At 46.3% G+C, this 561,432-nt stretch overlaps 1 protein-coding gene across 4 annotated transcripts; it reads right to left on the bottom strand.

Moving 5' to 3' along the window:
• Positions 1–138,471: 138,471 nt before the first annotated feature.
• On the bottom strand, positions 138,472–541,480 carry LOC138250108 (interleukin-5 receptor subunit alpha-like). Of its 4 annotated transcripts, none has more exons than XM_069204551.1 (13): positions 541,416–541,480; positions 480,490–480,613; positions 442,813–442,976; positions 332,951–333,074; positions 274,162–274,282; positions 273,885–274,066; positions 260,545–260,665; positions 260,269–260,450; positions 234,711–234,844; positions 193,769–193,919; positions 164,197–164,293; positions 149,021–149,111; positions 138,472–138,836 (listed from the first exon to the last, which is right to left on the bottom strand). In XM_069204551.1, exons 2-13 carry the CDS (start codon positions 480,605–480,607, stop codon positions 138,747–138,749), a joined length of 1,575 nt encoding a protein of 524 aa, XP_069060652.1. In that variant the 5' UTR covers positions 480,608–480,613; positions 541,416–541,480; the 3' UTR covers positions 138,472–138,746. The 4 variants fall into 4 exon arrangements, 3 of the variants coding, with proteins under 3 accessions (XP_069060652.1, XP_069060651.1, XP_069060650.1); XM_069204550.1 differs by lacking the exon at positions 541,416–541,480 and adding an exon at positions 522,670–522,874; XM_069204549.1 differs by lacking the exon at positions 541,416–541,480 and adding an exon at positions 504,995–505,113 and having other exon boundaries at positions 138,597–138,836.
• Between the last annotated feature and the right edge of the window lie 19,952 nt (positions 541,481–561,432).

Below are 561,432 nucleotides of genomic sequence, written 5' to 3'. Positions count from 1 at the left end.
CTGTTGATGCTCCCTCACCTATGCGCTCCTGTTGCTTTCTTGCCTATATGCTTCTCTCCTGCCCACTGTGCATTACTATCTCGCCTGTTGCTGCTTCTACTTGTGCAATCTTGCATGTTGCTTCTCTTCCCGCAAACCCCTCTGTGTTGCCTCCTGAGTGTGCCATATTTCAATCTCCCACACATGAGCCCTCCATGTTGCTTACCCCACTGCAGGGAAGTAAATGGCTGTACTCCTTTTGTTAGAACACAATGTTGCACAGGTCTACAAAATGTGACTACTGCTTTATAGTAGCTTTTTATTTTGTCTAAGCTTTTCTCCTTTAGTCATGCTGCACAACACCATAGATGCTATGCAGTTTGGCTGGCAACCATTATCTGATAGACGTCTAGCTGCAGATTCTTTACTTTATAATTATACCAAGGGGTCAGATTGGATCTGGAAGTTTTTTTGTTTTTGTGAGCAGTACTCTTGGCTGCCGGTAGGTGGCATCGATAGGCTCTGCGGGTGGCTTCGTCATCTGCACCAAAAGTTATGTCCACTGCACTGATAGGTGCCACCCAGGTGCGCTGTCATTGGTTCTTTGCTTTCCGCTTTAGTCTTTTTTTTATTATTTTTTTTATTTTCTTACTGCTTTTTAAAAATGTTTTGTTGAAGTTTTTATTGAGTTTATCTCTTGGTGTGGCAGGATGTCATTTAATAAGGCTGGCTTCAAGTCCTGCAGTGCCTGTGACTGGCCTGCATCTTGTTTGCCTGTGGCGTCTCAAGTGCAGCCACAACCCGAAGTTGTGCTCTGACTGCCGCTTGATGAACAAGATCTTGAGGCCTGGAACCAGGGGACCGGAGTTTCCTCACCACTCCCCACCCCGGAGTCTCATGGTCTAGGCTTCATCCCATGTCGACCCTAGCACGTGCTCCACTGGATAGTGAATCCAAAAGGCTGGAAACACTTGGACAGATGTGGTTTTTTTTTTTTTTTCTGCTTCCACCCAGCCACCGTGCTGCACATGCTTCTGAGCCCCTGCATGGCCATTTTATCAACACACTACATGGATCAGGCAGCCAGTGGTCAGATTGGTGCAGCCCTCTGTATAAAAACAGGCTTTTTGCCATGGTCACCCCCACTTTTTTGCTCACTGGTACCAATGTTGATTGATGGTGCTCTGGGTCCTTGCTTACCAGAACTCTTTCCCTAAAAATTAGACCTATAGGTAATTGTAACCTAGTTAGCAAGGACCTTAGCACCCCTGTAAGTATCTAGTAAATGGTACCCAGTTACCTATAGCATTGGTATTAGTTTCGCGAAGTGCTGCAGCATTTATTATGCCTCCCTAAGGGACCCCATACTCCAACAGATGCTGACTGCCATTGCAGAATGTGAAATGGGATAAACCATTTTGAAAACACAAAATTACAAACACCCTTCATGCAATACCTACACCCACTGCAGGTACTATATGTAAGTCACCCATAAAGCAGGCCTTAGCACCCTAAGACAGGGTGCATTGTATTACCTGTTAGGGCACATGTGCATGAGCAGATGTCCCCCTGCGATGCCTTGTTGCATTGCCAGTGTTCAGGAAGCCATTTCAAGGGTATGTACTCTGCACTGGTCATGTAGTTACCCAGCTCCATGATGGCTTTACTGAAAATATTGATGTTTGGTATCAAACACCTAGTCTGAATAAATCCATATTGATGCCATTATTGGATTCCATATGCCATGCACCCAGAGTTCACCTTAGAGGTGCCTCTGAAAACATACTAATCTTGGGATGCTGGCTGACTGTTACCGACCAGCCTGCGACCACAGATGAGTTTCTAACCCCCTGCAGGTGAGAGCCCACACTCTGTGACCAGTAAATGCCTGCTCCAGAGGAAACTGATCACACCTCCAGCAGGATGGCTAGCAATTTAGCATATCAGAGCCTGGGGCTTCAGACCCCCTGGCTAGCTTCCCCCCAACAACTGCCCCCCCCCCCCCCCCCCCTATGACCTGGGGAATCCCACATCCTACCCAAGACCTATTTTCGCACCAGAGCAGGCGGGAAATTAGATATTCAGGTGGTGTGTTTGACTTCTATGCTGGTCAAACCCCTAAGGTGGGCTACCTGAAGTGGACACTTGAAGAGTTTCCCTATCTTGTTTTTGGTGACACTAGAAACCCTGGGTTAGAAGTATGCCTACTTGCTACATTAGTAGTCACCCCAGGGGTAAGTACCCCATTGGCTACTACCCTACACTCCCCTTAACACCCCCAAATTCAGTATTTATGGGTCCCCTGACACTAGGACTTCAGAATTAGTCTAATTGGAATAAAAAGGCAAAAGAAGTGCAGTCACTGCAAGAACAGAGGACTTAACCACCACTTGGCATAAAACCCTGCAGCTTGAACAGTGACAATCCCACCGACCTCACCTCGAACTGTGCATCCTCCCAAAGCTGTGGAGGGCTGTCCAGTGCTTCAACAACCAGGCAGCATCTCTCTTTTGGTGGACTATCCATTCTCTCTCTCCCTCCCCCCCCCCCCCCCCTTCCCCTCCTTTAAATACCTACAGTACCTGACCACATCTATCTGGGGACCTGTGGTGTTGGCCAGAAAGCCCACTGAAGAAGTAGCATGACAAAACTCAGACAGGGATGATACCTCAAAAAACCTTTTGAGACTAGACCCTCAGGAGCCCTCCTGCACCAATACCCTGACTACTAGGGCACTTGTGCCTACCAAGGCATGTTTGTGTCCAGTCTGGACAACACCAAAACTTAGTTGCACATCAAGGTACTTCAGAATAGATGAGCTCCACATCCAGAGTGGCCCTGCTGTTTTGCTGCTTCTCCCTTTAGAGGGTGACTGAACAGTGAGCCAACTCTTAAGTAGACAGCCAAGACATCTGAACTTGTACAGGGTATTGGGGGGGGGGGGGGGGGTGGGGAGTTTGATTCAAGAGTACTGCCTGCATCCCCTTGCCTCAGGAGATGCCACGAGCCGAGCCCAATCTTGGGCTCTGCTGCTCTTGTACCCAAGTGCCCCTTTGCAGACTATTGTTTTGACTAGGCCTGGGTGGAGCTTGCAGAGTTGTGCTATGCAGAATTCCAGAGTGCCCCAAAAAAATACCTCAGAACAGGTGGAGTTGTGCTTGGCCACCTGTTTGCGCTGATTGGTGCTGATTTCCTGTGACTTTTTGTCCCTTCGTTTTCCCTTAACTTCTCCCTTTCTATTTCTGCTCTTTACTCCCCCCAATGCCATGGCAGCGTGTGGGTGAGGGGGCACCAGTGCAGGGGGTGCAGCTAGCCAAACACCTTGTGGTCACCAGTGCTGCCAAGGGTTGCAGCCCACATCATTTTCAATGAGGAGGAGATGGCCTTGCTAGTGTGGTGTGTGTGTTTTTTTTTTTTTTTTTTTTTTTTGTGTGTGTAGCACAATCTCCCCTCAATTCTGGCAGCAGGTGGCTGGCCCAGGAGTAAGTATGGCCTGCGGAAGCTTTCCTTGCTGTGGGAAGGGTGTGCCTGTGCAGGCATACTGGAGTTCGGAACGCCCAGCAGCAGCTGACACCCTGCTGTGCTGATATCCTCAACAAGGACCTGCTGGGTGTCCAGGTTGCAAGGCTTGGTGAGTAAGTACTAATTATTTATGTCCTACAATGTGTTTTTTTTTTTTTTTTTTTTTTTTTTCTTCTTCAAATGGTGAGCTCTCGCACTCAGAAGTTAAGTTCACATAACGTTACAAATATCATCATGTGATCCAATTTGAGTGAACCAGGTGCTCCTGTGCTACCTAGTTCTGCTCATTGCTGCAGACACTTGCTTGGGTTGATTAGTTAAGTCATGCAGCCTTCTCTGTCTCCTCACTAGGATAGAGGTACGGTGGTAGTGGTGGTAGTATTAGTAGTATAAATAGTAGTAATATCAATGAGTTGGCATTCTGTGGCTTTTTTTATGCAGTTCAGTCCCAAGCAATGTCCTAGTGATGTGTAGCATGCATTCGCATTGAAAAGGGAAACTGTCAGCCCATCAAAGGGGGTTGCAAACCAAAGATCGTTCATTGCAATGCATTAGTAATTCCAAATGTAGTTTTGGAAATTTGGAATAGGACTTAGGTAAGGGTTCGGAAACCAGGAATAGGTCAACTCGATAATTTAGGTGATCTGATTTAGAAAAGTACATTGTCTATATGCTACTGCATTTGCCATTGTCTGTCAAATCATTTTTTGTCATTTATTTCTTACATCGGCACCCAAGGCCAAGAGGGTATTGGTGGGTCGGTTGAGGTTGCCACCACCAGTGTTGCGATGGGTGGAAATGCCACCACTAGCATGGCTGGCAGCTCTGCAGGCCCCAGTAAGTTCTCATTAATATTAGTTATTGGTCTAACTTTTTACTTCCTCAATTAGAATAATTTTTACTCGTTTCTTTTCTACTTTTTTTTTTTTTTTAATCCTTAGTTCTATTTAATGTTTAATTCCTGTTATCGCTCCCTTATCCTTTTCCTGTATTGCTTGTTTCTGTAACTGACTTCCTCCTGTCTGTACTAATCTGTAGTTGGTTATTAAGCTTTCCCTCTCCTAACTTAAATACCCTGTGGACTGGTACTTTAAAACTAAGACAATAGATTTGATGCTCTACTGTGAAGATTGCAGACCCAAGCAAACAATTAAACAGTTTTGTTCCAGAAAGCTTTCTATTTGTGGCCATGGGTCTGGTGGTGACACCCTCCACCCCCACCCCCCCCCCCCATATGTTGTGTTATACGTATTCTTCAGTGTCCCAGCAGTTTCAACAGTGCAGCATGGCAGGGAAGGAGTATGGAGACAGCCACATTGTATTTGCCAAGCAAAACCATATGACCTTTATTAACCAATTTGTTCTACCCCTTCATTAAGCTTCAAATGACTCATCTCTGCCTCTTCATTACAGATGGCTTGACTACTGGCTTTTCTAACCTTGTCAACCAACAATATGCCCAAAGTGATATTTTAGATGGGAGAGAAGATGCTGCAAACTGAACTGTGAGCATCTATTACAGATGTATGTTGAAAAAAGGGGAGGTGTGTCTGACATCTAAAATGTGTAATGTTTTTATTCTAGCCACACAGACCACCAGTGTCGGGGGGGCATGCTAGATGATGCAACAATTGAAAAAGGGTGGGTGGGGGGGGTCTTTGTGGGGGCAGGGGAAAGCGATGGTAAGTCACAATGCTTGGTTATTGACCATTACTAGTATACCCACTGTATTTAAGGGATGCTGATCCCACCCATAATCATAACAGTCCTCCCCATGCCATTTCACCACCCATGACCCCACCTAACTGCAGCATGATTCAATTTGGCACTGCAGTGTCCGCTGCACAAAATGCGTCTGCTTCTGTTGATGTGGCATTTATAAAGCTTTCAATGGATTGCAAACCATAACTAAAACAAGGTCTTTCCCTCCCAGTGCCTACTCAGTCACCTCCTAGATACACGCTCCTTTATCCATTCTGATGTTCTGTCCTAGGCTACCAGAAACATTGAAAACAAAAAATATTTGGCATGTCCTATGCTATAGGACAAGTGGTTCATATAGTTTCAACTACAGTGACTGATTAACCCTAAGCTTAGCCACATGATGGTCTGTGACACACATCCCTTCCCCCTATTCTACAGCAGAACCTCTACTGTTCCTACCCAGCTTTTTCCCTGCACCTTACCCTATAGCAGACTAAGTCAAGTTTCCTTCCCTTATTGGCAAGCGAATGTGTTTGATTAGAAAAAGAAAATTGCTTGAGGGGAGGCCAGGAAGTAAAGTGTGACTAAGTGTTTGTGATTTTGTGTGTTCCGGATGCAATACTTGGACAAACATGTACATAAAATCTACATATCACATTCCTTTAGCTGTACTGCGGTACATTGTTTTTCCCCACTGTCTACTTATGGTAGGCAGGATATTTATTATTCGCATGTTATTCAAGATGGGTGAGTGACATGGTATTCATGTGCGTCTGTGGAGTCTGGATATAGTTCAAAGGCATTTGGAGAAGAACAGGGCCACTGGAATCGAGGATAATTGTCTAATTCAACTGCAGAGCAGAAAGTTTGTAGCAATTCGCTAGCTTGCACGCCGCCAGTTATTTAGCACAACAAGAATAGAATACTTGTACTCCTTAGTGGGTAATGCCTTACTCAATCAGTTATCAGGAAATCCTTTACAAGAACAAAAATCACTTAAAAAAAATAATAATAATCTGGGGTTATGTTGCCTTCTTTCAGCTAGTCAGTGCTTTTATGCGAGACATGTGTTGGTAAAATGATGTCCCGGCAACTCTCCTAATTGCATCACAAATTCCAATAGCCCTAGATGACCAGCAATGTACTCCTACTGTGCCACTATATAATGTTCAACAAGTGTTTACACAGTGCATTCTTTATAATTTAGTTTTAATCTTTTGCTAGACAGCTGCCTGTGCCTCCAGCATCCAGGTCACCGTACTGCTGGCAGCTTGGAGGTGCTCGTACCACCATTGTCGTCCACGCAACCCCTTGCCTCCCTTTTCTTCAGATCGGCTACTCCATCACAGTGGGCTGCATGAGCTGGTGCACTTAGGCCATAGGATGGCACTCCTTGTGGCCCAGCTGCAAGACCTAAGGACCCTCCTTGAATCTTTGTTCTAAGACCTTCTCTTTTTATTTTCGTGGGAGGGAGTTTTGTGGGCGGAGAGGGTGGGAATTGGGTTGGGCATTTTTTATCATTCTATATTTCAAACTTTGGTTGGGGAGATATTGTAGTGGGCCTGTTGTGGGGGAGTGTTTTTTTTTTTTTTTTTTTAGTAAAAGGATGTGCTTCTACTTTGTCTGAAGAATTTTTGTGTTTTACTTTAACTTTGCACTGATACTATTTCACTCAGCCTATCTTTTTATTCTGCTTCTCAAAATGTATGCCAGTTAGTTACACAAATGTCCTATTATCCTTTGTAACGATATTCACCATTGGGAGGGTATATGGCCATTCCCTTCAGAAACCTAGATAAATTACTTCTCATCTGTAGTTCTAACTAAACTAGTTCACTTCACCCCATAGTTTGCTTCCCTAGATGAGGTGATGGCTGTTCCCTCTGTCAATCTTCTGACAACTTACTGGAGTGTTTCCCAAGGTGCCTTCTTTATAGTAGTCCGCTAACAGGGAAGGCGCTACAAGCGAGGTCCCACTCCCAACAAGGGGATCTCCAAGGATTGATCAAAAGTATTATCCTTACCAGGCAACTAAATTAAGAGAAACAGTGTATTATACGTATACATTTATATTATAGCTTTAGAAAGACTGAGGACCGGCTACTACCACCATGACACATCAAGGAATACCGTATATAAAAAAAACTATCAATAGTAAATTATTCTGAGCACTGGCTTTAATAAAAACCAATTTACGAAATCCTCAAGTCAGGAAAAGTGTAGTCAGTCTGTACAGGATTAAGCATTTATGCATAACAAAGGCCTGAATTGATGTTAACGAATGACGTTCATTTATGTATGGTGGGTGTAAGTGAGGCTGGTGTGGGCCTGTTGCTCAGGTAATGGAAGATTCCGCAGTGGGTTGGTGTTGCATTTAAAAACATCTACCCCCGCCAAGTGTGATCCATTTGGTGTAAATTATCACTTCAATAAATCACACAGCCCTGGTGGAAAGAGGGCTAGTGAATGGATGAAAAAGGGGGTTTGGGGGGGGGGGGGGGGGGGGAAGGTGTGACCAAGACCAGCACAACTAAAGAACTGTATTCATCAGGGTGAGTAAGACACAGTTCAGTTAATTGCTTTGCAAACAGTCCTTTTCTTCTGTCATTCTTATATAGATATAGTCCTGAGCTTCAGTTGAAGAGTAGGTTTTACGGTCCTTCCTGAATTGGGGAAGCGATGGTGACTGCCTGAGGGGCAGTGTGCTCCAGCTGTTTGCTTCAATGTTTGTTGGACATCCCACCATCCAAGGTCTGCTGTATGCCGGGTACGGTGGCTAGTGCTTGAGGAGAGGAGAGGTCTGGTGGGGGAGTAGGTGATGTCATTGTTGAGGTAGGTGGGTCCTAGGTCATGGGGGGGCCTTGTAGGTGTGAATGAGGTGCTTGAAGTTAATTTTCTTCTTGATAGGGTGCCAGTGGAGGTCTCTTAGGTGATTGGAGATGTTCGCAGTAGGGAATGTCCATGAGAAGTCTGGTGAGGTGTTATGGGTGTGCTGTAACTTCCTGAGGTTCTTCTGAGGGGTATCGGCTAAAGTGATTAGATATCTAAATGTTCTATCATCTAGGTTTGGGGGAAAAAAAAAAATCCAATTATGGAGGTGGAAATTGAACCTACCCAGTTCTTTAAAAAAAAAAAAAAAAAAAGTGTGTGTATATATGTATGTATATATTCGATGGGATGTGTAGCTGCAGATACACATGCTACGCATAGGTCCTGCCATCTAGTGTTTGGCTCGGAGTGTTACAAGTTGTTTTTCTTCAAAGAAGTGTTTTTGAGTCACAGGATCGAGTGACTTCTCCTCTTGGGCTCCATTGCGCATGGGCATCGACTCTATTTTAGATTGTTTTCTTTCCACCATTTGGTTCGGACAGGTTTGTTTTCGCTCCTGTAGTTCGAGTCGGAAAAGTACTACAAACTCTCTTAATTCGTTGGTATTGTTTTGATCGCGTACCATCTATCATCAACACTTCGGTACCCTCGGATCCAACTCCTTTACTCGCCCTTTGGGGCACCTGTGCCCAACTCTGGCCTGGTTGGGCTGACCAAAGCCTTGTCGAAGCCTCATGGACTGGACCTCATTTCGCTTCTGCCCTCTGTGCCACGCCAAGTTCCCATATACAGACCAACATCTTGTCTGTAACCTTTGTCTATCTCCAGACAATCGAGAGGATACTTGCGAGGCCTGTAGCTCCTTACTCTCGAAGAAGACTACGAGACAGAAGAGCACGAAGGTTGGAAATGGTGTCGAGAAGCACCGAACGTCTCGATGTGGAGGAAGAGGAGATTATGCACACCGAAGTCTCCGTTCGGGGGTCTGACTCCGAGCAAGAGTCCGAGGAGGACAGACCAGTCACAACATGACAGCACGTGAGTACGCCTGCCTTTGTCCAATCCAAGGCCTTGGGAACGCCACTGCTGGAAGGCCATGGCTCCACCTGCAAAAAAGACTTCCGGTGACCAAGCAACAATTTCGGCACTGAGAAAGGCAAGGCTACGCCACCGAAGCCTTTGGACTTGAGCCGAAGCACAGGCTCTGAAATAGGCAAACACTGACCCATCGAGTCGAAGCCTCAAATCCCTGTCGGAGCCCAGGCCAACATCTACTCCAGGCCTTTTGATCCCGAGGAAACTGGTTTCGGAGCCAAAAAGACCCATATACACAGAGAAGCATGGACTTTTGAAACAACTTAAAGAAAGCCATAGATTTTCAGCGGAGCTCACGCAAATGGAGGAATTTGCCAAAACGCAGGCCAGAATTCATGTTCATAAAGACACTGGCAAGATCCTAACTGCACCTCCTCTAAAAAGAGAGGAAGCTAGCCTTTCAAGGACAATTGGACACTGATCAGCCACCAGCTAAAGTGCCAAAACCCAAACACAAACCCCTGCCTCCTCAATTCTCACCTCATCAGTTTCCTCCTCCATTCTCCTCACCTGGCTGTCTCTCCACCTACTACCCCCTACTGCACAGTCTCCAGTACACTCCAGATTCACACCAAGATAATGTCGACCCATGGGACCTCCTACGATGATCCAATTTCTGTTAACAGTCCAGACTATTATCCTTCAAAACCATCGCCCCTAGAAGATAGCACTTCATACACTCAGGTTCTAGCTAGGGCAGTGTCATACCATAACGTAGCCATGCACACAGAACCTCTTGAGGATGATTTTCTCTTTAATACGTTATCCTCCACTCACACTACGTACCAGTCCCTTCCCATGCTTCCAGGCATGTTAAAACATGCACATCAAATTTTTCGAGAGCCAGTTAAGGCAAGAGTCATCACTCCTAGAGTAGAAAAGAAATATAAGCCGCCTCCTTCTGATCTGGCATTCATTACCCAGCAGCTACCTCCCGATTCCTTAGTTGTCAGTGCGAAAGGGCTTACTCCCAGTCGTCTGGTGATGCAGCACCACCAGACAAAGAAAGCAGAAAATTTGATGCAGCTGCTAAGGATAGCATCTCAAGCAGCTAATCAATGGAGAATAGCCCACTCCCAGGCACTACTGGCAAGGTACGATAGGGCCCACTGGGACGAGATGAAGGATATCATCCAACATCTCCCAAAAGATCAACGAAAAAGAGCCCAGCAGATAGTAGAGGAAGGGCAGGCAATTACAAATAACCAAATTAGGTCAGCTCTAGACTCAGCAGACACAGCAGCAAGGACAATCAATACTGCTGTCACCATTCGGAGACACGCATGGCTTTGGTCATCAGTTTTAAACCAGAAATCCAGCAGGCTGTCCTTAACATGCCATTTCATGAAAAACAGCTTTTTGGCACTCAGGTTGATACAGCCATTGAAAAACAGACTGACACTGCTAAAGCCATGTGTGCTCTTTATTGTACAGAGGTTCATTTCGAAAGCCTCAATACCGGGGTGGTTTTAGAGCCCAAACATCTGAAGCATCCACCTTGCAATCAAAACCGTCTTACCAACCTCAGTACCAACGAGATGGGTTTAGAGGAACTTACAGAAGCCAATTCCCCAGAGGTAGGGGAAAATACCAGCCATCAAAGCAAACCTCACACACAACAGTGACTTGCTCCACATCTTCTCTCACCACACTTCCCCTGTGGAAGATTGTAAAAGTTCCACAAACACTGGTTACCAATTACAACAGACAACTGGGTATTATCCATTATAAAAAAAATGGTTACTGCATAGCATTCGCAGAAAATTCCCCCCAGATATACCCCCAAAACCACACAAACTCTCCTCCAACACATTTCCATGTTACAAACAGAGGTACAGTCACTATTACTCAAACAAGCCATAGAGCTTGTACCACAACACCAACTAGAAACAGGGGTTTACTCCCTGTACTTCCTTATTCCCAAAAAAGACGGAACATTGAGACCAATACTAGATGTCAGAACCCCCAATTTCTACATCCTATCAGAACACTTTCACATGGTAACACTACAGGATGTAGTCCCACTGTTACAACAACAAGATTTTATGGCAACATTAGACCTCAAAGATGTGTATTTACCCATACCCATCCAGCCCACAGGGAATATCTCAGGTTTGTAATACAAGGAAAACATTACCAGTTCAAAGTGTTACCCTTCGTGATAACAGCTCCCAGAGTATTTACAAAATGGCTTGCTGTAGTTGCAGCCTACCTAAGAAGGCAACACATCCATATCTTGACGACTGGCTAATAAAATCCAATGACCAGACTCTAGGGTTTTCAATAAACTACCAAAAATCTCACTTACAGCCAGCGCAAGATCAACAGTATTTAGGAGCCGCACTAAATACACAAACAGCACTTGCAAGCCCAAGTCCACAAAGGATACAATCATTCCACAATATATTAACACAAATTCAGTCAAACCAACAGTACTCAGTCAAGTTTGTCATGAAACTGTTGGGCATGGTGGCATCATGCATTGCCATTGTTCCAAATGCAAGACTAAACATGCGGCCCTTACAACAGTGCCTTGCAAAACAATGGTCACAGGCACATGGTCAACTTCAAGATCTAGTGTTGATAGACCGCTAAACATACATCTCGCTTCAGTGGTGGAATTCCACAAATGTAAAAAAAAAAAAGGGGCGGCCATTTCAAGACCCTGTGCCTCAAGCCACACTTACAACAGATGCCTCAATGATTGGATGGGGAGCACACCTCAACAATCACAACATTCAGGGACAATGGGACAACAAACACCTTCACATAAATCACTTAGAATTGCTAGCAGTATTCCTAGCACTCAAAGCCTTTCAACCACTTCTCGTTCACAAACACATTCTCATCAAAACAGACAACATGACTACAATGTACATCCTAAAACAAGGAGGGACCTACTCATTGCAACTGTGCCTTCTAGCACAAAAGATTTGGCATTGGGCAGTACACAACAACATTCACCCTGTAGCACAATACATTCCAGGGATACACAATCAATTAGCAGATGTTCTCAGCTGAGATCATCAACAAACACAAGTGGGGGAAATTCAACCCCAAGTACTTCAAACATACTTTCATCACTGGGAAACACCAGATATAGATCTATTCACCACCAGCGAAAACGCAAAATGCCAAAACTTCGCATCCAGGTTCCCACACCCTCTATCAAAGTACAATGCTCTATGGATCAACTGGTCAGGGATATTTGCTTATGCTTTCTCCCCCTCTCATTCCATTTCTGGTCAACAAACTGTGTCAAAACAGACTCAAACTCATACTTATAGCACCAGTGTGGGCACGTCAACCATGGTACACGACATTGTTAGATCTGTCAGTAGTACCACACATCAAACTGCCCAACAGACCAGATCTGTTAACACAAAACAAACAACTGATCAGGCATCCAAATCCAGCAATACTCAATCTAGCAATTTGGCTCATGAAGTCTTAGTTTGGATATCAACATCTTCCAACAGAATGTATGGAAGTAATTAAACAAGCAAGAAAACCCACTACAAAGCAATGCTATGCAAACAAATGGGAAAGGTTTGTGTTTTACTTCCAATCCAAACAAATTGCCCCTCTTTCTGCACCACTACAAGACATTGTAGGTTACTTACTTCATCTGCAAAAGGCAAATTTGGCTTTTTCATCCATCAAAGTACATCTCACTGCTATTTCAGCATATTTGCAAAATATACAACACACGTCCCTGTTATCAAAGCCTTCATGAAAGGGTTAAAACATATCATACCACCAAGAACACCTCCAGTGCCTTCGTGGAATCTCAATATTGTACTCGCATGACTCATGGGTCCACCATTTGAACCCATGCATTCGTGTAAGATTCAATACCTAATGTGGAAAGTAGCATTCCTCGTTGCAATCACTTAATTAAGAAGAGTTAGTGAAATACAAGCTTTCGCTATTAAGCAACCCTTCGTACAAGTACACAAACATAAAGTAGTACTTCAGACAAACCCAAAATTCCTACCTAAGGTGCTCTCACCGTTTCATATCAAACAGTGGAACTTCCAGTCTTCTTCCCACAGCCAGACTCAGTAGCAGATAAAACAAACATTTGTACGTGTGTGTGTATATATGTATATATATATATATATTTCTATTCCATAAGCATGGACATCTCTCTTCATTCTACTCTCACTTCTACCTTACCCTCTGCGGGAAAACAATCTAAGATGGAGTAGATGCCCATGCGCAATGGAGCCGAAGAGGAGTCACTCGATCTTGTGACTTGAAACCACTTCTTTGAAGAAAAACACTCCGAGCCAACACTAGATGGCAGGACCTATTAATAGCATGTGAATCTGCAGCAGAACATGCCACGAACAGTTGTACACTGGGTAAGTGACATTTTTTATATATATATATATATTTTTTTTTTTCTTTTTTATTAAAAGAAAAATGATACTGTATTGCCAAATTGGCAGTGCATCTGCTGTCTCCTTGGGAATGTCCGTCCGTCTTTGGTACCTGGCTGAACCAGTCTGGTAGGTAAGCAAGAGTGTTGCGCTCAGTCTGTAATCAATGATCTTATGCTGGCAGCCCTAATACAACGGGATAGCTTGGCCCATCCTACTGTCCTCCTTGTTGGCTTTCTTATGAAAATCTCAAAAGGGAGTAGCATCAGTTGGGCTTTTGACTAGCCACATTAGTCTGTGTCCATGGTCATAGCTTTCCCAATTGCATCCTGTCCTCTTTGAATGACAGTCATTGGTCTGTTTGTACTACTCAAATAGACACTGCAAACTGTAATGGGTTGTGTTCCAACATGTTGGCACGTCATGTATCAGGGCTTCAACTGGCACTCTATTAGCATGCTGAATAATCTGCAGCTGCTTCTGGGCTTTAAAAGAATGGCTTCAATGAGTGTAGACTCTTTTGCATTGTGTGTAGGTGGTCAGTATGTTGCTGACTAGGTCTTCTTTGTTTTATTGTTTTTGAGGAAGTACTGCACAACCAGGTTGCTGCAGTGTACCAAATACAGGACCCTGAAATAGCTGCCGTCTGCCATGGCCTTGACTATATTACTGTGTAGCAATGCAGCAGTATTATGTGGAATGACCTGGGTGGGGGTCTTACCATCTAATGCTAACATGATACCCAAAAGTAGACCTCTGATTCACACCAGTAAATCTTAGCTCAATCCTGGTAGTGTCAAAGAGCAGTCAGGCTACTTCGAGGAGCATGTTAAGCATTTCACAAAACCAACATGTATGATAAGTAATTGACATGACTCAAAAGACATCTGACAATTTATAAAAAGTAAAGCAGATTTTTAATTCTATTTAGACACCAAAACAATGTTGACACAATGAGGGTAACGTCAGTTATTGTTTTTTTTTAAAAACATTAAATAAATCCATACTTTGCAGAGCTGGCAAATTCTATCTGGCGGTCAAAGGGAGAAAACACAGTATGCGGTCGGTCACTTGTGGGGTGAGGTCTGTGGAACCCACCTGGGGGTTAAGGTCTTGTGGGCCCACAGAGCAAGCAACGACCTTCAGTACAATTTAATGTAGCATCAGAGGCTGGTGGTCAGTTCTTTGGTTGTGGTCTGGTCCTGCTGTTGTTGGGTAACTAGTCCCTCTAGTCCTAGGGAGTTCTGGTGAAGGTCTGGTTACAGAGGGGTTCACCTACCTTTTGGAACCGGTCTGTGGTCAAGGATGAGTTGAAGTCCAGAAGAGTGGCTGCCACAGGTGCAGGTAATGTGCCTCTTCTTTGTGGAGTCCTGCCTTATCGTGGAGTCGGGCATCTTCTTGTTTCACAGCAGAGCTGAGGTTCTGGTGCCAGGGGTGCCCTTTAAATCTTAGGTTTAGGAGTGTTAAGGGCTGTGAGGGCCAGTGAGCATTAAGTCCTGTGGGTAATCTGCGCCTGTGGTATCCACATGTGGTGGGAGTGTGTCACCAAACTACCCAGAACCCACTATTCTTAAGCCTTTTCAAGATGGCAAGGGCCATCTACCACAGTACACACCAGCTAGCTTGCCCTAGCAGGTGTGGTCAGCCTTAGAAGCATGTCCGCCTTCTGACGAACTAATTTTCCTGTCTGCTTCAGAAGATGGCTGGAGCAGGGGTAGGCTTTGTCCTTGGGTGGGGGTGGTCAAATTCCTTGGTCTAGCAGCAGCCGTGTAGACTTTGAAGCTCACTGCCAAGATGGATCTAATCACTAGCCCTGGCAGGGTGTAGGTGTGACCTCCTTTCTGCACAGGCCTTTGTCCTGAACTCTGGAGTGGCACACACTTCCCAGCCTGTGGTCAGATCTCAGTCTTGGCGGTAGACACTTGGGTGAAGCCAGCCAATGCAGGTGAAAGCTGGTAACTCAGGCATTCCCTGGGGGCACCACCTGGGCACATGGATTGTGTTCGGGTTAAGAAGCAGTGTTTGACACCAAACACAAGGGAGTTTGGTTGGACCACCATGGAGCTGGACATCTGGGGTTTGCCCAGTTGCCATAATCTTATGGTCCACCGGTCATTTGCAAAAATATGTTTTAAATGCAACCACAGGGCCATTTGTACTTGCATGTGTCCACACTCAACATGATGCACCCTGCCTCCAGGGCTATAGGAGGCCTACCTTCGGGGTGACTGACTTATGTCATGGGCAGTGAGGTGGTTCTGCCTGTACTTGGTGTGGACAAAGTGGAACTCAAGCAGGTGAGCTGCTTGTGCAGGCTGACATGGCAGTCCTGCAGGCTTTGCTATTACTCAGGTCGTTGAGGGTGTCACAATCCGTGCTGCAGCCCAGATGACCCCTTTACTATCCCAGCCCGGGGTACCACTGGTGCCATTTTACTAAGGCCTTTACAGGGGTGGTAAAGTCCTTACCATTTAGGATTACTAATCTGAGTTACAATTTAAATGAATGAGCACTGGGGTCTGATTAGGAGGCCTCCGTGCACTTTCAGATTAAAAACGACGGCATCAAGCAGGAAAGTGTGTGTGCACGCCCATGGAGACGAGGGAGAAGGGTGTGGTTTACCATCCAAAAAGTGCACTCTACAACATACTGCCGTTGTCCGAGACAACAAATCCAGTCCTGGACCTATGGGTCAGAGCCATTCAGACACCTTGCTGTTAAATTTGTCCAAAATGTTTACAGCTGTGTGTGATTTCTCCATGGTGAGCGTGGCTACTCTTGCATACCACTGAAAGCTCCTAAAATAACTTTTTTTTGTTTCTTCTTCTTTCCAGGGAACACACTAAGTGTACACAGTGCTGCTGTAGCACTCTGTCTTGGTGCAGACCTAAAATGAAAACCCAACATGTCACACAGCCTCTGTGCCATGCTCCTAACACTGCGTGCAATATGTATGTCACCCCTCTAGCAGGCCTCACAGCCATAAGGCAGGGTGCATTATATTATATTACATTTCAGCTCATATCTGCATGAGCAAATATGCCCCTACTATGTCTTTGTCGATTCCTAGGGAAAGTAAGTGTTCAGAGAAGCCATTTTAAATGCATGTGCTGGACACTGGTTGTTACGAGTTCCCCAGCTACAGGATGGCTTCACTGAATCCTGGGATGTTTGGTATCAAATGTCTCAGAATAATAAATCCTCACTGACCCGAGTGATAGATTTTATTAAGACATGCACACAGAGGGCACTTTAGAGGCGCCCCCTGAAAAACCTACCAACTCCTAGCATGGACACTGACTGGTCAAAGCCAGTGCAGCCTGCTTATACAGAGTTCTGGCCCCCTGAGGTGAGAGCCAATGCTCTTGAGGGCTCAGAACAAAGGCCTGCTCTAGGCGGAGGTACTAACGTGTCTGGACAGGATGGACATTCCAGGGTGAGGAGCTTGAAAGGTCTTGCTGCCTTTGTAATGTGACCCAGGCCTCTCCAAATGGTAGACTGCCCCCCCCTTCTCCCCCCCCCCTGTTTTCCCGAGCCCACTTATGGTGGCAGGACTGGTGGGAAAATTAGCCAAATTATGAGTGCCCACTTCATGCCAGTCCACCCCTAAGGTGGGTGAGCTGAAGTAGACACTACTTTTTAAATCCTTCCATCTTCTTTGTAAGGAATTAGACCACTAGGTTAGGGTTATGCGCACTTCCCAATGGAAGTGGTCCTAAGAAGGGTGTAGTCACCCTAAAAGTAGTCAGCGCATTTGCTCCCACCTGGGCTTCATTCTAATGCCCCTAAATTTGGTGTTTATGTGGCACCCCTGAGTCCTGAACACGTACGAAGAGCTGGACACTACAGTGTTGCTTCAGCAGAGAATACTGCAGACACTAACTGGCTTGGCCCTATCCCTACTGGCCTATCTGTAACCCTTGATGATCCTGCACCAAAAGAGGACACGTCCTGCAGCCCAGTGACCGCCAAAGCTTTGGGAGGACTGCCTGTCTTCGGTAAAGATCAAGATTGCCTGGGAACAGCGGACCCGTTCAAGAAAAAAAACGACTTGGAAACAAAAATAACTCTGCCCTGAGGAACCATGAAACTGCCTCAGACCCACCTCTGCACCCAATGCCCACAGCCCAAGTCACCCACCAGCCCTGTGAAGGTTCCCCAGCATTTCTGAGTTCACTGTGGACTGACTCGTGCCGGACTCTGCCTTAAAGCATGCAGCCTCAAACTGACACTCTACACCTGGCTGCTCCCGTGCCACTTAGGTTTTAAGTTTGGTGCCACCTTGTGCCCCTTTTGTGCTTGCCTTAACACCAGGAGATCGACGACCACCCCCCCCCCCCAAACCCTCTTTGGTCTCCAATGGGTAACATTGGACACTTGATCCTGAATTTGAACTTTGCACCCAGATGTCCCTGTGCCACTGTGAGTGCACTCTTGGTACTGATTTGAACCTTGCCTAATGTTGACCTGAAACCCCTAAAGACTGGATTTGTAAGTGGAGTTCTTACCTGCAAAACTGCATTCTTGTTTTCCTCCCATAGGTTAACATTGAAGACTCTGAAAATTGCATTGTTGATTTTCAGAACTGAAAAGTATTCTTAATTAAAAACCGGCTTACCTGACATTTTTTTGTTTCGAAGCATACATAAAAACAAATGTTTTTCTAAACTGGTCTCATATTTATTCATTGAGTGTCTCATTATTGCCTCTGTGAGTAGAACAAATGCTTAACTGCGACTCCCTGATAAGCTTAACTGCTCGCCCACACAACCACAAGTAGAGCATTAGACCTGTCTACATTTGTACTCGTAGGGCCCTTCCTGCCTAAAAATGCCCATAAAAGCCTGGGTTTTCTTCTTGTCTGGGGAAGGCGGACTGTGTTTCTTGGCTCGCCTCACATTCACCAGGTTAGAAAATCTTTTTTAAGGTGCTTCTCCCACTGTATTGCATGATGTGTTTTTTTTCTTTTTTCTTTCTTCATATGGGTCATTTGGTCTTCAGTACTATAGTGTGAACCAGGCTTACCTTGAAGAATACTCACATGGCAAATGGACCATATTGCAATGTTCTCCTCCTGCTTGCTAATCCAGAAATGTCCCAAACCTGGGGAGCAGTACTTTTAGTGGGCCAATGCCTTAAGAAGAACTGGAGGTTGGTGGGTGTGTTGTCAATTGCCTCTCTGCAGTGCATACCCCCTACTGAGGTAGGGGTTGGTGCAAGTCTCTGCTGAGGCTTTACAAATATGGGAGTTGGTGGTGCTCTCTGTGCCACATGCCGTGGAGCAAGTTGGATGGGGGGTGTCATGTCAAGACTCCTCTGTGCCATCTTCCACAGTGACTGGCTCTTAGTCATGCTCATCATACCCTTTCATAATTTTAAGGCTTTCAGGCCCTCCTCCCCACGTCTCGCTTGGCGTCTCTCTGACTCTGCCAATTCATGTCCAGATCATCATAAAGGGTGCTTGGAGAAAAACCCTTCCTTTTTCTTGCTGGAGATCTGGGAACCAATGATTCTAAAAGAGTAGGTCCTTGAACAGCAGGAAGCCCAACTTCCTGTTCTCCAACTTCAGGAAGATCTGCTATTGCTGGATGCAACTGCTGTCCACATTGCTCTGTTAACCAAAATGATTGGGTACTACTTTGTGAAAGGGACAAATTTAATTCAACTCCACTGCTCATTGGTGTTGCCATGATTGCAGACAGACATGGGCTTAGGTTGGGGTGGTACTGTTGATGCATGAGTGCTGCTCCCAGGTTCCTCCCTGGACCCTAGTGCGACAGGCACACATCTCCAGTAAAAGGTTGTGGTTGGCATGCCAGTGACGAAAGCGCCTTCTTCTCACTGGCCATTTTCTTGGTAGCACCTTTCTTTAGGGCCATATTATAGCTTTCAGTTGGCAGTGGCACTAAGCTTCACTAGTGGAAGAGTTTGGAGGACTGATGTCTTTTTTTCTTTTGTACATGCCTTCTATTTGGCAATACTGTGGGTGACGTCTCATCTTCTCTTGTGCACTTAAAAGCAAACAAACAAGAAAAACATGTAGTGACATGTGACATTGTTGCAGTTTGAATTGGTAGAAAGACTATAATTTAATGTGGTTGGGTACTTTGGTAATAAACAACAATTTACCCGATCATTTTAAAGTCAAACCACACTACCCTAATATAGAAATTTAATTTGCAATCTGGATAACACAACATACAGCAATAGCTCTTTGTGCATCTGGTCTAAAGGAGACACCAGGAAGGTGCATGGGTAATTGGAATAATTCTATAAAAAAAATAAAAAAAACACAACAACATAAAAGTGTGTGCGTGCGCACAGTGCACCTACCCTATGGCAGGCAGGGGATCCATGGAGAAATGGAATAATACCAAAAAATAAAATAAAAATACAAAAATAAATATAAAAAAAGACAAGAGTATGAGAAATGTATTAGAAGGCAAGGAGGTGCAGATGAAATTACAAAAAAGTAATATAAAGCACTGTTCATAATGCACATATACTACAATGATCCTCAAACATATTATTAAAATGATATCACATGCAAGCAAATGGCAAAAGCAGACTAGCTGGCTGCACAAAAAGACTGCTAGCCATGTGGTCAAACAACAACAAGAACAGCTTCAGCAAGCAAGGCGGCATGGAGAGCAAAGAACACATGCAAGCCTATGGCACAAGCACACTGACTGACTGACTACACAGACTGGCCTCCGGCCACAAACAAGAACAAGAACAAGAACAACACCGAGAACAAAACACATGAAAGATTACAGAAAAAAACACTGAGTACACAAAATGGCCTCCAGCAACATGGTCAAAAAACAGCAGTGAGCAACGAGGACAAAACACATGCAAGCCTACAGCAAAAGTACACTGACTGGTTGTACAAAATGGCTGCTAGCCACATGGTCAAACAATGAGCAAGGAGGCATGGAGAACGAACACATTCAGGCCTAGGGACACATACTATACAAAATGGTCTGCGGCTACACGGCTTGGAGAACAAAGACCAATGGTGACCTATGGCAAACACACACAGTAGGCATGGTAACCCTGAAGCACACTTCCATTAATTCAGCAATGCCAAACATGAAAATTATCAGTTTTTTATATATATATATATAAATAAAATATAAACACACCTTCTATGGCATCAAATATTACCCCACTTATATACACTTTTTGCAGAACGAAAAGCATGAAATCCAAACAATAGCCAACATTGATCATTTAATCCAATGCCTTTCCTGCCCTAACTTATGTTTTCAAAATCATACCACTGAAACATTTCTTTCATGCACTGATGACTAGTACTGAGCCTACTGGCTGGATGGCCCGATGGAAGACTAGGCCACATAGTAAAATAAATGAATATTGCAAATGTAACCAACATGGAAAAAGATACTGAACTGTGCAACATTTTTCCTTTACAAAATGTGAAAATTGAAATGCCAAAAAATAACTAGCCCATGCTGAAAATCCAGGCCCCCCAAAACAATGCAATCTAAAAATCAAATCAAAGTACAAAGAAATACTGGTGCATGCCCTATCAAACAAGCACCCATATACAATGTTTCTTTAACTCACTTGTTTGATAACACAAAAAGAAACTCATTAAATCCAAAAGTACGTAGATAGCAGGCAGAGAGAGTGATCCTTTCACCTCGAAATTCCAAGTGAAAAGTGACCAGGAGATTGATAAAGCAATGGGAGGAGCCTGCTGGACATGATCAGGAAGTTGGAGTCTCTAGGGCACTTCTTGTTGGAAAGGGACAGATGAAAAAGGATTCCCGCACTAAAAAACAACTTTACAGTCTGTTGGAGAAGAAAATCCACTCGGAAATGTTTTCGAGTAAATTTAGCTGTTGCACCCACACTTGCAAGTGGCACTATAAATGCACTATTGTAGCTGTAAAATCTTGCACATGCTCGCTAGCGGCCTGAGAATATCGTGGTGCTCATAAGCGAGTGCCAAAAACAGATGATCTGTGTGCTAACAGAAGAAAGGATTCCGCTTTGTTCCAGATGGTGTAATTTGGGAGCTCTGCATTACTCTGGGTAGCACCCGAATTCCGCGAACTCCACAAGCGGAGCAGATTTTGCGACCTGGGCCTAGTTTTGACAGGTCCCTTTTAACCTTTTACCTTTTACCTTTGTAGTGCTCAAGGCTACAATGTGACCATCGCTCTGTACCTGGACACACCAGGGCAGGTAAACCTGAACTGTTGGTGGTACTTTGGACCTTGGTCCCCCCAGCACCCTAACTCCTATAGGATACCCTCTACAACTGTTTGCAAGTATATCTATGCAGTGTATGTTTCTCCTATAAAATAATATTACTGCTTTCAAGGCTTGTGCCTCAAATATGACAGCTTTGCTATTCTCATGTTCCCCCCCCCCCCCCCGTAAAAATATATAAAGTTATTAGACTTGGCATCATTGGCATGGTCTCCCCTAGCTTTTTGCCTCTACTTCCCAGGTTGTTTGTGTGCTGTTTTTGTTTGCTCTGGATACTTTACCACTGCTGACCAGTGCTAAAGTGTAGGTGTTTCCTGTGTAGTGGAGAAGTGTGGCTCAATGGTTAGAGCGGCAGACCCTGAAGCAGAGATCTGGCTCAAGACCAGGGTTCAAGTCCCGCTTCGGCAGGTCTTGGGCTCAATTCCCCTTGACCAGATAATTCTCGCCTCGGTGCCTAATCTAATTCATGGGTCCCACTCTGCAACTCTGGGCAATAGCTTGCTTAATCTCCACAACGGCCCCAGCAGCGCTTGGATGCCTGGCTTCACCCTGGGGGTGCTCAGGAGTGGGCGCCTCACAAGGAAAAAGCGAGGAGGGGTTCCATAGCGGTATGAGTACAACGCCTTGAGACCCTAACGGGTGAGTAGTGCGCTATACAAGTGCTAATTTTTATAAATTGTACATGTACATTGGCTTATCCATGATTGGCATATTTGATTTACTAGTAAGTCCCTAGTAAAGTGCACTAGAAGTGCCCAGGGCCTGTAAATCAAATGCTTCTAGTGGGTCTTCAGCACTGGTTGTGCTACCAACATGAGTATCCCTGTAAACATGGTTCAGACCTGCCACTGCAGTGTCTGTGTGTTCAGCTGTAAACTGCCAATTTGACCTGGCAAGTGTACCCACTTGCCAGGCCTAAATCTTCCCTTTTTATGCATGTAAGTCACCCCTGAGGTAGCCCTATTGGCAGGGTGCAGTGTATGTTAAAGGTAGGACATGTACACATGTGTTTTACGTGTCCTGACCGTGAAATACTGCCATATTCAGTTTTCACTGTTGCAAGGCCTAACTCATAGGTTAACAGGGGGGCTGTCTTTAAATATTATTAAAGTGCAGATTCTCTTTGGGAGCAGATAGGCATGTGGAGTTTGGAGTCTCTGAACTCACAATTTAAAAATCTATCTTTTAGTGAAGATGGTTTTTAGGTTGTGTGTTTGAAAATGCCACTTTTAGAAAGTAGGCATTTTCTCGCTTAAACCATTCTGTGACTCTGCTTGTTTGTGGTTCCCTGTCTGTTTCAGTTTGACAGTTGGGCTGTTTGCACCTCTCCTCTAGACAGTGACACAAAGGGAGCTGGGGTGTAGCCTGCATATCCTGATGGGCCATCTGGGCTGAGGGGAGGGAAGGAGTGGTCACTTACACCTGAAAGTGCTGTGCCTTCCCTCACACAATGTAGTCTCCAACCCTCTGGTATGTGTCTGGGGACTGGCCTGGGCAAGTCAGGATCTTGTAAGCAACAAAGACTTCTCTTTTAAGTAGGCCTACTTCAAAGGCAGAAAGGGGTATAAGAAGAGCACCTAAAAGAGAGGGAGAGAAGAAGCGACGCACGCCGACCCGACTGGAGGAGCAACAACACCCGTTCTTGCTTGCGAGTGAGAAATTGACACTCGCAGGCCTTTTCCGATGCAGGCTTGCCCGTTCGACTTTATTTTGCTTCTACCCAGGTACTTTTTGTACGCTAACAACGTTCTGTTTTCTGAAGGATTTAAGACTCTTTTGCTTTTTAATTCATAACTTGACTTATGAATGCTGGATTTTTGTTGTTTTGGTCTTGTTTTGTTTAGATACATATTATCTATTTTTCTAAACCTGAGTTGTCATTTTGTAGTGTTTTTACTGAGTTACTGTGTATGTTGGTACAAATACTTTGCACCTTGCTTCTGAAGTTAAGCCTGCCTGCTGGTGCCAAGTTACCAAGGGGGTAAGCGGGGGTTAAGTAAGAGTGCTTCTCTATTACCCTGACTAGAGTAAGGGTCCTTTCTTGGACAGACCAACCAAAAACCCCATTTCTAATAAACGTCTAAAGTACTTACCCAATATTGATGATCTTGGAATCAGAATATATTTATATAAATCTGTTATTTTTCTAAATTGGTCTTGGATTACTTTTTTGAGTGTATACACCAAATGCTCGTCACTCCCTTCTGATAAACCTAAGCTGCCTGACCACACTACCACAAATAGATCACTTGGGATTATTAAGGTAAGCCGCTGTAAACAAATAAAGGTCATAAAGACTTTTTTGTCTTGTGTACCCCTACATTGGTACACTACTTAAAAAGCCAGCTTATTACACCCCCCCTCCCGCAGCTGCATCATCAAAACCATCCTGATCGGTTCTTATACCATCCCGTGCGCCCCGTTGATGCCAGGAAAATCATCACCTGCCCCATTGACCATCCTTAACATCAGACCTAGGCTTTGCAGTTGGTCCAAAAGGGCTTTTGCCTCCCCTTCCTGATTTCTTCTCTCCCCCCCCCCATGCCACCATCTCAAGAGAGGCTGATAGAGTATCATCTTTCTCTTCTCTGCAAGGAAATAGTTACTTTATCGGCTGGCCATGGAAGCCATAGAGAGGGTCCAGATGCCAGAAGTAGCTTGTGGTTGCTATTCCCGCCACTTTCTGGTGTCGAAGGACTGAGGCTTTTGTCCTATTCTAGACCTGTGGCCCCTCAACAACCTGCAGTTCATGGTTGGCCACGATCATTTTTAGTTTGCCGTGCTCCTTTTTGATGTGACTAGCACCCCTCTGGTGTTCATCAAGGTGATGTCGGTGGTTGCTGCTCATCTGCGGGGATCAGGGGTGTCAGTCTTCTCCTATCTCGGCAACTGGCTGTTGAAGGCAGGCTTGCCCCAGGCTGTTGACTCCCACCACCAGACTATGGCGAACCTCCTGCATTCCATGGGGTTCACTATAAATGTCACAAAGTTGCACTTGATTCCCTCTCAGATGTTCCCTTTCAACAGAGCTGTTCAGGACAGGTTGCGGTTTTGGCGCTTATCCTCTCAAGCGGTGAGTCTGGGATATTCAGGCTATGATATCGATGTTTTAGCCTCTACCCAGGATTATGGTGAGACTAACTTTGAGGCTATTGGGACTCGTGGTCTCCTGCATCCTGCTTGTACAGTGTGCCCACTGGCCTATGTGGGCTCTGCAGTGTGACCTGAAGTTCCAGTGGGCATAGCATCAGAGGGAGATCTCCATCGGGGTACAGATCTCAGAGTGAACTGTGAAAGATCTGCAGTGGTGGCTGAGGAACTGCAGTTGGGTCGGCGGCAGACCCCTCTCCAACAAAATCTTACAGTAATGACAGATGCATCATTCCTGGGATTGGGGTGGCCATCTAGGAGAGGTGGAGATCAGAGGACTCTGTCTCCGGGTGGAATCTGGACTCCACATCAGTCTCTGAAGTTGTTGACGATTTGACCGGCATTGAAGACCTTCCTTCCATTGATCAAGGGTAGTCTGGTGCAGGAGTTCATCTGCAACTCCACCACCATGTGGTACTGCAACAAACCGGATGGAGGTGTGGATCCTATGTCAAAAGGCCCTGATTCTCCTGACATGGCTAGGAAGTCGGGGTGTTTCCCTGATTGTTCAGCACATGGTGGGCTTTCTGAATACTAGGGTGGCTAACTCTCAGCCGCAGATGCTAAGCGTATCACGAAGGGCATCTCCATCTGGTGGTGGCGCAAAGTCTCTTTCAGTGGTGGGTAGAGCCTTGGTTAGATCTGTTTGCCTGCGAGAACGCGCAATGTCACACTGGAGTTCCCAAGGTGTCTCTTGCTCAGCAATGCTTTTTGTCTCGATTGGAGCTCAGGCCTCCTGTAAAACTTTCAGCCCATACCACTCTTACCTAAAGTTCTCAAAAAGATCAAGAACAGCCGGGCCCAAGTCATCCTTGTGACGCTGGATTGGGCACGGAGAGTTTGGTATCCCAAGCTACTGATCATGCAAATCGATTCTCTAATCAGGCTGCCCCTTCGGGAGGATCTTCTGTCACAGCAGCAGGGAAGAGTGCTCCACCCGATCCTCTGTCAAGTCTGCCTTTTTGCGTGGAGATAGAGCGGAGGCAGTTGACAGCCTTTGACCTTCCTGCTGAAGCCTATGATATCTTGGTAGCCAAGCGATCCTCCACTAAAACAGCAAACACCTGCTGTTGGAAGAAATTTGTGGCTTGGGGTTCCGATATAAATGTTTATCCCCTTTCTGCTCCACTTTCTCAGGTCTTTTATTCATTCTCTCTTGCCCAGCAGGGATCTGGACACTCTTAAAGGTTATCTTTCTGCTACCTCTGCATTCCTCCGATTTCCATATCAACCCTCTTTTCAAATCTGCTATTGTACATAGATTCTAGAAAGGTTTGGTTAATCTTTTTCCCCCCACTTCTCCTTTTATCATGCCTCAGTGGGACATGAATATGGTGCTTACGTTTTTAATGTGCGCTACTATTTGAGCTGCTTCACAATTGTCACCAGCGGTTACTCACTATCAAAACAGCTTTCCTCATTGCTATAACATCTGCCCGTCGAGCCAGCGAGCTACAGGTCTCAGCTTCTAAGCCTCTCTATGTATCCATTCATCCTAACAAAGTAGTGCTTCACATGCAGGCATTCTTCCAAAGGCAGTCACACCCTTTTATTTGGGTCAGTCCATCACCTTGCCTACTTTCTATGCTCCACCTCCCTCTTACAAGGTTGAGGAGTGTCTCCATTGTCTGAACTCCAAACGAGCGTTGTCGTTCTACCTTGACTGCACTAAAGAGTTCCAGGTGGTAGATCAACTCTTCAAGGGGTATGTCCGAGCTAAAAAGGGTCATGTGGTGCAGAAAAGGACCAATCCGGATGAGTAGGACCATCTCCGGATGAGTCGTGCTCTGCATTAAAATCTGCTATGCATAGGCCAAGAAGCAACCTCCTAAGGGCATGAATGCTCATTCCACTAGAGCCAAAGCTATGACCCCTGCATTAGCATACGGATTCCAGTCCTGGATATATGCCAGGCAGCAATGTGGGCCTCTGCACACATTTACCAAACACTGCTGCCTTGACGGTCAGGTCTGTCATTTAGCACGTTCAGTGATACAGAACTTCCTCTGTCTGAAATTGTGTCACAGACCCACCTCCAGGGATGGTATTGCTTGGCTTTTTTTTTTATTCTAAGTTAGGTAATCTGCAGTTGGAAGTCTCTATCAGATGAACACATTACTGACCTCCGGTAACGCCTTTTCTGGTATAGTCTATATCTAGCTGCAGATTCCTTACTGACCCACCCATCCTCCCTGCTCTGCATACGGATTTGTATGGACAGGGCTATTCTCTTTCAGGACCCTAGTTCTCCAATCTAGTGGTCAGTGTACTTTGTGGCTCTGCCCTTCTGGTGTGGGAAGTCCTGAATAGTAACTGACGTTGGTGCACCTGGGTGGCGCCTATATAGGTGCTGCAGATGTCACTTCCAGTGCGCGCGACACCAACATCGCACAGGGAGTTGATTGATGCCACCTGCCAGCGCACAGGTGTACTGCTCATGAAAAATCTCCCAGATCCAGTACGATGCCTGGGGATAATTCTAATGTAAGGAATCTGCAGCTAAATATAGTCTCTACCAGATCAGGCATTACCAAGGGTGAGCCTCTTTTTCTTCAACACCAATAGGTCTCAAAGTGAGACCTATTGGTTTTTCCAGTGCTTGTGTCAGGAGGCTAGCTGTTTCATCGGCTGACGCGAACATTCTATCACCCGCTATATGGACAGAAATGGAATTGCCATGTTTGAAGTTTCTGATGTGCTAGCAAATTGTTTTCCAGCTCAAGTTCACCTGTAGGGTTCCAGCTTTGTACCAAAAGATGAATCGCGATGCATGCAGAGTAATGAATAATGTATGTTGCAATAGATCTGCTCTATTTCCTTTCAGGCCTGATAGTAAATATGATTTACTTGTGGTTATACTTAGTGTGCCTCCCAAATTCACCCTTTCTTGCTCCTAGTCTTAGAACTTTGCCAAAGATTATGCTTCAAATGCTTCCCTTTGCCGTTTCCAATGTTTTGAAACTGGATTAGTCCTCTCCCTGACTGCGTTCATGAGTGTGGCATGCCGTGATTGCATGTTCAGGGACTGATTCAGCGTTTGTTTAAAGGCTAGAATTTCACAGGAGACTTGTGTGCTGGGACTTTGAAAGTTTGTAAGTGGTTGTCCTAAAGTTTCCAGCCTGAATGCTTTCAGACTTTAGTTCCTCAAAGACGAGGATGGAACTCTAACAAAAACGTGACTTTACCACGTCAGGGCAAAATCTTCTCTTTATATCTTTAGAGTAAAGGGTTCTAGATTCAGTGCTGTATGGTGGACTAGTCAGGGGGCTGGCAAGTCCTTTCCAGTTGAATACTAAGCAGACAAGATGACAAAAGTAGAAGCAGCAATTGTTGCTTCCTGTGGTTTTGAGAGCAAGATAAATGTTCAGGCAGAAGAGGGACCAGTGGATAAAGGAGTTTACATCAGAATTTACTTTTCTATATGAATTTTTATTTTGTAGCAAGTGAAGTCAATGTTAGCAGTATACATTGACTAGAGAGTGTAGCTACTCTACGGAACAACAGAAAGGTGTTTTTTTTTTTGTTTGTTTTATTAATAAAGCTGTGTGGTGGGTGAGAGTATATGGAAATAGGTAGGTGGGTGTATGAAGTGGATAGCTTTGTTCTCTGTGCCACTTCAATTTAGAGGGAAATAAGTTGCTATGTTAGATGTTGCAGCGAATCGTATTACTATGAGCATGGTCGGGCTAAACTATTGACTAGATAATTGCCTTACAAGGACTAGAAACTCCTAAAATTGCAGTAAAAAAAGAAGCCATGTGCATGAATGGCCCAACTGCCACCTACTCAGGTTTGTGCAGCTTTCCTTACTTGTTGTCTCTTCAGAGCTATGCTTGTCCTCAAACTGAGAGCATAACTTAACAATTGATATGCAGTTTCTTTTGTAATCTTGCCTATGAGTGGAGCTTTGCAGGTGTCTGCAGTCTTCCAGAACTTGCTGGGCTTAATGCCACAAGTTGTTTAAAGAAAGCATAACCTTGAAGTCTGATTGTAGTGTGGGACATGGGTTATCTTCAGTGTCTCTCAGCCGTCCACTCCACGAACTCCCTCTTATTTATGCAGACCGGATGCTACCTCAGGTATGGAGATATGACTAAGCCAGTACCTTAAATGGTGACTTTAAAGTTACTGTTCCTGAGGCAGCCTTTGAGTATCTCCTTCACCCCCAGACCCTCCCTTCAACCACAAGGATGTATTTGGTGTTTTGCAATACGTGCTTTCATAATGTGAAGGGGTTTCCAAGTAACCAAAACTTCAGTCTCGTCGGGAGATGCTGAAATCGTCACCAAGAAAACTTAATTTGGCTGGACTGCTTCATCACCCGAACTGTTGTGCTCTGAATGCATATTAACGGGAAAACCCTCAATTTCATAGAGAATAAAGCCCTGTGCCCTCTGATGCAACCAAGAACTTGTGACTAGCAAAGAACTAATTTAATAACGGGAGAACTAGCGCCCAGGGCTCCTCGGAACCTGCCATACTAACTGCAGACAGCTAAGGATCATGGCACAGCGTGTCCATATTGACAACCTCCGATGTTGATTCCTCCATACAGTGAGCGCCTTAGTTTATATGGAGCCCTTTTTGCTCAAAAAAGGCATCATGACACACATTTGTATATAAAGACCAGCCTTTGCTTGAAAATGTCTTCCCTGTGCAATTTTGAGCATCTAAAGGAAGTAGCAAGTAGAGAGGTAAGAAGTTAAATAATTTAGAATGCAACATTTAGGATGGCCAGTGTCCTGGGAAGAACTGCCCTGAGAGTGACTGAATGTCAATTTAGACTGTTGTAATCCGTGTGTCAAGATCTGGCTACCAAATGAGTGAGGAAGACCCTAGAAAGTGTTGAAAGGACATGAAATGGGTGATGATCACAGTAAACAAAGGAAAGAAGGAAGAGGGTTGTGGGAAGTGAAAATTCGGAGGGTAAAAATACTGATTGTTGAAATGGCAAAAGATGAGAAAAATAGCTCTTGTATCACCCTCTAAGATGGTTTTCTCAGTTTGAGAAGCTTTTTAACTCTTACAAAACCACCTACAGAAACCCCACTTCCTAAATAATAGGAGAACTCCAGGTTATGGAACGCTGTGCCAAATGTAGCTTTTTAAGTCATAATATCCTGAGGGCGGTCAGTCTCCCTCTACGACTGGGTGTACAGTGAAATTAAGGCAGATCTTTCAAATTGGCAATCTGAGATTTTGCCTCCTCACTGTTGGTGTGTTGAGACCTGGTACATTTTGCCATCCTATACTTATGTCAGCACTTGATGTCCTGTTTAATCAATCAAAAATGTATAAAGCGCAACAGCTACTCATGTCCTGGTGCTAAATAAACTGCACCAATTTGCCCCATCCACTGAGTAATGCCCTCAAAAGGCCAGATCAAATAGCCAGCGTTCCACAGCTTTCTCAAAGAGATATAACCTCTTGGTCTTGTGGCAGATGGTTCAGTGCTTGAGCTGCAAGATCGGAGAATGATGCCCCTCCCCACTCCCCCGTTGTTTGTCACCAATAGTAAATTGGGATGGGACAATTGAGGGCTCTAGACTGATAATGATGTAGCCTCATTGAAAGTTAGGAGGGGGGGGGGGGGGTTGTGCCCGAAAAGATCTGAGCCAGGATTAGTGCCTTAAATTTTATTATCGCCTTAACAGGTAGCCAAAGGAGCTCCTTCAGATGGGGAGGAATTGACAGGCTCCTAGGCACTTCTAAGAGTAATCTAGCTGTTGTGTTCTGAACAATCTGCAATCTTTTGAGCAGATAGGTGGACCGAGGTGCAGGATATTAGTATGATCTGTATGTGATATGAATACAGCATGGATTACTGTCCTCGGTGTCTGGAAAGGAAGCAGTCTGAAATGTTTTTAACAGCCTTAATAAGGCACAACTTGCCCCAACGACAGTGAGATCTGCATGCTCATGGAGTGATTCGAATCAAAGTTAACCACTAGACTCTGACCACTAATGAGGCCAGGAGAGCAATATAGATATTGAAAAGAGTAGAGCTCAAAGCAGAGCCCTGTGGCATACTTCATTTAAGCATGTTGTGGCTCTGAGGAATATGGAGCCAGCCAAACTGCTGGATTACAGTTCTCCAGCAATTAGCGGAACCATGCCAGTGCAGTGCCAACCACACCAGTGTTCTTTAAATGTTGTAACAGGAGATTGTAGGAAACAGTATTGAATGTTGCTGATAAATCCAACAGTATTAGGGCAATCTATTTACCCTGATCCAGTGTCAATTTAATAGACTGTCACTTCAACCAGTGCAGCCTCCGTGTTGTGTAATGTTCTAAGATTGAGAAGCGTTTGAAGAGATTTATGCTCTTCTAAATAAGTGGATAGCTGTGCATTAATTAGCTTTTCAAGGATCTTAGAGGCAGCAGGAAGTAACGAAATAGGCTTAAAATTGGCCAATTGTGTACTTTCAACTGATGTGTTTTATTTTTTTTATTTTTTATATAACCAGGGAATATGCCTAGCTACTTTTCAGCAAGACTGAACTCTAGCTGATTGAATTGAAAGATTGAATAAATAGTTAAAAATGGGGTTAATGGATCTTACCACAGCAGCCAGATTCTGGGGAGGAAGGATCCTCTGATGAGCCTGACTTGCATGCCAGAATGGCTTGTTCAGACTCCAGGAGGGAGATCTGATACAATTCACACAGCTGATCTGTGATTGCCCACACATTACCTGTAGATGTAATCTGAACACCACATAGAACCATGTTTAGTTTTAGGTTGGTCACAATGTTGACAATATTCTTCTTCAAAATATCCGGAAGATCCTTATAATGTAGCCGACGCTGTATGAGGGATGTAGGTTGGAGAAAAGACTTCTTGAAGACTTCATGTGGACTTTTACCTCTGCATAGTGTTTGCTCTGAGAAAAGGGTGGTCTGAGCCTGTTGCATCAATTCGTGGTAATGCTTCAGTGCCATTCGATAGATCTCATTATCTTCTGGCAAAAAAAATGCAGTTTCCACTGCCTTTCCAGATGTTTACAGCGTTATCTTATTACTGCCAGGTCTGAAGAAAACCAAGGGGCAGAAAGGCATCTTGGTTGTCCACTACGTTTTTTCAGGCCACCTTGCCATCTGTAAAAGCCTTGTGTATTAAACTATTGTATTAGCCTCCATGTCTCCAGTTAATATGGGCTTTGAACTCCTTAACAGTGACTCAATTTCAATTGCCTTAGCTTTTGCTCACTGCCTATAATACTTAGCGGCGTTTTGAGCTTCTGTTTCCTTAAGGGTTGTATCCATGTCCCAACAAAAATAGACTACCGCGTAAAGATGGGGGAGAACGGTTGGGCGTGACCTGTCCAAAGCAGAGTGGAGTAGAGCGTTGGCTTAACCCCAGACGCTCTCACGTAACACACGGCTACGATACATCTAATATAATTACCTACATAGGACGTACCTCACTCCTCACCGACTGTTCCTAATATATGGTGGGGCCCCCAGGACATGCCCTAGATGTGGGGACGAGGCTGCTGACTTTGACCACGTGGTATGGAGATGTCCAGTACTCCAGGCTGGCTGGAGGGTGATGATGGCAGTCCTGTCAATATTATTTATGACGGAACTGTTGCCGGCCCCTGCTATATGCTTGTTTGGCCTTAAGACTGGTGCACGCAGGGGAAAGTTAGGGGTCACTTCCTGGACCTGGCCCTTTATAGAAGATTGATTACGAAGGGTTGGAAGGCCCCAAGCCACCCCTCACTGACTGAATGTAGACGCGACGTTACGAAATGGACCAGGGCTGAACTACAGGTCCTGAAGGGCGAAGAAGCAAGAGTCATCTGTCAAACCCCTATTGCCCCAGAGTGGGAGGACTTAGTGACGAGCTGGGACGACCTGATGAGGGGGCCGGTAGCACCCAATGTGGAACCAGCAGAAATAGAGCTCTAAGAGGACATAAGGATGAGATAGCCGATAATACGCCCGACAGAATGGGGCCCTAGGGAAGGGAAGGACCCTGAAACCAGATGTGTGATAGGGATGAAGGCACCAACAGACCACACAGAGTATCATAGGGCAGGGATAGGTTGGGCATGAACTGTCACATACTTGCTGGGAGACGGGGAGAGTAGGTGGCTAGCTATCCCCCAAACAATGGAGTGTCCCAGGAGAGACTTACCCCAACAGCTGTAGAGGCCCACCCAGATGCCAACATATTTAACCATTGTTTAAAGTTGAGTTAAGTCTGTTATGTGGCCACAAAAACCAAAATGGTAACACAGAACCACCGAGTGAGGGAATCCCTAATGCAGAAACGTTAGTGCACCAGATTCTGAGACCGGTTAATACTATATAGCAGTTATAATGAATAATAAGTTGAGAAAACGTATCTGTAACGCTTAGATTCAATACGTCTTTCCTAAACGATGTATATGATGAGAACAAGATGATGCCATAATTTGATTTGCAAGTGCAAGACAGCAAATTGTTAATAAAAATATATTTGAAAAATAAAATAAAAATAGACTAGCGTGTGTTTTGACCATGGAGTAACTTCTAGTTTTCAAACTATACCTTCTCTATTGGAGCAAATGAAGTCAAGAACGGGCCCTACCTGATGAGTTAAACAATAAAAAAATTGACATAAATTTAGGGATGACAGCTTTTCCAGCAAAGTAGTTGCTTGTTCTGTGGAAGGATTATCAATACAAATGTTAAAGTCCTGAGGAGAGTGAAATTTGAGAACTGCACTCTATGATTCGTAATGGTGTCATCCAGAGACTTAGGTCCTCATTATGACCCTGGCTTTCGGGGATAAAGTGGCGGTAATACCGCCAACGGGCTGGTGGTAACTACTGCCAAAATATGACCATGGCGGAAAGATCTCTGAAAGACAGCCATTGTACCACACCGACCGCCAGGGAGGAAACAGCCACCACAGCGGTAGCTGCCTACAGTCAATCTTCCACCCACTGTATGAAGACACTGCAAACCGCCACCTTTTCTAGGGTGGTACCAATGACATCAAAAGCCTGGCGGAAACAGAGCTCAGAAGTGAAAGGACTCACCATTGGAGACACGGGGAAGAACCACGCCGCCATGGAACCAGAACTGCATGTTTTTTCTGATGCTATTCTATGTTCTGCTCCACTACAAACACCAACGCCGATGAAGATGACGACGGTGAGTACAGCCGCCTAGCACAGAAGGGAGGGGGAGGAAAACAAGAGAGACACACACACACACACACACACACACACACACGCACACGCACACGCACACGCACACACACGCACACGCACACGCACACACACGCACACGCACACGCACACACACGCACACGCACACACGCGCAAGATAATAGATATATACATATTTACAGAAAAAGGGAAACAGCCCAGTCCTCAATTTTCGTGGGCCACTGGCCAAAGTCCAAGGCCACACTTGTCACCTGCTTCAACGCAGAGAGAACACTGCAGGGGCATCAGCTGGTAAATAGGCAGGCACCTCAAGAGGATGGGGGGGTGCACCTCAGCCGGGAGATGGAACAAGACCACTGGTTCTGGAGGGGGCAGTATGCCCTGTGCTTGATCCTGGGGCGTGATGGGCCACAGTCTCATGTGGGTGGGTGTCCTACCCACTGGTTCTGGAGGGGGCAACATGCCCTGTGCTTGATCCTGGGGAGTGCAAGGCCACAGTCTCATGTGGGTGTCTTACCCACTGGTTCTGGAGGGGGCAATCTGCTCTGTGCTTGATCCTGGGGAGTGATGGGCCCACAGTCTGTCAAGTTGGTGTCCACTTTAGGCTGGCTGGTGCAGGCTCCTTCCCCTTCAGTACATGTGGCCTGTATCCCTTTCCACCATGAGTGGGTGCTGTTAGGACTGGGCCTGTGGACTGTGTGGTTGAGGTGCTTGGCTGGGTTCGTGATTCCCTGGCCATGCATGCAGGAGGGGGGGGGGGGGGACGGGAAAGGGAAGAGGTCAATGGTGGATAGGAACTGTTTTTTAGGGACATTGGGGCAAGACGAGGGAGAAGGAATGGGAGTGGTGGTTGAGGGAGTGGTTGTTGGAGGTGTATGTCTGCTGATGTTGGGTGCATGGGCTGTATGATGCTGTGAGGTGGATGGCTGTTTGGTGTCTGAGTGCTTGCGTTTGTGTACTTTAGGAGGGGGGACAGACACAGTGGGAGAGGACACAGGGGACGTGTGCATGGCTGTTGTGGAGGTGTCTGCCAGTGAGGTGTGTGTTGTGCTTGGAGTGGGGATGTTGCTGGTAGTGCATGCAGGTGTGTCTGTAGACATGGCTGGGAGGGAGGTGGAGGAGGGAGAGACAGTGGAAATAGTGGATGTTGCTGTGTCTGCAACTGGATGGTGTTTGTGTGAGTGCCTGTGGGATGTAGTGTGGTGCTTGTGTTTGCCTGTGACACTTTTGAGTGTTGACTTGTGTGCAAGCACGTCTGTATATGTGCCTTGGATAGGTTGGGGTTGATGGGAATGGGACAGGGCAGTGGAAGTTGGAGGGGGACGGTAGAAACGGGGACAATGGCTACCATCAGAGAGGAGGCCAGAGCCTGAATCGATCTCTGTTGGGCCGCCAATCCAGTGTGAATGCCCTCCAGGAATGCATTAGATTGTTGCATCTGGGCTGCCAGCCCCTGGATAGCATTCACAATGGATCTCAGGAGGTCAATAGCCTCCTCACTCAGGGCAGCAGGGATAACTGGGGCAGGGCCTGAGGTGCTTGGGGCGTGGGAGATGCCCACCCTTCTGGGTGAGCGGGCACATGCAACTCGATGAGGGGCTGCTGGGAGGGCAGTGCTGGTACCTGTAGCTGGGGTGGTCACAGAAGTGTCCGCCACCAGCGGGGAACTTCCATTGGAGGAGGTATCTGTGTCTGAACTGTCCCCTCTAGTCTCCGCCGTGGTGCTCCCCTCGCCCTCCGTCCCACTGGTGCCCTCACCGTCAGTGGACTCTGCCTCCTGGGTCCTGTGGCATGCAGCTCCCTCTTTCGCCAGGGCCTCTGCTCCTCCCCCAGATGATGCTAACACACATAAGGACAGGATGACAGAACAAAAAAGGGGGGGAAGAGAGAAAGGATACAATGGGTCAATGGCTGCACCAACACCACCGTTGGCGTACACAGCACACTCACACACAGGGAACAGGCCTATGCAATCTGCATTGCACTAGCAGAGAAATAGCTTGCCACGAAGGCATGGGGAGGGGCACACACCGCCAAATGCAGCACACTTGGGACCCACACAGCCCTGACCAGTAGTGGATGTCTATGAGCTAAGTAGCAAGATTATCCCTTCAGAACCCTAGCCACCAGGGGACATATGCTGCAATGTCAGGCCTGGCCTAGGGGCACCCACTGACAGACATCACCCCCCCCCCCCCGGATACCACCCTACCATGCACTAGTTGTAATGAGGGGCACTGTACTCACCCCCTTCTGGCTGCTGTGATGCCCTCAAGCGCCCATCCAGCTCTGGATAGGCCACTGCCAGTATGCGGGCCATTGGGGCGGGATCAGGGTTTGACAGGCACCCCTTACTCGTTGGGAGGCCATCCCTATTTGGGCCTCCGCCGTCTTCCATGCCCAGTGTTTCAGGTGCTCTCACCGTTTGCGACAGTAGGTGCTCCGCCTGCCATAGACCCCGAGGGTCTGCACCTCCTTGGCGATGGCATGCCATATACCCTTCTTTAGATGGGTGCTGACCTGCAGAGGCAATACACACCAGAAAATAGAATTAGACAAACTGTCCTGCCTTTTACACATATGGCCCACCATACCCCTTCCTATCACCATTTACACACACATGGCCCAGCACACAGCCTGTATGCCGCCAAGAGGACATCCACCCCCCCCTTACATGAGGCCTTCACACACACAACTCCATGCCACATGCATTGTGCTCACAGTGTACTCAACTGTTGGTCTGGAGGCCCATACAGCAGTCTGTACTGGGGTAGGACCCCATCCACCAGTCTCTCCAACTCCGCCAAAGTGAAGGCTGAGGCCCTTTCCCTAGTCACACGGGCCATGGTCGTTTCCAGACACAGGTCACAGCAGCACATGCTACCTGACCTTTCATAGGAGAGGACCTACACTGCAAGTGAGGAATCAGATAGAAAATGGCAGTCATGTCCGCGGCAGTGCATACCGTCACCACCGGCGTAGATCACCATGGGCCACTGTACCCCATAGGGCCCAATGTTAGCCAATGAGGAGTTGTACGGTGGTTCCCGACCTCCTCCCGCAATGTTGCATCACAGGAGATATTAGCACATACTGGACAAATCACAATGAGCGATTACATGTTTACATGATGCAAAGTGCTGTTGTAGGTCTATTGTTCAGTTTGTGACCGGCTCCTCACTCTTTTGTCCCTTAGATTCGTACCGCTGCTGATGAATAGGAGATGGAGACATACCCCGGTGTACAGACCCCCGGTGGACTTGGCAACACTGGACGACAGGCACATTACCTCACCTATAGACTTGACAGGGCCACAATCACAGAGCTGTGTGCCCAGTTGGAGCCTGACCTGATATCTGCTATCCATCACCCCACTGGGATCCCCCCCTCTTGTGCAAGTGCTATCTGTACTCCATTTCCTGGCAACTGGTTCTTTCAAAGTGACAGTGGGCTTCGCAGCAGGAATGTCACAACCAATGTTCTTAATCGTGCTGACGAGTGTTGTCTGCCCTGATAAAACACATGTGCAGCTACATTGTTTTCCCCCAGGTTGAAGATTTGGCCACAGTTAAGGCTAAGTTTTATGCAATGGGACATAACCCCAACATAATTAGGGCGATTGATGCAACACATATTGCATTTGTTCCCCCTCCCCAGCAGAAAGAACAGGTGGTCAGGAATCATAAGAGTTTCCACTCCATGAGTGTTCAGATGGTGTGCTTGGTGGACGAGTACATCTCCCAGTCAATGCTAAGTATCCAGGGTCGGTGCATGATGCCTTTGTCCTAAGGAATAGCAGCATCCCAAATGCAATGGCCCAACTACAGAGGCACAGGGTGTGGCTAATAGGTGAGCCCTGGTTCCCACCCAGTATATGTTGGTGTATGTGTATGGTGTGGGGCATATAGGATAGTGTGTGGCTAAATGTTGTCCCTCAATATTTACAGGTGACTCTGGTTACCCAACCTATCATGGCTGCTGACCCCTTTGAGGAATGCCAGGACAAGAGCAGAAGAACATTATAATGAGGCACATGGGTGAACCAGAAGTATCATTGAAAGGACCTTTGGCCTCCTGAAGGCCAGGTTCCTGTGCCTCCATCAAACAGGTGGATCCCTGTGCTACTCACCAAAGAAGGTCTGCCAGATAGTGGTTGCATGCTGCATGCTGCATGTTGCATAACCTGGCCGTCTGACGCCATGTCCCATTCCTGCAGGAGGAGGAGGCTGGAGATGCCCATGTGGCAGCAGTAGACCCTGTGGACAGTGAGGATGAGGAGGCTGAGGGCAACAGAACATATGTGACAATACTTCCAATGACACACAGGTAGGACAGTGTTACTTCACATTTCAATGACTTTTGTTTTAATTTGTGTGGCAATGGCATGCTGATATTTTCCACTTCTATGCCCACTTACCTGTTCCCTCTGACAATTCATTTTGCAGATGTTGGTGACCTGACATATACTCCTGTTGTGAGCACTACAGCAAGCTACAGGTCATTAATCTATGCTCATTCTCTGTACAGTTGATTTGCTATGTTTGTACCTGTTACAATGAATACATATTTGATATACATGACATACTCCAAAAAGTTTGTTTGTTCAAAGGGTGTTTATTGAAGTGCTAATATATGGAGGGGCAAGTGCAATGGGATGGGGTGATGATGGAGGAAAGTGCAGGGTATTTGTCCAGTCTGTTTGTAGCACAGGTGCATTGTCCAAGGGGACATAGGAAGGGGAGCAATGGCAGTTCATGGTGGAAAGGGTGACTGAGTGGGACACAAGGGTGACAATCAGGAGAGTTTCATTTCCTGGTGGGGGTCTTGGCAAGTGTCTCTGGCTTCTTTCTGGATCGCAGGGAACGTTTGCGGGTGGTTCACCTTCTCCAGGGGGAGGGGTGCTTGTGGCCGATGAGTACTGTGAAGGGGCCTCCTGGCCACTAGCGGCAGTGGAGGTGGAAGGCTGTTCAGATATCGGGCTAGTGGCAGGGGCCTGCTGGCATGAGACTGCCTCACTCATAGTGTTGGCCATGTCTGCCAACACCCGTGTAATGGAGATCAAGGTTTTGTTAATTGCCTGCAAGCCCTCCCTGATCCCCTGGTATTGTCCCTCCTGCAGCCGCCTGATCTCCTGCACATTGTCCAGGATCTGGCCCATCCTGTCCTGGGACTGTTGATAGGCTCCCAGGATCTCGTAGTTTGCCTCTTGGAGAGTCGGTTCCCTGGGCCTGTCCTCCCCCTGGTGCAGAGCAGTCCTCCCAGTGTCCCTGGTGGCCTGTGCCTCTGTCCTCTGGACCATGTGCTCATTGCCACTGACCCCAGGTCTCTGATTGGGGTCCCTGTAGAGGTGGACACATTGCTGATTGATGTGTCCTGGAGACAGAGGTATGGGTACGCTGGATGGGTGCTCTGGTGGTGTTTCCTGATGGGGAGGCTCTGTGGTGCTGTGTGACTGGGTCTGGGTAACTGGCTGTCCAGTGGTCCCTGATGGGCCAGGTAGGTCATCTAGATACTGCAGAACAGAGTTGCTGTCATCACTGTGGGCCTCTTCATTTGGGGGACTGGATAATGCTGGCACCTCCTCTCCGCTGACATTGGCTGGGGTACCTGTGGGGATGTAAATGATGTGTTATGGTTTCTGTGTCTGACATATTGTACATCCGTGGCTTCCCCTCTTTGGTTGGATTTGCCCTGCCAGCTTTCACTTGTGTATGTTAGTGTATGGTGGGATAGTTAATTCTCTTTAGTGTGCATGCTTTAGTAATGAGTGCCCATGCAGGGCTGTGAGTGGCGTCCATGCATTGGTACAGCATGCAGGGCTTGGCATTGGGATGTGATGGTGGGGTGTGTGGGAAGTAGTGGAGTGGTGAGGGTATGTGATAGCATGCAGGTAGGGGGTGATAGTAGTAGAGAGTTGACTTACCAGAGTCCAGTCCTCCTCCGACTCCGGCCAGGCCCTCAGGATGCAGTATTGCCAAGACTTGCTCCTCCCAATACTGTGAGTTGTGGGTGAGGAGGTGGGGATCCACCGTCAGTCCTCTGGATTGCGAGCTGATGTCTTGCTGCAGTGGAACGTACCTTCTCCCGTAGGCCCTTCCACCTCTTCCTGATGTCATCCATAGTTCTTGGGTGCTGTCCCACGGCGTTGACCCTGTCCACGATTCTCCGCCATAGCTCCATCTTCCTAGCTAGTGATATCTGTTGCACCTGTGCTCCAAATAGCTGTGGCTCTACCCTGACCATTTCCTCTACCATGACCCTTAGCTCCTCCTCTCTAAAACGGGGATGTCTTTGTGGTTCCATGGGTGTTGAGTGTTGTGTGCTGGTGAGACTGTGTTGGGTAATGTGTTGGGGGGTGTGATGTGGAGTGCGTGAGTGGTGTATAGGTTTGAGTAGTGTCTGGCTCTAGTTGGGTCAATGATCTGGGTGTCTCTCTGCTGGCAGTGGTTTGTATTAGTAAAGAGTTTTGGGTACTGTGGGTGTGTGTTTTTATAGTGGTGTGGCTATGGTGTGTGTATGGGTGTCAGGTCTGTGTGTTGTTTGAGTTGTCCAATGTGGTGGTATTTTGTCTGTTGGTGTCCATTGTGAGCGCGGCAGTATGTACAGCCAATGGTTTACCGACTTTGAATGTCCACCGTTGTGATTCATGGGTCATAATGTGGTGGGCATAGTTCTTTTGGCGCAACGGTGTGGGTTTTGGGACCTCCAGTTTATCACTGACCTTTTGGTCTGGCAGATTTGTGTATGTGGCTGAATACTGACGGATTGGTGTGTGTGTTTGTGTCATAATATGGTGAACGGATATCGGCGGCGATAAGTTGGTGGCCGAAAGCGTAGCGGTAAGTGGGATTTACCGCCAATGTCATAATGACGGCCTTAGTCTCCTGGGTACCACGGGGGCAATTAGACCATGGGATAGTTGTGCGGGATAGACATACAGAACTATAAGGCCATCGTACCTATGGGGTGGGGGAAGGAAAAACGTCGAGCACTTAAGACTATCCTCTGCTGCTTACTCTGTCCATGTGAACCATAGAGTAATTAGCCTTTGCAACCAGAGCAATATCTGGGGCAGTGGTACCTTTTAGTCCAGGTCTCGGTTAAGACTAGTAAATCTTTCTGCTTATTGCTGAGTAAATTGAAAATATAAAAGCTGTTTTCATTTAAAGACCACACGTTTAACAAAATTCCCTAAAGATTGGGATGTGATTCTACACTCCATGCTGACTAGATGCTGCAGACAGTCTCTTCGAGCTCTCCACCCATGCAAGGTCTGGTCCACACTCACCACAAACTCTGGGCCAGCCTGTACCCCACTGCTTAATTTGTAAATAAAAACGTGCCAGTGCTCAAAGCCCTCCTCTTAAACACGCGGGTGCTGCTATTAAATGTGGCAATAGAGAATTCTGAGGCAGCGTAATCCTGAAGCCATCTGGAGCCTCTTTAATCCATTTAAAGCCACTCCCTGTCCCTTCAGCTCACTCTTGCAGCTTTCTGCTTTCTCCCATTGTGATGTTTTTTCGTTTTTCTTTTCCTCCGTCTTTCCGTATGTGTATTTTGCTCGCAGCAAGTGCTTGCAGCAGCAGAATAAGCGCCGGCCCTCAAAAATAAGTACTGGTGCTCTGCACTGGAAGCAACAAGCACAAATTAAGCACTGCTGTACCCTACCCTTGCAGAGCGGGTAGGATCTCCGCCTGAATAAATAGTGAGCAAACATTTCCCCACTAAATCAAAATTAAAAGCAGACCAAACACATGCAAATCAAATTCATACCTTTGGCAGGCTAACAACTGTTGAGCCTGGTGACTTGCCTATAAGAGAAAAAAACAGTGACCGCGATTACAGTAACTGCTTTGAGGGCATGATTCAGTGAGATCATAGTCTTGCTCATTTGTTGTTAGTAAATTTTTCAGAGAGTATGGCCCCCAAATTATATGTGCTTGCATATACAGTGCTGACCGATTTCCCCAATAGCAAGAGGTTGTAGAGAGGGAGCAGGACTAACCTCACCTGTTAAAAAAAAAAAAAAAAAATATTCCTTTTGCGCCTCAGTCCAAACAAGTTCTTGGCATTCATGCAAAAGATTCTTGAGGAATAAAGTTCTTAACGAATATACTGTAGCATTTGCAAAGTCATGCAACATCTTGTCCTTGGATTCAGAGGCAGGTCGCATCAAATAGTGATTCTTTGGTTATGGTGCCATTGGTGGAAATAGAGTAGCTAATGTAACTTTTGGATTTGAACAGAGCCCTCTTGTCTGCGTTAAGTTCCTAACTCCTCTCAGTCTTGAGCAAACTTCCTAAAAAACTTTGTGGTGAGAACAAGTATCTTTTGAAAAGACACATATTATCCCGCAAAGCATTTGAGTGAATTATCCAAACTCATAAAAAGGGGAAACACAACCCTTTACCTTTAAAATGTAGATGCTGTGGAAGCAAACCGAAATGGCATTCTTCTAAATTGTTACTATCCAGATAGTGGGAGGAATGCAGAGTGTGATTTGTTTTAAGGTGCAACTTCAACGTGATGGGATCTCATTTTTGAGTCCAGTGTATAGAAAACAGTGGCACGTTCTGATGTGGATAGCATTCCATTTATCTTTCGTAAGGGAGGATGGACTCTGTCAGAGCCATTGATCTAGACATTAATGAAAATTACCATTGCAGTGGGGAAGACCTTTCCATTCTCTACCATTTCTTCTAACGAGCTGTAATTCGTTTGTGCACAGATCGATATTCGTCTCAACTTTTATTTAACTGGTAGGTAACCCTCCTTCATTGAAACCTTGTGTATGAAAAAACACAACTCTTCCACTTTGCTACTGAGGAGAAGAGAAGAATATCGCAATGCTTGTTTCTGAATCCTGGACCACCATCACAGATTCTGGTGCACAATAATTCAGAAATATTTTCAGAAGACTGGTTTCTACACACTGAAATACAGACGCCCTTACGGGCAACCCAAATCTTTACCAAAGCGACGGTCTCTGTGAAGGCTGCCTTGGTAGCAAAGAATCATATAAAATCAATAATTTTCCCTTTGAATGCAACTGCTGTCACATCTGAGTGTTAGCAGATAAAGTCGCATAACTCTAACACTGCATCAAATCTACTTTTGTTATACCACTCATATGTTGTTTCCAAGTCTGTCAGGACTTTAAATTGAGTCCCAAGTACTTGTGAAGAGTACTTTGGCCTTTTGTCGCCACCACCATCCATGTGTTTGACACATCCTACTATTTAAACTATGTTTTTAACATCATGATTCTCCACATAAGGCTCTGAACACTCCCTATTCCCTAACTTGTGCTACTCCTGTCTTTAGTTTCCTCTTGTAATCTCTGCAAGGACTGGTACCATTACCTTCCCTCAACAATTTGTATTCCCTCCCCAGTGCAGGACAACCTTCGAAAGATGCCAATTTGAAAACCTGTCGGGTTAAGAGTTTAAGTTTTCTTTTTCATATCATTGGATCCCTTCTAGTTTAAAATGATTGCTATTAAAGCTGCAGACTTTTTTGGATTTCTCATCACGTATATCCTTGCTGAACTCCATAGCCCGTGTGACTGACTGTTCGGTAGCCTCTGCATTAGTGATTACTTCATCAATAGTAAGATCACTTATGACTAATATGGGCTCATGTACTTTTTACTGTTTTGTCTTTGTCGGAATTTTAAGAAAAATTGATCAAAATTGAGATTCATGGAATGACTCCCTGTGTGTAGAAAAAATCCTCTTGTGATGAAAGGGGTCTATTGTGGTGTAGATGTACGATCTCATTGTTCAGAACACTCATTATACTGACTTAGGTTCAGTTAGGTTCAGTTAGGCTCATTTGTTAAATCTTAGGCCAACCCTGGGTAGCTGTGGATTCGAACATTCCGGGTTAAACAAAGGAACACGTTTTAGAAGTACCAACTCAACAAAATAAGAGTCACACGAAATAAATGCAACACTAATTAATTTATAAAAATCAATCTTATTTTATGTAGATTTTTAAGTGAATAGTAAATCACTGCTTTGTATGCAAAATTCCAACAAGCATTGGTAAGCTCAAAGTTTGGAAACTTTATACAACTTCCTAGCCTGCTTTAAGAGACCAACTCTGGTGACAGCTTAATATCAAGGGGGGCAGTAAAGAGTTGTAGGACAGTTACCTTGCCACCAAAGCAGCCTGTAGTCTAGTTCTAGGCTCTGTTGGCGAACTGTCCTAGACTTTAACAGAGTGTCCCTGATGCAAGGGATAGAGGATGCTGTAAAATGATGAGGATGCTGTGTGGTTGTTGTACTGCTTCCTGGAGCTATTGCTCAGTCAATAGGCCAGGTGGGGGTGACTTTGGCGTCAGGTCTCGGTATTCCTCCAAGTCTTCTTTGGCCCGTCAAAAGTCCAGTTACTACTGTTATCCCGCCACAAAGAAGCCAGTGGTTCCCTTTGGTAAAGGCCACTGTTTGTCTTGGGTGACCAAACTGCATTCCTGTGACTCTCCCAGGTCCAGCAGACTCTGGTGCAGCTTTTGAGTGCTGGGACTTGGTCTCCTCAGTTGCATATCAGCAGTCAGTGTCAATCAGATGATTGTGGTTATTGACTTACTACAACTGGCTTCTTTAGTTTTTGTGGCCCTGGTGCTGTAACAAGAAGGCAGCCAACGACTCTTGGAGTTCACTTTTTCTACTTGGAGTGATTTTCCTATGAGCCAGGCTTTTCCTCAAGCGACTTTTCCAGTTTAGGAGACCCCCACTGTGGCCTTCGGGTGGAGAAAGCTGGATTTCGATACCTAGTGGTTGAGGTAACCCTTAATAGCGCATGGTTCCTATATATCAATTTAGATAGTCTCCTACAGGAATACCTGCAGACATGGAGCACTGGAGATGGTTTCTGCTGTCGCTTATGGGACGTGCAGCAGTCTTCAAAATGATCACACTCCCCAAGCTGCACTATGTTCTGCGGAACACCCCCTTCACTGTTCCCAAGACATAGTTTGATAAAATAGACACTATTACTTCTCTGGGACGGGGGAACACTGACAGGGAGTAACATTGACGTCTCATAGTTTATCCTGTATCCCAAGTTTAAAAAAAATTATAATTAAAGGACTGAAAACGGACAGAGCTGTTGGAGTAGCTGTCTCTGAGTTGGAAAGGTATTGCAGGATATCATCTGCAAATAAAGAGATTTTGTTTTTTCAGTTGTCCCATTAAGTCAGGCCATCCAGTTATGTCTGCTTGTAGTCGTATCCAGCATACCAGCAGCTTTATGCTGAGCGTAGAAGGAAGGATGAAAAGGGGCACCCTTGCCTTGTGCCACGCTCCAAGGGGAACCACGCTGACACCACACTTAACTTTAGCTGCTGCAATGAAAGATCTCATACAGCAGCTTGACTAATTTGAAAAAATGGGGCCCAAACCCAAAGGTGAGTAGTTTCTGAAGTAGATATGTCTAGATAATAGAATCAAACACTTTCTCAACATATAGTGATAACATGGCGTTGGATCATTGTGCATGACCCACCATGTTGAGCCAGTTATTCAGTCTTCTACGAGTTTATCTTGTTGTTCTTCAAGGCATGATGCCCACTCACTCTTTGTGTATAAGAGTGGTGATAACCCTCACAAGGCGATTAGCCAGCAATTTGGTCAGTAACATAACCTCTATGTTGAAGAAGGAAGTGGGTCTATAGGAGTTACAGATGTTCATCAGCTTGCCCGGTTTTGGTAGAAATATTATACTGGCATGGCAAAGGTTGGGGGGCTGTGCTCCCTCTCCATAAACCCCTTTGAGCATGTTAAGCATATGCGGACAATCAAATGGGAGAGCTGTTTATATAATTCAAGTGGGAAGCCATTGGGCCCTTCCATTTGAAATGCCTGCTAGGATTTGTAAGGGTGAACTCCTCCTCTAAGAACCTCCTGTCCTCCAAGTGGTAGCAGCTGTATAGGTATCTCATTGAGAAATTTGGCTAAATAAAGTGCAGTTGTGGGCCTACTGTGGTACTATTCCCAATAGTACCTCCGCTATCCCATGATCTGTATTAATCACCTATCCATCTTTTCCCACCCATTTCATTGTCCCCTCCCTCCTTCTTAGCCTCACCTGCAGACAACCTAATTTTTCTTCAATGTCATATAATCTGCACTGTTGCGCAATGTATTGCTTTTTGGTGTCTTGATTAATGATGTGCCTATATTCCCCTCTCCATACTTCTAGGCTTCTCAAATTGTCAGGGTCACTAAAAGCCAAGTAACAGGCCTCCCTGTCCAGTATCTCTTGCGATACAGCTTCCAATTTTGTTTTCCACTTCTCTTACCATGGGCCACCAAGTTCTTCACACTGTCTCTAAAGGACAGTTTTGTAGGGTTCCCAGAAGATGACCGGGGGAGGCCAGTATGCCAATGTTATCAGTAAAGTAAGATTTGAATGCTTCCTGCAGTCCCTCTACCACAATACAGTACAAACCAAGTACACAGCTGCCTCCCATAAGGTGTCTCGGCGCATGCAGCAAAGGTGAAAGGGAAAAATTGGACTACAGAGTTAAACGTTTTCAGATTTTTCCTAAAAATCGCCTTCGAGACAATAAACACAAGGCTGATTGGAAGGGTGTTCCAGATCCCAGCAGTAAGGAAAGCGAACAATCTTCCTCCTCTTCTTGTTTTGAGCACCGGAGGAGATTGAAGTAGCCTTTGACTACTGGATTTCAGAGATCAGGACTGGGAGTAGGCCTTAATTCTTCTTTTTTTTTTTTTTTTTTTTAAATGGCCCTCTAAGATCCAAAGCTCTAAAGGCCACAGTGAGATCCTTAAATTGGACTTGATTAACAATAGGTAGCCAATGAAGGTTTAGAAGGTAGGACGTTACTGATTTAGAGGTCTCATTGCTGAAGCCTGGGAGGGAGTATAGATGCTGAGGATCAGGAATGATTGTCACTCCCCATGTACTCTGGAGCCCCACATAGCTACCCATTGGGTTCTCTCATTTTTTGGTTCCCTGAAATGAAGGAGGTGTTTTTATTTTATTTTTTATAAATACTATGATCACCACAACCCTTGTGCCTTTAGTAAACGCTGCGTAGGCCAGGGAGCCATAAGTACCCCCTTGAAGGCATCTATAGTGTGAGCCCATTAGGTGGTTTTCTTGTAGAAGAACCAGGTTGAACACCTGTGTGCGAAGAAACTGGGCCACCTCCCCTCCCCTCTCTTAAATCTGTTGACCAGGCCATTGGCATTCCATGATAGGAGTCTCATGACAGTGGGATCTGTCTTGTCATACATCATCAGGATGGGACCTAGTCTAAGAAACTACAAGATCTCTGCTTGGTCAGTTTGCATGTCTATGAGGGATTGCTTGGGTATATGTGGAAATCGTTAACCTACAAACTTAAAACCCCACCCCAAATGTACACTCTTTCCCTCTTTTTCTACAAGTGGGCTCAAAACTACCCACTTTCCCAACATTAGAAAGGTCTATCACCCATTAACATCCCTCCCAACACAAACTACGCCTACAACCTGTACGGTATTAGAGAGAAAGTCTCCAATAAACAGGTGCACAATAATGGGGACAGGGGGTGGGAGGCTCACCCCATGTCACCTCCAGTACTAGGCTATGGAGTGAAATATTTGAAATAATGTCTACCTCCCAGCCCACCCCTTGCCTGATTTCACTGAAATCTCTCAGTTGGATTCCCACGCCACAGTATCATGATGGACTCCCATCTCCAGGTGAACCAGGCCTATTATTCACCACCTCCACCCCAACCAACAAGAGATTCCCGGTTTCTCCTCTGCACGTGGTTGACCTGTATCTATTCTATACGGATTTGGAGAGCCGTGGGCATGTCTCTGTACCATACTAGAGTGAGATCTATGTCCGCTGGAGCAGGATGTCCCTAACCAGTGGGTGCCAGTTTGAGGAGCCCCAATGGGTTGCGGTGGAGACTCGTAGCGCACCGGCTCCCTTCTTTCGGCTGCCCATTCCCAGGGCGCCACTGAGGTATTTAAAAAGAATTTGGACTCGTGTTCCTTTTTCCAGTCAACCTCCAGGTACTACATGTTTGTTAGGTTTATTCCCTGGAGTTTTAGTTTCATTGTTACAAACTATTTCAGCTGGTTCTGAACTTGTTTAGTATAGTCTGAAAATATAAGAATTAAGGAGGATTAATACACCCTTTCATCTTTCCTATGTGCCTCCCATAATATCTTAACTCTGTCACAAAAACGGAATATTCCAACAATCTGGGGTGGTAGGCCAGCCACAGGGGGAGGCCTCAGCACCAGCGCCCTATGTGCTATCTCAATCCCAAATGAGGGTGACAGCAGACCATTGGGCATCCAGGGTAGAATCCAATCTTCCACAAATTGGTGAAAGAGAACTAATTGCCTTGGGTAAGCCAAGGAATCTTAAGTTATTACATTGGGATCAATTTCTAGCATCTTCTGGGTATAGGGCTTGGTGGCAGCAAGGAGTTAATATACAGTCATCTTAAGGGAAGACCTGTTATTCACCAACGTGAAGTTGTGCCCCTCTGAGACTGGCCGCCATGTTTTGGAGACCTTGGCATAGGAGAGTCCCATCTATTGTAAGTGTCCTGATCTTGGTCTCCACTGCAGTTTTAGAAGCCCGGATTTTCTGCAGAAACAAAGCCATATCAAGTCTGTAATACTGGTGTTGTGGGGCTCCCACAGGATCTGTCCCTGCTAGCCCCTCCTAGGGCTTTGTGTATTTGTTGATTGTTGCCTGGAGTTTAGGGCATTGACCCTCGTGCTTCCACACTGGGGCCCTGTGCAGGATTCCTAAGCCACCGTTCTCACTGTACGCTCCCTAAAGTACTGGCCGACATCTCACTTCTCACCCCAGACTAGCTGAATCATCTGGCCACCCCTGGGTAGGTAGACTTGCTCCCCTGCAACATCCTTACTTCTCTGGACAGGATGCACAAGCAGCCAGAGCAATCCACAGCTTCCCCTCTGGGCAAGAAGGTACCCTTCTTCAGCAATTGCGGTCTTCCTTTCCCTATAACACCCCTATGGGCGCACTCTCACTAGGTAGACCTACCATGACTGGGCCTCAAGGGGAATCGGTGTCCCACAGATAACACACATCCAGATCGGCTGCCCATGACCAGCAGAAGGGACCTCCCACACCAGGCCCATAAGGCTGCCACTAAGGTCTGCTCTGCACTTCTCTTATCCAGCCTGTGAAATCCAAGCCTCCTCTAGGGGGCTTTGATCACTCTGCATCTACCGTGTGAGCAGGCTTGGCCACTCCTCCTTTTTTTTTTTTTGTTAATACAGCTGAGTGTTACATTGCAGATGGGATTGAGCTATATAAATCATTAAAGGTTAATTACTGATAGTAAATGATATTTAGAAATTTACAGCATAAGTGATCTCCTTTGAGCAAAGCCCACACTCCAGTTGCCTTAAGTGGAATTTTTTGTCCTTAAAAAGGACTTCTTTAGGGCTGAAATATGATAAAGAAAAAATATATAACCTATATATATATATATATATACAAAGATACATATAAAAAATACATACAAATATAAAAAGCACATTAAAAACATGACTAACACATTAAGTTAATATGCAGGCAAGGGACAAACACAATAGAATATACTGAGTTGCTACGTGCATATGTAACATCCACATTAGAGAAAGAAGGGGGAGAACAGCCAGAAATATCAAAGCAGACAAAGCCGGCAGCACTTAACAATACCAAAGAAATGGTATAACGGAAAAAATGAATGCTAGATATTTACACGAGTGTTGATAATCCTAAACGATACCAAAAAAAGGGGGGGGGGATAGCACCACGTATGAAAAAGAACATTGATAAAGGCAAATGTTATTGAGACTTGATATAGTGAAATATTTTAAATATGACCCTATATCTGAATTATTCAGCAAGAATATAAATCAAGAAAGTCCTACCTTATGTATAAGTGATAATTAATATCTCCTCACATGCTGGTAATTTTGGTTATTTCAATTGGTGCACTATCAAAATATCTATTATTGTATCTCTCTCAAGTTAGTACCTTGGCGGCAGGTACTGTGATTTGTGCACACATTGAACCATAAATACATGCTTCTTGTTTCTTTACAAGGATTATATACAAGTTTGTGATAGGGATATGTTGCACTTTTCATTTTGAACCCGCTGCCAATCCTTCCAATAGTTTTTTAGTTATACTTTTACTTTGGCACAGGAAAATTTGCCAGCATTCAAACCGGGTTCTCCATGTTGCATGGGGAGCTACACCCACTAGGTCGCATTGCCTTCCAAGAAAGCTTGGCTCGTTTTGGGCTTGAGGTTCCAAGAGGTCCCCAAACTGAGCCAGGGCCAGGCTTCCGGCTCGCACTTTTAATGGCTAGCTCATCTCCACTTCTACCAATCTCTCTACCAAATTATTTGATTTACATATAAATAACTATGCATATGTGGTATATAAAGGGGTTGGAAAACTACATGAAACTCCATTCCCAGACAAATGGCAGGGGAATCAGGCACTGACTCCATTAAAGCAAAAGATATAGAAAGGAATCTAGAGAAAGCAGGAAACATTGCGGGAAGTGTTTTTGTACTAAAGACAAGTGCATGTGATTGTAGAAAATAAATCTTGGTAGTAGTCGGCATTTTTTTTTCTTAGTGGTGTAAAGGGATTTATAATATATGACAGTATTTTTACTTGTATTGTACAAAGGAACTGCTGCATTCTAGCAGTGTTTTTTTCTTCTTCAATCATTCTACTTACTACAGATAATATTTTTGTGAGCGAAATTGCAATTTTTTCTCAAGATAAATGTAATTTTCACCAACCGATTCACAAATGCTTGTGAATTTGTCTGTTCCTTTGCCAATATCGTACATGAATATGAAATGCATGAGCATGCCTTGTGTGCAAAAGTTGCAAGCAATACCAGAATGAGGATGGGTCGAGGAGAAAATGTCTCTCGATTGATGCTTTGCTGTTTTTCCAAGACATGCTCTGCTCAGACTAATGTCCCACTGAGAAAAAAATATTTAACATTTTGCATCAGCAAGATACCATAGAAGGTTGTGAAAATTTTGGCAGTATAATGAAAGGTTCACCCAGGCCTAATGTGATATGTGCCAATATTGTGATAGCTGGGGACATAAGTGATAGCGTGTCAGAACCTTGATAAGTAAACTTACAAGGAGACACGCCTATGTCGGACGAACCTTTGGACCACGTTCGAGGACTTCCCAGTACGAAGTGTCGCTTTAACATCACAAATCAATAGATCAATAACCCAATCAATAATCACAGTAACCAATCAACAGTTAATCAATGACATTAATAAGAATCAATAAGTTGAACACACCATGACCTTTCAGTCATGAATAACCACGCCAGTTTAGTTAAGTGTTAGGATATTTATTTCCCTATTTATTACAATCTAATATCAACTCCGTTAATCTCATTAATAACTCTTCAGATTTTCAATTAGAACGCAATTAATCAATGCATAGAGAATATTATTCAGCATTCAGACACAGCATTAAAATGAAGCAACTTAGCAAAGTCTCATTAGTACATGATCCAACACAGCAAGAACTCAGTAATTAGTTTATTTGTGTCAGATATTAGTGAACTCCTTAACTAACCTTGAATTAGCATCAGCATGTTGGGCTTCGTGCAAAACATTTTAGCAAACACGAATTTAGAAAACATCTAACTATGGCCTCTGTCAAAATAGCAGTTGGTACCTAGAAAGGAAAGGCAAACAGACAATTACAATTTTCCATCAGATAGTTACTCCTCCAACGAATCAGCAAACAGCGTCAGTCTTCGTCCTCAGGACATCAGTCGATTCACCATCAGCAAAGATAGGACAGGGAAAAGTCTCAGTATGCCATAGCTAAGGAATAAGGCTCTTCCCTCATATGGAGGAGAAGTAAGTATCAGGTAAGAATGAATAGAGGATGGTTTAAAGTATCAGGAAGAATAACGGCAAAGTCTCAAAAGAATGGCCTAAATGCCTCAATAAAATGGCAAAGTATGGCTTGGAGTGGACTGTCCAAAAATGTATGTTTTCTCCTCGGGTCATGCGGTTAAATCAATACTGCCTAATTTGCTCCTAATTCCTCATTGGATAATAATTTGTGCATTGTTATCTCTGTCCAATAATTCTCCACGCATTTCACTAGTATTTTCCATAAACCACAGTTCTCATATCGTTGATTGGCCCATGTTATTGACGTCTTCATCGGTTGGAATGTCAGGTAAGAAAGTTACACTTTACGTTCTAGTCAGTAGCTCTATTGTTTTCTCCTACTCCAGGCAGCCTTGCACCTGTTACGAATTACACTGTTGCATTCACAAGAATGTCTCCTTGAGCAAGTCAGGTCCCATGAGAAAGAATTTACTACAGCTACACACATCTAGCTCCTGGAAAAGTACAGTTTTGTGTCCTTCAAGAAAACAGCACAATGCACGTTAGGAAAAACAAAGTTTAATATGAGACCAGGCAGATAGGGCCAGACCCTCCCTAAACTAAGGCCTAGTGATTAATTTAACAAACTCCTAATACATGACTCTAATTATGATATGCTAATACAAATTCAAAACATTAGTACATAATTAATACATTACTAATAAGTTTCATTAGTCTTCGTATACATTGGTAGCCACTCCCCGTGGGCACATTTCAAACGTGTGCATTATTTTCTACGTTAACACATTTTCTATGCAGCTTCATTACACAATATATTGCAAGCTTTTCATGTTAATATTGCTTTTAAAAGACACCTTCCAACATATGTGACCGACAGAGCAAAGGTATGAGTTGCAGCAAGGCCACCCCATACTTGAATCTTCCTTAGATTTAGAAAATGTATTACTGATTTGAGTGGACATTTATAACTTACAGGTCTGAAAGTCTAAAAAAAGAAGTCTGCAGCAGCAAGCGCTACAAAGGTACACTCTGCAACTATTAGTTAAAACCCTCACTCATTAGTTCCATGGCTTGCCCTCAGGCTTTCTCTAATGGGTTTCCAACCTCGTGGGTTAACCCGCCGTCGCAGACAAACCATGCACCAAAGTACGAAGAGGCAAATATGTACTATATAAAACATTTAACATAAAATATACTTTTAAAATATTGAAGTGTGCATCCTGGATCACAACATTGTTAAGGTAAGGCAGGACAGCCGTCGTGTCTCCAACAGAGAGTGCAATATCGCAGCTGGGGAGAAGGAGAAAAGCGAAACACACAAAAATGTACTTTCGTCTATGACTTGAATAATCCTTGCACCGTTCCTCTGTGCGTTTGATGAAGTAAGGGCTGCCCAATAAACACCTGGAACCAGGGGCAAATAAATACATAAAGAACAGAAGTTCCTTGTGGTATGCTAAATTAAATATTCATGCATAAACAATTACTCAACCACACACAACGTAGCGATTCAAACTCCATAAAAGACTACATGGTCCACTTGTTGACTTTCACACATGTACTTGCATCTTAATAAGAGTGCTCAGTGCTCCGGTGATGACACGGTGATTGAAAAAAGAAGATAGTGCAATGGTGAATATGATACAAAAAACAATGGAACTGTAACAGTCTTGGTCAATTTCGAGCCCTGAGGTTTCAGGTGTCACAATAGTTAACAAATAATCGGTTCTTTTTGTTATAGTTGTCAACAGCGTTTCGGCCTTTATTATAATAAGGGGGTCCACAGAAGTCAAAAGGTTGAGAACCACTGGTCTACATGGTGGAAGAGAGAACTGAAAGTGAGTTATTGCTTCTTTGTTTGAAAGGGTGAAATATTTTGATAATGATGACATTTGTAGCTTGATTTAACAAGGGCAAAATAAACACCAACTATTGCATTGTCATCATAAGAATAACACATTCCACGCTTCCCTTCCCCCCACCAAGGTTAGGGGATGCCACCTAAACAGAATAATCATTCCCCAACATTCATATCAGAATCATTCCCAACCAGATAGCATAAATATAACTGATTCACATGCACAAGATGTACCATTAATGCAATGACAGTGTCTTTCAACACACAGATCCACACTCATAAGACGCGGGCTAAAGGACGATCAACGAGGGGACTGTAGAGCAGGTGGTTATAGGGCAAGGAAGGTAGAGGCCTCGGGGCACCCTACAACCACATAACAACCTCTTTCCAGCCCTTTCTCTCTTGCATCAATCTCTACTTATCCCTTCCCCAACCATCTCATTTCAACTTTCCCTCCTTATGCCTCACCAGATAGCCCTTCTTCTCACTCTTCCTCAAACCTTCAGTTTTGCAAATCCAGGTCTCCTCGGCCCTTCCCATACTTCTCCCAGAAAGCAGACTATAAAGAAAGGCCAAGAGCGTGAGAACCAGAGGGGGGTAGAGAGAAGGGAGAGGAGAATGAACAATTGAGAGATGCATAGACTGAATGTGTCGGTAGAATAAGAGGAGAGAGTGCTGACAGTATGAGAGGTGACAGGTGAGACAGGACAGAAAAGTGGAATTGGGTGACAGTAAAGAAGGAGGCAAGGTCGAGGGAACGAGGAGGAACCTTGTGGTTGGAGGGGTCTTCCCCAAGACACTGATTTCTCACCAGACAGAGCAATGGTGCTGGGTAGAAACCCATCTTTATGTGCTTGACAATAGAAGGGAAGGAAAATAAGAAATAATGGGGAACGGGTAAGGGGCCGGAGAAAACAAGAGGAGGAAGGTACTAGACAAGACTTTGGTGAAAGTGAGAGTAATACAGGGTTTACAGCGAGGAAAATATCTTGATGCACTGTTCAATATATTATAGGGCATGTCAGACTGAGCCCTTGAAAGGCAATCCCACCCTCTTTACAGGATCTACAGACAGCCCTCTCACGAGTCTCTTAATAGATACGTTTAGCTGATGAAGGGGGACCTTCGTTTCTTGGAGGATGGAAACCACCAGGATTAGTAAAGTCAGGTGTTTGACCATGTTTTGCGTGTATCAAGGACAGGATTACATGAACACAATGGAGGTCAGTGTTTCAAATTGAAAATACCAAATGTACATATTTGCTCTCTTGGAGAAACTGCTGCCTGCTACAAAAAATCCAGTACTCTCCCTTTTAAAATCAGAAAAGACTGGGATTAGGATTGCAGAGTAGATGATAATATCGTTGCTTTAACTCTTCTCAAAATGATGGCTCCTGTTTGTTCTAAACGTTTTTGGTTCTTTTTCAGATTTAGTGCCACTTACTCCTTCTACAATACTTTCTTATGCTTTCTCCGAGCACTCCCCCAATAAGTCATATTTCATGACCCTTTTAGCCCACACACAAATTCCACTGAAATTCACTCGCCATGCCATTTACAAAAAACATAAAAAGTCTACAATACCTGCTAGCCTGTAGTCTGGTTATTTGCCATGCACTACTGCCAGTATTGTATTTTATTTGTCTTTAAATATAACGCCTACTACTGCTGACGAGTCATTGAAGCACTTTACAGTGAATAGCACTCTAACCCGGAACCCAAGGTTTGTGGTTAATCCAGTTATGTTCATAAAGACTATTCCTGTTCAGTGTTCTACTGTTGACTGTGCTCATGGGTGTGTTCTACATTTGGATATCAGTTCTGTGATGCATGGTCTACCTAAGCTTTGTACTTGGTTTCTGTGCTCACTTGTGTTAACATAGCCAACATCCTTCCAAATGTGGGTAGCTTTTCAAAGTATCCGGAGGACCAAGCATATCAAGACAAAATATCTGATGGCAGCTGGAACTCGTGGTGACCATGTAGTACCATTCAGTATATATTGTTTCTGTTTTAATGCATGATTTGAGACATAATTACCCCGTGGCAGCAAGAATGGTCTCCTGTAGTAACAGCCCCGCTTGCAAATTATGTAAAGGCACTGGATGCCTGTAAATGCAGTACGGAAATAATAACTAAAATATTGTGCTTCAACTGTACCATTGCCTCGACTTTCCTAAAACCTCCCCTGGAGTGAATTTTGTCTAATAATTTTGTAAACGTTTGTACAGTCCTGGTAGGCTAATACCAGAACGCTGGAAGTAGGGGTGAGGGGGTGGGATTTCTGCAGCACCCCCAACAAACCTTGCAGGAGATCAGAAGGTGGATGAGCAATAAAGCGGCCTTTACATTGTGTTTTTCCTATTAGTTCAAAGCCATGTCTTCTGACAAACTGATTGGAGATTGGTGTTTACATTTCCTATCCTCAAATGCTAAGTGAGAGACTTTTGCAGTGAGAACCAAGTGACAACCTTGTGTGCAGGTGGTATGAAATGAAATGAAAGGCAAAGGCGCGGGATCTCAAATGGTTTCTAATAAACAACAACATATTCATGGTCATGCTTATAAATCAGCTAAAATATTTCAAAATATAGAAGGAAAGAAAGTGCAAATTAGATAAATTATTTTTCTTGTAATTCGGAAGTGTGACGGAAACAAAGATTTTAATAGGATAAAAACAAAACAAACCACTTTACTTGTGTAATGCGCACATTTTTAAATTTGCACAGAAATCTGATTTTCACACATTAGTTGTTGTTTGCCAGAAAGGTTTAGCTATGAAACTGCATGACATATTAAATTAGTGGCCATTTCAATAGAAAATGTGCTCTCTGTAAATGGCAGCACCCTAGCACACAGGCTTTAGTCATTTATGTGGGACATTTTGTTCCTAAATGCACCACTGAAAACATTACTCCCCATCTTTCTTCTGCTGAACAGTCGACGCTCGTTTAATATGGCTACACTTAATAACCTTTTCTTCTTTCCAATACTGCATTTGCCACTACCTCTTTTGTTTTACTGACATAACATTGAAGGCAGCACCTGCATTCTTGTAATTGTTCCAGAGCTCCTGCATGCCACTACGCAAATTTGTTTTAGAATACACCCATTTTCCATTGATAATTCCAGAGAATAAAACCAGAAATCCAACATCATACCAGACCTAGTGGCCCAATATATATTGGAGTGCAATATTTGCCATGAATCGTCCTATATGTCTTTAAGGGAGAACCCAACACCCCATGTAAATGTTAAATCTTGCTATGCTATGACCATTGTTAGTGGTACAGCTTCTTTAAATGTCCAATTTGCCATACACAATACAAAGGAATTACCCTCATATTATTCATTGTACCAAAACAGTGAAGGGAGGCCTCATAAGTATTTCTGACTCATGCATATAGATAGCTCCATGCAGCCCTGTCAATACCACGTATTGGGGTTAGACTGATGCATTTTAATGCTGGTGTCTCCATCACCGCATTAAAATGCATTACTCCTGCGTAGAAGGCACCCTAAAATGCTTTGGGGGTCATGCAGCACACCAAAAAAGTCTTGCATGGCTTCGTTTAATTTATGCACTAAGCACTGTGCTCTGCTTGCGAAGCCCAGCTGGCTGCCCTCCGGTACTCTGACTAGTTGTTACGGTGACATAAATCCAGGTGGAAGTTGTGCTTCCTCTTGTGGTCCCGTCTGGGCCCTTTCTGAGGAACACGTGGTTACTGAATTATCTGGCGCTGGCTGGGCGGCTAAATTGTGGGTCAGGCATGGGTGGCGTCTTGGCGAAGAGAACACTTGAGCAGATTTCTACCCGGAAGCATCCTCCGACATGCAAGGGCCTAGGGGTCCTCTAAGCATCGGAAATGGGCTGGTTGACAGCAGTGGGTGTCATGCTCACTGTGCTACTGGATTCATGCTAGCTTGGCTGATAAAGGGTGATACCCTGAAACCGTTGCCATGATGCTTGTTTCCGGTCCAGGGAGGACCTGGCTTGGCAGTTCGGTCTCGACTGTTCCCATGGGGAACAGGGTCAAGACTGATTTACATATGGCTGGGTCCAAATGGGGGTGGCGTAGTGGGCAAAAAAATTGATGGATTAAACCCAAATCTTTGTGACGGGGGGTGAATGTTTGCATTGTTCAGCATTCTGTCCATCATCTGTTCTTTTTGCTTTTGTCAACCTAAGTGGGAAGGTTATGCCCAAACGTGGGTCCCGTGCTCACTGCGCACAGGATTCAAGCTAGTCTGGCTGATGAAGGGTGATAACCTGAAACAGGTCCCAGGATGCTTGTTTTCAGTCCAGGGAGGACTTGGCTTGGCAGTTCAGGCTGGACTGTTCCCATTGGGAACAGGTTCAAGACTGATTTGCACATGGCTAGGTCCAAATTGGCGTGGTGGGCCAAAAAAATGAAGGATTAAACCCAGATCTTTGTGAATGGGGTGAATGTTTGCATTATTCATCATTCCGTCCATCATCTGTTCTTTTTGCTTTTGAGCAGTTTTTTTTTAATGGCATTATTCGGAGTCCATGACCTCTGCCTTGCTGCTAATGTGTTTTATTTAAATTTATGTTACGGCAGACTATAAAGAGGCATCACCTTCTCAGTGAGGGCTTCTGCTCCTGGATTTGGATGTATGCAGATAAGGACATGTGGGAAGACGGGCGTGTTAAATAGTCTAGAACTATATGTGCTTCACAGCCTCCAGTTTTACGATCTTCCCAAAGTTTCTTGGTGCTCACATGGGCTTAATTTCTGACATGTATGTTTCCCTCCTCTACATTGCTTGTTTTTGCTTGTGCGCGCGTGCGCCCCTGCAGACACCCTAACCTCTTAAGCGTTGGTTGCATATAGATACATGCAGCAAATGTATTGAACCATAGATGTGAAACCGAGTGGGATGGTTTCGAATTTAGTGTTATGATACCTAGAGGTGTCTACAAGACGGCGCGCATCGCATTAAAAATAAGTAATATTAATATCGCCTTGGGACTGTTACCTTTTTAATTAGAGACCTACTATGGCAATGGAATTTACTGGGTCACAAAGCGACTTAGAGATGTATCTGAAATGCATGAAAGGATGATCTTTTGGGCCTGGCAAGTCCCTCCCTCCCTCATACCCATCTCCATGGGCAGTCATCATAGATTCCTATTCTTGGAAAAAAATGTAAATTACTGGCACTGGGGAACCCTGCCCTCAACCCACCCACTAACACCCAGTACCCTCTCTACACATGTGCCGAGGCTACTTTTAATACTGCTCTGGCTAAAAACACACACGCAGCGGATATTTTGAGGCTTAGGGCGAGTCACTCTTTCAGTGCCAGAGTTTTGGCAATCCTAAGTCCGGTTGCTTCCTTTTGCGGCAGTGTGCTGGTGACGTCAGCGGAAAGGGTAGAGCTTGGCGCAATGTTCAGTTGCTGAGGGAGCTCTGACACTAACTTTTGCAGGATGTGGGGCAGTCTGTACCCTGCCTCAGCCTCAGGGGCAAGGACGGTCTCTAAGACCACGGCAGGTGAGGACATCCTGGGCAGCATGCAGTGCCCTCCGCTCCCTCCAGTCACTGATGTGGAAGAGGGTGAATAATAACTAAAATGTGTTATTTTGATTATAGATGGAAAATGTGTTCAGTTCTATAGTGAGAATGGCGTGTATATGATGGTCCAGTTTTACAGCGTAGTTTATTTCCTGACAAGCTGGGACAAATCTAAGATTTATGGGTATGTGTGTAAGCCTGACCAATGCAAAACATTGTCGCCCTGCAGAACGCTGGAACGATATATATATCTATATATATATAGATATATATAGATATATATATCCAAAACAAAACCGCTGGTTAAGGTGGCGCAGCGCTCAAAGTTACCGATGCAATTGCCTAGGGCAAGCCGAGCCCTTAAAATGATTAGGTAAACAAAGAGGTGGCAATGCACTCCATCAAGATGTTCAAAGTCCTTGTTTTATTCAATTTCAGAACTGCAAACAAACAAACGACGCGTTTCGACCTTGCGGTCTTTTTTGAGTTCGAACTCGAAAAAGACCGCAAGGTCGAAACGCGTTGTTCGTTTGTTTGCGGTTCTGAAATGAAATAAACAAAAGGGAAGAAAATTTTAGGGGAAAAAGAAGCGCTCCCAACAATCCCCTTATAAAGTAAAAATTGGTGCTCCCGGCCCAGGAGGAATCTTCCCTACCTCCGATTCTGTGAAACCACAGAGAGACAAATTATAATAACAAAGACCTAGGCACTCAAATATAATTAGAAATCCAAGAAATTCAATATTGCAGAGTATGTACTGTATATGTCAGTGATTATAAGTACACTTTGTATATGCAAATGAACAAAGATCCAGTGAGATCTGTATGGCGTGAACACTTCATCTTTTAATGTGACGCAAGACAGCTTGAAGACTCCATCATTCAGAAAAACACAAAAGCAGCCAACACGTGTTTCGTCATGGGAGGGAATACTCCCCTTGACTTTTTCAAGGCGACAAGAAATAACAAACACAAAACATGTATATATTCGAACAGAAGATCGCCAAAAAAACACAATATATATATCTTACAAGGTTAATGTGAATTGACGTCTCACAAAACACAAATGCACGTGACAATCTATAAAGTTTAACACATTTCAAAATTAAATACAAGGACCCCTTATTGAATCTATTAACATCTTCATAGTATTTACATTAAGTCCATATATTAATCCCACCCAGTGTGAAGAGTGAGAGTGAAGAACCCAGGCACAAACGCGCAAATAACATCAGATAGTGACTCCATTGTAAATAAGCTATTGCCAAAATCGTGTACACCCCTGACAAACCCATGATGTATAGTCAAAACTCACAAAAAGTGTATACCGTGACCCGAATCAGAATAGATCATACCTCAATAAGGAAAGATCCGAAAATCAGCAATAATGCAAAAAATACGTAACCAATACATAAAGGCTACTCTGTAAAAGAATAATGCCACAAACTTATAAAGGAGACCACAAATGGAAAAACCCAGAAACCCATAAGCTCCTCCAAGGTGCAAGTCAAAAAACCACCTACCCGCTTGTAACCATCTAAGTATAACTGCATATGCAGTAAAGAGGCATCATCGGCACCTAAAACGATTTGTCAACATTATAAAGCTAATAATTGTAAAATCCAAATTGAACCATCTATGTTGTGAATTCAGTAATAATATGCCAAACTACTCTTACCTGAAGCTCAAATTGCAATAACTGCGCACTATACGGAGCTAGAGTTACCGGCTCCGAAGTCAAGGACCCAATAAGCGTTCTAATCAGCCGCCATTTCTTTGATACGCCCAAAATCCGGCGCGCGTGCAAGTTAGTGCACGACCGCAACACTCTTAACGTCTATAAGCGACCGATCGGCAAAGCCCGGGCACCCTCTTAGTTGGGTGAACGCTAAGATCAAGCGCTCCCCCAGTAATCCATACGAATACGAATAAAAAGCCATTTTGCTCCAATATTGCATAAATGTCCGGAACAGTGTACCAAAGGAAAAATAACATAAAAATTAGGTAAGAGAATAAATAAAGTCACACAAAAGAGAAAAATGTATTCTAATGAAAAAAGAGAAAAGTAAAGGGTCACTTCCATCATTAAGTAGAAAATACAGAGAGATTACCAATAAGCGGCTACAAACATTATTCGCATGTATAAAGCAACACACCTGCTCGCCGTTAATAGTATGATCTATCCCTCTGACCAACGCACGTTTGTGCCCCAGTCCCCAACCCACAAATCAAACTGCGATGGTGGCACAATATTAAATAATGAGAACAAATGAAACAGACATGTTGGGAATGACATCACCTCGGTTGTACAATACGTGTATATAATATATTGACACAAACATACGAGGATGGAGAAGGCCTCCAGATAACATTATATAGTAACTCAAAGAAAGAATACATCATATACCTAATAGCTATAGTATGGCCTAATAAGTGAGAGCGTCATAATCAGTACATACCAATTGAAAAGTCCCAAAAGGAGCATATTTGTATTCCAGACATAAATAAGAGTAAAGGAGAACATCTATGCATAGAGTAGTGTCAATCCAAAATGTATTCCATCTCATAATTAGAGTTAAGTCCTACTTCTACCGCTCTAAGTTTAAGAATCCATAGGCATTCCCTCTTTCTCAATTGTAGTTCCCTATTCCCACCACGCGGATTTGCATGGTCCATCTCAAAGCCAAAAAATTCAAAGGTCCACGCGTCAGTCTGTCTGGAACATTGACTCGTGTGTGACAATGGGATAACGCTCATCACGTTGTACCAAAGCTCTGTAATGTTCACTGATTCTCACTTTAAGGGATCTGATAGTACTACCAATGTAATATAGGCCACACTTACATACAATCATATAGACAATAAAACAACTGTCACATGTAATGTGGGAGGTGATATAAAATGTATCTCCCATCAGACTATCGAAAGAAGAAATCCCTGATCTACTCAATTTACACATCCCACATCGACCACACTTGAAGAACCCCTTGCTACGGGTTGTGAGCCAATTGTCCCGTTGTGATTTCAGTGGATAACTAGGACACAAAGGGGGTCATTCCAACATTGGCGGTAAAAAGCGCATACCGCTGTCAGAAGACCGCCAACACACCGCCGCGGCCGCAGTAAACCGCCACGGTCATTCTGACCCACAACACGCAATCCGCCAAAACACAGACACCCACAAAAGTCCGCCACACCAAAGGCCAGCGAGAAACTGGCGATAACCAAACCGACACCGTCACGCCAACAGAAATACGCCCACACTATCACGACCCACGAATCCAGGCGGCGGTCTTTCAACCGCGGTATTCCATTGGCGGTACACACCGCCGCGCTCACAATACACACACATCTACAAAACAGAGCCACATTGGACAATTCAAAATACACACACCTGATACACATACAAACACCACTCCCACACACCCAACACAATATAAAACACACACCCACATCACCCACAAACCCCCACTCCTAGAGAATCGAGACCACGCACAGAGAAATAGAGAACCGAGCACCCAGACGCGCATAGTACCATCACCCAGCAATATTACCACGCACTTCACACAACACACCAATACACATCACCACACTTAGCACACACAATCCAGCCCACACATCACCTACACCACCCCATGGCACCGCAAAGACACCCCAGGTTTTCTGAGGATGAACTCAGGGTCATGGTGGAGGAAATTGTACGGGTAGAGCCACAGCTCTTCGGAACACAGGTGCAGCAGACGTCCATTGCCAGGAAGATGGAGCTATGGCAAAGAATAGTCGACAGGGTCAACGCTGTGGGACAGCACCCAAGAAATAGGGATGACATCAGGAAGCGGTGGAACGACCTACGGGGGAAGGTGCATTCAACGGTATCCAGGCACAACATCGCGGTTCAGCGGACTGGCGCCGGACCCCCACCTCCTCCCCCAGAATTTACAACATGGGAGGAGCAGGTCTTGGCGATCCTGCATTCTGAGGGCCTCGCAGGAGTATCTGGAGGAATGGACTCTGGTAAGTCTCATCTTCACTACTTCATCCACCCCACCCCACCAGCATGCCAACTCATACCCTCACCCTCACCCCCATCACTCCTACTCCTTGCAAATGTCTCACTATCACAACCCACCCATCCCAACACCAAGCCCTGCATGCGACCACAAAGCATGGACACCCATCACCAAAGCATACCCACTGCACATACCCATCCCCCCCAAACCACCGTCACTAAAGCCCCCACACAGGAATGCAAGCACTGGGGTACACGGGCACCCACCCATTGCACACCATGCCACACACAGATGCAATAATCATGCCTTTATACCCCTGCAGGACCCGAATGCCACGTCACCGTGCTGAAGGGTCCACAAATGTCCACTCCACCCCCAGAAGAGGCCCACAGTGATGACAGCAGCTCTGTCGACCTGGACCTAGATGACCAGCCCGGCCCATCGGGGACCTCGGACAGTCGGTTCCCCTCAGACAGCCACAGGCCACAGCAGACCTTCCCCCCTCTGGGAACACCAGCACAGCACCCACCCAGCGGGCCCATACCTCTGTCCCCAGGACACATCAATCAGCGGTGTGTCCACCACTACAGGGAACCCAGGTTAACCCACCACCCCAACAACAACAGGGACCTGGGGGCAGTGGTAGTGGGCACACAGTCCAGGGGACAGAGGCCCAGGAACACAGGGGAACTGGGAGGGATGCTGTGCGACAGGGGGGGGACAGGCCCAGGGAACCCACTCTCCACGAGGCCCTCTCCTCCATCATGGGAGCCTACCATCATTCCCAGGAGACGATGGCAACAGTACTGGCCAGGTTTCAGGAGATCCAGCTCCTGCAGGAGGAACAGTATTTGGGGTTCAGGGAGGAACTACGAACCATCAGTTCCGCCCTGGGCACCATTGTAAGGGCTCTGAATCTGGTAGTCACCACATTGCGAGACACTGTGGCACCACAAAGGGCCCCTCACACTAGTATGGACCAAGAACTGCCTACCACCTCTGCTGGCGCTAGTGGACAGGAGGCCCCGCCACAGGACCAACAGGCCCCGAGCACCCCACCCCCTGCAGAAGGAGAACCACCCGCAAGCGGTCCCTGAGATCCAGGAAGAAGACAGAGTAAGATGCCAAGACCCCCGCCAGGAAAGGATACCTCCCTGATTGTCATCCCACTGTCCCACATTGTCACTCTGTCCATCCTTAAACTGCCCCTGCTCCACTTTCCACAGGCATTTGGACAATGCACCTGTGATACTAATAGTCTGGACTCTGCAAATTGTTGAGGGGTGATGGTGGAGGAATGTCCATGGCAAACACCCACCAATATAGAGCACTGTAATAAACACAGTTACTGCACAAAACAATCAGGAGTCTGGCTGTTTTTTTTTAACAAATGTATTAGACATTACCGTGCCAAAATGCTTATTTACATTGTGATGCCAACATACCAATGTCACACAGCTGTACTCCATGGGGAAACAAAGCAGATGTCACACAGTGGGGCCCACATCTCTGAAATCGGAAGGGAAAGTCACAACTCAGTTACCATACACTGGGTGAAAAGGACAGACAGTAGAGAGGTAGTAGTCTTTAAGTATATGTAATATGCCGGTGTGTATTCTTACCTGTGTGTCATTGGAAATACTGCTGTATTACTGTGTTCCTGTTGCCTATGTTGTCTTCTTCGGCTTCCTCGTCTTCACTCTCCACAGGCTCCACAGCTGCTACAACACCACTATCTGGACCATCCTCCTGTAGAAAAGGCACCTGTTGTCGCAAAGCCAAGTTGTGAAGTATACAGCAGGCCACGATGATCTGGCACACCTTCTTTGGTGAGTAGAATAGGGATCCACCTGTCATATGGAGGCACCGGAACCTGGCCTTCAGGAGGCCGAAGGTCTGCTTGATCACCCTCCTAGTCCGCCCATGGGCCTCATTGTAGCGTTCCTCTGCCCTTGTCCTGGGATTCCTCACTGGGGTCAGTAGCCATGACAGGTTGGGGTAACCAGAGTCACCAATTAGCCACACACGGTGCCTCTGGAGTTGACCCATCACGTAAGGGATGCTGCTATTCCGCATGATGTACGCGTCATGCACTGAGCCTGGGAACTTGGCATTAACATGGGAGATGTACTGATGTGCCAAACACACCATCTGCACATTCATGGAATGATAACTCTTCCTGTTTCTGTACACCTGTTCACTCCTGTGGGGGGGGACCAAAGCCACATGGGTCCCATCAATGGCACCTATGACGTTGGGGATATGTCCAAGGGCATAGAAATCACCCTTCACTGTAGGCAAATCCCCCACCTCAGGGAAAACGATGTAGCTCCGCATGTGTTTCAGCAGGGCAGTCAACACTCTGGACAACACCTTGGAAAACATAGGCTGGGACATCCCTGATGATATGGCCACTGTTGTTTGAAATGACCCACTTGCTAGGAAATGGAGCACTGACCGCACCTGCACTTGAGGGGGGATCCCTGTGGGTTGGCGGATTGCTGACATCAGGTCTGGCTCCACTTGGGCACACAGTTCATGAATAGTGGCACGGTCAAGCCTGTATGTCACTATGACATGTCTTTCCTCCATTGTCGACAGGTCCACCAGCGGTCTGTACACCGGAGGATGCCTCCATGTCCTCGCATGTCCCAGCGGACGGTGCCTATGAAGGACAACAGCGAGCACAGAGTCAATCAACCCACAGGTACGTAACCACAGCTTGCACAGAACACGATTCTCAATCCATTGAATGGTTTCTATGAGTATTGATGCAAGGCCTAGGTATGTGTGACGCAGTAAAAAGTAAGCCATGTGGGCCCATGAAATGGCGGCTGCCTGACCTGTAAAGTGCGACAATGGGATGTGAGATAAATGCGCTGGCGTTGCACACCGTGGCGGTAGGTGGTCGAAGACCGCGGTGCAAAGCAGCATTGGTTAACATTGAACCCTATGGGTCTCAGGAGCCAATGACCATGTGCGCCGGCGGTCGCGGTACGCACCGCCGCGGGCATGGCCGCCATTTTCTATCTGCTTAATCACTCGATACCTGATCTTCGACAGGAGAGGACCTACACTGCAAGTGCTACTGTGACCTGTGTCTGGAAGAGACAATGGCTCATGCGACTGGGGAAAGGGCCCCTGCCTTCACTGCGGAGGAGTTGGAGAAACTAGTGGATGGGGTCCTCCCCCATTACGCGCTACTCTACGGTCCTCCAGACAAACAGTTAAATACACTGGGAGCATGCTTTATGGGCTATGCCTGTGTTGAGTGGGGTGGATGAAAGATGGGGGGGGAGGGGAACGATTGAGGCATGCATCAAACGACGGTGAGAGCATGTGCCACATGGCAAGGGGTAGGGATGGGGGGCCACTCACATTGAGGGTGCAGAAGGTGATGACTATTCTTCTCCCCCTGTACATTTCATATAGGTCAGCGCCCACCAGAAGATCGATATTTGGCGTGCCATCGCCAAGGACGCCCGGACCCTGGGGGTCCACCACAGAAGGGGCACCCACTGCCGAAAGAGATGGGAGGACATCCGCCGCTGGAGCAGGAAGATGGCGGAGACTCAGCTGGGGATGGCCTCCCAACGTGGGAGGGGTGCCAGTCGGACTTTGACTGATGTCCCGGATCCTGGCGGTGGCCTACCCCGATTTGGATGGGCGCGTGAGGACATCACAGCAGACACAAGGGGGTGAGTACAACCTCATACTGCTGACTTTGTGTGCAGTGGAGGTGTCTGGGTGGGGGAGGAGGGCTGTGGGTATCCCTAGGCCAGGGTGATTTCTGTAGGCTAGGCCCCTCCGTAAGGCATGGCCCTGTGCCCCCACCCCCCACCTCAGTAGGGTGCCAAGTACAGCTATTCATGGGCCTGTGTCATCTATGTGTGCAGATGTTGTCCATAGGCTTGTAGTCCGTCCCACGGATTGAGTAGTCGACCCCAAGTGCGCGGCGTAGTGCAGGGGGCTTCTGTGTCTGTCCTGTCCGCCAACGGTGTCGCCAATGCATGCACTCAACATATCTTTATTCTCCTCCCCCTTTTTTGTGGCCTTCCTGTTCATGTGTGCATTAGCATCATCAGGTGGAGGAGAAGTGGCATCGGAGCACGAGGGAGCTGCATCCCACATGGCCATGGAGGGCCACGCAACGGACTCCGAATTCACCAGTGGGACGGAGGGCGAAGGCGAGCTCCACAGCGGGGACTCGGGCAGACATCAGTGACACCGACTCGTCCTCTGAAGGGAGCTCGCTTGTGGTGGCGGCAACATCCATGCCCCCGCAACAACAGGTACAGCCGCCACCCACCGCACCAGCACCGCCCTCCCAGCAGCCCCTCAGCGTTTGGCCCGTGCACGCTCACCCAGGAAGGTGGGCATCTCCTTCGCCCCAGGCACCTCAGACCCTGCCCCAGTCACCCCTGCTGCCCTCAGTGAGGAGGTCATTGACGTCCTGAGGACGCTCACTGTTGGGCAGTCTACCATTTTGAATGCCATCCAGGGTGTAGAAAGGGAGGTGCACCAGAATAATGCATACCTGGAGGGCATTCATTCTGGTCAGGCGGCCCTTCAGCGATCGTTCCAGACTCCGGCCTCGGCACTGATGGCAGCCATTGTCCCTGTCTCTAGCCTCCCCCCTCCAACTTCCTCCACCCATACCCTATCACCTGTACCTCTGCCTATCCCAGACACACCATCAGACCAGCCTGCACACACCTCAACACCCAAGGGAAGCTCAACCAGACATAAGCACCACACATCACACAGGCACTCACACAAGCAACATCCACATACAGACATACCAACACCCACTGCCTCCACTGTGTCCCCCTCCTCCTCGTCTCCCTCCTCCCTCCCTGTCAAGTCTCCACTCACACCTGCATGCACAACATCTTCAGCCACTACGTCCCTCAGCAGCACACACACCAGAACCCCCGCACATGTGCAGTCACCACCCCCACTGCCATTTACACGTCCCCGGTGTCCTCTCCCAGTGTCTGTGACCCCCTCTTCCAAGATACACAAACGCAGGCAGCCACCCACCCAACAGCCATCCACCTCACGACAGCCTCCAGCCCAAGCACCTGCACCCAAAGCCACCAGACTTACAACTCCTACAACCACAACCTCTTCCTCCACGCCCATACCCACTACACCTACCCGTCCCACTGCTCCAAGAAAGCTTTTCCTATCCAAACTCAACCTCTTTCCACCAACTCCCCCACCCCGTCCATGTCATAGGGCTACAGTCAGCACCTCAGCCACGACAAAACCGGCCCCTGTCATCACAGTCTGCCATGGACTGTGGAGTGCCCCACCCTCCAGGCCAGCCAGTTTGGTGCGAAGCCAAGGCACGGGCAGCCCACCCCCGGAGAAACATCCCAAACATAGGCAGTGCCCGTCGCGAGAGGGTGAAAACACCAGGGACTAAAACCTCTACCAGGACTCCGGCAGGGAGTGTGGAGACAGCTGGCACACCGCCCAAGGTGGGGAAGGGCAACAGGCGATCAGGGAAGGCTGGGAAGGGCAGCACGCTCGACAAGACCGCCATCAGCCCAGCTGGCCAGGAGGGCCCCGCAAGCCCCATCCCAGGTGGGCAGGAGGCCACCAACAGCCCCGGCACAGCTGCACAGGAGGACCCCGCCAGCCACAGGACAGATAGGCAGGAGGGCCCCGCCAGCCACAGGACAGATGGGCAGGAGGTCCCCGCCAGCCACAGGACAGGTGGCAAATGACCTCCCCGCCATGGCCGTAACCGCTGAACTGGGCCCTTCATTAAAGCACCGCTGAACTGGGCACCGCCGTCTCAAGCACCGCTGAACTGGGCACCGCCATCTCAAGCACCGCTGAACTGGGCCCTTCATCTCAAGCACCGCTGAACTGGGCCCTTCATCTAAAGCACCGCTGAACTGGGCACCGCCGTCTCAAGCACCGCTGAACTGGGCCCTTCATCTCAAGCACCGCTGAACTGGGCACCTCCATCTCAAGCACCGCTGAACTGGGCCCGTCATCTCAAGCACCGCTGCACTGGGCACCGCCGTCTCAAGCACCGCTGCACTGGGCACCGCCGTCTCAAGCACCGCTACACTGGGCACCGCCATCTCAAGCACCGCTGCACTGGGCACCGCCGTCTCAAGCACCGCTACACTGGGCACCACCATCTCAAGCACCGCTGCACTGGGCCCTTCATCTCAAGCACCGCTGCACTGGGCACCGCCGTCTCAAGCACCGCTACACTGGGCACCGCCGTCTTAAGCACCGCTGAACTGGGCACCGCCATCTCAAGCACCGCTGAACTGGGCACCGCCATCTCAAGCACCGCTGAACTGGCACCGCCATCTCAAGCACCACTGAACTGGACCCTTCATCTCAAGCACCGCTGAACTGGGCACCGCCATCTCAAGCACCGCTGCACTGGACACCGCCGTCTGAAGCACCGCTGCACTGGGCACCGCCGTCTGAAGCACCACTGCACTGGGCACCGCCGTCTCAAGCACCGCTACACTGGGCACCGCCATCTCAAGCACCGCTGAACTGGGCACCGCCGTCTCAAGCACCGCTACACTGGGCACCGTCATCTCAAGCACCGCTGTACTGGGCACCGCCATCTCAAGCACCGCTGTACTGGGCACCGCCATCTCAAGCACCGCTGTACTGGGCACCGCCATCTCAAGCACCGCTGAACTGGGCACCGCCATCGCAGGCACCGCTGGCCCATGAGCGGCAGGGGCTGGCCCGCATCTGTGTCGGGCAGGGCTGCACGAGGCACTCTGGGCACCAGGCCCCCTCCAGAACCAGTGGAGACTGTTATCCACTTGTGAGACTGTGGCTTTGCACTCCCCAGGATTGAGCAGTGGGCAGGCCACCCACTGTCTGGACTTGTGAGACTGTGGCTTTGCACTCCCCAGGATTGAGCAGTGGGCAGCCCACCCACTATAGAGGCTTGAGAGACTGTGGCTTTGCACTCCCCAGGATTGAGCAGTGGGCAGGCCACCCACTGTATAGACTTGTGAGACTGTGGCTTTGCACTCCCCAGGATTGAACAGTGGCCATGGAGGGCCCCCGTGGATCTGGTGTCGTGCACTCATCTGGCTGAGGTGCCCCCTTTCCCCCTGAGGTGCCTGTAGTTTTGCTATCTGATGCCCCTGCAGTGTTCTCTCCGTTGGAGTCAGGTATCCTGTGTGGGCTTTGCCCATGTGATTTGGGCCCAGTGGTCCACGGACAATGCCTGCTACAATGCTCCGACTTGGACATTTCTGTATATAAGAGTTTTTGATGTGTATATAAATTGTTAACGCTGTATTGCAATATATTTAATTGATTTGCATCATTTCCTTTTGTCTTTGCATTCTTCGAGGGGGTTTGGGGGGGGTAACTGTGATGTATTGCTATGCATTGATGTGTGTGTTGTAGTGGGTGAGGGTGGGGGTGGGTGTGTCGCGTATGTGTGTCCCCGTAATTTTTTCCCTCCCCCCTCCTCTGTGTCGTAGGTGCAGTACTCACCGTTGTCTTCTGCGCCGGCGTTCGTGCTCCTGGTAGAGGAGCAGGAAGACTATCGCTGGGAGTATGTGGAGTTCGGGTTCCATGCTGTCCGTATTCCTCGTGGGGTGTATGGATGTGAGCGTTTTCCATTCGAAATGGCTGTTTCCACCGTGTTTTTATAGGCGGGTCTACCGCCCCGGAAAAGGTGGCGGATTGGTAGGTTGTGATACTGTGGGCGGTACAATGACTCCCGCCTGTCTGTTGGCGGTGACCGCCGCGCTGTTTGTTTGTACCGCCGTGGCGGGCGGTGTGTTGATGTAGCGGTCTCTGTTGGCGGTTTCCGCCAGGGTCGGCATACCATTTTTTTTACTGCCAGTCTGTTGGCGGTTTTGCCGCCGCTTTAACACCGACCGCCAGGGTTGGAATGACCCCCAAAATGTTTTTAAGGGTTCTGCCCCTACGATAAGTAAAGATAGGTGAATCAGATATTAGACCCTTGAGAGTTGTGTCTGCCTTGAGTATGTGCCAATATTTCCTCATACGATTACGAAGAGCTAATGAGGCCGGAGTATAGTCAACTAAACATCTTGCATTAGTATCTGGTACTTTATCCCTGTGTCTCAAAGTGTCAACCCTGGATAGGCGACCAACTCTATTACATGCCTTCTCCAAAATACCAGTGGGGTAACCCCGTAATTTAAATCTGGTGGACATGTCTCGAATGTTATCAGTAAAATCCATATTCAAACTACAGTTCCTCCTGGCACGTACCATTTCTCCATAAGGAATAGAGTAGATTTGATGTTTTGGATGCGCACTGCTAGCGTGCAAAATGGAATTGCAGGCTGTACTCTTTCTATATAAACGACTTTCAATCCTGTCATGACGGATAAAAAGTTCCACATCCAGAAAAGTTATACTGGTTTCACTATGTTCCCAGGTAAACCTTATGTTAAAATGATTAGAGTTCAGAAAGTTAACAAACTCATTCAATTGACTAAGGTCCCCCGTCCAAATAATGATACAGTCGTCGATGTATCGACCCCAAAATAGTATATTGGAATTCCACGTTTGGGCCTCCTGCCCCCATATCAGTTTATGTTCGAGGAAACCCATAAAGAGGTTCGCATATGCTGGTGAAAAACGAGATCCCATAGCTACACCCCTTTTTTGCCGAAACCATTCGTTCTTAAAAAGAAAAAAGTTGTTATCCAGAATCATCCTAATCATATCCAACACCATGGTAGTGTGTCCATACAAACTAGCTGATTGATTGTATAGAAAGTGACGTAGGGCTGTCATGCCTAAATCATGATCAATACTTGTGTATAATGAAGTGACATCTAATGTTACTAGTTTCATACCTTGTTCCCAAGTGATGCCACTGAGGATGCCAAGAATATGTTTAGTATCCTTGATGAAAGAGGGGAGATTGTTGACAAAAGGCTGTAAGAAAATGTCTACGTACTCAGATAACCTCTCTGTTGGGCCACCCATTCCCGATACAATGGGTCTACCCAGAGGTAAACGTGAATTTTTGTGAATTTTGGCCAAAGTGTAAACACAAGGGTATCTAGGTCTGAACACACGCAAGTACATATACTCGTCCTCCTTCAATAATCGTTGGTCCAAGCAAAGTTTCAGAAACGTATTGATTTTATTAGAGACCAGGTATGGGGTTGGTCTTAATTTGCTCATAACAGTCAGGATCACTCAGCTGTCTGGCGATCTCTGATTCATAATTATTGGTGTTCATGATTACAATATTCCCGCCCTTATTGGCCTCTCTAATAGTAATATCCTTACAGGTACGTAAGATCTTAAGGCACTCCAGTTCATTTGGATTCAAGTTATTACGCCGATTATGACAGTAAGCCTTGTTCTTATATTCAGCTTTAAGAAGATCCTGCCATACCAGTTTAAAAAAGGTGTCTATGCAATTCCCCCCACTAAGAACAGGCGTCCATCTTGATTTAGATTTCAAGCCACTTGCCAAAGTTTCTGGCACTACATCCAGATCCTCCAAGATATTGGAAATTGCAGTGGGATCCTGTTCATAATCTGTGATAGAAAGCAACACTGCTGTATCTTGTATATCTCGAATATAACTGTGCTCTGAAATAGTAGTTCTAATAACACTTCTACTCCTGTGTGTGATTTTAGGTAGCTCAGCTCCACATCACTCATAACTGAAAGCATTTACACTGAAGAAGCTCTTGGTGTTACAGACTATATAATACATGGGATTCTGTAATCCGTGTATAAATGGCAGTTACTAATTTCTTTAGAATCTGCTAATTGTGACACACCAAGTCACTGATTATAAAGAAAAAATATTCATTGATAATAAAGAAAAGACATCAGAAGATGACTATTATAAGGTTATTACAGTAGAGTTCTGACATCACAATGAGTTCTGCCAGAGCTAGCAGCCAAGGTGAAATGCAGATCAGCTCACAGAGCATAATTAATGCAGCTGTTTATAGCAACAAATGGAATGTTGCTTTTCTTCTGCTCCATTTTAGTAGCTTGCACTGACAGCAGCTATGCACTAAGGTTTTAAGTGGTTTGTGGGAAAGTTGATGGTGTGACCATGTATTATATGTGGTAAAGTACCCCATGTGTACATAAGGATATTGCAAGTCACCTTGGAATCCATACCTTTTAAACAAGCATTGGCAAAGCCAATAAGTCTCACCTATGCAAGATCTATTGCCTTTTGCCAATGTGTTTTAGCCATGCTATGCACTAGTGGGACTACAATTCAGCATGGCTAAAAGTTAATGGCGTAAAGGGGGTTAATGTGTCATAGTGTCGCCGATTGGTGTCGCGTAGTGTCACGGGGTGAGTAGAGTGTTGTAGAATAGAGTAGTAAACTGTAGTAAACTAAATCTAAAAGAACATGGGTCCCATGAGTAAAATGCAACACCACTCCAATACAGAATGATATTAAATTAGTATCCAAATGGAAGGTTTCGTGCATGTATTCAATCAAAATATAAAAGATCAAATGTAGTGGGAAAACATCAACTGGGAAAACTGAGAAAGACTTTGGTATTCCGGTATTACACAAGTTATCTGGATGACCCAATGTCACCAATTACAAGAAAAATGTAAAAAGTAACCCGGATAGCACAGTGGTTAGCATCCACAATAATGATTTACAAGCTTTCATACTCCAGCTTTTACATGAATGACTCAGATAGTGAATCAAGAAGTAATTGACTTATAGTACCTTTGGCCGATGATGTTTCGATCCTCTAGACAAGTATCAGGATCATCCCCAGCCTTAATTAAGCCTGAGATAAAAGGGTTACCAAGTGCTGGTAACCAAAAAGGCCAAGATAAATCTGACTCACGTCTCACATGAGTGAGAAGGCAATCAATGATATCTGTATCGCTAATCAAGCGCCAGTGCCATAAAGTAGTTGTTGTAGTAGTAAGTGGAGTAGTGTCAGAGTGGAGTAGAGTGTCTTAGAGTGGAGTGTCAGGGTGGCGTAGAGTGGAAAGGCATAAAGAAGAGTGAAGTTGTATAGAGTGAAGTAAAGTAACATGAAGTGGCATAGAGAGAGTTGAGTAGAGTGTTATTGAGCATAGTACATTGTTGTATAGTGGGCAGGCAGAGAGAGTCGTAGAGTGGAGTTGAGTGGAGTAGAGTATCGTAGATTGAAGTGGCATAGTGTGGCGTGGAGTGGCATAGAGTGGAGTAGTGTGTCGTAGAATAGAGTGGAGAAATAGTGGAATGGAGTGGTGTATAGGGAGATGTGTAGGGAGTCACAGAGTGGAGAGAGTGGCACAGAGTGGAGTGGAGTTTAATGGAATGGAGTGTCAGAGTGAAGTGTCATAGAGTGGAGTTGAGTGGTCTAGAGTGAAGTGGAATAGAGTACGGTGGTGCAAAGTAGATTGGCGTAGACTGCAGTGGTGTAGAGTGCATTGGTTTTGAGTAAAGTGGTGTACAGTGCATTGGTGTAGAGTGCACTGGTTTAGAGTAGAGTGTAGTAGAGTAGATTGGTGAAGAGTAGAGGGGCGCAGAGTGGAGTGGCACAACATACATTGCAGAGTGCAGTGGTACAGAGTGATGCGGTGCTTGGTAGAGTGGAGTGGTGCAAAGGAGAGTATAGTGGTGTAGAGTGCAATGGCGGAGTGCAGTGATGCAGAGTAGAGTGGCATAGAGTTTGGTGGCATAGGGTGCATTGGTGTAGAATGCAGTAGAGTGGCATAAAGTTGAGTGGTGCAGAGTAGAGTGCTGTGGTGCAGAGTAGAGAGGAGTATAGTTCAGTGGCAGAGTGCAGTGTTGCAGAGTAGAGAGTCATAAAGGGCAGTGGTGTAGAGTAGAGTGGCATAGAATGCGTTGGCGTAGACTGCAGGGACATAGAGTGATGCAGAGTCCTGAAGAGTGGCGTAGAGTACAGTGGTGCAGAGAAGAATAGAGTGGCATAGAGTGCAGTGGCATAGAATAGATTGCTGCAGAGTAGAGTATAGTGGTCAAGAATATAGTGTTGTAGAGTATAGTGAAGCAGAGTGCAGTAACAAAAAGTGGTGCAGAGCAGATTGGATTGGTGCAGGGTAGATTGGACTGGCATAGTATAGAGTGGAGTTGCGTAGTGTGCAGTGGCATAGAGTAGATGGTTTCAAAGTAGAGTAAAGTGCCCTAGAGTGGAGTGGTGTAGATTAGAGTGCAGGGCTGCAGAACAGAGTGCAGTAGGGCAGAGTGCCGTGGCATTGAGTACAGTGGTGCAGAGTAGAGTGGCGTAGAATGCAATGTTGCAGATTAGAGGGTAGTAGAGTACAGTGGTGTATTGTAGAGTGCATTGGCATAGAGTGAAGTGGTACAGAATACAGTGGCATTGAAAGCAGTGGCATAGAGTGCTGTGGTGCAGAGTAGACTGGCACAGAGTGCAGTAGCATAGAGTGCATTGGTTTTGAGTAAAGTTGTTAAGAGTGCACTGACGTGGAGTGCAGTGGTTTACTGTATATTGGTTATAGTAGAATAGCATAGATTGCAGGGGTGTAATGTAGATTGCTGCAGAGTGGAGTGGTACAGCATAGATTGCAGTGGCGTAGAGTAACAGAGTGGAGAAAAGTGGTGTAGAGTGAAGTGGCATAGAGTAGATTAGTGCAGGGTAGAGTGTAGTGGCATAGAGTAGAATGGAGTAGAGCATTGTAGAGTACAGTTGTGCAGAGTACATTAGAGTGGCGTAGAGTGGTTTAGCATAGAGTGCACTGGCATACAGTACAGTGGTACAGAGTAGATTAATGCAGAGTATAGTGGCAGAGGGCACAGTGTTGTGGCATAGAGTGGAGTGGCCTAGACTGGAGAGGGATAGAGTACATGGGCATAAATTGGAGTGGTACAGAGTAAAGTAGAGAGGTTTAGAGTGGAGTGACATAAAGCAGAGTATGCATGGTGTAGTAGCGCACTACCATTACAGACAACACATCTTCAGTTGAAATAACCATTACATTTGCACAGACATACCGTTTTATTGATTGAACTATACAGCACACAAATGTTAATGTGTGGAAATGTCATCACGTAGTGTATTGATTTGTTTTGATTAAATTAAAATATTTGTTTCCACCACACTTATATTTTTAAATATCTGCACATTTCATTTACAGATGTTTACATTTTGTTGTATGGTAGAAAAGAGTAGCTTCCTACACCTTTCCTCCAGCACACCCCAGTAACCAGCATGATTGTCATAAATGTTTTCACATTAAACCCAGAGAAAGAAACATAAACACCAAGCTCTATGGGAAGACACAGCCTGTCATTGGCCCTTGTTGCTTGAATACACAGCAAGTGTGACAAGATAAGAACAAGATTTAAAGGGCTGTTTACAGAAATCGAACAGTAGTGAAGGATACCGTAAACATGAGATGCTCTATGGGAGGGACAAACTCAAGCTGAGCAGCCTAAAACAATTACAGCTAGCAAATAGAAGAAGCCAATCAAATGTGAGTCCACAAAGCCAATGGTAAGCAATGAGTAGTGTGCATTCCCAGGGAAGCTTTCAAACTGTTCCCTAAATGTTTTTAGCAAACCAGATAGGCTTCTAACTAATGTACTTCGGCCTCATTCCTCTATATGATTATGGAACTCCTCTGTGACTAGCGATATCCTTATAAGGTATGGCAGGGGGTACTTTATCCCTCTTGTTGAGAACTGTGCACTGAAAGTTGTAACCTCATGCAAGGCTGGGTGAACCAGCACACTGAACCTCCATACCCCCTTCTCTCGGACCTGTGCACAGTCCGCCACCCCTACCTCACTTGGAGGGATGCTGTGTGAAATGGAATATTCATGATGAATCAATTATGATGCACGACTGGCTAAGAGATCTTACCCTCTGTAACACAGATGAAACTTTATGCAGAACTACCACTCCCTTCTTTGCAACCCAAAGATATCTGAGGTCTGCTATGTACCTTTTTTTTTGTAAACTTGTTTTCATTATTATTTCAGTACAATAAAATTAACATGCCCATGTACATAAGACTTCAGGCTACCAACCATGATGTGTGCCATTCTCCCTCCCATTGTAAGGCAAGGTTAACAAATATCAGAGAGAAACACATGCTTAAGACATCGCTTTCACCCTACAAATGGCGAACACAGCCATCCACCTCCGACATCTGAACAAACAAATAACAAAACCTTACAACACAACAAGTGTCCTATCCCTTTGATGTGTCTAAAGCGAATTAATAGGCCATGGAGCTGAGAGCCCCCTCCCGAGCACGAAGGAACAGCCCTAATCACACTCATCTACCCTCTGCACTTGGCTGCTATACATGGAAAAGGTGCAGCGCACGAAGGCGTGGACTACATGCTGTGAGGGGAAGGCCCCATGCAAGAAACCTGACCAGGGGGTCCCAGATAAAGTCAAAACCACTGCGCGACCCGTCCATTTTGTCAGCCAGACGCTCCACGGCGAGGCCCCGCCATAACCTCATGAACCACAAGGCCATTGGGGGCGGGTCCACCTTCTTCCAGAAGGAGGCTAAAGTGGTCTTTGCAGCCCCCAAAGCCAGCCACTGAATGGCGTGATCCCCCTGCGTTTGATGTTTCAGCTCTGGGGTGCGAAGGCCCAACAGGATGTGCTCTGGAGATGTCGGCACGGGGTAACCCAATATCTCTTTCAAGTGGGAGAGAATTTCATTCCAAAAGGGGTGGATAGCAGGGCAGTGCCACCAATTGTCTAAAATCCCCCAGCATGCCACAGCCTCGCCAACACCTGTCGGACGCTTGGGGGTATATTTTCTTAAGCTTCTCTGGGTAGAGGTACCAGTTGTAGAGTAATTTATAGTGTGCTTCCCTGGCGCCCATCGAGCGATTATGTTAGGATATGTCATGAAATAGGTGTTGCCAACGGTCCTCACTCACCGAAGTGCCCAGCACCTGTTCCCAAAAGGGAATGTGCCAAGGGGTCGGTGCCCTGTGCGCTGAAGCCAATATGTTGAACAGCGTAGATATACTGCCCCTCGCCACTCCTCCCCGCTGCACAAAACGCTCCATTGGAAGAAGCTCCCTGGTGGCTGCCTCCCGCATGTCTGGTTGTGTGACCCACAGCACTAATTGCGTGCAGTGGAAGTGTTCGGATGAAGGGAGATAAAAATCCCTGCAACAGTTGGCAAATGTACGAAGCTGGTAGCCATGGTATAAATCTGCAATCCGCAAGCACCCCCCTTCTCTCCATCTATCAAAGGGCCCCGCAGATTCCCCCGAAGAAAAAGCCTTGTTGAAATGGATGGGGGTATGTGGTGAAGGAAAGGAAGTAATCTCATTAGCTTTCGTCACCTTATCCCACACCTTAAGGGTAGTGGCAGTGGGGATACTAAGGCATACGTTCTGTGGATGTGCCACTCTGGGCCTCCACGGGATATCTCACAGAGTCCTTCCTGTCACCGCCCTATCCATACGAAGCCACAACTTATCTGATTCTCGGAGGGACCACTCAGCCAGAACACGCAGTTTTGCAGCTCTATAATACCGGAAGAGGTCGGGGAGTGCCAATCCGCCCTCTTCTCTGGGGCACATGAGCACTTTGTAAGCTAACCTAGCCCTCAACCCCTGCCAAATAAACCTCGTGAACATCGCCCGGGCCTCTGCAAAAAATTATAACGGGATGTCGACGGGTAGGCTCTGGAAGAGATATAGGAAGTGAGGAAGCACCGTCATCTTGATGCTATTGATACGCCCCAGCCAAGAAAGCCAGAGGGATGACCACCCCTTAAAGTCCTCTCGCAGTGATTTGAGCAGGGGTGGGTTGTTGGCTTGGAACAGATCAGACACCCTAGGGACTAGCCTAACGCCCAGATATGTGATTTCTTTTTCAACCCAAATAAATGTAAACAAGGAAGCTATCTGGGCCTTTGCAGCGGCGGGCACCGTCAGATTAAGGAGATATGATTTTCCCATGTTTACTTCAAAGCCTGCCACCTGCTTGAAAATGTAAACTCTTCCTGAATTGCCAGAAGAGACGGGCGGGGATCAGTGACGAACAATAAAATGTCGTCGGCGAATAGGGAGATTTTATGGTAGTCGGCACCAAACTTAATGTCTGGGAAGTTGGGGCATGCTGTTATGCGCGCTGCCTGGGGTTCAACACTGAGCGCAAAGAGCAGCATGGAAAGAGGACATCCCTGCCTCGTACCCCGCAAAAAACAAAAACAATCAGTGGACATAACGTTCACCAGAATATGGGACCTGGGGCATGAATAATTGCTCATCTCTATTGTTTTAAATTGTTCCCTGAAACCAAATTCCCGCATTGTAGCCACCAGGTATGACCACTCCACCCTATCAAATGCTTTTTCAGCATCAAGCACCAACAAAAACATAGGGACCCATTTCTTAGACACATTTTCCATCAGATGAATGACACGTCGCAAATTGTCATGCATTTGGTGGTCCTTGATAAAGCCTGATTGATCCGGGTGAATCAACTCCAGCATAACATCCTCCAGTCTCCTCGCTAGAATTTTAGAGTATAATTTGTCATCGAGGTTAAGTTGGGCAATAGGCCTATAGAAGGCACAGAGCTGAGGGTCTTTCCCTGCCTTGGAAATAAGTGTGACCAGAGCCTCTCCCATGGAGGGGGACACCCCCCTCTCCTCCTACATAAGTAAACAGTGCAGTAAGATGTTCTGACAGTGGGCAGTAAACCTGTCGGGCCGGGAGCCTTGTGCAGGGGGAGTGCGTCAATAGCCGCCTGGACCTCCTCCACTGTAAACCATGCCTCCAGCACTCCATTTGTCTCCCTGGAGACCTGTGGAAGCTGGGAACTTTGTAGATATCTTTCCTGAGAATGGGCAGGAGGTTGATCTGATTGATAGAGAAGGGCGTGGAACCTTCTGAATGCCAATGCCTTCTCCTCCTCAGTAAAATGTTCCCCAAGCTCGTCGGTAACCTGCCATATATAGTCCTTAGCTTGTTTGATTCATAGTTGTCTCGCCAGTGGGGTGCCTATCTTATTGCACTTTTCATAATGAGTTTTCTGAAGCCTCAACAGTGCCATTTCCGCCCTATTCGTATAAATGGATTGTAGTTTACCTTTAACGGCGACTACCCTCCTCTGGGCCTGCCAGGTCAGGGAGAGCTTATGGGCCCATTCAGCTACTTTAAGTTCGTTTTCCAAGTGGTGCTGGTCTTCAGACTTTAACCGAATTAGCGCAGATGCCGGGGAGATGCAGGTGCCCCTGATGACTGCCTTAAAGGCAGAACGGGGGGGCGGTGTCACCCCACCTTATTATGTTGGAAATACTCTCTGATAGTTTTCTGCAGATCATTACAAGAATCTGAGTCACGGATCAGGACATTAGGGAAGTACCATCGCCTGGCAGTGGTGCGCGCTAGCGACCGCTCCACGGTAACCTCCACAGGGGCATGGTCTGGCATAATAATTAGGTGGATGGCCACAGATAGCAGAGTCTGTCGCAGTGGCAGACTCAGAAATATATATTCTATCCTTGAGTCGGATCGGTGAGAGTGAGAAAAGAAGGTGTAATCCCTCTCCGTATGTTTGAGGGTGCGCCAGGCATCAAAGAGCCCCATGCGGCGAAAGGCGGACTTCCCTGATCTGGCAAAAGCGCTTGTCTGTGATCTCTGTGGATTTGTCATGTCTATCGCTGAATCCCAAACCAGATAGAAATCACCCAGTAAAATTATCTCGTCCTCTGCATAACCCTCCAGCTCTCACAGGAAGTGCAGAAGAAATTGGGTCTGACCACTGTTAGGTGCGTACAGAGTGTCTACCGTACACTGTCTCTCCCCCAGGCTGGCCTTGACCATTAAGTATCTGCCTTCCTTATCCTGCTTGGATCCCACTCCCCGAAAGTGAATCGACCTGTGGAACAGGAGGGCAACCCCACAATGGAGTGGAAGCCGAAAATATCTGGGGGTATTGTTTGTGGCGCAGACGGTGTCCCTCCCCCTCTTCAGATGCGTTTCCTGTAAGGCCACAATATCATAATGGTGATCATCGAAATACTTTCTCAGCTGCGACCGCTTATTGGGGGAGTTCAACCCCTTAACATTCCATGATAGTACTTCCAACAGTACACCACAGTTTCTCCACCGAAGCAGAAGGGTCGTCCCCTCCACGCATGGTCACAGAGGTGGCGAAGTTTCCACCCGCGCTCTCCGACTATAGGCCTAACGCAGCAGCCGCCTCATCGACAGCCGTGAAGTGGCAAGCCATGTTATGGAGTTCGAAAGCCAGACTAAAAGGAAATGTCCAACGATATCTTATGTTTTTCGCTCTTAAGGCTTCCGTCACAGGGCAGAACTGCTGCCGTTGAGCCAGTGTTTCCGGTGTGATATCTTGATAGAGGGTGCAGTGTGCCCCCTGAAAGGAGACAGTGTCCTGTCGTCAAGCTCGTAATAGAATGCGTTCCTTGACCTTAAACAAGCTCAACTTTACCAATATGTCTCTAGGCCTTCTCCCTTCGCCTGCAGCCCTGTTGCCCTCACGGTGCACCCTTTCCATCTGAACCTCCCTCTGATCTTCTCCCAAGAGGGTGGAAAAAAGGCCAACCACAAAGGCCTCCAGGTCTGGCCCCTCGGAACCCTCCTCCAGACCCCGCACTCTGATGTTGTCCCTGCGCGCACGATTTTCTACATCTTCGCACTTGAGCGTGGCGAGGTGCAGTTGTGTTTTAATACTCGTGATCTCACTTTCCACCGGGGCAACCTTCTGCTGCAGGCCCTGCATCTGCGTTTCCAGATCTAGAGTGCAGGCTCCAACCGAGTCCACATCCGCCTTAAGTGAGGACAATTTCCCATTAACGTCCACCTGGAACGTGTCCAACATCGCCTTAATGTCGGCCGTAAGTTCCTCTCGGAGTTCGGCCTTGAAGATGCGAAGGGAGGACAGGAAGTCCTCCTTCATGAGTGTTATCTCTCCCTCTTGTGACAAACCTACGCTTCCCGCTCCAACTGGTGTAAAATAGTTGGAGACCCTGTTGGCCTGCACCTTCCGCCGAGGCATATGCTCCCCCCGGGGGCCGCTCGCTCAGAGACCCACATTGCCACCTGCGCGCGCTGGGCCACAGGCTCGCTCCCCCCGCCAGGGTGTCTCAGCTCATCAAGGGGACCCCTACCAGGTCTCTGCACATGCAACGAGGGGGGGAGAACAGGCCCCTCTCCTCCCCTCAAGGTCTCACCAGCTCCCTCGCAGGTCAGACACCCAAAGCCATCTCAGGGGCTTGGCTGCTCTCTCCTAGGGGCCCAACAGGCGCCCGGGGACTCACTGTCGCACACCGGTGCCTTGTGCTTGGAATCCACTGGGACACCTCTCCCACGATGGCGACCGCTGCTCTAACCCCTCCAGGAGCAACCGGTTACTCTGGGCCTCGGAACACTCCAGGGTGCAACCGTGTCACTTTGCTGCTGCGCGGGACCCTGTCACCACAGGGGAGCCCATGCGAGCACCCCCGGATTGCCGGGGGGGCGGCACCCCTTTCTCAAGGGCCCCACCTGAGGTCCCTACTCCACCAACGGGCCGCCAACGTCAGAGGGGCCGCAGCACCAGGAATCGCCTGACCCGAACCGTCTGGGCCCAGCTGCACTGCTTCTTAGCCGCACAGGCTCCCATCTCAACGAAGCCAGCTGTGCCTCCTCATTCACTAGGCGGGGAGCTGCCCAGCCGGGGACTCCCGCTCCACGTCCCGCGCAACTCACGGGGCCCGTCTGAGGAAGGTCACTCCCCCTCCCGGGACACACGTCAGCTTTACTGGGCCGGAGGTGTCATGGTGTTCCTCCAAGACGCTCCTTCACTCATGGCCTGAGGGGGTTTTTGACAGAGCCGTCGAAGCTCACATCCGGTCGCCCATGTTGGTTGGCTCCGCCCCCCTGGTATGTACCTTTTTTTCCACGCTGATGAAGACGACAATGTTGACCCACCGACCACTTCTAGCCCAACTCACACATCAGAGCAAGGATGCTATGCCCATGAAATAAATGCTGCCACTACTCTGAGATCCGAGAGACTAGAATTAAATATGCCATCAAACCACTACAACAGTCAAACTGTATCTTTTATTTAGGGCCTTAATACAGGTTCTTATGGGCATGGACTGCACTCACTGTATTTTCCTGTAATGTGAAATGTTTGCAGATTTATGTCAATCCATTGCTACAAACACTGTATTGCTGATGCCTTGGTCGGCTATCACCAGGACCACTGGAATTATGCAATTCTGCGCTTGTAGGAGGGTGGCCTGGCTTATAGTGGGTACCTTGTGGTACTTACACCCTGTGCCAGGTCCAGTTATCCCTTATTAGTAGAATAGAGGTGTTTCTAGCAGCTTAGGCTGATAGAAGGTAGCTATGGTAAAGCAGCTTAGGCTGAACTAGGAGACATGCAAAGCTCCTACCATACCACTTATATCATACAGCACAATATCATAAGAAAACACAATACTCAGAGTTACTAAAAGTAAAGGTAGTTTATTTTTATGACAATATGCCAAATGTATCTCAGTGAGTACCCTCAGTTAGAAGGTAAGTAATATACACAAGTTATATGTACATAAACCCAAAACAGTTAAGTAATAGAAAGAAAAGTAATGCAAATAGTGTAGAATTACAATAGGATGCAATAGGTGAACATAGGTCTAGGGGCAACACAAACCATATACTCCAAAAGTGGAATGCAAATCACGAATGGACCCCAGACCTATGGGAGCTTGTAGAGGGTCGCTGGGACTGTAAGAAAACAGTCAGGGTGTCCAGGATACCCCACCCCAAGACCCAGAAAAGTAGGAGTAAAGTACCCATACTAGCCCAAAAGGATACAATAGTCGTGACAGGGGGATTCTGCAAGAACCACAAACACCAGCAAAGCACTGAAGAAGGATTCCTGGACCTGAGGACCTGCAAGGCAAGGGTACCAAGTCTAAGAGTCGCAATAGTGTCTGGGGGGGGGGGGGGGGGCAGGAGCCCAGGAAACCCCGGATGAAGATGCAAGAAGGCTGCCTCTGGGTGGAAGAAGCCATTGATTCTGCAACAACGAAAAGGGCTAGGAACTTCTCCTTTGGGTGGAAGATGTCTCACAGTGTGATGGATGTTGCAGAAGTGTTTCCATGCAGAAATACTGCAAACAAGTCTTGCTAGCTGCAAGGGTTGCGGTAAAGGTTTTTGGATGCTGCTGGGGACCAGGAAGGACCATGATGTCGCCCCTTGGAGGAGGAGACAGAGAGGGTGCTCAGCAACTCAGAGAGCCCCCACAGAAGCAGGCAGCACCTACAGAAGTACCAGAGCGGGCACTTAGAAGATTTGTGAACCGGAGTCCACTCAGAGTCACAAAGGAGGGTCCCACGACGTCAGAGTCCAACTCAGAGGGTTGAGCACTGCAGGACAGAGCGCTGGGGACCCAGGCTAGGCTGTGCACAAAGGAGTCCTTGGAGAAGTGCACAGAAGCCGGAGCAGCTGCAAATCACGCAGTACACAGGTTTGCAGTCTAGCATGGGGAGTCAAGGAATTACCTCCAACAAACTTGGACTGAAGGATCACTGGACTGTGGGGGTCACTTGGATATAGCTCCTGTGTTCCAGGGACCACGCTCGTTGAGATGAGAGGGGACCCAGAGGACTGGTGATGCAGTCTTTTGGTGCCTGCGTTAGCAGGGGGAAGATTCCGTCGACCCACAGGAGATTTCTTCTTGGCTTCCAGTGCAGGGTGAAGGCAGACAGCCCTCAGAGCATGCACCACCAGGAAACAGTCGAGAAAGCCGGCAGGATGAGGCACTACAATGTTGCTGGTAGTCGTCTTGCTACTTTGTTACAGTTTTGCAGGGACCTGGAGCAGTCAGCGGTCGATCCTTGGCAGAAGTCGAAGAGGGAAGTGCAGAGGAACTCTGGTGAGCTCTTGCATTCGTTATCTCAAGAATACCCCAGAGGAGAGACCCTAAATAGCCAGAAAACGAGGTTTGGCTACCAAGGAAGGAGGATTGGCTACCAAGAGAGGTAAGAGCCTATCAGAGGGGGTCTCTGACATCACCTGCTGGCACTGGCCACTCAGAGCAGTCCAGTATGCCCCCAACACCTCTGTTTCCATGATGGCAGAGGTCTGGGACACACTGGAGGAGCTCTGGGCACCTCCCCTGGGAGGTACTGGTCAGGGGAGTGGTCACTCCCCTTTCCTTTATCCAGTTTCACGCCAGATCAGGGCTGAGGGATCCCTGAACTGGTGTAGACTGGCTTATGCAGAAATGGGCACCATCTGTGCCCATCAAAGCATTCCCAGTGGCTGGGGGAGGCTACTCCTCCCCAGCCCATCACACCTATTTCCAAAGGGAGAGGGTGTAACACCCTCTCTCAGAGGAAATCCTTTTTTCTGCCTTCCTGGGCCAGGGCTGCCCAGACCCCAAGAAGGCAGAATCCTGTCTGAGGGGTTGGCAGCAGCTGCAGTGGAAACCCTGGAAAGGCAGTTTGGCAGTACCCGGGTTCTGTGCTAGAGACCCGGGGGATCATGGAATTGTCCCCCTAATACCAGAATGGTATTGGGGTGAGAATTCCATGATCTTAGACATGTTACATGGCCATGTTTGGAGTTACCATTGTGACGCCATACATAGGTAGTGACCTATGTATAGTGCACACGTGCAATGGTGTCCCCGCACTCACAAAGTCTGGGGAAATTGCCCTGAAAGATGTGGGGGCACCTTGGCTAGTGCCAGATGTAGCAAAGGGTTTTTCCCATTCTGTGTCAATAGGAAAATGTGTTCGTACATATGGCCCTAATTAACTTGGCACCCAACCTTCACCAAGTGAGGGTTAGACATATAGGTGACTTATAAGTTACTTATGTGCAGTGAAAAATGGCTGTGAAATAACGTGGACGTTATTTCACTCAGGCTGCAGTGGCAGGCCTGTGTAAGAATTACCTGAGCTCCCTATGGGTGGCAAACGAAATGCTGCAGCCCATAGGGATCTCCTGGAACCCCAATACCCTGGGAACCTAAGTACCATATACAAGGGAATTATATGGGTGTACCAGTGTGCCAATGAGAATTGGTAAATTTAGTCACTAGCCTGCAGTGACAAATTTAGAAAGCAGAGAGAGCATAAACACTGAGGTTCTGGTTAGCAGAGCCTCAGTGATACAGTTAGGCACCACACAGGGAACACATACAGGGCACATACTATGAGCACTGGGGTCCTGCCTAGCAGGATCCCAGTGACACTAGGGCTAAAACACACATACATACAGTGAAAATGGGGGTAACATGCCAGGCAAGATGGTACTTTCCTACAGCGCTGCATTGTTTTTCACATGATTATGGATTTGCCACAAAATCCATCATCTGCATTATCTGCAGATTTAAGCAAAAAACATTGTTTCTAGATCAAGCAGTTCAAAGGTTGCTAAAACACAGTGACATGTGTTGCTGCACAGTGGAAGGCCCCTTTGCAAAAAGTTGACTGGTAATCTTTCTTTTGCTTGTTGCTATATTTAGGTGTTAAACTGGTACTAATGAGGTGCAACCTAAGCCCTGAGAGTGTTAACAAGTGCAAAAAGGCCAAAATAATGAAATACTATCACAAAATGTGTCACACTATGTGTCACAAAATGTGTCACACTCTGCTGCATAATTTGCCTCTTCATGCTGCTTATTTTATCCTTCTCCTGCCACATAATGTCAGTGGCCTTGACTCTCACCAGTATATCCACATGTAAGTGATATTCTTTGTTATTTGCCATTTTTGTCTGACTTATTAAACTAGAAAATTAATTTAAAAGTCAAACGAGAATGTTAGAAACAGAAAAGATAATATACTTCAATATGTTTAAGTATCTAACAATAACAACAAAATAAATAATAACGCTAGGCATTACGGCCCAAAATGAAATATGGCTTCTCACTGTTACCAACGCTGTAACCTAACCCTTCATTACTTAGATAAAAAACACATTAAGCAGGAATGTTAGAAAAAAGATACACTTCTAATAGCTAAATTGTGTAGTGTGAAAAGGTAAAATCTGCCCTCAATCTCACCTTCCCTGTTACACCAACTGGTGTGATCCTAAGCAAATACAAATACTGTGTTTCACTGTCTCCTTTCTAGCCCTCAGGCATCAGGCTGAGTGGGACTTTGTTTCCTCTTAAGATCTTCCTCATTGTCCTGCAGTGCTCCTCTTCAAGGCAGCAGGTGAGGGTAGGGCCAGGGATGCAGACAGCAATCATCAATACTCTTTTCTCCTCCATGCTCCTTTTGTTCTCATGAGCCCTTAATGCCCAGAGCTGTAAACAGGACAAACAAAAGGGCAGAGGGTGTAGGGGGCCTCCCGACTCGTCTTCATCCTGTGACAATCAGATTTGTGATTGGGGGCAGTTCAAGTGCAGGACCATTATAAGTAGCGCTTTTGCGCGCTAATGGCCATGTGAATCATAGAAGTGAGGAGCAATTATTTTGTCCTCTTGTCCCCCCACCCTCATACCACATGTCCTCCACACTCCAGAATTTGGGAGGATACATCCTTGTGTCTCCCACACTTTCTATGCCCATGGAATTATATTGTACAGAAAAGGATGCTAAAGAAGCATTTCACCTAACTAATGCCCACTTCACACAGGCACGAGCGGTAGACATCTGGGTGGTGGTAGTATACGGTTAACTGTCAACGAGGCCCCTCGGTGAAGGTCACGTCACAGCACCTAAAAGTCTGGCAGCTGGGCCGCAGTACTTACTAGTGACCATACGCAAGATAACCTGTCAGCTGATCTATATGGATAGGCCCTGATCCTATTGACACCCCTGGTGATTGAGTTATTGTGAATTCTAGATTCCCGTTTCTGGCGCATAACCTCTTGTTTGGCCCCAGCCAGTGAGCTACAGAGAGAAGTAAGATTTATGTGGTTCCTTTAGGCTATTTGTATAAGCTCCATGCCCTCCGCATCTAAAAGCCCATCTATCCCCAGGTCTCTCAACCTTCTTGCTTGGACATTACCACAGGAGATCAGCAATGGACTCCTTCTTGTCCCTCTTCAGTTCCTCCAAACAACGTAATTACCCAGAGGCCATCAGGTTTACCATCTAGGCCAGTCATCTCTTTTTCCATACCAAGGACTAACAGATCTGTTGCACTCTCTGATATAGATTGACTCCCTTTAAAGTCCAGCCATAGTATTGTCTAAAGCTCTGCTCTAGAAGCCCCCCCTCTAAGAACGGTCCTAAGGGTAGTATGTCTAGCCACAGTGAGGCTCGACCTTTTACAATACTTAGCTGGAGCATTGCAGGCCTTAAGGCAAAAGTTAAAAACAAAGATTGGTTAACTTTTATCTCCACGTTTGACATCATATCCCTGCAGGAAACATAGGCTACTGTACCAATATCCTGCAAAGGCTATGCATGTTATTCCAATTCAGACTTACCCTCTGTGAGGGGTAGATCTAAGGGAGGGCTTTCTATTTGGATTCGTCTGAGCCTACATACAGGTTGAAGGCATGGTTATCGTCTCATGAAGTTTGGCCTTGTTCTTCCTGTGAATACGGGACAAATTATCATGTTTTTCCTTTTATATTATTAATTTTTACAATAACAATTTTGTGAATAGTATTTGTAGTCATTTTACACATTTATTTAATTTTCTTCCAACATTGCAGTCCGCAGGTGACGCAACAAAAGATCAACCGCTGTATTTCTTGTGCTGGGATTTTAATGCCAAGTTGGTTGATTACATCTAGACTTCAGGGGACCAAAAGGATGAGCCACCAGGGATGGTCAAAGATAGTAAGGGAGTAGAACTGGCATAACACATTGCCGCAGTAGATTTAGTTGACCTTATTAGTAGTCATAGAGGAAACAGTCCCATTCTGCCATCCTTTAGAAAAAGGGGAAGTAACTTGATTATTGACTACATGTTTGTAACCAAGAATTTCCTGTCTTGGTTTTCTGGGGGAGCGGTTGTCCAGTTTGAATGGGGGAGGGATCACAATGCCTTCCTCACCAGGGGTTATGCCCGGTAAATAGGTATACTTGTCACACCAGACCTACTTTTATTTCCCAACATTCCCCTGATGGCCTAAGACTTATTTGGCACCTCATAGAACCAGAAGAGACCATGAACCTTTTACCTAAGACCTTAAAGGGCTTGTTCTTAAACTGTTTAGAAATTGCTAGTGGGGAAGGTATGTCCGCTCATTACGATAGCTTAACTCAGGGGATTAGATATTTTTTACTCAGGCCCATTTGGCCCAATGAGGGTGGGTCGCAATGGTTTGATGGACAGTGCTCAGCAGCTAATCACAGCCTGAAAAAATCACTGACTGCTACCCCCGGGTTGGGCTGGAAGTTCGAGAGGCCCGTAAATGTGCACTGAAATGTAGGAAGGAGGCTCAGGTAAAGCGTGACTGGGAGCTCCTGGAGCCTGCCGCTGTGGGGAACAGTAAGATCTTTTGGGACACTGTCAAAAAAATTAGAGACAGAAATGCCCCCAAAAGCCCTCTTCTGCACTGTAATGTTTTGGTATTTGTTTGGGTTTTGCACTTTAGCATCATATATCTCATAGAGGAGGACGCTGGTATGGACAATTCTCTGAAATATAGATGACAGAACTTTCCACCCCTCTAAGCCCTGTTATTAGAAGTTTAACTGGCCACAGAGCAGTGTTCGGGTGGGAAAGCCCCAGGACCCGATGGGTCCAAATGAATCTTATAAAACAAAGTCAATCTGTGGGGCCCATTGATAACTAACATGTTCAATCAGTCTTTGAACCTAAATATTCGCCGCTCCTCGGTGTTGTCCACCACTGTGCCCATATTAAAAAAAGGAGCCTCAACTAAATGTTATAGACCTATTTCTTGAATTGACACCACAGTAAAAATCATAGGCAGGGTGGTATTTAACCGCCTCTCCACATGGGCCGAAGAAAACAAAGATCTTTGCCCATTCCAGTTTAGTTTCGGTCAGGGCTGGGTACAGTGGAGCAATGCCTAAACTTGAGTTTGATACTCAATAAATATACGTTTGTTTGGCACCACCCACTGTACCTGGCCTTTAAGGACATCTCCACAGCTTTTGACTGTGTGAATTGAACTAAACAATGGTTAATGCTATTGGACTTGGGTGTGGAGTTACCTGTAGTTAACGTTCTGCACACCCTGCATGTAGATCTTGCAGCCAAAGTGCATTTGAATGCCCACCGAGGTATGACCACGGAATGTCCTCTTAAACGAGGCATTCATCAAGGTTGCATAATGGCCTTGTTGATTTTTACCATTGATATAAATAATCTTTGTTCTGAATTGATCTTGACTCCCATGGATACCCCTAGGATTGTCCACACTGAGGTGCCTGCACTGCTATATAGTGATATACTTGGTTTTACTGGTGCGCACAACTAACGCGTTGCGGGTGCTGGTTGACCGCTTTATCTCTTTTATAAGCAGTTTGGATCTAACTATCAATTTTGGGAAATCACTCATAATGACGTGCAGGAGAGGTAAAAGTAACATTTCCCCGCTCACGCTGAAGGGTCAGCCCTTGAGTAGAGTGAATGACTTCAGCAAATTTAGGTGTTATTTTTAACTCTAAGCACTCTTGGTAGCCTCAATTGAACCAAGCACGGCTTAAACTCAGTAGAGCAGCTAGCACTCTCTTAAATTTACCTAGAGTAGGGGTTAAAGGAACAACTCTCCTCCTCTTAAACATTTATAATGCACAGTGCATCTCTGCTGCCACATATGGGAGAGGAACTTGGGGCTAGCATAACATTCTGCCCCTCCAAATTGAAGAAAATCATATCTGCATGAGGTTGTTTCAGGTTCCTCTCTCCAGTTCAAGCTTCATTATATACATTCAGGGCTTAATTTTAAACATTTAACGCATAAGTTCAGTCTGGCTCCTTTGTTTTTGTGGGTTGGCGTGTGGTCAAATCCTGGGGTATCTCTATGCAGAGATATAATCCTGGACTGTCTCAGCTTAGATAAGGGCTGATCAATACCTTGGTTAAATGTTATTTCTAAAATGTTTTTTACACTGGGGTTGGCAGATTTATTTACGTCCCTGGCGACCATTACAAAAAATGATAAACTGAGAGTAAAGCATCACTTTTTTTAATATTGCACTGTTAGAAGGTCCAACTCTGAACTATGTAACATGTCTATTTTACAATTTTATAGATCGTTTGGAACTTCCAAACCTGCACTATATTTGTCTATTCCCCTTACAAACTGGGAGAGGTCTCTTTTGTTTAGTTTTAGAGCAGACACGGTTTGGCTGCTCCTGTGCTTCTGGGGAGGTTAGTAGTTATTTCGGAGACCCAGTCCCGCCTTGCCAATTAGATGGCAAGGGGGAGCAGCCGTTGCTGCATCTTATGTTTTTTTGGTAAATTTTTTAATCTCCAGTTTAGATATTTGTTCAAACCTTTGTTAAATAAACTGGGGCATCGCAAATGTAGAGAGGAGCTATTCCTTTTACAATTGTTGAACATCCATGAAATATGTCTGAGAGTAAGCTCCTTCCTTCGAGCAGCTGTGAAATGTAGAAAGTCAATGGAAGAGTCATTTGGGATACGCCCACTTTATTTGATGTCTGCTAAACCCAGGTCATGTTGTCTATTTACAGTATCTGTGAAGGGTACTTGTCGATGCTTTTGTGAAAATGCTTGTTCTATTAGCTAATGTTTTACTTATGTTTAATCCCTATGCTCGAATATTTAATACGTATGTTTGCCCAGAGCAGTCGCCGCCCTTTTTATATCTAGTTGTGATAATTAATGCTGCTATCATGTTACATTATGAATTACCGCTGTTTGAAACTGTCTTGCATTCTCTTTTATCATTTTGCCAAATAATGATTTTATGATGATGATAGTGATCTTGGCACCGTATCCAAAGATCAGATGAAGCACAGAGGGTGGAGAATTCCATAAGTAGGGACAGCAAATCCTTGCTAATCCTATTAGGGATTAGGTTGAGATACTGGGTTTTAGGGATGAGGCAGTAGTTGACTCTGGGGAGGGAACCGTGGTAGGCTCTATGATCCCATTAGCACAGATATTTCCCAGACACACACTGAGTGTGTCCCCTTATGCATGTTCCAGAGTTTCACTAAGACGCCTCCCTTAGTTTCTAGAATATATCAGGTGTATACACCACCTCGAATCTTTAGGGTACGCCTGTCATCACTTCAAGGAATAAATCCCTTGGGTAGGTTGAGTATAGCAGAGACCCTGAGCTGGCATTTGGCAATTCAGAAATATGGCTGAGGAAGATGAGAAAGCCAGAGAACTGGGGAGAGAAAAGATAAGACTAGCACACCAGGAACTAGAGGAGAGGAGGTGGGAGAGGCAGGAGAAATGGGCCTGGGGGAGAAACAGAGAGAAGGGGAGGAAAAGCAGAGAGAGTGGGAGGAGAGACAGAAGGACAAGGAAAAGAGGTGGAAAGAGAAAAGATAGCTCTAGAGGGAGAGAGCTTAGGATAGCAGCAATGACAACTCCATCTGCGATAAGTGACTCTACAATGCAGTTCAGCCAGGTTGTAGCAAAGATTCCAACAGAGCTTCCAAATGTGTATCTGGAAGGTCAGGACAGTTTGGAATGTTTTATGAGCTTTGAATTTGCTTGCATTGGGCAGGCCTTAAATGAGGAGTCTAAAGCAGCTGCCTTAAAGAGGTGCATGTCATTGGAAGGGTCAGCTCTCATTAAGGGAATGCCTGTGGCAGACCAGATTGTCTGTGAGCGAATGGCAGAGGCTCCTATTTGGTGGCTTGGACTGAAGCCAGCTCAATAGCTGCAGAAATTCCATGACTGCAAGAGAGCAGAGAAATTATCTTTGAGACTTGGATTCATGGTGTGTTGCATGATTGAAATGAGTGGGTATGAGAGATGGAGGTCAAGGATTTTCAGTCTCCTAAATCAGTTGATGGCGACAGAGTGACTCAAGGAATACCCCACTTAGGCAATACCTGTCTGATCGGACAGAGAGGGATCAACCAAAACTTTGCAGGTGTGGCTGATAAGTGGTTAGCTAGCATATTTCACAAAGGACTTGAGCAGCACAGTTCTAAGCCACAGACTGATTCCAAACCAGAGGATAAGGGCCAAGGTAATTCTCATAGGACTTGAGGAAAGGGCCCAGGAAACCTGGGGATGGTAAGTGTGTACCTGGAAAGGAGCATCAGGAGAAGGGAAGGCAAGGAAGTCCTTCCAAGTCCAAGGTGGTGACTTGCTTCAAGTGCCTCAATGTGGAACATTTTTAAAAGAGATTGTCAAAAGAAAGAGCTTGATCCAGCGACACCTGTGATAGCAAGTATGTAAAACATGTGTGAAGGTACCCGAGAGGGACTGGTTGCACATAATCTAGTAGCTATAGAAATTTGGGAAAGGGACCCAGATGCTCTGAAGGACATTCACCCTAACACGATGGGATTTTTGCAGGATGTTGGTATCAATGGGAGGAAAGTGCCTGCATTGATGGATACAGAAGCATTCCACATCATTGGTTGAAAGAAAGTACCTTAAGCCTGATGAGAGACTCCCTGGAACCAAGGATACAGGATTGGTAGCCAGTGAAGAGGGCATGGAGTATCTGCTTGCCAGGGTGAAGATTGTGCTCAGTGGCATGGCAGCCATGATTGATGTTGGGGTAAGGGAAAAGGAAGAAGCTGGATGTCTCTTGGGGAATAATTTGATTGCCCCTGACTTTGTGCCAGGACCAGAAGCTTTTATGGCTTGGACAGAGTCAGCTTTTTTCACCAGGGCACAGGCTGCAGATCAGTCTCAGAGTGAGGCTGGGATCATCTCTGATTTGCAGGGACAGTAGCAAAGAAGTTTTCAGAAAATGGAAGACTCCAAGAAGACAATGGCCGGGGAGGTCATTGCTTCTGTTCCAGACAGAGGGGAGGCTGAGGCTCCTCAAGTGGACCTGTTGCTGGAGTCTGGGTTGCTTCCAGAACTGCAGGGTTTGCTAGCTGCTGAGGGGCCTACCGTTCAAGATTTCTGCAAGGCACGGAAGAAGTGCCCTACACTTTTGGGACTTCAGAAGGAAGCCCAGGAACACGGCATTAAAGGAGTGGTTGAAACCACTATGTTGGAAGGAAGATGGGTTGTTTCATAGTGAACTGATAAATCCGGAGCCAGAAACTAGCAAGAGGCTAATGGATCCATCAGTGCACGGGAATTTGCTGTTGTCTCTGGCTCATGAAGTGCCCTTAGCAGGACACTTAGGAATTAGAACAACACAGGATAGGTTGAACACTGTGCTACTGGCCAGGGGTGCACAGATTCAGAGAGGGGTTCTGTAGAACCTGTCCCTTTTGCCAGATGAGTGATAAGATAGGAGGGAAGACTGAGACACAGGTAGTGCCTCTACCAGGGATAGGTGCTCCATGTGAGCAGGGGAGAGTAGACATAGTTGGTCCTTCAACCCCTCCCTCGCAGTCTGGCAAAAAAAATATATCTTGGTTGTAGTGGATCACGCCACCAGGGACCCTGAAGCTGTACCTCTGAGTAGCATTCCTCAATAGTGGTAGCAAGAGTTCTCCTAGGGATCTTTTAGGGTCAGATTTCAAAGGATGGTAATTTCTGACCGGCAAACCAACTTCATCTTTGTTACATGAGAGAGATGTAGGAGCAAGCTGGTGTGACACACCACTTCTCCACAGCATACCACCCACAAACCAATGGTTTGATTAAGTGGTTTAACAAAATACTGAAGAGCATTATGGGAAGTCTGCCAGAGAACCTCAGGAGAAAGTACGATCTTCTCCTGCCATGTCTCTAGTTTGCCTACTGAGAGATTCCAGAGAAGGGAGTAGGGTTTTGTCCCTTTGAACCTCCGTATGGCCACTCACTGTAGGGTCCACTTGCCTTAGTCAGAGAAGGGTGGGAAGGAACCTCAATGTCTCCACGGAATGATATAGTGGACTATATGATTGGCCCCAGGAAGTTGAACGAGCAATACATGAGTGAGGCAAAGGAAAACCTTCAAGCTAGCTAAGTGCTGATGAGGAATGGTAAGACCAGAAAGCTATGCTGACTGGGTATCAGGAAGGTCAATGAGAAGTTGGTGCTAAAGCCTATTTACCTGGGGCTTTGGAGGTCAAATGGTGGGAGCAATACAAAGTAGTGCAGAAGATGACTGAGGTAAACTACGTGGTGGACACAGGTACCACAGGGAACCCAAGAAGGTGTTCCATGTGAACAGGCTGAAGTGTTACCTCCGTAGAGACTACACAGTGAATGTCATGGCTATGGCAGAGGAAGCTGAGAAACACAGTGATCCTCTTTCTGGCTTGCTGCATAGTGATATGAAGAATGGCACCATGGAAAGGGTTCAGTTAGCCCCTGAAGCCTGAGCAGCAGCAATAGTGTAGAGAGGTGTTGGGACACTGTGCCAACCTCTTCTTACTGACTCCAGGGTTGACACCTGTCTGTGTGCATGACATAAACACAAGTGACAGACTGCAAGTGAAGGGCAGAATGTACAGAATGTCTGAGCAGTTTCAGGGTTGAATTAAGGCAGAAGTTGCCAAAATGTTAGACCTGGGGGTCATGGAGATATCTCGTAGTCCTCGGTCTAGTCCTGTAGTTCTAGTACCAATGCAGGGGTCTACTGACTTGTAGTTCTGTGTGGACCACTGAGACCTCAATGTTGTAAACAAAACTGATGCCCATTCAATTACAAGAGTGGATGAGCTTGTGCATCAGGTAGGTACTGCAAGGTATTTGAGCACCTTGTATCTGACCAGTGGATACTGGCAGATCGCTTTGGCACCAAATGGCAGAGAGAAGACAGCATTTTCTATGCCAGAGGAGCTGAATTAATTTAAGGCAATGCCCTTTAGGTTGAAGAATTCTCCTACCACTTTTCAGCTCCTGGTGAACCATATTCTCGTAGGGCTGGAAGAGGTCTGTGTGGCCTACGTTATTGCAGTGTTCAGCAATTCATAGGAGGACCAACTGAGGCATCTTGAACAGGTGTTGGCAAGAATACAGGAGTCAAAACTGACCATCAATGCAACTAAGTGTCGGGGGGGCAGTTCTGTGTAGTGTACCTTGAGCAGGAGGTGGGGAATGGAAAGATATGCCTGTTAGATGCTGAAATTCAGTCTGTGATGGAGTGGGAAATGCCTATTACTCAGACTGAAGTGAGGGCCTTTTTAGGACTCACCAGGTATTACAGGAGCTTTGTGGCCAAATATGGAAGCATAGTTGCCCCATTGACTGTGTTCAACTCTAAGAAACAGCCCAGGAAAGTATTATGGACTGCAGGGTGTCAAAATGAATTAGAGGAACTGAAGAAGACACTATACACTGCACCAGTACTGAAAACACCTACTACAGTAAGCCTTTCATTTTATAGAGACATGCCTCTGACAAGGGAGTTGGAGTGGTGTTAGCTGAACTGGATAACAAAGTTAAAGAGAGTGTGGTTGCCTTCATTATTAAGAGATAACTACCCAGGGAGCAGAACTTGGCAGGAATTGAGAAGAAATGCTTTGCCATAGCGTGAGCCTTCCACAAATACTACCTGCATTTGTTGGCACTAAACTTGTGGTGCAAACAGATCATAAGTCACTGAACTGGTTGATGGCTATGAAGAGAGAGAATCCCAAGTTGTTGAGATGGTCTATTTCGTTGAAAGGGTCAGACTTTGTAGTGGAGCACAAAGCCAGATTGTGCCACAAGAATACTGATGGACTTTCCTGTCGGATTTACCAATCTGACTACCCAACCTCTCCAGTTTAGGAGTTGGTTCGGGGTGTTATGCTCTGTAAGGGATGTCTGTTGGGATGGTAAATCCCTCTGCATGGTTATGGATGTTTACCACTGTTCTTAGTGCCCATCTGTATTGTGGTCTGGATCCCTAATGCTGTTTTTTTGCTGTCATAGGCAAACACAGATCATGCATGTGCGCCATGACATAGGCCTGTCTCACGGATTGCAGTTTGGTTGGATCGGTTGGGGTACCTAAAGCAGTTTCCTCAGAGTGGTGAAAGGATACTGCCTGCACTAAGACTTAAGCAGCATGAGCGCAGTGGTGGCAGCATTGTGCATAGTGATCAGTAGGAGTGAATAGCTCCTCTTTAAACGGCGGCACTGGAGTGAGGCCTACATGCTCACTCACCTTTTTAAACTTCAACTGCTGTGTGCTAAACTCATCCTTGGCCTACATCAGTTGCATGTAAAGTGCTGTGCAGCACAGGAGTGGTGACTCCGCACTGGATTTATGTGAGCCTGGGAAAGGTGCAGTACAGAGTCAGAGCAGTGCGGTACTTTACATGCATGATGAGTGTATGTAATAGGTGTATGTATACCTGAGCAAAATACATTGTGAGAGATGTAGTGCTGTGCAGTGCGTGCGCAGTGAAAGCACGTGTTGGGAGTATGTGTGCTTGTGAGATGTACAATACATGAAGGGTGAAGTGTTGGCCAGTGCGCACATGGTGAATTTGTGTGCTAGCAGTGTGTGTGTTTTCATGTAGCACACCATGGCACAATACAGAAAGGATACTGTGCTGAGCAGTGCACACAGATTGTGTGTGCTGAATGTATATGTGACTGGTGTGGCACAATACATGGAGGTAACAGTACTGGACAGTGTGTGTGCTGTGTATGTACAGTGACTGCAAATGTGCCTTTGATTGTACATAGAGGGAACTGGGTTCCATTTTGGGAAAACCCAGGCCTACATGCTGAAGACATGAGGAGCAGAGGAATGCCCCCAGACATATTTGTATATTGCTGCATTTCTCTGAGCTGGGAGGGACACACTGGAGAAGTGAAAGAGAGACTCCCTCTGCACTTCAAAGGGTACTCTTTGATTCAGTGAGAGATCACAAGGAAGGCGCCTGGACACATCAGGAAGGAGATGGGCTAATAAGGGTTTCATAAAGAGTAAGCTTGGAATTAACCTTTTGATGCACATATCACTGTGGCTGACACCCAGGTGTCAACTCTTTCCATTCCCATGGCCTGTGTTGTGGGACTATCAGCTTCGGAGTCTCTCCTGCTGTGATAGACAGCATGTCAAGAGGAAAAGTGCACACTTCAAGAGAAATAGAATCCCACTAAAACTTCAAAGACCCAAACCCTAAATCACATTTGGTCTCTGGAAATGGACTATAAGAAGGAGCGATTGATGCCCTAGGAATTTGTCATTTGCCAAGCAGCCAAACAGACATTGTTAGGAGGGGAAGCTCTGGAAGAATTCTGCCTGTGACCAGGACTGGGGCCCAAGGCCTGCTAGTTTCACTGCTGGGTGAGGGAAATCACCCAGGGAAACCACAACCAACTGCTCTTGAGCCTGGAGCACCAGTGCCTGCCTGCTTGCATAACCAGTGTGCCCAACGAGAGTGCTGGCGGAAGTGAGGTCAAGTGGGGAGCCCTGTCAGAGGACTCCCGCTTCAAGGTATGAGGGGATAGCTGCTACACCCAGTGTTGTTGCCCTTGTGCAGAATCAGTTTGGCGACCCCTGGTCTTCCAAGTGAGGGCTGCTGTGAAGATAGCCATGAGCTAAGTGCCGTGTGGGAAGAGTGACGCCCTTAGTGCATCGTTATGGCAACTTTGTATGCCATGAGGGGCCGCTGTGAAAGTTTTTTGCTGCTCAGAAGTGCCAAGATCTGTGTTGGGCCTTAGTGGTGACCCTGTATGCCAGAAGGGACCACCATGGAATACACTGCCCTGCTGTGAAGACCCACACCTTCTTTTGAAGCTGCTGCAGCAACCCCATATGCCAGGAGGGGCTGCCAGTACCAAGTGAACTGTGAAGTTTGAGCCGCTGTCCAAGAACGGAACACTTTGACCCGTGGGTCAAACTAAGCATTGAGGATTGCCCCGACCTGCCCTGTGGACAGAGGAAGAAGCCATGAGTGCATCGTCACATTGCTGGGACCAGATTGGGAGCGCCAAGATCAACCCCACTCCCTTGTTGGGGAGAGCTGATCTTACTATGCAGAAGAAGGCACCAGAGCACCTCCAATCAATGCTGGAGCTCACCACGTAAGCACACAGAGAGCCTGTGCCTGCCAGGAGATGCTCTGCCTCCCATGTGCAGAACAACTTGACTAAGCAGGACGGGAGCATTGCAAGTGCCTGTGGTCGGGGTACATGGAGGACTCACTGCTAAAGGCACTGTGATAGCAAAGACAACTTTGACTACTTTCTAAGTCAAAACTTGTGTAAAGCCTACTAGTGAACATTCACCGTATGCGGCCACTAGTGAATGGGAAATAACCCCAGCCAGATTTCCCAGCGAAACACTAGAGCCCCTGTAGTGTGGTTAGTTTTACGTATTCTTTGTGCATTAGCTTCAGGCTCTAGGCCTTTGTGCACTTTGCCCTGAATATATTTTATTCATTTGCTGACAGCTTAGAGCCTCTGTGCACTTTGCTCTAAATGCTTTTTATTAGGCTTCGTACTGTTATTTTTCAAATAGCCAGTTCTACAGTGTTGTTTTTTATTCATATCACACTGTTTTGCCTACTTCAGCACTGGAGTTCTCCATAACATATTCACTCTGTGCTTCAGTCAAGGATACAGTCTGGTACATTGCCGATAGACGTGGTAGGAGTTTAGATTTGGCATTCCTGCGTAGGGACATTTTGTGATCACGGTGACATGTTAGTTATAAAATCACTTCCTTGTCCCAATACACGGAAGAGGGAGATTCCGACCAGGGAACCACAATTAGACGCTGACTGCCTCGTTGCAGATGCTGAACCAAGATCACAGGTCTTTGCTCAGGTATGAGGGCTGATGTCTACTCAGTGATTCTGAAAGGCAAGCTAGAAGCTTAACATGCTGTGCTCTAAATAGAACAAGCAGAGGGAGAGTAGAAACTGTTAGACACTATGATAGCTTTGTTCTTATGTTTTACTCTCCTGGTGACTATTTCAATCCTACTGTGTTGTATTGTTCTGGTTATTGCGGCTCACGCCTTAATATCTAAAATACAGTTGTTTTATTAAAACATTATATAAAACTTATACTGTCTTTGTCATTTGTATATGAGATCATATTGGAAATAAGAGAGTTGGTTTGGATCTGAGTGACCACAACTTCCCTGAGAAGTTCCAAAGATGTCATGCGCTCGGCTGCCAAATCATTTCTTCCTCATGGAAGAAATGAGGCACTGCTAGTTAGCCAGAGCAAAAAACGGATTTAGGGTGACAGAGTTCCTTACACGTGGGTCAGACTCAGTCCCCCACACCGTTATCGATCCTGCTGCCTAGAATCCAGTAGTCTCATTTAGGATAATGAGATCCCACGCGACATGGCGCCGCCAACGTTTGGTCTGGCTCTAATGTTTAGGTCCGACTGACTCTCTTGGTCTCATATATATTTTGACTACTCGGTTCCGTATGCGGAGACGTCCGTGGGGCTGAGGGTTTCCGCCACCACGGGATAGGTGAATCCTATTGCTTAGTGGTTGGTTGTTCAAGCTTGAACTTTAAAAGGAAAGACCCCGATGTTGGTGTGCCTTCTCTGACCTAGAGCTATTTTTTACAAATGGCGAATCCTAATGTAGTGAATATAGCTATCAATATGCGTCACCCGCTCACAGCCCATCTGATAGCACATGGACTGACGGTCCAGGGGGGTCCAGTCACTTTTGTGGTGGACGCCCATGCAGCCTATAGAACAGAACTTTTTTATTCTTGGGTCGTATTTCCAGCGGTTGATGGGGGTACAAATACTTTTCACGAATACACTGTTGCGAATGTCCCTGGACAGTACAGGGCTTACGCATACTTAGAGATACCTTTATCTTATCAAGAACACCATAATTGGCTTGATGGCACCCTCCCACACACAGTTGCACAAGTTAGGTTAGGTCCGCTGAGTAATGATGGTCCTACCTGGCCTTTATTGGCTACATATACACCTCATCCTGCGGCTGCTCAATTGACAGTGGTTGAAGTTTGTCGTTTATATATCGACTTAACGTCTACATATAGGCGGTTAGTTCAGTTTGTCATGCAGACATTAAATACAAACGCAGCGCGTGCTGCTCCGGCGCACCCACAGGCGATGGTTCCGGGTATCAATCCGGCCACTGTACACTCAGTTAAGGGTAAGATACCGGCTAAACGTGAGGAGACTCCATTTTGGCTGACTCAGAAAATTAATACGCTGGAAGCAGTATTTCCCCATACGGTACCTCAGGATAAACATAGAATATTGACGATGTGTTTACCGTATGGGATGGTTCCTCCGGTGGACCTTTGTAATACCTGGGGCACGGTGTTTGCCGCGCTCTACACTACGGTACGCCGACATTAGCTAATTTACCGGAAGTGCTTAAACAAATTCAAGATGAATATGGGGCTGCCCCTGCCTTAGATTTAGGCATGCAGTTGCTGGGCAATTTTGCCACAGTTTCTTCTATTATTTTGAGTAATCTCAAGGGAGAGGCAGTAGCACTAGCAGTGCAAATGCGTCTTCGGGATGTTCCGCAGATTAATCAGGAGCGGGAACTTCCGAGAATAATATCAGAAACATATTCTAGTATTGGTCGAGATAGCCTAGGGTCTAGACCACAAAAACCCCAATTACAGGGTAAAAATAATAAAGAGAATGCTAAACAGCAACAACCTGAGGGTTCGAAGAAGCGCTGGGAAAAGAAACAGCAGACACCTAAAAAAGATGGGGGGCAGTCTCCGCAACCGGAGACCCCGCAGAATAGGTGTAATCTCAGGAATAGGGATACTTTGAAGACGCCTGATAGATATCAATATACTGATACACGCCAATCTCGTTCCTTTCAGGACTCCTCGGAAAAGAGAAGTGAGAGAGGTGGGCGGTCAGAGAGGAGGACGGAGTACGTGAAACCGAGACAGGATTCACAACGCTCGGCGGAGGTTTCTATTAAACAAGAAGAGAAACCGCTGCAACAAAAACAGCAATTTAAAAAGAAGAAAGTGGCAGCAGTCTCAGTTAGACATGCCGCTCAAGAAGAGAGTAATCTTGACGAACAAGACATGGGCTTTAGCACTGTTAGACAGCGCGGCAGAGGTCACAATAGTTCGCCGGAGCCTTCTATAGCATCTGGAGGTGAAAGCAACTGATGACTTCATACAAGTCGAAACGGCGGATATGCGAGTCTCTGATCCTGATAGGGTTTATCAAGTGACTCTACGATCAGAAGGGGACATTGACCGCATTGTACACGCCATCTTTTGGGACCATGTGGTAAAATCATATGATGTTCTGCTGGCCGAACAGGATTGGCCACCTGACTTTGTTCGCGACTGTCCGGTTGGGGAGGAGGTTATTACACCTTCCTTCTCACCACTTGTTCCGAGAGAACTAGCGGAGTCCTATAGTAAAACATGGGCTTTAGCACAGGCTCCCGCCCTATATAGAAATAACGTGGGGTGGGATAGACAATCACCTTATCATGTAATTCCAATAAAGGGCGAACCTCAGCCACAGCCGCAGTATCCTATTAAATTTGAGGCAAGGGCATCGGTTAGGAAAATTCTTACACAATTGGAATACCAGGGTGTAATTGAGCCCTGTGTCTCGCCGATGAATAATCCCTTATTTCCAGTTGTTAAACCGGACCATTCATATAGGATAGTGGTGGATTACAGACATTTGAATAGTCATACACGCACATATGCAATACAGAATTCACATAGCGCAGCGCTTATGAATAATATAGTGCGTGAGAAATACAAAACAACGTTAGATATCTCGAATGGATTTTTCTGCCAGAATATAGCGCCCGAGAGTCGGGACTATACCAGTTTCAGTGCGTTTGGCTCTCAGAATATTTTTTGTTGTTTGCCTCAGGGGTATAAGAATAGCCCAGGACTGTTTTCGGCTCGTGTGACTGAAATGCTGCACGAGTTGGACCCTGAAGCGTTATCATATGTTGATGACATATATCTGACAGACGATGAGATTCTGCAACATCTAAGGCGTGTATCGCGCTTTGTTGTGGGGTTTGCTGATATTGGCTATAAGTTTAATTTTAAGAAATCAAAGATTGCCTTCCTCAGCGTCATTTTCCTGGGTTATGAGCTGTCGAGTGAGGGCAAGAGCTTAGCGCCACATTTTTTGGAGAAATGTGCTTTATTGCAGCCTCCAAATACGGTTTGGAAGCTCCAGTCATTGTTGGGGTTTCTGAATTTTGGCAGAACTTACATTCCTGATTATGCTACACGTATAAAACCCTTATACGAATTGATTCGCCAGAATTTTTCGAGTAGATTTTGGACGATTGAGCATACACACATACTACGAGAGTTACAGACTGATCTCTTGGCAGTTCAACACTTACACGCACGGGACAATAAGACACATTTAGTAATCAGGGTGATACCTGGGGCTGTTAGGTTTACGTATGTCACCTTTAATGAGGGTGAGACAGTCCTGATTGCTTATAAGTCCCACTTGTATTCTGCTGCAGAACAAAGATTTGCACAGACTGAGAAAATACTCACTGCAGTACAGATGGCTGTGATTAAAGAAAGACCGCTTGCCCAGGGCCAACGTATCATTGTCTTTTCCCCGATTCCGGTCTTAGAGGCTGTTACAAAAGCGAGTGTTCCTAATTCGAAAGCTTTACACCCGCGATGGATTCAATGGGCTACGTCTTTGACAGCCACTGATGTAGATTATATATTTGACCCTAAACTGCAGACTCAAGAATTTCTTCAATATGAAATGGAGTACCCAGTCCCTGCTGGCACATTGCCTATTGACCAATATCAGGTGGTCATGTATACCGATGGCTCTGCGCAACCAGCGGTTGGGACTAAACAACAATATTCTGCTTCATGTGCGGTAGTGAGTGGCACTATGGAGGGGGAAGTGTTCTGCCCCCGACATACTTATACTAAAACATTGGGAGATTGCACGGCACAGCTGGCTGAGCTCAAAGCTCTATTGTTAGCGTTGTCACACGCGGATCCGGCGATTTTGACCTTGCTGGTCTGTGACTCCTACTACCGTGTGCAGTCTTTCAATGAATATCTGCACTATTGGAAATTGAATGGGTTCAGAGATTCTAAAGGCAACACCATTAAACATAAAATGTTGTGGGGTAAGGTTGCGGATCTGAAGGAAACACTTCCTAAGGTCCATGTTGTGCATACACTTGGACACCAGCGCGTTGGAATACACGTTGCTGGGAATACTTTGGCTGATGAAGCCGCAAAGTCGGCAGTGGCTGTCGCCACTGTAGCCGCAGTGACTCATTCGAGTTCCAAACCAGACACAGAGATTTCGGCTGCCATAAAGGCTACGGCTGATGGCGCGCCATTTCCTAAAGGATTTCCTTCTAAATATAGTTACTGCTTGAATAGTGCGCTGAATGCTACTGTTAACATTCCAGGCATTGGTGTACGTGAACTACCCAATAAAATTGAGAGACCTCGATTAATCTCTGCAGCACATGAGGGGGTGGCATCTGCACATGCTGGTGTGGCTGCCACGATTTCACTTTTACAGGCTCGTTACTGGTGGCCTGGTCTCTATAAGGAGACAAAGCAATATGTCCTTTGTTGTGACGTTTGTCAACAGGTTAAAGCTTTGTCGGCTAGACGCCCGCAGCAGACGCCCCTTCTGATTTCAAATAAACCTTTACAGTGTGTGTACTTGGATCATTGTGGTCCGCTGACACCAGATACTGCATACAAATATATATTGGTTGCTGTAGATTCGTGCTCCAGATTTGTGTGGGTATGGCCACAACGCTCGGCTGACGCTCGAACTGTTATTAAAGATTTGCGCATCTTTGTCGATACATTTGCAGTTGCGGCTTTTCATTCGGACCAGGGCCCTGCTTTTGCCTCTAAGGCATTCAGGGACACCATGGCTTCGTAGGGGGTCCAACTCCAATTCTCGTCTCCATTTCATCCCGAGGGAAATTCTGTTGTGGAGCGTTTAAATCGTGATTTAAAGCAATCCTTACCGGCCAGAGTTATAGGTACGGGTCGTGGTTGGCTTGCCCACCTGTATGGAGTACAGAGAGCACTTAATAACTTGCCTAGAAGGTCACTGGGGGGTCGTACTTCATATGAGTGCCTGTTTGGAACACGAATGTATGGTCCTGATCTAGATGGTCCTGGTGTGGAGGCGGCAGATACGCCCTTTGACATAAATGATCGTGTCACTGTTTTGAAGGATTTACAACAATTCCGTGAAGATAACTCTTCTGCCCGTGCTGCCTCCTCAGGAATTAAAGATGAGCCAGTAACGCCTACTGGTTGGATACCCAGGATTGGGGATCTAGTGCGTGAAAAGGTCACAGTAAAAAAAGAATTTGGTCCTTCTTATCGAGCACCTGTCCCTATGTTGGGGGTAAGCGGCACGAGAACTGTGATTTTACCGCCGCTGCGAGGGGCCAAAGGAAATCGCTTTGTTTCCATTGATAATGTCAAGTTACAACATGTGGCCGATTCTGCACAGCAGACCAAGAGGGACACCCAGTAGTTCCGGAATCCTTCTCACTACTGGGGAAGAAGTCCCGCTGCAGGTGATTTTCAACGACACTGTTTCCTCTCCGTGCTTGGGGAGGGTGGATGATGATCTTGCGATTGTTCCACCGACGACGATTAATATGGAATCTTTTGATCAAGTTGCTGTAGGTTCTACTGATGTTTCTGAACATGTGGTTTATAGCGTGCCAAGGCGAGAGCCTCCATCTGCTTCTTTGTTCACAGTTGCACCTTTCGCTAGAACTGCCTCTGGCTGCTTCAACGACACCGATAATGATGTGTCCGGCTCCTCGTCCTCGATGTCTTCTGTCCAAGGTCCACGAAGGCTGCTGGGTTGGCTTAAACGCACATATTTTGTTTTTCCTTGGAACTATTACTTTTTTTCTGGTAATACATGGTCATTTTCTTCCTGATCGATCTGACATTGAGCACGTGGAGACTGTGTTAAAACCAAATTTTTCGTCTCATATGGTTCGAAGAGACTTGTCCAATGTAAATATTTCTGCGATACCGATTCCGGATGGAATTGTGTGGGATAAAGTAATGTTTGATATATATGGTCCCACTGAATTGATTCAAATACCGTATGTCCTCAAGTTATCAATGAATGATATTGTTATACCAGGCATTGTTTCTGATGATTGGGATGTGAAGACAGTAGATTCTATGCTAACAGATTTGCAATATTATACTGTCTATGACGATGAAGATGCTTACCAATTTAGAGATAATCATGGTGACATGTTTTGCTACAACTATTATGGACACCACTTTATTCATAAAGCTAGTAGCCCTAAGTCCATATTTAATTTTGTGCAATGGGAACATTGCTCGACTCCTCCGCAAGGGAGTTCGAAAACGTATTATGATAAATTTGCATATTTTTCTGGGCATGATCAACGAAATGCTAAGTCCTACTTTTTTAAAGTTGCACCGTATTCTAATAAGCAAATGTTATTGACCGATACTAAATTACTGTATTCAAATTTGTTTGTATCTAAACTTTCGGTTGAGGGGTATGAGAACTGGTTTAAGACTGTTGACTTGAAAAATGTTTAGGGTACGAAAAATTGGCAGATGCAAGGCAGGGACACATTGTTTCGAGCATGTATTATCCCTGTACAGATGATTTTCCTCAATGACACAGTACAACAGACTAGCTGTTTGGGCTTGGCGACAATTAGAGATTTAACTTTGCCTAGTATACCTGTCCCTTCCAAATTAAACAACTGGCAGCACTATGTGAATGCTACTTTTAGTGAATTTGCACATTGGGTCCAGAATGGTAGGCTTAACACTTCATCGATACATCCGGGCGGGTGGTTATTATGGCCTGTAGACACTAATAAGTGTCATCAACATTTTGTTACCTCTTCAGGGGGGTTCAGGACTAGTAGGGCGGACCTTCGTTACATTTCGCCAGAACATGCTGATATTATAACTACATACAGCGTGGGGAAGCTTTGTCAGCAATGGTTAAAGTCATCCACGCTGGATGCGGTTAAGTCACATCTCACGTTACTGTCTAATGATACTGATTTACAAGATTTTTTGTCAGGTCCCAAGGTACCACGGAAGAAAAGATTTTTATACGAAGTTTATAATGAGATTTGGAAGCTTTCACAACAGGAGGCTGCAGCCCGGTTGAGGCTGATTGATCAGGAAAACCTGATGCAGACTTTGTCTGTTGTTGATAACGGCATGCATACACTTTCTGACCATGTTTACACGATTGACAGCATTGTTTCCTCTGCTATTGACATTATTAAATCGGACATGTCTTCTTTATATCATGGGCAGAGTCAGACGCGGTCCATCATGCAGCTGGGTTGGACTCTTCAGACCTTCAAGGCAGGTCGCGTTCCATGGCAGCACATTCGTGCCAGAGAGATCTTTATCTCCTTTAATTTGACTCGTCAACAACAACTGATGGCTAAAAAGGAAGCGACATATGTTATGTTGAATATTGAGAAATTGGAGAAACTGCCTTTCACGGTGGCTGAGATTCCGTCAGCTGAGTGGTTGATTCATGGGGTTATTAATTTGCCTATCTCCACTCTGCAATATACTTCTTGTTTGAAGCACATTCCGGTGGGTGGATATGAACTATTGGGAGACAGTTACATACACGAGGTGTGGGAGCTTCCCTTTCAATACAGATGTGTTAATGGTTTGAGGGAGGTTTTTCTTAGCGGCAGCGAATGCGAAGCTTCTGTCAGCCATTCCATGGTTTGTAAACAGCTGTCCTTGCATGGAGCGTGTAACGCTTCGATTGCTAACTTAGCTGTCGAAGGGAGCTCCAGTCCCGATTATAAAGAACACTTTCCAGGTGCTTTCTAACGGCAGTTACATTGTTCTTAACAGCGAACGCTGCTGTGGCATGCGTGCCGGAATAGTTTACGTTGTCGTTGTCAACAAGGCCGTTATGTGCTGCGGGAATGTGTTGTTTCCCCCCACTCAAATTAGGGAGGTAGCGGACATCTGGCCTCATATTGCTACTTCCAAGGTTAATTTCGACAAGTTGAGTCGGCTATAAGCTTTATTGTTTCAAAAGCATGTGGCCCTTACATCTGCTAGCGAGACCTACGCACTTCAGGTGGCAAGGTCATCGGCGGAGATACAGTCCCTTTTGAATACTAACTTTTCAAGTCACTTCGGTGAACTTGTGGGACGTATATTTAATGCATCCAGCACTGCTGGTATTGCACATTTTTTCAAAGCCGTTGGTGTTGGTTTTGCTCACACCTTCTCTTCCATATTCGGTTTGATACCTTCGGCTATACACTCTATTTTCAGAAGCATTTTTGGGGGTTTCCCGATTACTTTGGCTTTATTGGCTGGAGTCTTGCTATTGCTGCTGTTCTTCCGCAATGGCTGTCCTGCCACAACGAGATCCTATATTGCTGCTCCCGTCAGCGCAGCTGTGTCGTGAACGCATGATGCAGCATTTTGGAGCAACATTCCTGGGACATTTGGAGTGTGACTGGTCTCTGTCATTCAGACCGGTTTTGGATTGTGTGCAACCCGTGTTTCGGTGCCTTTGGTGCTCGTTTGAACATGCTCTGGCTCTCTGTCTCTCACTGCAACGCCCTCTGGTGGTCGATCATGATCTGTTGATGTTCCCGATTAGGGCTCATTCCCAGACTTGTGCACTACGGTTGCGTTTGCTTCGTGAGGCGGTTTATGAGATTCCCTTCCTGGAGGAAGATGGTATTGTCTCTTTCATAGGCCCTGCACGGGGTGCCGCCCTGAATGGTTTTGGGGCTTTGGAACACACCTGCTCCATGGTACTTTGTGGCGTGGATCTTCTGATATTGACATATATCGAAGTGGAGGAGCTCCTACGTTCTATTGCTTCTGTCTGACGATTGGATTTTTTTCTCTCTCCTGCAAAATTGACACTATATTGAATTTGGCTTTATGGTCACATGTTTCCTAAATTTATGACTTTGTTGTCTTCTGACCTTGTCGAAAAATATGGTTTTATATCTTGTTTATATTTGGGGCATACTTTTATATTATTGGAACCACTTGCTACCGACAAGGGGAGGGTGTAGTGTGGTTAGTTTTACGTATTCTTTGCGCATTAGCTTCAGGCTTTAGGCCTTTGTGCACTTTGCCCTGAATATATTTTATTCATTTGCTGACAGCTTAGAGCCTCTGTGCACTTTGCTCTAAATGCTTTTTATTAGGCTTCGTACTGTTATTTTTCAAATAGCCAGTTCTACAGTGTTGTTTTTTATTCATATCACACTGTTTTGCCTACTTCAGCACTGGAGTTCTCCATAACATATTCACTCTGTGCTTCAGTCAAGGATACAGTCTGGTACATTGCCGATAGACGTGGTAGGAGTTTAGATTTGGCATTCCTGCGTAGGGACATTTTGTGATCACGGTGACATGTTAGTTATAAAATCACTTCCTTGTCCCAATACACGGAAGAGGGAGATTCCGACCAGGGAACCACAATTACACGCTGACTGACTCGTTGCAGATGCTGAACCAAGATCACAGGTCTTTGCTCAGGTATGAGGGCTGATGTCTACTCAGTGATTCTGAAAGGCAAGCTAGAAGCTTAACATGCTGTGCTCTAAATAGAACAAGCAGAGGGAGAGTAGAAACTGTTAGACACTATGATAGCTTTGTTCTTATGTTTTACTCTCCTGGTGACTATTTCAATCCTACTGTGTTGTATTGTTCTGGTTATTGCGGCTCACGCCTTAATATCTAAAATACAGTTGTTTTATTAAAACATTATATAAAACTTATACTGTCTTTGTCATTTGTATATGAGATCATATTGGAAATAAGAGAGTTGGTTTGGATCTGAGTGACCACGACTTCCCTGAGAAGTTCCAAAGATGTCATGCGCTCGGCTGCCAAATCATTTCTTCCTCATGGAAGAAATGAGGCACTGCTAGTTAGCCGGAGCAAAAACCGGATTTAGGGTGACAGAGTTCCTTACACGTGGGTCAGACTCAGTCCCCCACACCGTTATCGATCCTGCTGCCTAGGAATCCAATAGTCTAATTTAGGATAATGAGAGCCCACGCGACACCCCAACCACAATGGGATTGTGTCATTGCTTATGAATGTGATAGCATTGCTTTGAATGTGTAGAGTTAGAAATAAAATACTTCTATTTAATAGGAAAATAGGTACATTGATTTATTGGCATTGCTATGCGCTCTTTGAGTTATGAATCGTATTCTCTAGCCTCTATCTACATGTACCTGCTGAGGAAGCCTTTGACTGCTCGTCCACAGATACCACTTGGAGTCAAATGCAGAAGAGGTACTTGGCCCCGTTTCTCCAGATCCATGGTAGTCTGGGCCTCAAGAAATTGAGTAAAAGGCCTCAACCCCCATAGTTGGGCCCAGTAGCCCCTGCGTGCCCTTTTGCCCTCAGAAAGGGGTCCTGGCATGTCCTCTATGGTTGCTGCTATCTATTGCTCCCTGACGGGCATATTTATGAGCCCCTTTGGCATGCCTCCATGTTCCAGTTCCTACCTTCCACGAATCATTTTATCATGTGACCGACAGCCTATGTATTAAGCCCAACTCGTTAATAGAGGTGGGCACACAAGCAAACTAAGAGGGTAAGCCAAGACAGAAAAGAGCAAGTCTCTGGCTTGGCTCTCAGACTCCATGCACAAGCCAAGTCATGAAAACGTTTGGCATGCATACCTTGCAACAAACATAATCTCCAAAAAAAGTGTAAGGTGTTTCATGTTAATACATCATATTATATCACTGCATACAGTGCAAAAGGAGGTTTTTAAACATGAACCTAGAAACATTAATGATTTGACCCCCAACAACAATGCAGCTAGTCAACTAAACAGTAGTCATGTAGACCCTGAAACATGCCTATATTCTTACTACAGATGGAGCAACATTATAGTCTATTAAACTAAACATAACAGGTGTTTGTACAGCACACATTGTGAACTCAAGTATTTAAAAGTGGTCTCATAAGTGATGATTAAGAAAAAGGTGACTCTGAAATATAATGTTTGCCTAAGATCACACAATGTGGACAAGCATGCCTAGATTGATTTCAGGTTACAAATGTTTTGAAATTCAGCCACCAGGTGTATCTCTCTCTCTCTTTCTCTCTCTCTCTTTAATGTTTTACATCAAATGTCACTGTTTTGTCTTTTATTTGTGGCACACAATAACAAAAAACACATAGCAAACCGACTCAGCACTCCCAGACCCAACTACCAAGCCAAAAATCCATTTATTTGGAGGTGTCAACTCCAAAAACCCCCATGAAGCTACGTCCCTGATGGGAAATAAAATAAATCAAATAAGCTTGGAGCATGATCCAGAAGTTTTCCATTGGCATATCAAGGAAGCAATTGGCCCTAATGTCAGCAATGAAAGCAGGGCCTTCAGCCCCACTTTTGGGTAGTGAAAGAGCACTATAGTTGGGTGTAGTGAGCGCATCACATCTCATGTTTCATTTGTAAAATAATAGATGCAGGGGAGAAGGGTTTTGTTTCTTACGGGTTTTCTCCTGAATGCCAGGGGTGTGGAATGCTGAGGCTGCAATACTTAATTTGTGGTTGCAAATAGGGCTCATCAGATCCCATTTTTGGGGACCTACAGTTATTTTATTTTAACCCAAAACAAGTGACAAAAAAGAAATAAGGTGAAAGTAAAAGTCGGAAAAACAGTGACAAAGGGAGAAAGCAGGGATGCAAGAACCTGCAAGAATGGTATAAAGTAGCAGGGAGTATCTGGTGGTTGATGAAAGAGGCATGAGGCGGGACTAAGTGTTCACTGTGCCACTTGAACCAAGGTACACCTAATTTACAAGCCCAGTCAGGGTAAAACTGGTCTTAGGTTGCATGCCTTCCGGTTCAGAGAGAACCTGGCCTGGCAGTTTGGGCTGGACTGTTCCTATTGGAACAGGGTCAAGACTGATTTGTATATGACTGGATCTGAACTGAAGTGGCATGGTGGGCAAAAGAACAATGGGATGGAAAAGTAGTTCGAGCAATTGCCAGTGGTTAGACTTATTTTCTGCTCATCACATTGTGGGTGTTTGAAAGAAGAGAATGTAGCCATTGTATATGGCACATCGACATTTGACAGCACCAGCTGCGGTCTTGTGAACAAAACTTTGGGCTGTGGCATTTATTTGTTTACAAATTTAGCATTGCAAGACCTTCTCTTCTTGATTTCCTCTCATGTCTATTTCTACCTCCACCCTACACTCCATTTCTCTTGATATCACTTTTGCCAGTTCATTGTCATCCAAGTTTCCTCCTTTGTCACTGATTTCTTGTCTTTTTCTTCCTCCTTCTCCCTCCCTTTTCTCCCATTCACTGATTTGCTCTAGGTCAAATTCTAATGAAAAACAAAAGTACCGGTCCCCCAAAATGAATGCCAGCAGCAAAAATCTGCTGCAAACATAGGCATAAACTAAGTGCTGCTTATACCAATAGCCACAGAAACACTGCACTTGCAGCTCTAAAGATATCAGTGCCTTGATGTTTCTCAACTTCTCAATCTTTGATGTTTTTTTGAGCAGTTTATAATCTGTAAGTAGTATATCAAATTATGACAGACAAACCATAAATCAAGTGAAGGACATTTTTGTATATTTTCCTACCTTGGACTGCCATGCCTCACATAGGAACCATGAGTTGGGCTGACAAGGCACTTCACGATTTTTTGCAGATGACCAACTTCCGCTCGACTCTAAATGACCTTCATAGTGGGTGCCACCTGAGTCTTCTACACCATTTGTCTCTTGTGCCAAGGTGGCACTTACAAAGGTATGCTTCTTTTGGTTGCTCTCAGGAGGGTACGATGGTGAGGGACAAGCCTTATGGAAAATAGGATGGAGCCTACGGACTTTGTTAACCTCTTAGCTGCTGGGCCTTCCCCCCCATCCCAGTGCCGAGACCTTTTTTGGCTATTTGGGGTAGTTCGCGCTTAGGCCTTCATAACTTTTTGTCCACATAAGCTATCCATGCCAAATTTGCATCCTTGTTGTCCAACAACCTAGGGATTCTAATGGTACCCAGAGTTTGTGGTTACTCCTGGAGGAGACCAAGAAATTAGCCAAAATACAGTGAAATTTTCGTTTTTTTCAAAGAAATGGGAAAAAAGGGCTGCTGAAGAAGGCTTGTGGCTTTTTCCCTGAAAATGGCATCAACAAAGGGTTTATGGTGCTAAAATCACCATCTTCCCACCTTTCAGAAACAGGCAGAATTGAATCAGAAAACCACATTTTTCAACACAATTTTGGCATTTTACTTTGACATACCCCATTTTTACTATTTTTGGTGCTTTCAGCCTCTTTCCAGTTAGTGACAGGAATGGGTGTGAAACCAATGCTGGATCCTGGAAAGCTAAACATTTCTGAAAAGTAGACATTATTCTGAATTCAGCAAGGGGTCATTTGTGTAGATCCTACAAGGTTTTCCTGCAGAAAATAACAGCTGAAATAAAAAAATATTGAAAGTGAGCTGAAAAAAACAGTCATTTTTCTCCACGTTTTACTCTGTAACTTTTTCCTGCAATGTCAGATTTTTTAAAGCAGTATACCGTTCCGTGTGCTGGACTCTTCCGGTTGCGAGGATATATAGGGCTTGTAGGTTCATCAAGATCCCTAGGTACCCAGAGCCAATAAATGAGGTGCACCTTGCAATGGGTTTTCATTCTATACCGGGTATACAGCAATTCATTTGCTGAAATGTAAAGAGTGAAAAATAGGTATCAAGAAAATCCTTGTATTTCCAAAATGGGCATAAGATAAGGTGTTGAGAAGCAGTGGTTATTTCCACATCTCTGAATTCCGGGGAGCCCATACTAGCATGTGAATTACAGGGCATTTCTCAAATAGACGTCTTTTTTACACACTGTCTTACATTTGGAAGGAAACAATGTAGAGAAAGACAAGGGGCAATAACACTTGTTTTGCTATTCTGTGTTCCCCCCAGTCTCCCGATAAAAATGGTACCTCACTTGCGTGGGTAGGCCTAATGCTCGCGACAGGAAACGCAACATGGACACATCACATTTTTACATTGAAATCTGACGTGTTTTTTGCAAAGTGCCTAACTGTAGATTTTGGCCTCTAGCTCAGCCGGCACCTAGGGAACCTTACCAAACCTGTGCATTTTTTCAAACTAGAGACCTAGGGAAATCCAAGATGGGGTGACTTGTGGGGCTCTGACCAGGTTCTGTTACCCAGACTCCTTTGCAAACCTCAAAATTTGGCCAAAAAAACAAATTTTCCTCACATTTCAGTGACAGAAAGTTCTGGAATCTGAGAGGAGCCACAAATATCCTTCCACCCAGCGTTCCCCCAAGTCTCCCGATAAAAATGGTACCTCACTTGTGTGGGTAGGCCTGGTGCCCGCGACAGGAATAGATCACACAACGGTCAATGTTGGTCCTTACATGAGGCAGCTTTTGACCCTGGGGTGATCCATTCCTGACGCAGGCACCAGGCCTACCCACACAAGTGAGGTACCATTTTTATCGGGAGACTTGGGGGAACGCTGGGTGGAAGGAAATTTGTGGCTACTCTCAGATTCCAGAACTTTCTGTCACTGAAATGTGAGGAAAATTTGTTTTTTTGGCCAAATTTTGAGGTTTGCAAAGGATTCTGGGTAACAGAACCTGGTCAGAGCCCCACAAGTCACCCCATCTTGGATTTCCCTAGGTCTCTAGTTTTCAAAAATGGCACTCAATTGGGGTAGTGTTTTTATCAGGACAGGTGAGGAATCACTGGGTGGTAGGAATTTTGTGGATCCCAGCATATTCCTGTAGTTTGTGTGACAGAAATGCGAGAAAAATAGAGTTTTTATTCAACATTTCAGCTTTGCAGGGTATTCTGGGTAAGAAAACTTTGGGGAATCCACACAAGTCACACCTCTGTGGACTCCCCCGAATGTCTAGTTTCCAGAAATGTTTGGGTTTAGTGTGTTTCTCTATATGGCCGCCGAACCCAGGACCAAAAACACAGGTGCCTGCCTTACAAAACCAGTTTGTTTTGCGATAGATAATTTTGATGTCTCCACAATACGATTTGGGCGGTGGAATTTGGGGCTGAACTAAATTGGGGAGCTCCCAAGAGAGCACTCTCTCTCTCTGCTTGCCGCCGCATTCACCTGCTCTCTGGGTTGGGCTAACCCACTATTACCTCGTTGCACAGACTGTGCTTGCTAAGGGACAGCAGGACTGTCCTCATCACCTCCCTCATAATTTACTGGAAGAGGAGTTATCGAATGGGACTCCTCCGACTGAAAAATCACTCCCAGAGTCTGCGCCATTGTCCTATCCCTCAGATGCTGTCTCAGTATCTGATGTCTCAGTCTCTGATCCTATGTCAGAGCTGTCCTCTATAACCCGAGTGACGGCAGCAGTCATCCATCAAGATGCCATCTCTGCTATTGGCTAAACTGTTGCTCTAAAACACTAGTCTACATAGACAGTCACAAAATCGATGGTGTGTGTGAGATACGTGCAACAGTAGAGGCCACCTTACCTGCGCTTCTTCTCTCAATCAGCACGTTCTTTCAAAACACTAAAAAAACACCTTGTCACATACCATTCGTCACAGTCTTTAGCACCTCCTGCGCCCAGTCCAACAATCATTGTTGGTGCTCCCACTCCCTCCTCCTCGGATTCCCTCATTACCACCCAGCAAAAGTGCCCATCATCTCTCCATAGCCGCCCTCCACCCCGCACATACATTTCATTTGTATTAAAGCACAGGTAATGGCTGACTTTACTAATGTACTCAGCTATTTACATAAAATACAGATTTGCTCTTTGCAGTAGGCATATAAACCTTCTGCGCTTCTTTAGAGCACTAAAACTGCCACTAGACAAGTCTGACCCTTTTGTAGCAGAAACATAATCACAATACTTACTTGACTTTTTTATTGCTGCCTAAAAGCTACAGTTGAAATGTGTCAGTTGAAGTATGTGCATTGCTTTGAAGACGCAAGCTGCAACTGCAAGGCAACTGGTGACAAATATATATATATATATATCACTTTTATACGTGGGTCTGGTTTTCCTGGGGGCCGATCGCAGCCCCCAGGGAAACCACACATATATTGACAAAAGTGATTTATATATGTATATATATATATATATATATATATATATATATATATATATATATATATATATATATATATATATAGATCTATCTCTATATATATATATATATCTATCTACACAGATATATCTATAGATAGATCTAAATATATATATATATATATATGAGAAAACAAACTGGTCCTGCTTCTGTCGCGCTCTTTCATGTTGGTGCAGGTGTGAGGAATGGACCATTTCCTCTCATGAATCCAAAAACAAACAGTTGCAAGCAACTTCACCACCGCACTCCAAGCAAGGAGGAAATTATTTATTTTTATTGCAGTCAGGATTAAATCACCATCCTTCACCACTGACGCGTTTCGACCTACTGGTCTTGATCACAGTAACTTAGTCCTATCTCCATGTCCCTTATTTATAGTGTCTCTCCTATGACCCCTATTAGTGCATTGTGGGACATGTAGTCTATTAAAAATAAATTAAATGTTGTGCATTAAAAACCAAGATCCCCACCACCACAGAACATGCCCAACGCTACACAAATTGTCTAAATTAATATGTGCAAAGAATATCACTATTCACAGCAATCAGTATGTCCATTTCTATTCTGTTGGTACTATTAACCTTACTTAATGCAATTACCTCTGTGATTGCTATATATACCTGATAATAGATCAGTGCACTTATCTATTATTGTTTTCCTACTTTCTCATATACATCCTAAATTTACCTCATTTTCTCCTTGATATTTATCTATAAATGTCCTCTATCCACACATCCACAGGTAATCTTATCTAATAACTGTTAGCAAGAGCGTTATATATCCTCAACCTACAGATGATAATGCAATTCTTCATCCCCATTCAGACCCCTCGGGCTTTTGGTTTTGAGCTGTATTATGAACCGTGACTCCAAACGTCTCAGTTGTAACTCTCTATCTTCTCCCCTTTCATTGTTATCTATACTCGCAATACCCAAAAATTTCATGTCTGTCCATTTAGCTCCATCATGAGTCATAAGGTATATATATATATATATATATATATATATATTTTTTTTTTTTTTAGTTGTTGTATGGTTTCCTTGGGGGCCAAAATTGGACCCAGGGAAACCCTACAACAACGAAAAAAAATATTGCCCCCACAGGGGGTCGCCCTGCCCACGGGCGACCCCCTGTCCATTTCTTTTTATTTTATTTTTAAAATAAAATTTAGCCCCTGGGGGGGCGTGATCGCTCCCCGCCAGGGGACACCTACCTTTTAAAAAAAAAAAAATATGCCCCCGGGGGGGTGGCCCGTTTTCCGAGGGGGCTGACCCCCCCAAGTGAAATTCCTGGTGCCTAGTGGTGTTTCCTGGCCCCCGATCACAGCTGTGCTGGGATCAGGGGCCAGGAAACAATTTCAGGAAGGCCTCGTGAGAAAGGGGGGAGTCTCCCCTTTCTTAAGAGGCCTTCCCGAATGTGGGGAAGGCCATTTGTGGCCGTTTTCCCTATTGGAGCAGGAAGCGGCCGCAAGGCCGCTTCCTGCTCCGATGGGGAAATCCACAAAGTGACGTCAGCGCTCCTCGTGGCGTGCTGATGTCACAAAGGGGTGGGTGGGGGGCGGGGGAAGACACGGAAAAGCTTCTGTGTCTCCCGGGGAATAAAAAAAAATAAAAAATACTCGGGTGGACGCACCCGAGGTTTTATTAATCCCCTCCCTGGTGTCGGCCACTGGTCGTGACCTGCACCAGGGAGGTAGTGCGGGCGTCGGCCAGTGGCTGACACCCGCATCCAAGGGGTTAAGTGATTGTCACTCGGCCATTGTCTGCGAATACTGATGCACAAATCTCAATCTTATGCATGTAGTGGCTAGTAGCATCTATATTATTACCTCGCTATGTGGATGGGAGTGATTCCTGAAATTGGCTCCTGCTAATAGTAGTAGGACAACTATTCAAGACAAGAATGCATGAAGTATGAAGCTGAAATCCATGGGATTTGAAAAGAAATAGGAAAGGTGCAATTTACAAAACTTTTTTCCATGGTTAGGTGAGCCTTACTCCTAGAACCTTAGGAGTAAGTTGTACCTGAGTGAGGCACAAGTAACAGTTACTCACAAAAAGTCTTGGTAATCAGGTCCAAAGGTCCAAAGAAACTTCATTTCAAATCACACTTGCCCTTTTCTATCTACAAGGCAATTTATCACAGTGGAAACTTTATATTCAACAGACTGTTTTTTTTAACCAGACCAATACTAAATCCTAAACCTTCAGCAAGAAGAACCCTTTTCTCCATTGTTCATTTTGCATGTGCTCTTTTTTGGTGAAAGAAATTAAATGGATGTATGTACAATATGAAACAACAACAACTGACATCTGGGGCCCATATTTATTAAACTTTTGCGTTGTTCATGCATCACACAAGGCAACACAAAGACAATGCAAAGGCTTCAATAATATTTACAAAGCCACACAAGGCCTGATTTTCATAACATTGTGTGGCTTTGTAAAGAAATATAACGCATGGCAGCTGCTTGTGCTGCGTTATGTTACATTTCAACCTAGGAGGCATTCTGTGGATGGAGTATGGGCTTTCCCATGCATCCACTCATGGATTTTACCAAAAACCCCACTTATATAATTGCCTGAAGAGAGGACCTTAGGGGTGACCATGAATTCAAACCTAACACTCGTACCACAACTAATGTAAGTGGCTAAATGTAGCTTCCACATGATGAGATGTCATTGGCAAATGTTCCCCTTGCGTTACTATTTAACCACCTTGACTATGTTGATAGATGCCTTCTTGGAACACCTATGTTTCTAGTAAATTACAGAGAATTCAAAATGAGGCTGGCGGACTACAGCTCAAATTACTGATGTGGATCCACAATTTCAGAAGTTATTAAAGACCTGGCTGGTCCACTCATTGCAAACACAAGATGCAGACTATGATGTATACAAAAAGGTAAATATGTAAGTGAAGCTGTGCCTGTTCCCTCACACTCTTCAGGCATATGGGCAACACTACATGCCACATCATATTTGGAGGATGTCTTCAAAACCCATGCACCTTAGCCACCAACTCCCTGAAAAGCCTTACAATAGCCCACAAAGTTTACAAAAAAAGTGATGGAGGAAATACTTGAATTAATCTCAGCCACTTGTAATTACTCAGGCCACATCACCTTCTGTGTGTTTGATAGAATTTGTTACTTACCTGTAACTCCCATTCTCCAGTATTGGTATCTTTCATAGATTCACATGCTTGAATTATTCCCCTTTGTTGAGGTGGGAGTCCCACGGTATCATAGTAAGTAGTATTCAACAGTATAATAGACTGTAAAGGGAATACAAAGTTCACCTTAATAACCTATTACTGTCCTTTTTAAAAAAAGGACCAAAGTTGAACAATGACTAATCAGGCAGCAGCACCCTTTAGAACACTCCTAACAGAGGCATCTTCCCTCATATTCTCAAGCACTAGTGAGATAAACTTCACTTATCAAGAAGGAGATCCTCTTAGGAGAGGAGGATGTGTTGCATGTGAATCAATGAAAGATACCAATACTGGAGAACCGGAGTGACAGGTATGATGTAACACATTCTTTTTCCAGTATTGGGGTATCTAGAATAGTTAGCAGTGCAATATATATATATATATATATATATCAATTGAATACACATGCATATAATAATATAAAGGCGGATGGCAGGTACATCATTATACATTATATTGTAAAAAGGCTCACCTTATTGGAAAAGATGCTGAAGTACCTCTTGACCCACAGCTGTATCAGTGGTCTGTGCTGAATCCCGGTAGTAGTGCTGGATGAATGTGTGCCTGCTCTTCCAGGTTGCAGCACGGCAAATATTCTCAATGGATACCCCAGCAAATAAAGCCACTGTAGTGGAGACTGCTCTGAGTGTGCTCTAGTCTTTTGTCTTAAAGGTCTGCCTAATTTAGAATGGCAGAATTAAATGGCCGATGAAATCCATTATGCTATAGTGGGCGTGGAGACTGGTCCACCCTTATTATTCTTAACATAGGCCACAAAACGTTGATCAGTAGTACCAATATAATTTGTTCGATGTAAGTAAAATTTTAAACATCTCTTGACGTCAAGAGTATGAAGACTATGTTCCGCTGGTGTTTGAGGATTGGGAACGAAAGTCTTAAGCATAACTGGTTGATTTAGATCAAAATCAGTAGGAACCTTAGGTATGAACCTGGAATTAGTTGACACGATTACCATAGTATCCTTGATTTGTAAGAAAGTTTTCTTAGTAGTGAACGCTTGTAGTTCACTTACTCTTCTTTCAGAGATGAGAGCAAGTAAAAGCGCCACCTTCCAGGTAAGGAACTTTAGCTCAGCTCTGTGCATAAGTTCAAATTGTCTTTTCATCAATTGAGATAATATGATATTAAGCAGCCATGCTGCTTTATTGGAGGATACACTCTGAAAAGTCCTTTAAGGAAATGAATAATTAATTTGTGTGACCATAAGGAAGGAGATCCTAAAGTTCGCCTGTATCTGGAAATAGCAGCCAAATGCACTTTGACAGAGGAATGTGCGAGACCTGATTTGGCTAGAGATAGTAGATATCGTAACACTTGTTCAGGAAGAGATGTAATAGGGTGTACGTTAGATTTCTCACACGAAATACAAAATCGTTTCCATTTGAGGTGATATGTTTTGTTGGTAGAATGAGCTGTAGTCCTCACAAGAATATTCCAGAAGTCCTCAGGAATATCTAGGTGCTGTTTCTCATGGTGCTTAGGAGCCAGGCTGATAAATGCAGAAAAATCGGGTCTGGATAAAGGCCTGGTGATTGTTCATCAACAGTATGTCTATTTGGGGCTTGAGTTTAATGTTTTTGTCTACTGACAACATGAGAAGCTCTGAAACTCAATGTTGTCTGGGCCATTGTGGTGCAATGAGTATCAACCGGTATGATTCCTGTTTGATTTTTCTGAGAATCCTGGGAGTAAGAGGGATTGAGGGAAAAGCCTAGGCATAAATTGTGGACCATTGCATAGAAAGGGCATTTCTCCAAGATCCCTTTTGAGGCAATCTCCTGGTGTCAAACAGTAATTTATTGTTCCCTCATGCTGCAAATAGATTCAGGTTAGGTTTGCCCTATTTCTGAAATATGGCACTCCCGACCGGCTGGTTTAACTCCCATTTGTGACAACTTTGGGTTTTTCTGCTCAAGGTGTCTGCTACAGAGTTGTGTTCTCCTGGGAGATGTCCTTCCCTCATGGTCACTTGATGAGTCAGTGCCCACGGCCAGATAGCCTGAGCTTCTTGGGACAGAATCTGGGATCTTGTACCCCTTGCTTGTTGAGGTAACGCATGCTCGTTGTGTTGTCTGTTCTTATCAACACAGATGAACCTTGAATTCCTGGTAGGAAAGCTTGCAGAGCTAGAGAGCTCTGAGCTCAAGGTCGTTGATGTGCAGCTTCGACTGGTCAGGAGTCCACTTGCAGATGAGCTCCCCATTCTTCTACAGAAGCGTCTGTTGTAATAATGTATTCTGAAGTGGGAAGAAGGAATGTTAGTCCTGCAGAGAGATTGTTGGATTTTATCCACCAGGGTAAAGCTGCTTGCATGTCAGGTGTGATATGTACAATGTCGTTGAAGTTAACTTCTGACTGGAACCACTGTGCGTCCAATTGTTCCTGGAAAGGGACGCATTTTGAGACAATCATGAGGTATAAGGAGAATGGCCAAGGACATCATGCCGAGAAGAGATTTGATCAGGCAAACTGAAGCACACTTTCTTCTTGAAAGTGAGCAGGCTAGAGAAGAGAGTTTTTGCTGCCTGTCCACGGACAAGAATGCCTTGTCAAGTAATGTGTCTAGAGTTGCTTCCAGAAACGATATCCTTGTTGTAGGGGAAAGAAAGGAATTCTGGACATTTACTGTAGGTCCCAGGCTTTGAAAGAGGCAAAGATATCTGATAGTATCCCCTAGCCGTTGTTAGGAAGATGGAGCCTTTATCAGCCAGTCATTGAGGTAAGAGAACACTTGGATGCATTATTGTCACAGGTGGGCCTCTACTGGGGCAAGACATTTGTAAACATCTGTGGAGTGGATAGGGCACCGAAGGGCAAGACTTTGAACTGGTAATGTGTACCAGCTACTGGGAATCTGAGGAACTTGCGATGGTTGGGGTGGATGGGAATGTGTAAATATGCATCCTATAGGTTGAGGCTGGTAAGGAAATCCCCATGATTGAGAAATTTGAGAATTTCTTGGGAGGAAACCACATGGAACGATTGTTTCTTCAGGAACTTGTTGAGTTTCCTGAGATCGAGGATTGGGCGCCATTTTCCTGACTTCTTCATTTCAAGGAAAAAACAGGAGTAAAATCTGTGGAAATAGAACCAGTTCTATGGCCCCCTTGAAAATGAAGACGAGAACGGAGGAATTTTGTTGGTGAAGTCCGAGGTGGAATTTGAGTATGACCATGTTTGATGAGATCTATGACCCACTATTCTGTAGGGATCTTGGCCCAATGATGCAGGTATTGGGAAATTCTGGCCCCCACTGGAAAATGAGCAAGGGTTGTAGCCAGCACACCGAGAATGTCAACGTTTCCTAGCTGCGTCTCTGACCTAAGTAGCCTGTCTTCTTCCTGGATGCCATTTAGAATAGGCTGCTGAAGGTGGCGCTGTACACAGCTGAAGTTGCTGCTAATGGGCCACAAGGGCTGTTGGTAAGATTGTGGTTGATATCTCAGATATCCTACATGGTATGAGTAAAATCCACAGCCACATACCCTACAAAAAGGTGCTTTACAGAACTGGAGGGCTAAAGAGATCGAGCTGTCTCCATGAATGTCTTTATGGCCTGTAGAGAATCTCAACATGTTTCCCAAATAAGGAATTGCTGTCAAAAGGCATATCAAGAATTTTCGTCTGCACCTCTGGGTGAAACAATGTAGCCTTAATCAAACCCTGGTGCCGAAGAACAGCAGTTCCCGCCAGTTGAATAAAGCCTATGGATGCTATATCCGTTTCGCAATCAATAATCTCAGATGCTGCTTTTTCACCTTCTTGTAATATGTGAGTAGCCTCTGTTTTCTTGTCATCTGGTAAAATATCTAGGTATGCGGCAATGTCTGACGACATCTAGCAATCATATCATTCTAGGATGACCAGAGAGATTGTGGCTCGGACAGTGGAAGGTGACATGACTGTGAATCTTTTGCCAAAATTGTTACTGCCATTGCTTATTGTCGAGCGGGGTAGTGATGGGGGTGAAAGGATTTTTAGACCTGCGTTGCGCTGCCTCAGCAATGACAGAATCAGTTCTTGGATGTCCAATTAAGCAGGCTGGCAAATCGTCTGGTGCTTTGTATTTTTTGTCAGTCATGGGAAGGACAGTAGTGACAGCATGATTTTTACTTATTTTTCCCATATGTAGTCAACAATCGGTATTGCCCTGACTGTTTTCCTGGAGCTGAAAACGCTTGGCTGCTCTCTCCATTAATGGATGAAAACCTCCAATACTTCCTGGAGGAAAATCTACTGGTGGAGGGATAAGATAATCATCCCATTCACTGGTGATGGTACGAATGCCTGCGATCTCATCCTCCTCTCTGTCTCCATTATCGCCAACATTAATACTGTCATCATCTGAGGAAGGATCATCTTGAGGAGGCATAGCAATACTGGATTGTGGAGTCATCCCTGGGGTAGAAGGTGGAGGCAGATGTTCTGGAAGTTTGGGTGCAGGTATGGTCTCCCTTGCAAGTAATTGATGTGCTTCACCTAGTGTTGGGAAGTGTTTATAGTAGTCTTTAAGCATGCTCTGAAGTTCTTGCATGAGAATGGCTGGATCCTGAACCATGTCTGGTGGTGGAGGAGGCACATAAGGATCATATTGTTTTGCATAGTGATGGAACTGATAAACGGGTTCATAATAATCTTGCTGCTTGTCTTCCTCCTGATATTTCACATACCATTCAGAGGGGCAGTGAGCCATGCCAAAAATTCCCTATCATCATCCTCTGAGTCTTGAATAACCGGTAAATGACTAGGTATTAGTGGGGAAACATCTCAAAGTGATGTGAAAGAGAGATGCACCTGGTGAGGAGATGCCAAAACTGTTGCAGATGAAATCCTTGATGGTGTAGGCAATAGTGTTGATGGCCTTTTTTGTTTTGATTTTGCAAACGACGAGGATGCCTTATAAAAAAACTGTCAACAGTGTTCTCAAAGATGTAGTTGTTGGTGGCATCGATGACAGTGTTACTGACGTTGATGCCGTCGTCAACAGTGTAGGTACAACCTTCGTGGACACAATGGCTCACATCAACGGTGTGCTGGTCGTCATTGTCATTGTTGACGAGATGGTCTTTCTCGACATAGAAATCGTCGTCGATGTCCAGATTGATGATGACAGTAGAGTTGTCCTCGGGCTTCTTTGAGTTGTAGGTGTTGACAATGGTTTTGCTGTTTTTGTCATTGTTGACGATGCCTTTGTAGCCAATTTTGACTTCTTTGAAGGTTCAGATAACGATATAGGCCATCATTATGACACTGGCGGTAAATCCCACTTACCGCCACGCTGAATGACGCCAACACAACGCAGCAGATTTCCGTTCTCCATATTATGACACACACACACCAATCCGCCACTGTTCAGCCACCCACACAACTCCGCCACACCAAAGGTCAGTGATAAAAATGGCAGTATCAAAACCCACTCCGTTACGCCAGCAGAACAAAGCCCACCACATTATGACCCACGAATCACCACAGCGGACATTCAATGGCAGTAAACCATTGGCGATATATACCGCCACGCTAAAATACACACACTCAAACAAAACGACACCACATTGGTCAATTCAAACTACACACACCTGACACACATACACACACCACACCCACAACACTATAAGACACCCACCCACATTACCCACAACCCTTTATGAAAATAAATCATTGGTATGAGACAGACACCACAACCACAGACAAGACCTGAGCCGCACACCACCATCACCTGTATACCACCCATGCCCCTCACAACACACACCCCAACACATCACCCTACATACCCTCACCCACACTACGCACACAACACCCATGGCACCACGACGAAACCCCAGATTCTCTGAGGAGGAGCTAAGGGTCATGGTGGAGGAAATCATCCAGGTAGAGCCTCAGCTATTTGGAGTACAGGTGCAGCAGATATCCATTGCTAGGAAGATGGAGCTATGGCAGAGGATCGTGGACGGGGTCAACACCGTGGGACCGCACCCAAGAACAAGGAATGATATCACAAAGAGGTGGAATGACCTACGGGGGAAGGTGCAATCAATTGCAGCAAGACACCAACCCGCTGTACAGAGGACTGGCGGTGGACCCTCACCTCCTCCCCCACAACTAACAACATGGAAGGAGCAAGCCTTGGCAGTCATGCATCCTGAGGGCCTGGCAGGAGTAGGAGGAGGACTGGACTCTGGTAAGTCAACTCTATATTACTACTACCCCCCTACCTGCATGCCATCACATACCCCACTGTCACTCCCATCACTCCACCACTTCCCATACACCCCACCATCACATCTCACTCATCCCAATGCCAAGCCCTGCATGCCATACCAATGCATGGACACCACTCACAGACCTGCCTGGACACCTATCACTAAAGCAAGCACATTAGAGAGAATCACGTAGTTCACCACATACCAACTCACACAAGTCAAAGCTGCCAGGGCTAATACAACCAAAGAGGGCAACCTACCCATGCACAATATGTCACACACAGAAACAATAACACTGCATTTACATCCCCACAGGTATCCCAGCCAATGTCAGCGGAGAAGAGGTGCCAGCAATTTCCAGTCCCCCCACAGAAGAAGCTCACAGTGATGACAGCAACTCTGATTGCGTGGATCTCGATGACCAATGGATCTGATCACAGAGCCTCCCCCTTCGGGAAACACCACCACGTCACCCACCCAGCGTACCCATGCCTCTGTCCCAAGACACGTCAATCGGCAGTGTGTCCACCACTACAGGGACCCTAGGGCACACCTCGCCCCCAAGACAATCATGGTCCTGGGGTCAGTGGCAGTGGGCACACGGTTCAGGTGACAGAGGCACAGGACAACAGAGGCACTGGGAGGACTGCTGTGCGCCAGGGGGAGGACAGGCCCAGGGAACTGACTCTCCAGGAGGCACTCACCGAGATCCTGGGAGCATACCAACACTCCCAGTATGCCCTGGGCCAGATCCTGGACAACGTGCAGGAGAACAGGCGGCTGCAGGAGGGACAGTACCAGGAGATCAGGGAGGACTTGCAGGCCATTAACACCACCCTGGTCTCCATTGTAGGGGTGCTGACAGACATGGCCAACATTATGAGGGAGGCAGTTTTACTACAGAAGGCCCCTGCCACGAGCTAGACTACTGAACTGCCCTCCACCTCCGCTGCCACTAGTGGACAGGAGACCCCGCCACAGGACCAACAGGCCACCATCACCCCTCCCCCTGCAGAAGGTGAACCATCCCGCAAACGTTCCCTGTGATCCAGGCAGAAGCCAGAGACTATTGCCAAGACCCCCACCAGGAAATAAGACTCTCCTGATTGTCACCCTTGTGTCCCAGTCATTCTGTCCACCTTGAACTGCCATTGCTCCCCTTCCTATGTCCCCTGGGACAATGCACCTGTGCTACCAAAAGACTGGAACAATAGCCTGGACTTTCCTCCATCATCACCCCCGCCCATTGCACTTCCCCCTTTTCTTCATAGCACTTCAATAAACACACTTCGAAAAAATACAAGTATGGAGCATGTCAAATGATTGAAGTATTATTCGATTCACAAGGTTCAAACATTGCAAATCAACTGTACCGTAATGTGCACATAGGATAGACCTGTAGCTGGCTGCAGGAGCGATAGTGGGGCACCAACATCTGCAAAAAGAGTTGCCAAAGGGTACAGTGAGTGGGCATAGAAGTGAGAAAGCACTGCCTGCCAGTGACAATGTGAAACAAACAAATGACAGTGAAATGTGACGTTAAACTGTCTTACCTGTGTGTCATTGGAAGTATTGTCAAATCACTGGAGTTCTGTTGTCCTCATCCTATGCCTCCTCATCTTCACTGTCCACAGAGTCCACTGCTGCCGCACGGCAATCTCCAGCCTCCTCCTCCTGCAGAAAAGGCACATAGGGGGTCATTCTGACCCTGGCGGTAATTACCGCTATGGCGGAGGTTGGCGGTAGCACCGCCAACAGGCTGGCGGTGCTCCGCCGGGCATTCTGACCGCGGCAGTACAGCCGCGGCCAGAAGCGGAAAGCCGGCGGTGTACCGCCGACTTTCCGCTGCCCATGGGAATCCGCCATGGCGGCGCAGCTTGCTGCGCCGCCATGGGGATTCTGACACCGCATACCGCCATCCTGTTCCTGGCGGTTCGCCCGCCAGGAACAGGATGGCGGTATGGGGTGCCTTGGGGCCCCTGGGGGCCCCTGCAGTGCCCATGCCAATGGCATGGGCACTGCAGGGGCCCCCGTAAGAGGGCCCCACAAAGAATTTCAGTGTCTGCTTTGCAGACACTGAAATTCGCGACGGGTGCAACTGCACCCGTCGCACCTTCCCACTCCGCCGGCTCCATTCTGAGCCGGCGTCCTCGTGGGAAGGGTGTTTCCCGCCGGGCTGGCGGGCGGACTTTCGGCGGTCGCCCGCCAGCCCAGTGGGAAACCTAGAATGACCGCCGCGGTCTTTTGACCACGGTACGGTCTTCTGGCGGTTCCCGCTTGGCGGGCGGCTATCGCCGCCCGCCAAGCTTAGAATCACCCCCATAGTGTCTCAAGGCAAGGTTGTACATCATGCAGCATGCCACGATTATCTGGCAGACCTTCTTGGGTGAGTAGTACAGGGATCCACCTGTTAGATGGAGGCACCGAAACCTGGCATTCAGGAGGCCAAAGGTACGTTTAATGATCCTTCTCGCCCATGTGCCTCATTGTAACGTTACTCTGCCCTTGTCCTTGGATTCCTCACAGAGGTCAGTAGCCATGATAGGGTGGGGTAACCTGAGTCACCTGCAAAGATTGAGGGACAACATTTAGCCACACACTATGCCATATGGCCCACACCATACCCATACACCAACATCCACTGGGTGGGAACCAGGACTCACCTATTAACCATACCCTGTGCCTCTGTAGTTGGCGCATCACATTTGGGATGCTGCTATTCCTCACGATAAAGGCATCATGCACAGACCCAGGATACTTTGCATTGACGTGGGAGATGTACTGGTCCACCAGGCACACCATCTGGACTTTCATTGAGTGAAAACTATTTAGTTTTCTGAATACCTGTTCATTTTGCCAGGGGGGAACAAATGCAAAATATGTGCCATCAGTTGCCCCAATGATGTTGGGGATATGACCCATTGCATAAAAGTCAGCCTTCACTGTGGCCAAATCCTCCACCTAGGGGAAACAATTCTGCACACGTGTTTAATCAGGGCATCCAGCACTCTTGTCAGCACTATTGAGAAAATTGGCTGTGACATTCCTTCTGCCAAGCCCACTGTCACTTGGAATGAACCTGTTGCCAGGAAATGGAGTATGGATAGGACTTGCACAAGAGGGGGGAATCCCAGTGGGGTGACGGATATCAGATATCAGGTGAGGCTCCCGTTGGGCACACAGCTCTATGATTGTGGCCCTGTCAAGTCTATAGGTAAAGATAATGTGCCTGTCCTCCATTGTCGCCAAGTCTACCAGGGGTCTGTACACGGGGGTTATGGCTCCATCTCCTATTCATCTGCAGCGGTAGCAATCTATGGGGCAAAAGAGTGAGGAGCAGGTCACAAACTGTACATTGTAGCCACAACAGTACAATACATGATGTTAATTTGAAATGTATAAGTGGCATCTGTCCTGTAGGTACAATTGTGAAGTGTGATGCAGTTATAACCCAGGGCCTGCCCCCCCCCCCGAAATGGCGTCCGTCTGTCCTTTGTGGAGCGACAGGTGGAAGTGAGGTAATACCGCTGATGTTGTGCGCCGTTGCAGGAGGCGGTCGGGAACCGCTGTGCAACGCCTCATTGGACAATATTGGACCCTATGGGGTACAGTGGCCAATGGTGATGTACGCCAGCGGAGACGGTATGCACTGACACGGCCGTCACCGCAATTTTCTATCTGTTCACTCACTTGCTACCTGACCTTTAACACGAGAGGACCTACATTCCATGTGCTGCAGTGACCTGTGTCTGGAACCGACCACGGTGTGTGTGACTGGGGAAAGGGCCCCTGCCTTCACCTTGTCGGAGTTGGAGAGACTGGTGGATGGGGTCCTACTCCAGTACCGACTGCTGTATGGGCCTCCAGACCAACAGGTGAGTACACTGTGAGCACGATGCATGGGGCATGAGTGCATGGAGTGGTGAGTGTGAAGGCCTTGTGCAGGAGGGGGTTGGTGGATGTCCCCTGTGCAGGCTGCAGCTTGTGTGCTGGGCCAGGTCTGTGCTAATGGGGATGGGAAGGGGTATGGTGGGGCATGAGTGTAACAGACAGAACTGTCTGACTAATACCTTTCCCTGTGGGTATTTCCTCTGCAGGTCAGAGCCCATCAAAAGAAGGGTATATGGCGTGCCATCGCCAAGGAGGTGCGGACCCTGCGGGTCTACAGCAGGCAGAGCACCCACCGTCGGAAACGGTGGGAGGACCTGAGACGCTGGGCACGGAAGACTGCGGAGGCCTAGCTGGGGATGGCCTTCCAACGCGGAACGGGTGCCCGTCGCACCCTGACCCCCCTGATGGCCCGCATACTGGCAGTGGCGTATCCGGAGCAGGATGTGCGCTTGAGGGCATCACAGCAGCCACAAGGGGGTGAGAACAGTGCCCATCATTACTACTTACACCTGGTGGGATGGTATGCAGGTGGGAGATGTGTGTCTGTGGGTGCCCCCATGCTAGGCCTGACATTGCAGCGTAGGTCCCATGTTGGCCAGGGTTCTGATGTGATAGTCCTCCTACCTAGCTTGTAGGCATCCACTACTGGGTAGGGCTATGTGGGTCAGGTATGCTGCAGTTGGCGGTATGTGTCCCTCCTCATGCCCTGGTGACCAGCATTGTTACTGGTAGTGCATTGCATAGTGCGTAGGAATGATCCCTGTGTGTGAGTGTGCTGTATACGCCAACGATGGTGTTTGTGCAGCCATTGACCCAGTGTATCCTTTGTCTCCCCACCTTTTTGTTTTGTCATCCTGTCCTTATGTGCATTAGCATCATCTGGCGGAGGAGCAGAGGCACCGCGACGGAGTGAGCTGCATCCCACAGGACCAAGTAAGAAGAGTCCACCGACGTTTAGGGCACCAGTGGGACGTAGGGCGAGGGGAGCACCACGGCAGAGACTGGAGGGGACATGTCGGACACAGATACCTCCCCCGATGGAAGCTCCCTAGTGGTGGCGAACACCTCTGTGCCCACCCAAGCTACAGGTACAGCCGCCACACCCGTACCAGCACTGCCCTCCCAGCAGCCCCTCAGTGAGTTGCCCGTGCCCGCTCATTCAGGAGGGTGGGCATCTCCTTCACCCCAGGCCCTGCCCCAGTCAGCCCTGCTGCCCTGAGTGAGGAGGCTAATGACCTCCTGAGATCCATCTCTGTTGGGCAGTCACCCATTGTGAATGCCATCCAGTGGCTGGCAGCCCAAATGCAACAGACCAATGCATTTCTGGAGGGCATTCACACTGGCTTGGCGGCCCAACAGAGATCAATCCAGGCTCTGGCCTCCTCTCTGATGGCAGCCATTGTCCCTGTTTCCCCCCTCCCCCCTCCAACTTCCTCTACCAGTTCCATTCCCCTCAACCCCAACCTATCCGAAGCACACTGCCAGACCAGTATGCCCACAAGACAACACACACGAGTGGCACAGGCAAACACAAGCACCACACATCATCCCACAGGCACTCACACAAACACCATCCAGATGCAGACATGCCAACATCCACTGCTTCCACTGTGTCCCCGTCCTCCTCCTCCACCTCCCTCCTAGTTACGTCTACATTCACACCTGCATGCTCTACATCCCCATCCACAACCGCCATCACCACCACACCTATCAGAACACACACCTCACTGGCAGTCACCACCCCAACAGCCATGCACACGTCCCCGTGTCCTCTCCCACTGTGTCTGCCCCCCCTGCCTAGGTACAAAAACGCAAGCTCTCAGACACCCAACAGCCATCCACCTCATAACAGCATCCAGCCCCTGCACCGCAAACACAGCAGACAGACACCTCCTACAACCACTCCCTCTTCCTCCACTCCCAAACCTTCTCCCTCTTCCCGCCCCAATGTCCCTAACCTGCTTTTCCTCCCCACCATTGACCTCTTCCCTACCCCTCCCCCCACCCCGTTCTTCACATCTGGCCAGGGTGGCTAAAATCCAGGCAAGCATCTCAGCGACCCCGCTCTGCATCACAGGGCACGATGCCCCCTCCAGAACCAGTGGGGAAGCCGCACACTCACCCCATACTCCCCAGGATGAAGATCACAGGGCACAATGCCCCTTCCAGAACCAGTGGGCAAGTCACCCACTTGAGAGACTGTGGCCTTGCACTCCCCAGGACAGCGCACAGGGCATGTTGCCCACTCCAGAGCATGTGGGCATGTCACCCACTTGAGAAACTGTGGCCTTGCACTCCCCAGGACAGTGCACAGGGCATGTTGCCCCTCCAGAGCATGTGGGCATGTCACCCACTTGAGAGACTGTGGCCTTGCACTCCCAGGACCAAGCACATGGCATGTTGCCCCCTCCAGAGCATGTGGGCATGTCATCCACTTGAGAGACTGTGGCCTTGCACTCCCAGGACCAAGCACAGGGCATGTTGCCCCCTCCAGAGCATGTGGGCATGTCATCCACTTGAGAGACGGTGGCCTTGCACTCCCCAGGACCAACCACAGGGCATGTTGCCCCCTCCAGAATCAGTGGATTTATTCGATCTGCCGCCTGAGGTGCCGCCCCCGTTCCCTGTCCCCCTGAGGTGCCTGCCTATTTTCGAACTGATGCCCCTGCAGTGTTCTATCCGTGTTGTTGCAGGAGACAAGTGGGGCCTTGGACTTTGTCATGTGGCCCACGCACATTGAAGACTGGGCAGTGTCCCTTGAATTGCACATATGTATATACTTTTAGATTGGATTTACGTATTTCTACTGTATTTGTATTATTACACTCACTTTCATCTATCCGTGTTGTCCTTGCATTATTCCTGAGGGGTATGGGTCAACTTCTCATAGAAATGTCCAAACAGGGAAAAATGGAGTGTCGGGATAAGAGCATGCAAGACTGTCTCCATCTTGGACACTTCACAACAGTCCGGCACGGGGTCTCTTTCACTGAACAGTGGACAGATGGTTACGCTTTCCAGAACCTTATCAAGTAAGAAAAAGCTCAGTGTTTCTGAATTCTTTTTAAAGAAGCCTGGGTCATCTGCTTGTGTGTATAAATCTGCATGAATTGCTTTACGCTCCTCTTTCACCAGGCTTTTCAATCCTTTTTGCAAGGCTGTTCAACTCCTTTGTTCACACTTGCTTGGTTCCATTTCTGCGCGTGCGCAAAGCTAGCACACTGTATGCATAAACATTGGTTGCTTTTTTTATTTTAGAAAACGGATTCTTGACCTCTTGGGTACAACTTAAATGACTGCTTTTCCTTGCCACTTAGCATCATTTCTCGTCTTTCAGCGTGTGCATACACTAATTCGTGGCCTATATTCAACAAACAGGATTGTTTCTTCACTAAATGAACATGTTTAAATATTGATTTTAATTATTTTTATCCAGCACTCGCACTCGCACATCTGCTCATATTTTGACATCAATATAAGTCCATTGAAAGTGTATCCATAATCGGGCGAAATATTCATAATCAGACAGGGATAACACCTTTTAAATAAAGAGAGTCCAATTTGAACAAAATATAGATTTTTTTTGTCTTCTTCACAACGCTTTAAAAATCCATCTGTAGTCAAATCCAAGCCAGCGCATTTCATACACTAGGGACTTCTTCAGAGCTACAAAGATCTGTAGAACAAATTTTACAATGTATTCTCTACAGGTTTTTTTTAAACAGATTCTTCACCACATTAAAAATTATAATACTAATACCATACTTATACAGAATGGCTTCATTAAGCGGCAATGTTGTATTCCATTGATTCATCTCTCATGTTAACAATTTAAATCACATCTAAAACCCAATAATTGGAACATACCTTCATAAATCCACATGTTTCCAGAAGAGATTATTTCAGAAATAATATATCACAAAAGACAAAACCGGTACCCACAAAGACATTTTTCAAGACAGTTATTATAAAATTCTTATCCAAATATTACAATAAAAACAACACATTACAATATACAAAATTACAATTTGTGCTCATCATGTTACACTAAACAAAAATATACAGAGTACAGTGTAAACAGAAAAACAATAGCAATGGCAAAGGGTCTTAAATTTAATCAAGTGGTCCACATAGGAAGCTGGAACCAAACACAGCTGATGCATTGACGACATTTCAACCTTTGCAACTCTTTGAGTCCTCATCAGGACTAAAGGATATTTTTCAAGCAACTAGAAAACACAAAATGTTGTTTACCACTGGACACACCTCATGAAACATCGCAAGATCACTGAACAAACCTCATAAATCGTCTCAGGAAAATTCCCTCCTTCAATTGTAGGCCTCTAATGCCATATTCCTGGGAGTCGTTAGCAAGTCTCCCCAGGATGGCAGAAATCTGTTTGCAGATAGGACCCCAACACTAGAAACTTTTGGCAACTAAAGTAGCTACTTATAAGGTTGCATTTTGCCCACAAGTGACATTAAATTTGATTTAACTATTAAATTGGAGTTAACGCACTGATTCTTCTGATAACTTATAGTACCGATTTTAGAAGTCCCATTCAGAAGTTACCAGGGCTGAGGTGTCACCTTGTAAATCTGTACCTGCCAGTAGGGCTCCTAGACTTTCCACTGTAAAAACCACAATTTAGAGGTTTTATTGTACTTAACATACAGCACCCTATCTTAGGACTTGAAGGCCTACCACAGACATTATTTACATATATTAAAAAGGGAGGTTTCGGCTTTGCCATTACCTTAAATAGCAAAGCCGAGTTAGCAGTTAAAGCTGCCCTTCCTGCCTGCAGTGGCAGTCTGGGAGTTATGTTTTACCTTGTCCACTCAGGACTCTCTAACGTGTGCAACAAGCAGCAAGAAATGTATCACATAAGCGTGGGGGAGGTAGAGAGAATCTGTCCTTGGAGCGTTCTTTGGCAGATTCTTGGAATCATAGTAACCCTATAACAAGGACAAGCCTGATACCAAGACAGGGGAACTAACATAGATTGGAAGTTTAAATCCCCATGCAATGCAACAAAGAACACAGGATTTCCCCTCACAGGAAGCACACTAACACTGGGTTAGGCAGTATACTGAAATGGAGACAGAATAATTTTGATAGGGAGACACTGTTTTGGTCACAGTGACTGAAATGTGATGGACTAGACACACACTGCTAGGGTTGTGGAAGGTCGTATGTCAAACCCTTACCATTGGACGATCCTGCAGCCAGCAGAAAACAGTCAACATTTATAATAAGCCACATTCCACCCCCCTCATGGCCAAGACACAATTAACTTGATAATTGCTCTACAAAACTGTTCACTAAACGTGCTATGTTTTAACTTGTAGCATTACAGGCTTACTGATCACTGCAAAACCTGTAATGGACCAAATGTTTTGCATGGCATGTTCTTGGAAAGAAACTTCAAGTCTAAATACTGCTGAAATATGTGGAGTGAAAAAGTGTATATGATAACATTCACTTGAGTACTAGCTGTTTTCTTTAAGTGGAAAGCTTTTCATGAAAATCTTATTGGAGCTGCAAAATTGAATATAGCATACAACCGAACAAGCTATAGCAAACCCAAGAGATCTTGCCTATGTGAGGTTTATTGGTTTAGCTAATGTGTTTTAGCTATGTTGTAAATGGCTGAAAGTAATGTAAAAAAAAGCTGCATGACACAGTCAGCATTGTTTGTGTTAAACCACTTTTTTATTTTCAGTTATGCTGCACTGAAGGTAATGCTGCTGTATAATATGACTAAAAACATTGACAAAGCTAATGGAAACCTCATAGACAAGACCCACTGGTTTGCCAGTGCTTGGTATGGAATGCCATATGGTAATTTTTAAGTACTTTTGATAGTATTTACAATGGCTGAAGTAATAATAATATAGATGGGAGAATGCCATGGTGTTACTGTGCCCAGAAACAGAAGAATGTAGCATAGAAAAACTGTTGAAATGTGCTATATAAATGCCCTGAATGTAAAACAAGTTGTAGTTAGACAGAAAAGTCAGATAGGTTACAGGTTTTATTACAGTGATGCTTTAAACTATGTGTTACTTTGGGTACAATGCTTACAAAAGAATCAAAAAAGCTCTTCTGTCTGCTTGTTTAGTAGTAAAGTATAGCAATAATCGGTGTTCAGTGAGTTTTCTAGAACATTTTTGGTTCCTGTGCCACTGGCACCTGCTTCACCATTCAAATTGTAGCCCCCCAGTGCCTGCAAGGTGACTGTGCTTGTTCACTGGTAACATATAGTAAAGATTGGTGCTCGATGGTTTTCCTAGAGCTTTTGGCCTCTTATGCCACTGCACCTGCTGCACCATCCAAATCATGGCCCTAGTGCCTGCAAGATAACTGTACTTGTGGCCGCTTATTCAGTGGTAAAGACTATAGGTGGTTCATCCTTCTCCGTTCGAGCAGCCAAACTATGGAATTCATTACCCACAAATATAAGATCCACGGATAACTAGCTTGTCTTCAGAAGACTACTCAAGAGTTGGCTCTTTCCTTCATAACCACCATACTCAAACAGCAATGGACTGCGTATGCCTGTGTTGATAAATATTTTTAATCTGAATAAGTGTGTATTCTGGATCTGTATAGTACTTTAGGAAATATGTATCGCTACTGTGTCATAACAAAAAATTACACACATACTCTTTAAACCTTTTTACCAAATGTATATTTACTCACGATTAAAAATGTATATGTATACATTTACTCTCTTGTAAGCTTTACTGTGTCTACCCATCACCATATGTCATGTCTCTAGCAATCTATCCTCCATACCCACTCTGACTCATCCCAAACCCATTCTACTACTTTCATCTCCAAAATAACCCTGCCTAAGCACTTCCTTCCTCTTCCACATCTAGCTCACCCAAACCTCACTTTACTTCCATGAGTTCCCAAACAACCTCAATAAATTCTCCCTCATTTATCTTACCTTGACTCATCCAAAATCCCTCCTGCTACTATGACCTCCTTAACCCTTTCCACAGACTCTTCCCTCCTCCATCTCTCCTTTACTCATCCCAAGCCTCATCCTATTACTATAAACTTCCAATTAACACTTCTGGATTCTTCCCTCCTCTACCCCTCCATTACTCTACCCAATCCAACTAATAAACTCACATACCTGCTCAAATTAGCTCATAAAAAAATACTAAAACTGAACTCATATTTCTCTATACTAATCGACCACTAATTCCTCTTAGGTTCCTGAGTAGCATGCTACTCGCCGAAAAGCGCTTCAACGCCTTGTCAGGGGTAGTAAGCGCTATATAAATACTATTAAAATTACAATTACAATATGTTTTCTTACTGCATCTGATTGTGTGTATGGTGTTGGGGGTGTGTTTTCCGTGTGTGTGTCACTCTCTTTTTCCTCCCTCCTCCCCTGTGTGCTACGGGGCTGTACTCACTGTGGTCATCTTCATCGTCGTTGGTGTTCGTGGTGGATTGGAAATATCTGCAGCTTAGGCTCCATGGCGGCGTGGTTGTTCCCTGTGTCTCCAATGGTGAGTCCTTTCCCTTCTGTGCAGTGTTTCCACCAGGCTTTTGATGTCGTTGGTACTGCCCCGGAAAAGGTGGCAGATTGGGCTGTCATAGTACGGTGGGTGGATCATTGTGTTCCGCCTGGCTGTAGGCGGCTACCGCCGTGGTGCCTGTTGTTTCCGCCTTGGTGGTCGGTGTGGTAAAGTGGCTGTCTGAGGGCTTTCCGCTATGGTCATAATTTGGTGGTAATTACCACCAGCCTATTGGCGGTATTACCGCCACTTTATCACCGACCACCAGGGTTGTAATGAGGGCCATAGCCTTTATAGAAAGGGCTATAGAAGGAGTAGAGGGCTCAGATTTTGAGTCTGATGAAGCAATTTTTTACTCTTTATGGAAATAGCCTTCTACAGATCCATGGTGGGTCTTTTTTTAAGGCTTTGTTACCTCGCTGAGGGGACTCATGTAGAGACATTTCCCTCTTTCTGGAAGGCTGTGAGGAGATGGAACACTCACTACTCTCTTCCTCAGAAAGCACAATAGGCTTAGGTTTCTGTTTTGGTAGCCATAATAAAAGACTTCCCTCGTGGTCTTTGAGGGGTTTTGTAGAAAGAGTTCTGCATATTTTGCAGCCTCATACCTTGTGGGGTGGATGAAGGCAGTATATACAATCCTTTTGAGGATCTTCTGAATGGGGCCTTTTCTTACCACAGGTGGCTCAAGGCCTGAAGAGTCCTTTCTTGACCAGTCCTGACATACTGAAACAGAGAAATAGCTGTCTGAAGATGAACAAGTTTGGAAAACACTGAGCAGAGCTCAGGGAGAGTCCCTCACACACAATGTGCTGTGAAAATCTGAGAGACAATCCCTATGTTGGGGTGTTCTAAAGGGTGCTGTTGCCGATTGGTCATTGTTCAACGTTGGTCCTTTTTTAAAAAGGACATAGATAAGCTATTAAGATGAACCTTGTATTCCCCCTACAGCCTATTATAATAATATATACTGCTTATGATGATACAGTGAGCATCTCACTTTGACGGCGGGGAATGATTCAAGAATGTGAATCCATGAAATATACCCCAATTCTGGAGAATTACCACATCCAACTTCTTTCTAACCATACACTTCCAAAAGGAAGATCTCGTCAGGGGCATGAACTGCTAGACAACTGCTTCACTACAATACAATTAACCAAAAATAACAAATAAAACAGTCTTCAAAGATGTTGTAATTGACACGTATTTTAATTGAATTTTGAACTAGAAACGCAATGCACTTCAAGATTCAACATTGAATGATGCTAGAGTTTTTTCAAGATGGTCTAACCACGGGCAGTACCACAGCCTAATTCTCAAGTGAAAGCTAGCTTTGCTTAGAGGTACTTGATGAGAAATACAAAGATTTCTGGTTCAGGAAGTTTGGTACAATAGTTGCTACTGGAAACCTTTGAAACAGAAAGCCTTTTTTCCAGATGATGCCTGCAGGGTCATTTCAGTTTGCTTAATTGAGCAGCAATTTTTCAAATTCAACTATAGTAATATCTTCATTTTCATCTACTCCATAGTATTCAAACGTTTCCTTCCGGCTTACCTGAAATGAAAAAAACAAATGACAATCTTAAATTGGCCAAATCATCAATTTTAACTTGGTGTACACATGAATTCACAACAAATTTGCAGTTTATTTAAGCACTGTTAGGACCTTAAACTACTATTTTATTATTTAATTAGTTATATGCATTATAAAACTAGTACATTAAATTAAAAGATTAGGCGGTTTCAACGGCGAATTGTCTAATTGTACCCATAATTCAGTGGTGGATACCTTTTTTAATTTCTGCTTTGTCAATTTTATCAGCATTACTTCCTTTTCAGATGGCATGTGCCTTGCTCAAGACTGTGTGGTTCTAATATTGTCTTTTTCCTTCTGACTCCAGTAGGGTAGCATATTAAAAGAAAGATGAAAACATGTAGCGAAAATTTGCATGGAATTCCTTTTCGGGAATTACACGAAGATATTCATTGAGTATGCCTGTAAAATCGCCCCTCAGACATAAACTTCTGACATTTTCCTTCTGTCTGCACTTACATTTATAGATTTTCTGCTGGAGTAAGCAGGACGGAAATACTCTTTTGCATATTTAATTACTTTCTTCATTTTACCACACTTAAAACGTTTTTCCGTTTGGAGAAAAGCCTTTTCCTATACCCATTGAAAATATGGGGTTGTTTGAAGTACTGTCTCATATCATTGCAGACTTCCTCCAAACATTTTCAGGACTGTGGTGAGGTGAACAAATAAATGGGAAAATTACGGGTAATGTCTTTGAATATTCACAACTTTGTGGCTTATCCAAACTTTCTCAAAGGCCATTTCATTGGGAACACCCATTTCCCCCACCATAGATGTAACAATGCAGAGCATTCCACCAAATAAAAAATATCTCTAGTGCAATGTGAGGTACAAATATTATGCAGATGTTGATTCTCTGAATCAGAGTTTGGGATTCAATAGTGCATATTCACTTTCTCTAATTTTAACCCACCCTGACAACAGCAAAATGCCTTGTGAATTAGGTTAGGTCCCAATTCTCAAAATATTTTGCAGGCATAAGTGTAAATTACAGCTGCAAAAAGGAAAATGTGTGAGAGGATATTCTCAATCCTATTTTGCAGAGTTAAGATGTGGACATTTTTTATTGCTAGGCTGATTTACTATTGCAGAAAATTAGCCAAATTAACAGAGTTATTGGCATTATCGAGTCTAAGCAATCGTTGGCAAAGCAAATACGTTTCACCTTTGGGACCTTTAGGCTTTGCCAATGTTTTTTTTAACAATGTTGTACAGAAAGCTAATGCTGTGCAGCATGGATTAAGAGTAAACAAAACAAATGAGTGCTATGACGGGACCACCTGTCCCACTTCATAAGCTTGAGCAGCTCGCATGCGCAGGCCTACAAAATGACGTGAGCACGTTAAAAAAAAACCTTTGTTTAGTGGTCCGAGTTGGCTACGTAAATAAAAGAAAATGTAACACAACAGGTTTTTTTTCCTTAGTTTTGAGGCACTGGCGGTGGGAAGAATAACAAACGGCAGTGGGTAGGTAAGGAAGCAATATGGAGGGGTGCAGTACCACGAGGAGGAGGAAACAACATGAAGGGCGGGAGTGCAGAAGCAACGCGGACGCCACTGGTAGGGAAAGCAATGGAGAGGTTGGGGAAGCATCATGGACCGGAGAGAGAGGGGAACCTGGAGTGAAAGGGGGAGGGAAGTACATGAGCTAGAGAGAGGAACATGGAGCTGTTGGGCGGTAAAACAGGTGAGAGAGCAACACTGGGGAGAGAAGCACAGACGGGAGGGTACAACATGGAGGAGGTGATAAGAAAAACATGGGCAAAAAGAGCAACTGGAAGCTCAGCAGAGGCAGGGAAGTGAAGTATACGAGGGAGAAAGCTGGGAAACAAATACAATTTCATGAAGTTCTTAACCAAAAAGAAAAAGGTAGCACTTCAAAAGTGAGCAGTGGAAGGGCACAGTAATGCCATTTTATATAGCACAAACACTGCCCAAGGGCACTGGAGCACAATACATGAGCACCAGATTACATTACATAATGTCAGATTCATTATATTTTAAGCACAGAAGATTATGCGATTTGCCCAAAACCTGCACAAGAACTCGAACCTGGTTCTCCAGATCCAAAGTTAGCAGCTCTGGCCATTTGGCCACTTCCATATTTCTCAATGCATGTGAGAAAGCCATACATAAATGGAATGATTGAGTATGATCATATTTAAAGTGAGCAGATTTGCTATTGAAATGTCTTTGTGAAGTAAAAATAAAAATAGCATGAGAAAAGTACTGGAAGGTTCAATGGAATCGTGCTATACTTGCAAGGGTTTGTTTTAAAACTGTATTTATGAAGATAGTTCAGCACCTATGCACCTGTGGTGGTGGGGCAATTTTCAGAGTAGGGATGCTAATATCAATGTTACATCATTGAGGTCATAGGAATTGTGAAAAATCCTAGCTTCACACAAAGTGCAGCAAATTTATTCAGCAGGGGAGTGGTAAGGATGTAATATGTAGCTGGTGGTGCATTTTGAAGAAATTTGTCAAATGTATTACTAAAGCATTGTGTGATAGAACACTGTCATTTACAGATAACACATTTTCCATTGAAATGGCCATTACATTTGCAAAGACATACAGGGGGTCATTCTGACCCCGGCGGTCATGGACCACCGGGGCCAGGGTTGGCGGGAGCACCGCCAACAGGCTGGCGGTGCCCCGCAGGGCATTCTGACCGCGGCGGTTTTGCCGCGGTCAGAAGTGGAAAACCGGCGGTCTCCCGCCGGTTTTCCGCTGCCCTTAAGAATCCTCCATGGCGGCGCAGCTCGCTGTGCCGCCATGGGGATTCTGACAGCCCATACCGCCATCCTGTTCCTGGCGGTTCGCCCGCCAGGAACAGGATGGCGGTATGGGTTGTCGTGGGGCCCCTGGGGGCCCCTGCAGTGCCCATGCCAATGGCAAGGGCACTGCAGGGGCCCCCGTAAGAGGGCCCCACTTTGTATTTCAGTGTCTGCTTTGCAGACACTGAAATACGTGATGGGTGCCACTGCACCCGTCGCACCTTCCCACTGCGCCGGCTCAATTCTGAGCCGGCGTCCTCGTGGGAAGGGTGTTTTGCACTGGGCTGGCGGGCGGCCTTTTGGCGGTCGCCCGCCAGCCCAGTGCAAAACCCAAAATACCCTCAGCGGTCTTTCGACCGCGGAGCAGTATTTTGGAGGGGGAACTCTGGCGGGCGGCCTCCGCCGCCCGCCAGGGTGAGAATCACCCCCACAGTTTTACTGTTAAAACTACATAGCACACAAATGATAATGAATGGAAATTGGTTTTCAGTACATATTTATCATTTGTGCATCACCAAGTAAAAGTGCCTTGAATTGCTTTGATCCTGTTAAAATTGTTTATATCACACTTCAGAACTGCAAGAAAATATGCTTCATTTCTGGTTTCCTAACTGCTGATATAATATAAAATATGTGTACAGTTCATTTACATGTATTTATATGTTGTTGTGTTCCAAAAATGACATGCTACAGGCTTTCCTTTAACATTCACTGTGCCCCACCAAAATTGTCAAGTAGTTCACTTTATAAACTCCCCCCTCTTTGCAGAAAGAGAAAGAAAAGACCAATTCCCATGTTAAAAGAATAGGCAGCAATTTGTCAGAAGACATAGCCTAGCATTTGACCTCTGTCTTTGAAGTGCAGCACAAGTGAGAAGATAAATGCAAAATGTCATGATATATTTATTTATTGCTATTTTGCAACCAAGTCACTAGTAGGCCGATAACCATAGTTTGGGAAACGTTGTCCTACAACCTTTCCTTTCACACCAGCAAGATTGTCACATAGTCCATTTGACAAAATCCTGTCACTTTGTAGTCACAGAAAAAATGCACAAAACAATCTCCTTATTAAAAAAATAAGCAGCAATTTGTCAGACGACATAGACTGACATTTGATCGTTCTCTTTGAACGCACAGCCAATGTGACAAGATAAAAAACAAATTTAAATATTTATGGCATTTCCTGAATGGCAGGGGAAGCTGTCCTGTTCCCCCCTCTTTAATGAGTAATGATGTTTACCCTGAGGTCAAGTGGGCAAGGTAATAAATAAAGGTGTGGCAAGTGGGCGGGGTCAGAGGCGCTGTATGTTCAGAGTGCCGGAGAACGTGAGGTGTCTGCGCCAACCCACGAAGCCACAACACAGTATTTCAGAGTCTGTGTAGTCATTTGTGATTGTACACATACACACCCAGGCTGTGTTGCCGACACTACAATTTGGCGACAACGCTGCTGAACCCTATCGTGTGCTCAGGTCCCCGTGGCGGCCGCCCTCCATCCGCGGTGCTCGTGCCATGTGGGCCCTTCGATCGTCCGGCATCCGGGCGGTGTTCCAAAGGAAGCACTGGGCAGTCTGCCCCTCCTGCGCCTGTTCTGGTGAGTGCCGCGCTGTAAGTGCACGCTGGGACGCACGCAGCCTCTCGGCAGGCCCTGCCCCTTGTTCTGGGCGGGCCCCCGATTCCCAGCTTTGTCGCTCACCGACCCCTACACGAGTGCTGCCGCCTCAGTGCCTGCCTCCCCAGTTCTGGGTTGCCCGTATCCAGTGAGGCCCGAAGGACTGTCGGCAAGCCGCAAACACGTGGTGCTGTCCACGTGCCTGCCTCCTTACTGTGCCTCCTATATGATTGCCAGCCCTACATTAAAAACACGTGGTGCTGTCCACGCTCCTGCCTCCTCACTGTGCCCATCACAATACAGCTTCCACACGTCGACAATATAGTGAATGCACATTGATTGGAGATACTCTGTGCATGCTGTATCAAACAAAAGAGAACACAATAAACAATAAAAGACTGATCACTGTGTCAACCACTACCGTGTGGATACTCAGAGCCACCATACTGTAACTCTCCTGCAACAACCTACCATGTTTGGGATTCTGCCAGTCGAACCTTTCGTTTTCGAAGGGGCCCCATCAGCGCAAGCTCCACGATGGAAAGACTGGGTGGAGAAAGCCCTGTTATTCTTCGAAGCCACCAAAGTCGGAGGCGCCCAGAAAAGAGCCATGATACTTCATTTAGGAGGAAAATACATCTACAAAATATTTAAAAACCTCACTGAAGATACCCCCAAAGCGCATACGACACTGATAGCCGCATTGAATAGACATTTTGAACCCATTGCCAATACTGACTATGAACGTTTTGTGTTTAGACAAGCCCGATAACAAGCAGAAGAATCAGTAGACTCATTCCACATGAGGCTAAAAGACCTAGCCAGCACTTGTAGGTTTGCAGAGGAGACGGAAGAGATAAAAGGACAAATAATACAAGGATGTGCGTCGGTGAAGCTCAGAGAAAGGAAGCTCAAAGAATCAGGAAGATCCCTGCCCGACATCCTTATGATGGTGCGCACAAAAGAATTGTCGAAAGCCCGGGTCTCTCACATGGAGGCCGCACTCCAGAGACCAATCAAAGAAGAATCTGTCAATATGATGACCCCGTCCTCAAACAAGATAAAATCTTGAAACAACTAAGCCCCGCCAAGACAGTGTGGATACTGCAGTGAGCCATTACACAGGCTGACTGACTGCCCGGCGAGGGGAAAGAAGTGCGCCAGCTGTGGGAAACTACACCACTTTGTGAAAGTATGCAGCTCAAGTAAAACGCGTACTGGAAACGCATCAGTCAATGCCACCACAAGCAAGTCAGAACAAGGCAGCAACATGGATGATGATGAAGCTGAAGAACATGTCATCCATTCCTTGTTTACCATCGGCAATACAGCCCAGTCATCGAAGAAACTACCACAGTGCCAGATCCAAGTAGGCACCCATTCAACGCTAGCTGTCGTCAACACCAGGACCTCTATAAGTATCCTTGCCGCGGATGTATACCACCAGATGGTTCCAGCTCCTATCTCAACCGAGACCAAGATTGAAGTCTATGCCTATGGGCAGAGTACACAGCTTGCTTTGAAAGGTTCCTTCCAAACCTCCATTACGTACGAGTCCAAAACAGTCCACGCCAAAGTATATGTGGCGGAAGAAGGACATGGAATGCTACTCTGCCAGACAGCAGAAGACATAGGGGTGGCCACCTTCACTTTCGGCATAGATCAGGAGCCAGTGGCAGAGCTCCTTAAACAGTACCAGGAGGTGTTTGAAGGAATAGGGTGACTACGTCACAGGGAAGTGAAATTACATATTGACAAGACCATACAACCCATCACACTTCAACACTGTTGCATTGCATTCCACCTCAGACCGCAGGTGAAGAAAGAACTGAGTCATCTCGAAGAGGCCGGCATCATAGAATGGGTTACTGGACCCACGTCCTGCGTCTCGCCAATCATGGTCGCACAGAAGCCCAAACAACCCAGAGAAGTCTGCATCTGCGTGGACATGCGCCTTCCCAAGCGTGAAAGACATTTAATACCCACGATTGATGACATAATAGGTGAGCTCAGTGGGTCTTGCTGGTTCTCGAAACTAGATTTGCGTTCAGGATACCACCAACTGGTCCTAGCCAAAGAATTGCGCTGCATCACAACATTCTCAACGCACGTTGGGTTAAGACGATACAAGCGACTGAACTTTGGCATCTCAAGTGTGGCTGAGGTTTTTCAAAATGTAATACATGAGCTGTTGGTGGACCTCCCGGGCACAATCAATGTCAGCGATTACATTCTGATTCATGCACCAACTATAGCAGAACACCACTCCTAACTCAAGGACGTGCTGCACAGGATCCAAGAATCGGGTCTGACCCTTAACCGCTGCAAATGTGAATTCCTAACCAACAGAATACAATTCAGTGGGTATGTCTTCTTGGCTGATGGCGTGGCGCCTGACCCAGACAAAGTGCAGGACATCAAAGATGCACCCCCACCAAACTGCGTAAATGAAGTCCGGAGTTTTTTAGGGTTGGTAAATTACTGTGGCCGCTTCATCAGAGATCTATCTCCAGTGACCCAACCCCTCTGAAACCTGACAAAGTCATCAGAACCTTGGTCATGGGGCACGACCCAACAGACTGCTTTTGAGGCCATTAAGTAAGCCCTGTCCAGTGACACAATTCTGAGATATTTTGATCCCTGTAAAGACACAAAAGTCGCTGTCGATGCTGGCCCAAAGGGACTGGGTGCTGTTTTATTTCAAAAGCAGGAAAACGAGTAATGGTCCCCGGTAGCATTTGCGAGCAGGTCATTAACTGACATGGAACAAAGATACTTGTAAATAGAGATAGAAACTATTGCAGTACATTGGGGTTGCAAACATTTTTATATATATGTGTATGGCCGACCTTTCCTGGTAACCACTGATCATAAGCCTCTCATACCACTCTTCAATGGAACTGCTTTAAAACCTCTGCCAAGAATTGAAAAGTGGATGCTCCAGTTGCAAGACTATGGGTGCCAGCCAGAATATCGCCCTGGTTCTGACAGTCCAGCAGACTATTTGTCTCGGCATCCCAGGTCAGCCTCTGCCAATGAAATTCATGAAGCGGACGAAACAGAAGACTACATAAGGTATGTCTCTGACCGGTCGATGCCACTTGCACTCTCTGTCGATGCAATAGTCCAAGCAATTGCACACGACGAGTGTATCCAGAGGGCATCCAATGCAACCAATGGTTTACCGTAAAGAGACAACTATCAGTGCTATCTTCTGTCTCCAAGCGGGTCATGGAAAGTTTATATCATGTCTGTGATGAACTATCTATGAACACCGATGATTGTCTGCTGAGAGGATGTCGACTGGTGATCCCGTTGTCACTCACCGCCAGGCTGGTGCAACTAGCTCACAGTGGTCACCAAGGCATGGTGAAGACAAAAAGTCCTCTGAGGTCAAAGGTCTGGTTTCCGTTAATGGATGAACAGGTGGAAGAAGTTGTGAGATCATGTGAGTGGTGCCAAGGAACTGGGGAACCTAGCCGACCTGTTCCCGTTGAAACTGAACCCGGTCCTCACTCCCCCTGGGCATCTGCCAGTCTAGATTTTGGGAGTCTTCCTGAAGGACGACATACCATGGTCATGATTGACAATTTCTTGAAATGGCCAGAAGTGAAGATTATCTCAGCTCTCACTGCGGATGTGGTGATACTACCTATTGAGAAGATCATAGCCACTCATGGTCTCATATCAGAGATCAAAATGGATAACAGGCTTCTTTTTTCGAGCCGAGAGCTGGCTAATTACTTTGAGACTGCTGGCATTCTGCATCGTCAAATCACTCAGCAATGGCCTCAAGCAAACGGCGAGGTTGAACGATTCATGCAGACACTGAACAAGGTAATACGCATTGCCAATGCCAGTGGTCAGTCCAATGAGTACGCCATGTATTCGTTACTGCAGAATTATCAGCAGACCCCTCACTCCACAACTGGCTGAGCTCCCGGACATGTGGCCCTCGCTAGGACAGTGGTTGGCTCCATCCTGCACCACCAGTCATGGATTCCAGATCCCATAGATGCTGATCACGTCTACCAGTGACGATTCACTACGAATCGCAATGCCAGTCGCCGAGCTCGAACATCAGATCTAAGAGCGGGTGATCAAGTACTGCTAAAAGAGCTCTCCCCAGGGAGCCAATTTTGCATGCCATTTGGTTTGAAGCAAAGGATCATCGTACATCGGAATGGATCATCGATTGTGGCCCAATGTGGAACTGAAGTCATTACCAGAAACATTTCCTTGTTCAAGAAATTCCATCCTTCACCAGCTAATAGGTGAGGGGTCTGACATCCCGTCGCTGGTAGATGATCAGGTGTCACTACCTGGCGTGGACAACTGCAGCTCTTCCGATCTAGAGTTGCCTGATGCAAGTCCACAATCCATCGTCATGGATGTTACGACAGCACGTATCCCGGGTCAAGTTACAAGTACTGACAGAACCAGGAGTACCCGCTATGGATTGCGTAGCAATCCTGCTCCTGAGGCTGCGAGATCATCTAGTGTAATCATGTTTGGTTGTCTGTTTTGTTATTTCCGGATGTTTATTGCTGTTTGTTTTTGGGAGGAATGTAGTGTCGCGCCAGTGACTCAACTGGTCGCGGGACACTACCATCAATGGCATTTCCTGAATGGCAGGGGGAGCTGCCCTGTTTCCCCCCTCTCTAATGAGTAATGATGTTTGCCCTGAGGTCACGTGGGCGAGGTAATAAATAAAGGTGTGGCAAGTGGGTGGGGGTCAGAGGCGCTGTATATTCAGAGTGCTGGAGAGCGCGAAGTGTCTGCTCCAACCCACGACGCCACGACACAGTAATTCAGAGTCTGTGTAGTCATTTGTTATTGTACACACACACACCCAGGCTGTGTCACCGACCCTACAGTGGCCAGTGAATGAGAGAGAGCACAAACACGTTGTTGAATGAATGACCACATAAAGCACTTCTCAGGAAAATGAACTAACTACATTCAATATCGTTTTCTCACACAGAAAATGTAGGCCCTCATTTTCAGTGCCCGGAACGATATTACTACAATTTTTCTGTTCGGAATCAGAAATAAAGCACGGCATAAAAGTTACTGCTTCCGATTTCTGCATGTTTTTCTACTTTTCGACCAGTTATCGCCATGCAAAATCACCTGTGTTACCTAACATAGGGCCATATGTACGAACACATTTTCCCATTGACACAGAATGGGAAAAACCCTTTGCTACATCTGGCCCATAATGTGAACGGGAAAAGTCACAGGTGTACGCAATTATCATACTATTCAGTCAGAATACGAAGATAAGGTACATACTTTGATTGCGCTCAACCCTGGTATTTCTGGAAGTTTCACGAGGTAAAACCATCTGAGAAATAGCACTATTGCTCTTTGCATTTTTCCTCATGTTACAGTTACCGCCCCACTCCACGTTTTGCTGTTGGGAATTGGATATAATGTGAATGGTAGGTTTTATTGTGCACTTTTTCCTTGTTCTGAGCTGTAAAACTCTGAATCGGGAGCTTTTTCTCTGCACAAACTCCTGCAGGTGAGTGAGAATTTACCATGGACTCAGGATGGATTTTAATCGCCAAATGAAGTCCGGCTCGTCAGGAACAATAAATGATAGTTACAGAATGATCTGGCCACTTGTAATGAAGGCCAGTGTCAGAATTGGAGTGCGGGCTTTTGTTTAGGGCAATGTGTTTGCATGTGAACAATTACAACTGATGACAGTAAATGAAATAGGGAGGCAATGACATATTATTACCTCCATGTCGTTATTGAGTTCTTTCTGAAAATCGTTCAAATTGTTCTTTGGTTGCGGAACAGGAGGCCAAATCTTTTGCTTCAGTTTGTACCTAAAAAACAAATGTGTTTTCTGTTGAAAATATTCAAGTTATTCGTTCGATGCATAGCAAATAGGCATTTAAACATCCGGGCAAAATGTTTTATAATTTAAAATATGTGACTAACCTCATTTTACATCCTAATTTATCACATGCTTGTATCACATTTTAGTACTATGTTTTAATTACTTACTGGTATTTCCATTACAGTGAGTCTTGAGGACACCTTGGGAATGAAAGAAGGACCCAACTTTCGCACAAGTCTATGGGAAGAACCTGATGAATGGGAGCTTACAAGACAGAACTAATAGCCACAAGAAAGAGAACTTTCCATGTAGGAAACTGAAGGCCTGCAGATACTAGTGGATCGAGCTGTAATGCCACCAGGACCAGAATGAAATCCCAAAATGCAATCAGAACCTTTTCTAGAATGACAAGAAATTACAAACTCTTTCAAGAGGTGTAAAGCACAGGCCTCAAAAATCTCTGCCGTTGCCCAGCATTCCTGAAAAGCTTCAGTAGCAGCCAACTGAAGCCTAAGCCTAAAAGTAAAGTAAATAAGGCCCTCTTCTCCCTGACTTGGGATCCACTCCTCAAATATCACTGGAAAGACCTCCATGGGAAATAATGGGATCGAATTTTGATTGCTTCCAAGAAGCCTGTACTGCAATATCCAGTTCCTTGGATAAACCCTTATTATGCTTTCCCATCCTTTTAAAACCCGAGTCGACAAGTAGCGGTGAGGCAGGAATGTAAGAACAGGATGAGAGAGATGAGAAGAGAAGGAAGGGTTTAAAACACCACCTCTAGGTGATTCACCATCAGACGATGAAAAGGACACCAGGATCAGCCAAGAATCAATAAGGCCCTTTCCATCCTGATCTTTGTCAACACTTTCAGGGTGAGCAGAACAGTGGTGAAGGCACAAAGGAGACACTTAAGGTCAAGGACAAACAACCGGATTTGTCCCCAAGCTCCGGCTACAAACTAAACAGGAGATTGAGAGCATTATCCTGCTCTGCAAATTAATCCTTCTCTGGTACTCCCCATCCCTTGAAAATTGGCCCAGACAATAGCCTTGAGAGGATGCAAAGACCATGTTTAATTAGTTTGCTGTTAAATTGTATACTCCCTTGATGTGAATCATGTTGAGGGATAGCACAAGTTACTCGGCCCAATGGAAAATCTTGATGGCAATGTTTGATAAGCTCCTGGAATGGGCCCCTCCTGTCTGTTTATACAAGGCATTGATGTCAGATTGGCTGTTCTGACTGATGAACTCCTCTTTAGGGGTGCAGAACTCAGAAGACCTCTCCTGATGGCTTCTTACTTTTTCCAGTCTGAAGAGTATCTTAGATCTCTGGGAGATCAGCGTGCCTGCAATAATCTGAGCTCCAGAATGGCTCCTCACCCCAACCGTTGGCATCCACTGTAACACTTTTATGGGGAAGAGGAGTTCCACCTCGAATATCTCAGGTTCTTGTTGTTTACTTTTTCTTCGCTTATGGCATAAAATAAAAACATATTAAAAAAAAATAGAAAAAACACGTTCTAACCACAGAAAAGTTTCATCTGCTGCATGCCTTGAAATCCTATGAGACCAGTTTCCAAACCTGTAGCACATGGTGAACCACTAGTCCTAGATAGAATCTGGCCCTTGGAACTTCCTGGGTTGCTGCCATTTTGCACCTGCAACCAGAATTACATTTGGGTTTATCTTGATAGAGTAGGGAAGACACATGCCTCTGAAGCTTTTCTTTCCTGTGATTTGGTAACATCACTCTTATCACATTTGTTCAGAATTTGGCCCTTAAGAAGGCCAATTCTGCAATGGATCCAGTTTTGATTTCCTTCAGTTGAAAAGAAAGACATGCATTCCGAAGCAGGTAAGTCACAGTTTGCAAATACTGAATTGTCTGATTTCTTGATGGGAAGTGGATCAACCAGTGATCAAAATACAGATGGAGAAGAATCCACTGTTTCTGAAGCAGACCGACAAAAGGAGCAAGAGTCTTTATAAATATCCTTGTGTTTACTTCAGCACGAACAGGAGGAGGCAGAACTGGAAATGCTTATCACAGAAATCATTGAGGATACAGCACAGTGGAATATGCAAGTAAGCATCTTGGGAAGCCAAGGTGGCCAGAAACTCTGCTGGCTGATTCAAGGGCATTATCTTCAGTGGACAGTCCATTCTGATATGCACCCTCTTTTTTCAGGAATTCACTCTTTAAACTGATTGAATAATCATTTGTTTTTTCCACCAGGAAAATAATGGGGTATGTTCCCTTTCCTTGTTTTTCAAGGGGTGTAGGAACCACTGCCTTCTTTTGGAATAGTACTGCAATTCTTGTCTTTACACCCTCTGCTTTGATCTTGTTTCTACAGGTAGGAGTAATTATGAAACCCAAATGTGGGGGTGTGGAAGAGAGGTTTGTAGCTTTATAGCATAACCTCACATAAGTACATCTACCACAGAGTAATCTTCTACAATGGATTCCCAAGCCTCAATAAAGTCTTGTGTTCTACCTCCAATGGGCTCCTGAATACCCATCATGCCCTAATAGTCAGTATGGCTGATATTCTTGGCATCAAAACTGAGTGATAGATGTTGATTGTTTCCCTAAACAATGTGGTTAAAACCTCTTCTTGGTTTGGATGATTGAACTTGGAATATGTAGGATTCCTGAGAAGCTGAGGCTAGAAGTGAACTTCTACCTTTGTAAGGAAAGGCATGTTTTCTGTCTTTAAAACCTTTGCCACCATCTGTTCTAGCTGACCTCCAAAATGTTTCACTTCAGAAAGCCGGATATATAATACATGACTTTTTTTTTAGCACTGTCCCTTCCAGCCGCTAGATGATGTTCAGAAGCCTGTGCTGTTTGTTCTTTTATATCATCACCTTTTTTCAGTTAGCAGGTGCCATATGCTGCCATGTACTGTATGCTTAAAATTTGTGTTTGAACTAACATGTGGTGCTGAATAGTTAAAAACCTCTGTTTCCTGCTGACGTCGAGGTGGCCTGATATGCTTGTTTGTTGTTTATTTGTCAAACTGCTCTAACATATGGCACAGATTAGTTAAAAGCCTCTGTTTCCTGCTGACCTCAAGGTTGCATAATATGCATGCTTGTTTTTGTTTGTTCAACCTCCCTGCCATCTAATGAAAGGCCTCCATTTACTGCCCTGTTTCCTGTCAGAGACAGCCTTGTAATTGACAGGAAATACTCAAAAATCTTCAGGAAGGCTCCAGCGCCTTATGTGTTTGTGTTTGTTTACTCAATCTTCTATTTCCATCCCCAATTTCCTACCCGAGGCAGCCTTCTACTAGACAGTAATCTTCTATAAGGCTCCAGATTAACACTTGCATTCCATGCTACAGATACTGTTTTCATAAACAGCCCACTGCTTGGCTTCATTGATCTGTCTGAAGAGAGAGCTGTGTCTCCCATCTGAGCCCCGGCTCCTGTATCAAGAGTAATCCAGATCCCTTTGCTTGGAAGCTTGGGGCCAGCAACCTTGCTTCGAAGTCTGTCCTCTCATGATAACTTCCAAAATCTTGAAACTTGGATCATGGTCATTCAGTCGGCACTGTCATGCCCCCATGGCCTTGACTACAACCATTGTTCTCTCAGTGCAGTTTAATGATCCAGCAATTCTGGCCCATTACATGGACTGCAGATTAATAAATCTAACCAGGCGTTCTAGTTTTGGTATCCCCTATTTCTTCAAGGACACCCTAGTAATTTGAGTTTGAATGAGAGAATCTTGGTTGAAGGAAAATGACTAGTTGTGTGAAGTAACACAAAGTTAAGGGCAGATAAAGATTTCATAATCATCTGAGCAGAGGCTAAACAATACGTACTCGGGATTCAGTGCCGAGGTCAGTGCTCAAGGGCCCTTTACATGGACGCAAATTTCTTATAGTAATTCTTGTTTGGATTTGGTATGTTTCATTAAAGACCCGCACCTAAGGCTGATTGTAAAGCATTCATGTGTGGTTGTTTGAAGTGATTGTGTTCTTGCTGCAGAGTAACTCTCCTGACTGATGGTGTGCACTTTGCCACTAGAACTTGAGGGGTCCTGCTCAGACAGATTAATACCCACTCACATCCCTTTTCACAGGAGCTCCAGGTTCACCAGAACCATCACCTTCTCTGTGTCTCTCCCCAACCTCCCCTTACTCCCAGTGTTAGTCATTGCTATAAGTCGTCTCTTCTGATACGAAGTATTAACCTCAAGGGGAAGTGGTGGAAGATCTTTCTTCCACAGTAATCTTGGGAATTCAGGTGAGTGGATCCTGGCCTTTTGTTCAATCAGGACCACATATCTGGAACAGGTCACACCTTCATGACTTGTCCCCGCCAGAATGTCAAAGTCCTTAAACAGTGACAGGGTTGTGTAAGCCTCATAAGTATCTGCTCCTATTGCTGAGTTATTGCTTGCATATACTTTCTTAATAGCATTTGTAACTTTCTTGCACCTCAGTTAGTGGCCAAAAAGTCCGGATAGACAGTCACCAACATGGAATCAATTTTCTTTTCCATTCTCCAACACATACATTTTCATAAACCTCGGTTCAACCACATGGTCCATATATTTCTATTATTGAAGAACCAATGCCCTGATCTTTTCATAGGGCGGAAGTGATGGACCTGATGGTCTCCCACATTGAGGAAACAAGGCAGTGGCTGAGCCTTTCTGTGGTTCTGCAGAAGCAAAACCCATCGTCTCCTGAAGACGGTCTAGGATCTGCCCCACTTATTCTCTGTGAACACCTCTGCTTCTGCTGGTAAAACAGAGATAGAAGAGGGAGATGAATCATCACATCTTTTGTGCTGTCTTCTCTCCCACATCCTATCCTTATAAGCGCCAAGAGCCTTAGCAACTATCTCATCCTCTAAGTGATGCAGCTGTTTTGCATCAGCTCCTTCTCAGTGCACAGCACTTGGAAGAGTGTCAGAGGGTGAGCATCTGTGCCTGTTTCCCCCTCTGTGCTCTTCCTCTCCTGGAAATGCTTGGGGTTAGATATCCTTATGCCTTCCATCTTCTCAAAGAGACATCTGAATTGCTCAGGACAATAAACCTAAATAATGTTCTCCCACATACCAATAATGTGACTGGCTTAGGAGGGAGGCTCCCCTTTGGCTGCTAACAGTGACTTTGCAAACCAAACAGAGCCTGCCTTCGAAACGTCCCATTTCTTGTGGGCTAGTTTTGACCCACAGGACTAAAAGATATGCAAAAAAACAAGATATCTTCTTTGTCAATGGGTCTTTTTCCCCCAGAGGAAGATGGAGGACAGTCTTTAACTTTAAAGGTAGAAATTGGACAGGAGAATACTTGACTGGGTGAGTCTTTAAAAAAAAGAAAATCTGTTTTATTATTTTCAAAGCATATTGCCTGCAACAGTTACAGAAACAAGTTGCTACGCATTACATTCCAATAACATTATCCATTGATCCTGACAAATGACGTTAAACAATATTTGCATATATTACTATATGTTACATCACCCCCTATTACATTTCATGCATTACATGTATGACATACCATATTTGCCACTCCTAATTTCTAGATAACCCTTCTGTTAACAAATTTATTATATTCACTGACCTTCGTTCTTACAACCAAATACAGTGCTCGGATAACCAAATGGAGTGTCTCTCCTTCAGAATTCCCACTTTAACACATTTTGGGTAGCTAGTCCTGTCGGTTCCACTGTGTGTTTCAATTCCTCACAGTGCTATCCATAAGATATAGGATACCATGAGATTTCACTGTATATTAGTACAGTCTCAGACCTAGGTTGATTATAGTTAGACTATCTTGAGTAAGTGGAGGATGTTTATATACAGTACTGTAATCCTGATTGCCATTTATTTAATCATGGTGGACGAACATCATTTTTGGCCTCTAATTTTGTTGCTAGTGTTTCCCATGTGTCATAGCCCATGCGCAATTGGCCCTTGTCACTTACGTGTTTCTGTGCGCGCCCATTTTAATGTCATAGTACGCCAACTGGAAACCTCTGCTGGTCGAGATGCTTTCCATCTTATAGCAATTAGTCGTTTGTACATAATGAGTGCCAAATCAGCAAACTTATGAATGTGTATATGCTGTTTGGATCTAGGGCGTATTCTCGGTAGACAGGATTCTGGGTTGGGGATAACTATATGTTCCGTAATAACTGAAATGTCTGCCACTATTATTCGCCATTCTCTTTGCAACAAGTTACGTTCCCATACTATGTGATAAAATCAAGACGAAGGAAGCCCACATCGAGGACATAGAGGGCATGATGCAGGGTACATGTGTCAGATACAATATGGGGATAGATACGTCTGGTGGACAAAGTTCAATTGTGTGTATCGAAATCTAGGGTTACAGGATACCTTCTGTACTTGCTGAAGAGCTTCAGTCCACATTTTGGGCGTCAGAGGCTGAGGGAGGTCTGAATTCCACCTGTGGAGTACTGCCTCAGGTTGCGGGCCTTCATTGCTTGATAGCGCTCTATACTTTTTTCAAGCCATTATCTGACAACAGTGTATGAAGGGCGGGAGAGTTCATGGGTTCCCTGTCCCCTTGTCCTCTAGCAGTTTTAATTAAATGACAGATAGTGTGGTAGGTAATAAAATGTCCCAGCCCCAGCGAAGTAAGATCCATGATAGCCTCGAAGGACATCAAGACGCCATCTTCAAAGTATTCCCCTACTGTCTCCATCCCCGCTTCTTCCCAGGGAACAATGGAATGAGATATGAGTGAATGTATACCACCCGGTATTTGTCTGATTTGGATGAGAGACGAATATGGGGGATAGATTTTCCACCCTGTACATATCGTTGCCAACTGGTGTGTGCTGCTTTCAGTAGAAGGTTGTCCCCTATTCGTTTTGGTGTACATTCAGATAACCATTTAAATGAGGTGATATCTCCTAATTGTGTCTGTACCCATGATGCCTCCATGTTCTCAGGCGTTCTCAGCCAATGTTTCAACCACTGTAATTGTGCTGCAGCATAATAAAGTTCAAAATTCAGGGCTCCCAAACCCCCCTCCTGTAATGGGTGCTGCAGGGTTGTGAGTGCAGCTCGGTGTCTATCTTGTCCCCATATGAGTTCCAATAGTAAGCTATTTCGTTCACGAAAAAAACCTCTTGGGAACAATTATGGGCAATGCTGCAAAGTAGTATAATAGCCTTGGTAGAATCAGCATATTAGCTATTGCCACCCTGCCCAAGGGAGAGAGGGGCAATGAGCTCCAGAATTGGAGCAAGCCTTTCACTGAACGAAGCGCGCGTCCCATGCTGCCATCCCTCAAGGCATCTGCCTTATTATATACTTGTATGCCCAGATATTTAAAGGTATTTAAGCACCATTCCAATCGGTAAATAAGGAGGGCTTCCCTGACGGTGATTGGTAGTTTGACTAGGGGAAATAAGCACGATTTGGACCAGTTTACTCGAAGGCCCAACACTGCTCCGAAAGTGTCCAATAAGGATATCACCTCAGGCAGCATATCTCTGACCTTTTCCATGTAAATCATTGCACCATCGTGTAAAGCAATATAATATGGTATGTCCCCATCCTGCGGACCCCACATTGTACAGCTCTTGTGCGTAGTTGGGCAGCAAGAAGCTCCATAGCAAGAGCAAACAATAGAGGCGATAATGGGCAGCCCTCTCAAGTCCCTCTACCAATTAGAAAACTCACAGATATCAGTCTTCCTGTCTTTACCTTAGCAGTTGGATTGGCCTATAAAGTCTGCACCCATCTCACAAATCCCTGTCCAAACCCCATGTGCTTTAATGTGGCAAATAAGAATTCCCAGCTTTGAGTGTTGAATGCCTTCTCTATAGCTAGAGACACAGCTACACTATTGTATGCCTCAGATGGAGTTTCACTTAGAATGCTTAATAATCTTCGTATATTCATAAACGTATTACCACCTGGTATGAAACCATTTTGATCTTCATGTACCAAGGTATGAATGATAGGGGCAAGTCTATTTGCTAGCACCTTGCCCAGCACCTTACAGTCGAGGTTAAGGAGGGATAACGGTCTGTAGGATCTTACATCTGTGGGTTCATGACCAGGTTTGGGGAGTACTACTATCAATGCTTCTCTTTGGGATGTCCGGAGCATCTGTCGTGACCACTCCTCCTCTAACACAGATAGCAAGGGCTGGGAGAAGTGTGCTGAGTATGTGCCATAATATTCTATAGGTAAACCATCTGTGCGGGCTATTTGCGCTATGGCCAAGTTAATTTCCTCCAGTCGCAGGGGTTCCTCAATCGCCTCTTTATCAGGTGAGGAGAGCGTTGCGAGTGGTGTCTCGCTTAGGAACAGTTCTAATTGTTGAGTATCGCAAGGCGGTTGCGTTTGGTATATCACAGTGTAATATTCTCTGACTGCATCATTGATGGCATCCTGGGAGGACACCATTGCCCCATCCGTCAATTTTATTGCCCCTCTTGGGGTGTGCGTCGCTCTTCATGAATCAACCATGCCAAAAGCCAACCAGAGCTGTTGCCCTCTGCATGCAGTCGTATTAGATAGTAGTTGTAATCATGTCGACCGAGGCTCTGATCCGTCTCATCATATAGTTTACGTTTATCACAAAGGCACTCATATGGCACTTTGTGATGTGCTATTTCTATTTCCAGTGCGCGCATATCCCTTTCTAGTGCGATAATTTCCTTGTGTAGTGAACGCTCACACCCCACGTGGCCGAAAGACAATGACTTCTTACCACCACCTTATGAGCATTCCATTCCGTGGCCCTCATGGCAGTGGAGCCAGTAATTAGTCTCAAGTATTGTATAATGCAACTGGCTAGTTCTTCTCTGAACGGGATATCCATTAGTGCCTCATTCTGCAGTAGCAGGTGGGTATGGCGGAATGAAATTTCCCCCATTATATAGTGATCAGCAGCGGGGAGTGGTTGGAGACCGTTCCGGCAAGATAATTTAAATGTATTACTGTAGAGCACATAGAGGAGGTTCCCCAGATCAGGTCTATTCTGGTATGGAGATCATGTTTCCGGGAATAAGAAGAGTATTCCCTGTGGCTCATACGCCACATATCATGCAATCCATTATCCCTGCCCAAGATGTCAAAGAACTATAAGTTCTCCTACTTATTGCTCCTTCTACCAGAGGGGATGAACAGTCCAGTACCACATCAGGGACACAGTTGAAGTCCTTTACCAAATGTTAGGAACCAGAGGGTCATCCAACAGGGTTGGAGTGAGTTTCTTTAGGAATTCACCCTGTGAATAATTGGGGGCATAGACCCCCACAATCGTGAACAGTCTACCATCCAACTGCCCTTCCAATACAACATAACTTCCCCCTTTGTCTGCTTTCTGGGCTTGTTGCACATAAGGTACCCCCGGTGCAATCGATATTAGAACCCCCTCAGGAATGCAGAGGAAGAGGTGCCGTATGTCTGACCCCGCCACCACTTCCTTAATTTTTGCAGTTCACTGTCCAGCAGGTGTGTTTCCTGTAGGATAGCGAAGTGAACACCATGACGCTTAAGGAATACATGAATTTGATGTCTCTTGGCAGGTGTGGCCATCCCTTGCACATTGCATGATACAATGTTATACCTCTGGTTAGTGTTCAGCTTGAGGGTACCCATGCGTTAGGAGAGTTTTTGGTAGAATGTGTTTTTTTCGCATGTCCCCATAGCTGGGGGTATGTATCTGCAACTTTTTATAACGTACATATGTGATCATTACATTGGACTGTAGTGCAAGCAGTTGAAATATACTATATGCGGTCCCCCTCCCCCTCAAAAGTAACCTTAAACCCCAAAACTGATGGCACATGGGCACATCTCTAATCACCCCTAATACTAACAAAAGAAAAAGCATACAACAATTGCTAATAAGGGCTGTCCATGTGGAAACCGTCCGGGGAGACGTGGCAGCTTCCATTCGGAGACTGTGCCATGGCCCTATGAAGAGGAGAAATGTGAGCCAAGATAAAGCCATCCACAGCTCCTTCCATGTTATAAAGCATACCCGATTCAGTTTGAATGGCACACTGTTAGTTACCAGCCTGTAAACTGCGTCCTTCTTTCAATTCATAGCTGGGGGCCCCGCAGTCTCCTGATGTCCCATATCCACCTTCGTCCAAGCAGTTAAAGGCCAACATCTTGTGTCTGCATGGGTGACGAGATCACTTTCCTGGGTGAATTTGAGTTTAAGAAATGTATGTCTTATTCCTATAAGTCGTCCGCTGTTTGGGGAGTGACATCCGGGACCATAGTCATACCTGTGATCATTGAGCCCGAACTTCCTGTGTCTGAGTCTGAGTGGATCTGTGAGTTGTTTTGTAATGGCACAAAAGAGTTTTCAATGTGGATTGCTGTGTCGCTCAATACTTTCACAAATAAGCAGTGGCTTGCATTTTCGTGGGTTTTACCTGGGATCTCTTCCGGGGCCGCTGACGGGCTACTGGATTTAGCCATTACTCTTGATCCTCGCCCTCAGTTGAAGGTTGGGCGATACCTTTAGCATGCATCCATGTCCCGGCATCTGCTGGTGTAAGGAAGATATGAATGGGGTCTTCCATAGTTACTCGGAGTTTGGCAGGAAACATCAAAGCAGATTTGAAGACGTTGTTTGATTTTCATGTAGGAATAGCGTTGGCATTGCACCCCTGCCGTAAAGTCTGGATAGATTGTTATGAAGGCCCCATCGCATTGTTCGGGACCATTGTTCCGAAAATGTTGCAGTATCATGTCCTGATCTCTGTAATTAAGAAAGCGTGCCATAAGCAGGTGGGGAGGCAGTCCTGGGCTGGTGGTCTTCCTGGGATCCTATGTGCCTGTTCTATAGAGAAAAAGTTTGGTATTGTCCCTTTCAGCACTGTGTTCGTGATCCATTGCTCTATAAATAATTCTGTATTTTGTCCTTCCACTTTTTCCAGAAATTCTATGAATCTTACATTGTTACAACGTGATCTCCCTTCAGCGTCTTCTGCTAGTTGTTGTAAAGTTTTCACTTCCAAGTTCAGCCTCTTCACTTGATTCCGCAGTTCCGAAACAGTAGGATGCATGGATTGTAAGCTTGATTCTGTCGCTGTTACCCTATCCACCAGGGTACGATGGTCAGCCCTGAGCAGGTTAACATCCTGGGAAACTGCGTCTATTCTGTTGTCCAGAGACAGATTCGTGTCCATGATAGTCTCGAATTGTCCTGAGTGTGTTTGTAGGGTGGTTTCAAAGTTCTGTAAGGTCATTGGGGCCAATGTTCTCAGCGACATATCAGGAGGGTCTTCTTGCTCACACCGCGATGATGATCTGGCTGTTTTGGTTTTACCCATCATTTCTTTCGCACGGTTTCCACTCTCAGCGTTTGTTCAGCCTGTCCTCACCCAGGATTCCGGCCTACGCGGTAACTATGTTATGGGAATGGGTTCTCTCACCGCTCTACTGCCCACATCAGGTTCTGCGTTTTCTTGAAGTCCTCCAGCCTCATCTGTGGTTACAGTCAGCCTCCTAAATCGCTGTATCTGTGGTAAGTATGACTCCTATGTTTTCCCCCTTCTTGGCAGTACTTTTCATGCTGACGGGCTCGCGGTGAAGGAGAAGGACCCAGATCTGACTGCACCCTTTCTGCTGGGCAGATTTGTCTTACCAGCCCGATTAGGGACCTATTACTGTGTTTGCGTCTTCTCAAGCTTTCCTACTGGGCCTGGTTCTCCTGTGCCAGCCCCTGTGACAGGATCCAGGTCTCTGATGTGGCACATGCCGATCAGTAGGGCCCCTTAACAAAGGACTCTAAGCCAGAGCAGTGTGGGGCACCCTTCAGAACTCAGGCACCTCCCCCAGTCCTCATGTCCAACTCAGTCCTCCTATGTAGCTCCAATGCGCATCCACCAGCCGTACCCTGAAGCTTTGCCACCTGTGGTAATCACTGCACCATCAGTGAGTGTATTTTCCAAGATTTCCTTTCAGTATGCCTTCCCATATTGTAACAGAGCGTCGCTATGTGAGGGGCAACAATGCGATTTGAAAAGCAGTTCCGAAATTGTACCTTTGTGTTTTAATTCACGTTCTCTCATGGTCGCAATCGAAGGGTATTATGTTGCTTGCCCCTTTCCACTTCCACCATGCATTTCCAATGTAGTAGCGCCAGTCTGCGGTAGGGTCCTTTCTCGCTGGCTTGACACGTGCTGACCGACAGAACTCCCAGCTATGGGGTTCCCAGGGTCCCACAGGGGAGCAGCAGCGACCCGGCAGGTGCGTTAGCTCAGGCTTTGTTCTTTGTTCTGCTACGAGTGGGGTGCCTCTCAGCCGATAGTCAGACCAGTGCCGCTCTGGTCCGACCTCGCGCCTGCTGTCTTCCCAGGCCCAGCCTTCGTTCCTTTCACCTTTGCATAGGCCGCACCCACCGTGTGCTCGATTCAGCAGGTCCGGTGTCAAGTATCTACCCCCAAGTGCTCCGGATCGCCTCTGCTCCGTTTCCAAGGCTGTCTAATTGTGTTCGACTGGTAGATGGGCGATATCTGGCAGGATTTTGCACAGGCCTGAGGTAGAGCTGTTTTCTAAGCGTTCGTCTTGGCCGCCATCTTGGCCACGCTCCCTTGACTGGGTGAGTCTCACTCATGATAATAATAACTGGAATAAGAAAGTAGAAAAGGAGAAAATATATTGTTCTGAGACACATTTTTAGATACATCTGGCTGGAAGACCATCAGCCATCCATAATGATGAAAGAATCAATGAGAACTCATGTAATACCATCATTTACAGTTGCATAGGTGCTGGCCAACAAGTTTGGGGCACCGGAGGCCAGAAACATTAGAAGAAAAGATGAGATTTCATGCTAGAATTAAACTTTGTAGGGAAAGGCACATTGTTGGCCGGGAGTTCCTAAAATCTGTGCATTTAACCAAGAATATGCTGATAGAAGATGATGAAAGATCACACTAACAAAAAGGTTCAACAACAAGGAGGATATGGATGCCATAGTACTCCGAACAAAATCTTCCTCAAGGGTGGTACTTATAACCACATGTTCAGTTATCTGTTATTCTCTTTTGCATCACTCCACACACACACCCACATCTACCTGTTCACTGTGACACTAGAAGACCAGACACTGCAACATATGCACAGCACCAAAGAACTACTCACATAGGCCACACCCACATTCCCATACTCTTCCACCCAGACACATCAGTGTCTTATATGCTCAAGCAACCTATATCACATTCCTTTTCCTTTTCTCACCACTACATACTCACATGCAGCAGCAAAACACAATAAACGTACAACTCTGGTCATCACACACAACACTGTAACACTTCTACCCAAGCACATCTTTTGGAGTAGCACTTAACTTGTGCGCCAAAATGCTTTGGCACCTCATCAGTGGTATAGAACCCTATATAAAATGCAACCACCATACAATAAGTTACCTTCCCCACTTCTATATCAATAGACAAATGTACAAGCTATACCTTTATCTGAGGATCTCAATGCTCTTTCTTTAGCACTTAAATAAGATGGGGGCGCCTCAAAGTTAGATAAGATAGAGCCAGATGTGAGATACACTTATGCATAAAATATCTGTATTTAATGAGGACTTCTACTCTTAGCTAGTGAACACGTTTTCTTCAACAGTGCACCAGTTGTGGCACTCTACATCAGATTTAGCAAGCAAAAGATATTCTTCATTTTTTGTGCTTAGCATAATCCCTTTATACATTTGTCATGTAGTGAAGACTTGCCAGCCTGCACCCCAAAAGCCAGAACTGGGTAAGTGAATGCCCCTGGCAAGAAAGGCACCTTTAAACAAAATACAAACATAAAGTAATGTATTACAAAAACTAGCATACTACAAATGGTAAAACATTATGAAGAGAGGCAGTAAATAATAAAACCCCAAACTAAGGGTATTTTTTTAAGTCTGGCAGACAGGATACTCTGAAAAGACATTATGGGTACCCCATCTGCCTTTTACAAGAGCCATTAGCTATAATGCACTTGTAATACTGAGAACGAGATATGTGCCACATTTGTGACAGAATATCTCATCTGCCAAAATATAAATTTGACTGTAAGCCCTTGCTATGAGTTCCTTAAAAAGTAAGGTCAAGTGGTGCAATCTGGAAGGTAATAATAGCTCCTGATGCCTCTGACCTTACCATTACCCCGCTGTGAGGTCACACAGGACATAGGCCTGATGTACTAAGATGAAGTTGCAAGCCAGCTTTTCATGTTGCACTGCAATTGATGTAGTAATCGGTCGCAGTGTAAAATACCCATTGTTGGGAGTCACAAAAACTTCTGCCTCGTTGATATTTAGGAGGCAAGAGTCTGCTTGTGACTCTGTGAATGGGTGGGAATGCAGGGATGGGGGCCTGTGACTGACAGCAGACCTCTATCCCATCATTTGGGTTGACTGACTGCAACATTGTGTTTTTTTAAAGTAGCCCCGTACAGGTTAAAAAAACATAAGTGTTCTCATTCAGTGAATGGCACTGAGGGATCATGCACCGGTCACCAGGCCCATTGTCTGCTCCTACCCATCCTGAGAGCCAACATGTGTTAGGTGGGAGCTGCATCTTAGGCACAGCTTCGACTTTGCAAATATGTGACCACTCTTTTTCCACTCGCTGCAACAGATCAATAGTTCGTGACAGTAATTAATTCATTGCGTACCAACTCACAAAGGAGAGGGGAACACTCATAAAACTCCCTATCTTTTTAAGTACGGTATGGGCTGCAGAGCGTACTTTGCAAGCCGGAAAGTCACTTACAACGTGCAAAATAAACTTTGTGCATTAAAATACATTCTTTTGTGGTCATAAGACAAGTGACTTTGCGAACCACAGGCTTTGTGACTGCTAAATAGTTTTGTACATCTGACCCATAGTTAGCCTTTATCTAACATGAGACAAAAACCACCGTACGTCAGAAGTGATCTCTGTGATCATACATGGGAAATCTGTGCTGCATAATATTGAAATTAAATCTTACATGCGTAGTGATAACACATTATAAACTTACTGTAGGTGCCTAGAGACTCTAGTGATATGTTGTGCCTTAAAATATCCAAAATGAAAAGCGTAATACGTTTACCTTTTACAAACGTAGAGTAGAAGCAGTAACATCACGACTGGTGCAATTGTTACCTCCAAAATAGTCAGCAGGTGTCTTTTGTCTGGGCCTGGGATGTCTGTCAAAAAAGAAGATTAAACTATTTTGCGGCATGTGCATTCCTGGGCGTGTGTTTATTGCAGTGTGTTTAAACGCAGAATTCATCGTGTGAACCTGCCAGGCGTTAATTCACAAGGCAGACAATGACTCACATCCATAGTATCACGAAATTGCGATTTAGGTCCTGATTATGAGTCCGGCGGTGCCGCGTTGAATTGTCGTAAGAAACTCAATTTTCCCTTTTTTTTTGGTGGACTGGTAATCCCACACTGTTCTCCCAGGTGTTGGAACACAGGACCCATTTTTAAAGGGACAGTAATTCCTTCTGGAAAAATCAGCAGCTAAGCATCTTTCCCCTTTCATTTCCCTACCTGCCACACCCCTGTCCCTCGGCCTCAGCCCCACACAAAGGCCACAGCACACAACTCAGAGTCGGTGGGAAATGCATGTCTTAAACCTCACGGAATTGGGAATACTGTGTGGTTTTATGACCGGTAAGTCTGGCCCCACACAGTAATTCTCCATTATATGGGGTTTGCTCATATTTGCGCACTATTGGGTCAGTTTTACTGTATGATAATGTCATTTTCCTGAGTGAATTTACCTCCCAGACAGTACAGTGAAACTCATAATCAGGCACTTAGGGGGTCATTCCGACCCCGGCGGGCGGCGGGTGCTGCCCGTCGGGCGGAGACCGCCAGAAGACCGCACCGCGGTCAAATGACCTCGGCGGTCATTCTGACTTTCCCGCTGGGCGGGCGGGCGACTGCCAAAAGGCCGCCCGCCCGCCCAGCGGGAAAGCCCCAGCAACGATGAAGCCGGCTCCGAATGGAGTTGCTGGTGTGCGATGGGTGCAGTGGCACCCGTCGCGATTTTCAGTGTCTGCTTTGCAGACACTGAAAATCTGAATGGGGCCCTGTTAGGGGGCCCCTGCAGTGTTCATGCCAGTGGCATGGGCACTGCAGGGGCCCCCAGGGGCCCCACGACACCCGTTCCCGCCAGCCTCTTCCTGGCGGTGTAAACCGCCAGGAACAGGCTGGCGGGAAGGGGGTCGGAATCCCCATGGCCGCCGCGGTCAGAATTGCCCCTGAAGCACCGCCAGCCTGTTGGCGGTGCTTCCTCCGTCCCCGGCCCTGGCGGTCGATACCGCCAGGGTCGGAATGACCCCCTTAGTATTTAGAAAACTAAGGTATTACTGCACCAAGGTTTTCCAAAGAACATTTTAACAGGTAAAGAGTGGTGGAATATGCCTGCACAACACATCTCAGAAATAACCTGCTGAAAATGTTAGGGGATCCCAGATTTCTACAGCAATTCAACATTTCCTATTGGTGCTGAATTTTGGATGCAATATTACTGCACCAGGAGTCCTGAGACTCCTATAATGGCCAATAAGCGATTTTAAGTCCACCATGTGGGGAAAGAGAGGTCACTATAATATGCTTTCAAGGGATTTGGTGCATATGATATAAGATAGTACAAGGTTCTAAAATGTTACTTCCGTGGACCTAGCACATTAAACTATGGCTCCTCAACCAATAACAACTCTCTCATGAATGTAAGTATGTGGTATGTATATAGCACAAACCCAGCCCAAAGGCAGGAGAGCCTCAAGGAGTATTCGAGCAGTAGGGATACACTACAGGGAGTGCAGAATTATTAGGCAAATTAGTATTTTGACCACATCATCCTCTTTATGCATGTTGTCTTACTCCAAGCTGTATAGGCTCGAAAGCCTACTACCAATTAAGCATATTAGGTGATGTGCATCTCTGTAATGAGAAGGGGTGTGGTCTAATGACATCAACACCCTATATCAGGTGTGCATAATTATTAGGCAACTTCCTTTCCTTTGGCAAAATGGGTCAAAAGAAGGACTTGACAGGCTCAAAAAAGTCAAAAATAGTGAGATATCTTGCAGAGGGATGCAGCACTCTTAAAATTGCAAAGCTTCTGAAGCGTGATCATCGAACAATCAAGCGTTTCATTCAAAATAGTCAACAGGGTCGCAAGAAGCGTGTGGAAAAACCAAGGCGCAAAATAACTGCCCATGAACTGAGAAAAGTCAAGCGTGCAGCTGCCACGATGCCACTTGCCACCAGTTTGGCCATATTTCAGAGCTGCAACATCACTGGAGTGCCCAAAAGCACAAGGTGTGCAATACTCAGAGACATGGCCAAGGTAAGAAAGGCTGAAAGACGACCACCACTGAACAAGACACACAAGCTGAAACGTCAAGACTGGGCCAAGAAATATCTCAAGACTGATTTTTCTAAGGTTTTATGGACTGATGAAATGAGAGTGAGTCTTGATGGGCCAGATGGATGGGCCCGTGGCTGGATTGGTAAAGGGCAGAGAGCTCCAGTCCGACTCAGACGCCAGCAAGGTGGAGGTGGAGTACTGGTTTGGGCTGGTATCATCAAAGATGAGCTTGTGGGGCCTTTTCGGGTTGAGGATGGAGTCAAGCTCAACTCCCAGTCCTACTGCCAGTTCCTGGAAGACACCTTCTTCAAGCAGTGGTACAGGAAGAAGTCTGCATCCTTCAAGAAAAACATGATTTTCATGCAGGACAATGCTCCATCACACGCGTCCAAGTACTCCACAGCGTGGCTGGCAAGAAAGGGTATAAAAGAAGGAAATCTAATGACATGGCCTCCTTGTTCACCTGATCTGAACCCCATTGAGAACCTGTGGTCCATCATCAAATGTGAGATTTACAAGGAGGGAAAACAGTACACCTCTCTGAACAGTGTCTGGGAGGCTGTGGTTGCTGCTGCACGCAATGTTGATGGTGAACAGATCAAAACACTACAGAATCCATGGATGGCAGGCTTTTGAGTGTCCTTGCAAAGAAAGGTGGCTATATTGGTCACTGATTTTTTTTTGTTTTGTTTTTGAATGTCAGAAATGTATATTTGTGAATGTTGAGATGTTATATTGGTTTCACTGGTAATAATAAATAATTGAAATGGGTATATATATTTTTTTGTTGAGTTGCCTAATAATTATGCACAGTAATAGTCACCTGCACACACAGATATCCCCCTAACATAGCTAAAACTAAAAACAAACTAAAAACTACTTCCAAAAATATTCAGCTTTGATATTAATGAGTTTTTTGGGTTCATTGAGAACATGGTTGTTGTTCAATAATAAAATTAATCCTCAAAAATACAACTTGCCTAATAATTCTGCACTCCCTGTATTATATCGGAGCAACCTCAAACCACCGTGTTAAGTGCCTCACCTAAAACTGAATCCAGAATTAAAGGGAAATCTTAATATACTGTCTCTTCAATGGACAGAGATAATGATGTGGTGCAGCAATATTTTAAAATATATGATAAAACTAATGATAAAGGAAATGATGAAGTCACTTACATCCTATATGCCTTTGAAATGTGGGTTAAAACTTTGGAATGGAACCAAAAAACAGTACTGAATTAAAATGAAATAAAAAACAAATGACGAAAACACTACAAAGTGCAACACTACATTCCCTTGAAGGCACTATGAAACATCCTCTAGACTGAAATGCGTACTCTTCAAAAATAAAAAAAGACACATACCCTGAACAAATTATAATACAAATACTGTCCATAAAAAACAGCATAATGACAAAGATGCACACAGGGCGAAGTTGAAAAGCTGCAGAAAAACACCTTCCTGTGACCCACTCAAAAATATGTAGGCTTGCACATTTCTGTGGTGTATAGAGCCGTGCAGTCCTTTTCCTGGGCCCCTGAGACTTCAATCATGCCATGTCATAGCATGCAAGCATTTAATGCATGCATGCATAGCATTAAATGAGTAATATATATGTTGTTCTGTTCTTCTTCTGTTCTTCTGTTCTTCTTGTCTTCTGTTCTTCTTGCCTTCGGCTCTTCTGCCTCCTCCGTCCTCTTCTCCCCGCGCCTGCCCTCCTGCTCCTGCCTCATCCCCCTCCCCCACTCGCATCCCCCTCTCTATCTCTCCTATCTAACCCGTTCACTATCTACCTCCCTCACTCCTCCTATCTACCTATCTCTCTATCTCTCTATCCCACTATCTAACTCCCTCACTCTCCACCTCCTCCTATCTTCCTATCTCTCTATCTATTTCCCTATCTATCGATTTCCCTATCTATTTTCTCTATCTATTTCTCTATCTCTCCCCCCTCCCTCACCCCCTCTATTACCTATCTTCCTATCCTCTCACTCTACCTCTCACCCTCACCCACCTCTACAACCCCCCCTCCCCTATCTTCTCAACCCTACTCCTATCTTTCTCCCTTATCTCCTAAACCTCCTAACACTCACCCCCCTCCACCCTTAAACCCGCCTCCCCCAGCTCTTCTCACTCTACCTGTCCCCCCCTCCCTCGCGCTTTCCCGCCGCGACCTCCTGCACGCCCCGCCCCCCAGCTCCCAATCGCCCCCACCTGACCCCTCCCCCACCCCTCGTACCTCATATGGCGGCCGCTGCGCGGCTGCGCCACTGGCGCGCCAGAGGCGCGCCAGAGGCAAGCCCGTCTGCGCCCGTCCGCACCTGGCCCGCGCCCAGCGCCACGACCCCTGGTCCCCAGCTCTCCCAAGCCCCGCTGACCCGCTATGACCCCACCACCCTCCACACCCTCAACCCAGGACGCTCCAACACCTGCTTCCAAGCTCACCCCAAACGCACCCATGGACCCTTCGCCTGCAACTCCTGCAAACGCACCTTCCACCACGCAACAACCACGACCACAAGCCCACGCGCCATCAACCACCTCAAGTGCATCCTAGTCAACGCTCGCTCCGTCCACAAACACGCCATTGAACTCTGGGACCTCCTGGACTCCATAGCACCGGACATCACCTTCATCACGGAGACCTGGATGAACGCCTCCTCGGCCCCTGACATCGCCACTGCCATCCCCGAAGGCTACAAGATCTCCAGAAAAGACCGCACCAACCAGGTAGGAGGAGGTATCGCCATCGTCTTCAAAGACTCCATCAGCGTCACCACCTCCACCGAAGACACCCCTCCCGCCGCTGAACACCTGCATTTTCAGATTCGCACCGATCCGAGGACCACCCTCAGAGGATCCCTCGTCTACCGTCCTCCCGGCCCACGCGCCCCTTTCAGCGACGCCATCGCCGACTTCATCTCCCCGCACGCCCTCGCCTCGCCGGACTACATCCTCCTAGGTGACCTCAACTTCCATCTGGAACAAAACAACGACCCCAACACCACCACCCTGCTCGACAACCTCGCCAACCTCGGCCTCAAACAACTGGTGAACACCGCCACCCACATCGCCGGACACACGCTTGACCCCATCTTCTCCGCCAGCAAACACGTCTTCTTCAGCCACGCCTCCGCCCTACACTGGACCGACCACAGCTGCGTCCACTTCACATTCCGACGCGAGACCCACCACCTCCGCACCCAACCCATCCCTCGTCGACAGTGGAACAAGATCCCTGAAGAGCAACTCTTCTCCACACTCGCCGCCAACCAACCCACCCTCACCACCGACCCCAACGACGCAGCCCTCAACCTCACAAACTGGATCTCCAACTGCGCAGACATCCTTGCTCCCCTCAAACGCACGCATCGACAGACCAACACCAAAAAACCTCTCTGGTTCTCTGACACCCTCAAAGAATCAAAGAAAACTTGTCGCGCCCTTGAGAAAGCCTGGCGCAAGGACCGCACCGCTGACAACATGACCGCCCTCAAGAACGCTACCCGCAAACACCACCACCTGATCCGCGCTGCCAAAAGGAACTTTTTCACCGACAGACTAGACAAAAACAGACACAACAGCAGAGAACTCTTCAGCATCGTCAAGGAGTTCTCCAACCCCAGCGCCAACGCCAACGCCGTCACGCCCTCACAGGATCTGTGCGAATCCCTCGCCACTTTCTTCCATCGCAAGATTAGCGACCTCCACGACAGCTTCGGACACCAGACCCAACCATACACCACCGAACCGGCATCCACGGCCATCACCCTCAACAACTGGTCCCACATCAACACGGAAGAAACCAAATCCATCATGAACTCTATCCACTCCGGCGCCCCTTCGGACCCCTGCCCACACTTCATCTTTAACAAAGCCGACGACATCATCGCCCCGCACCTCCAGACCGTCATCAACTCTTCTTTTTCTTCTGCTACCTTCCCCAAATGCTGGAAACACGCCGAAGTCAACGCCTTACTAAAGAAACCTACGGCTGACCCGAGCGACCTAAAAAACTTCCGCCCCATCTCTCTTCTGCCTTTCCCAGCCAAAGTAATAGAGAAGACCGTCAACAAACAGCTGACCACCTTCCTGGAAGACAACAACCTGCTCGACCCCTCACAAACCGGATTCCGAACCAACCACAGCACTGAAACCGCCCTCATCTCAGTCACTGACGACATCAGAACCCTGATGGACAACGGTGAAACAGTCGCCCTCATTCTGCTCGACCTCTCGGCTGCCTTTGACACCGTCTGTCACCGCACCCTAATCACCCGCCTCCGCTCCACCGGGATCCAAGGCCAGGCCCTGGACTGGATCGCCTCCTTCCTCTCAAACCGTTCCCAAAGAGTTTACCTCCCTCCGTTTCGCTCAGAACCCACCGAGATCATCTGCGGCGTACCCCAAGGCTCATCACTCAGCCCGACACTCTTCAATGTCTACATGAGCCCCCTCGCCAACATCATACGCAAGCACGACATCATCATCACCTCCTACGCCGACGACACCCAACTTATACTCTCCCTCACCAAGGACCCCGCCAGCGCCAAGACCAACCTACAAGAGGGTATGAAGGACGTCGCAGATTGGATGAGGCTCAGCCGCCTAAAGCTGAACTCTGAAAAAACGGAAGTCCTCATCCTCGGCAACACCCCGTCCGCCTGGGACGACTCCTGGTGGCCCACGGCCCTCGGCACCGCACCGACCCCCACAGACCACGCCCGCAACCTCGGCTTCATCTTGGACCCTCTTCTCACCATGACCAAGCAAGTCAACGCCGTGTCCTCCGCCTGCTTCCTCACCCTCCGCATGCTCCGCAAGATCTTCCGCTGGATCCCCGCCGACACCAGAAAAACCGTGACCCACGCCCTCGTCACGAGCCGCCTGGACTACGGCAACACCCTCTACGCCGGGACCACAGCCAAACTCCAACATCGCCTGCAACGCATTCAAAACGCCTCGGCCCGCCTCATCCTCCACATACCCCGCAGCAGCCACATCTCCGCACACCTGAGACACCTGCATTGGCTCCCTGTCAGCAAAAGGATCACCTTCCGACTTCTCACCCACGCACACAAAGCCCTCTACGACAAGGGACCGGAATACCTCAACAGACGCCTCAGCTTCTACATCCCCACCCGCCTCCTCCGCTCCTCTGGCCTCGCACTCGCTGCTGTCCCTCGCATCCGCCGCTCCACGGCGGGTGGGAGATCTTTCTCCTTCCTGGCGGCCAAGACCTGGAACTCCCTCCCCACCAGCCTCAGGACCACCCAGGACCACTCCGCTTTCCGGAGACTCCTAAAGACCTGGCTGTTCGAACAGCGATAACCCCCCCTTTTTCCCCTAGCGCCTTGAGACCCGCACGGGTGAGTAGCGCGCTTTATAAATGTTAATGATTTGATTTGATTTGATAAACTAACAAAGGCAGCCCTAATCAATTAGAACCCGGGTCATAGCGGTTTCCTCAAAACAACAGCGGTTGTTATTAATAATACAGGTATATGCAATCAAATGAAAGCACAATCACATTGATAACTCATTAGTAAGACGTTAGAAAAAGAAAACGCCCCAAAATACAGTATAATGAATAATCCCAAACACATATCACAATCAATATATTATTGCAAAGATCATAAGAATCTATCCAGTGTCCCAGAAAAAAGAGGAACCCACAATCAACAAAACCAGTGCACAAAAACATTCATAAAAATGAAATAAAACAAATAGGTTTCCAAAATCCAGCAACTGACCGAAGACAGAAATATTTCCAAATACTAGACCCAGTTAAGATTCAAAGAGTCAGAATTTTAGGTTCATTATAGCACAGTTGACGGCGTTTAGACCCTCTTATTGAATGTGGGGTCTCATCAGGACCAAAAGATACACCAAAGGGGACACTTAAGATAAGAACAGAATTCCAATCTGCCCGCTCCAATCAAAACAATCTGCCCCACTCCCATCTGCCCCACCTCAAACAGTCTGCCCCATTCCATTCCAAAACAATCTGCCCCACCCCATCTGCCCCACTCAATTCAGCCCGACTCTAATCCACCCATTCCAATACAGAACAATCTGCCCCACTCCAATTTGCCCACTCTAATTCACCCACTTCAATCTGCCCCACTCCAATCCAAAACAATATACCCTACTCCAATCCATCACACTCCAATCTGCCCAATCCAGTCCAAAACAATTTTACTCACTCCAATTTGCCTCACTCCAATCTGCCCCACTCCAATATAAAACAATCTGCCCCACTCTAATCTGCCCCACTCCAATCTGACCCACTCCAATCCAAAACAATCTGCTCACTCCAATCCGCCCCACTCCAGTCTGCCCCACTTCAATCTAATCCACCTCAACCTAATCCACCCTCTCCATCCCAATTCACCCCACTCCAACCACAATCCACCCCACACCAATCCAATCCAATCCACCCACATCCTGCCCAATCAAATCTATAGCCCTCCATTCCAATCCACATCACCCCTATATCATTTACCATACTTCCCCAATCCACCACACTCCAACCCAATCCACCCCACTCCATTCCAAAACAATCTGCCCCACTCCAACCTGTCCCACACCACTCTGCCCCACTCCAGTCCAAAACAATCTGCCCCACTCCAGTCTACCCCACTTTAATCCAGAACAGTCTACCCCACTCCAATCCAAAGCAATGTGCCCCACTCCAATCAGTCCCACTCCAATCCAAAACAATATGCCCCACTCCAATCCACCCCACTCCAATGCAAAACAATCTGCCCCACTCCAATCCAAAACAATCCTCCCCACTCCAATCCGCCCCACTTCAATTCACTTCACCTCAATCCGATCCACGTCACCCCAGTCCAATCTGGTCCACTCCAGTCCACCGCACACCAATGCAATCCAACACAATCCAGCCAAATCCAATCTACCCCACCAAATCCACCTTACCCCAATCCAATCTGCCCCACCCCAATCCAGTCCACCCCAATCCAATCCAATCCACCCTACCCCAAACTAATCCACCCCAGTCCAATCCACCTCACTCCAATTCACCCCACTCAGTCCAATCATCCCAACTAAACTCCCACCCCACTGCAATCCAATCTACGCCACTCCAATCCACCCCACCCAACACACGCCAATCCAATCTACCCCACTCCAATTCATCCCACTTCATTCCACCCCACTGAAGTCCACCACAATCAAATCCATCCCACTCAATCCATTTCATCCCACTGCAACCCATCCCACTTTAACCCATTCCACTCCACCCCAATCTAATCCACCCCACGCCATTTCAACCCATCCCACTCCAATCCACCCCTCTCCAGTGCCATCCAATTCATCCCACTCTACTCCAATCAACCCCACCCCAGTTTAGTCCACCACACTCAAACAAATCCAATCCGATCCATGCAGCCTTCCACACTCCAATCCACCCTACCCCAATTCACCCCACTCCAATCTACCCATTCCAGTCCAGTCCACCTCACTCCAATCCACCCCACAACAACCCACCCCACTCCAATCCACCCCACTTCAATCCAATCCACCCCCTGCGGTCCAGTTCAAACACCCAAGTCCAGTCCAGTTTAATCCACCCACTCTAATTTACCCCACTTCAAACCACCCCACTCTAATCCAATCCACCACACACCAATCCATCCCACCCAGTCCTATCACTCCAGTCCAAACCACCCACCTCAAACCAATCTAATCCACCCCACTCCAATCCATCCCAATCCAATCCACCTCACCCCTTATCAATCCACGCGCTCCAATCCAATCTACCCCATCCAGTCGTCCCACTTCAATCCACTCCACTCAATCCAACCCACTCTACCCCAGTCCAATCCACTGCACTCTACCACTCCACCTTATTTCTCCCCAGTCCACTCCACTCTATGCCACTCCACTCTACAACACTCTCGGCCACTGAACTCTACACCACCTACTCCACTTTATGGCACTCTACTCCAACAAATCCAGTCTGACATTGTACTCCCCCACTCCACTCTGGCACACACCACACCACTAACTTTCAGCAATGCTGAACAACAGTCACACTGGTGTACAACATGACAAAAACACATTGGCAAAGCCAATGGCTCTTGTATAGGCGAGACCTATTGGCGTTGCCAATGCTTGTTAAAGAAGTATGCCTAATTTTTAGCTGTGGCAGGTGAAAAATGTCTGTGCTTCCTTCACCATATTTTGAGTCAAGAGCCCATCATTTTTGTCTTCAACATTATAGACTCCCAGTCATATGGCAGTTTTAATTACCCCCAAAACTGACATTTTATACAGGTTCATAATCCTTAGGTTTAAGGTTAGGATAAATGTGCATACATTCGTCTTGCACAACTTTTTCTCTTTACATTGATATCGTTTTTGGTTTGAGAAATCCATTCTCCCCACACCAGCAAAATAGGGTGTCTAGCGACATTAATATAACATTTTTGGAACTTACTTTTAGGTGCGCATTTAAGGTGGATAAATACATAGGGAATGCCTGCGACGTCCAACACGTTCAGAGTTTGCAGGTGTTCCCAACATTCCCAGGGCCCACTCCTTACTATCTGATCAGAGCACTCATTTTGTATCCCTTCCATATACTTACAACAGCAGAATATATACTAATCTGCTGGGTGTTCACTTCAGCAAATTGAATGTACGGTCTTCAATCAATCCGATTCCGTGAATCATAATGGTTATAAGAACATAAATAAATAAATATTTTTTTGTAGGTTACATTCCTGGGTAAGTAGCTGAATTTATTGTAAAGGTGCTGGAAATAATGTCTGTGAAGCTGTCTCCTGCACTGATTAATGTGGGTTATGGTTGGTGAACGTGGCAGGGGTGGTCCCAAATTGGTACTCTTTTGAGCAAAAAGTACATTACTATATCTGTTAAACAGAAATCTCTGGGCCTGATTCAGATTTTGGCGGATGGGTTACTCCGTCACAAATGTGAGAGATAGCCAGTCTGTGGTGTTACGATTGTACTATATCCCAATGCACTTGTAATCCGATGGACAAGATATCTGTCACATTTGTGACAGAGTATCCCAACCGACAAACTCTAAATTAGGCCCTCTGTCTCAAATTGAAGTGAAGCGCAAGCATTACATACAAATGCATGATTCATTAAAACATGCAAAGCCCGGTTTATGTGCCTGAGTGTGATTTAGGGGCAGTGGTAATTACTGCATGCCAGGTTAAATAACACATGAATTTAGCAACCTGTCTGATCACAAATTAAAATCCACATGCCTTAAATAACACATGCCCACGGTCTACATGTGTCATTTTCCACATGCAGTATTTACCACATGTAAAAGGTAGCCTGCATGGTAAATAAAAGGTCATTGAAAAACAGTGGAACATAAAACCTGAAAACACCACCGGTTAAAAGCAGGTGGTGAAAGTTCCATGAAGTGTGGAGAATGAGAAAAAGCTGGAAAACAACATATAAAAATCTAACAAAAACACAACAATGCACAAAACACAGTACAAGAACAGCTTCAGCCAAAAGGCATAAAAATCACAAACCTGTACTTTGGACTAGATCTACTTAAACAGCCAATCGCAGGTGGAGCACTCACAGGTTGATTGCAGCGAGTCACACTTCTACTATGTAATACATCATCATGGATACCAGACCACAAAGCCATAACCTTAAAGGATGCAGCAACAAGGGTGAGGACTGGGATTGATAGAGTAGAGCAGTACTCCTAAAGGTGAGTCAGCCCGAGATCCTGAGGACACACAGGCTTAATATGGGCATCATACAAAACATACTTGCATCATCGTGAATATCTTGGATCCCATTCTAAGGATCCAATCCCATTTACCATTTTTGAAAACTGTAGCACTGCTAGAAGTTGTGCCTGGAATTTCTGTCAATTTTGAGCAAAATACTCAACCAAGTGATGGAAGCTTTGCAGAGATCGAATGGGAGGCACATAGAATTTTCCAGGGACACCAACAAAGACAATGGCATCAAAGCGCAATGCCATAGTGGGGTTTTCTACCATACTAGGGACAATTGACTGCACTCATGTACCCTTGGTGGCTCAGACAGGAAAAAGTGCTCTTCAACCGTAAAATGTAGCATACCATCAATTTGCAGATGGTTAGTGATCCAGACCTGTGTACATGAAACTGTGATGCTAGATGTCCTGGGTCAAACGGCAATACAATTATCTTGCAGAGGAACAACATTGGTTATACTATGGTGACACATCATCCTCAACATATTTGGTTGGTGAGCATCTGACAAACAAACCCTTCTTCATCAAGACTACAATGCATTATTGTTGTTGTAGTATAAATTCAATGCATTCAACAGAACCATTCAGGGAGATGTTTGACCATTTGGAAGCAGATACATGACTCAATGTGAATATGTGCAATAAACTACTTTAGTGCTCTTCACTTTGATAATGATTCTCAGCCAAGTTGATTTATTTAACAACTACACCTATAAACATTTACTTAATTGCACTACTGACATCCGTGTGTGCCCTCCACTGCGGGTATGCCAGATACCACCATGTCTTGGATAATGACATCAGTTGGGGAACTCCGTAATGTCTGTGAGGAGGTGTATAACCAAGGACAAATGTGGACCTAGAATACAACAGAATCTACATTTGGGGGGTCATTCTGACCCTGGCGGTAAATACCGCCAGGGTGGAGGTTGGCGGTAGCACCGCCAACAGGCTGGCGGTGCTCCGCCGGGCATTCTGACCGCGGCGGTACAGCCGCGGCCAAAAGCGGAAAGCCGGCGGTGTACCGCCGACTTTCCGCTGCCCATGGGAATCCGCCATGGCGGCGCAGCTTGCTGCGCCGCCATGGGGATTCTGACATCCCATACCGCCATCCTGTTCCTGGCGGTTCGCCCGCCAGGAACAGGATGGCGGTATGGGGTGTCGAGGGGCCCCTGGGGTCCCCTGCAGTGTCCATGCCAATGGCATGGGCACTGCAGGGGCCCCCGTAAGAGGGCCCCACAAAGATTTTCACTGTCTGCTGGGCAGACAGTGAAAATCGCGATGGGTGCCACTGCACCCGTCGCACCCCTTCAACTCCGCCGGCTCAATTCTGAGCCGGCTTCCTTGTTGACGGGGCTTTCCCGCTGGGCCGGCCGGTGGTCTTCTGGCAGTCGCCCGCCGGCCCCGTGGGAAAGCCAGAATGACCGCCGCGGTCTTTTGACCGTGGAGTGGTCTTTCGGCGGGAACCGCTTGGCGGGTGGCGACCGCCGACCGCCGCGGTCAGAATCACCCCCTTGGTCTCTTAAAGCAGAAACTTATATGCCTGAATTGTGCTGGAGGTGCACTACAGTGCATCCTTGGTAGATTTTGTAACATGGTGGTGGTATGTGTTATGCTTCACAATCTTTCAATCAGGTGACATATACCAATGTCTCAGAACATAAAGGATGGGGGTGATAGCACAGATGAAGATGATCCTCAACAGCAGCAACAAAGACAACTGAATGTGATGAGGCATGGCATCCAGAACAAAATGTTTATGCATTTTATGACAGGGAACACATGCATCATGCTCACACATTTGGATGGCTGTCTTGTCTCTCAGACTAATGGCAGGTGGGCAAGGTGAAGTAGGTAGGGCTGCTGCCCACTGGAGTATGTTGTTTCAATGTGAACTTCTCTCATCACAACCAATATATTATGATGTATGTCAATCAATGCTCTGTTACCAAATGATACTGTTTCTGCATGTCAGTAGGCCCTTCATCATTGTTATAAATTGTGATGTAAGCTATGCAATTAGGAAGAGGGTTGCGTGTGTTGGAATGATGCTCAATGTTTTTTCAATTTTGGTGAACATTTTTGTTGGACCGTGATCACTATTCACACATTTGTAATGCAGGTACCTATGCACAGCCACACCACTATCACTCCCCCCATGTCTCCTATGATGCGTTTCTCAGACTTCTCGGCCTCCACTGATGCTTTCCAATGTGGACATCTTAAGTATGGTTATAGTTTTTGATTCCCATGGCTTGAGGGAGAGCTGGGGTGGAAATCCGCAGCAGTTGTCAATGTTTTGTCCTTAGAAACTAGCTTATGTACTATGAACCTGATTCACAAAGGTAAACGTACAGTTTTGTGTAAGTTTACATGTGTTATGGTATTCACAAACACAAAGTTAATAGTAAACTTATGATTGCAGAGACTCCACAGTCTAAGCAAAGAACTCTGCACATAAAAAGATAGGCATAGTCTATCTTTTTAAGTGTGGAGTTGTCCGCCTTGACTGCAGAGTCTCCACAGTCATAAACCTTCTATTAACTCAGTGTATGTGAATACCAAAACAAATGTAAACGTACACACAATTGTAAGTTTACGTTTGTGAATCGGGCCCCTAGTGTTACAAGATGTGGAATCTCCTTTTGATGTCTTCAGCGTCCCTTTCACATGCTGATGCAGCATTATTTTTTTCCTTCAATAGTTGTGCTCTTGTTTTTGGTGAGGTCTTTAGCATGTGATGGCCCTTGAGACAGTTATGGTGTGTTCACACCTCCTTCGCCAGGGCTTTTGCCACACAAAGTGACTGCCTGCACACCCTCACTCTGGAGTGGGTCTTGGATTGCTTTGGGACTGTCCTTCTGGGTGCTGCTCTGGCTCTTTCTGCTCTGTAGAGATTATGTCACTTCTCCAACTGTGAATGCCTTAAGACAGGCATGTTCTTGTGCTGTGCTCATACACTATTTATTGAGTACAGTAGTTACAACATGAATACCCAATTTATGGTAGATAGCACATCTGATGGTGGATGCTTGGTTTTAATCACATGTGGTATATACTGATTCTTCAGGGCACAGAAAAATATCATTTTTAGTGTTAGTTACTGTACACATTGTTTAGGAAAATGCCATGGGACAGGAATCTACTACATCTGTAAGATTGACAGTGTTTACCACTAAGTTTATGATAGAAGACTGTGGGCCTGTTTTAGACTTTGGCAGAGAGGGTAGTTCGTGGCATAGGCGAAGGAGTAACCTCTCTGCTAAAATGCTAAAAAGCAGGAGCGGCTTGTGGTGCTTTGTTGGGGCGGGCCGGCGTGCGGGGAGGAATTCATAAAAAAAAAAACACCTGCATCGTCACCGCTGCTTCCACCACCACCACGCCACTCCTCTGTGACCAAATGCAGAAGTTGCTCAGAGCAGACTGAGAGCCTATGTCTGCTCTTTCCAGCCTGGCAACACAGTGCTGGGCTAGAGACAGTACAGTGCGCATGTGTGTTTGGGCAACCGAGAAGGCCGGCCAAACATACATGTGCAATGAGGGGGAGTGCTGTGCACTTGCCCCTCAGTGCTCGTCACAGCCCCTGCCCCCACCCCTTTTACTACAAAACAATAATAAACATAGTTTATGATCGTTTTGTAGTAAAAGGTTTGCTGCTGCTACTGCTGGCGGGGGGTGATGCTCCTCCGCCCTAGCGGAGGAGCCGTGCCTGCTAAAAACTGAAGTTCAGCTGCCTCATTTAGAGTTGAGCAGAATTTCGGTATGTAGACAGCGGAGACTACTCTGTCTCTGCTGCTTACATACACCTCAGCTGGCATGACGGAGTAAGAGCTGTCCGAGGTTTGGCTGTGTTCACCCGCCCTATTTAGAGTGGGCAAACACATGGCCAGCAATTGCTTTCATATCCCACCATAAAAGACGAGGCGGTATGTGAAAGCACAAACCTTCAAATAACCCCTGTTCATGGCAGAAAATTCTCATGTTGATGGGGGTGATTGTTTTTCTAAATTTATTTTCAAAAACAAAATCCCGCTTTGGGATTTTGGTTTTGAAAATGTTGACGGAGCCCGTCTGTCAAACATTCAAACCATTTAAGGTACTGCTGTGATAGCTGTTCCTGGAATTGCAAGAGATGTCCTCTGGGCCAGTTCACATCTCTAAATTTGGTGAAGGGAGTACCATTGATGTGGTGGGAGTAAAGTCTCCACCATGGTGACAGTAAATAGTCCATCTGCCAAACTCAAAGTCAGGCCCTGTGTGTGGATACTTTTGAAGGCCATCTTCTCTATGTTTCTTCCACTCCCAGTAACTCACCTCTGTCTCTCCTCATTAACATAGTGAAAGTTAGAGACATGTGACTAGTTCTAGAACTTTGTGTAAGTGGGTCAAATTGCTTCTGCTTGGAGAGCTAATTATTTTAAACGAATAACAACATTTACCGTGTCTACTTTTTTCATTGCTGAATCATGATAATATTCCATGTAAATTGTTGTGTAAATAGCTTGCTGCTTGCTGCTTCTGGTTATTCTTTGCCCAGTAAGACTCTATTTATGAATTTGTCTGGCACAGGATTCTATGTCACCTGTGATAGACCGTGTTCTTAGGTATGTAGGGCATGGCCCTTGTAGGGGTTTCTTAGATATGGTTCTCAGGCAATACTTTAGAGCCTCTCAATTTTTATATCCCACTTAAAACATTGAACGTGAACAAGTTTTTAAGTATGCATATTTTGCTTGATTGTCTGCCATGGACATCATTTAGGGATTGCCAGTGGACCCCTGGCACTGCCTTTGCAACCCCTTGCTTAAAGGTGGCAAAATCAGTGCCAAGAACACAGGGACACGGTGCGCCTCACTCATTGTTAAATGCCTATTTTTTTATTACACTAATAGCGAATAATGAAGCTCCAGGAGCTGAAACATGACTTTTTTCTGGTGGCTGAGGTAACAAAAACTAAAATGCTTTAAAATGAATGCTGTGTGCGTGTGTGCGGATAAGATTAAGTTTGTGTGAGAGAGAACGTGTATGTGTGTGTATGTGTGAGTATGTGTGAATGAGTGAGAGTGGGTATCAGCAATTATGAATGAGTCCGAGTTAGAATGAGTTACAGAAAGATTGACTAGATGTGAGTGAGAGTGAATGAGTGAGAATGACTGAGTCAGAGTGAATGAGAAAAAGTGAGAATGAGTGAATGCAAGTAAGGGTGGTTGCGAATGACTGTGTGAAAATGTATGAATGAGTGAGCATAAGAGTAAATGTGAGTGCAAGTGTGTACTGCCAATGAATAACAGTATGTGACATTGAGTGTGAATAAATGAGTGAGAATGAGTGAGAGTAAGAAAGAAAGTGAATGGATGAACAAGAATGAGTGAGAGTAAGAGTGAATGCAAGAGAGTGAGTTAGAATGAATGAGTGCAATTGAGCGAGAATGAATGATAGTGCGAGTGAGATAGAGTGTATGAGTAGATTTAAGTGAGCATGAGTGAGAATGTGATGCCATGCTTGCAAGTCTTCTATTGGCCCTGGCATTCTGGAGGTAATTCTTGGCTCAAAGAGGCACCTATGGCAAAATACTGGCACTGGTATACAGGAGGCAGCTCTTAGCATGACAGAGACCTATGGCAAAATACTAGCGCTGGCATCCTAGAGGTATTACTTATCATTTGGGACACCAACAGCAAAATGCTGGTTCTGGCATACTGGATGTTACTCTTGCCATGGGGCACCGCTGGCATTATGGAGGAAATTCTTGGCATAGGAAGCAACATTGCCAAAATGCTGGAGACTGCCACATGGAGGTCATTCTTGGCATAAGGGAGGACAACTTTAGCATATGGTAGAGAACCAACCCTGACAAAATGCGGGTCCAGACATATTAGAGGTAATTTTTTACATAAGGGTCACCCAGGGAATATGAATTGCACTAAAGGTAAAAATACTGCACTAGCATATTGTATGTGATTTTTGGTCTAACGGGGCACCCATGACAAAAGAAGGTCATGGTACAAATGAGGCACGCATAGAACATTTTGATAAAAAAATAAGGTCAACTGTTGGGGAGTGTCAGGATTAACAGCCTTGTCACACCATGGAAGGACTTAAATATTGAACGAGTGTCATTTTAGGTTTTATGGATTTTTTGACAAATTTATGTGAATAAAGTGCTTTAAACTGCACTAATAAATTCTATTTTATTCAACTGTTGCCAGAGTTATTACCTGCCAAGCGCTCCCTAAAGGAGGTCAGACTCCCTACGAGAGGTTGGCTCACTAGCTTCACTTGCTCGCTACAATTCAGGGCAAGTATTACGTCCCAGCACTTTCCAAGATCACCAGCTACCACTGCAAGAGCGGATGGTGAACTGAGTCTTGATGACCTTTGTCTACCTTCTGCAGCTCGCACTGAAAACGGGACATTAGGCTTTACATTTTGTAAAATAAATTCAGCAGTGCAATGCGCAGACTTCTAACTAAATAAAATAAACTAAAAAACTAACTGCTGCAAGTTTATTTATGTGAATACATGAAAAATGATGTGATTAAAACCATCACCTCTGTGTTTCTCACAAGTGATAGTGCCTTGCAAATAATCATAACCAAAATGCATTAACAATAATGACTAATTTAAGACAACAAACGGCTCATATGCCACATATGGTCTATATTAATTAATACATGTGGGCATAACAACTAATATATTTGTAATCTCTTTTTTCCTCTCCCTATGATTTATCAACACATTTCTCGTTGGGGTATACAGTAGGGGAACAATTAACTCATGGCATTTTGTGGTTCAATAATTGAGGTTCACAGTGCTGTTCTGTATTTTGTGGCACTATGGGGGTGATTCTGACCTCGGCGGTAAAATGCCCTTACCGCCGGTCAGAAGACCGCCATAACACCGCCGTGGCCGCGGTCAACCGCCACGGTCATTCTGACCCACAACGGCCAAACCTCCAAAAATCCGTCCTCCACTGCAGCCCGCCACATCGGCGGGCAGCGATAAACTGGAGATGACCAAACCTCCACCGTCACGCCAACAGAAATACGCCCATGCCATTACGACCCACGAATCCACACGGCGGTCATTCAAACACGGTATTCCATTGGCGGTACACACCGCCGCGGTCAGAATACACACACATCACCAAAACACAGCCACATTGGACAATTTGAAATACACACACCTGATACACATACACACACCACTCCCACACAATCAACCAACTATAAAACACACACCCACATCACCCACAAACCCCTGCGACCATAATTACTGAGAGAAGGAGAGAGAGACACAGCAGACAATCCATAGCAAGACACACTGAGGCACACTACACCATCACACACACCACATAGTAGCACAAAGCACCACTCACCAACACACTCCTCATCACATACACCACCCCACACCTCACCCACACCACCCCATGGCACCCCAAAGGCACCCACGCTTTTCGGACCAAGAACTCCGGGTCATGGTGGAGGAAATCCTAAGAGTGGAACCCCAGCTCTTCGGCTCGCAGGTGCAGCACACCAGTATAGCCAGGAAGGCGGAGCTATGGCAGCGGATCGTGGACAGGGTCAACGCAGTGGGACAGCATCCCAGGAATAGGGAGGACATCCGCAAAAGATGTAACGACCTACGGGGGAAGGTCCGATCGATGGTCTCCAGGCACAACATCACGGTCCAGAAGACTGGCGGCGGACCCCCACCCACCCCTCCCGAATTTACATCGTGGGAGCAAGAGGTCTTGACCATCCTGCATCCTCAGGGCCTCGCTGGAGTAGCCGGAGGAATGGACTCTGGTAAGTCCCATCTCAACTACTATATCCCCCCCACCCCACCAGCATGCCAACCCACACCCCCACCCTCACCCCCAACCCCCCAGCACACATCCTCCCTGACAATGTCTCACCAGCACAACCCACCCATCCCAACACCAACTCCTGCATGCCAACACAAATCATGGGCACCCATCACCTAAGCATGACCACTGCACTAACCCCTCCCCCCCACTAAATACCCTCACAACACCTCCCTCCAGGGAATGCCTGCACTGGGGAAAAGGGCACCCACAACACGCATGCTATTGCACACACAGAAACAATAACCAAACTCTCTTACCCCATGCAGGACCCGAACGACAACACACCAGCCAGGAGGGTCCAGAAGTGTCCATCCCACCACCGGAACAGGCCCACACTGAGGATAGCAGCTCTGTCGACAGTGAACCTGATGACCAGCCCGGACCATCGGGGACCTCTGGGCAGTCGGTTCCCCTCAGGCAGCCACAGGCCACACCAGACCCGACCCCCTCTGCCGACACCAGCATAGCTCCCACCCAGCGGGCCCATGCCTCTGTCTCTAGGACAGCTCAATCAGCGGTGTGTCCGCCACTACAGGGCACCCAGGCTAACCCAACACCCCAACAACAACAGGGACCTGGGGGCAGTGGGAGCGGGCACACCGGCCAGGGGACAGAGGCCGGGGGAAACCGGGCAGCTCGGAGGGCTGCTGTGCGACAGGGGGGGGAGGAGAGGCCCAGGGAACCCACTCTCCAAGAGGCCCTCACCACCATCATGGGGGCATACCACCACTCCCAAGAAACGATGGCGACGGTACTGGCCAGGTTCACTGAGATCCAGGCACAGCAGGAAGAACGCTACATGGGGTTCAGGGAGGAGCTGAGAATCATCGGGACCGCAATGGGGACCATCGTCCTGGCCCTCCACAGGATAGAGGACGCGTTGCGGGACCATGGTGCACCACACAGGGCCCCTGTCACTAGGCCGGACCAGGAACAGCCTACCACCTCCGCCGGCGCTAGTGGACAGGAGGTCCCAACACCTCGACAGCCCCCCAGAACCCCACCTCCTGCTGAAGAACAACCACACCGTAAGAGGAGCCTGAGACCAAAGAAAAAGACAGAGTAGGATGTCAAGACCCCCGCCAGCAGGACATACCCCCTGAACTCTTCCCACTGTCCCACATTGCCACCCTGTCCAACCATGAACTGCCTATGCTCCATCCTTCCAAAGGCAAAAGAACAATGCACCTGTGAGACTGAGAACTGGACTCTGCCATGGATATTCCTCCACCCCCACCCATCACCCTTAGAATCACATGTACCGATATCTAGCACTGTGAATAAATCACATTTTGCACACAAATCTGTTTTGAGTCATGCTGTATTATTAACAAATGTATTACATATTACTGTTCAATTTCTGTTCTGTCAATTAGTCATGACAACATACCAATGTCAATACGCTGTATTTCATGGGCGAACCAAGCAGAAGTCAGGTACTGAGTCAGACAGCACTGAGAAGGGAAGGGAAAGGCAGAAATTACTGAAAAACATCTGTGGGGAACTACAGAAAGTACAGATGCAGGAGGCTAGAAGCAATTGGGAAATGGCATGGGTGATTCTTACCTGGGTGTTACTGGAAATACTGTTGTATCACTCTATCCCTATTGTCTGTGTCGTCCTCTGAGTCTTCCTCCTCTTCACTCTCCACAGGCTCCACGGCTTCTACAACACCACCATCTGGACCATCCTCCTGCAGGAAAGGCACCTGGCGTCGCAAAGCCAGGTTGTGAAGCATACAGCACGCCACGATGATATGGCACACCTTCTTTGGTGAGTACATTAGGGATCCACCAGTCATATGCAGGCACCTAAACCTGGCCTTCAGGAGGCCAAAGGTTCGCTCAATCACCCTCCTAGTACGCCCATGGGCCTCATTGTACCGTTCCTCTGCCCTTGTCCGGGGATTCCTTACTGGGGTCAGTAGCCACGGCAGGTTGGGGTAACCAGAGTCACCTATTAGCCACACACGTTGTCTCTGTAGCTGCTCCATCACATAGGGGATGCTGCTATTTCGCATCACATACGCGTCATGCACTGACCCTGGGAACTTGGCATTTACATGGGAGATGTACTGGTCAGCCAAACAGACCACCTGGACATTCAACGAATGATAATTTTTTCTGTTTCGGTACACCTGCTCATCGTCTTTTGGGGGTACCAAAGCCACATGGGTCCCATCAATGGCACCAATGATGTTGGGGATATGTCCAAGGGCATAGAAATCACCCTTCACTGTAGGCAAGTCACCCTCCTCGGGGAAAATGATGTAGCTCTGCATGAGTTTCATCAGGGCAGACAACACTCTGCTCAAAATCTTAGAAAACATAGGCTGAGACATTCCAGATGACATGGCCACTGTGGTCTGGAATGACCCACTGGCCAAAAAATGGAGGACTGACAAAACCTGCACCAGAGGGGGAATCCCTGTGGGTTGGCGGATGGGGGACATCAGGGCTGGCTCCAGCTGGGCACACAGTTCATGGATAGTGGCGCGGTCAAGTCTGTATCGAAGTATTATATGGCGTTCTTCCATTGTCGACAGGTCCACCAGCGGCCGGTACACGCGAGGATTCCTCCTTCTCATCGCAAGTCCCAGCGGACGGTGCCTAGGAAGGACAACATGGAGCACAGAGTCAGCCAAACCACAGGTACGTACAGACAGCTTGCACAGTTAAAGAATGGCAATGGGTTGAAAGGCGTGTATGTGTGGCAATGCAAGGCCTAGGCCTGTGTGTCGCAGTCAAAATTAAGCCATGTGGGCCCTTGAAATGGCGGCTGCCTGACCTGTGAAGTGGGACAATGGGATGTGAGGTCAATGCGCTGGCGGGGCACACCGTGGCGGTAGGCGGTCGAAGACCGCGGCGCAAAGCCGCATTGGTTAACATTGAAGCCTATGGGTTTCAGGAGCCAATAACGAAGTGCGCCGGCGGTCGCGGTACGCACCGCCGCGGACGTGACCGCCATTTTCTATCTGCTTAATCACTCGAGACCTGATCATCCACAGGAGAGGACCTATACTGCAAGTGCTGCTGTGACCTCGGTCTGGAAGATACAATGGCTGCTGCGACTGGGGAAAGGGCCCCTGCCTTCACGTCTGAAGAGTTGGAGAAGCTCGTGGATGGGGTCCTCCCCCAGTATGCGCTACTCTACGGTCCTCCAGACCAACAAGTGAGTACACCGGGTGCTTATGGAATGGGCTATGCCTGTGTGGATTGGGGTGGATGTAAGTTGGTGGGGTGGGGGGCGAATGAGGAGTGCAACGCCTGACAGATGAGAGCATGTGCCATATGGCAAAGTGGGTGGGGGGGGGGCAATTACATCTAACATGCAGGTCATTGATGATTTCCTCCTTTCCACCCTATACATGTCTAATAGGTCAGCACCCATCAGAAGATCGAGATTTGGCGTGCCATCGCCAAGGAAGTCCGGACCTTGGGGGTCCACAACAGACGGGGCACCCACTGCCGCAAGAGGTGGGAGGACATCCGCCGCGGAACAAGGAAGACCGCAGAAACACTGCTGGGGATGGCCTCCCAACCTAGGAGGGGTGCCAGTCGCACCATGACCCCCCTGATGTCCCGGATCCTGGCGGTGGCCTACCCTGAATTGGATGGGCGCTTTAAGACATCACAGCAGACACAAGGGGGTGAGTATCAGCACATTCTCCTATCTTTCTGCGCAGTGGAGGCGTCTGGGTGGGGGAGGAGGGCTGTGGGTGACATTAGGCCAGGGCGCTTTCTGTAGTGTAGTCCTCTCCCTTAGGCATGGCCCTGTGCCCCCGGCCCCCACCTCGGTAGGGTGACAAGTACAGCCATTGAAGGTCCAGCATCTCCTATGTGCGCGTTTGACGTCTCTTGGCCTGTTGTCTTAGTCAGTAGTACTGAGTAGTGTACCCCGAATGCGCGGCTTAGTGCATTAGGCACCTGTGTCTGTCCTCTCCGCCAACGGTGTTGACATTGCATGCACTCAACCTGGTCTTCTTTTTTCTCCCCCCACTCTTTCTCTTCATCTTCTTGTGCATGTGTGCATTAGCATCATCAGGCGGAGGAGATATGGCATCGGAGCACGAGGGAGCTGCAGGACACAAGGCCCCGGTGGGCCCAGGAACAGACACCGAGGGCACCAGTGATCCGGAGGGCGAGGGGAGCACCACGACGGGGACCGCTGGTGAGAGCAGCGAAAGCGACACGTCCTCGGATGGGAGCTCCCTAGGGGTGGCGGCAACATCCGTGCCCCCCGCCTCTACAGGTACAGCCGCCACCCAGCGCACCAGCCCCGCCCTCCCAGCAGCCCCTCAGTCTTCGCTCCGTGCCGGTTCGCCCAGGAAGGCGCGCGTCTCCTTCGCCCCAGGCACCTCAGCCCCTGCCCCTGTTGCCCCTGCTGCCCTCAGTGCGGAGCTCATTGACCTGGTAAGGACGCTCATTGTTGGGCAGACGACCCTTTTGAATGCCATCCAGGGTGTGCAAAGGGAGGTGCAACAGAGCAATGCGTACCTGGAGGGCATTCATTCGGGTCAGGCTGCCCATCAACGAGCGTTCACTGCTCTGGCCTCAGCACTGACGGCAGCCATTGTCCCTGTTTCCAGCCTCCCTCTTCTTACTGCCTCCAGCCTGTCTCTGTCTCCTGTTCCTCAGCCTATCCCATCCACACCATCAGACCAGCCTGCACACACCTCAACACCCAAGAGCAGCTCATCCAAACACAAGCACCACAGATCCCGCAAACACTCACCCGAGCAACACCCAGATGCAGACATGCCAACAGCCACTGCCACCCCTGTGTCCCCCTCCTCCTCATCTCCCTCCTCCCTCCCTGTGACGTCTACACTCACACCGGCATGCACCCCAACATCAGCCAGTGCTTCCATCACCACCTCACCCTCCAGTACAGTCCGCAATCGTGCAGTCACCACCCCCACTGCCATGTACACGTCCCCTGTGTCCTCTCCCACTGTGTCTGTCACCCCCTCTTCCAAGACACACAAACGCAGGCAGCCACCCACCCAACAGCCATCCACCTCACGACAGCCTACAGCACCAGCACCTTCACCCAATGACAGCACACCTGACTCTCCTACAACCACCTCCTCTACCTCCACTTCCATCTCCACTTCTCCTACCCTTTACCTTGGCCCTAAAAAACTTTTCCTGGCTAACCTTAACCTCTTTCCCCCCGATGAGCTCCCCCATCCATCTTCAAAGAGTCCCAAGAGCACCGCAGCCACCACCAGCCCATCTTCGGGTGTCACTGTTGTGCCTGGGTTCTGGAGCCCACCCTTTGCCAGCAGTGACACATCGATCAGCAGCAAGGACACGTCCAACCCCCCCCCCCGGCAAGAGGACCCGCAAAAACAAGGACCGCCGTGCGAGGACCAACAGGGCTGCCCCCAAGGAGCAATGTGCGGACACTTCACCACCCACACCATCTAGGGGAGGCAAGGGCCCGAGAGCCCCATGAAAGGAGCGGAAGGGCAGCAGGAGCGCGGAGAAGGTGGACCCCACATGCCACATCCCAGCTGGGAAGGAGGACACTAAGGAGGCCAGGAGTCCGTCCCCGAAGGGTCCAGAAACGTCACGGTCCGAGGGCGACTGAGCAGGGAGTCGAGGCCAGGTCTGGCTCCCTTGACCTGCTGGATGAGCACCGCTGAACAGGGCCCGCGGTGCAGAAGAGCACCGCTGAACAGGGCCCCGCCGTGGAGATAGGCACCGCTGAACAGGGCCCGCGGTGCAGAAGAGCATCGCTGAACAGGGCCCGCCGTGGAGATAGGCACCGCTGAACAGGGCCCGCGGTGCAGAAGAGCACCGCTGAACAGGGCCCGCGGTGCAGAAGAGCACCGCTGAACAGGGCCCCGCCGTGGAGATAGGCACCGCTGAACAGGGCCCACGGTGCAGAAGAGCACCGCTGAACAGGGCCCCGCCGTGGAGATAGGCACCGCTGAACAGGGCCCGCGGTGCAGAAGAGCACCGCTGAACAGGGCCCCGCCGTGGAGATAGGCACCGCTGAACAGGGCCCGCGGTGCAGAAGAGCACCGCTGAACAGGGCGTGCGGTGCAGAAGAGCACCGCTGAACAGGGCCCCGCCGTGGAGATAGGCACTGCTGAACAGGGCCCGCGGTGCAGAAGAGCACCGCTGAACAGGGCCCCGCCGTGGAGATAGGCACCGCTGAACAGGGCCCGCGGTGCAGAAGAGCACCGCTGAACAGGGCCCCGCCGTGGAGATAGGCACCGCTGAACAGGGCCCGCGGTGCAGAAGAGCACCGCTGAACAGGGCCCGCGGTGCAGAAGAGCACCGCTGAACAGGGCCCCGCCGTGGAGATAGGCACCGCTGAACAGGGCCCGCGGTGCAGAAGAGCACCGCTGAACAGGGCCCCGCCGTGGAGATAGGCACCGCTGAACAGGGCCCGCGGTGCAGAAGAGCACCGCTGAACAGGGCCCCGCCGTCTCAAGCACCGCTCCGCTGGGCACCGCCGTCTCAAGCACCGCTCCGCTGGGCCCCGCCGTCTCATGCACCGCTCCGCTGGGCCCCGCCGTCTCAAGCACCGCTCCGCTGGGCACCGCCGTCTCAAGCACCGCTCCGCTGGGCACCGCCGTCTCAAGCACCGCTCCGCTGGGCACCGCCGTCTCAAGCACCGCTCCGCTGGGCCCCGCCGTCTCAAGCACCGCTCCGCTGGGCCCCGCCGTCTCAAGCACCGCTCCGCTGGGCACCGCCGTCTCAAGCACCGCTCCGCTGGGCACCGCCGTCTCAAGCACCGCTCCGCTGGGCACCGCCGTCTCAAGCACCGCTCCGCTGGGCCCTTCTTCTCAAGCACCGCTCCGCTGGGCCCTTCTTCTCAAGCACCGCTCCGCTGGGCACCGCCGTCTCAAGCACCGCTCCGCTGGGCACCGCCGTCTCAAGCACCGCTCCGCTGGGCCCCGCCGTCTCAAGCACCGCTCCGCTGGGCCCCGCCGTCTCAAGCACCGCTCCGCTGGGCCCTTCTTCTCAAGCACCGCTCCGCTGGGCCCTTCTTCTCAAGCACCGCTCCGCTGGGCACCGCCGTCTCAAGCACCGCTCCGCTGGGCACCGCCGTCTCAAGCACCGCTCCGCTGGGCACCGCCGTCTCAAGCACCGCTCCGCTGGGCCCCCCGTCTCAAGCACCGCTCCGCTGGGCCCCGCCGTCTCAAGCACCGCTCCGCTGGGCACCGCCGTCTCAAGCACCGCTCCGCTGGGCCCTTCCTCTCAAGCACCGCTGAACAGGGCACCGCCGTCTCAAGCACTGTTTATGGTTCACTGTGCCCACCATGCCTCCTCCTTGACCAGTGGAGACTGTCATCCACCTGATGGACTGTGGCTTTGCACTCCCCAGGATGGTCCAGTGGGCAGCCCACCCACTGTAGAGACATTGAGAGACTGTGGCTTTGCACTCCCCAGGATGGTCCAGTGGGCAATCCACCCACTGCAGAGACATTGAGAGACTGTGGCTTTGCACTCCCCAGGATGGTCCAGTGGGCAGCCCACCCACTGTAGAGACATTGAGAGACTGTGGCTTTGCACTCCCCAGGATGGTCCAGTGGGCAATCCACCCACTGCAGAGACATTGAGAGACTGTGGCTTTGCACTCCCCAGGATGGTCCAGTGGGCAATCCACCCACTGCAGAGACATTGAGAGACTGTGGCTTTGCACTCCCCAGGATGGTCCAGTGGGCAGCCCACCCACTGTAGAGACATTGAGAGACTGTGGCTTTGCACTCCCCAGGATGGTCCAGTGGGCACTCCACCCACTGCAGAGACATTGAGAGACTGTGGCTTTGCACTCCCCAGGATGGTCCAGTGGGCCGCCCACCCACTGTAGAGACATTGAGAGACTGTGGCTTTGCACTCCCCAGGATGGTCCAGTGGGCATGGTGGCTCCTCGTGGATCTGGTGTCGTGGACTCATGTGGCTGTGGTGCCCCCCCCTTCCCTTCCCCCTGAGGTGCCTGTAGTTTTTACATCTGATGCCCCTGCAGTGTTCTCTCCAAAGGACTCAGGTCTCCTGTGTGGGCTTTGCCCTTGTTTCTCAAGACTTTGGCCCACGGACATGCTGAATTCGTAGGATGTGCAGGACTTGTTACTTCAGTTATACACTGATGTGTGTGTCATTAGTTTTGTTGTGGATATCTTTCATGGTTGTACGCTAATTTTCTTGAGCTTTTTGGTACATAAATATTTATTCCAAATATGATTATGTCCTAGCATTTTTCAGGGGTGTTTGGGTGGTGTCACTGTGACTTGGTGCTCTGCATTGGTGAGTACATAGTTGGGGGGGGGGGGGGGTCGCATATGTGTGTGCCCGTAACCTTTCGTCCTCCCCCTCCCGTGTGTCGTAGGTGCAGTACTCACCGTTGTCGTCTGCGCCGGACTTCGTACTCGTGGTAGATGAGAAGGTAGACGAGAGCAGGTAGGATGTTTAATTCGGGTTCCATGCTGTCCTCCTTCCTCCTGGAGTGCGTAGTGGTGAGCGTTTTCCCGTCCGTAGTCTGTTTCCGCCGTGTTTTTATCGGCGGTGCTCCCGCCCCGGAAAAGGTGGCGGATTGGTGAGTTGGAATAGTGTGGGCGGTACATTGTCTGCCGCCTGGCTGTTGGCGGTGACCGCCGCGCTGTTTGTTTGTACCGCCGTGGCGGTCGGAGTGTTAAGGTGGCTGTCTGTGTTGGCGGTTCCCGCCAGGCTCAGAATCCCATTTTTTTAACCGCCAGCCTGTTGGCGGGTTGGCCGCCGCTTTAACACCGACCGCCAGGGTTAGAATCACCCCCTATATCTTCTTTAGACAAATACATAATTATTTATATAATACAAACAAAAAATGTACAATGCATAGTGTTCAACTGCCATATTATGTCAGAACCCTAATAGACGTTGTATGTAAAAGCCGTTTGTCTTTGTTGCGTGTATTAAACAGGCAGCTAGTTTGTAACTTCAGCAATGTCAATTATTGTGAAGTCAACATGGTTAAGGTCATATGACCAGGGGGGGCTCGTTTCCAATGGCAAAGGAGTGTCACCCCCCTGGCTCACCCAACAGCAGAAAAAGAAAACAATACTTCATTATCGTTATATTTTTCTGCTGTTGGCTCAGCCAGCAGCATGTGAACAGGGGGGCGGGTTGGGCCATGGGAGGTGGGGGGAGGAGGAGAGACTGCACCTAAGTCTGCATGTGTTTTTGAAGGCTGGCAAAACACACATGCGCACTTAGGTTTCTTCAGCCCAGCTGTGTTGAACAGCCAGGCTGGAGAAACTGCACAGGCTCAGACCAAAGCAGCATCAGGATTGCAGGGGAGTCTGTGCTAGTGTTCCAGTGAATGCTGGGACACCGTATCGAGGGAAAAGGAGCGCAAGGTGTAAGGGTGGTGTCCGTTAAGGTAAGTTTATTATTATTATTTTTTTTAATTTTACTTTCAGCCCCTCCTCATCTCCGCCCCCCCTCCCCACACCTCCCTTTGAGATTTGCGGCGCCCGCAGCTGCATATGTCATCACTTGCATGAGTGATTTAGGGTCAAAGGTCATGCAGTGTCAGTTTTTGTGATATCACGAGGGTCAAACGATGTGCGATGTCACTTCTACTACCCCGACATTTTGGAAAACACATGCCAAAGTACTCTGCATTGAGACACAAAACAGATTTGAGTTGAAAGTTACCGAATTCGATTGGTCCACTCCATTCACCCCACTCAGAATTGAAACCACAGTTGAGCCCTCTTGCCCTCATTTTCATAGTGTGATGTTCTCCTGCTTTAAAGCTGTGGATTGGAAGTGTGAATGATTGTTCATTGAATGCTGGATTATATATCTGTGAAATGTAAAAGAAAAACAGTTCCTTTAGATTATTTCTATAGTGTGCGTTTACTCACACTGCAAAAAATATATCTTCTTTAAAATAATAAAGCGATTATTTAATAACCATACTTTTGTAAAAAAACAAAAAAAAACAAGGACAATTCTTCGTTAATGTGGTCTGCTAACATTGATGCTGACATTGATTTAGCTTACATCTTTAAAACTAATGTGCTTATAGCATTAACTATAATCAGGGAAACGGGTTAATTGCTTAATTTCATGACTCTGGTCCTTACTTAAGATTTGGCATCAGCCAAACTGGTGTAGTGGACGATACAACACATTTTCTTCATCTACAGTGGCTTGACCACCAAAGTCAGAGTTGCCTACCTTCAATCCAAACCTTTTTCCCTGAAGTGTCTTCTGTATGCATTACAAGCAAGGCAAAAGTTCTTTAGCCCATGTGAATCCTGAAGCCACACCTTTTAAGTGGCTGAGTCTATCTTTGACCTGAATAATGCTTCCCACGCACTGGGAATTGTAGAGCTTGGGTTCATTCAATGATTTTTGGGGTCTGGGTTGGCCATTATGTCACTGGCAGTACTGAATAGATGCTCCACTTGCGAGATCGAAGTTGGAGGGACCACTCTTAATTGGTCAGTCCTCCAGTGCCTTTCCAGGCAGCAACCATACTGTCCAGATGGTGTTCTATTTGTTGGAGCCTGCTATGAGAAACAATGGCCTCCACCGTGCTCTAAATGAGATGTTGTAACATAGAGATGGAGTCCGAAATATCTGACGATTTTTAGCAGCTGTCTAATGTGTTTACCATGAATAGTATTTTCTAGGTCATAGTCTCTGTTGCTGTACTCAGAATGATGTACACTGCCATACCAACATGCTTGTGCTGCAGAGGATCTCTACATATCATATCTACAAACAAAGGGGGTAGGGAGCACACCGCCTGACATCCCATCAACAGGTGGTAGATGCAGTGCATGATAGAACTTACTTTATCTGTCTTTTTTTTACCATAGTTGGTGCAGCCAGTGATGTGTATTCCTAAACAGGTGTTTTGGGATAATTGTCCTTCTTCAGTAGAGAGTAACACTTCATTTTAAGGGTGCTGGCAGTCAGTCAGTGTGCTTCCTACCCCGTTTGTCTGATTGGGCTCCTTTGAACTGGTGAGCTGACAAGCTCCTTTTGATGCATAATGGGGCTTGTAGTGAACATGTAACTTGAGTCAGTATTGGTTTCCATGATAAAGCAAATTATGAATGGCAATGGTGGCTGGTTTCTATTAATGGCAGAGGGTCAGAGGGCAGGGGGGATACAAAAATAATATATATATAAAAAAAAAAAAAGGCACTTACTTGCCTTCGACGGGTCTCCCTCTCCTCACAGTGTCCTCCTCTCGTTGTGGCTTCAACGAGGCGTGGGGACCAGAAAACAGCACTACCAAATCCTGACACTGGTTCCGGCATCAGGATTGGTGGGAGCGGGCACTCTCAGCACTCACCAGAGTGCTGGAGGCCTGTACTTTCTCTAAACCAGCTGTCTTAAGACAGCTGGGTCAGAGATGTTTAAAGTCCGCATGCATGTCTGGCTGTCGCAAGACGGCCGACCAATTGGACATGCGCACTTTTTTTAACATGTGCACAGCTCCCTGCTGCTGTCACTCAGCAGCTATTACCCCACCCCATCCTGACACTCGGTTCAGGACAGGGTACTGAAAAATAAAATGGTACTAAAGAAAGTTTATTACCATTTTATTTTTCAGCTCTGGGGCATTTTTGTAGTGGGCGACTCTCCTTTGTTCTCGTGGAGGGGCCGCCCCTGGTGAATGGTTACTCTAATGCCCTCACTGTGACATGGCCTGATTATAGCGCAGAGATACAAGAGAGCTAGAATCTGTGACACCAGCTCATAACCTTGTCCCCTGAATGGGGAATAACTGCTCAGACTCTGAGTTACCGGGTCCTTTAAGGGCAGTTTTCCCATATCTTCAGCAAAAGAAACCCTGACATTTTCCACCTGTTCTGAGCAGATGGGACGTGTCAGCTGGGGAGGTAGTGGGGGATGGGAGTTTCAGAGTGCATGATTCTAGGGCCTCTCTGGGGGATTTGTTTGCTCCCCCAGACTGGTTTAGGCGCAAACGGGGCAGGCAACACTGCTGCCTGCAACTGTGGCCCTTGCAGCAAATGTAGCTGTCCCAGTGTGTCCATCCTTAGAATTATAGGATCCAGAGTTTTTGGACATTGATAATTCTCTTGCGAAAGACTCATACTTGTGCCTTGGGGTGTTTCTCTTGCAGTTATTGCTCTTTATTTCAACTTTTAATAAGGGCTTAATGTGCCTTATTCTAAATATTCATAGGCACAGAGATATGGATGCCTTCAATGCTGTACAAACTAATCTAACACATAACTGTGACCTATGCAAAAGGGCACTTATTGGAGACATGTATACTTAAAGGAAGTAGGAGTGGGTAAACATGTGGAAATAAGCAGTCAAAACACACTTTCTGATTAAGGGCAAGATGCTTCATTCCCGGGACAGCTAGCAGGCAGTTTATTAAAGCCAAAGTCCACACGCTGTCTACCCTTGCAACGGGGCCAATGTCCGTCAGTTATTTTACTAGTATATTCCAGACCCAAACCTTTTTCAAGACTATATCCAAACTTGCATGGAACTCTTTTCACAGAAGCACTGAGTAACTTTTTCTGTCTCCCAGTACACTACCTGTAGTGCTGCATGCAAAAGACTTCAAGTGGTTCTGAGGGTTCCTGTTTCTGAGAAGCAAATGATTCTCAGGTGAATTCATCCTAAAATAGAAGGATTGGGTAAGGAGCGGTCAGAATACAATCCTTGCTGCACTGTACATTCGGTGAATTGCTGCTGCCCCTTCTGATGGGCACAAAACCTCTGGATTCTGTTGCTGTCCTTTAGTTGTGCAGAAGGCCGCTGATGTATTAAGCACATCACTAGCAGGGTCAGCTGCTCTACAATGGCAGAGGAGCGTCGTCCCCCTGGCTAACAGCCAGCAGATTACAAATAAAGCAACAGTTTACTATTGTTTGATTCTTCTTTGATTTTTCATCTGCTGGCTCAGCCAGCAGTGCAGGGAGGGGCGGATCGGGCCATGGAAGAGTGGAGGGGGAGTGAAGTGCACTAAGTGCGCATGTGTGGTTGGCCAGCCATCTTAGGCTGGCCAAACACACATGCACACTTAGGTTTCTCCAACCTGGCTGTGTTGAACAGCCAGGATGGAGAAACTGCACAGACCCCAGTGCACTGTCTAAGCGGCAGTCCAAGCCGCTTAGACCAATCCTAACACTGCTTTAATGCTAGGTTTAGCATGACAGCAGCACCAGGACTGCTGGGGAGCCCATGCTGGTGCCTCAGTGAATGCTGGAACACCATCAGGAGCAAAGGAGCGAGGTACGGGTTGAACGGCAGAATGGTGTTTTTTTAATCATTAATTTCCCCCTTTCCCATCGTTCCCCCCTACTTGACATTTGCAGTGGCAGCCGATGCACTAGAGACCTCTTTTTTGCAAGCTTCAAAGTGTTTTCCACACACTTAGGCTACACACGTCATGTGGCTGGCAATGGACTTTGAATAAAGGCACCAGAATGTGAGTTGACATCCATATTGGCTAAAATAGAGTACCCATTACCTATCTGTTCACATTATTCCACCAGTTTCTTAGCGGACGAAATGTGAATTTAATCATGAATTTCTGAAAAATCAAGCAATACTTTTGGTGATTCTTGCATAAATTAAAAATCTTGTACACAGTTCTTTAAAATTGCTTCACGAGCACTGTCCATGATCTACATTTGAGCCAATGCAGCCTTAGCGAGAAACAATACTTAATACATGCACAATGGCAGCGAAAGTTGGGAAGGAAAGTGAGCTCTGTTGGTGTAGATTAAGGGAGAGGTATAATGACTCAATAGTGTAAAACTCCCCAGGGTAGATTTACTAACACTTGATGCAGCGCAAAAAACCTGTGTTGCATCAAATGGAGAGGGCAAGAGTGCACCAATTTTATTAAAATATGGCCCATCCAAGCTTTCTCTTTGTGACTCTGCAGCATGATGCAAGGGCGCCTGTGTTGCAGGCATGTCTGTTTCTGTGCAGGAATGGACACCTCCCTGCACATAACAATCCTCTGAGGTGTTTCCTCTTTATATGTGTGCTGCAGAATGCAACACACATAGAAAGAGGAAAGAAGGAGAAGAAATAATATATTTTGCCGCGTTACGCATCCCCTAGGAAGGCATATCATTTTGATGCATTTCCAGGTTTACTATTGTTAGTAAATATGGGATGTGCCAAAAACCATGGATGCGTGCATGAGAACACCCATGCTCCACCCATGGAGCTTCTTCCCACAGCAGTTAACTTGCTTTGCCCTGTGTTACACCACATTTACTATGCCACACTCTGTGTGGCACAGTAAATCTCACTCAATGGCTTGCATTGCCCTTGCATCACCTTGCATGATGCAAGGGAAATGCAAGCCCTTAGTAAATCTAGGCCCACTGTGGGTATCTGTGTAAGACACCAGGGCCCATATTTAAAGGAAAATGACGGAGTTTGACGCTGCGCCAAAATTGGCAGCGCCACGCTCCATCATTTTCACAATGTAGAGATGCACGTATTTAATTGAATACGGCTCACCCCTATGTTGTCCCCTATGCTAACGCTAAATTTAGCTGCCAACGCAGGCATCCTTGCACCATCCTGCAAGGATGTCTGCGTTAAGGGGTGTGATTGTTTATGTGTGGAATCACTAATGGCGATTTGGCACTTCTGTACGTGCTAAAGGATGCAGCACACTCAGAAATGCCAATTTTGAAATGATTGTTTATGTGCAGGAAGGGACACCTTACCACACATAAACAATCATGTCTGGTACTTTGCTCTTTCTATGCGTGCTGCAGAATGCGGCACGCATAGAAAAAGCAAAAAACAAGGAGGAATAAAAGTATTCCTCCTAGTTGCGCCTTGCTAACACTAACCCTGCGGTAGTGCTTGATTTTGCCACTGCCTCAGGTTTACGAAAACTCGTAAATTTGAGGCAGCATCAAAATGCAATGGGTGTTGCTGTGACATGCCCACAGCAACACCCATTACACGCCCCTTCCACGCAAAGGGCTGAGTGTGAAGGGATTGTATTTACAAGGTGGCGTTAAGCCACAAAAAGTGGCTTATCGCCACCATGTAAATACGGTGCAGGGCATAGCGAAAAGTGACACTGTGGCGGCGCTAGGGGCTCATAAATGTGCCCCCATATTTGAAGGTTTGACTTATCAGTCTTTCATTCTTCTGAGATCCCTTGTTCTAAGTGATGGTTATGCATGACTTAATGTCTTTAGCCATCAGATTGGAAGCTTGAAGATTTCTTTAGCACTCAATAAACTGCATCCCTTTCAATTTGTAAGTACATCCAATTGTGATTTCACCCCTTTCAACTAATCTATGACATAATAGTGAGGTCAAAAATATTCAGATACGAAAGTATCACATAAAAACATTGAGGAAAAAAATATCAACTTTACATACATAGGGCCTGATTTACACTTTTTTAGCACCGCCTGTGCGTAATTTTTTGAAGCAAAAGCGGCGCAAACATACAAAATTCAATTATATTTTGTAAGTTTGCACCGCTTTTGTGTAAACAAAATGACATAAATGCGGCGCTAAATAAGTATAAATCAGGCCCATACTATGTAAAGTAGAAAATTATCGACTACAAAAATAAAGTGGACAAAAACATGCCATTACATAAGTAGGTATGTACATTTTTAAGTATTTAACATTAGAACTTAAAAAGTAAGTATTTAAAAATATATATAGAATACATATGTAAAGAAGAATTTAATAGCTTTAAAAATATGAACAATGTATTGTTAAAATGCATCTAAACAAGATGTAAAAACATTTCACAATTATAAAATTAATAGAAAGATGAAATACAAATATAAACATTAAATGAAAATAAACCAATAATTGTAACTTTTTAAAAAAAAAACTGAATAAATATATATTTGTATATATATATATATATATATATATATATATATATATATATATATATTATAGATAGATATACTATAATACATTGTTTAGTTATGCATTATAATTTTTAAATCATTACATCATTACAATTAAAAATATACCATACATCACTACAATTGTTTGTACCAAATAATAAAACACAAACATTAAAAGATGTGAAATAGAAATAGAACATTAAAATAAATATATACTTCATTCATTTGGAAAATGTATCTAAAACTATTATAACAACTATAAAACTTTCACAATACTCACAAATACTACTATAATCACAAATACTACTATAAATAAAATCCAACAGACATTATTGTAAATAGATGTAGCCTTTAATAAATGGGGCAATATTTACAATTTTAACTCGAGCCTAATAATCAATAGAAATACATGTAAATAAAACACATAACATTATAACTCCAATCAATCAATTTAAAAAATAAATCTTTGTTGACATTTTTTAAATTTATGATCAATGATGAGCAATTGACAAGATGCTTTTCAAGTGGGTACTGCATATCCATAAAGATCCATAAAATTAATTTTCATTCCACATCTCACTTTGTATAATGTACAAAAGATTCTAATTCTAGGTCCAATCCTCCCTGGGTCTCTACCCCTCCCATTCTCTACCCTCCTCACTTTTCCTCCCTGTCGCTGGTTTCCCAGGGGTCTATTGCAAGAGGGCCCTGTCATCCTATCATTCATCTCACCCCAAGTTATTAAGTCATCCTCCCTTGTCTCATAAGCCTAATATGTACTTCATCTGCTATTGCTCATTCTATCAAATCCTTCTTTCACTGTGCCACCACCCGGGGCCTGCCAACACCAAATGTTTAGCTATCTGGTGCCGTGCCAGCACTAATCCCATTGCCAACATCTTGGCTTCCATCTTTGTCCGCTGCCTCCTTGGTTCGATGCCCAAGAAGCACAGTTTCATTGAACCCTGAAGTGCTAGCCCCATGATTCTTATCAGGTATAGTACTACATCTCTCCCAAATCCCACTGCCTCCACGTTCCTGTTGCTAGCGTGCCTGGTCCTCAGTAAGTAAACTTACAAGGGGACGCGTATAGGTCGATGAACCTTTTGAATCACATGGAGTATCCTAGTCATGTAGTGACCACTGAATCAATAGCTAACACCAATAATCAAGGAACATTCCATGAACAACTTTATACCATCTTACTAAAAAATAACCACTGAACAGGAAAAAAGTTAACAATTTTTATTTTCCTATTCATTACAATTCTAGATCATCCGTTAGTTCAATCTTTATTCAAATCAACTTTTTATTAATTCATTAATAGAAGACACTATGGGGGTGATTCTAACCCTGGCGGTCGGTGATAAAGCGGCGGCCAACCCGCCAACAGGCTGGCGGTCCAAAAAATGGAATTCTGACCCTGGCGGGAACCGCCAAAACAGCCCGCCAACTTAACACTCCGACCGCCACGGCGGGACAGACAAACAGCGCGGCGGTCACCTCCAACAGGCAGGCGGCAGACAATGTACCGCCCACCCTATCACAACTCACCAATCCGCCACCTTTTCCGGGGCGGGAGCACCGCCGATAAAAACACCGCGGAAACAGACTACGAACGGGAAAACGCTCACCTCTACGCACTCCACGAGGAAGGAGGACAGCATGGAACCCGAATTAAACATCCTACCTGCTCTCGTCTACCTGCTCATCTACCACGAGTACGAACGCCGGCGCAGATGACAACGGTGAGTACCGCACCTACGACACAGGGGAGGGGGGACGATAAAATGTTACGGGCACACACATATGCGACGCCCCCCCCCCCCCAATATGTAAACACCAATGCAGAGCAACAAGTCACAGTGACACCACCCAAACCCCCATAAAAAATGCAATTACATAATCAAATTGGGAATAAAAATTTATGTACAAAATAGGCTCTGAGAAGTATTGGTCAACTATCAAAAATATTTACATTTCAAAAAGTCCTTATACACAGCAGTGGATAACCGAAGCAATTAGTCTTGCAAATGTTACGAATTTCGATTTGTCCGTGGGCCAAAGTTTTGCGACACAAGGGCAAAGCCCACACAGGAGACCTGAGTCCTTTGGAGAGAACACTGCAGGGGCATCTGATGACAAAACTACAGGCACCTCAGGGGGAAGGGAAGGGGGGGTGCACCACAGCCATATGAGTCCACGACGCCAGATCCACGAAGGGGCCACCATGCCCACTGTGCCATCCTGGGGAGTGCAAAGCCACAGTCTCTCAATGTCTCTACAGTGGGAGGGTTGCCCACTGGACCATCCTGGGGAGTGCAAAGCCACAGTCTCTCAATGTCTCTACAGTGGGTGGGGTGCCCACTGTACCATCCTGGGGAGTGCAAAGCCACAGTCCATCAGGTGGATTAATTTCTCCACTGGTCAAGGAGGATGCATGGTGTGCACAGTGAACCGTGAACAGTGCTTGCAGGAAGGGCCCAGCGGAGCGGTGCTTGAGACGGCGGGGCCCAGCGGAGCGGTGCTTGAGACGGCGGGGCCCAGCGGAGCGGTGCTTGAGACGGCGGGGCCCAGCGGAGCGGTGCCTGAGACGGCGGGGCCCAGCGGAGCGGTGCTTGAGACGGCGGGCCCCAGCGGAGCTGTGCTTGAGACGGCGGGCCCAGCGGAGCGGTGCTTGCGACGGCGGGGCCCAGCGGAGCGGTGCTTGAGACGGCGGGGCCCAGCGGAGCGGTGCTTGAGACGGCGGGGCCCAGCGGAGCGGTGCTTGAGACGGCGGGGCCCAGCGGAGCGGTGCTTGAGACGGCGGGGCTCAGCGGAGCGGTGCTTGAGACGGCAGGGCCCAGCGGAGCGGTGCTCTTCTGCACGGCGGGGCCCTGTTTAGCGGTGCCTGTCTTCACGGCGGGGCCCTGTTTAGCGGTGCCTGTCTTCACGGCGGGGCCCTGTTCAGCGGTGCCTGTCTTCACGGCGAGGCCCTGTTCAGCGGTGACTGTCTTCACGGCGGGGCCCTGTTCAGCGGTGCTCTTCTGCACGGCGGGGCTCTGTTCAGCGGTGCCTGTCTTCACGGCGGGGCCCTGTTCAGCGGTGACTGTCTTCACGGCGGGGCCCTGTTCAGCGGTGCTCTTCTGCACGGTGGGGCCCTGTTCAGCGGTGCTCTTCTGCACGGCGGGGCCCTGTTCAGCGGTGACTGTCTTCACGGCGGGCCCTGTTCAGCGGTGCCTGTCTTCACGGCGGGGCCCTGTTCAGCGGTGACTGTCTTCACGGCGGGGCCCTGTTCAGCGGTGCTCTTCCAGTAAGTCTAGGGAGCCAGACCTGGCCTGGACTCCCTGCTCACTCGCCCTCCGACCGTGCAGTGGCAGGCCCCTTCGGGGATGGAGTCCTGGGCCCTTTGTTCTCGTCCCTTGCAGCCGGGATGGGGCTTGTGGGGCCCTCCTGCTCCGCGCTCCTGCTGGCTGACCTCTCCGCCCTGCTGCCCTTTCGCTCCTTAGATGGGGCTCTCGGGTCCTTCCCTCCCCTGGCTGTTGTGGCAGGTGAAGTGGCCGAAGTGAGCTCCTTGGGGGCAGCCGTGTCGGTCCTCTCACGGCGGCCCTTTAGTTTCCGGGTCCTCTTGCCTGGGGGGGGGCTGGATGTGTCCTTGCTGCTGAGTGAAGTGTCACTGCCGCCAAAGGGTGGACTCCAGAACCCATGCACCACTGTGACACTCGAAGCAGGGCTGGTGGTGGCTGAGGTGCTCTTGGGACTCTTAGCAGATGGAGGGGGTGGGTCAGGGGAGGGAAAGAGGTTAAGATTAGAGAGGTAATATTTCTTAGGACCAAGGTAAAGGGTAGGAGTAGTGGTGATGGAAGTGTAGGAAGAGGATGTGGTTGTAGGAGAGTCAGGTGTGCTGTCTTTGGGTGCAGGTGACTGAGACGTAGGCTGTCGTGAGGTGGCTGGCTGTTGTTTGGGTGTCTGCCTGCGTTTATGTGTCTTGGAAGAGGGGGTGACAGACACAGTGGGAGAGGACACAGGGGACGTGTAAATGGCAGTGGGGGTGGTGACTGCACGTGTGCGGACTGTACTGGAGGGTGTGCTGGTGATGGAAGCACTGGCTGATGGTGGTGTGCATGCAGGTGTGAGTGTAGACGTCACAGCGAGGGAGGAGGGAGACGAGGAGGAGGGGGACACAGAGGTGGTAGTGACTGTTGGAATGTCTGCATCTGGCTGTTGCTTGGGTGAGTGTTTGTGGGATCTGTGGTGCTTGTGTCTGGATGAGCTGCTCTTGGGTGTTGAGGTGTGTGCAGGCTGGTCTGATGGTGTGGATGGGATAGGCTGAGGAACAGGAGACAGAGAAAGGGTGGAGGCAGTTAGAAGAGGGAGGCTGGAAACAGGGACAATGGCTGCTGTCAGTGCTGAGGCCAGAGCATTGAACGATCGTTGATGGGCAGCCTGACCCGAATGAATGCCCTCCAGGTAGGCATTGCTCCGATGCACCTCCCTTTCTACCCCCTGGATGGCATTCAAAAGGGTAGTCTGCCCAACAATGATGGTCTGAAGGAGGTCAATGACCTCCTCACTGAGGGCAGCAGGGGTGACAGGGGCAGGGGCTGAGGTGCCTGGGGCGAAGGAGACGCCCGCTTTCCTGGGCGAGCGGGCACGGAGCGAAGGCTGAGGGGCTGCTGGGAGGGCGGTGCTGGTGCGCTGGGTGGCGGCTGTACCTGTAGAGGCGGGGGGCCCGGATGTTGCCGCCACCGCTAGGGAGCTCCCAACCGAGGACGTGTCCGTGTCGCTGGTGTCTTCACCGGTCCCCGTGGTGGTGCTCCCCTCGCCCTCCGGATCACTGGTGCCCTTGGTGTCTGTTCCAGTGCCCACCGGGGCCTTGTGACTTGCAGCTCCCTCGTGCTCCGATGCCAAATCTCCTCCGCCTGAGGATGCTAATGCACACATGCACATGAAGAGAAAGAAAAAGGGTGGGGGGAGAAATAAAAACAGGTTGAGTGCATGCCTTGTCAACACCGTTGGCGGAGAGGACAGACACAGGTGCCTCATGCACTAAGCCGCGCAATCGGGGTACACTACTCAGTACTTCTGACTTGGCCAACAGGTCTAGGGACAACAAACGCGCACATGTCTGATGCAGGACCATGGTTAGCTGTACTTGGCACCCTACAGAGGTGGGGGGCGGGGGCACAGGACCATGTCTAAGGGAGGGGACTACACTACAGAAAGCGCCCTGGCCTACTGTCACCCACAGCCCTCCTCCCCCACCCAGACGCCTCAACTGCGCGTAAAGATAGCAGAATGTGCAGATACTCACCCCCTTGTGTCTGCTGTGATGTCCTCAAGCGCCCTTCCAAATCAGGGTAGGCCACCGCCAGGATCCGGGACATCAGGGGGGTCAGGGTACGACTGGCACCCCTCCTAGGTCGGGAGGCCATCCCCAGCAGTGACTCGGCGGTCTTTCTGGTTCCGCGGCGGATGTCCTCCCACCTCTTGCGGCAGTGGGTGCCCCGTCTGGTGTAGACCCCCAGGGCCCGGACTTCCTTGGCGATGGCACGCCAAATGTCGATTTTCTGATGGGCGCTGACCTGTTTGACATGTACAGGGTGGGAAAGAAAAAACTTTATTTTTCTGCTTGTTAGATGTGAATGCCCCCCCCTCCCCAACCTTGCCATGTGGCACATTCTCTCATCTGCCGTGCCTTGCACTCCTCATTTTCTCCCCACCCCACCAACTTACATCCACCCCACTCCACACAGGCATTACCCATTCAATGTGCACCCAGTGTACTTACCTGTTGGTCTGGAGGACCGTAGAGTAGCGCATACTGGGGGAGGACCCCATCCACAAGTTTCTCCAACTCTTCAGAAGTGAAGGCAGGGGCCCTTTCCCCAGTCGCAGCAGCCATTGTATCTTCCAGACCGAGGTCACAGCAGCACTTGCAGTATAGGTCCTCTCCTGTGGATGATCAGGTCTCGAGTGATTAAGGAGATAGAAAATGGCGGTCACGCCCGCGGCGGTGCGTACCGCGGTGGTGCGTACCGCGACCGCCGGTGCACATCGTCATTGACTCATGAAACCCATAGGGTTCAATGTTAACCAATGCGCCTTCGTACAGCGGTCTTCGACCGCCTACCGCAACGGTGTGCCACGCTAACGCAGTGACCTCACGTCCCACTTCACAGGTCAGGCAGCCGCCATTCCAAGGGCCCACATGGCATAATTTCAACTGCGTCACACAGGCCTAGGCCTTGCATTGCCACTCATACAAGCCTTTCACTGCATTTTGATTCAATTACTGTGCAAGCTGTGGTTACGTACCTGTGGGTTGCTTGACTCTGTGCTCCATGTTGTCCTTCCTAGGCACCGTCCGCTGGGACTTGCGATGAGAAGGATGAATCCTCGCGTGTACCGACCGCTGGTGGACCTGTCGACAATGGAAGAATGCCATATAATACTACGCTACAGACTTGACAGAGCCACTATACATGAACTGTGTGCCCAGCTGGAGCCAGCCCTGATGTGCCCCATCCGCCAACCCACAGGGATACCCCCTCTAGTGCAGGTTCTGTCAGTCCTACATTTTTTGGCAAGTGGGTCATTCCAGACAACAGTGGCCATGTCATCTGGAATGTCTCAGCCTATGTTTTCAAAGATTTTGTCCAGAGTTTTGTCTGCCCTGATGAAATACATGCGTAGCTACATTGTTTTCCCTGAGGAGGGTGATTTGCCCACTGTGAAGGGTGATTTCTATGCCCTTGGACATATTCCCAACATCATTGGTGCCATTGATGGGACCCATGTGGCTTTAGTACCCCCAAAAGACGATGAGCAGGTGTACAGAAACAGGAAAAATTACCATTCTATGAATGTGCAAGTGGTCTGTTTGGCTGACCAGTACATCTCCCATGTAAATGCCAAATTCCCAGGGTCAGTGCATGACACGTATGTGATGCGTAATAGCAGCATCCCCTATGTGATGGAACAGCTACAGAGACACCGTGTGTGGCTAATTGGTGACTCTGGTTACCCCAACCTGCCTTGGCTATTGACCCCAGTGAGGAATCCCCGGACCAGGGCTGAGGAAAGGTACAATGAGGCCCATGGGCGAACAAGGAGGATAATAGAAAGGACTTTCGGGGTCCTGAAGGCCAGGTTTAGGTGTCTGCATATGACAGGTGGATCCCTAATGTACTCACCAAAGAAGGTGTGCCAGATCATCGTGGCCTGCTGCATGCTTCACAACCTGGCTTTGCGACGGCAGGTGCCTTTCCTGCAGGAGGATGGTCCAGATGGTGGTGTTGTAGCAGCTGTGGAGCCTGTGGAGAGTGAAGAGGAGGAAGACGACGGGGACGACACAGACAACCGGGACACAGTCATCCAACAGTATTTTCAGTAGCAGACAGGTAAGAATCACCCACGCAATTTAACATTTCCTTAAAGCGTCCTGCATCTCTACTTTCTGCATTTACCCCCAGTTGTTTTTTAACTTATTTTTGCTTTTCACTTCCCTTTTCAGTGCTGTTTGACCCACTGCGTGACTTCTGATTGTTTAGCCCATGGACAAAAGCGTATTGACATTGGCATGTTGTCATCACAAATTGTCTGACCATCATTGTACAGTATTGTGTAAAACATTTGTAAATAATACAGGCTGACTCCTGAATATTTTAAGTGCCATGAGTGTTTATTTGTGTTGCTAGATTTTGATGCATGATATTAGTACGGTGATGGGAGGGGGTGGGGTAATGTCCATGGCAGAGTCCAGTTCTCAGTTTCACAGGTGCCTTGTCCATAGGCCTGTGGAAGGATGGAGCAGGGGCAGTTCAAGGTTGGACAGGGTGACAATGTGGGACAGTGGGATGACATCAGGGGGTATCCTTTGCTGGCGGGGGTCTTGGCATCCTACTCTGTCTTCCTGTGAGATCTCAGGTTCCGCTTGCGGGGTGGTTGTTCTTCAGCAGGAGGTGGGCTTCTGGTGGCCTGACGTTGTGGTGGGGCCTCCTGTCCACTAGCGCCGGCGGAGGTGGTGGGCTGTTCCTGGTCCTGGCTAGTGACAGGGGCCCTTTGGGGTGCCACATGGTCCCGCAATGTGGTTTTAATCCGGTTTAAGACCTGGACTATGCTCCCCATAGCGGTACCGATGGACGTGAGTTCATTGCTGAACCCCATGTAGCGTTCCTCCTGCTGTGCCTGGATCTCGCTGAACCTGGCCAGTACCGTCGCCATCGTCTCTTGGGAGTGGTGGTATGCTCCCATGATGGTGGTGAGGGCCTCTTGGAGAGTGGGTTCCCTGGGCCTCTCCTCCCCCCCCTGTCGCACAGCAGCCCTCCCAGTTGCCCTGTTTCCCCGGGCCTCTGTCCCCTGGACGGTGTGCCCACTACCACTGCCCCCAGGTCCCTGTTGTTGTTGGGGTGTTGGGTCAGCCTGGGTGCCCTGTAGTGGCGGACACACCGCTGATTGACGCGTCCGTGAGAAAGAGGCATGGGCCCGCTGGGTGGGAGCTGTGCTGGTGTTCCCAGAGGGGGTTGGGTCTGGTGTGGCCTGTGTCTGTGTGTGGGGAACCGACTGTCCAGAGGTCCCCGATGGTCCGGGCTGGTCGTCAGGGTCGAGGTCGACAGAGCTGCTGTCCTCACTGGGGGCCTGTTCTGGGGGTGGGATGGACAGATCTGGACCCTCCGTGGCGGTGTGTTGGCGTTCGGGCCCTGCAGGGGTAACAGAGTATTGTTATAGTTTTTGTGTGTGCCATTGCGTGCATTTTGTGTGTGCCCTTGTCCCCCAGTGCTGGCATTCCCTTGTGGGAGGGGTTGTGAGGGTGGTTGGGGGTGGGGGGGGATGGGGATGTGCAGTGGTCATGCATTGGTGATGGTTGTCTATGGTTTGTGTTGTCATTCAGGGGTTGGTGTTGTTTAGGGTGGGTTGTGCTGGTGGGACAATGGCAGGGAGGATGTGTGCTGGGGGCTTTGTGATTGGGGGTGAGGGTGGGGTTGTGGGTTGGCATGCTGGTGATTGGGGGGGGGATTAAGTAGTTGAGATTGTACTTACCAGAGTCCTTTCCTCCGTGTACTCCAGCGAGGCCGTGAGGATGCAGGATGTTTACTACCTCTTGCTCCCATTCTGTAAATCGGGGTGGAGTGAGTGGGGGTCAACCGCCAGTCTTCTGCACAGCGATGTTGTGCCTTGATACCATGGAGCGCACCTTCCCCCGTAGGTCGTTCCATCGCTTTCTGATGTCGTCCCGATTTCTGGGATGCTGTCCCACAGCGTTGACCCTGTCTACAATCCTTTGCCATAGCTCAGCCTTCCTTGCTATAGTGGTGTGCTGCACCTGTGTGCCGAAGAGCTGGGGCTCTACCCTTATTATTTCCTCCACCATGACCCGGAGTTCTTGGTCCGAGAACCTGGGGTGTCTTTGGGGTGCCATGGGGTGGTGTGGATGAGGTGTGGGGTGGTGTTTGTGGTGGTGTGTGTGGTGGTGTGTGCGTAGTTGTGGTGTGGGTGATGATGTTGGGTTCCTGTGTGTGTTGTGCTTAGCGTTCCCTGTGCTCTCTCTCAGTCTCTCTGGCCTTCTCTCAGTAATTGTGGTCGTAGGGGTTTGTGGGTGATGTGGGTGTGTGTTTTAAATTGTAATGGGTGTGTGGGAGTGTTGTTTGTATGTGTATCAGGTGTGTGTAATTCAAATTGTCCAATGTGGCTGTGTTTTGTAAGGGTGTGTGTATTTTGACCACGGCGGTGTGTACCGCCAATGGAATACCGCGGTTGAAAGACCGCCGCGTGGATTTGTGGGTCAGAATGGCATGGGCGTGTTTGTGTTGGCGTGGCGGTGGAGGTTTGGTCTTCTCCAGTTTATCGCTGCCCGCTGCTGTGGCGGCCTTCCGTGGATGTCGAGTTTTTGGCGGGTTGACAGTTGGAGGTCAGAATGACCGTGGCGGTTTACCGCGGCCGCGGCGGTACTATGGCGGTCTTCTGACCGGCGGTAAGGGCCTTTTACCGCCGAGGTCAGAATGACCCCCAATCTCTTAAAGAAAACATATGTGACAATACAATACTATAAGCTATGAATACCAGCATTAATAATGTAACTCAGCAATTAAGATTGTCAGTCATTTGTCACTGTCAAACGTCACCTCTAACAGCCTACCTAACCAAGATTAGCATTAGCATGGGGGTCTTCATGCGAAAAACAATTTAAAGAAAACATCCATTTGGAAAATTCTACCTAAGTGAGAATCTCTATAAACAGCACAGTTGGTACCTAGAAGGAAAGGCATAAAATCGCCAATCACATTTCATACGTACCTGTCCCTGATGGATCAGCAACAAGTCAGTCTTCGTCTTCAGGTCATCAATTAGTCAGCTACGAATCAGGCTCACAGTATGAACCCAATATCAGCACCTCGGACAGCGTCTCCTGACGTCATCAATTTTCTTCTTGCAACTCTGATTTCTCACCCCTTGTCATGACTTTTTATTAGGGTCTCTCAGTCCATCCCACTAATTGCTAATTGGTCAGTCAGTCGGCAGATATGACTTTAACCTATAGTTTTTGTTTACCAAATCTACTAATTTTCATGTGTCCCAAGTCACAAGAAGCGGATTGGTTCTTCATACGATGCCCTCATCATCCGGCCCTTCAGGTATAAAAATTGTTGCATATGGCTCTCCAGTCAGTGCCTCTATTGTTGAAGTCCTGGGAAAGTACATTTAGCCTGCTCTACACATAATTGTATCAAATTGTCTTCATCATCTCCTGTCTGCCGGTACATTGCAGAAAATTCTAGCTAAGTAACTTGAACTTCGAACGGGTCAAGGTTGCATACAGCGGTTTCCAGTCCTTTGCAAGGCATCCAGTTTTTCCTGGTTTCGAGTGTGCGAGGCCCAGTGGAACTAGGCCTTTAGTTCATCTACCTCAGTACTATAAATTAATGTAAAACATAGGTTATACATTTCATTATGACATATTATTACATTTTTCTCATATATTTTCATTATTTTGCACATTTTCAGTCGTTGTAGTACACATGGTGACCGTACCCCGAGGGCCCATTTTTAAAACATGCACAATATTTTTTTACGATTATTTTCTCTACACATTTTCTTATTAGTAATGACATATAGGTCATTAATAATTCTCTTCATTAGCATATCTGCTTCAACAGTCTCTCCTCTGATGACTAAATATGTCATCACACCTTCCCTCATTATTATTTTACAGTTCTGTTTCTGACGTATTTCGACTTCTTAAATTTTCCCTATAGATTCTTCTCCTAGGCTGTTCTTCCCTCCTCTGATTATTCTTAAATCTCTTTAATTTCACTTTCTGACATAATTTACATGTACCGCATAATCCTAGTATAGAAACAATCACAATTAATATCCCCTGTACAATTTTCCATAATACCCCATTCTAAATTTGACTAAACCAATTACCCATGGAAGCAAATCCTTTTCCAATCTTTTCCCAAACCCATGGTTCCTTCAAATCCTTGCTTGAATTAGTTAAGTTAATAAGTAAGTCTCTTATCACTATCAGGTATGTACGTGCAACAATGCCTAACACTAATAATCCTACAGACTCCGCCGTCTTTCGCTAAAAGTATGTCTAAAGCAAGCCTATTTTGAAGCGTCATAGCTCTATCCGCAGCCATTTCAGTATCTAGCAGGAGTATTGCCCCTGTAAAATTTGTCAGCATGTTATCCACAATAGTAGACAACTTTCGTATCTTGATTGAATTCAAAATAACTCCTACAGAAGGAATTAATGCACCAAAAATATCTCCCACAATTGCAAAAGAGGTTTCCCTCCTCTGTCGCTCATGATGTAATTCAGTCACTTTCGGTTATTTTTTTAAATCATCTATCTGATGAATTTTAGGGAAAACTATCCCCAAATAGCATGTCCCATGCCATCCTCTAGGAAGACCGTAATAAGCATTAAGTCCAAAACATAGTAGATTCCAGGAATCGCAGGGTCCTGACCATTCAGCATAAAAGTCAATTTACTCTGAAACAAAAACACATGCCTACATTCACTTGTTCCCACAAATAAAGTGTCAGTGCATGATTTTGGCCTATATATACACAAAGCTTCCCTACATTTAATGCATCTAAAGCTAATTTCCCTTTCGTTTTAATAGTAGTGTAAGCATAATCATTCTTATAAGTCCTTTTCTCCAATCCTTTCTCTAACTTCTCCTTCAATGTCTTTCTCCTGTCGTCAATATGCTCTACGAAGCTTTTTTTTAACTGGGTTAGTAAGCAGGTTAGATTATATTTATGCGCATAAGCAGTACCAAATGTTAGTGTTGGCTCAAAGAATCCTCTAACTAATACTATGTCATGCTCTTTAGCTACTTTACTCAAATATCTAATAATAGGAACAATGGAAAACACAACATCATGGTTAGAATAAAAATACTGAATATACTCTCGGTTATAGAATCAAACTACAAGTTATGCCATAAGTTAGCGGCAGGCTACGGTACGTAACCCCTTCTTCCACAGAGGAAGGAATTTGAGTACACACAAGACAATTCCTTGCATCTATTGTCTCAACATACTTACTCAACAACCGATAGAATACATTAGAAAAAAAGCTCTCCTTGTCATTAGTATAGTCATGCAAGTATTTTTCGTCTAGCTTGAACCTCTCTAACGCTGTTAGCGTAGTAGTCTCAGGAACAGAAGCAATAGTAGCCTCTTTCATTTCATGAGCAGACATTCCCACAATCATTATTATGAACATTATTCCACACATAATTGCCACTCCAACACTCAAATACCTACAATATCTAATATTTCTAACGCGATTATTTAATTCAGCCATAATCTGTAAAGCATCAGAAAGTAGAATCAACTCTTAGATAAAGTGCAACAAAAAAATCAAAAATGAAGAAAAATATTTATTTCTCGCAGTTCAGTTTCACACTTAGGAACCCTTTTCTCCCTTGTCAAAAATCGGTTAGCAGCTTGTCACATCCGGGTTTTCAATATCAGGTTATCAATGTCTTTTCCAGTTTTATTTCAACAGTCTCTTTTCAGGTTTCTTCAAACTAGCTCAACAATTCAGTCTATTGATCCCCTTTAGGTTGCATCAAAGTACTGATTCAGAACTTCTCTACCAAAACAAAAGGTCATAAACTTGTTTTGCCATTCACTTGTTACTGTAAATGTCCACTCAGGATCTGCGTATCTTCGACTTGCTACTCTCTTTCTTTTCAACCTTCGTTCTCTGCTTAATTCTCCTTCACTTAAATCTTCCTTTCTTGTAGTATCCATCTCTTCTTCTATTCCTTCATTTATGACAATTCTTTCTTCTTCCCAATTCCCGACTCAGGCAAATTGTCTCCTTTTCTCGCTCCTTCAGTCAATATTCTCCTCAGAATTGGACTCTTCTCTTTTTCTCTTTCTACCGAGTTTTCTTTTGATGGACCTGGAATGGGTTCCAGAGGAGTCGGATCACCAGGACTTTAATCTCAATTCTTTCACCCTCTTGATCTGGCACTTGCTCTGCTTGCCTTTCAGCACTGTCTGTTTCTGGGAGAACCCCTGCTGTGCTTGGTTCTCCGGCTGTATACCTTGAATTAGACTCTTGCTCACCCTCCTGTAACTGTTCACTCTCGTCTCTTACAGGGGTGATTGATCCATCTTCCACAAGCTCAGGATCAACCTCAGGATCAGTTTGTTCTTGTTCTGACTCATTAACAGTCACTTGCTTTGCTGTTGTTGGTGCTCTCAACATCACCTCTTCATGCTCTTGCGGGCTCACCACTCTCTTTGTATGGCTTGCATGTATCCAGTTTGGCAGTCCTGCACACTTTACTGCTGTCGTAGGTGTTAGCACCACCTGGTATGGACCTTTCCAACGCGGTTCCAAACAGGTCTTTCGAACTTGCTTTTTGATGACGACCCAATCTCCAGCTCCCAGATTGTGACCTGGGTCATGGATGGGTGGCAGGGTAACAGCCTGCACCTGCTGGGAGAAAGAGCAAACCACATCAGCCAGACCTTTGCAGTAGTCCAACACCATATCATCTGTAATATTTACAAGTCGATTGGTTGGAATTGCTGGCAATCTCATTGCTCTGCCCATGAGGATCTCATGGGGTGACAGTCCTGTCTTCCTGTCAGGAATATTTTGCATTGACATCAGTACCAAAGTTGAAGCATCTGGCCATTTTAGATTGGTTGCGGCACACATCTTGGCACTTCTTGACTTCAGAGTACCATTCATTTGTTCCAGTAGTCCTGATGCTTCAGGACGATAGCTGCAAAGCAACTTCTGCTCAATGTTTAATGCTGCACATAAGAGTTTGATCACTTCGTTATTGAAGTGAGTTCCCCTATCTGATTCTAAAGAGATCGGAAATCCGAACCGTGGTATTAACTCTCTAAGCAACAGCTTTGCTACTGTGAGACTGTCATTTCTTCGTGTGGGGTATGCTTCAATCCAATGACTAAACACACACACAATCACCAGCACGTACTTCAATCCACCACAACCAGGCATCTCAATGAAATCCAACTGCATTCTGCTGAATGGTCCTCCTGCTCTTCCAATGTGGCTCAAATTCACCACTGTCCCTTTTCCCACATTTAGTTGTTGACAGATTGCACATCAATGACATACTGCCTCTGCTGCTTGTCTGAACTTTGGATTGAACCAATCAACCTTAAAAAGTCTAACCATGGCATCTCTTCCAATATGTGCTTGGCCATGATAATACCTGGCCATCTGAGTCCACAAACTGTTTGGCAATACCATCTGACCCTCCTCAGAAACCCAAATCGCATCAGATCTTTGAATGCCCTTTAATCTGACCCAAAGTCGTTTCTCTTCCTTATCTGCATTCTCTTGCATTGTTTTCAATTCTTCCAGTGTATCAATTACTTTTAAAGCAAAACTTGCTCAATTATTTTCTTCAGGCATTAGTTCCCACTTGTCTTTAAACGATATACAGTTCAATAAACAAAAACTTGCGACTTGATCTGCATACCCATTTCCCAATGAAATGTAATCCTGTGTCTTTTGATGTGCACTGTATTTTACCACAGCACTTTCTCCAGGTAACTGTATTGCATACAACAACTCTTTTATTCTGTCACCATTTCTCTCTGGTGTTCCAGTAGAGGTCATAAAACCTTGCTGCGACCACAATTGGCCAAAATCATGAACAATTCCAAATCCATATTGACTGTCAGTATAAATTGTGACTCTTAATCTTGCGGAAACATAGCATGCTCTAGTAAGAGCTGCTAATTCTGCCACTTGTGCAGAGTATACTCCTGGAAGCCAGGAAGCTTCTAACATGCCTGTAATTGTGCATGCTGCATATCCTGCTCTCAGTGGGCCTGTTCCATCTCTGAGACATGAACCATCAACAAAGACAATTTGGTCATTTTCTTCTAAACGCGTGTCTATAATATCAGGTCTTAGTTTTGTACACAGTTCAGTTACCTCAAGACAATCGTGCTCAACGTCTTCTTCTTTTTCAATTTCAACAGTATCACTTGGAAGCAATGTTGCTGGATTCACCACTGTACATCTCTTTAATGTTACATTTGGAGCACCCAATATGCTCGTCTTATACCTTGTCAGTCTTGCACCCATCTAATATTGCATTTTCGTCCTTGTCAGTAAAATCTCAACAGATTGTGGTACCATTACCGTCAAAGGTTATCCCCTGACTACCCCTTCACATTCGGAAAGACTTTGACCAACTGCGGCTACTGCGTGCAGACAACCTGGTAAAGCTGCTGTGACCGGGTCCAAGGTAGCTGAAAAATAAGCTACTGGGCGATAAGCACCTCCATGGACCTGTGTCAAAACAGACAAAGAACAAGCATCATGTTCATGACAAAACAAAGTGAAAGGCTTTGTGTAATCAGGCATTCCTAACGCTGGAGCTCTGCACAAACTCTTTCTCAATTCAGTGAATGCCTTCATCTGATCTTCATCTAGGGTAATGGGATCTGTAACTTCCTTATGTGTCAACTGCTGTAAAAGCTTAGCAATCTCAGCCAAATTCGTAATCCACTGTCTACAGTACCCCACCATTCCCAGAAACATACTGACATCTCTCTGTGAAGTTCGGGGACTTCTCTGCAGAATCATGATAATTCTCTCCCTGGAGATTCTTCTTAATTCCTTCTCAATCTGGTGTCCCAGGTATTTTACTGATTTTTGACAATACTGCAATTTCACAGGTGAAACCTGATGTCCAAATTCTCCCAAATGATTCAACAGGGTAATCGAGTCATACTTACACTCATCCCTTGTTCTGGATGCGATCAGCAAATCATCAATGTACTGTACTAGAGCCAATTGATATGGCAATTCCAATGTCTCCAGGTTCTTTTTCAAGATCTGATTAAACAGTGATGGTGACTCCGTGTACCCTTGTGGAAGCCTGCACTAGCTGTAGACTCTGTCTAGAAATTTGAAACTAAAAATAAACTGACTATCCTCATGACATGAAGAGGCACAGAAAAGAAAGCTTGTGACAGATCTACCACTGTGAACCACTCTGCATTGCAAGGAATCTGAAACAGTATCACTGCTGGATTTGGCACCACTGGACAACATTTAACCACCAAATCATTCACTTTTCGCAAATCCTGCACAACACACACTTTCCCACATGGCTTTTTCAAGCCCATTATTGGTGAATTGCTTCGGCTGCTTAACACTTCCTTCAAAACTCTTTGTTTTAGAAAGTCTCCAATTATTTGTGCCACCTTCATCAAAACATCTTGTGACTGGTTATACTGTGGAAGCTGTGGAAATACTGTATTGGGCTTCAAGGTAATCTTAATCGGCTCTACTCCCTTAATCAGACCTACTTCTTTACCTGCCAGGCCCCAGACTTCTTCCTTCACTGTTCCCTGAAAGTCTGCATGCAATTCCTTTACAGTAAACATTGGGAAAAATTCAATCAATGGGTATTCTTCATTGCCATTGTTAACCATCATTTCAGTCACCTGCTCTTCCTCATCATCACTATTTGTTTGAACTTCTGTTCCAGTGTCCGAACAATTAATGGAGCATTTCGTCTTGCACAGCAAATCTCTCCCCAATAGACATACGGGACTCGAATCACACACCACAAATCTATGTAGTCCCTGGTAATTTCCAATTTCAACCTTCACTGGTTCTGTGATTGGGTTTGTCAATTGTCTATTCTCCACACCCACAACTTGAACTGTCCTGCCTGAAAGAGGTAAATTCGGTACCTCTATACTTCTCACTGTAGAGTGTGCAGCTGAGTAAGCATCACCTGTTGCTGTTCCATCGGGGCTTGAGGTATCTGCATTTGCTGTCTAGGTACCATGGGGACCTGCTGCTGTATTGATTGCATCAGTGTAAATTGTGCGCGTGGCACCTGCATTTGCTGCACCGGTAAGAAATTCTGTGCTCGATTCTGAACGTTAGGAATAAATCCTTTCATTCTTGGGACTTTCACAGTTTGAAATGTACTGACATCACCCTGTTGAACAACACCATTGTGCGCCATCAACGGACCCTGCCACTTCCAGTGCCCCACGTTTCCGCACAAATGACACAGCAATTTTTTTTTCATCCCCTGCATGTCATTCTGAACTACTACAGTCCCTAACTCCGGACTACGCATCATGTCAACTCCACGTCCTCTATCTCTCAGTTGAGGCTGGAACATAACAGCTCTTTGCTGTGGCGGCATAGGCTCCCTGCACTCCTGTTTGAGCTGCCTTTATTTGCATCACCCTCGCTTTCTCCTTCAACTTTTTCTGTTTTAATTCAATCTCATCACTACAGTATTTTACATACTGCAATACCTCATCTATCGGCTTTGCCTGCCAGCAAATCAAGTGAATCTTAATCATCTGCCTTACTTTTGGTCTCAACCCTTCGACGAACCTAAACACAAAATGCAACATGTCTTTCAGCTCAATAGCTTCCTTGCCACTGTACTCCTTGAATGCCTTTAACAATCTTTCATAGTAAGTATGTATTGACTCTTTAGATTCTTGAACTGTTCCATCAATCGTCTGCCAATCAATATTTTTGGGAGAAATTCTTGTCTTTAGGAACTCAATCACCTTATAATAATTTTTCCTTACCTCAGGTGAAGGTGCACCTTTTACTTTATCCCTTTCTGGTTCACTTGTTGGTCAGTCCACTGCTCTCTTACATTCAACCCACAAGTCAGCTGGTACTACTATCTTCAATAGCGTGTTTAAGTCCTCCCACAGACATTTAGAAAGTTTTACAAATCTATCTGTAGAAGCTCAAGAAGAAGTGGATCTTAGAGCGCACACCCGACAACCTCGCCTCCCTCAAAGACGCCAATCGTGAACACCACCAACGGATCCGAGTCGCCAAGCGCGCCCACTTCACTGAACGCATCAACAACAACGCCCACGACTGCAAAGAACTCTTCGGCATCGTAAAGGAACTCTCAAACCCCAACACCAACTCCAACGACATCCCGCCCTCCCAGAAACTCTGCGACGACCTCTCCACCTTCTTCCACCAGAAAATCACAACCATCCACGACAGCTTCAACACCACTCCGCCGCCAGACCCCACCCCTGACATCTCCAGAGACGCCTGCCGCCTCACCGCCTGGACCCACGTGGACGACACCGAAACAATGACAACCATGAACACCATCCACTCAGGCTCCCCCACGGACCCATGCCCACATCACGTGTTCAACAAAGCCAACGCCATCATCGCCCTCAAACTCCGCAAGATCATCAACCTCTCCTTCGACTCCGCCACCTTCCCAGACAGCTGGAAACACGCAGAAATCCAACCCCTTCTCAAGAAACCCAAGGCTGACCCCAACGACCTCAAAAACTTCCGACCGATCTCTCTCCTCCCTTTTCCAGCAAAAGTCATCGAGAAGATCGTCAACACACAGCTCGCCCTCTTCCTCGAAGACAACTCCATCTAGACCCCTCTCAATCCGGTTTCAGATGAAACCACAGCACCGAGACTGCACTCCTCGCCGCCACAGATGACATCAGAACTCAAATGGACAACGGCGAAACCTCGGCCCTCATCCTCCTCGACCTATCTGCCGCTTTTGACACAGTCTGCCACCGCACCCTACTGACCCGTCTCCATGAAGCCGGCATCCAAGATAAAGCCCTCAACTGGATCTCATCCTTCCTCTCCGACAGAACCCAGAGAGTACGACTCTCCCCTTTCAGCTCCAAAGCCACCAACCTCATCTGCGGCGTCCCCCAAGGCTCCTCCCTCAGCCCTACGTTGTTCAACGTCTACATGGCCCCCCTCGCTAAACTGGCCCGCCAACATCACCTCAGCATCATCTCCTACGCCGACGACACCCAGCTCGTCCTCTCCCTGACCAAAGACCCACTCACCGCCAAAACCAACCACCACGAGGGACTAAAAGCCATCGCCGAGTGGATGAACGACAGCCGCCTGAAGCTCAACTCCGACAAGACGGAAGTCCTCATCCTCGGGCGCACCCCTTCGGCCTGGAACGACTCCTGGTGGCCCACCGACTTCGGCCCCCCACCCACCCCAGCCAGCCATGCAAGAAACCTCGGCTTCATCCTGGACTCCGCCCTCACCATGTCCAAACAGGTCAGCGCCGTCTCCTCTTCCTGCTTCAACACCCTTCGAATGCTCCGCAGAATTTTCAAGTGGATCCCAACAGGAACCAGAAAGACGGTGACCCAAGCCCTCGTCAGTAGCAGACTTGACTACGGCAATGCACTCTACACAGGCATCCCAACAAAAGACATCAAACGACTCCAGCGTATCCAAAATGCATCTGCCCGCCTGATCCTCGACATACCCCGCCGATGTCACATCTCCCCTCACCTGAAGGACCTCCACTGGCTCCCCGTGGACAAGAGGATCACCTTTAAACTCCTCACCCACGCTCACAAGGCTCTACACAACACCGGACCTACCTACCTCAACTCCAGGCTCAACTTTTACGCCCCCACTCGTCAACTCCGCTCTGCCAATCTCGCCCTCGCCATCGTCCCCAGGATCCAGCGCAAGACCTCCGGCAGCAGATCCTTCTCCTTCCTCGCCGCCAAGACCTGGAACTCTCTCCCCGCCAGACCCAGGACCTCCCCACCTTCAGGAGACTCCTCAAGACCTGGCTTTTCGACCGCTAACAGCTCACCCACCCCCCCCCCCCAGCGCCTTGAAACCCTGACGGGTACATAGTGCGCTTTATAAATGTAATGATTGATTGATTGATTGATCTATCTGCTGATACCACTCGACCGGCTTCTCTCTCAGTTTTGGGTAATCATTTGTAAATGACAATATATCACTCCTGTGTCATGGGACATGAACAAACTGCCCTCCTGGAATCTCTCTCATCGGAAGCATCTTTACTGATTCCCTTTCTTTTTGAACCTCCTCAAACCCTGCTTGTGAATCCCGTTTTCGCTTATCTTTTTTCTTTGTCCATCTACCTTCCCACTTCTCTAATGCTCCCCAAATCTGAGCACTCTGCAGCAATTCTCTCAAATGTGCCTTCATTCCTGCTGATCTCATGTGTTCTAAATCCTTTGCCTTGAAATCTAATCTATAACTGCGTTTCAAATGCTTTGTTTTCTCAATCTTGATGTCATGTTTCTCTGCTAGCTCTGCCAATTTCTGATGTATTTTACTCACTTCCCTTGTAATCTTTGGGCACAAATACCTTAACTCTTCTTCAGTGTAGGACTCCAGTCTGTTCACACCCATTGTTCCCTCATCTAATTCAGTTACTTCTATATTCAACATCACAAGATTTATCTGCTCTTCACCTTTGGATGCGTTTTGAGGAGTGTTTAGACTATCTATCCATTCACTCAATTGCTGAGCTGACAATCCCTGTAACGAAATGTTACTCACATTTGGCACTGGTAGTTGTTGCACCACTGCACCTGAAGCTTGCGGAGTCAAACGTTTCAAAACCTGACTCGTATTCGGCCATTTACTGCATCTGGAAGTGCTACAAGTGGACTAAGATCCATTAAAGGTATAGATCCATTGAAGGTCTGACCTGCGGATGACATCATCTGCATAGGATCACTCACTCCCCCTCTCACAAGGCTCTGTGACATTTTGTTCTGCTCCCCTGCATTTGATTACTTTTGCGCAAATAAGGGCACCGCTGGACCAACAGTAATTGGTAGTGATATTGCATCTGGAGCTGCTCTGACACTCGCACCTTGTGGGAATGTTACCCCCATTACCTGGTTCATGACTGGTGTAATATCTGACTGAGTTCCTGTCATTGGTGTAAATTTCGGCAAACCCTGCAGCTGTGCTGAAGGCAATAACATTGGTGTTAGTTCCATCTGAACTAGCATTGGCCTAGGAAGTACTTGCTCCGTTGACACCATTATGTCGAGACTGTCTCAAGAACTGGTGCATCTGGATAAATTCTCTGTACCGAAGGTGGATGCATCTGCACTTGAACCACAGTTGTAGTTCCTGCATTAGGTGTACTCTGTACTACCCCTGGTATCTGTCCACTTTCTGTCTGAGCTGCTCCCTCAGCTCCCTGTACTTGTGTTGGAGCAGTTGTAGTGGCACTAGTACCTGGACCCCCTGAATAAGTTGCAAAGGGTGGAAGTCGATCCCTTAACAACTATGTAATGAGATCCTCAACATCAGAATCTTCATCATCTACATAAGACTTTCTTTTTAATTTTTTCCTGCACTTTCATCCTCTTTAACGCCATCTTCCTTCTCTGCCTCATCTTCCTTCGTAATGGCAGGAAACAATTTGGCACACTGTAGTGTCTCCGCTCTCTATCCCTTCTGTTCCCAATCCCATCTAGCTTCAGCTAAAGATTTCTCTACTCGTTTCATTCTCTTTTTAAACTTCATTTCTTGTTGCTGCCTGGCTACCAGTTCCCAAACTGCTAAAGCCTCGAACTGTGCTGGTCTCGGTAACAGCTTCATCTCATATAATGCCATTCGCAATTGGTCTCGAATTCTCAAATTAAACGTTCCATGCTCCGGAAATGCTAAGGACCCTCGCTTCTAGTTAGCTTACACCACTGCTTCAACCACAAACACGGTGCTACACCTCGCTCCTCCACCACAATGTAAGCCAGAGAATTTTCCGGTGGGGTTGGCTTCCCCACTGATGCCTTAATTTTAGAATCACCCTTCATCGCACTTCTAAACACCTTGAAAAACTTAATTTTGTCTGTTCTGTTACTTCGATTCAATAATGAAATGACTTTTACTCCCAAGATTCCTCTCACCCGCTTACTCAACCAATTGCCTCTTACGGACAGCTGCCAATCCGCTCGCGACTCTTCTCACTAACCAACCTATCCCAGCGCGGCACACTCTGACGTCACACTCTCACACAGAGGCTGACAAAGACTTGCGGCTTGTCCTCCTCCTACTTCAATTCACACAACTAATGCAAATTATTGCGAGCACTTTAACCAAATACCAATAACTAAAACAAACCTGCTGGTTTACTACAGGAAGAGACACAATCGCTTCAGAGACCTTACGGATTTTCACTAATGGCTCTTTTGCTCATGTAGCTATTCCTCTTTCTCAGTCTCCCACATTCGCAAGCAAAATTAGACCCGTGAATTTTACTCTCAACTGATCAATGGGTCTGTCCTGGTGCACATAGAACTCGCCAAATCTCAGTTGAAATTTGTTTTTACTCATTTATCACACACACCGACTTGTTGACCACGCCCGATCAACCTACTAAACCAGACAGATTACAACATATAACCAAGTGTCTCCTAGACTTGTCAATATACTTCTGAGTCTTAGACCACGCAGGGTCCGTACATCACCAACAACCATGTGGATAATTTTTTAGCACAAAGCACCACATACATGGGAAGTTAGACGACTTCCCTACTCTCATACTATGGAGTACGCACACTCCTACTAACCTTAACTGGAGTACACAGACTCCCTACTTTACCTCACATACATCACAATTCACCTGCGGTTTGCTTAAGCCTGTGCAAGCGCAACCTACCACTTTCACACTATCTCAAACCACGCCGAGAACATACACATCTTTACTAGCAGGATCCAGGATCTGGGAAAGTCATTTCTGGGCTTAAGGGGACATCATCTTTGCTACAATTGCCAGTTCAGAAAAACAAAATTCAAACCTCATAAAAATACGAACAACTAACCCTAACTTAAACTACTACCATAACCAATAATCACCACATAACTAGTTCTCCAAGGAAACTAACCATCAAGCTGCTACCAAAAACTGCTAGCATGCCCAGTCCTTAGTAATTTACAAGGGGACACGTATAGGTCGATGAACATTTTGAATCGCATGGAGTATCCTAGTCATGTAGTCATGCAGTGACTACAGAATCGATAGCTAACCCCAATAATCAAGGAACATTCCATGAAAAACTTTAAACCATCTTACTCAAAAATAACCACTACACAGGAAAGAAGTTAACAATTTTTATTTCCTGATTGATTACAATTCTAGATCATCCGTTAGTTCAATCTTTATTCAAATCAACTTTTTTTTTAATTCATTAATAGAAGACTAGGGGCCAGATGTAGCAACCCGTTTGCGAGTCGCAAACGGCGAAAATCGCCGTTTGCGACTCGCAAACGTGGGTTTGCAATTCAGAAATGCATATTGCGAGTCGTTACCGACTCGCAATATGCATTTCCGACTCGCAAATAGGAAGGGGTGTTCCCTTCCTATTTGCGAGTCGCATTGCGATGCAATACCATTTGCGACCGCATATGCGGTCGCAAATGGCATCGCAGTTACCATCCACTTCAAGTGGATGGTAACCCAATCGCAAATTGGAAGGGGTCCCAATGGGACCCCTTCCAGTTCGTGACTGGACCCCAAAATATTTTTTCAGGGCAGGGAGTGGTCCAAGGGACCACTCCCTGCCCTGAAAAAAAAACCGAAACTAAAGGTTTCGGTTTTTTTTGAAGTGCAGCTCGTTTTCCCTTAAGGAAAACGGGCTACACTTAAAAAAAAAAAAACTGCTTTATTTAAAAGCAGGTCGCTAACATGGAGGTCTGCTGACGTCAGCAGGCCTCCATGTTAGCGAGTGCCTATACTCGCAATGGGGCCGCAATTTGCGAAACAACTCATGAATATTCATGAGGTGGGTCATTGCGACCCCATTGCGAGTTGCAGTCGGTGTCTGAGACACCGTACTGCATAGCAATTTGCGACTTGCAAATTGCTTTTTTGCTACATCTGGCCCATTATCTCTTAAAGAAAACATATGCGACAATGCAATACCATAAGCTATGAATACCAGCATTTTTTCAGCAATTAAGTTTGTCAGTCATTTGCCACTGTCAACGTCACCCCTAACAGCCTACCTAACCAAGATTAGCATTAGCATAGGGGTCTTCATGCGAAAAACAATTTAGAGAAAACATCAATTTGGAAAATCCTACCTAAGTGAGAATCTCTATAAACAGCGCAGTTGGTACCTAGAAGAAAAAGCATAAAATCCTCAGTCACATTTTCATAGCTACCTATCCAGGATGGATCAACAACAAGTCAGTCTTCGTCTTCAGGTCATCAATTAGTCAGCTATGAATCAGGCTAACAGTATGAACCCAATGTCAGCACCTCGGACAGCGTCTCCTGACGTCATCAATTCTCTTCCTGCAACTCTGATTTCTCACCCCTTGTCATGACTTTTTATTAGGGTCTCTCAGTCCATCTCACTAATTGCTAATTGGTCAGTCAGTCGGCAGATATGACTTTAACCTATAGTTTTTGTTTACCAAATCTACTAATTTTTATATGTCCCAAGTCACAAGAAGCGGATTGGTTCTTCATACGATGCCCTCATCATCCGGCCCTTCAGGTATCAAAATTATTGCATATGGCCCTCCAGTCAGTACCTCTATTGTTCAAGTCCTGGGAAAGTACATTTAGCCTGCTCTACACATAATTGCATCAAATTATCTTCATCATCTCCTGTCCGCCGGTACATTGCAGAAAATTCTAGCTAAGTAACTATAACTTCGAACGGGTCAAGGTTGCATACAGCGGTTTCCAGTCCTTTGCAAGGCATCCGGTTTTTCCCTGTTTCGAGTGTGCGAGGCCCAGTGGAACTAGGCCTTTAGTTCAGCTAACTTAGTACTATAAATTAATGTAAAACATAGGTTATACATTTCATTATGACATATTGTTACATTTTTCTCATATATTTTCATTATTTTCCATATTTTCAGTCGTTTTAGTACACATGGTGACCACACCCGAGGGCACATTTTTAAAACATGTACATTATTTTTCTACGATTATTTTCTCTACAGATTTTCTCATTAGTATTAACATATAGGTCATTAATAATTTTCTTAATTAGCATATCTGCTTCAACACTGTGCAGATATGGAAATTATTTCTGAACTCCCACTTGCCCTTAAATGCACCTCCAGGAGGGCCACGCGTATCTGCCAGGAGTGCCTTTTCTCAGGCCAGGCTGTCATCACACTGCACTGCATTTTGCAGCTGTGTCACTGCATATTAGGTCAAATATATCTTGCAGCCCCCTCCCACCTCCAGATGTTGGGAGCTTCAACGTGGGCAAGCACTCTGAACTTCTCTTGCCCGCTCACACCAAATCCATAAGCAACCTGTCCAGTTGAGCAAACATTGCCCCTGAAACCTGGAACATCACATTTTGCAGAACATACAGGCACCGTGGCAAGTACTCTATCTACGTCAGTGCCACCCTTCCCATTACGGGCAGCAGGAGCAAATGCCAAAAGTCACTGGATTTCGTCAGCCCATATATCACCCTTCCTACATTCAAATCATATTGCTCTTGTTGGCCCCAGGTTACCCATGTTCTCAAATACCGGATTGTATCACGCTCCAGCTGAGCTCGAGCCTCTCCAGCAAAGAGTCTCCTTCCGTTCCTAGTCCACTCAGTGGGAATAGTTTGGATTTTCTTCTGTTAGTCCGCATCCCTGACACCAGCAAAATCATGCATTACCTCCAGCAGCAGTGGCACCAAACGCACCAGGTCCTGGAGACAGACCAACCTATCATTTGTATACATTGAAACTATGTGGACTGCATTTGCAGTCCATGTGCCCCACGGTCCTAGGGACTCCCAAAGGTGGCAGAGCAGGGTTCCACCGCTAGTACAAAGAGCACTGGGGACAGAAAGCAGCTATATCTGGTTCCCCCTGCCCACTCACCACGGTTCAGAAATCAAGTATCCTGTTCAGACTCTAGCTATCTGGCAAACCCTGGACCAAACCCCATTCGGAGCATAATTGCCCGTAGGTATTTCCAGCTCATTGTGTTAAAGGCACTCTCCAAATACATCGCAACCAACACCAAGTCATCTCACAAAGCTGTAACCTTGTGCATGACATGGGACAGCCATCTGATATACATTGTGCTTCTTCCCAAGATGAAACCTGTCTGGTTGGAGTGAAACAAGTTGTGTACCACCCGCAACAGTCTATTCACCAGGACTTTGCACAGCAGCTTGACATTGGCATTTAGCATAGATAAAGGCCTATTGAATGTGAGTTGCACTGGGTCTCTGCCTCCATTGGGAATTTGGACCATCACCGCTTACCTCATAGTCTGGGGGACCACGCTACTTTCCCGACCCTCCACAAACAGCCCCAGGAGTGTCTCAAGGACTGAATCGGATAGTGCTTGATACAACACTGATGACAGCCCATCCATTCTCAGTGTTTTCCTTCTCTTCATCTCTCAGAGTGTCTCTCTCTAAGTTTCACCAGCTTCATTCCATTTAGGTACCTCTCCAGGGCATCCTCTGACAACTCATGAGTGCGGGCAAACCCTTCCTGCAAGTACACATGACATGTCCCTAACTATCAGGGTATCCCTGCTTTCTCCCTTTAAGGACAATATATGCATATGGGGCTTCTCTCTGTTCACCAAACATGCCAGCTGTCATCCGGATTTGTCACATTCTCTGAAAAATCTCTGTCTGTACTGTGTGCATGTGTATTTATCCAGCCTTGTCTATACCTCCTCCACCTGTCTGGCGATGTCCAGTAATCATCAGGACCCATCTGATTCAGCCACAGGGTGATTTCCCAGTCTCGCCTGTTCTGCCTCTAGATCAGTTAGTTCTGGGTCTAACCATCTCTGTATTCCGACTTCAGAGTCATGCCTCCCCTCTCAACGCACCCTTGTAAGCGTCCCATTCCACTGCTCTACTCTTCGTAGTACCCTGGTTTCCTGGTACAACTGGAGGGTGTACTCTCTAACGTGCTTGAGAAAAGGGCTATCCATCAGCGCATTTTCGGTCTAGTTCGCCCAGGCCAAAGAGCTAGGAGTAATGATGAGTGGTCTGACAGATATCTGTTCCAATAGGCCAAGGACGCTTACAAGTCCAAATCCTCCCTCTTCCTCAACACATGGTCTATATAACTGTATTCCCATGTATGAGCGAATAGTATGAGAACACCTTGTCTCTCGGGTGATAATGTCTCCAAATATCTAATCATTACAGGTCGGTTTTGGCCTCTGTCAGTGCCTGTTCCGTGTGGGGCTTAAGGCTTTCTCTCGGCAGGAATTTAACCAGCAGCCACTCTTGTACACAGCTAAAGTCCCCAACTCAAATAAACCTGAATTGCCATATATGGGGCTCCCACCAGCACCACTTCTGGGAAAAATGAGCCGAGTTCACCAGGGAGGTCTCAAAACCGTCCAGCACCCTCACCACTATCTGGTATCTGCCTTTGGTGTCAACATGTGCCGTTCGCATCTCAAAGAAGGCTCCTGCCAGTATCTATGTCACCGCCTCTCTAGCACAGTTAGAGTATGTAGCAGCATACATGTGGCCACTCTACTGTCTGCTAGTTTTGCTACCTCATTCTGTAGAATGTAAATTTCCTGCAGCATGCCTATTGGTTCTCTAGTTGGCAGATGTATGCACCCTGTCCAAGTAGGGACCACAATTGTAGTCAGGGTAAGTCGAATACACAACCTAAATTAAGCTATGCTCACCCTCTGGTAGCTTGGCGCAAAGCAGGCAGGCTTAACTTAGAAGGCAATGTGTAAAGTATTTGTGCAACACACACACAGCAATCACAGTGCAGACACCACAAAAAGACTCCAAGCGGATTTATGAAAAATTGAAATTATTTATATGTATAAATCAAGACCAAAGCCACAAAAAATCCAATCAGTAAGTTATGATGAGAGATTAATTTTTTAAAGCAGTGCTTTTAGAAGAATGTGTGGCTCAACGTGATGCAAAGAACCCTATGATGCAAATGCTCTTCTTTTAGAGAAAGTACTGTAAAAAGTTCTCACTTGCTCTTTGCTCCTGAAAGCGGTTGAGTGTCGTGGGTTACAATGTGAGCGCCATGGAAGAAATGCTGTCTAGCTCCCAGCCGGTGCTGTTGTAGAACTTGGTGAGAGGCCCATAGTTGCTGGTGTTCCACAAGTGAGATGGGGTGAAAAAGGACGCCCCGGTTGCAAGGATGTGCTCTTGTCCAGAAGGGGAATCTGGTTCCTCCAAACTTCAGGAGACACTTTCCAAAAGTGGCATTGCTAAAATAGTGATAATAAATCCATCTTTACCAGTAAAGAGGATGTATCATTACCATTCCAATGATACTAAACATGATGCATCTACTCCTCTCTGATCAGGAATTACAGCCTAAAAGCATTTTCAGAAATTCCTAATGCTGGCCCATGACCGGAGCAGACCTTACAGTAATGAAAAACGACTTTGAAAGTTTTTCATTACCAGGACATGGAAAACTAAGAAGTACATGCCCTGCCTTTTACTTGCAAGGCACCCTGCCCTACGGGCTACCTAGGTCCTCCTTTAGGGGTGACATGTATGAGAACGGGGGAGTTCAAGGCTTGGCAAGAGGTTCTGAATGCCAAGTCAAGGTGGCAGCGAGACTGCACACACAGTGGCTATACCACTTTACAAGGGACTTACATGTAAATGAAATATGTCAATTGTGGATACACCAATGTTACCAGGTTTAGGGAGAAACACATGCACTTTAGCACCCCCTTGTCCCCCGGACAGCACAAGGAGGTAAAGCCCAGACACTAAGGCCCATATTTATGCTTTTTGCCACAAAACTGAGCTTAAGGAGTTTTGCGGCAAAAAGTTAAGCTCCGGCTTGCGTCATTTAACAACGCCAGCCGGGCACCGTATTTATCGAATGCCGCAAGCCGGCACTAAACTTGGGCTGGTGTCTTAGAAAAAGATGGTAGCCGGGTGGGGGTGGTGGTAAGGAAGGAGGGGGTTGTGCGTCACAAAAATTATGCAAGCCTGGTTAGAGGCCACAAAAATGCCTCTAACCAGACTAGCGCCATTTCCTGGCACACAACCACCAAAAACATGACTTCTGTCTTAGGAAAGACAGGAGTCATGCCCACCAGCCCAATGGCCAGCACAGGGACAAGTGTCCCCTGGGCATGGCCATTGCACTCAATTGCACTTTAAAAAAAAAAACATACTTACCTATACTTACCTTACTTACCTCGGATGGGGTCCCCCATCCTCTGGTGTCCCTCTGGTGTGGGTGGGGGTGCTTCTGGGGCTTGGGGAGGGCACATGTGGACCCATTCCATTGTGTTTAACTATGGAAATGGATCCACAGGTCCCCTAACGCCTGGTCTGACCCAGGCGTTAAATAATGGTGCAAAGCAAGCTTTGCACCAGTATTTAGCTCCTCCTCCCATCAGTGCGTCATTTTAGCAGGGAGGGATAAATATAGGGCTATGGTGATAGCATCATTTTTTAGATGGGAATGCCTAGCTTGTATCTCATTGACGCAAGGTAGGTGCACACATCCAAAAAACGTTACAAACTACTATATTTTGACGTTAGACATGTCTAATGTTAAAATATAAATATGGAGTTACGTTTGCGCCTAATTTGCGTAAAACAAATGACGCAAATTCGGTACAATTGAAGTATAAATATGGGCCTATGTTTGAACAACCAATTAAAAGATTTGCAAACAGTACTTGCAAGTGGTCCACAATCCACCAAGGCTCCCCCCAGCCGATGCAAGCCCATCAGCTGTGTTCTTCCATCACATGGCTAGTTCAATCCTCTATGGGGGATGTGACCAGGCCAAGCGATCCCCCGCTGTGCTAAGTGTGGGATTCCATCCCTCCCTCTGCTACAGCCCCAATCCATTTATGAAAAAGAGTGGGTGAGCACAAACCACAATAGAAAGTTCTCCACTTCTCTGTGCACTCCATAGTATATGCTCACCAAGTCAGTTTTTTGTGGTCTCACCGCCCAAGCTGTCCAACACCGCTCTCCCCCTTCCAGACTCAGGAGACAATGTCCCACCTACAAACATACAGTTTATGAAGCATCTCCCCCAATCATAGGGACAGTCTCCTGGCTATTCAGCAAGCTAGGGCCCTCCCTGTGCACCTCCTGATTATCAGATGTAGATTCTCCATCTTTGGCTATGGTCCCATCCTCTTGGACCATATTTCTGGGAGTCGATCTGCATCCCACTCTGTCTGTTCTCGACCAGCACCAAGGTCTGTGCCATCTCTCCAGCCCCTTCAGGGGAGCCCTGAACGTGGTTCTGGCCTGCTCTCAGATCTGTATGTACCGGCCTTATCCCAGGCCTCCAGGCAATCCCAGGCATTCTCTGGGATTTCAAAGATGTGACTTTTGCCATGTGCAAGTACTTTCAGGCACATCAGGAACAACAATAATTATTGGAGTCCCATCTTCCTGAGATATTGTTTCACCTCCATGTATGTTTTTCTGTTTGGTTGCACCAGTATGGTGTAGTCTGGGTAGATAAATATAACATGATCGAAGGTGTGGCGTTCTGCTTGCCTGCTTGCCCGCAGAATGTAGTCATGATCTTTGTGGTTAAGGATTTGCACTATCAGAGCTCTCAGCGGTGCCGCAGGGGGAGGCGTCATGCCAATGCTCTCTGGGCTCACTTGACAATGAACCACCTCGACAGCCCTCTGGGGAGACCTCACTCTTTATCCAGTCTCCAGAAAGGTCCCCAGCGCCTCCATTTCTGCCCATTCCAGAAACCCCTGAAATCGAAGGTTGTAGCAGCATGAGTGTTTTTCAGTGCCTTTTGACCTATCCTGCAGGGTCCTCATTACCATTGTCAGTTTAGAGATTTGTTCTTTCAGCATCTTGACCTCATTTTACAGGCCTATGACCATGCCTTTGTCTGCATGGACTCTTTCCACCTACTTGCATATGTAGGCATGGAGAAGGTTCACATTGAGCTGTCTGGGAACCCTGTTTCACCACCAATAGTTCCGCTCTCTAGGGCTCCTCCGCACTCTCAATCTCTCCCTGTGACCGCCAAGCTTCCATCAAGCGGGTCGACTTCTGTGTGCTAGACTGCAGGGTCACATAATATATCATGTTGTTTTCCTGGATGGGTCTGGGTGCTTGCTCTTTGCCCACTGTAGTCTCAATTATGCCATCTGGCATTTTCCACTCTCAGCTTTGCCCCGCAGGGCCTGTCCACTTCACTCAGCGCACCAACCTAGGTCCTGACCAGCACTGACCAATAAGTCCACGAGGCACCTGCTCTGGGCTGTGTATGCCTCATCCACACTACACCTGTTGAGCAGCGTAAGATAAGGCCTGGCCTCTAAAGTGCACTGGTGATAGTCCACCTTCCCCTCTAGGCACTGGCCTAGCAGGGCCCCATCTCCGGACGCCTGCACTTCACTACATGCTCTCTGTTCTGGTCTACTCTCTATTCGAGGGGCGGGCACTGAAGGAGTCACTTCAAACACAGGTTCCCCACCTGGGCACCTCTCCAGCTGCACCACGCACGGGAGTGTGTTTACACCAGTTCATAGACTTTCATCCATAGACAGCTGATTATTCTGCCGCCAGGGCTGACCCCAGGCTTCGCGCTGCCAGTTCTTGTCCCTTGGAGCCATGCATCACCTCAGTGTGGCACCACGCTCCCATCGAAAATACGGCGTGCCCTTGTCCACATGGAAACCTCAGCATTCCTCTTGACTATGTGATCTGTCCGCCAGCTGCTTTCTCCGTCTCCGTGCCACCCTCTGCCAGACCAGCTCATGGGTGGGCAGGCTGCTGCATCTGTCAGCTGTCCCACGCCGTACCCAGGGGGACTCTGCAGCAGCACCTCAATTTAGGTCCCCTGGGGCACCTCCATGCCAGCCACGCTCGGGTGATTTCTACTCCCAGAGCAGACAGGTGGCCGTAAGACAATCCCAGTAGGCCGCAAGCGCTCTCAGCAGGCGTCACACCATTTGCGCCTCGACCGCCGCTGCCCCCAATTCACGGGGTCCTCAAGTGCCAACAGGGAGTCAACTTGGGTAGGCTCTCATTGAGGATTTCGCAAGATTCTTACTTAAGGATGCCGGAGCGATCAGGATTTACACTAAATCTGCCATCTCGTTTGGTCCGCCCCCAATCAAACAAAACATTTAATAAAAGCATGCAAATCAAATGAAATCAAATGTACTATTCCCAATCCAACCTGAGAAAGAGTAGCAAACATCCTGAGCTTTGGAGGGGCCAGATTTACTATTTTCATCCCATCCTAAGTAACTGTAAGGAAAATGTTGAACTTTTCGGGAATGGCAATCACTGTTCTCAATCTAACCTGACCAGCAGTACAAAAAGTTTAATACTTTAAAAAAGCACATTTAATATTCACAATCCTAAGTAATAACCTAAACAATATAAATGTAAAAAATACAATTAAACTCATACCAACCACGATAAATTAAATAATTCAAATAAATATATATTAATAACAAGTAAACTGAAATTCACAACATAAAGAATTATAAATGCAAAAACCTAAATATCCCTTCAAAAATACATTTTTTAGAATAAATAAATAAAGCACTATAAATATCCATACACAATACAGAAATAAGCATTAAAGTAAAAAAATACAACTTAATTAAAATATATGTAAAAACAAAAAAATGTAACCAAACAAGCATGACGGCTGACAAACTTTCACAACATTTTACTTTTTTCAAAGGGAAACTCTCAAAACTGGAGCTTGTTTTTAGAAATCGTAAAACGAATGGCCCCTAGACCATGGGATTTGTCTCCCATTGTGTGTGTGGGGAGGGGGGCATTCTTTTCTTTTTCCTGTCCCTCACTGCCTGGTTTTGCCTATCGGTGACGAGCAGTAAAAAATCAATCAAGCAAAAAATAACCTATAAAAAAGATATAGCACCGTCTACTTTAAATCGAGTGGACAGTGTAGTATGTGAACCTTCAACGACCCACATTCCGTCGGACCATCGGAGTGGTGGAGCTGAAGGAGGCTCCTTTGCTGACATACTTAAGGATCTCCCACCCCCAGGGGACGTAGACCCATGGGCGTAGGAAGTGTGGGGGACACGGGGGATATATCCCCCCCAGATTTTGGAGGGTGGGGGACACGGGGGACGAAGGTGGGGGGGACAAGGGGACAGAACAATTTCCCCTTTTACATCGATTATTCAGAGGGCCATTAGCGCACAAAAGCGCTACTTATAATAGCCCTGTAGGGACCATCCTCCAATCTGATGGTAACAGACTGAAGGTGAGTCAGGAGGCCCCCTGTGCCCTCTGCCCTTTTGTTTGTCCTGTTCATAGCTGTGGGCATTAAGGGTGCTCATAAGAACAAAGGGCAGGAGGAGGAGAAAAGAGTTTTGGATGATTACTGTCTGCATCACCTGCCGACTTGAAGAGGAGCACTGCAGGAGGCCTTTAAGAGGAGCTGCAGGACTATGAGGAAGATCTAAAGAGGAAACCTTGGCTGCTAGCTCTGGCAGAAGGCATTGTAATGTCAGAACTCGACTGTAATAACCCTATCATAGTCATTTTCTGATGTCTTTTCTTTATAATCAGTGAATGTCTTTTCCTTACACGCTGTGACTTGGTGGATCACAAACAGCCGTTTCTAAAGAAATTAGTGACTGCAGTTTATACAGAGATTAGAGAATCCATGTTTCTATAGCCTGTAACTCCAAGAGCTTCTTCAGTTGAAATGCTCCTAGTTATGACTGATGTGGAGCTGAGCTTCTCAAGATCACACACAGGAGTAGAAGTGTTATTAGAACTATGGTTTCCGAGCACAGTTTACAACTATTGTACCTAATCGCTTTTGATCTCTCCAGTGCGGTTCCAATTGGCATGAGGCGAAGGGCTTGATGAGTGTGGGGCGCAAAGGGTATGTTCTTCCTTTTTACCCTCCTACCTTGATTTGCTTAGTGCATGAAGATGCAAGGTTAATCAACATGTTATTTTCACATTTGAGCGAATTACTTTGTGAATGTAAATAACAATAAAAGATACTTTCAGACTGTGAAAACATGCCTTCCTTTCTCCCTATTTCACTTCCAATATATATGATTGTGTATAGTTATCGGAGCCTGCAGTTCGTAAACAACGAGCAGTTTGTATAGGGTTGATTGAAAGTCCCCAAGGCTGTCCCTGTCCCCCCCAGAAATTTATTGTCTCCTACGCCCCTGCGTAGACCTGCAGTTAGGTGAACAGGGTGATGCCCATCTGTCTTCAGTCCAAGAATGTCACTTTCAAACCACCTAGGGACAGAATGACTAAGAAGCACAGAGCTCAGAGGACTGACATTCTGATCTTCTTTAAAGAGACAGCACAATATCAGACAAAAATGCATCGCTCAGACTGGGCCATTTCAGTGTTTAATGTGACTTGTCTGTTTACTCTGAACGTGCCCAGTTTGTATCCATCAGAGTCAGAGGTAAAACGGGAGCCCTACAACATTTGCTCGAAATTATATTGTATTTCGCTGTTACCTTTTCCAGTATGGAAATTTGATATTTAAAGCAGTGATCAGGAGCGTCATAACTTGTTCGAGGTTTTTCCCACAGCACCATGAGATTCTGTTCATTGAGATGTACTGTAATGTTGGATGGAGGGTTTAGTATCTCTGAAAAAGATATGAGATGTGTTTGGTTAGAAACAACGTCATCCTATGTTTAATTCTAAATGGGACATGCATAGACTTTTAAACCGGAATATTTGTACATTCTTCCTCTCTTTTAGTGTACATTCACATAAAGTTGTTCCAATAAATTGGCAACTATCATTTACAAGGATCAGTAATAATGATGCTACTTCTGCGAGATTATTATGTACAATTTCTTGTTCAACAACAGACATCAGAAACACCCGTTTAGAGTAAAACAATTATATCAAGGTGTAGTCGTGAAATCGTGTAATTGTAATGTACAAAACCGACCAATGAAATGTTACTAGAGTGCTGTGTGTTATGGGTGGGGACAGCAGTATTAGAGTGTGGTGGGGCAGTGCTAGTGGTGTGCATTGATGTGTGGGGTGGTAGTGACATGACTTGGGCTAGTAGTGACAGCTTGGTTGGCAGTACAGTGCTGTAGGGTGGTAGTGCAGTAGGGTGGTAGTGCTCTAGGGTTGTAGTTCTTTGACCGGATGGCTGTTTGATAAAGGGTTTCGGATATATAACTGTGGAGGGGTGGTCAGGGAGTATTATGGGTTAAAGTAGAATGTTCTTGGATGGCGGAGGGGTAGGTGATTGGTAGCGATGTGCTGGACAGAAGTAGCACAACAGTGTGGGCGGAGTGGTGCAGTCGGTGGGTCACAACGCGGTGTGTGGGCACTGCTGTGGTAGGGATGATTGTACGGTCACTGAGTGACTCAGCGATTTTATGTGACCTTTGAACAAATAAATCCTTCTTGAAGTAATATCTTTCAAGCTTTGTCAACACAAGAGGTGGACACATCCATAGGTGTTTGTGGTGCCACAACAGAGGGTTTTGCATTTTTCTAAGCAGGTTCACCTCCCATGCTCCCATACATGGCAATAGTCCCGATCAGGCAGGAGGCTCACGATTTTTAATGCAAAAATTGCTTATTTTTAGATGTCTTCCGCCTAACATTTTCTCAGCTTCAATATAAATACATTCCCCGACTTTGTTAAAATCTCCCACTTGCCTGCTCTAAAATGTTGGTTTGTATAAACTCCGTGCAGAGCCGGTGATAAATCTAGCACTGTTTTCCATTTTGGGTTATGCATTCTGTGCAGTTATTATATGCGAAAGGTGGCTTTCTTAATGTAATTGTCCAGAGAACATAATCAGCTGTGTTTTTCATTTCTTCCTTGTTAAAGCAGATGTGTCCAAGAGCACTATGCATTAATATACATACTGAATCCGTGCGACATGGAATCAGGGAAATGATAATACGTTTGTGGATCACACCCACCACAGTGGTGCTGCATAAATGTGATCTGAATGTAATTATGACGTGCTATTTAAAACAAGCAAAACTAATAATTGCCGAAGCTAATAGGTCGCATCTGTGACTCGGGATGCAGAGCTAATGACTTTGTCAGTGCATGTTTTCTTATGCCATCATTTACGGCAAAAAGCTTTCAAAGGCAAGTGGCGTGCATGTGCACATACAGGTGTCTATCTATAGTGTTATAACGGCACTTACTCATCCAAGTTTGGTGAGAAGAATTTTATTATGGAACCACCAACCGAAACTGGCCACAAGTCTCCCAGGTCTCCACCAACTGAGCTAGAACCTTATCGCGCAGAGTTCCCATCACATTCCAAAGAACCTTACAACTGGCAGAGTTCTTAGTGGAACACCAAGGACTCTGCCAGCTTACTGCTAATTAAGAATAACACATCCCCCTTACCCATACTATGACAACAAAAGGAACTTATAACAAAACAAAAGAAAACAAGAAAATACTAACATTTCAACTAGGTATCACAAAGACATTGCAAAGCTCAAGACACTTAGGCCCTCATTACAACCCTGGCAGTCGGTGTTAAAGCGGCGGTAAGATCGCCAACAGGCCGGCGGTAAAAAAAATGGAATTATGATCGTGGCGGAAACCGCCAACATAGACAGCCACTAGAACACTCCGACCGCCACGGCCGTACAAACAAACAGCATGGCGGTCACTGCCAACAGACAGGCGGAAGACAATGTACCGCCCACACCATTATGAGAGGCCAATCAGCCACCTTTTCTGGGGCGGATTCAACGAGAACAAAAACACGTCGGAAACAGGACATGGAAGGGGAAACGCTCACCTCTACAAACCCCACAAGGAACCAGGATGCCATGAAGCCGGAACTCCAAATTCTACCTGCCATTCTCTTCCTGCTCCTCTACCAGGAGCACGACCGAGGGCGGTGACCACCACGGTGAGTACTGCACCTACGACACAGGGGAGGGGGAGGGAAAAGAGATATACACACACAAGCAACAGGCAACACCCCCACCCTCACCCTCAACACCATACACCCAAATACATGTTGAAACATTACATTTACACCCCCCAACCACCCCTGGAAGAACGCAAGGACAAAATTAAATGATTTGAACGATTGTAATGAGTAAAAATCCAGTAGTCAAAAATATATATATATATACTATTAACAAATATGTACACCAAGATTTCAAGTCCATGTACTGCACCTACATAGTCCGTGGACCACTGGGCCCAAAATGCATGGGCGAGACTCACACAAGATACCCGATCCAAACGGAGAGAACACTGCTGGGGCATCAGATCGAAATAAAACAGGCACCTCAGGGGGAAGGGAAATGGGGGGCACCTCAGACGGATGAGTGCACGACGCCAGCTCCACGAGGGGGCTCCATGCCCATTGAGGTATCCTGGGGAGTTCAAAGCCACAGTCTCCCCAAGTCTCTCCAGAGGGTGGTTTGCCCACTGCTTTATCCTGGGAGTGCAAAGCCACAGTCTCTCAAGTCTCTCCAGTGGGTGGTTTGCCCACTGCTTTATCCTGAGGAGTGCAAAGCCACAGTCTCTCTCGTCTCTCCAGTGGGTGGGTTGCCCACTGCTTTATCCTGGGGAGTGCAAAGCCACAGTCTCTCAAGTCTCTCCAGTGGGTGGTTTGCCCACTGCTTTATCCTGGGGAGTGCAAAGCCACAGTCTCTCAAGTGGATAACAGTCTCCACTAGTTGTGGAGGGGGCTTTGTGCCCAGAGTGCTTCATCCTGCCAAGGACTGAGGTAGTGTATGTCATTCTCCACTGGTTCTGGAGGGGGCTTTGTGCCCAGAGTGCTTAATCCTGCCAAGGGCAGAGGTAGTGGATGTCATTCTCCACTGGTTCTGGAGGGGGCTTTGTGCCCAGAGTGCTTCATCCTGCCAAGGGCAGAGGTAGTGGATGTCCTTCTCCACTGGTTCTGGAGGGGGCATTGTGCCCAGAGTGCTTCATCCTGCCAAGGACTGAGGCAGTGAATGTCATTCTCCACTGGTTCTGGAGGGGGCTTTGTGCCCAGAGTGCTTCATCCTGCCAAGGACAGAGGTAGTGGATGTCATTCTCCAGTGATGGTGGGCCAACATGGAAGCTGTCCAGGCACCTGGAACTGACCACCAGCCATGTACGACTGACCACTGGGGATGGCAGCCAGGTCTGCGGTGGTGCAACTGGCACAGGATGTGGCATGGCCGCTGGCGGTGCTGGCAGCGGCCTCAGTGGCGGCGGTGCTTGCGGTGCTCATTGGGCAGCGGTGCTGGTTGGTGGCTCAGTGAGCGTGCTGCTGCGGGCGGTGTCCTGGGCAGCGGTGCTGGTGGGTGGCTCAGTGAGCGTGTTTCTGGCAGCAGTGTCCTAGGTGGCGGTCCTGGTGGGTGGCTCAGTGAGCGTGTTGCTGGCGGCGGTGTCCTGGGCGGCGGTGCTGGTGGGTGGCTCAGTGAGCGTGCTGCTGGCGGTGCTGTCCTGGGCAGCGGTGCTGGTGGGTGGCCCAGTGAGCATGCTGCTGGCGGCGGTGTCCTGGGCAGCGGTGCCCGTGGCGGCGGTGCATGTGGCGGTGCCGGTGGTGGTCTTGTCCGCCGTGCAGGTTGGCGGCGACTTCCCTTTCTTCCTCTGGCCCTTCCACACCGTGGATGGTGGCGCAGCTGTCTTGCCACTCACAACTGTAGTCCTGGGAGAGCCCTTGTGGAAGGTGTTTTGGCCTTCTCCCTCCGGGCTGTGGCCAACTTCTTTAGTTTTTAAGGTGGGGGAATGTCCTTGGCCTGTCTCCTTGGCACACTGGCTGTCCTGCTTCTTGGTGCACTCCAGAAGCCGGTTACTGCTGGCACCACCTTTCCTGGTGATGTGGTGGCTGAGGTGCTGGGTTGGGACCTGGACAGGCGGCCCTAGGGAACAGAAAGGGTGGGGGAGGTGTAGGGAAGAGGTCAAGGTTTGACAGGAAATGTTTTTTAGACACACTGGGACGGTAGATGGAGGGGGTTTGGGAGTGGAGTAGGAGGTAGTGGTTGTAGGAGGTGTATGTTTGGTGACTTTGGGTGAAGGTGCATGGGGTGGAGGCTGTTGTGAGGTGGATGGCTGTTGGGTGGGTGTGTGGCTGCGTTTGTGTAGTTTGGGAGGAGGGCTCACAGACACACTGGTAGAGGACACATGGGATGTGTGAATGGTAGTGGGGGTGGGGACTGCACGTGAGCGGTGTCTGGTGATGGGCGTGCTGGTGATGGACGTAGTGGCTAAAGATGTAGTGCATGCAGGTGTGAGTGGAGACTTGACAGGGAGGGAGGAGGGAGACGTGGAGGAGGGGGACACAGTGGAGGCAGTGGATGTTGGCATGTGTGCATGGGTATGATGCTTGTGTGAGTGCCTGTGGGATGTGTGGTGCTTATGTTTGCCAGAGCTACCCTTGTGTGTTGAGGTGTGTGCATGCTGGTCTGATGGTGTGCTTGGGATAGGCTGAGGTACTGGGGATTGAGTCTGGGTGGAGGAAGTTGGAGGGGGGGAGGCTGGACACAGGGACAATGGCTGCCATCAGTGCTGAGGCCAGAGTCTGAAATGCTCGCTGTTGGGCTGCCTGACCAGAATTAATGTCCTCCAGGTATGCATTTGTCTGTTGCAACTGCCTCTCTACACCCTGGATAGCATTCAGAATGGTAGACTGCCCAACAGTGAGGGATCTGAGGAGGTCAATGGCCTCCTCCCTGAGGGCAGCAGGGCTGACAGGGGCAGGGGCTGAGGTGCCTGGGGCGAAGGAGATGCCCACCCTCCTGGGTGAGCGGCCACGGGACACACGCTGAGGGGCTGCTGGGAGGGCGGTGCTGGTGGGGGGGTGGCGGCTGTACCTGTAGATGCGGTGGGCACAGAGGGGGCCGCCAGCACAAGTGAGCTCCCATCAGAAGAGGAGTTGGTGTCGCTGGTCTCAGCTCCTGTCCCCGCCGTGGAGCTTCCCTCGCCCTCCGTCCCACTGGTGAATTCGGAGTCTGTAGTCTCGCCCTCCTGGGCCATGTGGGATGCAGCTCCCTTCTGCTCCGATAGCACTGCTCCTCCGCCTGATGATGCTAATGCACACAAGAACAGGGAGACCACAAAAAGGGGGGGGGAAGAAAGTAGAAAGACATGTTCAGTGCATGCAATACCGCTACCGTTGGCGGACACTACAGACACAGCAGCTCTCTGCACTACCCCATGCACTTAGAGTTCCCTAATTAATCACAGGGCCATGGGGTACAAGGCCTATGCCCGATTGCTTCACACATGGAAGTCACAGGAGACTGACTATGGGTAGATGGCTCTTACCACTGGTGGGGATGGGGTGCCACTGAGCCTGCCTCACAAAGGGTCCTTGCCTGCAAAACTCGCCCTGGCCTAGGGTAACCCACAGCCCACCTCCCCCACCCAGACACCTCCCAGGCGCGCTGAATCAGCTGAATGAGAGTGTACACACCCCCTTGTGGCTGCTGTGATGCCCTCAAGCGCCCATCCAACTCCGTATATGCCACTGCCAGGATCCAGAACATCAGGTGGGTCATGGTGCGACGGGCACCCCTCCCACGTTGGGAGGCCATCCCCAGCTGGGCCTCCACTGTCTTCTTGCTCCAGTGTCGAATGTCCTCCCATCTTTTACGGCAGTGGGTGCTCCGTCTGTGGTGGACCCCCAGGGTCCGGACTTCCTTGGCGATGGAACGCCAAATATCCTTCTTCTGGTGGGCGCTGACCTAGAGGAATAGTACAGGGGAAAAGGAGAAAATATTACCGTCCGGACCATCACAGTCATTGGCCCAAGTTCCCACCTTTGCCCTGACGCACATACACTCACATCGTTTCATGAACGCCTCATTCCCTCCCCACTATCTCCCATCCACACCACTCCAAACAGGCATTGCGCATACCACATGCTCACAGTGTACTCACCTGTTTGTCTGGAGGACCGTAGAGTAGCGTGTACTGGGGGAGGACCCCATCCACTAGTTTGTCCAACTCCTCTGAAGTGAAGGCAGGGGCCCTTTCCCCAGACAGTGTAGCCATTGTCGCTCCCAGACTGAGGTCACAGCAGCACTTGCAGTGTAGGTCCTCTCCTGTCGAAGATCAGGTATCAAGTGAGTGAACAGACAGAAAATGGCGGTCACGTCCACGGCGGTGTGTACCGTCACCGCCGGCGTACATCGTCATTGGCTCCTGGGACCCATAGAGTCCAATGTTAACCAATGCAGGATTGCGCCGTGGTCTTCGACTGCCTACCGCGACGGTGTACAACGCCAGCGGAGTAACCTCATATTCCATTGTCCCACCTTACAGGTCAGGCAGCCGCCATTTCAGGGGACCACATGGCATTAATTTTAAATGCGTCACACATATCTAGGCCTTGCATACACACTAAGACAAGCACATAGCGGATTGACAAATGTGTGGACTAAAGTTGTGTTTTCGTACCTCAGTGTTGGCTGACCCTCTGCTCGCTCTTCTCATCCATAGAGCACGTCTGCTGGGGCAGGTGAGGAGATGGCGGCATCCTCCGGTGTACAGACCGCTGGTGGACCTGTCAACAATGGAAGAACGACATATAATTGTCACCTACAGACTTGACCGTGCCACAATCCATGAACTGTGTGCCCAGTTGGAGCCAGACCTGATGTGAGCTATCCGCCATCCCACAGGTATCCCCCCTCAAGAGCAGGTCCTGTCAGTACTCCATTTCCTGGCAAGTGGGTCTTTTCAAACGACAGTGGCCATAGCATCAGGGATGTCCCAGCCTATGTTCTCCAAAGTGTTGTCCAGAGTGTTGTCTGCCCTGCTGAAACACATGCACATCTACATCGTTTTCCCTCAGGTGGACGATTTGCCTAATGTGAAAGGTGACTTCTATGCTTTGGGACACACCCCCAACATCATAGGTGCCATTGATGGGACACATGTGGCCTTGGTCCCCCCCGCAGGAGAGAAAAGGTGTACAGAAATCGGAAGAGTTACCATTCTATGAATGTGCAGATGGTGTGTTTGGCTGACCAGTACATCTCCCATGTGAATGCCAAGTTTCCTGGCTCAGTGCATGACGCTTACATTCCGAGGAGTAGCAGCATCCCTTATGTGATGGGGCAACTCCAGAGGCACCATGTGTGGCTATTAGGTGAGGACATGGACCCTATACAGTGTGAATATTTGTCTGGGGTTGTCCCTAAGGGTTAGTGTGTGTCTAACAGTTGTCCCTCGACATTTGCAGGTGACTCTGGCTACTCCAACCTGTCATGGCTACTGACCCCAGTGAGGAATCCCAGGACAAGGGCAGAGGAACGCTACAATGAGGCACATGGGTGAACTAGGAGGGTTATAGAGAGGACCTTCGGCCTCCTGAAGGCCAGGTTCAGGTGCCTCCATATGACAGGTGGTTTCCTATTCTACTCACCAAAGAAGGTATGACAGATCATCGTGGCCTGCTGTATGCTGCACAACTTGGCTTTGTGATGACAGGTGCCTTTTGTGCCGGAGGATGGTCCTGAAGGAGGCGTTGTGGCAGCTGTGGAGCCTGTGGACAGTGAAGAAGAGGAGGCAGAAGAAGAGGACATAGACAACAGAAACACTGTGATTCATCAATACTTCCAGTGAGACACAGGTAAGAAGACATCACTGTCTCCTACATCTGATACACTTGTTCTACCTCTCATCTGTCTGTCCCTTTCACCCAGTGTATGGGCCCTGATTTGTCACTTTCCCTTTCGATTTCACAGGTGTGGGTCCCACTTTGTGACCTCTGCTATGTTTCCTCATGGACTAGAGCTGTGTGACATAGGTATGTTAGGGGTTAGTACACTCTCATTCAGCTGATTCAGTGCGCATGGGAGGTGTCTGGGTGGGGGAGGTGGGCAGTGGGTTACCCTAGGCCAGGGTGAGTTTTGCAGACAAGGACCCTTTGTGAGGCAGGCTCAGTGGCACCCCATCCCCACCAGTGGTAAGAGCCATCTACCCCTAGTCAGGCTCCTGTGACTTCCATGTGTTGAGCAATCGGGCATAGGCCTTGTACTCCGTAGCCCTGTGATTAATTAGGGAACTCTAAGTGCATGGCGTAGTGCAGAGGGCTGCTGTGTCTGTAGTGTCCGCCAACGGTAGCAGTATTGCATGCACTGAACATGTCTTTCTACTTTCTTTCTCCCCCCTTTTTGTGGTCTCCCTGTTCTTGTGTGAATTAGCATCATCAGGCGGAGGAGCAGTGCCATCGGAGCAGGAGGGAGCTGCACCCCACATGGCTCTGGAGGGTGAGACTACGGACTCTGAATTCACCAGTGGGACGGAGGGTGAGGTGAGCTCCATGGCAGGGTCAGGAGCTCAGACCAGCGGCACCGACTCCTCCTCTTATGGGAGCTCCCTTGCGGTGGCGGGCCCCTCTGTGCCCACCGCATCTACAGGTACCGCTGCCAACCCCCCTACCCGCACCGCCCTCCCAGCAGCCCCTCAGCGTGTGTCCCGTGGCTGCTCACCCAGGAGGGTGGGCATCTCCTTCGCCCCAGGCACCTCAGCCCCTGCCCCTGTCAGCCCTGCTGCCCTCAGTGAAGAGGCCATTGACCTCCTCAGATCCCTCACTGTTGGGCAGTTTACCATTCTGAATGCCATCCAGGGTGTAGAGAGGCAGTTGCAACAGACAAATGCATACCTGGAGGGCATTCATTCTGGTCAGGCAGCCCAACAGCGAGCTTTTCAGACTCTGGCCTCAGCACTGACGGCAGCCATTGTCTCTGTGTCCAGCCCCCCCCTCCAACTTCCTCCACCCAGACCCAATCCCCAGTACCTCAGCCTATCCCAGGCACACCATCAGACCAGCATGCACACACCTCAACACACAAGGGTAGCTCTGGCAAACATAAGCACCACACATCCCACAGGCACTCACACACGCATCATACCCATGCACACATGCCAACATCCACTGCCTCCACTGTGTCCCCCTCCTCCACGTCTCCCTCCTCCCTCCCTGTCACGTCTCCACTCACACCTGCATGCACTACATCTTCAGCCACTACGTCCATCACCAGCACGCCCATCACCACACACCGCTCACGTGTAGTCCCCACCCCCACTACCATTCAGTCACACATCCCCTGTGTCCTCTACCGGTGTATCTGTGAGCCCTCCTCCCAAACTACACAAACGCAGTCACACACCCACCCAACAGCCATCCACCTCACAACAGCCTCCAGCCCATGCACCTTTACCTAAAGTCAGCAAACATACACCCCCTGCAACCACTACCTCCTACTCCACTCCCAAACCCCCTCCATCTACCGTCCCAGTGTGTCTAAAAAACATTTCCTGTCAAACCTTGACCTCTTCCCTACACCTCCCCCACCCCTTCTGTCCCGTAGGGCCCGCTTGTCCAGGTCCAAACTCAGCACATCAGCCACCACATCACCGGGAACAGTGGTGCCAGCAGTAACCGGCTTCTGGAGTGCGCCAAGCAGCAGGGCAGCCAGTGTGCCAAGGAGCCAGGCCAAGGATATTCCCCCCCCTCAAAAACTAAAGAAGTTGGCCACATCCCGGAGGGAGAAAGCCAAAACACCTGCCACCAAGGGCTCTCCCAGGACTACAGTTGTGAGTGGCAAGACAGATGTGCCACCATCCAAGGTGAGGAAGAAAGGGAAGTCGCCGCCAACCTGCACGACGGACAAAACCGCCACCGGCCACATGCACCGCAGCCACAGGCACCGCTGCCCAGGACACCGCCGCCAGCAGCATGCTCACTGAGCCACCCACCAGCACCGCTGCCCGGGACACTGCCGCCAGCAACAAGCTCACTGAGCCACCCACCAGCACCGCCTCCCAGGACACCGCCGCCAGCAGCACACTCACTGAGCCACCCACCAGCACCGTTGCCCAATGAGCGCCACAAGCACCGCCGCCACTGAGGCCGCCGCCAGCACCGCCACGGGCCACGCCACATCCTGTGCCAGTGGCACCACCGCAGACATTGCTGCCATCCCCAGTGGTCAGTCGTACGTGGCTGATGGTCAGTTCCAGGGGCCTGGATAGCTTCCATGTTGGCCCACCGTCAGTGGAGAATGACATCCACTACCTCTGTCCTTGGCAGGATGAACCACTCTGGGCACAAAGGCCCCTCCAGAACCAGTGGAGAATGACATCCACTATCTCTGTCCTTTGCAGGATGAAGCACTCTTGGCACAAAGCCCCCTCCAGAACCAGCGGAGAATGACATCCACTATCTCTGTCTGTGGCAGGATTAAGCACTCTGGGCACAAAGCCCCCTCCAGAACCAGTGGAGACTGTTATCCACTTGAGAGATTGTGGCTTTGCACTCCCCAGGATAATGCAGTGGGCAAACCATCCCCAGGATAAAGCAGTGGGCAAACCATCCCCAGGATAAAGCAGTGGGCAAACCACTCACTGGAGAGACTTGAGAGACTGTGGTTTTGCACTCCCCAGGATAAAGCAGTGGGCAAACCACCCGCTGGAGAGACTTGAGAGACTGTGGCTTTTCACTCCTCAGGATAAAGCAGTTGGCAAACCACCCACTGGAGAGACTTGAGAGACTGTGGCTTTGCACTCCCCAGGATACCTCATTGGGCATGGAGCCTCCTCGTGGAGCTGGCGTTGTGCACTCATCCGGCTGAGGTGCCCCGCCTTCCCTTACCCCTGAGGCGCCTGTTTTATTTCGATCTGATGCCCCAGCAGTGTTCTCTCCGTTTGGATCGGGTATCGCCCATGCATTTAGGGCCCAGTGGTCCACGGACTATGTAGGTGCAATACATGGACTTGAAATCTTGGTGTACATATTTGTTAATAGTGTATATATATATTTTTGACTACTGGATTTTTACTCATTACAATTGTTCAAATCATTTCATTTTGTCCTTGCGTTCTTCCAGGTGGGGTTGGGGGGTGTAAATGTAATGTTTCAACATGTATTTGTGTGTATGGTGTTGTGGGTGAGGGCGGGGGTGGGGGTGTTGCATGTTGCGTGTGTGTGTCACTCTCTTTTCCCTCCCCCTCCTCTGTGTCGTAGGTGCCATACTCACCGTGGTGGTCGCCGTCGTCGGTCGTGCTCCTGGTAGAGGAGCCGGAAGAGAATGGCAGGTAGAATTTGGAGTTCCGGCTCCATGGCGTCCTGGTTCCCCGTGGGGTGTATAGAGGTGAGCGTTTTCCCTTCCAAGTCCTGTTTCCGCTGTGTTTTTGTTCGCGTTGAATCCGCCCCGGAAAAGATGGCGGATTGGCCTCTCATAATGGTGTGGGCGGTACATTGTCTTCCGCCTGTCTGTTGGCAGTGACCGCCATGCTGGTTGTTTGTACCGCCGTGGCGGTCGGAGTGTTAAAGTGGCTGTCTATGTTGGTGGTTTCTGCCACAGTCATAATTCCATTTTTTTTACCGCCGGCCTCTTGGCGGTCTTACCGCCACTTTAACAACGCCCACCAGGGTTGTAATGAGGGCCTATGTTTGGAATCATATCTAGATTTATATTTTTGTTGATAAGTTCTTCTAAGTTCATATCCCTTGTTCAGCTTCTCACTCAATTGCTCTGACTGCAGCAACATCCCTCTCATCCATACTGGATTCATTTTGGTACATCCATCCCTGCCTTTCAAATACTCAAAAGGGGAAATCGCAGTGATGCATTAGGAGTATTGCAATGTTCCCACCACATCTCTCTAAGCAGGTCAGACAATGGTGTCCTAGTCTCAACAGCCTCCTGAACACAAAATTTCACCATCGTATTCATTCTTTCAGCAAGACCATTAGCTTGGGGCAAGTACAGGGCCGTTCTCATATGCACCACAGCAAACAACTTCATAAAGTCTATCATCTCTTGAGATGTCAACTGCACTCCATTGTCAGTTACCAAATGACTAGGTATACCCTCACGAGAAAACTCCTCTTTAAGAAATTCAATTACAGTCTTCGTCTCCAGTGAGCCCACACATGTTGTCACTACCCATTTCAAGGTCTAGTCAACTAGAAGTATAACATAATGTTCATTGGCAGGTAACAAGTGAAACGGGCCCATAAAATCAAGCCCCAACTTCATCCAAGTTTTTTCTGGTACATCAACAGGGGAAAGTGGAGCCTTAACTTCAGATTTGCACTTATCACTGCATGCACAGGACACACAGTCCTTCACCACAGCCTTCACATCACGATCTAGGCCTGGCCACCAGTACACCTCTCTCAACCTTGACTTGGTTAAATTCCTGCCCATGTGGCCTTCATGAGCCAAATTGACTGTCTTTTCCCTCACACCTATTGGAGGAATAGTCTTGGTTCCTCTGAATAACTCATCCTTGCTACAACAAAGTTTGTCTCGCACATTCCAGAACCCCTTCAAAGAATCAGGGACATCTTTAAAATCCAGCCATCCCTTTACAATAAATTCCACATGTATCCTCCTGTCAGCATCCTGCTCTTTTGCACACCTCCACTCTTCCTCAGAAATGGCCAACTCTCTCACCCAACTGATCACACTAACAACATCTTCCCCTTCATCCTCACAATCAATAGAAGCACGTGATAAAAAATCTGCCACACTATTTATCGTACCAGGTGTATATTCCACCTGGAAATTATACTCCATCAAACCTTCTACCCACCTTTTTATTCTGGGTGTTAAATCTTCACTTTTCCTTGAAGAAAAAATCTGAATGAGGGGCCTATGATCTGTTCTCACTGCAAAAGGTAAATCCCACAAGTAGAACTTGAAATGCCTGATGGCCCAAGAGCACGCAAGGGCTTCTCTTTCAATAACAGAATAGTTCTGTTCTGCACCTTTAAGAGAACCGGAAGCAAAAGCAATTACCTTCTCTTCACCCTTCACCTCCTGGCTCAAAACAGCTCCTAACCCATTAATGCTCACATCCGTGTACAATATGGTCTTAGCAAATACATCGAAATGTCCCAAAATGGGCATTTTGCCAATATTGCTCTTAATAAAGACGAAAGCAGACCTACACTCACTTGTGCAATTGAATTCAGTTCCTTTCTTTAAGAGAGATCTCAAGGTTGAACCATGCTTGAAAAATTAGCAATAATTTTGGAGTAATACTCAGCCAGGCCTAAAAAAGATCTGACACTGTCTTTGTCCGTTGGTTCAGGTGCCTGGATAATGGAATCAACCAGCTCTAATTTGGGTTTAATACCTTCACCTGAAATTATATGGCCTAAATAGGTCACAGCAGTAACCCACAATTTGCACTTTTCTTTCTTCACAGTCAACCCTGATGAAGCCAATTTATACAACACTTCCCTTAAAATCCTGTCATGATCACTCAACGTCTTTCCATGCACCAATATGTCATCCTGGAAAAATAAAATAACAGAAATTCCTCCTAAAACCCTCTTCATTATGCTTTGGAAACAAGGGGCTGCTGAGGCTAGCCCAAACGGTATTCTTAGGAACTGATACGCTCCCAACGGCGTCATAAAAAAAGTTAGATGTCTGGAATCAGGATGAAGAACAACCTGGTGGTAAGCTGACGATAGATCTAAAACGCTAAAGAATCTTGAACCTCCTAACCAGATAGCTCTTCCGAAATATTTGGCAAGGGTTGGCGATCCACCCATATGTGTCTGTTGGGGTCTCTAAGGTCTACACACATTTGAATTTGGGTGTCAAAACAATTGGAGCCAACCACTCAGAAGATTCAATTACCTTCAAATCCAGTAGTCTATTGAGTTCCTTTCTAAGGGGTTCCAACAGTAGTCTAGGAACTTTCCTTACTTTGTGTACAGAAGGAATAGCATTACTCTTGAGAATAATTTTGTGCTCAAAGTTATTCAAACACCCCAGTTCATCAGTAAAAACTGTGGGAAATTCCCTTAAAATATCCAGATTTGCATCCTGATCGCTCACAACCATGACCTGACAGGTGGAGTTAGGATCCGATTTGATGGCCATGTCTCGCTGATGGCGCCAACCGAAAAGATTATCCCCTTGCTTCGCTACATAAACCTTGCCTACAGTTGTTCTGTCTCGAAATTGGATTTTCATGACCTTATAGCCCCCTACATCAATTTTAGTCCCCCCATAACTCACTGGGTTAATGTCAGGCTCTGCTAAAGGACCATACTCATCGCCAAATATAATTTCCCAATTTTTATCGCCCATCATGATGTAGGGAGACCCCGAATCCGCTAACACCTTGAGAACCTTGTTGTCTAATTTAACTGCACACTCTTAATGATCGGTCCCTCATCCACAACCTCAACATTGCCCACAACCTGGTTATCATCTGACCTCACACAGAACACCATTTTGTTTACACTCTCCATAACAGAATCAACACTCCATTGCTTGTCGCCCTTGCAAACCCTGGCATAATGAACCCTTTTCCACACCTCCTACATACAGAGTTTTTTGCATAGCAGTTTGGACTATTAGCAGTATGTCCTGGGTTACCACAACGGTAACACCGCGCCCCAGTGTCTTTGTTTTCCTTCCCTCTTTCTCTTGCAGAGGCAGATGATTTATTGTCAAAGCTCACTTTCAACACTTCATCCTGTTCATGGGTCACATTTATAGTGTCAGTTTCAGAAATACTGTGTGTTTCAGGAACATTCATCTCTTTAATCCAGTTACTAGTACTCTCCATTCCCTCCACAATAGCAATTGCTTCCTTCAAATCAGGATTTTTTGTTAATAACTTTTCTCTCATCAGAGATCAACTTGTACACTGTACCAACAGCAGGCGTGTCCAGTGATGTCACCAAAATCACAAGTGCATGCTAACGTTCGCAAGGAAGCAACAAAATTCCCTATACTTTCTGCCTTCCCTTGAACTCTTGCAAGAAACATATGCCTTTCCAAAACTACATTAAGCTTGGATTCAAAGTGTTCTGTCAACATTCTGACTGACATTTCATAGACATCTCTTGGTTCACCTTCCGCTCCACCAATAGACAAGGTTTCCAAGCTGTCATAGATGTTCCTGCCTTCCACTCCTAAATTATGTAAAAGTACGCCTTGTTTTCTTGCACGGGAAAACTTTTCACTCCCAATGGCTATCAAATATGAATCAAATAAATGTTTCCATAGTTTCCATGGCAAGATTGGTTCACCTTTATCTGATAAAAATGCAGGTGCTTGTGACATTGTGGTAGTTGCCATAGTGAAAACAAATAATGAAAAGAAAATCCATGGAGGAAATACAATAATTAAATCATTCAAACTGGTGAATCCACTGTACTTCCAAGATGGCTGCCAGGCGATGCAGTTCAGTTGCTTATAGACTTGCTGCACTCACGCGCGTCTGCGAATCCAATGTACTCTCAAGATGGCCGCCAGACGATGCAGTCTAGTTGTTTATAGACGTGCCGCACACACGCGTGTCTATCGACGAGAACACCGTAAACCTTCAGGTGACTTGCGCGCGTGCGTCTATTTTTAAGCAACCAAAATACCTTGATCCAAATTTGCTCGGGTGTTGTGCCAAACACCCGAGCGTCGTCAGAACCGCTTCACCGGCAAGATCCAGTGACCGGTAATACTGCTCCACACAAGCTGCACGGGGCAAATCAATCAGCCCCAAACAGTAGGACTTGCGGCAGCCCAAGAGTCCCAAAGAGAGGAAGATTGGCCTCCAGAAATCACCGCTCAGCAGCTGGCTCAAGGAAGATGCTCGACGGAGTCTGAAAGAACGGTAAGAGTGTTGAATCCTCCGTGGGTCCAAGGAGAGGTTGGTGGTGCCACCTGTCTCTTCCCAGACAACTCGTCGCCAGTGTTATAACGGCACTTACACATCCAAGTTTGGTGAGAAGAAGTTTATTAAGGAACCACCAACCGAAACCGGCCACAAGTCTCCCAGGTCTCCACCAACTGACCCAGAAACTTATCTTGCAGAGTTCCCATTACATTCCAAAAATCCTTTCAACTGTCAGAGTTCTTAGTGGAACACCAAGGACTCTGCCAGATTACAGTACAGCAAAAGCACTCTAAATTTGCTTCGCAGGTGTGCGCACATATAAAGATTCATGGGCGGCCATTTTGGAATTGTGGCTTTTATACTTTAGCAATATTCAAAGAGGGCCACCCACCACCTCAGTAGCTGATGATGATTGGCAGGTTGGTGGAAGCAAGCATTGGGGAGCACACAAATGATTGTATCTTTGACAAAAAGATGTTTTTGTTGAGTTATTTAGGGGTGTGCGGAACTTGCAGAGTTTCACTTTGCGGAATTCCATGGAGTTACATAACAAATGCTGTGAGATTCTGCAGAGTTCTGCCAAAGGGAGGAAATAGGCCTGTCACCTTGCCCATGCTACAACTTAGCTCTAGTAGCACAAACAAGGCTGAAAAATCAGCACAAAAAGCACCATTGCTGTGTGCAAGAGTGTCCAGGCATTCCAGTTAATTTTGCTGCAGCATGAGTACAAAACCTACTTGAGTGGAAGCAAATCTACTCTAGAAGCAGCCCTCTGACTGGGACTGCTCATGTTAGAAAATGGTGCTAGGGGATGCCAAATCTCACACATGCTCACATTACTGGAGCATCTAAGGAAAAAATTCTGCCACACGGCGACTGGCGGATTTGGACGGAACTCCGCGTTACAAGAGTAATACAGAGTTGCCAAATTCTGTCAATTCCTCAGGTGGAATGAAACATTGATAAACAATGGTAATGTGACAATCCACTTCAACATTTTCAACAGTTGATGATGTCAGTTAAGTCTTCACTTGAATTTTGTCATATATTGAAACAAATATCATAGTGTATTTGACTCTGCCTTCTAGCAAATTTTCCTGTGCAAACCTTCCTTTGAAGCATAATAAAGTCACTTTTCTTGATGCAGTCCTTTGATAACAGTTTCACGGATTGACCCTCTGGTAGTGTGGTTCGCAAATTACATAGTATACACACTCTCGCTTTCCTTACCATTAGAATTATCTGAATCTCACTTGATTCTGGTTTTGAGCACAAATTTGCAACAGGTTTGCCACATGGCTGGTTTTAATCGATATATATCCCAGGTGTGGAAATGCTGGACCACAACAATAGCAGAGTTTGGCAGGTTGGGATGTTTAAAGCCACTCCTTGTGTTTTGTTTAATAGTAAATGATCATTCTCTGCATTTGTTCGCATTGCTATTCTTTTACAGCTTCTTTCCTGGTGGTCTGAAAATTACCTTGGCTTTACTCCGCTCCTGTGCCAGATTCATCATGCGTATGATTCTTACATGTTGCATAGAGGCAAATGTTAAATGTGTCCAGCTGCTTGCTGTACCTTTAGCCTATGGCCTAATGTCTGGGACTATTACAGGTGAAATTGTGGGGCTCCAAGGAAAACATTTTAAAGCATGTCTTCACTGTTTGACATAATGTCATAATGCCAGTGTAGGGCTGCAAAAAATGTGGTGAAAATGACACTGCAGGGTTATAGGAGTCCTCTGAATATGCTCACTGACTAGCAGAGCAGTTGCATAGCTGTAAATTCAAATGCTTCTATTGCTGTATGATTGTTTGACGAAATATCCCTGACACAAGGGGGTGAACACAGGCTAACATCTGAAAATAGGCACAGCAGAAACAATACATTATTTTCCAGTCAAATAATTGCTTTTCTGGAAAAAGGAGTATTTATATATGACCACAAAGTAAGATATAACATTCACAAACAATACACACAGTCCCCTGAGGTCAGGCTCTAATGCGTTGCAGGCGGGTCCCTGAGTCCCAATCCCCTCAAGTTAGTGGTAGTGGATATTCCCCATTCACTACACACAGCATTCAAGTTAAGCCCCACTAGTAGTCCGAGTCTCAGGAATCCCATTCAAACTCTTAATTAAAGTCAAAAGTGTTACAGCACCGAAAGGTAGTCGGTCAAGCGTGTTCTCCGGGGCTGTCTGGCCTGAAAATCAATCTTCCCTCACCAGAAGGATTGGGGCAACTGGAGTCTCTAAAGCTGCAGCAGTTGCCTCTCCTAGATAGCATATGAGTTCCCTGGCTTGTTCTGGCACATGGACAGCAACCCGATCAGTGCAGCCAGCAGCCAGCCATCTCCTCACACATCACTATCAGCCCTATCTCCTTTCTGAGATGTGCCCAGGCCCCTTCCCAGGGACCTGTCTCTGATTCAAAAAGCACCCTTTGAAGGGAACTGGTGAGCCTGGCTCTCCATTCCTCCAGTGTGTCCCACCCAGCTCATAGGAAGACAGCAATACACAAATCCGTTTGGGTGGGATTCCTCTACCTCCTCTCCTATTTTTTCACTATGCAGTCCACCCAGCACATGCATAATCTGCATGCACTGTACAGAACTTCATATTTTATGCATTGTACCAGTCACGGGCACATGTACACACAGCACTTGCATACAATATACATGCACTTCACAGTACTGCATTGCCCCTGTATTGTACCATTCACATGCACATATACACCCAGCACATGTATGACACACACATACCACACAGCCCTACACACCAACTAATGTTGGCCAAAGGTGAGTTAAGCACACAGCAGCAGAACTTTAAATGAGTGAGCCTGTGGGCCTTTATCCAGTGACATAGGTAAAAAGGCCCTGTTCACTCCTACTGATCACCTCACGATATGCTGCCACCACGGCGCTTACACTGCTTAGCTCTGAGTAAAAGCAGTAGCCTTTCACCACTATGAGAGTACGACTTTGGGCACCCCCCTAGTCTGAAAAGACTGAAATCGTGGGACACACCTATGTCATGGCACACATGTATGGTCCCCGCTCGCCCATTACAACAAAAGTCTGCATTAGAGATTCACAAATCAGTAAAGTTGGAGCACTCAGGACTGGGGAGCATGTTCATCATCATGCAAAGGACTTTCTGTCCCAAACCTAACTTCTAAAATTAAAACAAAAATATATTAAAACAAGTTAAAATCAGATGAAAAATTAGAATTGGAGGAGTAAAATCCACTATTCTCACTCCATCATGATCAAAAATAGGGAAAGTGTTGGACTTTGGAAGGGCCAGATTTACTATTTCAATTCTAACATACATATCAGGTAAAGAGTTGGGCATTGGAGGTGTTAGATTTCCTATTACTATTCCAAATTAAGCAACAGCAGGGAAAGTGATGGAACGTAGAGGGAGTATGTTTACTATTCCCACTCCAAAAAATGCAACAGGAGGGAAAGTGTTGGACTTGGATCAGATTTACTAACCCAAATTCAAACTGAGCAACCATAGGGAAAGTGTTGGACGTTAGAGGGGTCAGATTTACTATTCCCACTCCAACTTACGCAACAGTAGGGAAAGTGTTGAACTTAGAAGTGGTCACATTTACTATTCCCACTTCAACCTGAGCAACAGTAAAGAAAGTGTTTGACTTTGAAGGGGGCAGATTTACTATTCCCACCTCAGCTTTATATACATATATATGAAACATAAAATATATTTCTAAAAAAATGGAAATATATATTTTAACATTACAAAATTTAAAAAAATCTATAAAAACCTGAAATGAAAATGAACATATAGCAGTATTTATAAATTAAATCAATTAATAAGCTTCATATTTAAAATATTGCCCACCCTATTACCCAAAAATTCTAACAACCACCAAAACAAATTAACTTAATACAGAAAACAACAATACACATGATTACAAATCTAATAAACCATTAATAGGTGTTTATGTTGTTTATTAATTCAACATACATCACAACATAAACAACTATTAACGGTTTATCAAATTGAAAACACACATTATTATAACCTTTTTGTAATATTTATAATCCGGTTAGATAGTAAGATAGAATGCAAAACGATAAAAAAAGGCGAAACCTATTGGCTTTGCCAATGTTTGTTCTGTCCTAGTTTGACTCTTGCTCTAGGCAAGACTGCTGGTTTGAGGTTGACAGAACTTATGTTTGTAGGCAACTATGCCAGTCCTACAACAAGTCACAACTGTTGTCCCAACCCTCCCGGATCACAAGCAGCACCTCACCAAAAATCCAACAGTAAAAGGTGATTTATGGCAGCATTTACACATGAACTCAAGAGTGCGACAACTCAGCGAGTATCGTGGTTAAACGTAGATTACCCCTTTCTCACACAAACAACATGTCTCAATCAAACACAGGCAATAAAGGAGATGCAGTAAAGTTTTCAATAGGTTTTATTTAACAAGACTGCAATCTACAATAAGTTGCATGGGCTGCAATGATAAGGATAATGAACAGTGCAAGAAATAGAATTGTGAAAACAATAGTAATTAATACAAAGATCCTCACCATCTTGCAATAACATAAAATGACATAAGATATGAAATATGTCCTAATACCCTAGCATGATGAACCTAACCTGTAACCTAAAGAGAGCTAGGGGTGTCAAACCTAATCTGCCAATGCATGTCCATGAGAAGAGCCACCCAACCCTTGTTACCTTGGAATGAGGTCTCTAGCTCAGACTCCATGAGGACACGAAGACTGGGTCAGCGTCAAGGCGATGTGCAGCATGGATAGCATTGATGGCATCTGGTAGGAATCCCTCTGACTTTCTGTCTATGTGAGGTGCATTTATACATATCTGCTCGGACCACTAACGTAGGTCTGTTCCCAAAGAATAGATAACAAGATATGCTTTGGGCGGCAATTACATAAACAATTACTCGAAAGCCCAAACTGGGAAAGTACTTAATGTGAATACCTACATCTTACCTATGTACTGGTGCTGATAGTGACGCCTTGGGAGAGTGGCACTGAAAGCAGAAAACTAAAACATTGTCCTAACTAAAACAATGCAGCCACCTTGGAAACATATAATTAAATAATTGAGCTAAAACAGAGCAAGCTAAGTAGGGTCAAAGTTACTGTGTGATGGGGGCACAGGTCTGCAAGCCAGAAGGCTAAGCTAACTCCTGCTTCCCATTAAAACAAGATAGGATTCACTACAGTTCTTCCTCGTCATCCGTTCTTACATGGGACATGAATCAGACGTAACAACCCCATTAATTTCTTGTCCGATTTAATTGCATATAAGTCTAGACGGAGATATCACTCAACTGTGCTTTCAGCCTCATGACCTGGCTGAAAATGAGCTGTGCCTTCTCTTTCTATGTGTTACTCTCTTGCCAAAATGGAAAAAAGGAGCGGCAAGTAGGTCCCCAGGAGTGCCGTCTCTGTCATCTAGCAGAAGAAAACTTGGTGCACGTGGTCTGCATTTGTCTAGCGTTGGCGGTTGAAAGGTGACTCTTGTTGAAAAAAGAACTAAACAGTTTAAGAATTAGATCCTGCAGACAAGCACTATTTGCAGCTTTTAACCCTCGAAACACAATATTGAACATGAGGCTGGTTCAATTTTTGGAAAATTTCTCTCTCAAAATCACAGCCTCTCGAAATAACCAAGCCATAGGGAGGGTAGAAACGATAGCAAAATCCCTATAACCCACTCGGAATATATAAAAGAAGGGAAGGCTTCGAGGTAGTTGATTCAGGTTGCTGAGCAGGTTGGTAATTAAGTCTGGCACTAACAATTAGACTTAAGTAGGGGCAAACATAATCAACAGAAGATCTCTCCCCAATGTGTCCAATTTTTAAAAAATGTCTCATTGGTCTATTTCTATTCTCTTCTACATTTCAATGTGGAAGAAATATTTCCTATATAATTTCATTTAAACACAGGACCTTTTAAGCTACATTTGCCTTATCTATACTAAGTTTGTTTTGTTGCCCCATCAATATTAATGTCATATAGCATTAGTAAGTTCTTAAAAAAAAAAAATGTTTTACGTGGAATGAAATTTTATATATTTTTTCCTTAAGATCTGTAATTGCCTTATTGCACTAATATTGCTCTGTTAAACTTTTATGTGGAAGGAAAAGTTTTATGGTTTTAATTAACTAATAAACTTGTGTGTTATTCATTCTCATTCTCTATGTGTTACTATTGGAAATGATGTGGGAAAGGAGAGGAAACAATCATTTGGGAAATGGGAAAGCTAGTGTGATACTGCTGCTGTATTCGTGCTACAAAAGACATAACAAACCCAGTATGTTTTACATATGTTGGACATTCTGTTCAAACCTCAAATCAAACTCCCAAAAAAGACTCCCTCTCTCTGCTCATTTTACAGTGGACCAATAATATCTGCTCAGGAATATTTTGAATTTGTGTGACCTCAGTAGAATCACAGACCAAGAAACATGCATTGACAATGCCAATTGTTTTCAATTTTGTATGGTAAGACAGTTTTCTCAAGCTTCAGTAAGACACAAAACAAGTAACACTTGATAAGCAGCTCAGGACAGTTCCTTTGTTCTCAAGTAACTTTGGACACTCCTATTTAATTATCTCAAATGGGGTAATCAGTGTGATAATAGCCGCACTGAGGGCACGAGGAGCTGGGGTGCAGAGAATGAGATATAACCAGCAGACAAACTGAAGGGCATTACATCTGTTCACATCACTGGCAAGGGCTCACCTGGAATATTCGAGAGGCCACATCTGCAGAGTTTTGTCAACTTTCGAAACCCTTGCCATGTTGTGCTCATTCTTGTGTTCAATTCTTAAGACCACCTTCTGTGTGTTGTATCCAATTCTGGAACCTTAATTTAGTGTGCCCAGGTCCTGGAGGCTGTGTTTCGAGTATTGTGTTAATTTCCGGAAGTTGTCTGCCTCATATTGCCTCTAGTTCCGGAGGTCACAACTGGAGAATTGTGTTTTATTCTTTATATCTCATCAGGGGTGTGATGTCTGGTAGTGGGGGAATTATCTGGCAGGCTGAGTCCTGTTTTGGAGGTCTCAGCTGGACAGCTGTTCTGAGGAAACCTCATCTGGATTACAGCGTTCCTTTATGGAGGTACCTCTGGTTATTGTGTCTGGGGGATATTCTGAGATACAATGCCCACTTCTGAAAGACGCAGTTGAAGGGGGTGGAGACGTGTGTGTTGTTAATTAGTGTATACGTGTGTGGTTAAATAGATGAGTGAGCAAATGAGTGAATGAATGGGTAAAAGGATGGGTGAATTGCTAAAGAGATGGGTGGGTGAAAGGAAGAATGTGTGAGTTTCAAGATGGAGGGGTAGAGGTGGCGGTGTAAGGTGGGTGGGTGAATGATGTAGAGGTGGATAGACGCACTGGAGAACGACAGGTAAAAATGTGGATGGATGTACATAGGTGATGAATGGGTGGATCATGAATAGATAGTGAATATGTTGATCGACAATGGTAAATGGCGGATGGATGTGTGAATGGTGAATAACGAATGGTGAAGGGAAATATCAGGTTATGAATAATGGATAATTCATAGCTAATCAATGGGTGGGTGGATGGAAGGACGGACTGATTAGTGAATGGAGGGGGAGTATTATTGGAAAGGTAATCTCGGTGGATGACTTGTGACTCATGAATGAAGGGGGATAAATATATAATGGTGTGTGAGTGGGGAAGGGTTGCAAGAGAACGGTGGGTGGGGATATGATTAGAGAATGATGGCTGGATGATGATTCATGAATATTAGATTGAGAATGGTGGATGAAGGGGTGGGGGTGACAAATGATGCGGGAATAATTAGGGAATGTTGAATGGTGTAAGGATGAAGAATAGTAAGTGGATCCCTGGAAAATGTAGGCTCATTGCTCCAAACAAATTGAAGGGTTAAAAAATGGTGAATTGTCAGATGATGAAAAGACAAAGAATAGAGAATAGATGGGTGGTGAATAAATGAGTGGTTTGAGAATGGTGGGTGGTTGGAAAATCATAAATGACTGAATGCATGAATGATCAATGGTGATCAATCATTGCAGCATGGTGGCAAGTTGATGAGGAATGGTGAATAATGAACATATGGATGGTGACAGAGGAAAAATGATGAACGTGCAGATGATGAATGGAAGGAAAATGGATAATTAACGGATGCCGACTAGACATGGCCCTGGTAGGTGGTTGTGTGAAGGGACAGATTGTGAGGAGGGTCTGGGCATGATGGGGACAAACAAACTGCTTGTGAAAAACAGGGACAAAGAGTCTGCAAGGCTTGCTGGTGTATTAAATCCTGGTTCACGCGCTTCACCGCCCCCATTGCAAGATGACATGCCATTTTCATGAAGTCCACTGTATTGAGCGGATCCTTCGCTGTGCAATAGAAGCCTGTGTTTAGCAGTGTTTAGCAGTGAAAGGTTTAGTAGTGGAATGTTGTGAAGAATAAACCAGCTACTCCTGCCAAGTGGCCTGTTCGTGAAATATAAACTCCAATAGCTTCTGCAGAGAGACACCATTACACAAAATCATACAAACACAGTGCAATGGACCTGGTTACTTTTTTTCACAGCGATACTTAACAGGCACTTGACTGCCTGAGATCAGTGCTTAATTTGAGCCAGTAGTTTCTGGTTCTCTGCACCAACACTTAATGCTAACACCAGCACTCACAACAGTCTGCCACATGTGGCCCTGTTTGTTTTATCTAAACATGAGCATCACAACGAATAGTATGAAGTGTCACACTTGTATGAGTGTCATGGTTAGTAGCTGTGTTAGTACTGTAATCGGCAGCACTGTCTGCAGCAGTGGGTGGTGCAATCTGCAGTTGCCTTCTGATGAGGGTCCTGGCACTTATTTGTTGTGTGCAAATTAAGCAGTGCCTGAGATATCAACCCTCACACTCTGCATACTAGTTACAGAGCATAACTATTTGCAAAACAAATTCCTCTATGACACCTGATGAACAAAGTATCAGAACATGTTGCAATCTGAAAGAAAATTTGGCAAAGCCAGCAGTTCAGGCAGTGGCTGTCAGCCTTTTGGCTTTGGCATAGCTAGATTTGTTTTGACATGATTTTTGTAAAACTTTATTGTAAGTGAAGTTACCTGGCACTCACAAATGTATTTTGGTCTCAAAAAGCACACATTGCCATAATAGACCATGGCACTGAAGAAAACTACCTTGTGTGCCGAAGGGCTCCTTGTGAAAGAGTAGAATGCTATCACTAACAGTGACGTTAGCCAATAGTTGAGTGGGTTAGCCCATTGTCCCATGCTGTACGCCGTAGTGAATGGAAGAAAATGTGAATGAAACAATAGCAGACCAACAGATGAAGAGGGCTGGCTGAAAGTCACTATAAATAAGTATATCATATATAACATTTAGGCTAATACCGAAATTGAATGAAATGAACCTTCTTACCAGTTCTTGAAGGTTGAAACCTTTGATCAAAAACCCGAATGTTCATTTTATTGCTCTGTCCTTCAATTAAAATACGGGTCTCTTCCAGCAGATTTATTTTCAGATCATCAATACGGCATGCAACCTCTCTTCCCAGAGAATCTTTCTTGTAGTGGTGGCATTTTTCCAATTTTTCTTTTTGCCTGCATTGGCCAAGATTCCCAAATATACATTAAGAGTTTGGCTGAGTTTAAGACTCACGTCTCTTTGGAATGCAGTGAGGAAACACCTACTCACCTCAGTGAAAGGGTATATTGAGTGTCATCCGGAGCTTTGATGCCAGGAGTCCAGGTACAGTTCATTGATGACGTGCGGTAAGCTACACAAGAAACATTGTCTGCTTCTGTGCCATCCATGCCTGCAAAGAATACTTTGACATATCACATCCCCATACAATTGAAAATTCTATTTGTATGCATACTGTGAAAAATCAATATTTATTGTGCATATGTTGTAGATTCATTTGATTGTTCAATATTATTGTATGGGAATTAGCATTAACAAACGGTAATTACCACGCAATACCTTTACCATGCATCCATGACGATGCACATGCCTTTACCATGCAAGTCTTTACCACACAAATTTTTACCATACATATACCCTTACCACACATGCCTTTACAATGAAAACGTAAGTATTCTGCAAATAAATATATATATGTATATATATATATATATATATATATATATATATATATATATATATATATATATATATATATTTACTTATTTATTTATTTTTCACTGAAAAAACAGTTACAGATTGCTATACAGGGACGCTATAGTTAGGTTCACATTTTAAACATACAAAACCATAGAAATTCATCTGTTATAGTTACAGTTATCTCAAGTGACTATAACTCGTGCCCTAAAGTAAATCGCGCCCCCACCATGCAGTTATCTGATCAATAATTTTACTGCAGATGTTAGTGACATTATCAATGACCTTATCAAAGATGCCATGAGTTCAGTAATTTGTGTGGTAATGAGCAGTGCATGGCGAGGGTGAAGCGACTTGAGAAGTTCCCGGGTGAGCAGGCGTGCTTTACAAATACTGATTGATTGATTGATTGAATAGTTACCTTAGGGAATAAGTTATAGTTACTTGAGATAATTCTAACTATAACAGGTGAATTTCTATGGTTTTGTATGTTTAAAATGTGAGCCTAACTATAACGTCCCTGTAACCTTTGTTTTCTGAGTGAATTTCTATGATTTTTTAAATTTTATTTCCTAACCATAACGTCCCCATAACCTTTGTTTTTTTTCAGTGAATTTCTATAGTTTTTTTAATGTATAGCAATTTTCATTACTATACCTTAGTCCAACCACCGCCGTGCACGGCCTTTGGTCGTGAGTGGCAATAGTTGGCCAAAGGGTCCCTGAAACCAACCCCCTATAAGCATCCAACCATGCACCATATATGGCTTTTGCCTGTGCGCAGAAGGGGTTGCCCGCAAGGCCTGGCCTGCAGCCAAACCCTGTGGCCAACAACCCTAACTACCCAACCCTACATTGCTTACAGTTCTTTGGCTGTGGGTGGCGGGAGTTGGCCACAGCCTATCTCTCTGTGTGTGAGAATAGGTGTGAGAGGGTGTATCTGGGGATGAGAGTGGCTGTGAGAGTCTATGTCTGGGTGTGAGTGCATCAGTGTCTTAGTGGGTGCACCAGTGTCTGCGCAGGTCTGTGAGTGGGTGCATGAGGGTGTCAGTGGGTCTATGAGTGGGTATGTGAGAGTCTGAGTGGGTCTGTGAGAGGGTGTCTAAAGGTCTGAGTGGGTCTGTGAGAGAGTGTCTAAGGGTCTGAGTGGGTGTGTGAGTGGGAAAAAAATTGAAAGAAAGAGAGAGAGAAAGAGAGTGAAAGGCAGAGAGATGGAGAGTTTTTTAGGCTCTGATGGATGATATATTTAGAAAGAGATATTCCTAGACAAATTGAAATAAATAATGTATTTGTCAAGTAAAAAGAGTGAGATCACCTTTGAGTATGAACCTTAAACTTTTGAAGTTTAAAAGAAATTAAAGGAGGAAACTCATCATGGGCACACCTGGAGTAGAACCCTCAATGTTTAGTGTGAGGATCTGAGAACTTAATCATTAGACCATAGGTGATTCCTCATTGTACTTTGTCCAGATATATCTATGACATTCAGCCCACACACTTCATGAGGAAAGGTACATGAATGTTCCATTACTAGGAGGAAGATTTTACAGTTTATACACTAGTGAATAAACTGCCCTTCTGCCTTGAGATACTAGGTTTGGAACCATCAGTCTACTGAGTGACAGTCCAAGATATTTACCAGTAGGTCAGAAGAAACTCTGTTCTGCTTTGCATCAAAATGTAACAATAACATTTGAACCACTAATCTTGCTAGTCTAATTATTTGAAGTCATTGCATGAAGAGACCATGCAATGACATCCTCTCTCTCTCTCTCTCTGTCTCCCATCTCATTATGGAATGGAAGAGAGAGAGAGAGTGACAGGACCGCAGGGGGAGCCTCAAGGCCCTGCAGTCCTAGCCGGCCTCCTGCGTCATGCAGGAGCCGGCATTGTTCCTAGAAGCAGAAAGCTGCACTTTATAGCAGCTCCCTGCTTGTGGGGGCAATATTTTCATCTGTCTTCCCTGCACGCATACTTGTGTGCAGCGAAGACAGAGGAAAACTCTGCTTTCTGACAATGGGAGCTGTTTGACAGTTCCCACTGTCAGAAACCAGACTTTGTTTGCTTTTGCTTCGTAGAGGCTGTCAGTTCCCACCAACCAAAAGCAAACAGCTATGTCCCTGGGGTGGGCACCCCGGGACATAGCAGTAGCAGGCCCTGGGGGTTGGCTGTCCTCAGGGCCAATATTGGCTCCTTGAGGAGGGCTGCGCAGCCCCCTGCATTAAATTAACAATGCCCCCGGGACTTGGCCTACCCAGAGGCTTCAGAATAAAAAAGCATTGGAACCCACGCTCTGTTTTTAATTTTCACCGGATCCGTGGATGTGTCGCGAATCGCTGCAAAAATTTTAAAAACCAGAGCTAAGGGGTCAGGGTGACTCTACCCTGACCCCTTGTTTGTTTATTTTTTACTTTTGTAGGGGAGCTCGGTTGAAGCCAGGTTCCAAGATTGCTGCCAACACTTCCTGGTTTGAAGTGTTAGCAGCCAATCAGAGCTGTGCATTTCCCTGCACAAGTTTGTCTTTTTTCATGAAGCCGTCTTGGCCAGTGATATACAAATGTATTTTCCCTTTAATATTTCCACAACTACTGAATGGATTTACATCAAATAAGTGAAAGCACAATCTGCGTACCGAAAGCTAGCTTTCTGCCACATTTGTGTAATTCCATTCAGTAGTTCGGACTGTGGCCTTGTTTAAAGATTCTATGGGAATTAACACGAGAAATTTAACTTTTTTGACCCCTCGCCTTTTTCTTTGCCCCTGCTGGACGGATCACCCTGAAACTTCCCCTGTGCAGCGAGAGTCACCGGGGCAATTGTTTCGGAAAATTTTGTCAAGATTCGTCAAATGGTGCCAAAGATATACACAGGTCAAAAAGCGCTTTTTCTATTGAAACATGGTCCTAACTATAACTAACTAGAGGCGATCGCCACTAGATAATACATGTATATATTTATATATATTTATGAATGAGGGTAAGGGCGTTTTTAGGGTTTGTGGGTAGGTAACGTGGCAAAGGATATTTTTAGGGTAAAGCGTATTTGGGTGGCAAGGGTGTTTTTAGGTTTCAGGGGTGGCTGAGTTTAGGGGCTGGGGGTTGATAAGCTCCTCTTTATATAAATATATACTTATGTGTGTGTGTGTGTGTATATATATATATATATATATATATATACACACACACACACACATACATACATAAAAATACTTTTTACTTATATGCAAAATGCTTACATTTTCATTGTAAAGGCATGCGTAGTAAATGCATATGCGTGGTAATGGTGTCATTGTAAATGCACGGCTGGTAATGCGTGGCTCCGTCATACATCCTTATTTTTTAATTCTTTTTTTTTGTTTGTTTTTTGGTGTCCTCATTTGCCTTATATACTTCCATACTGATCACCCAGGATCTTCCCCTGTTGGTGTGTGAGATGGCCCTAGGAAGACTGAAGTTCTCAATGTGAGCAGCCCAGGGGGGACAAGACTAATATCATGTCTTGATCCCATATGGTCCTAATCATTGGACACCTTGCCTCACAATAGCCATATCAGAGCCAAGTACTGCCTTTCTCTCCAACCACCTTAACCAAGGAGTCCACATCATTCTGGACTTTTTTGCATTAGTGCAGCTAGAGTCTATCTTGCATGTATAAGTTACTGCTTTCATCCAATCGTTCTTAGTAGGGGCCTTAAAAGATGTCCATTGCCTACATACTTCCCTTCTACCCAGTAACATCAGATAAAACAGCAATTTTAATTTATACCTGTTTAGGCCGCTTACTTTAGGTGTCCATCCAAAAAAGACCAGTTCAGGACCAATGACTATCTCCAAGTAAAAAATCCCCTTTGCCACACTGCTGACCTCTGTCCAAAAAACCTAGATATGGGGCAGAGAAAAAACATATGTAGATCATCGGCCTTACTGAGGCCACATTTTCTACAATACGGGCTTTCCACTTCTCTTAGTTTTGCTAATTTTTTGGGAGTATAGTATGCCCTATGAAGAGTGAAGAGGTGATTCCTTCTTAAGTACGCTGGTTTTGCCACTTGGTATAGTAAGCGCCAAGATGCTAGCCATAATTGAGAGATGTCTTCATTTGGGAACACTTTCCCCATGTAGAGACGGTGGGGTTCTTATCCTGGTCCAAGGCGTCCACAAATGAGCTATAGAAAACTGCCACTTCCTTTTTCCGGATGGGAGCTTTAACCAACTTCTCCTCCAACTTATTTGTGTCTGTTTCCTCCTCCCGCAAAGATCGGGCCCAGCTCTGCAATTCATAATATTTAAATTTTTATAAAGCTCCCTGGGTTTTAGCCGCAAGTTCCTCCCAAGAGGGAATTTTCCCATCTCGCAACAGCTGCCCCCATTCTGTAATGCCTGCATCCCTCAGAGGGAGTGCTAAGCTATCTTGGAGACATTCAGGTGTTCCTGGGGAATCCCACACGGGGACATACTTGCTATCGTATGTTAAATTTGTTGTTTTCCATATCAGGGCCCATAGCTGAGCAGCTGCCTGCAAGACTTTTTATCTCATTTTTTTGTAGAATCCGAGATGCCCAAATTTGTACATTAGTTTTAGTCCGCCTCCTACCACATCCTTCAGCATAGTGTCCCTTAATCGGTTCCCACCAACCCCAGATAGTAAGTCCTTCGTATTCTTTAACTGGAAGACCAAGACATACAGCGGAATATCCGGAAGCGCTATTCCCCACTTATCATATTTCTTTCTCAACTTCTTCCGAGCAATCCTAACTCCTTTGGACGCCCAGATAAAATAATCTATTTTTCCTTGCAACTTTTGTATCCAAGTCTTCTTAAAGTACAGGGGTATCATGTTGAAAAGAAAGGTGAACTTCGGTAGGAGGAACATTTTAATTAAATTGGTTCTTCCGTACATGGATAATGGGAGATGAGCCCAACTTAAAAGGGACCTGTTGACCTCTTTCATAACGCTACTAAAATGTACTTCAGCAATCTCTTCCATGCTATTATGAATGCTAATGCCTAGATATTTTAGTTTGTTTTTAATTAAGCTATGCACCTCCTCAATATTCCAAGTCATGATTTCAGTTTTAGATATATTGACTGCAGATCCCGATATCTTCCCAAACTCCAAAGTCAAATGCTCTAGACTTTCCAAGGTGGAACTCAGCTTACTTGTATAGATCATTATATCATCTGCATATAATGATATTTTCTTTTCCCAACCAGCATATTGGAAGGGTTTAATAGATAGGCCCCTCCTGATTTCTCTGCAAGCTGCCCAATATATAAATTAAATAGCAATGGGGAAAGTGGCCAACCCTGTCTGGTCCCCCTAGAGATCCTAAAAGCCGTAGTTAAATTTCCGTTTAGCAATATTCTAGCCATGAGGGTTTTGTTAATGTCCTTAAGAACCCTGTGAAAATTTTCACCAAAGTTGTAGTTGGTCAAGATAAAATTTAAATACGCCCAATTGCCCCTATCAAAGGCCTTGGTAGCGTCTAAGGTGATTATAGCAAGAAGGGTCTTATTGGCAATTGCCAGATCTATAGATCCAATTAGTTCATGAGATAAATCATGCATGTGTCTCCCCTTTAGAAGGCCCTTCTGGTCTTCCTCAATCAGTTTCCCAGCCACACTACCCAAACTTTTTTACCAGAATATTTGAGAATCATTTATAATCGTTATTTAGCAGAGAGATTGGTCTGTATGATTCATACACAGTGGGATCTTTACCTGGTTTTTAATATCAGGGTAATCACGGCTTCATCCCATGATTTTGGAAGGGGGGTATCTCCTCTAAAAATGTCATCAAATAATTGTGTTAAAATAGGTTTAATAACTTCCTTCACGCATTGATATAATTTGTTTGGCAGCCCATCTGGTCCTGCCACCTTTCCTATTTTGCCCTTACTGAAAGCCTGCAACACCTCCTCCGAGGTTATTTTTGGCTCTAGCTCTTCCTCTCCTAATCTGTGAGTTTTGTAACCGGCAGCCCATTCAACCATTCTAATCTTTGAAGTTCTGTTGTTGCTTGATCTTCAGTATATAAAGACTCAAAAAAGTCTGCAAAGGCTTGCTGTACCTCTGTGACCATCTCCAGTTTTTTCCCTGTGATGTTACATCTGATTTCCCTCACCTCATTTCTAATCAAGTCTGTCTTTATTTTCCATGCTAGGAGTTTTCCTGCGCTTTCACTATAATCAAAGTGTTCTAGTTAGCTTACCTCCCATCTAGCCTTAACCCTTGCTTCTACAGCGCCAGCTAAAATAGCCTTTTGCGCTGTGATCTCTTCCAACAGAGCTTCCCTCTCCACTTCCTGCGCCTGTGATTCTAACTTCCCATGTAAGAAAAAGATGGCCTGTTCAGATTCCTGGAGTGTCCTGTTATACTCCCTGTTCTTTTGTGCCAAAAGGTTAATCAGAACACTCCTTTTAAGGCTTTAAAGGAATCCCGAACCACATGAGGAGCCGCAAAATTGATGTTAATCTAAAAAAACTCACTGGCCTTTGCCCTTAGGACTTTTATCACTTCTTGATCTTTCAGAAGTGAAAGGTCTAAGGTCAACCTCCTTGTTTGGTTACTAGAATTACATTTCAACACCAAAAGAACTGCTGCGCGGTCAGAAAGTGGGCTGCTGTGTGCCGAATATCTATTACTTCAGCTTTAGGTGATCTATCTAATAAGGAGTAATCTATTCTTGATTGATGTTATTATGGAATGTGTAACCTCGGACCTGGCCATGCTTCTCTCGCCAAATATCCAAAACTGCAAAGTGTTTCATTATAGATCTAATGTATATCTGTGATTTAGGGCAGCTTTGAGCTCTACTCTTACTTGATTTATCCTGCGAGTTATCTAGTACTACATTAAAATCCCCTGAAATTATTATTGGATGTGGAGTGTACAATAATACTCGACATAATTCTTGCAGTGGTTCTATATCGTCGACATTAAGAGCATAGTATCCTGCCAGCATGTAAACCCTCTAGTTAATTTTTATGTTTGCTATAACCCAACTACCTTTCTTGTCTGATTTATAATTCACTATGGAGGCGTTTAGCTGATTCTTAATCAAAATCAAGGCCCCCCTCGAATGGCTAGAGTGGTCTGTGCATACCATCTCCTTCACCCATCTTTGAGATTTGAAAATGTCAGAGGATTCTTTGCTTGTAAGGTGCGTCTCCTGTAGCACTATCTGAGCTGAGGCATCCCTTAGATATTGAAGGATATTATCTCTCCTAGGCCTTACTCGAAGACCGTTCACTTTCCAGGATAAAACCTGAAACCGTCTTAAATTATCTATAATTTTTGTTTCCCTAACGTCCAGTGAAATTCTAACATATTAATTCCTACATCAAATACTGCTACGGATTCCTGAGGATCACCAAGTATTCCGAGGCACACCATTTGTTTTTTCATTTTTTCCCCTTATACTCCCTACCCAGTGCTCCCCTTCACCCCTGTTACCCAAAAGCCCCCCACCCCCGGAGAACTCTACCCTGCTCCACCTTGGTTTTAATAGCCCTTAGGCGTTATCAGGCTTTCTAAACACAAAAAGAAAAAAAAGAAGTGGAACAAAAAAAATATTTAAGAAAATCTTAGTTACATATTATTTCCTATGGACCGGGAAGCCTACACCACGCTTCTATTCTGTGTGGACGCTTACAACTTGTTTCTTAATGTCCCTAGTAAGTTATCAGCCTCCTCCCAATCCCTTATGTTATACATTTTGTTATTAATCATGACTTTTAAAGTAGCTGGGAATTTCAGCTGTGCTGTGCCATCTAGTTTCTTAAACTCATCCAACCTCTTCCCCAACTCCCATTGTTTATTTAAGGTAGTGTGGGAGATATCCAACCTTATATCAGAGGTACAGTCTTTCCTACTAAGCATACCCTGCTTTAACACCTTAGTCAATATCTCGTCTTTGATGTAGTGTGTGAGAAAATTCACTAGGCTCCTTCTGGGCTTATTCTTGTTTACAGACTCCCGGTTTGGGTCTCGGTGCACTCCCTGAATATCTTTAACCAGCACATCCTCTGGGCCCTCCCAGGCACAGCTCTGGATAAGTGACTCAACTACTAGTTTCTTGATGTTCTCTCCTTCTTTCCCTTTCGGAACGTTCAGCAGTCTGATATTGTTTCTCCTTGCATTATTCTCCAGGAATTAGAGCCTGTCCAAGTTATCTTTGTATTTTGCCTTCAATTTGTTCACTTCCTTTCTGTCCCTAGAGGTAGATTCTTTTAATTCTTCAACAAGACTTCCAGGGCCCACGTTCTTTGTGTCAGCATGTCTACCTTATCTGCTAGACCTTCACACACTTCCTGTATCTCTTTCTGATTAGTCTGAGATACAAAGAAGCCCTTCCTAACCTCCTCTGCCAGGGACTGTAATAGTTGTGGGGCTCGAGAATTGTTGCCTCCCCTTTGCATACCTAAAGGTTCCACAGACTTCTGGTAGTTCAAATCTCTGTTTTCTCCTCCCTCTGGAAGCTCCTGGTTGGAAGCTGGCAACTCCTGTGTCTCTGTTACACTTGACCTGGTTAAAGGGCTGGGGAGGAGATCATGGAGGCAAGTTAGAGGTTGGTCGTGGCGTGGCTCAGGCGAGCGTAGATTTTGCTTACCTTCTCGCATAAAGAGGAGCGGCTTTGAAGGACCGGGGACCGCAAGGGGAGTGGCAGGGAGGGGACACAAGGAGGCTGGATTGCCTTTTCTTTTTCCGCCTTCTCCCCACCCATATGAGCAGCAGCGGGCTCTGGGGAAGCTGCGCTGCAGGAGGATGCTGTGAGTCAATGTTGGAAGGAAGAGCACGCGACAGGGGAGCATGCTGGAGTTGGGCTGCCCTGGAAGTGAAGAAAGTGTGCAGGCTCACTTCCAGGGTCTCGCTGAGGGGGTCGAGTGGGGGCAGCAGTGGCAGAGGCAGCACCAACGAGGAGACAGAAGCATCTCCTCATGAACACTCGATTGTCAACTTGGAGATGGCACCCCAGAAAGGTGAAAAGAAGGTTCCGGAGGCTAGACAAATGGTAACGGAGGACTCGGGTGGCCAGGGTGGGCTGGATCTGAGAATATAAAAATGGGGAGGTCGGAAAAGTACATATTGAGGGCTTCTGTCAGGGCAAGAGGATCTCTTGACAAGGTTTGGGGGCAAGGTGACTAGAGCAATCGGATAGGGGGAATCCCTAAAAAAAGAAAAGCCCTCCCGAGTCAAAAGAATCAGGTTGTAGCACGAGGGAGGACAAAAGTAACCCCAGCATACGGTAAGCAACAACAAAAAATAACCCAGTCTCTTAGGTTCTTTTTTAAAGCTCTGTGGGACCTTTCCGAGGACTCTACCACCGCCTTACCACTCTTACACTTCAGGGAGAGTCCAGTTAGGACCATGGAAGACGACAATTGCGACTTGAAGACAGGCCTAAAGACACAAGCCCGAAACCTGCACCAAGGTCTGGAGGAAACAGGAGGGGGGGAATAGGAGGGTCATACATCCTTATTGAACACATGAAGGTGCTATGGGCCCTGATGTTGCTTTGGTGTCAAGCAGACAAATTACATTAAACATGCAAACTATAGAAGTGCATAGTGCAGGCTTTACTAGATCACCTGCATCACCAGGCCATATGATTACATTGTCTTCTCTACATCTTCCTGCCCTCTACAACTTCTTGGTCTGCATTTACGTCACCTTTTAAATAGATTATTTCCTTCTCTTCATCACTCTCTCTACACGTAACCTAACATTTCTTCTACGGACTCCACTAGATGTCACCTCATTACTTCTTGGGTTACAATACTTCTTGGGTTACACCACAGATCATCTACCTAAGTGTATCTGGCTCACTCAACTCAAACTCATGGTCTCTTGTGATGGATTGGCACTGCTTCGTATTGTCACCAGGGGCTAGAGCTGTGTCGCTCTTGGGTTGACTCTATATTGTGCTTGCAAGTGGTATAGCATTACCATCAATTCTGGTATTTTGTCATTTCTGGGGTGATTGCACCAACGTTGCCACAATGTAGATATATGCTTGCCACACTGCCTGCATGACCAATACAGGACAGCATGTACAATTATACAGTTTTGTAAATGACTGCATACAAGACAGATTGCATAACCTCTTAAGGATATATGGTATGACAGACTGTAAGAGTGTATGTAACATTGACGTAACAAGTTTAAATGTATTTTACATCACCAAGTGCATGGCAAACTACGTACAAACTGTATGCTACTGTGTGATAAACTGCATGGTAATTTTTAACTCAATTTGAGTAACAAATGTCTCTAATGTTGTAAGTATCCCACAGAGAAGCATGCTAGCCTTCAACAAGGCACTTTGGCACCTCGTATGGAGTAAAACATGCAGTATAAATGCCAGTACAATGCAATCGAAAACCATGCAAAATCAAAGTTCCTAATGGTGTGAGGCATCTCATATAACTTAAAACACACAACTTTACCCTCAATTTATAGAGAATTGCACAATAAATTTACTAGAAATACATAATGCAACGTGCATGGCTTGGTGCAAGTACAATATGACTATTAGCCTTATGCATGACTCAAGAACTATGACTGGACTCCCACTGAGCAGTATGTTACCAGTGAGCAAAGGGAGTCAGTACATCAGGGGTAGTAAACGCCATACTATACCATACCAGCTCATACCATACCATTCCATATGTTAGAAAATGTCGGCAAAGGCAATAAGTCCTTTGAAAGGTGTTAGCCTACCTTTTGACTTAGCTGATGCTGAATAGTATTGGGCTCATGACTACATGTAAATGTGCATGTATGTGTATATGTCAAGATGCGGACGCCATTTTCACTTTTGTTTAATTTACCATCCCAATGTGTAGGCATGCATCTTGCAGTGGTATATTAAGATAAAATCAAAGGTGTATGTAAGTTCATTGTGAGTGGTGCGGTAGAAATATGCAGCTGCAAGACCCTGCCAAAAGTAGCACTTAGACTTATAAAAAACAGAACAGGAAGAGGACTGTAGCAACAGAGGAGTTGGAGGTAGATGGTCGAGCAACTAAACAATGCTAAACTGTGCGGAGCAGGACAATGGTGTCAGAGAGGAGATGGGGCTATCAAAGAGCTGGGGGAATTGGAAAAAAATAGAAGAAGCAAAAATGGCTAGTGGAAAGGGGGACACAAAAGATGATCTGGGAACATCATGGAGAGCACAGAAACGGGGAATATGAGGGGGAAGCAGCACATTAGGGAGAAAACACATGCACTCCCATTGACTACTGAGAGGTAAAGAAAACAAGCTGTGTTCTCTAAATGTCAGTTGAGGAAGGATACAAATCACCAACACAAAAGCACGGGAAGAAGCTATGCTGCAGGAGATGGACATACACAAGAAGAGCAAGGAAACCCATCAAATAAGAAGCAAATAAGATTGGCAAGAAAGCCAAACAAGGATAATCAATAGGGTGAGCCAAAGTTTACTAAGTATTGATATTGCATACAATAGATCTTTTAATAACAGACAGCTAAAAACTGTTTTTTTTTTTTTTTAAAGTCATTACAAAATCAGGACATAGAGGGCATTTGAATAGAGACAACTGATATGAGGTTTAGTAGTCCACAAACAAGAGAAGGTATTGTCTGATTATTAGCATATAATTAGGCTTTTTTATTTAAGTAAGATTCAGGAGAATATCAAGGCAAACTGTTCTGGGATTTTCCTGGAGCTTCTAGGTTTGAGAACTGTGGTGGTAGGTAAAGGAATCTAGAATGTGGTAGGAGGAGAAGATATAGGCCCTCATTACAACTTTGACGGGCGGCGGAGGCCGCCCGCCAAAGTTGCGCCGCAGGAATACCGCACCGCGGTCTGAAGACCGCGGCCGGCATTCTGAGTTTCCCGCTGGGCGGGCGGGCGGCCACCTTAAGGCCGCCCGCCAGCCCAGCGGGAAACAACCTTCCCACGAGGACGCCGGCTCGGAATCGAGCCGGCGGAGTGGGAAGGTGCGACGGGTGCTACTGCACCCGTCGCGTATTTCACTGTCTGCTATGCAGACAGTGAAATACAAGCGGGCCCTCTTACGGGGGCCCCTGCAGTGCCCATGCCATTGGCATGGGCACTGCAGGGGCCCCCAGGGGCCCCGCGACACCCCCTACCGCCATCCTGTTCCTGGCGGGCGAACCGCCAGGAACAGGATGGCGGTAGGGGGTGTCAGAATCCCCAAGGCGGCGCAGCAAGCTGCGCCGCGTTGGAGGATTCCAACGGGCAGCAGAAAACCGGCGGGAGACCGCCGGTTTTCCTGCACTGACCGCGGCCAAAGCGCCGCGGTCAGAATGCCCTGCGGGGCACCGCCGGGCTGTCGGCGGTGCTCCCGCCAACCGCGAGCCTGGCGGTCACAGACCGCCAGGCTCGTAATGAGGGCCATAGTGTTGTCAGAGTCATAATTCATAATGTTTGAATGACTGACAGTAAATACATTTCACACAACTATGGGTTGATATTTGCAGTGAAATTTGAGACAGGTATGGTCTTAGTTGGTCTGTAGAGACTGTTCTTGAATAAAGGTGTCAGAGACGGAGTACTCTGCAGAGGGAAAAAGCTGCCTCACCTACAGAGTGTCTGATTTTACTGAATTCAGTATTGTAGGAAGCCCAAATCCCAGAGGGTTACGAACAAGTCCTGTATCTGTATGTATATTCAGGTAGTTGTGGAATCTCATCAAACACACTGTACATTGATTCATCCATTCACATACACAATATGCTCTTTCTTATCTGATGTCACTCCGGACTGCTTGGTGAAAAAACTGCCATTTCTAAAATTCTAAATACATTTTGTATAAGATACAACTCATGTAGGTTTACAAAATAACTTCCCTTTTTGTCATTTGCTGAACAAGTGTATAAGAACATGATGCAGTTAGAATAAGTGAGATAGAACAAACTTTCTTACCCGCTTTAGGGGGCTGAAACCATTGATCGAAAAAAATTATCTTCGATTTATTGCTTAGTCCTTCTATTAAAATGTACACCTCTTCCATCAGACTTATTTTCAGACCATGCATACTGCAACCAACCTCTCTTCCAAGGGAATCTTTATTGTAGTCTTGACATTTTTCCACTTGTTCATGCTGCCTGGAATTGTCCAAGATTTCCAAAGAGTCATTAATAGATTAGTTGGGTTTAGCACTCAAATCACTTTCATTTGCAGCAGTGAAACATTTACTCACATCAGTGAAAGGATATATTGAGTGTCGTCCGGTGCTTCGATACCAGCAGCCCATGTACAGCTCATGGAAGACTTGCTGTAAGTCACACAAGAGATATTTTCTGCAGCTGTTCCATTCATGCCTATAACGAATAATTTGTCATATCAAATATCTATACAGCCGTAAGCGTGAATGAACTTGTTGCTATGCACCATTTATATGCGAAATCTATATGTATATTGTATGCCGTTTGAGTGCTTGTTATTGTTATATTTTTAGCTTATATAGGTCCTCATGTAGATTTGGTGCCAGAGTAACACTTTATTAAATCACAGTAAACAAACAATAAATAGGCATACTTTTCAGTGTTTTGGTATTGCCATGCCTCAGTGCTCAATAGAAGATGATCTAACTCTAAGCAAATGTTTGCTGTGTATTAGTTGGTTGTACACCTACATATACATTGCAACAGGCTTTACTGGGTGCCTTATAGTTATGAGTTAATAGATTAAAAAATAACAATTTATCTTTGACAGAAAATGGCGTGAAAACCAATTTACCAAAATGAAAATATTGACAATTAATCTCCGATTAACAAATGGACTGAACCAGTCCAGGCCACAGAATAGGGGACCTATACTTGGTTTTGGCAGGGCAAGAAACACTTAATTTGTATTCTAGTCATAGAATCGCATTCCAACTTATTCAACAATTTTTGCATAACATTTACCCTTTTAACATCAGATAAAAACAGTATATGTGAAAGATAAAACTATTTTAAAGGTATGTAGCAAGTTTAATAGTTCTTCGGTCCAGCTGACACTGCAACACAAATACTGTAATCTGTTTACTGCCCTATGACACTCATGTAAAATCAATCTTAAGCTGGTGTAATATTATTACCTTTCTATTGCTTTCACACTCCTTGATTAATCCATTGCATTTTACACTATTGCCTTACTTTCTTCTATAAATACCCCTGGCATTACTGACTCGGTATCACTTGATTTTCCTAATACCTCTCTCTCTCATATTTGGGACTTCATACTATCCTCTAATAGTCATCATATATTTTCTAGGTGTCCCCTTTTTTAATTATATATGCTCGTATATTTACGTTTATTTCTCAACCATTTGCTACACATTTCAAAGTGATAATTCAGCCTGCCTAAATATATAAATGTTTTTCTGTATAATTTTGAATTACACTTCCAGTGACTGTTTTAAATAATGAACAAGGCTTCACAGAAATCTATATCTTGACTTGTCACTTAGGAGCTTATTTAGATGGCGTTTGCTCTACGCAGCATACTTTTTTCTGACGCTGCAGTGGTGCTAAATCAACTCCATATTTACAAAGTGACACTAGAGGCCTCTAGCGTCACTTTTTCCATCCCAGTGTCACATCTGGCTGCATCAAATACCGACAATGATATGCACAGTAGGTATTCCCCCTTAAAATTATGCTGCATCGATGTAGCCGCATCTACAAGCTTTTCAAAAAGTGGCGCTCACTTAGGAATAGTTGTGCTAAGCCTGATTAGCATCAACATTTTAGCACCTGGTCAGACCAGGCAATAAAATGACTTTATGGTAGAGGACATAAGGAGAACACACACAAAACACTCTGGCAACCTGGAGGACAACATGGATTTACTCCTAATACAGCTAGGGGCACCAAGAAGACCACTGCAACCCCCACCGTCACTACCACATCCACCAACGCCACCACAATTACCACTACCCGCACCACAGAGACAGCAAAGGAGAAAGGAACACATCTATGCCAGCGGACATCCCTGGCTGCCTCAACTTTTGCTGGCTGCTCAGGAAGTCCATCATCCAACTTCTCCACCACATTGTGCCCAGACTGCAGGCTACGGTTGACAGGGTGACTAACATACCACCACTGACGAAGCACCTGGCCGTGCTATATATGCTTTTATCAGGCTCCTTCCAGACCACTGCAGCACTAGGAGAAGTATCACAGCCAACCCTGTCAGCATTCCTCCTCACTGTCCTGGATGCCATCATCTGCCTCACACCTCACCACATCCTCTTCCCTAACACCCAGCAACTTCAGCAGGAAATAAAACACGGTTTCTACACCATTGCCACATATCCACAAGTGCTGGGTCCCATGGATTGCAAACATGTACAACACGTTCCTCCTGCTGCAACTGAGCACTTATACAGGAACCAGAAACACACCCACACAATAAATGTACAGGCCATCGTTAACCTTCATGGGTTAATCCTGAATGTGGAGGCCAAAAACCCAGACGGGGTGTACATGATGCCTGCATCTTCTGGCAGTCCATCATGAACCATAGATTCCAGGATAGACAATATGGAAATGGCCTACTTGTAAGTAAGCAAACAGAAAGTACCTAACTGACACAATAACAAATAGATACGGGGACACAATACACAGATAAGTGTCTGCCTGCACAGAGAGGAACTGCAGGATGAGGCCTCTGACACATATATGCACCATGCTCCAATATACATATGTAATGCACAACACCCTGACATACAAGTGAAGGCATCTCGACACACTTTTGCACACGTTGCATGATGTAAAGGCACACAACCATACATGGCAGCCAGGAAGTCTGCACAACATCTCTGTGTGCAAGAGAGGTGCACCATGTACACTGGGGGGTGGGCACATGCAACGCACATAGGCTGTGTCATGGCTCACGCATCAGAGACTAGTGGCCTCAGGTACAAGGCCCTACTGGCACAATGCACCACTGGAGCAACATTTTACTCACACTTCAGTAGCACAGTGTGCCAGTCAATATTTACAAGGCCATGCGTGGCTTTTCATGGCCTTGTAAATATGGACACCTTTCACGCATAACACTATGTGGAAGGGGTGTTCCATGGGTGTTGCTTGGGATGTACCCATGCACACCCATGGTAACTGAAGGTATCTGATGCATTCCCCTACTAACAAGGCTGGGAATGCAGCAGAATCTTACGCCACCTCAGGGGTAACATAAGAGTGATGCAACAGGGACATATCTTTATTCCTCCCTATATAATCCTCTTACTATGTATGCTGCAGTCTACTGCACACATAGAAAGAGGGAAACACCTCTTATGATTGTTTTTGGGCAGGAAGGTGTTGTCCCTTCCCACACAAAAACAATCATCCTCACAATGCAGGCACCCAAGCACCATGGTGCAAGGCTGCCAACATTGGCACTAGGCAAAAATTTGAATGCCACCGCAGGGGGAGAGGACAGAAAGGCACCATATCTTGTAGAGACGGTGCATTTCTGCCCTTTATCGGTGGAGCATGGCAACAAGGCAAGGCACTTGCTGTGCTGTCCTGCGCCATGTGCCCCATAAATGAGGCTCTAGGTGCTAGATGACAAACCATGGCCCAGGGGCAGGTGATATGTAACTGTACAAATGTATAATGGTTTGTAAAACAACTCCCATCTCACATGTGTGAAGTGTAATGATACACACAGACAAAACTTACCATGCTTCTAAGGCAGCAGCCTTTGCTAAAAGGAACTCTCACATAAATTCTATCCTGAAAGCAAAGAAAAACACCTATACCCCCTAATGCAAGTGTGAACATGTACTTGCTAGCCAACTTGTGTGCATGTCTAGTTGTATGGCCCACAAATCTGTAGGGGGGCCAAGTATTGTGTACCAGTTCCCCTTCTTAGAGATGTAGCACAGTGTAGGAAGTTGTGTAGCTGGCCTGCAGATGACCACCAACAACTTGGCAGGATACATGTGTCATGTGCACAAATTGGGCACAATGGTATCATACATGTACACGATGTTCCCTCAGCGTGACATGCAACCATGGATTGGGAAATGGCAGTTGTCACATCATGTCACTCATTTGGGATGTGCGAGTGCATACTTTGTGGATGGCATCATGTCAACTGTCATGGACAATTCAGGACAAAGAAAGGTATGGACAAATGTAATGTGTGGCAACACCAACATCTGGCGATGAGCATGGACTCATACATATGTCTGTGTCAGCCATGTCTGGCATGTCACCAACAACCTTGGCTGGACCTACAAAAAAAATTCACATCCACATACTGTCACACCACACATGTATTGTGAACACAAAACATTGAGTGGACTTAAGTGAAGCGAATCAACCACCATCTAAATCTGCAGCAGAAATATGAGAGTCAATAAGTTGAATTGTATTATGTATCTGTCTGTGTACTGCTCTTGACATACCATACAGTGAGTGAACAGGCCCCGGGAAACTGCAGTACACTGGCATGATGGACATATCATGGGACCATAACTGGGAGACGTGCATGATAAGCATAGGAAATGTGCCCATGGTAAACCCAGTATTCATAACACACATGGGCAGGATATACGCAAATACAGTAATCCAAAACAATGACATTGTTTCTTTTCTTTACATCTCAGCTGACAAAGCATATGGCATCTAACAGTGGGTCATAACACCATTTGGAAACCCACAAACCGAGGCAGAAAAGGCTTACAACCCCTTGGTCTGCAAGATAATATTGGCCTATGCAATACTGCACAATATTTGTGTCAGAACAAATGTCCCCTGGGATGAAGAACAGGAGGCACCAAGGGAAGATGAGAAGGATGAGCAATCACATCAACCTGGCCTCTATAGCATTGCTGCAAGTGTACGGAGACGTGCACACATCAGGCCGAACTTCTTTAGTTAAGCACATGTGACTAAAGGCATGACTGCCAAACAAGTAAATAAATGAGCCAACCTACATATGTCTTGGAGTGCTTGTCACAGTCCCACTTAAAAAAAATAACACACCCACATCCAGGAAACCATAAGTAGGCCCCAACAGTTGTCAATCAAGTGTGAACACTGTTGTTATCCTCAAAGTACCAGACACAATGCACTGATCTTTGAAAAGTGTGGTGTGTAATCTATGCAATTGCCTGTTGAAGATATATGTTGAACTGAAAACACTCATATCCAACAATGAATTGTTGGTACAAAGTGGAAAATGGAGTGGTAGGAATCACTTGCGGTCAAACTGTATGCCAAGGTATGTAAATAGTAGACACAACTTGCAACAGTGGATCAGTGTGAGATATGTGTCAAGTCGATGGGTGAAAGATTCATGATACTGGTGACAACTCACAACATCCACATCTTTTGCACTTACATGTATTACAAGTAGTAAGCGTATCACAGAGGACACTACACCTGTATGTGTAGCACAGTGTCCGACAAATCAGTGATTATTTGGTCTGGATGCCAGTTAATGGCATAGCACGTCACACACTGTTGCCTATATAGCTGAGTTCATCAGGACACCTAATGACTTGTAAATGTATGTGGGACTATTAGCTGTAATGACCATTCTTTCAATCTACCCCTACTCACTGTGCAGCTGACAAAGAATATAGACTGCAGCTGTGGGTGAGTACTCTGCACAAGCACACCCATACGTAAGGTCAGCAGAGTCATATCCATGTCCCAAACAGGACCTGCTACATTGTGGAGAGGATTTCCAGAGTACACAAGTATTACTTTGTGAGTCTTGATAGGTTTGGTGGCAAATTAGCCTATTCGCCCCCAAGAGCAACTAAACCAAGGCTTGTGTGCTGAAAATTGCAGAACACATGTGCAGGGCATAATCTCCCATGGGCCAATGACAATGAGGAGCATGAAGAATGGTACGATGAGTATGGTGAAGATGGGGAGCAAGCCCAAGACGTAACATCAATAGGAGCAACATTGCAGATGTACCATATGCTAGTCAAGTTTGTGGTTCATGCCTGTATGACTCACACATTATCAGAAGAGTGTGATTACCAGAAAACCTGTTACTATGTAAGATAACACATATCATCACAACCAGTGTGTAGTGAAATTACCTGTCCTGTCATAGTGTGAGAAATTCATCCTGTTTGCATGTACAACCAATTGTGACTGACTTAAAGTGTTGGTGACTGTCCCTGCCTCTGCCCTGTGTCTGCTAACCATGCCTAGAACCACTACACTGAATAAAAGGCATATGCTGAATTAGTACAAGTATAACTGCTAACAACGGACTCCTGTAAGTCCCTAGTAGATACTAGGGCAAGGGGGAATCAAACTACCTATGAGTCCCTAGTAGATAATAGGGCAAGGGTGAATCAAACTACCTATAAGTCCCTAGTAGATAATAGGGCTGGGAAATTTTGACTGCCTGCTGTATGTAAAATGTGATGCCAGATGCAGAGTCAATCTCCGGAGGCAAACTGGCAATGTGTCCGCTGAAGACAGGCCCCTGGATAGGGGAACATGATCAAATAACACCATTCACGTATCCCTTCACCTGTGTGTACTTGCTATCACGACACTTGCTTGCACTGGAGACTGTAAACTCCCTATCCCCCCATTGCCCGACAGCCTGCTGTTTGCACTGTGAGACTCACCTTGTATTGGCAGATGTCTGCGCTGTCCTAGAGGTGGGTGTACGGCCCATATTCCAGGGCAAGCCCATGGCATCACTGGGGGTAACCTAAGCTATGGATTTAGGTACCAAAATATAATTGGCACATGGGACAACACTTCAAAGGTGTAGTGTCACAAAAAGCATAGGAAATGAGCCCCATGCACGGTCTGATCCCTGTAATGCATGTACTTTCACCCATGTACACTTACAAAATATACATTGGACACATGGAAAGAGAGGAGAATGTAAAACACAAATATTCACAGGTAACACAGCAATCCATATGACTATAAAATTGAATCCCAGATGACACCATACATAGATACACATATGTCATCCATTGCATCAGAAAATTGAAGCTTTGTGCCAATGGGTGTCTTTTCAGCCATCTTGTATGCCAAAAATTGAAAAATGGACATGTCGGAACTTCCTCATGGTGTTTCGTCAAGCGTCTGAAAAAATCCACACAATGGCGTGTAGCATCAAAAAAACAAAGCATTGTCTCAAAATGTACCACATCAGCACAGGAAGTGATGCAATGGATCAGCCATGTTGCAAACCAGGAACTGTGAAGTTACTTTCACTTTCTCTTACACTCATAGTCTTTGTGTCTGTGTTTAGGAGAGGTTGTGTGGTGCTGTTGGTGGAGTGAGGAGTGCTGTTCATTGAGTCTTCTGTGCTGTCTGCTGACCCTGTTGTGTCCCTGATGCCTGGTTTGCTGTTTGTATCTGTATATTGTGTTGTAAGTTACTGTGTATTTTTGGGTGTTTGTCCTTGGGGTAGATTTGTTCGAAGTGTAGTTGGGGGTGGGTTTTTTTTTCATCAGTTTTGCTTCTGTGGTGGTACATGTTGGGGAAAGAAAGGGACCGTGGCATGAGTGCGGAGGAATTGGGGGCTTCATATGACTGGTCACCCACCATCTGCCAAATGTTGGGGCCATGGGCAGTCGGTTATACTTAGCTACAGGACAGAGGCACGGAAGCTGCGGTGGGGGAAGGTCCGCTTCCACATGCAGTGGATCTTTGAGGTGGAGCGAACAACCCACCAACTCAAGCATCGGTAGGCAGACATTATTTCTCGGGAACATGACTTCCTGGATTACCTCAGGCTAGAGATTGGTGGAACAGTTGGTAAGTACACAATCTATGTGAGTGATTCCTGCATCGCATTTGAAGGTAGATTTATGGTGCCCATGGGGCCTCCTTTACTAAGTATGGACAGAGGGTATGGCTGCAAGTGTATGTTGCTGTGCCAAACAACATCCCTGACAAGTGCAGCAATGTGCTGTAAATATGACATGTGGCACATTCCTATACTTGTCCCTTGTGCTAAACCACAAATTGATGATGAGTACCAATGTAGGCACCCTTTTGTCATGTTGCAAGGGACATAGTTGCCGGAGACAAGTGTACTTGTGCATGAAGGGACACCTTCCTGCCCATATACAATCACCATTGGTGTTGTCCTTTGCCTATGTGTGCTGTATATAGCAGCTTACATAGAAAGCAGGAAAATGTGGTTAAATAAAGTAGTCCATTCCCATATGACCACTGTGATGCTCCCTGTGAGGTGACGCATGACTCATGCATTTACTAGCCTTGTGCCCATGGCTAGACACACTGTGCCACATGAACTCAACAGACATGTTGTTCTGGTGTTGCAGGATAAAACCTGGGCTGGTAACTGTGGCCCATTGTGTCAGTGGTTGATATATGTCAGGACTCAAATGCCATCAAACCCCCAAAAAGTCATTTCAGAGATAAAAAGCATTATTCAAATGTTTACAAAAACTTGGCTGTCATGCACCCTGTTATAATGTGTGTTGTTACGAGTAGAATCTTTGTAGATTGCCATGGGAACCATGACATTCCGCCTCAGACGGTTACTGGGAGCTGGCTGAGGTGAAGGTCACATCTGTTACTGGAACTGAAAAAAATAAACTATCTACGAAATCATCTCTGTGCCAGTGCCGTCCTTCACAACATAAATTTGGCGACGAGGTTGAGCCAGCTTTTCAGTGAAGGAGTGGTGTGATCTCTATCTCGAAGGAAGGAAAAGCACTGTGTAAGGAGCATCGGAATCTTAATCTGATGTTATCCAGAGACTTCGCCGATCAGCTGCGGTCGTTTCAGATGTTAGATGGCAGACAGACATCTTGTAAGAATTGTGTGCTGTGTTGTCTCTGGATCAACAGCTGCTTTCCGTCAGACTTTGTGTTTGGGAGCCAAGGAGGTCGTGTAGGCACAAGGCTAACTATTGCAGTCAGTGTCTTGTTTACAGTTTTTTTTAACTGGGCCAGTGTGGAGGTCTGTGGTGCAAGTCATCATATGTTACATATCAACGGCTTATACGGGCACGCGCAGCTTTAACTCAAACATTGGTGGAACACTCGTGCCACAAAAGCAAGCGAAAGCACGTGGAGCTCAATGTCATCTTGGTGCCATACAGCAAACAAAAGCGCGTGGGAGCGCAACGCAACCTTGGTGCCACACGGCAAGCAGAAGCGCGTGGGAGCGAAATCTCACCTGAGTGCCGCACACAGCCAGCGAAAGTGTGTAGGAGCGCATCGTCATCTTGGTAACCCTGCAGTTCAGAGTGCGCAGGAACACAATTTTGTTTAGCAGTCAGTGTCCTTTCCGGCATCTGTCTAAGGACTACTTCCGGTACGCAAGCACTAGAGGAAAGGCCGTTCTGATACTCACACCGACACCTAAGACAGCATATACTGAGCTAATACTCAGTCTTTATATAGATTTTAGGATCATTTTCTTTGCTCTTTTGGCATCACGCTGAACAAATTCCGTACCTGTTGCCATGATGGGGACCCTCTGCGATGTGCACGCATGTTACTGAAACTTTTCTGATATTTGTGTTTTTTTTTTGTTGTTTTTTTTTCTTACTTCATGCTTTCTTGGCACTAACAGTACTTTGCAGAGACAGTGCACTAGTGGGGGGGCAATTGGTGTTGGCGTATTTCATTAAGTTTTAATATATATATATTTTTGCTATAGATATATGTTTATATGATATTTGTCATTGAACAATAACAATATGGATTTACAAGCCATTGCACCACCACCTCTGTTCTTACCCCAACCAGGTGAGCCGTCACTTGAGTGGGAAGAATGGTTAGATGTTTTTGATAATTATTTAGAGGCAATTGATGGGCGTAATTTTTCCCTGGGGTGAAAAAAAGCTATTCTATTAAATGTTTTGGGTAAGGAAGGACAACACATTTTTAAGTACCTACCTCCCTTACCAATTCAGGAAGATCAACCTGATGTGGATGTTTATGCTGATGCACGTAAGCGCTTAGAAATCAGATGTGCAAAGGGTCGCAATATAGTAATTAGGCAACATCAATTTTATACCCAGCCACAACGTCCAGGGGAGTCGATCGATGATTTTGTCACCAGTTTAAGAGAATTGTCGCTAAAATGCCAGTTTGGTCCAATGACTGAAGAGATGATACATGACCAACTTATAGTACAGTGTAACAGTCGTAAGATACAAGAGAGATTGTGGGCTGCGAAAAATCCTACGTTAAAAGATGCCATTGAGATAGCTAAAGCAATTGAAGAATCGGAGTACTGCATGAGAGTGATGGATAAGAGGGAAGAGAAAATTGGAGTGTCAGTTATTGGTCAGCATACAGACAGTGAAGCTATGGGTAGCAAAGGTGGGGCAAGTGCGTGTAAAAGCAGTAAAGGTGGTCTGAATGTGAGAGTAATTGGTAAGGGATGCAACAACTGTGGCAGCTATAGTCACAGTACCGGGGTGAGAAACTGTTTTGCGAAAGGAAAGGATTGTAGGGAGTGTGGGCAAAAAGGACATTTTGCAAGGATGTGTCGAGGGATTGCAAAGACGAAGGTAGCAGTGTTATCAGAAGAACCAGATGAGGCTTTGAGTATGCGTGCGGACAGAGTATTGATTGTTGGGCATCAAGACAATAGGAGACAAAGACCTACTGAATTTCTGATAAAGGGAGTGAAAATTAATTTAATGGTTGACTCTGGGTCTTTATACACCATCATACCAAAGAAATTGTTCATGTCTAATTGGCCTGTTGTCAAGTTATTGCCAAAAGACATCAACCCTGGTGGGTATCAGGGTGAAGAAATCGATATTGTAGGCTATATGGTAACTGACATCATCTTTGGTGAAAGGGTGGTTGAGGGAAAAGTATATGTGGCAGAATCAGGTCCACCGATTCTCGGTTGGGCTCATCAATATGACTTACTATTGTCATAAATCCACGTGCGCAGAATCCCGTTATGGTAGTACAGGAAGTGATGTTGGAAGACATTATCAGGGGTGCGGAGAATGTGTTTAGTGAGGAAATGGGTGAACTCAAAGGGTATGTGCACAAAATTAAATTGAAACAAGAGGCGATGCCAATCCAGCATAAGGTTAGAAGGGTACCTATTGTGGTTAGGGAGGAAGTCAACAAATTATTGCGAGAAATGTTGAAAAATGGGGTAATTGAGCCAGTGGAGACTTCAGAGTGGATTTCTCCGGTTGTAATTACTCGCAAAGCTGATAACAAGTTGAGATTTTGCGTCGACTTGAGGAGCTTGAACCAATGTGTAGTTGCAGATAATTTTCCACTTCCCAACATAAATGAACTTTTGACTCTACTGACGGGTGGTAAATTCTTCACGAAATTAGATCTGAAACATGCTTATCATCAAGTCAAATTGCACAATGATTCTAAACCTCTTACATCTTTCATAACCATGGAAGGCATGTTCCAATTTACCCGAATGCCTTTTGGGTTATGTTCGGTGGCCAGTGTGTTTCAGAGAGTAATGAGTGAGGTACTCCGTGATTTAGAATGTGTCATTTACTTTCAGGATGATATTTTAATCTTTGGAGACACAGTCGAGAATCATAATTTCACCTTAAAACAGGTCCTTGACAGAATTTCTAATGCTGGGTTGACATTGAGGAAAGAGAAATGTGTGTTCTTGGTCAGGGAGATAGAATATCTTGGGCATACCCTCTCGGGTGATGGTATCAAGCCAAAGAGTAACTTATTAGATGCTATTAGCTTGGCTCCACCGCCTCAAGACAAAGATCAATTGAGGTCTTTTTTAGGAATGATAGAGTATTATTCAAAATTTGTGAAGAATTTTGCTTCTAAGACGGAGGTACTGAAAATGTTATTGAGGAAGGGTGTAAGATTTTTGTGGTCTAACACGCAACAAGGGTGTTTTGAGGCCATAAAGGAGGATGTGTGCTGCTGGCATACTGACCCCTTTTGATACAGGGAAGAGATCAGTAATTACTGTGGATGCGAGTGCATACGGTATAGGAGCAGTGTTTGCGCAGATACATCCAACAGGTGAAAAGACCGTTGCATTTGCTTCGCGTTCCTTAACAAATTCTGAGCGCAATTATTCCGTTATAGAGAGGGAAGCTTTGGCTGCAGCTTGGGGTATGGAGTACTTCAGAGTTTACATATGGGGAACGCGAGTGACTACGTTCGGACCACAAACCTTTGATGAAGATTTTGTCTCCTGGTGGGGCTGGCAAGGGTTCGGCAAGACTGGCTCGGTCAGCAGCTAGATTACAGGAATACATTTATGTTCTAGAATATGTACCTGGGTGGAAGAATGTGCAGGCAGACTGCCTATCACGTTTACCTTTGGATTGGAAGTCGGTTGACGAAGAAGGCGTGTTAAAGTATGAGAGTTAAGGGGCAGTTGCAAGTGTTTGTGATGTAGTACACTGGACCTTGGGGGCTGTGAGTAAAGAGGAGTGGGAACAAGCGAGGACACATGATGAAGTGTTGAAGGGAGTACTCAAGATGATAGTGGAAGGAGGAAGGAGAGAAAGTACGTTACCCACAGCTCTTAGGCCATTTGGGAAAGTTTTGGATGAATTGTCTATTTTAGACAGCAAAGTTTTGGTACGGGGAGAAAGGTTGATACCCCCGTTAGGTGTCAGGAAAAAGTTATTTGATATTGCCCACGAAGGACATTTAGGGCAAACTATGTCAAAAAAGCGTCTCAGAGCTGAGTTTTGGTGGCCAGGAATGGACGATGATGTAGTAAACTGGGTAGAGAGGTGTTCTGAGTGCATTGAAAGTGAGAAAAGGTTGAAGGTGGGTAAGCAATCCATGTGTGGGACCATGCAGGATCCAGGCATAGCGTGGCACACAGTCTGCGGTGATTTTATTGGTCCAATTGCAGGTGTGAATCACAATCAGAGGTTTGCTTTTGTCTTGGTTGATCTGAATACCAAGTGGCTAGTCGTGAGGTTTATGACAGAAGTGACGACTGATTCTACAATAAAGATATTATCTGAAATCTTTGGTGAGGAAGGTTACCCAGACTGTCTTGTCACCGATAACGGTACTCAACTTACGTCACATCGTATGAAACAATTGTTAAGTGAGTGCGGCGTGAAACATGCACGCACTTCTCTTTATAATCCTCAAGGTAACGGTGCAGTAGAAAGGGCTAATAGGATGGTTAAGGGAGCCATTCAACTAGCCTTGGTGAATAGACTATGTGAAGGGAAGGTCGTGAGTGATTTAGTGTGGGCATATCGGACTACGGAGAACAACACACTTGTATCTTCGCCTTTTGAGTTAATGCGTGGTCGGAAGCCTAGTACCAAGTTGACACCTTTTTGGTTAAAAGCTTTATTGGAAGGGAATGGAGGTGTGCAGGAATGCCAACAGGGAGCAAGAAAACACAGTAACAAAATTGTCCCTGGTGATTGGGTAAAAATAAAATCTGGACGATGTATTGGAGGATTAAACAAGTTTCGAGGGCCGTTTAAAGTTAAGGATATTGGGAGATGGCACGTTGTTTTGGAAAATGGTGAAAAGTGGAATTTTAGGAGGGTAGCTAGATTTGGTGTGCAGGGCTCAAAGTACAGTACACAGAGGAGTGAAGGTGAAGGGACGATGTTGATGGAGGATGAAGGCATGCTCTCAGAAAGTCAGAGTTATAGAAAAGAGGGTGAGTCAGGCTCTCCAACATTTGATGATGAGACCGCTAGGTCCATAGTTGGAGCACCGAAGAATGTGGACAAAAGTGGGATGTCAACTTCTCGGAGTTCAGAAGATGAGCGTGTGACAATCTCTCAAACATCAGAGGTTGAGCCTCCTCAGAATATTCTGGAGTTTGAACAGAGTCCCAGGGAGGGTCGTTTGCATTCGAAGGAGCAGAGACAAAGGCATCCTCCTTTATACTTAAAAGATTATGTAAAGTAGTCATGTTTTAAGTTATGTCTATCATAAGTCAAGTTTCAAACTAATTTTGTTTTGGATAAGTTATAGTAACCTTTAAGTTGAGAACCAAGAGGGGTGGGGGGCTTTTATATAAAGGAGGAGGATATGTTATAATGTGTGTTTTTACGAGTAGAATCTTTGTAGATTGCCATGGGAACCGTGAAATTCCACCTCAGACGGTTACTGGGAGCTGGCTGAGGTGGAGGTCACATCTGTTACTGGAACTGAAAATAAACTATCTACGAAATCATCTCTGTGCCAGTGCCGTCCTTCACAACACACCCACACTGACAAGTGTCCCTAGCATACCTGTCGGACACTTTCCTATTAGCACCACGGTGCACATGTCACCAGATGTGCTCTGGGCAGCCTGAGGAAATGTGCACAATTCATATATTTTCCCTGCTGCCAGAGCATGTGTCAACATGTAGCACCCAGGGAGATGTCCCTTAGCATCAGTTATCCAAATTTGAGACACTTCAGGATCATGTTTCATGTAGATGGGACACAGTGTATATGACTATGAACATAGTCATAACATGTTGAATGTCATACACAGGATTATGTCACACACATATTTGTACCTGAAATGAGAATTTAGTGGTTTGTGGATGAGGAAAACATGCATGTCTGTTGTCTTTGACTATACAGCAATGACATCTAATGATGTCTGTTAAATGAGGGGACAAGGATGTCTAACTACTGTTGTATGTTGCATAGTCATGTACATGTAATGATGAGTGAGGCAGGAGTATTGCTAATCATGGCTGAGTGTGTTCTGTGAGTCAGGTAGGTGCACAGTGCAACTACACTCAGCTAGCCTTTAAGAATCTTGGGGTAGTTAGTTATTTGAAAGCCTTTCACTATGTCCCTGAGACAAGTATGTATGGTACCATCACATATGTCTACATATCAATCTGGCCTACCAATGTATGACATTGAGGCATGCCCAATTGCCCATTTGAGGTGTCACAATCATAAAGCTTTTATGGTAATTTGCAAGTCATGTGTAATGTGCAGTATTTGACCGCAGTGTTCATAGTTCAACATTCACAATGCTATGTGTCATGTTATATCTTGCAGGTGGCCTCGAGCTGTACACAGCTGGAGAGGTGCAAAGCTTCAGTGACCCCGATGCTACCAGTTAGTGTCATCTTTTATGTGTAATGGTTAGCGCAAGGATTCTGTGTGATGTTGTATGCTGTGTGCCATGTACAATGTGCATGTATGCATAGTGAAACTCCATAGGCTATACATGGGTATGGAGAGTAAGGTGGAGGTTAGGTCCAGGATGTGCCTTTGTATCTGACTAATGTCAAGGTGGCTCCATCTTCTTTCACTGAGGGCCTAAAAATATGGTGGTGTGACCAAAGAGCAATGACCACAATGCCAGGATCTATGAACATATGTGGTTGTGGCATCATAACTGAACATGGCAGGGCACTGTACACCTCAGTAAATCTTTTCATATGCACAGATAGGCTGTTGTTACTCATGGTGCAATCTATGTCTGATGTGTCAGACTAGTCGACACATGTTGTATGAGTACAAATACAGTGATGACAGTAAGAACAATTGTCAGAAGTACACAGTCCTACACATCTATGCAGGGTGACAATATATGATTCACAGAACATATTCCTGCTCTGTGTGCCATATGAACATCATAGTAAATCATGTATTTCCAGGACTCAGGACCATGTGAATAGGACCCTAAGATTAGCAGGACAGTGGTCAACATATCACATTTGGATTTGCAGTTGAATTGCCCACTCATGTGGTGTGATGCCCCATACTCAATGTTGTATAGACAACATTACTATCCTCTGTCATCTTCAAAGATCTGGAAATGTGTGTTATACTAGAGGGATGTCCACACACCAGTGTCATATGACAGGCCAATACCAAATTCAGCTTCAGATATTTCTGGCCCTGATAGTCTACAGGATATAATACAAACAGATACATACAATAAACAACATTAGCCATTGATGTTCCAATATCCCTTTGCAGATGAGTTGCAGGGTATGCATGCACCCACTGACTAAATGGCTGTGCTGCATGCTGGTGTGCAGCAAAGTGCATGAATTGTGCATCCATATGTACAGGCAATTGGCTGCATAGTGGGACACATCCAGTTACTTGGGGAGTATGCTAGGAGTCATGGTGCAGCTAAATATGTATGTACATGAGTGGATATGGGAGTAGTTTCATGTATCTCTGTGTGATCCATCCTCCGTTCACACATGATACCTGGCACATGTATATTCCATGTAGAAATGTGTCAAAATATGTGTCCTTGCCATATCAGGAAGATTTTTGAGACATGCCATCTAACTTACAGTCCTTGCTCAGATGACTTTGCTAAATGCCTACGGATCCAAGGGCAATGGAGTACACAGAAGGGACACTGATGAGCACTATAACATGATGAGTGTGCCATGCCGTGATCACAAAACAGCCATAACCATATTCAATGATGACATGGTCATTCAAAGATGTCCCAAGATGTTGACCTTGATCAATATGGGGATGATGGCTATTGGGCAGATGTCTATTCACTTTGCCCTCCAAGATGTTATTGTGATTTGTGATGTGCATCATGTGATGTCTGCAGATAGTAGTTACATGGAATGCTTGATGTTCTTTTACCAAATTAACCTTTGTATGACACATATACCTTCTTTTTACTGAGGAATCATTACCCCATCCCAGAAGAGGAATTTTGAAAAAAGGGCTGACCACTATCGCCACATTCGCCATGTGCAAAAGGCCTTCAAGAGGATGGGGAAGACATATGACCAGGAGAGAGCATTGGGGTTCTGGAGTGCCTTTCCCCAAGGACTCCAGCCATGCAACCAGCCACCTCCACCCACCTTGGAAAGGGCAAGTCTTGGGCCACAGACAGGGGTGGGCCAGCAGGGGCAGATCCATCCACTTCCACTGCCACCACAACTGCCCCAGCCACACCACAGGTCCCACTAATGTACTTTGGGTAGAATTTGAGCAGGACATTTATCAAGAAATTGTGGACCTGAAGTTAAGTTTGTCAAACATGGACCACAAGCATGACCAGGTGCCTATCATGCTCTTATAGTTGAAGGCCACCGTTATCAGAAAATGAGGAGCATGTTGGCCCAACTAGAGACTTACTTCCCTTCCCCTGGTATATAGTTTTTTATAGTTGAGGTTTTTAGATAGTTGGAGTTAGGTACGTTAGTGTAGGGTAATTTTAGTCCGTAGTGGTTTTTATTAGGGGTGGGTACTTTATTTGCGGTTTCTTATTATTGTGTGTTATTAGGGGGGTTGGTGATGTTTTAGGTCTGTGTACTAAAAAAAAGTAAACATTTTCCGATAAAATACAAAAACAAAATATCTTTGTTTAGGCCTAGATGTTTAGTTAGTTTATGTATAGCTGTAGTTACTGTTGTCCTTGTCTACGGATGTGTTTTAAAGGGAGTGATGTTTATCATGTGGTATTAAATGTATAAGATAAGTTAAGATAAGTTGTACATGTAGGCACATGCATTTGGCTTGGCAAACAGTATTTGGAAACATGTGTGACAAGGGGTATTCCTTATGGGCAAGTACATGTCAGGTTGGCAATGGGATCTCATCAGTTATCTACAAACATAATTTAGCAATTGAAGTGACAATCTGGATGTGAATGGATACACATCCCATAGGTATTCATGTGCATTTGCTCTGTGTTGGTAAGTCATGGGGCATGCATTGTTGAAATGTTGTTGTCATTGCACTCATCCTAAATCATGGATTTGTTACTCACACACTTAAGCCTGCCCTCACAGACATTAACTTACATCATTTGGGTGCCACATCAGTGTGAGATTTTTGCTACTGTCCTTGCTTAGACCAGCCACTTGTGGTGTAGGTTACATCAGCTGTCACAATGACTGTATGATACCTGTTGCATTACTTTCTTAGGAGCCTCAAAAACTGTTTTTTCAGCAATGTACTTATCATCAAGTATGTGACTTTGTCTCGGACTGCAATCCACACATATGCCTTTTGTAAGCAGTCAATGTATTAGCTTCACACAATACCACATGGTCATGCTTTTCCTGCTTCAGACACATACAACACCACGATTGTAATAAATAATTTGTTTTGACATGTGTTAAGTTACGTGCAGTACTGATGTACATTCCATGAGACAACAACCCTAACAGATGTATTCAGCTATTGAATGTCTAGAGAGAGTCCATGGGGTGAACGTGTCATGGGACATGTCTAGGAGAGGAGTGCTTTAGTGAGTAGGGGTATCACATTGCCATTAGGGAAGATTGTCCACAATGACTGTCCACATATGTAAGAGGTCAACAGTGGGAGATTCCAATTAAGGACGATGCCATGAATTTTGACACTGGCATGATCTTAAGTACAGAGCAAAGGAGAAAGGGGCCACGTGCCACAGAGAAAAGCTATCTGTCAGGTTTCTTGGTGAAAGGTGTTCATTCCACATCTTCATCCTTTGAAGTATGTGTTGCCTCCTGTGACAGGAGTGTTGTAGGTGCTGAAGTAGAGGGAGGCACAAACAGATCAGGGGTTGAAGATGTGGAACACATGAGGTAGCACTGCAGCAAGGAGACGCTGCAGAGTCTGCAACACTGCAGCAACGTCATGGTGATGGGCACCCGAGATGGCAATGAGGGAGTCCTGCTTCCACTCCATGGACTCCAAGACATTTTGTATTGCTCCCAGACTGTTGTCCAACTCGCTGGAGTCACTTTGGCTGGGCATTTGCTTGTGCCTCTGCCTCATGACACCAGCGATGTCAGCCACGGACTGCTGGAGACCACGAAGCGGAGAGATGATGACTCATATGGAAGCCAAGTTGTCCTTATTTGGACTGAGACACCTCTGGACTGCCTCTAGGGTACCCGCCACAGTCCCCATCCCCACCAGCATTGTATCTGCCATCTCCCGCTGAACTCCTACTGCAGTTTTTTGGAATGTAAGTGCTGCGTGCTGGAAGTCCAGGACTGTGCTTGAGCTGTCAAGTGGTGTATGTTGGCTGTTGGGTGGATCATATGGAGGCCCCACAATGCTGTCTAGCCTCCCTGTGACTGGAGATGGTGTCTTTATGGCACCCAGGATTAGCTGGAGGGATTATCTGGATTAATGGTTTGCAGCTGATCATCCACATCATCTGAGAAGTACAGGACAGGCAGCTGGCCAGGAGGTATGACGTCATGTATGGTGTCATCCTCTGCAATAAAATAGAGGTAAGTTAATGTTGAACTCTGCTAGACGTTGACATGAGTGATCAAGTTTACAGTCAAGTTTTCCAGGGGAGTACTTTAAAGGCTTCACGTTCAAGACCCTAGCAGCACATTGCACAACTGAAGTGTTATTAAGTTTGATGCTCCAGTGGAACAGTGTGCAGGGCCCTGATTTACAAGACCAAACTGGGCCAACTTGTGTAGGTTGTGAGGGCCTTGTAATTGTGTACCCCTTTCACGCATTACCCTACATAAAAGGTGAGTTCCATAGGTGTTGCTGTTCCCCCACAACACCCATGAAATCCAAAGGAATGTGACACATTCCAAGATTTAGATATCTGGAAATGCGTCAGATTCTGACACAAGCTCAAGGGTGGCATTGAAGTGGTGCAAAGGAGAGATTTGACATTTATGTCCCCAGTTTTTCCTATTTCAAAGTGTGCTGTATTCTGCAGCACACATAAAAAGTGGATGACCACATTCATGATTGTTCAAGTTCAATAACGTGTCCCTTTCAGTACATGAGCAGTCATCCTTGCAATGCCAGGACCCCAGACTATGGTGCAGGGGTGTCTGTGTTGGCGCTAGGAAGCAGTGAGTATGCCATCATGGAGGAAAGAACAGGTATGTGTTGCATTTTGTAAATACAACGCATCCCTGCACTTTCAAAATGAGGCAGCGTAGCACAGCATGCTGGCTTGCAGCACCACGTTGCATCACTTCCTCATACATGGGGCTCTGAGTTAGACAGTGATGTGTAGTACACCTGTTGGGTATGGGTACTGTGAACAGTTTTACATTACAAATGGATTGTTCTCACAGCACTGTGTGCCTGCTCCGAGGGCATGGGTTCTGTCCATCTGTGTAGTTTAGCTCACTTACAATGCCCTATTACATCCTGATGTGAGTTGTTTATTTGCAGAGTGTCACACATCATACGACTCAGTCCCACACCATTGTATGTGTTGAGATCTCCTTAGATTACCCACTTTTGAGTCCTGGTACACAGGTAAGTGGCACACAGCTATCTGACCCAACTCCTACATTCATTCTCACATGCCTACAACATGTCGATCATGCATGTCCATAACAAGTGAGACCACATGTTCTTTTGTTATAGACATCCATTGTTGAAGCCTCACCCCACATTGTAGCGGGAATGTGATTGGTGGCAAGTCTCTACATCTGAATCCCACAAGAGTGGGCCCACTTCAGCCTATGTTCCTCCATGAGCCCCATGATTCGTGGTGGTAAGGGTTTCTTGCTATCCCTTTGTCGAATCCCTGTTTGACATGCTCCAAATTGTACATGTGGCACTGTGACATTGTTGCATCATACTCCTTCCTGACATGTGCCACATGATTCCCCCGGTCCACACAACATGTAGGTTGTGATCCCTCAATAGGTTTTTCTCTGCCATCCCTTTCTAGGTGTCATAAGCGTTGCCCAGTCAGACCCAGTGGCCCATGTGAATATCTGTAGGTGCCATGCAGTACACATTTCCATTTCAGCCTCTCCAGAATGTACAGAATCTCCGTTCAAACCAAATGTAATCTTGCCATGAGGAGTCAGCACTTTCCATACAGAGCAGTAGCAGTGTCCCTCCATGTCCACTCCTAATCATTAGTTTGTACTCACATGGTCCAGTGTTGTACATTTTTCACATCACCCCCCCTCCAAGTGATAATTTGTGATGAGTTCCTGTGGTCCCTTCCATGACAGCTAACACCTGTGTGCACTACCCTGCCCACCATGTCAGCTGAGTGCAATTTAGTTTCATTCAGGGTACAATAGACATGTCTCTTGTCATGTGTCTTTGTATGTGTGCCTCCCATCGCCCACACCTGACCCCTCTCAGTTGAGTTGTTTGTCCTGTGACACAACTATTCCATTCAGAGAATTTACATCCTAGATTAGTGTGCATAGGCCCAAGTGAGACTGGGTAGCTATATGGTACCAGGAAGCGTGCATTGGAGCTAGGCAGCAGTTTGTGCGCCATCACTGAGGAAAGTAGAGGGATACCTTGAATTTCAGTGCATGCAACACATCCCTGCACTTTCTACATGACACGGCGCAGCACAGCATGCTTTCTAGCTGCGCTGCACTGTGCCATTTCTTTGTACGTGAGGCACAAAGGGCCTCACATCCGTGGCCCAAGGCACATGGCAGTGCAGCAAGTACCTTGCAGCGCCGTCCTGCGCCACCAGTAAAGGGCAGAAATGTGGCATGTCTACAAGATGTGGCACATTTCTGTCCTCTCCCCCTGCGGTGGTGCACAAATTGCTGCCCAGTGCCAATGCAGGCACTCATGCACCAAGGAACACCTTCCTCCACAGAAACAATCACAAGAGGTGTTTTCCATTCTGCAGCACACATAGAAACAGGAAAAGAGGGGAGAAATAAAAACATTTCTCCCAGTTGTGTCATTCTTACGCCACTCCTGGGGTGGCGTAGGAATCTGATGCATTCCCAGTCTTGTAAATCTGTGAATGCGTCCGATTCCTTCGGGTTCCATGGGTGTTGCATGGGAACACCCATGGATTGCCCCTTTCATGCAGTGTTATGCATGAAAGGTGTCCATATTTACAGGGTCATGAAAAGCCACACAAGGTGGCTTTGCATGGCCTTGTAAATTTGGGATGGCACACTGTGCCACCGGAGCATGAATAAAAATTATGCTCCGTTGCTGCAGTTTGCAGCTAGTACCTCATAAATGAGGCCCAAAGTGAGGTAAATGTGGAATGATGCTGCACTTAACACAATAAATCAAGTGAGATGATGGTTCTGGCCTGGGATGTGCTAATTGTGGGAGGTCAGTGCACATTACGTTTTTGCTGTTTAACCTGAAGTGTTCCAGCATACCACACTATAGCCTGCAGACTGTGCATTTTGGAGCTAGGACGTGCCTGCCCTCCCCTTTTGACATTGCATAGTTACCACATTGCCCCCACTTCGACTTATCTTTTGGTTGTTGTAGTTCATCACATGCTGCACTGTTGTGTCCTTGGACTCCTGTCACCAGCTCCTCAGGGATGATAGCTGCCACCATCTCCTCCAAGTCATCTAGCTCCTCTTGGGGTGCTGGACTTCCACCTCCCATCTACAATGCTGTCTTGCAGTTGCTGGCCAGTTTCTCCTTTGTTCTGCGCTTGCAATTGTGCCAGCGCTTCTTACTGTCATCTTCACCTTGCCTCACTGTTGTCTTTGTCTACTGTGGACTGCCCTATGGCCTCTTTCTTCCATAACGGCAATTTTGAGGTGCGGAAGAGCTGTTGTTGATGCACCGTCACCTCCGTGATCAAGATGATGTTCGCCTCAATGAACCTGCACTTCCTCTTCCTTTGTCCCTTCTCCTGGTAGTCTGTCTAGACAGCCTGGCTGGTACTGGGGTCACTGGGGTCCTCCTGGGGTCTTTGCTGTCCTGGATTCTCAATTTTTCATGCAATCTCTCCTGTCTTTTTTTGATGTGTTTATTTTGCATTTCGTGGGCATTTTTTAAAACTCTTTTAGGCACAAAAGTGATGCTAGCACAGCTAGCATCAAAGTGGGTGTGGCTAGCCAGGCTAATGCCCCTTTTGCTGAACTAGTGTCATTTATTTTGCGACATGTTGAATTATAAACGTCATGTCCTATGATCTAGCTTTACCTACCCAGCCATTATGTGTTATATCTAACTTCCTGGCTGATACTGGGGTTGTCCTAGGGTCTGTGGCTGTATTTCCAATGCTTTTTGGCGCAAAAGTGGCACTAGGCTGGCTAGTGTCAGATTAAATGTCACTAATCAGGCTAATGTCACTTTTGCAGCACTAGTGTCATTTTTTTTTAACGATGTGGCGCACAGGCTAACATAATTTTTTTTTTTATGCCACCCGGATCCTAACGCTATCTAGCGCTGTTTTGTAAAAATGGAGCAAGCATGCCATTAGGATCTGTTGATACATGGAGTTAACATTTTTGATGCAACGGCTCGCTGTAGCAGCGGTGCGTCATTTTTATAAATCAGGCCCTTGGTGTTTTTTAAAACAGGTTTTCACAGAATCTAAGTGAAAGTTTGGAATATCTTTACTATAATTAGTTTATTTTGAAAACTGTTCAACAATGATCAGACAGAAAATGTAAATTAGAGCAGACAGAGAGGAGCTTCATATAAAAGATTCAAGACTGAGGCCCTCATTACAAGTTTGAAAAATATTTAGATAGTGCACCACAAATCCGAAAGTATCATAAAATGTCCAAAAATCATGTGCAGTCACTTTGTTCACTTTTGTTATCTTCTTTTTATTCAACTTCTCTTTGGAGCAAATTCATAGAAACATCAGCCAATGCGTTTCGTCCTTAACATAGGACTTCTTCAGGGCTTGTGTCCATATACTTGTCGCGCCGAACCACGCGGCGCGAGCCGAATGCTCGGCTCGCGCCGCACAGCGCGTCCCCAGGACGCGGCGCGCCCCAAGCCTTCTGTGTACGGCGCGAGGCCCCAGATTTTACTTGGGGCCTCGCTCTGCTTACTGTTGCGTTCCTGTTTCCCTCTGACCCCTCCTTACCTGTTCTTTTTTCTTCTTTTTCTTCTTTGCTTTCTGAGGCATTTTTCTTGTCCTTTCTTTATGTCTTTCCCCCCTTCCCATGTTACCTTTTTCTTCCCAGCATTCCTTGTGCCCTATTTTCTATGGTTCCTGTTCTATTCTGTCCTATGTACTTCTTCCCTATCTAAGATGGTGTCTTTTTACTTCCTGTTGGTCATTTCCTGTTTCTTGGTATATAAGGGCTCTGTTTTCTCCCTTTCCTTGCGCTGCAACACTATCTGCTCTGATTGTGTCTTCGCTCCTGATTCCTAGCCTTCGGTTCTGAATCTTGTCAAATTCGTGTTTACCTGCATTTTTGTTTCTTTTTGATTCCTGGTTTTGTTCTTGTTTCAGGAATCCACTGTTTGGAGTTTTTTTTCCCCTTTTTGGGTTTTTTTCCCTCTGGCACTATTTCTAAAGGGCACGGTCTGTTCTTGGCGGTTCCATTGCCTACAGCAACGTGGCTACTAGAAAGAGTCGCCCCTTTCTGGGCCAAAGCCGAACCTTCAAGACCCACGCCACTAGATCTGCGGTTTCCAGGCGCAAGCAGCACGTGAGTCGTGACAGATTGCAGCGCCAAACCATTCCGACGTCTTCTGACACCATGGATGACACAGTGGCGGCTGCTGCAGATCCTGATCCATCTCTTTTGACTACTATTCAACAACAAGCTCAGGAATTGCAACAATTGCGCAATGAGAATGCTGTGTTACGACAGGCTTTGGCCTTCCGCAGTGGCGATGTTCCGACTATCTCCGCCTCTACTCCTCGTTTCTCTGGTGAACCAACTAAACTGCGTGAATTCCTGGATGCATTGACGGTGTACTTCGCCTTCCGACCTACCCAATTCTCCCATGACAGGACAAAGGTGGGATATCTTATCAGTGCATTATCCGGTCCTGCCTTGGCCTGGGCAACCCCGATGGTGTCATCCAACGACCCAGTATTGTCGGACTATTCTGCCTTCGTGACCCGCTTCAAACAAATGTTTAGTTGTCCAGGATTGGAAGCCTCGGCAGAGGAAGCATTATGTGATATCCAGCAAGGTTCCCAAGATGTCCTTCAATATATTACACGTTTCTGTCAGTTAGCGGCAGAGACCACTTGGGTGGAGCGTACCCTGGTAACTTTGTTTCGCAGAGGACTTAAGGAAGAAATAAAGGATGAATTAGTACATTCCACCAGAGTTGAAGATCTTTGTTGCCTGATGGATCAAGCACTTTCCATCGAGTATCGACTTCAAGAACGACGAATGGAGAAGAGAAGGAGTAGAGGATCTTCCCAGCCAAGCACTTCACGGATGTATCTACCTCGTTCTGAGGAATCTCGTCCCCATGCTAGAGACATAGAAGGGGAACCCATGCAAGTGGATACTACTTGAGGGCCGCTCTCCGCTAGTGAGAAGGAAGACAGACGGAAGAAAGGATTGTGCCTATACTGTGGTTCTGCTGGTCACATGCTTCGTACCTGTCCTGTACGTCCACCAAGACCCTCGGGAAACGCCACTTCCCGTCCTCTGTAAGAAGGGAGGGGACGGGATCATCGGCTATACCTTCCATCAGTTCATTTAATGACAATACAACATACTTGTTCGTGTTACCTGTCATATTACAACTACCTGATGGCCGCCAAGAAAGAACTATGGCATTATTAGATTGTGGTGCTAGTGGTATATACATGGATAAGACTTGGGCCACTAATCAACAGATTCCCACACAACCCAAAGACATTCCTGAACAAGTGCACACCGTGGATGGATCCTTGATATCCTCAGGTCCAGTCGATACTACGACCTTGATGTTAAATTTACAGTTTGGTAATCATCAAGAACACATCTCCTTTGATCTCATTTCATCTCCCAACCATACCACTATTCTCGGAATTCCATGGTTTACAAGACATAATCCGTATGTGAACTGGGTAACCCGGACAATTTCCTTGACCTCACAGTTTTGTCAAGAGAACTGCTTTGCTTCCGACAAATATTGGTCAACGAACAGATTAACACCTAGTAAGAGTATTACGGAATATTCCATCAATACTGTCCAAGGAGTTCCTGAACATTATTTATAGTTTCAAGACGTGTTTCAAAAACCATCCAGACCTGTATTACCTCCACATCGAGAGTACGATTGTGCTATTCCTTTGGAACCTGGAACAGTCGTCCCCTTTGGGAGGATGTATTCTCTCACGGAACCTGAAAAGGAAGTTCTTAAGGAGTATCTGGAGGAAAATGTACAGAGTGGTCTCATTGTTCCATCGTCTTCTCCGGCAGGGGCTCCTCTCTTTTTTGTACCTAAGAAGACCAAAGATCTTCGTCCTTGCCTGGATTTTCGTGGCCTAAATAAAATAACTATAAAGGATCGTTATCCTTTGCCCCTCATCAAGGATATTCTAGAGGCAGTCAGAGGGGCTCATCGTTTTACCAAGTTGGATCTTCGGGGAGCTTACCACCTTTTACGTATAAAAGAAGGAGACGAGTGGAAAACAGCATTCAGGACACAGTCCGGTCTTTCATGTATCTCAGCTCAAACCTTATGTCCCTGACCCTTTCTCTCGTCAGTTTCCTTGTCCTCCGCCTGTGTTGGTGAATGATGTACCTGAATATGAGGTTCAGGAAATTTGTGACTCTCGCCTTTTTCACCGATGTCTTCAGTATTTGATTCACTGGAAGGGATATCCTCTTAGTGAATGCTCTTGGGAAGATGCATCTTCTGTTCACGCCCCTCTTCTGATTTCTCGTTTTCATCCCCAGGACGCGGCGCGCCCCAAGCCTTCTGTGTACGGCGCGAGGCCCCAGATTTTACTTGGGGCCTCGCTCTGCTTTCTGTTGCGTTCCTGTTTCCCTCTGACCCCTCCTTACCTGTTCTTTTTTCTTCTTTTTCTTCTTTGCTTTCTGAGGCATTTTTCTTGTCCTTTCTTTATGTCTTTCCCCACTTCCCATGTTACCTTTTTCTTCCCAGCATTCCTTGTTCCCTATTTTCTATGGTTCCTGTTCTATTCTGTCCTATGTACTTCTTCCCTATCTAAGATGGTGTCTTTTTACTTCCTGTTGGTCATTTCCTGTTTCTTGGTATATAAGGGCTCTGTTTTCTCCCTTTCCTTGCGCTGCAACACTATCTGCTCTGATTGTGTCTTCGCTCCTGATTCTTAGCCTTCGGTTCTGAATCTTGTCAAATTCGTGTTTACCTGCATTTTTGTTTCTTTTTGATTCCTGGTTTTGTTCTTGTTTCAGGAATCCACTGTTTGGAGGTTTTTTCCCCTTTTTGGGGTTTTTTCCCTCTGGCACTATTTCTAAAGGGCACGGTCTGTTCTTGGCGGTTCCATTGCCTACAGCACCATGGCTACTAGAAAGAGTCGCCCCTTTCTGGGCCAAAGCCGAACCTTCAAGACCCACGCCACTAGATCTGCGGTTTCCGGGCGCAAGCAGCACGTGAGTCGTGACAATACTTTTCATATTACTCATCAAAAAAGAAATAGCCAGCAAGAAGTGCTGGTAAGGCACGTTACACTCGGTTGTGCATGCTTGCAGAGATAGAGGTGCATAGGTCTAATTGGCACAGTGGACGTTACCTGCTAATGTGGAATGTTATGGTTTGACGTCGACATGGACATAATATAAATTTAAGAGGTCGGCCTTGATGCAGTTTCTATTGCATCAACCACTTCTTGCTGGATATTTCTTTTTTCAGTTATGATCCCTTTTGGGTTGGTACCTTGGCGGCAGGTGCCATGATGAGTGCACACATGGAATGAGAGAAATAAATATAACTTGTTAGTAATTTTTCTTGCATTTTTATAATAATAGGTGATAGGTGTAGGTGTATTTCTAGTGAGACCCGCTGCCAACAGTTTATTCGTTTTGTCTCCCTCATTACGAGTTTGGCGGTCAGTGGACCGCCGCGGTTGAGATGGCGGCTGCACCGCCGCGGGACTGGCGGTATAGACCGTCATATTACGAGTACTGGGAAGGCACCAAGAACACAGTCAAGTTTATGTCCGAACAACCAATGTTACAGACCACTGTTGCCGGCTGAAGGCCTCTTCAGGCCGGCGGTCAGACAGTTTCCACCCACCATATTAAGAGGTTGCATACTGCCAAGACGTCCGGAGCTGCCTAACTGTCGCTAAAACCATGGCGGAAACAAACAACATAAAAGGAAGCACCCACCTTCTGGAACACAGTCACGTCCGTAGGTGCCATGGCACGCGAATTGCAAGTATTTCCAATGCTCCTGCTGGCCATTGACATCCAGGACCAGCGACTCCGACATAGACACCAGCCATAAGTACCCCGTCCTAGAACACACTGGAGAGAAGGACATAATACACACACACATGCACAAACGCACAGTCACCATACATACATGCGCAAGGAAAGCCAGGACAAGCTATGTAGCATCGACACCAACGGTGCTGTTGTAGGTAAGTATTATTTGAAATATCAAAAATTTAATGATAACAACTATTTATAAAATGCCACAAGGGCAAGTGCATCATTGTCCAAATGTCCTGGGCACACTGGGCATGTGAGGACTGCCCAACATAACTCCTGACTGCTGTGTGCAGACCTCCACAGGGCAGGGGCATCAATGGGGCATGCAGGCACCTCAGGGATGAGGGTGTGGGGGTGTGTGATCAGGGTTTGTTATCAGGCTTCTCCTCTTATTGTCCTGCTTTCAGGGGGACCCCTTAGCCTTGCCCCTCTTTCCTGCCTTCTTAGGTGGAACAGCAGTGGAGGCCACCACAGCAGGGGACCCAGAGGGAGTGCTACCAGGGCTGGAGGTGTGAGGGGCAGGTGTGCCTGTTGTGGCAGAACTGCAGACTGCTGACTGCGGGGCATAGCTCAGCCCGAGGAGGACAGGGAGGTGAAAGGCAGGGGTCTGGGAAAGGTAGCAGGGCGTTTGGGGGGAACAGGGACTGGACCAGAAGATGGGAACAGGGAAAACTCATGCAGGAATCTCTCTTTAGAGGCAGCGGGTAGGTCATGGGTAAGGTGTTTGGGAGTGGAGGGAGAGGGTCTGGTTGACAGGTGTGTACGTGGATGTGGTTTGGGTGCTGGTGTGTGGGTGTATGATATGTGTGTGCTGGGTGAGTGTTGGGTGGATGAGTGATGGCGTAAAAATGCACTGGGAGGAGACACAGGGAGATGGCAGGGGGATGTGTGAGTGAATGTTGGGGTGGTGTGTGCAGGTAGGGTGGATGTGCTGCATGTGGTTGTGTTGACTGTTGTGGTGCATGCGGATATGGTGTATCCGGTGCATGCAAAGGGGTCTGCTGTTGTGGTGACGGTGGCAGTAACAGAATATGTGTCTGGACCTGGGACTGATGATGTGGGGTCTGCAGGTGTGAGTGGTGATGTGAGTGTGAGGGGGAGCAGTTGGGGGAGTCAGTTTAGGTAGTGGATGTTGTTGTGTGTGCATCTGAATGGCGGGTGTGTGCATGCCAGTGGTGGAGGTTGTGGTGCATGTGATAGTCTTTGCACTCTGGGTCTGTTGGAGGAGATGCATGCTGGTATGAACGTGTGCTTTGGATGGGAAATGGGAGAGGGATGTGGGAGTGGGAACAGGTGATTAGAGGGGGAACAGAAGAAGAAGGAACACTGGCTGCCATCAATGAGAAGGCCAGAGCCTGAAACGATCTCTGAAGGGCACCGTGAATGCCTTCCAGGAATGCATATGACAATTGCATCTGGGATGCCAGTCCCTGGATGGCATTCCCAATGGTTGTCTGCTCAACAGGGATGGACCTCAAGAGGTCAATAGCCTCCTCATTGAGGGCAGCAGGGCTGACTGGGGCAGGGGTAGAAGTGCCTGCAGCCAAGGAGATGCCAACCCTCCTGGGTGAGTGGGCACGAGCAACTGGGTGGGGAGCTACAGGGAGGCGGTGCTGGAAAGGGGAGTGGCGGAAAAGGATACTGCAGGCATAGGGCCTGAAGGTTCCGCCACCACCAGGGAGTCACCATAGGAGGAAGAATCAGATGATGGTGTAGATGTTCCTGTCCTCCCCCCCCCAGGTGCTCCACTCGCCCTCCGTCCCACTGGTCCCCTCGGCTTCACTGGTATCAGCCTCCAGCTTCCATACTCGCCGGTGCCCCTTCTTCTTCGCCAGATGATGCTGTTGCACACAAAGACAGAGGAGCAGATGGAGGGACGGTGGGACAGTGAGAGACACGGTGGGAGAAAGAGAAACAGGGAGCAAGTGGTCAATGCCTGCACAACAGCCACACACAAGTCACTACAGCATACTCTAGTGCCATGTCATTACACGCCATCTCTTTACACACACATGCCACTGCTATGACAGCCCATGGGTGCCAAGTCAGTCATGCACATGAGTTTCACTCATACTGACACACAATGTATCCTGTAAAGGATGAAAGCCATACCCTCAACACATGCCTGACCCAGTCCATTGGCTGATGGCTCTATATGATCACTAGACACAAACTTAACACTCTATGGGCATTTGGAGGCATACTTGCACAGCCACATAACCCAAGCACATATAGCTGTATGATGTGACTTCGCAGACTACACATACACCACATGCCAGCAGACAACAGATAGGGATAGGCCCCAGCAACATTGAGTGGATAGTTGGGAGTACAATGCATGTGAACTCCAGAAGCAGAAACCCTGTCCACATCTGAGACCCTGCTCATGTACTACACAGTTGCCCTGTCATTGATGACACTTAGCAGTAAAGTCAACCCCCAACTGACATCCTGCATGGCATATGAACACATGTAAGTAGCACATACAGCCAATATGTTTCCCAAGCCTAGTCATACAGTAGCTACCTGGCACACATCTCACAGCCATCACACACTGCACAGGCTGCACCTATCACTCACCACATAACCTAAGTACGAATGTGAACTCACTCCCTTGTGGCTGCTGTGCTGCCCTCAAGCACCCATCCACCTCAGGGTACGCCACCACCAAAATGCAGGTCATGAGCGCGGTCAGGGTCCGACGGGCACCCCTCCCTCGGGAGAACGTCCCCAGCTGGGCCTCACCGGTCTTCCTCACCCAGCATCTCAGGTACTCCCACCACTTCCTGCAGTGGGTGCACTGCCAGGCATGGGCCCCCAGGATCCGCACTTGCTTGGCGATGGCACGCCAGATCCCCTTCTTCTGATGGGCGCTCACCTGCATGGATAACACGGAGAAAAGGAGACGGTCATGTAGCGTGGCACTTAGGGACTGCATTGGACACAACGCATCCCCATAACATACGCACATTTCAACCTTCCAGTTGTCCTCACAGCCCTCAACCAGGTCCTTCCACAAGTCACTCATCCTCGTCCCAAGGCCCCCAACCACATTCGTACCACTCACAGACAGTACAATCATAGTGCACTCACCTGCTGCCCTGGTGCCCCATACAACTGAACATACAGGGATGAGACCCCCTCCGCAAGCTTCTCTAGTTCTTCCTGTGAGAAGTCTGAGGCTCTATCTCCTGCAACACCTGGCACCTTGGCTACCAGTGGCAGAACACAGCAGCACACACAGTGGAGGTATTCTCAGATGAGTGCCAGGAGTCAAGTGAACATGAGCACATAAAATGGTGGCCACGGTTGCCTCGGACATCCTCGTCACCGCCAGCGAGGATCACCATTGGCTCATGTCTCCCATAGGCAACCATGTTAACCAATGAGGAGTTGCACGGTGGTTGCGACCACCTACCCTCATGACATCTTACGCCGGCGTAATTTGCTCACTTCCATCTGTCCTGTGCATGCAGGACAGGTGACTGCCATTTTACTTCTACAATGTGTACAGAGGGGGTTTATGAGGTGTGTCATGGATGTTTAATAGTGACCTGTGCACAGCTACACTGCGTCTACTCAGTCCTTTATGCACATAATGATTGCTGCTTTCTCCTATTCCCAGGTATGGTGGAAGAATGATGATGAGGAATGCTCCTGTCTAAAGACCCCTGGTCGATCTTGCCACCCTTGAAGAGAGGCCCATCATCCAGTGCTATCGGCTCAACCGTCAGACCATCATGGATCTTGTGAGGCTGTTGGAGCCGGATCTTCGGCCTGGTATTCGTCATCCCAATGCCATCACACCCACAGTATAGGTGTTGGCAGTCCTCCACTTCCTTGCCTCAGGGTCCTTCCAAATAACAGTGGGCTGGGCTGCCGGAATGTCCCAACCAATGTTCAGTAACGTCTTGAAGAACGTCCTATGTGCCCTACTGAAACATATTGGCAGACATATCAGGTTCCCCCAACGTGACGATCTGCCCATTGTGAAAGCAGCCTTTTGTGCTGTAGCACATGTGCCACATGTGATCGGGGCTATTGGTGGGACCCACATTGCCCTGCTGCCACCCAGGAGGAGTGAACAGGTGTTTAGGAACCATAAAAACTTCTACTCAACCAATGTTCAGGTGGTATGTCTTGCAGCCCTCTACATCACTCAAGTGACTGCCAGGTTCCCAGGGTTAGTGCATGATGCCTACATACTGCAGAACAGCAGTATCCCACACCTGATGGCACTACTGCAAAGGGATCGTGCCTGTCTCATCAGTATGTATCGTGTCATATGTGTGCCTCTGTATTCTGCACACACTACACCACCTTCCAGATTTACCTACAGTTTTCAATATGCCTATTACCTCTGTGCACACAGGTGACTGGTTATTCCAACCTGCAATGGCTACTGACACCTCTCAGGCATCCGACCACAGCAGCAGAAAACCGTTTCAATGAGACCCATAGTAGGACCTGACGGGTAATCAAATGCACCTTTGGAGTGCTGAAAGCCAGATTCAGGTGCCTGCACCTTACTGGAGGGATCCTACTGTACCAACCAGCAAAAGTGTGCCAGATCATTGTAGCGTGCTGCATGTTACACAATTTGGCTCTCAGACATCACATCCCATTACTGGATGCGAAGGAGGGTGTAGCTGTGCCAGTGGCTGAAGAAGGGGACATGTACAGTGATGAGGAGGATGATGATGAGGATGTAGCTGATTCCAGAGCAGAGCTGATACAACAATACTTCCACTGACATACAGGTATTTGTCAGAGCCATGCTATGTAATCAGTAGCAATGTCTACCATGTGCAGGGCTGTTACCAGGGTTGTGTGTTCAATGTGGGTATATGGTGAACCCATTACTTTAGATGTGGTGCTGTTAACTATATTACAGAACTCGTAAATGATTGCTCCCCCTTCTGACACTGTCACATAAACTGGTAGATCAATGGTCTTCCTGTTACATATGTGATGGCTGTATATTTTGTACTCATGGTAGATAAAGACATAGACAGAAACTGTGCTCAAATGTGTTTATTTTTATAATAAAAGTGCAAGGGCTGATGAGTGGGGTCATGGCAAGTGGGATCATCAGAGGACTTAGCCCATCTGTGGGGAGTTGTTGTCCAGTAGGATGGCCATGTGAAAAAGGTGTTATGACAGTGGACAGTCAACAGGGTGTCTTGTGACACACAAGGGGGTATGTTCTGAAGTGCTTCACTTCCTGGCGGTGGTCTTTGTCTTGGCATCAGTGGAAGCGGGATGTCTGGTTGCACGTCCTAGCTTGCGTGGAGGCTCCTCAGCTACAGGGGAAGGGGTGATGGTTTCCTGCATGTCCTGTGGCAGGGCCTCCATTCCACTGGTTGCAGCTGATGTGGAGGGCTCAGATGTGACCTGGCTAATGGTAGGGGCCTGCTGGTCGGAGGAGGACTGATGCTGGATGGTGGTAAGTTCCGTCAGCACCCCTACTATGGAGGCCATGGTAGCATTGTGGGTCTGCCACTGCTGCATGGCCTCCTGATTGTTCTCCCTCTGTAGCCTCTGGGTCTCCTGGAGGGTAGTGAGGATCTGAGCCTTGGTGTCCTGGGTTTGGTGGTATGCACCCAGGACTTGGTTGAGGGCCTCCTGGCCAGTCTGATGTTGTTGCTGTCCCCTCCCTTGGACCACAGATCCCCTCCCACTAGCCCTGCCCCCCTGTGCCTGTGCCCCTGGCACAGTGTGCCCACTCCCAGTAGCACCAAGGCCTTCACTGTCTGGGCGGGTGCCTTTGACTCAGGACCCTGTACCTTGGGGCACACCTCTAATTGAGTGGTCCCTGAGGCACAGGTTTGGGGAGGAGGGGCTAGCTGAGTTGTTGTAGCCACATGGGAGGATGAGTCAGGGGTGTCTAGGTTGGGCTGCTGGAAGTGGACTGGCCAGTCGCCCCTGATGGCCCAGGCAATTTGTCATCCACCAGAAATCCACTGGGGCCTTCATCCTGGGGAGGGCTGTCTGACCCTGGCATCCTCTGCTGGATGGCAGTAGCTGGGTTAGCTGTGGATGGAAAGGGTGAGAGTTATTGCATGGAAATGTCATTGTAGTGTCATTGTGTGCCGCTTGCAGTGGGTGGAATCGTTACCCAGGGATGGCAATGACATTTGCAGCAATGATGACACTGCATGGTAAATGGCCTTTAGGCCATGCTTGTCATATCAATTGTAGTTTTGGGTTTGCTGTTTGTCATTGCTGTATTTTGGCATTGGTAGTGAGGTGGTGTTGGCTAGCAGTCTGGATGGGCTGAGGGATGAATGTCCATGCAGGTGCATCATTGTGAGGTGTGAGTGTGACTCGGATCAGGCATGCCTAGTGATGGATTGTGGGAGTGGTAGTTGAGGAGATAGTAAAGGTTTAGCATGCATTGTGCGGGGTGGGTGGGTGGATGGTGGGAGAGGGGTGGTGTGGCATGCAGAGTAGGAGGGTTGGGTGATAGTGGGGGTGCATTCTTGTGGTTTGTGATATGATGGGGAGTGGTAGGCGCTTGGGAGGCATGCAGGACTGAAGTGGTTAGTGCTCAGGGGGGATGCAGGTTCCTTACCAGTATTAATCCCTCCAATGATTCCTGTCAGGCCATCAGGATGCATGATGTCCAAGACCTTCTCCTTCCAGGTTGTCAGGTCAAGGGGATGAGGTGGGGGTCCACCACCAGTCTTGTTGAGGGCGATGTTGTGCCTGGACACCATAGAACGGGCCTTCCCCTTGAGGTCATTCCACCTCTTTCTGATGTCCTCCCTTGTGTGGGGCCTACTGCGTTCAACCTGTCGATGATCCTCTGCCATAGCTCGGTTTTTCTGGCCTTTGATGTTCGCTGGACTTGTGCTCCTATCAGTTGTGGCTCCACTCTGATGATCTTGTCCAACATGACCCGCAACTCATTGTTGGTAAAGCGTGGGTAGTTGTGGTGTGACATGTTGTGGGGGTGTGTGCTATGCGTGTGAGGTGCAGTGCGGGCGGCTGATTGTTGTGGGGATGCGTGCAACGTGTGAATTATTGCTTAATGTGCAGTGGTTTGTGGGTCGTATATCTCTGGCTTGTTGTGATATTCACAAGGGTTTGCGGGGGTGTGTATTATAGTGCGGTAAACATGTATGTGTGTGGTGTGTGTATATGTTTCAGTGTGAGGTATTCGAGCTGCCCAATCTGATGTTGCCTTCTTTTGGAGGTGATTTTTGAGCCCGCCACAGGGCGCACCACCATTGGTTTCCTGGCATGCATGTTCTGCTTTGCTGATTTGTAACTCAGAATATGGCAGCCGGAATGGTGTCGGCGTGGCGGGCCAGGCAGATGGACAGTTGCTCTTTCGCCGTCAGTGGCACTGGCAGTGTTAGATTTCTGGCTGTGTTTCGTCGGCTTGGTGTTTGTGACTCGTCATACCGTGGCCACTCTACTGCCAACACTGGCTGGATGGTGGTGGGATTTTGCATGGCAGTCTTGCCCGAAGAACCCCAAACTCGTAATGAGGGCCAGAGTGTCATTCAGAAGCTGTAATCACCTTGCCTTGCTGAAATAAATCTCAGACTATGATTGATACAGACATGTTAAAGTCAATACGGCGAACACTGAAAGGAGAAAAGCCTCTTAGACTGTTACTAAAGATAATGTTCCTATGCAGTTCACAACTGAGATATGGGGAGACATATTCCTAATGAGCGGGTTAGATTATGCTTAGTTAGAGTGTCTCATGAAGGGATTGATTCTGCTCATGTTGGCTTCAGTACTGCCATATCAATGATACAGCAGTGACACTGGTGGCCATACTTCTCAAAGCTTTAGAAAAAATATGTGAAGTATTACAACATCTGTCAACCAAAAAACATTCAGCTGTATTAAAATCAGCACTGACTTCCCTTATTGTCTCTAACAAACCCTTCAGAGTAATTAATCTTCCTCAACTGTGTCAATCAATTACTGAATGTCAAGCAATAAGAGTCCATTGTAGTTGTGTTTAATTCATGATCTAGATTCCTTTGGACTTGGCTACAAAAAACTAGCATTGCTTGAGTGTTCGTAAAAGACTTGCAGAGACTAGCAACAATGGGATATACTAAAATGTGGTACATGGAATGCTTGAATTAATTACAGTCACTGATATTTACTCAGGGTGCATTCAAATCCATTGTTATTTTGTACGAATTGCTACCTCAGTTTGGATCCAGCCATATGCAAATCAGTCTTGACCCTGCTCCAAGAGGAACCGTCCAGCCTGAACTGCCAAGCCAGGCCCTCCCTAAACCACAACACAAGCAACCCAAGATGGGTTTCACCCTTATTAGGGCTCATCAATTGGGCATGGTTTAGTTCTAGTGTGCAGTGTGCACGGGACCAACATCTGGGCATACCTGTCCACCTTAGGGCATCACGCTGAAGTATACAAAATAGTGATGACTGGAAGCAGATGTGCAGAATGAACATATAATTTAACTATATTTAATTCAGATGAAGTAGCCTTGTGGCCAATAGATACTGATAAATGTACGCACAGATGTCTGTCTGAAGCAACTGGTCTAGTAGCAAACAGACCAGGCCACCGATATTACATATTTTGACTGGGAATATATACAGTGTTGGCAAATTGTGCCAATGGTTGTTGTCTCATTGCAGTTTAAATGCTTTGAAAAAAGCACCGGTAAAAGCTTAGCAAAGGCATGAATTTAAGTAATTGTTTTCTATTAGCCGCATCCCCTAAAAATTTAAAGATTTATATATACCCTAATATATGCTGCTATAAAAGGAAATCAGACAAACTCTGAAAGAGAAGCCTCAGAAAGAATTACAGAAACTGACAAAGAAATAATGCAGAGTACATTTAAAATGATTGAATAAGGTTTCCAAAGACTCCCAAAGCTTGCATAGACAATCTGAACCATTACTTCTTCCACGCTTAGAGGCAGATTTACAAGAAAGTAGTCCGATGCGCCACATTTCTTGCGTCCCCCTACCAGCACCTAATGGCATCAGGGTTGCGGCATATTTATAATAAGGTGCACCGTGGCGGTCGTTAGCACAATAGAGTCAACATTTTGATGCTATTGTGGCGCTTTTCTGCACTAGCATAAAAAATGTTGAGGCTAGTGCAACAAAGCACAGGGAGGCCCATAGGTAAATATGGGTGCGTCATTTTAACCCTGCCTTGAGCAGGCGTTAAAATTGATGAAAAAAAATGGTGCAGTGAAATCTTGTAAATTTCACTGTCATTTTTGTGGGTCTCCCGTGGGAACGCCCCCCCTTGCATACATTGTGCCTGGCGCTATGCATAATGTGGCGCAAGGGGTCACAAATTGGTGCAATACATGCATTGCGCCACTTTGTAAATATGGCGTACTTAGTGCCACCTTAGCGTAACAACAATGAATCTAAGGCAAAGCTAAGAGGCGCTAGGGGCTTGTAAATCTGACCCTGAAAGAATATTTGAATCTTTTGAAATAAGGGCAGGCTCAGATGTGGACAAAACACAATTGAATTGGGCATCATGAACTCTGAAAACTAATAAAGTGCCATAGCAGTTCATAAATGAATTAGCTGTGTTTTCGCCCTATATTTTGCCCTCAAAACAGATAACGATCTCCAAAAAGGAGACCTCGTACAATCTTTTATCAGTAGAGGAGATTCTGAGAGCACTCCATTCTTTGTAGTGGAAAGTTCACATCTTATGTGAGTTCTGCGGGGTAATCTCCTTGCCAATCACTGCTTTTCATTATAATAATTGTGGATAGCAGAGATCTCCCTATAGTAACGTATAGGTAATTGTAAAACAGTTTATTAAACTTGAAAAACAAATAGTACTAATATTTTATATAAAGTATTAATGTAAATTAAGTTCAAATTATTTTTCTGAAGAGTTAATTAAAAAACCTACTTATCAAAAGTAAACAAGTTATAGTTTTTTATTATAAATTAAAAATTACTAACAGTGACATAAAAAATTATTCAAAACTAATGTAATTATAGTTTAATAGGATATTTTGTGACAATAATTTTAACATTCAAAAAAGGTTATTAAAATATTTAAAAATAAAATAATAAATGTTTTTTTTGTACTATTATGTAATATTAAAATTGCATTTACTTATATTTTTCCCTAATTTTAAAATGCAATTTATTCTAACATTATTTCCTATGGGGTTTGATTTTAAGAGCCTACGTCGATTATTTTCTATGGAAGGGTGTTGCAGCATAAGGGCCCTTTTCACAAACTGCAGTTTGTAATACGATTAGTGGTAATAAAATAGCACTACGAAAAAGTACTATAAAATGCTATTTACCAACCTACAACTCTAAATGTTCACCTCTACTTCTCCTAACTTTTCTGTGTCGATATCCATGTGCATGTAAATTTACTACTGAGTTGTAAATATGGGACCTCGGGAGTGGTTGAAAAATGGAGCATACTTAATAAAAAATAGGTGGGGTTTAGGGAGGAAGGATAAGGAGGGACAGATACTCTCCCACAAAAGAGTAAGCCCATCGGTAATCCCAAACTGCACTTCTAAACATACTACAACCAAAAAGAACCCAAAACCGTAGTAAATGCTACTGTACAGCAAGATGAGAACACTCACCCTGTAACAGAGTCTAGTGAAAGCAACCCACATTTCAATCAGTCAACATGCCTGAACATAGTTGAGGCAGTAGCTCAAATCCTTAGAGCAAGAACTCCCTCTGTCTTTCTATTATTGAACGTTCATCAATAACGGATGATTTATCACCTAACAGTTCACTTGAGCTCATTACGGAGCAGGAGGCCTGCAAAGCGAAAGGCTTAATGGCGATCAAAAGTTTCCACCTGTATGACTCTGATGTACAACACATCGAAGTGGATGAAGACGTAGCTCAAATCAATAATATTGGATACCTAAAATTAATAAATACTCATTCAACCACAGCCAACTTAAAGGATATTATATTAACTTCAGCAGCTACTAACATCCTCACCTGTCAGTTTTACAAGTTGGAGCTTCAGGGCCCTATTGTTCATGGGGCACACTGTCCCTGGTTGTTTCCTGGCGTGACTTTCAAAAGGTGTGTTGGAGTGTGACTTTTAAAATTAATATTAACATGAAAAGCTTGCAATATAATGTGTAGTGAAACTGCATAGAAGAACTGAAGGACACGAAGCTGTACTTTTCCAGAAGCTAGAGATATGTGTGTAGCCATAGTAAATTCTTTCTCGACTTGCTCAAGGAGACATTCTTGCCGAATGCAACAGTGTAATTCGGAACAGGTTTAAGGTTGCCTGTACTAAGAGAAGACAATGGAACTACTGACTGGAGCGACAAGTGTAACTTTTCTTACCTGACATTCCACCCGATGAAGACATCGATCAGAGGAGCCAATCAACTGCATGAGAACTGTGTTAGGTGAAAATTCTAGTAAGGTGTGTGACGGATTATTGGACAGAGCTAACAATGCACCAAATATTGCCCAATGGGAAATAGGAGACTTGTTCGACAGCTTTGATATAACGGTGTGACCTGAAGAGAAATCAGCCATTATCGAGCCATTATTGAGCCATTCTTCGTCATTCTTCATCATCCCTTTCCATTCTGAGAGACTTTGCTTTTGGTTGTCTTACACCTTAGACCATCCTCAACTTATCCCTTGTCCATTATGCACTTCTCTTCCTTATGGGGGAAGAGCCTTTTCTTACTATGCCCTACTGAGACTTACCTGTCTGCCCTGGCTGATGGCGAATCGATTGATGTCCTGAGGACGAAGACTGACGCTGCTTGCTGACTCATTCGGATGGGTAACTATTTGATGATGAAATTGTAATTGTCTGTTTGCCTTTTCTTTCTAGGTACCAACTGCTCTTTTGATGGAGGCCATAGTTGGATGTTTTCCAAATTCATGTTGCCAAATTGTTTTGCATGAAGCCCAACATGATGATGCTAATTCGAGGCTAGATAAGGAGTTCCCTAATATTGGATGCAAATAGACAAATGACTGAATTCTTGCTTTGTTGAATAATGTACTAATGATACTCTGCTAAAGTTGATTCATGTTAACATCGTGCTTTATTCTAATGTTCATGATCTATGCTTTGATAAAGTTTTGCCCGAGTTGCCAAGCTATAGTGGTTTTGATGTGCTTGCTATTATTGAGATGAATAAACATGATATTAGATTGTAACTAATAGGGAATAAATATCCTAACTCTTACTAGGTTTGTTGTGGTTATTCATGGCTGAAAGGTCATGGTGCGTCCACTGTATTGATCTATATTAACATTATTGATTACCTTGAGTGATTAGCTATTGTGAATATTGACGAGGTTATTGATCTATTGATTGTAATGCTAATCTGATATCTTGTCCTGGGAAGTCCCCAAACGTGGTCAAAAGGTTCATTGGCCTAGACGTGTCTCCTTGTAAGTTTACTTATCAAGGTTCAGTTCTGGTAGCAGAGGACGGTTTCGGCCCTTTGGGGCCCTAGGACGAGGGACCACTGTTTGAAAATTGTTTTAAAATAATGCAAATTGGAGAGATGATGTGCCCCTGAGTCCCGAATGACTTTCCCGGAATCTCGGAGATTGCTGAAGTGAGTTGGGGTGTGTGCTCGGAGTGTGAGTCATGTAGGGTTTGCGCTTGCACAGCTTATGCATTTCGCAGGTGAATTGTGAGGTTTGTGAGAATTTAAGGCCAGGAAATGTTTTAGTAGGAGTGTGCGTACTCCGCAGTATGAGAGTAGGAAAGTCAGCGAAGTTCATGTGAGTGTGGCGCTTTGTGCTAAAAAATTGTCCACATGGTTGTTGGTGATGTACGGACTCCGGAGTATATTGATGGTTTATGTTGTAATTTGTGCGGTTTAATAAGTCAATCGGGCGTGGTTGACGAGTCGAGTTTGAGTCAAGGGGAATGAATGAAAACTTCGATGGAGATTTGGTGAGTCCTAAAGTGCACTAGGACAACCCATTGACAAGTCAAGAGCAAAATTTGCGAGTCAAATTTTGCTTGCGAATGTGGGATCTGAGAAAGAGAGAGTTGTGGCCGAGGCTAAGCAAAATCTCTGTAAAGTTATGAAGCGATTGTGTTACCCTTCCCTGTAGTAAACCGGCAAATTTGAGTTTTGTTAAGTGCTCGCAATACATTGCATTCGTTTTTGTGTGAGCAGAGAGTGAGGAAGACAAGCCACAAGATTTTGTCAGCCACAGTGTGTGAGTGTGACGTCATTGGAGCTGTGCTGGGGTAGGTCAGTTAGTAAGAAGGGCTGTGCACGGATTGGCAGCCGTCCGTGAGAGGCAATTGGTCGAGAAGGTGGGTGAAGAGAGTTCTGGGAATTAAAGTCATTTCCTGATTCGATTGTTAGAAAATAAAAGATGCAAAAATTGAGTTTTTTCAAGGCTTTAAAGAGCGCTTTGAGGGGAGATGTATACATTACCGCAAGTGTGGGGGAGCCTCCACCGCAAGAGGATACACCGGCTTATGCCGTAATGGAGGAGAGGGGGGTTGCGCCATGTCTTTGGCTAAAGCAATGGTGCAAAATGACAGAGAAAGAAGGGTGTTTGGCGTTTCCGGAGCACAGAACGTTCAATATAAGGATTTTGGAAAATGTGCGGAGGGTGTTAAATGAGCAAAAGCCACCTCCGAGGCCAGCACAGTTTGAGGCGTTAGCAATTTGGGAACTGATGGCAATACTACAGCAGCAACAGAAGTTTGAGAGGAGAATGAGGAAAGCAGAGAAGACACTAGCAAAAGCTAGGTGGGATAGCGCACAGAGTGTTTGGAGGAGAGAAATAGTAGAGGGAGTTAGGGTGTTTCCAGCAATAACTCAGGAAGGCGGAACTCAAGGAGGGAAAGCCACTTGTAAGTCGGATAAGGGTTCTAGCAAAGAAAAGGAGACTAAGAAGTCTTGGGCAGATGATTCAGATGATGGTGAGTTCCTTAATCAGTTGCTACATGATAGACCACCGCCATATGCCTTAGATGATAATAGACCAGGTACTAGTGCAGGTCCTAAATACTTCGACTCAAAACCATGGGACAACAAACACGGTACAGGTAACTACTGTTGCAACACCAGTTCTGATACAGAATAGTGTCAGTGTGTCTACTGCTCCAGAGATGCAGACACAGCTACAGCCACCACAGGTTCAGAGGCTCTACCCTGATGTCCCAGTATTAGAGACTACTATGAATTTGATGGTGCCGTCAGATCCGGCATACACGAGACCAAAGCTAATACAGACTGAGCCAACTTCACTTTTACTGCCTCAGGCACAAGGAACAGATGGTTCCGAATTAAACCTCTGTCACGGGACCGCAGTTAGCTACAGCACCGATAATGAATCAGAATATGGGAGCTAATGCTCCACAGGTTTTGGGAAGCAGGCAGTCGCCAGCCGCCATATCCTTACCTATTACAGTTGGTCCTCCAGTACCATTGTATGCACAGGCGAAGTCTGGTGTATGTGACCAGGGAGTAATGACCCACGAAATGACAGGAGGAGGGTTCGTAGGGAGCTCTCAAGGGGTGACTGCAATGGAACAGACAATAGAGAGATCTAGATCTCTGTTAGACTTCAGTCCGATTGGGGTTCCTCCAGATACCATGAGACAATCAGGGTTGGGACTACTGACTCCGCAGATCTCAAGGACGAATGTACGGCAAACACTGATGATGCAGGCTGGAAATATCTCATTGCAAGGCTGAACTGCGCAACAACTGAATGAATGGTTAGACAAGTTAAATTCACCACAGACTACTCCTGTGACAGCAGAACGGTCTGAGAGAGAGGAGTATCTGAATTTTGTGAGGTTGGGCAAGGAGGCAAATTAACTAGTTGAAGGGAGCATGGGAGTGAACAGGCTAGAGTCATACAGTGAAGCAGAATTGAGGTATCTGTGCTCAAAGATAACTAAAGAAGTGAGTAAGGTGCACCAGAAGTTGGCAAATCTGGCAGATAAATACGGCATAGACTTAGACAATACTAAACATCTGAAGAGGAGTTACAGGTTATATTTTGAGCCTATGGATTTTGAACACATGAGATCTACTGGGATGAAGGCACACCTTAAAGAAATACTGCACAGTGCACAAGTTTGGGGGGCCTATTAGAAGTGGGAAGGCAGATGGGCAAAGAAAAGAGATAAAAGGAAAAGTGACTGCCCGAAAGCAGCAGCAGGTGAAACCAGTGCCAGATACTGGTACAATAAAGATGTTACCAATGAGAGAGACAGCAGGAGGGGTTCTTGTCCATGTACCATGGTCTAGAGGTGACATTCTGTTATTCACAAATGACTTCCCCAGGCTGAGGAAGAAGCCAATAGAGTGGTACCAGCAGACAGATAGGTTTGTGAAGCTTGTGAAGTGTCTTTGGGGAAGACCTGAATACCCTTTTTGAGATTATAGTTCCAGCTGTTTTGTGGCTTGAGTGTAAGAGGAGTGTGGATTGGCCAACCGTGGAACCAACAAGGGATAGAGCCACAGGAGCACCGTCACCTGAGGTGATGAAGTACTACTATAAGGTGATTGAGTTCTAGAAGCAGAAGGTGTCGCCGCAAAATAATGATTGGCAAAAGATTGATCGAACGGCGCAGGAGGCTAAAGAGTTGATACATGCCTACTATGAGAGGTTGTTGAAAGCGTTCAAGCACTACAGTGGTACAGAGGTCATAGAGGCGAAGAACATGAATCACCTTGTGTTCAGGTTTATTGAAGGACTGAGACCCGAGATTAGTCAGATGATTAAGAATCATTTGATCTGTTGGCAAGCGAAGCCAATTGACGAGGTGTTGCAGTATGCGAAATACCGCAGTGACGAAATTGAGTTGAAGCAGAGAAAGTTAAAGGTGAAAGTGATGGTAATGCAAATTAAGGCAGCATAAGCAGGGATGCAAGGAAATGGTTTACAGCAGATGGTGCAACAGCCGCAAGGAAACAGGATGTTTCAGGAGCAAGTGAGAGGCAGAGGTCGAGGAGGTTTTGTGAACCATGGTCCAGCTTTTAATACCGTAGTGTTCAAAATGATGTGCAGGGGATGAAGAAGGTGTTACCTTGTCATGCTTGCGGGGGCGTCGGACATTGGAAGCAGGAGTACCAGATGATGGTGCAGGAGGGTGTTGTTCAACAAAGCAATGATGTCAATGCATTCCAAAATGTTGAAGGACCAAGGGTGAGAGGTCCTAATCCGAACTTTCAGAATAACATGGTTCAGATGCAGGGTCTTCAACCCATGCAGCAAGTGCAGATGCCACGTGTACAACCAATGCAGATGTAGCAAATGCAACAGCAGGTTCCTTTGGTACCTAGACAGCAAATGCAGTTGCTCTTAGCACCAATGGGACAGCAACAGGTGATGCTTCCTCAACAGGTCACAAGTCAAGGAATGAGTCAAAATAACACAGTACAACAGTTCCCATTGCGTGGTGAGAAAGGAATAAACGATGAATGGTCGGATGAGAGCTCAGACAGTGAGGAGTGTAGGCTTGCAGCATTCATAGAGGTAGATCAGAGGGGACCTTACGTGCAGGGGAAAGTGATGGGTCACAAAGTCTCATTCTTGGTTGACACAGGAGCTACACGCTCTACAGTCAGAAGTGCAGAGGTTCCGAAATTGCCCCTTTCAGGACATACAGTCAAGGTAGTAGGAGTGGCGAATCAGCTCTTGACTAACCCGATCACAGATCCGGTTCAGGTTGAGATTGGTACTTTTCAGGGGTTGCACAGGTTTGTAGTTTGTGATTCGAGTCCCGTGTCCCTACTGGGAAGAGACTTACTGTGCAAGACGAGATGTTCTATCACCTGTTCCAATGAGGGAATTGAGGTGCAGACAAACAGTGATGATGAGGGTTATGACGGTCAGATTTCAGAGCCTGAGACGGAGACGACAGATGAAGAATATCTTCTGATTAACTTCTTCCCAATGTTCACAGTGACTGATCTACCAGCAGATTTGCAGGGGACAGTCAGAGAGAAAGTGTGGGACTTGACAGGAAAGGAAGTGGGACTGATAAAAGGAGTAGAACCAGTTAAAGTTAGTGTGAAGATGAATGCTGTGTTCCCCCAGGTACTGTAGTACCACATGGCGCAAGATGTCCTTATACAGGTAGCGCTGTTAATTGCAGACTTTGTGAAGCAAGGAGTCTTGAAAGAAGTGATGAGCAGTCCATGTAATTCACCAATAATGGGACTGAGAAACCCTTGTGGGAAAGTTCGAATTGTCTAAGACTTGAGGAAAATTAACGACATAGTGGTGAAATGTTGTCCAGTGGTGCCAAATCCAGCTTTGATCATGTTTCAGGTTCCATGCGATGCAGAGTGGTTCACAGTAGTAGATTTGTCCCAAGCGTTCTTTTCTGTGCCTCTTCATGAGGACAGCCAATTTCTTTTTAGTTTCAAATTCTTGGACAAGGTCTACAGTTGGTGTCGAATTCCCCAAAGGTTTTTGGAATCGCCTTCCATCTTCAATCAGATACTGAAGAAGGTTTTGGAGTCATTGGAATTACCCTTTCAATCGACTCTAGTGCAGTACATTGATGATTTGTTGATTGCATCCAAAACCAGAGATGACTGCAAATATGATTTGATTGCCTTACTGAACCACTTGGGAAAGAATGGGCATAAGGTGTCTCGAAAGAAGCTGCAGTATTGTCAGAAAGCGGTGAAATACCTAGGTCATCTAATTGAGAAAGGGTCGAGGAAGTTATCCAGGGAAAGAGTGACTGCCTTATTGCAGATGAATCCCCCAACGACACGGAGAGATGTTAGGATGTTCCTGGGAATGGTGGGCTACTGTCGCCAGTGGATCCTGAATTTCTCAGTCATCTCCAAGCCATTGGTGAGACTGACGGTTAAGGATGGGCCAGATGTCCTAACGCTGACAGAGAAAGAAATGAAGGCGTTTATCAAGTTGAGAGAGTGTATGTGCAGGGCTCCAGCTTTAGGTATGCCTGACTACATGAAGCCTTTTGTTCTGTTTAGTCATGAACGTGATGCATGTTCTTTGTCTGTCCTGACACAGGTCCATGGAGGTGTAAACCGACCCGGGTTGTCTGCGTGCAGTAGCAGCAGTTGGTCAAAGCCTCGAACAATGTGAAGGCATAGTGATGGGACATCCTTTAACAGTTATGGTCCCACACTCAGTTGAGATCCTGTAGACTCGTACCAAAACGCAGCTCATGACAAATGCAAGACTGACGAAATATGAAACGATCATATTGCGGTCACCAAATGTAACATTGAAAAGATGTACAGTGCTGAACCCGGCAACTTTGCTTCCAAATGAAAATACAGAAGTTGAGGATGGTGATGATGTAGAACATGATTGTCTTGAGGTAACAGAAATGTGCACAAAACCGAGGCCTGATATCAAAGATACCCAATTGGAAGAAAATGACAAAATTATCTTTATTGATGGCTCATGTTTGAGAGACTCAGTAGGAATGCTGAGAGCCGGATACGCTGTGTGTTCGATCACTGGTATCCTAGAAGCGTCTTTGCTTGAGAGAGTATATTCTGCTCAAGTGGCAGAATTGGTTGCTCTTACTAGAGCTTGCCATGCTGCTGCCGAATTGAGAGTAACTATCTATACTGATAGTAGATACAGATTTGGAATTGTTCATGATTTTGCCCAGCTTTGGTCACAGAGGGGTTTCCTGACCTCTTCTGGTTCTCCAGTGAAAAATGGTGAAAGAATTAAGGAGTTGTTGCACGCGATTCAGTTACCTCATGAAATTGCTGTGGTAAAATGCAGCGCTCATTTGAAATCGCAAGACTTTGTTTCAATGGGAAATGGATATGAGGACCAAGTCGCAAGGTTTTGTGCATTGAACTGTATATCATTCAAGGATCATTAGGAATTGTTACCTGAAACAGAAAATGAGACATGCACAGGTTATGTTTTATGGGTGGTTGACATGTTGGAGGAATTTAAATTGTTGCAGGGACATGCCAGCAAGGATGAGAAATGTTCTTGGGTTAAAATGCAATGTGTACAAAGACCAGATGATTTGTGGGTTTCTGACGATGGGAAAATGGTTTTGCCGAACAGTCTTCTGTCACAGTTTGCAAGGTTTTACCATGGGCAAGCACATAGTGGGAGAGATGCCATGATCAGGCTGTTCAAGATTGACTGGCTTAACCCGAAGTTCAGATAAGCCGCAGAAGTGATTTGTCACAGGTGCATCATCTGTCAGCAGATGAATGCGGGGAAAGGGACAGTGGTAAATTTGAGCCGCATTGGGAGAGCAGGAGGTCCATTTAGCAGAATGCAATTGGATTTTATTGAGATGCCCGTGTGTGGACGATTGAGATATGTGTTGGTGATTGTGTGTATCTTTAGTCACTGGATTGAAGCATACCCTACACGTAGAAACGACTATTGATACCACGTTTCGGGTTTCCGATCTCTTTAGAATCAGATAGGGTAAGTCACTTCAACAATGAGGTGGTTAAGCAACTGTGTGCAGCATTAAACATTGAGCAGAAGTTGCATTGTAGTTACCGCCCTGAAGCCTCAGGATTAGTGGAGCAGATGAATGGTATCCTGAAGTCGAGAATGGCAAAAATGTGTGCAGCTACAAATTTGAAATGGCCTGATGCATTGCCCTTGGTGTTAATGTCAATGAGAAACACGCCCAACAAGAAAACAGGACTGTCTCCTCATGAAATTCTCATGGGCTGAGCTATGAGACTGCCCGCAGTCCCTGCAAATGCTCTTGTGAATATCACAGATGATATGGTGTTGGACTACTGTAAGGGTCTGGCTGGCGTGGTCCGCTCTTTCTCTCACCAGGTGGAAGCCACCACACTGCCACTGATAAATGATCCAGGTCACAACCTGAAAGCTGGTGACTGGGTTGTCATCAAGAAACACATGAGGAAGTTGTCTTTGGAGCCACGTTGGAAGGGGCCATATCAAGTAATAATAATGACTACCACTGCTGTGAAGTGCGCGGGAATTCCAAACTGGATCCATGCCAGTCACACAAAAAAAAGGTGACGTGCCCTACTGATGAGGAAATTGAATTGTCGAAAGTAACAGCAACAGAAAAAGAAGTCTCAGGGCCGGAGAGCAATCAAAGGGGAACTGTGACAGAAGAAGAGCCCATTGAGGATGGCTTAGTCACTCCATTAAGAGACGATGGAGACGAGACCCAGAGGGGTGACGGTGAGCCTATCTCAACTGAGGCGCTAGGAGGACCGAGTAAGAAGGAGGTTCTCCCGGAAGCAGATGAATATGGACAAGAATTTGAGCCCCTGACAGACCCAGAAGGCGAAGGAGTTGAGGCAGAAGAGAATCAGAGTGTCCAGACTCCTCCTGAGCAAATTGCAGGTCAATCGAGAGAAAACACCATAGAGTCAGAGGAGGGTGACGAGCTGCCACAAGGAAGATCAAAGACCAGAGAGACACTGAAAGGAGATAAGTGGCCAGAACTGCGAGTGACTATGGGAAAGGTGGTTGTTGAAGATGCAATAGAAGAGGAGGTAGATGCAAAAAAAAGAGAAGATCTGAGTGAAGGAGAGTTGCAGGGTGATCGCAAGTTGAAAAGAAAGAGAATAGCAAACAGAAGGTACGCAGGTCCTGAATGGGCATATGCAACGTGAGCTGAGTGGCAACAAGAGTTTTTGGCGTTCTGTTTTGATCGATAGGTCCCAGGTCAGTACTTTGGTACCTGAGTCTGGCCAGAGAAAGAGACTGTGTTGATGTGAAAATTGAGCCAAAGAAAACTGAGAAAAGAAACTGATAAATCACCGGATGTGACACTGGTAACCCGAATTCACTTTTGAAAACTGATTTTGACAAGCTGCTAACCGCAATTGACAAGGATCCTGGTAGTGAATGTGAAAGCTGTAAATAATTGCTGAAGAGAGACTTTCGCTTGCTTTAACTTGCTGAAAAAAAAAAGGCTTTAACCATCCTCTGTTGTTTGTTGATTGAACTTATAATACTTAGTTTTCTGATTCTATACAGATCATGGCTAACGTTAGAGATGATAATATGGGAAGTAGGCGTTGTAAATGTTTGGGCGTTGGTTTGGGTGTTGTGTGTGTGATGTTCATCATAGTTCTGATTGTGGGAATGCCATTGGTGGATGAGAGTGAAACTAACAATGCTACAATTCCTGAGACCGCCGCTACACTAACAGCTTGGGAGAGGTTCAAGCAGGACACATGATATTTGCATGAGGGAACTAACGTGAAAGGGAAACTATCAACTCATGTTTTCTATTGCTTGCTGAGTGAATATGCTGACACTATGGATGCAAAAGATTGTTATGTGTGTACAAAGATTCCGGTTTCAGTGCAAGGGGGAGTTACCTATCATAGTTTGCCTCTAACATATGGGATAAGCTGTAGTTTGTTACTAACACGATTCTATAATCAGGAAGAGATTCAATACTTTTATTCAAGTCACGATCTTGTGTTTTCTTATGTGCCTATCATAGAAGGTTTAAATAGTGTAGCTAAATACTATAGCATAAAATCAGTTAAAGGGTTCTTTGAAGCAACATTAACAATTAGTACATCTTATGCACACCGCAATAATTTTACATGTTTGCTTACATCTTTAGAGAAAAGTTTTTTAGATCATACGGAAGATAGAAGGAGGGCATTGAAGGAGAAGTTGGAGAAAGGATTGCAGCAGCGAGCTTTTATTAGTAGTGAGAGTTACAGTGCGGTTAGGGAACAAGGGAAATTAGCTTTAGATGCACTACACGTAGGTAAGCTTTGCATAACGCAACCAAAGTCATATTATGACAATGTGTTTGTGGGAACAAGTGAATGTAAGCATGTGTTTTTGTTTCAGAGTAAATGGACGTTCATGTTAAATGGACAGGATCCAGCGATCCCTGGGATCTATAATATTTGTGGACTTAATGCTTATTACCGTCTTCCAAAGGGATGGTATGGGACATATTATTTGGGGATAGTTTTCCCAAAGATATATAAATTAGAGGACTTGAAAAAGATTCTGAAATTGTCTGAATTACATCGTATTAGACAAAGGAGAGAAACTGCTGCTGGTGTAGTAGGAGATATATTTGGGGCAATAATTCCTTCAGTGGGAGTTATCTTGAACTTCATAAAGATTCAAAAGTTGTCTACTATTGTGGATAACATGCTGACAAATTTTACAGGGGCTATACTCCTGATGGATACTGAACTTGCTGCGGAGAGGGCTATGACTCTTCAAAACAGGCTTGCTTTAGACATTCTTTTAGCAAAAATGGCGGAGTTTGTAAAATGCTTAATGAGCGTCATTGTTTTGCTTACATACCTGATAATAGTAATGATATTAGAAGTATGCTTACTAACCTAACAAGAGATAGTACAGATTTGAAGGAGCTGAAAGAACCTGGAGTTTGGGAAAAGGTTGGAAAGGGACTTGCTAAAGTGGGAAGTTGGTTTAGTAATATTTGGCATGGGATATTGGCAAAAATAATACAGGGAATATTGATTGCTTTAGCTTGCTTATTTGGATTATGGCTGTCATGCAAAATTAGTAAAAGAATAAAATTTAAAATGGCGAAAAACAATAAGAGGAGGGAAGAAAAGAAAAGGGAGAAAATGTTCAGAGCAAAATTAGAAGGGGCAAAGTAGAGGGAAGAAATTGAGATGAGAGAATTCTAGGATGAAAATCGTAAAAGAAAAGGTTTGTGTGATGACAAGAGTCATCAGAGGAGGGATTGTTGGAGTGTGACTTTTAAAATTAATATTAACATGAAAAGCTTGCAATATAATGTGTAATGAAACTGCATAGAAGATGTGTTAATGTAGAAATAATGTACGCATTTGAAATGTGCCCATGGGGAGTGGCCACCAATGTATACGATGATTAATGAAACTGACTAATAATGAATTAACGATGTACTAATGTATGATTTTGTATTAGCATTAAGAGTTATGTATTAGGGTTTTGCCAAGTTAATCACTAGGCCTTAGTTAGCAAGGGTCTGGGCCTAGCTGCCTGGTCTCATATTAACTGTGTTTTCTAACGTGTAATGTGCTGCTTTCCTGAAGGACTCGAAGCTGTACTTTTCCAGAAGCTAGAGATGTGTGTGTAGCCGTAGTAAATTCTTTCTCATGGGACCCGACTTGCTCCAGGAGACATTCTTGCCGAATGCAACAGTGTAATTTGCAACAGGTGCAAGGTCGTCTGGACTGAGAGAAGACAATCGAACTACTGACTGGAGCGACAAGTGTAACTTTTCTTACCTGACATTCCACCCGATGAAGACGTCAATCACAGGAGCCAATCAACTGCATGAGAACTGTGTTAGGTGAAAATTCTAGTAAGGTGTGTGACGGAGTATTGGACAGAGATAACAATGCACCAAATATTGCCCAATGGGAAATAAGAGACTTGTTCGACAGCTTTGATATAACGGTGTGATCCGAAGAGAAATCAGCCATTATCGAGCCATTATTGAGCCATTCTTCGCCATTCTTCATCATCCCTTTCCATTCTGAGAGACTTTGCTTTTGGCTGTCTTATACCTTAGACCATCTGCAACTTATCTCTTGTCCGTTATGCACTTCTCCTCCTTATGAGGAAAGAGCCTTTTCTTACTATGCCCTACTGAGACTTACTTGTCTGCCCTAGCTGATGGCGAATCGACTGATGTCCTGAGGACGAAGACTGACGTTGCTTGCTGACTCATGCGGATGGGTAACTATTTGATGATGAAATGGTAATTGTCTGTTTGCCATTTCTTTCTAGGTACCAACTGCTCTTTTGATAGAGGCCATTGTTAGATGTTTTCCAAATTGATGTTGCCAAATTGTTTTGCATGAAGCCCAACATGCTGATGCTCATTCGAGGCTAGATAAGGAGTTCACTAATATTGTATGCAAATAGACAAATGACTGAATTCTTGCTTTGTTGAATAATGTACTAATGATACTCTGCTAAAGTTGATTCATGTTAACGTTGTGCTTTATTCTAATGTGCATGATCTATGCTTTGATAAAGTTTTGCTCGAGTTGCCAAGTTATAGTGGTTTTGATGTGCTTGCTATTGTTGAGAGGAATAAACATGATATTAGATTGTAACTAATAGGGAATAAATATCCTAACTCTTACTAGATTTGTTGTGGTTATTTGTGAATAGCAATGGACTTACTCTTTTGGGGCGGCTGCACATCCCTCCCTAAATCCTCCTTACTCCTCCCTAAACCCCGTCCTTTAAGTAGTAAGAATGTCCCTTTTTCCTTCCACTCCCCCTGGTCCGTCTCACATTCACTACTGAGTAGTAAACTTACAGGTGTGAAGCTCTCCCCAATACACATGATAGTAGAGATGGAAGTGGAGATTTACAGCTGTAGGTTTGGGAATTGCATTTTGTAGAAAGTAAGTAGCACTACTGTAGTACTAGTTTATGTACTCAAAAATTCAGTTTGTGAATCGAGCCCACAATGTTTATGTATAAATGAATATCTATGGTACTCAAGTTCAAGATATATATATGCATATATGTGCAATCATCTATTTGCTCATATTTTACTTTATTCCTGTGAACATAGGGAAACATCATAATATATTCATTATGTATGTCTCCCTAAAACTGACCTTAAAAGAAATTGGATTGGATCCAAAATATAGTTCGATATTGATGACTGACTGTCCTGCACATAAGGCAGATATAACCCTCACTGAACAAGTGTCAGGTAATGTCATACTCTTCACCATCTTCAATGAACTTGCCAAACCCAAAGCCAGCAACATAGACCCCACACACACAGCCCCATGTGACGCCCTTTCCAACCACTTCCTCCACAAAATCCTGGACATCCACAACAGCTTCATATCACACACACCGACCACACATACCCCTCACTCACCCAACTCAACCCCCACTCAAGACCCCCCCCACCACACTGTCCACATGGACCCCTACCACACACGAAGAAACCGAAAAAAACATGAACTCCATCCACTCCAGTTCCCCCTCCGACCCCTGTCCACACCGCATCTACAACAAAGCTAGCCCTACCATTGCTCCCATACTCTACAACATAATCAACTCCTCTTTCGACTCCGCCACCTACCCAGACCCCTGGAAGCACGTGGAAATTACCGCTCTCCTAACAAAAAAAACAAGCTGACCCGGAGATCCTCTCCAACTACTGCCCCATCTCCCTCCGCCCTTTCCCCGCAGAGAAATTAGTCAACACCCGCCTATCCCACTTCCTCGAAGCAACCAACACCCTTGACCCCTCACAATCTGGGCTCCGCAAGAACCACAGCACAGAAACCGCCCTCATCGCATGCACTGACGACATCAGGACCAAAGTCGACAAAGGCAAGACCGTCGCACTCATCCTCCTAGACCTCTCCGCAGCTTTTGACACCGTCTGCCACCACACACTCCGTACACACCTCCACAACATAGGACTCCGCCACAAAGCCTTAGACTGGCTCACCTCCTTCCTCACCGACCGAACCCAGAGAGTCCACCTTCTGCCCTTCCACTCCAACACTACCAAGATCACCTGCGGAGTCCCCCAAGGGTCCTCCCTCAGCCCCACACTCTTCAACATCTACATGATCCCCCTAGCCAACATCCTCCGAGCACACGGAATCACTATCCTCTCCTTTGCAGATGACACCCAACTCATCCTCTCCCTCACCCGCAACCCCACCACCGCCAAAACCAACCTACACGCCGCTCTCCTAGACACCGCCAACTGGATGACCACTAACCACCTCAAGCTCAACTCAAACAAAACCGAAATCATCATCTTCGGCCCCAACAAAACCACATGGGACGACTCCTGGTGGCCCACCGCCCTAGGCCTGCATCCACCCCCACAACCCACACACGCAACCTCAGCATCATCCTCAACCCCTCCCTCTCCATGACACAGCAAATCAATGCTCTAACCTCCTCCTGCTTCCACACACTCTGCACTCTAAAAAAATCCTTCAAATGGATCCCCCCAGAAACCAGAAAGACAGTCACCCACGCACTCATCAGCAGCAGACTGGACTACGGCAACACCCTCTATGCCGGCACCACACTCAAACTCAAACGCAAACCAGAACACAGCCGCGCACCTCGTCCTTGGCCTCCCCCTCCACGAACGAATCTCACCACACCTCAAATCCCTTCACTGGCTCCCCATAGACAAGAGAATCACATTCAAGATCCTCATCCACGCACACAAATCCCTTCACAACACCGGCCCAACCTACCTCAATGAAAGAGTAAACTTCCACACTCCCACACGCAACCTCAGATCAGCCGACCTCGCCCTTGCCACACTCTCCTGCATCCAGCGCACCACCACAGGAGGCAGGTCTTTCTCCTACCTCGCCCCCAAAACCTGGAACTCCCTCCCCACCGACCTTCGCAAAACCAAAGACTTACTGGTCTTCAGAAAGAACATCAAAACATGGCTGTTTGACCAGTGACTCACCCTGCCCCCCCCCCCGTTTCCCCCTCCAGCGCCTTGAGACCCTCACGGGTGAGTAGCGTGCTCTACAATTTTTTTTGATTGATTGATTGATTGATTGATTGATCCTTCAGAAGAGAACTAGACAAAGTTTGCCTATTCCTCCCTATTATTTGCCTGTAGCATAGAACCTCTAGTGTCCTATGTGCTCAGTAAAGCTGGGCCTATGTCTCTAGAAAAACTACAACAGCAAGATTCAGAGGTAAAACATTTTTGGTTGCCGTAGGTAATATTTTGAATTCTCTGCTGAACTATATTCAGGTTGAGGCAGATCTGCTGTGCTTCAGAAGACTTTTAAAAGCCTACTAATTCAATCAATAAAAACAACTGGTCTTTCTTTCTCATAAATTACTGTTAGTGCCACAAAGCTTCAGCTGCTGCCACACTTCAGCAAAAATAACATTGCATAACAATAAAATTACTTTCCCAGGAGGCACACCTGTAGGCAGCACCTGTCTGCAGGGTCTGCTGATGCGCTATGAGGCAGGTGCCAACAATTTGCTCCTCTGCATTGGAACTTGCTTTGAGGCACCGTCCCAGTCAATATAACAACTTAACTCAACTACCCTTAAGGTAAATACATTGTCCGGTCCTTAACAGTGCTGAATGCACAAGAATTTGTCATTCTGTGTATTCCCTACTTCTCAGAATGAGGAATTCTTGCACGGCAGAGTATTCTGCTTGCATTTCGCCTTTTTTTTAAACAATTCGGACAAGCAGATGCAAAACCAGCGGAAACTGGTTTAATTTCCCAAAGCTTTGCATCCTCTTACTATAGAGTTACAAAAAGGGACTTCAATAAGCTCTACAACTAAGGTCTTTTAAAAATGTGGTGACGTACAAAATAAATATAGGAAAATCAGCGACGGTAAGCCTGACGGGACAGAGGACATGCTATTGAAAACCCAGATGCAGTTCCAATGGGCCACAACGTTTGTTGAATATTTAGGAATTTAGATTACACCGCACATTGACTACCTGGGCCAGAGAGCACTCTCTAGTAGCTGATGCAAGCTGAGGGCTGAGAAGATGGACCTCGCACTTTCTAGCGTGGTTCAGAAGCATGGATGCAGTTAAAATGAACATCATTTTTCTGGCCTTGCCAAGTATTGTTGAAAAGTTACTTCTCAAGGCGTACCAAAATCTATTTAGAACGGATTTGGAACTAGAGTCCTTTTAAAAATTACTGTCAATGACTTGAGCTATAAGGAAAGTGAACAGTTCCAAAGTTTAAACTGTACTGCCAATCAGCCGAGCTACCTCTATTGGTCAATTGGTCTCTGAAAAAAACAGGAGACAGAATATGGGTGCATACGGAGCAAGAAATTATGCACTGATTTGTCTGAGTTATAGCATGCCTGCAAAAGTATAGGCAATCACCTGATGTATATCTTATCATCTCAGTCGTATGGTATGGAAGCACTCGGAAACTGTTAGTGGGCTTATTCTTCATGCCACACATCCATCAACTTCAACCTTGACATCACCCCAGAGCTAAGCACAGAGGCTTTTGATAATTGGTGAAATAGAGGTGTAGGATCATAACCTAGATTTTTACCAAGTGCAATGCCAACTCCTTGCACATGTGAACAACAATTTAAAATAGAAGAAGAGAAGAGGTTGTCCTACTGGTAGCTGCAACACTGGTGCTCCTCCTCATCTGTAATTAAGAACAACAAAGGCCCTTCTAGGTTTCATTTACCATATTATTCAAAAACAATTGATGATTGTCAAATAATCTAATCAAACAAACAAATAAATGTAAATACAATGTTAGGCGTCCTATATGATGTGCAATATTCCTTTATATACAAAGTCATTGAGAAACGTAACTTCAAAATATGCAAAAGAATCTACAGTAAGCATTAATGGTGCCCTAGGAGATAAAGTGATCACATGGTGCAAATGGGAACAGTGATAATAGACAATAATGTGGTCATGGAAAAGGCAGTAGAGCATAGGATGGTCGGTCGTAGGGATAATACATTAAGGGCCAGATGTATCAAAGTTTCATTTTGCATAACATAAATAGCTAATTTTAGCTAATCGCTATTTAGGTAATGCAAAATGGAATGTAACAAAATAGCGATTCCTCAATAGCGATTACTTTAAATTTGCAATCGCTATTAGGACATGAGACTCCATTCATTCCTATGGGCCTGAAGGCCCACAGGTTCTAATGGTTTTGCATTTCCTAATTTGCCAATTCCTTTTAGGATTTGGCAAATTAGGAAATGCAAAACCAAGGGTGCTGAAGGCCTAAGGCCCCCTTTGATGCACCGCCCCAAAACAATTGTGCATATGTAAAACGCTTACATGGCACTTTAAAAAATGCATTTGGTTACCACCAACTTGGAGTTGGTGGTAATTGCATTTCCTAAATGCCCAGTTCAAATTTAAGAAATGCTTGAATCATGTGCATAAGGAATCGCAAATAGGAATTCGCTATTTGTGATTTCCCATTTAGGGAATCGCAAATTCGAGTCACAATTTTAGGGAATCTCAAAAAAATTTGATTCCCTAAGATGTGACTGCGATGCCTTTCATACATCGGGAAAGGCTATTTTGCATTTGCAAATGGTGGAATGTACTGATTCGCTCAGTTTGTGAATGCAAAATCCTTTGATACATCTGGCCCTCAATAACTAATCACAGCAATGAATTAATCAATTATTTTGAATCAACAGCTCCTGATTGACCACCTTCTTAATAAACTGTCCTTATGCCCACTACTGTGCACGACGTTTCGACCCTTTGAAGAAACTTTAAAGGGAAACTATCAGGACGAGAATCATTTTGCAGAGCTTAAGGTAGATCCCAATATACTTGTGGGGATTTTCTCTGTCCTTCTTAGATCTAAGCAAAGCTTCTGTGGTTGTCATAGCACCCTCATCTATGAGCAGTAATGGCCAGGGAGAAAACACAATTTGAGAATTTATTTTCCTCCATCTCCAGACCGAAGGGCCTGGTATACCAGTTCAACCTGGTCCTGTTAAATGCACAACAGGCATTTCCTTGGGCATATGTATCAAAATAGAGAAGTATTTCACTCAAGGACTGGGAGACATTTTATAAAGACATGGTTCACAGCACTGTCAATATCCAAAATAAGGACATTCATTACAAACTGCTGTCTTACAGTACTATGTTTGCACAAAGCTACGTCAAATATTTCCTAATATTAGCCCTTTGAAGGGATTTGGACTGGAAGGAAACCCATTGTCAGTTTGGAGGGTTTGCCCTGCGTTGACTCGTCTTTGTAAAGTTCCAGCAGCTATTAAGAATATTCTATTATGCTCTTGCAGTACATGCAGTCTTGCAGTACATGCAGGAATAGGATTGCTGGTACTGTGAAGGCAGGGCATGAGAAGGATGATAGAGGAATGATAGAGCTGTGCTGTGGCTAACCTAGCTACTGCAAGCCTTCAGAAGAAGAAAGATCTTTGCTCCATGACCTAGTGGCATTGGAGACTGTGGAATAATTTGGACGTGAAGTGATGATCTAGCAGGATTAAGGAAGAAAGTGTCAAATATGCAATGAATCCTTTGCTGGATTATATGTTGAAATAGACATGGCTGCCATTCTAATCAAGTACTGGCAAAGCCAACAGGTCTGAGCTTTAGAAGATGTATGCGACTTATTGGCGTTACGAATACTTGATTGCATTGGCTCTGTATTTTTTGTTTGCTTACCTCGAACATGTTGGTATGGGAAAGTAGAAAAAGCTGAAATTGTTGCACCGCGTCACGGCATATGCGGCGCCGATCTCGGGTACAATTCTAAGATGACTGACATGTACACAGAGACGTGACACATTGAGACCGTCTTGTCTGTTTTTGTCCTTTTACTTCACATTTCTAACTTGGCTGACCGTCAAGTCTGGATGATAACCTTAAAAAGTCAATTGAGCACTTAAAGGGGAAACATGCTGTCCAGTAGCACTCGGCAGCAGCGGTGAGCTAAGAAATGAAAAACTGAAAAGAGAATTAAAAATAATAATACTATAAAAATGAATGCGGGACGTCCGTAGGAACATTCATTTGAGCAGGAAAGGGATGTAGGAAAGGGTTGCTGAACTATTTAAACGGAGTAAAGGTCCTCCCAACAAAGAATATACACAGAAAAGCAAAAAATCAATGTCATTGTGAGTGTGTGGACTATTATGAAACTCTTTCACATCTACACAATGCTGTGGGATGATACAAAGGTTTATACCCAACCCTGCCAGCTAATGACTAAAGCCAGTTGAGCTGCAGCAGCCAGTCGCTGAAAGGGCCCGCCCAAGAGCCCCTGTCTGTATGGGTCTGTATGTTGTGTGGTATTTGATGACGTGACCTCTCCCCAGACAGCTAAATCTTTCAATAAATTAGACCTAAAGACTACTTGATAAATGCTGGCTGATGTTTATGACATTTCATATACTTCAGCTCTTCTGGTTTAGCTACAAGACAGGCTTCAAGGCAAAACCAATTCATGCTGCTTTTAGGTAGATTTTCTAAATTCCATCTTTTGCTTTGGACTCCAGACATAAAAAAAAATAAGAGTAGTAGTACTAATTTGCAAACTGGCAATACCTAAGTTAGGGTCTTAATTAACCTAAGGTCATCTTACCTTCTGGAATATAATGAATTTCTTCTGAATAGTTTCCTGAACAGTTACCACCCAATAAAGGTTTTACTCTGAAGGACAGACCTTTACTTAGTGCTTCCTTATCACTCATACGCTTGGATCTCACCTACGAGATAATAAAATACAGGACAATGTGTTATTAGATAACTCAACCATTTGATCTAAATGTTTTTACGAACACACACTGGCAAAACCAAAACATCAGACTTTCATGTGGACAGTCATGCAATCACAGATATGCACATAGTAGTGCTAATGTCGGTGGGTGTGGTTGGCGTAATGGTGGGGTACTGATGTGAGGTGTTGTTGTAATGGTAGTAGTGGAGGCAGTAATGGTGATGTAGTTTAATAATGGTGATAAGTAAAGGTGGTGGTGTTAATGCCTTCCGCCCGAGTTCTCACAAAATATTTGAAAAAGCTCTACTGCAGTAGAACAAAATGCAAGGTTTGCTTTCTATATACCAAGGATGTATGAGATAAATAAATGAATGTGTGATGATTTAGGGCCAGATGTATGACCACTATGGATTGCGACTCGCAATTTGCGAATCACAATCCCTAATGTACAACAGTGTCTTCATCATTGTTTGCGATCTGCAAAAGAGTCGCAAGGAACCTGCCTTATTAATATTCATGAGGCAGGTCCCAATTTGCAACCCATTGTGAATAGCTGCAATCACAGGGATGGTGGCTTGGCGGGGTCAGCAGACTACCATGTCTCTGATTGCTTTTTAAATAAAGAAGGTTTTTTTTGTAATGCAGCCCGTTTACCTTAAAGGAAAAAGGGGTGCATAAAAAAAAAAAAATGAAAATTTTCCTTTTTATTTTCTCAGAATAGGCAGTGGTCCGTGGACTACTGCCTTCTCTGAAAGAATGCCGGCACCCCCATTCACAAAGGGAAGGGGTTGAATATGGCTTGCTATCTATTTGAACTACGTGGTAACTGCGATTGTTTTCCGACCGCGTCCCTAGTCGCAAAATCATCATACATCTCCCTGCGACTTGCTATTAGGAAGGGACACCCATGGCACACCTCTTCCTAATAGTGACTCGCAAACCCTGTTTTGCAAGATGGTAACAGGTTACCAACTCGCAAAATAGGGTTGGTATATGGTACAAGCCCATTTAGTGGTCGCAAACTGCAAATTTCACCATTTGAGACCGCTAAACAGCTTTGTACATCTGGCCCTTAGTGTATTTTTCGAATGTTTCACACTCCAAGCACTCTAAGGGAGGCGGGGGAATACTCCAAATAGTCAATAGCATGAGGTGGGAAAGTAACCTATGGTTAGAGCCAAAGACTATGTGATTTTAAAGTATTGGTAACAATATGTCTTACAGGCATCTGAGCTATCAAAGAAGGCCTTAAAATATCAGGTAGTAATTAGATAAAGATCTTTCTTCAAGGAAAGATGAAAAATTTAAGTAAATGGCAAGAAACTGGGAAGTAGTAAAAAAAATGTGTAGTGCATAAGCGAGAAAACCATTTTGTTTGGATGAAATAATTTTGAAATACATGTTTTGTCTTGGGGAGATAAAAGTGAGAAGCAAAAACTCAAAACATCCATGACAACCTAAATGATTATATTTTTTCCATTTATATAACTTTCACAAAAACTAAGGGCCTGATTACGAGTTTGGCAGTCGGACCGCCAGGCGGGCACGTTGGCGTTCCCAAAAAGACCGCTGCACAGGTGGTCCCCAGAATTATGATTTATACAGGCAGGACCACCGCCCGCCAAGCAAAAAAGGCAGACCGCCATTGGCGTGGAGGCTTGGATGTAGGCGGTCCGACCCCCAGTGCCATCAGCGCCGCAGCCAACCACAAGCCTATTACAAATGCATAGTCGCAGTGGTGGTCTCCTTGCGGCGGTCAGCCAATGGTGGTCGACCACCACGGTCTGCGCCCAGCAAAGTAACAGACAAGTTCATATTGGATGAATTCAAAACCAACACAGCTGACACACATTGGTCAAGTGAGCACACCTACAAAGGACACCATAAAACACATCCCTCCACAGACCACAATCCTGTGCATTTCCACTGCAGCACAGCAAGCCAGATGACACATCATTTCTTTCATTTTCTTTTTTTTTACACAAGGCAGCTTTTTTCCCCTTTCCATTTTACACCGTTCACACACATTGTCTATTTTTTTTCCCCGTAGTCACTTGTCTTGTTTAGTTAGTTACTGTCACCCCCTTTAATTTTCAGTCATGTCACTGTCTAAAAACCCACGATTTTCAGAGGATGAGTTGAGAGTCGTAATGGATGAAATCATTAGAGTAGAGCCACCATTGTTTGGGGCCCAAGTCCAGCACACTCCTCTCAGTAGGAAAATGTGGGACATGATAGTCGATAGAGTGAATGCTGTAGGCACCACCCTGAGCACAAAGGAGGACAGTAGGAAGAGGTGAAATGACCACAGGGGCAAGGTCCCTTGCCTGATCTCCAGGCACCAGCTGGAGACCAAGAAGATTGTCAATAGCTCTTTAGTACCCTGTTAAGACTTTTCCTGGGAGGAGAAGGTGTTGGTCATCCATCATCCTGAGGGCTTGACAGGAATACCTGGGGGAGTGGAGTCCGGTAAGTTACAACACAAGAACTGTCACAAAAATGTAATGCCATGCATGCCCACAGCTCAGCTTTATCCACGGTTTTGTTCATGTACCTTACCAACATTCAATTCCCAGAGTATCTGACATTTAACACTGACAATGTGTAAAATAGTTTCCAACATCACAGCTACCAGGGCCCATCACAGGCCATATGTCCAAATGGTTCCTGTGCATTTCACAATACCAAAAACACATTCCAAGATGTATGGTAAGTCCCAAAATGTAAATGTATGATCAAACCTAAATGCAGGCTGCTTACAGATATATAATTACTAACATTTGTCAAGTGTTGGGCAGTAGAGAAAGTGACCTGACTGAAACTCCCAGGAGGCCCTGTTTCTCTAATCCCAAACACCAGCTCAGTATTTACTTAGCCCAATACATCTGTTAGTGAACTCCCACATGAGGTGTACTCACCTGGGTGGATACCATTTGTATAGTGTGTGTAGTAGAGAGAGTGACCGGACTGCAACTCCCAGGAGGCCCTGTTTCTCTAACTTCAAACACCAGTCCAGTGTCCACATGTCCAAATACCCTTCTTTGTGAACTCTCAATTGAAGTGTACTCATCTGGGAAGATACCATTTGTATAGTGTGTGGAGCAGAGGGAGTGACTGGACTGCAACTCCCAGGAGGCCCTGTTTCTCTAACTCCAAACACCAGCCCAGTGTTAACTTGTCAAAATACCCCTGTTTGTGAACTCTCAATTGAAGTGTACTCATCTGCGAGGATACCGTTTGTATAGTGTGTGTAGTAGAGGGTGTGATCTGACTGCAACTCACAGGAGGCCCTGTTTCAGTAACTCCAAACACCATCCCAGTGTTCACTTGTCCAAATACCCATGCTTGCTAACTCTAAATTGAAGTTTACTCACCTGGGAGTGACCAAGATACAGATCATGCTCAGCCTAGAAACGTGTCTGTCTACCTAGCTCCATCTTGATTTGCTAACTCAAGATGAAACTATTGAGGACAGGAATGACACCTTACCCAGTGTGTACAACAAGCATTCCTAAGTCCTCAAGCTGCATCACCAGATTGGTATTGGCAGCAGACACATTGATACAGCACTGTGCACATTATGACTCCAGTCACATATACAACAAAGTCCTGGGTTTCCCTGCATCCCACTCAACTAGGCCTCCCCATGGTCAAAGCCATATTTTCAAACAACAAAAAGGGAGGGGGGGGGGCTGTCAAAGAGCGGGAGGTTCGGAAAAAAAATCCTGGTCCTGTGTGTAGTTCTCCCAACAATGTCTTAATCAAACAGATATACACAGTTCCACACAAAATGTCTCTGAAAATTGCAGGTTGCTAGAAGTAAAAAATATGTTTAGAGCAAGAGCCCTCACTCACCTTACTGTGACATGCTTCATCATAGGGCTATGCTCCTCGTCAGGCCGGCACTGCAATGCCTGACGGGCCCCACAAAGGGGCTCTTTGCCGGAGATCTTTTTGTGACAGAAAGACGGTCAGCAGAAATACTAATCTATGATTGGTATGAAAAAACTGTTAAAAATGACTAGAGGTAAAACGCAATTCATTAGAATGTCTGACCTCTGCCATGATTAAAAAACAAGAGTGGGGGAGAAGATAAAACAATGTTTAAACTCCCAAAAAAACCATAGACAATGAGAACAAATCACTAAATCCCTCAATATGGAGTTATAGTGAGAGTAGACACAAGATCCCCTGTGCTACTTCTGGAATTTGGTCAACATGTTTCTCGCTAATTAGTCAAAAATTATCTAGTGCGATTCATCAGGACCATGACACCTACCTAATCCTTGAGTAATTATTAACCCGTATGTGTATTCCGGGAGCACAGAAGGAATATAGGTGTGCCGACATACGTGGTACTTCTATTGAATATCTAGACCTTAACGGACCACATAAGCCTGGTGTTCTCCCAGATGGGGCCCATCTTTTAGTATATGGAGGGTTCCTGCTAACTATCGATTCCCTAGTACGGGTTACTAATTACTCAAGGATTAGGTAGGTGTCATGGTCCTGGTGAATCGCACTAGATCATTTTTGACTAATTAGCGAAAAACATGTTGACCAAATTCCAGAAGTAGCACAGGGGATCTTGTGTCTACTCTCACTATTTTTAACAGTTTTTTCATATCAATCCTAGATTAGTATTTCTGCTGACTGGCTTTCTCTCACAAAAAGATCTCCGGCAAAGAGCCCCTTCGTGGGGCCCGTCAGGCATTGCAGTGCCGGCCTGACGAGGAGCATAGCCCTATGATGAAGCATGTCACCGTAAGGTGAGTGAGGGCCATATGTTGCCTCTCCACTGTGTTGGCTGCACAGGTGGCAAGATGCCATTTTCAAACCGTCTTCCAAAGTGCAGCTGAACTGCACATCTCATCAGCTGCTTGAATCAAATCGGTTTGGAATCCTTCACACATGTGTTGTCAAATCACCCAATACCATGGTTACTTGGCACAATTGGATTACTTACAACTTAACTTTGTATGAGGTCTCTGGTTAATGTAACACAAAACCGTTGTAGTAACAATGTAGGTTTTACATTAACAGATGGATCTGCTGCTGGGCACACGGAGGCCACAGACAGACTACCACTAACCCCCTGGATGAAGCCCTCAGTGACAACACTCCTGGACTTGTGGATGTGGAGAAAGGTTTTGGCCCATCTGGGCAGTCTGGTCAGACAACAAGAGTGAGTCTCACTGTGCCCACAACGTCACCCCCCCACCCCTTTTGCTTCTACATCACAGGAAACCATTTGTCCCCCCCAACCTGTGTGCCTAGCACAGTATCCAACATCTTGTGCCCCTCCAGTCCTGGGTCCTGAGTTACAGCTCAACACTTTGGGCATTGAGGGGCATATTTATACTCTGTTTGCGCCGAATGTGAGCCAAAATATTTGACGCACATTCAGTGCAAACCGTGCACCATATTTAAACTTTGACGCACGAGCCTGCGAAAGCCAAAATCCTGCAGTGTGCGTCATTTTCTGGATGCAGGAAACCAGCTTGCGTTAATGACATGCAAGGTAGGCGTTCCCGTCCCAAAAATGACTCAAACACCAGTGCGCCTTGTGTATGCTACCGCGCAAAAATGACGCACGGCCGGGAAGCGGAGGCGGAAAATTACGCACATCCTGATTTGCGCAAAAAATTAACGCCTGGGTCAGGGCAGGCGTTAAAATTAGGGAAACACACCTGTATTTAATGAAAACACACAGAAGCCACAGCAGAGCTCCAAAAGAAAGACATGGAGGTGCTTCTCATCCAGCGTGCACGCAGACGCAGAGCACAGGACCAGCAACAGCAGCTTCCACAACACCAGCAGGGACCCCAAAGGCAACGCAGAAGCAGGAGAGGATATTCCGCACCAAGACAACCCTTCAGGGCCTCAGGGAACATGACATCATCCAGAGGTACAGGCTGAACTGGCAAGCCATTCAGCAGCTGCTGTGCAACATTGAGCCACAGTTGGCACCCAGCTTGCAGACACCCTGCACCAATCCACCAGAAACCAAGCTGCTAGCTGTACTCGACATGTTGGCAAGTGGCTCCTTTCAAACCACTGGCACCCTGGTTGCTGGGATCTCACAGCCATCATTCTCTGCCTTCCTGCCCAAGGTACTGGATGCCATCATCTCACTCACACCCCGCCACACCTGCTTCCCCAACACACAGCAGAAGCAGCAGGAGACAAAACAGGGGTTTTACCTAATTAATGGATTTCCACATGTCCTTGGTGCCATTGACTGCGCACATGTACACATTGTGCCACCTGCTGCATCTGAACATCTATACCGCAACAGGAAGCACACACACTCCATCAATGTGCAGGCCATTGTCGATCACCAGGGATTGATCACCAACATCGTGGCAAAGTATCCTGGGAGTGTACATGATTCATTCATCTTCCATCACTGCACCATCAATCAACACTTCCAGGATGGAGGATATGGAAATGGACTACTTGTTGGTAAGTACTGAAACCTACTTATGTACACACTGCACAGCAACCCTTTAGGACACAGAACACATGCACCACGACATCGACATGTGGACAGGAACACACTGAGGTTGTGACACCGCTAGGCATGTTTGATATCTTCACCCAATATGAGACACACCTAGGGACAAATGACCATTCCAAATAACAACTGATGCCACTCCACAGACACAAGGGGAAAATGTAAAACAACACAATGACAAACACATGGCCCCAACTGGCATTACATCTGTGAAGATTAAACTTCAATATCACATCAATAACACTTAATCAAATACCCTTCAAATCAATACGTACTGTGTAAGGAATGTGGAATGTTTGTTGCTGCAGGTCAAACACCATGACACACATAGCATTATGATGACTACAATAAAGGTCACGTGCAATCATTGAGGCCGTTCCAATATCTCACATCACTCCTGCTCTCACATTGCCCACTACCAAGAGGCAAGTGGACTGTGTGAAGAACACATCTTGATGGGACAATATGGAAAGTGCACATTCCTACACATACGCATTGTGACAAATTAACACACACACAACAGATGTCCTGCCATACGGACCTTTGGAAACTCAAAATGACAACCTCACAACCAAGTTAGCCAGCTGAACTAGACCATGTGCAGTAGTCTAGGTAGACGTTACAACCTGAGTCAACTTGGCAAGGGCAGAGAAATAGGTCTGCAGTGAACTTGTCACACGTGAAATTAGTGTACAGTCAAATGTTAACACATCAGTGATCACAACGTACGGAGAAGTTTGGCAAATTGTCACCTTGCAAAATCTAAGGGTCTCACTGCTGGTTAAATTAATCTATTACATATGTCAAAATGTATGGGATGTCCAGGGTGCATAGATGCAAACGTGTTACCACCACTGTTGATTTGATTCTGTGTATGGAACTATCATCTCACCCCCAGTGAAGACACAGGGACACCTGTATCACAAGTCACAATGCAAAGGAGTACACACTGTACTGCAACTCTCAAAAAATACTGCTGACATCCAGTCAGCAGCCAAACACTCGTTCAGCTAAGGAAACAACCCAATGCTGATGGTACATCCTAGAAGCCTAGGAATTGACACAATAACACAAATGCCAATGAGTCATAGACAACACAAGAGAACTACTGCCATGCAAGGCGATATTAATGAGGCAAGCTACATCAACATGATCTCAATCATGTTCTCTTTCAGCTGATCAGGGGTATGGGATCCAGCCATGGATTATGACCCCATTTGCCAACCCAAGCACTGCAGCAGAGCTTGCCTATAATGAGGCACACAGAAGGACACGCACCATAGTCGAGAGGACCTTTGGCATCCTGAAGTCAAGATTCAGGTGCCTCAACATCACTGGAAGCAGCCTCCTATACTCACCAGAAATGGTCTGCAAGATCATTTTGACCTGTGCCATCCTGCACAACATATGTGTATGAAGGAACATTCCCCTATTAGAACCAGAGCCACAAATGCCTAAAGAGGAGGAAGAGGAGGATGCTGGCCATCAACATGAGGGGGACCAACCAAACACACCTGCAGGATTGCGTAGGCGCCAACATATTGTCAACAATTTCTTTTGACTCAACTGACCATCACCACTGTTTTAACATATGTAAATAAACACCTATAATAGTCACCATATCATGGTCTGGGTAATCATTTTTGCATAACATTATCTCTAACTATCAGAGTAAGAGTGTAGCCTCATGGAGCATTGCTGATATACTGATCAGGACACAGACAATTCCAAAGCTATTGTGATGCGTATGAATCTACAGTCACATTCACACACACTATAAATGACATATCTCCTGTACATTTCACATTTGAAGGGCAATAGCAGAGGACCACACCTATTTCACACATACATGTTGGCAACATGGTTCATTGCAGCATATGGCACACAACTAAGACACCATCAGTCAATAATGGAACAAAAAGCATCATACATGAGGCAGTGGATGTGCTATTGCATTAGTAACAGGAATGTATGACCAGACCCTTGACAGCAGTAACTGTTACATCACCTATCTCTGCAAGGACTATGTGTGACTAGAATTCCATATCAGCAGCAAATAGATAGCACAAGTGTCACAGGTATGACAAGCATTGCGCACATGACATCCCATGTACATGTCAGCCCATGTCCTAAGTCCTGACACACCCATGTTCCCGGTCTCACCCCACCAGTCTTCAGAGGTCCCTGGAATGGTAATATGTGTACCCAGATAATCCCTCCTCTACACACTCCCAGACTCACAATGTTAATCCAGTGTGTTTCCCCCTTTAGTATGGTATGCCATAGTCATTGTACGTCCGTCTGCATGGATGTCACATTAAATAATGCACTGGCTTGTAGTTTATAAGACCTGTTATCACCTGTACAGTGATTCCCATATGAACGGTACTGTTGGCCCTTTGAACTTGAATCTCACATACAGGACTTGGGAGAGAGTGATGCTGCACACACCTGTGAGCACCTCCATGGAGATCAGCCATTTGAACATGCACTGCCCTTGCAGATGCTTGGAATAGCATAGAAGCTGACATTTTATCGATAACAGTGTTATGCATTGCCGTGTAACTCAGCTGTGTAACACAGCCCTTGGGTTAATGTGTCACCTTCCAAAACACAGGACAAACACAGTTTTCCATTTCAACTGTCTTGTTCCTCTTCTGACCAGTCTCAGTCTGACCACTGTGTATTTACCTTGTGAAATGTCTGGATCCTGATTGACCCTGCATCCTGTTAGCCTGACTGGCTCCTGTCTGTGTGTTACCCTAAAGGTTCCTTGTGGCTACATTTGTATCATAGTTGCTTTCCCAACCCTCACATTCCTCCTGGGGTATTTTGTCAGGTGGGTCTACAATGCATACTCAAATACATTGTATAGCATAATCTGTTTATTTATCGTACCATTGTTGGGAACTTGTCTCCAAATACCCAAATCATGGCCTAGGCTGTGCCTGGGTCTCATGTATGCATGAGTGACAAATTGTGACAGTGTACCATGGCCGTATGCAAGGATTGGGTATGTTGCAACCAGCAACGTCAGATTTTGTGCATGAAATGTCCACACATGTTAGGACCCTGACAGTCCACATGCTGATTCACATAGCTCACAACATATTGATGGGGCGTGCGTGGTGAATAGCTGCGAGAATAATCAGCACAGACGCTATGATGTTCCCAGATGCAGTGGGAATTTTAGAGGCCAACCTGTGTACAAATGTTGTGATGACACCTGCTGGTGCAAGAATCCTGAGATATTAACATGCTCAGCACACCAAGGTTGCCCTGTTGACAGTCTCATAACACGTCTGCAGTGACAGGGTTGGGCCATCCCCATGTGGGTTCTCAAATCCTCATTGGCTTTACTTCTATTGATCTCCGAAGGATACTTAGTAGATACAGGAATACCCGCCACAGACTCATGACTAGACCTGGATGTAACTGTGACAACATAGACCCCTAAAAATATACAGGCTAAACATTGGCCCACACACATGAACCAGACACCTCTGTGCATTTGACCACTGGAAATATGTGGCCACGTGCTGCTCGGTCTGCTGGTCCTCCACTGCCACAGGAGATTCGTGGCTCAGTTATATGACCTCAACCGTGGCGTAACATTACAAATGTGGTTTATCTTTGGGTCTCCGTGACACAAACACAGTACCCACTTAGTATGTACCCGTGCCTGACTCATGGTGGGTTCACAAACAAGTGCCTAGGAAGTAGTATCCAACATTTCAAGATATGTGATGGCCAAGTTTTGGACCATTGACATGAACAACCGTCTGCTATCTATCCAGTGCATGCTTTGTAATTTGTGGTGTTTATGTTACCCAAAAACTAGAAAGTGCACACAGCAGTTGTTGCTACATGTATGACTAACACATGTCCTCTCTCATTTCCCCACTGACTTGCATCTGAGGGTTGGACACATTGACTCCACATGCATACAAGCATATTTGCTATAATGCATCTTGTGATGGTCACACAGTGGGTCAACAACAGTATTGGTAGCCAAATCACACACATTGACCCCTAGGCATTGATTAATTGTACTTATGTGCGTCACCTTGCTATACTCTCCTGACGCCAAACATGCCCAATTTGGGTAATACATATATGTAGCCCACACGTGAAAATCCTGTACTTCAAGTAGCGGATCATGGTCCGCAGTAGTATGATGTGTCACATGTGCCCATACACCGTCATACCCAAAGTGGGTGCAATCAGCCTATCTCAGTATTGTCACAACTGTAATGTACCATTAAAAAGGTAAAATGACCCAAACCCAGTTTATGCCAGACATTTCGCGACATACACGTCAAAAAATGGCGCACATGCATCTAAAAATTACGCTTATGCCCGAAATATGACGCACAATGCCCTGAAACATCCATTGGCCTTGAGTGGTTTTTTCCACACTGTACCCCCGGAAATTGGTTACGTTTGAAACAATTTTGAACCATATGGATGCAGGGTTAAATCTACTCCTGTGCGTCAATAAAAAATGATGCGCAGACTGTAAGAGTCATAATATTTTGACGCATGACAATAAAAACGCACCACATTTTAGGCAGGAAGTGATGTAATAGGATATCCTGTTTACAGAATTGGTACAGTGGGTGTACTTTCACTTTGACTTTAGAGTCTGCGATATTTCCTGACTGTGTGGCTGTGTCTCGAATTGCCTCTGTGCATTTAGTGATTTTGTCTCCAGTGTGGTCTTTTAATTGTCTTTTTGTGTATAATAACAATCTATGGTATCCTGCCTGAGTGTTTTTGTGGTCATTTGTGTTGTCAACAATTGTCTTTGTTGTGTTGGGAGTTTGTTGTGGGAAGTGGTAGTTTGGGTATAGTTGGGCGGTGTTTGTAGTTTTTTAAATTTTTCCTGTCCTACTTTCCCCCTATTCTCCTTTGTTCCCCTTTATCCCCTCTTTCTTTATTGTACCATTATGTTGGGTAGGCCTCATCTTGGCAGGATGGGAGAGGAGGAGTTGGGTGGGTTCATTTGGCTGGAGTGCCATTTCCTTCCCCTGATTATTGAGGCAGGTGGTCGTGCGATCCAAGGGTATCACACAGAGGCACGGAGGATCCGGTGGGCAAAGGTGTTGCATCATCTGCAGAGGATATACAAAACACCACAAAATGACCACCAGCTGAAGCACTGCTGGGATGACCTTGTATCCAGGGAGCAAGATCTGCTGGACCACCTGGGGATTGTGATTAGTGGCCCTGTTGGTGAGTACAAATCAGGTTAATGTGCACGTTTAAATGCTCTGTAGTGACAGTAGCTGATTTTTACAATATCTGGCGGCAATGTTGTTGAGCATGTGGAATGCTAGTGAAACATACAGGGCCATATTTCTACTTTGTTAGCACTGCAATTGCGACCTATTTGAAAGCAAGAGCGCCACAAACTTACAAAATACATTTGTATTTAGTAAGTTTGCGCCGCCTTTGTGTCAAACAGCAACACAAATCTGGTGCAAAATATGTATAGATATAGGCCACAGTTGCCTGTGAGGTATAGAAATTTCCGACACATTACCGTCATTTGTTGATGCAACAACTAGACTAACTTTATAAACACAACAGTAGCCTGACAATTAGTGCAGGCTTCACATCAATTGAAGTAATGTGGCGCAAATATATGTTTCATGTGTGTTCGGTGAGTGTGTCAGGAAACCGATCGTGGAAATCCCAAAAATATTTGGAATTATTGTGTCCCTCCATTCTTTTCGGATACATGTCTGATCTGGATTTGGACACATACGTAACAAGTTCTAGCTGCGCTCAGCTAACATCTTAGACTGATATTTGGAGTTTGTAGTGCCACATTTAAATTAGGGATGGCAGGCAAAAGGTATGCACATGGGTTCATATCTCTATGGTTGGTGCAACTCATCATAGCTGTGCCACATCAAATGAAAAAACTGATACAAATTGAGGGCTAACAACTGTCCCTGGCCCTCTGTTCATTGTACCTGTGTATCTGAAATTGATCATAGTCACAATGGCCGGTCGACTGGTAATGCAGTCCTCACCGAAAGTGGCTTTGGATGTCTCTCATGGATACACAAGCTAAGACGAATACACTCCATGATTTTGTCTGCTCACTAATGAAGGAGCATGTTTGCCACCACATGATAGTTAGGGCCACTGCATGTGTGCAGATATGTGTGTACCACTCAATGGAGTCCCGGGGTCTGTACATGTTTGCAGTGGGAAGTAGGATTCAGTATCATCATGTTTGAGAGGCTTTACTTTCTGATTTAATCTTAAACATAGTATTTGTCTTTGGAATTGTTGTACAGTGCACAGACATTGAGCACATTTCTCCCTTCCATGCCTTACAGGTGGACCAGCACCCTACACTATTGGCAAAGTGGCTCGATTTTAGGACCCAGTCATCTCCAGTAAGTGTTGATATTTCTGTTTTGTGCTGTGTTTGCTGGTGATGTGTGATGGACTCCAGTGTGCTGGACACATAGCAAGGTGTGATGCGCTGGTCAATCATTTGTTTTGTTCCATGAGTGGAATATCCTTTTATCACCATCTTTGAGTTGCCCAATCCTTATCGTATTGTCATATTTTGGAATTCTAGGTCAGTCCTGTAGGCACGACAATGTGAATTGGGATGAGTCATGTGTATAAAACTTGATTCAGAAAAATTAGCAGTGGACCATATTAGTGAATTAGTCAGCCAGTCAGACCCAGATTCTCCCAGAATAGGGATGCCAAAGTCTTACCCACAGACTTCTGCTTCCCTATCCTCTAACGAACATGTTGAACTGTATGTTAAACTTCCTAGCAGCATGTAGCTCCACATGTAGTGCTATGAGTAAAATGGCCTAGGTGTGCATGCAACTCATGGCCAGAGGTGTTTTTGCATCTCTCTGTTTGTTGTAAGTCATGGCTTACTGGTAGTAAATGATGTGGACAAAGGTGTGCATTTCCAAAGATAAGTGTTGATGGGATTGTCCAAGGATTGGCTGTCTCCTATTTGGAGTTCCTCCTTACCTGTGGTGTGTGTGCTGGGCCAAACCCATGTCCAGCTCTCCAAAGCTTCCTGGGTGTTCTTGTTGTTAGAAATTATTAGTTGATTGTCCACCCTCCCACCCCCAGACACAGTCGTAGTGTTGTTAATAGTGTACCTAGGACTGATGATACAAGTGTGGTACACAAGCATGTAAATCAGTAAATCACTTGTCTAAACCTAGTATACCCACTCATGATTAGCACATGCTTTCCATACTGGTAAGTCCATTTACAACTCGCAGATCTTGTGGCCCTAGATTCCCACACAGTACAAAGACATTTGTTGCCCTGGCAGTGGTGGAGGATATGCAGCATGATTTTTAGCTGACAATTGGCAGAACTATGATGCCAAAATCATGCCAGTTGTTTCCCATCTTGTAGGGTTTGGATGTGCTATGTGTGATAGGACCTTTGTAGGCTGGCTTTGCATGTACTTCCTCAGGGACAATCAATGATCTGTATGATGATATGGGCTGTTCCAAGTACATTAGATGTATTGTCTGATTTATTTCTTGTGCCATTTCACACAATGCAGTCTCTAATGTTTGATTTTCTATTTGTCTTAACAGCTGCAAATATGACTCCCATCCAGGTTAGGGAGTTTCAACGCTGGGCAATGCGATACCGGCAGATACTTGATGTAGAGTCTGGGTACCGCAACATAGCCAGAAGATATCGCCATGAAAGAGCCTCCAGAGCTTGGAGGGCATTTGCACAAGGGGGGCCTTCTGTGTCTACCAAAGCCACCACCAGCAGCACCACCACTACCACCCAGGTGGCACCAACAGCAGCTGGGACCTTTGCGGACCATCAACTGCAACTGCTCCAGGACCAGTCACAGCACCACCTGCACGGCAGCCTACAGCCATTGCAACAACACGGGCCCATACTTCCTCGGCTGGCACCCAGACCACCCCTGCTGCAGCCATTGACCCTGCTGCTTTTGCTGATATGCAAAGGAACTTGGACCGTGTCCTACGTAAGATGACCAGATGGAAGCAGGAGGTGGCACAGGTCAACCTGAGGGTGCGTTCCATAAAGAAGACCCTGAGGAGGGCCAACCTGTAGGCATCTACACCGACATGATTCCCTCCCCTCCCTCCTCTTTCCTGGTTCTTACACTTTGTGGGTTTAGGGGGCTTAGTGTTAGGTTAGTATAGGCTGTTAGTTTAGTTAGTGGTAGTGGGTGGGGGTTTCTGAATATTTCTACTGTTTATTATTATGTGTGTGGGTGGGAGTCAACGTTGGGGTTTTTGTGTTTTTAAAAAAAGAAAAAAATATAAAAGAAATACAAAAGAAAAAATTACAAAAAAATATATATTTGTTTAGTATAGGATAGTATGTGTTTAGGTTAGTATCTGTTGTCCTCCATGTGTCACGTCTTATAAGGGGGTGGGGGGTTGATGTTTAGATCGTTTCGTTAAAGGTGACAAGTAGGTTTAGCTTAGGTTAGTTAGGGACAGTTGTGGGTAATGAGTAGTTAGAGTAGATTAGGTTAGGTAAGGTGTTTCCCCTTGTTTTCACTTCTGTTTTTACTGTTTAATAAATATCTAGGTAACCCTTTACAGTATGTGTCAAATGCTTGTAGATCAGGGCCTTGGCATGAGTGAACAGTGTCTCTTTTGTATTAGAATTTGTGTCCTATGCTGCAACCATATCCCTACTGAGCTGTTACATTGGCAGCTACCCAAAAGCTGCTTAGCTAAGATTCGGCCATTCATTGCAACCACCAATCACGTTTACTATGGATCCCAAAGTGTGGTTATTTCATGATGTATGTTTTTAATGTCACATACTGTGCTTCCAGATTTAGTATTGGGGACACTGTGTTAAGTCTGACTGCAGTCTGATGTCCAAGGAAATCCTTATAAGGTGAGTGGTAGTATGCTCTCTTGTAGTATACTGTACATAACTCACATAGATCATTTGTTACTCACATAGATCATTTGTTACACTGTTCAGCATGGTTACATATTTGGATGTAAACTCATACACCTCCCTTCATGCAGTTTGGTGCGTGTTAGCTTAAATTTGTGGCAAATGTCACATACGTTAGTTTTGCATTGAAGCAACAATTTGAAGGCACTATATTCTGGCTTAGACATCCCTTGAGGAAGCGTTATTCTGTCCAACACAGCATCATGGTGTATAGTTTCTATTTTCCTCAGAAATAACCCTCAGGAAGGGCAGATGATGGTACAATCAAGGCCACTGTGCATAGTTATCAGCCAACATTATTCCAGGACAGTTGTATTGACAATCTATAATAATTGACAGGAGGCAAACTTCACTGATCTACCGCACGGTTGATGTGTCACATTACACAGAGACAAAGTGGTTGTGTAAGTGCTATTTATTTTAACAGTGCTGTAGTGATATATGTACATTGTCCATGATTGTGAGTCCATTATAGTGACATCTTCCATTGTGATCCTACACAAGTGCAAAAGGACATGTCATTGGACATGCTGGGGTGACGTGTCAGACAGTGCAGAGGGACAGGATTTGCCAATGAGTTAATGAGAGACAATCACAGGGCAGGCTGACAAGATAAACAGTGGGTTGCAAAACAGTGCTTGAGTACAGTTGTTGCAAGACTGGCATGTGGCAGGGACTAGTGCTACCGGGTACTCTTACGTGTGAAGGTGATCTGTTCCAGGTCTTCATCTTCTGATGTGTGTGTAGTCTCCTCTGCCCTTGGTGGTGGTGGTTGTGAAGGGGCAGCACACACCTCACTGTGTGAAGACATGGAGTCAGACATCCCGGTAGCTGCTAACTGTGGGGGTCTTAAGGGCAGTACTGCAGCAAGGAGGATCTGCTGGTTCTTAAGAATTGCAGCCACATCACGGTGGTAGGCAGCCAGGTCGGCTCTGACGGGTTCAATGTTGCATTCATGCATGCGTTGACTGGATTGCTGCTGTAGGTGTTGGGTCAACTGTATTACGGCTGTGCTGATTTCCTTCAGCCTTTTTTCTACTTTCTGCAAGATAGTTGTTCGCCCTTGCATAGCTGCTGCCTGTTCTTCAGTTGACATCATGCACAAACGCACCCCCTCTAGGCTGGCTGCCATAGTTTGCATCCCCACCCTCACCTCCTTGGCCAGCTCCCGTTGTACTCCAACTACAGTTCGGTCAAAGCTGGTGCCAGTGTTGTCAGAGTCCTCAGCTGTGTTGGAGCTGGCAGGTCGTACAACTGGGGTTGTGGGCGGGTCCTCTGTGATGGCTGCTAGTTCTGTGCTCCTCCTTGTGACTGAAGGTGGGGTCTGGAGGGTTTCAAGGACCTCTTGGAGGGTCTGCTGGCTGATGTTTGTCAGCTTGTCATCCATGTCATCAGGGTAGTCCTGGACAGGCATATCCGCAGGAGATCCATCGTCCTCCGCAATGAAATACAGTACAATTAGTGTGTCTGTGTTGTGCCCTTTGTAATGTGACATGCCTGCCTTGCGATTATTTTCACATTGTGTTCTTGGTTCCTGTTCATTGTTCCTGTCTTTCAGATTGGCATTCTCCCAGGCCTATGCCCCACCTGCATGTCACATGTATTGTGGTCAGTTTGTGGACTTGTCAGCATCATATCCTCTAGGTGTTGGTTCTGGCCAAATTGTGAATTGCCACCTTCTTGTCCTACACAACCCTCTGTCTACTTCCATTCTCATGGTGAGGCCTTTCACTGGCTGTGGGTGCTCTGATGGCACTAGCACCACACTTAACAATCTGGACCTGCCCCAGTCTCTGATCTTTCACATCGACCTCTATGTAGTTGAAATGTAACATGTACTATGTATAGCATTGTTATGGCACAATATGGATGTCAGCATTGGTAATGTGTACTGCTGATGTTGGGGAATATGTGGTACATGGATTGCCCTGATAGTCGTAGCAGTGTCCTATTTCCTCCTCTGACTGTGCAGGTGTATTTCAGTGACCAGTTACATGTGTCCTCCACCTATATGATGTTGTCTGAGCAGTATGACATTTGGGATGTTGCATTGTGACCCAGGCACAGTGTGGACCCTGACATATGCAGCATGGGTATGACATTAGTGCTGTGTACCTCCTAATGTTGATGCCATTGGCTGATGTTTGCGGCAACTATGGACATTCACATTTGACAGTACTGGAACAATTGTCTTGTTTCAGGGGATTGTTAACGTTGTCATCCTGAACCCTCTAATTTGGGTGTTTTAGATCCATGGGGACGTTACTACCATTAGCTACTTGACCTGCACACACAGCGGAGGTGGTAGTGGCAACTGTTGTCAATGTTACATTCCACTTGTAGGTATGGCCAGAGGTTGTTAATTGGGCCCTAGTTAATGTAAGGAGTATAGTGGCTGACGTGTGACAGGCTGCCAGTTTTACTTTGTGCCCTGCCCTCCTGGCCTGGCTTTGCCTTTGCAACATCCTGGGCATGGCAGCATACCCCCATGCAAAGGTTGTTGGTGTTGTGTAGTGGTGTGCCCCAGGTTTCCTCTGAACGGGCTATGCCCCGTGCCGTGCCCCTTTACCCATGCCACTCCCTGAATATCATGACTTACATGCATTGTGTAGTTGGTATGTCCACCCTCCCTGTTGCAGATGACATTAGTGCATTTTAATTCCCCATGATACTTACCCTGCATGTGTGTTGCTCCTGGTAATCTGCGCTGTCCTGTCCTTGAATCCCTGTGACAATCTCCTCAGGGATGACGGCTGCCACCATCTCCTACATGTGGTCCAGGGTCCCCTGGTGTGATGGACTCCCACCTCCAGTCTGCAGTGCTGCCTTCCTGTTCCTGGCCATCTTTTCCTTGGTCCTGCACTTGCAGTCATGCCAGCGTTTCTTGCACTCTATGACAGTTCTGCGTACTTCTGCCACACTGTTAATCTTGTCAACAATTTGTTGCCATATTGCCTCTCTCCTACTGATTGGCAACTTTGAGGTGACAAACAGTTGGTGCTGGTGTTCCGTCACCTCTTTCACCAGAATTTCCTGCTCCTCTGCACTGAAGCAACACTTTCTTTTCTTCTTCTCCCTGTCCTGGGTCTTGTGTGGGTCCTCCTGGCTGGTTCCTGGTCTGTTGTCATCTTCCTGGGGTCTGTGCAAGCATCTGGGATTGATTTTGGGTCTCCTCTGCAAACATTGCTGTGTTTGCAGCGAGTTTTGGTGCAATTGCGTCAAAAAACGCTGCATCTCTGGTTTGTGGTGTCGTAAACCGTCTCACAGTCATTTCTGCTGCGTTAACGTCGTTTTCCTTTACGACGTGACGCTGTGGTGTGCGTCAGAGAAAATGACTCACTCCTGGGGTTTGCGCCACCGTGCATCAAAGTATAAATTTGACGCCTGCATGGTGCAAAGAAATGGCGTTAGCCGGCGGGATTATTTTTGATGCAAAACTGCGTTGGCGCAGATTTGCGTCAAAAAGTATAAATATGGGCCTTGGGTTCCAGGACTCAGTTGGAGAGGCCACTCTGTGCCAAGGGCACAGGCTTGTGGGGTAGGGTGCGTGAGAGGGATGCTGTGGGTCAATGGGGTGAGGACACTGTGGTTGCACTCAGCCAATACACCATCAGCCACATCTTGAGGGTCTATCAGGAGTCCCAAGGCGTGATGGGACAGGTGTTGTCCGAACTCAGGGAAATCAGGCAGCTACAGAGAGACATGCATAGGGACATGCATAGGGACATGCGTGAACAGATGGAGGCCAACAATTCCAACATAGCCTCCCTGACAAGGGTGCTAAGGGACATACACACAACCTTGCGCAGGGCTTTTCAAAACTAATGTTCACCTTCTTTTGGCTCATCAACAGCAGGCCCATCGACTTTGATGCCAGCCACAGAAAGGGATGCCCTGCCAGAAAAACACCCAGCCATATAACCCCCTGACTCTGTAGCAGCTGATCCCCCTACCCCCGCAAATGGGGACAGCCAGCAAAGAATCCAGGAGTTGCGGATGGCAAGACACCAATCACTGCCAGCAATAACCCTCTTCCTTAAGGTCCCTCTTTGTGTGTTACACATTCAGTCTGTGGACTGATCCTGGACCACCTTCCATTTCCAATGGGAGGCATACTCTGGACTCTACCCTTCCAATGGTGTGGCATCCACTCCAATGATTGTATTCACCGTGACTGACCCCTTAACATTTGTTTTTTTTGTTGACTCATGTCACATAGATTTTCTGTTAGTCATAGCTTTGCAATAAAATCACCCATCACTGACTCGTTGTCTGCTGATTTTGATTTCATATTTAGCCATGTACATATGTCAGACCATGTGAACCATACGATTATGATCCAAGGTACTTGTTCAAGATGGATATGTTGCATGTACACAGTTTCCAGCTCAGGATTACAACCACCCCACACAAACACATACATACAAGTGTGTCTGGTCAACCTAAAAATGTTAATAGTTTTCAGCACATAGACTGTCAATATGTCTGAACTATGGGAAATCATAAATGATTGACACATACTGAGTAAATGAACATATTTACAGGTACAGATCTCAAGACCTTGGAAAGAAGGGGTTTGCCAGACATTGTCCTGTAGAATAGGCAAACATTGAAGTGGTTGATGTCACCAGCCTGAGCCTTATCACATACCACACCAAAGTAATCCAACATCACATAATACAAGATTCAGACAGATGGCAGTACAACAGTTTCTGATCACAGGGTCATTACAATCTAATGCTCATGCATCAGGTGGTATCACACAAACATCTGTCAGAGTTTTGGCACAGGCATTGTGGCCTACAGTGATGAAACACCTCTACAGCTATATACAAGTCATACAAAAAAAGTATTTAGCCAATGTTAAAGGAAACCGACTTGGTTGTGACCTAGTACTACTTATTTTATGACTACATGATGACATACATGATGCATCAGGCCCACCCCAGGACACAAAACAAGTCCAATGGACACTCCTGAACTTTTATCCAAACACTGTGCAAGCTGTCTTGGCACAGGTCTCCTACACCCAAACTATGTGACCTACATTATCTGAAACAATCCATGTCCACTTCATATGTCAGAACAATATCACATACCTGCCAATGTCACAACTCTGAAATGCCCACATGAAAATGACATGGTGAAGGTACCTGTACAAATAACAAAACAAGGAGTATAGGGTTGAAAGAAATCATATGACACAAGTCACATAGCAAGCATCTGGAAAACAAAGTACATTGCACTAAATCAGACACAACCAAAGCAACATCATCAACGATGTGTCAAAAGCTATCTCATCAATCAGCCTTTGGCTGATTTTTGCAGAGTATTAGATCCCTAACCATTTCAAGAACACTAAGGTCCACACATTCTCACAACTACAGTTTATTGTACAGTCACAGTCACAACACCACATGACATACACTCATGAGAAGTAGCTGTGGATAAGATCTTGCAAGTCAGTTTGTTCATCTTCACCACTGTCATCTTCAGTTGGATGACGTGGCATTACTCCATGGTCTGAAGGCCTGGCAATGAACAGTAGACAGGCGGCTGTCACATCTTTCCTCTCCCAGGGTACCCATGTGTGAAAATGCATGATTTGGGACATTATTCCCTGTGTCCACAGCAACGTACATTATGGGTGCCAACAATATCATGTGACAAAGCACTTTTGGCTCGAAATACATCACTCTCAGTGCACATCACAGCTGTGAACTACACAAGGGTCCAATGTGACCCCATGGTTGTGAACACATGTGTCCACTACATGGATTCATGTGACACCCAACTATCTGCTACTCAATTGCCCCTCGAAATGTAACAGTCTTTTCCAACTGCCAAAAATGCCGTCAGCGGTGGTAGACCATGCACCACTTTCATATGCCATCTGTGCCCTGCAACCCACTACACTGGAGGTTGTGTAGTCGGACCTACACAACAAGGCAGACTGAGGATGTTTGTGATGATCTGAAACATATATTGTTGTTGTGATGCATTTAACAGGGTCATATACAGTATTTCAAACCACACAAATGGCGGATGCCTGACCTACCCCACTTGACCTCAGGAACCGCCCGTGTCCGCCGGCGGAAGTCATCCGCATGGTGGGCAGTACCAACTGCGGCAGACGCAGCCATAGGCTAAAGTTGTTGCTTGTGGCAGTTGCGGTCTAATGCTGAGTCCGTCGGCAGTGATGGCCGCGTATGTGGCGTATGTGTACACCGCAATGTGCAAAATCAGTCACTTGACTCCTGACACTGCTGCCAGCAACACCTCCATCATTTCAGCTGCTGTGTGCCGCCTCAGGGAGAAATCATGCCATGTCCAGCATGTGAAAGGGCCCCTGCCTTCTCTCCAGAGGAGCTGGAGAGGCTTGTGATCGTGGTCTTTCCCCTGTATGGTCAGCTTTATGGCTCACCAGAGGAGCAGGTAAGTCCCTCATAGGCACAATTGACTGTTCTATCCTTACTATCCTTTCCCACCTCATAGGCTAAAATGTGCCCCTGTGTTCCAGTTAGACTTCTTGTGTGCCTGTTGTTGCAGTTTGTGAGGCATCAATGGGATGTACATGGTGCTGGTATCAGAGATCAGTACTATATGTTGTGTTCATTCACATTGTATTATGTGTCATGTAGGTTTCGTATGCTCAGCCTGCAGAGACCAGGGTCTTTCAAATGTATCTCCCGGTATGGGACGTATTCCAGGCTGTGGGAGAGTCACTGTTGCTATGCAACTATGGCACTGTGCCCACTCTCTGTAGACCTGCAGATCCTGTCATCTGGCCAATATGAGGTTCTAGTGGCAAAACTTGCCCTGAATGCCTCAGTCCACTGACTAGATTGGGAATGGGTGCTGAGGTAAACCCCAGAACTAGTCCATATGTTCATTTTGCATCATTGTCAATGTGTGTCTTTGACTCATGATGGGCCCCTTACTCCCACATCTCTGATTTCACCTTCACATAAGTTATATTTGTCCTGTACAGTCGTATTGCACAAATGACAACCCCACAATGTAGACAGTGTGTAGATGTAGGAGGCTGGCCTGGCTTATAGTGGGTACCTTGTGGTACTTACACCGTGTGCCAGGTCCAGCTATCCCTTATTAGTAGAACAGAGGTGTTTCTAGCAGCTTAGGCTGATAGAAGGTAGCTATGGCAAAGCAGTTTAGGTTGAACTACGAGACATGCAAAGCTCCTACTATACCACTTATATCATATATCACAATATCAGAAGAAAACACAACATACAGAGCTACTAAAAATAAAGGTACTTTATTTTTATGACAATACCCTAAAAGTATCTCAGTGAGTACCCTCAGTAAGAAGGTAAGTAATATACACAAGTTCTATGTACACAAACCCAAAACAGGTAGGTAAGAGTAAGAAAAGTAATGCAAACAGTGTAGAATTACAATAGGATGCAATAGGTGAACATAGGTCTTGGGGCAACACAAACCATATACTCCAAAAGTGGAATACGAAGCACGAATGGACCCCAGACCTATGGGAGCATGTAGAGGGTCGCTGGCACTGTAAGAAAACAGTCAGGGTGTCCAAGATACCCCACCCCAAGACCCTGAAAAGTAGGAGTAAAGTATACCTACTACCCCAAAAGGACACAATACTCGTGATAGGGGGATTCTGCAAGAACAACAAACACCAGCAAAGCACTGAAGATGGATTCCTGGACCTGAGGACCAGCAAGGCAAGGGGACCAAGTCCAAGAGTCGCGATAGTGTCCAGGGGGGGCAGGAGCCCAGGAAACCCCAGATGAAGGTGCAAGGAAGCTGCCTCCGGATGGAAGAAGCTTGGGATTCTGCAACAACAAAGAGGACTAGGAACTTCTCCTTTGGATGGAAGATGTCTCACGTTGTGCTGAAGGTTGCAGAAGTGTTCCCACGCAGAAATACCGCAAAAAAGCCTTGCTAGCTTCAAGGGTCGCGGTAGAGGTTTTTGGGTGCTGCTGGGGACCAAGAAGGACCAGGATGTCGCCCCTTGGAGGAGGAGACAGAGGGGTCACTCAGCAACTCAGAGAGCCCACACAGAAGCAGGCAGCACCCGTAGAAGTACCGGAGCAGGCACTTAAAAGATTTGTGAACCGGAGCTGGCTCAGAGTCACAAAGGAGGGTCCCATGACATTGGAGGCCAACTCAGTGGGTTGAACACTGCAGGACGGAGTGCTGGGAACCCAGGCTAGGTTGTGCATGAAGGAAATCCTGGAAGAGTGCACAGAAGCTGGAGCAGCTGCAAATCATGCAGTACACAGGTTTGCAGTCTAGCGTGGGGAGGCAAGGACTTACATCCACCAAACTTGGACTGAAGGATCACTGGACTGTGGGAGTCACTTGGATAGAGTTCCTGTGTTCCAGGGACCACGCTTGTCAGGATGAGAGGGGACCCAGAGGAACGGTGATGCAGTCTTTTGGTGCCTGCGTTAGCAGGGAGAAGATTCCGTCGACCCATAGGAGATTTCTTCTTGGCTTCCAGCACAGGGTGAATGCAGATGACCCCCAGAGCATGCACCACCAGGAAACAGACGAGAAAGCCGGCAGGATGAGGCGCTACAATGTTGCTGATAGTCGTCTTGCTACTTTGTTGCAGTTTTGCAGGCGTCCTGGAGCAGTCAGCGGTCGATCCTTGGTAGAAGTCGAAGAGGGAGATGCTGAGGAACTCTGGTGAGCTCTTGCATTTGTTATCTGCAGAATACCCCAGAGGAAAGACCCTAAATAGCCAGAAAAGGAGGTTTGGCTACCAAGAAAGGAGGATTGGCTACCAAGAAAGGTAAGAGCCTATCAGGGGGGGTTTCTGATGTCACCTGCTAGCACCGGCCACTCAGAGCAGTCCAATGTGCCCCCAACACCTCTGTTTCCAAGATGGCAGAGGTCTGGGACACACTGGAGGAGCTCTGGGCACCTCCCCTGGGAGGTACTGGTCAGGGGAGTGGTCACTCCCCTTTCCTTTGTCTAGTTTCACGCCAGAGCAGGGTTGGGGGATCCCTGAACTGGTGTAGACTGGCTTATACAGAGATGGGCACCATCTGTGCCCATCAAAGCATTTCCAGAGGCTGGGGGAGGCTACTCCTCCCCAGCCCTTCACACCTATTTCCAAAGGGAGAGGGTGTAACACCCTCTCTCAGAGGAAAGCCTTTGTTCTGCCTTCCTGGGCCAGGGCTGGCTGGACCCCAGGAGGCCAGAACCCTGTCTGAGGGGTTGGCAGCAGCAGCAGCTGCAGTGGAAACCCCGGAAAGGCAGTTTGGCAGTACCTGGGTTCTGTGCTAGAGACCCAGGGGATCATGGAATTGTCCCCCCAATACCAGAATGGTATTGGGGTGACAATTCCATGATCTTAGACATGTTACATGGCCATGTTCGGAGTTACCATTGTGACGCTATACATAGGTAGTGACCTATGTATAGTGCACGCATGTAATGGTGTCCCCGCACTCACAAAGTTCGGGGAATTTGCCCTGAACGATGTGGGAGCACCTTGGCTAGTGCCAGGGTGCCCACACACTAAGTAACTTGGCACCCAACCTTCACCAGGTGGAGGTTAGACATATAGGTGACTTATAAGTTACTTATGTGCATTGAAAAATGGCTGTGAAATAACGTGGACGTTATTTCACTCAGGCTGCAGTGGCAGGCCTGTGTAAGAATTTTCTGAGCTCCCTATGGGTGGCAAAAGAAATGTGGCAGCCCATAGGGATCTCCTGGAACCCCAATACCCTGGGTACCTAAGTACCATACACATGGGAATTATATGGGTGTACCAGTGTGCCAATGAGAATTGGTAAATTTAGTCACTAGCCTGCAGTGACCAATGTAGAAAGCAGAGAGAGCATAAACACTGAGGTTCTGGTTAGCAGAGCCTCAGTGATACAGTTAGGCACCACAGAGGGAACACCTACAGGGCACATACTATGAGCACTGGGGTCCTGCCTAGCAGGATCCCAGTGACACAGGGGCTAAAACATACATACATACAGTGAAAATGGGGGTAACATGCCAGGCAAGATGGTACTTTCCTACACAACCCCCCCCCCCAACCGAAGGACAATAAGACTAGCCATGTCCTGATGAGTCTTCATTGTCTAAGTGGAAATATCTGGAGAGTCCATCTGCATTGGAGTGGGTACTCCCAGGTCTATGTTCCACTGTATAGTCCATTCCCTGTAGAGATATGGACCACCTCAACAATTTAGGATTTTCACCTTTCAGAGACTGCCCCTACCCCTAATTCAGATGCATCAGTTTGAACAATTAATTTCTTGAAGTAACATGGGCTTTTTACGACAGGTGCAGAGCACATGGCCCATTTGAGCTCCTCAAAAGCTTTCTGACAGCTAGCTGTCCATAACACCTTCTTAGGCATTTTCTTGCTTGTGAGATCATTAAGAGGGGCTGCTATGGAGCCACAATTCTTGATGAATCTCCTGTAGTACCCTGTGAGGCCTAAAAAGGCTATCACCTCGGTCTGAGTTGTAGGGGGAATCCAATCCATGAGTCTGGATTTTCGCCTGTGGTGGTGCAATCTGTTCTCCACCTACCAGGTAGCCCAGATAAACCACATTTCCCTGCCCTATCCGGCACTTTGAGGCCTTGATAGTGAGGCCTGCCTTTTGCCGGGCCTCCATAACTTTCCAAAGGTGGGCCAGGTGCTCATCCCAGGTTGAGCTAAAGACAGCAATATAATCAAGAAATGCTGCACTGAAAGCTTCCACCCCTTGCAGGACTGTGTTCACCAACCTCTGAAAAAGTGGCAGGTGCATTTTTCAAACCAAAGGGAATTACTGTGACTTGGTAGTGCCCTCCTGTGGTAGAAAATGCAGTCTTTGGTTTAGCTTCTTCTGCCAATCTGATCTGCCAATACCCTGCATTCAGATCAAAAGTGCTAAGATACTTGGCAGAAACCATTGTATAAATGAGCTCATCTGCCTCGGGTATAGGGTGAGCATCAGTTTTTGTTACCTGATTGAGCCCTCTGTAATCTACACAAAACCTCACCTCCCTCTTTCCATCTTTGGTGTGAGGTTTTGGTACAAGCACCACTGGGCTACCCCATGGGCTTTCAGAAGGTTCAATCACCCCCAAATCCAACATTTTCTGCACCTCTTGTTTAATGCAGTCTCTGACTTGGCCAGGCTGCCTATAAATTTTACTTTTGACAGGCAGGCTGTCTCCAGTGTCAATTGTGTGTTCACACCAGGATGTTGCACCTGGTACAAGTGAAAAGAGGTCTGAAAATTGGCTTAGGAGATTGATGCAGTTGTCTTTCTGGTCTGCAGTCAGACAATCTGCTAAAACCACTCCCTCCACTAAGGCATCTGCTGCAGTGGTGGAGAAGAGATCAGGGAGACGGTCACTCTCTTCTTCCTGTCCCTCATCTGTTGCCATGAGCAGGGTGAGATCAGCCCTGTCATAGTAGGGTTTCAGGCGGTTGACATGAATCACCCTAAGGGGACTCCTGGCAGTTCCCAGGTCTGCCAAATAGGTAACCTGACCCTTCTTCTCAACAATTAGATGGGGTCCACTCCATTTGTCTTGGAGGGCTTTTGGGGCCACAGGCTCCAATACCCACACCTTCTGTCCTGGTTGGTACTGGATCAGAACAGCCTTCTGGTCATGCCGTTGCTTTTGCAGCTCCTGGCTGGCCTGAAGGTTTTTACTGGCCTTTTTCATGTACTCGGCCATTCTGGATCTTAGGCCAAGTACATAATCCACTATGTCCTGTTTAGGAGCTTTTAAAGGTTGTTCCCAACCCTCCTTTACAAGAGTAAGTGGACCTCTTACAGGGTGCCCACAGAGGAGTTCAAAGGGGCTGAAGCCCACTCCTTTTTGGGGTACCTCCCTGTAAGCAAAAAGGAGGCAAGGTAACAGGACATCCCATCTCCTCCTGAGTTTTTCAGGGAGTCCCATTATCATTCCTTTGAGAGTTTTATTAAACATCTCAACCAAACCATTTGTTTGTGGATGGTAAGGGGTGGTGAACATGTAGGTAACACCACACTCCTTCCACATTGCTTTTAAGTATGCAGACATGAAGTTGCTACCTCTGTCTGATACTACCTCTTTAGGAAAATCCACCCCGGAAAAGATTCCCAGGAGGGCCTTTGCCACTGCAGGAGCTGCAGTGGTCCTTAAAGGTATGGCTTCAGGATATCTTGTGGCATGGTCTACTACCACCAAGATAAATCTATTGCCTGAAGCAGTAGGGGGTCAAGGGGGCCAACTATGTCAACCCCTACCCTTTCAAAGGGCACCCCAACCACTGGAAGTGGAATTAGAGGGGCATTTGGAGTGCTACCAGTCTTGCCACTGGCTTGGCAGGTCACACAAGACTTGCAAAAATCCTTGGTGTCCTCTGACATATGAGGCCAGTGAAACAAGGGGACAAGTCTTTCCCAAGTTTTCGTTTGGCCCAAATGCCCAGCCAAAGGAATGTCATGTGTTAGAGTGAAAAGAAACTCTCTGTACTGCAGGGGAATGACCAATTTCCTGGCTGCTCCAGGTTTTGGGTCCCTTGACTCTGTGTACAAGAGGTTATCTTCCCAGTATACTCTATGACTGTCACTGACATCCCCATTTTGCTGTTTGACAGCTTGCTGTCTGAGACCCTCTAATGTGGGACAGGTTTGCTGTGCCACACTCAGCTCTTCCCCGGCAGGCCCCCCTCCACCCAAAAGCTCAGCAGTGTCTGCTGCCAGCTCCTCTGGTGTAGGTTCTGCACAGGGAGGAAATTCCTATTCCTCAGAAGGGGAATCATCTGTAGAGGGAGGGATAATGGTAGGGATTTACCCTTTTTACCCCTAGCTTTAGGGAGCACTTGGTCCATTGTTCCAGGATCCAAGTCACCCTGTCCTTTTTGCTTTTTGGCCTGAGCCCTGGTTAAAACAAAAATATACCCAGGAATGCCCAGCATTGCTGCATGGGCCTCTAACTCCACTTCTGCCCAAGCTGATGTCTCTAAATCATTCCCTAGTAGACAGTCTACACTTAAATCTGAGGCAACCACAACTTTCTTTGGACCAGTAACCACCCCCCCCCCCCCAGTTGAGATTCACAACAGCCATGGGGTGGCTAAGAGTGTTGTTATGAGTGTCTGTCACTTGGTACTGCTGACCAAGTAGGTGTTGCTTAGGGTGGGCCAGTTTTTCTATCACCATAGTTACACCGGCTCCTGTGTCCCTGTAGGCCTGAACCTCAACACCATTTATTAGGGGAAGTTGCTTGTACTTATCCATATTAAGGGGACAAGCAACCAAGGTGGCCAAATCAATGCCACCATCAGAGACTAAAGCTGCCTCTGTGGTCTCCCTAACAAGACCAACCCCAACTACATAGCCAATAGTGAACCCAGCTACACCCTTGGATTGGCTATTAGTAGTAGATTTCCCACCACCACTGCTATTACTAGGGGCACTAGAATTTACAGCAGGGGTTGTGGTGGTGGGTGGTTTGGTGTTTTTCTTTGGACACCTGGAATCAGTTGCCCAATGGCCTTTGGCTTTACACAAATAACACCAAGGCTTTTTAGGTTGATTATTAGCAGAGGATTTGGACCCAACACCCCCAGAGGATTTTTGTGGGCCTGATGAAGACTCAGAATGTTTATGTTTGTCCCCACCCTTCTCAGAAGACTTACCATCCTTCTTCTTGCCATCCTTGTCACCCCCTGTATGAACTTTACTGTTCACCCTTGTTCTGACTCACTTGTCTGCCTTCTTTCCCAATTCTTGGGGAGAGGTCAGATCCGTGTCCACTAGGTATTGGTGCAACAAGTCAGACACACAGTTGTTCAGAATATGCTCTCTCAGAATAAGATTGTACAGGCTTCTATAGTCAGATACCTTACTGCCATGTAACCACCCTTCCAAGGCCTTTACTGAACAGTCCACAAAATCTGTCCAGTCTTGAGAAGACTCTTTTCTGGTGTCTCTGAACTTAATCCTGTATTGTTCAGTGGTTAAGCCAAATCCATCCAAGAGTGCATCTTTCAAAACTTTGTAGTTGTTGGCTTCACTTTCCCTAACAATAAGGAGCCTATCCCTACCCTTTCCAGTGAAGGATAGCCACAAAATAGCAGCCCTGCCTTTGAGGGACCAACTGTACCATACAGGCCCTCTCAAGTGCAGCATACCTCTTATTAATGCCACCCCCCTCCTTGTAAGGGGGGACTATCTGGTGCAGATTCCTGGAATCTTGCTCTCTAACAGGATTACTATCGGGAATACTGCTGCTGCCACCATGGGGAACTAACCCCAACCTCTGTCTTTCCTTCTCTATGTCTTGGGATTCCCTATCTAAGGCCACCTATTGCTGATCAAGCTTGAGTCTTGTCTCTTCAACCCTCAACTTTTTGAGTTCCCTTTCTAACAAGTTATCCTCAGGGTGGGTGGGTTGGGAATGCTTTGACACAGAGGAAATATGGGAAGTTTTAGATTGGGACCTGTCCCTAACTGTCTGGACCCTGGTAACCTGGCCTCTAGGGATAAAGGATGCCCTACTGTTATGGGAGCCTCTATCACTACCAGCATCACTAGGTGCCCTGCTAGGGGGCAGACCCTTGTCAGAACCCTCCCCAGCTTCTCCAGGGAACTCATCTGAATCAGACTGGGAAGCTTCTCCCTTTTCTAACCTCTCATTTGATGGTCCAGACTGGTTCTGGTCATCTACAACAAGCATATTAAAGATAAACTCTTTTGTAGGGTTCTTTCCTATACTCAAATCTCTATCCAGGCAGAGACCCCTCAAACTTTTATAGTTCAAACTCTCATATGTTGCATTAACAGTCTTGAGAGTGGACTCTACAATAGACATGATAGTAAAGGTTTAAGGATAGTGAGAAAAGTAAAAGTTTTAGAACTTTTGAAAGCACAGAAAAAAACCTTTTTCTAACTTTGAGAAAACTTTTAGAAGTTTTAAGAAACTTTTCAGAACTTTGTAAAAAGTTTTAGGATAGAAAAGTAAACGTTTTGGGTTAAGTGTACATACACCGAACTGTTTGGTATATGATTCTCTTATGAAAAGTAAAAAATGACAAAGTGGTAAAGCAGTTGCAAGTACGTATCCCACCGCTGCACCACCAATGTAGGAGGCTGGCCTGGCTTATAGTGGGTACCTTGTGGTGCTTACACTCTGTGCCAGGCCCAGTTATCCCTTATTAGTAGAATAGGGGTGTTTCTAGCAGCTTAGGCTGATAGAAGGTAGCTATGGCAAAGCAGCTTAGGCTGAACTGGGATACATGCAAAGCTCCTACTATACCACTTATATCATATAGCACAATATCATAAGAAAACACAATACACAGAGTTAGTAAAAATAAAGGTACTTTATTTTTATGACAATATGCCAAAAGTATCTCAGTGAGTACCCTCAGTAACAAGGTAAGTAATATACACAAGTTATATGTACACACACCCAAAACAGGTAGGTAAGAGTAAGAAAAGTAATGCAAACAGTGTAGAATTACAATAGGATGCAATAGGTGAACATAAGTCTAGGGGCAACACAAACCATATACTCCAAAAGTGGAATGCGAATCACAAATGGACCCCAGACCTATGGGAGCGTGCAGAGGGTCGCTGGAACTGTAAGAAAACAGGCAGGGTGTCCAAGATACCCCACCCCAAGACCCTGAAAAGTAGGAGTAAAGTAAATCCTACTACCCCAAAAGGACACAATAGTTGTGATAGGGGGATTCTGAAAGAACAACAAACACCAGCAAAGCACTGAAGATGGATTCCTGGACCTGAGGACCTGCAAGGCAAGGGGACCAAGTCCAAGAGTCGTGATAGTGTCCAGAGGGGGCAGGAGCTCAGGAAACCCCGGATGAAGGTGCAAGGAAGCTGCCTCCGGATGGAAGAAGCTTAGGATTCTGCAACAACGAAGAGGACTAGGAACTTCTCCTTTGGATGGGAGATGTCCCACGTCGTGCTGAAGGTTGCAGAAGTGTTCCCACGCAGAAATACCACAAACAAGCCTTGCAAGCTACAAGGGTCGTGGTAGAGGTTTTTGGGTGCTGCTGGGGACCAGGAAGGACCAGGATGTCGCCCCTTTGAGGAGGAGACTGGGGGTGTGCTCAGCAACTCAGAGAGCCCCCACAGAAGCAGGCAGCACCCGTAGAAGTACCGGAGCAGGCACTTAGAAGATTTGTGAACCGGAGGTGACTCAGAGTCACAAAGGAGGGTCCCATGACATTGGAGGCCAACTCAGTGGATTGAACACTGCAGGACGGAGTGCTGGGAACCCAGGCTAGGTTCTGCATGAAGGAAATCCTGGAAGAGTGCACAGGAGCCGGAGCAGCTGCAAATCACGCAGTACACAGGTTTGCAGTCTAGCGTGGGGAGGCAAGGACTTACATCCACCAAACTTGGACTGAAGGATCACTGGACTGTGGTAGTCACTTGGATACAGTTCCTGTGTTCCAGGGACCACGCTCGTCAGGATGAGAGGGGACCCATAGGACCGGTGATGCAGTCTTTTGGTGCCTGCATTAGCAGGGGGAAGATTCCGTCGATCCATGGGAGATTTCTTCTTGGCTTCCAGCGCAGGGTGAATACAGATGACCCCCAGAGCATGCACCACCAGGAAACAGTCGAGAAAGCTGGCAGGATGAGGTGTAACAATGTTGCTGGTAGTTGTCTTGCTACTTTGTTGCGGTTTTACAGGCGTCCTGGAGCAGTCAGCAGTCGATCCTTGGTAGAAGTCAAAGAGGGAGATGCAGAGGAATTCTGGTGAGCTCTTTCATTCGTTATCTGAAGAATACCCCAGAGGAGAGACCCTAAATAGCCAGAAAAGGAAGTTTGGCTACCAAGAAAGGAGGATTGGCTACCAAGAAAGGTAAGACCCTATCAGAGGGGGTCTCTGACGTCACCTGCTGGCAATGGCCACTCAGAGCAGTCCAGTGTGCCCCCAACACCTCTGTTTCCAAGATGGCAGAGGTCTGGGTCACACTGGAGGAGCTCTGGGCACCTCCCCTGGGAGGTACTGGTCAGGGGAGTGGTCACTCCCCTTTCCTTTGTCCAGTTTCGCACCAGAGCAGGGCTGAGGGATCCCTGAACCGGTGTAGACTGGCTTATGCAGAGACGGGCACCATCTGTGCCCATCAAAGCATTTCCAGAGGCTGGGGGAGGCTACTCCTCCCCAGCCCTTCACACCTATTTCCAAAGGGAGAGGGTGTAACACCCTCTCTCAGAGGAAATCCTTTGTTCTGCCTTCCTAGGCCAGGGCTGCCTGGACCCCAGGAGGGCAGAATCCTGTCTGAGGGGTTGGAAGCAGCAGCAGCTGCAGTGGAAACCCCGGAAAGGCAGTTTGGCAGTACCCGGGTTCTGTGCTAGAGACCCAGGGGATCATGGAATTGTCCCCCCAATACCAGAATGGTATTGGGGTGACAATTCCATGATCTTAGACATCTTACATGGCCATGTTCGGAGATACCATTGTGACGCTATACATCGGTAGTGACCTATGTATAGTGGACGCATGTAATGGTGTCCCCGCACTCACAAAGTTCGGGGAATTTGCCCTGAATGATGTGGGGGCACCTTGGCTAGTGCGAGGATGCCCACGCACTAAGTTCCTTGGTACCCAACCTTCACCAGGTGAAGGTTAGACATATAGGTGATTTTTAGGTTACTTATGTGCAGTGAAAAATGGCTGTGAAATAACGTGGATGTTATTTCACTCAGCCTGCAGTGGCAGGCCTGTGTAAGAATTGTCTGAGCTTCCTATGGGTGGCAAAAGAAATGCTGCAGCCCATAGGGATCTCCTGGAACCCCAATACCCTGGGTACCTAAGTACCATATACAAGGGAATTATATAGGTGTACCAGTGTGCCAATGAGAATTGGTATATTTAGTCACTAGCCTGCAGTGACAAACTTAGAAAGCAGAGAGAGCATAAACACTGAGGTTCTGGTTAGCAGAGCCTCAGTGATACAGTTAGGCACCACACAGGGAACACATACAGGGCACACACTATGAGCACTGGGCACAGGGGCTAAAACATACATACATACAGTGAAAATGGGGGTAAAATTCCAGGCAAGATGGTACTTTCCTACAGTAGATTCATAGGAGGCCATGATATGTGACTCAGTAGCTTGGTTACATAGCAGAAACTGAACTAAACATACCTTTGTATGTTCAATGTCATCTCTGTAGGTTAATAACATATGTTTAAAGGTGTTTTCTGTGGTTCAGGCACATACCACAGAAACCCACTCTAAAGTGGCATGAGTCCACATTTGGTACGCCACCTGTCCACATATGCACAGGGAAGACACTTTACGTACCCACCATGCAAGCCCTTTCATTGTCACTCAAGTGTAAGGGCGAAGTCTGTACTATGGGAGTTGCCTGTAGGGACTGTATACATTGAATTAACGTTGCAGAGTGTAAATATGTTTGGCCAGTCAGGCCTAAGGAGTTTTTCCTTCAGAAGCCACATTGGTGTGTAGTGTTTCATTGTGGCTCACATCACAGTACATGTTGCTGAAGCACAGGCTACCTGATGTCAGTAGGCTTGCTTAGTCATTTTAGGCCACGATCAGGGTAGTGGGTTAGTCTGCAGATGACTCCAAAAGTGTATATCATGTCCTTGTACTTATCCGCATGCGTGCTTTACACTTGTGGTGTGTTGACAATTTGCCCATTTTGTGGTTGGTGTTCCTGACGTGCGTGACACAACCATTTGTGCAAAAACTTGTGCTTGTAATCATTTTCTTTGTCTCTTGCATCCATTGAGGTCAACTCCCATCAGAAGATGGGGATTTGGAGAGCCATCACCAAAAGGTGCGGACCCTGGGGATCCATAGCCAGCAGAGACGCTGGGCCCAGAAGATTGCGGAGGTCCAGCTGGGGCTGTCCTCCCAATGTGAGTGGGGCACACGTCGGAGCATGACCACTCTAACGGCTCACATTCTGGTGGTGGCCTACTCAGAGCTTGATTGGCGTTTGAGGGAAGCACAGAAGCCACAAGAGGGTGAGTACAGGCCATATTCCTGCTTGTCACATAGCCAAGTTGATGTGTTAGGTTCTAAAAGCTCCCCCTGACAATTGGGGATGGGCCATGTGTGACACACAAGATGAGTAACTGTGTAGGTATGGAATTTAGTGCATACTCATGTGCCTTGACTATGAGCCCAGGGACCTAGGGCACAACTGAGTATCAATCAATCAATATTTGTAAAGCACAGCTACTCACCCATGAGGGTCTGAAGGCCCTGGGGGGGAGTGGCCTCATCTGAAGAGCCACGTCTTGAGGTTCTTCCTGAAGATGGTGAACGACGGGCTTTGTCTGAGGTGCAGGGGGAGGTTGTCACAGCTCTTTGCTGCAGTGTAGGTGGAAGATCGCCCTCCGGCTGTGGTTTTGCAGATGCGAGGGATGGTGGCCAGGGCCACCTGGGCAGAGCGGAGCGATCGCGGGGGGTGGAAGGAGACGCAGTGGTTCAGGTAGGCTGGTCCTGCATTGTGTATGGCCTTCTATGTGTGGGTGAGAAGCTTGAAGGTGATTTGCTTCTCAACTGGTAGTCAGTGGAGGGTCATGAGGTGTTTAGAGATGTGTTCTCAGTGAGAGAGGTCCAGAATGAGTCTGGTGGTGGCGTTCCGGATGAGTTGAAGTTTTTTGATGTTCCTACATGAGGTGCCGGCATGGAGGGTTTTGTTGTAGTCGAGATTGCTAGTGACTAAGACGTGGGTGACTGTGCTGCAACGGTCTGCTGGGATCTATCTGAAGATCTTCCGTAGTTTGCGGAGTGTATGCCAGCAGGAGGATGTGACAGAGTTTACCTGGTACACTCTCAAAAAATTGCTCTCCAGGAACAACACATGGCCGTGTACATTGATCAATCAAGTAATATTTGTTGTTGTAGTGGGTCTAAATCTACGCAACAGACCACTACTCCTCAGTGTTGCAGGCCAAAGAAAAAGAAGTGATGGATCACTGTTCTTAGCCATGTGTGTGGTCAAGTGCGTAAATTGGCATCTACCCCCCCCAGAGGCAACTTGTCTTGAGTGTGTGACTAGTGCTGGTGCCTCACTAATGTCTGACATGCGAAGGTGGCCATCATACATGTGACAGAGCATACATTGTTCTTTGGGTGCGGCTACAGATCAATACTTTTCCTTGGTAAGTGGGGAATGTCCATTGACACAATTTATGTGCCATCGCTGTCAGCAACATTCCTTTGCCTACATGTTAGCAAGTCTCCCTTTCTCTTTTGACAAAATGTGTACACTGATGTTTCATGCATGGTCTACCTGTGTTCACTGGATAATTTTTGTATTCTTTCACATATCTGCATGCTAACCTTTGTTTGGAATAGGACATATGTAATCGGGCTATATTTCATGTGGTGCCACAAACAGGAGAGTGTCACCATTGATTGTTGGCATACACATACCCTCACCAGTCATTGCATGTCATTTGGCATGCACAACTGCGGTAGGACTACAGTTTTTACACACAATGTGCATTTCCATGCCATTGATGTGGCATGATGTAGCAAAGTGCTCTGTATATGTGAAATGGGGAAGGTTTGTTACGTGACTGTTGGCATGCATCATGGAGTGACTTGCAGTTATGTGGGAATCATGTGTGGTTGGGTACAACCATTCATCCACAGACATCTGGGTTTGCAGGACCAAAAAGGAGACAGTGGTGTAGCTTCCCATCAGGCAACATGCTGAGGGCCTTCTACAAGTACTTAAGAATCCCTGGGCCTCTCCAACATACAAAGGACTAACGGCTTCTACTGTTGCAATCAGAGTTTGTAATTGTAACAGGTGCCATACAGTGGAGATGATTTCTATCTAGCTGCTTCACTGTGTTGTGGATTTTCTGAGACATATCTCCCTGATAATTTGTCAGCAACATGGCAGGATTTTGGAGCATCATTTCTTATTGTTGTGTTATTGCATATGTGACAAATAGATGTATGCATGGCCTTGTGTGGGTTCTATGGGAATGCACTTGGCATTGGCCTACTATTGCACGACAACATGTAACTGAGGTATGCTCCATGAGGCAACACTTTGAAGGTGATGAGGTTTCCTATTTATTCAATGGTTACTGTATTGAACAACCTCACCTATGCAATTGAAGTTGTCTGAGATTCTAATTTTCTTGTGGCCCACTGTTGACAGTTTATGTGGCATGCATGCATATGGTGTGGTACATGTAGGAGCCACTTTGATGTAGTTTGTTGCTGGGGCCTACTTGACATCAAGTTGGCCTACTTGATGTCAAGTTGCTGTTGTTCAAGTGTGATCAGGAACATGTAGTGAACGTTTTTAGCTTTGCATTTGCAACATAATCCCAGGGAAGCAAAGGAGACAGGGTGGAACCAAATGGGGAAGCATCTGGCCATGGTACCTCCAGTCATGACATCACTGACACGGAGGGACCAAGTGACCCAGGGAGTAAGGGGAGTGCCACGGAGGACACAGGATCAACCTTGTCATCTTCAGATTCTACCTCCAGTGGCCACTCCCTAGTGGTGGTGGACCCATCAGGACCTGCTCCTGTACCATCCTTGTCTGCCACCTCCAGCCCCTGTTACTCCTGTTGTCCTGAGTGAGGAGGCTACTGACCTCCTGAAATGTTTCTCTGTGGGGCAGACTGCCATTGTGAATGCCATACAGGGGTTGGCAAGACAACTTCAACAGACAAATGCATACCTGGAAGGCATTCATAGTGACATGTCTGGCCTACAGAGATCTTTTCAGGTTCTGGCCTCATCACTGCCGGCAGCCATCCACCTTCCACAATCCTACCCCCTCCCCAATCCCATTCCCAGACCAAATTCCCTATTTCCCTACCTGTCCCAAGCACACAGGCACATCTGCCTGCACCCACCTCAACACACACAAGCACCACACATAGACACAAGCACCACAAGACACACCAGCACGCAGACACTCAACATTTACCCACAGGCACCAAATCAGCCATCATTTTAGCAGACACCCCCACCACCCTCACCAACCCACACACCAAAAACACCACACCCACAGACACAGCCACAACAAACAGTGACTCATCCACCACACTTACCATACACCCAGACAACAGCTCACAACACACAGACCCACACACCTCAGACACCATACCCCAGACACCACCTCAACACCCACAGACACATACACCACATCAACCATACCCCCAGACACTACCCCAACACACACACAAACATCTACAACATCCACCATACCCACAGACACCACCCCAACATACACAAAACATCCACCAATCCCACATCACCCAACATCTCTACCTCCAAGCCCCCCAAGACATGCAAATGTCCATGCTCACAGATGCAGCAGACACCACCCAAATGCAAGCATACCTCACATACACACACACCCAAGGCATCAACACCCACAGACAAGACCACCACTCCCTCAACCTCTAAATCCCCAACCCCTTCTGATGACCTATATGTTTTCGCAAGGAGAGTTTCCTTTTCAACCTTGCCCTTTCCCCTGTTCCCTTCGCCCCCCCAAACCTAAGTGGCCCCCACCCACATCCCAACCCATCCCTTCCACATCAAAGTCCTCCCCTGTGACAAATGCCCCTCCTGCAAGCACCCATACCCCTCCCCTCCAAAGAAGAAACCCACGCCTCTGAAGGAAAAGTCCCCCCTCCCAAACTCATCCATCCCAAATCCGACCCCACCCCACCCAAGCATGATCCCTGAGGTGACTGCCTGCCCACGTGATGCCCCTTCCTATGGAGGTTCTGTGCAGTGATAGGAGTCAAGGTTGGGCACAGTAGTATGCATGGACTCATATGGACTGGTCAATGGCCGTTGACCTGTTTTGTTGGGTACACATTTGTCCTGTGATTTGTTGTTCCTGAGTAACTTGTGTTGTATGCCTACAGTTGTGTGGGTTTCACCCTGATTGCTAATTCTTTTGCTGTTGTTTGCAATATCTCACTTTATGGGCAGTGCTGGTGTCACCCAAGACAAGGGTAGATGTACACTGTATGGATATGAGTGTTAATCCAAATGAGCTGTCATTGCATTGTGTTCTGCTTGCTATGGTAAGTATTTCATCTTGTGTTGGCCAATGTCAGCATGTATTGTATTAGAATGTCCCCTTGATATGGATTGTACATTCATCTCATGAATGGAAGCTAGAGTTATCTTTGTCCACACATGGAGGGTGTTCAATTGTGCTACCTTCCTTTGCCTTTGACTCCCCATGTGTCCATTTTGATGTGTGCACCTTGCAGCTACTTCATCTAGATGTATGGCCCCTTTTGTTGCTGTTGCATTTGCTTTCTAGACTTGCACTTACACACTTGGCAGATAGGCATGCCACTTGGCTCTACTATTGTTTGTCCCTGAGATACATGAAGGGCCAGTTCCTTTGCAAATTATGTTTTAGGGCATGTGCAAAGTGAAAAGTGTCCCAGGGCAGCGTCCTTCCATGAGTACTCCTGATGCCCCCATCCCTATTGTGCAGGTATTGTTTGCAAAGTGAGCTTTGGATATTTGTCTCACAAAATAATGTGCATCCCCTTGACCTTCCATTGTGTTGCAATGTGGGTGATGTACGAGTCCATTACAGGGATGTTTCATGGGAGGGGTATTTGCGTTCCGTGACACATCCATACATATGTGTCTTCAGTCTGATGACAGTCCATGGCATGTGGGCATTGTGAGGGTGTCAGTTGAATTGGTAGATGTGATGTTGCTGTGGTGTTGCTGTTGTGTGACACAATGATCTGTATACTTCACGGTCCCTGTGCCAAAGACGAGCAGATGTGTGTTATTGTGGAGTGCGGCGGTGCAGTGTCAGTGACCTGCCCAAAGGGAGCATTTAATAGCTTTGAATGTGTCATTCTTTGTGAATGACTCCGACACGGGACACAATGTCAAGTGTACTTGGTGCCCATAGCGTAAGCCCCATATCATGTGGATGACGGTGCAACAATCCGTTGTTGAGTTTCATGACACAGGTATGGGTGCTCTTACCATCGGTTGCATCCACGGCGGCATGGGATTTGAGCTCCATCTATGAGAAGCGACAGGACATGTGTGATGGGGCCCATGGCAGCACAGGACATGTAACACTGCCTGCAGGTGAGTTGCTTCCTTTATGCTTTCCGTTACCGCCTGTTGGGATGTGGTGGTTGGACTGCCACGTCACATTGGCAGTTGGCAAAATCATATTGTGTCCAGCAGAAACACTGGCTCTGTCGGTCTGTGGGCCTGCCTTGCCACCTCTGCAGTCTGCGCTGCCTGGCGGTGCCTCTATGGGACTGCAAGCATCATGATACGGTGATCTGACCGTCAAGCCGATGTCAATTGGACAGCTGCCGCAGTCATGGTGGTCCACAGACTGCCAAACTTGCAATCAGGCCCTAAAAGTATGGTGGGTGGCATCCTTCAGAAATGGAAACTGTTTTCATTTTTATAAGAAGTTCAAGTTTATGCTGCATTGACAATGGTTTCAGTAATATACAAAACACCCAGAAAATACCTACTCAATAATACCATATTACTTTACAACGTACAATACTGATTACAAAAATTACAGTATATAGATAAGATACACCTGTAAAGAGAAAGCTGATGCCATCACTCAAAGCCATTTTTAGGAATACTGGGCCTAATGCATAAAGGTAAATTTACTCTTTTGTGTAAGTTTACTCTTTTTTGGTATTCAAAAACTACGAGTTTACTTTTACTAATAGTAATTTTAGGACTGCAGAGACTCTGCATTGTTGTTGGAGACACCACACCAATTGCAGTGTATCCGCAGTCTTTACGTTTAGTAAAACTAAGGGCCAGATGTAGGTAGGTGGCAATTTGCGAGTTGCAAATTGCGAGTCCTTCCGACTCGCAATTTGCAACTCGCAAATTGCTATGCAGTACGGTGTCTCAGACACCGACTGCAACTCGCTATGGGGTCGCAATGACCCACCTCATTAATATTAATGAGGTGGGTCGCAAATTGCGGCCCCATAGCGAGTATAGGCACTCGCTAACATGGAGGCCTGCTGTAGTCAGCAGGCCTCCATGTTAGCGACCTGCTTTTCAATAAAGCAGTTTTTTGTTTTTTTTAAATGTAGCCCGTTTTCCCTAAGGGAAAACGAGCTGCATTTCAAAAAATCCGAAACCTTTTGTTTCGGTTTTTTCAGGGCAGGGAGTGGTCCCTTGGACCACTCCCTGCCCTGAAAAAATATTTTGGGGTCCATTCACAAAGGGGAAGGGGTCCCATGGGGACCCCTTCCCGTTTGCGAATGGGTTACCATCCACTTCAAGTGGATGGTAACTGCGACTCCATTTGCGACCGCATAAGCGGTCACAAATGGAATTGCATACCATTGCGAATCGCAAATAGGAAGGGAACACCCCTTCCTATTTGCGATTCGGAAATGCATTTTGCGAGTCGGTAACGACTCGCAAAATGCATTTCTGCATAGGAAACACGCATTTGCGAGTCGCAAACAGAAAATTTTGCCGTTTGCGACTCGCAAAGTGCTTCCTACATCTGGCCCTAAACTCGTAGTTTGCGAATGCCAAAAAATAATAATCTTAAATAGAAGTGTAAGTTTACCTTTGTGAATCAGGCCCACTGATTTAATTCTGGGAATCAATTCATAGCCAGACGAGTACACCTGACTTAAAGGAGAAGAAGACATTGGATAGAACTTATTCACACGTAATTGACAATGACCTTATTTTCCACTTCTTCTTTCTAAGCTGTCCAATTAAATTTTGGCAGAATATATTAAACACATGATATTATCGTCATAGAACAATGGTTTAAGTTACATGTGTCAAACTAAAGTGCAAAACGAGGGAGGTTTCTCTAGTCTCTTTCAAACCGCCATCATATGCACATTGTCCTTGTGCATCCGCAGCACCTCCCCAATGCTTATTAAAAGAAACAAGAGGCTGGACACCCAGCGAGAATGACAAGCATGTACCTCAACCACAATTTGGCTCTTATATTCTGATATGTGCTGCAACTCCCGTAACCACACAGTTTCGATTCTCCATTCAAACCTGTGAAACCTGCCGACATTTACTGAGGGGAAATGGCTTCTAAATACCGGTACCTGTGGTAATTTAGCATCTTAATCCCCGTGTTTTGAGGGAAAATTCAGCATAGGAGCTATTTACCACATCTGGTACACACTTCACCATCAATGTTTACATGAACACCTCATCCACGCTAGTAGTGATCCGGACCCCGGAGATCTAGATTCAGGAATATTTGCCAAGCTGATGTATAGTACACAAAAATAATGTGCCTTAGTTGAGATAGAGACTCGATCATAGATCCCCCATGGCACCAACTGCTATTCTCTGTAGTAGCCAAACTTTGTATTTCTGTTTTGCCATTGCACAAGTGAAACATTCTGTGCTGACTCACAATTCACAACATCCAATAAGATTTACAGTCCAAAACCGAGAGATACCTGCGCAGACAGGCTGTCACAGTGCATCTTTAAAAAAAAAATAATAATCTTTATTGCATTTTCTAAGAAATTAATGTAGGAGGCTGGACTGGCTTGTAGTGAGTACCAAGGGGTACTTGCACCTTGCACCAGGCCCAGTTATCCCTTATTAGTGTATAGGGTGTCTAGCAGCTTAGGCTGATAGATAATGGTAGCTTAGCAAAGCAGCTCAGGCTGAACTAGGAGACGTGTGAAGCTACTACAGTACCACTTAGTGTCATATGCACAATATCATAAGAAAACACAATACACAGTTATACTAAAAATAAAGGTACTTTATTTTTATGACAATATGCCAAAGTATCTTAGAGTGTACCCTCAGTGAGAGGATAGGAAATATACACAAGATATATATACACAATAGCAAAAATATGCAGTATAGTCTTAGAAAACAGTGCAAACAATGTATAGTTACAATAGGATGCAATGGGGAAACATAGGGATAGGGGCAACACAAACCATATACTCCAGAAGTGGAATGCGAACCACGAATGGACCCCAAACCTATGTGACCTTGTAGAGGGTCGCTGGGACTATTAGAAAATAGTGAGAGTTAGAAAAATAACCCTCCCCAAGACCCTGAAAAGTGAGTGCAAAGTGCACCAAAGTTCCCCTAAGGACAAAATAGTCGTGTTAGAGGGAAAATGCAAGGAAAACACAAATCAGCAGTGCAACAACGATGGATTCCTGACTGAGGGTACCTGTGGAACAAGGGGACCAAGTCCGAAAGTCACAAGCAACTCGGAGATGGGCAGATGCCCAAGAAATGCCAGCGGTTGGTGCAAAGAAGCTCTTACTAGGCTGAAGAACTGTGAATACTGCAGGAACGACAAGGGCTAGAGACTTCCCCTTTGGAGGATGGATCCCCCACACCTTGGAGAGTCGTGCAGAAGTGTTTTCCCGCCGGATGGACGCCAACAAGCCTTGCTACACGCAAATCGTGCGTTTGGCGTTTTTGGACGCTGCTGGGGCCCAGGAGGGACCAGGAGGTCGCAAATTAGACCTGCAGAGAGAGGGGACGTCGAGCAAGACAAAGAGCCCTCACTGAAGCAGGTAGCACCCGGAGAAGTGCCAGAAACAGGCACTACGAGGATGCGTGAAACGGTGCTCGCCGAAGTTGCACAAAGGAGTCCCACGTCGCCGGAGACCAACTTAGAAAGTCGTGCAATGCAGGTTAGAGTGCCGTGGACCCAGGCTTGGCTGTGCACGAAGGATTTCCACCGGAAGTGCACAGGGGCCGGAGTAGCTTGCAAAGTCACGGTTCCCAGCAATGCAGCCCAGCGAGGTGAGGCAAGGACTTACCTCCACCAAACTTGGGCTGAAGAGTCACTGGACTGTGGGGGTCACTTGGACGGTGTCGCTGAATTCGAGGGACCTCGCTCGTCATGCTGAGAGGAGACCCAAGGGACCGGTAATGCAGCTTTTTGGTGCCTGCGGTTGCAGGGGGAAGATTCCGTCGACCCACGGGAGATTTCTTCGGAGCTTCTGGTGCAGAGAGGAGGCAGACTACCCCCACAGCATGCACAAGCAGGAAAACAGTCGAGAAGGCGGCAAGATCAGCGTTACAGAGTTGCAGTAGTCGTCTTTGCTACTATGTTGCAGGTTTGCAGGCTTCCAGCGCGGTCAGCGGTCGATTCCTTATCAGAAGGTGAAGAGGGAGATGCAGAGGAACTCGGCTGAGCTCATGCATTCGTTATCTAAAGTTTCCCCAGAGACAGAGACCCTAAATAGCCAGAAAAGAGGGTTTGGCTACCTAGGAGAGAGGAAAGGCTACTAACACCTGAAGGAGCCTATCACAAGGAGTCTCTGACGTCACCTGGTGGCACTGGCCACTCAGAGCAGTCCAGTGTGCCAGCAGCACCTCTGTTTCCAAGATGGCAGAGGTCTGGAGCACACTGGAGGAGCTCTGGACACCTCCCAGGGGAGGTGCAGGTCAGGGGAGTGGTCACTCCCCTTTCCTTTGTCCAGTTTCGCGCCAGAGCAGGGGCTAAGGGGTCCCTGAACCGGTGTAGACTGGCTTATGCAGAATTGGGCACATCTGTGCCCAACAAAGCATTTCCAGAGGCTGGGGGAGGCTACTCCTCCCCTGCCTTCACACCATTTTCCAAAGGGAGAGGGTGTTACACCCTCTCTCAGAGGAAGTTCTTTGTTCTGCCATCCTGGGCCAGGCCTGGCTGGACCCCAGGAGGGCAGCTGCCTGTCTGAGGGGTTGGCAGCAGCAGCAGCTGCAGAGAAACCCCAGGAAGGGCAGTCTGGCAGTACCAGGGTCTGTGCTACAGACCACTGGGATCATGGAATTGTACCAACAATGCCAGGATGGCATAGAGGGGGCAATTCCATGATCATAGACATGTTACATGGCCATATTCGGAGTTACCAAGGTGAAGCTACATATAGGTAGTGACCTATATGTAGTGCACGCGTGTAATGGTGTCCCCGCACTCACAAAGTTCAGTGAATTGGCTCTGAACAATGTGGGGGCACCTTGGCTAGTGCCAGGGTGCCCTCACACTAAGTAACTTTGCACCTAACCTTTACCAGGTAAAGGTTAGACATATAGGTGACTTATAAGTTACTTAAGTGCAGTGTAAAATGGCTGTGAAATAACGTGGACGTTATTTCACTCAGGCTGCAGTGGCAGGCCTGTGTAAGAATTGTCAGAGCTCCCTATGGGTGGCAAAATAAATGCTGCAGCCCATAGGGATCTCCTGGAACCCCAATACCCTGGGTACCTCAGTACCATATACTAGGGAATTATAAGGGTGTTCCAGTAAGCCAATGTAAATTGGTAAAAATGGTCACTAGCCTGTTAGTGACAATTTAGAAAGAAATGAGAGAGCATAACCACTGAGGTTCTGATTAGCAGAGCCTCAGTGAGACAGTTAGTCACTACACAGGTAACACATTCAGGCACACTTATGAGCACTGGGGCCCTGGGTTACCAGGGTCCCAGTGACACATACAACTAAAACAACATATATACAGTGAAAAATGGGGGTAACATGCCAGGCAAGATGGTACTTTCCTACAATTAACAACACATTAACATCAACATACCAGTACATGACAACAACCCACCCAACGCCCAATTGACTTATACATTCACATGCATCCTAAATATAGTACCCAATATTTATTTTATGGATCAAACATGTTTATTAAATTTTTCAATTATGAAACATCGCACATGTACTACATCACAGTATTGCCAAAAGGCACGGAATTAGCTTATGCCATGTGAAACAATAAAAAAAGAAGATAAAATGTTTAACACAACTATGTTTCCCCACTGCTGGTTGACAATGCAATAATCAAACGATCTCAGGCTCTATTACCATATAGTTGTAGTCCAGAATAAACATCCCCTCCTAAGCGACCTCCCCGGTAATCAATTCAAATTCAGAACCCTCAGATAAAGTGGACATGTCAGCTCTGAAAACTCCCCAGATAGGATACGTAAAAACGGTTGCCACAGTTCCCTAAAGTCCCCACTCCGCTGCTGTGAAGTCAGGGTAAGCTTTTCCATAGCGAGGATAAACCAGAGCTTGTGCAGCCAAGAGACTGTTGACGGAATCTGCTCTGTCCCCCACACTGATAGCAACAGCTGAACCGCAGAATTCAAGGCTAAGGCCATCTGCCGGCCCTTTAAAGATCTTAGGGGAAAGGTGAGCGGGTTGGGGAGACCCAGCAAAGTATACGCAGGAAATCTAGGGATCTGAGTGTCAAAGGCCCTGTCCACAGTGTCTATTATGTCCTTCCAGTACCGGTGTAGTTTGAGACAATGCCATAGTAAGTGCACAAGCGAACCCCCACCCCCACACCCCCTCCAGCAGAGAATAGATTTGTCATGATTCCAAGCATGGATCCTATTCGGGGTGTAATACCAGGAGGAGGCTACTTTATAGGCTGTCTCTGTACCTGCTGAGTTATAAGCTGTGTGGTGCGCCTTATAAAAAACACTCTCCCACTCATCTTTCAATAGCTCCCTCTCTAGTTCCTTCTCCCATCTCAATTGACCCGTAGTCTTGGTTGGGCGGACCTCCCCCGCAAGAGGACATAGAGTTCAGAAACCACACGCTTATCACCCTTTTTCATTAGAATCCATTTTTCAAACGGGGTTAACAGCCTATGAATTAATATCCTATTGGCTGGAAGCAGGGCCCAGTGTCTTATTTGATAGTACATCATCCTATCGGCCTCGGTTAAGCCATATTGCTCCTTCAGCTGGTCGAAGGGGATAACCCCCTGCTCATCAAATAAGTATCCCACCCTTTTGCAGCCCCTCTCATACCACCGACGCAGTGCTTCAGGCTGTAGGCCACGGCCAAAATCGGGGTTCGCGCCCAGTGGAGTCATTGGGGACGGGAATCAAATCAAATCATTAGCATTTATAAAGCGCGCTACTCACCCGTGCGGGTCTCAAGGCGCTAGGGACAAAGGGGGTGGTTATCGCTGCTCGAACAGCCAGGTCTTTAGGAGTCTCCGGAAAGCGGAGTGGTCCTGGGTGGTCCTGAGGCTGGTGGGGAGGGAGTTCCAGGTCTTGGCCGCCAGGAAGGAGAAAGATCTCCCACCCGCCGTGGAGCGTCGGATGCGAGGGACGGCGGCGAGTGCGAGGCCAGAGGAGCGGAGGGGGCGGGTGGGGACGTAGAAGTTGAGCCGTCTGTTGAGGTATTCCGGTCCCTTGTCGTGGAGGGCTTTGTGTGCGTGGGTGAGAAGTCGGAAGGTGATCCTTTTGCTGACTGGGAGCCAATGCAGGTGTCTCAGGTGTGCGGAGATGTGGCTGTTGCGGGGTACGTCGAGGATGAGGCGGGCTGAGGCGTTTTGAATGCGTTGCAGGCGATTTTGGAGTTTGGCGGTGGTCCCAGCGTAGAGGGTGTTGCCGTAGTCCAGGCGGCTCGTGACGAGGGCGTGGGTCACGGTTTTTCTGGTGTCGGCGGGGATCCAGCGGAAGATCTTGCGGAGCATGCGGAGGGTGAGGAAGCAGGCGGAGGACACAGCGTTGACTTGCTTGGTCATGGTGAGAAGGGGGTCCAAGATGAAGCCGAGGTTGCGGGCGTGGTCAGCGGGGGTCGGTGCGGTGCCGAGGGCCGTGGGCCACCAGGAGTCGTCCCAGGCGGACGGGGTGTTGCCGAGGATGAGGACTTCAGTTTTTTCAGAGTTCAGCTTTAGGCGGCTGAGCCTCATCCAATCTGCGACGTCCTTCATACCCTCTTGTAGGTTGGTCTTGGCGCTGGCGGGGTCCTTGGTGAGGGAGAGTATAAGTTGGGTGTCGTCGGCGTAGGAGGTGATGATGATGTTGTGCTTGGGTACGATGTTAGCGAGGGAGCTCATGTAGACATTGAAGAGTGTCGGGCTGAGTGATGAGCCTTGAGGTACGCCGCAGATGATCTCAGTGGGTTCTGAGCTAAACGGAGGGAGGTAGACTCTTTGGGAGCGGTTTACGAGGAAGGAGGCGATCCAGTCCAGGGCCTGGTCTTGGATCCCGGTGGAGCGGAGGCGGGTGATTAGGGTGCGGTGACAGACGGTGTCAAAGGCAGCCGAGAGGTCGAGAAGAATGAGGGCGACTGTTTCACCGTTGTCCATCAGGGTTCTGATGTCGTCTGTGACTGAGATGAGGGCAGTTTCAGTGCTGTGGTTGGTTCGGAATCCGGTCTGTGAGGGGTCGAGCAGGTTGTTGTCTTCCAGGAAGGTGGTCAGCTGTTTGTTGACGGTCTTCTCTATTACTTTGGCTGGGAAAGGCAGAAGGGAGATGGGGCGGAAGTTTTTCAGGGCGCTCAGGTCAGCCGTAGGTTTCTTTAGTAGGGCGTTGACTTCGGCGTGTTTCCAGCATTCGGGGAAGGTAGCAGAAGAAAAAGAAGAGTTGATGACGGTCTGGAGGTGCGGGCGATGATGTTGTCGGCTTTGTTAAAGATGAAGTGCGGGCAGGGGTCCGAAGGGGCGCCGGAGTGGATAGAGTTCATGATGGATTTGGTTTCTTCCGTGCTGATGTGGGTCCAGTTGTTGAGGGTGATGGTCGGGGATGTGGGTTCGGTGGTGTTAGGTTGGGTCTGGTGTCCGAAGCTGTCGTGGAGGTCGCTGATCTTGCGATGGAAGAAAGTGGCGAGGGATTCGCATAGATCCTGTGAGGGCGTGACGGCGTTGGCGTTGGCGCTGGGGTTGGAGAACTCCTTGACGATGCTGAAGAGTTCTCTGCTGTTGTGGCTGTTTTTGTCCAGTCTGTCGGTGAAAAAATTCCTTTTGGCAGTGCGGATCAGGTGGTGGTGTTTGCGGGTAGCGTTCTTGAGGGCGGCCATGTTGTCAGCGGTGCGGTCCTTGCGCCAGGCTTTCTCAAGTGCGCGACAAGTTTTCTTTGATTCTTTGAGGGTGTCAGAGAACCAGAGGGGTTTCTTGGTGTTGTTCTGTCACTGCGAGCGTTTGAGGGGAGCAAGGTTGTCTGCGCAGTTGGAAATCCAGTTTGTGAGGTTGAGGGCTGCGACGTTGGGGTCGGTGGTGAGGGTGGGTTGGTTGGCGGTGAGTGCGGCGAAGAGTTGCTCTTCAGGGATCTTGTTCCACTGTTGGCGAGGGATGGGTTGAGTGCGGAGGTGGCGGGTCTCGCGTCGGAATGTGAAGTGGACGCAGCTGTGGTCGGTCCAATGAAGGGCGGAGGCGTGGCTGAAGAAGACGTGTTTGCTGGCGGAGAAGATAGGGTCGAGTGTGTGTCCGGCGATGTGGGTGGCAGTGTTCACCAGTTGTTTGAGGCCGAGGTTGGCGAGGTTGTCGAGCAGGGTGGTGGTGTTGGGGTCGTTGTTTTGTTCCAGATGGAAGTTGAGGTCGCCTAGGAGGATGTAGTCCGGTGAGGCGAGGGCGTGCGGGGAGATGAAGTCGGCGATGGTGTCGCTGAAAGGGGCGCGAGGTCCGGGAGGACGGTAGACGAGGGATCCTCTGAGGGTGGTCCTCGGGTCGGTGCGAATCTGAAAATGCAGGTGTTCAGCGGCAAGAGGGGAGTCTTCAGTGGAGGTGGTGACGCTGATGGAGTCTTTGAAGACGATGGCGATGCCTCCTCCTACTTGGTTGGTGCGGTCTTTCCTGGAAATCTTGTAGCCTTCGGGGATGGCGGTGGCGATGTCTGGAGCAGAGGAGGCGTTCATCCAGGTCTCCGTGATGAAGGCGACGTCCGGTGCTGTGGAGTCTAGGAGGTCCCAGAGTTCAACGGCGTGTTTGTGAACGGAGCGAGCGTTGACTAGGATGCACTTGAGGTGGTTGATGGCGCGTGGGCTTGTGGTAGTAGTTGTTGCGTGGTGGAAGATGCATTTGCAGGAGTTGCAGGCGAAGGGTCCATGGGTGCGTTTGGGGTGAGCTTGGAAGCAGGTGTTGGAGCGTCCTGGGTTGAGGGCATGGAGGGTGGTGGGGTCATAGCGGATCATCGGGGCTTGGGAGCGCTGGGGACCAGGGGTCATGGCGCTGGGTGCGGGCCAGGAGCAGACGGGCTTGCCTCTGGCGCGCCTCCGGCGCACCAGAGGCGCGCCCGCTGCACAGTCGCGCAGCGGCCGCCATATGAGGTAGGAGGGGGGGAAGGGTCAGCTGGGGGCGAATGGGAGCTGGGGGGCGGGGGCGTGCAGGAGGTCGCGGCGGGAAAGCGCGAGGGAGGGGGGGACAGGTAGAGTGAGAAGAGCTGGGAGAGGGGGGTTTAAGGGTGGAGGGGGGAGAGTGTTAGGAGGTTTAGGAGATTAGGGAGAAAGATAGGTGTAGGGTTGTGAAGATAGGGGAGGGGGGGTTGTAGAGGTGGGTGAGGGTGAGAGGTAGAGTGAGGGGATAGGAAGATAGGTAATAGAGGGGGTGGCGGGAGGGTGGGAGAGATAGAGAAATAGGTAGAGAGAAAAGGTAGATAGAGAAATCGATAGATAGGGAAAAAGATAGAGAGATAGGAAGATAGGAAGATAGGAGGAGGTGGAGAGTGAGGGAGTTGGATAGTGGGATAGAGAGATGGAGAGATAGGTAGATAGGAGGAGTGAGGGAGGTAGAAAGTGAACGGGTTAGATAGGGGGGATGCGAGTGGGGGAGGGGGATGAGGCAGGAGCAGGAGGGCAGGCGCGGGGAGAAGAGGACGGAGGAGGCAGAAGAGCCGAAGGCAGAAGACAAGAAGACAAGAAGAAAAGAAGAAAAGAAGAACAGAAGAAAAGAAGAACAGAAGAGCAGAAGACCGGAAGGACTGAAGACTGGAAGAGCAGAAGACCGGAAGAGCAGAAGACACACAGAAGAACACAGAAGAACAGAGAGGAGTACAGAAGAACAGAGAAGAATACAGAAGAACACAGAGGAAGACAGAAGAAGACAGAGGAAGACAGAAGAACAGAGAAGAATACAGAAGAAAACAGAGGGTGACAGAAGAACACCGAGGAAGACAGAAAAACACAGAGGAAGACAGAAGAAGACAGAGGAAGACAGAAGAAGACAGAGGAACACAGAAGAACACAGAAGAACACGGAGGGAGATACAAAAAACGAAGAAACAGGGTGCAGAATACCACAGCAGAAGATGAGGAAGAAGAGAAGAGGAGAGAAGACGGGGAGAAGAGGAGTACAGAAGAAGAATACAGACGAGGAGCGAGGAGGAAGAACAGAGAAGGAGGAAAGAGGAAAAGAAGCAGGAGCAGGAGAGAGGGTGAGTAGCGCGGGGCAGAACGAGGGGCTGGGAGGTGGGGTGTACTTACTGTGGGGTGGGTCTCAGGAACTCAGGAACCTGGAGGAGCTGCAGCGGCAGGGGGAGCGACCTACCCTTGGGTCAAGGGTCGCTACCACTGTCGCGCAGCGGCCGCCATATGAGGTAGGAGGGGGGGGAGGGGTCAGCTGTTGGCGAATGGGAGCTGGGGGGCGGGGCGTGCAGGAGGTTGCGGCGGGAAAGCGCGAGGGAGGGGGGGGACAGGTAGAGTGAGAAGAGCTGGGGGAGGGGGGTTTAAGGGTGGAGGGGGGAAAGTGTTAGGAGGTTTAGGAGATTAGGGAGAAAGATAGGTGTAGGGTTGTGAAGATAGGGGAGGGGGGTTGTAGAGGTGGGTGAGGGTGAGAGGTAGAGTGAGGGGATAGGAAGATAGGTAATAGAGGGGGTGGCGGGAGGGGGGGAGAGATAGAGAAATAGGTAGAGAGAGAGGGTAGAGAGAGAGGGAAGGTCATCAAACCCGCCCTGACGGCCACCCGATCCCACGCTCTCATCGTAACCTCCGTAACCGGTGATCTATACAACCCCTGCGCCCCATGACGGCGCCTGAGCCAGGGTTCCTTCCATATGTGAGAGCCAGCCACTGCCTGGTCCATGAAGCACCAATGCTTTTCAGAAGACGGTCGGCTCCATTCCAAAAGGAAACACAACTGTACTGCCTGAAAGTATCGAAGGAGGCAGGGGACCACCAGGCCCCCCTCTCTCTTAGGACGATACAAAACCTGCTGTGATATCCGCGCCGCCTTCCCCTCCCATATAAATCTTAAGACTGCTGTTTGGAGGGACGCTATCGTTCGCGGGGGGTTCCAGTGGGAGCTCCTGGAACAGATAAAGTATACGTGATAGGATGGTCATTTTCACCGCCGCAACCCTGCCCAGCCAAGACAGTTTAAGCCTCCCCCATGACTCCAAGTCGCGCTGCACCTCTCGCGTTAGTTTCGAATAGTTCAACTTCGCTGTACTGGCGACTTTGGAGCCCATCTCAATCCCCAAATATGGGAGCCCGGAAGAGGACCATGTAAAATGGAAACGGGCCTTCAGGTCCCTTTCATGCTCCGCAGTGATAAACCTGCCCAGAGCCTGCGATTTAAGCATGTTCATTCGGAACCCCGAAACCTGCCCAAATTCCTCTATAACACCCATTAGCACCGGTAGTGAGGTTGTGGGCTCCGCCAAAGTAAGAATGACATTGTCTGCGTATAGCGAAATGAGATGCTCATCCCCCCCAAACCTCATACCCGTTATCTGAGGGTGGTCCCGGAGCCTCTGCGCCAGTAGCTCCATGTAAAGCGTGAACAGGAGGGGCAAAAGCGGACACCCCTGCCTGGTACCTCTTTGGACGGCGAATGGCAAAGAGAGCGTCCCATTAACCCGGACCGCTGCCCGAGGCTCTTGATAAGTGCATCGAATCCATGTCCTAAAGACTGAACCCAGTCCAAAGCGTTCGAGGACCCTGAACAGGTATGGCCAGTGAACCCTATCAAAGGCTTTCTCAGCGTCAATAGACAAGAAGTGCCCCGCCCAGCGGGAACATTCAGTTTTGTCCAAGAGATGGAGCAATCGCTTGGTATTATCGCTGCACTGTCTGTGAGGTATAAATCCCGACTGGTCGGGGTCCACAAGCCCCGGCATATAATAGTTGAGACGGTGTGCCAGAATGCCAGTAAACAGTTTGGCATCGATATTCAGCAGGGAGATCGGCCTATACGAGGCGCATTCCTCGGGGTCCTTCCCCGCTTTCGGGATAACAAAGATAGTAGCGTCTAACATACTAGGCGAGAGCGCACCCGTTTGACGAAAGGAGTTAAAAAGTCGCACAAGAACGGGAACAAGTTCCACACAGAAGGATTTATAAAAAAGCGCAGAGAAACCATCTGGGCCAGGTGACTTCCCGGTCTGCAACCGAGCAATCGCAGATATAACCTCTTCAGCCCTTATAGGCTGGTCTAACGAGGCTGAATCTGGCGCAGACAAAGGAGTAATTGCTATGTCCTCTAAGAAGAGTTCTGGGGATAAGTCACCGGGCTTCTCAGCCATGTACAGATTTCGATAGAATTCTGCGAATGCCTGCGCTATTCGGTCGCTTGTGCGCACCTCTGCCCCCGAGGGGAGTCGTACCATTTTTATCAGTGACGCTGCACGCTGTGCTCTCAACCTATGCGCCAGTAACTTGCCGCACTTATTACTTCCTACATAATACTTTTGTTTGACACGGACTACCGCATACTCTGCCCTGTCCCAGTCCAACCTCCTCAGCTGCTTTTGGACCTTCTCGAACTCTCTCCATATTCTAGGAGCACCGGTGTGTGTATATGTGAGCGCTCTAACACCCTCACTCGCTGCTCCAAGTTCCCCCTGAGTCGAGTCCTCGCCTTATTGTCCCTAGAAGAAAGCGACATCACCTCCCCCCTAGAGACAGCCTTCAATGCCTCCCACAGAGTTGCAATGCTTGTTGTCCCGTTGTCGTTAAAGCTAAGGTAATCTATTATTTCCCTTCGGATCTCCTCTACCGTTGCACCGTTCTGAAGCATCGAGTCCCTAAATCGCCATCCCGCCTGACTGACCCTCTCCATGTCCATGTGAATCTCAACTGTTACCGGAGCATGATCCGACAAGGCCCGCGGCTCAATCGCCGAGTCTCTAACCCTGGGGAGAAGCTCCTGGGATGCCAGAAAAAGGTCCAATCTGGCGTAAGTTTTGGTTGCCGATGAATAAAAGGAGTAGTCCCTCGACAGTGAAAAGCTGGCTGGGGCCCTGTTAGGGGGCCCCTGCACTGCCCATGCCAGTGGCATGGGCAGTGCAGGGCCCCCCAGGGGCCCCAGGACACCCGTTCCCGCCAGCCTCTTCCTGGCGGTGACAACCGCCAGAAACAGGCTGGCGGGAAGGGGGTCAGAATCCCCATGGCAGCGCTGCTTGCAGCGCTGCCATGGCGGATTCGCCCAACCGGGGCTAAATCGGTGGGAAACCGCTGGCCCCGGTTTTCTAACCGCGGCTTTACCGCCGCGGTCAGAATGGGCAAGGAAGCACCGCCAGCCTGTTGGCGGTGCTTCTGTCATTCGTGGCCCTGGCGGTTGAAGACCGCCAGGGTCAGAATGACCACTTAATGAGTTAAAAACAGACTGTAAAAACATGCGAAGCGCCTGATTCCATAGACTAGCTGCCAATTTACATCTAGTTACCTTGTTTCAATGCAGAGATACATTAAACAACCCCCACCATTGGGTGGTAAAAAACAACTAAGGATGTTTAAACATAGGGACAGATTTATGAAAAGTGGCGCTGAACTTACTGCAGCCCTACTTTTCGTGTGCCCCTTAGCACTCCCCTGACGCTACTATGTGTGTACCGTATTTAATATAAGGCGCACCATGGCAGTAGTTAAGGAAATAGCATCAGAACTTTTGACCATAGTTCGGTGCTTTGCATTATCAGCGTCAAAAAATCTGACGCTAATCCTGCAAAGCAACCAGAGACCCATTGAAACCAATGGGAGCCTTGTTTTAACGCCTGCTCCGAGCAGGCATTAAAAGTGTTGAAAAAATTGACGCAAGGAAATCTCTTTGATTTATTCGCACAATTTGTTCGGCCGTTCTAACAGGGGGACGCCTCCTTTGCATACATTATGCATGGTGCAGGTATGTTGTAGCGCAAAGGGTTACAATGTGGCGCAATGCATGCATTGTGCCACTTTGTAAATTTGGCGCGCCGATTTTGGCTTTGTTGGGCCACATTAGCATACACAACAATGACGCGAATGTGGAGCAAGGATCCGCTAGGGGCTCTTAAATCTGCCCCAGAGTTTCATAAAATTTCTAACATTTGAGGGGCATATTTATACTCTGTTTGCGCTGAATTTGACGCAAATTTGTCCCAAACCTAACACCATATTTATACTTAGATGCCCGACCCCATGAATGTCAAAATTCAGCAGTGTGCGTCATTTTCTGGATGCGGGAAACCGCCTTTCGTTAATGACATGCAAGGTAGGCGTTCCCGTCCAAAAAATGACTTTAAGGCATGTGTGCCTTATTTATACTCCTGCGTCATTTTGACGCACAGGAGGGGGCGGGCCTTAAAAAATGGCACCCAGCCTGGTTTGCGCCATTTTTTAATGCCTGGGTGAGGGCAGGCGTTAAGGGACCTGTGGGCTCATTTCCATGGTCTCTGACCATGGAAGCAGTCCACAGGTGCCATTCCCTGCCCCCAGGGACACCCCCTGCCACCCTCCACCACCCCTGGAGGACACCCATGGATGGGGGGACCCAGCCCAGGAAAGTGCAGGTAAGTTGAGGTAAGTAAAAAAAAAATTAAGTGGCATGGGGGGGCCTAACTTGGGCCCCCCTACATACCACTGTGCCCAATGACCATGCCCAGGGGACAGAAGTCCCCTGGGCACGGCCATTGTGCAGGGGGGCCTGACTTCTGTCTTTCCTAAGACAGGAGTCATTTCAATGGGGGTTGTGTGTCAAAAAATGGTGCAAGTCTGGTTAGAGCCATGATTTTTTACTCTAACCTGACTTGCACCATTTTTTGACGCACAACCACCATTCTTCCCTACACCTGCGCTGGCTCGTTAGAGTCATTTTTTTTTACTCTAACCAGCCCGCAGCGCCGACTACCGTGAGTCCATAAAAAAGGTGCCCGCCTGGCACGTAGGAATGGTGTTTGCCGGAGGTAAAAAAAATTACGGAAACCAGCGCCGGAGCTGCTTTGCATCAAAAAGTATAAATATGGCCCTTTGTGTCTAATTGGCCAAGCTGAGTGGAGAAATTTAGAAACAGCCACAACCACAATCGATGAAGTTTCATTTTCCATACCCTGAAAGCTTCACCTTTAGCTGATAGGTTAAATATCCTACACATTGGCACAATCCATTTGGACCTGAGTTTTGCATGAAATGGACAGAAAAAGAAGTGCTCCTCACTTTCACGAATATTCTTACAATAGAAACAGTATTGCGATCCCTGGTTCGTGTTACTCCACCAAGTGGTAAAGACCGCTAGAGGGAGTGACCCATTCCTAAACTGGAGGTACAGGGAACAAGCCCGGTGAGGGTGGATAAAATCCAATAATTCTTTGGCCTTGTACACTGATTTTACAAGGAGGAAGCACTTGTTAAACTCCCTTGTAAGGATGAAGATATGTGGCCCCTGCATCTAGTGGCCTTCTCTTCCATCAACTTTTTAACAAGGGCAGCATCCCCTCGCTTAATGGAATGGCGCTCAGCGTAGAACTTACCAAAACCCAGCTCACTCCACCCCTTCTTGAGTGCTCTTAGCAACCTAATCCCCCCCACCATTGGCCAACATGACATTTTGCACACCTCTCTTAAAAGGCACGATTAATCAGTGCCCCAAATTTTGATCCAATACAATAAGGATCTCAACGCCACCAAAAATGAGATCTCCTGGATCCCCAGGTCCAAACAGAGTGGGACAAGAGGCGTGCCCTTCCCTAGGCTCACCAGACTTCTAATAAAGTTTTCTGCTGAACTCAGGGGACTAATATTGCGGTGCCCCCATAATTCTTTCCCATAATGAGCAGCCCCCCTTGCTTGGGCCTTATAGATTTCCACTGCCAGCCATACAGGGGACGATGGGACCTTTTTGGCCAACATAAGTATGGCTCCAGCCCGCCGCTTTACGATTAGGGTACTCTTTAAGACTTGCAGGTCCCAGAGTCCTGATTCGTCTAGCCTGATACCCAGGTACTCAATTTCTGGACCCTTTTGAGCACTTCTGACCCCACTTTGATGACCCCACATGCCTTGCCTTTCTTTTGAAATATTAAGTATTTTGTTAGAGGGGTCTTTATTTCAAGACCAAAATCACTGCAAAACTGGTTAAAGCTATCGATCAGCCTTTGCAGACCCCTCCTGTTTTGGACAGCAACAATGTATTGTCTTCAAACAGGAGGGCTGGTATTTTGACTCCTGCCAGCATAGGGGAATCATTGTCACAATCAGTCAAATAAGCAATGCAGTTGTTGATGTAGAGGAGGAAAAATGTAGGGACAAGTACACAGCCCTGCCTGACACTTTGACCAACTGGAAATGCCCATGATAATTTTCATTTTGCTCCACACCGTACTCTAGCAAAGTTCTTCTCATGCAATAATCTAATTAGATGTAAGAGATTGGGCAGAATCCCCATCCCAGAGAGCACCCCCTACAGTTTTCCCTCTGGGCACCAGGTTGAATGTGGCATGCAACTCCATGAATGCCAGAAATATTTTTCCCCTCGACAGGTAGACTGCCTTCCACCAAACCAAGATGAACCAGAAGACCTGGTCAACGGCACTGACCTTATGCCTAAATCCAACCTGGAGCCCTGATAGGATCTGCTTGTCCTCGAACCCGCACCACCCCAAGAGGCGCTTAGGACCTGCTTGCAGAACATTTTTTTGAGACTGTCTATTAAGCTAATAGGGCGATAATTGGAGAGAACACCAGTATCTCCCTTTTCAAAAAATTTGGAACAAACTCTGCTTCTTTCCAAGATGGAAGAATTGCTCCTTCTGTCACAATGGCATTTGTGACCACATTGATGTAAGACACCCAAACGCCAAGATCAGCTCTAAAGACATAGGCGGGAATTTATCAAGCCTTGGGGCTTTTCCAAGTTTAAATGAAGCCACCACGTGTTCAGTTTCCTGAAGGGAAAAATGATTGTAGGATGGGTCTGACTCTTCACACTGTGCATGTTCTCAATCCTGTGTGGTTCCTCAGGTGCAAGGTTTGAAGCATACAAGCTCTCAAAATGGAAACCCTCTCACGGGGCAAAATAGAAGAGTCTGTGGGATATCCTGACCTCCTTTCACTTATGCTACTATAGACCAGAACTTCTTCTGGTCCCTATTCACAGCAGAGACTAGCAGATCAGCTCACATGTCCTTCTCAAAAGCTGCTTTTGCTTCATTTAGGCTTGCCCAATAGTTCGCCCTACAGATCCTTTTAAATTGAATGTCCCCCCCTTTTTAAAACTAGCAAGAGGTGTGCCTTCGCCATTTTACACTGGTCATTAAACCATCCCTTTGGCCACTTGGTACACCCACCAATATCTCTAGTTAAGACACTCCTCAGCTTAGAGAACAACATGTGATGTTCAACAAGGATCAAGTAATCTTCCCCCAGTTGGCAGGTATAGTCTCTAAATGAGTAGCCAATGTAAAGCAGAAGACCTTGAGGTTCTTTGGAGAAGAGACTACTGTTTCCCACCTCAGATTCTTCCTGTTGTTTGTGGCTACCAACTGTCCATCTATGTGGCCCACAGTTGAGGAGCATGGGAGGGTCATTGAAACTCTCAACTTCAATGACAAAGGGTTGTGATCAATCTCTCTATTACAAACATATCGACCATCTTGCTCCACAATCTTACATCCAGGAGGATATAATCAATTTAGCTGCGTTAGGGACCTCACCTAAAAGTCAGGACAAGCAGTTTGTCCAATGGTGAGTGCCCATTGCAAGCCAGTATACCATAGGTGATTGTAAGGTCCACAACTTGCATATCTGCTCTTGACTGGGACTGCGTTTTAGAGAGGCCAGCATCTGGAATACCCCACATCAAATGCTCATCTCTATCTAAATCGCTAGCCAAACTACTTGGCTCAAAGGTGAGGTTAAAGTCCCCTGCTATAAGCACATGGTGGGTACAAACATACTCCTCTGGGACTCTGGCCAGCAGTTGGAGAGTTCTTGGTTCCTGCCTATAGCTACTGGCCCTATTGTATATATTGATAATCAAGAGGGGCAGTAGATTACTCCTCATGAAAATCAGGGCTCGGATATCAGGGAAATCCAAGTATAAAGTGGCATAATTGAATAAGATAGAGTGACTCTAACCAGCACTAGTAAACTGCCTGCAGGGCGTCCCGCACTAGACTTGATTGCTGGAGCACTGTAACTTTTAAAACCGCACCTATTTACTTTGTCTAGTGGCCATGTTTCATGAAACAGGCGTATGTCGTGTGTACCAATAAACCTGCCCCAATCAGTATCCCCCAATTTGCTCCTAGATCCTGCAATACTCTAACTTAACAGTACACCAACTCCACAAGTCCGTATAGTGCCCCAATCATTGTCCGTGGACCACTGGGCCAAAAATGCATGGGCGAGGCCCACAGTAGATACCTGACTCCAAACGGAGAGAACACTGGAGGGGCATCAGATGGAAAATAAACACGCACCTCAGGGGGAGGGGGACACCTCAGCCTGATGAACGCACAACGCCACTGCTCCACGAGGGGGCTCCATGCCCATTGATGTATCCTGGGGAGTGCAAAGCCACAGTCTCTCAAGTCTTTTCAGTGGGTGGTTTGCCCACTGCTTTATCCTGGGGAGTGCAAAGCCACAGTCTCTCAAGTCTTTTCAGTGGGTGGGTTGCCCACTGCTTTATCCTGGGGAGTGCCAAGCCACAGTCTCTCAAGTGTCTCAAGTGGGTGGGTTGCCCACTGCTTTATCCTGGGGAGTGCAAAGCAACAGTCTCTCAAGTCTTTTCAGTGAATGGGTTGCTCACTGCTTTATCCTGGGGAGTGCAAAGCCACAGTCTCTCAATCTTTTCAGTGGGTGGGTTGCCCATTGCTTTATCCTGGGGAGTTACAAGCCACATTATTACAAGTGGATGCCCTTCTCCACTGGTTCTGGAGGGGGCTTTGTGCCCTGAGTGCTTCATCCTGCCAAGGACAGAGGTAGTGGATGCCTTTCTCCACTGGTTCTGGAGGGGGCTTTGTGCCCAGAGTGCTTCATCCTGCCAAGGACAGAGGTAGTGGATGTGATACTCCACTGGTTCTGGAGGGGGCTTAGTGCCCATAGTGCTTCTTCCTGCCAAGGACAGAGGTAGTGGATGTATCTCTCCACTGGTTCTGGAGGGAGCTTGGTGCCCACAGTGCTTCATGGGACGAATGACCACTGGGGATGGCAGCCATGTCTGCGGTGGTGCCACTGGCTCAGGATGTCGCTGGGCTGCTGGCGGTGCTTGCGGTGGTGTCAGTCGCGGCAGTGCTTGTGGCGGTGTCAGTCGCGTAGATGCTGGCGGTGGGCTCTGTGGCGGCGGTGCTGGCTGCAGGCTCTGGCAGTGGTGCTGGCTGCGGGCTCTGTGGCGGTGGTGCTGGCGGCGGGCTCTGTGGAGGCGGTGCTGGTGGCGGGCTCAATGACAGTGGTGCTGGCAGCGGGCTCTGTGGCAGCAGTGCTGGCTGCGGGCTCTGTGGCGGCGGTGCAGGTGGCAGGCTCAATGACAGCGGTGCTGCCGGTGGGCTCTGTGGCGGTGCAGGTGGCGGTGCAGGTGGTGGTCTTCTCCGCCGTACAGGTTGGCGTCAATGTGGACAGAAGGTGTGACACTGGTCCCTCAGTCGGTGCCACAATGCCCTCTCCTGACCTGCCCTTCAGTTTCTGGCCCTTCCCCACCCTGGATGGTGGCGCAGCTGTCTTGCCACTATCGCCTTTCGTTTTCCCTGAGCCCTTGGTGGCAGGTGTTTTCTACTTCTCCCTCCGGGATGTGGGCAACCTTTTTTAGTTTTGCAGGTGGCGGAATGTGCTTGCCCTCGCTCCGTGGCATACTGGCAGCCCTGATGGTTGGCGCACTCCAATAGCCCGCACTTGCTGGCACCACTCTGCCTGGGGATGTGGTGGCTGAGATGCTGGGTTTGGACCTGGAAAGCCTGGCCCTAGGGGACTGACGGGGGGAGGTGTAGGGAAGAGGTCAATATTAGCCAGGAAAATGTTTTTAGACACACTGGGACTGGTAGACGGAGGGGGTTTGGGAGTGGAGGTAGAGGTAGTGGTTGTAGGAGGTGTACGTCTGCTGAATTTGGGTGAAGGTGCATGGGCTGAAGGCTGTTGTGAGGTGGTTGGCTGATGGATGGGTGTGTGCCTGTGTTTGTGTACTTTGGGAGGAGGGCTCACAGACACACTGGTAGAGGACACAGGGGATATGTGAATGGTAGTTGGGGGGGTGAGTGCACGTGAGCGGTGTGTGGTGATGGGCGTGCTGGTGATGGAGGTAGTGGCTGAAAATGTAGTGCATGCAGGTGCGAGTGGAGACGAGACTGGGAGGGAGGAGGGAGACATGGAGGAGGGGGACACAGTGGAGGCAGTGGATGTTGGTATGTGTGCATGGGTATGATGCTTGTGTGAGTGCCTGTGGGATGTGTGGTGCTTATGTTTGCCTGAGCTGCCACCCTTGTGTGTTGATGTGTGTGCATGCTGGTCTGATGGTGTGCTTGGGATAGGCTGAAGTACAGGGGATTGGATCTGGGTGGAGGAAGTTGGAGGGGGGAGGCTGGACACAGGGACAATGGCTGCCATCAGTGCTGAGGCCAGAGCCTGAAATGCTCTCTGTTGGGCTGCCTGGCCAGAATTAATGCCCTCCAGGTATGCATTTGTTTGTTGCAAATGCCTCTCAATACCCTGGATGGTGTTCACAATGGTAGACTGCCCAACAGTTAGGGATCTCAGGAGGTCAATAGCCTCCTCACTGAGGGCAGCAGGGCTGACTGGGTCAGGGCCTGAGGTACCTGGGGCGAAGGAGATGCCCACCCTCCTGGGTGAGCGGGCACGGGACACACGCTGAGGGGCTGCTGGGAGGGCAGTGCTGGAAGAGGGGGTGGCGGCTGTACCTGTTGATGTGGGGGGCACAGAGGGCCCGCTACCGCAAGGGAGCTCCCATCAGAGGAGGAGTCGCTGTCACTGCTTTCACCTCCTGTCCCCACCGTGGAGCTCCCCTTGCCCTCCGTCCCACTAGTGGCTTCAGACTCCGTTGTTTCGCCCTCCAGGGCCAAGTGGGATGCAGCTCTCTCCTGCTCCGGTGCCACTGCTTCTCCGCCTGATGATGCAATTGCACACAAGAACAGGGGGACCACAAAAAGAAGGGGGAGACAGAAGAAAGACATGCTCAGTGCATGCAACACCACTACCGTTGGCGGACACTACAGACACAGCAGACCTCTGCACTACGCCATGCACTTATAGTTCCTAGGTTATTCACAGGGCCATGGGGTACAGGGCATGTGCCCGATTGCTGCCCACATGGAAGTCACAGGAGCCTGACTAGGTGTAGATGGCACTAACCACTAGTGCGGTTGGCGTGCCACTGAGCCTGCCTCACAAGGGACTTTGCCTACCAAGCTCGCCCTGGCCTACGGGAACCCACTGCCCACCTCCCCTACCCAGACACCTCGTAATGAGCGCAGAGTCAGATGATTGTGACTGTACTCACCCCCTTGTGGCTGCTGTGATGCCCTCAAGCACCCATCCAACTCCGGATACGCCACCGCCAGGATCCGGAACATCAGGGGGGTCATGGCGCGACGGGCACCCCTCCCACGTTGGGAGGCCATCCCCAGCTGGGCCTCCGCCATCTTCTTGCTCCAGTGACGAATGTCCTTCCATCTTTTACGGCAGTGGGTGCTCCGTCTGTGGTGGACCCCCAGGGTCCGGACATCCTTGGCGATGGCACGTCATATATCCTTCTTCTGGTGGGCGCTGACCTAGAGGAATAGTACAGGTGAAAAGGATAATCTTTACCCTCCCGGACCATCACAGTCATTGGCCCACATTCCCACCCTTGCCCTGACGCACATACACTCACCGTCCGCTCATGCAGGCCTCAGTCCGCCCCCCCATGTATCTTCCATCCACACCCCTCCAAACAGGCATTGCCCATGCAGCATGCTTACAGTGTACTCACCTGTTTGTCTGGAGGACCGTAGAGTAGCGTGTCCTGGGGGAGGACCCCATCCACAAACTTCTCCAACTCCTCCGAAGTGAAGGCAGGGGCCCTTTCCCCACACACATGAGCCATCGTCGCTTCCAGACCCAGGTCACAGCAGCACTTGCAGTGTAGGTCCTCTCCTGACGAAGGTCAGGTATCAAGTGAGTGAACAGACAGAAAATGGCGGTCACGTCCGCGGCGGTGTGTACCGTCACCGCCGGCGTACATCGTCCGTAGGGTCCAATAGGGTACATAGGGTCCAATGTTAACCAATGCAGGATTGCGCCGCGGTCTTCGACCGCCTACCGTGACGGTGTTGAACGCCAGTGCAGTTACCTCATATCCCCTTGTCCCACCTTACAGGTCAGGCAGCCGCCATTTCAGGGTGCCATATGGCATTAATAATAACTTCTTCACACCTATCTAGGCCTTGCATACACACAGTAACAGGCACATAGCGGATTAATAAATGTGTGCAAATGACATTTTGTAATACCTCAGTGTTGGCTGATAGGGCATGTCCGCTGGGGATGGTGATGAGATGGCGGCATCCTCTGGTGTACAGACCGCTGGTGGACCTGTCGACAATGGAAGAGAGACACGTAATAGTCACCTACAGACTTGATTGTGCAACAATCCATGAACTGTTTGCCCAGTTGGAGCCAGACCTGATGTCAGCCATCCGCCATCCCACAGGGATCCCCCCTCTAGTGCAGGTCCTGTCAGTACTCCATTTCCTGGAAAGCGGGTCTTTTCAAACTACAGTGGCCAATGCATCAGGGATGTCCCAGCCAATGTTCTCTAACTTGTTGTCCAGAGTGTTGTCTGCCCTGCTGAAACACAGGCGGAGGATTTGACTACAGTGAAAGGTTACTTCTATGCCCTGGGACATATCCCCAACATCATAGGTGCCATTGATGGGACACATGTGGCCTTGGTACCCTGCCGCAGGAGTGAACAGGTGTACAGAAACCGGAAGAGCTACCATTCGATGAATGTGCAGATGGTGTGTTTGGCCGACCAGTACATGTCCCATGTGAATGCCAAGTTTCCAGGCTCAGTGCCTGACGCTTACATTCTGAGGAATAGTAGCATCTCTTATGTGATAGGGCAACTCCAGAGGCACCATGTGGGGCTAATAGGTGAGGACAAGGACCCTATAAAGTGTGAATAGTTGTCTGGGTCTGGGGTTGTCCCTACGGGTTAGTGTGTGTCTAACAGTTGTCCCTCAATATTTTCAGGTGACTCTGGTTACCCAAACCTGTCATGGCTACTGACCCCAGTGAGACATCCCAGGACAAGAGCAGAGGAATGCTACAATGAGGCCTTTCCATTTCACAGATGTGGGTCCCACTGTGTGACCTCTGCTATATTACCTCATGGACTAGAGCTGTGTTATATCGGTATGTTGACAATACAATCGACATTGCTATTTTCCATAGTTATTGCTAAAACACATTTGTGAAAGTACAGACTGACTCCAGATTGTTTTGTGATTCAAGGGTGTTTATTTCAGTGCAAAATAGTGGAGGGGGTTGTAAAATGGGTAGAGGTGATGGTGGAGGATTGTCCATGGCAGAGTCCAGTCTATTTGTTTCACAGGTGCATTGTCCAAAGGGGCATGGGAAGTGGTGCTAGGGCAGTTGATGGATGGACAGGGTGACAAAGTGGGACAGAAGGATGACATTCAGGGGGGTCTCATTTCCTGGCAGGGGTCTTGGCATTGTTCTCTGTCTTTGTCCTGTATCTCAGGGACCGTTTGCGGGGTGGTTCTTCATCTGCACGGGGTGGGGTGCTGGTGTTGTGGTCCTGTGGAGGTGCCTCCTGTCCACTAGCGGAGGTGGTGGGCTGTTCACATCCAGGCTAGTGTCAGGGGGCCCTTGTTGTGCCACAGTGTCCCTCCTGGTGTTGACAAGGTCTTTCAGCACCCCTACAATGGTGACCAGGGTGGTGTTGATGGACTTGAGTTCCTCCCTGATCCCCAGATACTGTTCCTCCTGCAGCCGCTGGGTCTCCTGAAACTTAGTCAGTACCATTGCCATCGCCTCCTGGGAATGATGGTACGCTCCCATGATGTTGGAGAGGGCCTCGTGAAGAGTGGGTTCCCTGGGCCTCTCCTCACCCTGTCGCACAACAGTCCTCCGTCTCCTGAACCGTGTACCCACTGCCACTGCCCCCAGGTCTCAGATTGTCTTGGGGTGGTGGGTTTGCCTGGGTTCCCTGTAGTGGTGGACACACTGCTGCTTGACATGTCCTGGGGACAGAGGGATGGGCCGCTGGGTGGGTGCTGTGCTGGTGTTTCCTGAGGGGGGAGGCTCTGTGGTGGCTTGTGCCAGTGTCAGGGGAATCGACTGTCCTGAGGACCCAGATGGGCCGGGCTGGTCATCTTGATCCAGTTGGACAGAGCTGCTGTCATCACTGTGGGCCTCTTCTGTGGGTGGCGTGGACATGTCTGGAACCTCCTGTCCGGTGATGTTGGGTAGGGGTCCTGCAGGGGTGTAAAGGCATGATTATTGCATCTGTGTGTGCCATCGTGTGCAATGGGTGGGTGACCCTGTACTCCAGTTCTTGCATTCTTGTCTAGGTCCTTGTGTGATATTTGGTTTTGAGTCTGTTTGGGTATCTGTAGTGGACATGTTTTTGTGATAGGTGTCCATGCTTTGGTGTTGCATGCAGGGTTTGGTGTTGGGATGGGTGGGTTGTGATAGTGGGACATTTGTGAGGTGTTGGAGTGATGGGGGTGAGGGTGGGGTATGTGATAGCATGCAGGTAGGGTGGGGGATGTAATAGTTAAGATTTTACTTACCAGAGTCCATTCCTCCTGCTACTCCTGTGAGGCCCTCAGCATGCAGTATAGCCAAGACTTGCTCCTCCCATGTTGTTAGTTGTGGGGGAGGAGGTAGGGGTCCACCGCCAGTCCTCTGTACTGCAATCTGGTGTCTTGAGACCACAGAACACACCTTCCACTGTAGGTCGTTCCACCTATTCCTGATGTCATCCTGTGTTCTTGGATGCTGTCCCACTGCGTTGACCCTGTCCACGATTCTGCGCCATAGCTCCATCTTCCTAGCTATGGAGGTGTGCTGCCCCTGTGATCCGAATAGCTGTGGCTCTACCCTGACGATTTCCTCCACCATGACCCTGAGCTCCTCCTCAGAGAACCTGGGGTGTCTTTGAGGTGCCATGATGTGGTGTGGGTGATGTGTGAGGTGGTGTCGGTTGTGATGTGTGAGGGGATGTGTTTGTGTGTGTTGTCTGAGGTGCGTGGATGTTGTGTGAGTGATGGTGTTGTGTGCCTGTGGATGCTAGTGTTGTTTTTGGTGGTTTCTCTTTCTGGGCTTCTTTCTCAATTTTGGTCGTAGGGGTTTGTGGGTGATGTGGGTGTGTGTTTTATATTGGATTGGGTGTGTGGGAATGGTGTGTGTATGTGTATCAGGTGTGTGTATTTTAAATTGTCCAATGTGGTTGTGCTTTGTAAATGTGTGTATATTTTGAGCACGCCGTTGTGTACCGCCAATGGATTACCGCGGTTGAAAGACCACCGCGTGTCCCACACAGTTCAGGGGACAGAGGGGAACTGGGAGGACTGCTGTGCGACAAGGGGAGGACAGGCCCAGGGAACCCACTCTCCATGAAGCCCTCTACAACATCATGGGAGCGTACCATCATTCCCAGGAGACGATGGCAACAGTACTGGCCAACTTTCAGGAGACCCAGCGGCTGCAGGAGGAACACTATCTGGGGATCAGGGAGGAACTCAAGTCCATCAACACCATCCTGGTCACCATTGTAGGGGTGCTGCAGGACCTTGTCAACACCAGGAGGGATACTGTGGCACAACAAGGGGCCCCTGACACTAGCCTGGATGATGAACAGCCCACCACCTCTGCCGGCGCTAGTGGACAGGAGGCACCGCCACAGGACCACGACACCAGCACCCCACCCCCAGCAGATGGAGACCCACCCCGCAAACGGTCCCTAAGATCCAGGAACAAGAGAGAGAACATTGCCAAGACCCCTGCCAGGAAATGAGACCCCCCTGAATGTCATCCTTCTGTCCCACTTTGTCACCCTGTCCATCCTTCAACTGCCTTTGCTCCACTTCCTATGCCCCTTTGGACAATGCACCTGTGAAACAAATAGACTGGACTCTGCCATGGACATACCTCCACCATCATCCCTGACCATTTTACAACCCACTCCATTTATTTGCACAAAAATAAACATACATCAATCACAAAACAATCTGGAGTCAGTCTGTGCTTTCACAAATGTGTAATTGCAATAACTATGGAATATAGCAATGTCAATTTAAATGTCAACATACCGATGTAACACAGCTCTAGTCCATGAGGAAGGAAATAGAGCAGAGGTCACAAAGTGGGACCCACATCTGTGAAATGGAAAGGCAAAGTGACAAGTCAGGGTCCATACACTCGGTGAAAGTGACAGACTTATGATAGGTCTAACAATTGTATGAGATGTGGGAGGCAGTGATATCTTCTTACCGGTGTCTCACTGGAAGTATTGCTGGATAACATTGTTTCTGTTGTTGATCTTCTCTTCTTCTGCCTCCTCTTCTTCACTGTCCACAGGCTCCACAGCTGCCACAAGACCTCCTTCTGGACCATCTTCCTGCAGAAAAGGCACTTGTCGTTGCAAAGCCAGATTGTGCAGCATACAGCAGGCCACGATGATCTGGCACACCTTCTTTGGTGAGTAGTAGAGAGAACCACCTGTAATATGAAGGCACCGGAACCTGGCCTTCAGGAGGCCGAAGGTCCTTTCATTCACTCTCCTAGTTTGCCAATGTGCCTCATTGTAGCGTTCCTCTGCCCTTGTCCTGGGATTTCTCACTGGGGTCAGTAGCCATGACAGGTTGGGGTACCCAGAGTCACCTGTAAATGTCGAGGGACAACTGTTAGACACACACTAACCCTTAGCGACAATCCCAGACCAAGACAACTATTCACAGGGTATAGGGTCCTTGTCCTCACCTATTAGCCACACACAGTGCCTCTGGAGTTGCCCCATCACATAAGGGATGCTGCTATTCCTCAGAATGTAGGTGTCATGCACTGAGCCAGGAAACTTGGCATTCACATGGGAGATGTACTGGTCGGCCAAACACACCATCTGCACATTCATTGAATGGTAGCTCTTCTGGTTTCTGTACACCTGTTCACTCCTGCGGCGGGGTACCAAGGCCACATGTGTCCCATCAATGGCACCTATGATGCTGGGGATATGTCCCAGGGCATAGAAGTCACCTTTCACTGTAGGCAAATCCTCCACCTGAGGGAAAACGATGTAGCTGCACATGTGTTTCAGCAGGGCAGACAACAGTCTGGCCAACACGTTTGAGAACATAGGCTGGGACATCCCTGATGCAATGGCCACTGTAGTTTGAAAAGACTCACTTGCCAGGAAATGGAGTACTGACAGGACCTGCACTAGAGGGGGGATCCCTGTGGGATGGCGGATTGCTGACATCAGGTCTGGCTCCAACTGGGCACACAGTTCATGGATTGTTGCACGGTCAAGTCTGTAGGTGACTATTACGTGTCTCTCTTCCATTGTCGACAGGTCCACCAGTGGTCTGTACACCAGAGGATGCCGCCATCTCATCACCTGCCCAGGCGGACGTGCCCTATGGACGAGAACAGTGAGCAGAGAGTCAGCCAACACTGAGGTATTGCTAAATGTCATTAGCAAACATTTGTAAATCTGCAATGTGCCTGTTACTGTGTGTATGCAAGGCCTAGACAGGTGTGACGTAGTTATCATTAATGCCATGTGGCCCCCTGAAATGGCGGCTGCCTGATCTGTAAGGTGGGACAAGGGGATGTGAGGTAACTGTGCTGGCGATCTACAACGTCACGGTAAGCGGTCGAAGACTGCGGCGCAATCCTGCATTGGTTAACATTGGACCCTATGGGTCCCAGGAGCCAATGATGATGTACTCCGGCGGTGACGGTACGCACCGCCGTGGAAGTGACCGCCATTTTCTGTCTGTTCACTCACTTGATACCTGACCTTCGTCAGGAGAGGACCTACACTGCAAATGCTGCTGTGACCTCAGTCTGGAAGAGATGATGGCTCATGTGTCTGGGGAAAGGGCCCCTGCCTTCACTTCGGAGGAGTTGGAGAAGTTAGTGTATGGGATCCTCCCCCAGTACACGCTCCTCTACGGTCCTCCAGACAAACAGGTGAGTACACTGTGAGCATGCTGCATGGGCAATGCCTGTTTGGAGTGGTGTGCATGGAAGATAAATGGGGGGGGGCTGAGGACTACATGTGTGGACGGTGAGTGTATGTGCATCAGGGCAAGGTGGGAATGGGGGCCAATGACTGTGATGGTCTGGACGGTTAAAGTTTTACATATTCCCCTGTACTATTTCTGTGGGTCAGCGCCCACCAGAAGAAGGATATTTGGCGTGCCATCGCCAAGGACGACCGGACCCTGGGGGTCCACGACAGAAAGAGCAGTCACTGCCAGAAAAGATGGGAGGACATTCACCGCTGGAGCAAGAAGACGGCGGAGGCCCAGCTGAGAATTGCCTCTCAACGTGGGAGGGGTGCCCGTCGCACTATGACCCCCCCTGATGTTCCGGATCCTGGCGGTGGCCTATCCGGAGTTGGATGGGGGCTTGAGGGCATCACAGCAGCCACAAGGGGGTGAGTACCATCACATCCATCTGACTCTGTATGCATTACAAGGTGTCTGGGTGGGGGAGGTGGGCAGTGGGTTACCCTAGGCCAGGGCGAGCTTTGTAGGCAAGGACCCTTTGTGAGGCAGGCTATGTGGCACCCTAACCCAACCAATGTGAAGAGCCATCTACACCTAGTCAGGCTCCTGTGACTTCCATGTGTGCAGCAATCGGGCATAGGCCTTGTACCGCATGGGCATGTGATTAATCTCGCAACTATAAGTGCATGGCTTAGTGCAGAGGGCTGCTGTGTCTGTAGTGTCCGCCAAAGGTAGTGGTATTGCATGCACTGAACATGTCTTTCTTCTGTCTCCCCCTTCTTTTTGTGGTCTCCCTGTTCTTGTGTGCAATAGCATCATCAGGCAGAGGAGCAGTGGCACTTGAGCAGGAGGGAGCTGCATCCCACTTGGCCCTGGAGGGCGAAACAACGGAGTCTGAAGCCACCAGTGGGACGGAGGGCGAGGGGAGCTCCACGGCGGGGACAGGAATTACATCAGCAACAGCGACTAGTCCTCTGATGGGAGCTCCCTAGCAGTGGCGGGCCCCTCTGTGCCCTGCATAAACAGGTACAGCCGCCACCCCCCTTTACTAGCACTGCCCTCCCAGCAGCCCCTCAGCGTGTGTCCCGTGCCTGCTCACCTAGGAGGGTGGTCATCTCCTTCGCCACAGGCACATCAGGCCCTGCCCCAGTCAGCCCTGCTGCCCTCAGTGAGGAGGCTATTGACCTCCTGAGATCCCTCACTGTTGGGCAGTCTACCATTCTGAATGCCATCCAGGGTGTCGAGAGGCATTTGAACAAACAAATGCATACCTGGAGGGCATTCATTCTGGCCAGGCAGCCCAACAGAGAGCATTCCAGGCTCTGGCCTCAGCAATGATGGCAGCCATTGTCCCTGTGTCCAGCCTTCCCCCTCCAACTTCCTCCACCCAGACCCAATCCCCTGTACCTCAGCCTATCCCAAGCACACCATCAGACCAGCATGCACTCACCTCAACACACAAGGGTGGCTCTGGCAAACATAAGCACCACACATCCCACAGGCACTCACACAAGCATCATACCTATGCACACATACCAACATCCACTGCCTCCACTGTGTTCCCCTCCTCCACAGCTCCCTCCTCCCTCCCTGTCTCGTCTCCACTCACACCTGCATGTACTACATCTTCAGCCACTACCTCCAGCACGCCCATCACCACACACCGCTCACGTGCACCCACCACCCCCACTACCATTCACACATCCCCTGTGTCCTCTACCAATGTGTCTGTGAGCCCTCCTCCCAAAGTACACAAACGCAGCCACACACCGCCCAACAGCCATCCACCTCACAACAGCCTCCAGCCCATGCACCTTCACCCAAAGGCAGCAAACGTACACCTCCTACAACCACTACCTCTTCCTCCACTCCCAAACCCCCTCCATCTACCCGTCCCAGTGTGTCGAAAGAACGTTGTCCTAGCTAATATTGACCTCTTCCCTACACCTCCCACTCCCCGTCTGTCCCCTAGGGCCCGGCTTTCCAGGTCCCAACCCAGCACCTCAGTCACCACATCACCGGGCACAGTGGTGTCAGCAACTGCGGGTTTGGAGTGCGCCAAGCAACAGGGCTGCCAGTGTGCCACGGAGCGAGGGCAAGGACATTCCGCCACCTCCAAAAGTAAAAAAGTTGCCCACATCCCAGAGGGAGAAGGCGAAAACACCAGCATGCACACACCTCAACACACAAGGGTGGCTCTGGCAAACATAAGCACCACACATCCCACAGGCACTCACACAAGCATCATACCCATGCACACATACCAACATCCACTGCCTCCACTGTGTTCCCCTCCTCCACGTCTCCCTCCTCCCTCCCTGTCTCGTCTCCACTCACACCTGCATGCACTACATCTTCAGCCACTACCTCCATCACCAGCACGTCTATCACCACACACACACACCGCTCACGTGCACTCACCACCCCCACTACCATTCACACATCCCCTGTGTCCTCTACCAATGTGTCTGTGAGCCCTCCTCCCAAAGTACACAAACGCAGCCACACACCCACCCAACAGCCACCTACCTCACAACAGCCTCCAGCCCATGCACCTTCACCCAAAGTCAGCAAACGTATACCTCCTACAACCACTACCTCTTCCTCCACTCCCAAACCCCCTCCATCTACCCGTCCCAGTGTGTCGAAAAAACTTTTCCTAGCTAATATTGACCTCTTCCCTACACCTCCCCCCCGTCCCTCCCCTAGGGGCCAGATTTCCAGGTCCCAATCCAGCACCTCAGCCACCACATCACCAGGCACAGAGGTGCCAGCAACTGCGTGCTTTTGGAGTGCGCCAAGCAACAGGGCTGCCAGTGTGCCACGGAGTGAGAACAAGGACATTCCGCCACCTCCAAAAGTAAAAAGTTGCCCACATCCCAGAGGGAGAAGGCGAAAATACCTGCCACCAAGGGCTCAGGCAAAACAAAAGTGGATAGTGGCAAGACAGCTGCGCCACCATCCAAGGTGGGGAAGGGCCAGAAAATCAAGGGCAGGTCCACGTCGACGCCAACCTGCACAGCGGACAAGACCGCCACCAGCACCGCCACCGCCACATGCACCGCCACCAGCACCGCAGTCACTGAGCCCACCACCAGCACCGCAGTCACTGAGCCTGCCACCAGCACTGCCGCCACAGAGTCCGCCACCAGAACCGCAGCCACAGAGTCCGCCGCCAGCACTGATGCCACAGAGCCCACCGCAAGCACCGCCGCTACTGACACCTGTGCCAGCACCGATGCCACAGAGCCCACTGCAAGCACCGTCGCTACTGACACCGCCGACCAGCACCGATGCCACAGAGCCCGCCGCAAGCACCGCCGCTACTGACACTGCCGCAAGCACCGCCAGCGGCCCTGCGACATCCTGAGCCAGTGGCACCACCGCAGACATGGATGCCATCCCCACTGGTCAGTCTTCCGAGCCTGGTGGTCAGTTCCAGGAGCATGGGCAGTTTGCATGTTGACTTCCGTCAGTGGAGTATCACATCCACTACCCCAGTCCTTGGCAGGATGAAGCACTCTGGGCACAAAGCCCCCTCCAGAACCAGTGGAGTTTCACATCCACTACCTCAGTCCTTGGCAGGATGAAGCACTCTGGGCACAAATCCCCCTCCAGAACCAGTGGAGAAAGGCATCCACTACCTCAGTCCTCGGCAGGATGAAGCACTCTGGGCACAAAGCTCCTTCCAGAACCAGTGGAGAAAGGCATCTACTACCTCAGTCCTTGGCAGGATGAAGCACTCTGGGCACAAAGCCCCCTCCAAAACCAGTGGAGTGATCCATCCACTACCTCAGTCCTTGGCAGGATGAAGCACTCTGGGCACAAAGCCCCCTCCAGAACCAGTGGAGAAAGGCATCCACTACCGCAGTCCTTGGCAGGATGAAGCACTCTGGGCACAAAGCCCCCTCCAGAACCAGTGGAGAAAGGCATCCACTACCTCAGTCCTTGGCATGATGAAGCACTCTGGGCACAAAGCCCCCTCCAGAACCAGTGGAGTTTCACATACACTACCCCAGTCCTTGGCAGGATGAAGCACTCTGGGCACAAAGCCCCCTCCAGAACCAGTGGAGAGATACATCCGCTACCTCAGTCCTTGGCAGGATGAAGCACTATGGGCACAAAGCCCCCTCCAGAACCAGTGGAGAAAGGCATCCACTACCTCAGTCCTTGGCATGATGAAGCAGTCTGGGCACAAAGCCCCCTCCAGAACCAGTGGAGTTTCACATCCACCACCCCAGTCCTTGGCAGGATGAAGCACTCTGGGCACAAAGCCCCCTCCAGAACCAGTGGAGAGATACATCCACTACCTCAGTCCTTGGCAGGATGAAGCACTATGGGCACAAAGCCCCCTCCAGAACCAGTGGAGAAAGGCATCCACTACCTCAGTCCTTGGCAGGATGAAGCACCCTGGGCACAAAGCCCCCTCCAGAACCAGTGGAGACTGTTATCCACTTGAGAGACTGTGGCTTTGCACTCCCCAGGTTAGAGCAGTGGGCAAACCACCCACTGGAAAGACTTGAGAGACTGTGGCTTTGCACTCCCCAGGATAGAGCAGTGGGCAAACCACCCACTGGAAAGACTTGAGAGACTGTGGGTTTGCACTCCCCAGGATAGAGCAGTGGGCAAACCACCCACTGGAAAGACTTGAGAGACTGTGGCTTTGCACTCCCCAGGATAAAGCAGTGGGCAGACCACCCACTGGAAAGACTTGAGAGACTGTGGCTTTGCACTCCCCAGGATAAAGCAGTGGGCACTGAGCCCCCTCGTGGAGCAGTGGCGTTGTTCACTCATCCGGCTGAGGTACCCCCCCTTCCCTTCCCCCTGAGGTGCCTGTTTCATTTCGATATGATGCCCCTGCAGTGTTCTCTCCGTTTGAAGTCTGGTATCGAGTGTGGGCCTCATCCATGCATTTTGGGCCCAGCGGTCAACAGACAATAATTTGTGCACTATCCGGACTTGTGTAGTTGGTGTACATAAATGTATATACTTTCTTTCGAGGTTTGAGTACTGGTTTTAACATGATTACAATCGTTCAACTCATTTCCTTTTGTCCTTGCGTTCTTCCAGAGGAGTGGGGGGTGTAAATGTAATATTGCAGCATGTATTTGTGTGTATGTTGTTGTGGGTGAGGGTGGGGGTATTGCGTGTTGCGTGTGTGTGTCACTCTCTTTTCCCTCCCCCCTCCCCTGTGTTGTAGGTGCAGTACTCAACGTGGTCGTCACCGCCGTCTTTGGTGCTCCTGATAGAGGAGCAGGAATACCATCGCTGGAGTATTTGGAGTTCTGGCTCCATGGTGTCCTGGTTCCTCGTGGGGTGTGGAGTGGTGAGTGTTTTCCCTTCCAAGTCCTGTTTCCACCGTGTTTTTGTTCACGTTGGTTCCGCCCCAGAAAAGGTGGCGGATTGGCCTCTCATAATACTGTGGGCGGTACATTGTCTTCTGCCTGTCTGTTGGCGGTGACCGCCGCGCTGTTTGTTTGTACCGCCGTGGCTGTCGGAGTGTTAAAGTGGCTGTCTATGTTGGTGGTTTCCGCCATGGTCATGATTCCATTTTTTTTTCTGCCGACCTGTTGGCGGTATTACCGACCGCCAGGGTGGTAATGAGGGCCTATGTACCTCCATTCAGCTATTGACAAGTGTCTCTCCTGCTTTGTCTCCCCATCCCTGTTCTCTTGTGTTGGTTTTGTACAGCAGCAACATCTGGCAAGGGAGCTGAGGCACCGGCAAGTGGGGAAGCAGCGGCCCACGGATCCTCAGAGGCAGAGACATCCGACGCCAAGGGGACCATTGGGTGTGAGGGCAAGGGGAGTACCACAGGGGAGGCAACTACCACTGGAGGTAGTGACTCCGATACCTCCTCCGATGGAGGCTCCCCGGCTGTGGCGGACCCTAGTAGCCACACCACTACAGTGACATCGTTCGCCACCCCCCATTCCATCACCGCCCTCCCTTTTGCTCCCCACCGAGTTGCCCGTGCCCGCTCACCCAGAAAGGTGGGTGTCTCCTTCACCCCAGACACCTTCTCCCCTGCCCCAGTCAGCCCTGCTGCCCTCACAGAGGAGGCTATTGACCTCCTGAGAACCATCTCAGTAGGGCAGACAACCATTGTCAATGCCATCCAGGGGCTAGCATCAGAAGTGCAGCAGACAAATGCCTATCTGGATGGTATTCATGGTGCCGTGTCTGCCCTACAGAGATCTTTTCAGGCTCTGGCCTCCTCTTGGTCGGCAGCCAGTTTCCCTGGCCATTCCGTCCCCCCTCCAACCTCCTCTACCTCTTCCAGCACCCCACTGCCTTCACCCGTTCAAAGCACACAATCTGACACGCAGTCAAGCACATCAACACACAAGAAGCACACTTCAAAACACAAGCACCACACCTCCCACCACAAGCATTCACACAGCCAACATACACATGCACACACAACAACAACCACTTCCCCCAGTGTGCCCACCTATTCCGCCTCCCTGTTTGTCCCCTCTACATCCACACCCTTATGCACTGCACCTTCAGTCACTATTGCTGCTCCTCTTACTGCACTCACCATAAAAGCAGACACCCATACATGCACCCCAGACACCACACCTGCACTCACCACATCTACTGTAGTTGATACATGCAGCACACTCACCAGACTTGCAGACACCCACACAACATACATCCACACTAGCAGCCTGTCTTCTCCCACTGTGTCCACCCCCCCTCCAAAAACACACAAACACACCAAGACACCCATCACACATCCACCACACCACAGCATACTGTCCAGTCACCTGCACCCACTACACGCACCCCTACACCACATACGTCCACACCCTCTGCCTCCACTCCCACGCCCTCATCCAGGACCACCCCAATTGCTCCGAAGAAACGTTTCCTCTCCCGTGCTGACCTCTTCCAACCCACTGGCCCACCCAGTATTGTCCCTAAGCGTGCACACCTCCTTGCCCTTTCCACTCCTTCCACTTCACAGCCCACCCCTGTCTGCCCCTCACATTCCTGTGCCCCTTCCCAAGAGAAGAAGAAGCCCTGTGCAGAGCGCACGTCCAAGCCCCACTCCTGTTGCAAGGCCTTACCCCCACCACCTCGTGCCCCCGTTCCGGGAGGTGCCTAGATGCCCCTTTGTTTCCCCATTAGGTGGAGTACCGTGCACTTTTGGGAGTCAGGTTGGGTCCGTTGTGGCCCATGGCACTTGTAACGCTACCGACTGGTCATTGGCCTTGTTGGAGTTGTTGGCTCTGTGAGCTTTAATAAATAATTCTGTGTGGCCTGTGTTTTGGCGGCACACTGTTGCACCCTGGTCTATCATTTCATTGTTTGTGGTTGTGGAACATTTGTATGTACTATGGTCAAGTTGGATTTGCCTTGTGTCGGGTAAGTACTTCTTGCTGTGGGGTGTATGGGTTGTGCTGCTGGGAAAGGTTGGGGGGCGTTGCAGGGTGGGTGGAGTGGGTGGGTATGCAACTGTGCCCTTTCCTCCTTTGTTTCGTAGGCTGAGGTACTTACCGTCGTCATCTTTGTCGGCAGTCTCGGTCGTGCAGGTATATGTCAAGGAGCAGGGCTGGCATGATCTGCAGCTCTCTATCCATGTCTGCTTCGGCGCGTTGTGTGGGCCTCCAGTGAGTGTTTCATTGGATTTGGTTCATTTCCGCCTGGCTTTGCATGGCGGTGGTTCCCGCCCCGAAACTGGCGGCGGACAAGTGGTTCATAATTTGATGGGTGGATTGGGCCTTCCTGTCGGTCTGTGGCAGACTCTGCCGTCATCGTCGGCACTCTTCTACTGGCGGTGGGTGGTTTTCTGGATGCCTGTGTTTCGATTGGTTCATTACTTGGCGGTCCGGACCGCTCCTCTGTTGGTGGTTTTGACCGCCACCACCGGTGGCGCGGTACGGACCGCCGTATTCATAATGACCACCATGGTCACTCCAAAGGTAGATCTTAAACAGCTCATAGGCAAGGTGTAGTATATTTAAAAAGTTGGGCACTTTTAAGTTTTATATTTCCTGGTAATAAAAATGCCCCTTATGTGTTTTTCACTACTGTGAGGCCAACTTCTCCCATAGGATAACTTTGGGTTATCTTATTACATTGAGTAAGTGATAACAATTGGCATGAAACTGGACAAAGGAAAGGGGAGTGACCACTCCCCTGTCCATCACCACCCCAGGGGGGGTGCCCAGAGCTCCTCCAGAGTGTCCCTGGGTTCTGCCATCTTGTTTTCAGGATGGTCAGAGAACTCTGGGAGCGTCTGAGTGGCCAGTGCCAGCAGGTGATGTCAGAGACCCCTCCTGATAGGTGCTTACCTGGTCAGGTGACCAATCCCCCTCTCAGGGCTATTTAGGGTCTCTCCTCTGGGTGTTTCCTCAGATTCAGATTGCAAGACTCCAGCAGGACTCCTCTGCATCCTTTGCTTCACCTTCTACTGTTGGATCAACCGCAGAACTGCTCCAGGAACTCTACAACTTGCAACAAAGTATCCAATATGGCTACTGCAACTCTGTAACTCCAGCTCCTGCCAGCAACTGCAACAGTTTCTAGGTCGTGCACGCTCCAAGGACTGCCTGCCTTCCTCTCGCACCGGAAGAACTGAAGGAATCTCCCGTGGAGTGACAAAGTCACTTCCCTGTTTCAGCAGACACCTCTCTGCAGCGATGACGACCAGTAATCTGGGTCCCCTCTCCTGACGACGAGCGTGGATCCTGGAACGTAGGTGGTGGACCGAAGTGACCCTGACTGACCAAAGGTCCAACTGTCCAAATTTGGTGGAGGTAAGAGCTTGCCTCCCCGTGCCAGACCGTACCTCTGTGCACCACGTTTTTTGCAGGTCCTAGGGCTTCTGTGCGCTTTTCCAAGGAATCCTTCATGCACAGCCTAGCCCAGGTCCCCAGCACTCTATCCTGCTACGCTTAGTTCCCTAGTTGTTTTCCGGTGGCGTGGGATCCCTTGGTGTAGTGCTACGACGACCGCCATTTGCAACCTTTCTATCCCCTTGTTCTGGTACTCCTGCGGGTGCTGCCTGGTCTTCTGAAGGCTTTCTGATGTGCTGAGAGCCCCCTCTGTTTCCTCAGTCTGAGTTGGGACCCCAGGTCCCTCCCGGGCCTGGGCAGTGCCTTTTCCCACCAAATGTGTCTCTTGCGTTAGACAAGGCTTGTGGGTGGAATCCAACGACGAACACCAGCCTGCATTCATCTACTCAATGTAGGACATCTCTTGCACCAAGCAGGAACCCACAGCTGTCTTCTTTGGTGCATCTCTGACTTTTTCTTCCAAACCGGAGGTTTCACTTTGCACCTTCATCCGGGTTAGCAGGGGCTCCTGTTCTCCCTGGACTCTTCAGCAGCTCTTGGACTTTGTCTCCTCTCTCTGAAGGTCTTCAAATCCAGGAATCCATTGTTGGTGTCCTGCAGACACACATGGAACTGAGAGCAGCTGCCGGACAAAGTAGTAGTCAGTGGGGGCAGTTATACTCTTGTTTAGGGTTAGGTAGCTCCAGACCTTTTAATCATAATAAAACAAGAAAGTCTTAGAAAGATGATTTAAATAATTCCAAACCAGTCAAAGACCCTGAAATGCTCCCTAGACTGCTTGGGTGAAATTGGGAACATCTTACGGTTTGCTTCACACTACACACAGTAGCACACAGTAATCTCATCACAACCACACTCCCTGACCACCATTTCATCACGGAGCAAGAGACACTCCTACGAACATTACAATAGGAGGATGTACAGGCAGCTCATGGTGGCAGTGACATTTAGTATCTCTTATTGCAGGGGTTTATGTTGTAAGGCCCAGATTTACAAAGGGGTTGGTGTGCCCTTGTGTCATGCAAGGTGACGCAAGGTAACACAAGCCCTTTAGTGGGATTTACTAAGCCATGCAAAGCCACCTTGTGTGGTTCTGCGTCGCTTACTAAATCCAGACTACAGCAAGGCAGCTCAAATCGCTGTCATGCATTACGCTGCTTTAGGAAGACGTTCCATGTTCTTCGTTACTTCCTCTTTCTATGTGTGCTGCATTTTACAGCACACATAGAAAGAGGAAAATGCCTCTAAGGATTGTTCTTGTGCAGGAAGGTGTCCCTTCCTCCTCAAAAACAATCCTGCCTGTAACATAGGTTGCCCTTGCATAATGGTGCAAGGGTGCCTGTGTCGATGCTAGGCAGCTACCAGCGCACCAGAGCAGGGAGAAAGCAGGCATGCATCTATCTTAGTAGATATGGCGCATTTCTGCTTTCTCCCTGTCACGCAGCGCAGCAAGTTGTCTTGCTGTGTTGTGTGAATTTTGATAAATCTGCCCCTAAGTCCGCGTCACCTGTGCTACAGGCTGTGAGTTCCTGTAGCCTTTTTCTCAAAGAGGGGCAGCAGCTTCAGCCTCACAATCTGTAGGGAGGAAGATTAGTCAGTGAGTTTTGGAGGTGGTCAATCTCAAATTTCCCAGATAAAAAAGCATTGGGGGCATGGTGAAAGGGTGAGATGATCAAGGTTCAGAATAATTTGTTCCCATGGGGAGGAGAGTCAGTACTGATTTGCATTAGTTGGGAGACTGGGGCTGATTTACAATTTGACAGGTAAGGTATTCTGTTGCAATGGAATACCCTGTCTGACAAACTCAAGGTCCACCTACCAATTGTGAGTCAGACAGACTGCAGGTTTTGCTCCGAAAGAGAAAACTTCACTCTGGATAAGCTATCCAAACCTCAGCCTTATTTAGAGAGGTTGGTTAGATTTATTATCTGTTGGTCACTACCAGGTATATCAGATGAGGGAGAGTAAAAAAGAAAAATGATCCCACACCACAGAGACATCTCCCATGGTGTGGGATGGGTCATTTTTTTTTTTTAGTTTTCAGAAACAACTCATGCTTTAGGAGTTCATTTTTGAAAAATAAAAAGCTTTAGAAAAGTTTGATGGCCAGCCTTTATGTTTGACAGAGCTGCTTACCACCCTTTTCCTTCATTGACAGGAAGCACCATGACAGCAGTTCCTACCAATGTATACAGATGTCCATGGGACTAGCGGACCTCTCTATATTTGGCAGGCAGTGTAAAGGCAGGGTGGGTGACATAAAGTCCTCCACCACCCTGTTTGCCTTTTCTCCGGCTGCAAAACCTTGTATAAGGCCCTCTGTCTAGAGTGGCACAGTGAGCGAAAAACAATGGGTTGGAATGCCTGAGCAGTTGCCAGTCGTTATACTATTTGCAGTCATTCATCCCATCACCTTTTAGGTGTTTTATTGACAGTAGTACTCCTGGAAGCCTGAGACTGGGAAAGCTTTCCAAAACTACTAATGCCAATGTCAGTGAATTCAAAAAAGATTTAAATTCACATCCATTCGAGGAGTAAAAAGGAACAAGTTAAAAAGTCTAAGCGAAATCAGGACAGCAAGAATTAGTACTGACATAGCAGACCCTACACAGGCCCCTTACACGCAACTACCAAGCCAAGAATGCATTTTTGGGTGGGCGGAACACCCCAAACACCCCCCCTGAACCTACACCCCTGGCCTTCAGATGGTAGCCTTATTCCTAGCCTCTAGGAGAATAGTAATTTAGGGCCTGATTCACAGATGTAAACTTACAATTCTGTGTAAGTTTACAATTGTTTGTTATTCACAAAGGTATTTTACTACTTGTATCTTTACGACTGCAGAGTCTCAGCCCATAAAAAGATAAGACAGTGCTATCTTTTTATGTGCAGAAACTCTGCAATCATATCGATACTAGTAGTAAAATACCTTTCTGAATACCAAACAATGGTAAACTTACAGAAATTTGAAAGTATACCTTTGTGAATCAGTCTCTTAGTATATAATAGGAAAGCATATCTTTTTGTGTGGGTGCCCCTTTTTCTCACTGGATGCACAAGCATATTTGACACTGAGCACAGGGAGGTTGCTGAACACCTCATAGTGCATGTGCTCCACTTCCTAAAGTATGGGAATAGTGGTTAATTCTAATAGGCATTCCAACTCTTCATTAAAGCTGGAGTAATATGATGCAAAACAACCAGTGACATGAAGGTCAGATATCTCATATGGGCTACAGTGTGCAGCAAACTGTGTGAGTTTAAAAGCATGACTTCAGATTGCCATTGCAGTGCTGAACTCTTGTTGCCAAAAGCCAGTGAGGCATACAAAATATGGAGTTAGAGTATCACTAGAATGGCAAGATTGAACGTGCTATTTCATCATGTGGGCTGCGCTATCCCTGCCTCTTTGTAAAGCCAAGGTTATAAATAAAAGTCATATTTTGGGCTTGGGAATAGCTAGAAAACTCATTCACTGTTGTAATATTAAAAAAAAAAAACATTACTGAATGGGGATGTTTTAGTAATTATGCCACAGGGATGGCTTATAAAAATTGTTCATCTCTGCTTGAGCCTGAAAAGCCACCAGCTGGTTTTGGAAAGCTCACTCCCTTCCAGTGGCAGTATTTAATTTCCTCAGATTTTGTCATGAGGGAAGTGGCCCTCAAAGACTAGCAAGGAATCTCTATGGACAGATAGCCAGGGGATTGGAGAAGTTCCAGACAGTGGCCCTGTGGTCCTTCCATCTTGACCTGCCCCAAAATAGCATACGATATTATCAGACTATTTGCAATAAAAAGACATGAACTGCAGTCAAAGAGGGCTGAACTGAAATGTGGCAACATTCTGAGGGTAGGGCACTGTGTTATCACCAATCACTAGCCACTGGAAACAATTATCAATCATTCGATCAATCAGTACTTCTACAGCGCAGCTAATCACCCGTGAGGTCTCATTGCACTGTTTGCGGGCGTGCTGCTTAATCAAATAGCTAGGTCCTTCTTAAACTGCTTCAGTGATGGGGTCTGTCTAAGTTTGACAGGCAGCGTATTCCAAGTCTGGACTGCGAACTAGGAGAAGGATGTTCCTCCTGCTGCGCTGTTTCGGATCTTGGGAATGGCTGCGAGGACAAGCTGGGAAGAACAGAGTTGTCTGTTGGGTACGTAGAAGGGGAGGTGGTGGTTGAGTTAGGCCAGTCCTATGTTGTGTAGTGCCTTGTAGGTGTGTATCACAAGTTTGTAGGTGATGCGCTTGTTGACTGGGAGCCAGTGTACGTCTTTGAGGCGGGAGGAGATGTGGCTGTGTCGGGTCATGTCCAGGATGAGCCTGGCTGCTGCATTCTGGATTCTTTGTAGTCTTGATTGCACTTTTGTGGTGTTGCCGCTATAGAGTGTGTTGCCGTAGTCTGGTTTGCTACTGACAAGTGTGTGGGTGACTGTCCCCTTCGTCTTGGTGGGGATCCACTTGAAGATCTTTCAAAGGAGTCAAAGGGTGTGAAAGCATGACAACGGGACGGCATTGACTTGGCAGGTCATGGACAGAGAGGAGTCCAGGATGATGCCCAGATTGCGTGCATGGTCGGTGGGAGGCTGGGGCGTTTCCCAGTGTGGTAGGCCACCAGAAGTTGTTCCAGACAGAGGGGATGGAGCCGATTACAAGGATCTCCGTCTTGTCTGAGCTGACTTTTGAGGCAGCTGGCCTCCATCCAGGCATCAACATTTCTCATTCCATTGTGGTAGTTTCTCTTGGCCTTTGCTGGGTCGTTGGTCAGTGAGAGGATCAGTTGGGTATCATCGGCATAAGAGACGATCTTTAGACCGTGTTGTCTGATGATGTTGGTGAGCGAGGCCATGTAAATGTTGAAGAGTGTCGGGCTGAGAGAGGATCCTTGGGGGACTCTGCAGCATGTTTCTTTGCGTTCTGATGTGAATGGTGGTAGCCTGATACTCTGTGTTCTTCCGGTGAGGAAGGATTTGATCCATTCCAGTGCTTCATTGTGGATGCCAGCATCATGGAGTCTGGCACAGAGGGTTGAGGGTCAAATGCAGCGGAGGGGTCCAGGAGAATGAGTGCGGTTATGTCTCAGTGGTCTAGTATGGCGATTTTGTCACCGGTGGCTGCTAGGAGTACTGTTTTGGTACTGTGATTGCTCCTGAATCCAGACTGGGAGGAGCCTAGGCTCGGGTGTGTCTTGAGGAATTCAGTGAGTTGCTGATGATGGCCTTTTCTGTTACTTTGGCTGGGAAAGGGAGCAGAGAGATGGGTCTGTAGTTCTTCAGCTCCCTTGGGTTGGTGGTGGGTTTCTTGAGTAGCGGGTTGATCTCGGCGTGCTTCCAGTCGGATAGGAAGGTGGCTGTCTCGAAGGATCGGTTGATAGTCCGGCAGTGCTCTGGTGCTATGGTGGCGCTGGCCAGGTTGAATATGTGATGTTGGCACGGATCCGAGGGTGCTCCCAAGTGGATGAAGTTCATGACTTTCCGGGGTTCCTCTGTGGTTATGGGGGCTCAAGAGTTCAAGATCTGGTGTGGTGCGGGGTCCATGGTGGTATTTCTGGGTGGTGCGGGTGGCTTTTGGTTCGTGAAGCCTTCATAAATGTTCTGGCTTTTCTGGTGGAAGAAGGTGGCAAGTTCGTCGCAGAGGTCTTGAGAAGGAGGGATGTCTAAGGTGTCTGTCCTGGGGTTCACAAACTCTTTGACAAATGTGAAGAGCTCCTTACTGTTGTGAGCGCTGGTGCTGAGGCATTCTTAAATTGTGGCTTTCTTGGTGGCTCTGATGTTCTGGTGGTGCACAGTAACTGCATTCTTGTAGGCTATGCGGTCTTCGGTTTATTTGCTGCTCTTCCATTTATGTTCCAGTTACCTGCAGGAGCGTTTGGACTCCTGTAGGACTGTCATGAACCATCTAGGTGTTTTGCTTTGTTGGTTTCCTGTGGATTTCCTGAGGGGAGCTACACTGTTAGCTCATTCCAAGATCCAGCGGTGTAGATTATGTGTGGATTCCAGCAGTGTAGATGATGTGCTCTCACCCCAGAGACATTAGAATATCTTATCTTATTGTATCTTATCTTATCTTATAAGGATTTATACTGCATATGCATATGGCTGCTCCATGAGGAGCTTCTCAGTGTGCCTGATAGGAAGCTGAAAGAGTACTTACACCACCAGCAGCAACTAAAACAACTAGGTCTTAAGGTGTTGGGTGAAAGTCAGTAAGTTAGATCTAGGGCTTAAGTGAAGTGGAAGCCTATTCCAAAATCTGGACCTGAGAAAACTGAAGAAACAGCCTCCATGTCTTGTTAATTTAAAGTGTGGTGTGATCACCAAATTGAGAGCAGGGGAACTGAGAGGTCTAATAGGGCAATAAGTCTGTATGAGAGTTTTGAAGAGAGGAGGATCAGTATTCTTCAAGGTGTGATGAGCGATGTACAGTGCCTTAAACTGAATATCTTTCTCTGTAGGAAGCTAAGGGAGGCTCCATAAGTGATTGGATTCAGAATGAGATTTAGATGTCCAAGCAATAGCACTGCAGCATTTTGAGTAATTTGAAGTCACTTCCACGAGGCCTTGGTAATACCAAGTTACAAAATGTTGTCAGAACCAAGCCGAGAAATAATAAGAGCATGAATAATCATTCTCTGAATGGAAGGGGACTTTGCCCTGGTATCCTAGAAGCAGCCTTTTCCGGTAGAGGAGTGGTCAAGTGAAAGAACTATTGCATTCATGAAAACCTAGGACTTAGAATTAAATGTGATCTTTGGAGGACTGGGACAAGTTGCTGAGCCTGCTCAAGAAAGGCATGATGTCAACAAGCAAGGTCTCCTAAATCATCCTGCAAAAAACTTTTGGAATAAGAAAGAAAATTCAGTGGGACCTAGCACTGAAGGTGTACAGCCTTTTGGAGCCCTATCTGGCTACAGCTCTCACTCTCATTCCGATGGAGGACTTCAAGCTTCCTAGCTGTAAGTCAGAAAGCAAGCATGAGAGCATGAAATGGTGGCAATGTGCTCACAGTGCAATGCCGCATTGGTGATAACATTTTTGCCATTAGTCCTACTCTGAGCTTTTCACAAACAGTTTAGTTCAGGCTGAAAGTTGTTCATAGTAAAGTTTTGGCTATCTAAGTAGTGTTGTGTGTCTGGAGAGAGTGAGCTCTCCATAAGCGATGGTGCACACTACAAAGACCAACCTCAGAAGGGGCTTGTGCAGCCATGTGCGACTAGTTGTCCACAAAGGGTTGGTTGTTTGAAAAGGGTTTGGAATAGAGCAAAAATCATGCGTCGTAGAGGTTTGCCCTGCTAAGAATGCTTGTGTCTCAAGAGAGTAGGCTCTCTGTGAGGAGTTGTGCTTGGGGTGCACACTGTGTGCACCAGGTGTGTAACTACCTGTGTGCAATTGGTTGCCCACAAAGGACTGGCTAGCTGCAAAGGCTTCAGAACAGCACAAAAGCTGTGCATACTAGTGGTTTGGTCGTCTATGGACACTTCAGTGCCAGGAGAAAGCCAGGAGAAAGGATTTTGTTTAGGGTGAAAATCATGTGCAGCAGAAGTTTACCCACCCGCGTGCAGTTAGTTGCCCACAAGGGTTTGGCTGCCTCAAAAGAATTTGGAACATAGCAAAAGCTGTGTGTAGTAGAGCTTTGCCCACCTAAAATCGCTTGGGTGTCTGGTGAGAGTAAACTCTCCGTGAAGGGTTGTGCAATGGAATACAGAGGCTGTACATTGTGTGCACCACGAGTTTTCCCACCCATGTCTGATTGGTTGCCCAGAAGTAGCTGGCTAGCCACAAAAGCTTCATTTAGGGTGAAAGCTGAGCATGCCAAGGGGTTGGCCTCCTAAGGAAACTTGAGTATCTGGAGGGAGTGGGCTTTCTGTAAGGGATTATGCATAGGGCAAAAATCGTGAGCAGCAGGAGCTTGCCCACCCATATGTGGTTGGCTGAGCACAGGAGCTCACTGACTGCAAAGATTTGGAACAGGGCGAATGCCTTGCATAGTAGAGGTTTAATCTCCTAAAGATGCTTGGTATCTGGAGGAAGTCAGCTCTTCATGAGGAGTTATGCACACAGCAAATGCCATGCGCAGGAGGGGCTTGCCTACCCATATGTGATTGGTTGCCCACAGGGGGTTGGCTGTCTACAAAGGGTTCGTTATAGAGTGAAAACTGTACATAGTAGAGGTTTGCCCACCTAAGAATGCTTGAGTGTCTGAAGAGAGTAGGCTCTATGTGAGGGGTTGTGCAGAAGGCGTGCACTGTGTGCACCAGGTGCTTATCTACCTGTGTGAGATTAGTTCCCCATAAGTGACTGACTAGCCACAAAGGCTCTGGAACAGAGCAAAAGCTTTGCATAGTACTGGTTTGCCTATCTAAGGACACTTGAGTGTCTGAAGGGAATGGGCTTTCTGAAAGGGATTATGCAAAGTGTAAATATCATGCACAACAGGAGCTTGCCTACCCATGTGTGGTTGATTGCCCACAATGGTTTGGCTGTACAACAAAGGTTTAAGAAAATAGTAAAAGCTGTGCATAATAGGGGTTTGGCCACTTAAGTACACTTGAGTGTCTGCTCAGAGTGGACATTCCATTAGGGGTTGTGCACAGAATGAAGAACAGTAGTGGCTTTCCCACCTCTGTGGGCAGTTGTTGCTCATGAGAAATATACTATCCATGAATGGTTTGGTACAGGTTAATGGCTGTGCGTAGTAGAAGCTTGGCTACCTAAGGAGGCTTGGTTATGTGGAGGGAGTGTGCTCTCTGTGAGGGTTTGTACACAGGCTGAAGAGCATGCACAGCAAATCTATGCCAACCAGTGAATGTTTGGTTGCCCACAAGGTTTTGGCATGGGATGGAAACTGTGCAAGATGAGAATTCAGTCACCTAACTAGACTTGGATGTCTGCAAGGGGCTATTCTCCAAACAGTTATATCCACAAAAGGTTGATTTGTTTTTCAGTTTTTCACTGGTACCTTGGTACTCCCGTCGGACTCACCTCGGACCCTTGTGTGATCTTGTGGGAGTCCTGCTGTACCATATGGGGGCCCACACTGGCTCTAATCGGGAGTACTGCATGACCTGCCAGGTACAAATTTAGGTTTTTTGGGGAAGGATAGAGGTGTGTCCTTCTTGGACTCCCCCATAACTGTTAGTGCATCACTGTACCACTACCACCCCTATTATATCATCATTTTTTTCATTTTCAGGACACAGGGACCAAATACCCGTGCCCTGTAATGGTAGCTGCAACATCACTATGTTAGTTGCAGCCAGTCCATCAGAGCGCTTGGTCCTGGTCCCGTGGGTCTGATATGGCCAATGGGAAAAGAGACCTCTCAACTAATAAGAGCACCTATTGTTTTCAATTTGTGGTGCCATCCAGAGATTAATTTATTGTGAACAAAATTTCCCAGAACCAACTGAACAGATTATATCAAATCACAAAAATAATTCTTTCTGGGTAAAGATCTAGCTTTCTGTCATATTTGGTTTAATTCTCTTCAGCCCTTTTTTCTGTATTGAGCCTGAAAAGTTCTATGTGGAATTACATGGAGAAAACGTGCCTTATGACCCTCCCTTTTTTTCAACCCCTGCTTCATGGATTACCCTGAAACTTTACGGGAAGGAACTGAGGTGTTTTTTAAAAGCTTTCTGAAGATTCATTAAACAGCCCAAAGTTATTAGCAACACAAAAGGAAACTCCTAAGGAAACTCTGACCTAATTATGACTACATAATAATGGACTTGTAGGGCTAGGACTGGACATAGAGCAAATCTAGGGGGGCAACATTAGTCCTGATGGAAGCCTAGGGCCCATAGTTGCCAGTGAACAGACTGAAACATGCTGACCATTATAGGGCTGTACGGACAATAATATCCATCAAGATCAACATACATTGGCCCGTATTTAAAAATAAAAGTAAAAAAGAATGACTGTAACCGGGTAACGCAGGCGTAGGGAAGAATGGGGGTTGTGCGTCAAAAAATGGTGCAAGTCAGGTTAGAGTAAAAAATCATGCCTCTAACTGGACTTGCACCATTTTTTGACGCATAACCCCCATTGAAATGACTCCTGTCTTAGGAAAGACAGGAGCCATGCCCCCCTGCCCAATGGCCATGCCCATGGGACTTCTGTCCCCTGTGCATGGTCATTGGACAGAGTGGCATGTAGGGGGGCCCAAGTTAGACACCCTATGCCGCTTAAAAAAAAAATACTTACCTCAACTTACCTGTACTTACCTGGGATGGGTCCCCCCCATCCATGTGTGTCCTCCAGGGGTGGGCGAGGGTGGCAGGAGGTGTCCCTGGGGGCAGGGAAGAGCACCTCTGGACTGTATCCATGGTCAGAGACCATGGCAATGAGCCAAAGGTCCCTTAATGTCCGCCCTCACCCAGGGCGTAAAAAAACGGCGCAAATCAGGCTGTGAGCCATTTTTTACGGCCCGCCCCCTCCTGTGCGTCAAAATGACGCCGGAGTATAAATAAGGCGCACAGGCCTTAAAGTAATTTTATGGACGGGAACGCCTACCTTGCATATCATTAACGCAAGGCGGTTTCACGCATCCAGAAAATGAAGCACACTGCTGAATTTTGACGTTCGCAGGGTCGGGCGTCAAAGTATAAATATGGTGTTAGGTTTGCGTCGAATTTGCGTCAAAAAGTTTTACGCAAATTCGGCGCAAACAGAGTATAAATATGCCCCATTGCTTTTAAACTATACCAAGGAAACCCAAAATAAATGGAAACTAGGGTGACCCTTAGATGTTTTTATCTCGATAACTGCTAGGACAATATCCAAAGTGCTCCCTGTGACACAGTTGAGCTTATTTGGTTATTAGGGGCCAGGATAAGACCTCAAGGTAAAGCATGCCCCTAATATAGTGGGTGAGGGTCTTCAAGAAAAATAAGAGCATTTCTGTTTTACAGGTACACATTTCTCAACATTGGCATCACTTGTTTGGGTTATAGGATACCATTTGTTCAATTAATGTAGTAAGGGAGCTAGGGCATTATTTAGAGTTTGTACCTTCTCCACCAAATCCTCGGTCTGGCCACCTGATTTACTGGCAGGTGGGCGTTAAGTGTGTCAGTGACAGGGCTTACTCTGGCTCCGTCACTGACTTACTCCTCTGACGACCTGTTGGACTATGGACCATCAGAGGTTCACGTATATCACCATCTGCCTGATTTAGAGTGGACAGTGTTTTTTAACTTTTTGTCACCACCAGTTGAAACCTGGCAAGGACGGGTAGTAAAAAAAAATAATGACGCCCCCATACCATAGGAGACAACTCCTATGGTATGGGGGGAATAATTAATTTTGCTATTTTAAATACTTTAAAAAGAAAATCAAACTTTAGGATTTTGGTTTTGAAAAAGCATAAGCTTGTTGAAAGTTTGACGGGTGGCTGCCATGTTTGATAAAGCCATCCGTCAAACCTTTACATTGATGGGAACTGCTGTGAAGGAGGTTCCTGCTAAAGTTAAGAGCTGTCCGCAGGGATGGCAAACATCTTTAAATGTGGAGTACGCCTGCGTGATACTGTATTTTACTCTGAAATTCTGCAATAAACCTGCTTTGTTTTTTACTGGGAAAACTGCTGACATTTATAATGGAATTGTTGGACTTGGCCCTTTCTTCTGGGTCATCCCCAAACGTTTTGCCTTCCTCCCCCTTTCCTGACCTTGTTTTTGTTGGCTTTAGGATTCTGGGCACTTTACCACTGCTAACCAGTGCTAAAGTGCATATGCTCTGTACTCTAAACATGGTACCTTTGGCTTATCCACAATTGGCATATTTAATTTACTTGTAAAACCCTAGTAAAGTGCACTATACGTCCTCAGGGCCTGTAAATTAAATGCTACTAATGGGCCTGAACCAGTGATTGTGCCACCCATTACAGTAGCCCTCTAAATATGTCTTAGGCCTTCCACTGCAGAGCCTGTGTGTTTGCAGTTTTAAACTGCCATTCTACTTGGCAAGGGCACCCCCTTGCCAGGCCCAATCCTGCCTATTTATTACATACGAGTCACCCCTAAGACAGGCCCTAGTTAGCCCAAGGGTAGGGTTGAGCATATTTAAAAAGTTGGACATGTACCTTTAAGTTTAACATGTCCTGGTAGTGAAAAACTGCTAATTTCGTGTTTTACTACTGCAAGGCCTATCTCTCTCATAGGTTAACATTGGCAGTACCTTCAAGCAACTTTTAAGTGTAACTTCCAATTCGGAAAAGATAACAACTTGGAGTTTGTTGTCTCCAAGCTTACAATGTAAAATCACAACTAAGGGTGAAGTTGGATGTTAAATTGTAAGTCTGACAATGTCACTTACTTTCAGAAAGTTCGAATTTTCTTACTATAAACATTTTGTGCCTCTGCCTGTCTCTGAATACACATCTGGGGCAAATGACAGCTGGATTTTGTGCATTCGCTTTAGACAATCACACACACAAAGGGAGCTTGGTGTGACATTTGCATCCTGATGGTCCATCACCAGGCTGATGGAGAAGCTGATACTTACACCTGCCTCTCCTCACACAAAGGGCTCCATATGCCCCTGCAGAGTGTCATTAGCCAGGGAAGAAAGGGCAGGGACCTTGAAATCTTCAAAGGCCTCTTTGAAGTCTCCCCCACATTACAGGCACATTTGGGTATAAGTACTGGACCCCAAACCCCACCAAAGGAAAACTCTACTGGGACCAAGGACACTCTGACAGGAAGAAGGACTGCTGTGCTGCCAGGAGGGACTGCCACTCTGCAGCTTCATTGCTGTGTTGGCCTACTGCTTGCTGTGTGCTGTGCTGTAGGAGGGACTGCCACTTTGCTACCTGCTCTTTTGTGTTGGCCTGCTGCCTGCTGCTTCTTGCCTGGAGTCAGAAGGACTGTACCTATTCGCTACATCCCTGCACCCAAGATTCTCCAAGGGCTTGTTGGCTTGCCCCTAGTTCTCCTGCAGTCTCAGGCACATCAAACACTGCCTGCAAATCTCCTGGTGCTGCTGGACCCTGCCATCTGTGACTCCTACCCTTGCCTGAGGCCCCCACTCCAGTCATGTGCCTCAGAAGTGGATTCTGCTGCTGTTTTCTGCAAAAACCGACACATTGACCAAACTGCATGTGAAAAATCAACACATCCCTCCTTTGATGCTGACGTAGAGGCTGTTCAACAACAATGGATTCACAGCGTGCATGGCTCAATGATGCATCACATTCATTTCAACAGAGTTTGATGCCATGTCAGGATCTGACTGTGAGACTTGATGACGGAGCAGCTCTCCGACTGAGCGGATCGGAACCAACACACCGTGCCCTTGACGTCAACGCTTTGCTCCATCAAAGGTACTGTTTCAGAACACCATGCTTGTGTTCTGTAGCCGGCCTACCCTCTATTGTGGTCGGCCTGAACTATGGATTTGCACCTGTCTCGCGGCTTCAAGTAACCTTTTAACCACTGGTGACTTCTAAGCACTGTTTTTACATTTAATAATTAAAAATTCATATCTCAACTTATATTTATCAGATTGTTTTCATTTTGGTCTTGTTTTCCTCAGACAAATATTCTCTATTTTTAAAACTGGTGCAGAGTCTTTTTTGTGGTGTCTTTCACTGTGTTGTGTTACTGTAATTAAGTGTTGTACAAATACTTTACACATTGCCTCTTAAATTAAGCCTGCCTGCCTGCTCTGTGCCAAGCTACCAGAGAGTGAGCACAGGTTAATTCAGGTTGTGTATCTGACTTACCCTGACTAGGATTGTGGTCCCTACTTTGCCAGGGTGCAAACCTCTGCCAACCAGATACGTAATTTCTAACAGGAATCATGAAGACAATTGTTGAGGCGTATATATTCCAGTCAGTAGTTCAAACAGCCTTCCCCTGATTTCTTAATTTGAGGTAAAATAATTGTTATTTGTACAGGAATCAGGTTCACCTTTGGATACTTGCAGAAATACTTTTTACCTAAGATCTCTAAGGCTTGTGTAGCAGGAATCTCCTAACTCTCAAATAACTCCTTTGTGGAATGAGTGGACCTTTCCAGCAGAAAGCTGTCAGTAGTGAAGCCTCTCATCAGCAAATATGACCTTGATCCCTCAGATGTTAGTAGTTACAGGCTGATTACTTTGATGCCTGTGTAGTCCAAAATAGTAGCCTAATGGCTTCAACGTCTTCAGGAATATAACTATTTGGTGGATAAAACTCAGTTGGAATTCACACCATATATGGGAACAGAAGCCACATTGGTCTCAGTCCTAAACCAAGTGTGATTACATTTGGACAACAACACCCCCAACTGCCTGATTATGCTTAACTGATCCTCTGTTTTTTATATGGTTTATAATTCCATCTTGATTAGGCAGCTTACGGAGGTAGGAATTTCTGGCCTGGCTGTAGACTGGTTTAAATCTTTTTTGGAAAACAGAAGAGTTATGGTCAAGAGCATTTCATACTGTTCCAATATTTTACTTTCATCATGTAGAGTGCCACCGGGATCTGCACATGCCCATTTTTTATTTCCTATTTTTGTGAAACCTTTAGCGCAAGTTGTAAAGGGATATGAATTTAAGACGCTATCCAATGTTGATGATTACCGGATGCTTTGATGTTTGATAACACTGACAGTGAAATGGAAGAGCCCTTCAAAAGTGTCTATATAACTTTAAGGCATTGGAAGGATTGTAGGTTTTTGAGATGCACTGCCCCCAAGACAGAAGTAATTCCCTTTGAAAACAAATAACCTGTGGACACTGCAGATGTGGCCAGATTTACTGAGCCAAGCACCGGTGGCTGCCCTGAAGTTTAAATGTCTGGGCTTCATGATGGATACCGCGCTCAGTCCTGTGCCCCAGATCAACTCTGTAGTTCTAGCTACCTTTTTACAGTTGACACTTCTACATACATTTCCCCGTATGTGCTGAGTATTTTAAAAATGACATTGTCAATGTTTGGCTTATGCTAATGCATGTTATCTGGGCCTGCCAGAGAAAGCCATTCAGAAGCTTTAGGTCATCCAATATAACTGTAAGAGCAATAATTAGTTTGAAGAAATGTGTCTCAATCTTGAAGCTCCACTGGCTTCATGTCAACAAACAAACTAAATTTAAAGTTGTATGATTTTGCTACAAAGTTGCCAATTTTGGAACCCTTAGTTGCTATCTGATCTAAAGAATAAGTCATTGATTCTGAACACTTGGCAACAACCCCTGTGCAAAGGCCGCACCACAGTTTCTGTGCAGAATCTATGGGATGTTCTCTTCCTGAGTATTGTTTGAATACAGCAGTCTTTTCAAACTGTGTGTTGTGCCCCCACCTGGGGATCTATGGCTGTGTTCCCAGGGAGGGCGCAAATGCCTTTCCAAATACTTGTAACTGAAGATGGCCTAAAAAGTGCAACATTGTTTATTTATTGCATTTCCACACTGTCTTCATATATTTCCAGGGTTAAAATGCATAAAACGTTATGGCAACTGTGATTCTGAGTACCGCGGTGTTGGGGTCAACCATGGCTAAGTCACTGAAAAGAACAACATTTTCTGTACGAATGTTTCACCTTTGTCCAATTTCACATGAAATAATAACCATACCATGAATGAAAAATAAATGCTACTTAAATGATCCATTGAGAACACTTTCTTTTGTGTTAGGAAAACTCAATTGGTTAATTTGATCACTGCAGATGTCTGTTTGTGAGACCAGAAAGTCACATAATTGAATCTTGTTTGGTGCAGTGCGTAATAGTAACTTGTGAATTTATTATACATAGTAGAAGCAGGACCATTGGAATTATGCAGCACAGGAGGACCAAATTTTGCAGCAGGGTTTGTTGTGTGTCAATTTTAGCTCTTTGCCTCGGTACAGTATTTGGCTTAGCTTCGGCTTGCGGCCGGTGCCCTTTTACCCAGATAGTATGGTCTGCTTTCATTTATTCGATTTTATTCATTTTAGCACAGCTTGTTTTAGCACTAATGGTTTTAGGGCCAGATGTACGATGGATTACCGCGGTCACATACAGCGAAAATCACAATTTTCGGCCACAAAATGGGCTGGCACGATGTACCCTCCCTATTTTGTGAGTCAGTCGCAATTACTGACTCACAAAATAGGGATTTGCAACTCAAACTTAAGAAGGGGCGTCCCGAGGGTGTCCCTTCCTAATTGCGAGTTGCAAGGGGATGTATGATTGTTTTGTGACCGCAGTTGCAGTTGCAAAACAGTTGTAGTTACCAACAATTTCTAATCAGGACCCTTTACCGTTTGTGAATGGATGTGAAAATATTGTTTCAGAGCTGGCTCCTCTGGAAAAAATGAAAAGACACTTTTTAATTTTGCTTTTTGAAATGCTCCCATTTTCCTTTAAGGAAAACGGCCTGCATTTAAAAAAAATGCTTGATTTAAAAGCAGTCACAGACATAGTGGTCTGCTGTCCCCAGCAGGCCAACTTCCTTGTGAGTGCAGCCATTACCAATGGGGTCGCAAATTGTGACCTACCTCATGAATATTAATGAGGTAGGTCATTTGCAACCTCATTGGGAATCGGAAACAGTGTCATTGACAATGTTGTGCATTTGTTTTTGCCACTCGCAAATGAGTCGCAGATTGCGAGTCGCAAAAGATCTTGCCCTTAGTTTCATAATCAGTCACCATTCTGCAAGAGCATCACTATAAGGGTTGTGGATGACATATTTTGCATTGTGTTCTTTTACCCTGGGTTAACAGGAACAGAATGCAAGGCACACAGCTTAATATTTTGTATTGCCACCACAAGACTTCGTAAACAGTCCGGCGCTCAAGTACATACCAACGTCAGGCTTCTGTGCAAGAACAAAACATGTCCCCTATATGAACATCTTGTGGGACAAATAAAATTGGAGGGGAACCAGCAAGGATTTTCTATTCTTCATGTCGGTTTGCGGCTGACCTTAGCCTTTGTGTCTCTACAGAGCCTGACCCGAAGACTGGAGGCCTGACTTTGTACCAAGGTAACAGGGTGGGGTGTGCTTCTCTTGGACACAGCACGGACAGATTTGGCTTACATCTCCATGCTCTCACTGGGAGCTAGAGATTAAGTTCTAGGTCGGAATTGTATATCCATGTCATTGCAATATGTTGGGGTTTTTCATATTTACATCTCTGATTCTCACAATCCTGATTATGTTATTCCTCATCATCGCAATCACTGCAGTTCATGCATTTTATTGTAGATTGCAATCTTTTAAAAAAATTTATTGAAAACTATCCTGCATCTCCTTTCTTGCCTATGTGTGTGTAAGAGACTCGTATGTGGAGAGAAAATAGTAAGGGTTGTTCACCACAATTTCCCTGAGGGGTTTTCAGAGTTCCATTTGCTAGGCTGCCACAAATCATCTTTACTGTTTGGGTTTGGGTAAGGTGCGGCTAGAGAGAAGGGAGGGTTGGGCCGACAGCAGCCTGGTGTGGGAGTGACTCAGTTGCCTACAAGCAGAGGTGTTGCCATCCCAAATCCAGCAGTCTCAATTGTTATGACAGTCCTCACAACATGGCACAACCAACAATGGTGTAGGCACTAATTTTACAAGTCTCCTGAGTATTTCTGTCTCACACACACTGAAGGTACCCTGGGGCATATTTATACTTTTTGACGCAAAACTGCGCTAACGCAGTTTTGCGCCCAAAAAATTAGCGCCGGCTAACGCCATTCTGAAGCACCATGCGGGCGCCGTATTTATTGAATGGCGTTAGCCGGCGTTAGCCGACCGGCGCTGCCTGGTGTGCGTGAAAAAAAACGACGTACACCAGGCAGCGCCGGCGTAGGGAAAAATGGCGTTTGGGCGTCCAAAAATGGGGCAAGTCAGGCTGAGGCAAAAAAAAAGTCTTAACACGATTTGCGCCATTTTTTTTGGGCGCCCAGACGCCATTAACATGACTCCTGTCTTAGCAAAGACAGGAGTCATGCCCCATTGCCCAATGGCCATGCCCAGGGGACTTATGTCCCCTGGGCATGGTCATTGGGCATAGTGGCATGTAGGGGGGCACAAATCAGGCCCACCTATGCCACAATTTTTTTTTTTTTTAAATACTTACCACAACTTACCTTTTCTTTCCTGGGATGGGTCCCTCCATCCTTGGGTGTCCTCCTGGGGTGGGCAAGGGTGGCAGGGGGTGTCCCTGGGGGCAGGGGAGGGCACCTCTGGGCTCATTCTGAGCCCACAGGTCCCTTAACGCCTGCCCTGACCCAGGCGTTAAAAAGAGGCGCAAATGCAGGGTTTTTTGCCCCGCCCACTCCCGGGCGTCATTTTTGCCCGGGAGTATAAATACCACGCACATGCCTAGGAGTCATTTTTTAAGACGGGAACGCCTACCTTGCATCTCATTAACGCAAGTAAGGTGTTCACGCCAAAAAATGACGCTAACTCCATGAAGTTTGGCGCTAGACGCGTCTAACGCCAAAGTATAAATATGGAGTTAGTTTTGCGTCGAATTTGCGTAGAAAAAAACGACGCAAATTCGGCGCAAACTGAGTATAAATATGGCCCCCTGAGTACCATAATATGGAGATTTCCGTGGTCTTAGGGACAATCCTACTCAGCTAAATAGGGAACACCTATCCAGGCTGTAGGTTGTTCAAGCTTGAACCTCAAAAGTACTTCCCCTGCTGGTGTTCCAAACTTTAATACCTAGTCTTTAATATGGCAAATGTGGTAAACATAAGGGAGAACCGTAGACATCCGCTGATTCAGTTTCTTTTAGCTCATGGCTTAACAGGAGAGGGCGGGAATGTTACCTTCATCGTGGAAGCCCACGGCACATATAGAACAGAAATATTCTGCTCTTGGGTCACCTTTCCTGAAACAAATGCAAATACACCTACATTTCACGCATACAGAATAGCAAACGTACCACAGCAGTTCCAAGCTTATCAATACTTAGAGATAGATCTCAGAATACCACCCCTAAGGAAGGTACTAAACAAGCACAAGAGGGTTCTAAAAAACGCTGGGATAAACAAAAAAAAAATAGTCAAAAGAAGTCAGAGAGGAGAATCTCCGCAGCCGAAGACCTCTGAGAGAAGATATCATCTCTGAAATAGAGAAACTTTAAAAACTCCTGATAGATATCAATATATTGATACACATCCCTCTCGTTCCTTTCTGGACAACCCAGACAAACGGAGTGAGAGAGTGGGATGATCTGAAACACGAACTGACTATACAAAGCTGAAGAAGGACACAAAATGTTCCTCAGAAGCTTACATTAAAAAGGCAACAAAACTCCTCATCAAAAGACCCAATTTAAAAAGAAAAAGGTGGCTGCAATGCCAATCAAAAATGCCAGCCATGCTGAGAACGTTGTTGAAAAACAGGACGTGGGCAGTGACTCTGCTAGACAGCACGGCAGAGGTCCCGATTTGTCACCAGAACCTTATAGATTATCTAGATGTGACAGTCCTAACAACTTTCTTGTAATTGAGACAGCAGACAGGCACGTCTCCCTACCATCAGGGTTTATGAATTAAATATTCAAATTGAGGGGGACATAGAGCACACCTTTGAAGTAATGTTTTGGGAAAACTTAAACTTTGATATTCTATTGGCAGAAAACGATTGGCCACCTGAATTTGTCTGCAAGCTCCCACATGGTGAAGATGTAATTTTGCCTTCTTTCTCAGTCCTGGCTCCAGAATTGGACAGGAAGCCTATGCCGCTAATTGGGCTCTGGCGCAGGCTCCTGCACTGTATTGCAACCACATAGGGTGGTATAAAGATTCTCCCTACCATGTAATACTCATTTGATATTCACCACAGACTCAACCGCTATATTCTATGAAACATGAGGCTGAAGCTCCAGGAAGAGAGATTCTTAAATAACTTGAGCAACCGGGAATAACAGAGCCCTAGGTCTCTGCAATGAATAACCAGCTATTCCCAGTTGCAAGACCAGATCATTAATATAAAATAGTCTTAGATAACAGACACTTAAACGGTCATACACACACCTATGCAATACAAAATGCAAACAGCACAGCGCTAATTAACAACATAGTGTGCAAAAAATAAAAAACAACCTCGGATGTTTCCAATGTTTTTTTCTGCCAAATCCTAGCTGTAGGAAACTAAAAGTCTGGATCTTAGCACCTTTAGCTCATTAGGCTTGCAGTGGCGCTTTTTTTGTTTACCACAAGGGTAAGAGAACAGCCCAGGGTTGTTTTCAGCCCGAGTAACATCAATACTACATGAGATTTATCCTGAGACGTTGTCCTATGTGGATGAAATTTATCTAACAGATGACGACCTTAACATACATCTGGCCAGGGTGGATCGGATCATGCCAGGATTTGCCACCCAGGGCTACAAATTCAATTTCAAGAAAACTAAAATTGCCTTCTTCAGTGTCCTATTTTTGGGATACGAACTATCTGATGAAGGCAAGAGCCTGGCCCTGCACTTTCTAGAAAAATGCGCTCAACTCCAACCTCCAGACACAAAAAATGAAATTGCAGTCATTTCTGGGTTTCTTTAACTTTGGCAGAACATACATACCTGATTGTGCACAATGCATAAAGCCACTCTATGATTTAATTTGTCCAGGTTTTTGATGCTAACAATGGACAGCAGAACACACATGCATTCTCAGAAAACTGCAGAAGGACATGCTAGAAGCAAAACACTTACATGCACATGATAACAAAATGGATATGGTCATCAGAACAATCGCTGATGCCATAGGATTCACCTAGTCGCCTTAAATGAAAGTGACACAGTAACCAGAGCATTCAAATCACATTTGTACTCTAAGGCAGAACAACGTTTTGCATCAACAGAAAAAATACTGACTGCTATTCAGATGGCTGTCATCAAGGAGAGGCCACTTTCCCAAGGGAAACACATTATTGTTATTACTCCGGTGTCTGCCCTTTAGGCAGTTACCAAATCCAACGTTCCAAATGCCAAAGCATTTCATCCACGCTGGATTCAATGGGCAGCCTCCCTGAGTACCACTAATGTTGATTACATCTTTGACCCAAAACTCCAGACACAAGAATTCCTCCAATACAAACAGGAGTACCCCGCACCTACTAACATATTACCACTTGACCAATACCGAACTATCATTTACACTGATGGTACAGCACAACCTACTGTAGGCACTAAACATCAATACTCAGCTGCTTGAGCAGTTGTAAACGGGGCAAAGAGGGATGGTACCTTCCACCCTCAAAACACTTACATGCAGACCCTAGGGGACTGCATTGCACAATTGTCAGAGCTTAAGGCTCATGTCTTGGCACTGGAACATACGGATCTGGACCAACCAACACTAATTGTGTGTGATTCATACTATTGTGTCCAGTCCTATAACGATTACTTGAATCACTGCCACCTGAATGGCTTCAGAGATTCCAAAGGGAACACCATCCAACACAGAAACTTGTGGGGGAGGGTAGCTGACCTTTGGGATAGACTACCAAAGGCTCATGTAGTACATACATTGGGCCATCAACGTGTAGGAATACACGTGGTGTATGAAGCTGCCAAATCTGCAGTAGCTATGTCTTCTCTTGCTGCAATAACTTGTTCTCATTTGAGGATGGATAATGAGACGTTTGCTGCTGTGAAAGCGTTGGCTGACGGCAAGCCTTTACTGAAAGCATATCCTGTGAACTATTGCTAACATATCTGTGCCCAAAATATTTTGGGCCTCATCACGACCCTGGCGGCCGGCGGTACACCGGCGGTAAAACCGCGATCAGGTATTGATGGCGCCAGTGTATTATGACCGTGGCGCATTAGCCATGGCCATACCGCCGGCCCCGCCACTTGACCGCCAGGCTTCCCCCAGGCGGTCATAACCCCCAGGGTAGCGCTGCAAGCAGGGCTGCCCTGGGTATTGTGAGTCCCCAACCGCCAGCCTTTCGGGGGACTCGGGGTGCCCCTGGGGGCCCCTGCACTGCCCATGCACTTGGCATGGGCAGTGCAGGAGCCCCCAGGCACAGCTCCATCGTGCATTTCACTGCCCGAGTTTCGGGAAATGACATGCGTGACGGGTGCTGTTGCACCCACTGCACATCAACATTGCCGCCAGCTCCATTATGAGCCGGTGGCAATGTTGATGTGACTTTTCCGCTGGCCCAGCGGAAATGTTAAAATAGGGAGCCACAAATACCGCCAGCACTGGCGGTATTGTGGTGCCCGCGGCTTCGGCGGTCTTTTTGTAAGACCGCCAAAGTCGCAATGAGGGCCTATATTTTCAACCATTCCAGGAGAGGGAGATCATGTGATCCCCAACCAAGACCAGAGATTAGATCTCATCAAAGCAGCACATGAGGGTGTTGCTTCTGCTCACGCAGGGGTTGTGGCTACAATATCTCTATTACAAAAACACTTTTGGTAGCCAGGTCTTTACAAACATACCAAGCAATATGTCCTTCGGTGTGACATTTGCCAACAAATTAAAGGGTCCACCATGAAACGCCCATCGCAGACATCCCTCCAAATTTCCAACAAATCACTACAATGTATGTCCCTGGACCATTGTGGTCCCTCACAGCCTGATGGTGCATACAAATACATCTTAGTCGCTGTTGATTCTAGTTCTAGATTCCTGTGGGTATAGCCACGATGGATGGCTGACACTCAAACTGTTCTTAAAGATTTGCAAGTCAGATGCCTGGTCTGCAGCCTGCTGCCGCAAACACTCCAGAGTAGGCATTTTTTCTGTGCCTCACAGAATGCTTCCTTGGTGAGTCCCCCTTCCTGCTGCCACTGAGTCAGTTCAGAAACCTCCCCTATTTCAGCCACCTGTTCCCCTGTAGGTTCTGTGGCATCCCCCTCAGGTTCAGCCTCCTCTTGGACCGTGGGCACTTCTGGGGCGGGTTTCCAGTGCCCCCTGCCCTTCCTCCTTATGGCAGACACCTGGGCCACTCTTTCAGGCTCCAGGGTCTCCTGATCAACCTGACGGGCTGCCATCGACCGGGTGGACACACACACCCACCCAGGCAAACCCAACATGTCCAAGTGAGACCTGTGTTCCACCTCCTTCCAAGGGGAACCCTCCAGGCTATTGCCAAGCAGACAATTTATAGGCATGGTTGAACTCACAGCTACTCTCAAGGCACCTGAGACCCCCTCCCCATTGAAAGGAAACCTGCGCCACTCTGCACAGGTGCTCAGAGTTGTCTGCCACAAGTACCTGGTGAAGTACATGTGGCTCTACCTGCTCTTCAGACACCAGGTGACTTCTCACAGTAGTCACACTGGCTCCTGTGACTCTCAGAGCCTCTAACCTCTGTAAATTGATAGTCATCTATTGCCTGTACTTCTTAGTGATCTCAGGCACAAGGGTCCACTGGACCATTTCACTGTCCCCTAGTGAGACAAGGGTCATCTCAGCTGGCTCCCACCCACCTGGAACCAACTGATCTCCAAGAGCTACACTGGCCAAACCCTGTGACTGAGCACCAGTGGCTGCCGGTGTCCACTTGGGACATTTGGGATCCCCCCTCATATGACCTACCTGGTCACATGCATAACACTTATGGGGACCCCTCTCTGCAGGTTTCCCTGTAGAGATCCGTTGCTTCTTTTCAATGGGGGGCTGGGCATCCTTACCCTGGGGACTAGGTTGGGGCCCTTTGAGAGCTCCCCCTGTTTACCCTTAACCCCCACGTCTTCTGATGGGGACCCTGACCATCCTTGGCCTGGTCTCCCCCTTACCTCTTTTGGACCCTGGTGCTCTCCCAACAGTCTGCCTCCTGCGCAGGCTTCCTGGGATCAGTCAGCTTGTTGTCAATCAGGTGCTTGCTCTTCTCTGGAAAACAAAGACTGTACAAGTGCTTCCAAGCAATTAAATTGTAAAACTCCTCATAAGTTGTTACCTTACTTCCCCTCACCCAACCATCCAGTGATCTGCAAAAACAGTCTACACACTCTAACCAAGTTTGGGATTCCTTCTTCTTATAGGACCTAAACATTTCCTCATACTGCTCAGGAGTAAAACCAGGGCCCTTATTTATACCTTTTGGGGAAAAACTGCACTAAAACAGTTTTGCACCAAAAAGTTTAGCACCTGCTTGGACCATGTCTGTACACAGCCAGGCACCATATTTATGGAATGGTGCAAGCCGGTGCAAAGGGTAGGCTAGTATAAAAAACAAATGACGTTAGTCGGGTGGGGCTGGCGGTATGGAAGAAGGGGGTTTTGCACCCAAAAATGATGTTAGGCAGGTTAGAGTAAAAAAAATGACTCCAACCAGCCTAGAGTAATTTTCTGACACAAAACCATCCATACCACATGACTCCTGTCTTAGAAAAGACAGGAGTCATGCCCACCACCCCAATAGCCAGCACAGGGGACCCTGTGCCATGTATGCGGGCCATTTCAGGGCCCCCAATGGCACTTTGAAAAATAAAATTAAATACTTACCTGTACTTACCTAGGATGGGGTCCCCCATTGTCCGCTGTCCCTCTGGAGTGGGTGAGGGTGTCCCTGGGTCCTGGGGAGGGCACCTTTGGGCTTATTCAATGGTGTTTCGCCATGGACATAGGCCCACAGGTCCCCTAATGCCTGCCCTGACCCAGGTGTTGAAAAAATAGGACAAAGCAAGCTCTGCACCATTTTTTGACCCCTCCTCCCTCCCGTGCACCATTTTTGCACGGGAGTATAAATATGGCATTCAGGCAATAGATGTTTTTGCATGGGAACGCCCACCTTGCATCTCACCTTGCATCCTGCCTCCTTGGCTGTCACTCACCTTTGTGTAAATGAGGAAACAAGCCGGTGCATGGAGTCAGGGATCACGGCGTTGCTGGATCCTGATGCGGCGTCCGTTCCGGTGCAGTGGAGCGAAGGAGCAGAGGCGTCACGAAAAGGCGTCAGGTCCTCTCATACCTCTCAAGCAGAAATATATCACAAAGTCCAGTCTTTGTCTCCTTTCACAGGCAGAAGCAGCAACTGCAGGCTAGCCCAACAAAGCATTGTCACAGGCAGGGGCAGCACCTCTCCTTCAGCTCTTCAGCTCTTCTCCTGGAAGAGGTTCCTCTTGAATCCTGGATGTGATCTTGAAGTAATCCACAGTCTGGGATTTTGGGTCCAATACTTATACCCCTTAAAAGTCTCTGTTGTTTACAGGAGCCTGCCTTGCCAAGGCCTGGCCCAAGACTCATACCAGGGGGTTCAAAACTGTATTGTGGGCAGGCATAGGCCATGCAGGTGTAAGTGAGCACCCCGCCCTCCACTCTAGCCCAGATGGCTCATCAGGATATGCAGGCTACACCCCATCTCCCTTTGTGTCACTGTCTAGAGGAGATGCACAAACGTCCCAACTGTCAGTCTGATCCAGACAGGGAATCCCCAAACAAGTAGAGTCACAGAATGGTTAAAGCAAGAAAATGCCTACTTTCTAAAAGGGGCATTTTCAAACTAGCAATCTTAAGACCAACTTCACTAAAAGATGTATTTTTAAATTGTGAGTTCAGAGACCTCAAACTCCACATTTCTATCTGCTCTCAAAAGGAAACTGCACTCTAAGAATATTTAAAGGCAGCCTCAATGTAAACATCGCAACAGTAAAAAAACGAATTTGGCAGTATTTCACTGTAAGGACATAAAAAACACATCAGTACATGTCCCACCTTTAACATACACTGCACCCTGCCCGTGTAACTACCTAGGGCCTATGTTAGGAGTGTCTTACATGTGCAAAAAGGGAAGGTTTGGGCCTGGCAAGGTCGAATTGGAAGTTTAAAACTGCACACACAGACACTGCAGTGGCAGGTCTGAGCCATGATTACAGGACTACTCATGTACGTGGCACAATCAGTGCTGCAGGCCCACTAGTAGCATTTGATTTACAGGCCTCTGCACTTTACTAGGGACTTACTAGTAAATCAAATTTGCCAATTATGGAAAAGCCAATTACACATACAATTTCACATAGGGAGCACTTGCACTTTAGCACTGATCAGCAGTGTTAAAGTGCCAGAGTGACAAAAACAGCAAAAACAGAGTCCATCTCACAGCTGCAAAGCAGAGGCAAAAAGTTAGGGGAGACCACGCCAAGGATGCCAGGTCTAACATGTGGCTTAAAAACAATTACTTAATGTATCCATGGCACTATCTGCGGATGTTGTTGACATTGCTTGCCTTTCTGCTTTGGATTGGTTTTGCTATTGTTTTCTTTCTCTTGATAAACAGTCATTATCTTCCTGACCTTTCTGCTGTTGAGACGGTGGATGAGGTTTTAGCACCTTACTTGTCTTCCCATGAGGTCCGAAGAGACTTGTCCCTTCTGAACATTTCAGCAGTTTTGATTCCAGATGGGATTGTGTGGGATAAAGTACCATTTGACATATATGGTCCTATTGAGGACATTCAAATTCCATATGTGTTTAAAATTTCAGTGACTGATGTTATTACACCTGGCATGGTTTCCGATGACTGGGATGTTAAAATAGTTGATTCCATGCTTTCTGAGTTTAAATATTATACTGTATTTGAAAGGGTAGATATGTAAATGAACACAGCGAATTATGGTGAAATGTTCTGTTATCACCATTACAGACATTACTTCCTGCACCAAGCTAGTACTCTAAGATTAGTTTATAGTTACACAAAATGGGAGAATTATTCAACTCCACTTGTGGGGAGTTTCTAAAACGTACGGAGATAAGTTTGCATATTTTACTGGGCATGACACTAGAAATGCTGAATTGTACAATTTCAAATTGCCACCTTCTAAGAAGAGGAAAATACTGCTGACCGATACACCGACTCCTTTATTTCCCAGCTAGATGTTGAAGGATATGAGTATTGGAAAAACACTGTTGATTAGAAGAGAATATGGGGAACAAAAGATTGGCAGATAAAGGGTAGGGGAGCTTTGTTAAGAGCATGCATTATTCCTCTACAAAAGTTTTAAATGACACCTTCCAACAAACATCCTGTTTGGGGTTAGGAAATGTAAAAGACATGAATACTCACAGTATCCCCACACCAGCTAAATTTCACAAACATTTCTAAATGTCACTGAAGAACAACTCACTGCTTGGCTTCAGAATGGTACCCTTAGTTCCTCACCTTCATGCCCCAGCAGTGGTTAGTGTGGCTATCTGGACGCAAATGGGTTTGAGGCATGTTTTGGTAATTTCTTAGAGCAAGTCAGCAAGTCCCACACTTTGTCTTGGCTCAACATTCAGGTATCGTCACTACATACAGTGTGGGTAAACTGTGCCAACAATGGTTACGTTCCTCCACTTTCACAGCTGTCAAAGAACACCTTAGTCTCCTGTCTGTGGTAGTCAATCTACAAGATTGCCTGTGAGGACCCAGGAAGCTACACTCAAAACTCTCCCAAATGGACGCTGCTGCATGTTTAAGGCAGACTGATAAGGAAAACATGGAAAAGGCTTTATCTGTTGTCGATAATGGCATGAACACTTTGTCCACCAGAACTCACACCTTAAATAATATTTTGTCATCTGCGATTGATATTATTCAGAATAATGTATCCTTTTTACAACATGGACAACGTCAGCTGTGTTCCATCATGCAGTTAAGTTGGACACTGCAGATTCTCAAAAGTGGCAGCGTGCCTTAGAAGCACGTTAACGGTACTTAATTGTTTGCCGCTTTCAATTTGTCCAGACAACAACAGATAATGGCTAACACAGAAGCTAGTCACATCAAGCTTAACACTGAGAAGCTGTAAAAGTTGCCTTTTACTGTGGCAGAAATCCCCTCGCCAGTATAGCAAATCCATGGAGTAATAAATCTGACCATTTGCACCTTTTGATTCATGAAATGTTGAAAGCATTTTGCAGTAGGCAGGTTTGTGGGGTTAGGAGACAGTCACATACACGAAGTGTGGGAGTTGCCTTTCGATTACAAGTGCCTGAATGGTCGAACAGAGTTCTTTCCTAGCAGAAGCGAATGTTAGACTACTGTTAGTCATTCTATGATCTGTAAGCAGGTGTCCTTGCATGGCCTTTGCTGAGGTCACAAATTTGGCATGCTATCTGAAGGATACTCCTGTCTCTTTGGTTCGTCCAGTTTTTCAGGTGCTTTCTAATGGGAGTTATGTGGTCCTGAACAATCAAAGCTGCTGTGGAATGAAGCCTAGAATCGCTTATGTGATTCCAGTTGCTCAGTCACTTGTTGCAGCCATGTTTTATTCCCCCCCCCGCACAGGAGATTAAAGTGGCACACTTGTGGCCCCACATTGCTAAAATTTTGAGAAGCTGAGCAGACTCAAGGCGCTAATGTTCCAAAAACTTGTGGCTTTGACATCAGCCAAGGAGACCTACGATCTCCAGGTCTCAAGATCATCAGCAGAGATACAGTCCCTATTAAGTACCAACTTCCCCAAACATTTTGGAGAATTGGTGACCAGAATCTTTAATGCATTGAATACAGCCTGATTGTGCACTTTTTTAAGTCTATCAGTTCTGGATTTGTCAGCACCTTCCAGACCGTGTTTGGAGTCATACCTTCAGCCATACATTCATTCTTTTCGACTGGCAGAGTTCTGTTGCTGCTATTTTTAACATCCGGTGGCTGTCCCATCTCAGCAAAGCAGAAGGATGGAGCTACCATCAACCCAGCTGTGTCATGATCGCATGATGTAGTATTTTGGAGCTTACTTGATTGAGGAGCTGGAGCTAGATTGGTCATTGACACTCCGACCAGTCCTAACATGTGTGGAGACATTTTTCCATTGCACGTGGTGCCTTTTTGAGTAGGCACCTGTAAGGTTTTTTTCCCGTGCAGCCTGTGCCTCCTGCGGAAAAGGATCTGCTAATGTTCTTGGTGAGGGTTAATTCACGGACCTGTCCCTTGAAACGGAGGTTGATTTGTAAGGCATCCTATGAGTCACCGCTTGTGGATCTACAGGCTCCAACGACATCTAGCACAATGGATAATGCTACCTTCGCAGCTCTCTCTGCACCTGCAGCTTCTGCACACTTCTGCTCGGTGGATCCTTCTGCCAATACATTCGTCAACTTGTCGCCTTCCGCCCCGAATACAGTATGTTATATGAGAGCCCTTACGACAGGTTGACTAAATTATGCAGCAACAATAGGCAAAATATGTGGCATAATGCTGCACAATTTATGATAGTATTACTTCATGATTTTGTCAATTTTACATATGCTAGCACTGTTTGGGCAAAGGTTTCTCCTCATTAGCACTGGTTTAACACTCAAATACATCAATAAGCAACAGAAAGGTGCCCAGTCAATCTTTGAGATGGGCCTTCCACTGCACGTCAACATGTGTTGCTGCTTTTTAGTAACTTTTGATCTGTTTTAACTAGAAACATTTTTTTGTTAAAATCTGCAGATTATGCAGAAGATGATGGATTATGCGACAAATGCGTCAAATCCATAATCATGCAGAAAGTGCAGCAGTTGCAAAATTACATAATTCCTGTGACCCTGGCTAAAAGATATAGGCTGCCACAAAATTATTGTTTATGAGACAACAATTCCTTTGAAAAAACCTTTTCGTAATAAGTAGACACAATGTACCAAGTGCAAACATTCTTATGAGTTCATTTTCATGCTTTTCAAAGCTCAACACCATTAGATCAGCTCTCAAAAAGAATACATCTTGTCACCATGAAGCTATAAGTGACTCCCTAAACTATAGCCTGTACTTGCTTCCAAGCAGCCTTTACTTTTGGTGATTAACCAATTGCACACATTTGCATTTTATTCGGGTAGGAGGGACCCTGGTGAGAAGGCCTGTTTCTTCTTTAGCTATCTAACCATGGATGGCGTCAAAGAGATGGACCAGGGAGGAGGGTGCTATGTAGAGGCTATTTTTTTTGTTTAAAAATGGACACACATCTTCTGCAGGGAGATGCCCAGAGGAAGGTGGGAAGAGATGTGGGCTCTTTTTTGTTTTTAATGGCCATCACTACATTTAGTCCAGCAGGTACAGTGGAACAGTGGCAATGCTACGAGGGGCCACTGCATCCCAGTTATGGTTGTGTTACTAGCAAAAAGGTGGATGGGCACCCCTTTTCCTTGCTGGCATTAGGGCTCAGGTCACACCTTCTCTGCAGGGATCAGATCCCACGCAACAGGGGGGCGATATGCGTATTTTTTCCTTTTTGTTTTTTACAAAATGGGCCAGACAGCCTGCTTTGGGCTTCATGCCTTGGAGTGATGGCCCAGTGGGGTGGGGAGATGAGTAGGGATCATTTGTGCTGAAAGTCCAGTGGCATGGAGACCCTGGGGTATGAGGTGCCAAACCCCAATTAATGTTGTTTTACTGTCCGTCCTTGCTTAAGTTAGGGACCAATGCATCATTACTGTGCCAGTGTTGCTTTGGGCAATGGCACACGAGAGGGGGAAATTTAAGCAGAGGAGACAACTCAGCTTAGCATCAGAGAGATGGCAGAAAGGGGAATGGGGCAAGGTGGAGGCCTGTGTTTTCAACAAAAGGCAGATGTGTCTGCCCACTTCACAAAGTAATTACTCTCATTGGTGAAGCTGGTACAATGGCACTTGTGTCCAAAAGTGTGAGATGACCACTGCATCACAATTATAAATGCCTTGGAGGCTCATTTTCCTTGCTGACATTAGGGATAAGTGCACTCTTGCTGTGAAGTGCCGCATAAGGTGTGGAAGCTCATTTTATCCTGAAAGGGACAGAGATTCTGTTTCAAGATTGAAGTGATGACCATGCATCTGGGGAAAGGATGAAAGAAGCTGAGGACATAGCCTGCTGCTCAGGACTGCAGCTATCACTACTGCAGAAGGTGCAGTTGCATTGGGTCCCAGGAATGTGAGGGGCTCACAACACCCCAATTATAGTGTTATTTGGTCAATATCTGCTTTTGCTTGATGGATTTGCTCTTTTATAGCGTGGATTATGAGATACAGTAACAATGGATTTCACTTTATTTTATTGTCACTCCAGAGCCCTCGGAACCAAGGCAGCATAAGGAAAGAAACCAGATGTGGAGGGAAGTCTAGAAGTTTCTCCCACTTCAAAGCTGGCACCAGGTATAAATATTGGACCCTCAGACCAACTCTTCTGATCACCTCTGTACCTGTGAAAGACTCAGAAGAAGGACTGCTCTGCTGCCATGGTGTTGGAAGGACTGCCTTGCTGCCCTGCTGCTTGAGGAAGGAAGACTGGACCTGTTACTTGATCCAGAACCACCGGAGTCACTCCAAGGGCTAGCTGATAGGCCTCCTGTTCTGAGATACAGGGAGATAACAAGCTCCAGAGACTTGCCCTGCATCTATCAAGCTTCTCAGACACAGCAGGACCTGCCCGTGCCTCGCTGCTAGAGTGAGTCCTGCTCCCCAAGAGGTGCACCCCAGGCCCAAACCTCTTATCTGGTATCTGAGTGTACTCCTGGCACAACTGTGGGGTTGCTCAGAACTGACACAGCGTGATGGAACTCAATGCAGCGCAATGCAGGATTTCACAGCGCAACATCTCACAGCTCCTTATCAGCAGCCTCATTGAAATGGGTGCAGTGCAAAACATCTCGATGTGGAAGCTCACATTGCTGCACCTCGCAGCTCATGAACGGCAGCCTCATTGGAACTGACAGAGCAAAATGCATCTTGAAGTAAGACCTTCCATCGCTGTACCTCGTAGCTGCTGATCGCTGGCCTCATCAGAACCGATGCAGCATGACAGATCTCACTGCAGGACCTTGCATCACAGAATCTTGGAGCTCCTGATTGGTGACCTCATCGGACCTGACACAGCATGATGCAACTCAACACTGTACCTTGCTACTTCTGCTCGGTGGCCCCATCAGAACTGACATAACTCGATGCATCACGACACAAGACCTCGCAACTCAGTCCAAGAAAACCAGGTACATTGACTCCCAGGCTGAACTTGGTCCTATACCCAGCCCATGCTCCATCGTGCTCAGTTTGAACTTGCAACTGTCCTGTCTGGTGTGACCAGATACACCCTTCTGGGGCTTTTGCTTTTTTTGGCACTACTTCTACCTAAGGCTTTGAAATTGAATATCTCTGGTTCTAATGATTAGATTTTTGTTGTTTTTATATCATTTTATTTATTAAATTGTACTGTTCTAGATGGGTGTGGAATTTCTCCTGTGTTTTGTTTTCACTTTATTACTGTTTGAGTGTTGCATAAATACTTTACACATTGTACCTAAGTTTAGCCTGACTGCTTTTGTAGCAAGCTACTATAGGGTTAAGAGCAGGTTCATTTAGGGACTTTTGTAGTTCACCCTGACAGGGATTGTGGTTGATGCTTCAGAAGGGTTAAAACCCCCCTCAACCAATAACCCAATGTCTCACAGGTAGCTATATAGAATAAGGAGGCGTGCATACAATTTACCTTTTTTGCCGCCCAAGTTAACCCTCTTGTCTTTTTAACTTCAACTCGATAGCTGACTTTTTTCTGTGGCTCTTCAACAAAGTCATAATCCCAGGTCAGGGTGTACTGCCCAGGTATTGATACTGATACTTGTAGGTTTGTTGGTTGTGGCAGCTGTTTGATACCTGAAAGACATTACAAAGTTTGTTTTAAACAAAATGCTGTACTGCAACCACATGGCGATCAGTAATTCAAATTATGTGGCTTGAACAATAAAGGTACATATGTGGTACAAATAGTGTAAGTACAGGATAACAATGTAAACAACAAACTTTATAGTGAGACAATGTTTGCTCTTTCCGAAACCCCTCCCATTTGAGCAAGGACTCCCACCCAACAGCGACTCCCAATAGCCCCAACTCGCCTTTGCTCATAAATACAAGGGAGACATGTTTGTGGGATAACAATTGGCTACCTTATATTAACAAACAGGAAAGAATGACATGGTGCATCAACATCACATACATTGGTCATCGTGAAATGCCCATGCATCCCCCTTTTAAGTATAATATCTTCCATCTGGCCGTAATTCTGTTCATGGCTGTTCCAGCACAGCCTTCTTCCATGATGGCCTTCGAGGTCTGCTACACAGCGTTTGACAGCTACTTGACTTCCCCCCCTTGCTACCTTTAGGTGGTCCCTACGACCTCCCCGGCCACAAGTGCTGTGGCTGCCAGCTTCTGATGGCTTGAGGCCTCTTTCACCTGCTCTCCTTGTCCCTGTCATGAGGCATCCCAAGGACCATGTTAGAGCAGGCCTCTTTTCGGCTTTTGTGCTTCAGGCCAAACTGAGTTTTTCTCTGCCCTAGCGCAAGGAAGGTAATGGTCCGCCTGGCCACTCTTTGAACTGTGAAATATAAGAATATTCAGTGTTCAGTGGCCAACTCGGACATCTGGTTCTCAGTGGCATTACACCTGGTGCATCAATAGAAACTAGGCCTCAGTCCCATTGGAACTGCGGCAATCACTGGAACGAGTCCTATTGAATGTGCGAATGCCATGGCCTTGGCTAAAGGACTGGTAGGAGAAGGCATTGCACTTCAAATTTAATTCGTAAAGTGCATCTTCTTGGTGACTGATGTCTGGGCTCAGGACTCACAGAAGTGGCAGCGGTAGGTGGTGATCTTTGAAAGTGGTGGAGCACAATACTTGCCCAGTGTGTGAGCTTCTTCTGGAAGTGCTCAATTTGACCCAATGTTTTAGAATAAATGTGCTAGAATGTCCACATATGTCAATAGAGACCACCAGTGTCCCAGAGGCAGCATTTGATCATGGGTTCCCCCTTATTTCAAGAAGCATTTTTCATGGGTGCCCCCTTATTCCAATAATTATTTACAATGTGCCCATGCTAGGAGATTAGCATTGACGTCATCCATATACCATGCGTGACCCATACATCAAAAATTACCTCTGGTATGTCTTAACCTTAATTTTGTTATAGTGGTCTGCATCATATGTCCCCATATATAACAAGGTTGTCCTCCCTTAAGCCAAAGATTACCTCCAATATCACACCATTTTGCCATGAATGTCCCATATACAAAGAAGTATCTCCAGTATGCCAGTGTCTGCATTTTACCACACATGCTCTCTCTTATGTCAATAATTACCTCCAAATTGCCAGCGCATGCACGTTGACATTGATGCCTCCATTAGAGAATAACCTCCAATAAGACACAGAAAGCAATAGACTGGAAAATGTAGCATACTATCTCCCTCTGACTGTCGCCCTCTCTCTCTCTCTCTCTCTCGCACACACGCCCACTCTCACATTTTCACTCATTGTTTCACTTAATATCTCACACACTCATATATTGCCTCGCTCACATGTTCTCACACTCGCTCACATGGCCTCGCACTGCCTCGTTCACTGTCCCACTCATAAACTAACTCACTCACCTGTCTCTCACTCTTCCTCTCCCTCTGACTTTATTATCCTCACTCTCACTCTCTCTTCCACTCTTACTCCCTCAAACCTCACTCAAACGCACACTCATTCTCCCCCTCAACCCCTCGCACGCAACATTTAACAGCATTTTTCCCTTGCACTCAGCTGCCCATTTCAGCTTCTCAGTTTCTCTCCCCAGCAGGTACATTAATCATTGGAGTTACCTTGGAAATTTTATTGTTGACTTTTAACTGTTGGATATACAAGGAACTCTGGAGTGCTTTTAAAACTGTTGCACTACTACAAAACTGGCTCCCAATAACAAAAGAATCCCCGACCCATCCAGCCTCCCAGGGAAACGCTGATGCCCGGCATGGCCGATCCGGCCTTGCTTGTTGGAGGATGTGGGCTGGATGTTGATTTGTCAGAGATTCAACATAAATGTCAACCTGTAGTGGGGCTAGTTTATGAGACAGGTATTTACAGAATTAGGCCCAGAGGCCACGCTGGCTGCATTTGCAGCTGAGTTCACTGTGTTTATCACCTCCTTTTATCTTGTGCAATAAGACGTACCCCTATTCATCTTTTGGGTGTCATCTGCACCTAATCTAATGAAGGTGTTTTACTGCAATAAAGTTTTATGTTAAATCTCATAGTTGGGTACAGGAGCCTCCTCTCGCCGGCGTCCTGTGTTCTTGAGCCACTGTGGGTTTTTTAGAGCATGTGAAGACATGGCAAACTCCATTTTCAAGGGAGTGGGGTCAGATATTGCTCCTTGTTAGCAGTCCAGTTCACAAATCACAAGGAAGGCCCACTCATTAGCCAGTATCATGCCCAACATATCGAATATTTTATGGGATGGGCAGTAGACAGAATATTGTTGTTGTTTTGCAAGTTCCATTCATAAGTCATGTAGGCTATACGTATTGATAATAATATATTTGAGAGTGGACTTGTGAGTTGGTCTAGCTGATTGGGCCTGTTGAGCTCAGGATTCCAAATCACATTAGAATTGCCATTCCTAACACTCCTGTGGTATCTGTGTGCCTGTTGGAAATATGTTGTTTCATTAACCTTAAGTGCATACACAATTATCAGGGATATCTCCATCCAATCCAATAATCCATATCTGGTAGAAATAGGGTCTTTGGTTGGCAGTCAGGTTACCCCCTGTTCAAGCAATGACACTCACCCTAGTCAGGGCAAAGGAGAAACACAACTGGTTAACCCCCACTCACCCCCTTATGTAGCTTGGTATGAGCAGAAGGCTTAACCCTGGAGCAATGTGTAAAGTTTTTGTACCAACACACAGAGTAATACAGTGAAAACACTACAAAATGGACACCACACCAGTTTAGAAAAATAGGTAATATTTATCTAAATCAGACAAAACCAAAATAACAAAAATCCAACGTACACAAGTCAGGAAATGAATTTTCAAAAGAACAGAGTCTTACTCCATAGAAAACAATGGAAACGTTGATTTTACACAAAGTACCTGGTTAGCGTCAAAAATAAAGCCGCACGGGCGAGCGTGTGCTTTGGAAAAATCACAGATGGGTTGATTACTTACTCGCAAGTGAAGTCGTGCGTAGTTTCTTCATCTGTCGGGTAGGCGATACTTCTTTTTTCTCTCTTGCAAGTGAGCGATGCGTCGATTTCTGGACAGGGCACCACGGATCCGCGTAGGTTAACAATGACTTTTGACGCCCAGGGACAATGCATGAGAAATCCAGTCGCACTGTGTTAGAAAACCACGTTGCATGGGAATTGGCGGATGTTGCGTCGTTTCTCTAGCCACGATTCGTTGATCTCCCAGCCGTGATGCAGGTGGAGTGTAGATTCTTGCTGCGAAGCAGGTGGCGCGTTGGTTATCAGCCACATTGCAGATGGAGCATCGAACTTTCCCCGCACAGCATTCTGTGTGTGGATTTCAGCTCTTGTTCTGCCAACTTCACCTTTCAAGCACCCAGGGACTGGAGAGGGCACCACTTAGTACGGCAGGGGTCTCAGCAGAGAGTCCAGGTGCTGGCAGAAGAAGTCTTAGATGGCCTTCAGACTTCAAAACAGGAGGAAAGCTCAGTTAAAACCCTTGGGGATTCTTCTCATGCAGGAATGCACAACAAAGTCAGGTCTGTGTCCCCTTTCACAGGCAGAGCAGCAACTGCTGGATAACCCAACAAAGCACAGTCACAGGCAGGGGCAGCACTTCTCCTCAACTCTTCAGCTCTTCTCCTTGGCAGAGGTTCCTCTTGGCTCCAGATGTGATTTAAAGTCTGGGGTTTTGGGTCCACTACTAATGCCCCTTTCTGCCTTTGAAGTAGGCAAACTTCAAAGGAAAGCCTCTGTTGTTCACAAGATCCTACCTTGCCCAGGCCAGGCCCCAGACAGGTTGGAGACTGCATTGTGTGAGGGAATCTGAACATTAAGCTATGAGATAGATAGGCCTTGTACAGTGAAAACCAAATTTGGCAGTATTTCACTGTTAGGACATGTGAAACACATCAGTACATGTCTCACCTTTAACAGACACTGCACCCTGCCCATTGGGCTACCTAGGGCCTACCTTAGGGGTGCCTTGCATGTATAAAAAGGGAAGGTTTAGGCCTGGCAAGTGGATATACTTGCCAGGTTACATTGGCAGTTTAAACCTGCACACACAGACACTGCAGTGGCAGGTCTGAGACATGTTTACAGGGCTACTCATGAAGGTGGCACAACCAGTGCTGCAGGCCCACTAGTAGGATTTGATTTACAGGCCCTGGGCACCTCTAGGAAACTTTTCTAGGGACTTACTAGTAAATCAAATATGCCAATCATGGAAAAGTCAATTACACGTACCCTTTACACAGGAGCACTTGCACTTTGACACTGGTCAGCAGTGGTAAAGTGCCCAGAGTACCAAAAACAGCAAAAATTGAGTCCAGCACACAGTCAAAACATGGGAAGCAGAGGTGAAAACGATATGGGAGACCACGCCAAGGATGTTAGGTCTAACACATGTCCCCCCCAGCTGAAAGTGGGGAGAACTACCCAACCTGATGGGAGTTCTCATCACTAAGGTGGAAGAATCTGGAAATACCATCAGCATTGGCATGTTCTGCTCCAGGGCGGTGTTCCACCGTAAAGTCCATCCCATGTAGGGAAATTGACCACCTCAACAGTTTTGGATTTTCACTCCTCATCTGCATTAACCATCTGAGGGGCCTGTGGTCAGTCTGAATCCGGAAGTGAGATCCAAACAAGTAGGGTCTTACCCTCTTCAGCACCCAGACAACAGCAAAAGCTTCACGCACAATTGCACTCCACCTACGTTCCCGGGGAAGAAACCTCCTAGTAATGAAGGCTACAGGCTGGTCTAGTCCCTCTTCATTTAGCTGTGACAACACTGCTCCCACACCATGCTGTAGAGCATCAGTCTGCACGACAAATTATTTGGAGAAGTCAGGTGCCATAAGCACGGATGCCGTGCACATGGCTGCCTTCAGGGCATCAAAAGCTGTCTGCAAGACCCAGTCCAGATCACATTTCTGGGCTGCTTTTTGGCGGTTAACTCAGTCAATGGAGCAATAATAGTGCCATACCCCTTGACCAGCTTCCTATAGTATCCTGTGAGACCTAAAAAGGCTCTCACCTCAGTCTGGGTCTTGTGAGGCTCCCAAGCCAGAATGGTATCAATCTTTGACTGTAGGGGTGCCACCTGGCCTCTCCTCACCTGGTGTCCCAAGTACACCACAGACCCTGCCCTATTTGGCACTTCCTAGCCATAATAGTGAGGCCTGCCTTCTGCAGGGCCTCTAACACTTTGTAGAGATGTTGCAAGTGTTCCTCCCAAGTGGTGCTGAGCAAATCAATGCTATCCAGGTAGGCTGCACTAAAATTATCCAGTACAGCCAACACCTGGCTAACCAACCTCTGAAAGGTGGCAGAGGCATTCTTCATCCCAAAGGGCATCACCCTAAATTGGTAGTGCCCATCTGGGGTGGAAAGTGCAGCCCTCTCCTTAGCCCTCTCAGTCAGAGCAATCTGCCAATATCCGTAGGTCAAGTCAAAAGTACTTAGATATTGGAGAGCCCCTAACCGGTCAATGAGCTCATCAGCTTGGGAGATGGGGTGCCCGTCAGTCTTAATGACTGTATTGAGTCCCTGGTCATCCACACAGAACCTGAGTTCTTGAGTGGCACCAGGAGCAGCAGTCTTTGGGACCAAGACCACAGGGCTAGCCAAAGGGCTACTGGAGAACTCAATTACCCCAAGGGCTAACATTTTGGATACCTCATCCTTTATGTTGGCCCTAACCTTGTGAGTCACTCTGGAAACCTTATGTTTAACAGGAGACTGTCCCCGGTGTCCACATCATGTGTACATAGATGAGTGACCACTGGGATCAAGGAAAAGAGAGAAGCAAACTGCCCCAACACTTGGCCAAAGTGCCTGTGTTGCTCTGGGGTCAGCGAGGGGGAGAGGTATACACCCTCCACTGAACCATCTTTCTCTTTCGCAGACAGGAAGTCAGGAAGAGGCTCACTCTCTTCCTCCACCCCATCATCTGTTGCCAAGAACATTGTGACCTCTGTCATCTCAAAATGAGGTTTGAGGAGGTTCACATGCAGGACCCTCAAAGAGTTCCTGGGAGTCTGCAAGTTCACCAGATAGGTGACATCACTCTTGCGCTCCACTACCTCAAATGGCCCACTCCACTTATCTTGGAGAGCCCTAGGTTCCACTGGGGCCATTACCCAAACTTTTTGACCAGGCTGGAACTCAACCAGAGTGGCATTCTGGTCGTACCACCACTTCATATCTTCCTGGCTTGCTTCCAGGTTCTCTTGGGTGAGCTTCCTGAAGCAGGCTGTCGGGTCTCTAGAAGCCAGCATGTAACTGAATACATCCTGGGGGGGCTTACTGGAGGCTTTCCCCAAGTCTTCCCTAACTAGACTCAAAGGTCCCCTGACAGGGTGCCATACAGTAGCTCAAAAGGGCTAAACCCAAGACCCTTTAGAGGCACCTCCCTGTAGGCAAACAGAAGGAATGGCAAGAGGACGTCCCACTGATGCCTCAAGGGCTCTGACAGGCCCATGATCATGCCTTTCAAGGTGCAGTTGAATCTCTCAACCAGACCATTACTTTGGGGGTGGTAAGGAGTGGTGAACTTATATGTCACCCCACACTCCTTTCACAGAGACTTCAGATATGTTGATATGAAGTTGGTACCCCTATCAGATACCACCTCCTTGAGGAACCCCAGGCAGGTAAAAAACCCCCATCAAAGCACATCCCACCACAGGGAAGTTGATTGACCTCAAAGGAATGGCTTTTGGGTACCAGGTGGCAAGGTCCACCAAGTCCAGGATGAACCTGTGGCACATGGCTGTCTTGGGATCCAGAGGCCACACAATGTCAATACCAACCATTTCAAAGGGGGTGCTGACAACTGGGAAACGTTGGAGGGGACCCTACTCTTCCCACTTGCCTGACAAGTTTGGCAAGACCTACAGTGTGCATCTGGGTGCCTGCAATTTTTGGGGCCAGTAGAAGTGAGTGACAAGCCTTCAAAGGTCTTGTACTGCCTCACATATCCAGCTAAAGGCACATTATGAGCCAGGCCCAGTAGGAAGGCTCTGAAGCACTGGGGTACCACCATCACATGGGCTTACCCAGGCTCAGCAAACTTAGCCTCGCTATATAAGAGGCCGTCCTCCCAGAAAATCAACTGTGGTCCAGGCTCCTTGTCAGATGGCTGGTCTGCAGCCTGCTGCCGCAAACCCTCCAGAGTAGGGCATGTCTTCTGTGCCTCACAGAATGCTTCCTTGGTGGGTCCCCCGTCCTGCTGCCACTGAGTCAGCTCAAGGACCTCCCCCAGTTTAGCCACTTGTTCCCCTGTAGGCTCCAGGGCATGCCCCTCAGGTTCAGCCTCCTCCTGGACCGTGGGAACTTCTGGAGCGGGTTTCCAGCACCCCTTACCCTTCCTCCTTCTGGCAGACACCTGGGCCTCTCTTACAGGCTCCAGGGTCTCCTAATCACCCTGATGGGCTGCCATGACCAGGTGAACACACACACCCACCCAGGCAGACCCAACAGCTACAAGTGAGACCTGTGTTACACATCCTTCCAACGGGAGTCCTCCAGGTCATTGCCAAGCAGATAATCTACAGGTATGGTTGGAGTCACAGCTACTCTCAAGGCACCTGAGACTCTCCTGTGCAAAAGGGAACCTGCACCACTCTGCACAGGTGCTCTGAGTTGTCTACCGCAACTACTTGGTGAAGTACATGGGGATCTATCTGCTCTTCAGACACCAGGTGTACTTTTCACAGTAGTCACACTGGCTCCTGTGTCTCTCAGAGCTTCCACCTTCTGTTCACTGATGGTCACCCACTGCCTGTACTTCTTAGTGTTTTCAGGCACAAGGGTTCTCTGGACCATCTCACTGTCCCCTTGTTAGACAAAGTAATCTATAACTGGCTCCCACCCACCTGGAACAAACTCCTCCCCAAGCGTTACACTGGCCAAACCCTGTGACTGAGAACTAGTGGGTGCCTGTGTCCACTTGCGACATTTGGGGTCCCCCCTCACATGACCCACCTGGTCACATGCATAACATTTGCGGGAACCCCCCTCTGCAGGTTTCCCCTTAGAAAACAAAGGCTTCTTTTCAACTGGGAGCTGGGAATCCTTACCCTGTGAACTAGGTTGGGGGCCTTTAGAGACCTCCCCCTGTTTACCCTTACCCCCCTTATTCTTCTGAGAGGGACCCTGCCCATCTTTAGAGTGGTCTCCCCCATACCTCCTCTGGACCCAGGTGCTCTCCCAATGGTCCGCTTCCTGTGCAAGCTTCCTGGCATCAATCAGCTTGCTGTCAATCAGGTGCTGGTGCAGCTCTGAAAAACAAAGACTGTAGAAATGCTCCCAAGCATTCAAATTGTACAGCCCCTCAAAAGTTGTTACCTTACTGCCCTTCACCCAACCATCCAGTGACCTGCAAAAAGAGTCAACAAATTCCAACCATGTTTGGGATTCCTTCTTTTTGTAGGGCCTAAACTTGTCCTTGTACTGCTCAGGGGGAGACCATATTTTGTGAGTAGGGCATCCTTCATGACAGAGTGATCAGTATAGGGAAAGATGCGGAAGACATTGTGACGCAAAGGGTTAATTAGCGTGAGCAGTGTAGATAAGTGTAATGCCTGTTGAAACCCCCATCACAGAAGGAGACCCGTTTGAGCTGGAAATGATAGAACAGGATGATGTAGATGATGTAGTGATGTGGAGCCTATGGCAGAGGCAGGGAAAAAAGAGGGTGCCACAAGATTGGGCCTTAATGGAAATAGAACGCATAACTGATGATCGGCCGGTCACTTTAAAAACATGGGTCCCTTACTAGGTTGGACAAGAGAAGGAGGGGTTGGCAATAAAGTAGGCAGAGCGCAGGAGTTTGCCATCGTGAAGTGGAAATGGTATATGCAGCAGAGGGCAAAACCGGGACCAGCAGGAGTGTCGAAGTTACAAGAAGATAAGCTAGGGGCAGTGGACTTGCAGGCAATGGCCCCTGCGCCAGAGCCCTCTAAAATGGAATCCTCACCATTTAAGAAAGCCCCGCCTTTTGAACAACTCACCGAAGAAGAACAGCAAAATGCATGGTTCACAGATGGTACCGCCCGGTATTATCAAGGAAAAAGACAATGGCAAACAGTTGCATTCCAGCCTGCTACAGAAACGATGTTGCTGCGAGGAGGGGATAATGAATCAAGCCAGCTTGCAGAACTGCAGGGGGTAGCAGCAGTGATCGAACAAGCCCCCATCGGAGAGAAAACATTTGTGTACACTGACAGTCGGGCCACTTACCAAGGACTAGTAAGCTGGGCCCCGACATGGCGCAAGGATGGATAGAAAATTAAAGGCACCCCCATTTCGGGAGGCAAGCAGCTATGGGAAGAGATGTGGGAGAAAGGGCAAAACTGTCAAATCTATGTGGGACATGTGGATGCCAATTGCCCATCGGATACCTCACTTGCATCTCTATTCAACAACACCGCAGATCAAATGGCCAAAACGCGAACGGTGGTCATCAAGGAGGAAGCTGAAGCCGCTTTAGCAAACATGGCCCATGCAACATCCGGACATCCAGGAGAGAATGACACTTATGCATGGGCACAGCAACGACAAATTCCAGCCATTAAAGAACAAGTGCAAAAAGCAGTAAAGGAGTACCCCACATGCAACCAGTTTAGACAAATGCCCTTGCAAAAGAAGCCTAGCGGCCATATCAGAAGAGGAACTGCAGCTACTACAGTGTGGCAATTGGACTATATGGGGCCGCTACCAAAAGAAGGAGGAAAAAGCTACGTATTGACCATGGTGGACACCTACTCTGGCCTTATGTTGGGTATGCCCTGTAAGTCTGCAGACCAAAAGTCCACTTTGCGAGGGCTAAACTACCTGATAAAACATTATGGGGCACCTGATGAGATCCAAACAGATAGGGGCAAACACTTTTCAGGGAAAACAGTGCCGGGCTGGGCGCAGGAACAGGGAATTCGGTGGATTGTGCACCTTAGTTATTATCCACAAGCTGTAGGCATGATTGAGAGATATAACGGATTGTTGAAAGAACAGCTAAAAAAGTTATCAGCACATGATAGACTTGCACAAGTGATTTGTGAACAAGCGTACACCCCCCACATTGAAGAAAGATCTGCCCCCCCGATAACACCCAGAGAGGTGAGGGAGGATTTCGAAGCACAGGAAGGAAAGTATGGGTGAACCATCCAGGGAAAAAGCCAGAGGCAGGAGAGCTATTGAGTCAAGGGGTGGGGAGTACGTATATTATACTTTTAAAGAACTCAAATGTACCTGTATTTGTACTTGCAGTGAGACTTACCCCACGGTCGTAAATGATGACATCTGCATCGATGACGTGGTTCATGATTATAACCGGAAAAAGACTATGAGTCCGACCGAATAAAGTCCTTCATGTCACTTGTGCACCTCAAGCCGCTAACATAACTGATGACCAGGGAAATGTTTCACTTTGCAATGTGGAGGTACCTGGAGGCAAGTGGATGGCTGCCAAAGCTGTGACCTGGAAGGTAACAGTACAGCAAATCCGACATGCCAACGGACTGAACGAGTTGCAGGGAATGCCCGCAATGGTACAGGCTTTGAGTTATCTGCTAAACATGATATGTAAATATTGTGATACCAGGACACATGGTGGCTGTTACAATGAACAATAGAACACCAGCCTTCATGTTTTATGTAACCGAAAGACGCATGATTAACAACTTAAGCAGCGTTTCTATAGTGCGATATAGAATAGGATGTAAGCAAAGTCCTGCATGCAAGCATAATTAATCGCATTGTGTTACAGATAAATATTGCCAAGGGGAATGTCTCAAAGTATGATCCATTATGTGCACCATGGACACCACAGTTATGGCCCTTGCCCAAAGTTACGCAATAGAAGAGATCTTGGGTCCTTGATAGCTGGGGCCACCGGAATCGGGGTAGGGGCCCTGAAGTCTTTTGATGTTGAAGCCATTAGGAATAAGCTATCTTCTACAGGATATAGTACAGGAGAGGCCATAAAAGTAATTTCTCAATGGGGGCCCACACACTCACAAGAAGTATGGAAAGTCCTGCGTGGGTTGTATCGCGATTGGCAATGGCATAATTTCACTTATGAACAATTCGAAGAAAAAAAAAAGGCTTTTAAAACCGACAAGCAGCATCCAAGGGCATCCAGTGCATACTATGGCAAAGCATTGTTAATCTACAGTATGCTGACTTTAACACAGAATGGAGACAGCCTCAGGGTGAATATTGGAGACAACAATTGCAGTTGCCTGAAGAAATATGGGTAAAGCCCATACAGTTTCACGGTGAGGAAGAAATGTGTTATGCTCTTTTTGATATAGTAAGAAGTGATTTTCCTCCTGACATATGGTGCCCCTTTATATTGCTCCCTGTAGTGATAAGTAAAAGAATAGTGGATACCTCACACTGACAAAAAGTAGATTGATTATACAAATCACACTGCAGATCCCACTAGATGTGCAGATTGGTCTAAGGGGTGGGTATGTACCCACACTGGACGGGTGCTAGATCCATGTCTTCTCACAATACCCGGAGAATGTGAATGGTTACCATATCCTATTAAATGGCACAGACTTATATCAGATAGGGACAGAGAGTATATGTTATGTCATTAATCATCCCTTACTTATTAACTGATTTATACAAACCACCGGAGAGCAAGTAATGTGTATGCGCAATATTACCAGCATTATTGACATAAGCACTCACATCTTGTACCGATCGACTAAGTACACCATAACCACATTACAGATGCAAATGCGTGCGCAGTTAAAGTGGAACATCTCACTTGTTGTTAAGCTACACAGATAAGAGGCAATCAGGCACTACGCACAAGTTACCTTTGCTAAATGTGATATGGCAGCTAAATACACCAAGGATACAGCCATACTGATGACCATAAACGCTAAACAGCTTATGCACACTGCTTCATGCATCCAGCAAATAACTGAGCATCATTGGTATGACATCTTCTTAGGCTGGGCACTAGGAGCTATAACGATGCTAACTATAGTGTTACAACATCTAATTTGGTTATTGATTGTTTGTGTTACGCTAATGACTATACTATGTAGACTATATGTATGCACAAAGCAGCTTCATACTAAATATGCAGGTGCTTAGAATAATGTTGACCAGTATTAGTAGCAACCTAGCTAGCGGAATGTCAAAGTAAATGATATCCGTTTCAACATGCATCACGCTCATCTAAGGGGTGGAGTGATCAGTTTAGGGAAAGTTGCGGAAGACATTGTGACGCGAAGGGTTAATTAGCTTGAGCAGTGTAGATGAGTGTAATGCCTGTTGAAACCCCCTCCCAAACATTGTGGAAAAGTTCATGATATTATTTTCAAGCTTGTTTGTGTAGAAGATTCCGTCTCAACCTTGAGAACGAGAGTACAGGGATAAGATGGAATTAAAACAAAGGCTGGAGAAGTGCAGAGCAGCCAAGTACTGATAACATAGCTAGAAAATGCCAGAATGAGATAGAATCTAAGCTTCGAGTTATTTAAGCACTGAAGTGTGGGTGAGGGATTTGGAAGCTCGCAGATGGAATTGTGGAAGCTGCCATGGCCCAGCACTGCCTCCCTGTTTGCTGACCGTGGTGCTTGAGGGGGAGAGAGGTCCAAGCAGGCGGTAGAGGGCTTCCCAGCAGGTCATGGACTAAGTTAAGTTTCCACACAGGGATGAAAGGCCTTTGTTTCTCTGCTCTATTATTATGACTGATTATTTATGCTTGCACTGTGTTTATAACCTGAAGTATTCAGCTCGTTTATATTTTGCTTTCTAAACCTCTTAGTGTGAACTGCTACAGTAACTGAAACATGCATTTTGGTGTGCAGTAAATCAAAGCTTATCTGAAGTATTCAGTTTGTTTATATTTTGTCTCCTGAACATCGTAGTGAGAGCCTGCTGCAGTAACTGAAACATGCATTTTGGTGTGCAGTAAATCAAAGCTTATCTGAAGTATTCAACTCATTTATATCCTGCTTCCTGAATATCGTAGTGTGATGCATTTTAGTATACAGTTAATCAAAACATATATCTGTCAATGAACTGTTTGCTTATATCTATAGATACATAGATGCTCCTTGTAGTGTACTTATATATAAATAGATGCTTTTCATTGCTATTCTGATTCTACTATTGTTAATGTGCTAAACGCCTACATTTTACCTGCAATTCTAGTAAAGCTAAATTGAATTTATAATTGGCGTGTGGTCCTTCATTGAGCGTCCTTATTGACTTATACTGAACAGGTGTCAACTAGTCAGCTGGATAAGACACAGAGTAAGTGAGCCCCTGAGGTTCCCCTAAGGATGTTAGAGTATCCCTCCCCTCTACCTCAAAGTGCTTCCACAGACCTGTCCCCTCCACCAATGTGCTTCAGGGACCAGACCAGATTCATGTGGAGAGCAGACTCATACCCTTCAACAGATATATGTCACCCTCCCTCTGGTAATCCTTCATTAAGTCCTTTGAGATGTGTACCCTCCTGTCAGGCTGCACTGATGTACTGCTGCCACCATCTTTGCTAGACTGGTTCCTCTGGTCCAGCTCCTTTAAGCTGAGCTCAAGAGCCAAGAGCATCTTTCTCTCTTCGAAGGCTAGCCTCCTCTCTTCCATCTAAACCCTTCTCTAATTCAAGTAGGTGTGCCCTCTCTGCCTGTCTGTCCCGCAACTCTTTAAGAGTCAGACCCTTGGATGGCATACTGCTACCTGACCTGGAGAACCTTACCCCAGGCATAACAGGTACACCCACTACACCACTGTGAACACTCTGCACCTCCTTATCCTCCTCCTCCTCTGTGTGTCCCCAGCCTCTTTGGCTGTCACCCAGGACCTCAGTGCCTTTTGCAGCTCCTCATTCCTGGTGGAAATCTTAATGGGACAGGAAAGATCAGAACTGTTTCAGTTGAGCAACTGTGTAACTTTCCAGTTTTCCTATCTCAAAAACAGCCCAAGCTGGTGCATCTTCAGATTGAGACATGATGGCAAGTCAGAATTGCAAAGTTCCAAGGCGGAAAAAAGAGTTCCCAATGAGAAGTTCAAAAAAATCAACCAGAAGATCACAAAAAAAATATGGAAGCAGGAAAAAAAGTCCAAAAAGAGAAAAAGCAAAAAGAAGTAGTGTGTGGTCACGTAATGGTCTGCACTGAAAAACAGTAGTGTAAACTTAGTCACCATACGTCAAGTACAAATACAAGTCCAATCCTCACCGCTGATGACCAATGTTAAAAATAGGGTTTTTGGTTGGCAGTCAGGTTACCTCCTGTCCAAGCAAGGACCCGCACTCTAGTCAGGGCAAAGGAGAAACACACCTGGTTAACCCCAACACACCCCCTTGGTAGCTTGTCACGAGCAGAAAAGCTTAACCCAGGAGCAATGTGTAAAGTATTTGTACCAACACACACACTAATACAGTGAAAACACTACAAAATGGGCACCGCACAAGTTTAGAAAAATAGGTCATATTTATCTCAATCAGACAAGACCAAAACAACAAAAATCCAACATAGACAAGTCAAGATATGAAATATCAAAAGAATAGAGTCTTACTCCATAGAAAACAATGGAAACGTTGATTTTACACAAAGTACCTGGTTAGCGTCAAAAATAAAGCCGCACGGGCGAGCGTGTGCTTTGGAAAAATCACAGATGGGTCGATTCCTTACTCGCAAGTGAAGTCGTGCGTAGTTTCTTCATCGGTCGGGTAGGCGATACTTCTTTTTTCTCTCTTGCAAGTGAGCGATGCGTCGATTTCTGGACAGGGCACCTTGGATCCGCGTAGGTTCACAATGACTTTTGACGCCCAGAGACAATGCATGAGAAATCCAGTCGCACTGTGTTAGAAAACCACGTTGCATGGGGATTGGCGGATGTTGCGTCGTTTCTCTAGCCACGATTCGTTGATCTCCCAGTCGCGATGCAGGTGGAGTGTAGATTCTTGCTGCGAAGCAGGTGGCGCGTTGGTTATCAGCCGCATTGCAGATGGAGCATCGAAATTTCCCCGCACAGCATTCTGTGTGTGGATTTCAGCTCTTGTTCTGCCAACTTCACCTTTCAAGCACCCAGGGACTGGATAGGGCACCACTTAGTACGGCAGGAGTCTCAGCAGAGAGTCCAGGTGCTGGCAGAAGAAGTCTTTGATGGCCTTCAGACTTCAAAACAAGAGGAAAGCTCAGTTAAAACCCTTGGGGATTCTTCTCATGCAGGAATGCACAACAAAGTCAGGTCTGTGTCCCCTTTCACAGGCAGAGCATGTCAGAGTCACAAGATCCTCGGGGTCTGTGCACGTTCCCAACACTTCCACCACAAGACAGCTCCAATACTCTGATTAGATTTATCACAGAGTCTAAGAGAGTCCAAGTGGGGAAAAGGGGATTAGGACGGGAACAGCTGGGAAGGAGACCTGTAGGAAGCAAAAGGTTAAAACACAACATCAAAATTACATCTCATGAAATCAGTACCATGCTACAACTCTAAGCTTTGTCTTTTCCGAAAAAACATGAACAACCCTAGAATAGTCCTAGAACTGACTAGGCTTTAGATGACCGAATACCTGAGGAGGAAACAGGAAAAGTTAAATAGGACTTTCAGATTCAAGTACTTTCTTTAGCATGAGAATCAGGAAACACTCTGAGCAATTTCTAAACAACCATATGAATCTCCTTTTAAGAATACTTATCAGGAACACACAGCATTACATCTAGAACTCTGGTATTGTTGTGTTCATCTCAGAAAAAAACATTGGAAAGTGAATTGCGCACATTTCAGATTTTTATATGAGTATTAAACACCGTAAAGGATTGTGCACCATGAAATCACACAACGTAGATTCAAGGAATAAATCACGCGACATGTCAACTTGAAATGCTTCCAAGAAAATGTCTTAGAATTGTAGCGCACAGTAATTTACATTATTTATACACGAGGAAAGAATTGCGCGTCTTGCCGATTCAAATGCCACCATACAAATGCCAAGAAATGGTAGCGCACAATGAACAACATGAAAAGCACTCAGGAAAAAAATTGCGCGTCTTGTCGATTCAAAGGCCACCCTGCAAATGCCAAGAAATGGTAGCGCAGAATGAATAACATGAAAAAACACTCAAGGAAAGAATCGCGCGTGTTGCCGATTCGAATGCCACTATGTAAATGCCAGAAAATGGTAGCGGACAATGAACAGCATGAATTACACACGAGAAGTGAGCCACCATGTAAATGTCAAGAAAAGGTAGCGCGCAATGAATAACAAAATTAAATGCTCATGAAACGAGTTGCACGTCTTGCCAACTCGTAAAACATCATGTAAATGTCAAGAAATATCAGTGCGCAATGAACAACAATGTAATAACGAAGTCAAATCTTTATGGAATAAATTGCGCGTCCTCCCTATTTCCAAACCACCATAAACATTCCAAAAAATGGCAGCGCACAAGTAATCTGTTATTCATTTAAGAATTAAAATCAAGAATATGAAAATTCTCAATTACGGTGTTGGAAAATGTCTAAACACCGTCTTACCGCCTGGAAACAGTGATCACCAATAAGAGATGAGTGCAGAAGATTGGAAAATCCAAATAGGCCGCCGGGACAGGAGCTCAGGAAGAAGCTGCTGCTCTGCACCGGGACCTCTGAATAGTGAGCACTGGAAGTTGGGCTGACTCTCTTTTATAGAGTCTTGGCCCAGCCTAGAACCACGCCCAGGCATGTTGCAGGGAAAGTCTCTAGAAGGCCCTGGAAAGGGACCACACCCTAACACACTCTGAATGTCTGCAGCAATACATTGCAAATGTACAGTATTTATAAGCGCCTTAAAAATGAATCTTTTGGATGGAATTCTGCAATGCAAAAGGTTAAACAATAACATATCATCACAATGCATAAATTATATTATCTTGCGAGTGTTGTTTTTTTGCATTCTAGATGCCCGTAGAGCGCGCACTGTCCTGGTGTTGACAGAGCAGCAACTGCTGGATAACCCAACAAAGCACAGTCACAGGCAGGGGCAGCACTTCTCCTCAACTCTTCAGCTCTTCTCCTTGGCAGAGGTTCCTCCTGGCTCCAGATGTGATCTAAAGTCTCGGGTTTTGGGTCCACTACTTATGCCCCTTTCTGCCTTTGAAGTAGGCAAACTTCAAAGGAAAGCCTCTGTTGTTCACAAGATCCTGCCTTGCCCAGGCTAGGCCCCAGACAGGATGGAGACTGTATTGTGTGAGGGAATCTGAACTTTAAGCTATGAGATAGATAGGCCTTGTACAGTGAAAACCAAATTTGGCAGTATTTCACTGTTAGGCCATGTGAAACACACCAGTACATGTCTCACCTTTAACAGACACTGCACCCTGCCCATTGGGCTACCTAGGGCCTACCTTAGGGGTGCCTTACATGTATAAAAAGGGAAGGTTTAGGCCTGGCAAGTGGATATGCTTGCCAGGGTATATTGGCAGTTTAAACCTGCACACACAGGCACTGCAGTGGCAGGTCTGAGACATGTTTACAGGGCTACTCATGAAGGTGGCACAACCAGTGCTGCAGGCCCACTAGTAGGATTTGATTTACAGGCCCTGGGCACCTCTAGGACACTTTTCTAGGGACTTACTAGTAAATCAAATATGCCAATCATGGAAAAGACAATTACACGTTCCCTTTACACAGGAGCACTTGCACTTTGACACTGGTCAGCTGTGGTAAAGTGCCCAGAGTACCAAAAACAGCAAAAATAGAGTCCAGCACACAGTCAAAACAGGGGAAGCAGAGGTGAAAAAGATAGGGGAGACCACGCCAAGGATGTTAGGTCTAACACATGTCCCCCCCAGCTGAAAGTGGGGAGAACTACCCAACCTGATGGGAGTTCTCATCACTAAGGTGGAAGAATCTGGAAATACCATCAGCATTGGCATGTTCTGCTCCAGAGCGGTGTTCCACCGTAAAGTCCATCCCATGTAGGGAAATGGACCACCTCAACAGTTTTGGATTTTTACCCCTCATCTGCATTAACCATCTGAGGGGCCTGTGGGCAGTCTGAATCCGGAAGTGAGACCCAAACAAGTAGGGTCTTACCCTCTTCAGCACCCAGACAACAGCAAAAGCTTCACGCTCAATTGCACTCCACCTACGTTCCCGGGGAAGTAACCTCCTAGTAATGAAGGCTACAGGCTGGTCTAGTCCCTCTTCATTTAGCTGTGACAACACTGCTCCCACACCATGCTGTAAAGCATCAGTCTGCACGACAGATTCTTTGGAGAAGTCAGGTGCCTTCAGCACGGATGCCATGCACATGGCTGCCTTCAGGGCATCAAAAGCTGTCTGCAAGACCCAGTCCAGATCACATTTCTGGGCTGCTTTTTGGAGGTTAACTCAGTCAATGGAGCAATAATAGTGCCATACCCCTTGACCAGCTTCCTATAGTATCCTGTGAGACCTAAAAAGGCTCTCACCTCAGTCTGGGTCTTGTGAGGCTCCCAAGCCAGAATGGTATCAATCTTTGGCTGTAGGGGTGCCACCTGGCCTCTCCTCACCTGGTGTCCCAAGTACACCACAGACCCTGCCCTATTTGGCACTTTCTAGCCTTAATAGTGAGGCCTGCCTTCTGCAGGGCCTCTAAAACTTTGTAGAGATGCTGCAAGTGTTCCTCCCAAGTGGTGCTGAACAAATCAATGCTATCCAGGTAGGCTGCACTAAAATTATCCAGTACAGCCAACACCTGGTTAGCCAACCTCTGAAAGGTGGCAGAGGCATTCTTCATCCCAAAGGGCATCACCCTAAATTGGTAGTGCCCATCTGGGGTGGAAAGTGCAGCCCTCTCCTTAGCCCTCTCAGTCAGAGCAATCTGCCAATATCCGTAGGTCAAGTCAAAAGTACTTAGATATTGGAGAGCCCCTAACCGGTCAATGAGCTCATCAGCTTGGGAGATGGGGTGCCCGTCAGTCTTAGTGACTGTATTGAGTCCCTGGTCATCCACACAGAACCTGAGTTCTTGAGTGGCACCAGGAGCAGCAGTCTTTGGGACCAAGACCACAGGGCTAGCCAAAGGGCTACTGGAGAACTCAATTACCCCAAGGGCTAACATTTTGGATACCTCATCCTTTATGTTGGCCCTAACCTTGCGAGTCACTCTGGAAACCTTATGTTTAACCGGAGACTGTCCCCGGTGTCCACATCATGTGTATATAGATGAGTGACCACTGGGATCAAGGAAAAGAGAGAAGCAAACTGCCCCAACACTTGGCCAAAGTGCCTGTGTTGCTCTGGGGTCAGCGAGGGGGAGAGGTATACACCCTCCACTGAACCGTCTTTCTCTTTGGCAGACAGGAAGTCAGGAAGAGGCTCACTCTCTTCCTCCACCCCATCATCTGTTGCCAAGAACATTGTTACCTCTGTCCTCTCAAAATGAGGTTTGAGGCGGTTCATATGCAGGACCCTCAAAGGGTTCCTGGGAGTCTGCAAGTTCACCAGATAGGTGACATCACTCTTGCGCTCCACTACCTCAAATGGCCCACTCCACTTATCTTGGAGAGCCCTAGGTTCCACTGGGGCCATTACCCAAACTTTTTGACCAGGCTGGAACTCAACCAGAGTGGCATTCTGGTCGTACCAGCACTTCACATCTTCCTGCAGGCTGTCAGGTTTCTAGAAGCCAGCATGTAACTGAATACATCCTGGGGGGGCTTACTGGAGGCTTTCCCCAAGCCTTCCCTAACTAGACTCAAAGGTCCCCTGACAGGGTGCCATACAGTAGCTCAAAAGGGCTAAACCCAAGACCCTTTAGAGGCATCTCCCTGTAGGAAAACAGAAGGAATGGCAAGAGGAGGTCCCACTGATGCCTCAAGGGCTCTGACAGGCCCATGATCATGCCTTTCAAGGTGCAGTTGAATCTCTCAACCAGACCATTACTTTGGGGGTGGTAAGGAGTGGTGAACTTATATGTCACCCCACACTCCTTTCACAGAGACTTCAGATATGTTGATATGAAGTTGGTACCCTTATCAGATACCACCTCCTTGAGGAACCCCATGCAGGTAAAAAACCCCATCAAAGCACGTCCCACCACAGGGAAGTTTATTGACCTCAAAGGAATGGCTTTTGGGTACCAGGTGGCAAGGTCCACCAAGTCCAGGATGAACCTGTGGCACATGGCTGTCTTGGGATCCAGAGGCCACACACTGTCAATACCAACCCTTTCAAAGGGGGTGCTGACAACTGGGAAACGTTGGAGGGGACCCTACTCTTGCCACTTGCCTGACAAGTTTGGCAAGACCTACAGTGTGCATCTGGGTGCCTGCAATTTTTGGGGCCAGTAGAAGTGAGTGACAAGCCGTTCAAAGGTCTTGTACTGCCTCAAATATCCAGCTAAAGGCACATTATGAGCCAGGCCCAGTAGGAAGGCTCTGAAGCACTGGGGTACCACCATCACATGGGCTTACCCAGGCTCAGCAAACTTAGGCTCGCTATATAAGAGGCCGTCCTCCCAGAAGATCAACTGTGGTCCAGGCTCCTTGTCAGATGCCTGGTCTGCAGCCTGCTGCCGCAAACCCTCCAGAGTAGGGCATGTCTTCTGTGCCTCACAGAATGCTTCCTTGGTGGGTCCCCCGTCCTGCTGCCACTGAGTCAGCTCAAGGACCTCCCCCAGTTTAGCCACTTGTTCCCCTGTAGGCTCCAGGGCATGCCCCTCAGGTTCAGCCTCCTCCTGGACCGTGGGAACTTCTGGAGCGGGTTTCCAGCGCCCCTTACCCTTCCTCCTTCTGGCAGACACCTGGGCCTCTCTTTCAGGCTCCAGGGTCTCCTAATCACCCTGATGGGCTGCCATGACCAGGTGAACACACACACCCACCCAGGCAGACCCAACAGCTACAAGTGAGACCTGTGTTACACATCCTTTCAACGGGAGTCCTCCAGGTCATTGCCAAGCAGACAATCTACAGGCATGGTTGGAGTCACAGCTACTCTCAAGGCACCTGAGACTCCCCTGTGCAAAAGGGAACCTGCACCACTCTGCACAGGTGCTCTGAGTTGTCTACCGCAACTACTTGGTGAAGTACATGGGGATCTATCTGCTCTTCAGACACCAGGTGTACTTTTCACAGTAGTCACACTGGCTCCTGTGTCTCTCAGAGCCTCCACCTTCTGGTCACTGATGGTCACCCACTGCCTGTACTTCTTAGTGTTTTCAGGCACAAGGGTTCTCTGGACCATCTCACTGTCCCCTTGTTAGACAAAGTAATCTAAGCTGGCTCCCACCCACCTGGAACCAACTCCTCCCCAAGCGTTACACTGGCCAAACCCTGTGACTGAGAACTAGTGGGTGCCTGTGACCACTTGGGACATTTGGGGTCCCCCCTCACATGACCCACCTGGTCACATGCATAACATTTATGGGAACCCCCCTCTACAGGTTTCCCCTTAGAAAATGAAGGCTTCTTTTCAGCTGCAAATCCTTACCCTGGGAACTAGGTTGGGGGCCTTTAGAGACCTCCCCCTGTTTACCCTTACCCCCCTTATTCTTCTGAGAGGGACCCTGCCCATCCTTAGAGTGGTCTCCCCCATACCTCCTCTGGACCCTGGTGCTCTCCCAATGGTCCGCTTCCTGTGCAAGCTTCCTGGCATCAATCAGCTTGCTGTCAATCAGGTGCTGGTGCAGCTCTGGAAAACAAAGACTGTAGAAATGCTCCCAAGCATTCAAATTGTACAGCGCCTCAAAAGTTGTTACCTTACTGCCCTTCACCCAACCATCCAGTGACCTGCAAAAAGAGTCAACAAATTCCAACCATGTTTGGGATTCCTTCTTTTTGTAGGGCCTAAACTTGTCCTTGTACTGCTCATGGCTGAGACCATATTTTGTGAGTAGGGCATCCTTCATGACAGAGTGATCAGTATAGGGAAAGTTGTGGAAGACATTGTGACGCGAAGGGTGCATTAGCGTGAGCAGTGTAGATGAGTGTAATGCCTGTTGAAACCCCCTCCCAAACATCGTGGAAAAGTTCATGATATTATTTTCAAGCTTGTTTGTGTAGAAGACTCCGTCTCAACCTTGAGAACGAGAGTACAGGGAGAAGATGGAATGAAAACAAAGGCTGGAGAAGGGCAGAGCAGCCAAGTACTGATAACATAGCTAGAAAATGCCAGAATGAGATAGAATCCAAGCTTCGAGTTATTTAAGCACTGAAGTGTGGGGGAGAGATTTGGAAGCTCGCAGATGGAATTGTGGAAGCTGGCATGGCCCAGCGCTGCCTCCCTGTTTGCTGACCGTGGTGCTTGAGGGGGAGAGAGGTCCAAGCAGGCGGTAAAGGGCTTCCCAGCATGTCGTGGACTAAGTTAAGTTTCCACACAGGGATGAAAGGCCTTTGTTTCTCTGCTCTATTATTATGACTGATTATTTATGCTTGCACTGTGTTTATAACCTGAAGTATTCAGCTCGTTTATATTTTGCTTTCTAAACCTCTTAGTGTGAACTGCTACAGTAACTGAAACATGCATTTTGGTGTGCAGTAAATCAAAGCTTATCTGAAGTATTCAGTTCGTTTATATTTTGTCTCCTGAACATCGTAGTGAGAGCCTGCTGCAGTAATTGAAACATGCATTTTGGTGTGCCGTAAATCAAAGCTTATCTGAAGTATTCAACTCATTTATATTCTGCTTCCTGAATATCGTAGTGTGATGCATTTTAGTATACAGTTAATCAAATCATATATCTGTCAATGAACTCTTTGCTTATATATATATATATATACATAGATGCTCCTTGTAGTGTACTTATATATAAATAGATGCTTTTCATTGCTATTCTTATTCTACTATTGTTAATGTGCTAAATGCCTACATTTTACCTGCAATTCTAGTAAAGCTAAATTGTATTTATAATTGGCGTGTGGTCCTTCATTGAGCGTCCTTATTGACTTATACCGAACAGGTGTCAACCAGTCACCTGGATAAGACATTTGGTACCAGGAGTGGGGTATAAGTCAATAATGCCTCTTTGGGGACGTAAAAAAAAGTGAGGCAGAGAGCGGAAGGCAGCATGGGGCAGAAGCCAGATCCATTCCCGGGTGGTTAGCAAGTGACCCGTTCTCTGGTGTGGCAGGACTCCTGAACCTGTGGGCAGCGCTGGTGTTACGGGAGGCATTAGATGAGAAAGTGACTCCTCTCTTAGTGGAAGATGCGGTTGAGAGCGTGAAGCTAAGAGGGGCGAAGCTGGAGCTGAAAGCACCAGGGCAAGTGGGATGGCTTTTCCTGTCTGCACTCCGTACGGTATACAGGAAAACATTAACACAAGATGCAGAGATAAGAAAACTGCGGGATGAGGTTGCAGCCTTGTAGGAAAGGCAGTTACTTATGAAAGAGACCATAGAAAGTGCAGTGACTCAGGGTGATCAAATGGGGGCAAGGTGCACCGCATTAGCAGTACGAGTAGCAAAACAGAAGAGTAGGCAGAAGCCTAAAATGCCCTCAACTGTGCAAATGAGGGCACTGGTACGCAAACAGAAGAGTAGGCAGAAGCCTAAAATGCCCTCAACTGTGCAAGTGAGGGCACTGGTACGCAAACAGAAGAGTAGGCAGAAGCCTAAAATACCCTCAACTGTGCAAGTGAGGGCATTGGTAAGCAAATAAAATTGGGATCCATATACTTGGGATGGAACAGTCTTAGACAATGATGTTTGGAATTGGGAGGATGAGGTGGAAGTACGTGTAACAGAACTAGGTGGAGTTGAAAGTGGAGAAGGACGTGTAAGTGAAATTGAAGGTGAAAAGGGAGTGAATGGTGGGCAAATACAGAATTCCTGTTTGGTAAGAGATTATACGCAGAGTGAGTTGTTGCAGAGAACCCGTATGTTTAGGCAGATGCCTGCAGAGCCTTTGTTTAAATGGTTGGTGAGGTTGTGGGACAATGGAGCAAAAGATGCATTACAGAATCCTTTTACGTTAGGTCCCAACACAAAAGGAGACCCGTTTGAGCTGGAAATGATAGTACAGGATGATGTAGATGATGTAGTGATGTGGAGCCTATGGCAGAGGCAGGGGAAAAAGAGGGTGCCACAAGATTGGGCCTTAGTGGAAATAGAACGCATAACTGATGATCGGCCGGTCACTTTAAAAACATGGGTCCCTTACTAGGTTGGACAAGAGAAGGAGGGGTTGGCAATAAAGTAGGCAGAGCGCAGGAGTTTGCCATCGTGAAGTGGAAATGGTATATGCAGCAGAGGGCAAAACCGGGACCAGCAGGAGTGTCAAAGTTACAAGAAAATAAGCTAGGGGCAGTGGACTTGCAGGCAATGGCCCCTGTGCCAGAGCCCTCTAAAATGGAATCCTCACCATTTAAGAAAGCCCCGCCTTTTGAACAACTCACCGAAGAAGAACAGCAAAATGCATGGTTCACAGATGGTACCGCCCGGTACTATCAAGGAAAAAGACAATGGCAAACAGTTGCATTCCAGCCTGCTACAGAAACAATGTTGCTGCGAGGAGGGGATAATGAATCAAGCCAGCTTGCAGAACTGCAGGGGGTAGCAGCAGTGATCGAACAAGCCCCCATCGGAGAGAAAACATTTGTGTACACTGACAGTCAGGCCACTTACCAAGGACTAGTAAGCTGGGCCCGACATGGCGCAAGGATGGATAGAAAATTAAAGGCACCCCCATTTCGGGAGGCAAGCAGCTATGGGAAGAGATGTGGGAGAAAGGGCAAAACTGTAAAATCTATGTGGGACATGTGGATGCCCATTGCCCATCGGATACCTCACTTGCATCTCTATTCAACAACACCGCAGATCAAATGGCCAAAACGCGAACGGTGGTCATCAAGGAGGAAGCTGAAGCCGCTTTAGAAAACATGGCCCATGCAACATCCGGACATCCAGGAGAGAATGACACTTATGCATGTGCACAGCAACGCCAAATCCCAGCCATTAAAGAACAAGTGCAAAAAGCAGTAAAGGAGTACCCCACATGCAACCAGTTTAGACAAATGTCCTTGCAAAAGAAGACTAGCGGCCATATCAGAAGAGGAACTGCAGCTACTACAGTTACTACAGTGTGGCAATTGGACTATATTGGGCCGCTACCAAAAGAAGGAGGAAAAAGCTACGTATTGACCATGGTGGACACCTACTCTGGCCTTATGTTGGGTATGCCCTGTAAGTCTGCAGACCAAAAGTCCACTTTGCGAGGGCTAAACTACCTGATAAAACATTATGGGGCACCTGATGAGATCCAAACAGATAGGGGCACACACTTTTCAGGGAAAACAGTGCCGGGCTGGGCGCAGGAACAGGGAATTCGGTGGATTGTGCACCTTAGTTATTATCCACAAGCTGTAGGCATGATTGAGAGATATAACGGATTGTTGAAAGAACAGCTAAAAAAGTTATCAGCACATGATAGACTTGCACAAGTGATTTGTGAACAAGCGTACACCCCCCACATTGAAGAAAGATCTGCCCCCCGATAACACCCAGAGAGGTGAGGGAGGATTTGGAAGCACAGGAAGGAAAGTATGGCTGAACCATCCAGGGAAAAAGCCAGAGGCAGGAGAGCTATTGAGTCAAGGGGTGGGGAGTACGTATATTATACTTTTAAAGAACTCAAATGTACCTGTATTTGTACTTGCAGTGAGACTTACCCCACGGTCGTAAATGATGACATCTGCATCGATGACGTGGTTCATGATTATAACCGGAAAAAGTGTATGAGTCCGACCGAATAAAGTCCTTCATGTCACTTGTGCACCTCAAGCCGCTAACATAACTGATGACCAGGGAAATGTTTCACTTTGCAACGTGGAGGTACCTGGAGGCAAGTGGATGGCTGCCAAAGCTGTGACCTGGAAGGTAACTGGACAGCAAATCCGACATGCCAACGGACTGAACGAGTTGCAGGGAATGCCTGCAACGGTACAGGCTTTGAGTTATATGCTAAACATGATATGTAAATATTGTGATACCAGGACACATGGTGGCTGTTACAATGAACAACAGAACACCAGCCTTCATGTTTTATGTAACCAAAAGACGCATGGTTAACAACTTAAGCAGCGTTTCTATAGTGCGATATAGAATAGGATGTAAGCAAGTCCTGCATGCAAGCATAATTAATCGTATTGTGTTACAGATAAATATTGCCAAGGGGAATGTCTCAAAGTATGATCCATTATGTTCACCATGGACACCACAGTTATGGCCCTTGCCCAAAGTTACGCAATAGAAGAGATCTTGGGTCCTTGATAGCTGGGGCCACCGGAATCGGGGTAGGGGCCCTGAATTCTTTTGATGTTGAAGCCATTAGGAATAAGCTATCTTCTACAGGATATAGTACAGGAGAGGCCTTAAAAGTAATTTCTCAATGGGGGCCCACACACTCACAAGAATTATGGAAAGTCCTGCGTGGGTTGTATTGCGATTGGCAATGGCATAATTTCACTTATGAACAATTCGAAGAAAAAAAAAAGGCTTTTAAAACCGACAAGCAGCGTCCAAGGGCATCCAGTGCATACTATGGCAAAGCACTGTTAATCTACAGTATGCTGACTTTAACACAGAATGGAGACAGCCTCAGGGTGAATATTGGAGACAACAATTGCAGTTGCCTGAAGAAATATGGGTAAAGCCCATACAGTTTCACGGTGAGGAAAAAATGTGTTCTGCTCTTTTTGATATAGTAAGAAGTGATTTTCCTCCTGACATATGGTGCCTCTTTATATTGCTCCCTGTAGTGATAAGTAAAAGAATAGTGGATACCTCACACTGACAAAAAGTAGATTGATTATACAAATCACACTGTAGATCCCACTAGATGTGCAGATTGGTCTAAGGGGTGGGTATGTACCCACACTGGACGGGTGCTAGATCCATGTCTTCACACAATACCGGGAGAATGTGAATGGTTACCTTATCCTATTAAATGGCACAGACTTATATCAGATAGGGACAGAGAGTATATGTTATGTCATTAATCATCCCTTACTTATTAACTGATTTATACAAACCACCGGAGAGTAAGTAATGTGTATGCGCAATATTACCAGCATTATTGACATAAGCACTCGCATCTTGTACCCATCGACTAAGTACACCATAACCACAATACAGATGCAAACGTGTGCGCAGTTAAAGTGGAACATCTTACTTGTTGTTAAGCTACACAGATAAGAGGCAATCAGGCACCACGCACAAGTTACCTTTGCTAAATTTGATATGGCAGCTAAATACGCCAAGGATACAGCCATACTGATGACCATAAACGCTAAACAGCTTATGCACACTGCTTCATGCAGCCAGCAAATAACTGAGCATCATTGGTATGACATCTTCTTAGGCTGGGCACTAGGAGCTATAACGATGCTAACTATAGTGTTACAACATCTAATTTGGTTATTGATTGTTTGTGTTACGCTAATGACTATACTATGTAGACTATATGTATGCACAAAGCAGCTTCATACTAAATATGCAGGCGCTTAGAATAATGTTGACCAGTATTAGTAGCAACCTAGCTAGCGGAATGTCAAAGTAAATGATATCCGTTTCAACATGCATCACGCTCATCTAAGGGGTGGAGTGATCAGTTTAGGGAAAGTTGCGGAAGACATTGTGACGCGAAGGGTTAATTAGCTTGAGCAGTGTAGATGAGTGTAATGCCTGTTGAAACCCCCTCCCAAACATCGTGGAAAAGTTCATGATATTATTTTCAAGCTTGTTTGTGTAGAAGACTCCATCTCAACCTTGAGAACGAGAGTACAGGGATAAGATGGAATGAAAACAAAGGCTGGAGAAGTGCAGAGCAGCCAAGTACTGATAACATAGCTAGAAAATGCCAGAATGAGATAGAATCCAAGCTTCGAGTTATTTAAGCACTGAAGTGTGGGTGAGGGATTTGGAAGCTCACAGATGGAATTGTGGAAGCTGCCATGGCCCAGCGCTGCCTCCCTGTTTGCTGACCGTGGTGCGTGAGGGGGAGAGAGGTCCAAGCAGGCAGTAGAGGGCTTCCCAGCATGTCGTGGACTAAGTTAAGTTTCCACACAGGGATGAAAGGCCTTTGTTTCTCTGCTCTATTATTATGACTGATTATTTATGCTTGCACTGTGTTTATAACCTGAAGTATTCAGCTCGTTTATATTTTGCTTTCTAAACCTCTTAGTGTGAACTGCTACAGTAACTGAAACATGCATTTTGGTGTGCAGTAAATCAAAGCTTATCTGAAGTATTCAGTTCGTTTATATTTTGTCTCCTGAACATCGTAGTGAGAGCCTGCTGCAGTAACTGAAACATGCATTTTGGTGTGCAGTAAATCAAAGCTTATTTGAAGTATTCAACTCATTTATATTCTGCTTCCTGAATATCGTAGTGTGATGCATTTTAGTATACAGTTAATCAAAACATATATCTGTCAATGAACTCTTTGCTTACATCTATAGATACATAGATGCTCCTTGTGGTGTACTTATATATAAATAGATGCTTTTCATTGCTATTCTTATTCTACTATTGTTAATGTGCTAAATGCCTACATTTTACCTGCAATTCTAGTAAAGCTAAATTGTATTTATAATTGGCGTGTGGTCCTTCATTGAGCATCCTTATTGACTTATACCGAACAGGTGTCAACCAGTCACCTGGATAAGACACAGAGTAAGTGAGCCCCTGAGGTTCCCCTAAGGATGTTAGAGTATCCCTCCCCTCTACCTCAAAGTGCTTCCACAGACCTGTCCCCTCCACCAATGTGCTTCAGGGACCAGACCAGATTCATGTGGAGAGCAGACTCATACCCTTCAACAGATATATGTCACCCTCCCTCTGGTAATCCTTCATTAAGTCCTTTGAGATGTGTACCCTCCTGTCAGGCTGCACTGATGTACTGCTGCCACCATCTTTGCTAGACTGGTTCCTCTGGTCTAGCTCCTTTAAGCTGAGCTCAAGAGCCAAGAGCATCTTTCTCTCTTCGAAGGCTAGCCTCCTCTCATCCATCTTAACCCTTCTCTAATTCAAGTAGGTGTGCCCTCTCTGCCTGTCTGTCCCGCAACTCTTTAAGAGTCAGACCCTTGGATGGCATACTGCTACCTGACCTGGAGAACCTTACCCCAGGCATAACAGGTACACCCACTACACCACTGTGAACACTCTGCACCTCCTTAGCCTCCTCCTCCTCTGTGTGTCCCCAGCCTCTTTGGCTGTCACCCAGGACCTCAGTGCCTTTTGCAGCTCCTCCTTCCTGGTGGAACTCTTAATGGGACAGGAAAGATCAGAACTGTTTCAGTTGAGCAACTGTGTAACTTTCCAGTTTTCCTATCTCAACAACAGCCCAAGCTAGTGCATCTCCAGATTGAGACATGACGGCAAGTCAGAATTGCAAAGTTCCAAGGCGGAAAAAAGAGTTCCCAATGAGAAGTTCAAAAAAATCAACCAGAAGATCACAAAAAAAATATGGAAGCAGGAAAACATGTCCAAAAAGAGAAAAAGCAAAAAGAAGTAGTGTGTGGTCACGTAATGGTCTGCACTGAAAAACAGTAGTGTAAACTTAGTCACCATACGTCAAGTACAAATACAAGTCCAATCCTCACCGCTGATGACCAATGTTAAAAATAGGGTTTTTGGTTGGCAGTCAGGTTACCTCCTGTCCAAGCAAGGACCCGCACTCTAGTCAGGGCACAGGAGAAACACACCTGGTTAACCCCAACACACCCCCTTGGTAGCTTGGAACGAGCAGAAAAGCTTAACCCAGGAGCAATGTGTAAAGTATTTGTACCAACACACACACTAATACAGTGAAAACACTACAAAATGGGCACCACACAAGTTTAGAAAAATAGGTCATATTTATCTCAATCAGACAAGACCAAAACAACAAAAATCCAACATAGGCAAGTCAAGATATGAAATTTCAAAAGAATAGAGTCTTACTCCATAGAAAACAATGGAACATTGATTTTACACAAAGTACCTGGGGGCATATTTATACTCTGTTTGCGCCGAATTTGCGTCAATATATTTGATGCAAATTCAGGGCAAACCTAACACCATATTTATACTTTGACGCCCGACCCCGCGAATGTCAGAATTCAGCAGTGTGCGTAATTTTCTGGATGCGTGAAACCGCCTTGCGTTAATGAAATGCAAGGTCGGCGTTCCCGTCCAAAAAATGACTTTAAGGCCTGTGTGCCTTATTTATACTCCTGCATCATTTTGATGCACAGGAGGGGGCGGGCCTTAAAAAATGGCACCCAGCCTGATTTGTGTCGTTTTTTAAGGCCTGGGTGAGGGCAGGTGTTAAGGGACCTGTGGGCTCATTTTCATGGTCTCTGACCACGGAAGCAGTCCACAGATGACCTTTCCTGCCCCCAGGGACACCCCCTGCCACCCTCACCCAGCCCTTGAGGACACCCATGGATGGGGGACCCATCCCAGGTGAGTAGAGGTAAGTATTTAAAAAAAAAAAATTGACATAGGGGAGCCTACCTTGGGCCCCCCTACATGCCACTGTGCCCAATGGCCATGCCTAGGGGACAGAAGTCCCCTGAGCATGGCCATTGGGCAGGGGGGCATGACTCCTGTCTTTGCTAAGACAGGAGTCATTTCCATGGGGGTTGTGTGTCAAAAAATGACGCAAGTCGGGTTAGAGCCATGATTTTTTACTCTAACCTGACTTGCACCATTTTGCACAACCCCCATTCATCCCTACACCTGATCTGCCCGGTTAGAGTCATTTTTTTGTTTACTCTAACCAGTCCGCAGCGCCGGCTAACGTCAATCCATAAATAAGGCGCCCGCCTGGTGCGTTGGAATGGCATTAGCCAGCAGTAAATTTCTCAAAGGTAATCCGAACTTTAAGAATATTTAAAGGCAGCCTCCATGTTAACCTAAGAGAGGGATAGGGCTTACAACAGTGAAAAACATATTTGGCAGTGTTTCACTGTTAAGACATGTAAAACACATGAGTACATGTCTCACCTTTAACAGACACTGCATCCTGCCCATGGGGCTACCTAGGGCCTACCTTAGGGGTGCCTTACATGTATAAAAAGGGAAGGGTTAGGCCTGGCAAATGGGTACACTTGCCAGGTCGAACTGGGAGTTTAAACCTGCACACAGACACTGCAGTGGCAGGTCTGAGCCATGTTTTCAGGGCTACTCATGTGGGTGGCACAACCAGTGCTGCAGGCCACTAGTAGCATTTGATGTACAGGCCCTGGGCACCTCTAGGGCACATTACTAGTAAATCAAATATGCCAATCATAGAAAAGCCAATTACATGTACCCTTTACACAGGAGCACTTGCACTTTTGCACTGGTCAGCAGTGGTAAAGTGCCCAGAGTACCAAAAACAGCAAAAACAGAGTCCAGCACCCAGTCAAAACATGGGAAGCAGAGGCGAAAAGGACAGGGGAAACCGTGCCAAGGATGCCAGCTCTAACAATATCACACTATCTTCCTGCCATAATCCTTGTGCTTTGCAAAAGGTCATGCTCAGTGTGACCCAGGTTAGTAATCCATGAGCACTGTTCATGAAAAATGAAACAAATAATTGCTTGCCCTATCCTTTCCGATATCTGAGTACCACTCCTGAAAAAATATGTTTCTTGTTGATATCCCCATTGGACTCTCCTCTTCTGTAGGAGAGACCTAAAAACGTGCCTCTTCTCTATGCCTCCCATTCAGCTTGCATTCTATTCTGTAATGATTGAATACCTGCATATCAATGTGGTCCCTGTCATGCTGGACCTACTCGTAAATTTGCAGTCCAACTGAAAAAGCCCATAGCAATCTAATGTTTATATTTCTATCTCGTCACCTCTGAACTTATCTCCACAAACCTTTCTCACTCTATAGAAACCGATAAAATAAGAACTGAATACCAGTCACGTGTCATTATCTTCATAGGGCTGACCCAATACTAGCCTTGTACCTCTCCCCAATCTAACAATGTAACTTCTCCCACTGTTTGTAATGAGTGATGTAAAGTGGAACCCAAAACTACCCCTGTGCTACTGCACCTATAGTTCGTTGGGATGTATTTGTGTGTGAGTGAACCTGCCTATAAAGGGGTACGTGTGGAAAGTAGACCTCAGCAAGAGGGAACACAAAAAGACCGAGCCTGCCAAGATCCATCCCCGTGCACCTCCTATCTGTGCACCATTTCTATAGCCTATCAAGGTCATTTCATAGCATTCTGGTCCCCTTTGTCCAATGTACATAAAAGACGTATAATAAATAACATCAACCAAGGGTGAATCTATGCGATGTTTTCTGCTCACCTAGGTGCTTTGAAGTGCTGTGATAATCACCCCCTATACGATCGCTCTCATCTCTAGTGCACGGGAGTTATATTAGCGCAGTACATGAGCCTTACTGTGCTCTTCATAGCTGCAATTTCTGCATTGCCAGATTCCATGTTTGTGTTCTTCATGTTCCAATAAGGAATAACTGAGGCAATGTTCTTCTCCAATGTTTAGTCTTGCCTTTCCTTTACTCCAGATGTGTGTTCCAGCGTTGCCAGGACATTCTACCCAGTTCAAAGTATTCTGTGGGTTTTCAAAAGACCGGTTTATCCTTAGGCATGGATTTTCTGTTTTTCAATGTAGAATGGAAAGTCGACCATTTGTTTCTGTACTCTCTTGATTGATAATATGCCCTCTGTTTCATCTGTACACAATCCAACAATAGGTTAATAGATGCACTTTGAAATATGTGCTGTACCTAAGCCTTAGTCTCCTGTAGTATTAAAGTTCAGTAGCCATACAAAATAGCACATGGGAGATAATCAGCTGTCAGTATCTATATAACAGCTCTGTATGCTCCTTCAATTAGCGAGCAATTGCAAAAGTTGTTAAAGGTACATTTCTGTATCTATCTGGAAATACATTCTTGTGTGTTATCAACATCTGCTCCATCGAGAAATCCCACCTGACAGATTTTATTTTTTTGGATCTCCCTTCCTTGTTTTGAGGGATTGTGTACAGAAATGAGCCACTAGTTTGTAGATATTATTAATCTCTGATATTCTTTAATTGGTTGTGATCACTCTTGGCATGACCCTCTGCGGATCATGTTACATACGTTTGACATCAGTGGAAGGGGCATGATTTCCGGTTTCTACCTAGGTCCTCAAATGTTTCACTGCTCACTGTACACTAGATAAAATTAGTTTCTGCTTTTAAACTCACGCATCTGGGGCGTGGGGCTGTCATCCCAATATTAGGTTGCTGTAGAGTCTATTTCTTCTCAACCTTCATCACACTGAGTAATATAACATTCAAAGCCCATACGTACAGAAATAAAGGATTGCAATTTTGCAATTACGAACCTTACCAAATCGCAATTAGGAAATCGCAATTCCTAATGTACACAAATTTACAGGTTTTAAATAGTGATTCCTAGTGGGTCATAAATTGACCTACCTCAGAAATATTAATGAGATAGGTGGCAGTTTGTGAACCATCAGGAATTGTAGCCATAACAGGGCTGGTGGCCTGCTGGGGTCTGTGATTGCTTTTTAATAATGCAATCTTTTTTTTTAATACAGCCCACTTACTTTAAACATAAATGGGATATGTTTAAAAAAATAAAACAAAAAGTTGACATTTAATTTTTTAAGAGTAGGCAGTGGTCCGTGGGACCACTGCATGCTCTTAAAAAATATTTGTTTCAACATTCACAAAGGAAATTGGGTCCCTTGGGGATCCCATCTCATTTGCAAATGGTTACCACCTGATTTGAGGTGTCGGTAAAATATGAATATTTTGCAACCGTAATTTGGTTGCAAAACATTCATACACCACTGCTACTCCTTATTTGGAAAGGACACCCTGAATGTACTCCTTCCAAGTGCTGAATCACTAACAAAAATTGAGGTTCGGTAACATGTTACAGAATCACAATTTGTGCTATGTAAATTTAAAAAGCATGTTTGGGGTCAGGGCTGTCAGTCCACTATTACCATAGGGCAGTGGTTCCCAAATTGTGCGCCGTGGCACCCTGGTGCGCCGTTAGAAGTTGCCAGGGGCGCCGAGCTCATTTTGGAAAGATGATATGAACAATTTTAAAAAGATTTATGCGTGCAGTTTATAAATTACCTGCTTATGATGAGTTAAACGTATTTTGCTGTGGATTAACTCATTAGCATTTCATGTGGGGAGTTACATAAGCCCCACCTGTCAACATCTTGCCGTCTGCAGCATGGAAGCGTGATTACATTCTTCAATAAAAGCCTTTGTCATTGCCAGGCGCTCGGCAATTCAGAAGAGAGCACTGGAATGTTATTGCTCCTTTGATCCTCATTGAAGTGTGCACATCGGACGTGTTCCTTGTTGAATTTACGATAATCAGGTAATTATTATTATTAGGGTTTTTAATCTAGGGTGAGAGACAGGGCACTGCAGGACCGGAGATCACAGGAAATTCTCCTATTTTTAAAACAGATGGATATTTCCCCAGGGCGAGCACTCCAAACGAGGCCCCTGTGTAGTTGCCGGACAGTAGAAAATGTTAACAGCTTGATTCAGCACACACGCACAAGTTGAGTTTGTTTATTTAGATTAGGAGACATGAATAGAATTATTAGTTCCTTGCTGATGACAGGTCCAGGGGAAAATTGCAGCGTTTCTGCTTTGTGAAAGATTAGCCTTCCACCCTTTTCTCATTATAAAGCACACCTTTCCTTTTTCCCCCCATTTGTGTTTAAAAAATGCTAGTAAATTGTCCAATATAAATTATAGGCCCACAGTCCTCCCTCACTTGCATGCCCAAATCAGATTACTTACTGAGTCTTACTGCCAGGGGAAGGCAATTTTTGTTGGGAGGCCAGAAAAACGGCTACGGGAGGTACAGACCAAGTGGAACTTGGAAAGCACAGTTATCAAAAGCTGAAGCCTTTGAAATAATTTAAGGCAGCTGTGCCTCCTAAATTCTCAAGAAACCGCAGAGAGGGAGTGTGAACGAGAGTGCTTAATTTGTAAATAAAAACGTGCCGGTGCCCAAAGCCCTCCTCTTAAACATGTGGCTGCTGCAATTAAATGTGGGAAAACGGAATACTGAGACAGTGTAATACTGAAGCCATCTCAGGCCTCTTCAATGATTTTAAAGCCAATCCCTGCCCCTTCAGCTCACTCTTGCAGCTTTCTGATTCCTCCCATTGTGACACTATTTCGTTTTTCTCTTCCTCAGTCTTTCCCATATGTGTCTTTTGCTCCCAGTAAATGCTTGAGGCAGAAAAATAAGTGCCAGCCTTCAAAAATAAGTGCTGGTGCTCTGCACCGGAAACAAGCACTTGTGAATGATCAAGTATTGTTAAGTAGTGTTAGAGGAGAAAGTGTCCAGATTGAAGGTAGAATGTGTGCTCCAAAGGTGAGGTGTGAGGTGTGTGTGGTCAAGGCAAAGTAATGACGTTGTAAACAGAGAAGAAAATACGTGCATGGAGGACAGCAAGTGTGACACAGAGGGGAGATGTGGCTACATTTTTTATACGTTTAAGAATGAGAGGTTGAATTGGAGGTGATGTGGTCTAGCAGGGAGGAGGAAACATACAAAACACCCATGTTACGCTTGTTAATATAACTGAAGTACTCCCTAGGCTGGGCTTACATTGCCCACCCGAAACAAAAAAGTAACATAAAGGGGAGCTGCGGGCAATGGCCAATATAGGTGAAGGGAGCCGCAGGTCGAAAAAGTTTGGGAACCACTGCCATAGGGACACACTTCATTACGTAATCATCTATAATTCAGGCAATCACCTGGTCCTCTGCAGATAGTGGTGTAGGAGTAAGCCATCTAAATCTAAACCTGTGGGGAGGAAAGACACACCAAAATGTCTCATTGTTAGGAGCACCTTCGATGTTAAGTTAACTTAAACCAGACATGTTAGCTTATCTTGAGAACTTTCAGCTACATTGCAAAAGAGTGAACAAGCAGCATTTAACTGGATTATTTCTGGACTATTTGTGATGTTATATATATCCGGATTCCTCTTGGTAGTGTCTTGATCATTTACTTTTTTATAGGTTTTCATTATGTTGTTGGCCTTGTGGAGGTGACGTTTTCTGGCCTTTGAGTAAGGTTGCTTTACTTTTCTTTTTAAATTTTGGCAGTATTATCACTGCTGTCTTTGAAGTAAACATAATATAAATCAATATTTATTTTGATTTGTGATTTGCTGCTCAAAATACTTCTTACTTGCTTGGAGTATACTTCTACCTGGTTGCATTACATTGACATGCAACCCTTTAAGGGCCTACATTTTTCTTCAGCAATCCCATCTTATATATATGATGGACACTGTGACCCATGCATTTTTACCATATCTTTCCTTACTACGCCCTTCATAGACCCTAGGCCCAAGTAGCCCTGACTTAAAGAATACCTCGAGCAACAAATAGCATCTAAGTTAATTCTACGCTTCCAGTGGGCTCCAACCCAACCCTCATTAATAATATGCTGAACATAAATACTGGATTAAAAATGTGGTTATCCACTACTGGTATATTATTGCTCAGAAAAAAAGAATGTTGTTTTTCACTACAAAACTGTGTATTCCCCCACCTTGCAGGATCTCCAGAGCCCGAAGTTAAGTGATGGATGATAGGATGACTGTCAGAGGTCGAAATGACTTTCCATGCCCCCCTTTGATCTATTGAGAAGAGAGTGTGACAGGGAAATGAGAAAGACTAGTAATGTGGTCAGTCCCCATCAGTCGCATCTTTTCTGTCATCCACAGATCTATGCAGACCCCAGGATCAGACGGAGGTATTCATGATCCTAAATGGTTATCATTTAATAGAATAATCTTGGCTTATCCTTCCATTACACTTCATATTATGTGATATCTGTGTGTACTTAATCGAAAAACATATTTTATCAGGTAGGTAGTGAACAATTACTCATAACGAGTTTAGCTTAGTTGACTGAGCTAGCCCAAAAAACAAATGAATTTAGATACATTAATGTTGTCAGCATAATTTAAAGTGGATTCCACGAGAATACTCTCAAAGATATATAACTTATTTTAATAACCAACCCATAGGGTTGTGCAACTAATCAAATAAAAACTTTGGAATATATGTCTGATATAGATAATGAAGTTTTGATCTAATACATCAATTGTGACATTACCAACATTCTTTAATGTTCAAGACATCGTTCATGCAATTGTAAATTGCTTATCATATTATGTACCTACATGCTTTTCTTTGAGTGCGAACATAGGTAGAAGTAAAAAGCAATGTCAACCAAACCATCTTCAAAGAGCCTGTAATGAGACAAATCGTGTCCATCTTTTTCAAGCTGATCAAGATCATTCACCTCTGAAAGAGAACAAAAAAGGGGCATCAAGTTAGCTGTTTAGTCCCTTATTTACCAGCAAGATAATTGTGGAGAGCCAGATCTATCCAAATGTTTTGATGCATGAATTCTAACTCTAGACACTCTAAACGTATTCATCTTGATTTTTCAGGAGGAACTCTTTTGATATGAACATCTCGAGTGAAGCAAAGCTGTTTCTAACTGCCTCTGAGATTTTGGCTGATTTTTATCATTGATATCAAAAGAATGTGCTTACTATGGTCCTGAAAGCGAGCAAGAAGTATCTTATTTGCATTAATTATGCCACTTAGTGAATGTTATTGATGCAAAAAGTAATTTATTTAATTTTTATTTACGGCGTGGGATGCCCCAAACCCCAACTTGCATTTGCCATTGGACAATTTATTATCATACAGAAGCAAAAGATATTAGTTTCATAGTCAAGAATAGATTGAGAAAATTTAGGGCATGATTCGCAAAGGTAAATTTACATGTGTAGATTTACAAATGTGTAAATCTACGACTATGCTTATGTATGTCTACAATTTTTTGCTATTCACTATTTTCGAATATCGCTGATGTAAGTTTACACATTTTTGACATTCACTATTTCCAAATGCAAATTTACACGTAGGGGAAGACTTACAAATCTCCACCCTATCAAGTCAGCAGGTGGAGCCTTCTACAACAAGTATAGTTACTAGAAACTTTTCACACATCAGTGCAGATTTCTGCACCATGGTTGAGATTTTTCTCTGGAAAGTATAGAAAATGTATTAAAGCTTATATTAAAAGTAGTAACAATGTAAATATAAATATGAATTAATTAAAAATATTTATTATTAATATAGAACTAACAAAATGAAATGCTACAACACATTAACTTATCAAAATAAATGTGTACTAAATAGTTAATTAATTGGAATGTATTTAGGCCCAGATTTCTGCTAAAGTGGCGCAGCACGGTTCTGCGCCAAAAATAGCAGCACCGCGTTGCGCCGCTTTTGGAATGCAGGGATGTGCTGTATTTACAGGAATACGGCGCACCCCTGCGTTTCCCCCTGCGCCAGCGCTTAATTAAGCTGCCTGCGTCAACGCGGGCATCCTTGCACCGTAGTGCAAGGGTGTCTGCATTGACACTCATTTAACAGTTCCTATTGGGTATTATTTTAGGTCGCTGCCTCCATTATTTTCAATGGGAGTGTGTTGCGGCACCTGTGAGTGCCAAAGTGTGGTGCCTGATTTACTCTGAGACTGTTCTGGAGTGCATTTATTACTGTTCAGTTACCTTTAGGGCTTGGCTCTTGTAACTTGTGTAGTTGTTAAATAGCAATGTTTTACTCTTTTGTGGGTGGGTGTTTATAGTTGCCTGTCCCTCTCTAAACTTCTCCTTTTGTTTCCATAAATCCCTTCTATTTAGTAACGGCTTAAGGAACTCTTCCTTGTCCCTTCAGCAGTTACTATTAAAACATAGGCTTATGCTTGTGGAACTCTCAGCCGCAACAATGGAAATTTCCACACAGAAAAGATGGGAGACCTGGAGGCAGAGCTCTCCGCCCACATGTTAGTGAATAGCATTTTGTAGTACATGAGTAGTATTGCTTACCACAAAATGCAGTTTGTGAATAGGCCCCTCAAAACTCAGTGGTTTAAAACAGCTGTGGAGGCCCTAATACATGTATGATGATGGAAAGCTATGGGAAACTTGTACAAGAGTCAGCAGAAAACTAAACATGACAAACCATGCCATTCAAATTACAATCTTTACTTAAAAAGTGCTTAATGTAACACGGAAAGCAGAAACCAAGGACATAAACGCTATTTGGAATACAGGTTTAATTGTTTTTTTTCAAGTCCTTGCCCCGTTTTGAGGTTAAGCCAGGGGATTGCATTATTAAAAATTACATTTGTGACAATACATTTTTCTGTACATAAAAGGGGGGACGCCCAAAAGGTGTCTTATTTCTAGCTTGTGCCAATAAACCCAAATTTGTGCTGTATTACAGTTGCTGAGCTTCTCAGTAAGATATTGAAGGAGCTTAGGGAACGCCTGCGTACTTGGCTTAAGTTACAAATCATTTTCTTTATACTATCTGTCTGATATTGAATCTTCAAAAATGATGCACAGTAGGTATAGACATTTAGACCACATTGTACATTCAGCCTTGGGTATTAGATTAAAAGTTACTTTATCTTTCAGGGTAGTTGTGAACTTGATTTTGCATAGCTGTGATTATTTCCTCTGTCAGGTGTTAATGTGGTTCCCTATTTTCTGGGTAAAAGAATGTTAAATCATTGGCCACAGAATAACTGGGGTCATGAGCAATGTTCCCTCTAATGTTTTTCTTCCGTGTGCGCAATAAATGGTTTCTGTTCACTGCAGCCAAAGCTGTGTGTGTCGAAGGGATGGAATAACTCACTATGCGAGCGATCACACTGCGTGACGTACCAAAGTCAGTAGGTCTGCTACTTCAAAATAAATGTAAAAAGATGCATTCAGATTCACTATTAGCTGCATGTAATAATCACATTTTTGTCAGACATTATAATGCATTTGTGTTATCACTAAAATGATTATACCAGCAGCATGTGACTCTTCCTCCACTAGCACCTACACTCAACAGGTATAGAAATGACACAACTCAAATCTTTGCACCATTAAGTAAATTTCAGTTGAATACAGGGAGTTTCCTTAGTCAAGTCTGCTTGTGATCAAGGCGTGTGTCACGGTTTTGTGGCAATCGCTTGGTGTCCATCTGAAAATCTTCTGTAGGAGTCAGAGTGTGTGGAAGCAGGTGGATGCAATGGAGCTGACCTGTCTGGTCATGGTGAGCGCTGAGTCAAGGTCGCTGCTGAGCTTTCATGCGTGGTCTGTGGGGATGGGGGGCTGCTGAGGGATGAAAACCACCAGGAGTCACCCCAGGCTGGGAGGATGATCCCAGGATGAGGATCTCGTTCTTGTCAAAGTTCAGCTTCAGGCAACTCTTCTTCATCCAGGCGCGACTGCTTCCATCCCGTCATCTTGGCTGTTGAGGGGTTTTTGGTCAGGGAGATGATCAGCTGGGTGTCATCAGCGAAGGAGACAATGTTCATACCGTAGTTCCTGATGATTGGGGCGATCGGGGTCATGTAGATGTTGAATAGCGTGAGGCTCAACGAGGATCCTTGGGGTACTCCACAGCTGATTTCCATAGGTTCTGACAGGCATGGTGGGAGCCTGACTCTCGGTGTTCTGCCTGTCAGGAAGGAATGTATCCATCAAAGGGCTTTGCCGCGTATGCCTGCTTTGTGGAGTCTGGTGCATCGGGTGCGGTGGGACACTGTATCGAAGGCAGCTGAAAGATCTAGTAGGATGAGGGCTGCTGTTTGGCTGCAGTCAAGGAGAGAGCGGATGGTCATCTATGGTGGTGAGCTGGGCAGTCCCGGTGCTTTGGTTAGTTCTGAAACCTTTTTGGGAGATGTCGAGGATGTTGTGGTCCTCGATGTGTTGGCATAGCTGATCGTTGATTGCTTTTTTAGCAACCATTGCTGGGAAGGGCAGCAGCGAGATGGGGTGGTAGTTCTTGAGATCCGTTGGATCGGCTATGGATTTCTTCAATAGCGGGCAGATCTTGCCGTGCTTCCAGTCCTCTGGGAAGGTTGCAGACTCTATGGAGCAGTTGATGGTCTTGCAGAACTCGGGGCACGGGCCTTGTTGAAGATGTAGTGAGGGGCTCCAAAATGGATGCTGCTCATGATGGAGTGAGTCTTGCCCGTCGTGAGGGTGTCCAGGCGTGCAGGAGTCATGGGGGTTCGGTGGATTCTAGTTGGATTGTGATTGGTGAGTTTGGAGTGTCTTGGGGTCCGAAGCTGTCGTAGATGTCATTGATTTTCCAATGGAAGAAGGTGGCTATTCTGTTACAGAGGTCCTGAGTTGGAAGGATGTTAGTGGTTTCAGCTTGTGGTTTGAGGGTGGTCCGGAGTAGTTTTCAGCAGTTCTACAGCTGGGAGGTCTGGCATTTGGCATGCAGAGAGGGTGAGGTGGCAGTTGTGGCAGGAAAAAGTCCATGGGTGTCCTTGGGGGAAGCATGGTGGCAGGTGATCTGATGTCCAGGATTCAGTGTGTAGAGGGTTTGGTGTTGTATCAGTGGATGGTGCGAGAGCCAGGGTCTGTGGCACTGGGCGCAATACAGGAGTGGATGGATGCGGACGGGCTTGCCCATAATTATCCCACAATTTTAGGTAGATCGAAACGTTGTCGACTTAGACACTCTGACCCTAATGACTATGTACAATTGATTATGAGTGCACTCGTGCTGTGCTGTATCTATTTGTGACTTTTAACATTTTTGTATATATTTCTTGTGTCACTTCCTGTTGCCTGTATGTCGATTTGGTACCTATAGTAGTGTGCCCCGTGGGGTAGTTACCCCTCCAAATTATTTCAATCTTGCTAATAATCGAATTAACTTTAAACAGTTGATTGAACATAACTTGGGTATTATTTTTTCCCCAGTATGTCATTCATTACATTACTGTTTAGGGGCCTCTGGTCCTCATAACAATACCAGACTATAGTAACATTCTTAAATGACATTAAACATGTGCAGCACCACCCACTTTAGCCAGTTTCTATGCTTCACAGGTTATAGTTGCAGATACAGTTCATAATTAGTTCAAACCTTACAGTGGCAAAAGAACTATGGATGCGGATGCCTTTGGCATATTCACAGCACACCAGTCAAAGTACTGCAGCTTGCAGTTCTACCCACACAGATAAAAAAAACAAGTACACAGTAGAAACCACTCATGTAACAGAGGCAACAAAGTTTGCACATTAGCAAAAGGCTCAGCACTTGAGAGATTCTGACTAAGCATATTATTAAATAAGAACTAGAGTAGTGAATCGCGCAGTAAATCTAGACTGTATTTTTATGTTAGGAACATGCTGGTTTGTTGTCATAATGTCAGCTTAAGGTACCCTGTGACCATCAGTCACTTATTTAGCACCATATTGTTTCTGTGTGTGCTTTCCACAGTCTGAAACCTCAGTGCTTATTTACAAGCTCCTGGCACCACCGGCACGTCACTTTTTCCCATATACAAAGTGACGCACCAGCAGCGCAGGGGCTCGCAAATCAGCCCATTAGCGAGGCAGCGAGGCTGCAACAGGCCCAAGTGGAAGCACGAAATGGGCCTCCATCTACATAGTTTACAAGTAAAATAAACAATAATGGAGATGCAATGGACCCGATGCTCTGACTTCGAGAGGTCAAATGGATGCGCGGACTCTCCAGGACTCAAACCTTAAACCATGAGGTCAAAAAAGATCCTGTTTTTTTTGCTCCTGTTGTCCCTCTGCTGAAATTATGTTTTGTATTTTTACCTTTAAAAATATTGGTTAGCAATCCCACCGCTCCAAGTCTAAATTGTACACGGCAGGAAGACAGATTTTTTTTTCAACTTTGCAAACTTTGCAGAGCACAATGTTGAACGGGGCACTTCTCTGTTAAAGCATAAGGCACATCTTTAAAAGACCATTTTTGGCTGGCACGCGAGAAGTGAAGTAGTGTGTGTTGAGTGAAAGAAGTGATGCTAAGAATTGGACATGTCAGACTGAGGAGTTGAATAAATTGAAGTCTGAATAAATTAGTGCTTTATACAGCATTTTGCCACTTCTAAGCACTGTCAATAACTGGCGTCTAAGGAATCACTCACTGAGCTAAAAAAAAAAAAAACCTGTCTAAACCACACTGTCTTTATAACTGAATATTTTTCAAGGTGCAGCAGAGGCACTTTTCATAATATACAGGACACTTTCAAAACAAAAAAAGGGCTACTCTCGCGAATGAACAGAATATAAATAATTTAATATACAAAACATATAACTCCTTACCAACTTTTTTCATTAAACACAAACATGCACAGTGTATCAGGGTTTAACAATTACTTTAAGCTGTGTAATAACCCATTGCTACAATGTGAAGTAAATATGGAGATGAGGCACATTGGAATACTCAGGACAAAACCGGAACAGTTTTAGAGTCTGAGATAAAAGTTCACAATTGAATATCACTCACACACTTTTAAACCTCAAGTAAAACGTGAAATGCCGCTTGTTTGGTTTGTTTAAACATAAGGCACTATATTTAAAAGGTAAAGCGATTGTTCAGACTTCGGTTTCGGTGCCATTACACCTGCTGCACTATTGGTACAGGGAGGATTATAGCTTGTTAACACCAGCCTCTCCTGCCTTCCTTACAAAAGGCCTTCTTACAAAAGGAGCCACCTGAATTAATGTACACTTTGTCCACTTCACTATCCACCAGTGCAGGAGTCTTCATTGTTTCTCATTTGCCTGCCCTCAAACTACAAAAAAACTTAAAAGGAGATGTTCACACCTAGACCCTAAATAAAGGAAGCATAGGATAGACCTGGGGATGCGGCATTGTTATGCTGCCCTTGTCTGCGGCAGAGGAGCTTTTGTGCTGGGTGTCTGGTGTCAGCTTCTATTTACTTACACAAAACACCACAGCAAAACTCCCCCAGAGGTAAATTAAGGACCGGGCGGTGTTTGCATAATCCGCTGAAATGCATGCCCCCACAATACTCAGTGACCTTTCACAGAGCAGCGAGTGTTGGTGTACACCAGGAAGAACATTCATGCTGCTTATTTTAAACGATCTGCATGACCGGAGTGGCGTTTCCTTAGCCCCGCAGCCCCTGCAGTGCGCTGGGGCTTCCGAGCTCCTGAGGACCCCCTCAGCACAGTTCTATTTCTGAGACAGAATTTAGGTGCTGAACACATAGCGAGAGAGGAGTACGGTGTCCTTGGAGATACATCGTCCTCCTCCTCTTGACTGGGTCTGGGGGAGGCCGGCCTCCTCTACCTTGCAGGGGGTCCCCCTCAAGTTTCGTGATGCCACTGATGTTTGGCATGCGTGCTCTGGAAGTTCACCTGGGTGCTTTTAAAAGGGATGGTGTGCCCCTTCTAGGGAGCATAAGCCATGAGTACTCTGATAAGTTTAAGGAGTATGATTTCAGCAAAAATGCTCTGTGGGGAGCAGATCAAAAATATGGTGGTTAAGCAGGGAAGGTGTGTATCCATCTTACTAAGGCAAAGGTAGGAGGACGTCCTGTGATGAAGACGCTGGACACTGGAATTAGTTGGTAAGTTCCTTAAACAATAATTGTCACCTGGGAATCTTGTCATTCCAATGAAGTTCACAGTGGATTGCAATTAATCTGTTAGAACATGGAAGTCTTTCCTCATGATAGTAAAAAAATCAGATCTGTTGAACAACCTTAATGGCGATATTACATGCATCCAGGAATAATGACTGACTGTGGATTTCCAGTTTAATTATTATTATGCGCTATGTTGCCCCGCAACGTCCTCTAGGAGGGGTCATGCAAGTGGTAGGATAGCAATCCTATTGACTACCAATTACATCTTGACTTACAGTTGCTGTACTCATCCCTCAAACTTATTTCAATGTGAAGAGATATTGAGAGACTCGGGCTAGGAGACAGGCGATTTTACCCTGAACTTGGTAAATATATACATTCCCCAAAGTTCATCATACACTTCCTTAGTTAAACCTGCATTTACATTTATATCTGAGATTGCTGTTTAGGAAATTTCCCAAAATGTAGTTATGGTGAAGGATTACAAAGCAAAATTGTCCAGTCATGCATTACGAGTTTTTGCAGATACAGACAAGGACGGGGCTCTTTATATCCCCCATGCGATATTTTTGGGGAAAACAAAAATGGACAACCATGGACCTATTCTTTCCGAGCTTTTAAGGAAGAATGATTGCCTAGATGTAAATGAGAACATTGATAATAACGTTCTGGAAAAACACACTCATACTTCGACTAGATAGCCCTCTCTCATAGATCATTTGTTTCTTATTCCTCGTTCGCCTTATTTCCTGATTTCAATATAATTTACAATTCTTTTAAAAAACGAAACCATACTGTTTTTCTCTTTAGTTTTCCTGTTAGTGGAAGTGAGGTTTGGGAATGTTAAGGGAGATATATTGAACTTCAAAAGGATAAATGGGAGAACTCCTTGCAAAATCACCAAAATAGTAGACTTCAATGAAAGGCTGAAAGTAATTACAACTGACACACACGTTTCATGTCAAGATAATCTTGTACAATTTGACCAGCATGTGAAGTCCTTTTTGGGCAAGAAACCACCTAGGAAATCATCACTGACTAAACAGTCTCTAAATAGGGGAATTAGTAGATTAATTCAAAGGAAATTTCTGTTTTACTCTGTTGAAAGGAATAAAATATTCAGTTTCTTAAAAATTCAAAGAGCGAGATAGAAAGATTCCCAAAAAATATATATTGTCATCACAAACAGATTGATTTAAGAGAGGCAGTGATTGCAAAGGACTGCAAAGGATATGAGAACATTCTGGATGAATATTGCGGATGGTTGTGTTGATAGCATTCAAAGAAGGTGAATGGATTAATTATATTACCGAACTATATGTATCTAACTCTATAGTTTTTGATTTCCTTCCAATAACCTATACACTTTTGGCAGTTACTTATCCTGTTTATGAACCCCCTTCCTTCAAATGAACAAATTGAAAGCTCTATCTGCAGTGCAAGATCATAGAGGGAAATGAGATCAGATGAGATTCCAATTTATGTAATAAAAAATGTAAGCTTCTCTTTGGTCTATCTTTTTAACGCTTTTCTTTCGCTTTTATTATCACCATGGAGTAATTCCAGAATCCTGTTCTGGGAGCATTATTGTGCCATTGCACAAAAATGGCTCACATAGTCTCCCAAATAATTATAAGCAGATAGCCTTAATCAATTCTGTTGGGAAGATATTTGATAAAAGCATTCTTGAGTATCTGCAGGATTGGATGGTTGAGGAAAAGATAATCTCTATTGAACAGGCAGGCTTTAGGAAAAATTGTTGCACCTTGGACAAAATTGCCATGTTACAACTGAATACAGTAAAATATGTTACTATTTGTGTGCAGTTTGTTTATGCTGCCTTTATAGATTTTACTACGCCATTTGACTGTGTGGACAGACTAACGCTTTAGAAAAAATTGCTGAGTTCAAGTATTCCTGCGAATTTACTATACTTAATTATATCATTGCATTCCTTTACTTGGTGCCAGGTGCCACTAGGTGAAGATTAGAGCCTTTCATCCAGAATCTCCACACATAATATTCTTAAACAGGGTAACCTGATGGCAACTGTACAGTTTTCTCGATATATCTATGACCCCCCTCAGGCTTTATCTGATTGTAAGGGTGATGCACCATAAATAGGGGATCGCATGATTGCCTGTTTCCTACATGCAGTCAACATTGTAATTGTTAATCTTACTCCTACGGGCTCACAAAAACATATGAGCTGTCTCTAACTGTATGCAAATTGTATTTCAAAAAAATAATGCAACAAAAAGTAAAGTTCTGATTTTCAAAGGGAGGGGCCATAGGAAGAAAATTAAGTTTAAATCGGGAGTAGATAATGAAAATCTAGAAGTTGCAAAAACTTACTGTTACTTGGAAAGGTTTTTCACCGGACAACTTAAATGATATGGAGCAAATTTAATATGTTATTATATAGGATGCAGATAATTTGTCCACTTGCCATTGGTTTACTGCTTAAACGTTCCCTGGCTCTTTTAAATGTCACAGAAATAACTGAAGTGGAAAAATGGGCTTTATGGTCATAATTGAATTGAGGGCCAAATTCTCGTAAACTCTGCAATTAGAGCGCTATTGCAGCCGTCCAGGTACTTACATTGGAATTAGGTTTGGCTGGTACCTTTTTGTGAGTACTAGCTGCAGTGCTTCATTGGGGATCGTCTTTTGCTTATGAGTGGAGATCACACGTGAAGGAATTTAATTCATTTTGAAGTTTTATTAGGAAAAGAGAAAACACTGTTTTTTAATAAGGGTTTCCTATGCACTTAAGGTATTCCAAATACAACAGGATGTTTAAGTATGTTAAAAGAGCATGGGCAGCATTAGCATGAGGCTTAATACTGGTTTTGTTCTAAAAGAAGAAGTATAAATTAAATGTTGCATCCTATATCTTGAAAAGACTATAGACATTTTTTACTTGGAATTTGGAGCATGGAATTTAACACTTGCCACTTATGCTAATAATGAATATTTTACCAATAAAATGTGTAACAGGTGTTATGCAGTAATGACACTCAAGATTTAAACCATTCAGTTTTACATGTTCTGCATTGCACTGCCTTCGTTGTCGATTTTTAAAGTCCCTTCTTGTAAAATCTAATGCACATTCTATAGATGAAACACAACATTGGTTGTTTTTAATCTAGTATATGAAATGTACTGTTTTCAACTGTTTTAATTTTTTTAAGTTTTATAAATTTGTGCTGAATTGTATTAACTGATTTGTGTATGTTCTGCAAATCTCTTGGGATCTCCAAATCTTATAATAAAAATTTGGAACAATAACTTGAGAAACACTGTTAACATTGCACACTCTGTTAGAAATGGGGCTTCTGGCTGGCTAGGGTATGCACCTAAGCCAGGCAAAACCCATCCTCTCTAGTCAGGGCGAGGGAGTTACACACTCAAGATAACCCCTGCTCACCCCCTCTGTTGCTTGGCACGAGCAGTCAGGCCTATCCCAGAGGCAATGTCTAAAGTGTTTGCACAACACACACAACACACCTGACGCACTATCCCCACCACAAAGGAAACGCAACAGCAAGTTACAGAAAAATAAACTGTAATGTAAACAACATCATTAGACCAAACACAACATATCACTAATACTCTGCTACCCAAGCAGTTGTCAGAACATTACACAGTACTGTTATTCTGCAAACACCGACAGTAGTCACATAGAAAGCACAGGTTACTCATTATTCTGCAACATAAGCAGTAGTCAGGATAACCATTACTACAATAATGCACGTAATAAGATCCTCGTAAATGCCCATACCAGGAATGTTAGGAAACACATAGCAAGTCATAAACACAGATTAGCATAAATGCCCATAACTGGAACATTAGCAAGCATATGGCACATCATAAAAAGAAACAGGTTAGCATAACATTTCCAGCATGCCAATAAAAGGAACATTAGAAAACTATATGGCAAGTCTCAGGAAACATATCAACCTAAAAAGGCCCCAAACGATAATGTTGCTGCCCAAAGTACCTGTCTCTTTATGCTGTAGGCACCTTACGTGCCACAAGGAGGAAAAGGGGGCCCCTGGCGATCCTCTGTGCCAAAATGGGGGCCGTTTTATGGTTGGAGGGAGGGGAGCGGCACGCACCCCCTTCGATTTTATACCAGGGCCCCTCCTGGGGCCCGCACCAAAACCGGGCACCTACAATCTCTGTAGCCCCCCTCGGGCCATCACTGGCCCTCCTAGGGGGGGAGGGCAGAGCCAAAAACCCAACAAGAGGGCAAATCAGTGCAGGGGGCTCCGATGATGCTTCCTCCCCGTCTGCGACCTCCTAACAATGATGAGGGCCTGGTGGGGTGTGGAGCCTCTGATGAGGCCTCCTCCCCACCTGTCCTCGAAGGGCTGACTCGTCCACGCCCGACCTGGTGCGTGAATCAGCTACAACTCTCCTGGATGCAGCGGTGGACTTCAAACAGTGGGGGCTGGTTGGTGCCCCAGTGGCACTCCTTGGAGCATGCGCCACCCCGGGGGCACCGCTAGGAGTGCGCTCGCTCCATGTTTCGTTCTCCTGTGCCCCGGGGGTACAAAACACAGTGCATTCGAGACACGCTTCCGCAAACAAGGTGGCCCGGGTCGCGGCGGTGATCTTCCCCTGCAGAAACTTGGAAAGCGATTGTGCAGCGCGGGTAACAAATCAGGCAAAGCGCTCCTCCGGCACTTCGGCAGAAAGTGAAAGTGCTTCCTCAGGCACTCTACTGCAAGGGTGAGGTGCTCCTCATGTGCTTCTGCACTGCAATTCCAAAGAGGGAATGGGCACAGCACCCAGGCTCTGGGGACATGAAGCACCACACGGCGGTAGGGCCCAGCAGCAGGCCAGCACAAAGGGGATGCAGACAGTGGCAGTTCCTCCAAGTGACCCAGCAGGTCACAGGTCAGCACAGCAGCAGCAGTCCAAGGCTGTTCCTCGTGAGCCCCTCTAGCAGCATTCTGTGTCCAGTTACAAACATGGTCAAGTGTCTCAAATTGTGGGGAAAAATCCCCTGTACTTATACTCAGTTTTGCAAAGTTTAGCAAAGAGGGGGAGAGGAGGTTCCAACCAGTTACAACTGGTTCCAGGAGCGTCCCCTCTCTCCTCCAGCACAGGCTCCAGACATCAGTTAAGGTAAACGAGCCCTTTGTGTGAGGCCAGGGCTCAGCCTTTACAGATGCAAGTGTGCCCCGCCTCCCCTTCTCTCAGCCCAGGAAGACCATTCAATATGCAGATGCACCTCTGTGACACCTCCACCCTCTCTGTGTACAGGCTGTCTGAAAAGTATGCACAAAGCCCAACTGTCACTCTGCCCAGACGTGGATTGGAGTCAAGATGCAAAACACCAGAATCATAAGCACAGAGAAAGCTCACTTTCTAGAAGTGAAATTTCTATAATGGTAATAAAAAATCCACCTACACCAGTAAGCAACATTTCTCACTACCATTACAACCATACCAAACATTCCTACGCTACCACTCACAAATCAGACAGTACTCCCTAGACATAAGGCATGGCATTTCCAATGCAATCCTGTGAGAAGGCATCACTCACAGCAGTGAGAAACCAAATAGGCTGTTTGTCACTACCAGGACAGGCCACGCAACTAGGCACATGTTCTGCCTTCTACATACATAGCACCCTGCCCATAGGGATAGCAAGGGCCTACTTTAGGGGTGACTTACATGTAGTAAAAGGGGAGTTCTGGGCCTGGCAAGTAAATTTAGATGCCAGGTCCTTGTGGCAGAAAACTGTGCATGCAGGCCCTGCGTTACAAGGCCTGAGACAGGTTTGAAAGGCTATTTCTGTGGGTGGTGCAAGCAGCGCTGCAGGCCCACTAGTAGCATTTAATTAACAGGCCCTGGGTATAGAGATACCACTGTAAAAGGGACTTACAGGTAAATTAAATGTGCCAATTAGGTGTAAGCCAGTCATACCAACTTTAGAAGGGAGAACACCTGCACCTTAGCACTGATCAGCAGTGATAAAGTGCTTCAGAGTTCCAGAGCCAAGAGCAAGAGGTTAGAAAAAAACAGGAGGGAGGAGGCAAAATTCTGGGGATGAACCCACAAAAAGAGCCAGGTCCAACACACTAACTTACTGAAGGGTGCGAAACAACACTGTATTATTTTTTAAAGGCAGAGCTAGGCCTTCCATGATACAATCAGAAACAAGTGATCATTATTACTGTGTATCAACCAATATTAAGACTACAGCCTGAAAAGTTGATTCTGCAATTATCAATGTTCATAATCTATACTTACATTTTGGCTTGTATATGGGTCCAAAAAGTACCTGAACCTCAACATTTTTTTTGTTTGCCTTGGTTTAACTGGACTACTTTTTCTAATTGTAAATATTGTTGTACTTCTTTGATTAAATATGTCAATGACTGAATGTTGACCTGTATTGGGTGTGAGTATCCTGTCACACTGTACATGTGCTATAAACCTTCTGCCACATTCTAGGACGATCGCTGATAGCTTGCTCAAATAACCTTGTAGAGTGATGTATGGAAATTAAGCCTAAATTAACCAGCAACGGGAGGGATACTAAGATTAAAGAGAAATGTACTCTTTTGAATAAATATGGATCCTAAATTATGTACTTTCTTATTGATTAATCTGTATTTTGAACATTTTGATTTGGAATTTTAATGTCATGCAGCTCTCTTTTATTCCCAACTAATAATTATATGTTCCTGCTTCACTTATCTTCTTTAACCTAACTGGTATACTAAATTTCGCCCCTAGAAGATGTGGTAAACAGTACTATAATATGTTCTTGAAATAGCTCTAGATATGAATAAGAAAAAAGATTTGTTCTGTCAGAGTCATCTCTGAGTTATTTTGATTGTCATACATTCTAAAAGACGACACTGGTGTGACTAAGAATGACAACACTGTCAATTATTATGAATTACTTAGTGTAATTTCAGTTAATTGGCAACAGTTTCTAGAATTGTCAGTTTACTTCTCTTGATGGAAATTGTGGGTAAATACATGATTTGCGATGCCAGTGGAAAATAATAATACTTGAATTAGAGCATGCAATCTGAAACATTTGAAGGGTCAAGATACTGACTAGGCCTGGGTGAAATTTTAATTACCCTGGAGTAATTTCAGTAATTTGGCAATACTTTTGTGGTGTGAATTTATAAAAAATACTGAGTTACACCAGCTTGAGTAATTTCAGAGCTATTTGGGGCAAAAATCCTACTGCAGGAGCATAGGAACTATAAACTAAGAAAGAGTGAAAGGCTGATGGCTACTGCTGTTCATGTCCTGCAGCACGGCATGGCACCAGCTTTCTCTACTGAAGAAGGTGAAAATATTACTCCCAGAAAATTACTTCAAAACTGCTGTTCAAGCTCAAGTACTCTGGCATTTGGAAGGCAGAAACACCATGCTTGATGGCATTTCAGATTCTACACTGATCACTATTAAGGGAAGCCTGCACTCTAAAGCATGTCCTACCTGGGGCTTGAAGAAATATGATTAAAGCCAGCCTGATGAAACTCTACTGGCTTCCCTTGCCGGCCCGTAGCATCTTCAAAACCAGCTGCATCATTTACAAAGCCATCAGACCTGCACCTCTGCTTCTTGGGCTGATAAGGTAACCATCTCTTGTAGCTAACAGAACACCTACAGTCAGGACATCATTATTCCAGAGGCAAAGAAGTATAAAAAACAAAAAAAGAAGGCAACAGGTATTTTACTTTTATGCAACCAGGATCTTAAACAACATAGCCCTACCAATCAGGACTGCCACAACCCTGCCCTAGCCCAGGAAAGAGGGAAAGGTGCACCGCTAAGTCCTGACGCAGTCCACAAGCAAGACACCTCTCTATTCACTTGTTGAATATGTCTTTGCCCTTGATTCTGTACTGTGCGTTGTTGCCTTTTGCTTGGTTCATGCTGTAAATGTACATACATACATATAATCACACACATTCCTCATCAACAGCTGTAAGACAGCATTCCACACCAACAAGTTTATCCAACACAGCCTTACCAAACTCACCTTTAACAACTGTATGAGACTGTGGTATCTCTCACTTGACTTGGAGAGAAATTCTACCTGAATTTGTTCACTGGGGTGCTAGCTTAGCTCACCTGTGATGTCTATACACTGGGCTCAAGGCCTAAATAAACAAGTGAAGATATTAATTATCCTATTTAGTGACATAAGAGATGAGCTCTTGTGAATGTTTCCATTCACCACTGATCACCATCTCAAGAACAGACATCAGAGGAAGTAATATCGCAGGACGTCACAATCATAAAACAAATTTCTAAATAAAAGGAATGGACATATTGTAGCACTTTATTGAGTTGTCACATAATAATCTAAACCTGAAGAGACAAAGCAATCCACACATCTCCAGCAGCAGCTCCTCTGCTAAAGCGGAGGAGCAACGCCCTGCTGGATTTCCTAAAAAGGAAAAATAAAATGATAATAACGTACATTACATTATTATCATTTTATTTTTCCTTGTAGTAAGGGGCAGGTGGGACTGGGTTGGAGAGAGGGGTCCGGAAGAGGGCTATGTGCACACAGAAGCCACTAGACACCAGGGATTTATTATTTTTGCAACAATTTCAAGCAAGGACAGAGATCCCTTAGGCAAGGGTCGCTCCCCTGGGGGGGGAATTTATTTTAGGCCATTTCTGCATTTCTGCCCCCTTTGGGGGCAGAAACACTACGCACCAGGGATTTTAATTTTTTAAAATATGTTTACAGATGGGACGCGACCCATTAGGTAAGGGTTGCTCCCCTTGGGGGGCAAATTTATTTTAGGCCATTTCTGCCCCCTTGGGGAAAGATCGGCCTATTTCTCTGAGGCCAATCTGCCCCGGGCGAGGGGTGGGGGAGACAGAAACCACTTAGGCACCAAGGATTGTTGTGTGTGTATGTGCGTGTTTTGTTTGGGGGGGCAGTCCCTTGGGCAAGCGTCACTTCCCATGGGGACACATGACAGTTTGCCATATCTGACCCCCTTAGGGGCAGATCGGCATATTCCCAAAAGCCCCATCTGCCCCCAAGGGGGGCAGAAAGCACACCAGAGACCAGGGAAGATTTTTTTTTTAAAAAGAGGGTGGGGGTATGACCATACACCTACCCCAAATAAATGGGGCCAAAGTTGTTCTGCCCACTGGTGGGCAGATGGGACAATTACCCCCAATTCACTCCCGGGGGGCAGAAAACCTACTAGATGCCAGGAAATTTGAAAAAAAAATAGTGGGGTGGTGGCTATCAACCAGTATGGGCATGGTGATGCCCCCACCCCAACGAAGGGGATAACAGTCTTTCAGCTCTCCCCTTCACACTAAAACATCTTATCCCACGGCAAGCAACAGGACATTCAATTATTTTGTGTTTTGGTTTTACATCTGGGCCACGAGAACTTGTGTAGCTCTCAAAATCATCCCACTTGGAATGGTGAAGGCTGCACTTTTTGGATTTTGAGACGCTGACATGTAGAAAAATCCACAAAACCTAGACACAGCTCAAACCTAAACATCTGGGTGAGTCCAGAGTGGTGTGCTTAGCATGCACCATTTTCTTACCCACAATGCCCTGCAAACCTCCAGCTTTGCTGGAAATCACTAATTTTTCCACATTTTTGTGATGGAACCTTCTGGAATCTGCCAGAATCCACAAAATTCCTACCACCCAACATTGTCTCATCTATAACTTCTGCCCAACTTGTCAGCCTGAAAATGTTTTTTTTCAAACTGCCCTTTTGGACCCGTTTTGGTTCCCCCTCAATTTCAACATGTTTTTGGCTCTTCCCTGTCACAGGCACTTGGCCCACCAACACAAGTGAGTTATCATTTTTACCGGGAGACTGAGGGGAATGTTAGATGATAGGAAATTTGTCCTGGTGCAGTGATCCCACACAGAAATGTGGGAAAAATATCATTATTTAGCTAAATTTGAGGTTTGGTGAGGATTCTGGGTAACAAAGCACTGGGGGATCCATGCAAGTCACACCTCCCTGGACTCCCTCGGGTGTCTAGTTTTCAGAAACGCTTGGGTTTGGTAGGTTTCCCTATATGGCTGCTGAGCCCAGGACCAAAACGCAAGTGCCCCCGCCAAAACAGGTAGTTTTGTATTTGATAATTTTGATGTGTCCACATAGTGTTTTGGGGCATTTCCTTTCGCGGGCACTAGGCCTACCCACACAGGTGAGGTACCATTTTTATCGGGAGACTTGGAGGAACCCTGGGTGAAAGGAGATTTGTGGCTCCTTTCAGATTCCAGAACTTTCTATCACCGAAATGTGAGGAAAAGGTGTTTTTTGAGCCAAATTTTAAGGTTTGCAAAGGATTCTGGGTAACAGAACCTAGTGAGAGCCCCACAAGTCATCCCATCCTGGATTCCCCTATGTGTTTAGTTTAAAAAAATGCACAGGTATGATAGGTTTCCCTAAGTGCCGGCTGAGCTAGAGGCCAAAATCCACAGCTTGGCACTTTGCAAAAAACAGCTCTGTTTTCTTTGGGAAAATGTGATGTATCCATGTTGTGTTTTGGGGCATTTCCTGTTGCGAGCACTAGGCCTACCCACACAAGTGAGGTACAATTTTTATCGGGAAACTTGGGGTAACGCTGGGTGGAAAGAAATGTGTGGCTTCTCTCAGATTCCAGAACTTTCTTTCACCGAAATATGAGGAAAAAGTGTTTTTTTGGCCAAATTTTGATGTTTGCAAAGGATTCTGGGTAACAGAACCTGGGGAGAGCCCCACAAGTCACCCCATCTTGCATTCCCCTAGCTGTCTAGTTTAAAAAAATGCACAGGTGTGGTAGGTTTCCTTAAGTGCCGCATGAGCTAGACGCCAAAATCCACAGCTAGGCACTTTCCAAAAAACAGCTCTGTTTTCTTTGGGAAAATGTGATGTGTCCATGTTGTGTTTTGGGGCATTTCCTGTCGCGAGCACTAGGCCTACCCACGCAAGTGAGGTACCATTGTTATCGGGAGACTTGGGGGAATGCTGGGTAGAAGGAAATGTGTGGCTCCTCTCAGATTCCAGAACTTTCTGTCACTGGAATATAAATATAAGGAAAAAGTGTTTTTTGCCAAATTTTGAGGTTTGCAAAGGATTCTGGGTAACAAAACCTGGTGAGAGCCCCACAACTCACCCCATCTTGGATTCCCCTAGGTGTCTAGTTTTAAAAAATGGACAGGTTTGGTAGGTGTGCCTAGGTACCAGCTGAGCTAGAGGCCAAAATCTACAGCTAGGCACTTTGCAAAAAACACGTCAGATTTCAATGTAAAAATGTGATGTGTCCATGTTGTGTTTTCTGTTGCGAGCATTAGGCCTACTCACCCCAGTGAGGTACCATTTTTATCTGGAGACTTAGGGGAACATAGAATAGCAAAAGTGTTATTGCCCCTTGTCTTTCTCTACATTTTTTCCTTCCAAATGAAAGACAGTGTGTAAAAAAGACGTCTATTTCAGAAATGCCCTGTAACTCACATGCTAGTATGGGCACCCCAAAATTCAGAGATGTGCAAATAACCACTGCTTCTCAACACCTTATCTTGTGCCCATTTTGGAAATACAAAGGTTTTCTTGATACCTATTTTTCACTCTTGGGATTTCAGCAAATGAATTGCTGTATACCGGTATAGAATAAAACCCATTGCAAGGTGCAGCTCATTTATTGGCTATGGGTACCTAGGGTTCTTGATAAACCTACAAGCCCTATATATCCCTGCAACCAGGAGAGTCCAGCAGACGTAAGGGTATATTGCTTTCACAAATCTGACATCGCAGGAAAAAGTTACAGAGTAAAACATGGAAAAAAATTGCAGTTTTTTTAACCTCAATTTCAATATATTTTTATTTCAGCTGTTATTTTCTGCTGGAAAACCTTGTAGGACAACACAAATTACCCCTTGCTGAATTCAGAATTTTTGTCTACTTTTCAGAAATGTTTAGCTTTCTGGGATCCAGCATTGGTTTCACACCCATTTCTGTCACTAACTGGAAGTAGGCTAAAAGCACAAAAATCGTAAAAATGGGATAGGTCCCAGTAAAATGCCAAAATTGTGTTGAAAAATTGAGTTTTCTGCCTGTTCCTGAAAAACTGGGAAGATGGTGATTTTAGCACCACAAACCCTTTGTTGATGCCATTTTCAGGGAAAAATCCACGAGCCTTCTTCTGCATCCCTTTTTCCTTTTTTTGTTTAAAAAACGAAATTTACGCTGTATTTTTGCTAATTTCTTTGTCTTCTTCAGGGGAAACCACAAACTCTGGGTACCTCTAGAATCCCTAGGATGCTGGAAAAAAAGGATGAAAATTTGGCGTGGTTAGCTTGTGTGGACAAAAAGTTATGAGGGCCTAAGCCCGAACTGCCCCAAATAGCCAAAAAAAGGCCTGGCACATGAGGGGGAAAAGGCAGCGAAGGGGTGAAATAGAAAGGAAAAATAAATATTACTCTATGATTACATATTTTACTTCTCTTTTTAATTTAAAAACGAATGTAACTTTTTTTAAATAACAAAATTAATTTAAAATGATTCTATATATATAACTTTTAATACATAATAAACAGATTTAAACAATGTAATGATAGGTGGGTTTTTTAAATAAATCTTTAATAAAGTAATCTTCAGTTAATGTAATATGCTTGAATAAATTAAATTGTTATTTCAAAGTTGAGTTAAAAGTGCAGTATCCATTCTTTAAAATGTGTCTTACATGTTAAATAAACACACACAAATAATTTACAGTAAGAGTTGACATAAAAATATGGTTTCTATTTTTTGAACTTTAATACATTTTTATTATTTTTGCTATGCTTTATTATAGGCAGATATCTGTCCCAAATGTGGAGCTCTCCTTCAAGTGTGCAAAACCTAAAATACAGGTGCAAATTTACTAGAGGTGTAACTTTATGTTCGTATGTAATGTTTTTTCAAACTCCAATCCCTATTTACGGTGGTGGGGAAATGTAAGTCTACACTTCGAAATGGTGATTAGCAAAAAGTAGTAAAGTTACTACAATGGGTAAGAGTACATTTACATATGTAGATTTACTCATGTAATGTTACTTTTGTGAGAGGAGCCCCACTAAAAGAATAATATCTCTAAGGAGAGTGTAGAATACATATGTCCCTCTTAAAATTCCACTACTACACTAGAACTGCAGTACTAGCAAAAACACATTGAGCCCACTAGGGTATTTTGGAAAACATCTAAAGGTGTCCAAACAATACGTGGTGAGACTAGGCAACCTTGTAGTAAAAACATGACTATCAAGCAAAGGCAATCACATATCAGTTTGGTGGGATAATCTCCTGAAGAGCATGCAAAATTGCAGAATATCCTCCACCTTCAGGCAAATTTAACTGTGGAGCAATGATCCACCAGAATCAATCATTGCAATATCAAATCATTTTTATCCCACAGCACCGTCATCTCATGTATGAATGCATATATGTTATATTTGTAAAGTGTGTGAACCTAGCCAAGAAGGTAACATTTGTGTACAGGGTCAAAGACAAACAGAGTCAATAACTGATGGGAGAGGTATTTGGTTATTTGATTTTTACTGCATTGGGATGTAGTGTTCTTTGAAGAGGCGTGGCTTTAGCTCTTTCCTAAATTGGAGCAGTATTGAGGCAGTCCCAATGGTTACAATAGTGTTGTTCCAGATACAGTCTGCAGTGATGGAAAATGCCTGATGCTTTGTATTTTTTTACACTTCTTAGTCTCCAGTCTTGTAATAAACTGGTTTCACGTGAGGCACGAGCTACCAGAGATGGTGAGCTTGTCACAATGAAAAGCGGAAGTGCTGTACATAATTCTTTTTAAATGATGCAGCTGGTTTTGAAGCTCCGATAGGCTGGCAAGAGGAGCTAATTGAGTTCCATCAGCACCCTATTCCTGCTCATAGTACGCAGCTTGCAGACAGCAGCACCATCATTCATAACTTCACCATCTCCTTTCCACTCTTCGTACCTGCCTCTTAGCCTAGGGCCCAAAGTTACAGCCACATATCCTACCCCCACACCATTATTTATTTCTCAGAAAAGAGCAAAGTGCCAGAGTTTTCTCAGCCCCAGGCAGAGAAGTGTGGATACGCCCCATTACACCCCTGCACACACACTAATGCACTTACATTACCAAATCCAATGGCAATTTCACCTAGAATAAATCACATGTATATTTCACACTTGAGGGATTAACTAAGCTTAAAACTCACTCAAGTGAAAATATTTCAAAACAAATGTTATACCCTTGACTAGAATACTTAGACCGTGCACTTATTATTGTTACTCAATAAACAAATACATTGCTTGTATCTTTTATCAACATTTTGTGTTCAATTTTCTTCATAGCAGTACAAGCAGCAATTCTCATTGAAGATATTATCATAGACAAGAATGCACAAGACATGGCAGAAACTGATACCCACACCATCAACTTTGTTTTCCCATTCCTACCCTACATGGTGGCACCAAGGCAATAATGATCCTCGCACTAGCTAGTGAATGCTTCAGTCTAAAAATGAGACATGCTGGGGACAGCTTTATGTGCTTCTACCGACAACACTTGGTGTAGTGAATGGGGCCCTCTAATCTTATGCTACTTTCCATACCCTGATTCCAACCTCTCACTGAGGGCCTTCCCTCAGTCCACTGGTGTTGAGATGAATCTCGTTACGCCACAACTATACCAAAGTTAATCAAAGTTTTACTGACATTGTCATCTCCAATTTATACACAACCCCCAACAAAGCCAATTTTGGGGATAGAGTGATTGCCCATCCTAGAACTTGTAGATCACCCCTGCAGCTTCTGACCAGAACTTCATATGACCTGATATCCCCACATCAGGTATAGATATCGCCTTATGTGTTATAGCATTATATACAGAGAGGCGAGTGATTCCGCTGCATACAGCACTGGCAAATCCAAGTACAGCACAAACTATGCGAACAGTTGACTTGGATCAGTTTATACCTAGCGGAGACAGCATTCTCCCTGTGTGCCGTAAGGGCCTTCCCCTTTCCTTCGCTGAGCACATCACTGGGCCAGGATTCCTTGCCCTTTTGAGCTATAGGAATGTATCATTTGAGTCATTAGAGCTTCATTTGTATTTGAGACATTTTTTGCACATTCTAAACAGCCTATCATAAGCTTAGCCCCGAATGGGCTTTGACCCTGGGGTGTGCCCACTCCTCAGCTATGGGGTAGGGCATATCTCAGACATGGATAATTATAGGATTAACTCTTGGGTAGCTAGAACTCTTTCTGCAAGTCCACATAAGCCACCATGAGGGTGTTGCGAACAACATCCCTCTCCCAAGTATTGCCAATGTAATCCCAGCCTAAGAATCCCTCTAGGACCATGATCGGCTGTAACCACTTTTCTAGTAATATGGTAGTTTCTTTTCTTGTGTGGCCCTGCCTACTCAGGCTTTCTTAGTAGTTCTTGCAATGCTATAATTTGTAGGGGGAGTAGAGAGCCAAGAGGATTGGAAAAACGTAACCCTCATAATCCATCTGTGTTGTGGAATATAAGCAGCCCTCACACCCCATCAGAAGATGATTTACATTTTGCTATGGAAACCCCCCACTAGGTACACCACCAACCCAGAAGAAAGGCTACCAAGAGGGTGAATTCCTTGAGGAATTCCTAGAGAATCCTAAATGGGTAACTTTGGCGGATATATAGAGCCCTAAACTATTTATCAAGAATCTTTATTGTATTTTTGGCAATAAGGCAATACACTGTGACGAGAGAGCCAACAGTTATTAATATTGACAAATCTTTTAAATGTTCAAGGTAGCAGGGCCATCCAGCCTGGCCCTGTGACCAGTATTTCTATATTCAACAAAGCAAAGAAAATTAACAAACAAAGTAAGAACAATAACAATAGATCCACTGGATACCTGCGTAGGGAGCTCCTGTGCTGCTAGCCGCGTAGGGAGCTCCGGTCATGCTCCGCTGCTGAATCGGTGACGACTGCCGAGGGCATTCGAGGTAGGGCGCACTGCAGTAAGCAGAAGTTTTTGGCTTTCTCCTCCCCAAAGAATGACACGGTGCCATCCCCTCACCACAATGTAGGTCCTGAGATGTGCAGAGCTTGCAGGACCCACCTGTAACAGTGGTGGTCTCTAGTTGACTCCAGAAACTTTTCGGCAACAATGCACAGTCTTTCTCCTCCTGCAAGGCGCATCGTTAACAGCCCACAACCTGGGCCTTGACTTCAAGGATAGGACCGCAGGTTTAAGGCAGGTGTTTTCCAAGCTGGGTGAGTGGGTTATACCCTCCGCACTTACACAACTTGAATACAGGTACTGGTCACTCTAAGGATTGGTGGGTGAGTGGATATGCCCCTGGAATCCCTAGCACTTTAAGGAGGATAGACTGCTAAGTATGACTGGCATTAATGTACCCACAAGACTCAGTATAGGCGTGAGGGGAGTGCGAAAGTGAAAGAAGGGGGAGGGAAGGACTGAAGGAGGTCATAGTGATCTGGATATACACTGCTGGTGTAGCAAGGGTTGTCCGCAGATTTATTTTGTTTTTGGTGCATGACCCAGCGATAAGCAATAGGCATCTCGCTGGGTGGAGGTGACAGTTGAGTTGTCAGGGAAGCGGCCTGCATAGTCACGGGTGCAGCTTGTGACCCTCAAGGAGAACACCCGGTGTGGTTATTGAACCCTGATGAAGTGGATAACGCATGACTCCCAGGTTAAGGTGCGCACCTCCACAAAATCAACACATAATTTTAAACAATGGCATCATATTTCTCACGATAAGGACTCAGGGTCTCGCTCCACATGGCCGAAACGCATGCTATGGACATTTAAAGATTAAAGGTCCCCCTCAGCAGCCTGGAGAAGGAAGATGAGACGGAGGTATTTAATGGCTGTAAACTTGATAGCTCTAAACTTGATGGTGTAAAAACAACTGCAAATTGTGTGGGGGGAAACACCCCCTCTTGTTCATAACCGCATAATAGAGGAAATGGGAGGGGGGAATATGTCTTAATAGCTCTTTCCAAGCAATGCAGTGGCAATCATATTTCCTGTTCACGCTGGATGGCTATGAGGACTCTACAAAGGAGTTAGCTCTTGTTAAGAACCAGACTAGATGCAACTCAGTACCTTGCATACGGAATTCAATGTTGGACCCCTGACCTGAGGTGAATATTGACATTCCCTCTATGCTTGCACCTACTATGTTCTCACCTGCACTGCTGGAAGACCAGCTGATAAAGCACAAGATGTTGACATCAGCTCCCCCTCCTTCCGGGTATCCTTCACCCACCTCACAAGCTGAAGAGGCAGATTAAAGAACGATTCTGCAACTGAAGTCCTTCATCAAATTCTGAGTGAAATTAAAGCAAAGAAAGTCTCACAAGAGGTAGCGAATAAAAAAACAGAACAGTTAACCTTAATTGATGATAACATACAGCAGTTTACCACATGCCCTACTGAGGCTGAACAGCGCATATCGGAGATGGCAGCACCCAGCTGGACACCTCAGTGGTTAAGTTCCAAGTGGAGCTGACTGATTTACAGATACAAATCGATGATGCTGAAACTAGATCGTGCCACTCAAATCTTAGGTTCACGGGGGAACTCGAAGGGCACGAGAATGGGCAGATACCTGCAGACTTAACTTCAGACCTCATATTTAAGCACGTCTACTCAGAAGCAGCAGCTCAAAAACTGGCTCTTACTATCATGTGGGCCAACAGAGTACCCGCGGTTCAGTCACCTACTGCCAAATATCCATGGACAATACTGGTAAACTTTGGAGACTATCGTATTAAAGAACAGATCATCTCTAGAGCAATTAAAGCCAAACTTTTTCAAATTCCGGGGGATTTCTTCTTTAATTTTTTTTTCTGATATGGCTGCTCTTTCAGCCCGTCGTCGACCAGAATTTAAGGTTCTGATCAAGGATTTTTAAAATGTTGGTGCCCCAGCAGGCATCGTGCAACAAGCAGGACCCAAAGTTCTCTTTAAGGGACAGTAGTATATTTTCTATTCTGTGGTGCACGCAAGAGACTTTCTGTACTCAATCCAGCAGTGGCATGGAGGAGGGGAAGTTAGATGATTGGGTGGAGGGGTGGCCATAATTTCTGGTAATTCAGCATATGATACACTGTCTTTTTTTTTTCTTAGCAAGAAACCCTTGATGGCCCTAGGCAGTATTTAGTGCCATAACAACGCACTACATCAGGGGATGGGGTAGCGGCGGGGAGCAAGAAAGGGAGTGGGGGAGAAGGCACAGAGTGGGGGCAGGAGGCTGTGTTTCTCCTGGTTGGGAAGGATCCTATGACGGGTTGGGCTCCAGGGTGGCCAAGAGGGTCGGGAGTAGGGTGGGGGTTTGTCAGGGTTGATGGTGGAAGGGGGGTATGGGTGAGGGAGGTATAGGGGTATGAAAATGTTGAATATATGCAGCAGGATCTCTGCAGTGCCTTACACTCAAGGTAATGTCTTGTAATAATTTGAAGATCATTTAATGTAATGTCAACGGTTTGAATAATAGACTAAAATGGCAGTGTATATTGGCATGACTTAGATCATTAGCTGCTGAAATAATTTTTGTACAAGAAACACACCTAAAAGACAAAGGACATAAACTGCGCATACCAGTGTATATCCAATATATTAGTACTTTGCCTCCTCTCAGGCGGCAGACCGTGGCATAGCAATACGGATTGCACACTCAGTTCAGGCTGAAGTACTAGGGGTAGTGCGAGATCCTGCAGCCAGATGGATTTGGGTTAGAGCTACAATTCGTAATCAAATTTATAATTTCATAAGCTACGATGGCCCTATTGGGGATTCACCCTCTTCTTTGGAAGAACTTCACTCTGCACTTCAACAAGAGTCAGAATACTTGGCAATTGGGAATGATTTTAACCTAGTTCAGAATATGGCCCTTGATACATCACGATTAAATAAGCATCAGAACAAGCCCAAGTCAATTTGCGCTTTATCTACCCTGATTCGGGATTATGCTTTAATAGACCCTTGCCATGCAGAGGATATATCAGTTCAACAATACACGTCACTCTAAGCATTATGGAACCGCTTCATGTATAGACTTTTTCTAGTGTCTCACGTACTTACATGAGCTCTCTGAAGTAGCTAATGCTTTTTCAGACCACTCATTACTCATTTTGGATTTGAGGCTTCATTAGCTGAGTCATTTCCTCCAAGAGTTAGATATAATTTTAATCAAGTGTTGCTCAGAGACGAATCCTGCGTTACACGGATGAGGGGCAGCGTAGAGGAAGTTTCAATTCTTAATCTCGATACCGCCTCCGATTTTTCGATATGGGGAGTCCTTCGAGCTTTCTTTAGAAAGCAGGGTATTTCTATCAGGCAACTCTGAAAAAGGAGGAAAAGACCCAGTGCTCTCACTTACAAGGGAGACTAGACGCTGCATTAGAAACGTATGCGTTGGTTCCCAGAAAGCATAGACAGGCAGAGCTGACTCAAGATAACTCTTCTAAAGAAATACTGAACCATACTTCTTTTCACCAGAAAATATATAAGGAAGGTGAATTTACTGGGAAATATTTAGCTTGACCAACCAAACGTAGAGCTAATACCAATACTGTTAAAATGATTCATGATCCCCAGAACAGTGTGATCTATTCACAGCTGCCCGAAACTGCCCAGATTTTTTAAAACCATTATACGAGAATATCCTCTGAGTAGGCAGAACCCTTCACTAGAGACCATTGAAGCATGGTTGAAGGATAAAAAATCCAACTTTGATGTCGAGATTAAGCGAGTGCATAACTGCTCCCACAACTATTGCTTAAATACAACAGGGAATGAAGCATCCCCCAACGATGAAGCTGTCAGCAAACACGATATACCAGCTGAAGCTCATAAGACTTTCTCCCTGCAGTTAGCACCATTTCTTATTTGTCTTTTCAATCAGATTATGCAAGGGCGCCCCATTCCTAGCACTTTACAGAGTCTGAAGTCGTGAGTTTTTAAAAAAAGACGAGTCTGAATCTGCAAAATAGACCCCAGCTCGTACCGCCCCACTAGCCTTCTTAACAGTGATTATAGACTATTTGCCAAGATTATCACAAAGAGGATTACGTCAGTAGCGCAGCCAATCACACACAGGGATTCTGAGTGCTTACTTTCCTGGGCGGGATGTTTCAAGTAACACTAATTGTCTGGTGCAAACAATAGATTTCTTTTTCAATCAGAAAATTCCGGCAGTGGCTGTGATGCTCGATGTGGAAAAGGTTTTCATTCGGTAGAATGAGAAATTCTCTAAGCGACTCTATGCAAATTTGAATTCTCACAGAGCTTTACTCATTTGGAAAAAGCCTTATAGTCAGGGTCCAAAGCCACCATCATAGTAAATAACATATCAGCAGGGGAGATATTAATAAAATGCGGCACTCAGCAGGGATGCCCTAGGCACCCGCTTTATTTGCTTTGTTTATAGAGCCACTACAGTGCGCCATTTGTCAAGACCAGACTATTAACCCTCCAATGATAAGAGGACCCAAACTCAAATTATATGCAGATGACATGGGGCTATTACCGAGTAATCGGTGGCTACAAAATCAACCAGACAAAATCAGACGCTCTCCTATTTAATTGTAACTCCACAGTTCTTCCCTCAGTTATACCTTCAGCGGACAGGGAGCCCAATTGGTATCTGGGCATCTGCGTTTTGTAATCAATATTCACTAAATTCTGCTCCCCTATTAGCTAAGGTTCGGTTATTAACGTAGCAATGGGAAAAGTTTCCTCTCAACAATTATAGGCCCCATTTTGCTTATAAAAATGAGCATACTTTTTATTTTTGCTCGCTTTCATAAATGTACTGATCAAAATACCTAGATAATTTTATGAGGCCACAGATACAGAGATCAGTGAAATTGTTTGGCAAAGGAAACAACCATGCTTAAAACTACCGACTTCACAGTTATCTCAGGATACTTCCATGCAACTCTTTTAAACTGGCTCACTTCAGTATATGATAATTATTATTTGCGCATCATGGTAAAATAATCTAACATTGATCTCTTCTCATTAGTACAAATTCCCAGTTTGCCAAACAGAACATGTTATCTAACTCAAGAATAGTGATGGATCGTTTTTAATTTCATTTGATAAGAATGTAAAATTCCTTGGTTCCATCCACATATAAAACTTGACTCTAGTTGTGTGCTGGGTTTGAGTCTCCCTGGTCTATACTTCACTGCTGGAAATAATTGGGTTTTATAAAATGTAAGGGTTTTTATTGTAATAATAGTTTTATCCCATGGCCTGCGTTTAGGCAAGGGAAACCTTTCATTAGTTTCACACTTGTTTTAGCTATACTCAAATACAACATTTATGCTCAGGTTACCCCAAGCATTTAAATGAAGTAATGGATAAAATTGTCCGGTCTTTTATTTATCTCTCCTTTAGCAGGGGCTGGGAACTGATATAGAATGTTACTTCTAAATCTTGGGCCAAATATTCTCCTCAATTATATAAGTAAAATCGCCACGACCACAGAATGCATTGTCACGTTAGCACAATGGCTGTGTCTTAATCAGATCAGTATGGCAGCTATCCGGCGAAGCCAATTACAAGCGAATGGCTTTTTATTGTAGGTGGATGATTTATTATACTCCAGAGAAAATTAACATGAAGTATATAGGAACCCAAGTTCATTGCTTTAGATGTAGAGCCGTGGGTGGGAGCTGACTTCATATGATGTTCACCAGCCCCAAATTGTTCTTATTCTGGTCCAGACAGATTTTTTTCCGAGTTGGGAAATTGGATGGGGTTAAAGCTAGTTCCCAAAACATCAGGTGCTCTTTTTGGTATACCGTCTATGCCAAATAATCTTTCCACCAAGCAAATACAGTTCTGCTTCATTGCTTCTTTAGAGGCTAAGTCATGTATTTTGGCCAACTGGAAGTCGTCCGCTGCACCCACTACTGAGAAGTGGCAAAATAAAATGAGGAAGGTTATGCACCATGAGAACCTTTATGCCAACCAGTAAATCGATTATAAGGAATTTAGCAGAATTGGGGTATGTTAGAGGATCGAAGCTAGTGGATAACAGATGCAGAAGTGATAACATGTATTGAAGGGGAATGCTGATATGCTTTTTCAATATATGAATTGTAATGTTATGTTATGATTACGACGAAAGAAATTATTAAGCGATGTAAAATCATGGGTGTTCAGTTAAGACAAAGTGTACCCGCTGCTATTAAAATAAATTACAAGAAAAACAATAGATCCACTGATAGCACCACATTGTTTAGTGATCTGGAAAAAGTAATAGAAGAAATTGCACCACTCATCCCAACCCACCTACCCCCACCCACTCTGAAACGTACTCAAGCTTCAGCCTCCGACGACCTTCCCTGTTGGGGACACAGCTCTAGCAATATCTCACAGTATTCCACCCACCCTTCCCAGATTGTGTAGTATTTCTTGGGACAGCCCGAGCTATATAAATAGGACATTCCAACCCTAAACAGCAGTATAATGTCCCCTTCCAGACTCCAGCGAGGGAGCCAGAGCTTACTTCCATGTCCCTGCAACATCAGGTTTAGCTACAGAAAGACCCAGCCATAGCAGGGCCCGCTGATATCTGTTCCCATCTATGCAATCGGAGATTGTGCAGCAGGGCACAATGTGGGGTCCGCGGCAGGGTCAAGCCCAACACCCTTTCTAGGCAATCAAAGACCAGAGTCCAAAAGGGGGCCAGAACCGCAGAGCTCCAGACTGTATGCACGAAGTCCCCTGTCTGTTGGCCAGGGCCTAAACCCAAACCTTGACCTCAATGTCAAGAAGAGAGATCAGCCACTATGATTCACAGCATTCTGGTGGCTGGTGAAGCTTTAACTTGACCACAATGCCAGCTGTTCTAATATTCAGGGGCAATAATTTGCCCCTCAGAGCCTCCCGGAAGACTCTTAACAAATGAGGGCCCGTGAGCGCCCAAGTGGCCATGTAGAACTTGGCCAGGAAATCATCAAGTCCAGGCGACATCCCCAGTTGGAGCTGCATCAACACCGCCACCCCCCAGTTCATCTGTTGTGATGTCTAGTTCCAGGGAGTCTCTGTCCTGCTCTGAGAGGGCACGGGAAGGAAAATACAAATGTCTCTACATCAGATGAACTCTCTGTGTCATGGCAAGAGTATAGTGCGCCATGGTAGGCCGCGAAGGCTTCGGAGACAAGCCGCTCACCAGCGACACATTCGCCTTGGGCGTTTAAGACATATGGAAGTGGAAGATGTAACGGAGCAGAGCCAGTTAAGGGTTTTACTAGTTTTTTCCCCCCATAGATAGAAGCAACTCTGGAGTCTCACTTCCAGGTCCTTCACCTCAACATCAGTACAGACAAAGTGGGCTGGCAACAGTTATAAATGAAGCCCTGTGCAGTGGCCTTCCACAGGAGCTTGGGGAGGCAACCAAACCCACCCCACATTATGATGGAGGTACTTGTGGGTAGCATTATGTAGGGCTAACTTGAACTTTGCATTACAAGGGTTCACTGGCTCAAACATCAGCAGGGTGGACCTTCCCTCCCCACCAATGCCACCCACAGTTCAACTGGCGCATGGTCTGACAAGCTGCGTGCCCGGATTTGTGCTTTGCGTATTGAGTCTTGAAAAGGTCTTGTGCCACCCCCCACCAAACAAATGTATAACTCCTGTCAAGGGGTTAGCAGAAATGCCAGGCATCTAGCAAGCCCATTGTATCTATGTAGCCAATGCAGTCTGGAGCAGAGGACCTCCCAAGCCATCAGAAGAGTGGTCTATTTGGGTGTGAGCAACACAATTCATGTCTCCCCCAAGGATCTGGGGGCCCCGTTGAGAAATTCATGAAGCCACTGCGTATGGCCTGTAAAAACGCCTCTGACAAAGGAGGATGGGGGTCATACACATTAATGAGGGAGAAGGGCTTCCCCTGAAGAAGGTCAGCGATCTGGACATAGCATCCTAGGGCATCATGCAAAGTCTGAATGTGGTAGAAAGGGATGTGTCCTTTCATGCATAGGGCTACTTCTCTAGATCCCCTATGGAACTCGGAATGAAATACCTTTGCAAACCCCATTTGTGCCAAGAAAGAGAATTTATTACCTAGAAGGTTTTGTTTCTTCCAGAAGCAGGATACCTGGGCATGCCCTATATGTGTCCCTCAAGATCGCGCCATGCTTATTTTGTCAAGTAGCCCATTGTCATTTCAAGTAAGAAATCATAAGGACCAGGACTTGTCTCCTATATGCAGGTCAACTGCTTATGGGGTCAACGAACAAGCCACATACAAGGTGTAGGCAATAAGTGTGTATGCTGATTATAAGCAAGGCTGTGGGCGTTTTCAGAGAGGTGTAAACAAAAAAGTAACAATTTGGAAGTAAATCTAACCCTAAATCTCCTACACTCCTAACTTATACTTCTAAAACTGGAAGTACCTGTTGTGTATTCGTACAAACCTAATGGGTGTCACCAACTGGGCATACTGGAGTCCAATCTCCCCCCCCCCCAACTGTCTTATGAAGTTTACTCCAATGGAAACCCTATCCATAAACTGTGAAGCACAGGCAGGTAGCCTACAGGTGAGGTAGGAAAGCTAACCTTGTGCCAAGCAATATTGAATGCACGGGAAACACATCATAATCAACAGTCAGCTATAATTACACAAAATAAGCAAGCGGTCACTACACTGCAGAGGCACCATCAAGGAGACATAAAGGCAAGATGGCTCAGGATGATGGGGGTGGAAGAAGCTGGGCTCGGCAGAGGTGGGCAAGGGAACATCACCGCCAGAGGCAGCCCGACTGCCCAGGGTAGCAGCTGGCTCCGATTGTTGAGAGTTCCAAGTGTGACAGGACGTCTGTTGTTGCGGTCTCAATTTGCGTTTGTGCTACAATCTTAAAGAAGACTGCTCTCCTCAAGATCATTATAAGAAGGGAGAATTAGTTAATGCAGTCTAATTCTGGAGTTGAATCATAGTTTCAACAACCTGATGTCTCATGGGCAACGAAACACTGAGTTACGGGAAATCATCAGATATTTACCTAAGCTCAACAAATAGGGGCATCTCCAGATCTTCCCCCTTGATGTCACGTAGAGTTGATTTCAACCAGTTCATTTGAAGGTCTGAGAACACCCCAAAAGTATGAAGAACTTGCATAATGCAGGGAATGAGACTCTGAGTGACTCAAGTAGGTGAGCAAGCAATCTGCATGTTAAGATGCATGTTCGTTACACTTCTGAACCTGACTGAATTTCCTACACCAGAGCGGCAAGGGGTTTGATTGCCAGTGCAAGAACAGGGGTAGTAAGAAGGAGGTCTGTCAAGTCCCCCGTCCTATAGAAAAGTAGTCAGACATGACTCCCTAACTTCACTTCATAGGGTAGCTGCACATTTCTTATGAACAGAGAAGAATCATCAGTGGGCCATTAAATCGAAGGTGACAAATGTATTGTGTGAACCTACCTAGGATGAAGCCACTTGGATATAGATGCACAAAAGGTCTAGTCACCACAGTGAGACAGACCAGTGCCATCTTGCCCTTTCTTTGTAATTGAAATAAGCCTATAGAATGCACACAACTCAGGGCACCCTTCCTTAGGAATACTGAGATAGGTACTTCATACAAATGAGGTGGAAGGATTCTGCTATTAGTGTATCCCATGTGAGGCCCTGCATGGCTTGTTAAATCTAGATTTATGCATACCAGTACAAATCGCTGTGGTACGTTACTCTGCCCCAGGGAGGCATTCAATAGGGAGAGCATGGGCATTCTTACGCTTCTACTCATGGATTATGGAACATTCCCAGATTTACCAATACGGATAAACCAGGGAATGCATCAAAATGCTACGATTTCCCAGGGGAGGCGCAACACGGAAGAATACCTTTATTTCTCCTCAGTGTTTCCTCCTTTTAAGTGTGCTGCATTCTGCAGCACACCTAGAAAGGAAAATGCCTCTGAGTATTGTGTTTGTGCAGGAAAGTGCCCCTTCCTGCAAAACATAATCCTGCCTACAAAGCAAGGATGCCTGCGCTGGCAGCCAAAAGTGTGAAAGACCAAGGAAAGGACATGCATGTGCTGTATAATGTTAAATACAGCACATTCCTGCCCTCTCCCTTTCATAAAACCTGCTGCACTGTGTGGAAGTTTGATAATCTCTTATATCTATGAAGATAAAAAGAGATTGTTCTGTGACCCTAGAGTTTTCCTGGTGGGGGGGATACTGGGAGCCCGCGAACTGCATGATCAGTAGACAGTTTTATGATAGGTGCAATCTACATAGTTTGGGAGGGAGAGAGGGAGGGGGTTTCTACGTTTCTTTTTCTTTATTATTATATTTTGTGTGCAGAAACATGGCAGTGATGTGTGATACTTGAAAAGTACCATAAACAGGCTACAATGTGAATTTATGTCATAGATGAAGGCTGATTTTGTTGTTTTGCCAAGTTTCTGCTCTTTTACACTGCCAGCTAAGGTGGTTCATTGTACACTTGGAAAAAAAGTTAATAAAAATGTTGTTACGAAAATATATTTCTTTCCTCATTAAAGTTTAATCAATAAGTGGAAATAACGTACATCAAGGTTCCAACAGAAATCCACGAGTCAAGCAAAAAATGTCCAGTTGCACCAGGCTGTGAGTAAAGGTATGCACTCTGGACTAAAGTAGGATACATAACATACGAGCTAACAATACGTTTATTATCATTGTTTCAGAATAACGGGAAAGGCCTTTGCATAAGAGGGCCATTGAACTTGTGATTAACTCAGAGCCTGACACATTGTAAGGCGGCCATCTAGACTGTGCTTGAGTAGGGGCATTCACGGTAACCAGGGCCACTGGAATTATGCAGCTGGAGAGGGTCAAATTATGCACCAGTGTTGAGAAATGTATGCTGAAATAAAAGGTCAAATATGTGGCATAATGCTGCACATTTTATTATAGTATTACTTCATTATTTTGTCATTATTACACATAACACTGTCTGGTCATTGTCTGCAGCTCATTAGTGATAGTTTATCACCCAGATTTAGCAAAAAAGAAAAGAAAGAGGACCAGTCAACATTTGCAAAAGGCTCTCTACTGTTCAGCTTTTTAGTAACGTTTGAACCATTTGAGCTAAAAACTATTGTTTTGTTTGTTCTGCAGATTATGCATCAGATGATGGATTATGTGGTAAATGTGGCAAATGTATGATTATGTGAAGAATGCTGCAGCCGCACAATTGTATAATTCTAGTGGCCCTAACTGTAACAAAAGAAAGATCATATACACTCAAAAATTGAAGTTTGGCCCATCAGGTGGTATATAATTTGTTCATCGGATGCTGTGACAGTCATATTGTGCATCCAGTCTGTATGTGACAGAGGTACTTGCTGTTTCCAACGTCTCAAAAAAGACATTTTGACCATCACCAGTGCTATTTCAACCCATTTCTCTGTATGGCAGTTAATATCAGGAACAATAAGGGTATCATGCAAGAAAATAAGTATGGTGGACGACTGTAAGTTCAAGTCATTAGTGGGAGTCATAATATTCATTACCTGTCGTCAGAGTGTCTGAAGGGGCGTACAGGACCATACCAAACGCATTATGTCTGTTGCACAGGTTAGGTTGGCTGAACACAATCTCTGAGGGTTCCCGTGCCAAATGTGCTAGAGCTTAAAAAAGCTGATTTTCAGTCTCGCCTCCCTAAGGCCACTGCTCTGAATGCCAAGTTGTTCTGCTCAACTGGAGTCAGATTATTCTTTTCCCAATTTATTGTACCATTTCTTCTGCAGGTGTGTGTTCCAAGAGGATGGGACTGAAGCTCTTTCAGTAAATTATGTACATCCCGGAGTTCACCTTTGTGTAAGAGGGTAGATGGTCATGTACCACCAATTTAAGAAGAGGATCCGGTAGAGGTGGCAACGCTTGCTGTAAGCAGTGCTTTAGTTGGAGGTATCGCCACTGTTGCCATGCTTCCAGTTGAAAAGCAGCCTGTATGGCTGCAAAATAATTCAAGCCTGCGTCCTGCAGTAATTGACCCACTGGAAGAATACCCTGGTCCTACCAGGCTTTCCAGTCAATTGTGATAGATGAATTGAATGGATCTGTTTTTACAGATAGGGGCATTGTCATGTAGGAATGCAGGAACATAAATTGCTTGTGTGTCGAGACCCATAACGTGGTTGCTTCCTGGATAACTGGGATTGTTCTGCCCTCCTCTGTTGCTTTAGCAACCTGTCAGTCCAGTTGTTGTATTAAGTCTTTGGAGAATAATGACACCAAATGACGTGCCTTGTAATGGAGAGTCACATCAGGCCGACGTAGTTCCCCACAGGTCGTTTCCACTTCCAGGTGGCTGACTTTAAGATGGGATTTTGGCCATCCCAAACATACTCCTTGGTCAGTCTATGGAGTTAGAATAACAAGTATTTTGGGAGTATCGGTTTCACACATTTCTAGATGACCTTTCCAGTTGCAGGATTAAGATCTGTGCATTCATTTTGTAATATTCATTTGGGATGCCATCTTCCCCAGGGACTTTGCCTGACGGCATGTTTTTAATTGCCTCCTGTATTTCTTCTTCAGTTATATCTGATATCTAGATCATTTGCAGATTCATCAGTAAGACGGGGAACAGGTAAATGTTCAAAGAAGTTAATTTCAGCCTGCAGAGATTCAGCATTGTTACCTGAAGAGTATAGTGTTTTGTATAAAGCAGCAAATTCTTTCATGATTTGCGCCAGAATAATAATTTATTTATTAAAGGTTCTTGTGGCTAGTATAAAGCACTATAAAGCAGTGGGCCTTGGCCTATTTTATTTGTTGATCTAAAAGTCATTGCGCTGCTGCTTCATTCACCTCAATGACTTTTCCGATAAAGATGTCAACATTAGGTTGAGATCGGTCTTAATGTGTGTGAGTCATTTAAAATTGTCTGTGAATGAATTGTGTTGATATTGTTTAGATAAAACACAGATTTGATGTTCCAGTTGTCACCTGTTTTCTGTGATTTGCTTTCAGTAGAGGCTTGTAGGGAGGTGGCGCAGCCTTCATTGGTCAACTTATAGGTGTTTTTTTAGTTTCTCCTTTGCTTGTGAGTCTTTGAATTTCCAGACTATCATTTTCCATCCACTCTGAGACGACCTACGAATTCAGCTCAATCTAACTGCGGGAATGATTCAATAAAACATTGTCAACTATGTTGTATGGAGAAATATTATGAGACAGAGCTCCAGATATCTAGAAATAGTCAATTCCTGTCTCCGTAGTATGCAGATGGTAGTAAAATATACACTGTTTGTCTTTAAAATGAAAGAAACCCTATAGGTCTAAAAGGGCATGGTCTCTGAGTAGATCTTGGAGTTCTATTTTGTCTTTATTTTGGTCCATTTCTGGTGGGCTGATACAGTACAGAATGTGGCCCAGTGTGATGTTCCAGTCCCCTCTTGTCAGGACCGTGATATGGCCCAATTCTACTATTAGACTATTGAATTTAGAGAAGTAGGATATCCATTAAGGTGTAGATACTTCCTGTTATAAGAGAATGTTATATTAGGTTTTTGAAAAGGTGTGTTCTTCCAATGCGATTTGGTCATGTCTTGCAAATGTGGGTTGTCAAGCACTTGTGTAATGATATTGCTGTGCAAGATCTTTTTCCAAAAGCCTTCTGCATACTTGTTTTAGGAGTTTGATATGTTCACCCTTCCCTCTTGTAAAGATTTGAATGTCACTTTGAAACCACCTTACTTGGTACACTATCTCCTTGAATATGATGGCATTGACACAAGTTTGAATCCCCTTAAACTGGAACACATTAAATGGAGTAATAAAAGCTGTTAGGTGATGTGAATCCTTTGACAGGCCTACCTCGTGGTAAATGCTGAGTACATCCATTATAAAAAATGTGGTTACTCCTGTTAATAGTGTGAGTAAGTCATTTATTTTAGGTAATGGATGCCTATCCACAGTGAAGCTGTTGTATAGTGTTCTGGGGTCCACACATAATCTAAGGTCTCCATTATTCTTATTTTTTATGACTACTGGAGAACCCCAGCCAGAGGACTCTGTTTCCTCAATAATATCATCAGTCTGTAGTTTATCCAACAAATTGTGCAGGCCTTTCTGGCCACTGAATAGAACTCCTCTCAGATTTTGCCTGGTAGGTGCAGCTGTGCCATTTAGTTTGATATAGTGTTCAAATGCTTGAAGCTTGCCCATTTTTCACTGGACACTTCTGGAGTCAAATCAAGGACTTATTCTTTCATGTCAATATCTTTGATCACAAACACAAGATCTGCTGCACAAGGTTTCAGGATAATGTGTAGACTGTTCTGATTCGTTCATCCTAAAACATTAGCTGTTTTAAGTGCTAATTGTCAGGACCTAACAACTCTGCCTAGTTTGTCAACATCCTCAGGGGCATTGTCTTAATAATGTACGAGTAGCACCATTGGGTTACTTGTAACATCATTGTACTGTCTGCATTTCAGGAAAGATATTGCCAGTGTTTGACATGTACTTGAAGTTACCAATGCTTGTTGCACTATATAGTTGTTTTCACCAATGCTTGTTGAACACATGTGACTGTGTCAAGTCCTCCTGCTTCTAAATGTGTCAGGTTCACTTGTTTATTGGCTGCCAGGCAACCACACGCCCTCAAGGTCTCCAGGGAGTAGGTGTTTTCAAAACCATAAGTTATGCTGGCTATACATACTCTTGCTGTGGCACATGACTGCTTGGCTTTCTTCCTGTCTGGCAAGGAAAGCCCTCTGCACTCTGGAATTCCCTCCAGGCCCCACCCACTGCCCTCTGGCTGGCAGCAAAGAGCCTCAGCAGAGATCTTCCCGAAAGCACACACTTCTGTCAGCTAAGTGGAGCATTCTATCTGGAATCTGTTTGTGTAGGATTTTATTATGGTTGCTTTATTTTTTTGGGTGAAAGCTGAAAACTGAGACTGATTGCACTCTAGCCTTCCCTCCAGGCCCCACCCACTGCCCTCTGGCTGGCAGCAAAGAGCCTCAGCAGAGATCTTCTGGAAGGAACACACTTCTGTCAGCTAAGTGGAGCATGCTGTCTGGAACCTGTTTGTGTAGAATTTTATTATGGTCACTTTGTTTTTTTGGTGAAAGCTGAAAACTGAGACTGATTGCACTCTAGCCTTGACTTTGAAAGGCCTCTTCTAAGGACACAGACAGGATTTATGAATGGGGGCCTTGATGAAGATTGAATAACAGATTTAGCGTGGGGGCCTTGGCAACTTTTGTTTTGTAACTGAGAACTGTGACAGAACTTCACTATCCTCCACTTGTTTTTTTTGTACTAATAGTGATCACGCAATTCAGTGCTAGGATTACTTTATGTGTGAGTTTACTTGCTTTTGGTATTGCAATTCATTTTATGTTAATAGTGATTATACAAGTCAGTGCTAGGAATACTCTATATGTGAGTTTTCTTGCTTTTGGTATTGCAACTCGTTTTATGCTGTAGTTTTACCATAGAAAACCTAATGTGAAAGTACAGTTCCATGAATGAGACTTGCAGAACCTGCTAATTTGTTTAGAGACATTCAGATTTCTGCACCTTTTCTATATATCAATCTGTGAGAAGAGAGAGAAGGCCAAGTTGCTGATATAACTAGGTGAGAGCGCTGTAATAACCAAATTAGACAAATTTATTTAGATTAGTTCATGCCTTTTTTAATGCTGTTTAATGAGGCCAGTGCATGCTTTATTGAATGTTGTAAAACAGTCTCTTAATAGCACATAGCTTCACCAATACTGTAATTCATCACAGAAAGGCAACTTCCAGGGGTTCCACTGACAGTCCTCCATAACCGGAAGAACCGCACCCGGCTGCATCTGGTGAAAAGGAGTGCAGTAATTCTTTCTCTCTTTTTCCAAATCCCCTTCCCTTTTGGGGCACCTGTCGGGGCTCTTGGTGTAATCAGCAGCACCGAGAAGTGCCTCAGGAGGTTGGGAGAACAGTCATCGCCCCTGCAGACAGCCTGTTTTCAGGTGAGTGGCCGCACCACAACACTAATTAAATATTCTTTTTTGCCGATCTTCCTTAGTATGTGGTCTCGGCAACAAAGTACCCTAAAAAGTTGTTTCTTCAACTGTCAAATGTTACAGCTTTAACATTTGCTTCAAATATATATTTTACAGCCATAGCTAATTTTGAAACAAAGTAACATTTTGAGATGATGGTGAATGGACCCCCTGAATCTGCCATGACAAAAGGTTTGGTATCAAGTATGTGGATTTTAGAAATCAATGCTTTGAAAGATTGATTGGATTTTACAAATCAGTGCTTTGATAAGTTGATCTGCTTCCAGATCGTCTTCAACATGAACGATGAGAGTCATATTTTTTTCCCAAGCGCTTTTATGGATTTCTTCAGAATTGATATAACTTCCTATGAAACTTGAGCAATTCTTGTTTTTCCAATTTGTTTGAGCCTTGGCAAACCTTAGCAAAATGACCAGTTCTTTTGCAAATGCTATATTCTTTTCTAATTGCATGACAGCTTGTAAATGTAGCCATATGTGAGGGATTTCCATATCTATAACAGAGCTGTTTAGTGTTTGTATGTGGGGTTTTGTCTATTCTGTTTTCCTTTTTTACTGTTTAGATAACAGATCTAATTTTCCTCGTTCACAAGATGGTCCTCATTAACCTCCTTTACCCATCTCATGAATGTTCTATTGCTTCTGTTGAATTGATAACTTCTTCTGAAGTAGGATCCCTCATGACTCACAAATGTTCTTGGATGTGTTTGTTGTTGATATTAACCATATGCTGGTCACATTTAATTTCATTTGCAGAGTTACCAAAATCACAAGTGTTAGGTAAACGTCTTATGGCTATAAAAAAACTGCCAAATGTTTTCCCTCCTTTGAACTCCTCTTGTAAAATTGGTATCAATCTAAGCCTGTGTTGATAGTGTGTTTAAGTCGTGTTTCTTCATAATTCACCATAATCAGTTTGACCTTCTGGTACTTTTACTTTAAGTAGTGATCTGAAGTGTGCAGGAGACTGCATTTCCTTCATTCAGCTGGTATTTTGTCAACACCTATCAAAATTGAATATGTGATAAACTCTTCTTTCCATGTTTTCCATTGTCTTGGTGGTCCACATCTGTACTGTAGGAATGTTTGTGGTGTACTCTAATTGCATGTTGCAGGGGTTTAGAGTTGGTGGGCAGCGAAAGTCTCCTTGCTTGATGTAATCATACAGATGAATCTATTTCAATAGCCTCAGATAGAAAGTGATAAAACAAGAGTAATGTCAAAACTATTGTATTCCTGAATATGGTAATAAAAAGGGAGGAAATTATATGGAAGCACACAATATAAGATTAAAATAGGAAGTATGTGAAGCAGAAGCACATTTAATATAATAGAGATATAGCTGCTGTGTGGAAAGACTGCTCAAAATGTCCTCTTGTTAAGCTGCAATGCACTTTCTTCACAGGAAATAATAGGAAACATGATAGTGCCATGTCTGCCAAATTGAGGATTGGAACACTGCAGTTTTTGACAGGACAATGCTGACTTTAAGAATTTACTGACAGGGTATTTCTTGAAGTGGTCGGCGGAATAGAGGGCGTGCCTTCTACATACAGAGCAATACAGTTCCTCTCATGTAGCCTTGGATTTGAAGTTGGGTTCCTTTCCTTGGCATGCCTCTTGTGGGGCAAAGAATGAAGATGTGGCACCAAAGAGTAATCTCTCATGACTGCTGCTCAGCCTCAGGTGTGATGCCAGTCAGGGGTGTCAGATCTTCCTTCCTCGTCGCCAATGTCGGAGTTTCAAGGAGGAAATAGATTTGGCTTTGAAGTATGAAGAGCCTTCACTTGAAACATCTACAAATGAGGTCCCTGCCTTTAGGAATGCCAGTTAATCGTCTACCAAGAATGAACGCTCCACAAATTTCAATGGAAGGCTGGAAGGAGGTGGGATCGGGAAACAAGCGAAACAAGGAAAATGACTGGACCAATTAGCAAAAATAACAAATGTTTTCTTGCTTTATTATATTTTTAAAAAAGGCTTTAGAGGATTTATAGAAAGGTATCTGGGAGACTGCATGAGGTGAAAGAGTATGCAGAATGTGCACATTCTGAGTACAAATAGGTCTATTTGAGCTTCAGTGGTCATACAGTCACAAATCTCTCAGAACGTCCAGCCTTTTTTAAATTTTAACTCCTTTTGGCCACTCCTTAAATTTAAAACCAATGTCAATCAGCTGAGCTAGCATAGAGGTTCTTTGAAACAGGATCATTCTCCCCGGCTGCCAATTCATGCTCATGGCCATTTTAAGTGTTGAAAATAATTGGTATATTAACCCAGTTTAACAATGCTCAATTTACCAACCTCCAAGGATCGAAGACTCAGGGCCAGATTCATGAACTTTTCATGCAACGCAGCAGAGCAACAAAGGCTGCTGTACTGTATTGTACAGTGTGGAAACACAGCACACAGCTATATCTAGTAAAGTTGGCCTGCTACTGGTGTCATTCCCTCTGCTAGTGCGCTCAACAGGCTTCCTAGCATGATGTGCAGTATTTCACAATGATGTAGAGGTGAATGTGACTTGCCGAGCATAGCATTTGTGCTGGAAACATTTCCTTCAAGTAGAAATTTCTATGCCTAGACAAACTCAGAAGAATACCACACATTGAATTTGTGATGTGAACTACAGCAGACATGCAATGTGTGTTTTTTTTAAAGAAAGAAACATTTTTCTTTTTTTTTGTCAAGGAGGCATTTGATTTTGATCTAAACCTAAGCCTGTTTCCACTGATTCACCTTAGCACCATCCTCTTTACACAAGCAACACAAAGCAAAACAAAGCTATTTGTGCACTATCAAACGGCACATTTCTAATGCAAAATACCTTGTGCGCTGTGAAGTCATCCTAGGTGGCTCAAGTCAACGGAGTGTGCACCTTCTGCTTCCACATCCTACACATGCTGCAAAAGATCTTCAAATTGTTTCCTCAGAACACTAGAGGGATAGCCTGAATCTCCAAACAACTCCTACACAGACTCCAGACCATTGAGAACATAGTCACAAGACTCTTACTTGACCTCCGATGGCACACCCACATCAAACTTCACCTCAGGAAGCTTCACTTCTTCTCCATTCACAAGCGCAGCTAATTCAAACTTCTCGCACACACAAAGCCCTACACAACCCAGGACAAGAATACCAGACCAGCTGCATACACTTTCACCAACCCACCAGATACCTATGCTCTGCCTCACTCTCACTTGCACCCTCCCCGCATTCGTAAAAGAGGACTTATAATAAGCAATATTAGCTGAAAGTAATATGTAACAACTTTGTGAGTACGTGGCTTTAAATTAAGGAACTGGCATATTTCTATTTTTAGGATGAGCCAACCAGACTGCAAGCTGTCTGGTTGCAAAACACCTAATGTCAGTTTCTCAAGAAGTTACAATGGGCTTAAAGCTTGTGCATTGTTTACAGTTGATTGACTTATTATCACACTCAGTCGTCTTTTTCTTTTTCAGTAGCTTGCCTCGTCCATCTTTTGTTTGTCCCTCACCTGGAGCGTAGACTCTTTACTTGTGTCCTTTCACTGCTCCCCTTTAGGAAACTACTTTTTTACATTAAGTATTTCACAAGAGTGCATGTGTTTTCCAGCTGTTTCCCTTGTGCGCTTCTCTCCTTCCTGCACTCTGCTGCTATCTCTGGTCTGTCAGATTTTCTTCTCCTGCGCTGCTCTCTCTCGTTTCCTTTTGCATGAGCACTACACAAGTATATGTGTTTTCTAGGTGTGTTCCTTGTGTGCTTCTCTCCCCCACCCGCTCGATGTTGCTCTCTCTCAACCCAGTATTTCTCCCCTCCCACACTGCTTTTTCTCATGTGTGTGCTTCTTTCCAGGCACTCTGCAGTTTATGTTGTTTTCTCTCTTGCATGTGTTGGAGTGTGACCTTTAAAATTAATATTAACATGAAAAGCTTGCAATATATTGTTTAATGAAGCTGCATAGAAAATGTGTTAACGTAGAAAATAATGCACACGTCTGAAATGTGCCCACGGGGAGTGGCCACCAATCTATACGAAGACTAATGAAACTTATTATTGATGAATTAATAATGTACTAATGTATGGATTTGTATTAGCATATTATGATTAGAGTCCTGTATTAGGGTTTTGCTAAATTAATCACTAGGCCTCAGTTAGCGAGGGCCTGGGCCTAGCTGCCTGGTCTCATATTAAACTGTGTTTTCCTAACGTGCAATGTGCTGTTTCCTGAAGGACACGACGCTGTACTTTTCCAGAAACTAGAGATGTGTGTGTAGCCGTAGTAAATTCTTTCTCATGGGACCCGACTTGCTCAAGGAGACATTCTTGCTGAATGCAACAGTGTAATTCGTAACAGGTGCAAGGCTGCCTGGAATAGGGGAAAACAATGTGACTACCGACTGGAGCGTAAAGTGTAACTTTTCTTATCTGACATTCCAACCGATGAAGACGTCAATTAAAGGAGCCAATCAACTACATGAAAACTGTGTTTTGTGGAAAATTCTAGTAAGATGTGTGGAGAATTATTGGACAGATATAATGATGCACCAAATATTATCCAATGGAGAATTAAGGGCTAGTTCGACAGTTTTGATATAACCGCATGAACCGAGGAGAAATCAGCCATTCTTCACCATTCCTTGCCATTCCACCGAGCCATTATTAGCCATACTTTGCCACTATTCTTTTGAGACTTTGCCGTTTATTCATCTCGATACTTTAAACCATCCTCAGCCCATTTCTTACCTGATACTTACTTCTCCTCCATATGAGGGAAGAGCCTTGTTCTTTAGCTATGCCATACTGAGACTTTGCCCCGTTCTATCCTTGCCGATGGTGAATCGACTGATGTCCTGAGGACGAAGGCTGATTGCTGATTCGTTGGATGGGTAACTATCTGATGATAATTGTAATTGTCTGTTTGCCTTTTCTTTCTAGGTACCAACTGCTCTTTTGATAGAGGACATAGTTAGATGTTTTCCAAATTTGTGTTTGTTAAAAATTTTTGCATGAAGCCCAACATGCTGATGCAAGTTCGAGGTTAGTTAAGGTGTTCACAAATATCTGACGCAAATAGACAAATGACTGAATTCTTGCTTTGTTGAATAGTGTATTATTTAAACTTTGCTAAGCAGTTTTACTAATGATATGTTAATGCTGAACATATATTCTCTATACATTTGATAAGTTGTGTCTAATTACAAGGTTTGCAGGAATAGTAATGAGATTGATTGCTAATGAGATTAATGGAGAAGATATTAGATTGTAACTAATAGGGAAATACATATTCTCACTCCTAACTAAATTGGTGTGGTGATTCTTGACTGAAAGGTCATGGTGTGTTCGATTTATTGATTCTTATTGAATGCTATTGATTAGCTAAATGATTAGGTATTATGAATATTGATTGGGTTATTGATATATTGATTTCTGATGCCAAAAAGATATCTTGTGCTGGGAAGTCCCCAAACGTGGTCAAAAGTTTCATTGGCCTTGGCTTGTCCCCTTGCAAGTTTACTTATCAATGTTCTGACGCGCTAACACATGTGTGCTTCTGTTGTGTTCTTTCCCTCCTCTGCTTCTTCTCCCCACCCCTTGTGTGCTACTTATCCCTCGTCATCCCAACATCTACTCCTCCATTGCTCCCCTAATCCCCCCTAACATCCACTGTTCTTTTTTTTAATTGGCTTAAAAATAATTTTTATCAAAATTCCGGATCAAAGTGGCATCTGCCTTCTTGGGTTGGTAAATAAAAAACTAAAGCAAATTGTACCCACGTCATTCTGCTAGTGCATGCATGTGTTCTAAGGTACGCACTTGTCAGTGGAGTGACGTGACCGTATTCGCACATTTTTTATGTTTATTCTTATGATGCTGCAAAATGTCCCGTCAGTGTAAAAGCCACCGGGGAGCAAAGAGGGCCCAAAGGCAAGGCCTATCGCATTTGCCACTGTTTGTTGTTTCACTAGTGTGATGCACACTGAACAAGCTCTCTGGTAAAACAGCAGCCTGTTTTGCCGTGTCTGCATGATGGCTCAGTGAGGTAACATTCACTGCTGACACGATGTGGTCTGTAGGTCAAAAGTCCATATCCTGGAAAGGCTGATTGAGGATTCTGTCCGTCCACGGTCAGTAAATTTGGGGACTGATTTAGGGTTTGGTGGTTTTACCTTTTTATGTCTTGGAGGCAGAGGCCGTTATATCTGCCACCCTGAAAGACAGAGGACTGCTACATTTAGAGATCACCACTGGCCCAGCGATGATCTCTGTGCCTTCGGAGTTACAGCTGTCACAGCAGTTACTCTGAAGGTACCAAACAAAGGTTTGGCGTATAGTTGCCTTTAGTTTTGATGGCTGCCCACCAAACGTTTTGTTTTTCAAAAACAAACTCCTAAAGTGGGAGTTTATTTTAAAAGTAAATAGCTGAAGTCCACCACCCCTAGGAAATATTTTCTGGGTGTGGGGGGCATTATTTTTTCTTTTTCTGTTCGTGACCTCCTGGTTTTCCCAGTGGTGATGGACCGAAAAAGGACATCATACTGATTTCCCTGAATAGTGTCAGCAGTGTGGTACCGTTACTCTGACGCCAAAACACTGTCATGCCATTGGAGGACGCTTAAGTTCGAAGGAGCGAATGGGGGCACCACTAACAGAAAGCTGATGCCCCGCCTCACAGTAGAGCGAGGAGACCGAAAGCTTGGCGGGCAGGGTCCTTCATCACATTTGTGTGCTTTGTGCACCACTCTTGCCTGCCAAACTCTAACTCGGGCCCTAAGTCCCATTATTAATCACAAACCTCCCATCTACAGGGTTAAAAACTGCAACCTTGTGGGGTGAAACACTACATGAGAAAAATCTTTAATAAGGGCAAATGTTTTGCTTTCCTATTTATAAAAGTGCTACTGCACAGATTGCCAATTTGTGTGTGTGTGTTAAGAGATCTAACAATGAATGGATGAATGAGGACATAAAGTGATGAGTGGATCAGTTAGTGCACAGAAGGATGAGTGACAAGATAAATGAGTGAGGGTATGAATGGGTAAATGGGCTTTTAACAACATGAATCAATGGTTTGGAGAATGGCTGGATGAGTGTCTCGATAAATAAGTGCATAAATAGATGAATAGGTGAATTAGTAAGCACTCTTGTAACTCACTGATGCTCCTGGAAACCAGAGTGTGCTCTGACGCACTGAAACAGAACGTGTATTGGAGAGGCAGTCCTGTACCCATTTATAAAGAACGCATGCAGGATTTCTAAAGGGAGAGGCAGCACACAGGTCACGTTTGGGGACGTGTCTAGGAGTGCAGTATGTTTTACCTCCATGAGGGGGGGCTTCTTCGGCTACGGTCCTTGTATAGGATATTTTTCCAATACGGCTTTTCCTTGAAACTGGTGAGCTTTCTTTCTGAGGGTGTTTATAGCGAGGAATACCTTGGGTTTGTCCATGAGGAACAGGTTTAAGGGAGGGGAGTGACCGGGATGGGTCAGGCCTCCCCATCATCAACTTGTGGTCAGACCTGCTTTCTTTTCTCCTCATCTTTCCGAGGCTCCCTAACCAATGGCTCAGGTGTGAGCTTTCGTCCCAGAGCACCCATCAGCTCACGGAGTCCCTTCCCACGCCAAGTAGTAAGGGAGAAGTGTTCAGTCTTCCTTCACAATTGTCATGGGACAGTCCTACAAACTCTGCAGCTCTCTGGCTTTAGGCTCTCAGCGCCCTGATGCAAGATCACTAAAGCACAAATCCTCAAGCCCTTTCCAAAAGTGAGTAATTTTTTTTTTTTTGGGGGGGTGTGGGGGGTGGAGGGAAGATGTCAAACTGTGAAGAGAGTTCTTTTGTTAGAAATGTTAGTGTCATTTTTCTGTACTGGCTGTATGGCTTTGAGTTGTGAAGCGGTGATAGTGATCAAATTTTACTAATAGATTAGTGGCATAGAAGTTAGCCCATGACTTACAAATCCTTAATTTAGAGGCCTAACAGAAAAAATAAGGTAGAAATGAAAAAAGTCCACAGTTTTAATCGTGGTGGGCATTTGTGGCATTTGTGGCTGCCACCCTTATCTTGTCATCACGTTTAACATGAAGGCATTGTACATTTATATTTGAGTGAATTAATTCATAAATATTAACATGAAAGTATCATTTTTAAATAGAAACAGCAGAAATAAAATGTATTATGAGAATTAAGTGAATATGAATTTATCGAATTTATATTGATTTAAAAGGATTTTATTAATGCAAGTTACATGTATGCAGAAAAATAAAAGCACGTTTGACTTTGTTCTAACAAGTTACAAATAAGGTTTGTCATTAATTAATTTTCTTTGCATATATGAATTGTAAGGTGTGCAATAGGTTTATTAGCGTATTAAATGTGTTAACGTGCATTTAGGTTTTCTTAGCTTGACTAGGCCTGAAAATTTTATTTTGCAGTACTAATGGAAAAATCATTTGAATTCTTTCCCTAGGATGTTAATGCAATGTTGAATGTCCTGTTTATTGATGGCAAAGAAACATGTTTTAGAAAAGCAATGTAGCACGATTTGTTCTAGCTGTTGAGCAAGACAGGAAATTTGTAGATCTCATGAGAAGCATTAGTTTAGTATATTTTGTTTCATGAGAAAGGATCTCAAGTAACAAATTAGTAGAAAATGTAATATTTCATGGAATCATATGAAGTAATGGAATCAACAATGGACTTTTGCTGAGAAGATTCTGAAATATTGCAAACTTGGCGGTACCACCGCTATCCATTGCATGCTGAACCTGACGCCCAGAGTCTGCACACCTTAAGGACCAATGAATGAATTGTGCATATTTTAATTATAGAAGAACTTTGAAACTGGGTGCATTTCCCTTTAGAAGTCTCTCTTGAGCAGTTCTTTGTAGAGTATTTAGTTAGTTGATACCCTCCTGCGTCAAAGCTGTTATCCTCTCATCTCAATGTCCTTGATTATTTTTTCATCATAGTACTAAATTGCCCCAATTGTTATGCGGTTTCAGTACTAATATGCCCAACTGATACTGAATTGCTGATTCGTCCTATGTGCAGCTGGTGTTCTGCATCATCATGATGCTGTTGGGAACTGATGCCGGAAGAAGGTGACATTCCTGTTTGATGAATCATTGCTGTCTGCTGTCCCATGAGGAGAGGTATAACTAAATGTGGTATCTTGGTTTCCTTTTTAGCTTAGACACTTACACTAGCATATTTCTGGAGTTAGATGTCCTAGGTAGATGATTTTTCCTAATTATTGTTGGATGGCCCAGCTTTGAAATTGATTATTAGTACTGTATTTTGATGACTCATTGATGTCACCATCATCTGTTTTGAAGTCTGATAATAATGTTCAAATTGTGTTGTTGCTAGTCTACATCATTCTTTTGGAGTTTTTAACAGTGGTGATGTTTAGTAGGTTGAATCTTTTCAGACGTTTTGGCTAACCCATGATTTTCATGTATGTTTATAACTTAGTTTTTTTTTTTTTTTTATAAAGACTTTTTATTGTTTTGCAAGAAAGTGAACACAATGATACATACATTTAACAGGATGCCAACGGGCATCTAACAACGGTCGAACCCATAATCCCAGGCAGTACAATATAATTGGAGGCTATACTTTGTTTAGTTTAGGAACCTGCTGCGGCCTCCCACTTCCCCCATATCTTATTATATTTATTTGGACATCCTCTAGCCTCATATACAAGTTTTTCACTCTGCGCACACCAGTCTACCCCTCTTCTCCATTTAGTCAGTGTTGGGGCACTTTTAGCCTTCCAGCCCGCCACTATATCCCTCTTGGCCACTAAGCACACTACCCCAAGGAAAGCTCGATCTGGTCTCCTCAACCCAGTGTCGCCCATGATCCCCAGAAGGAGGGGCAGAGGTTTCCTCTCTATATCTTCCTGTAGGACCCCAGAGATTTCCTGCAAAACAGCCTCCCAATAGGTCACCATGGCTGGGCAGGTCCACACCATGTGGAAAACGTCGGCTGTAGGGCTTCTGCAGCGAGGGCATTCCACTGTGGGGCGTAGGCCCGCTCTGTGTAGTTTGATGGGTGTAAGATAGGCTGTGTGAAGATAATATGTTTGTATCAATCGAAGGCGTGTAGCCATCGCTAGGGCGCGCGGGGCCATCAGTGCTTCGTCCCAGTCCATCTCCTCCATGGGGCCCGTCCATCCCTCCCACCTCCGGCAGAGCCCCTCCAGAGAACCTGAGGTGCCGGCGATCAGGGTACGGTATATCTGAGAAACACCTCCCCTACCCAGACCCCCCATCAGCACCTTGGCCTCCATAGGACTATGCTCGGGTATGGCTTCTCCCACCCGGACGTGTACTAGTAGGGCGTGGCGGAGCTGGAGATACCTGTGTGACTGTGTCTTATTCAATGAAAAAAAAATCTGGAGGTCCTCAAAGGACCGCATGTGCGACCCTCTCCAGACGTTACCCAGAGTGGAAATACCTATGTTATCCCAGTTTTGAAAACCTTCCAGGCCCGCCACCTGCGCCAAGTGCCTCCCATGCCATAGCGGAGTCTGCTGGGTGAGGCGCCCCCACCACCCTGTCGACCTTTGAGCAGTCTGCCATCCCTGTAAAACCACCTTAGTTACATCCGGGACGTCCCGGGAGATCGGACCCCCGTAGAGGGTGTCAAAGATCCGAGGGTAGCCCATGGTCTGAAGTTCCAATCGGTATGCCGGGTCTGTCCACCCACCCAGTCGTTGATCACAAGTAATTGCGTTGCAAGGTGGTAAAAGTGGATATTGGACATGCCTAAACCCCCCTCATATACATCTCTCTGGCAAGTTTTGAGCGCCAGTCGTGGACGAGCTCCGCTCCATATAAATTGACGTGCCAATGAGTCCATTTGACTGAACCATTTCTTGGGTATGGGAAACGGGAAATTTTGCAATAAGTAGAGGAGCCTAGGGAGGGCCATCATCTTGTAAAGCACTATTCTACCAAGCAGGTTAAGGGGGAGGGTCTTCCAGTGTAGGAGATCAGTCTTGATTCTTCTAGTTAGCGGTGTAATATTAAGCTCCCATGTCAAATCGGGGAGGAGTGAGATATATATTCCCAAGTATTTAAAACTGTTTCTTCGTACTGGGATATTTCGCTGCCAGTCCACACTGTCTCTGGAGCGATGCAGGGGGACCAGTAGGGACTTGGTGGGGTTTAGAATCAATCCAGAGGCCTCCGCGAAGAGGCCTAGGATTTCTAGCACGCGGGGGGCACTTTTAGCCAGGTTGGAAATATATAGGAGGACATCATCTGCGTATAATGCCACACGATCCTCTAAGCAGGTGGGCCAGGACCAGCCCTCGATCAGTGGGTCTCCTCGTAGTATTATCGCTAAGGGTTCTATTATTAGCGCGAAGAGCAGGGGAGATAGTGGGCATCCCTGCCGGGTTCCACGGCCAATGGGGAATGGGTCAGAAACCACTCCGTTCACCTGGACTCGGGCTGTCGGCTTGGAGTATAGGAGTCTCACCAGGCTTCGGAATTTGGGGCCGAGCCCGTTTCTTTGCAGAACCTGCTCGAGGTAAGACCAGTCCACCGTGTCAAAGGCTTTCTCAAAATCAAGTAGGAGCAATGCCAAGGGCGTATGCGACAGAGTCTTGTGGTGTGCCAGGGCCAGGTGTAGCCGCCTAATGCAGTGTCTGGTGCTGCGAGTGGGCATAAAGCCACATTGGTCAGGATGTACCAGAGTGGGCATTACTTCTTTCAATCTGGAGGCAAGGATCGAGGAAAGCACTTTGACCTCAGTGTTTAAGAGTGAGATGGGCCGGTACGCCGAACAATGTCGTGATGGGGGTTGGGTTTTAGGGATCACTACAATTGTAGCTTGATCGATCTCAGTGGGGAAGCGGCCTAATCTCTCAGCCTCTTCATACATGTTAAGCAGGTATGGACCCAGAATATCACTGCATTTCCTGTATAACTCTGCTGGGAAACCGTCAGGGCCGGGGGTCTTACCCGATGCCAGGCTGGAGATCGCATTGGTGATTTCTTCGAGGCTAATGGTTTCGTCTAGTCTGTCTCTTGTCTCCGAGGAGACCCTGGGAAGGATAATATCGTTTAGGAGGGGAGCCTCTCTCTCGATGGCCGGGCGGGGGTGCATTGCATATAAGCGGGCATAGTAGGGGGCGAAACTCTGCGCAATTTCAATAGGCGTTTTGGAGAGGGAGCCCGAGGCCTCTAAAATCTCAGGAATAACTCTGTTGGCCAGAGGACGGGTGGCCATCCAATGCAGAATCTTCCCATTTTTGTCCCCCCAGCCATATATTCGGGCCACAGAGGCTCTCCAGATATGTTTTGCCGATTCTAGCATTATGTGTTTGATTTCGTCTCTGACTATAGTCAGCTGCCTCATGGTAGAGGCAGACGATGAAGTCACTTGTTGGCGCTCCAGTCTTAAGGCCTTGGCCTCCAGGTTGGGGACCTGAGAATTCCGGTCTCGCTCGTGGGAACGGAGAAGGTATTTAGCTTGCCCTTTAAGGGTAGCTTTACAGGCTGCCCATAGTGTTCCTGGAGATCGGACTGATCCCATTTTCAAATCAAAATATTGAATAAGATGATTCCTGACCTCGTGGGTGTAGTCTTCATCCTGCAAATACCAGGCATTCAGGCGCCACATTGGGCGCCTGGAAGGATCTGTTCCGCCCAGTCGGACACGTACTGGAGCGTGGTCTGAGACTCCTCGCGGGAGTATCTCTGCCCCCGTAACGCTCAGGAGGTCCAAGGCGGGCATGAAAATCAGATCTATTCTGGATTGTGTTTGGTGGGCAGCTGATGTATGAGTGTATTGCCGTTCCCTGGGGTGCCAGGTTCTCCATACTTCACATAGGCCTAGGCTCTCAGCCCAGCTATTGAGGGCCGAAGCCCTGTTGGATCTAATGGCGGTGGCCCCGCCAGACACGTCCAGGTTGGGGTCGAGAACAGCATTGAAGTCTCCTCCCAACAGGGTGGCCACCTCGGGAAGATCCGCTGTCACTCGGCGGAGCGAGAGTAGGAAGGCATCCAGTCCTGCTGGAGGGGCGTACACACATACAAGGTTTACTGGTGACCTGTGGAGCATCCCCGTGACTACTACGAATCTGCCCTGTGGGTCGGACTGCGTGCCTGTAATCACCATAGGTAGGGAATGGTGGAGTAAGATGGCCACTCCCCTGGAGCCTCTAGAGAAGCCCGCGTGGTATATTCTATCGTACCCTCCTCGCACAAGCATGGGGCATCTAGTCCGTAGGAGGTGAGTTTCTAGTAAGAAGACCACTGATGGGGAATATCTGCGAAGAGTGCTAAATACTGCTGACCTTTTGATCTTATCTAACAGGCCATTTACGTTCCAGGAGAGGACCTGAGTCAATGTATGCCAGGCGTGAGTTGCGTATGTATTGTACAAGGTTGAGTGTCTGGCTGTGGATCTAGGGACGGCCGTTTCAAACATAACAGTGAAACATTAAAATAACAAACGAGGTTAAGCCACTCGTTACGCTTTAAACTAGTTTCAAACTCCCCCCCCCAACCACCCCTTCCCCATACTCCCACCCCAGAAGCATCTGTCGCCCAAATACCCAACCAGAACCAGACAGCCAGTAGGACTATCATTGGGGTGGAGTGGTGGACCCCTCCATTTAACCAGATCAATTGCAATTAGTGGCCGTGTGCCGAGTTCAGGCGCTGTGCATTAGAAGGGCACAGATCGACCAACGGTGGCCCCCAAGGGGCCCACATCTTATAAGTCGAACACCTCGGGCGCCCCCGAGATCCTCCAGCAGGGACCAAGTATATCGCACTGGCTGTATTAATCGAGTGCCGGGGACTGGCTCAAGCGGTTGTCATTCGTCGCCTGGGCCGAGGCCTGAGGTTCGGGGGTGTCCACGCCTCTCTCTGTCTGTAAATCAAAGTTTCGGGCTGTCTCATTGTCCACAGGAGTGTCTGTGTCTTTTTTCCTCCCCCTTCGGGACATGGTGCGCCTCCGGGGCTCCCCCGGGAGGGGGGGTCCCACCCGGGGGGTCTTCTCAGCAGGACCCGGGGGTCCCCTTCGGGCCCCGACGCCCTCCTCCGTTAGCCAGTCCCATGCCTCTTCAGGTGTTACAAAGAAATATGCTTTCCCGGCCATAAGGACTTTGAGTCTTGCGGGGAAGAGGAGCATGTATGAAAGCTGCATTGCTCTAAGTTTTTGTTTAACGTGCTCATATGAGCGACGGCGGGTCTGGACCTCACGGGTGTAGTCCGGGAAAATTAGGATTTTATGGTTTTCCCATTGAAGATCTTCCAGTCGTCTAGCCTCCTTAAGGATGTTGTCTCTGTCTTTAAAATTAAGGAAGCAAGCAATCATCGGGCGTTTTGGGCCACCCGGGGGGGCGAGGGACAAGTGCCCTGTGGGCTCGTTCAACCACGAACCAGGGCGAAAGGGACTGATCCGGCATCCAGGTTTTGATCCATTTCTCCAGAAACTCGGAGGCTCCGCCGTCCTCTATGCCCTCCGGGAATCCGATGAAGTGCAGGTTGTTGCGTCTTGACCGGTTCTCCGCGTCCTCCACGCGGCGGTGCAACTCTCCGGATCGAGTCTGCAGTTGAGCTACCTTCGTTTTAAGGTCGGTTAGGTCGCTTTCAGTCTGGGAGACTCTGGCCTCAACCTCGGTGATCCGGTTCACTGCGTTTCTGAGGTCCTGCCTAACAAGGCCCACATCTTCCAGTACTTCCCCGATTTTGGTCTCTACAGCGGACTGCGATGTTTGGATTGCCTGAAGGATGGCACTCACTCCGTCCGGCGCCAGGCCTCCACTAGCTGTGTCCCCCTCTCCTCGCTGGCCAGTCGGCGTCGTGAACTGGTCGATCTTTTGCTGGGAGGGTGGAGGTTGTTTGTTCGCCTTGTCTCTCCCCATCGTGGCACAGGGGGCGGGAGTCAGATAGGTTCATTCTTGCAGTGCTTTAGTTCAAGTCTTGGGCCTCTGCTCACTTGTTATGATCATGAATCTGTGGAGGGGCCCCACACCGGTGGGGACCCGCCGCTGCGGGTGGATACGGATGATCTCAGTATTATGTGCACGAAGGCCAGGAAGACAGGCTCAAAACCTCTTCTAATTCCGTCTGTGTTTCCGTGAGCTCCACATGGACACCCCCTTCGCCGGTTCCGTTTGGGGGGTCTAGCTCGTTGGTCTCCCCTTGACAGTCTCTCCGTGACACCCTTTGCGTAGGGGGAGGGAGAGAGAAGGAGAGAGGCACTTCGGCCTAGGATCTAGCCCCCCACACCCCCAGGATCCAGCAACTCCACGGTAGGGCCAGCCTCACCTTGGTTAGGCCGCAGACTGTGTCGCAGTGTCCTAAGGTCGATTCACGGCCTGTTCCCAGTCGTAGTTGTGGTCCGCGGTGGGCCCGTTCAGGTCAGGGGCCCGGGGGGGGTGAAACCGGCCCATCGGCAAGCTTGTCAATTGTTGCTTGAAAGTTGATAAAGAAAGTGGGGGGGAGGGAGAGTGTCTCTTTCTCCAAGCCTCTTCTGCTCCCGTCCTCTCCACCCCGAGTCGCCTCCACACCTCCAGCGGGGCCTCTTCCGATCCCCTGCACAACCCAGGCACACCACACGTCCTCAGCCCTCACCTCGAGTCAGCCGAGGCACCGGGGGGGAGGCGGGAGCCACGGGTGGGCATCCTCCTTACAGCTGCCACGCCTCTCCACTTCAGGCCAACAAGGCCTCGCCCCAACTCAGTGGGGCTCCGCAGATCCTCTCCGCCGGCGTCTCCAGGTGGGCACTTAGAGGCGGCCCCGTCGGTGCAGGGCCCCTCTATCGGGCCGGGGCGGCGCTGCCTCCTTAGTCCGCGGGGCTCTGCGCATGGAGCGCGGCCCCAGCGCCCTCCAGGGCTCTCGGCGCACCCTCAGTCCGGTGGGGCTCCGCGGATCCTCTCCGCCGGCGTCTCCAGGTGGGCACTTAGAGGTGGCCCCGTCAGTGCAGGGCCCCTCTCTCGGGCCGGGGCGGCACTGCCTCCTTAGTCCGCGGGGCTCTGCGCACGGAGCGCGGCCCCAGCGCCCTCCAGGGCTCTCGGCGCACCCTCAGTCCGGCGCTGCAGCGTCAGGAGGGGCAGCAGCATCGGTGTCGACTCGGCCACGGGAGTTCAATCCCGGCCGCCATTTTGTTTTTCTTTCCCCCAAGGAGACGGTCGAGCTGCGGCGTGAGATCGGGACCTGCCTTCCTCAGCCGCTCACCGCAACCAGCTCCCAAGGATCCAAGGGTCACGGGGAGAGCCGGAACGGCATCCCTCGCTCAGCCAGACCGCGTTAGCTATGGGCGGATGACGGAGGGGTCCAGAGCACTCTCAGAGTGCGACCGCCATCTTGACGCCCGAAGCCACGCCCCCTCTATAACTTAGTTTTGTGCATCATTTACATGACATTGATTTTGGGATTGTAATAAAGCTTTGAAACTTCTTTCAGTTTGGAGTTTTGATTTAGTGTTAAATTGTTCATGGTGTTTAATATTGTTTATGGTTTTCATTTTAATGATTGGTGATTGTATGTTTCTGACTACTACCTCCTTTACCAAGCCCAAAGATTTAGTCGACCTCGGAAGGTGAGAATTGTTATGTTGTCTCACCCTAGCGTGCTTGCGGTTTCTGAAACCGAGGCAGAAAGAGGACATCCGCAGGTGAGTTAAAAGAGGAAACATAAAAACAAGCATTCGCAAAGTCTAAAGCTAATAGATTTTGTATAGAAGGGCATACAACCTGGGGGCATTGATATTTAGGAACTCCCAAGGTTTGTTCAGATCGTCAGCATAGTCAGGAAGAAGCAGATAGTCACCTCTGCTTACATTTCTGTGGAGCTTCCTTAAGGTTTGGAGACATGTACAAAGGCAATATGAACACATTTATGAATGTCAATGTTATGGATTCTATGTTGTCTGCTCCTATTACAGGAACATATAAATCCAACTAGAAATCCAGTGCGTTTAAGAAAAGGATGACATATGTTCATTATTTTCACTTACCATATAGGATGTCATAAACACAAGACAAGCCAGCTATTTAGTGGGAGAAACTATAAACAGGCACAAGATAGCTAACCAGCAACAAAGAAGTTCCGGGAAATGGCATGCTTTCTCTTCTTTATAGAGTGCAACTATGAGGACACAAGGGTCTTGCTCCCCATGGTGCTCAAAAACCTCAGTGTAAGGGCAAGCAGACCTTCCACACTCATACAAGCTCGCAAATTACCAATGATAAATCTGTGTTTGTTTGTTCACTAGGTCCTTAATTGGATTCTCACAAATGTATAGAAGCTTGTGTTTGCTGTGTCCATAGATGGTGGCAGGTATTTCTCACAGATAGTGAAACATTCTGATATAATTTCATGCCATTTTATTTTACAGGTCCAAAGAGGCTCCTAATTATCAAGTTCTTAAAACGATACTTTCACCTGCATAAATGTGCTATTTATGTTGTATGTATGTCTGTCCAGAAGCACTGTGCCCTACCAAAAACACTTCTTTGAGTACTCAAGAGATTAGGGTTCTTTGGGGAGTAGAGTCCTGTGGAATGCTGATGACCCATTGGGGTAAGAAGGCAGAAACATGCCTACTATTTACTAATTATGGCCATTTAGAATAATAATTTCCTGGAAGTTTGTCCTCTGCTCTCAACCTTACCATTGGTAGTGTAAATTAAAAATAAAAGCCTCTTCAAAATTAACCAATGGTAACTTTAATCACCAATTAAGTCATATCTAAAATATAAAGTTCTGAAGGTACTGTAACCTTTGGCTCGTTTGATCTCAAATAGATCTCCAAAAAGAGCTCTACTACCGGGCCCGTGGGATATTGCCCACCCAATGTGGAGCACGACCAGATGATGTAGCATGCCAACTGTGCATCCTGAAAACGAGAACCTTAGAATCTGAACGTTGGTGACTTTGGAGAAGATCCCCATTCAGAACCATGCATGTAACATCATACCATCTGAGCGATTTAGGAGGATGTGTGATAGATCGTACATAACCTCTTACTCCCTCCTGTTTTTTTTAGGTTATAAATGCATTAACTAAGTGATACAATGAGCACTCTTGCCTATTAGCATGTGATCCCACCAACTCCCTGTGTGTTCCTCATTAGGGCTCTGCAGCATCCTCACTGACATTGTGTGTGATTCTCATCAGACACTGTGTAAATGAGGGATGGATTGGCATTCTCTTGATTGACTTCCTGAGTGAACTTGAGCAGTTGTGTACAAATTCATTGGCACTGTGTGTGACCATTATCAGAACCTATATCCTCCCTTATGGTACCCGCTGTAACCTTGGCATACCTGAATACCAGCATACCTTTTGCACTGACAACCTTTATGACTCTTAATAGGTTTATGTTTCCTCTGCACTGACTCCATGTAGTGTACTTGACATCACATTTTCCACAATAAAACCATACATGACTGTGGGCATAGCCCCAGTCTGATTCTCAAACCATATACATACTCACACTTTATATTATCCTGAGCATGGGCTTATGTCCTACTCATCCACAGCCTATGGGGTCCTGGGCAGGGACCTTTCTACTTCTGAATGACAGCCTGTGGGCCATTTTCCGTATCTTGACACCCTGGGTGATCTCACAGAGGACTTTGTACTGACACACCAAAGTAGAAATTTCTCAGGGCAGGAAACCCTCATGGATATTTAAAGAGAAGGATTGAGGGAGATGATTTTTGTACTGTTGGACATTATCCTAGCAGACTTGCTAGTGATGTTAGCATAGTACATAAAGCTGAGAGCTGTCATCATTAAATATGCAGACAAGATGACTTGATGAAGATCAGTTTTACAAATCATGATTTGATCTGAATGTATTTAAAATACGTCGCAATTTAAAACTAACTGTAACAGGCTGCCAACTTTTTGGTTAAGTTGTTATGTGAACTTCAACTTCATGCCTAGAGCTCCGTGACTTTGGTCTTAGTTCTCCTGATGTATAATGAATGTGTACAAACTCCAGTGCCCGTATTATGTGACAGGCACACTGTTTCCTGTTTGCCCAGAGGGCCCTTCTAAAGAGATATACCCGGTGCAAAGAGGGTCTGTGCCCTATTACATTCAATGCACCGCCCCGGGACAGCCGTGAGCTTGCTCCTGTCTGGGAGCAGCACATAAGTGGAAGATGGAGCGCTTACTTGAGGCAGCCGTGCAGCCGCTCTGTCCTTTGTTGTGAAGGCGGCACAAGGCCTCACTTTCAAGGGGGACAAAGTTTTTCTGCAGGTGAGTGACTGCAACCGCCTGCAGAGGGATGCCCTGAGGATTCATGGGACGCCTTTGCCACATCCAGGAGCCACATTACACACGGGTCCCCGGGGCACTGTTGTATAACAGAAGGGGCCCCAGATGCTTGTAAATACAAATAAATTGTATTGTTCTTGCGCCTTTAGCTGCAGTCCACTCATTATAGAAAAGCTGAAGAGTTCAGAAAGGCTCATTGCCTTTTCTTTCATTGTTTCTGCAGTACTATGATGCTCTCCTAAGCGGGGTGAGGCACCTGTTCTAAAAGCAGATTATTTAGGCTCCTGATCATGCAAAAACCTTTTTAGGTCTGCCTTGGGAGTGGAGCTCCATGCAAAATCTATAGTTTCCAATCAACATAGAGTGGGCTTTGTGTAAACCCCTTCATCCACTGGTTTCAAACATTGTCAGTCACATCGTGGCTCAACCCGGGAAGCATTTCTCTCGGACTGTTAGGCTATTGGCTATACGTTTCTGCATTCCATCTCCTAGAAAGTGGCTCCTATGAAATACATGATGTACTAGTTTACGTCTGACAAACACTCAATAATCACACATGAAATTCTTTATCTCATATGTTCAGTGCTTTAAATGGGCCGGTACTCTCCGGTACTGAGTACCGGCACTTTTCTATTTTGAGAGGGAGAGTACCGGCATATCTCAAGAAAAACGTAATACTTTTAATTGGAGAGTACCGGCACTTCTCAGAAACAAGCAGGTACTCTATTGCAGAGTACCTGCACTTCTATTTTTCCATTTAAAGCACTGCATATGTTCCTTCTATGCAGAAATAATTCCTTTTCGGTATTTTCTTTTCTTTGTGCCATGGGTTTTTTAAGACTTTGCCAGGACAGAAGTGTGTGACCGACCTCAAGATGGCAGTCTAACTGCTTTTCCGTGTTTACATATAAGGTCGGCCTAACTCAAAGCACCTATCCAGCATTTACAGTGTCTTGCGAGATCCCAAGTCCGACTCTTATCTGCCCTCTTTGTTACTGTGGCTCTTGGCAGTCCCCACTTCTGCTCTGCCCCCTCACTGCAGCTCAGCTGTCCCAGCTCCTGCTCTACCCTGCCATCTTTGTGAAAATGACTCAGGGTGCCCTTGACTTCCGTTGTGCTCTGCCTGTGCCAGGCAGATCCTAAGACTTGCTTGTCCGGCAACACATTTGGAACACAGTATGTCCGAGAGCCAACCTGCATGGCCATGCTTTTTGAAAGATTATACAGTATCATTGCATAACCTTTTGAGATCTTGACAATGTAGTGCTTCATTATCACCAGCATTGAAATCATTACCATTACCATCACCAACAACATTATCATCACCACCTTTTCACCTCATCACCACCACCTTATCACTATCACCGTTACCAGTGACACCACCACTACCAACATTATCACTACCATTACCACCGTTCTCACCATTATCATCACCACCTTTTCACCTCGTCACCACCACCATAGCACTATCACTGTTACCAGTGACATCACCTCTACCAACATTATCACTACCATTACCACTGCTCTTACCATTATAACCACCTTTCCACCTCATCACCACCACCATATCACTATCACTGTTACCAGTGACACCACCTCTACCAACATTATCACTACCATTACCACCGTTCTTACCATTATCACCACCTTTCCACTTCATCACCACCACCATATCACTATTACCGTTACCAGTGACACCACCACTACCAACATTATCACTACGATTACCACCGTTCTTACCATTAGCATTCCCCCCACCACCATCATCACCAATTCTACCACCACTACCATTATCATAATGTTGTCAGATGCTTGTGCATGTAAGAGCACTGTGCAGTGGCGTAACGAAACTTGAGGGCTGCCCCCCCCCCCCTGCAAATACATGAAGGGGGTGGCACTACGCTCCAGACCTAGTCAGGAGCTCTCAGGCCAGGGCCTGCTTCCCTACTCTGTGCAGGCGCGGGCACCCTGGAGCTCGCAGCCCCCGCACCTGCACCGTGGAGGCTGCGGCGGCTATTGTTACACCACTGGCGCTGTGTGTTTGACTATGCTATGGGTTCACGAAAAATAGGACAGTCCTATTGTTTTTTATGTACGGAGACTCCGCACTCGTAAAGTACTAGTGAACCCTTCGTGAATAGAAAAGAATCGTTAATTTACACACAAGTGTAAGTTTACCTTAGTGGATGAGGCCCTCAGATTCTTCAGCAGTCTGCACATGAAGCATAGCAGCACTTAATTTAAATGTTCTCATCATTCAGGAAAACATTTGTCAGAAAAAAAGACGAATACTACTGCACAAAAAACAGATAACCAATGAAATTTTACCTGATGCAAAACTTAGCCAAACGCCACACTTCGCCCGTGTTGTTTTATTTCTTTATCAGACTGACAGCAGAGTACAGAGCTATCTGAGCTAGATTCACTTCTCCAGTGACTCATTTCCACAGCTTCCTGAATATTACTTGCAATTTCGTGGAATGTGTAGAAAGAACCTCCCATACTGGCAGACTGCTGAGAGTAACAGAGCATTTAAAACAAACATTAGCAAAGGCAATAGGCCTGGCCCAGGCTTTTGGCATGTTGGGTTTGTAAAAGGTATCTTTGGCAGGAGAGGAGGCAAGTTTAATATGAGGCATCGACGACTCCCCCATTCAGAAGAGGAGGACATAGCTTCCATTCTCCGCTTAGAGACGGGCTCAAACCTCCGACCTTAACATGGAGGGGAAGACTGTAAATCCGGTGGGTCCAACCCGTCTATTGCGAGCTACTGGTAGCTCCCAACCCCCTCGGAGTAGCTCGTGACCTTGTAGTTTCACTAGATCATCCCTCCTAAAGTGGTACAAGAGGGATGAGTGCCGGAGGTCACCCATATAGACTGCAGGTCCTAGTGCCTGTTTGAGAAGTTGACACTCTGTACTTTGTCAGCCATTGCTATACATAAAACTTTGCTTTTCCATCTCTTGGATCTAGTTTCTGTCTGTTGCGCTTTAGCCAGGAACTAGGACCCAGTCGCCAGCACTTCTCATTCTTGAGGAATTTTTATTTCTATCAGATTGTCTGACTTTACCTCAGATTGTCATTCCATGATGAGGAGAAGTGCACCACACTGGTGTTTTTGGTAATCCTCAGTAATAGCCAGTATCGAAATGTTGCCAAGTCCGCGTTTTGGGAATGTTCTGAAGCAGTGCTTAATTTGTAAATAAAAACCTGCGAGTGCTCAAAATCCTCTTCTTAGACACATGGCTGCTGCAATTAAATGTGGGAGCACGGAATACTGAGGAAGCGTAATCCTGAAGTCATCTAGGGCCTCTTCAATCCATTTACAGCCACTCCCTGCCCCTTCAGGTCCCTATTGCAGCTTTCTGCTTTCTCCCACTGTGACGCTTTGTCGTTTTTCTCTTCCTCCGTCTTTCACATGTGTGTCTTTTGCTCGCAGCAAATGCTTGGGGCAGAAGAATAAGCACCGGCCCTCAAAAATATGTGCCGGTGCTCAGCCCCGGAAACAACAAGCCCAAATTAAGCACTGCTCTGAGGTAAGCGTTAGTAAGTTGCTGTGTGCTAAGCGGTAGCGTGGTCAGTGTGTCATGGGCCCCAGTGCAAGGAAGCAAATGCCCCTCTATCCCAGGGCTGCTGTTTGAATTATAAAATACAGTAATAATTAGGGTTCATTAGGCCTGTCGGGCCTCTGAGTTCCTGTGTCTCAGCAAGTGATACACCAATGGTAGCTGTGCCCCTGGTGCTGAGGGTCAATCTAGCAGGTGACCTGTAGAAGAGAATGGGGAATGTGGCATGGTTTATTCCACCAACTGCTCAACCTGCTTAAATCACATTACTAAATGCGGTGTGGCCAATAGCTTTCAAATAGTAGTTTTCTATACTGGAGCTCCGGCATTGACTTTGAAAGAGCCCAGAATTCCCTGCGCACATAACTCCTATAAATGCATTGACAAGACGAAGCATGAGTTGCTCTGCTTTCAGTAGAACACACTGATTTTCACAAATCACGAGCAGCCCTCACTGCACGAAAGGTGGGGGACTTCTGCTCTAAATACTCTTCCTGCTTCCCCGCTTGCTATGCAACAGGTTGCAGGATTACAGACAGACTTGCGGGACCACCTCCATTTTGGAATGAGCAGACCGTGGTCGCAACGCAAGAAAAGAGGCACCCTAATGAGGATGAGGATGAGGATGGGTAGAGAGAAGCTTCCGTTACAGATCTTTGAGGCCCCGACTGAAAAGAGACTATGGTTTTAGCAGAGGCTACTTCCTAGTCTCCCCGCAGAGGAATTAGCATGCTTCCAAGAGGACCTAGAGTCCTGTCCTATAAACGTGTCACTGCTATAACAGGTTCACAACAGAAAATAAAAACAATAAAGTACATTTTTTAAAAATATGAAAAGAAAATCAAGTCTTTCTGGTATTCTGCTGGGTGAGGCCACGTGGCGCTACAGAAGAACGAAACAGGAAGTTCCTGGCCAGGCCCCTCCTATAGGAACCATAGGAAGTCTGCTTTCCCCGGAGTTGTGATGCTGGGCACTGGCTGAGTGACGTTTTTTAGCTGGGTGAATGCTGTCAAATCAGGAGACGTACCTCCATGTGTCAGGACTGGGACAGGAAAGAATATAACTGTGACTAATGAAGTTAGCCAGTAAGTAACTGAGTCAATAGCCTTGGCTCTGCTGATTGAAATTAATAATATAAGAAATGTGAGTCTTTAGCGTTCTGCACATGAAGTAAAGCAGCATTTAATTTTAATATTTTCATAATTCAGGAAAACCTCACTGAAAAAATCTAATCCTACTATGTCAAATAAAAATCAGATAAACAGTTAAACCTTACCTGATGCAACACCTAGCTAACACTACACTTCACCCATGGCGTTTTATTTCTTTAACAGTCTGACAATAGAGTACAGTGGCATCTGAGTTAGAATCACTTCTCCAGTGACTCATTTGCACAACTTCCTGAATGATACTTGCAATTTTGTGCAGTGTGTTTGAAGAACATCCCATATTGACAGACTGCTGAGTTTAGCAGAGCAATTAAAAAAAACATTGGCAAAGGCAATAGGTCTGGCCTAGGCTTTTAGCATTTTTGCTTTGTCAAAGCTAGTTTTGTTTTGTCATGGCTTTTGTAAAACTTTATTCGGGGAACTGCTGAGCCCTCACCAATTTAGTAAAAAATGTTTCCAAAAGCAATGCTACTTTTTTCTCTCAAAAAGGTATACATTACCATAGCAGCACCTGATACTGAAGGGAGCTATTTTGTGTGAGGATGTGCTTCTTGTGAATGAGAAGAATGCTGTCACTCACAGTGAGGTTAGCCAGTGACTGAATTAGGCTCTACCAATGCACCATATTTTCTGTAGTAGGCTAAAGAAATGTGGACGACTGAACAACAGACCAATGGATGAAAAGGAAAGGCTGAAAGCTCCTATGAGTTAGTATAGTACATATATAAATGGAACAAAATCAAACGGTCTTGGCTAATGGCAGATTTATGAAAGGGAAGGCAATGTGCCTTACTCTGATAATCAATGCAAAGCAACATAACAGAGTGATTCAAAAATGTAATACTTCTTCAATATGGCTGAAGTTCTGTTTGGCACTATTCCACTTATCTTAAAAAGTTAGGACTCCCCTCTAAGTTACCAGGTACTGGTAAGCTTTTTCACTGTTACTTAAAGTTGCAGGACGACTGTGAACACAGAGAGGGAGTGTGCTCACTAGACAGGACCACTATTCATTTGATCTGCACTTTAAGGTTATTATTGGGCAGACCATGTCTAGTCTTTGTGAAGGGAAGGAACAAAGAGAACTTCTTTGCTCTCAGTTTCGCACTCTTTAGACTCACTTGGGGCCCTCCACACAGGCAAAGTCACAATTTGCAGCAAGGCAGAGGGGCAGAGCATCAGCAGGGCATCAGTCCTATCCTTGTGTAAACAGGCAACGCGCAGCTCCAGCAAAGCAACAGGATCCTCACTGCAGATGATCTGTGCTTTGTTGGAAGGAGAATCTTACCCATATGCTCATTGATGTACAGCTGGGCAGCCTCCCACTACCAGTCCGTTCAAGTGCAATCCAGTAGTGCTGGAAGTTGCAGTGCATGTTCCATGTAAACTGGAAGTAGTTTCTCAGGGGACTAGCCAATAAGGAGGCACCTTAAGACACACAATTAGGCAAGGTAGCAACTGTGTTTCAGAAAGTAATGGTCATGTTATTAAAAAATTCACATCCATGTCCACATTTGCCTGTATGCAAGTTGAGTTTCACTTTCCTAAATTTTTTGGGGGTCCAGGACAAGGAATTGAATTATTACTCATTGTCTAATAATTCAAGCCATCCTTGTACATTGTATGGTATGTTCAACTTTCAGGAAAGGGGGCATGCAAAAACAGCCAAATGTTCAAGCAGCCAGTGAGTAGCTAGTCAAATAGACCCAAGTGAAAGCTTGAACAAACATTGATTGTTATTTTAAAACTTTGTTTATTGGTTTTTCAAATAATTAAGTAATCATACAGTAAATACATGTGTATGTTCTTCTTTACATGCCGTGTATTGAAACTTATTTTATGCAGACCGCAAGCACAGAGTGATTCGTTACGATATTCCATTGGTCACTGTTGAGACCATCCACAGGTGCAGAACATTGACATGTCTCACTTACTCTCGATTTCAATTTCCATCTGCGCACTATGGGGGTCATTACAACCTTGGCGGACGGCTACCGCCGCCCGCCAGGCGGTAACCGCCGTGCGTCCGCCAATGCAGCCGCACTCACGCGGCCCCCATTATGACATTCTCGCTGGGCCGGCGGGCGCAAACCAAGTTTGCGCCCGCCAGCCCAGCGGGGATGAGGCCGCAACATAGGAGCCGGCTCCTAATGGAGCCGGCGGTGTTGCGGCCGTGCGACGGGTGCAGTTGCACCCGTCGCGCTTTTCACTGTCTGCCATGCAGACAGTGAAAAGCTGGCCGGGGTCCTGCTAGGGGGCCCCAGACACCCCTTACCGCCAGCCTCTTCCTGGCGGTGCAAACCGCCAGAAACAGGCTGGCGGTAGGGGTGTCATAATCCCCAGGACAGCGCTGCTTGCAGCGCTGCCCTGGCGGATTATCACCGCCGGGGCTAAAACGGCGGGAAACCGCCGGCCCCGGCAGTGCGACCGCGGCGCTTCCGCCGCGGTCGTAATAGGGCTGGAAGCACCGCCAGCCTGTTGGCGGTGCTTCCGACCTTTTAGCCCTGGCGGTCTCGGACCGCCAGGGTCAAAATGATCCCCTATGTCTCCCCAAATAAACTTTGAACTAATTCAACCACAAAAAGGAAAATAAGGCAATTACTGAAAACAAAAAAGAAACAAACTATGCGCAAGGTAATATATTGTGGCACATTGGGATTAGGTCCTGCCAGTATATCTTAGTCGCTCTGCGGTAGGGTCATCCCAAACGTCTTCCCGCCTCTTTTTCGTTTGTAGGGTCTATCCCATTCCACTAGGGTCCCTCCGCCCCCTCAAATATGGTCACATCTTTTATCCATTAATATTAGCATCTCTCATCCTGCCCCAGGAGCTGTTCACAACCATGGGGTAAGGAAGCCCCTTTGGCGCATGCCCCATGATCCTCCTGTCCTCCCGTCCTCCACCTGCCCCATCAACTATCCCGTCGGTCCCATTCCACCAGCGTCACTGCTTCTCCACATTCTGATGCCCCCTCCTACCCCCGCTTCCGGCCTTCCCAAGCCTCCATTATTTGTGTCCACAGTGGGGCTATAGGTCTCGCCCGTATCACCCTTGCCTCTTCTCCCTGCAGCGCCTGCTGTTCGGCCTGAGCCCATCTCGAGACATCATTCCTCCAATCCTCCAGCTGCGGGCCCGTCTAAGACTTCCAGGCCATTGCAATGCAGCGCCTGAACAGGACCAGATCAAGATCCAGGAACCTGCTTCCCACTCTCTTGGATGCCGGTCTTCCATGTAAACCCACCAGGCACAGTAGAGGGTCTGGGTCTAACCGCGTCCCCAAAGTCCCCCCCAAGTCCTTCAACACTCCCATCCAGCCTCTCTGTATGTTGGGGCATCCCCAGACCATATGACCAAAGTCCGGATCTACTGTCTGACACCTGGGGCAATCCCTGGGCTCTCCCCCGTATATCACCCTAAGTCTGTGCGGAGTGAGATACTTTCTATGAACATAGTTGTATTGGATAGATCTGAACCGTGTGTTTCTGGACACGTTCCGAGGATACGCTAACACTTTCTACCACTCTGCATCTGTCAATTCTCTGCCCCCTGTCTCCTCCCATTTCGACCTCAGAATCTGTAAGCACTTTAATGAAGTATCGGTAAAGGCCTTGTAGAGTTTGGTGACCAGGTGGTTGTCCTTTCCTCCCATTAATAGTAAATGTAGTATAGCATGTGTCTCTGCATTTACTGTGGGCCATAATTGTCGTACACCCTCAGTAATGCAGACCTCCCAGGCAGAGGGTTCCCGGCCCCCACCAATCCTGCTATGAGGTGATCCGGCGTTATTTCATCACCAGCTACACTCAATCCTGTTCGGTGTCTCCCCGATACCCACTGGAGTTGGCATGACAGGTAGTACAATTCAAAATCTGGGACCGCCAGCCCCTCCTCCAGAGTAGGTCGGCATAGGGTGGAGAGAGACATCTGCTGACATCCCCCATCCCCGAGCAGCCCCCTAAGGAGCACGTTCAGTTCCCTGAACCAGCTCTTCGAGATAGTCACAGGTGGATTGGTGAAGTAGTATAGGAGCCGTGGTAACATGACCATTTTAGACAGGGCCACTCGGGCCATCACTGGGAGTCTCAGCGAGTGCCAGAATATCACAGAGGATCGTAGAGAACGGAGAGATGCTCCCGTCGCGTAAGTCACTTAACTCGTGGTAGATCTGAATACCCAAATACTTGAAGGAGCAAGGTGCCCATGAGAGATCATCCGGGCACGTGGGTGGGCATCCAGCACCCTCAACCAGCGGGAGGCGTACGTTTGTCTCCTGTTAACCCTAAGACCCGACCGGACACCGAACCCCTCAAGTAGCACCAGCACCAAGGGAATCCAATCACACCACTTCGTAAATAGATCAGCAGGTCATCTCCATAGATCAAGATAATGTCTTCCTCCTGACCCTATAACACCCCCCTACCCTGCCCTTCCATCCGGAACTGTGCTGCCAGGGTTTCAATAGCAATCGCAAACAGTAAGGGCGAGAGCGGGCATCCCTGTCTAGTGCCACGGCATATGGGGTAGGAGTCCGACACCACTACCCCCGCACGCACCCGAGCCACTGGGTGATGGTACAGCAACTCAACCCATCATATCCAATTCTCTCCCAATCCCATTCTGGTCATCACTATACTGATATAGTCAAATGCCGTTTCTAGGTCTACAGATAGGAGCAAAGCCTCCGGGCTCTGCTCCCCAAGTGGTCAATGTAATAACATGAACCGCTGTCTTAGGTTCAAGGAGGTGCTGCGTTCGGGTACAAAACCATTCTGGTTCTCATGAATTAGGTGAGGGATATGTTGTAACAACCTATTAACCAGTGCTTTACTTAGGATTTTGAAATCACTATTCAGCATAGATAGGGAGCGAAAGTCAGTCACAGATGCCTCAGTTGACTTCGTCTTAGGTAATGGGACCACCAACGCCTCCCGCAACGTCCCCGGAAGGGAGCCAGTCTCAAAGGCCTCAACATATAGACCAGCCAGAATGCCCAGATATGTTTTATAGAACTCCATAGGGAGTCCGTGCCCGGTGTTTTGCCCGCAGCCAATTGTGAAATAGCAGTTTTCACCTCCTCGAGGGAGATCGGTTCTCCTAAAGGCCCCCTGTCTTCCGCTCCAAGGGTGACCAATGGGAGAGATTCCAAATATCCTCCAAATGACTGCGACAGATCATCTCCAGGGTGCCTATACAGGGACGTATAGTAGGATTTAAAAGCATTATTTATCTCAGACAGTGTGTAAACATGATCCCCAGTCACCCCCGCACGCTTGTTATTGGAACGCTACCTCCCTCAGGCTGCACCAACCACGCCAGTAGTCTGCCTGCTCTACCCTCTTCCACCTGCACAGAGGTCATGTGCTTCCGGTAATCATGGCATTGCAGCCTCTCTAGCGTCTGATTGAACGATTCTCTAACCTTGAGAAGCCTATGCTGCGCCTCTGCTTCTGCTCCCTGCTCAACCTCCCTATCATGGAGTTCCCTCTCTATCTGATTCAGCTCATTAGTGAGAGTCTGCCTAATCCCCACCGATTGTCCCATACAGTGTCCCCTCGTCACCGCGTTAAGGGCCTCCCATTCCGAACTGCATGACCCCCTGGAGTCCTTATTAATCCTGATGTGTTCCACAAGGTGGGACCGGAGCCCCTCCCTAAACACTGAATCTTCCAGGGCCCTCGGCTGGAGCCTCCATGTCGGGATGGGCGACCTCTCCCCAGGCCCCCGTCAGGTGATGAGCCAATGGGCCAACAATGTACGGCCCAAGTACTCGGAGTGGACCATCTCGTGGGTGACGGCTCCAGAACTCATCACGTGGTCTATTCTGGTGTGTAAGTGGTGGAGTCCTGAGTAAAAGGAGTAGTGTCTAATTTGTGGGAGCTGTAACCGCCGTACATCTTCCAACCACCAGTGTCTCGACCAGTCCCTGAGGTTCTCAGCCATTTTGTGTGCCGCTGCCCCAGGTAAAGGGGGAAGGGAGCGGTCCAACCCAGTGTCCAGCACGCAGTTAAAGTCTCCCCCCATTATGAAGTGACCCCCTGAGTGCCCGGCCATGCGCCCAGAGAGCGCACGCCAAAAGGCAGTTTGTTCCTAGTTAGGTGCATACACACAACTCAGCACTATATGCCTGCCTTGCAACCTGCCCTCCACAATAACATATCTACCGCCTGGGTCCAAATCTGTGGAGAGGGGTTCGAACGGGACCCCAGCTCTAACCCAAATCAATGCCCCCCTCCCAAACGCTTAGTTTGCGGTGGCGAAGGGTTGCCCCCTCCACCTGCACCTCAGTTTATCCACCTCCCCGGTGGTAAGGTGTGTTTCCTGGAGCAATGCTATATGTACCCCCCTTCTCTTTAGGTAGGACAAGATCTTATGACGTTTAGCAGGTGACCCCATCCCCTGGATATTACAGGTTATCAGCTAAAGGTCAATCTGCATGTATAAGTTAGAGCAGTCAAGATCACCACCCTTTCCCAATGACCATTAGTTCTTGTCCCACTCCCCCGCCTCATCTGTGCCTTTAGTGCAAATTCCACTATAACTGGTCTCCTGCGCATATAGTGTAATAAAAGCATCAACCACCAACTCCCTCTTCCCAGGGGAATACCGCAACAAGCGGTTGCCCAGCATACGCTCAACAAACAAAACAATAGCGCTGAGTCATATAGTGTTCTCACCATTCAGTGGTTTGTGGTCGAGAATCCGGACAGTTGAGCCATGTTCGCCTGCAGACCCCTGCTCAAATCGTGGCCCCAAAGGTAAACGCATCTCCCTTCTCCCTATACTCCCTACAAGTCATCAGCTGTCTGGGGGGGTCTCTCTCGGAGCCTCATTCGACTGGTGGGAATCCAAGTCCGTGGAGTGAATTTGGTGGTCCGAGTCCCCACCGCTGGCCTCCTCAGCCATATTCCCCTGCTGCAGCAATGCCACAGCCTCTAAGGCCGATCGTCTATCAAGATCCCTCTGTTCTGGTGTTGGTTTGATTCTCGGGCGAGATCTGTCCCGGCGCTTTCTCTCTTCCCTGTGCCTTCGTCAGCGATGCGCTCCCATTGGGGCACTGGAGCCTCCCTCCGTATTGTGCACTTCCAGCCACTCCCAGGCCCCCTCCATTGTCTGAGAGAACGTGCTGTGCCCCTCCAGCATCACTCTTATCCAGGCTGGGAATAAAAGCGAATATTGTATACCCGCGTCTCTCATGGCCCTTTTTACCGCCATGTAGGATGCTCGCTTGGCCTGCACCTCAGTTGTAAAGTCTGGAAAGAGAGTGACTGATCTATTGTCCACCCTGATGCGCCCAGCCTCCCTTGACCACTGCAACAGAATGTCCCTGTCCCTATAGTGCAGCAGTTTAGCTACCACTGTACGTGGGGGTTGTCCAGGTGCAGCCGGCTTATCCGGTATTCGGTGGGCTCTCTCCAAAGTAAAGAATGGGGTAAGTAGGACCAGGGCGACTTCCTGCTGCATCCACCTTTCGAGGAGGGTTACCGCGTCCGTCCCCTCAGCCCCCCCTGGCAGTCCAATGATACGCACGTTGTTTCTCCGATTTCGGCCTTCAGCGTCTTCGGCCCGGTGCTCCAGTCTTTGTACCAGGTCTGTTAATTGCATGATTGTGGTCTGTATCTCTTATCGTGTGCTGGAGCCAGGTCTGTAAGTGCACTTCGGGCTCTATCTGCCAATTTCTGTTGGTCTGCTCGCAGTAGTCCTAGTTCCACTGATACCTGACCAATTTCTCGTCGGAGAGTGGTTTTGGACTCCTCTATAGCCCCTAAAATTTTGTCCAAAGTTACTTGTAGAGATTGTGGCACCAATTCGGCCATTTCTGAAGCACTCTGATTGCCAACGCGGTCTTTCCCTTGTATACGTCCCTTCTTGCAGTTTTTGGCAGACATGCAGCCGCAGGGGCCAAGGTGCCCCCCCACTAAGCCAACAATAGTCGCAGCGTTTGCGCACCTGTTCGCTTCTCCGCCAGCTCGGGGTAAATGCGCTCTATGGACATCCCCTCACCCGGTGGTGGTTCACTCCCAGCAGCAAATCACCATTGGTCGCTTCTTCCCCTTCTCCGGTTGGGCCCAGAAGCCCGGGTAGTACTATCAGCCTGTCAAAAAACCTGGGTCCCATCAGGGCACCTTCTCTGCTGTATAACAGCCATGGCCAATCCATCAGCCTTCCAACTGGGCCCTGCTCTGCTGCCAGATTCTGCGTTCTATCAGTCTGCCAAATAGTCACGACATCCGCCCTCCAGGTGTGCTGCCACTTCCTCCTGGCAGGGTCCCTTCCACACCACCTCCTAGGGCCCCATCGCTCACCTGGGCTCCGGTACGTTCGGTACGGCACCGCGGGGGCAGGTGGCAGGGGGCCGAGAGCCTCCACAGGTAGCCCCGCCAGCTCCCTCCCAGCAGTGTCCCCTCTCTGCCTCCGAGCAGTCGTCCGCTGCCCGGAAACCACCACCTCTCAGCCGCTCCTCTTCCGCAGCACCGCCACAGCCTCAGGGCCGTCTCCCAAGAGCTTGCCGTTACCAATTGGCCTCCGGTCTGCACCGCCAGCCGCCGGCCACGTGGCCCACACTTTCACCGTTTCAGCACCCCGTTCATCAGGCCACCTCTTCCAGCACACTCTCTCCCTGCAGCACTGCCGCAGCCTCAGGGCCGTCTCCCAAGAACTTGCCGTTACCAATCGGCCTCCAATCTGCACTGCCGGCCACCCGCTGAGTGCCCCACACCTTCACCGTCTCAGCACCCCGTTCTTCAGGCCAGCCGCGGGTCGTGTCTTCCCACCAGGCCGCACTCCGAACTACGCTGGCGGTCCCCCTGCAGCTCTCCGTTCAGGGCTCTGGGCTTCCACTCACTGCACCGCCGTCCCGATTCCGTCGCAGGATCCCTCCGGGACCATAAAAGAAAGGATATCTAGTGGGCCTCGACAGAGCAGCGCATTTACGCGTCCGCCATTGCTGCCGATCAGGCCACGCCCAGCTTGAACAAGCATTGATAAAGCCATTTCTTTTTGATTATGAATCTAGATTTTATTTGTCTTGCAACAATAATATTTTACATGGAATTCAGTGATTAACTAGCCTGTACTTCTCATTGTAAGAAAAGCATGGTAATGGTGACTTAACGGATCTTTAGGTGACTGATGCATAATATTAAAATAAGACATTTGCATAGAGAGATTAATTTACTGGCAGGATATTCATAATCCCCCTTTACTACTGGCATTCATACTGCAACAGTAGAACCCAAAGTATCGCTTTGAGGAGTTTCACAATATGACACATTACTCCTTAATTCTTTTACCGTGCTTTGCATCGCCTCTGCTGTATGTGTACAGTTCTCTGTCTAGACGGCAACCATCAACTCTTGCTGAGTCAGAGCTAAAGATAGGGAGAAGGAACTGTGGAGAAAGCAATTGGGTACAACAAAGGATATGATAGAAAAGGTAAGACAGTAAGAGGTTGAGTTAGAGAGAGTTAGATGTAGACAGATGAGATAATGGGAAAAGTAGAGAGGGATGCAAGGAACAGAGAGCAGTAAAGCAGAGGGGTTCACAAAAGGAGAAGATGTATAGACAGACAGGTCCAATAATGGATGAGAAAGGAAAAGATGGGTTGAAGGCTTGCCAGACAGATGAGATGCAAAAAGACACAAGTTGAAGCAGAGAGACAGGTAAGGTAATAAAAGAGAGGACAGATTTATACAGAGGTAGAGGGCTAGAAGGAAAGAGAGAGGGCAGGGTCAGCTAGAGACAAAGGGCCTGATTGATATCTCAGCGGATGGAATACTCTGCCACAAATGTGACAGATATGCCTTCCTTCGTATTACGATCCTCATAGGATAATTTTGGGATCTTAATACAGCAGATGGGATATGCCTTCCTTCGTATTACGATCCTCAAAGGATAATTATGGGATCTTAATACAGCAGACGGGATATCCATCACATTTGTGATGGAGTATTCCCCTCCACCAAGATCTAAATCAGGTCCATAGTTGCGAGATGAGACAAAGAAGAGATTTAGAAATATGTGTGAAGAGACAGTGAGTGATAGGAAGAGATAAAGTTAAAAGGGTGAATTAAACTAAAAATAGGGTGCAGAGAGGGACGAGAGAGTAGAGATAATGACAGAGAAAAAGAGTTTCAGCCAGAAAAGGGTAAGGTATTGAAAGAGTTGAAGCAGGGACCAGAGGTAAAAAGAAGACAAAGAGGTGCAAAGGAGAGGTAAAGTAGCAAATGAATGATGAGAGTGGGAGAAATGATATAGAGAGTAGTGAGGTAGACCAAGGGCTGAGAGAGAGCTAGAGGAAGGTGAGGTATAGAAAGATGGAGAGATGAAAATGAGAGAAAGAAAGAGAGGCAAAGTAGAGAGAGAATATATACAGGGAGGTGAGAGGGAGAGAGGGGTGATGTAAAGAGAGAGTTGAGGCAGAGGAAGCAGGTAAAGTTGTAGAAATGTCTATGTAGACCCAGAGTGGTAGTGATGAAGAAAGAGTTGAAGTTGTGAGAGCGGAAGAGAGTTGCTTTAAGAAAGATTGAGGTAGGCATGGGTGAAGTAGAATGAGTTGAGACAGACTGAGTGTTGTTGATACATGAAGATGTAGGCACAAAGACAGCAAGAGAGAGTGAGATAGAGGTGAAAAGAGTGGTGAAGTAGAAGAGATGAGGTGAAGTAAGGAGTGTGACATGAGACAGAAACTTTATTTTTTGATTAAATGGTCACCAACTACCAAAGAGCACAAGGGTTATGGTTGTTCAGGCCATGCATACACAATGAGCTTCTGTGAGGCATGCATATCCAGCTCTCAATTTTAAAAAAAACAATCTGCTATGCACACTTTTATTACTCTCTGGCTTCTGAATGTCCAGCTCACCTCTTCAGGGGACCCTTAGAAGGTTGTGGCACTGGTCAATTATTCACTTTGCCTAGGAAGGTCAATGCTCCACCCATGGAACATCTACCAAAATGAAATGTAATACAGCGCAGTGCACCTCACTAAGGTGTTTTACATTTCCTTACAGAGTCATACGAGGGGGTGCAAATCACCCCTTGCGTAGCTTTGTAAATCCCATTAAGGACTTGCGTTGCCTTGCAATGACTTGCATCACACAAGGACAATGGAAATACTTAATAAATATGGCCCTCTATTCCTACCTGATAACATTTATGATGTTGATGTTCAGTCCCCTATGTGATCCAAAAGATGTATAATTTTTTCCTCATATATTTTTCAAATATTCATTTTTGTTGAAAAATAGTTTTAAACCATTGTGCACTGATGTAAGTCTGTTTAGAGATTGAAGACCTGATTCACAAAGATAAACTTACACTTTTGTGAAAGTTTACAATTGTTTGGTATTCACAAAGGGATTTATGAGTAGTATCATTACAATTTCGGAGTCTCTGCACATAAAAAGACCTATCTTTTTATGTGCAGACATTCCGCACTCGTAAAGTTACTACTCGCAAATTCCTTTGTGAATGCAAAAAACTCGTAAGCTTACACAAAAGTGTACTTTGTGAATCAGGCCCTGGGGGTCTCCTATAGAGTTCGGCATAAATGGAATCCCCTATACATTTTCAGAGTTTCCATTCCACCAAACATGTGTCTCTCCCATCTCATTCAGAGGTGGGGGAACTTCTCACTGACCACCCTTACAGCCTTTGGCAGCTCTGCTGGTGAGCAGGCATTGGTAGCGACCATATGGCACAGGCTAGCTGGCTTCTATGCATTAGGAGGCTTACCTTTTTTGGGAATGGCTTCAAATACAGATTTTGCCTGCCAGAGTCGTCATTACGGCAGGTGGCAGACTAAAGCAGGAAAATTAAAAAATGCCCCCATACTCCCCAGACATTTGTTCTTAAAAACAAGACATCCCATCAATCTAACCCAGCCCTATTACACGAGTTACAGATCTTTGAACGAGTAACGGGTCTTAAAATTAATGTGTCAAAATCATTTATCCTGAATATATCTATTTTAGAAGCTGAAATGGAAAAATTGGCAAATACAACCCCATTCCTTTGGGCAACAAAGGAAATTACATACTTGGGAATCAAGATCACACCCTGGATTGGGGATTTATATAAAGCCAATTCCCCCTCCCCCTGCTCAAGCAAATAAAGGGTGATCTTAAGAGATGGGCTCCCCTGTACCTTTCTTGGTTGGGCCGAATCCACACCGTAAAGATGAACGTTTTACCCAGGGTACTTTTTTTGTTGTAGAGCCTCCCAATAGCATTAGAACGGGATTTCTTTGCCATTTAAAATATTTATGTGACCCGGTTTATTTGGCAGAAACAGAGAGCCCGCCTCCCTTTCAAGCTTTTGCGTCTCCCAAAAACGGCACTGCTAGACTTCGACCTGTACTACAAAGCGGCACAGTTACGGGCGGTCGTGGAATGGTCATTACGGGAATCAGAGAAGCATTGGCTACACATGGACAGGACCATAGTGGGTAAGTTAATTTGGGACATAATCTAGAAGCCTAAGGCTGACAGCCCCCGAAATGCTTACCTAAGCACCCCCATTAAAACAACACTCATGGTCTGGGATGAGGTGACTAAAAAGATGAATTGGACTACATTTCCATCCCCAATCTGGCCTTCCCGCTAGCCTTACCCTGGGCCCTTTGATGCCTGGAGAGAAGGCAGGCGCATCACTCTAGCTAACCAGTTTCACAACTGGGAAATGTTGACGTTCCCTAATTGCCAAAGGGACTTTCACTTACCTGACAATTAATATTTTCATTAAAAAACAACTGAGGCATTGGGTATTGCAACCCAACTACCAGGAACTAACCCCCATAGATTTTTTTTTACAAAGGCAAACACGTCAAAAGAGACAATGGCCCTCATTACAACCCTGGCGGTCGCTGATAAAGCGGCAGTAATACCGCCAACAGGCTGGCAGTAAAAAAAATGGGATCACGACCACGGCAGAAACCGCCAACACAGACAGCCACTTTAACACTCCGACCGCCACAGCGGTAGCAACAAACACCGCGGCAGTCACTGCCAACAGGCAGGCGGAAGACAATGTACCGCCCACCCTATCACAATCAACCCATCCACCAGCTTTTCCGGGGCGGTACAAACGCCATCAAAAGCACAGTGGAAACAGTACCCAGAAGGGAGCCACTCACCTTTCGACACTCAACGAAGAACCAGGACGCCATGGAGCCCGAACTACAAGTCCTGACGATGCTGCTGTATCTGCTAATACCCAAAGAATGCGGCAGCGACGACCACAGTGAGTACTGCACCTAGCACACAGGGGAGGGGGAGGAAAAAGAGAGTGACACACACACATGCAACACGCAACACCCCCACCCCCAACACCATACACACAAACACATGCAGCAACAGTACATTTACACCCCATAACCCCCTGGAAGAACGCAAGGACAAAAGGAATTGAGTGCAAATAGTGATATTTAGAAATGTGCAGATAAAGTTAACGATTGTAAACAACATTGTATACAAATATTTACAATATGTACAGAAGGCCGTACGCTGTCCTTTGCAAAAGTTCATGGCCCAGTGGGCAAAAAAACATTGGCAAAGCCCACACTTGACTCCTGCCTCAAAACGGAGAGAACACTGCAAGGGCATTAGGTCAAAAACACACAGGCACCTCAGGAGGAAGGAGTGGGGGGGGCACCTCAGCTGGAAGATGGTACTACACCACGGCTCCTGGAGGGGGCAACATGCCCACTGCTTGGTCCTGGGGAGTGCAAGTCCACAGTCTCTCAAGTGGGTGGTTTGCCCACTGCCTGGTCCTGGGGAGTGCAAAGCCACAATCTCTCAAGTCTCTCAAGTGGGTGGTTTGCCCACTGCTTGCTCCAGGGGAGTGCAAAGCCACAGTCTCTCAAGTCACTCAAGTGGGTGGTTTGCCCACTGCCTGGTCCTGGGGAGTGCAAAGCCACAGTCTCTCAAGTCTCTCAAGTGGGTGGTTTGCCCACTGCTTTCTCCTGGGGAGTGCAAAGCCACAGTCTCTCAAGTCACTCAAGTGGGTGGTTTGCCCACTACCTGGTCCTGGGGAGTGCAAAGCCACAGTCTCTCAAGTCTCTCAAGTGGGTGGTTTGCCCACTGCTTGCTCCTGGGGAGCGCAAAGCCACAGTCTCTCAAATGGATGCCTTCTTCCACTGGTTCTGGAGGGGGCCTTGTGCCCAGTGTGTTTTATCCTGCCAAGGAAAGTGATAGTGGATGCACATCTCCACTGGTTCTGGAGGGGGCCTTGTGCCCAGTGATGCTGCACCTGGGGTGTGGCAGTTCCCATTCCCTCACCTGGGTGTCTGAGGCACAAGATGTGCAGGGAACAGGCAGCATAATACTTCATGGAGGCAGACTCCACCCTGAGGTGACTTAGGCTGCAAACTGCTGGAATTTCTGGTGCTGGTGCTTCAAGTGGAGGGTCCAGGCCGCCTCCTGCCTCCCCGGACGGCTGCCCACTGGGGATGCTGCTGTTGACAGATGTAGTGGCACCAGCTTGGCACGTGGCGGTGCAGATGGCAGTGCAGGTGGCGGTGCTTGTGGCGGTGTCTGCGGCGGAGATGCTGCCGGTGCTGGCCGTGGTGCAGGTGCTGGTAGTAGGGGAGGGAGACACCAGGCTGTCTCCTGCAGCCTCGGACAGCTGCCCACTGGGGATGAAGCAGCTGACTGTTGTTGTGGCAGTGGCGGTGCAGGTGGCGGTGCAGTGGGCGGTGCAGGTGTTGGTGCAGATGGTGGTGCCTGCGATGGTGCTTTCCGCGGGCTACAGGGTGCTGGGCTGTCTGTACTGATGGTGGGCACCAGTCCCTCACCTGGAGACTCCGAGACCTGAAGTGCCTTGCCTTGGGTTTTCTTCCCCTTCCCCACCTTGGCAGACGCTGCTGGGAACTTGGCACTGGCAGATGCAGTTTTGGAGGAGGCCTTGCTGGGTGGGTCGTGCTTCTTGGCAGTCCTGCATGCTGGCACGTTCTTCACCTTGCCAGGTGGCGGAATGGGTTGGTCCTTTGCAGGGGTCGGTGGCACACTGGCAGCCCTGCCGGGTGCCCCCTTTGATACCCTGGGACTTTCTTGTACCACAATGGACGCCGACTTGGTGGCTGAGGTGCTGGCCTGGGATCTTGACACCCTGGCCCGAGGGGAAGGACTGGGGGGAAGGCGTAGGGAAGAGGTCAATGGTTGCCAGGAAAAGTTTTTTTTACACACAACAGGACGGGAAGATGGAGAGGGTTTGGGAGTGGAGGTAGTGGGAGTGGATGTAGGAGGTGCACGTCTGCTGAGTTTGGGTGAAGGTGCATGGGCTGGATGCTGTTGTGAGGTGGATGGCTGTTGGCTGGGTGGGTGCTTGCGTTTGTGTACTTTGGGAGGAGGGGTCACAGACACACTGGGAGAGGACACAGTGGACGTATGCATGGTTGTGGGGGTGGTGACTGCTCGTGAGGGCTGTGTTGTGGTGGGTGTGCTGGTGATGGACGTAGTGGATGAGGATGTAGTGTAAGCAGGTGTGAGTGGAGACGATACTGGGAGGAGGGTGGACGATGAGGAGGGGGACACAGTGGAGGCAGTGGATGTTGGTGTGTCTGCATGGGGATGGTGCTTGTGTGAGTGCCTGTGGGATGAAGTGTGGTGCTTGTGTTTGCCTAAGCCACTTCTGTGTGTTGATTTGGGTGCATGCTGGTCTGAAGGTGTGCTTGGGATAGGCTGGGGTTGAGGGGATTGGGGCTGGGTAGAGGAAGTTGGAGGGGGGAGGCTAGACACAGGGACAATGGCTGCCATCAGTACTGAGGCCAGAGCCTGAAATGCTCTCTGTTGGGCTGCCACCCCAGAATGAATGCCCTCCAGGTATGCATTTGTTTATTGCAAATGCCTCTCAACACCCTGGATGGCATTCAGAATGGTTTACTGCCCAACAGTGAGGGATCCCAGGAGGTCAATCGCCACCTCACTGAGGGCTGCAGGGCTGACTAGGGCAGGGCCTGAGGTGCATGGGGCAAAGGAGATGCCCACCCTCCTGGTTGAGCGGGCACGGGAAACATGCTGAGGGGCTGCTGGGAGGGTGGTGCTGGTAGGGGGGGTGGCGGCTGTACCTGTTGTTGGAGTGGGCACAGATGTGTCTGCCACGGAGAGGGAGCTTCCATCGGAGGAGGAGTCGCTGTCACTGATCTCCCCTCCTGTCCCAGTCGTGGTGCTCCCCTCTCCCTCCGTCCCACTGGTGCCTTCACCCTCAGTGGACTCAGCCTCATGGGCCATGTGGGATGCAGCTGCCTCCGTGGCCGGTGCCTCTGCTCCTCTGCCAGATGATGCTAATGCACACAAGGACAGGGTGACAAAACAAAAAGGGGGGGAGAGAAAGAGGATACACTTGGTCAATGCCAGCAACAACACCACTGTTGGCATACACAACACACAGGGAGCTGCCCTATGCACTAGGCCATGCCCCACCAGTCACTAAGGTAGTCACAAGCTCATGGGGTACAATGCCTAACACCAGCATGTGCACACCTGACACCCACAGGACCCTGCCCAGTAGTAGGGGCCCACTGACACCATTGGGTTTGGAGTGCTTCGGAGGCTGCACACAAGGGACCTACCCTGCCATGATCGTTCTGGCCGAGGGGCACCCACATCACACATCCCCCACCCAGCTAGCTCCCAAAGCACGCAAAGTCATGATTCAGGATCTGTACTCAACCCCTTGTAGCTGCTGTGATGCCTTGAAGCACCCATCCAACTCTGGATAGGTCACCGCCAAGATGTGGTACATCATGGGGGTCATGGTGCGACGGGCACCCCTTCCACCTTGGGAGGCCACCCCCAGCTGGGCCTCCGCCGTCTTCTTGGTCCAGCGGCGCAGGTCCTCCCATCTTTTGTGGCAGTGGGTGCTCCGTCTATGGTAGACCCCCAGGGTCCGCATTTCCTTGGCGATAGCACTCCAAATACCCTTCTTCTGGTGGGCGCTGACCTAGAGGAACAGTGAAGTAAGAATGGATGTTACTCCCCCGTCCAGTTCTTCTCACTCATTGCCAACAAACCTCCCACCCTGGCCCAGAAAAACATACATTCACCATCCTCACATGCTGGCCTGTGCCCCCCGTCTCTTCCATCCACAACACTCCATACATGCATGTGCCATCCACCATGCACACAGTTTATTTACCTGTTTGTCTGGAGGACCGTAGAGTAGCGTGTATTGGGGGAGGACCCCATCCACCAGTTTGTCCAACTCCTCCGCAGTGAAGGCTGGGGTCCTTTCCCCAGACACTGCTGCCATTGTCGCTTCCAGACTCAGGTCACAGCAGCACTTGCAGTGTAGGTCCTCTCCTGTTGAAGGTCAGGTATCAAGTGAGTGAACAGATAGAAAATGGCAGTCACGTCCGCGGTGGTGCGTATCGTCACCGCCGGCATACATCGTCATAGGGCCCAATGATAACCAATGCTGATTTGCGCAGCGGGCTTCGACCACCTACTGCGATGCTGCACAACGCCAGCGCAGTTACCTCATTTCCCCTTGTCCCTCCTTACAGGTCAGGCAGCTTCCATTTCAGGGGCCATATGGCAGGCTAACTAACTGCGTCACAGCACTTTTGGCCAGGAATACGGACAGACAAAGGCACACACCGATTATATCACGATT

This window comes from Pleurodeles waltl, chromosome 8 (genome assembly GCF_031143425.1).
Source record: "Pleurodeles waltl isolate 20211129_DDA chromosome 8, aPleWal1.hap1.20221129, whole genome shotgun sequence".
In the NCBI taxonomy this organism is placed as follows: Eukaryota; Metazoa; Chordata; class Amphibia; order Caudata; family Salamandridae; genus Pleurodeles; species Pleurodeles waltl.
This window is presented reverse-complemented; position numbering and strand designations above follow the sequence as displayed.

Bases quoted from the DNA above. Each gene is read 5' to 3' on its own strand.
- LOC138250108 (XM_069204551.1), bottom strand. From the start codon at position 480,607: ATGATCTTGATCAGCTTGAAAAAGATGGACACGATTTGTCTCATTACA. The intron at 274,067-274,161 runs GTGAGTAAATGT...GGACAATTCCAG, and splicing joins CAATATATCCTTTCACTGAT to GCAGCATGAACAAGTGGAAA. The intron at 149,112-164,196 runs GTAAACGTATTA...TTTGTTTTTTAG, and splicing joins CTACTCTACGTTTGTAAAAG to GTACAAACTGAAGCAAAAGA.